The sequence below is a fragment of the Psittacula echo genome, assembly GCF_963264785.1.
Source record: "Psittacula echo genome assembly, chromosome: 1".
Taxonomy (NCBI): Eukaryota; Metazoa; Chordata; class Aves; order Psittaciformes; family Psittacidae; genus Psittacula; species Psittacula echo.
Genome location: NC_137735.1, coordinates 127908008 through 128399830, shown reverse-complemented (window position 1 = coordinate 128399830; position 491823 = coordinate 127908008). Strand labels below are relative to the sequence as shown.

Sequence of the window (491823 nt, the reverse complement as noted above, 5' to 3'; positions counted from 1 at the left end):
GGTTTGGGGTCCTTTTCCCAAGGGTGGGAGGGATCGTGGGGGTCCCATCCCAGGGGTGTGGGGGGGTATCGGGGGTCCCATTGTACAGGCTGTGGGGTCAGGGGGCTCGGGGCTCCCCTACTAAGGGTTAGAGGGGGTCTTGGGGGTCCTATACCAGGGGTCATAGGGGTCGTGGTGGGGTTTGAGGGTCCCATCCAGGGGTCATGGGGAGGTGTTGTGAGGACTTGGGGGTCCCATCACATGGACTTGTGTGGGCCAGATGGAGGTCAGGGTCTTGTCCCAGGAGTCATGGGGTGGTTAAGGGGGGGTCACAGTGTGGAGGCACCCCCTGTTGTGGGGGTCCCGCGGGGTCACGCTCACTCCCTTTGTGCGTGGCACTTTATTGGGTACAAGGGGGGGGCACCCCCTACTGCCCCCCCAGCGCTGGGAGGGGAGGGCTTGTGGAAGAGGGGGCCCTGGGGCACGGGAGGGGGGCTCAGATTGTCACCATTGGAGGGGGGGGGTGTCCCCAGGTTGTCATCAACATTTGGGGGGCTCAAGGACATGGGGGGCTTCAGGTTCTTGCCCATACTTGGGGGGGTCACAGGGACCTGGGGGGCAGCTGAGGGGGGGGTCCCCAAGTTCTCATCAGCACAAGGACATGGGGGGTGCTTTGATGTCACCCGTATTTGGGGGTCCCTGGGACCTTGGGGGGGTTTGGGGGAGTCCCAGGTTGTCATCAGCACTTGGGGGTCTCAAGGACATGGGGGGTCCCAGGACCTGGGGGGCAGATGAGGTCTCTTGGGGAGGTCTCCAGAGCACTTGAGGGTCCGAGGGGGGGTCCCAGCCCCACTGGGTGCCCCCAGCACCATGGGGGAGTTTGGGGGTGCCCCCCTACAAGTCTATGGTGTCACTGCCCTGTGGGGACAGCGGGACACTGTCCTGGATCCCCAGGGACGTCGCGGTGGCCCCAGTGCCGGAGGAGGAGAGGTGCAAGGGGGGGGCACCCGTGGGGCTGGGTCCTGCGGTGGTGGTGCCAGGACTTGGGGCCGTGGTTGTGGCAACGCTCGGGGTTGTGGGTGCTCCAAGAGGTGCTGCGGTTGTGCCAAGAGCTGGTGCGCTGCTGGTGCCAAGGCTTGAGGTCGTGGTTGAACTAACGCTTGGGGCCATGGTTGTGCCAACCCTTGAGGTCACGGTTGTGCCAAGCCTTGATGTTTTGGTTGCTCCAACACTTGGGGTCGTGGTTGTGTTGAGATCCAGAGTCATGGAGGTACCAGCACTGGGGGTTGTGGTTGTGCCAACACTTGATGTCTTGGTTGTACCAACGCTGGGGGTTGTGGTTGTGCCAACACTTGATGTCTTGGTTGCACCAACGCTGGGGGTTGTGGTTGTACCAACACTTGATGTCACAGTGGTACCAACACTTGGGGTTGTGGTTGCTCCAAGAGTTGTGGTTGCACCAAGACCTGGGGCCGTGGCTGTATCAAGACCTGGTGTGCTGGTGGTGCCGGTACTTGATGTCGTAGTGGTACCAACACTTGATGTCACGGTTGTGCCGATGCGTGAGGTGCTGGTGGTGCTGAGCTCTGGTTTGCCGGCTGTGCTGGTTGTGCTGAGCACCGCTGCACTGGTTGTGGTGGCTCCGGGTGCACTGGTGGTGCCGGGACTTGAGGTCATGGTTGCGTCAAGACTTGATGTTGAGGTTGCGCCAAGACTTGGGGCCACGGACACGCCGAGACTTTGGGTCACGGTTGGGCCAAGGCTCGTTGTTATGGTTGGGTCAAGAGCTGGTGCCATGGTAGTGCCAAGACTTGAGGTCACGGTTGTCACAAGGCTTGGTGGTGTGGCTGTACCCGTGCTCGAGGTCAAGGCTGTCCCAGGGCTCGAGATCAAGGTTGTGTCAAGACCGGAGCTCAGGATCGAGTCGAGATTCGACGTCAAGGTTGCCCCAAGACTCGACAACGTCACGGACGTCCCAAGACTCGACGTCAGGGTTCCTTCCACACTCGGGACCGTGGCCTTGCCGCTCCCCCCCAACCCGGCGCCCCCATTGCCCCCTGTTCCCAGCCCATTCCACCCCATTCCCAGCCCATTCCAGCCCAACCCGCCCGCGTCCCGGCCGATCCCAGGCCGCGCTCCCAGCGCCTCGTCGATGCTGCGCCGCAGGTTGATGGGCGTCGGGGGCCGGTACCCGGCCGTGGGGTCCACGTCCCCCTCCGTGGCCTCGGGGGGTGCCCCGCTGCTGGACCCCCCCCCCGCCTCCCCGCCTCCCGCCTCGCCGCCCCCCTCCGGCTGCTCCGCGGGGCGCTGCGGCGACATCGGCTTGACCATGGCCATGGTGGCCACCGTGCCCCCCATGGCCACCTCCGCCACCCGGCAGCCCAGCTGCAGCCCCCACCACCCCCACGGCCCCTGCGGCGCCGCTCCCGCCCACCCCATGGCCATGAGCACCCCATAGACCTGCAGCACGGCGCTGCCCACCGCCCCCAGCACCCCCACGGCGCCCCCGAGGAGCGCCCCCCCGCGGCAGCCGCCCCCGGCGGGCAGCGCCAGCGCCAGCCCCAGCGCCAGCGCCACGAACCCGCCCCGCGGCAGCAGCAGCAGCGCCCCCGCGCGGCCCAGCCCCGCCACCGCGAGCACGGCGCCGGCCGCCAGCGCCAGGTGCAGCAGCGCCAGCGCGGCCGGCAGGGGGCGCGCCAGGCCCCGCGCCAGCCCCCAGCCGAGGCACGGGAAGGGCAGCTCGAAGAGGAGGCGCGCGCAGGGCGCGGGGAGCAGCCCGCGCCGCTCGTACGGGTCCAGCAGCAGCGGGAACGCGCGCGCGGCCCCCGCCACCGCCAGCAGCGCCCCCCGCGGCCGCGCCGCGCGCCCCGCGCCCCCCCGCAGCAGCAGCGCGAGCCCCAGCAGCGCCAGCGCCGCGAACACCGCCCCCGCCCCGAACACGTGCGCGGGCCACGCCCGGCCCCACGCGCCCGCGGCCGCCCCCCAGCTGCGCGGCGGGGGGAGGAAGTGCGGGGGCCACGAGAACGGCGCGGGGGAGGCGCGCGGGCGGGGGGGGGGGCACCGCGCCGGGGGCGGGCAGGGGGAGGAGGAGGGGGTGGGCGGGGCTGCAGAGAGGGGAAAGGAGGGGTCGGGGGGGGCAGCACCCACGCGGGATGCGCACCCCCCCCCGCACCCCCGTGAAGCGCGGCTCGGGGGGGTCGGGATGCACCAGGACCCCCCCGAACACCCCTGAGCCCCCCCCGGGACACCCCAAAACCCTCCAGGACCCCCCCGAACTCCCCAGGAGCCCCCTGCCCCCCATAAGAGACCCCAAATCACCCCCAATCACCTTCAGTGTCCCCCCCAGAAGCCCTCTGACCCCCCCCCCCCAAGACTCCCCTAAGGCCCCAAAACAACCCCAACACCCCCCGATCCCACCCAGGACTCCCTTAACCCCCCCCCCCCGGATCCCTTCCACCTGGGACCCCCAACACCCCCAGGCCCCCCCTACGCTCCCATTAACCCCCCCCCAAGGAGCCCCCATTCCCCTTCCAGGACCCCCTCATTCTCTTCCATGATGCCCCAAATCCCACCCGGACCCCTTTATAGAGACCCCCAAGACCCCCCCTAGGACCCATTAACAGCTCCTCAGCTCCACCCCCCCCGGAACCCCCTGGTACCCCCTCGACCCCCCCACCATTCCCTCAGGAACCCCCATCCAGGACATTCCAACCTCCCCCCACCCCCCCATAACACCCCCTAATTTCCACCTAAGACCCCTCCAACTCCCCCCAAACCACCCAGGGCCCCCCCCCAGGAACCCCCCAACCCCCCCCCAGGCCCCTCTAATCCTCCCCCCCCCAGGACTGCCCCATTTCCTCCCAGGATGCACAAAGCCCCCCCCAAGGACCCCCCCAATTCCCCCCCAACACCCTCCGATTCCACCTTAAGCCCCCCAACATCCCCCTTTATTCCCCCCCCAGTTGCCCCCAGGCCCCCCCTACGCTCCCATTACCCCCCCCCCCCAGGAGCCCCCATTCCCAGGTCCCCCTCACTCTCCTCCATGACACCCAAATCCCCCCCGGACCCTCCAAGACCCCCCCCCAAGGCCTCCCCAACCCCCCTCAGGACCGCCCCAAGGACCCCCCCATTGCCCTCACCTGGCTCGGAGGTGCCGCTGCCGCCCTCCTCCTGGCCCCAGGAGCCGTTGCCTCCCCCCAGCGCCTCGAAGCTCAACTTGGGGAGCACCGTGGGAGCCAGGGACGCTGGGGGGGGACGGGACGGACACGGACCCACACATTTGGGGGGGGGGGGGGCCTTAATATGGGGGGGACCCCAGCCCGGTGTTGAGAGGCACTCACCGGCCATAGGGGGGCCCTGCAGGAGGCTGGGGCGGGGGGACCCCACTTTGGGGTCCAGCCCCGCTGTCAGGTCAATGGCGATGTCCAGCTCCAGCCCCTTGTGCTCCTCAGATGGGGGGGTCCCCTTTGGGGGGGGGAGGCCCCCAAAGCCCCCCATTTCCAATGGGGGGGTCCCGGAGCCCGTCTCGTCCCCGGGGTCCCAGCCTGACCCCAATGCGGGCAGGTTGTGGGGCTGGGGGGGCGATGTGGGGCGGGGGGGGGCCCGACTTCGCACCTTGAGCTTGAAGTTGAGGCCGAGGTTGAGGGACAAGACGGGAGGAGCGTCGCTGTGGGGCGCCCCATAGATGGGGGGCAGGCAGAGCAGGGCCAGCAGCAGGCGGGGGGCAGCGCCCGGCCCCACTGGGGACATCGCTGGGGACATCTGCAGAGAGGGGCAGGGGGGTGGTTACACGGAGCAGGGCATTGCTATGGGGTGCAGGAGAGGACCCGCAGCACCCACCCCTACGGCACCCAGCCAGACCCATAGGGTTCAGACAGTCCCACATCACAGCCAGCCCCACAGGACATAGCCCACCCCGTGGCACACTCAGCCCCACATCACGTGTCCCACCCTACATCACAGCCAGCCCCACGGCCAGCCCTAGAGCACACCAAGCCCGGTGGCACAGACATCTCCATGGAACAGCCAGCCCTATGGCACATCATCCACCCCATGGCACACGCCCAGCCCCACAGCCCACTAAGCCCCACAGCACACCCAGACGTATGGCACACTCTGCCCCATGGCCAGCCCCACAACACAGTCAGCCCTGTGGCACAGCCATCCCCACGGCACAGCCCCACAGCGCTCAGCACCCCCAGCCCCACGAGGCCCATGGAGCTCATTGGAGGGTGATGGGACCCCCCTTCATGACCCGGTTCCCCCCATTACCTGAGTCCCCCCATGACCCGGTGTCCCCCCCCGCCCGGTGCCTGTCCCTAATGCGTGTGACAGGGGCTGTCTCTGGTGTCACATCGGCCGCGTCCCGCTGGATGTGACGTGACGGGACCCGGCGGCACCGGCGCCGCGCGGGGCACGGGCACGGGGGGGGGGGGGGGGGCACGGGCACACGTTGGGGGGCACGGGGTGGGGGGAGGGCACACGGACACGTCCCGGTGCAGCTCCCACGGGTGACACACACGGAACCCCTGGGGTGCACGCGCGCCTGACGCGGGACCGCCGCGTGTCCCACGCGCGCGGCAGCACACGCGTGGTTGCGCGCGCCCCCCCTGCGCTCCCCGTGGCACCCCCTCGCCTCGCACCCCTCTTTGCACGCGCGCCCGCGCCCCCCCCCCTCCCCCCCCCCCCCCGCGCGCCGCACGCTCCCGCCGCCGCGTGCACGTGTGGGTGGCCGTGTGCGTGTGACACCGCGTGTGGGTGTGCACGCGTGACAGCGCGTGTGAGCGTGAGACAGCGGGGGGGGGGGGGCACCCACCCCCAGCACTCCAACACCCCCCCACCAGCGCCCCTGCACCCAGCACCCCAGTGTGACGCACCCCAAACCCCTCCACCCCGGGCTCGCAGCACCCGCACCCACCGCCCTGCACCCCAACACTGAGCTCCCCACACCATGAACCCCGAAACCCAGCACCATGGGCACCACATCACCGTGCACCCCACACCATATGCCCCAAAACCCTGCACTTGGGTACCCCAAAACCCTGCACCTGGGTACCCCGAAACACTGCACCATGGGCACCCCATCACAGTGCACCCCACACCATACACCCCAAAACCCTGCACCCTGGGTACCCCAGCACCCTTCACCCTAGCACCTCACCATCGTGCACCCCAGCAAAGCAGAACCCCAAACCCCTGCACCCCAGGTATCCTGGGCACCCCAATACCCAGCACCCTGCACTCCCCTACCCAGGACCCCAATACCGGGCACCCCATCGCCCTGGGCACCCCAAACCCCTGCACCCCAGCACCCCGCACCCCCATACCTGACACACCCCCTCCCCACACCCCCGTCCGTGGACACCCCCCTCCCCCCAAGCACCCACCGGCCTCGGCGGCGGCTCCAGCCCCGGCCCCGCTCCGCGGCAGCACCGGTCCCAGCGGCACCGGCCCCTCCCCTCACCTCCCCCCACCCCACCTTTACAGCCCCCCCTTCTTCACCCTCCCCTTCACCCCCTCCTCCTCATCCTCCTCCTCCGCGATGGACGCGGGCACTAGGACCCGGCGGAGCCCTGCTCGGCTCGGCTGAGCTCGGTTCCACTCGGCCCCGTTCGGCTCCGCTCGGTTCCTCTCGGTCGCGCTTGGCTCCGCTCGGCTGAGCTCGAACCCGTTCGATGCCGCTCGGGTGAGCTCGGCACCGCTCGGCTCCGTTCGGTCGCACTCGACTCGACTCGGCGCCGATCGGGTGAACTCGGCCCCGCTCGGCTCCCATGGTTACATCGCTCACACTTGCTCCGCTGCTTACACGCGTGCTGATGGTGGCACTGGTACTCACGGTGGCACTGATGCTGATGGGTGAGCACCTGCAGCTCCCTCTGCCCTCCTCTTCCTCAGCCGAGGCATCACTACTGCCGCGTGTGAGACACAAACCTGGGTCCTAGTGCACAAGGCCGTGCCCGTGGTGTGCAAACACGCGCCATGCTGTGCAAGGCCGTGCCCATGGTGTGCAAGGGCAAGCCGTGGTGTCCAAACCTCTGCTAGGCTGTGCAAGCCCCTGCCACAGTGTGTGAACCCCTGTCCCAGTGTGCAAACCTATTCCCATGGTGTGCAAACTGGTGCCACAGTGTGCAAGGCCATGCCCATGGCGTGCAAACCTGTGTTTCTATGTGCAAACCCATGTTTCCATGTGCAAACCTGTGTTTCTATGTGCAAACCCGTTTCCAAGTGCAAACTCATGTTTCCGTGTGCAAACCATGTTTCCATGCGCAAACCATGTTTCCATGTGCAAATCTGTGTTTCCATGTGCAAATGCATTTCCATGTGCAAACCCGTGTTTCCATGTGCAAACCCGTGTTTCCATGTGCAAACCCATGTCACAGCGTGTAAAGCCATGTCACGTCATGCAAGCCCCCCACACTGTGCAACTCCACATCGGGGTGACCCAGCTGTCCCCAAGTGTGTAAGGCCATGTCACGTGTGTCATGTGTATCACATGTTTATCACATGTGCCACATGTGTCCCCTGGGACACCCACACCATGTGATGCTCTATTACTTTATTAATACCTGATATAACGGGGCCCCCCCTCAGCCTGCTGGGGACCCCTGGGATGGGCAGTCCCTGGATTGGTGGGTCTCTTGGGTGGGGGCTCCCTGGTTATGGGGGGGGGGGGGTGTCCCTGTGTGGGGGACACCCTGAGGTGGGGGATCCCTGGGTATGAGGTCCCTGGGTAGGGGAAGCACCCGGGGTGGGGGGGGTTCCTTCTCGGGGGGGTCCCTGGGTTGGGGGTGACCCCTGGGTGGGGATGTCCCCAGGGTGGGGGGACCCTGAGTGGAGGGACCCTGGGTGGGGGTCCCGTGTTCCCCCCAAGAAGGGGTTCAGGGGGGTGCAGCACCCTGGGGCCCCCCCAAGCACCATGGTCCCGGGGGGTGCTGGGGGGCCGGGGGGTCCAGCCCATAGTGCAAAGAGCCCCAGAGCAGCACCAGTGATGGTGCTGCCCCGGTGGGGGGGTGGGGGGGTGCCAGGGGAACCCCATCCTCAGTACAGCCGCTTCTCATACCTGCGGGGCAGAGATGGGGAGTTGGAGGGGGGGTCACTCAACCAGCCAACCAATGAGCAACCAGGTCAGCATCCTGCCTATCTGCATCCCAACTATCTGACCAATCATAGTCAAACAGCATCCTGACTGATCAGCCAGTCACCCAACCAGCATCCTCACCACCATTCAACGAACCAATGAGCAACCTGGTCCCCCAACCAATCAACCAACCAGCAGGCAGGACAGCAACCAGTCAACCAGCATCCCAACCAGCTGACCAATCACAGCCAACCAGCCAACCAATCAGCATCATGGCCAGCAATGAACTGACCAACCAGCATCCTGGTCAACCAGCCAACCATCACCTCAACCAGCCAATCACAGCTAACCAGCACCTCAACCAGCCAATCAGCAGCCACCCAAACACAAGAAACCCCACCTCCTTAGCACAAGCCCCGCCTCCCCTGGACCCCAAACCCCACTGCAGCATCTCGGGGGGCCCAAGGTGAAGTCCCCGAGTGCCCCAGGCTCTCCCAGTCTGGACCAGTACCCCCAGTATAGGAGTGAGCCACAGCTGGGGGGGCTTGGCAATGGGGTAAGGAGGGGTCTGGGAACTCCAAAACCCAGCAACGGGGGGGACTGGGACCCCCAGTAGCTGACACTGGGGCAATGGGGAGGAGCTGGGACCCCCCAATACCTGATCAAAGGATGGCTGAGACCCCCCCATACCCTAAAACTGGGATCACTGGGTGCCCCCCCCAACACGTGTAACCCCACACCCCATATCCCCCTCAAACTTTCCCTTGGCTCCCCCCCTTACGAGTGGAGCCCGTGGACCCCCCCCTCAAGCTGCGCCGCCATCGTCCTCCTCTCGAACTTCAGCTCCCCCGAGTACATCATGGACCTGGGGGGGGATTGGGGGGTCAATGGGGTCGGGTACCCCCAAACGCCCCCCTCCATGACCCCCCCTCAACCCACCGCAGCACTGAGAGGCTCCGGGCGCCGATGTCCTGGCACCCGTGCTGGATCCCGGCGATCAGGTACGGGATGAAGTGATGGATGGAATTCTCCGGGATGGGGCCGGATGGGTCCCCCTTGCTATGGGGTGACATTGTGGGGGGGGGGTAAAAGGGGGGTTCAGGTGCAGGGACCCCCCCAGACCCTCCCTATGATGTACCTGTGGTGGTGGCCAGCGTCTGTGTCCTGGTGCGGTGACAAACGGGTGGCATCGGGCGAGAGGAATTCAGGGGGGGGGTCGGTGGGAGGGGTCAGGAGGGAGCCCAGCATCACTGTGGGGGGACATGGTGGGGGGTTAGGGATGGGGGGGCAATGACACAAGGGTGGGGGGTCACGGACCCATGGGAAGGGGAATGGGGGGGTTTGGGAGGGGTCAGGACCCAAAGGCGGGGGGGACTTGGGATGCAGGGACCCAAGGGGGTGGCAGGGACCCAATGGGGGGGCAGTGGGGGGCTACAGCGGGCATCAGACCCTACTCAGGGTGGGCTTTGGGGTGGTTACAGAGGGGTCAAGGCCATTGGACCCACTGGGGGGGCACCAGGGTGGGTGAGGGGGGTGATGGTCCCCCTTGGGGTGGGTGCCAGGGGGTCTCCATCTATCAACCCCTCCAGAATGTCCCCAAATGGAGGTGCAGGAGGGTCCTATCCATCAACCCCTCACACGGGTGGTCCTAAATGTGGGTGCAGGGGGTCCCCATCCATCAACAACCCTCAGGGTATCCCTAAATGTGGGTGCAATATGGGGTGTCAGGACCCCGGTATGAGCACTGGGGGGGGGGGGCGTACAGGGGGTGTCAGACCCCCAGGGATGGGTTTTGGAGTGGGCGCAGAGGGGTCTCCACTCATAACCCCCTCCAGAATGACCACAAATGTGGGTACAGGGAGGTCCCCATCCACCAACCCCTCCCAGACAACCCCAAATGTGGGTGCCGGGGGGTGATGGGACCCCAGGGGACGCACGGAGATGTCAGTGCCCCCAGATCGGGCTTTGGGGTGAGTGCAGGGGGGTCCCCGTCCATCCGCCCACCCCGTTGCCCCCATTGGTGTACATGGACACCCCCCCCCGCCCTCACCCGTGGAGGCGCCGAGCGCCAGCGCCTTCACCACGTGGCCCAGGGTGCGGAGGCCGCCGTCGGCGATGACCGGGACCCCGAAGCGCCGCGCGTACTCGGCCACGCGGTAAACGGCGGTGCCCTGCGGCCGCCCGCACGCCTGCGCTGCGGGAACGGCGTCAGCACCCGCAGGCGTTCAGCACCCGCAGGGCGGACAGCGCCCAAAGCGGCGGCAACGGGTGCGCTGGGGGGGGACGGGGCGGTTGAAGGGCGGGGGGCTCAGGAGGTACCTTCATGGGTGAAGCAGCCGGTGCCCACCCGCAGCGCGTCCACCCCAGCATCGATGAGGTTCTTGGCTTGGGCGGCTGTGACCACTGCAACAGCACAACGTGGGATGCCACGGGACACACCGACACGGGACACCCCCGTGGGGAGACCCCAACGTGGGACACCCCGACTGGGACAAACCGAGACGGGACCCCCTGACAGGGATACCGCCACGGGACACCAAGGTGGGACACCACAAGATGGGACACCCTGACATCGGAGACTCTGACGTGGGACATCCCAAAGGGGACACCCTGAGAACAGAACTCATTGGGGACCCCACAACATGGGACACCCCCATGCGGACAGACCCAGATGGGACACCTGCATAGGGGACACACCAACATGGAACACACCGGTATGGGACACCTCCCCATGGAGACACTCCCATGGGGGACAACCCCATAGGGGACACACTGAGATGGGACCCCCGTCACCGTGATACCCCTAGTTCATGGGGTCCACTGCACCCCAATGATCCCCCTGAGCAGCTCAGTGTGCCATGGCACCCCAAAACTGTGCTCCAGAGCACCCCAATACCCAACTCCATGGCATCCCAATGCTGTCCCTGCCCTTCATCCCAATATTCTGCCCCACAGCACCCCAACCCTGATCCCATCGTACCCCAATACCCCCCCTGCCCTGCACACCCACTGCACCCCAAACCCCCACCCTGCTCCACACCCCAGCACCCCTATTCCCAGCCCCACATCACCCCATCCCTGCCCTCCTCACCGGTGCCACCGATGACCGGGAGCTGCGGGTACCGGCTCTTGATGTACCGGAGCATCCCCAGCTGGAACCGGGAGTTCCCCTGGGATGAGTCCTGGAGAAAAGGAATGGCAGGCACCCGGTGAGGGGGGGCTCCGGGGGAGGGTCCCGGTGAGGGGGGGCAGAGGGGGGACACACGGTTTTGGGGTGCAGGGCAGGGAGAGGGTTGGGGTGCTGTGGGGCTGCGAATTGAGGTGCCGTGTCGTGGGGAGCAGGGCAGGGGGAGCACGGGGGCACAGGGGTAAGGATTTGGGGTGTTGTAGTGCAGGGTATTGGGGTGTCACAGGGTGGGGAGCAGGGCAGTGTTTGGGGTGCAGGGCAGGGGGAGCACTGGGATGTCCTGGGGTAAGGATTTGGGGTGCAGAGTTTGGGATGCTCTGGGAACAGGATTTCAGTGCTGTGGGTCTGGCTATTGGGGTGCAGGGCAGGTTGGGGTGCAGGGCAGGTTGGGGTGCACTGTGTCTCATGTTCCCCTCCGGTCTCGGGGTTCTTCTGCCATGTCCCTTCACCAGCAGCACCAGGTTGGGATATGGGGTGTCCCCGTGTCCCCCCATGTCCATCCCTCCCCAGCAGCCCCAGGTCAGGGTGTGCTGTGTCCCCATGCCCCGTGTCCCCCCACGTCCACCCCTCACCAGCAGCACCAGGTCCACGTGTGCCTGCACCAGCAGGTCCAGCCGGTATTTGTCGTCCTCGCGGGTGCCGATGGCCGCCCCGCACAGCAGCCGCGACCCCGCATCCAGCGATGGGGCACAGCCCGCACGGACCCGCGCCCCTGCCGCAGGGACAGGGGCACGTCAGGGGTGGAGGGGACCCCAAGGGATGTGGGGCCGTGGAGGAGAGCCCAAGGGACACAGATGTGGAGACGCGGAGGGGACACTGGGAGAGGGGGACATGGGGGTGACACGAAAGAATGGGGGGATGTGGTGACACCAAGGGATGAAGTGACATGGAAGCAACTTCAGGGTGACATGGAGGTGACTTTAGGAATGGGGGGATATGGAGGGGACACTGGGGATGGGGTGATGTAGAGGGGACCCCAAGGATGAGGAACATGGAGGGATCCCAGCAAGGGAGTAGAACATAGAGGGTGCCTCAAGGGATGGGGATGGAGGGACACAGAAATGACCACAGGGATGGGAATGGGAGATACGGAGGGGACACTGGGGATGTGAGACATGGAGGGCAAGGTGATGAGGAGTGGACTGGACTCCAAGGATGGGGTGACATGGAGATGACTGCAAGGATGGGGTGACATACAGGAGGCCCCAAGGGATGTGAGACGTGGGGGACATCAGGGTTAAGGGGATGAGAAGGTGACCCCAAGGGTAGGGATGGGTGTCATGGAGGGGACACCGAGGGACAGGAATAGGGTGACACAGAGAGAACAGCAAGGGATGGGGGGACACAGAGCAGACACTGGGGGTGTGGGGACATGGAGGAGACACTAGGGATGGGGTGACACAAAGGAGACCCCAAGGAACAGGATGGGGTGACACAGAGGGGACACCAGGTAGGGAGCAGTGATGGAGTGACACGGAGGGCACGGCAAGGATGGGGTGATGTGGAGGTGACCCCCGGGGTGGTGACTCGGAGGTGACCCCAGGCCAGGGTGTCCCATCCGTACCCCTCTTGCTGTCCTCCAGGGCCTCGTTGGCCTCCCTGAGGGTGACCCTGGCCGGAGCCACCGCCAGGTCCCGGAGCTTGGTCAGTGCCTGCGGGGACGTGTCCGTGGGACCAGGCACACACCTGACCCAGCCCAGCACATCCTGACCCATCCAACCCTATCCCCATCCCACTTCATCCCATCCCGCCAACTCCACCTCATCCCATCCCCATCCCACCCTGCTCCTGATACCCCTCCCACTGCGTCCCCACGTCCCACCTTATTCAATCCCATTTCTGTGCCCCACCACATCCTTGATGCCATTCCATCCCTGCATCCAATCCCATCCCTATTCTCCATCCTACCTCCATCCCACCTCATCCCTGTCCCCGAGATCCATCCCAGCTTCTGATCCCATCTTGTCCCTGTCCCTGAAACCTATTCCAGCTTCCCATTACATCCCTGGGTCCCATCCCAATCCAAGCCCACATTCCACCCCATCCCAGCCCCATCTCAGTCCATCCTTGTCCCATCCCTCACCATCCTTGATCCCATCATCCCTGACCCTATCCCTCCACTCCACCCCTGCCCCACATCCTGTCCTCTGTTCCTGCTGCCACCCTGCTCCCCCTCCCAATCCTGCATCCCACATGCCAGCCCCACATCCCACCTACATCTTCCAACCCTCCCAATTCCACCTCATGTCCCTGCATCCCACCCCTGCTCCCCCATCCCACCGCACATCTCATCCTCTTCTCCCACCCCTGCCCTGTTCCCCATCCCTATCCTGCACCCCACATCCCTGTGCCCCCCGTCACCTGCCCCGGGGCCGGGCTGTGGCTGTCGCTGTCCCGGGGGGCCCCGAGCGGCTGCTCTGGGGTCCGGAGGGAGCCCTGAGAGTATTGCTGGGGGGGGAAAGGGGGCACCCATGGGTGGGGGACCCTCTGATGGGGGGCACCCACAGGGTGGTTGGAGGCACCCATAGGGCAGGAGCACCCCGTGCGGGGGTCCCCCTTACCTTCACCTTGCGCACCTCGCTGGCCTGCACCTCGGGGGTGCAGTTGTGGTGGATGATGCCAATGCCGCCCATCAGCTGGGGGGGGCACGGGGGGTCAGAGGGGTCCTGCACCCATGAACCCCCTGCACCCATGTGTGTGACCCCCCCATGCTGGGGCCACACATCCCCCATCCCCTGGGGTGCCCCCCACATAACCCAGGGTCCCCTCATGACACCCCAAGGCCCCCCCCACTTCAGGGTGCCCCCCCAGCAACTCAAAATCCCCCTTCACCCCATAGTGCCCCCCATACCCCCGAGTCCCCCCAAACCCCCCTGGGGTGCCCCCCCCCCGCTCACCGCCATGGCAATGGCCAGCTCGGCCTCGGTGCTGCCCCCGGCGGGGGGGGACACGAGGGGGGTGCTCAGGGACAGGGTCCGGGTGAGCGCCGAGGTCAGGTCCTGGGGGGGGGGGCATGGATGTCACTCAATGGGGGGGGCACGGGGACAGCACCGCATGGGGCAGCATCAGGAACATCACTATGGGGGGGGGGGATCACCCGGGGGGGGGCACAGGGAGGTCACTACAATGGAGGGGGCAGGGGCATCACCTTGGGGGGGTCATGAGGATGTCACCCCATTGGGGGTGCCATGGGGACATCACTGTGGGGTGGGGAGGGCACAGGGATGGCAGTGGTGGGGGGACCCATCACCCTGGGGGGGGAACGAGGGATGTCACCCTAAGGGGGGGTCACAGGGACATGTGGAAGTATGGGGAACATCACCCCAATGGCGGTCACAGTGAGAGCATCCCAATGGGGGATCAGGACTCACCCCAATGGGGGGGTCACGGTGACATCACCCCAATGGGGGGTGCGGGGGGGGGGGGTCAGGACTCACCACCTCATCAGCCGTGAAGTCGATGAAGCCGGGGAGGATGAGGAAGTCACTGCAGGGGGTGATGAAGGGCTCAAGGGGAGGTCACCACAGACCCTCCAAGTGTCCCCCAGCCCCCCCAAAACCACCCCAGCCCCACACCGGGGGGGTGTCACACACACGGGGGGGGGCACAGGGACCTGGGTGCTGCACCCTGACCACAGGGCAGGGGCAGGTTTGGGCCCAAGGGTTCTTATGGGGGGGTCTATGAGGAGTCCGGAGGGGCCTTGGGAGGTCAGGGGAAGGCCCTGGGGGGCTTTAGGAAGGTCTGGGGGGGTCAAAGCGGGATCTAGAGGGGGTCTGGGGGGGCCTGGGAGTCGTGGGGGCCCTGGGGGAGTGGGGGGGGCGGCATGGGAAGGGCCTGGTGGGGCTTGGGGAGGATTGGGGGGGGTCTGGGGGAGTCAAAGGGGGGTCTACAGGGGGCCTGGGGGGGGATCTGGGAAGGGTCTTGGGGGGTGTGGGGGTACCTGGGGTTTGGGGGGGTCATGGGGGGCCTAGGCAGGGTCCGGGGGGAGGGCAAAAGGCTTGGGAGGTCGGGGGGGATGATTGGAGGGGCGGTCTCAGGCTGCCTGGGGTCCAGGGTCCGGGGGGGGTTTGGGGGTACCCCGCGTGCTCTGAAGGGGTTCGGGGGGGTCCCCCTCACTTGTAGTTGAGGCCATCGGAGGAGGCGAAGAGCTGCTGCGCCGTGAGCCCGTCCTCGGGCACGTACCCGGTGTCACCGCTGATCAGGTACCCGGCCATGCTGCAGCACGTAGGGACCCCCGGGACCCCTCTTGGGCACCGGGACACCCCAACGGGACCCCCCCGGACACCCCGTGGGTACCAGGGCCCCCCCACCCGGGACTGGGACCCCGCCACGGGCACTGACACCCCACCGGGACCACCCTATAGGGACCGGGACCCCCCAGCAAGCATCGGGACCCCCACACCAGGACGTCCCCGTGCATCCGGACATCCTCTGGGATCCCCCCCCGGGGCCCGGAACCCCACCCCAGCACTGGGACCCCCCAAGCACTGCTCCCCCCCAGCACTGTCACCCGCACCACGACCCCCCCAGCACTGGGACCCCTCTACCCAGCACTGGACCCCACCCGGGACCAGGCCGCCCCAGGACTGGAACCCAACACTGGAACCTCCCCAGAGAGACACCCCCAGGACCCCCCCACCGGGCACCGGGACCCCTCAACCCGGACAGGGACCCCCACCTCCCCGGTGCCGGGATGGGTGCCTGGGGGGTTCCGGGGGGGGGATCTCAATGGGGGTCCCGATGCCAGGGGGTGTCTGGGGGTTCCCACTCCCACTGGGGGTCTCTATGGGGGTCCCTGTGGCCCATGGGGCGGGTGGGGGCTCCCAGGGGGGTTGCCGGTCCCGGTGGGGGGGGTCCTGAGGGGCTCCACCACGCTGCGGTACCGGTTCCCGCAGCAGCCCCGCGTTGGGCGTGGCCTCGGGGGGTGGACGGGCACACACGGGCGCGATTGCCGGAACCGGGACCCTCCACCTCAACCCCCCCCTCCATCCTCCCCATTGCATCCCAGTTCCCCCCATCACCTCCCAGTTCCCCCCCCATCACCTCCCAGTTCCCCCCCATTGCCTCCCAGTATCCCCCAATCCCCCCCAACCCCTCTGACCCCCCCTCTTTCCACTCCCGCCCACTCTCTACCCCCTCCCAGTAACTCCCAGTCCCCCCCCCGCGCCTCCCAGTACCCGCCCAGTACAACTCCGCACCTCCCAGTACCCCCCCCACTGCAAACCCCTCCCCAGTGCTACCTCATCATGCCCCATTACCCCCCATATGGGGTCCACTGACCCCCCAGGAACCCCCCTGTGCTCTCCCCCCATCCCAGTACATCCCCGTACATCCCAGTGCCTCCCAGGTCCCCCCCCTTCCCGTACCTGGGCTCCCCCTCGCCCATGGCGCGCTCAGCGCCGGAGAGGGGAGGGGCGATGGGCGGGGCGATGGGCGGTTCTAACCACGCCCATCTCCATTGACCACGCCCATACCACTGGCCCCGCCCACCTCCATCCACGTGTATTCAAGCCCCCAAGGCGCGCCCATCGCATTCAGGACCCTCCCCCCTTTAATTTTAGGGACCCCCCCTCTATTTTGGGGTCCCCCTTTGGCTCTGGATACCCATTAATGAGGCCTTTGGATGCTGCACCCCCTCTATATCCAACCGGGGAGTATCCCCCTCTACTAATCTTGGGGTGCCCCCCCCCCAAAATCAGGGTGTCCCCCCCGTTGTCCTTCAAGGTGATGGGTGCCTCCCCTCTCCTGCTCGGGATTAGCGCTGCCCGCTCGCTGCCTGCGCTAATCCGCCACTGCAAGGTCAGGGACACATGAGGGTGGCCCCGTGACGTGATTTAGGGGATGTCCCCCCCATATCTTGTCGCTAGGGTGGCTCTTGATAGCACAGGGGCTCCCTTGTCACCCGTGGGTCCCACAGTAACAAAGGGACCCCTGTATCTTCGGGTCATCCCTGTCACTTGGGTGATGTGCAATGACACAGGGACCCCTTTTACCCCCTGCATATCCCACAGTGACACATGGACCCTCATAACCTGGGGACCCCCTTATACCTTGGGTAACGTTTGGTGGCACAGGGACCCCCATGATATGGGGATCCCCCTGTTCCCAGGGTGACCCATGGTGGCATAGGGACCCCTATAATTTGGGGATCCCCCTGTCCCCTGGGTGACCCTTGATGACACAGGCAACCCCCATTATGTAGCCCCCCCCCCCGTACTCCGTGTGCCCCACAGTGCCACAGGGACTCCTGTAGCTCAGGGACACCCTGTCCTTTGGGTGCCTCTCAATGACACACGGACCCCCATTATTTAGGACGCCCCTTTGTGCCATGGTGGCACAGTGACACCCATAATTTGGGTCCCCCCCTGTTCCCTGGGTGATGCACAGGGACCCCCATAACTTAGCTCCCCCTAGTCGCTACACCCCTTTCCCCTATAGCCCTCTAGCCCCCCCCGTTACCCCCCGCAGCCCCCCCATTCCCCTTCCCATTACCTGCTCCCCAAGCGGGGTCCGCATCGCGGCGCAGCCGTCTCGTGTCCCGTGGGGGGGCCCCCGGCACCGGCTGGGGGGGGCTCCATGGGGTGGGGGGGGTCCGTGGGGTGCCCGGGGGGGTCCATGGTGGGATCCCGGGGACGCTCCGGTTGCTCCGTTCCTGGGTGTTGGGGGGCGTGGCCCCGCCCTTTGGCTCCGCCCCCCCCTTGTGGGGTCTCTGTCCCGGGGGGGCCAGGTCGTGTCCGGGGTCGGGCCATTTACAGCCGGGATTAGAGCGGAGCGGATTAACGGGGGGGGGGGGGGGGGGGGAGAGATTAATGGAGGAGAAGGGGGAGGGAGGGTGCAATGGGGGTTGTGCTGGTAGCACTGGGCTGGACTGGGAGCACTGGGGTGTGCTGGGGCGAACTGGAGTGTACTGGGTGCACTGGGATGTACTGGGATTACTGGGGTGCACTGGGATGTACTGGGTGCACTGGGCTGGACTGGGTGCACTGGGACGTACTGAGAGCACTGGGGTGCAGTGGGCTGGACTGGGAGCACGGGGGTGTACTGAGTGTACTGGGAAGACTGAGGTGTATTGGGGTGCGCTGGGGCATACTGGGGTGTCTCAGTATGGCCCAGTGCTCCCACTATGGCGCAGTGCTCCCCAGTGCTGCCAGTGCCAATGCTCCCAGCTCTCTCAGTGCTGCCAGTATGTCCCAGTGCTCCCAAGGGTCTCAGTCCACTCCGGTTCTCCCAGTATACCCCAGTGATCCCATTATGGCCCAATGTTTCCATCTTCCAGTGCTCCCAGTACAGCCCAGTGTTCCCAGTATGGCCCAGTACTCCCAGTGCACCCCAGTATCCCCAAGTGCTCCAGTACCCCAATGTACCCCGGCACACCCCAGCCACCCAGTGCTCCCACAGGCCCAGTACATCCCAGTGCTCCCAGTCCAACCCAGTGGGTGCCGCTCTTGAGGTCTCGGTGGCGTGGGCGGCTCACAAGTGGGAACCCCCCCACATCGAGATCCCCCCATGGCACCCGAGGGGACCCCAGGACCCTCCAGGTTAAAAGCGCGTAAGGCCCCTTTAAGAGGCGGGTCCAGGAGGGCACCGCCCACAGTGGGCGAGGCCACGCGGTGTGCAGAGCGCGGGAAACACCACGTGGGGGCGCGCCAAGAGGCCAGCGAGAGGAAGGAGGGCAGGACGGGACGGACTGCGTCCAAATGCCCCCAATGAGCCCCCAGTGCCCCCCCCAAATGCCCCCTCATTACTCCCATTACCCTCCCGTGGGTCTGTCCTGCCCCAACAGCACACCCATTACCCCCTCCAATGCCCCATTGCCCTCCCCGGTGTTGTGCCCCCCCTATTCCCCCCATCATCACAGGAACCCCCCAGTATCGCTCCAACTCTTTATTGGTACCGTCCAGAACTTCCCCCCCCCCCGACCCCCTTCCCCATCCTCAACACTCAATGGAGTCCTCCAGGAGCTGCAACAAAGGGGGGGGCACAGTGGGGGGGTCCGGGGGGTCCGTCCCCCCGCTCTCCTCCAGGCTGTCCTCGCTCACCTCCTCCAGCGCGGGCAGCGCCCCCCGGGGCCCCCCCAAAGGAGGGGTGTCCGGAGCCCCCCCCGAGGCCTCCCCGGGACTGGGGGCCCGAGGGGGGCTGGGAGGGGGGGGGGGCGGGGACCCCTCGGGGGGTGGGGACCCCACCGGGTGCCCCACGGAGTTGGCCTGAGGTTTGGGGGCGGGGGGCGGCTGTGGGGCTGGAGGGGGGGGCGGAGGCGGCTGGGGGGGCGGGGGGGGGTCCGAGCCCTCCTCGCTGAACCCCTCGTTGGGGTAATAGAGACTGGCGGGGGTCGGGGAGGATTTGCCGGCGGGGACCTAGGGGGGCACACGGGGGGGGGTGTCAGGGACGGGGGACCCCCCCACATGGGGCCCCTCCATGGGATACCCCCCCACTGCCACCCTCCCCAGTGGGACCCTCTCTTGGGGCCAACCCGCCATGGGATCCTCCCCACATGCGACACTCCCCCTAAGGACACCCCCACCGATGGGACAACCCCATATGGGAGACCCCCTCCTTGGGTCACCCCAATGGGACAGTTCCCCCATTCCCCCCCATGGGACATCACCCCCCTCCTAGGGCCCCCCTTGGGGACACTCCCATGGGATACCCCCCTTATCGACTCCCCCCCATAAGACGCCCCCAAAAGACGCCTCCATATGGGGTACCCCCTTCTTGGTACCCTCCCAACAGGACAATTCCCCCTCATGGGACAACCCCATACGGGACACACTCCCCACCATGGGTCATCCCCTCAGGACACCCCCCCCTCCATGGGATTCCCCTTCCCCTTGGGACCCGAACCATGAGGACCCCCCCCATGGGTCACCCGCATTTTAGATACCCCCCCAAGGGAGACCCGTTTGAGCCCCTCCCATGAGACACCTCCCATAGGATCCCCTTTCTTTGAGACCTCCATAGGGGATGCCCCCCGTGGGATACCCCCAACCATGGAACACTCATCCCATGGGACACCCCCCTCCCAAAGATGCCTCCGTATGGGACCCCCCATTGGACCCCCCCATGGGACTCCCCCCTTAGGACCCCTCACATTGGACTCCCCTTGGGACACCCCCTATGGGATACTCCCTATTAGGATCCTCCCATGGGACCCCCATAGTGCCCCCCCAGCACCCTTTAGGGGAGTCTCACGGCAGCCCCCCCATTTGGCCTCCCCCCCTCCCCACTCACCGGCTGGAACCAGCGCAGGCTCTGCGGGAGCAGGGGGGGGGTCAGATGGGGACACGGAGGCACAAGGGGGGGGGTTCCCTCCCCGTGCCCCAAACCGAGGGGAGCTCCTATCTTAGAGCCCCCTCTAAAGTGTGGGATGGAGGGGGGGCTCTTTTAGGGGTACAGGAGGGGGCTGGGGGTCCCAGGCTGTGTTTGGGGGTGCAAGCGGGTGTCTTTGGGTCCAGGGGAGGTTTAGGGGTGCAGGGGGTACTGGGGGTCCGGGGGGAGGGTTTGGGGGTGCAGGAGGAGACTGGGGGTCCTGTGTAGGTGTTTCGGGGTGCAGGAGCTGGTTTGGGGGTTCAGGGGCGGGTTTGGGGGCACGGCTGGGTTCGGGGTGCAGAGGTGGTTCTGGGGCTCCCCTACCACATTGGGGTACAGAGGGGTGGCTCTGGGGGGGGTCCCGGTGTGTACTCCGGGGCTGGTTTGGGGTTCATTGGGCATGTCCGGGTTCGGGGGTGCAGGGGGGTGTTCTGGGGGTCCCCTACCACATTGGGGTGCTTCTCGATGGCGAGCGCCGCCCGCTCGGCCGCTCCGTGCTGCCGCTGCCGCCGCTTCATGGCGCGGAGCAGGAGGAAGAGGACGGCGGCGGCCACGAGCAGCAGCGCGGCCAGAGCCCCCCCCAGCGCGCCCCCGTGCAGCGGAGCCGCGCCCGCGTCCGACGGGTCCCGGGGCGCTGCGGGCACACAGGGACATGGGGAGAGCCCAGGTGTGAGGGGCACAGGGGAATGCGGGGGGCCCCATATTTGGGGAGGGGGAGCCCCACGGTTTGGGGGGCCCAGGGCAATGGGGCTGGGGAAGACCCAAGCCTGGGGTCACAGGGCAATGTGGGAACGATGACACCCCAACCTTCGGGGTCAGAGGGTAATGGGGTGGGGGGGGATCCCATATCCCATATCTGAGAGTGGGGCACAGAGCAATGGGGTGGCGTGGAACCCGACACTGGGGGTCAGAGGGCTATGGGGCATGAGGGAACCCCGACTTTGGTGGGCACAAAGCAGTGGGAGTGGACCCATATTTGGGGGGTCACAGGATAATGGGGTAGGAGAGAACTCCTACTTTGGGGTGGGGGGACCCACATTTTGGGTGTCACAAGGCAATGGGTAGGGGGGACACCCCATTATTGGGGGTCACGGCAATGGGATAGGGGCAACACAACTTTGGGGGACACAGGGAAAGGAGGCAATGGGGGAGCCCAATATTTGGGGGTAACAGAGCAACGGGGCAGGGGCACCCACCCTTTGGGGGTCACAGGGCAATGGGGTGAGTGGGACCCCGACTTTGGGGGTGAGGGGGCCCACATCTTGGGGGTCATAGGACGATGGGGCAGGGGAGAACAATTTCTGGGGGTCATAGGGCAATGGGGCAATGGGGGACCCTAACCTTGGTGGTCACATGGCAATGGGGCAGGGGACACCCATCTCTGGGGGTCACAGGACAAAGGGGCAGGGGACACCCTGATATTGGGGTCCCAGCTCCGTACCCGCCTGCCCCGGCCACAGCACCTCCAGCTCCACCGTGGTGCTTGAGGTCTCCCCCGACTCCTCGTCCCGTGCCAGCACCTGGGGGGACACGGGGGTGGCACCGGGGGGGAACACACAGGGAGCCCCCACAACCCATCCGGGTGCCTCCGTTCCCCCCAGCTCAGCCCAGAGCACCCCAGGACCCCCAGTTCCCCCGTGCCCCCCAACACCTGGTGCACCCCAGGCTCAGTGTCCCCAGGTCACTGTTGTCCCCTCCATGTCCCCAGTGCCCCCCATGTCCCACCTGCAGGCGGTAGCGCTGGGCCGGCTGCAGGAGATCAGCTCTGGCCACCACCAGCCCGTTGGGCATCACCTGGAAGAGCTGGGAATGGTCCTGGCCCTGCTCCTGGTGCTGGTCCTGGTGCTGGCCATGGCTGTGGTTGGTGCTGGAGCTCAGGCTGTACCGAACCTGCGGGTTCACACCCTGCGGGGGATGCGCCTCAGACCCTGCCTAAAGTCTGATCAAACCCGCCCATACTCACCCAAAACATCCGCAAATCCACCCAAATCCAGCCTAAATCCACCCAAGCCGGGCCCAAAACCTGCCCAAAGCCACCCCAAACATGCCCAAACCCATCAAACTGATTCTAAACCATCCCAAAACCATCCGATCCACCCAAGCCCACCTCAGACCCTGCCCAAACCAACCCAAATCCACCTAAACCCAAAAACCCCAGCCCAAACCCACCCAAACCCTGCCCATACCCCTGCCTTCATCCCTACTTCCATCCATCCATCCCCTGACCCTGTCCCTGTCTGCATCCCTGCCCGTATCCCTGCCTGCATTTCCTGCCCTCATCCCTTAGGTTCATCCCCTGCCTATATCTCCGCTCATATCCCAGCCACACCGCTGCCTGCTCCTTGCCTTCATCCCCTCCATTCCTACATCTATCCCCTGCCCATATCCATGCCCATATCCCTGCCCTCATCCCTACAACCGTCCATCCATCCCCTGCCCATAACCCTGCCCATATCCCCTTCCCTCACCCCTCATCCCTGCCTCCATCCCCTCCGTCCCTATGTCCATCCCCTGCCCACATTCCATCTGACCTCCCATCCCATATCCCTCCCTATATCCCATCCCATATCTTTTCATATATCCTATCCCACATCCCATCCCATATCCCATCCCATATCCCATCCCATATTCCATCCCACATCTCTGCCCATATCCCACCTCATATCTCTGCCCATATCCCATCCCATATCTCTGCCTGTATCCCATCTCGTATCTCTTCCTATATCCCATCCCACATCTCTTCCTATATCCCATCCCACATCCCATTTCATATCTCTGCCCATATGCCTTCCCATATCCCATCCCTTATCCCATCCCATATCCCTTTCCATATTCCATCCCATATCCCTGCTCTCATCCCCTGCATCCACCCATCCATGCCCTTCCCGCGCCCCATTCCCTATCCCACATCCCGCCGCCGCCCGTGCCTGCGGGAAGTCCGGGTCCCTGGCGCGCAGGGCCAGCACGTGCCCGCCGTAGGTGAGCAGCAGCGCGGCCTCGCGCGCTCCCGCCGGCACGAAGGCGCGGAAGGAGGAGCGCGGGAAGCGCGGCGGGTGCCGGTTGGGAGCCAGCACCCGCACCACGGCCTGAGCCACCGCGAACTTGGTCACATCGTTCACCTGCGACGCCTGCGGCGGGGACAGGGCATGGATATGGGATGTGGGGTATGGGGCATGGACGTACGGGAGATGGGACATGGGGTATGGGATATGGGGTATGGGATATGGGGATATGAGATATGGGGATATGTGTATACGGGATATGGGGATGTGAGATCTGGGGATATGGCGATATGGAATTTGTGATATGGGATATGGATATGGGGATATGGGATGAGGGACACCCATGACCCCTCCTGACCCCCCCAAACCTCCTGACCCCCCCTCACCCCTATGACCCATTCTGACCCCCCCAACCTTATCACCCCCCATGACCCCAATTACCCCCCAGATCCCGATGTCCCCCCTTGCCCTCCCAAACCCCCTTAACCCCCGTGACTCCCCCAACCCCCCCGACCCCCATGAGCCCCCTGCCCCCCCTGCCCCGTTGCCCCCCACCATGACGCTGAGGCTGATGGCTGGGGTCCGGCGGCTGCTCTCCACTGCCCGCAGCAGCGTGATGGCCCCCGTCATGTTGTCGATGTGGAACCGGCTGCTCTCCTGGCCTGAGGGGGGGTGAGCTGCGGACACCCCCACACCCCCTGACCCCCCCACACCCCCACCCCACCTCCTGACCCCCCCATCCCCTGAACCTCCCCTTTACACCAGACCCTCCCCTTGCATCCATCACCGCAAGGCATTGTGGGAAACTCTCCCCCAGCATCACTAAGGAATGGTCCCCAATGCCCCCCCCCAATTAGACACCCATATGGGGGAGGCACATGGTGGGGGAGGTTGTTCCAGGGGTGACCTGCCCCACCATGGTCACCCTGCATCCCCCCCCATAATGGGGGTGGGATTAGCCCCCCCCCCCCCACCTAATCCCTTTAGAAAATTGGATCCTGGCAATTGGATTGAGACAAAGCAGATCCGCCTGGAATGGGGACCCTGGAATGGGGACCTCCCCCCAGCACTGCTTGCCCCAGGGAATGGGGGTACACAGAGGACCCTGGCACTGTGACCCCCCTCAGGCACTGCCACCATTCAGCCCACCTGTGTCCATGTGTCCATGTTGCCATGTCCCCATACCCCCCACATCCCCAGGGCCATGTCCATATCCTCATATCCTCATGTCCCCATGTCCACGTACCATGTCCACGTCCTCATATCCCATATCCCCATGTCCCATGTCCATATCCCATGTGCCACATCCCATATCCCATGCATCCATGTCCCATACCCCGACGTCCCCATGTCCCATGTCTATGTTCATTTCCATGTTCCCATGTCCCCATATCCACATATCCCCGTGTCCCGCATCCCGCATCCCACATCCCATGTCCCACCCCCGTACCTGCCAGCAGGGAGTAGGTGATGGCCGCCCTCAACCCCCTGTCCCCATCCTCTGCGTAGACATCGCCGGGGCTGAAGCTGAGGGGCCCCGTCTGTGTTTGGGGGTGTCACAGACACAGCCAAGCCACAAGACCCCCCCATGCTCCCCCCCCCGGTGTCCGCCCCCCCCCCCCCCCCCGGCCCCACCTGGAGCTGCCCCTCGGTGACGTTGGCGGTGTAGATGGGGCTGGTGCAGAGCGTGAGGCCGCGGTGGGTGCGGGGGGCGCAGGGCAGGAACTGCGGGTACTGATCATCCCCGTCCAGCACCTGCACCCGCACCCGCGCCGACGCGTTGAACCGCTCCCGCGTGTTCATCTCCTGAGCCGTGGGCACGGGGACACAGGGACATGGGGATATGGAGACATGGGGATATGGATATAGGCATGGGTAATGCATGAGGACATGGGGACGTGGGCATGGAGGTATGGACATGGGTAACGGCATGAGGACATGGGAACATGGACATGGGGATAGGGACATGGGGATATGGGGACATGGACATGGAGACATGGATATATGGGGACATGGACATCAGGATATAGACAGGCGATACGGGGACATGGGGACATGGGGACATTGTCATACAGGCACACAGACACACAGGTACATGGACACACGGACACACATACGTGGACACATGGGGACATGAATATATGGATACACAGGAACATGGACACACAGGAACATGGACCCAAGGTGACATGGACCCACAGATACATGGACACATGGAGACAGGAATACATGGGGATGTGGCTACATGGACACACATGTCTTACATGGCACAGGGATCCCCAAAGGGACCCCATGGGACAGGAACACCCATGCAATACGGACCTCAGACAAAGGACAAGGACAACCAGGCCCAGAGCAACTGATAAAGGGAACCCCACGGTACAGAGACCCCTCTAGGGCACAGAGACCCCCAGGCCACAGTGACCCCCGACAAAGGGGACCCTAAGGCAAGAGACCCCATGGGACAAGGGACACCCAGGGCACAGGGATCCCCAATGGGACAGGGGCCCTGGAGAAGGAACCCCCATTGCACAGGGACTCCCCCCTAACAAAGAGCCCCCGGGCACAGGGTGCCAATGGGACACGGCCCCCAGACACAGAGACCCCCCTCATCCCCACGGGTCCCCCCCGTGGCACCTGCTGGCGGGGGGGGCTGTGTCTCATTAAGGAAATGAGGGATTGAGGGCGGGGGGGGATCAGTCACCCCCAATTAGTGGGGACATGGGACGGGGGGGCACAACCACACGTGTGTGCGTCCCATGTCCCTGTGTCCCGTGTCCTGTGTCCCAGCAGAGCCAGGGATGGGCCTGGAGTGGGCATGAGATTCCCAGACCCCCAGACATGGGGCTACATGAGTGTGGGATGGAGATGACACATGAAGAGGGGATGAGGGACATGGGGTGGGCAGAGGGGACATGACACGTCCGCAAGGTCCCCAGGCCTGTGGCCATGGGGCTGCATGGATGTGGGGTGGAGGTGGCAAGGACATGAAGGGACATAGGGTGGAGCTGGCATGGGCAGGGGTAACGCAGGGTGGGCAGAAGGGATGTGGTGTGTCTACAAGGTCCCCAGACCCCCACCTTCATGGGGCTTCATGGACATGAGGTGGATGGCAGGGACAGGAGGGGACATGGAGGGGGGGGCGTGAGGTCCACAGACCTCCAACCATGGAGCCACAAGGACATAAGGTGGAGATGGCACGGGGAGAGGGGACATAGGGACACGGGATGGAGAAGGGACATGCCATGTCCATGAGGTCCCCAGGCCCACAACCACGGGAACCATGGCTGTGGGGGGGAGGTGGCAGGACAGGAGGGGACTCAGGGACACGGGGTAGAAATGCAGGTCCGCAGCCCCCCATCAGTGGGGCTGCGGTTCCAGGGGGCCGCGGTGGGGCTGGGTCTCACCACGGCGGTGACCACGACCTCCAGCTGCTGCCGGCTCTCGAAGTCGAGCGCTCGCGCCAGCACCACCTTCCCGCTGTTGGGGAGGTCGATGCGGAAGAACCTGGCGTCGGGCTGGGGCCGGTGGCGGGGGCTCAGCAGATGGCACCGGACACCCCCCCCCCCCCGGGCACGGCCGCCCCCGCGTGGCCCCGCGCGGCCCCGTGCCCTGATCCCGGCTCACCGAGGCGGTGTCGATGACGTACATCAGCGTGTCCCCGTCCGCGTCCTCCGCCTGCGCGCTGAACACCACCGAGTGCACGGCCGCCAGCTGCCGCCGGTCCCCAGCGCCAGCAGCGTCACCAAGGGTGACCAAGGGAACACAATGGGACACAGTGGGACACAGCGGGACACAGTGGCACCCGACGGCACTCAGTGAGATCCAATGGTACCCAACGGCACCCAACGGCACCCAACGATATCCAATGGCACCCGACAAGAGTCAATGAGACCACATGGAACCCAGCGGCACCCAATGGCATCCAATGGCTCTCAACAGCACTCAGTGAGATCCAATGGCATCCAAGGGCACACAACAGCACTCAATGGAACACAATGGGACACAACAGCACCCAATGGAACCCAACAGTACCCAATGTACTCAAGGACATCCAATGGCACCCAACAGCAACCAAGGGTACACAACAGCACCCAAGAGCAGTCAATGGCATCCAACGGAACCCAATGGCATCCAAAATCCATGACCATGGGCATCCCTGTCCCTAAGACCCTGCCCATGCCTATGCTCACACCCATCCCTGTCCCCACGTCTATCCCTCTCCCCCAATCCATGCCCATGGCCATCCCTGTCCCCATCCTTGTCCCATGCTGTCACCTCGCTGACGTTGTGGGTGAGGTCGGAGGCGCCCTGGAAGTGGGGCCGGTTGTCGTTCTCATTGAGGACCTGGACGATGATCCGATACTCGACCTGCGGGGGTGACCCATGGTGGAACCAAGCCCCACGGAGCCCCCGGAACCCCCTGGGGTGCCCGGGGCTGTACCGGGGAGAAGCCATCCTCAGCGCAAGTCAGGGCCACCATCAGCACCGGGGACTCCAGCTCCTGCAAAGGGGACATGGTGGAAGGGGCTTGAGATCCCCAGGGACACCCCAAGAGGGTCCCTCACCCAGTGGGTGCAGGTGGAGGGAGGTGGGTGCTCGATGAATGAGGGTGCAGTGCGCAGAGACAGGAGGGACACCAGATGGAAGTGGGTGCAGTAGGTGTGCAGGATGGATGCATGGAGTCAGGATGGGCACAGGACAGACACACAATGGGTGTAGCAGATGCAGGATGGACACAGGGTGGGTGAAGGATGGATGGATGGATGGATGGATGGATGGATGGATGGATGGATGGATGGATGGATGGATACAGTATGAGTGCAGAAAGGATGGAGAGACCCAGGATGGACCTGGGATGGACATGGGGTAGATGGGCTCAGAATGAACCCAAGATGGATAGATGGACCCAGGATGAGTGCAGGATGGATGGACCCAAGGTAGACCCAGGATAGACCCCAGTGGATGAAGGATGGATAAAGAATGGACACTGGAAGACGGATGGATGGATGCAGGGAAGATGCAGTTGGATGGAGGAGCAATGGAGGAGGGATGGGCAGAGCAGGATGGAAGAAGGCGGAGGAATGAGGTGGGCAAGATCGTTGCAGGATAAAAGATGGGTGAAGGATTGACACAGGATGGGCACAGGCAGATGCAGAATGGATGGAAAATGGAGAGAGGTGGATTGAAGGAGGGATGATGGAGGGAAGTGGATGCAGATGGGACACAGGGATGCAGGACGGGTGGAGAATGGAGGTAGATGGGCACACGGTGGATGCAGGATGGAGGATGGGTGAAGAATGGACCCAGGATGGGTGAGGATGGATGGAGAATGAGTGGAGGATGGATGGAGGCAGGATGGTGGATGAAGACAGGTGAACACACGATGGAGGCACAATGGAGGCAGGACGATTGGGGGATGGATGGTCCGTGAAGGCAGGGTGGAGAACGGATGGAGGATGGACCAAGGATGGGTGCAGGATGGTTGGAGAGTGGATTCAGGATAGATGGAGGCAGATGGACACATGGTGGAGGCACAATGGAGACAGGATGGAGGTGGGTTGGAGGCAGGATGGTGGGAGGATGGAGGCAGGATGGAAGTTGGATGGATGCAGGCTGGAGCTGGGCAGCTCCCGGTGGCCTCACCTCACGGTCAAGTGCGCGCCCGTTGGAAGCGTTGAGCCTGAGGCTGCGCCCGTCCAGGTAGAACCAGGCAGCGTCATGGCCGATGAGGCAGAGCTGCAGCGGTGCCCCAGGCGCGTCGCTCCCTGCCGGCAGCCGCGTCACCAGGCTCCCATGGGCGCTGTTCTCCGCGATCTCCGTGAACACGTTCCCGAAGCTGCCGCAGCCATCGCCTTGCGCTGCGCCCGCAGGGTGTGGGGCACGTGTGGGGCATGTCCATGAGGGTCCCCAGATCTATGGCTCCATCTCCAGGCCCACATTTCCTCATGACCCCATCCCCTGGATCCCCATCCCCTTAGGTCACCATTCCTCATGGTGGCTACCCCCAGGTTCCCCAAGCCTTTGGGTTCCCATCTCCAGGGTCTGCATCCCCAGGGTCCCCATCCCCTGGTGACCATGTCCCCTGGGTCCCCTGCTTCGGGTCCCCATGTCTCATGGTTGTCACCCCACAGTGTGACATTCTGTGGTGACCCCGTCACCTGTATCCCCATCCTTGGGTCTTCATCCCTAGGGTCCCCTTCCCTGGTGACCCCATCTCAGGGTCCCCAAGGCCCCAGCCACTGTCCCCACCAGCCGCTGGGTCCCCCATCCCCATTGTTCCCAGCCTGCGCTCACCGGTGGCCAGCAGCAGCGCCAGGCAGGCGGCCAGGAGAGCCGGGCAGGACGGTGCCGCCATGGGGACAGGGACGGGACCCTCGGTGGTGCCCTGCACGGGGGAAGGACCGTGGCTGGCACCGCGTTCCTGTCCCTTGTCCTTATCCTTTGTCCCCCCGCGCCCCCACATCTGTGTCCCATCAGCCATGGTCTCGTGCTTCCAGCCCCAGGTCCCCATCCCTGTCCCCCACCAGGTCCCTGTCCCGGTGTCCCCTTCCCCATCTTCCCATCCGTGGGGTCTCCATCCCCACATTCCTGTACCCTGTGTTCCCACCTTGGGGTCCCCCTGCCCTTGTCCCCGTGATCCTGCCTCCCCCAGTACCCATCCCTCTGTTCCGATCCCTGGGTCCCCTTCCCCTGGGTCCCCATCCCCAGGTCCCAGTCCCTGTTCGTCCCCACCCCTGTCCCCTTCCCCTGGGCATCCCCCGTTGTTGGGTGCCCCCGTCCCCGTGGTCTCGGGGCTCAGGGGTCCGAGGGGACACCCGTGTCCCCCCCCCATGTCCCCCGTGTGTCCCCTCCGTGTCCCTCTCGGGTTCCCCCCATGCCCCCCCCCACCCGGACACCCTCAGCCTGTGGGGGCGGCCACCATCTGGCGCGTCCCCCCCATTAGCTAATTAGAGCGGGGGGGTCCGCATCTGCCACCCAACACCCCCCCAGCACCGCACTTGGGTCCCCCCACGCTGCGCCCCAACACCGGGACCCCCCCCGGACCCCCGCCGAGCCCCCCGGACCCCGTTACCTGCCCGGTGCTGCTGCCCCGGCCCGGGGGGGGGAGGGGGGGATTAACGGGGGGAGGGGCCGCGCTGCCCGCACCGCCCCGTGCGGGGTAAATCCTGCCCGAGCCGCCCCGTCTGCCCTGCGCTGCCTGCACCGCCCTGCCTGTACTGGGGTATGTGCTGCCTGCACCGGGTGTCCGCTGCCTGCCCTGCCTGCGCTGGGGTAAGTCCTGCCTGTGCTGCCTGCCCTGGGATATCTGCTACTCTCCGTGCCTGTGCTATTCCCTGCCTGTGCTATTCCTTGCCTGTTCTGCCTATGTTATTCCCTGCCTGTGCTGCCCATTCTGCCTGCACTACCTTGGGGTGTGTCAATACATGTGCCATCCCTGCCTGCACTGCCCGTGCTATTCCCTTCCTGCACTGCCTGCTTTGCCTGCGCTGCCCTGGCGTGTCTCCTGCCTGCAGCTCTCTCCTGTCCGCGGATGCGACACGCGGGTGCTGCCGGGAGCATTCCCCGCCCGCAGCACCTCCCCTGCCCGTGCCTGCTTCCTGCACTGCCTGCGATGCCTGCACCGCTGTACCATCCCCTGCCTGCACCATCTCCCCTGGGGCTGCTGCCTGTGCAGAACGAAGGAGTCCCCTGAATGTGCTATTCGCTGCCTGTGCCATCCCTGCCTGCACTGCCTGTGCTCTCCTGCCCTACCCCTGCCTGCAACGGGTGAGTGTGCACGGGTGTGTGCACTACGGTGAGTCCACGGGGGGAGGTTGGGGCTGCACTAAGCAGCTTTGGGGACAAGGTCGGGGCATGGGGGCAGCAGCTGATCACAGGTGTGCATGTGCACGGCGTGTGCACGCGTGCACGTATGCAGCTGTGTGTGCATGCACACGTCTATGTACATGTGTGTTTGTGCATGCAGGAGTGCATGTGAGTGCATGCATGTAAAGGCTTCTGCACGCACAAGCGTGTATGTGTGCGCACGTGTGTGTGCATGCAAGGGGGATGTGTGCATGCACATGTGTGTATGTGTCTGTGTCCACACGTGTGTGTGCATGCAAGGGGGATGTGTGTACGCACACGTGTGCATGTGCCTGTGTGTGTGTGTGTACATACATGTGTGTGTGCATGCACGTTTAAGTATCTGCACAGGTGTCTGCATGCACACGTGTGCACACGCGCATGTGCGTATTCACATGTCTGCATGCACATGTGCACTTGCATGTGTGCACACATACAAAGGTGCATGGATGCACGTGAATGAGTGTGCCTGCATATGCGCATGTGAACATCAGTGTGTGCTGGCTTGTGCATGCACGCAATGGGCATGCATGCGTACACGTATGTCTGTGCATGCACACGTGTGCACACGTATGCAAGTCCTGATGTATGCAAGCACATGTGTGCGTGCACAGGTGTGTGTGTGCAGGCACATGTATGCGCGCACACGTGTGCGTATGTGCAGGAACGTGTGTGTGTGCACACGTGTGTATGTGCAGGCCCATGTGTGTGTGCACACGTGTGTGCATGTGTAGGCACATATATGTGTGCACACATGTGTGTGTGTGCAGGCACATGTGTGTGTGCAGGCACATTTATGTGTGCATACGTGTTTGTGTCCAGGCACATGTATGTGTGTGTGCACACATGTATGTATGCGCACGCACATGTATGCGTGCAAGCTAGGCTGTTTCTTCACACGTGCACCCAGCTGCACCTCTGCACACGTGTGTGTGTGTTACCCCTCACCTGCACATGTGCCCATCACCCCTTCAGTACCCCCTGCTCCCTGGGGTGTGGGTGTCCCTGTCCAGGCCCCTGTGCCCCATAGTGTGACCCTGCCTCATGTTCCCATGCCCCATAGCATGTTCTTGTCCCGCCCTCCCTGTGCCCCAGTGTGTCCCACCCATGACCCTCTCCCACCCTGTGCCTCATAGCTTGTCCCCACCCCATGGCCTGTCCCTTCCCTGTGCTCCATAATGTGTTTCTCCCCCACCCTGTGCCCCATAGCGTGTCCCCACACCATGTTCCTGTGCCCCATTGTGTGTCCTTGTCCTTCCCCTGTGCCCCATAGCGTGCTCCCACCCCATGTTCCTGTGCCCCATAGCATGCCCCCATCCATGTCCCTGCCCCCTTGTGCCCCATAGAATGTCCCCACCCTATAGCCCTGCCCCCTCCATGCCCCACCGCCTATCTCCCCACACCCCCCCCCCCCCAGCCCCACACCGCACCCCACAGAGCAGAGGAGGCCGCCAGCGGTGACAGCTCATGTTGGGGACCCGCGGGGGGCACGGTCCAACGGCCGCGTGTCCCTGGGGGTGGCCCAGACCCGCTCGGTCAGGGATGGGGCAGGAGTGGGCATGGAGCAGGCAGGGAACGCGCATGGGCCGGCAGGAGGGGACGAGGAGCAGGCAAGGACGAGGCAGGGATGGGCAGGGAGCGGGCAGAGCGAGCCAGGAGCAGTCAGGATCGCTCAGGAGCAGTCAGGATCACGCAGCCCGGCGGCGGCACTTCCCGTTCCAGCGCCGCTGACCCACAGTCACGGGAGCCTCAACACTCCCCCCATCAGCACCGCGGGAGGGGCCTGAGGCCCCCGGCGGGGGGAGTTTAGGGTCTCCAGAGAGGGATTTTGGGGTCCAAAGAGGGGATTTTGCGGTCCAAAGAGGGTTTTGAGGTCCGGGGGGCGGGGGTTGAGCTCCTCCGAGGGTGTTGATGACCTCGGAGGTGGGGTTTAGGACCCCGGGGGCTGTTTTGGGGTCCCAAGGCGGGTATTTAGGACCTCTGGGGGTGTTTGAGGTGCCGGGGGGCGGTTGGGGTCCCGGAGGAGGGGGTCCAGGACACCACAGGGGAGAAATTGGGTTTCCCGGGCAGGGCTGAGGTCCCCCGGGGCGGTTCCAAGGGGGTTCCAGGGGTGCTCCATGGGGGTTGTTCCGGGAGGGCCCGCTCTTAGCGCAGGTCCTCGGGGGAGAAGAGGCCCCTGGCGCGGCGCAACACCGAGTCCTTGCTGGGGTCGTAGGGGTGGTCCTTGGAGGGGATCTCGAGCACGGCGGGCAGCGGCCGGCGGTGCTCCTCCACGGCGTGCCGGATGAGGTCGGCCACGCACTGGCTGATCAGGATGATGCCGATGTCCTCCCGGCTCAGAAAGCTCCTGCGGGCGGGCCGGGGCTCCCGTCAGCACCCGAACCCCCCCGTCCCTACCCGTTGTGGGGGTGTGTGTGCCCCCCCCCGGCGGAGCGGCGCCTACCGGAACGCCTCCTCGATCTCGGCCACGCTCGTCTCCTTCCCCACCACCAGGAAGTTGGGCTTGCGGTGCTTGTCCAGCTCGCCGATGCCGCCCAGCAGGAACCCGGTCACCGTGTCCTCATCGCCCAGCACCGCGATCAGCTTCCCGCGCCCCGACATGGCCGCGACCAGCACCGGCACCGAGACCCGTCCACGACCAGCGCCGCCGGGAGCCGAGACAGGCCACGCCCCCTGCCCCTCGGAGCCACGCCCCCCCGCGCCTGCGTGGAGCGGTTCGAGCGGAGCCCCGCCCCCGACGCAGTGACCACGCCCCCTGTCGATTATAGCCCGGTCGCCGTGGCCACGCCTCCAACTGAGCACGCCGCGTGCCCTCGTTACCACGGCAACGCCGCTGTCGCCCCGCCCACACGGCCACCTACCAGCATTGCGCATGCGGGGCTAACACCCTAGGGATACCCCAAAGTCAATGGGGAGACCGCCACATTCCATGGAGATACTCCCAAACTCCCATGCGTCACCCCAAATTCCATGGGGAGAGCCCCCAACTCCATGAGGACAACCCCAAACTCTATGGGGACACCCTCCAACTCCGCGGGGACACCCCTGTCATGTCAACTTGGGGGTCCTCCATCACGTCACCACAGGGAACCTCGATTATGTCACCTCAGGAACCCCTCCATCATGTCACAATGGGGACGGTATCTGGGAGCCTGCGTCAGCAGATCTGCTCCACCAACACAGCTAAGACCTGAGACCATAGAATCATAGAATAGTTTGGGTTGGAAAGGACCTTAAGATTATCCAGTTCCAACCCCCCTGCCATGGGCAGGGACACCTCACACTAAACCATGCCACCCAAGGCTCTGTCCAACCTGGCCTTGAACACCACCAGGGATGGAGCATTCACAACCTCCCTGGGCAACCCATTCCAGTGCCTCACCACCCTCTCAGTAAAGAATTTCTTCCTTATATCCAATCTAAACTTCCCCTGTTTCAGTTTGAACCCATTACCCCTTGTCCTGTCACTACAGTCCCTGATGAAGAGTCCCTCCCCAGCATCCTTGTAAGCCCCCTTCAGATACTGGAAGGCTGCTATGAGGTCTCCACGCAGCCTTCTCTTCTCCAGGCTGAACAGCCCCAACTTTCTCAGCCTGTCTCCATACGGGAGGTGCTCCAATCCCCTGATCATCCTCGTGGCCCTCCTCTGGACTTGTTCCAACAGTTCCATGTCCTTTTTATGTTGAGGACACCAGAACTGCACACAATACTCCAAGTGAGGTCTCACGAGAGCAGAGTAGAGGGGCAGGATCACCTCCTTCCACCTGCTGGTCACACTCCTTTTGATGCAGCCCAGGATACAGTTGGCTTTCTGGACTGCGAGCGCACACTGAAGCCAGCTCATGTTCATTTTCTCATCAACCAACACCCCCAAGTCCTTCTCTGCAGGGCTGCTCTGAATCTCTTCTCTGCCCAACCTGTAGCTGTGCCTGGGATTGCTCCGACCCAGGTGTAGGACCTTGCACTTGGCATGGTTAAACTTCATCAGGTTGGCATCAGCCCACCTCACAAGCGTGTCGAGGTCCCTCTGGATGGCATCCCTTCCTTCCAGCGTATCAACTGAACCACACAGCTTGGTGTCATCAGCAAACTTGCTGAGGGCACACTCAATCCCACTGTCCATGTCACCAACAAAGATGTTGAACAAGACCGGTCCCAACACCGATCCCTGAGGGACACCACTCGTTACTGGTCTCCAGATGGACATCGAGCCATTGACCACAACTCTTTGTGTGCGGCCATCCAGCCAGTTCTTTATCCACCGAGTGGTCCACCCATCAAATTGATGTCTCTCCAATTTAGAGACAAGGATGTCGTGTGGGACAGTGTCGAACGCTTTGCACAAGTCCAGATAGATGACGTCAACTGCTCTGCCCCTGTCCATCAGTTCCGTAGCCCCATCATAGAAGGCCACCAGATTGGTCAGGCAGGATTTCCCCTCAGTGAAGCCATGCTGGCTGTCACCAACCACCTCCTTGTTTTTCATGTGCCTTAGCATGCCTTCCAGGAGAATCTGCTCCAAGAGTTTGCCAGGCACAGAGGTGAGACTGACTGCTCTGTAATTCCCTGGGTCATCCATTTTTCCTTTCTTGAAAATGGGGGTTATATTTCCCTTTTTCCAGTCGTCAGGAACTTCACCTGACTGCCATGATTTTTCAAATATAATGACCAGTGGCTTAGCAACTTCATTCTCCAGCTCCTTCAGGACCCAAGGATGGATTTCATCAGGTCCCATGGACTTGTGTACGTTTAGGTTTTTAAGATGGTCTCGAACCAGATCCTCTCCTACAGTGGGCCTAGGGTCTTCATTCTCACAGTCCCTTCCAAGACTTGGGTGGTGTGGTCAGAGCCTTTGCCAGTGAAGACCGAGGCAAAGAAGTCATTAAGAACCTCAGCCTTCTCCAAATCCAGGGTAGCCAGTTCTCCCGACATGTCCTGGAGGGGGCCTACGTTGTCCCTAGTCCGTCTTTTACTCGCTATGTACCTATAGAATCCCTTCCTGTTATCCTTAACATCCCTAGCCAAGTTCAATTCTAACTGGGCCTTAGCTTTCCTCACCTGGTCCCTAGCTTCCCGGACAACATCCCTGTATTCTTCCCAGGCCGCCTGTCCCTGCTTCCACCTTCTATAAGCCTCTTTTTTCCTTTGAATTTTCCTGAGCAGCTCCTTATCCATCCAAGGAGGTCTCCGGGCCCTCCTGCTGCACTTCCTTCTAGTTGGGATGCAACACTCCTGAGCTTGGAGCAGGTGATCCTTGAATAACAACCAAGAGTCTTGGGCCCCCCTGCCCTCTAGGGCTGTGTCCCATGGAACCTTACTAAGCAGGCTCCTGAAGAGGCCAAAGTCTGCTCTCTTGAAGTCCAGGGCAGTGAGCTTGCTGCACGCCCTTCTCACTGTCCCAAGGATCTCGAATTCGACCATCTCGTGGTCACTGCAACCAAGGCTGCCCTGGAGTGTCACATTTCCAACCAGCCCTTCCCTGTTGGTGAGCACGAGGTCAAGCATGGCACCTCTCCTTGTCGGCTCCTCTATTACTCGCAGAAGGAAGTTGTCTTCCACACAATCGAGGAACCTCCTGGATTGCTTGTGCCGGGCCTTACCTTCACTCCAACAGATGTCAGGGTGGTTGAAGCCTCCCATGAGAACAAGGGCCTGTGAGCATGAGGCTGTTCCTATCTGCCTATAGAGCACTTCATCCACAGATTCCTCTTGATCAGGCAGTCTGTAACAGATCCCCACAATAATGTCCCCCATCGCTGCTCTCCCTTTAACCTTGACCCACAAACTCTCTGTCGACTGCTCATCCGTCCCCAGACAGAGTTCCATACTCGCCAGCCTATCCCTAACATAAATAGCAACTCCCCCTCCCCGCCTGCCAGGCCTGTCTTTTCTAAGGAGCCTGTAACCTTCCATTCCAACACTCCAGTCGTAGGAGCCATCCCACCATGTTTCTGTGATGCCTACTATATCATACTCCCGTACTCGTGCACACATCTCTAATTCCTCTTGTTTGTTTCCCATGCTACAGGCGTTTGTATAGAGGCATCTGAGCTGAGCTCCAAATGAAGCCGGCTCATTGGCTGGAGTGCCTGGAATATCTCTGCATCGCTCCGAGCATTTATTGTAGGTGTTGGCAACTGACTGGGTGTGTTGGGATGAAAGGATGTCCCCCTCCCCCAACACATCTAGTTTAAAGCTTCCTTGACCAGCCTGGCAAGCCTCCTACCAAAACCTCTCTTCTTCTTTGCCAGATCAGCTCCACCAGCCCCCACTAGACCTGGCCTACTAACTTGGGTCCTGTATTCAAAACACCCAAACCCCTGACTATGGCACCACCCTTTTAACCATTTATTAACTTGGCCAATCCTCCTAGCTTTTTTAAGGTCCCCCCCTGTATCCTGGAGAACTGATGAAAAGACAATCTGAGCTCCAGAGCCCCTAACCACCTCTCCCAGGGTTCTGTAGTCCTTCTTTATGTTCTCCAGGCTACTTCTATCAACATTGCTAGCACCCACATGGATCACCAGAACTGGGTAATAGTCTGTGGGTCTCACCAGAGCAGGCAACCTCCCTGCAACATCCCTGATCTGTGCCCCAGGTAGGCAACACACCTCCCTCGAGACCGGGTCAGGCCGACAGATGAGTGCCTCTGTCCCTTTCAAAGTAGAGTCCCCTACCACTATGACCCGCCTCTTTTTCCTGGCAGCACCAGTACTGATCTGCTTTACCAGCACACCAGCCGGTTGTTTCTGGTGCAAGTGACCTTCCTTCTTAGCCCCCTGGAGGACAGCAAAGCGATCCTGGTTTTCCTCACCTTTAACTTGCAGATGGAAGCAAGTTTCTCACCCCAGTGAGCCAGGAGGATCCACACTGTCTCCCCCTCTTAGGAGCAAAGCTGCCCATGGCAGCAGACCCAGGAGGACATGGGCGAGCTGTGAGAGGAGCCACTGGCTGCAGAGAAGCTTTCTCGGGTCACAGTTTAAAGGTCTCCAATGAGAATTTAATTCAACAACCCAGTTAGCACATAGTAAATCCCGCAAGTACTGGATATGTGTCTTGACTGCAGCTAAACCTCAGTAAACAAGTCTTTAATCACCCAATGGCAACTCATTAGCAAACCAGAACTAATTGCAACAGGTAGAGAGTTGCTGAGATTTAAGTCAGTTGGTTTACACTAATGAAATGCAGAGGTCCATGAAGGACACAGATATGTTCTAACCAACAGACAGGCACGGACAAGCGCTGCAGGGAAAAGGGGTTATTATTTATTGGCCCCAGAAAGCACCCCCAGCAAGTGCAGGCTGCAGCAAGGCATCCTCAGCACGGCTCCCTTGGGCCTGGCGCTGGCAGCAGGGCAATCCCTACTCCTCCCCACGGGCAGTGATGCAGCAGCAGCAGCAGCAGCAGCAGCAGCAAGCCCTGCGCAGAGCCCTCAGCTCTCTCCCGAAGCGGTGGCATCGTCTCTGTGGGGCCGCTCCTGGCTCTGGCAGAGTGGCAATCAATGCCTGCGGGGGAAGAAGAGCTGTAGGCGAGGGGCTGGGGGGTGCACCGGGCAGGTTCTGCTGCCCCCTGCCAGCGAGGGCTGTCCCGGAGCCTTTCCTGAGAAGGCTTTCATGGTTGTAGCAGAAATGGCCAGGAACACCAAAAACATTGGGCAGGTCCTGATCACGTCTCTGGCTGTGGTCCAGGAAACCAGCCAGCAGTGGTGGAACACCAGGACATGACCCAGATCCTGGATGTGGCAATGGCCAAAGAGGAGGAAGAGTGGGAAGGGGGCGTTGGTAAAGTGCTAGGGATAGAACAAGGGGGAATGGCTTTAAACTGAAAGAGAGGAGATTGAGATTTGGTATTAGGAAGAAGCTTTTGACTGTGAGGGTGGAGATAAGCTGTGGCTGCCCATCCCTGGCAGTGTTCAAGGCCAGGCTTGATGGGGCTTGGAGCAACCTGGTCTGGTGGAAGGTGTCCCTGCCCATGACAAGGGGGTTGGAACTGGATGATCTTTAAGATCCCTTCCAACTCAAACCATTCTGTGATTTCAGTGATTCTATGAAAAACCTCAGGTAATGACACATCTGTTGGAAGACAGTAACAAACTAGACTTTCTTCTCTTAATAATACTGTAGCAGAAGATCATGAAATACATAAAAAGCATCTTGAAATAAAAGTTGCACTGCATTAAATATATGGTTTAGTTGGTTATCTTTGAAGCAGAGATCTGCTATGCCCACATAGAACTGAGCAATCATGAGCTTTGTTCATCTTCACAAGCCCTGTGAATCTGGGGAGAAATTGTCTCTGAGCTAGCAGAAGTCTGACGAAAGCATTTGGAAGAAAACTGTCTCTCATTTATTAATATAACAATGATGGCTTAAATAAAAGAACAACCATGTCAGCTGCTGAGTGCTTGCAACCTCTATTTTAAATCAAAGAGGAAGGAAAAACCCTATAGACAAACTCTGTGACAAGCAGGAATCTGTAAAGTCAAGGATGAGAACGGAGTAAAAAGAGGGACACTTAGCTTGCAAAGGCAGGCAAGCAGGAACACCTCAGTGTTACAGATGAGGATGAGTAAGTGGTAGTGTGGTTTTCACAGTACACTAACGAAGAACCAGTGCAGTCATTCCAGCACATTTAGGCTTCTGTTGTCTACACTGTTCTCTATTTTATATGAATATTTAATACCAATTAGGCTTTCTCATTCTGCAACAGTAGTCACTGATGTAAAAGTACAGTATCCTTATGGAGCATACCCTGTTAGGTCTGCTGATTAGTAGAGGGTCTTAGGAGAAACATGAGGGATGGTCATCAAAAATGTCAACCTCTCCCAGATTAACAAGGTAAAGAATTCTGTTCTGGAACTGGGAAATATTCTAAAGCTATGCAAAGTAAAAATGTAACTGTCATTCTACGTGATTCCAAGGTGGAAAATACATCTTAATCTTACAGGAAAATGACATAAAATAATTGCTTTAGACAGCTTTGAAGAGTTCTCTTGTCACATTACTTCTACAGTTTCTGACTTTCCAGACTCCAGTTTTGCCTGAGGAGAAACTCAGTCACAGATGAAAGGCTCTGCAAGCCCCAGACCCCTTTCCCGCTCCAGGGACCAGACCTCTGGGAGCTTGAGCTGGAGCTAGGCTCTAGCATCCTGAAGCCTACCCTACTTGTAGTCTGAATCCCTGCCCATCCTGGGAGATGCGCACAGGCATCAGCTTGGAGCCTGCAGCTCAGGAATGCAGCTCAGGTTGCTGACCCGGCATGAAAGAACCATTGGAGACGTTCTCTGTGACCCCAGGACCTCACTGCACTGGACTAGCCCCCATCAGGCTTTCATCTTGCTCCTTTTCTTTTACTTTGCATCTATGAATCTCTGACTAGGGGATTAGGTATCTAGGAGGTCTGCTGAAGCATTCTCCGTGGGGAAGTTAGGAGGAAAAACACCCCAGTTCCAGATCCTTGTTGGGCTTTGGGCTGTTCAGATCAGGTCCATGTGCAGAAGCAGGGGAAGCTTTGAAATAAATAAGCTAGGTACCCAGGGTATTTCAGTAATCCCAGAATTAGGGAATTACACAAGGGGTTTGAATTGTAATTTTGGTTTTATGTGCTTAATCTCTGCTTAAATTCAGGTGCCTTCAGAGAACTTAAATCTGACTCTAATTTGAAATGCACTGCTACAAACTCTTTCTCAGCTGCCAGCTGAGAAGCAAGAGCTCTGGGAAGTTGCTTGGGGAAAGGTAAATCTTATCTACCACACTGGGCTACAGCGGATGCCAAACAGAATGAGTCAGCTTTAAAAGATTTTCCCAGGTCAGCTCAGAAAAAGTGATTATATAGGATTTAGGAACCAGCTACTCGTAAGTTTAATGACGACTCACCATTTTCTCTGCTTGCTAGATTGCTTAGTGCTGGCTTGGATGCTCTGATAGATCAGCTTTAATAACAAGCTGTGTGATTTACCTTGAGGTGGTATTTTATTCTGGGAAGATAGCTCATGTTTCTGATATGAGAAAGAAGGAAAATAATGCTTGCATAACAGAAGGTATAAATATCGTATATTCCAGAAATATCTTTAAGCTGCTGTTCTCATAGCTGTTTCAAATTCATCTGGATTTCTTCCCCTAAGCCCTGTGACAAGTCAAGAGGAGAACCAAAGTGCCCTGAGTGTAGTTAACTCAGTGAATCTCTTTAAGGTGACAAAAAATTAGGAAGGTATCACTTCCAAACTGTTCTGTCTGCTCACATCATCATGTTTAGCATGAGTCCATTTCATTTGTGCCATTGGAAAAACAGGTCATTTAGCCTAAACTGATGCTGCAAGCTGCTAAACTCAACTGACTGACTCTGTAGGCGCTGATGAGTACTCGCACAGTTGAGTGTCTGGCTTCATCTGGGTGGAAGCCTGACAGAGCAGGAGAAACAAACAGGCTGGGATAACATCCAGTCCATCTGACCAGTCTGAAGTCTCAGCTCCAACATTTACTGCCATGGCAACTGGACAAAAGTGTGGTTCATCAAGAGGCAGAACAGCAATATATGTAATAAATCAACATATCAAGGGCTTAATGGAAATTATTAGAAAAAATCATGATTACTAGGAAAAAAGGAAAAACTTGTTCTGTTCCTGACCAGTACTATGTTGGAAGGTAAACATCCTGAATCCACTGGGCTGGTCTTACAATCACTGAAAAATACTTCTTCATCAACATCTTCTTTCAAACTCAGTGGAGTTGACACAGTTCAAAATACAGATGTGACATTGGAGTTCTACCGTGAAACACACTGTGGAAGAATGACCTGGTACATTTTCACGCATGTTGTGTTTCATTAATTCAATATCAGAGTATTAAATCTGATAAGTATTTCATGTATTGACATGAAATTACTGACTATACCTTAATAGTAATAAAAACACAGCGTGAACATAAGTGATATTGTGTTAAAGAATTCAGGGGCTCTCCTTTAAGTACTTTCACCTGTGAGCAGAACAAGTCAGAACGTAGTAAGTTCCATTCTTCATCAGAACCAAAAATACAAGTATGTTATCACACAAGTACACCTCATGGGAGCAGCTCTCTTAAATTAAAAGTGAATATGTGAGAACAGTTTTAAATTCTACCACATTACTATAAATGAATCTGTATTATTCTCTGAATAGCTGTTGCATGAGCAGAGTCTGTTGCCTTCGCGTAGTAGTCACACTCAAAGCAGGAGGAAGAGTAAAAATATTCCTCTATTTGCCAGAAAACCTTTGCCGAATGTCACGTCAAGAAATAATTTTCTCTGTTTTACATGTTAAAACTAACATTTCCAGGACCACTTTATTCTTAAGCAAGTAATTTTGGATGCAAAGATCTCACTGTGTGGAATATGTGCATCATTACTGTTTGGGGCATTAGGAACAGTGTGTCAGTAGTGCTGATACAATAAAAGAGAAATAATGATTCATTACTAGCTTCATAAGGTGCGGGATTTACCAGTGGATTCAAGTCAGTGTTTTGCCTTTCTCCCTGAAAAGCTGTCAGTGAAAGGAAACTTGCTCATAATTAGTAATCAAAACTCTAGCCAGGAGGTGGTTTCTAAACGAGCTTCTGTGAGACAGAAGTGCTTATTAAGAACGGAGATTTCAACTGTAGTTTTTTTCCTTGAAAAACAGCCACGGAAAGCCTGCCTTCTTTTGCTCTGTTTTAGATGAATCTTCTACTTTTTCCTTCTGCATCCTCAGGAAGAAAGGACCTCTTTTTCTTTTCAATGCTCACAACTTCCTCCATTCCTCCGTAATTTGGCATCTTCTAAAACTGTTCATCCTCCTGTTCAAGGTAGCCCCCAGATTTGCCTGTGTTGCCCCTCACCTCTCCAGCTCTACGTCCTCTCTCCGAGCTACCCCAGAGAGATCTGTGACTGAAGATGCTGGGAGGAGACTCCTACCTACTGTGGCTACCACCGCAAACTCTTTAATCACTTATAAGAGAAATCTTGACTAAGTTGCAAATGTTAAAGCTCCACACCAAACTCGCCCTTCTATTTTACCTCAGTCTATTTGCCATATGTCATGTCCAATTTTATGCTTCAGAAGAAATACAAAGTTCATTGCAAAAGCTACACCAAACAAAAACTGCAAAACAGCCCTACAAACAGCAGAGCGCGCAATTCGCTACCTGCTAAGATAATTGTGTCTCAACAAAAGGGGAGCAAATATGTCAGTAAACAGGTTCTGGTTGCAGGATCACAAAGGAATTGCTACATGCAATCAAGACTGAAAAATCTTTCATGTTTTAAAAAATAATCCTATAATTTTATTTCTCAGACATAACAAAGTCCTGGCCTGCAGCAATTGCTAAAGGTCTCACACATTTCCAAAGGAAAAGGATATTAAATGCAGCAGCATATCAATCCCAAAACACAGTCCATTTCTGCCAGTCCATCGTGTCTCTGGCATTTTTGTGTAGAAAACTTAATTTTCACTTTGCGTGAGGACTCCCCAAAGGGAGTTTTATTCTTTACTCTTTTTCCTATGCTAACCTCCTCTCCTCCAACATGGTTTGAGCAATTCGGCTGTCATCAGGCATTCACTTTCCCTGAGTGTCTTCTGATCCATACGAGATGCATGACACAGCACAGTGTTATCTGAGCATTTTAACTTTTTACTAAGTTCAGAGCTGCCATATCCCTCCTGTCAAAACTACTTCCATTCTCCAGGTTGTTTATTTAGGACAGAAGCTGTTCGCAGGAAAAAGTGCGTAGTGCCATTAAATCCCAGTGGATTTAAAATCCTTCTGACCTTTATGTCTGTTGCTGCTTGACAGCATCGATCAGTAAGATCTCATCACTCTTCTCGGTTTTTCTATTATCCACAAGCACTTTGTATCAGAGTGCCTTACACAAAAACAGAAGGCAGGGTTCAGTTTGTTATTCTCTATCCAGACCTGGAAGCAGCTGGGATGAACGGGAGGACTGTGAAGTCCTTTCCCATAATGATGGGCTCTGTTACTGTCTCTCATCTGCTTCTGACTCACCCTTTTTAATTTGTACATCCTCCTTGGAACCCTTGCTTTTCCAACAGAACGCCTATTGGGAATGGCTGTTTAAGGAAAAAGAGAAGAATGAAAATTAGTGAGAAGTTAATCTTTGTAGTCATTAATTTTGTTGTTACAAAAGACGAACAGTTGCATTTAAGCTGTTTTTAGCTGTAATCCTAGCACTTCAATTGGCTCATTATGCTTGTAAGACCACATGAAGAATATTGCATTAAATTCATTACCAGGAAAGTATAGAAAAATTGGAGGAATGCTGACAAAAACCAGTTGGTGCACAACACTGATTTATTTATGAAGGAAGATTAATAGCTAAACTCAGGAGCCCAGCTTAAGGGAAGTAATTGGAAAGGCTCTCAAAGGACCCCCTGGAAACAGGCTCAAACCACAGACTGTGAAAGTTCTCACTCATTTTTATTTAGTCCTTGTTCAAGAAAAGCTCCAGTTAAAAACTAAACAGGGAGAAACTGGCTACAAATATTTTCCAGATCTAAACATTAAGTAAGGCTTTATATAGCTAAGGTAAGCAGTGGCCTTTGGTGGCAAACGGCTGGAAAGTAGAACTGTACACAGGTAAATGACTTCTCTTGGGAAGCTTTAGCAGCTACCTCTGAACCAGAAGAGAAAACAGTCAGGATCCGTTCTTCAGTCCTGAACCTGAACTGCAAGAAGGCAGAGAAACGCTCTCAGGTCCCAGGCATCTTCTGGGATGGTGCTTGTTGGCACAGGCAAAAACGTGCCAGTGTTCCCACAGCTGCATACAGTGTAGACAACAGCACACCTCTGCTTCAGCCCAGTTCTGGCCCAGGTTAGCTTGCAAATACAGATGTAAAGTGGTTGCAGAATCACATCCCAGTGTCACATGCTGCTGGCAGTAAGGTGACCTGCATAGGAAAATTGAAAAAACAAAAATTGAGCACAGAACGTACTGAAGTCTGAGGGAAATGCACTCCCCCCATTTAGTCTTCCCTGTTATCAGACAAATATTCTTAACAAAGCGAAGATGAACAAATACAGAACAGTATTTAAAACAGATTTACTAATACCCTTTTGTTTGACAGTCTCAAAAGACAGAGAATTTGCATTTTCTTTTCTGAGATCCATTTCTCATGGAGTTTATTAACTAGATCTTTCGCTGTTTGGTTCACCAGGAATATAGAAATTACGCCATTACAGAACAACATAGCTCCAAAAGCGATAAACATAAATGAACAGTTTTGGATTCTCTTGCAAAAATGGAGACTTCTGTAATTCACAAATGATTTCTCCTCCAAACCATTACTTATGACAGGATACTGGTGAGAAAAAAAACCACAAACCAAAATATTATCACATGCTCATTAGTTACCTACTTTCATTACAAATAGCACTGGGGGATTTCAGGAATTTCAAGGAAAGCTAGCCTTTGATTTTCTTGGGTCTGAGGTTTTTTTTTGTTTTCCTTATCTTTTCATTAATGGAACACACTGGGATAATGTAGGGGGGGTTTTGCTTTTTGTTGTGTTGTGGGGTTGTTATTTTTTTAATAAGCTAACAAGCTACAGACTGTCTTTGAAACAGCACTGCAAAGTATTATCCACTGCAAACCATTGTTAAGGGAGGTTTTATCTGTTCCCGGAGAATTAGGTAACAGTTTTGATTTCTCTCCTGAGAAATACAAAACTGCAAGCATGACACGGAGCCTGATGAATGAATGTAATATATTCAAGTGGAACTTCTTCTACCCATACATTTAATTACTAAAACAGTTATATCTTTTTTAAAGCCTGGAGCAGCAGCCATTCTATCCAGATTTTGTGTGTGTGTTGGGGTTGCTTTTTCTTCCCTCAGACATAGAAAAGAAACTTGTAGCACCATTTCTTTAATGCTTTGCAGCAGTGTGGTTAAGTTAAAGTGACTGATCTTACAGGTGAAGTCACCGTTCTATAAGGGGAAATACATGCCAGATGGTGCAAAGTTTTTGTGGTCTTGGAAAGAAAGAAGAATGAGACCTCTCTTTCTGCTACCAGGCTTTTGGGGAAGTTAGCTTTGCAATACCAGAGGAAGTATTTCCGAATCTGCTTTTAAAAATTAATCTATCGTGCCTTTGAACAGCAAACAAATGGCCATAAAGAACCGACTATAAGAAAGGTAGGTAAGGGCTTGTCAGAACATATTTAGTATTCATTTTCATGACAACCTTGACACTAGACACTGATTCTTAAAAGTAAGCCTAACGTTCCTACAGTAACAAGTTTCCAAGATCTTAAGCAAAAGAAGAAAACTCACAGCAGTGTACCCAGCATGCTCACGACCAATAATCCCAGCATGCTCACCGCAAAAATAACATGCTGATTAACAGCTCCTAGGAATACCAGTCCTACTTAATATTCATAGGCCCTTGAATCAAGTTCCTCTCTCTTGGGTCTGATCAAGAGAGAACGCTATTGGCTGTCAAACACACTGTACTTAGCAATTTGATGCAGAACAAGCTGATGTGGCTGTGACTTAGTGGCAAAGTCCTTTTAGATAGCTTAAGGAAATTCAGGATGGCTGCATTAATGCCAAAGAACAAGATAAGTGGCCTTACACAACACACTGCATTAGGTTCTTAAAATGTTACTAGCCTGGGCACGTGAAGAGTATAAATGTACACAATAAGGATTTGATTATGTCCAATAATAGTTGAGCATTTGCTATTTTACAAAGCAATTCTGGCTTCTATGTTAAATACTATGTGCCCCGAGGGAACACTGAAATAGTTTGTGTCTTACATTTCTTACAGACAAAAGAATGAGAGAATGCTGAGACATTACACAAAGCTAGGAAACACAAACCAGTAGCCAAGGCACAAAAACCATCATTGCTGAACTTGTTTTAAAGAGATTTCATTGTAGAGGGCTACACAGAGGACTTATGGGCTATGTAGAGGACTATAAGCTTTATGACATTATCAAACATGTTTGTTTCTCCTCTGCATTTTAGAAACAGGTCTTTTTAAGTATGATTCTTTTATATCTATTTCAAACCATTTGCTCTGCACATTGCATCAAGGCTTCATTTTTCTTTTTTCATAATGAAAAGGTTGTGTTGGTTTTTAGATTCTTCTGAAGCCTTTAATAGGGAGCAGTCCTGTGTCAGAACTTTGAATTAAATGCAAAGAACTTGTCTCACTTTCTAAAGCTCTGAAAATGCCAAGCATGTTTTCCAAGCAGACTTCAACATTACTGCTAATGCTGTGGTTTTTACTGGCAGAATTCCAAGTCAACTCACTCTATCTGTTCTGAACAGGGGGATCAATCCTTCAACTCTCAAGTTTTCAGAAAGCCCCTTTTCTAGACAATAATTAAGTATGCTGCAATACGATGTTCTTGTAACAACTCTCACCTTTTTCTTTCTATACATACATCTCAAGCTCTGCTAGTTTGATACTTACTAAAGCCTGTGAGACATATCTCTCTCATTCATGGTATGTCTGACATCTTCTAAAATTCATTGTCATGCTGGTAAGTAGCTGACAACTCCTGGGTCTCATGTCATTTTCCAGGAAGCTCATTCCCAGCAGCAAGGATAGGTGACTGTCATTCAGGCCCAGCACTTGAATTCAGCATCATGAAAGGCACCTAGGCTGGGTTGTGTTGTCCATAATTTCCCCTCCTCAAAAGTACTGCTGTGGAAATGACCCCTCTATGGCACCCTGAAAGACCATGGGGAAAAAACCAAAACACTTCCATCTCAAGATGAAAGAAAGTTAAAACTCTCTGCTATTCCTGCCTCCTGCTGCGCTAGATATATCACCTAATTTCATGCTCTGACGGCTTCCAGTTGATGGTCCCTTTAAAGGGGTGGCTGGCAGGGGGTAACATTATGAAATATAGCACATCTTATTTTAATTCTGGAGGCTGGCATTAATATAACCCTTCACTGTATAAATGCTACCAGCAAGAATGTTCTGAAAATTGTTTTCAGAGTCGAATTTCAAATACCCATTTAAAGGATGGAGATTCATACATGCATAATTCTTATTAAGTGAAAACTTGCCATTGTGTGTCAAGACACAAGCCTGTAAGAGACAGTGCAAATGATCTCTCCTTGTTCATTGTAACTATTTGCTTTTTAGGGCTTTGGTTTTTTTTCCACTGAAGGCAGCAATATTAAGTTCAAATTTATAAACAGATTTTTCCCCATGGCCAGAAAAGTAATGACTTCTTTAGTGTCATGTCAGATTATACTCTAAGTAATTTATGAATTATCATGGAAGTTATATCATGGTGCATTAGAAGGTAAAATCCTAAGGTTGTCAAAGTGTGTTTTCTTTTTACTGTACATTCTTGGGTTTTGGGGTGGAATTTAAAGTGAGACAGATGGAAAAAAAGCTAGTCCCCAAAGGTAACCTAGTATCTCAAGGTATTTTTCAAACTATGACTTAAAACCTTTATGGCAGAGTAATTTTTGACTGAACCTCCTGGTCTTGTGCTCATATGTTTTTTTTTAATGCTTAACAATGTCCCCTTGCGCATATTTGTTGTAAATTTCTAAATCTATACAACTGCTTGTTTTTCCATTTTTCACTCTTTTGACTTTCATGGATGGAATGCTTCTTGTATTAGAGTTAACAATTTTACCACTGACTTCATAAAATCGAAGATTTACTTTAGCTTCTATTCTCTGACTGCACAGGCAGCAGTATTGAATAAGGGGAGGACAGAGAACGAAGCAGACAGGAACCTTAAACTTATCTATATTGTGGAGATAAGCAAATCATTTAGTCACCAGTTTTCAAAAGGATCTTCTCATTCTCAGTGCTTGACCACCTAGCTCTAGAAAACTGATGTTACTTCATCTAAGCTGCAAATAGTCACATTTTTGAAAATCAAGACTTACCTATTTAAAGCTGGGCCCACTGGAAGCCATTCATGATCAGGATGCATCTAACCTTAAGTATCTGTTCCTCAGTCTTCATAAAGTAGCATATTTCCTTAGTTGAATGATAAAGAGGAATAGAAATGTAAGACACCATGCAGGAATTCAGCATGTATAGAGTAGGGACTGCAGAAACACAAGGAAATTCCAGCTCAGGCTTGCTAAATACAGTATTAAATTCGTATTTTCAGAACAGATGGGGGGGTACTCAGACATCAGTTTCACTTACGCAAATACACAGTTGAATGTGAAACGATGTTTCCTAAGAAAAAAGGATCTTAAAACACCGATTCAAATCTATCACTGCATAACACTGTGAAGCACTTCAGTAAGCTAATGCTTTATATTCTGTAAATTAACATGAATGTCTCTGTCCCCTCGCCTGTCTCCTTTTTATAGGCCATGTGTTTTCAGCCTGCCACGTTAAAGAGTTATTTCATTATCTGTGAATTAAGCTGGAGAAAGAATACCATTATTTAAAGTTAACTAACTACCTCAAGACTCTATCTCCATGAGACTTGCAGCTGGTTTTGAAAATCATAAAAGTTGTATTTACACATCTCTGTTTACTGATACTAACACAGTAATGCAGGTATTCCCAGAAAGGGGAAGGAACAGAGAACAATATTAGGACAGAGGCAGAGTCCGTGCTCCTATGTGTGACGGAGCCGAAGGCCCTCAGTTTTGTGACAAGGTAGTGAAGAGAGGGCAGAGTGCCTCCTGGATCATGCATGGGAAGGAGTCATGAAAAAATGGGAAAAACGATTGGGTCTCTTTCAGCTTAGACAAAAAGGAAATGTAGCATTTTTATCTACTTTATATCACTTTTTCTAAGCATATGTACAAACAACATTCACTACCCTTTTGAAGGGTTTGCCCATGCTGCTGGCAGCTTCTCGGAAGTTGGGCAACCTGTCTGCTGCTGTGCCTACACTGGTACATTATATTTAGCTTCATATTGGGCATTTTTACATTGCAGTTTGGTCTGGAGTGCAAAACTACCCATTTATGTAATTTCAAACGGAAGAATCCACTATCCTTTTGCACTGGCACTTACAGCTTTTGTCTCTCCTTTAAAATGTCACATGACCTTGAGAAGCAGCTGGGTGAAATACAACACGACAGACTGGAAATCTGCTTTCATGATTTGATGTTTTTTTGCGATTGGCTCATGTAAAGACACAGAATTATCACTAATCTATTAACAAATGCACTAGTTCTGCAGTAGGGTCCTCACGTATGAGTACAAACGCTGGCAGCGCCACCGTCAGGCCTCACCCATGTGCACACCCAGCGCCTGTTCCTTCCACCCCGGCAGATCACACCGCAATTACTGATCCTCTGCTCCCCTGCCGCCTCCAGGCACCAGTTTTGTGTTTCCTCACCGCAGCTCATCCGCCGGGCTCCAACCGCCAGGAAGGCCCGCACCTTCCGAGCAGGCACGGCCTACCTCAGCCTACCCGGTACCGCCGGGCGAGGAGCACGACCGCGGGCAACACCTGTACCTGGCCCGAGCCCAGCTGGCCCCAGCTGCCACCGGGCCGCATCGAGCCGTCCCTTTCGACGTCTCCTTCCGCGCTGGGCGCGGTGCGGACGAAGGGATTCCCCGTCAGCGCGGCGGGGTAGAGGCATGGCGGTGCCCGGGCAGCGGCCTGGGCCAGTGGTCGAGTTGTGGGGGGTGTTGCTGCCTGCGCGGCGGGAGGCAGTGGCGGACTCGGAGGAAGAGACCGACGAGGAGGCCGAGGAGGAGCCGCACTTGGTGGAGGCTGCGCTCCTGGACGCTTCCGGGCCGGAGCTGGCGGCCGCGCTGCCCCCTCGTCGAGCCGGTGAGGGGCGGTGGGAGCGCAGCGCGGTCGGGCGGGCAACCCCCGCGGCCTCCCTCGGAGGCGGGCCTGGGCCCGCTGCGGCCAGCGAGCTGCAGGGCGGCGGCTGGCTCGGCGGGTCCTGTGGGAATGGCGGCGGCGCGGGTGGTGTGCTGGGGAGAGGTGGCGCTGCCGCGGCCGCCTGCTCGGTGTTCTGCGGGGCAGACCCCTCGGTGCGACCGGGAGGAGGTCACTGCTGAGGTACAAGGTTTTAAAAGTTAATCACGTTGGAAGTCGCGCCTTCCCCGGTCACTGGGAATTAGGAGTAAAGGGAAAGCGATCCGGAGTGAGTGATAAATCTTAGGCAGGTCGCAGAAAGGTAATGTCGTTTGCGTTTATGTACGGCCGCGGCGTTGGAGCAGTAAGAAAACATTCAGGTTAGCTTCGCACGCAAACAAAAGGCTTTTTTTAATCTTTTATGGCATGCAGGAGTGTTGGTACTGAACATCGATGAGTCCCTGCGGTCCATTGGAAAAGCAGGGGACCTTGGAGCAACTTCTGCATAACAAGAATATTGTATTCAAAAATCGATTGAAAAATTCAGTGAGGTAACAAATGGGCAAGTTGTTACAGACCTAAGAGCTGGTGGCATTCTGGTGGTGTGAGAAAGAGCCCTGCCAAACGTGGGAGTGCACTTTGCTCTGGTTGTAGCATTTAGCTCCCTGTTGTGGATCGAGGAATGGTGTGTTTGTGAGGGAAAGGGGATGGAAAGAGGAGGCAAACGAGGTCATATGTAATGTTAAGAACTTGTATTAATAGCATATAGTTTTTGTGGTTTCAGCTGCAGAAAGTACTTGGTATACAAATGTGTGTGAGGAGAGCGCAGGTGCCGTGATGGGATATTTTGTGGCAAAACTGCCTAAAACCAAATTGCAAACTTGTCTTGTCATAAAAGGTGTGATATTAAACCAGGTGCTGGTGTGTTTAATTGGCTAAATGTTCATATACATTTTTAATTCTGTAGTTCAGACTCCTGGAGAAGCAGTTTTGGTGCTTGTTTCTGAGGTTGGTTTTGCTTTTGTTTTTAAAGCCTACTGGAAAGGCTGACATCGGAAAGTTTATGGAACTTCCTGCTTTACTTTTACTATGCAACTTCTACAAACGATAAAAATAAGCTTTGAACAAGCAAAACTCTCTTAAGTTTTTGATCTGTATGACTGTTCATTTACAATGGTTTTATTTTTCTTTTTGGCAATTCAGTTATTATACAAGAAGACAACACTAAAAAGGAGTATGAAGTAGTTGGACGTTTTCCATTAGTTGGCCCTTGGTGGAGAGTTAATGTTAAAGCTAAAAAACTGGGGTCAAAGTACTTTGTGCAAGGATATCCATCGTATTTTCTGCGGACTGATATAGAAGAAAACAACCGACAAGTCTTTTCGCTCTTTCTTAAGGAATGTGCTGTTCCAGAGTGTTTTAGAGAAAAGTTTTTTACTTGGCTTCCTGCGGAGGCTGTGCTGAGTTTTGGAAATCTTGAAAACACCCTAAAAGAGTTCCAAGTTCCACACTTACAGACTGGGGTTAAACAAAGAGACACGAAGAATTATGACATCTTCTACTATGTTTCAAAGTCACGTAGGTACATCCTGTGCTATTTTAATGGGTTTGTAAGTTAATGAATGAGTTCTGCCTTAGATACTGTGTTCAGGCTAACTTGTCTTCATATGAAGTGTATATTCAAATGGTTTTGAATGTGCAAAGATTCTTTCTTTGTTTTCCAAGAAATAAACTTCTAAAAGTCTCACTTTCTTCTGAAATTTCACTTCTGACATTTGTTTTTTAAAGCAAGATAGAGAGTGCATCAGTTTCGTTATCCCCCTTTTGCAGATCCCAAGACTGATACAAATGAGTGAAAGTGGTAGCTTAAATTTGGGATCATTGAGAAAGCCAGTGGAGAGCACTGTTTTCCTGAGTTTCTCTGCTCATATGATACTACAGATTTAGAAGCCTCTTATTTTGGATTTTAAGCTTCTGTACATCTGTCTGAAAATTAGGTAAGCGGCAGGTGTGGTGAGGTCTGAACTGGCAAAATTCAGTATACAGTTTAAACCGAGTGTATAATACATATTTTCCAAATGAGTACATTTAGTTGCAGTTTTTGTCATCTGTTTCCATTTTTTTTCCCAAGGCAGTTCAAGGAAAACAGTCTTTTGGATTACAAAAAATAAGAAAGTGAAAGAAATTTGGGATGTTTTGGATGTAGTGGAGGCAGAAGGATAAAAGCCAGAGTCTTTTTAAATTGTCGTTATAAATATCTTCATGTATTGCTGAAAGCTGTCTTGGTTTATGGTGTGTGCAGTTGCAGGAAAGGCAGCGTTGGTAGCTCTGACTTTTCCTATGATACTGGAGTTCCTGCCGATTCTTCTGCCACGCCATTTTTGCTGTCTGCTGGATATGGTGTGTTGGCAAAGAAAGACTGAGGAAAACAGCGGTTCAGATAGCGAGGAAGAGGGTTTTCAAGACAAGATGCTAACAAAATTGGATGAGATCTTAAAGAATGAGCTATGGAAACTTGGATTCAGCAGGGTAAGTAGTGTTAAGCTGGGTAAAAAATATGGGGTTTGTTACATTAGAGCATTTGTTAGATTGAATGCTGTTTCAGTTACGTTCAGTTTATCAACTGGGCATTTGTAGGAGGTAAGTTTTGTTCATTTGGAAATAGATAATGTACTGGGCTCAGTTTTAGGAAAGGTTTGGTGTTTGCTTTTTTTTTTTTTTCTTCCAGTTGGCCTACAACAAATTAATCTTGGAAGATTTTAGAAGTGGTTTTGTTACAACCGTTTGTTTAGTCTTTTCTGCAAAGAGGAGAAGGTTAAATACTTGAGGTAATTGGCCCAAAAGTAAGGAAGCTGATTTTAACCCCTCGATTATCCAGTTTTATACCAAGAAATGAGATTTTCTATAGTAAGGCAGATAAGTTGCTCTTAAGAGGTCATCTGGTCTATTGGTTCTCCTTTCTTTATAAGATTTTTTGCAGTTGCTGCTTGCCTTCCTGTTTTTCTTCACTATATGTGCTGTGCAGCTTTACTGCTGCACCTCACCTTAGCACTCCTGTACCTTAGATGGCAGCTGTGGCTTAATAGTTCAGACGTGATTAGTTAATCCCTCTGCTTTGGCTACCCAATGCTTTTACTGACAGATGTTCTGACTTGTCTTTAAGAGCTCCAATTGCAGAGTTTCAGCATTCTAGTGGATGTATTCTAGTGTTTCACATCTTTTCCTTTTAAGAGCTTTTTCCTGATGTCCGGTTTGACTGTTCCTTAATGCAGTAGACTTTTTGCTCTTGTTTGTTGTTCCAAAGACCTGCATTCTCACTGCAGGGGATTTTTATTGCTTGAAGACTCTCTTTAGCTTTTTCTCTTGAGGCTCAGCAAGTCCAATTAATTTTTCTTTCCCGCAGTAGTTCATCTTTTTTCCTCATCCAGTCTTTGACTGTTTTGCTGTAGTCTCTGTAAGGGTTATGTATTTGTTGAAGTAACATGTTAAGAATTGGGTACAGTATTCTGGCTAACGCCTTTCCTATGCTCTGTTTCTACAGGTTTTGTGCCTTTACTTGAAACTGCCATAATTAGGTGTGCATGATTTCTCCCTAATACCCAGTTTATCTGCCAGGTTTTTGATTTTAAAAGTTTCTGGTTTATACAGAAGGGTGACTGAGAGGAATTATCATTCCATCTTACTATTAAGTATCTTGGTTTCATGTAGCTTGAAAAGCATTATAACTTCATACATTATGAAAAAATACATAATTCAGAGATTACAATTTGTATTTACCAGGAGGAATGTTACTCAGTAAGAGGTTAACATCTTCTGAAATAAATATATATTTGCTTTTATTCCTTCTGGGGAGAAGATCATCTATAGAGAACTGAAACTTTCCTACTGTGAGGCAACGTGGGCTGCATTTTGTCAGTGTGAACATCTCCTCTGGAAGATCCCTGAGTTGCAGAAGAATGCGTTAATTCTGTATGATCAACTCAAGAAAAGGTGTAGAGAAATGGGACACACTTACCAGGATCAAGATGAATTAGCTCATTTTGTATCTAAAGATATGTCCATTGAGCATGTTTGGCAATCTCTTGAATTTTTGAAAGATCAGAGCATAGTGATTAAGGAGAAAAAACTAGTGTTTCTGCCTCATCTTTATAAATCTGAAAAAGACATTGCAAAGTATATAGGTGACCTTATGTCAAACCACTCATGGAAACTGGATGTTGATGTGAAAAAGGTACTTAATGTTTCTGAGATGTCAGGAGAAATGGTAGATACGAAAGTGAATGCTACCCAGGCACATGAAATGGAACATATGAAAGAAAATGGTCCAGACAATCATAATTGTGAAAATCGCTTTGCTGAAAAGGAAGTGGGGTCTACATCTGATACACAGAGTAAAGCAGAGTTAGACTTAGATCAGGTGATTGCTTTGGAGAAGATTTGTTCTAATCCCATCACAATCATAAGTGGAAAAGGAGGCTGTGGGAAGAGTACAATAGTTAGCTACCTTTTTCGTCACTTAAAGCAGATGGAAAAAGAAGTGGAAGCTGCTTCTAAGGCCTTTGAAGAAGACCTGGATGTGTCTGAGGAATGGAATACCTTTGATCTTAACGGGGAGTCAGAGAATATATACACAAAAAAAAATCTGCATGTACTATTTACTGCACCTACAGGGAGGGCTGCAGGCCTTCTGAGTCAAAAAACGAATATTCCTGCATATACACTGCATCAGGTAAGGACATCCTTTTGGTTTGTTTTTAAATTGTGTTCTGAAGGGCCTTTTGACACTGTCCTTGATTAGAAAAAAAAAAACCCCAAACCCAAACCCCAAACCAAAACCTTGTGATTGAACTTTTCATATGAAATCCTTACCTAATGCTTAGGTACAGCTTGTCAGCATTACGTTTTGGAGAGTTGTAGATCAGTCATTTGAAATAAATTGTTTGCTGTAACTTTGGTTTTCGATCGTTGGGGTTTTTTTCTACTTACGCATATCTCATTTGCGCCTTTCTAAGGCATCTGGTCTTTTTAGCTTCTCAGCTATTGTTTTGGGTTTTGTTTTTCTAAGGAGGAAATTAAGCCTGAAAGGTTAAGTCTGAATATTGACAGGTTTAAGTTCAGAATTTCAGATGATAGCTCTAAACACAACATTAGAAGATACCACACTGTGGCTGCCTTTATAAGACAGTTGTTGACAGTTGATTTGTGTCCGAACTTGATTTATTTCTATTTGTTTCTAGATAATCTATAGTTTTAGATCGTGGAGGCAGAGTGAACAATTACAGCGATGGAAATTTTCTACTGTGACAGTTCTGATTGTGGATGAAGGGAGTTTGGTGTCTGTACGCATTCTGAGTTTGGTTTTAAAACTCTTATGTGAGCATGCTCAGCTTGCCAAACTTATTATCCTAGGTAAGTGAAACAGCAACTTTAGCATTATACAATATTTAATAATACACAATATACAGCGGAAGTATCAGAGCTATCACTGGTTTCACCGAGTCTCTTAAATACCCCAGAATGTTACATTGTTTTGCACTTGGATATTTCTGCTTATTCTTAAGGTCAGACGAGAGAGTTTTCTATCTCAACTGTCAATATGAAAATACCAGTATCTCCCTTCCGTGTTTAGCACTGTTTTGTCTACTTCTGAAGGTATTATCCAGGCCAGGCTGGACAAGGTTTTGAGCAACCTCGTCTACTGGGAGGTATCCCTGGCCATGGCAGGGGAGGGTTGGAACTAGATGATCTTTAAATTCCCTTCCAACCCAAACCATTCTGAGATTCTATGACTTCATGTGATGGCTTATTACATCTTGCAACTGGAAAACTTTTCTGATTTCCTTACATTTAAAGAAGGTAGTGTTTGCATCTTAATCTCATGTTAGAAGGGAGTTTTCATGTCATTCTTAACGCTAGGATCATCTTGGTTTAATTCAGAAGGGGAAACACGTGTAAAATGAAAATTTTCTGCTGTCTCAGAGGTTTGCTCTTCGGCATGCCATTCATAACATTTGCTTTTAAACGTGCAACTTTCAGAATGTGTTTGAGTAAGATGTGCTCACTGTCGGTGTTTATCATGCAGGGGGATTTGCACCTGCTAGTAAAGCGTTGCTGAGTTTTATGAAATTTAAACTACAGCCTGATTCCCCAAACAAAGCTTCTTAGATTCTTGGAAGTTTTATTTCATGTGAATCGTGTTGATGAAGCATGTTACTATGTAGAGGGTTGGGTATTTATTAATTCCAGTGTGGGGTTGTTTTGTTGGGTTTTTAATGGAAGATCTGTTACTGCTTCTCACAAATAGTAACATGCATTCTGTTTAGGTGATACTAGACAGCTACCAAGCATAGACCCAGGAAACATGTTAGCTGATATCTTTGAGGGTCTAAAATCAAGAGGCTTTTCTGTGGAGCTGCGAACTAATCACAGAGCTGAATCACAACTAATTGTAGATAATGCATCAAGGTAGGATCTCATTATGTATGTAAGAAGCATTCTTGTAGTAGGCTGGTCCTTTACGTGCAAAACAGTAGTGCATCCAGATTTGACTCTACATTACTGCTTCTGTTATAGTTTCCTGTTAAAAATCAGTAACACTGTTTTTAAAAGCAAATGGAACAACCACCCAAAACAGCAACAGCAGAATCCCACAAGTTTTTGCAGGAGCATATGTATTAGAGGAAAAAAATGTGTGTGATAGAATATGCTTGAATTTTATGGGACGAATTTCACTATCAAATACTCCCTGTTGTTTTCAAATGCGTTGTGCATGTGTTGACTTATAATTGCTTCCCTAAAAAGGAAGTCTTAAAGATACTGCTGGTAAGTGTGACAACAGCTAAACCTGACTGAATTACATTGAAAGTTTAGGTTCCAAGGGCCATTAAATCATAGTTTCCTTTTTTTTTTTTTTTTTTTTGTATTAATACCTAGAACCGCTGAATGTTTCCAGCATTTGCATTACTTTTGGACTTGAAATAATCCTATTTACTGTCAGTGCATGACTTCTTTTTTTAAACCTCAAACAACAATATCTAGGTCCAAGTGCCCAAGACCTTTTGATGTTGATTGGAAGTTGAGAATATTCTGGACTACCAGATGTTTTACAAACACTCTCACTTTTTTTTTTGCTAGCACTTCTGTGTTACTGCAGTCTGCTCCCATGAGAAGTAAAAACACTTAAGTATCTGCTATAGTGCTGAAGTGTTTAGAGGATAGATTACCATTTCTTTACTGTGAAATGAAGTTATGCTTAGAAGAAAGTGTTTCTGATGTATGTAGTATAGATGACCAAAAATGTATAAATGGTGAATTTCGGGCTGATACAGATGATGTTACACAGGAGTCCTTTAACTGGAAATAACTTTTCTGTTTTTCCTCCGCTTCTCTGGTCAAGAATCTCTCACCGGCAGCTTCCTGAATTTGATGAGGTGCTGAAAGTTTCTGCTTGGGATGAGGAAATGAAAATGCCAGGCCCAGAGAAGAAATTCATTTTCATTGCTTTGCCTGCTGGCGGGGGTTGTGACAGTACGTGTGTACACCCAGTTTGTAATCTTAATTTCACTTTGATAAAGCATAGACTGGCGGGAATTAGCACTCGGGGAAAATTGTAGTCTGGTTTTGTTTGTGGTATAAATTGAAATGCTAGAGTCACAGTTTACCCATAGTTTAGCTTTCTAGAAGTGGGTGCAGCAAAACCTGTAAGTGCAAAGGATCCACTGTAGAGCTCCAGCTCACCAGTTACATTTTGAAATGGGGGTGATGCTGCTTCCATCAGTGTAAACAAGTGTGATTGTCTTTTTCTATGGTAGGTGGAGCTGTCAGACCTTAAAAGATTAAATTTTTCAGTAGCCTGAGTAAACAGCATCTGTAACAGGATGGTGCTGGACAGGAATGTGCGCCCAACTCTAGAATCAAGTTAGGAAAATGGAAGCAGAGAACAAGTATTTCTTTAAAAATATTTTCATGTTAGGATTAGGGCCATTGCTTTTGGTTTTTTGACCTTTATTGGGTAAGTGGATTGAGGAGCCGCTACTTAATATGCATCAAAAAGCTTCAAGGAGGATGTGATGTAAAAAAAAAAGTGTGAATATTATCACCTTACCTTACTATAGTAACTTCCTCAGCAAATAATACTAAACCTGGATTTCTCCTGTATCGGTCTATCTTTACCTCTTTAATGTGCTATATCCAAACCTTATTTTGCATGAAATATGCTCTGTGCAGCTGTTTGAACACAGAGAAACTAGAATTTGTCTCATTCCATATCAATCTTGTCTCTCACATTTTAATTTTTGGGAGGGGTGTGTTTTTGTGTTTTATGTTCTGGATTTTTTTTAAACAAGTTGAAATGTCTTTGAAGCAGGAAATAAGCAAAGGCAATTTCGTATTGAATTATGTTTTTCTTATATTATTCTGCATATTTTAACGCCTTACTTTTTATGACTTCTAAAACAGAGTTGCAAACTGCCATAAAGGCTTTACTTAAAAAAGGACCGGGATTGCAGGATGCCAAACAGTCACAGTTCATCGCTTTCAGAAGGTAATGGAGCATGTAGGCAGACATGGAAAAAATCCTTGCTAGCAGCCATGATCTAAACCCACCTGAATGTGTTGAGTTGTAGAGACTAGTGGCAATATCATAAAATTACTGGAGAGAACAGGCCAGGTGTCTTTTCCTGTACCTTCTGGTTGCCTCCAGTCTCTCCATGGAGAGTTGCTTCATTTTTCTATAAGCTTAATGTTACTTGGCCTTACCAGTTTTGCCTTTGTGTTCATGTTCATCTGCGCTGTTCATGTTAAAGAACAAAGGATGGACATAAGTGGTCAAGTTTCGTAGTATGTTCTCTGAGAGCCTGTGCTCTGGTGTTTGTTATAGTGCAGTGTTTTTCAGAAGTCAAAGGAGAGGCCTCATCTTCAGGAGGAACCCACAAAATACAAAGAAGTGTCCATTTTCAAACAAAAGTATCCCATTGTGGCAGATACGAATTCCAGGGTGCGTGATGGTACATGTAACCTATTGTCTATATATGCTTCTGCCACAGGTGGACATTGACCAAATGACAGGAGATACTTGCGTTTTGACTGCCTGACAAGGGCCAAATTTCAGTCATGTAATCTGATGGGCATTAGTGCTCTTTGTGTACAGTGGCAAATGCACTTTGGAGATCCAGCTTGGATATTTGGAAGCACAATACTTGTCATTTAAGAAGGGGTAGGGTGTAGGGCTCTAACGTGCTTTGAAGAAAGGTTGGAGAGTTTACTAACCATTGATAACATGAACCATCATGTTATCCTGAATAGTATGGCCTCACAGAAACACTGAAGGGATAAATGTAATGTCCAGTAGTACCAATAGTCCATAAACTTACTTGTACTTCTGCACAGAAAGGGTACTTTAGAGAAAACTACTACTTTCATTTGTGAAGAACCTTTTCTCAGCAATAAAAACCCACCAACTATTTACAGGTTACTAGTGCACAAATAAGCAATTTATAGATTTTAGCTAGTTCACCTGCTTGTTGTGAATGCTGAGTAACTCTGAAATCAGTTTTATTTTTCCAGTCTGCATTCAGGTACAGTACTGTTATTAATGGTTTCCATAAAAGATTCCTCTAGAGTATAGCTACTTAATCTGCATTTAAAAGGTAAAATTCCAGGTCTTTAAAAAGCAAATAAATCTTCTGACTATTTTTAATACAGAAAATAATGTATCCAGGCTTTAGTTTTTGTTTAGTTTTTCTCTGTCTTAAAAACAAATCTAGCTAATCTAGATATGCAGCGCAAACATCCTCGCCTTTCTATAGTATTTAAACAAAACTGTTCCTTCTACATCATGATTTTGTTCTCGTTCTTTCTTTGTACGATGTAGGCAAGATTGCGATGTAATAAATGAACTTTGTTGCCAACACTATTCAAATCATTTAACCAGGTAAGCCAGTGTTTTGCATTTTTTCCTGTGAACAGTAACACAGTTTCATGGTGTTAACTCCCTGTGAGTGTTCCTTACCAAAAGGTTTTACAAAAATTCAAGAAACGTCTTTTAAATGTGAGTTGCCTTAACTGTTTTGAACGTTAAGGTTTTTAATCTGGCCCAAGTATAGGGAGGGGAGACGTAAGAAATACTGAGAGATGGTAAATGCATACTTTATAAATACATTTCTCCCTCTTTCTTTCTCCAACCTAGAGACCATAAAAACCGTCTCTTATTTCAAATTGATGACAAGATTTCCTGCACACGGAATACGTACCTCAAGGATCTCTTGCCAGACTGTGGTTTTGGCGAAGGTCCTTATCACCATGAATGCAGAAGTGGAGAAATCACCCTCACTGCAGACACTGCTGAGGAGGGCAAACGACTGTGCAATGGAGACATATTTTTCATAACAGAGGTAAGTCCTAACTGCAAGAACCTGCACAAGCCCCTCCAGTGGTAACTGGTTCAGTCCTTGTAGAATGCTCAGAACAAAACAATTTGCAGTTTTGTTTTTAGTCCACAGTACATACTTAGTTTTTCTGCTAAACAATCATGTGAATAGCAAGAAAGAGGCAGACTCAAAGTGGAGAATAAAAAAATACATCTCTGAGCAGTTTTGTGAAACGTGTTTCAGTTGATCTGCTCGTGTCCAGTGTAAATACGTTCTGTAAATACTAAAATGTATTGTAATTGAAATGGGTAATGTTTTGGATATACGTAGAAGTCTTAAGTAAAGAATAAAGCTGTTACAGCTTGAGCTCTCCCCTAATCTAAGATTAGGATCCTTAGAAAACTAAGCTGACCAAAAAAATAGAGCAGCAAAACCTCTGTATTTATTTGCTGGCTTCAGTGAGCTGAATTGACTCAGCAGATGGTCCAGTGAAAGTACTAATATTTGTGCATGGGATGGGGCACCATATAGGGTTGGTGGGAGACAGTGGGCTCTTTGCCTTCGTGGCAGTAAATCATTAAAATGGCCTCACTGGTATATTTCACTGTATCCCGTGTATCAGTTTTCTGAGGGTTAAAACTAACATGAGGAGTTAGGGAAGGCCCTGTAAAGTGAAACTACTTTTCCCTCAAGGTGGTCAGTTGAAAGATCTTTTGGGTTTACTGCCTTCTGAAATTATTTCACTGGGTTGATATTGCAGCTATTTTTGCAGTAGTTTCAGGGAAAGCTAGAATATGGATACACACCTGTATAAACACAGGTCAAACTGCTGATACAAGCTTACTACTGAGTGTTCTTGTGCTGTTTCTTTAGGATATAGAAATTGATAAACAGCGCTTACTGACCATCAGCAGCATGTACGGCTCTACATTCACTGTGAAGTATAAGGCACTGAAGAAGCTATGCCACATAAAACATGCATGGGCCAGAACTATTCACACATTTCAGGTAAAAAATAAAGCAGTTATGAGCTGATAAAACCTTCTTATGGCTTTAACTTGCTAATGCACTGTATTTTCATGTGAAAGAGCCAGAGGCTCTCTTGAATCTAAAATTCCTTGAATGCAGGATAGAAAATATTCTTGGGAGCATCCCCAGTTGTCTCCAACTTGCTTGGTTTTGCGTCTTTTTTCTTTTTTAACTACTTACTGGAGATCTTACTTTGATAAGGCGTTTTTAAACATGTTTCAGGGTTCTGAGGAGAAAACCGTTGTCTATGTGGTTGGCAACCCTGGCCGTCAGCACTGGCAGCATGTATACACAGCCGTGACCAGAGGATGTTGCCGTGTCTATGTTATAGCAGAAGAGCCGCACCTCAGGAGAGCGGTCACTAACAAGAATATGCCCAGAAAAACTCACTTACAGAGATTTTTGAGAGAGGCAATTGCAGAAAGAAGCAACTCTCCCAGACACACTGCCTCTCCCCTGACCAAGAGCTGGCTAAGTCAGGAACTTGAGACTCAGTCTGTTCGCGTAACCCAAGGTCCTCCTGAGCCACCTGAACCTCTAACAGACTTGATTAAACAGAAAGAGTCGGCAGTTCTCATTAAAGAAGAGCAGACAGACATTTTGCAGCAAAGTCCACGTAAAAGACAACAAACCCTTGCAGAGAATTCCGAGGATGCTATGAAAACACCCTGGGTGAGTATTGATCTCTGAACTGGGAAGGCTTAAAACAAACTTCTGCACTGTCTTTAACCACCACAAGTCACCTTCTTACTGTTAAAATTGTTTTACCATTATTTATTTAATAATTTTCCAGATCCCCAGTAACTGGTAAAGCAGTTGAGTTTGCAGGCATTTTCCCAGAGTAACATGAAAAAATAAGTTAACAATGTCAATAGGAGCAAATTTACACACCTTATTAGCCAACACATCACTCCAATGAGTAGCTTAGGCTATAGTCGCTTACTCTTTGTGTGGAGAAGTCTGTTTTTAGGAGCTGACATGCTGTAAGAGTTTTATATAAAATTTAATTGGTGAAGCTGTTTTTATACAGTCAGACGTACCTAATAGGTGGTTTTGTTCATTCTGTCTCATTTCTGAGCTCTGTCATGGGGAAAAAACTGTTTTTGAGGACACTACTGTATTTTTGGAGTACTGTGTTCAGATCTGAGGCCCCGATATAAGAAGGATGTGGACCTGTAGAAGCAAGTCCAGAGGAGGGCCACAAAGATGATCAGAGGACTAGAGCACCTCCGCTATGAAGACAGGCTGAGCGAGCTGGGGTTGTTCAGCCTGGAGAAGAGAAGGCTCTGGGGAGACCTTGTAACAGTCTTCCTAAAGGGCACCTACAAGAATTCTGGAGAGGGATGTTCTAAAAGGGCGTGTAGTGACAGGACAGGAGGGGATGGCTTTAAAGTGAAAGAGGGGAGATTTAGATTAGGTATTAGGAAGAAATTCTCCACTATGAGGGTGATGAGACACTGGCACAGGTTAACCAAAGAAGCTGTGTCTGCCCCACTCCTAGCAGTGTTTAAGGCCAGGCTGGACAGGGCTTTGAGCAACCTGCTCTAGTGGAAGGTGTCCCTGCCCATGGGAGAGGGGTTGGAATGAGATGATCTTTTAAGTTCCCTTCCAACCCAAACCATTCTGTGATTCTATGATTTTAGTTCCTAGTTCAGACACTGATAACATTTTTGTTCTGTTTTGACAGAGAACAGAAGATTCCCCACTTCAATCTTCCAGACTTAAGAATCTGACTTTGGGTCACATAACTCCTAGGAAACTTTTAAAGAAGTAACAGCCAATCGACTGTCCTCATTATGAATCTTTCTTGAACCTGTTCCATTCAAGAATTCAGAACAGAGAAGCTGGTTGTGCAGATAATTTTCCCGTAGGCTTTCCCGTATTAGCATGTTCTATAAAGTGCATGCTTTTTTTTGTTTTAAAGTGAGCCCTTTTCAGTGATCTGCCCTTCGGTAAAAAGGATGTGTTGGTCATCAAATATAATTATTTTGTTTCAGTGAAGAATGAGAGAGGATCCAGACGTTCCATAAAAAAATACCTGGTGATTTCTGGATTCGAAGACAAGCTGGCCATACCACGATCTATCCATCTCCTCATGTTGCAGAACTGATGAGAACTTGTTACATGAGCCAAAACTGTGGTTTGCTCTTGGGAGTCAAAAAACAGTTTACAAAGGGGACTTTGGATGTTTTTGGTGTGGCAGGTTTGTGGGTGTGAAGTTTGCATTGATTATGGGTTTTAATCTTGTTAAAAGATTAAAAAGAACAAGGAAGTTGCAACCAGTGACAGAGAAATTTTCCCCCACTTTGTACTTAAGAGAGATGTACAAGTTGCCATTGCTGCTTCAGCTCAGAATTATATGCTGGTAATGATCTGGGTAAGAAAACAAAATTCCAAGTTGCAGTCAGATAAAACATTCCTATATCAACTTTTGTGTACCATGTATGTGACTTACTGCATTGTAACTTTTGAGATCAGCAAGACGGATGCTGATCAAACATCAGACAAATTGCACTAAAATCTTTTTTATACATAGAGCTGGATTTCCCCCCCCCCCAAAAAAAAAAAACCTGTGGGAAAAATGCCCCCTCATTTGTAATGTCTTTAAATCACTGTTTATTTCAATTTATACAGTAGTTTTTCCATACAAATATTTGCAACAGTTTGAATTTCAAAAAAACATAACATAGACGATAAATATCATGCTATTAAAGTATTAAATTTGTACAAAAATACTTTACAGTTTAATGCTTATTTGTTACAAATAAAAATACATATTTAAGTGACTCATGAACTTTTTTTCCTTCTTTTTTCACATGATTCAGCATTGAATGTCATTCTGACCTTTTCTGGCAGTGCTGAAATAGAAATCAGAGATACGTGTGTGTGCGGGGCAGGTGAGCTTGTTCATGTGTTGGAAACAACGACAGGGATACAGTTAAACAGTTGAAATTTGAGAAGAAACAACTCTGTAAGGTGACTGCTTAGATATGGAGACTCTACAAATGTACAAATCCAGGATCTTTATATTCACCAAGAACAGTAATTACCAATAACAACTTGAATACCGGAATAAACCAAAGCAGCTGCTGGTGAGCATATAATGCAACTGGCAGTATTTTATTGCTTGGGGGGAGAGGAGAGAGTTTGTGTGATGTGTTTGTAAAATATATTTACAATTTTAAATCCTAAAAACGTGTTGCAGGGGGTAACTTTTATCATAAAGAAGGCTGAAAACAAAGCGTAGTAAATAAGGACTTTGGTCCCTTCAAGAAATTGACTTGACTTACTTAAAAAGCTCATGTGTGTCAGTCCAAGTTTACAGGTTTATGGATCATTAAAGAGCTTTTGTATCAGTCTCCCACTGACATAGTTTTAAAAAAAGCCATTTTCTTTTAAAACCTTTCTGTTTTGTCTGAACTCGTTTCAGTTTCACTCTTGTCAGTAATCCTCCTTCACAGAGGTTTTATCCCACTAGAAAAGTCTCTGCTTAAAAATCCCCACGGGTTGCAAGATAGACTGTTAAAGTATTTCGTTGCATAGGGAAGAACATACCTTCTAACAGAATTTACCAAAGTGGGGCAGTAACATTCACCTCATACTGCAGCCTCCTGCAACCATGTTGTTAAAACATCTCAACCATGCCTTGTTTGAAGAGTGCACCCTCCTTGCCAGCAGAATAAAGGTTCTGAAAATTACAGCTCTAGACATTTAACAAGAAAGCCCAGTGCAGCATCACACTTCCTTGTCCCTCAGACAGCACCTTTCTGATTGATTGATAAAATGTGTTTTAAAAACCACATAACCTGGACACCACTGTTTGTTAGCAGAGGTCAACTCTGTGCTTTTCCCTCAAACAGCAGCTGCTGAGGAAGAGAGGAACATTTAAATGATGTTTAAAACATCTCCCCAGTTTCTTATTTGGGGGGAAGAAAAGGCCCTTATGATTTTTGTACTGTTGCTAATGCTAGGTTGTTTAGAATGGACTGACTTGACTTAATGAATAATTAAACCTTTTCAGAAGTAACCATGAATTAATACAAGCTTTGAGACAAAAAGACTGAGCTGTGCTTTTTAGTGCTATACAGCATCTGAGCCTTAATCTCAGAGAAATTTTAAAGGGATTTAGCACCATAATTGTCTTTTGTTACCGAATGTCCCACTAAAATGATTTTCTGCTATAATGTATTTGTAGGGTCCCGTGTCTCTGTATGAACATTAGTGTGTCCGCTCTGCTGAAGGAAGGCATTAGTCTGATCGCACCACTCCCCGCTCACTGAAGTCTGTTGTTCTGAGCTTCCTTTCGGAGGTGCCAGCGGGTTTCTGCTAATAACCAGCTCCAGCTTATTGCCAGATTCTGCAATGAGGGGCACAACCAGACAGCAGTCAAAGTCTCTGGTGCGAACATGGTTTACCTGGACGATTAGAAGATGGATTTTTGTTACCATTTCAGGAAAAAGAAATGAGATCACAAGAGAAACAGATTTATCCTTGAGACTATGGAACCTGATTTAAAAATTCCAGGTAAAGAATCGCCCAGTACAAGACTATTTAGCCATGGTGTCTCGTCTGAAGACACCAGTGAAGTTTTTACTCACCTTTCAACGGAATGTTGCTGAAGTGGGCATGTTTGCACTGGTGAGAGCTATTGGCAGCTGTCACAATGCCCACACTGAACAGCACATAGTTATGTCATCTGTCATGGTTCATTCATTTCAATACAATAGAGCACATCCAAAATATCAATTCAGTTCAGGTGTTCTCTCGTTTTACTTAATATACATAAATTAATATAAAGTATTGGGCTAGTTGACAAATAATGTGGTTTTCTCATCACAGTCCAACTTGGTGCTGTGGTAAGCATGGTGCTGACTATTGCATTATTCCAACTATGTCAGTCAAAAACTTGGATCAAGCACAGAAGCAATTGTCAAGTCTGTATCAAGGACAGCAAAAATTACGAATCTGTGTGGAAACGCCTTGTGGAATTCCAGCTTTCCCGTGAGCACTTGTGTCTCTCCTGTGGAGTTCTGAAACACCTAACATTCTGAAAGAATTTGTCTGTGACTTCACAGAAAGTCTAGCCTTCATGCTGCTGCGTAAAAGCCCGTCACCGCAAAGTGCGGCCTTTTCTTACTGAGGCTCTAAGCGATTTACACAGCCTGTGGCACAGAGTGATCATGATCATTCGTCTTTCGTCCCATCCCCCTACAGAAATCTTTTCCCAGCAGAAATACAAAAGAGTGCTTTGTACTTTAATATTTCAGTACTCATAATTTAAAATACAGTAAGCGATGTAGATAATAAGGCTGTTCCACATAAGCAATGAAAATGCTTCATGCAGTTTTCTACGTCTGCATAGGGCAGACACCCAAACACCCTGCAGTGTGGTGGTTACAAACGTTTGTACAACATCATATGTATGTCATGTCTCTTCGTTCTAAACCTGTGTGGTGCCAGAAGCCTCACCTGTAAAAGCCTGTCGTATGGTTTTAAACCTCCCAGATCGCCAGGGCCAGCTGGTCGAATGTTTTTAACATACACTCCTTTTTCCAGTAAACCGTCTGAGACACTGAACCCAAAGTCTTCTCCATCTGAGTCCTTGTACAAAGTTACCTGTGGAGGTGATGGACATGATGAGAAGGGAAAACAAAAACATTTGTCTACATTTCTACAAGCATTAGGCGGGCTTTTTTCCTAGGATGGTTTTCGTAGGGTTTTTTTTTTCACATTAGAGAGATCACTTACCTACTATTTGGTACTTACAGTATTAGAGTTGCCCCATTTTGACATTATATCAGAAGCCACCTTATTCTTCAGTAATAAAAAGCCCTTCTCACTTCTGCTCATCAACTGGAAATTTGTGGTGTTCAGCCCACCTTTTTTGGTGTCATTTTTTGAGTCTTAGTTTTTTTGCTACCCTATTCTCCAGTTGCCAGAATCTGAATAAAAGATTAGGTTTAGGTTTGCTTCAGGGATCACGATCTGGCCTCAACCAATTAATCAGCGTCATGTCTTCCAAAACTTCCAGCAGTCATAAACACCACTGGTACTGTAAGCCCTTGCTAGCATGGTTTTGGCCAGGCAACGGTCCACCCTGTAAAGCCTAATCTCAGAAGTGCTCAGTATAAGAGTTGTAATGCAATCTGTTAAAATACAAATGAGGCTCCTTCCAGAAGAGCCTGCAGGCAGTGTTCTTGCACAGCCATGAGATGGTCATTCAAAAGCAGGAAACAGAAGTTAATACAACAGTTAGGAGAAGGTTTTGCAGGACTTCGAAGAGCAAGTCCTCACAGGTAGCTTTGTGAATTGCAAATAAGTCGTGTGAGTCACTGGCATGACATCCAACTGACACCAATGCTGGCACAAAATGTGTGTGCAGATACAGTCACACACTCAAAATCGAGCTTTTACTGACACAGCTTTATGTCACTTTGGGCTCAAAATACTGGTTTTACCCTACCTTGGCGGATAAAATGACACCATTAAGAGTGCAGTGTATTTTTATAATGGTTCAGTACTAGTAACACTCCATGTGCTGCATCCTTGGGTGTGCCAGCTGCTGAATTCCTTCCTGGTGTTTCTGACTTACAGAATCATTCAAATTGAAGGGACTTTGGGAAGTCTCTACATCCAGCCTCCTGCTCAAGGCAGGCCAAGCCCAAATTCAGATCGGGCTACTGAGGACTTGGTCAGTACTTCACAGAAGAATGCCAAGGTGCAGCAGTGCCGGGGCACAGTGCTGGTTAGTGGTGCCTTCAGAAAGCTGCTGACACCCTGCCTTAACTGCTATGTAAAAAGGTAAGCAAGAACAGACAAGGTCGTCTCTGAACAGGAATGAGGGATACAAATAATTGGTTTGGGATTTTGTCGGGTAGGTTTTTTTTAGTTTGTGGGTTTTGGTGGTGTGTTTTTTGTGTGTGTGTGTGTTTTGTTTGTTTTTCCCTGTTTTGTTTCAGTTTTCTTGAGTTGGCTTTACTGGTGTATCAGCACTGCTTTAACCATAATGAAAACAGACTCCCTAAGTAAGTTTGATAGTTATGCTAGGAAACAGTTGAGAGAAGTTAGATACAATGCCAGCTGCTGCAACATTAGCACCACTGTATCTGTAGATGTGAGTGGTCCATTCACTGTTGGGGTGCTGTGAAAACATCTCTGTCTCATGCCAAGGTAAGCACAAATACCCCCACACAGTATTCATCCCTTACTTTACACCAGTTCCTCATCTTCCCTTGTCTTTCTCCCTTTGTATGGCACAGCCAAGAAGAAAGGCACACCTAAAGTCCTGATAATGGAGCTGAAGGCTTTCTCCCTGCCAGTGACTTTTCTGTCGGAGCTGTCAGTTGAAACTTGCCAGGCACTGCTGTGTTTAAGGTCTTTGCTGGCTTTTCTCCCATCTTCCTCCAAAGTAACTTTGTGACGGAGGTCATAATTCCTCCATCTCAGCATGAATTTTAGGAGTCAATGAGCATTTCAACTACTGAAAAAACCTATGGCAAATTCAAAATGATTCATCACAGAATGATTTTAATTTGTATCAACGGCTGCTGTACCAGCAGGACTGTAGGAAACTTGTGATAATTTGTTATCAACAGAGAGAGGCTTTTGTTTGTCATATCATAGCATGTCTAACATGGCTTTGATCTGAAATACGTTTGAAGCTGCTATGAAAGTGCTTTAAGATTACCATTCTACTAAATAAAGGAGGGAGATACGTTTTATTGACACATTTGTGTGCATTTCCTGGCAGGAATGAAAAATAATTAGCACTGGACCCAAGACACGAATTACCTTCAAATGAGGTAACTTTTTTTCCTCGCCATCAGAAAGGATAGGAGTGCTTCATGTTAACTGCTTCTTAAAGAAGCCTTGAAAAATAAAGATGTGACACAGTGCATAAGAGGAGAAGACTTAAAATACTGTGTATTCTTCTAGCACAGATGGCACCATTTTTCAGAGCAATTTCCCCTTTCCACTTACTCCTTTTCCCTTTCCTCTTCCTTCAGGCGCTGGAGTTGAATGGAGCTGGATTCAATCTCACATGAACTACAAAAGCATATGAAACAGGGGTCTCTCTGAAGTCATCTAAACTGAATTCTTGACCTACAGGAGGGTCAACTGCATCTAACCCATTTCTGAGAGACATTTGTCTGTCCTGCTTTTTAAGATCTCCAGTGATGGAGCCTCCACAGTCTATTAACAGTAATCCCTTCCAGTGCTTCAGATGTTTTCACCCTTGCTGAGAGTTAAGCTGCCTGTCCACAGAGAAGAAGATCACTTTATTCTCTCCTTCACTGCAGTGATGTGAAACAAGGCTTGTTTTTCTCTGGGCTTTGTTCAGTAGCTCAGCATCCTTGTTTAATTTTCAGACTCCAAACTGTACACTCTATTACAGTCCAGACCTTACCAAAGAAAAGTTGTAGCAGAGAATAATTGTGTGTGTACAAAAGATAGCGGTCCCATTTGTATGTTTCTAAGACACTTGCTTTTTTCCTGTTTTTAGTGAGTGGCCTAAACCAAAATACATACAATTCTACTCCACAGATCTACAGGAAGTGCCATTCCACAAGCAGAACTTGAGAATGAGCATCTAAATGTCTTGTATTGCCCCTCTAATTGTTCAGGTTGGTCATTCCTGATTTATATGGGCTGAGCACTCTGGAAGGGAATTACTCACTACCCTGCAATTGCAACTGTTACGTATCAAAATATCTCCTCATTTCTGTGGTTCTTCACATCTACAGATCCTAAAATGTTTTTTAGAACTGTTTCCCATATGGCTGTCTTCTCTTGACTTCTGGCTTATTTGACAAGAGCTTGGACATCAAAGAAACTGAGAGTGATTCACTTAAGGGACGAGGCTGAGATTTAACTATCACATTATTTAGGTGCAAGTCATCTGCATGGAATTTTCTTTTGCATTATAGGTTAAAATTTTGGGGCCAGTTCTTTTTTAGGGCAGCATGTATTCTTCAAAGGGAATCTCAGAGTAAAAACCCCACTGTCTGGAATAGCCAGGTGTTTACTTAATAACAGGCATGGGCAAAGCCCTACCACTCAAGTTTCTCATCTTCACTAGCCAGTAGCACAGTCACAATTCACAGGCAATTCGCACAACACCTGGTAAAATCATGCCGGTTTATCTGTATTTCTGATCACAATTGTTCAGAAGGTTTGATCTCAATAGCAAAATCTCCATTATGGGCAGTTTGTTAGACTTTTCAGTTTACATCAGGAGCCTGAGGGAAAAAGAAAGCTGAAATTGGAAGTTCATCCATATTTCATAAGCAATTAAATAGTTACAAATTTGAAAGAGAAGCTTACACATTTTGAATCTGTTTCTATGCCTCTTCTCCCTCTCAATTCTATGGGAAAATGCTTCATTTAAATTCATACATCTTGCAGAGATCAGCTATTAAGGTATTTTAACTGACTGTGATTTTAGGTTAATGCCTACTTGCAGTAATAATATTGAAAAATTATGTGATACCTAGTGCCTATTTTTGCTCTCAGAGGAATGTGTGCTCTATGAAACTTTAACAAAAATGCTCCGCTATGATTTTTAGAAAAACATTAATCTCTATGATTACCTAGGTAGATAAAATCAATTAAAAGGCATTCATTAATTTGGGTACTGATACAGCAATATGCTATCCAGCTAAATTAAACGTTACTTATTAAACCATCTAGAACAAATGTTTGAGGAGATTTGCACGACGCTTATCTCAATCCTAGCATCCTCAGGACAAAGACGGTTCAAGTGCACATTTGGTGAACGTAATGCCGTGAAGTAAGAAAGAGCAGTGAAGGATTCAGGTTAACTTGCTGCAAAGTTTGCAGCTTTCAGCAAAATAATCCTCAGGGCTATGTCACCTTTCCGACAGGTGTATAGCCGAGAAGGACAAGCTAGCAATGCAATCTGCTCTCCATGCTGTTCCATTAGACTTACTCATCTGTGTTTGTAGCCTGAGCAATTCTCACTCATCCGGTCTCAGCCTTTCAGCCCATACAGCCAGACTGGCCACTGATGCATTTCATTTTAATGACTTTTCCTTTGGTAGAATCATATATTCTTGCTCTCTCACAATCAAGTTATCAAAAACCAGTGGAACATCGACCTTATCTAACCCATTTTCTGCAGTCAGACCTCAGGTACGAACTCCGAGCCACAGCGCACATGGGCCCTGACTCAACAGGCATGCAGGCTCATCGCACTGAGACAGTAACAAGGTACCTGACATGTCCTGCAGAAGAAACTGGGAAAGCTCAGCAGCATGGAGACAAGTACACGCTTGAAGGTCTTACTGAGGTAGGTCCTTAGGCAAGCCATGTCTTAGCTCGTATTTCAAAGACAATTTGTACCATCACAGTTTTCCAAAACCAGTTTGTATTTCACTGGTTGTCCCACCAGTGGCCCAACAGCAAGATCTCTTAGGAAAATACTTACAGCATCAATTCAGCAGAGAGGGGAAAAGTGGGTATATTGTCTGAACAAAAACTGGAAATTAGGAAAACAAGGTCACAGCAATCTTAAAAGATAGGCAACTGAAGAGAGAGAAAGCTCAAAGACAGGGTATTGTGTACTGCCCAGGACTCTTTAAGAGGTAGCAGCTATCATAGAATACTGATTCATTAATAAAATCTGACTGCTCCTTTTCAGGAAAAGATCTATTTTATCTGTCATGAAACACTGGTTTTATAATTCACAGGAGAAAACCGTGCCTTTGCTAAGTAAGAGCACGCTGTGAAATGCCTACTGGTGTAGTTTTGGTTTATGGAAAATCCACTCCCTACTACCTTCTGTAAACATTCATTTAGCCCTTATTCACTGAGTCCTTACCTCACACTGAACAAAACTCAATGAACTACAACCTAAACTCAGTCCAACCCACAGGTACTAGAAACCAAACCAACTCTTGGGAACAACAACCTGTAGCCTCTTAGTGGTATTTCTCCATGCTTTCGCCTCCTCTCTGGGAAGTTCTCAGACCTTTAAGAGGAAGATGGGTGCAGGAGACAGGATCCTCATTCCCATCAAGGAGAGAACATTATCATGTCCCCCAGAGTTTTGGAAACTGGTTGCTATTATGGCCTCACCGGACTTGAAACTTAAGCCCGCAGGGTGTTTGCTGTGCACATCTAAAGATACTTTATCTGGTACTTGGGCTGCAGAGGGCCAATCACCAGCTGACTTTGACAGCCTTGAGCCATGAAAAGTTGCATAGACTGAAGATTATTTATCCTTTTAGAGCAAAGGAATTATAAAGAGAAGAGAAGCAATAGCTAATTTGAAATAACATTCAATATTATGTACATTGACTCTCATGTATTTGATTCAAAATGAGTGTTAATTTGAAAAAGGACCAATGGGAGCCCCAAACCCTCATGAGTAATTTCCTAAAGAAATGTATTTCCTAGAAATTAAACTTTGCTTTCTTAATGAACACATTTTGCAGAGATGAGTTATTGGAATTGTCAATTCAAATTACCAGTGGATGCTCCTTGCAAAAGAGTAGTCCCTCTTGAGGATTTATTGTAAAACAAAATAGTAGACAAGGATGCATTTTATTTGTTAGTTTCCCCCACAAGGATATATCATTAATGTGTAAAAACTAATATGCATGGCCCCCAAATTACATCTGTGGAGTCACTGTAAAAAGTGCTTACTGCATTGCCATAGAATTAGATTCCCTATGCTGAATATATTATTTCAAAGCTGTCAGAAGAAAAATTACAGACCTTGTGTAACTCCACAGGAGTTGGTGACATGATTTCTTTCATTTCTTGCTTAATTTTTCTCAGAACCATGGACTTTCTCCCCACATCTGATGGCAATGTGTTGCTACGAGTAGCTTGACTGTAATGTGGCCTTACAGTACTTCTTTCCTGGAAGCTGGCTTGTCTTCCCAGCTGGGTACGAGGTTGTGGGTTTTCATGATTCAAACTCATTGTACTTCCTGACATAATTGTGGCCTAGAGCATTAATGAAGAGGTTAATGTTTAACAAGGAATGCGGGTTAGGTAAGCAGTTAATTCACAGCAGTAGGAAAAGAGTCTATTCTTTGTTAAAACACAATCACTCAGGGCACAGCAAAAGGCAAGAGGATAGATGTTCAATCTGCTTGCAAGTCACTATAAAACAAAGGACCACAGCAAAACACAACAACAATAACAGAACCCTATGGGCAAAAGTTTTCAGACGGCATTTCAAACTAAAATACTGAGCACTAAACAGCTATGCTTGAAAGCTAGTCCCCTGGCAGGCTGAAGAGTGTGTAGCTGAATTGCTTATTTTACAAATGTTTTACATGTCAGTAAAAAGACATTTGAATTGTGGCATAATTGCATTTGTTAGAATTGGAGCTATAGGAAGGCATTTACAATTCAGACTGTGTGTGCAAGGTGAAAAAACGTGAGTTGGCAGAATGTGTAGGCAGCTCTGGAGTCAGCACTGGCACAGAGCGTGCCTGGGTACCATCCCAGGCCAAGGAAAGCTCAATGCAGGTAAGCTCAATCCCTGCCTGGAAAGAAACTCTGCATAACACACATACTGCAAGAGTGCTTTAGCTCAGCACTAATGCTGCAGGCATACGAGCCGCAGCCTGACTGCTGTTTTTAATCTCAGTCAAACCTAGCCTTTTATGTTAGGTGCAAGAATATATGGAGGGTGAAATCCTGAAAGACAACAGCAGGAGTCATCTCATCCATTGGGTTGAATGGACATACATGAAAAGCACCTGTGCACAGCAAGGAGCCTCCTTCCTGTGAAAGACTTTCTGCTCTGGGGAGTGGGAGGCAAATGTGCTTTGGCACAGCCACCATACAGACGTACCACTGCCGGGATAGGGTACACTGCATTTCCTACTTATTCTCCCTGGTGCCAATGGACAAGTGAAAAGGGAAATTGAAAGGCCATAACCTGAAGTCTGACAGGGACAGGATGCAGGCAGCCTGCTGGAAAATGAGAAGTAAAAATGAAAGGAGGAAAAAAATAAGGGGAAGACAGGCAAATAAACGTTTGCTTCTGACCCTGGTGAGCATGTCAGTCACCCTTACTTCTCTCAGCTCCAGCACTACTTTCACTATGAGATACTATATTGTAGCCTCTTTACGGTCTCTCTTGTGCTCGGTAATGACTGATATTACTGCCTGATGGAGCAAAAGCATCCAGAGGACTTGGCAAACAACAGTTTTCTTTGCTCTTTGGCTGAAGACCTTGAAATAAAGAATGATAAGGAGTCCTTGTCTACATAATGGCACTTCATAAAATAGAGGCATCACCATTCTCAGCATCCTGTCATACTGAATAAGTTTTACTTTCTCTTCAGAGCTGTGGGCTCTGAACAGGGTGATGCTATAAACTATATAGCATCTACAGTTCTCACTTCTGGGAAAGGCTGGGGAAAATTCGACATGTTGAAGTAACTGAATTCTGGTCAGCATGAATGATCTATTTCCATTTCAGAATTATCCATTTCCATACCCTTTTATTGTGCTCTGAATATTGAAAATTGCGAGAGAAGCCTGTGGTAGTGAGCTATATCTAACTATGGAATAAAACCAGTATAACATTTTCTCCTGTATTTCTCTGGTTTGCAATAACAGATACGTGGGAATCACATTTTGCTACCCATACGTGCAATACAAAAGCCGTAAATCTGAAGGAGTAAATTAATCTGAACTGAAAAACTTTCACCCAGTTACGCCATTCACATTCCTCCTGGCTGCTAAAGGACTTTATAGAACATGAAAATGAAAATGAGATTCTGCCAGTTTTGCAGCTCCAGGAACTTAAAAGAACATAAAAGAAAATATTTTGGGACCTTTCATTCCACAGCTTTCAGTGGCAGTGTCCTCTTAATTGTTCTGATTAGACAACGCAGAGAAAAGGTCATGAGGAAAATAAGACTCAAAGTTACCCTGTCTCTGTTCCCTGCCCCTTTTATCCCTCTCACGATCTAACGTGAAACACGGTTATATTTGCAATTAACTTCAGGATGAAATGTGAAGATTTGTTACGCAATGAAAAAATTGCTGTATAACATTAGCCATTTTTTTTGCAGAGAGGTGAGATTATAGGGGAACGTTTTGAGAAGCTGATTTTCTTTTATGTTCATCTTAATCAAATTAAGTTTCAATTTAAAAGACAACCTACAACATGCCAAGAAAAGCTGCATAAAGCGTCTGTCAGAGAACGGGATGCATTGCTGCAGGAAGGCTATGCCCGCTTCAGGGTTCTGCGACATCTGCTGCCTGTGCAGGCAGCATCAATGGTTATGCACAGCAGAAGCTGCAAGTCAAAAGCTCTGGGGTGAACACGTTTATAGAATTTTGGTTGCATTGTACAAAAGAAAAGAGCTCTGGTTAGGGGCGGGGGAGGCAGCTGCACAAGCGAAAATACAAAGGTAAAGGGTAGGTACCAAGAGAGTCATGTTTCTCAAACACAGACGCCTGTCAGCCTTGTCCTGCGGAGAGGGGTTAAAGCTTTTAAATGAACTGGTGTGATTAGTGAAACTTAAAAAGAAAAAAAAGGAGAAAATAAAATGAATGTAAATCAAACCAAAACAATTTTATTTCTCTACAATTGGAAAGAAAGGTTAAGATGGTTCTACCTCTAGTTCCCTCAGAATTCCTGACTGGCCACAGGTCTCTAAATCCTCCAGAGCCTGAGACCAGAAATTTTCCTCCTGGTCAGCCTCGGTGTTATCATGGGTACCTGCAAAGCTAGATTTACAATGAGAGGTTAAAAAAATGTGCACTTCTTTTTCCCTCAAAAGTATATTTCACACACATGCCTTGCCACAGATTGCAACTCGAACAACAGAACCTCACGGCAGGAGAGTGGGGAAGAGTCACTGACCAGGAGAGGCTGGATGGACACGCAGAGCATGTGACAGACAAGGCTTCTCGTAACCTGGCAGTTGCGAGCAGCTGGCAGGATCTGAGCAGCGAGGTATTCGGTAAGGAGATAAATGGATTCCAAGAACAATTCAGTGCACATTTCTACTGGATTGGAACTGGGACCTCCCTATGAGAATTAATGAATCAACCAGTAGCTGTGTGCAGAGCTGCTCCGTGCAATGGATATCTGCAGTAAAACCTTTCAACCTCAGAGACTTCTCCCAGGGAACATGAAAAGAGCCCTCATTTTTGCAACAGAGTTTGCAAAAGAGGAATGGCAGTGATTTTTACCTGGTTCTTTCAGCCTAAGCTTCATTTATGGTTATCAAATTTAGCCCACCTGACTGCTGTCACAGAAACTGCTCCAGTCATTTCATGCACAAACAAACAGAGAAACTTTCAGGATGCAACTGTCTTGCATGGAGACTTAGGTCTCTGGTATTTCATAAGCAGACTGAGGCCTTACATTAGCACTCGAGCAAGATGGTGGTGACTGCAATGCTTAGGTAAGTTGCCCAACAAAAGAGGTCTGATAAAACCTACCAAATATTGACTGCAGCAACACAGCCCAATGGGACACCATTACAGCGTGTGTGTGTGTCTGTGCGTGTAGGAAGCAGGAGTATTTTGCTGTCTTAGCAAGGGGACTCAGCTCAATGAAGGTTCCCACAAATGTTAGAGCTGCTGCACTGGACTGGGCTGGTTATGTGAAAGGCACAGGGGAAGGATGAGGAAAGGAAGAATGAGAATTTGCCCTTTTGGTGGCAGCAAGCTGTTGCTTTGGATCAGCTGCCCATGGACTGCACATAAACAGCAAACACTATTATGGAAGCATCTGAGGCCTTGCTTGTCAAACAATGTATTACTGAGAATAGCGTCAATGTAACACTGTTAGCAGAATAGCTTTTCAATAGAATTGCTCAGCATAAGGGATGACAGCTTGGATACTTCATGCTCATGATACTCTGCCTCAAAGATGCTTTCTTACAGTTACCATCAGTCAAGCGGACAATGGTCAGCCATTTCCATCTCTTATTGCAATGATTCTCCACCTAGCATCAGTGTCTCTTCTAAGATATTGCAATAGGTACAACAATGGTGAGAATACCTACTCAGATCACAGATGCAATTCCTCCCAGGCAAGATAAGAAAGTATTTAAAACATGATTTTAGGAAGTGCCTTGACTTCTGAAATTAGCTTTTTCAATAAGCCTAAGTAGTTGGTTTAATAGCTAATGTTGAACATAGAAAAATTTATCCATTGCAATACCTTTCTTTATGTTGCATACTAATATTATACTATAAAATGGAACTTGAGTTAATGAACAGGATTATTTGAGGCAATTGTCTGCGACAGCAGAGACTGTATTTCATAAAACTGGAGGTCCATTTCTTCCCCAACTTCTGTGAAATCTGAAATCATGATGCCTGTATGTCTGGACTTCTTTTTAGCTGAAGCAATTCCTTTTTCTGCCCTCACCTCCTCTTTTGCTTTTTCTCTAAGTCTTGTCTTCCAGTGTGTGAAATGCTCAACTTTTGCATCTCCATTCAGATCTACGTGAATAAACTGATTTGTAGCTGAGCCACTGCACCAGAAAAACACATGTACCAAAATAATTTCTCATCTGGATGGCTTTTTTATTTTCTCTGAAACATGGGAGATTGATTTTATGTCATGTCAAATATTGTTTGACCTATAATGAATATATTTGGTTTTCTGATGCTTATTCAAAGAGCCATCAGACATTTAGATGCATAAAAAGGCAGAAGGAGAGATCGTGGGACAGATACGAAGACCCAGGTGCCTCTGATTTGGTTTTTACTGCCATATGAGAGACCAAATTTATTTTATATCTTTGTTTGTTTGTTTGTTTTTAATTCAGGAGGTTCGAGGACATTCTGGGATTGGGCAGCCTCATTCCCGTAAGCACTGTTTTAATGTGCAAAAATTCTTCCCTGGAGCAGGACTTGTCCTGCCTGCCAGTGGTAGGTAGACAGCAGGCTACAGAGCGGTTCCAGCTCTCTCTGGTTTCATTCACTTGCCAACTGAAATACCATTATCAATCAATGGCATGTTAATGATGTGTTATCTGCTTTTACCCTGCTGTTCTCCTTTTTCCCATTTTAACTGCTTTCCCTTTCTTCCCCTCCTGACCCCGCCTCAGCCCAGCTAGATCTCACTGCTGTGCATTCTTTGTTCTCCTACCTGGAGGTATTCCACTCTTCCAGCTGCCCCCCACCTTTCCTTGGCCCACCAGAGGCACCTTTCCACATCTTGCTCTCTTTCTTCACGCTCCTGTTGCTCTCTCCCCCTGATCTTTCCACGGAAGTTTGCTTTAAATGGTTTTCTTGATTCTCTCCCAGTGTCTCAGTCTCCTTCTGTTGCCACATATTCTTGGAAGCTGTGCTACACAAAATAAAGGTAAGAAAAAATTACTTTTTTTCTTAGAACTTGCTTAGCTAGAGGCAGAGAAGAGGTGGTTTCCTGGGAATTCCTGTAACAGGCTGGAAGAACAGACATACCCTTCTCATATACCCCAGCACTTGGTACAGGAACACCATCAGTTGTCGCATAAACCATTTTTTGCAGAAAGAATAATCATTAATTTAAATTTGTGCCATATATCTCAGTTGTAAGTCACACTGAGAAGTAGAACAAGACTCTTCAATGTGTATACTTTCTGTTAAATAGAGCTTTAAAATGGTAGTAGAATACATGCTTTTAATTTAGAAGACTATGTATTTTACTATCCATCTTCCTGCTTTCACTGCTCATCAATATCTTCAGCTTATTGCAAAACAGTAGGTGTTCTGGAATATATGGCTGCATCTCATCTGAGAAACAATAGATGGGCTTTAACTATGAATAAGGATGCTGCTATTAAATGAAATATATTAATTTACCAAGAACGGGAGGTATTAAGAAAACTATGGCCATTTCCTTTATTAAGTGTTGTCCACTACTAGCCTATGAAAACTTCTAGTATGCTTCTGCCCAGTAGGACCAAAGAAGCTGGATATGGACTGAGAGCTCACAGTTGGCCATATCTTAGCTATTACCTTGCCAGACTTTTCTCCAAATAAAATGCCACTGAGTGATCTGCTGTACCAGAGGATCTGCCATTCAGATTCTGAAAAGCAGCACTGGCATCTAAGCTTTGCCTTGATTTGTATTTGAAAGGTAACAAACTGGACCTTATGGATTTACTTATCCAGTATGTTTATACAGAAAGGTTTTCTTTAGCACTAAATTTGAATTTCTCACAGACTGGGATTTTGGGCTTATTGTGCTGCTACACCAAGAAGCTGTATTTCTCATGAAGGACATTCATGTCAGCAAGTCCTGAGGACAGGTACAAAAAGCACATCTTTCTGTGACTGTCTGTTCTTTGGCAGGAATTACCCAAGTTTCTGCAGTGGCTCCACTGCCAGATCATTCTTACAATGAAGAGTAAGAGATATTTGGGTCTTTCACTATCTCCAAGCGTTGTCGACTAAGCACTTTTCCCTGAGGAAATTCTTTTGCCTGCAGAGAAATTAACTGAAAAGGAGATTTACTTCTCAGAAGAAGAGGAATGCATGCATGGCAAACTACCATAGCCTTGGACTAGGCATTTCTACCTGGATCGCTTTGTTCTCCTACTGAATCACTGCAGATGCCTCAAGCATTTATGGAAGATGACTGCAATTTCTGCTTCTTTGCCCAAACCAAAATGAAGAATTTTCATGGAAGACAAAAGATTAACATGCCAGTTGGTTTTAGCCACCGTATTTATAGGTTTTTTTTTTGTGGAGTGGAAAACAGAGGTGGTTTTTCCTGATGCTTACTCAGGGGAATGCCCTAATTCTGTTGTTTGTTTATCCTTAAGAGATAAATGCTGTGGGTTTTTTTGTTTGAAGTAACTCAAACTAAATACATGTCTTGGTTTTGGTATCATAATCTTCCATAACTGTCACTAATCTACCCTATTAACTTTCATGAACTATAAATACTGTATCTCATATTTAAAGGAAGAGCTGTTACAGCTGCATTAGAAGAACATCATTTCATTCCAGACAGTAAGTATTAATTTTTGAGGCACTGCTGCAGCTGCAAGTCAGAAACAGAAACTCATATGAGAACTTACCTGCTTGCTGTAGGTTGGTCCCATTCATCATCACTCAGCCCTGTATCATGAAACGGGTGGTTTCGTGGTTTGCTTGGAGGGGACAAACTACTCTGCTTTGGAGTCCTCCACTCATAGGCATTGAAGTTGTACCCTGAAGCCTGATAGCTGTGTCCTAAAAAGATGAATTATGTATTTACGGCCCTGTATATGCTGTAATGACAGAAAAGCACATCTCTGAAGCTTGGTTCTGTAGAACCTTGATGTGGATTCATGGTTGCTAGCTTCTTTTTGCAGTAGTAGTCAGATTATTTATGATCTAAATTATGCCTGGAATCAGGTGTGCTCTAGAGCTTCTCCTGTGGAAGTCCATCAAAAGCAAAATCTTACACATATATAACACTGTTCCCCTACTGTTTATGTCTCAGCTGCTTCTGATGTTTTGTTTAGGTATCTTCACAATTTATCAGTTTCCTATTTGACATCACACATTGAATACTAGTGAATAAATCACGTGTGTTATGGATATGTTAAATACAATTTAACATGGTCATGTGCAACATGCCCCAAATTAAACCTAAGCTATTAAGGTAACTGCACTTCAGACATACTGAAAAAAGAATTTGCAAGGATGCACTAAAAAATCCATCAACTTGACTCTTCAGATGACAAGCAGGAAAGTTTTTCCTTCCTCCTCATAACTTTCTCAAACTTGGAAGCAATGCAGCCAAAAAATTGTGACTTATCAGTGTCAATTATGCACAATACTATCAGTCTGTAGAATGGCTACCTAGATGTGGAAGTTGGCATGGTGCAGAGGCTCTCGAGTGACCATTAACTGGAGTAATGCTAGAACAGGAATTAAATTAAATTTAGAAGAATCAAACTTGGCTAGGGATGTTAAGGATAACAGGAAGGGATTCTACAGGTACATTGCAAATAGAAGACAGACAGACTAGGGACAATGTGGGCCCTCTCTGGAAGCTATCAGGAGAACTGGCTACCCAGGATTTGGACAAGGCTGAGGTTCTTAATGACTTCTTTGCCTCGGTCTTCACTGGCAAAGGCTCTGACCACACCACCCAAGTCTTGAAAGGCGAATGCAGGGACTGTGAGAATGAAGACCTTAGGCCCACTGTAGGAGAGGATCTGGTTCAAGACCATCCTAAGAACCTGAACATACACAAGTCCATGGGACCTGACGAAATCCATCCGTGGGTCCTGAAGGAAATGAATGCTGCTAATGAAGCAAATGAGGTTGCTAAGCCACTGTCCATCATATTTGAAAAATCATGGAAGTTGGGTGAAGTTCCCGACGACTGGAAAAAGGGAAATATAACCCCCATTTTCAAGAAGGGGAAAATGGATGACCTGGGGAATTACAGACCAGTCAGTCTCACCTCTGTGCCTGGCAAACTCTTGGAGCAGATTCTCCTGGAAGGCATGCTAAGGCACATGAAAAACAAGGAGGTGCTTGGTGACAGCCAGCATGGCTTCACTGAGGGGAAATCCTGCCTGACCAATCTGGTGGCCTTCTATGATGGGGCTACGAAACTGATGGACAGGGGCAGAGCAGTTGACGTCATCTACCTGGACTTGTGCAAAGCGTTCAACACTGTCCCACACGACATCCTTGTCTCTAAATTGGAGAGACATCAATTTGATGGGTGGACCACTCGGTGGATAAAGAACTGGCTGCATGGCCGCACACAAAGAGTTGTGGTCAATGGCTCGATGTCCATCTGGAGACCAGTAACAAGTGGTGTCCCTCAGGGATCGGTGTTGGGACCGGTCTTGTTCAACATCTTTGTCGGTGACATGGACAGTGGGATTGAGTGCGCCCTCAGCAAGTTTGCTGATGACACCAAGCTGTGTGGTTCGGTTGATACTCCAGAGGGAAGGGATGCCATCCAGAGGGACCTCGTCACCCTTGTGAGGTGGGCTGATGCCAACCTGATGAAGTTTAACCATGCCAAGTGCAAGGTCCTACACCTGGGTCGGAGCAATCCCAGGCACAGCTACAGGTTGGGCAGAGAAGAGATTCAGAGCAGCCCTGTGGAGAAGGAATTGGGGGTGTTGGTCGATGAGAAAATGAACGTGAGCCGGCTTCAGTGTGCACTCGCAGCCCAGAAAGCCAACCGCATCCTGGGCTGCATCAAAAGGAGCGTGACCAGCAGGTTGAAGGAGGTGATCCCGCCCCTCTACTCTGCTCTCCTGAGACCTCACTTGGAGTATTGTGTGCAGTTCTGGTGTCCTCAACATAAAAAGGACATGGAACTGTTGGAACAAGTCCAGAGGAGGGCCACGAGGATGATCAGGGGACTGGAGCACCTCCCGTATGAAGATAGGCTGAGAAAGTTGGGGCTGTTCAGCCTGGAGAAGAGAAGGCTGCGTGGAGACCTCATAGCAGCCTTCCAGTATCTGAAGGGGGCCTACAGGGATGCTGGGGATGGACTCTTCATTAGGGACTGTAGTGACAGGACAAGGGGTAACGGGTTAAAACTTAAACAGGGGAAGTTTAGATTGGATATAAGGAAGAAATTCTTTACTGAGAGGGTGATGATGCACTGGAATGGGTTGCCCAGGGAGGTTGTGAATGCTCCATCCCTGGTGGTGTTCAAGGCCAGGTTGGATGAGGCCTTGGGTGGCATGGTTTAGTGTGGGGTGTCCCTGCCCATGGCAGAGGGGTTGGAACTCGATGATCTTAAGGTCCTTTCCAACCCTAACTATTCTATGATTCTATAACAGGAAGGAGAGCAGCTGTCTCTGCACCACTAAGGCAAAGACTCATTAATACAAATGCAGGATTGTGCTGTCACATCCCTGCACTGCATAAAGGCCAACATGGGATTCTCTGTACCCATGCCCCCTTGTGGAAGAGAGACTTGCACTTAGCAGAGGCACTGATTTCTGCTAGGGCTCTTGAGAGATGAGAAAAGGCCCATCTCACGATGGGCACAAGTGCCCAGGACCAATATACACCCTCAGGAAGCCCACCTTGCAGAAAATGATTTCTCTAGCAGCCATTTCCAAGTATCTCAAGGCTGTGTAAGTGGCATCAGATGACCTTTATATCTGAAGAGTTTATTCCTGCGTGCTTCTATCATAGAATCACAGACTCATCTAGGTTGGAAAAGAGCTTTAAGATCATCAAGTCCAACTGTTAACCTCCCACTGCTAAGTCCACCACTAAACCATGTTCCTAAATGCCACATCTACATGAGCAGAGGGCACATAATGAAAAACAACATTTTTGCTCATTTTGATTCTTCTATTCAAGCTCAAGATTGTTTGCGGGAGAAAGGAGCTGTTATGTGGCTTGTTGCACATTTATATAGGCAGGCAGGCAGAGGCATTAATGCTTCTAAATACATATGCAGAGTTTCCAGCACCATTTTGCTTTCTCCTGAATCTTTTAGGTAAGCCTGGCTTCCAAGTGATGTATCAAGAAGAATGCATGGATTGACTTGTCACAAGCTGATGCTGATCTGGCAAGCAAAATCTGTTGTGGTAGAGCTCCTATATATGTATTTCATCTTGACATACTCCTTTTCTAGCTCCATAGCTGGCATTTTCTGATGTGCACATTGGATTAGGAAGTTCTGCTTTGTTCGTGACTAACAAATATTACTGCTGTCACCTCTCTAAAGAGGGCAATTTGCTTCCATAAATCAGTCTAGACCTGTCTCTCTCAAATCCCATGTAACTGGACAGCTGGGTGCATTTTCCAGGTAATTGGCAGACATTAACATACTGCCAGATTCCAGGAAGGGTTTGTGAAAATGTGACTGCTGTGTGTGGAAGGCTTCAGATCAGCAAGTCAGACACATTAGACAAAGGTACAAAATGGGGTAGTAATTCAAGGAGAGAAAAGACTGCTCATCAGCATTAAATTAGTAACGAATAGGATGAAGCATTATCCAGTGCTCCAGAAACATTCCCCAAACTCCTCAATTTGCTTAGCCTGTTCTTGTGCCAAGAAAGGTTTGGAGAGAAGCCAAACTCAACTTGACAGGTCAAGACAGAGTGAACTTTAACAGAAATGTGGGTCACATTAGTACCACAGCAAGGGATAAGGCGCGCATCTGATTACACTCAGGCTGTTTAACAGAAGTGCCATGTATCCAGCCAAGTCTGGGCTGATTTTTTCAAGGCAGTTAGAAAAATATCTCCTTTGAGATACTGGTTCGGTTTTGGCTCGGTATCCGAATCATCAGGACTTTGAAAAGCAGTCTGGGCCTCAATCCGCTCCAGAGCTGAACAATTTGCTCCAAGTATCATCAATTCACGCAGGATATGAGAGCTATCATTTTGGCACCTGTTCAGCAATACTTGTCCTTAAAAATATCAGAAGCAAATCTAAGCTGGTTTATTCTGACAAACTGACCAAACCAGTTAAAAACAGAAAAAAGACAAATTTATCCCAACTCTAACTCCAGTGAAGTACAAATGATACAGGGGGAATATAGCCCAGTACATGGAGTACTAAATAAATGTTCACCTCTCCAGAAGAAACCGCCAGTGTTATCCCGGAACAGGAACATTAGAGCATAGCAATGAAAGTAAACTTCAGTCTATATGGTAAATCTGTTGGGCAGAGCTCGGTTTCAGTCCTCTATGTGAGGGTACAAAACAGCTGCCCATGAGCTACTACCCTCGCTCCTGGAAAGCAACAGCAAGAAATAGAGAACTAAAGCTGAACAGAATGCACGCAACCAGCATGAGCGAGTGAAAATTACTTGAGGTGAGGCTCTACCTGTCCAGATACCTGCTTTACTATGGATATAAACATTTTAAAGAGAGTTAAATAAAACACTGAAGCTGTGTGGAAGTTACTTTTCTTGTAATCTAGACTATTACGGGATGTCTGTATCCATCACTGCCTAAACGAACGTCTTACAAATTAAAAGGAGATTATTTGAAAATCCCATATAAAACAAAAGTGATGCAGAAGTAGAAAATTTATTGTTAAGGACAATCATGTCTTTAAATAGAATGACTGGTTTTGAGAGCTGAAAGTTAGATGTTAATGCTGCAGGAATGAGGAAGAAGCAAAAGATTTACAAATCATAAGCAATGCCTGACATCCCCCCTGCAGCAGTTTATAATAAATCTGTTGTCAGTTAAAAATTACTGCATATGGGCATCAAATTAATGAACACCTTCAGAGCATTCTGTGCCTTGCATTGATCCCTATCTGAAGGATAAACTCATTTAGTTGCGGATGAGCTGTGGACCAGGCTATTCATATGTCAGTAAAGCTAACAAAAGCCTGTTAATGTATTGATAAGTGCTTCATAACACATCCTGTTGTCATGAAGGAATGAATCTGAGACCAGCCAAGTGTAAGAAATCACGCTGCCTGGCGAGGTGTGTGATCATTATGAGACACTGGCACATTACAAGGTATGAGGTTTAAAGTTGGTACAGATAAACTTCTTTTTAAGGCAAAGGAAGGTCAACCATGAAGGCGATAATTTCTACTTTAAATCTTGACTGCATTTGTGATAGTACCTTGATTTCCAAAGCTGGTATCAATACCAGAGCCATCCCACGACTCTACTGCGCTGTCAACGCTTGGGACTGTAGTGGAATAGATGTCTGAGAGTTTGCCAGATTTCTGTGCAGCAGAGGGTTCATCTTCAGCATCACTCAATTCACTTACGTGACCCACAGGGACAGAAAATTTCTTGGGACTGGTAGCTGAATAGGATTATAAAGAAAAAGGGGGGGGTAGTGCGGTCATTGCTTTACTGCTGTTCTAAGAAAATGCTTTTTACAAGTGACACGACAGTCTTCCAGGGATGGCCTAAATGCTTGTTAATCTGTAACAACACACACACGACCACTGATGCTACTCTTGGCCATACTCACCATCTGTCTGCTTCTTGATTTTCAAGGTGACGGTTTCTCCTGCCATCTGTAACAAATGAATGGCTTCACTCAAAGGTTTTCCTTTCAGACTGCTACTATTTATTGCTAGGATTCTGTCTCCTATGTGAATTGCCCCAGTCCTACAAAAAGAGAGAGAAGAGAGCATAAGAAGCAACAAAGACAATTTCTTTGCATATTTAGATCATGAACGAGTCATCTCCCTTTCTTTCATTTTGCTTTTACAGCCGTGTTACAGAGCAATTCTTTTGTTAGGAACGCTTAAAGCAAGTCGCCTTTGTTGTAGTGACAATAGCAGAGCTGAGGCATGGAGGTGTGGATTTCTGTGTTACTGCAGCAGTTGAGTTAATCACCTGTGGATGATATTCATTGCAGCCCACCTGCTTAAGAGCAATCTCAGACAGTGCAGTTTAGTTCTGAAATGAGTCAAGTTTCTAGAAGCCTCACAATGTAAGAGATAATGGCAGCGTGAGCAGGTAACAGCTCTTTCACCAACATGGCTTTCAGGATGGATCATACCAAGAGAAGAAAATAAATTCTCTTTGTGTAAATGCACTGTTTGTTCTGGCTCTGCACAGGGTCATGTTTTGTGTGCTACAAGCTCTCTCTGAATCCACCACCAAAGGTACCAGTTGCAATGACTCTAGTCATCTTAGAAGTAACAGGCTATGGAAAACCTCAGCATTTTCATTTTTCTCTATTCGTCACTTACCATGATGAGAAATGCTGAAGTATGATTCAAGTATTATCCTTAGATAATGCTTGCTATGGTGTATGTAAGTGCACCTACAGATGCACTGTGAGTATATGGTAAGTGGCACAGAAGTATATGGTAAGTTCAGATAAATGTAGACACACAAAGTACTTTCTTTATCTGTTGCACTGCACAGGGCTATTGCTTTTAAATGGCTGCTAAAATGTTCCTGTGACTGAGCAGTCTGATTGACTAGTCTTTACTATAGGTGATTTACAATAAGGACCACAATCCTCTGCCCTGTCTTGTATAGTATGTGCGAGAACATCCTGTTAAGATATTGCTCATGCTCCTGAACTTGGCAATGATCAAAGAACGTCAATAAAAAGATGATAAACTCAGATTTAGAGAACTGTAAAAATACAAATTGCTAAATCATGAAAATTAGCATCCGCAGGTAAACAAAATAGATCTTTACCTTGCAAAAGAGAGCATTTTAAAATAATTTACATTCCAATTTACCTTTCAGCTAATCCTCCTTTTGTAAGGCTGGAAATGATTATGGGATCAAAAGGCTCTTCAGTACCAGAGATTGTAATTCCAAGAGGCCCACCATAGCGCTTGAGCTCAACGGTATAAATAATTGCTCCAGAGCTCTCCTGTTCATCTGCAATAAATGCCAAGGGGATGCAATTGGTTTCTTATGAAAGAAGGAATGAAAAAAATAGCACATTCAGTCTAGTGACTGGTAATCAGACAGCTTTTTCAAAGGATTACATTTCAGATCTGCTGCTTAATCATATTCTACTGGATTATTTTGGAAAAAAATATCCTCTCTTGTGCAATTTCTTCTTTTATTGCCCAAATCTGATTACACTGAAGTCAACAGAAAAACGCTCCTCATTCTATTAAGACTAAATTTTACTCCATTTAAGATTATATCTTCTTTCCTATTAAAGTATAACTTCAGGCTATTTTGTTACAGAATTACAGTTTGAGGTTGAAAGGGACCTGAGGAGGTCATCTGGTTTAACCCCCCATTCCAAGCATGGCCACCTACAGCAGGTTGCCAACGACTGTGTCCAGATGGTTTTTGAGTGTCTCCAAGGAAGGAGACTCCACAGTCTCCCTGGGCAATCTGTTTCAGTGCCCTGCCACCCTCATAGTAAAAAGGTGCTTCCTGATGTTCAGACAGAACTTTCTGTGTTTCAGTTTGTGTTCGCTGCCTCTCGTCCTGTTACAGCACCACTGAAGACAGCCTGGCTCCATCTGCTTTACAACCTCCCTTCAGATATTTATACAAACTGATAAAAAGTCTTCTTTGAGCCTTCTCTTCTCCAGGCTGAACAGTCCCAGTTTACCCCGCTTTGCCTCATAGAAGAGGTGTTTCTGTCCCTTCCTCATCTCTGTGGCCCTTCACTGGACCTGCTCCACTATGTCCATGTCTCTCTTGCACTGGGGAGCCAAGGTCTGGACCCAGCACTCCAGGTGTGTCTCACCGGGGATGAGCAGAGGAGATGGATCACCTCCCTTGACCTGCTGGCAGTGCTCTGCCTGATGCAGGCCCAGGAGGCTGTCGGCCACATTTGCCAGGAGGCAAATTATACTATTGTATAAATACTGGTACTCATCTGTTTCTTGAACCGAATGGAAGGTAATGAGAAGATCAAAGATAATTCAAATTCAAATGTTTTTGATGGACAAGCTTTAAGCTTTTGTAACAGAATCAGAAATAGCTTCTGAACTCTGAATCATAAATCAAGTTGAATAGTAACTCCATTAGATTTCATTTCATTATACTGGATGAAGTAATTAGCATTATTTTGTAATTTTTATCTCACCAACCAATCACCGGAAATGGGGAAAGCTTCATCACTGGGTAAGCTTGAATACAATGTATTTTTCGCAAACAATACCCAATGGGTGTTGCAGCAACAAGAAAGGCTCCTATACTTACACAGTGCTCTTTAAATATTATCAAGAACTACACCTCAGGAGAGCAATCAACTGTGCTATCTTTGGGTTGGGAAGGGGCATTTTAAAATCTCAAATGCCAGATTTCTCCTCAGATCAAAATAACAAATGCTCCCTGGCCCGTCTTATGATATTGGTATTCAGCCAGGATGACTGGCCTGCCGGGCAACCTTCTCTCCATCTGTGGGTAATGACATCTTGAAGGGCTCACGGAGTGTGGAGAATGTCTCGGGCGCACACCCGTAAATGTTACTAGAACTAACCTGAGACAAGTTAGAAAATTCAAATGTCCCCATTCCTGTTCCTGTCCACAGAAAAGCTATAAAGAAAAAGAGATACCTGCATCACTAGCAAAGGTTCAGAGCTGCTTTCTTCTAATGCTGAGCATGGCACTTAAGCAGAGCTGGAGAAACAATATCTTTGGGGCAACTCTGTTCCTCCCCAGTCTGCAGAAAATGTAGGCCTTTAACTTCCCACCACCCCGGCTCCCTCCTGTTTCCCCCTTGCTATCCACCCTAAAGAAAATGGTACACATATAGGACCAAAGGTGAGAAGAATTGGTGTGTTTGTTCAGCAAAGAATTCTAGGATTTTCACGCCTAGTGTTGGCCTTGTATTCCTAATCAGGGCATTATCAGTAGTGTTTTGGCACAGTTCACGTCAACTACACCTTATCTGACATGCTCCTTCCACAACTGCCCAGCTCCCAAGACCCCACTGGAAGCCTCTGGCTGGCATACAGTGCTATAAGCTGCCACTGCGCAGCAGAACAGTGGCAGCTCTCGCTTGCTTGCTAAAGTATTTACGGAGCACCAACAAAACCTCCGGGATCTAATGCTGATGGTGCTTACACAGGTGCGGCACTGACATGGTGCAAGGCTTCACCTGAACGATGAGAAGTAATCCATCAAGCTAATTAAAAATGTAATAGCCAATATTTGCTAAGGGTTGAAGTTTCTCCGCTATCAACAGTGAGTGAATAAGAAGTTATTAATCATAGAGCAGCCCTGCCACATGAGAGTTGGAAGTTTATAGATCTTAGTGAATGACTGGAAAGGAGACCGGTCCATTACGTCTGTCTTCTGGTTAGCCATAGTTATTAAAATTAATGGCAGAATGCAACAAATGTGAAATTGCTACGCTGCTCTCTTCAGTGCTCTTTTCAGGCAGCACAAATAGAAGCTATCCAAGAACACTGCATGCACGTGGCCTGAATTAACAACAAAGGCCAGTTTTGCCATGAAAGCAGAGAGATCGGATATTCAAAACATTAGGTTAAGCAGGAGCTTAAATTTTTCTCAGTTTGGGAATCTGGTGGGGGAAAAAAAAAAGAGATAAAATCTGCTGAAAATGTACTTCCGTCTGGGGAGGAAATACAACCAAATTACTATGGGTTTGGGGCTCGTGTTTTTGAGATTTTCCTTCTTTCTTTTCTTGTGATGCAGTTGTGGATAGTTCATGGAAACCACACTCAATGAAAGTAGACCCTCTGTGCTGCAGCACCTCTGCCCTGTCCACTACTGCCTTGCTCTTCAGAGTAACATCTGATCCATACAGACAAAAGGGCAAAGAAGAGCAAGGTCTGGGGGAGCACATGACGTGTACCCTGCTGCTGGTCTCACCTGCACTGCTGGCTCTGAGGAACACAGCTCTGAGACACATACAACTGTCTGGAGAAGGGAGCAGGAGCTGGAGAGACAGCAGAGGAAGGAAAAACAGCAGAAAGAAGAGCCAGAGGCTAGAAGTATTTATGAAAAGGAAGAATTCGAAGGACAGCATGGAAAAGAGAACCTAAGGAGGCAGAAGCCCTGCTCCCTGCCTTCCCCTCCTCAAAAACGCACGTCATGAGAAATTAAAATAGTTTAAATCTTAATCTCATTCTTGTGAGGGGAAAACTCAAACTCCCTTCTAGAGGCATTTTTCCTGTCAATCTTCTGCCAAGTGAAGTTGCAGCTTGCTCTTCATAGCATACCTGGTTTGCTCAGTTTTGCAAAGCAACTGTCGGTCAGCTGTCCCTTCGGATGTACGCTCCATGGCCAGTTTGGCCAGCCTCTGTCCAAGGTGGACCAACTAACTGTGTATAGCAAATCCCACCTGACTGCCTGCAGGGACCTAACCACAGGATCCTGCCATGCAGCAGCTGTTCAATTTGCTGGGTCAAAGTGTACTTCTGTAAGCCAATTTGCACAATTGCCTTTCAATCCATCTGCCTTTGCTTTGTACTGATCACACCGAGAAGATACTGTTTCCTTTCAAAAGCAATTAAAGGAACAGAGCACTCTAGTGCAATTCTAAATGCTGTTTCAACAGCTGTGCTTGATTTTCAATAATAAAGTGGGGCAGGCTGTGCCTTTTTGCCATGAAATTGTATAGAGCTTAAGACAAGTGAATTTACAGTTCCTGCTTTTGAGTAATGCTGTAATATAAGTCCCAGCAGTAATGGTAATTATAATTGTCTAACTTCCTTTGCCACTAGAATGTGTAACGGAACTCGCTTTATTATCTCCAGCTAGAAATTCTGCTTTCATGGAATCCATAACGGGGCAGATCCAGGAATATTAATAGATGTAGGTGTGCAAAATGACGGCAGCTCCATTACTTCCACTGGACTGATCAGACACGGCTCCTCCATCATCCATCCAGCACAGTGTGTAAAGTACTCCTTGCCTTAAGCATGTGAATAGTTATGCTAAAGCCAAGTTTGTAAGTCTGTGGATAAAGCGTGCACTTCACCACTCTGCTGGAGAACCGAGGCCTACGAATCCATGCTTTGCCAACCATGATTCCAATCTTAAAAGCAGAAAAAATCTCAATGAGCTGATAAGACAATGATCAACCTTATGTGGCTGCACCTGAGGGGAAACTGCAGAAAATAGAAGACTTCCAGAAAATAGAAGACTTCATCTTGCAGTGCAGTTCCTGCAGGCAATACGGCCACTTGTAAAATACAAAACTTTATACAGCATTAAAATTCTTTTTAGTGTGACATTTTCTGATTAGCATTAGCATAAACCAGCTATGGTTAGAGAAAACCATTTCACTAAAATTTAAATGCAAAGGAATAAGCCTGTGTTCTAAAAATCCTGAAAATATACAGAAATGTGCATTGCTAATACCGGAATTATCTTCATCTTTGCGGATCTTTAACTTCACAAGGTCCTCACAGTGCTGAAGGATCTGGACAGCATCTTCCATGGAGCAGTTGTCAAGTCGAATGTTGTCTATTGCAAGCAACTTATCACCCAGTTCAAGTGTCCCAGTTCTGTGAACAAGCAAACAAACTTGCATGAAATTCTCGTAACATGAAAGCAGGTTACCTTAGAAGGTATGAACATCATTATGACAGAAATACGACAGATTTTTTAAAAACAATTATTTCTTAATACATTTTCATTTGCAACTGCTTTATGCAACAACAACAACAACAACAACAAAGCACAGTCTCTCACAAGCTCCCTCTGTTTAACTGGAGTCTGGCTGGCTACACAATGGAAACAGATTCTTCCTGGGAGCTCGAATGTCTTACCTGTGAGCAACGCTTCCTTTCTTGATATCAGAAATAACCAGAGGGTCCCCTGGTTTTCTGCTGGATGGAGCTGTAATAAAGAATACATACAAGTATCTGACTTTATTACTAGATATGCAGATGGGCTAATTCTGCCCATAAATCAGTAATTCATGCACATTACCTACTAGTATTATATACCTTTCCTTTTCCTAAATTATATGCACGTGAATACAATCATGAGCAGCATATTAGTAAGAGTGCATACTCCTCAAAAATTAGAAATGTCAAAATTCAGGAAACTGATGCAAAGTGAATTAAACCTGGTATGTCTAAATCCTGGGTTAGACTAGGACTGAACCACCTGAAGATATCACAGTACCGCTCCAGCGATCTATTATGAAATGCTGCCCAGATGTGATAACTGTGTCTGAGCCAAACGGTATGTATGGCCACTATTCATAACACCTCATTTAGCGTGAAGTAGATTCCTCCTTCTCACTCAGGAAGCATTATCTTCATACTTCTGCTTTAAGCACTGAATGAAACAGGAGCGGATGTAAAGGAACGTGGGCTAGCCCACTCGTGGTATTTTGCCAAAGCAGCTCCACTGTGACTCTGAGGTAAACAAGTGCTTCTTTGAATGAGTAACTTTGCTCCTCTGTATTGCTGCTGGGCCTTAAGCATTGTGGACTTTTCCCCACTTTGTACTGGGGATACCTACTAGAAACCCTGCAATCCCAGCAACGGTCAAATGAGTAAACCCCACACCAGTCCTCTCCTTGCACACCTAACTCATATCTTCTTGGAGGTATGTCCCATCTTTCAATTCTCTATCTGTCCATCATGGTAAAAAGCATGCTTGGCTTTACAGTGCCAGTCACTGCAATTCTCTACTGACTTGTGCAAAAGTATCTGACCAATCTCCTTTGTCCAGGAAATTTGCTTGGCAATTTTGCTTGACTTTTGGTTGCAAAAACTGCCCCAGTGGAAGCAGGCGATGAATACTGACTGTTTCCAGAGGAATGTTTCTTGGGGAAGCTTCGCTGACTGCATTTAGAGCATTTGCCCATTTGCCAACTGAAGCCTGTACGGGAGATCTGATATGATAAGCAGTGGACTCAGAACTGGAGGGTGATGAAAGATACATGGTGTGTGTCTGCCACTGGGAAGTACACCAGCTGGTCTGGGCAGGCGGTAGTCCATGTGGTTAACATAGACTGACTTTTGGACTTCTTGTTAACAGACTAGGCTAATATTAAACATTGCCATGTGGTGTAAGGCTCTCAGTTTTCCTGAAAGCACTAATGGGTTTTGCTCACGTAGGGCTCTTCAGTTGCCATAAGGCATTTCTGCTCTCAGTACCGAGGCCTCTGCATTCATTCCTAGAAGGTACTTTTCCATTAAGCTCCAGTGCCTAACTGACAATCACCCAAAGAGCTACCCATGCTGGAGGATCACCTACAAAATCCTGACATCAGTTACTTTAGCATCTCGTGATTCTTTGATGGAAAATGACACATCTTCACCTACACCAAACACACCTTGTATTAATAATCTCATTTCCAACACTATATTCTAAGAGATCTTGATCATCTTGGCTGCCTTTGCCGAGAAAGCCTTCGAATGTTCGAAGGACTGTGTAAGAACCGCTAAATAACCATGTCTCGAATGCAGTGCCTTGAAAGTCCCGAAGACAGATGTACAATGGCTTGCAAGAGTTTGTAGAAACTTGCTAAACCAGCACGCTTTCAGGAAACACTTATGTTGCAATTCAGAGAACAGCAACTGATCTTCTCTGAGATGCGCGATTTTCAGAGCTTGTTTCTCGTACTTTCACACCGTGGGTCTACCGTGTCTTCTGTGACAGGTCTGTGATGTACTCGAATTCTCTGGGTTTGTTTCATCAACCAGTATTTCTTTTTTAATTCAACGTTTTTACCTTCTGGGGTGCTTTACGAATCTCTGATGTTATAATGGCACCCACTGTACAATGTCTGCAGTTTGAGATTTGAATATTCAGATGAAACCGCTTTATAGAAACCACCAGTACTGAAGAATACAAGCCATTATCTTTCCAAAATGAAGAGAGGAGGAACCAAAATGGGGAGAAGAGCACAGCTCGAAGCGCAAAGCCACAGAGTACATCTGGATGCAAAGGGTATGATATTGCACACAAAGTTATTACAGTTTCACACTGAGTAAGTGTGAACCAGCAGCATTTTGTCAGTTATCCTGGACTATTAATTGCGTCTGGTGGATGAAAGCCTTTTTGTAGGCAGCAAACACAGCTCAGTGTGAAATGAATCCCCCCGTGCTGACAAGCCTTTAATAAGCAGCTACACCACACTTTGTTTTATTCTTGTTCAATGCTCATGGCATACTTAGTACAAACTATTCAAGTTGTGCTGCAGAGATAAAACCACTGATTGCCTCCTGAACTTCTGTACTGCACATCACCATAGCCTAAGATTGTGTCCCAAACACCAGCGAACAGCTGCTGTCCCCAGCAACAAGATTGAGTACTATTATCCTGATTCTACAGATGAGGAAACACGGGAGCATTTAGGTCAAAGCATGACAATTTTCAGTGAGCAATCTGAGATATCCATGCCTTTATTTCTCACAATATTTTGAAGTATGTAACAACTTCTATGTCCAAAGCACAACAACTGGCATTTCCAGCCACAGCTGCAGACGCTCAGCACTTGTGCAAGTGTGACCCCAGGATCTCAATGGTTTCCACAGAAAATCAAACAGCCACCTGTGGAAAACCTCTCTCCCTCTCCACCCCATGAAATGGCTTGTCTCAGAACAACTCTATTGCAGAGAAAAGGAAGAACCCCTAAATTTCCCCAGGGTATCATTAAACCACCCTGACAATGAGATCACCTCCTTTTTCTTTCTGCAGTCCTCCACCTCATGCATTATGCAGCCTCCATCCCCTCTGATACACACCACTGTTTCATCTCTCCCCAGAGAGCAGAGACGCAAGAGTCCCAGTGAGAAAGCAGTATTTGACCACTTAATTAAAAAGAGATATCCTCATGACTTCATTCAAGTTTGAAGAAACACAAGTACAGCTTTAAATCTCCAGTTCTATGTTTCATTTCAGTTTTTAAGAAGCAATTAAAACCAAAGCACCTCACCACTCACGCATGTCCAGCCTTCTTGTTCAAGTCCCAGTTTCTCCTGCCCTGATCACACTTCAGCCTCTCCCCTTGTCTGCTGTCTCCCTGTTACGGATCTCCACTCATTTTCTCTCCTGGACCTATTATGCTTGTCCACCAAAAATCTCCTCTTTTCTCCCCCCTGTTTCAGCTGTTAGTCTACCTACTGTTGAACCTTTATAGAGACCTTAGACAGCCTTTATGATGAACTACAAGTGAACTGAAGAGTGCATAGAGTTGTACAGATGCTAAATTTAGTATTGCAGCCCAACGGCTGATCTTTAGCAAGATGTTTGTTCTTTCTCTGTAAATTACCCTGTGATCCTAGGTCTCATCCCAGGTCTCTACTCTAGCACTCTTGTACTAGTAAAGACACACTTTCCCTGTCACCTGAAGCCAAGTTCAGTGGTCAGTTTTGTAGATCAGCTATTCCATTAGGTTACGAAACCCTCAAACAACTCCCCTTTCTTGTTCCACTGCTAATCCAAACTAAAAACCCCAACGTGACATAGACAGATGATAGGGCAGAACATCGCACCTACCATGCAGCCAAATCTCACTAACCAGTCTCAGCTTGGCTTCAAGTTCTGGAGTTTGATCAAACTCCAAACAAACTGAAGAAGCAGAGGAAAATGCTCATGGGACGGAAAAATATTTCTTACACAAAGCCAGTCCACTTACCCACAGTGCTGGGTAACAGCTACTAGACTTTCTAAAAACAGTTTCATTATTAAATAGATAAAAGAGCCTTTTAAAATTGGGCTGATGTAGCTCTTTTTCTTCCTTAAGTATCGGTTCACATGGAGCAGCTGAGAAACCTGCTGATTCTTCAGGCCCTGTCTTGAAAAGAATTTCTTCTAGCATTGCAAAAGGAGGTTGAGTTCCCCAAAATATATAGAAAAATGCTTTAGAGAGTAAATTCTCATAGTCAGTGCTAAATACATGTAGATATTTACAAGGCTTGTTTCCAATTAAGTGTGAAAGCAATAAAGCAGACTATAATACAGCTGCTAGTCAAAACGGCTTAGAAAAGCTGATGATAATTTGGGTGAGATTCTGATATTCTTACCAGCTTTGCAGATTCTTATTCCTTGAGCAGTCCCATTCACTTCAGAGAGATTATTTATGAAGCAAGGTGCTGCAGTTCACTATCAGTAAGGATATCAGAATCTTACTTAGAAAGAAAAGGTGAAGGGAGGAAGAAAAGGAGATGTTAACTAACATTACCGGTCTGTATTAGTAAGTCACTTTCTTGGACATCATTCAAGGTAGTTAAAAAAGTCTAGGATAAAGTAGCCAGTGGCACAAAAATTTATCTGAAAAAAAAAGTAAAAATCTATATTCCATTACACGGTCTAAGAATCAATGTCACTGGCAGAGAAACTGAAACAGATCTGAACACTACCAGATCTACTTGAAAGCCATCCTTCTTCCGGGGAATGGCTCTGTTACGAAAGCATAATCACACACGCACGGACACTGCTGTGTCACGCTTTATCTGGATGATGTAATTTTAAGAACTGAGACATTCTAATTGCTCCAGCCATGTAACTGAGTGTGAAAATGATGGTATCTGAGGCATTAAATATGTGGTCACTTAAATTTGCAAACTATAAAGTAGGGTTTTATTGAATGTAAGGAGCTGTTAATGGGAAGATTAGACAGATATTGCAGAAATAATGGAAGGATGACAGAAGTCCAGTATGTGTGTGAAGGCAGCAATGGGTAAGGCCAGAATACTGTGAGGTAACTGACATGCACTATCCAAAACTCAGTGCTCTGGATTAACACTAACAGTGATGCTCATGAAACTTTCTTCTGCCTTACTTTGTAGGGGTTTCTGTTATCTAAGGGGATTTTGATTTTGTTTTGCTTTTTCTTGCATTAATAAATCTGAAATTAAGAGAAGCTCAGTTTCTTCGGCTATTATATGTCATGCTTTTCAAAGACCATGAATTAGCTTAACTGTCTTAGTGTTGTTGTCACCTCAGATATGCCTTCAAGCACTTGGCTATAACTCCAGGTGGGCACACTTGGTCTTTATTACTAAGGAAAACAACATAAAGAAAATGATATAAATTCCTCTTCCAGGATGTTTGCCTCCTAACAGTTGACTTGGAAGAACACTTGGACTTAAAAATAGGTTTATGCCCAGGTGCCAACCCCAGGTGAAGCTTACATTTTCCTTCCGACAAAAAATGTCTGTTTTGTCTGCCAGGTCGGGTCATTTCCTGCCTTTCTCATCCAAATCCCAAACTAAGCTGGGGATATGGAAACCGGGACAGGAGTTTTTCTGTAATGTTTTGATAGAGACAGCACTTTCTCACCATTAACTCCACTACATTAAGAACAGAAAGGATGAAATAGGTTACTCTTAAACAGATCAAGCCCTGAACTGAATAAACTTGACCTCCTCTATCACGCCTGTTTAACTGGTTATACCAACCCTGCCAAGATTTCCTTGGTATTTGTGTTTTAAAAGAAATCATATAACTTTCTAATAGTATCAGTAGCAAATGGCATGCTAATGTGCTAAAGTGCCCTGACAAAAATTTGACAAAATGAATATAAACTGCTTCTATTCTTCAAATCACACTGCCTCATCTAGAAGTTAGTTAGGCAGAACAGAGCAAAGCACTGAAATGCAAGCACGAGATGCAGCAACTCAAGACTTCTACCAAGCAAATTTACAAACTTTCAGTTGTTAGTATAAATGCTTTAAAATCTAACAAATAATTAATCCTGGACACATTTCATATGCATTGCATACTATAAATAAGTGGGATTATTATCTACAACAGATCATTTAATTTAAATATTAAAGATACTGCAGCATACTCGAAGAGCAAAGCTAAGACCAACCAGGTGTCACCCTGATTATAGAGAGTACTGATTTCATAAAGCACTAACTTTTGGAATCAGCGTTCAAGGCAGGAAGGTATGCAAAGTTTGGAAGAGGAGTGCTAACTACTAAATCCCAAGAACACTAGATTTCTATTCAAAGTTTACTCCTATAGTCGCACAAAAAGAATAAGATATCCAAACCCCAAAAAGCAGCACAAATCAAATTAATAGGAAGACCACATTTTTACAATAATCCTATAAAACTATACTAACATTTAAAGAAAACAACCTCCCTCCAGGTTTTCTCATCTCTCAATATTTTCATTTGCACAAATACACGTGGACCTATGATTTTGCTTCAAGCATCACATCATACAGAGTCTAACAATTACTCATTCAAGTGTGCAACGCAAGCAAACAGCCCTGCAGTGTCTGTCATTTGCTCCTCAGATGTAATTCCTAGCACTGAGCTCCCTGCTGTACTTTTGATTAACCTTATTCCATTGTGCTGGTAAAAGCTTTGAGAATATAAGTTAAAGCACAATCTTCTCCCAAGACATATGAATGATGCCAAAGAAAGACTAATAGTCTAAGAAAGGCCACAACCATAAAGGAATGTTAATTCGGATAAGACCAGATTCTGTGCTGCCATTAAGTAAATTAAACACAAGGCCATTAGCTTTGATATGGATTGTTCTTCCTTCCATCAAGGGCTGAACTCAGTATGCTGGTCTACCTGGTCAAAATCTGGTCTTAACACAGAATTTACTGTCTGCTCCCAAAATAAGTAAGTATAAAACCACTCTGATTTCAAACAACAAATACTTTTTGAGAAACAGACTAATGCAGACCCTTGTTATCTTCCTTAGCAATCTCTGAAATCCCTAGTGAAAGGGGGTTTTGCTACGTGACCTGCACATTTAGGACTGCCCACTAGTTTTACAGCCTGAGGATGCATCTTCAGACTCTGGGTTCTGAAGCAGAAAATAACTCATATGTGGATACTCATGCGTGTGAGGACCCTTGAGTTCAGTGGGGTTCTGTTCAAGAGCCTGTGAAAGACCATTACAGACTTTGCTTTAAACTTCCCACCTGTGGAAATACTTTTGCATGGGCTTAATTCTACTGACTTATTTTAACTTTTTTTAAAAATATAAATAATTTTAATGGGAGTTAAACATGTGCTATGCACAAAGAACAGGTCAAGCTTTAGGCCTGTCAAACTTCTGGCTTCTTTAACTACTAGAAGGGGAGCGTAAATCTGTTAGAGAAGAGTATTTCACCAGAGACAGAGCACTGCTTGTCATCCCTTTTGCTAGAAAAATGAGAAAGAAATAGACACCAAATCAAACACGACTCCATAGGTACAGGACCCCCTATCTGCACATCATCCCATGAACGTGGTCTTAAAAATAAGCACTTTCACTTACAACTTATGGTGATGCCAAGTTCCACATTGTGCTTCTTTGGTAGTTTCACGTGAAATGTTCCGCTGCTGGGTATAACTGATTCTATAAAGAAATAGTTAAAATGTTAGATAATTTCACAAGGCACAGCTATTCCAAGTGCTTTGGACTACACATGCAAATTGATGAATCACATCAGCATCACAAGCCACAGATGAAACGCGGGTGCTGAAGTGAAGGAAGGAGGACATACAAAGTGTGATTTACACCACCATTAGTAATTTCATAGTAACTCCTTCTTTTTTGAGGTTTAAGTCACTTTATGGAGATTGCACAGGCCAGCAGCTCGCTGAGACTGCAGGTTTTTAGCTCATATGCAAGCTCTGTGAGCACATGTGGAAATTTTAGTGCTGGCAGATAACTTTCAATTAAAAGGACAGGAGATCAAGTCTTAAGAGTTTCAGGTCTTTGTGGCTGCGGGTGCAACATATTTTTAACTGTCTTTTAAGGTAACTGCATGGATTTTACATCTACTGGCAAGAAAAGGACTCAAAACACCACTAATGGAGAAGCAGCTGGAGCTAACTGAGGCAAAAACCCCTTGAAGATCTGCAGCACTGTACCTGAACCCTGACTTTAGGCATCACTGCCAGCAAAAGTTTGAGCCTTTACCTGAAATTACGGCCATGGGAACATATAGACATACATGTGGTAGAGGAGCTTAACCATGAGTGTGAGCCTGCCGTCATGGAGCAAAATGGGAGCAGCACAAACAAGTCCAGGGACTGAAATACACGCGGGATGTCAGGTGTATTTAAATGACTTTAATTATTTGATTTTCTTACTTTTTAATATTTAATTCCCTATGTATACGAATGTACATATTGTATTTGTTGGGTTTTTAACATTATACTAGATGTGTGCATGCTAGAAGATTATACAGAATTACTCTAGGCACCTTTAGCCCGATTTTGACATCATGATGTATAACAGCATTAACAATAACCACACTACGCAAAATACAGCACATCCAACGTCGTGACTTCAAAGGAGCTACTGCCAGGTGAGCACAGGAGTCGTAGAAGTTTTTACTATTTACATAGTGGAATAGTGTGCATACATAACGTGTACTTGTTTGATTTATACAATCTGTGAATTCATAGGTGTATTCTGTATGCTTCAACACATTGCAGAACAAAGAAAAGACATTAGTAATAATAAAGACTCACCAGCAACATAAACAATGATTTTCGTGGCTTTTATTAATTCAGTTTCTATTATTTTATTTAGATTGTTGGTGTGAGATCTTGTAAGTGAAATCCTTCAGTTTTCTGCTTATCCACTCTTTAAAAATACTTTTCTGTCTAGTAAAACATTTCATTAGCTGCCCTGCAGAGGATTTGTCTCTGCTCAGCAATTGCTATCTCAGGGCAGAAAAATGCCTGGAAATAACTCAGAGGAGGGATTGTCACCAGATCTTACTACAGGTCTTGTCATTTCTGTTTGTGTTCTGAAGCACACTGCAGGGCTTTCTCTATGTGAAATGAGAAAGCTGTACAAAAAGATACATGTTTCAAATAGGTCCGTTGAAATGGAATGCTGTGTATGTGAGAAGAACATCTCCACCTTGGATGCCAAACACTCGCAATGTGCTTGGGATTTATTCCTTCACTTTTCTTGCAAGACAGAATAACAGTACATTCATACCTGCAACATCAAATTCTATTTCCAAAGTGACCTTGTTGGTGATAGAGGAGTCTCTGAGCAGTTGATTGGCCTCATCAAAAGTGCTGTCTTCTGTTGGGATACCGTTTATTGCCACTATTCTGTCTCCTATTTGCAGCACCCCACACCTTGATACACAGTGATACAAAACAATCAGATGTGCACGTTACCAGAACCAGCAATATCATCAAATCATAGAATTGTTTAGGTTGTAAAGACGTCTAAGATCATCAAGTCCAACCATTAACCTAATGCTGCCAAGTCCACCACCAAACCATGTCCTTTCGTCCCACATCTACAGGTCTTTTAAACACCGCCAGGGATAGTGACTCAGCCAGTTCCCTGGGCAGCCTGTCCCAGCGTTTGACAACTGGTTTGGTGAATGAAAACTGAAGGCTAGACAACCCCAGCTCCCTGAGCCGCTCCTCATAAGATTTGCTCTCTAGACCCTTCACCAGCTTCATTGCCTTCTCTGGACAACTCCAGCACCTCAATGCCTTTCTTGCAGTAAGTGGCCCAAAACTGAACACAGTGTTTGAGCTGTGACCTCACCAGTGCTGAGTACAGGGGGACAATCACTTTCCTAGTCTTGCTGGCCAAACTATTCCTGATACAAACCATCTGATCAAACACATTCAACCTAACCTTGAAGGGTAAGTGTGGCATAGCAGCTCAACAGTCTACCCGGGCACAAAGCGGGACAGAAGCTGCTGCTGCTCCTTTGCACCAAGACATTATCAAGCACTCCCAGCATGGGTTGTGCTCATTAGGTGCTGGGGCACAGGAAGAGAGGCATGGCCTTCAGGCCTCCATCCCACCCATGGACATCACCTCTGCATCTGACACTGGGCTACAGGTGGTGTAGCTCTGCAATAGCGGCTAGTACTTGCCTGTGCAACTACTATTGTTCTCATGCCATGATTGAAGGTATATATAAGCATGAAAATGCAACTGAAATGTTGCAATGAAATCATTAGTAAGACAAAACTCTCATATTCCTTAAGATTTCGTTTTGTACCCAAGCTGGATAGAGCTGGATTTGCTCTCCCCCCTGGCACAATAAATTACCACTATTTTGATTTCAGCGATGTTTCCAATTTTCCCCTTCCCCTCCTTTTTGCATCAATATAGCTTCCAGCCTCCTGCCAGAGGACTCTGGATGACAAAACCACTGGTGCCTGTCATTCTTCTTACAGCTGATCAAGCATATGAAATACCCTTGTCAGAACAGACAGCTTATTATTTGCCACACTTGCATTGAGCAAGGCCCTGCAATTTGTCACAAATCGAAAGCAACAAGCCCAAAGTACCCCAAGGAATGCTCACCAAAACGTACTTAGCAGTCAGCTGAAAGAACCTCACCTTTCCGCCGGACTGTCAGACTCAATATAGGAAATGAGAGGAGGAGAGGACAAGGTCTCAGTAGCAAACACGCTACCCTGGAGCTGTATCCCAAACCCCACCATGGGGTCAGCTGTCAGCACTACTTCTGTGGTTTCTGTGTGGACGACCTGCCCAGCCAAACCAACAGTGCTAGAGGCTAAAGACACTACAAAACAGAGCAGACCAGGAGGAGAGACGTTCATATACAGCAGAAATGTCATTGCTCTTTGAGCAAATTGATCTGTACAACAAATCTAGTCAACAAAACATCTCTTTTACAGTCAACTTAGGCTAAAGTTCATAAATTATGTATCAACAGTTATGACATAGGAGAGAACAGAAAACATCTGGTTGTACGTTAGAATGCAAAAAGATAGTTCTGTGCTGAGTAAAATAGATGTGTTTGACACTCCCACCCCCAAAATCTCAGAACATCCCTGAATTCTGTTTGCGTTAGGTTTGAGGCATGGATAAGCAGAATTTTCACAGGAGCTAAGGGAATTGGAAGCGCAAGCACAGCTGTTATTCAGGCTGATTCGCACGAGCTCTTTTGCACATTGCACAGCAATGTGCTGTTGTTAGCAGCAAAGCACATGGCCCAGGCTTGCTTGCAACAAATAAGGATGCCCTCCTGCCACACTGTGTATGTTTCCTACGTGTCAGCAATTTGTCAGGCTAATTGGGTAGTGTAAGTTGAACAAACCCCTCTGTTTTAGCTACCGTGTCTCGCAAGAGATTGGGAGAAAAAAAGGTTCTTTGGGTTCTCTCAAAGGAACTGGGGGACACTTCTGTAAGAAACACAGGCAGCTACTTCTGTACTCCTGATTCACTCCTTCTACTGTTCTGAATGGGCTGCCTTAGAGAACAAATCAAGACAAAACCAACATTGAGATTCAATGCAATTACCTATGAAACGAGGAGACTGCACCTTCAGTTCTTTGATCTCTGCCTACATGTCTATTGTACCATTGCTCAAATTCTCTCAGTGACAAACTACTGCCTTCCATTGTGGCATACACAGAAAGCTAGGTTTTTTCAGTTCCTGTTCAGACCAGTACTGTCAATCCTCCAGTGCTGAGGAGTCGGAATGCTGTTGTGTTACAGATCTACACCATTACCTCTCCATCTCTAACTTCCTTCAAGATCTATTTCTGCCTGCAGTAGCTACTAAGAATTAGATAAAAGTTCAAGGTTTATTTGAGAGATTGTTTAACTGTGGATTTTTTTTTCCTGGATATGGGAAAAAATTAGTTGTTGTTTCCATATACAGATAACACCAGCACAGCTCTACAAAGATGCCAGAAGTTGTATGAGTATTTTCCCCACTCTGGGGCTACCAGTATTAGCCTTTTGCTCTGAAATAAAATCTGATTTATGTGGCACAGTTGGCAATGACAGTTCTGCTCCAAGAGTTTCACTTGTCAAACTCCTCATTAACTTGTTTCTCCCAGCAAAGCTCCTTTCAACTCTGAAATCATCTTTTCTACATTACTGCAAATTCTCACTTCTTATTTTAATTTTCCTAAGGATTGTGTATTATTTTAGTTACTCAAAAGCTTCTTTCTTACTGTTTCTTTTATCTGCACTCAGTTAGACATGGTCACATCCAAATGCAAATACTAACTTGTTTTTAGAAACGGCCACCAGCTTTTGCATTCACTGCATTGAAGAAATGAGCTTCTCCAGCCCTCACTGCTGCAAAGGTTAAAATATGCCTAAACCAGACAAATGCAGAGTTTATATAATACCAGATCCCCTAACGCACCTTATAGAAATGTCTAAATTTCTAATTTTTGAGCATCCAAGCCCAAAAAAGTTCCATTTTCTTTTTCTTTAAGGTCATACAAGAATTACTTGTTAGCTGCGTCTTTGCTTCCCCCCACTTGTGCTTCCATTCCCCCTGTGCAGCAGGCTCTGTAACTTTCTCACTCTTTTTCTAATGCCCTACTAGGGAGCCTAAAGGTCTCAAAACATTTATTTCAGCTTTCAGCACAGCTAAGGTTTTCATTCACACTGGGAAGTTAAGTTAACATTTGTGGGATTTAAAACTCCCCCCGATAAGCATTTTGATGATGTGAACACTTGAAAGTGACAATTAGGAACTCCTCCCACTCCCAAAGAAAATGAAACAGAAATAAAAAAGAGCAGAGATGAAAATATGTTTTCAAGTCATGTAACAACAGCTATCTGCTAAACCTCCATAAAATGCCCCAAGTGCCCAAACCCATGACTTGAGAGCACATTGGGATTTGCAGCAACAATAACTGCAGCAAGAAACACTGCCATTTCTTCTTGCTGTTTGATGGATTCGAAGTTTTACAGGCCAGGAAGTAGCCTTAATGGTTTAAGAAGGGGCATGGATGCACATGCAGTTGTAGTGAACCCGGCTTGCTACTACTAGGGGTGCATTTCAGCATATTTCTATAGTTTTCATCCAACTCTTAGGAACACTCCTGGGGTCTGGTTTACTCAATGCTCTGCAGGTACGTAGTGAATAATCTTGAATGTGACGATTATGGTACTTGTTACTTTTATTCCTGCAGCCATATGAGAAACGGAGCAGGATGTATTTAAAGGTACACACATGGATTATTATGCCTGCAGTCTCCCGCTCTAACCCTCAGGAAATTGCAAAATGTTCACTGTTCCTCCTGGCAGTGGCTCATGTGGATGTACTGAGAAAACAGCATCCATGCACATCTAAGACCCTCTCTAATTTCTACCAGATACGGTAGTATCTAGTAAGTATCATGTAAGTTAGCATAAAATTGTGTCTCACTTTCAAGTACTAATAGGGGCCTATAACAATGAACTTCAGGATTTAAACTTTAACCAAATAATGATCAAGAGAGTTTCCCCAATGAATACCATACTTTAAAACAAAGGAAAACAAAGAAAAAAACAAGAAGGCAGAGGAAAACAAGTGGCATAAACAAAGCACGTGAGAGCAGGGCCTCAGTTTTTACAGCCACATGTTTGGAAAGATCTGTGCAACTAATGCAATGATTGCAAAATCATGGCTATAAAACCCTTGTAACCTGCTGTACCATCACACTTCATTATCACGAATTTTAGCATGATCACATGAAGTTATACAGGTTTGCCTAAATAATCTGAAACATAAACTTTATAGCACCCTTCACCAATACAGCCTTTTCTTCCCAAATGACATCTTAAAAGATTTATTAGAAGTTACATTAATAAACCCCTCAAATTATCCAAGAGGATTAAATAATAAAAAATCCCACTAAAACTGAGTGTGCTCTTCCTCTTCTAGGAAAAGGACAGCAGTCAATGCTAACTAGCTCTTACGAGTTTCCCACAAAGGGAGAAGGGCCAGGTTTTCCAAATCCAGTTGATGGATGGGGAAGGGTACAGTTTAGGACCAATTATTCTCTATTACAGTCACTTCTAGCACATTCAGTGCAGTGTGGGTCTCTTCAGTTGACTGTTGCTGCAGTTACAAGTATGGGTAAAAGTCCAGAAACAGAAGTAAGGAACTCTGCATGGGCTAAAAAGCAAGCTCAAGGAAATGGTGAGCAAGCCTGGCTGGCCAGTCAGCGCCTCTAAAGCCAGCTCTGATTCAGGGATGATGATGTAGTCACTGCTCGAGGTGTGGCACAGACTCACTCAGTGATAGGGCCAGTCCCACGTATTTTCTAATGCTCTATATCCAGACTTCACAACATAAATACATAATATACTATCCCATAACAAAGCCTCATCCTAATTCGTCCTAGCTAGAGGTTTGTTTACTCATAGCAGACTGTCATCCCAGGGCCTTCTGACTTCAGGAATCTTTCAGGTGGGCTTCAGTGTTTACATGACTGTCCCACTTAAATCTAGTGTCATTGGCCTTGTTTTGAGCCTTTCTTTGCAGGATACCAAATTGCAGGGCATGGCTCTCTTGAAGGAAGAATGTCTTAAAAATACACCACCACAAGTAAAGGCTGTCTCCAAGATCCATAGTAGGATTAGCTTTCAGGATTAACAGCTACAATATAACACAATTGAAGAGCTATTTTTTTGCATCCAGCGTTATTTTACTATTCAAATAAATTACTATTAGAGTAACATTACTACTGTTCCTCACGTCCATGTGAGGACATTTAAGAGCTGGACCCCTACTGATACCACAGCATGGATGGACACGCTACCTCCCCATGACCCAAAAGAATGTATTAGAAGCTAACATGTCAATAAATGAGTTGTGAAAAATGGCTGATCAGAGTAAAAATCAAAAAGGCACGTACAGGCAAACAGTATGTAAAAATATTTGCTTTACAAATGAAATAAGAACAAGCAAGCAACAAAAAATTGCAAGAAAGCAAAACCTCAGTTTCTCTCTCAAGTGTTTCCTCACAACTCCACAGTGACCAGCCTTAGATGGAGGCTACTGGTTTGCTCTGGTTTTACTATCACCATGGGAAATCTTTAATGCAAGGCAGCAGCACTGTAATGCACAGCAGCTCAGTTTTTCCAGAGTGGACCTGTAAGCATTATTAGCTGGAACAGATAATTTAGAGAGTAGTTCTCAGCTCCCTGCTCTGGAGGAACTGAGCTGCTGAGGATCACACAAAGATGTACAAGCCAAAAGGAGAGGCAGCACTTACATGGAGTCTGGGAAACAATGTGCTCATACAGCCATATTCCTCTGGCACAGTGAATACTTGGCAATAGGCAAAGTGAAACAGCCTGAAATATATCCAATGCTGACTTGGGAAATTACTGACTCTTGGGAAATCCATGCTTTGAATCCCAGAGAGTGGTTAGAAACAAGGCTATTTAGTCTTCACTGTTATTTGTTGCTCTTCTTCACAAAATTGACCATACAGGTTACGATGTAGATAAAAACATTAAAACTACTTAGGAGGTACTGTGGCAAGCTCTTCTCCTTCTGTTATATCATAGTTGGTTGAGCTTACCAGCAATCTGTTTTGAACTATTCAGTTACGAATTCTAATCTCTGGTGGAAACGGGAAGAGTTGAAAAAGGTATTTAAAAAAAACTCCAGTAACGGTATAAGAAACTCTTCCACAATTGTCTGAAGAAAACATTGCTTTATATGTTTCAGATGAGATAGCTAAGCTGCATGGCCTCTACTCATCTCATTTTAGCATTGGACAAATATTTATGTGCTGATGTTTCCCTACATCTAACAGACACTCCAATTATTCTCTTTTCTGCCTAGCAGGTATGTATGAAATAAGGTACTTTGTACCTTTTTCCTGTATCTTCCCCCTCCTCCACCCATTCACTGCACATTTGGAGCAAATGCTGTTACCACCTACAGGAGCTTTTGAAGTCCTTCTTTTTCATCCTCCGCCTCATCATTGTCCCACGCGGGCTGGTGGAGTAGAGGCTGCGAGGTAAGGTCCCCATGTTCAGGGAACTCAGGCTGTATGCACTCATGGAGGTAGGAGAGAAGGACGAAGACACCAAAGCTGCTGTAAGAAATCAGACACTTGGCATACAGCACTCATTCTTCATGGAGGAGTGCGGCACATGCCTGTAACTCATCAATGAATCAAACAACGTGTATGATGCACAGGAGGGGTTTGTGCATTTCAAATAACAAAGACATTAAACCACAGAGGTGACCCTAGGTAACAGTATAGCCAGCATTTCATGAAAATACCTGCTGGAAGCTAACAAAGATAATGTAGATACCAAAAGTACATTCATAGGGTACAACTTATTTTAGGCAAAGAATGTTAAATTAAATTTTTCAACACACATCCATGAACCAATGCAGGTCAATATGTCTAGATACACTGATTTTAGAGATGCCTTTTTGTAGAAGGTGATTTCTGACAAAGTATTTGCAAGCAATGCTTCGCATGCAGAAATCCTGCTTTATTTGCACTACTCAAATCTAATGGTCTACTCATATAGCAAGAGCTGATTCATTCAGAATTTTCAAGCCTTTTTCTGTCTACAAAGGTTGCCTTGATACAGAAAGAAAAGGCATAAAATGTCAGAAATAACCTTGGCATGGCTATGAAAAAGTGTAGCATCCATAAAACTGAAAAGGTTTTAGTGCCTGAAATGGGAAAATTATGAGTGAAGAAGAGGGGAGGGAGGAAGAGGAGGAAAAAGAGAAGGAGAGAATATGTCAGCAGGAAAAAGCGTGGAACGTTACGAAGGCCTTTTTGAGGAGGCGTTTTCTGGAATTTCAAGGCTCGCATCCTGCAATTGTCAGGGTGGGAGGTGTTATAATGGTGGTAGGTGAGGAGGCTGCTGTGGCTGCTGGCACACGAATCCCAGGTAAGTTGCCCGTTCCTTCTTTGAACCTTCACTGCCCACATGAAGGGAGGACGGAAAATCAGAAAACAAAAGGACCAGAAAAGAGGGAAAAGTAACTGAATTGCACAAACAAAAAAAGAAGTCAAAAACGGAAATAAATTGAAAAGAAAAAGAAAATTAAATAATAAATAGCCTGGTCTTGTCTTCTTACCAGGGGCTGCTAACTTGAGGAACAGAAATATTTCTTTTTCTCAGAATAAATGCTTCTGATTTTTTTTTTTTTTTGGTGGTCTTGTATTTATTTTTAAAAAGATTAGTACTGAATCAATTTCTAATCTCACTCTGGCTTTAGGAGCTAAGATTGCAGAATTCCTTACAAAATACTAAGGTATTACCTCTGCTCACTAACTGAAGGTTAGTAAGTCTCTCCTTGCATTCATCTACTTAAAAAGACCAACAGATACTATAAATAGCACTGCCTAGAATGGAGGATGTTTACTTGCCAATCACTTCAATTTACTGCATTGGCATTTTAATTCTGCCACCATCCATTGTTGGCATTACGCTATTCTGTGCAGTAAACGACTTCCCTGGGCCAGCAGCAGAAAAACTGTATCCTGAAGCCTGGTTAATAAAGAAAAGAGTTCTTATTGATTAGGTGGATGTGCAATTTATTGTGGGGTTTTTTTTGTTTGTTTGTTTTGTGAACTTGATCTTTAAAATTTTAAAATGACCCTTTTCTGGATGAAATTTGAAACCATATTTAATGCTGATTCTAAGCATGTGGAGTCTGGGACATACCAAAAATGAAGGCCAATATGCACCAAGAGAATGGGAACATTTCAGCTGATGTGTCAAATCTTGAAGGAAAATGACTGAAGTCACCCTTCATTAAATACATGAATCATGAAATTTAGCATCACTTTGTGCTTGCTGAACTTCATAGGAACACTTTAAACTATTCACTGAACTGGATGACCCACATGGTGAAACCACATGTAGTCTTTGGTCCATGAGCTGTATCGCTTGTTTTTCTATGCTACCTGCTACATCTATGATGGCTGCAGACGCATATAACAGTAGCCAAATATCTTGACTGTTTAGGTTGGACCCACACCTTTTGTTCCTTGTGTGGGAAAAACGTAGTCACCATAGCACTGTGCAGTATCAGAAGAAAAGCTACTCTTTTGTTTCACTTTATATTTACATGAGTAATGATCTGCTAATTGTCTGAAAATATTAAACCCCTCTGACTCAAAAGCAATGTCTGTCACTGTGGGGAGGAGTACACACCAGGGAAGGGAGAGCAAAAGGAGAGTACAGGGGCCCATCATATCCCCACAGCCTTGTGGGGTGGTCAGGACTCCAGAGGCCCTGGCACTGCCAGGCATGGTCCTGTGTCCTCCATTGGGGTGCCCTGAGTCTCCCTCAGAGCATCCCCACTGTGCCCTGACGTGTCTGAATTAAAAGAATCCCTTTGTTTTCCTGCCCTCAACAGATATCAAAGGTAAGGGTTGGGTGGGATGCCCAGTACCTGCCAGCCTGCGCCTTGGGGTACCTCACCCACAGGCACGATCGCCAGCGACCACAGAGACTTTGGAAAATCTCACGTCAGCAAGAGTCCCAGAAACAGCAGCAGTAGCTGGATATGGCCATAGGTGTCTTCCAGACTCACCGCATCTTCTCAGATGAAACTGTCTATTTGATTGCACACACAGACAGCAAGTTCCAAACTTCAGCTACGGCGTGAAAATGAAAACCTAAGAAGAACGACGTGGCCAGGTGGATTTTCATTATTTTCCAGTTGCTGTGAGCTTTGCTTAATTAAAAACACTGCCTCCAGCAGGAAATTATCTGCTAGTCTTCGATTTTTTTCTTTTATTTAATGTTTTATTTTCATGCTGAGGGTTGAGATAAAAGTGCCCTACCAAGCGGGGAGGATTTGGTTTGCTCAGCTTGCACAAGAATAACCCCAATTCAACAGAAGTTCTGTAAAAGAAAATCCTATCGTGTGTAACTGTAGTAATTCAGTGGTAATTTGAGCTATTCCAACCCAGGGCTGCGTACAGCGAACATAAAACTAATGGGGCAGCAAAAGAAATGAATGTTAGCAGCATGGTATAAAGGAAGAAACCATGAAAAAAAAATCTGATCTTTTATAGTGCTCTCCATTTTATTTTAGGGCTAAAATTTCAATTTATTTTATATGCTGAATTTCCTGCCCATTTTAAATTCCTAACATGTTCCCCTAAGACCAGTAACTGAGCTTAACAGATACAGCCCTAATGATTCAGCTTAGCCCAGACACATAAAGGGAGGTTTGCAAACTCTGCAGCACCTAGGCCACACCACACCTGATGAAAGGCTGCTTCCAAGAGGGTACTTGCTTCCCTAATGCATGTTACACCTTGAGTTGGTTGTGATACTGGAGTATCACTACCTGGTGAGGGGCTGGGAAGGGCTGTAAACATCACGGTTATTCTGTCTTACTTAAGAAAGCAACTTAATTAATTACCTTAGGGGGATTTGTTCCCAAAAGATGCTCCTTGTAGATCCCCTTGATAGGATTTTGTAATGATCAGTTCCTAACCCTGGCATGGCAAGACTATTGCTTTTTCTAAGCATCTACACTTGGTCAAGGTGACCAGCACATCAACAGCATCATTTTGTTTTAGATGTTGGTTAAGAAATAATTGCTTCAAGTTACACACTCATCTAGACAAATCTTTGGCCCTGAGACTCATCTTCCCAAAACAAACACTCTTCTAAGGTTCTTTAACCAGTCAGAAACTGATTGTGAGACATCTTCACTTCAAAAAAACCATGAAAGATCTGTTTGGAACATGCTGTCATAACTGAAAAGAAATACATTGCAAAATTTGGTCTCTGTCTCATTCTGCTGCTGCAGTATCACTCCCTGCTCCCTCGCCCCTCTAAATGGCTTAAGTAGAAATGGGAAGGAAGTGCAGCTGAACAATGGAAGAACAGGGGTTATTTTTTGTCCACCCTGGTCCAAGGGAAAATGAGTATCTCCCCAGCTACTAGTCTGACATTTACCACTCTGACAAACTGACCAGAGTGTCACTTATCCAGGGACAGCCTGGATCGTAGACAGATGTCCAAGAATATTCACCGTCACTGGCATGTCTAGGCCTCAGAAATCTTGTCTTGGTCTAATGAAGGCAGAAGCATAGTAACACAGCCTCAGAAGATGGTATCAGTGGTTCATACTGCAACACAGGTACGTATTTCTCTGTTGATAACCCTTGTTATTTCTTTGACTGCCATCAACGTGCAATATGTGAGACTGAATTTACGAATACTGTGAATTAACCACTTTCTAAGGATTATTTAGAAGACAAGACAGGCAGCCCCCATCTTCAAATACTAAGACATTTAATATATATTTGATTTGAAATTGGGAAGCCATTCTCTTCAAGCATGCTGGTATGAAATAAGTATCACGGTGAAAAGGCTGGGATCTAGGGAACTGTTTACAAACAAACCCTTTTCATAAGCACTGACAATGAACCCATGAAGCAGTCTCAGAAGTACTTCGAAAGATGATGGCTATCAATAATAATGCCATTCACAAGAGAAAATACAGGGCTTTTTTAAGGTATTTCAGGGGAGAACAGGTGTTATTAATGAAGTGTTCGTAACAGACTATCAAGTTGATATACTGAAAAGAAGTTGGCTGGGGTCCCTCCTCGCCCTCTCTACATTTAAGAAGCAATTTAGAGATTCATTTACTGGAGTTGCCCCTCCAGTGATTGCCAACAGTGAGTCAACAGGTGCCTTTATGTACATTTACAAGTGTGCAGAGCCATTTCTCAGTAAAACATTTCCCTCTCTATCCATAGGAATCTCGGAGGGTACATTAAAGTCAAGAAAACACAGAGCTTCTCAGAAACTGCAGAAGCATAACCTGCGGAGCTGAAACAACATTTACAGACATAACTGCCATGATAGCTTTCTTGGCCATTCAGCAAGGGCAGCCAAAGTGAAAGGCAGAAAAAATAAGAGCAGTATTTGGTGTTACAGGTCCCCTTACCGTGCTCCGGGCCTTTCAGCGCCAGCCGTGTCTGGTGATGAGGAAGGATCTCAAGTTTGACATTGTCTGCCGCATTAGCCAAAAACTGCGTTGCTTCTGCCAGCGTACAGTACTCCATGCTGGTGCCGTCAATGGACAGAATATGGTCTCCTACATGTAATGCACCACATCTACATAAAAGGGGAAAAACTCGGTATGATCAGGTATACTCCTTGCCTGACAAATGAGTTTTACTGCCTTCAAACTGGTCATGACAAGTATGAACGTGTTCTTTTTTTCGAGAGAGATTTGTGTTTTGTAGGCATTGTCACTGGTCAGACTTTATATCTATTAGTACAAACCTTAAAAACAATTCAGTTAATACAGTATATGCCAAGACATCACTCACAGAACTGGAATGGGATAGCTGACTATAAAAATATGTGTGAATGGCAGCCGAATAAAATGAGAAGAGCTTAAGGAGACTCAAATAACTTGGTCACATATCCCTCACACAAGCACCCAGTTCATCATTTTTTGAGTTATAGTTCAAACATTTATTAGTACAAAAGCTGTAAATGATGATGAAATTATGCAGTAGTCAAACAAATAATGAAACCAGGGCTAGCATGGTGACTTGAGGAGTGGGGTGGGGAGGGGGCTATCTGCTAAATCTTGCTGCACTCAAGAGACTGGCTACTGGATGAGTTGAGAAATGCAAACACAGCAGTCAGCATCCCGACGTACCAGTCAAGTGGACAGCTCCTTTAATTGGTTACCCCCTGCGAAATGGGAAAAAACAGAGGGAGAAAATTAAAGCATCCTGCACCATTGAACTGGAGAACACCCCTGGATCAATGGCCGCCACTCTCAAAGTTTCTACTGTAGGGAAAAGCCCACAGAGGAGCTGTAGACTCACTGCTACAAGTGGGTGCTACCAAAAGCACCGTTGTCAAAGAGGAGTTACAGGGTAGGGTGACTGGGGACATGCAGGAGGAATTTGCTGCTGAAACGTAATACTCAAGGAATTTTTAGATAGAGATATGTATATAGAAATATACTGTATATGTATAAACACATACACACACACACGCACGCACCTCAGAAATGATCTCACAGCTCTGTTACAGAGCTTTAGACCACTGGGGAAAACTATCTACCATTTCTTTTTTAAATGGTTTACATGGTTTTATTTAAACATTAAAATGAAGTGGAAAAATTGCAGCAAAATAACTTCAGAACACAGAAGCCAGTCTTCCAATACCTCAGTTGTATTCTACAATATCAATTAAAAAGCCAGACCTAAGGAGTTCCATTTCATTGTGCCACAAGAATGAGTGATCTATTCTAAAAGAACACCTCAAGGTTGCAAAGCCTCAAAATTTCCTTCCCTTGACAGCTGTTGCACACTGTGGGCTTACTTCCAGTGGCTTATGTATTTTTTTAAACACGGATCTCTGCCACAGCATTACACTGAATAGTCAGAGCAGACCTCTAAACTCCTGTGCTGCACAGTGCAAGCAGACAGCCACATATTACATGGGGGCTGGCTTATGTCATTGAATACTACACGAATGAGCTAAAATAACTTGTGCCCTGGAAGCCTCAAACTCGGCGGTATGGAGAAACGATCTGACAAAGTGCTCATTTTAAGACCTGCAACCTTAAGAGCGTCTGGTTCAGTCAATTTTATCAAAAAAGGGAAGGGTTTCTTTAAAACCAAACTGAATGAAAGTACAAATAAAATGGATGTATGGACTTGCAGTGTCAGCCTCCTGTCACACTCACCTGTCTGCAATACTCGCAGATTTGATTTTGTCTATGACAATGACCTGTTTGTTGCAGCACATCGAGGTAGTTAGTGCAACCCCAAGAGCAGCACCAGGAGTTTTGGCAACTTCAACTAGCAGCGGTCCAGATGCTGTTGCTACCGAATCTGGTAAAATTAGACAACAAAAGATCAGTATTATATCTACATGGTACTCATGCCATTTTCATAGTTTCCCCCACAAAATCTCCATGGCTATTATATTTCTCTAACCAGACAACATGCCACTTAAAGAAATTCTGGAACAGCATCATGTTAGGTGTCAAGTATCTGCTCTTAATGTTGAAAATTATAAAAGCAAGAAGAAGTTTGTGAATCTGGCACGTCTTGGAGCTTCTCAGTGTGTCAGAATCAGAAATGGACTAGGTTAGGGAACCAGGATGTGTTAATGGATCACTCTCTGGAACAACTGAAGCTAAAAACCACCTGGAATTTTAAACAGGCATGATTAGAGAAGGATACTAAATTAAATTTCAGAAAAGAAGAGAAAGGTCTTGTCCTGGGTTCAGCAGTAGCAGTCAGTTTTTCTCCTTAGTAGCTGGTGCAGCGCTGTGGTTTTGACTTTTGGCCTGGGAAGAGCTGATAACACGGATGTTTAGACTGACCAAGGACTTCGTGAGTCTCATGCTCTGCCAGGGAGGAGGAGGGGCCGGGAGGAAGCAGGGACAGGACACCTGACCCAAACTAGCCAAAGAGGTATTCCATACCACAGCACGTCATGCCGGGGGATGTAACTGGGAGCTACCCGGAAGGGCACGTCCTCTTTTCGGTCGGGCTCTTTTCCGGCGAGCGGTATCATATTTTCTTCCCTTGTTATTTCTCTTATCATTATTATTATTGGTGGTAGCAGCAGTGATTTGTGTTATACCTGAGTTACTGGACTGTTTTTATCTCAACCCGTGGGAGTTACATTCTTTCGATTCTCCTCCCCATCCCTCTGGGGAGTGTGTGGGGGGAAGTAGACTGCATGGTTCTAATTTACAGCCGGGGCTTAAACCACGACAGCTCTTTTTGGTGCCCAACGTGGGGCACGAAGGGTTGAGATAACGACAGATCTGACCAGAGTGTGTCTAATCGTATTTGTGATAAGCATTCAGTGTTTTGGATTAATAGTCACTTGTCACAATGCTGATTTATTGGCTCTCAAAGTTGTTGTTTTTGATCTCACAGTCTCAATATGCCGTAGGTTACTTAGAGCCGGTATTTGCTGTGTTGGTGTTTTTCAAGTGTGGGGCTTGGGCTAAGGTTGTTGTCTCGTTGTATTTTGTGGCAATGACTTGTAATACAATAGAAGGATTGATCATGAAACTGATCTGGCTTATGTTCCCAGTGTGGTCACCACCTTTATACTTTGGGAGGTATATAATACAAATGCTTAGCAACTATACATCTTTTTTCTCCTTCCTGGGTGGTCAACCTATGAAGGAGACATTCTTTTACCCTCCCAGTGCCCCTTCCAGACCGTTTACAGCATCGTTTGAGAGTTTTGAAGTTTTTGAGTGGCCTTTTAATATTGTTGAGACCTGTTTGCTGATTGTGATGGGGGTCACCATGTTGGCATGCATACAGAGTGTGTTTTGTCCACAACCATTACGTCTGATCTCAAGAGTTAAGCAGAGTCGGGTTTGGGCCTTGTCTGGGGTTAGACGACAAAATAGGGGGACCGAGAGATTTTCCCCGAGGCTGGACAGCCATGAGTGGCAGGGTGTGTGGGATAGTATGGGCAAGTATCTAGGTCAGTGGGCCCCTCCAGTGTTTTGGAACTTCACCACCGAACAACTGCAAAATCCAGAAGAATTAGTAAAACACTTAAATGAGGTGTGCTGTCATCCTGGTCATACCAGAGAGGGACAAATCATGTCAACGTGCTGGGGCTTGGCCTATGCTTACCGGGCCTTGTTCAACGCTATCCAGCACCTTCAAAAGGGAAAAAATGTCCCTGGATCTGAGGGCGAAACAACAGACAGCGCAGCTACTCCAGCTCCAAGCACAGCAGCTACACCACCCCCAGCAACAAGTACAGCCACTACTCAAACTTCGACTGCAACAGACAGTGCAGCTACCCCAGTGACAAGTACAGCCACTACTCAAACTTCAACTGCAACAGACAGTGCAGCTACCCCAGTGACAAGTACAGCCACTACTCAAACTTCAACTGCAACAGATAGCGAAGCTACCCCAGCTCCAACCACAGCAGCTACACCACCCCCAGCAACAAGTACTGTTGCTACTCAAACCACAGTGATGACTGCAGCTAAACCAGAGGACCAATTCGTACCAATATCGATTGCCCCTCTACGCAAGAGAAAAAGCAAAAAAGAGGCAAGAAGGGTGAAGCAAGATGGAGAAACAATGTATTCACCACCCGGGCCACCATCTGATCAGGAGTCATCATCACATGACGAAGAAGAAGAAGAGGTGACTTCTCGACCTCGGACCTCAACCGAGCTACGGAATATGCAAAAAGATTTTACCTGTCAACCAGGGGAGCACATCATCACCTGGTTGCTACGATGCTGGGACAATGGGGCCGATGGTCACGAACTAGGAGGTACGGAAGCCAAGCAGCTGGGATCACTTGCTAGAGAAGGGGGAATTGACAAAGCAATTGCAAGAGAGAAAAAGTCCCTCAGTCTTTGGAGGCGGCTCTTGGCATCTGTGAAAGAAAGGTTTCCATCCAAGGACGATGTTACGAGTCGTTCGGCCAAGTGGACTACTTTAGACAAAGGCATTCAGTCTCTGAGGGAATCAGCCATCGTAGAGATGATTTATCACATCAAACCGAATAACGGAGATATACCCACAGACCCAGATGAAGTCGAATGTACACGACCCATGTGGCGAAAACTTACACGGAATGCACCCTCATCATATGCCCATTCATTGGCAACAGTAACCTGGGGTGACATAGTAACACCAACAGTGGATGAAATGATTCATAAACTCCGAGAGTTCGAAGACAATCTCACCCCTTCCATCATCTCAGCTGTGGAAAAACTGTCCCAGGATGTCAAACAATTGAGGGATGATCTATCTGATTTATCCAGCTCCTCACGTGTACCAACACACGTCTCAGCTGTTAACAAAAGACGTCCTATTGTTCAAGACAGAAGATATAGAAGGCAAACACCACGGGCCACTCTATGGTTTTACGTGCGGGATCATGGAGAAGACATGACGAAGTGGGATGGAAAACCTACTTCAGCTTTGGAGGAATGGGTGCATGAATTGAAAATAGGAACAAGGGTCAAGACTAATCATCCCATGAGAGCTGCGGCTTCAGTCTCTGGTGAGCAGGTTCCCAGATGGAGTGGAAGAGCTGATTTTACTCCAGCTCCTATGATAACGAAGAATCCCTTTCAATATGACTTAGGTGTCCAACGTTGTGATGACTGTTAGAGGGACCCTGCCTCCAGCCAGGTGGAGGTAGGGGACAATCGGATTTACTGGACTGTGTGGGTCAGATGGCCTGGCACATCAGTCCCGCAGAAGTATAAAGCTCTCGTAGATACCGGTGCACAGTGTACCCTGATGCCGTCAAGCTGTCAAGGGGTGGAACCCATCTATATCTCTGGAGTGACAGGAGGATCCCAAGAGTTGACTGTACTGGAGGCTGAGATCAGCCTGACTGGAAGGAAATGGCAAAAGCACCCCATTGTGACTGGTCCAGAGGATCCATGCATCCTCGGCATAGATTACCTCAGGAGAGGGTACTTCAAAGACCCAAAAGGGTACCGATGGGCTTTTGGTATTGCTGCTTTGGAGACTGAGGAAAATGAACAGCTGTCCACCTTGCCTGGTCTCTCAGAGGATCCTTCTGTTGTGGGGTTGCTGAAGGTCGAAGAACAACAAGTGCCAATCGCGACCGCAACAGTGCACCGGCGGCAGTATCGCACCAACCGAGACTCCCTGATTCCCATCCATAAACTGATCCGTAGTCTGGAGAGTCAGGGAGTGATCAGCAGGACCCGCTCACCCTTTAATAGCCCCATATGGCCAGTGCGAAAGTCTAACGGAGAGTGGAGACTAACAGTAGACTATCGTGGCCTGAATGAAGTCACACCACCATTGAGTGCTGCTGTACCGGACATGCTAGACCTTCAGTATGAACTGGAGTCAAAGGCAGCCAAGTGGTATGCCACGATTGATATTGCCAATGCATTCTTCTCAATTCCTTTGGCAGCAGAGTGCAGGCCACAATTTGCTTTTACTTGGAGGGGCGTCCAGTACACTTGGAACCGACTGCCCCAGGGGTGGAAACACAGCCCTACCATCTGCCATGGACTGATCCAGAATGCACTGGAACAGGGGCAAGCTCCAGAACACCTGCAGTACATTGATGACATTATTGTGTGGGGTGATACAGCGGAAGAAGTCTTTGAGAAAGGGAGGGAAATAATCCAAATCCTGCTGAAAGCTGGTTTTGCCATAAAACGGCGTAAGGTCAAGGGACCTGCACAGGAGATTCAGTTTTTGGGAATAAAATGGCAAGATGGACGTCGCCAGATCCCTACAGATGTGATCAACAAAATAACAGCAATGTCTCCACCAACTAATAAGAAAGAAACACAAGCTTTCTTGGGTGCTGTGGGGTTCTGGAGAATGCACATCCCAAATTACAGTTCGATTGTAAGCCCTCTCTATCATGTAACCCGGAAGAAGAATGATTTTAAATGGGGCCCTGAGCAACAACAAGCCTTTGAGCAAATTAAACGTGAGATAGTTCATGCAGTAGCCCTTGGACCAGTCCGAACTGGGCCAGATGTAAAAAATGTACTGTACACTGCAGCTGGGGAGAATGGTCCTACCTGGAGCCTCTGGCAGAAAGCTCCAGGGGAGACTCGAGGTCGACCCCTCGGCTTTTGGAGTTGGGGATACAAAGGATCTGAGGCCAGCTATACCCCAACTGAGAAAGAGATACTGGCAGCCTATGAAGGGGTTCGAGCTGCTTCTGAGGTGATTGGCACTGAAGCACAGCTCCTCCTGGCACCCCGGTTGCCCGTTCTGGGCTGGATGTTCAAAGGCAGGGTCTCCTCTACACATCATGCAACCGATGGGACATGGAGTAAATGGGCTGCACTAATTACACAACGAGCTCGAATAGGAAATCCCAGTCGTCCAGGCATTCTAGAAGTCATCATGGACTGGCCAGAGGGCAAGGATTTTGGAATGTCACCAGAGGAGGAGGTGATGCGTGCTGAAGAGGCCCCACCATATAATAAACTGTCAGAAAGTGAAAAGCAGTATGCCTTGTTTACTGATGGGTCCTGCCGTATTGTGGGAAAACATCGGAGATGGAAGGCAGCTGTATGGAGTCCTCAAAGACAAGTTGCAGAAACTGCTGAAGGGGAGGGTGAATCGAGTCAGTTTGCCGAGGTGAAAGCCATCCAGCTGGCCCTGGGCATTGCTGAACGAGAAAAGTGGCCAGTACTTTATCTCTATACTGACTCATGGATGGTGGCAAATGCCCTGTGGGGGTGGTTGCAGCAATGGAAGCAGAGCAACTGGCAACGCAGAGGTAAACCCATCTGGGCTGCTGCACTGTGGCAAGATATCGCTGCCCGGGTGCAGAACCTGGTGGTGAAGGTACGCCATGTAGACGCCCATGTACCCAAGAGTCGGGCCACTGAGGAACACCAGAACAACCAACAAGTGGATAAAGCTGCTAAGATTGAAGTGGCTCAGATGGACTTAGATTGGCAACATAAAGGTGAATTAGTTTTGGCTCGGTGGGCCCATGACACTTCAGGTCATCAGGGCAGAGATGCAACATACAGATGGGCCCGTGATCGAGGGGTGGACTTAACAATGGACACTATTGCCCGGGTTATTCATGAGTGTGAAACATGTGCTGCAATTAAACAAGCCAAACGGTTAAAGCCTCTTTGGTATGGAGGACGATGGCTGAAGTATAAATATGAGGAGGCCTGGCAGATTGATTATATCACACTCCCACCAACCCGCCAAGGCAAGCGCCATGTGCTTACCATGGTGGAAGCAACCACCGGATGGCTGGAAACATACGCTGTGCCCCACGCCACTGCCAGGAACACTATCCTGGGCCTTGAGAACCAGATTTTGTGGCGACATGGCACCCCAGAAAGAATTGAATCAGACAATGGGACTCATTTCCGGAATAACCTTATAGACACTTGGGCCAAAGAGCATGGCATTGAGTGGGTATATCACATCCCCTACCATGCACCAGCCTCTGGGAAAATCGAACGGTATAATGGGCTGTTAAAAACTACACTGAGAGCAATGGGTGGGGGAACTTTCAAGCATTGGGATACACACTTACCAAAGGCCACCTGGTTGGTCAACACCAGAGGATCTGCCAACAGGGCTGGCCCAGCCCAGTCAGAACTTTTACATATTGTAGAGGGGGACAAAGTTCCTGTGGTGCACATGAAGAATTTGCTGGGGAAGAGAGTCTGGGCTATTCCTGCTTCAGGTAAAGGCAAACCCACTCGTGGGATTGCTTTTGCTCAGGGACCTGGATATACTTGGTGGGTAATGCAGGAAGATGGGGAAGTCCGATGCGTACCTCAAGGGGATTTGATTTTAGGGGAAAACAGACAATGAACTCAATTGTATGCTGTTGCCTGCTATAGTCCATCAACTAGAAGTCTGCAGGGCACCAGCGACTGGCCCTGACTTCCCTCCGACCATCATCCCAGCAAAAAATGAACTTTGATAGAACCGGATGAGTTCTACAGTAAAGGAATGATCAGCATCAGCAGACAACAATCCAACACTGCATACAGCTTCTTCTGCCCTGAAAGACTGTTACAAGAGATGGAGCCCAACATCATGAACCGAATGGACTCAGTAGCTTTATAGGAATTGGTCCGTGCACTAAGATAACAGTGCACCGAGATGAGAGTGAGGGTATATGGAAAATGTGGGATCTGAGCATGACGTGAATGGTATGGAATAAGGGGTGGATACTGTCCTGGGTTCAGCAGTAGCAGTCAGTTTTTTCTCCTTCTTAGTAGCTGTTGCAGCACTGTGTTTTTGACTTTTGGCCTGGGAAGAGCTGATAACACGGATGTTTAGACTGACCAAGGACTTTGTGAGTCTCATGCTCTGCCAGGGAGGAGGAGGGGCCGGGAGGAAGCAGGGACAGGACACCTGACCCAAACTAGCCAAAGAGGTATTCCATACCACAGCACGTCATGCCCGGGGATGTAACTGGGAGCTACCCGGAAGGGCACGTCCTCTTTTCGGTCGGGCTCTTTTCCGGCGGGCGGTATCATATTTTCTTCCCTTGTTATTTCTCTTATCATTATTATTATTGGTGGCAGCAGCAGTGATTTGTGTTATACCTGAGTTACTGGACTGTTTTTATCTCAACCCGTGGGAGTTACATTCTTTCGATTCTCCTCCCCATCCCTCTGGGGAGTGTGTGGGGGGAAGTAGACTGCGTGGTTCTAATTTACAGCCGGGGCTTAAACCACGACAGGTCTAAGGACAACAGCTATGATAATGGAATCACAGAGTCATAGAATAGTTAGGGTTGGAAAGGACCTTAAGATCATCAAGTTCCAACCTCCCTGCCATAGGCAGGGACACCTCACACTAAGCCATGTCACCCAAGGCTCTGTCCAACTCGGCCTTGAACACTGCCAGGGATGGAGCATTCACAGCCTCCCTGGGCAACCCATTCCAGTGCCTCACCACCCTCCCAGTAAAGAATTTCTTCCTTATATCCAATCTAAACTTCCCCTGTTTAAGTTTGAACCCATTACCCCTTGTCCTGTCACTACAGTCCCTAATGAAGAGTCCCTCCTCAGCATCCTTGTAGATCCACTTCAGATACTGGAAGGCTGCTATGAGGTCTCCACGCAGCCTTCTCTTCTCCAGGCTGAACAGCCCCAACTTTCTCAGCCTGTCTTCATACGGGAGGTGCTCCAGTCCCCTCTGATCATCCTCATGGCCCTCCTCTGGACTTGTTCCAACAGTTCCATGTCCTTTTTATGTTGAGGACACCAGAACTGCACACAATACTCCAAGTGAGGTCTCACGAGAGCAGAGTAGAGGGGCAGGATCACCTCCTTCCACCTGCTGGTCACGCTCCTCTTGATGCAGCCCAGGATACGGTTGGCTTTCTGGGCTGCGAGCGCACACTGAAGCCAGCTCATGTTCATTTTTTCATCGACCAACACCCCCAAGTCCTTCTCTGCAGGGCTGCTCTGAATCTCTTCTCTGCCCAACCTGTAGCTGTGCCTGGGATTCCAATGAAGAAGACAAAGAAAGGGTCTACCAGAAATCCCTCACAAAGAACAATTTAGGAGAAAATGGTGAAAGCACAGGAGACATGACAGCTAGAAATAGTAGGAGTTAAAGCAAAATGCATGTGAGGAGGTTCAGAAGATTCTTGCAATATCCTGCCACTGGATAAAGTACTGCCTTGTAACAGTGCACACATAGTAAATGACCAACACTGAAAAAAGACAGCAGAAAAACAGGAGGCAGCAACAACCATGACTGATGTCTGTGGTGAGGAACTATGCCAAGTGCTAGACCGAACAAAGAAATAGACAGCAATCTGCTTTCTAAATGCCAAAACAAAGCAGGCAGTGATAAGGGTGAAGTACATTCTGTAGAATGCCTGAGAACTGCTAACTGATACCTATCAATCAGCAACTGATCTCAGTGGAATAAGATACAGTAAACAGAAGGCATACAGAAGGCATCCTTTAAGGACATAAAAAGACTGAGACAAAGAGAGGGGTATCAGAAGCCTTTGGAGGTGCTTACAATCAGAATACAGAGAAAACAAAAACTTGTGCTGGAGCAAAGTTACCAAATGTTCTGCTAGCAAACAGAAGAGATTCATATTCACTGGAGCCTGCTGTAGGAATGGTAAGAGAAGGTTCAATTGTGACATCTCTCAGAAGTCCCTGAGATTGAAGCTGTAAAAGAACTGCAGCTTGGCTTCAAAGTATGGAGGAGAAGACAGATGTAAGATATTCCCTTCAGTCTTAAATCTAGAAAATTAGTCCAAAAATGTAATTCTGACACTGAAGAGAAAAAATGTGAAAGGGTGCATTACTGTTCAAAACTAATACGCCCTCACGATGATACAAGAAATTGAATGAGAGCTTGGTTAGCCAACACTCAGCTAAGGTGCTAGTTAAGAGAGTAATGTAGGTAAACTGAATATAGAAATGGAGCGAAAAAAGGTGCCTAGATGAAATAACATACAAAATCAGTAAAGCACCAGCCTATTATTTTAGAACTCCTTGTTTACGTGCTCCACCCTGTGCCCAACTTGAAATAGTTTTTATATTCCTGTTATCTCTTTGCCAGTTAGAAACCTGAGGATGTGAAGGGGAGATTAAATATTTCTGGAAGTGTGCATTAAATCCAAGTAATTTTTTTTTTCTGCTCAACTGGGACTTTTTAAAGGCTGAATTTTCACACAGGCACTACCAAAATCAGCTGCTTCACAAATCTGAACCAAACTTTAAACTGTGGCCCCAAAAAAGAGAGTCCACCCTGTAGCATTTCTGCTTCAGGCACTAAAGAGCTTTAGAGTTGGAAGAACTGCCCTCAGTAGCCGCCTGTCTTTCTCTAGTAACTAAAGAAGGAGGTTATCACAATTAAACTCCTGTCTTAGATGCCTTGTTAAGGGTCTAAGTAAGGCAGGATACACACAGTGACTGGTGTACAGCCAAATAAGCACACGCAGCAGAACAGAATATAAGAATTCCCCATTTGCATTCCTGTGCTGAAAAACAATTATTTCTTCTTGAATATTCTAGCGGGTTCTGGAGCTACAAACAAGCTTGCATTCACAAACATATGGGAAGAAGACTCAAACAATGTCATCGGTACTGTGAGACAAACGTTTGAACTCGCATCGATCCAGAAAATCACAAAGCTCAAGTTGTTATTGGCCTACTGCAAGTTCTTTCTGTAATGATTGTCTTGAGGAGAGGAAACTAAATGCAAATATCTGTTGAGAATGAGTATATCTTTCAAGAGTCTGCTCCTTTCTCAAGTTACTTGAGAAATGCATGATCAGCTTATGCTCTAGTGTTATTTCCCAGGTGCCTGTTGAAATACACTGGGAAAGCAAATCAAGGCAGACAGGATGAACAAATAAGATAACTGCATTAGAGGAACCAGAAGAGAAGAAATGGAGTGTGTCTAACTGTGGAAAATAAACACAAGGAAGAGAAATCAGAAGGCAATAACCAAGCACCCATTCCCTGACGGAGAAGTATCAGTTCATCAAGTTGAAGTAAAGCACGGATATGAAAAATGTATCATACAGGTATAAATTATTCACGGGTGAAGATGTTTCAGTCATTAAGATATTTACGCTGTGACTGAAGCACTTACACACTACGTTGATTTATTGGCTATGTAATTACATAAGATATACTGATGAATGTTTCCATGAAAAACGCTCTAGATTTTTGATTTTGTTAATCATTTTTCTCACTTCTGAGCACTGCATCTCAATCAGTACAAGAGGCTTGATTAAAACCTCCCAGAAGAAGCACTACTGCTTTCCGCATGCTAATACATTTCTTCAGCTAGATAGCAGCACACCTTTTTTATTTGGCAGCTTAAATCACTGGCAACAAGGGGTGAACATACTTCAACGATGTGTAAATAGACTATGTGATATATAAAATTTGTCGATAAAATAAGCAGTGTCACCACCCCCCCCACCTCAACAGAGAATCACAAATCATTTTAAAAGTTGAAAAAAAATTAAATCTTAAGCCTCACAAAGTGATCACATTACATGTGTTTATGTCCTTGCAAAGGTATTTATCTGCTAATCCTTACCTATCCTCATGGCTTGTTAAAGTCAGTTCCACAACTGGTGGATGGTGAAGGACAGAAGACCTCTTTAGGATTCCCACAGTGGGAAAGCCAAAAAATGAGCTGCTATTATTAGGCAGCCAAGGATCAACATGTAAAACAGTACCTCTAAATGCCCTAAAAAGGCATTTGCTTTCCAAAGATTTCTTGTACTTAAAGCTGGGAATTGCTGCTGTACTGTGAGCTTGTTCCTGAAGGTACACTAAGCTCTGTTGCTATCATCTGTGCTCTGCAGGTTCCCACTTCTCTAACCGGAAGGTTTTGGATGCCTTCTATTTTTTCAGAAGTCACGGCAATACAAAGCACAAATCATGTTTTTCTGGAGCAGCTTAAAAGAGGCAAGGAAGAAGGATGTCAAAACAGATTTTGACTGTAAAGAGCCAGCTGAACCTATTGAAACCTGCAGCTCCACAGGACTGGTACTGATCTTGCTTGGATGCCGCTGTATCTCCTAGTAATGACAAGAGTGACAAACAAGAGGATAGATACCTTATTATCTCACACTAATTTTTCTCTTGCCAAGCTTCTTTCCTATTCACCTTAAAATTGTATATAGCAGTAATTTTCTCTGTTGTCCCTGTGATTCTGTGACTCAAAGCAGTGGGGAAAAAGCATTAAAAAAAAGCAAGTCTGCGCTGGTTCAGATCAGTAAATAAATGCACAGTTCTTCAGACCTTGCAATTCTCCCTGTGCAAAGTCTCAATGCTTTTGTAGCAACGCATTCACAGATCTAAATGTGTCTCTCTCCTGTCAAACTAGAAGACAGCACTTCACAGAAGTATTTTTTCTTGGTCAAAAGTGTGTGTTCTCCCGCTTCTCACATCTTTCTTTATTCCCTTCATACAAAATCTTTGCAACCCACAGACAGTAAGTAGAGCAATCTCTCTCTCTTCTTTTGTCCATTTGGTTCTTGGCAGTACACCTGATTCTTTACCTTCTCTCTCTTTTTCTGTAACCCTTATTGTTATACCCAGAACCTACGTGCCTCATGCTCAGACTAATCAAGAAAGCATAAAGTTAATTAGAACAATGGGACACCCAGAACATATTTTCAGAGCAGTAAGCCTCATTAAGCTCAGGTCATAGGACACCTGGACATCTTTCTATACTTCTCTGTCGTGGTTTAAGCCAGTTGGCAAGTCGGCCATGCAGTTTCTACTCCAACCCCCCTCCCGGAGGGACGGGGAGGAGAATTGGAAGAATGTAACTCCCACGGGTTGAGATAAGAACAGTTTAATAACTAAGGTATAACACAAATCACTGCTGCTACCACCAATAATAATAATGATAAAGGAAATAACAAGGGAAGAGAATACAACCGCTCACCGACCGGTACCTCGCCCCCCACCCAGCAGGGAACGAGCCCTTCCGGGTAGCTCCCAGTTACATCCCCCGGCATGACGTGCTGTGGTATGGAATACCTCTTTGGCTAGTTTGGGTCAGGTGTCCTGTCTCTGCTTCCTCCCGGCTTCTCCTCCTCCCTGGCAGAGCATGAGACTCAGAAAGTCCTTGGTCAGGATAAACATTTGAGCAGTAACTAAAAACATCGGTGTTATCAGCACTGTTCCCAGGCTGAAAGTCAAAAACACAGCGCTGCACCAGCTACTAAGGAGAAAAAATGACTGCTACTGCTGAACACAGGACATTCTCCTAAAAGGAAAAACATCCTCTAGCCCTAAAGTACAATTATGCAGTACCGATACCCAAAGACTGGATGGATCACACAGGTGCATTTTAGTGAAGCTAAGGAAGACAGTTGAGAACTGAAAAAAATCTGAAATCTCCGACACTCTCTCCTCCTTTAAGAGCAAAAAGCTGGAACATTTACAGCAGATCCGTTTGAATCACTCCCAAGTGCCCTACACTTTATTCTTGCTTTCCTCTACTCTCTCTGTGCTCTTTTTTTAATTCACAAAAATCAATGATTCTTTTCCAGCATCAGCTCAGCAATCACATATGCTGCAGTTCTGATGTATATGGGTCAGTCATTGATTGCTCCTCAAGAAACCTGTTGAGTAAACTCTCATAGAAGGACCCTCACAAGTCCTTAAATGCAGAAACGCCCAACCATTTCCCTGAACTTGCTTTCTTCAACAAAAATATGACAGAATGTAGGGAGGTGTACGTACTTATGTATGTGAGCCAATGTGAGTTACAGAAAGGGTCCAATACAAAACAGTCTATTGCATTCTATTCTTACCATAGAAAGGTTAAGACAACCAACATACCATCAGCACTCAGAGCAAAACTGGAAGGTACTTAGAAACTGCAGTGCTGAATCTGGTGTGTAAGGCCAGAATGGGATGACAGCAGTGCCAGCTCCTGCAGCTAAATCTGGGCTTTATTTGCCATACCTCAGTCTCAACAAAGTATAGAATAACTGATGGTGGGGAACACGCAGCAGGTGTAGGTGTGTCAGTCCACTCAGAATCAGCATTAGCACCCCTGTTTTCTGTATTAAGTAGCAGGAGTTGAAATGTTAAAAGCTGTTTTCTTTTTCCCCCCATGAATGACTCAAAATTTCAGGTGTTAGACATACCATAGGTTCATGAACAGGAGCTGTCAGTATTTGCTATTCCTCTGAAAATCTAGATTGCTGGAATGCAAAAATCAGAGTTCATACGTTTCTTATAGGGTACTTAAAAAAGCCATGGCAGGTTGTAGAGATTTGAGCTCAGGTAACAAACTCAAAGAACAGGCAAAATTTCTAAGAGACTGGATGAATTTTGTTTCCAAGTCCTGCTGCTTTAGCAGTGACACTCTCCATACAGACTGTTTTGCAAGGTCCTTTACAGCACTTCTCAGCTGGCAGTGGAGCAACATAAAAGCACCCAGGGATTCTGAGCACATTCACATCCACTCTTCTTCATTAATCAACAGACTATTCATTACTGTCAAACAGTACCTTAAACTGCACTTAATGAATCTAGTCATCCTCCGTGTGGTTTTCTTATTGTATTCTTAAGGACTTCTTTTTTTAATGAACACCAGCCTAGAAAGAACATTCTTTGTGCACATTAAAATGTCCTAAGACTGGTAACATTCAAAGTTGTCCCAGCTTCTCACAGTCCAGTGGCAAGAGTGTATCCCTGTGACAGTGAGACTTATATTCTCTATCCTACCATGGCCCCACTATTTCCCTTTCCTGAGACAGCCCTAGTGATAGGTGGTCGACCTTCTCCAATTGCCTTTTCCATTGTCTCCAGCAAAATAAAAGCCCAAACTAGAAATAGCCAACTGCTTTACTGTGCAAGAGAAAGATTTGCTGGGAGTGGGCAAGCTTTTACCCACCTTTCTCTTTCCTCTGTGCTTCTCCCCATTAACACCCTTCTTCTTTCCCCAGGTTTGTAGTTCACCAGCTCACACCAGGTGCACAGAGATAAAAGCCCAAACACTTCAGGCACTGCTTTTTAGCCACATTCTAAAACATTCCTTAGTTTTTTTAATTTCCTTTGTAGGGGCACTTTCATTCACTCATATGAAACACCAATCAGATGATCAGATAAGTTTCCCTAACATGCAGAGCTGACTGATGGTTATTTAAGTACTAAGTTTCAGGAGTGGGAGGCTGCTTATTTATGTAATACCCTTTTCTTATACTTCAAAGATAATCTGATCTCAACAAATCCCTAATCTCCATTTTGCAAAGAAGGGAATATTAATTAAATATTTTTTAAGATGATCTAATTAAGAAATCAAGATCGGGATCACGGGTCAATGGTTTCAAAAGGGAAAGTAGCAGCAAAGAAGAGAGGCAGGAATAAGACTTCTGCAGTGTCTAAAGGGCACAGGAACAACATTCAAAATGCTCTATGGCTGGGTAGTGCCATTATCACTCATTCAGAGTAATATTATTCGATTCCTCATACTTTTGTGATGGTAAAGGTCATAAGTGAGCCACACACAGGGCACTGATGCACAGTACTGGCCCTGGCATTCTGTTCTACTAATATTGAGTAATGTTTGCACCCTTGCTTTGCTCATGCTTCATTTAGCAGAGTAACCTTTCTTCATCTCAGACCTCACGGGAAAACTAGAATCAATGCCAGCTAGCAAGCTCTGATAATGATTTCTGAAATGCTAAAAACCAGTGACAGTGCTTCTAATTCTCTTCTGAGAGCTAGAATACAAAAAGTATGAGTAAGTTTAATGACTTGTGAGACTTCACCCTAAAATATACATCGGTATGGAGTAAACTGGGATTATATATTGCAAGTAATATTTGGGGAGAGAGGAGAATAGTGTCTTTAATAAGAAAACAACTATTTAAAAATTAAATATTGTTCTTGTTCAAAGGATCAACAGCAGTCTCCAAGGCCCAACTTATAATCTACCTGAAATGTGTGCTCCTAGCGTTCCCTTGATTATGGAGTGTGTTTCAGACAGGCTGTACAGAGAGCAAGAGCTTTTGTAATTTTATCCATCTCAGCTGTAATTAAAGGGGCAAAACCAGAACTAACAGAATGTTTTCCTTATTGCCAGTAACAGCCCAGCCCGGAGCTGCTGGGCTACTCATTGAAAGGAAGTTCACAGGGCCTACAGAAAACCATGAAATTGCTGCTAAGGAAAAAAGTCACCAATGGCACTTTACACCCTCTCACCTTCAGAATCATCTGATTTCAAAAATGAAAAATAGGAATAATTTCAAGAGGATGCCAGCAGAATGAATAATAGTGAAATCAGAGGGACCTCTCAACCTCAGAATGGAAAATGGAGACATTATCCTCTAAATGAATGTGCTGCCTATCTCCTCCCTTATACACAAGCAATTTCATATTCCTGTCAACTGACTGGCACAGTCTTTCCATTTTTCTTCTCTCACCTAATTCCTGCAGTTCATTTATATGCCTCTAATTCAGCCAAGTTCTTAAAATCAAAAGCTTAGGAGCTGCCTTTACCTAATTTCATACTTTGCACCATGACTCCCATCACTCTTCTCAGGTAAGAAATGCCTGGTAACCGCCACAGAACCATCCCTGCCCTCAAAGTGCTTGCACCAGTGAGTGCAGTGGGGATACCCTCAAAACCTGCTTGGGACTTTCTCAGCCTTTCTGTTGTTTGCACCACAAAAGCCTGCCTAAAGCCCTTTCACTTAAAAGACTTTCCCCAGTTCTTGGGACACTCCCTCCTTCTGTTTCATGCTCAGACATCTTTCATTTTTACTGGATCCCTTCTCTGCTCAAAAGCTGCATTAAATCCCAAACTCTTCATTAACCTCTACCATTCTTTTTGTGTGTCCTGTTAATCTAAAACCAGATTTATCAGTTGCTGAATTTACAACAGAGAAATGACAACACAGTGGATGGAGCACGTACAGAAGATCCTGGGTCTGCCTCTGAGGCTAGTCTGAATGCATTTTAAATAAGCCCAGGCTCTGCAATTTTTTCCTTTGTTACCTTTAAAATGAAAACTACGCTGAAAATTCAGGTGGCACTTAAAGAACTACTTGAAACTTAAATCCCTACCCCTGATCTCAGTACATGGTTTTAGAACTTGGGAGCCTATAAATACACCTTTACAGTTAGTTTGTCAACCTGGGCTTCAAACAACACTTTTCTATTGAAGGACGGCTCCTGAAAACTGCCCTGAAACACTATATAACATTAGATTGATTGTCAGATGTTTGCAAAAGTCAGCAACAATCTGCATTTCATTCCAGGAATGGAACTCACAAATAGTTACTTATTAAAACCATCTCCCAAAATGGTGCAAATAATATATAAAGTCCTCTTCTGAGACACTACCATACAAACCACTATTTTCTCTATTACACAAGCACAGATAAAATCACAGAACGATCGAATCATAGAATGGTTTGGGCTGGAAGAGGCCTTTGAAGATCACCCAGTCCAACTCTGTTGCCCTGGGCAGAATACCTTCCACTAGACCAGGCTGCTGCAAGCCCCATCCAACCTTGCCTTGAACACTTCCAGTGACAGGGCATCCACCAGTTCTCTGGCTCACATGACAGATAGATACATATGTACAAAAGAACAACTCATTTATTCTTGCAAGTAGGACAGCAAATAAAATACTCAAGAACATTGATTTCTTCAAAACACTCCAGCTCTTGCACTGCTCTGTACCTGACTATTCACAACAAATAGAAAAAATAAGGACAACACTATCTGCATCTCCGTCTGCAAACTAAGACACAGCTGGTCTGTCAAATTTTATATCTGCCAGCCTTGAAAGTATGTAAGTACACACTACTATAGACAATATAAAGTGCTGCAGTACCCATAAATTATGTCTATTTGCTGTAATGACCCTAAGATTCCATCTAATGAGAACAGTAATGATTAGAGCAGGGATGGATTCTCTTCAAAAGCTGCAGAACACAAAGCCCCTTGCTGCCAGCACTTGCCAGATGGGAATAAACACTGCAAACACCCAAACTTTGTTTCAAGCTGACAGTTCCCATCTGCACAGGGCTCTACCAGGATAACAACATCTTGGATAATCCCAAAAGCTTCAGAGCAAAGGATTGTTTGGACAACTTGGTAAGAGAACTGACATGCACACCGAACAGTTAAGGTAAATAAGGACATGTCAGTGCTGTGGTAGCGAGACACTTGAGCTGCCCATGTCTCCCCATCACACTGGTGGGAACTGAAGCCCTTGGAAGCAGCAGAGCCACACAAGCAAGGTGCTGGGCTGTGACAGCCACTTCTCACCAGGGTGGTTGACCCAAGTGCAGCCCCGCTCCCATTGGCATACTTGAGGTGCATGCCTAGACCCTGCTCAAGGGTCCTCTGCACTGAGCGATACTGTCGCATACATTCACAATTACTTGTTCTTTGGGTGTGCTTCTGAGAACATAGAAATCAACAGACTTGGTTTGGTTGAACAGGCAGGAGGTTTCAGGCCAGTCTAAACCACTCCTCTGCAAAGCCTATCAGGTGAGTATAAACCAGAAGAAAAGAAAAATTAAACTCTATGTCCTTCCCCATCACAGATAACATGAATTTCTGGTGCTATAAGTTTGTACTATCAGTACCATTTTTTCCCCCTAAAGCTTTGGTCTCTTGTCAACAATCTGTGCTCTAGCACAGCTGTCTTACAAATAATTGATGCATTGGCACAGCCACGGAATAAAATGGTACCATGCAGAAGGCTGAGGCTGAGATCTGACCTTGGTATTTATGCACTGAGGAGCAGCGTGAGAGTTTTTCAGCTCTCAGGGGTTGCACAGGATATTTTGCCATTCAATGCCAACCACTCATGAAATGAAACTTCTGTAGAATGAGTCAGGAAACAAGTTTATTAACTGCCCTCCCTTTCCTCTTAGGTACTGCCCGAGCAGCAGTTCAGCAAAAACATCTCAAAGAAACAGAGACGCTGAGGTAAACTGCCCTCAAATCCAACACAGCAGCCCCAGTGAACATAAGCTCTTTGATCCCATATTGCAAAACTAATCCAGGATTGTTTACCTGTTACCCATATATTTCCAGCTTTTCCTTTCCCAGTGCTTGTTCCAAGCAATACAGAAACAGTATTACCGGGAGTATGTACAGATTTAACGGAAAGTTTCTATATCCCTTGTTCTCTGCAGTGTACATTTCCATGTTTCTTTTCCCAAAATCCCAACCAAGGAACAACCTCTAGAAACCCAAGAACCCCATAACAATACCAGCAATGGGAAGTGTATTCTTTCATCTGCTTCCACAGCAGGCAGCCTGCCAGCTTGCTGCCAGGGTCACCCTTGGCAAGGTTCCTGTGCGGCTCCTCCTTTGGCATAGCACAAGCCGTTTGCCTCCAACAGCTTCTGCTCCTGGGCTCAGAGGGACTCGAGGTCCTCTCATGCCCCTGTCTGACGACTTTTTTTCTCTTTGAAGATGTTCCTGTGCTCATAAGGTACAAAGATTTGTAATTCGGTAATTACTGAATTTGTGTAAAGGGGAAACTGTTGAAAAACCTCTTCTGGGTATTTATTTTATGTTTTTTTGTTCTTTTTTTTTCTTTTTGATGAGTGAAAATCCACCCAAATTTACCTAAGCTGTAAAGACCTTGAAAAATCAGAGGCCAGAGTGCTCATAAGGCAGCTATTTCATTTAGCACTGCTGAGCTGACCATACAGACTGCGTGTATGCAAATTGTGAAAACCCAAAGGGGAAGTTGATCAAAATCAGCAGAACACCGATATAAATTATAAAAATACTTGAACATAAAAAAAGCTCAGAAGCGTCTGTTTACAAACAGAATGACATTAACAGGAAAATATTACGGTCACCATGTGGGCACAAAGCACTTCAAACTTAATGAACCCCAGAAGGAATATTACCTCCATGAACTTATTTTTACCTCCCTTCTTTAATTAAATAGTAACATATTCTTCCTTCTTCAAGAGCCTCATGCAGAAGGTAGACAGTGACTATCTAGAGTAGCAGCACTTTTCCTTTCTTTTTCCATGCTCATGCCTTAATTACTAAGCAGTGTTTTCAAGCTTCCCTGAGCCTATGTGGTTGGGGAAGAGCTATTGTATGGTGCCGCCTCTGAATATTCATCACAACACACGTTCATTAAGGATTTTATCTTATAACCACCCTTTAGAGCAAAAGCATAATGCTTTCCCTGCTGTATAGATAAGCAAATGAGGATCTAAGAAATGAAGGTCGAAAGCATCCATTAGTCCGGAGAGGATGATTTCAGACACACTGGGATTCACTGCATCAAAATGCAGGCATCTGTAGAGCAAATGTGAGGTAGGTACAGCGGAGCTAGAGGCCTAAACTCCCTTTACAACCATCAGAGAAAACTGGCATATAGAAACATGTTTCACTTGCCCTAGTTTAGGCAACTACATCAAGATGAGATGAGCTATTCTTTAGAATGTTTCTCTCACTTGTCTGTTTTTCAGATCACTTAGTACTATGCAGCAGGTGACTGATGGAGTCAAAATCTATGCAATCATTCCAATTAAAATCTCTATCATACCATAGATTTTCTCTGCAGCTATGGGGAACGTTGTGCCGAATCACACCAGGGACAAAACGGAAGCCACAGGCTCAATGTGCCTGCAGTCTAGGGGTTTCTTTTTAATTTCCCGTATTTATTTATTTACTTATTTTTAATTTAAGCTGACCGAAGCCTTTAGATTTCAATGAAGAACTCAGGCAAGGTGACTGGAATTTTATATAGAATGAAGGATAAAGAAAAATCCAACTACGAGTTTTTAAAGAAAGCGTTGAAGGACTTCTTAGGTAGCACAAAACATGTCCCAAAGCTCTGCCTCAAGGTGTACGTATTACTGTCTTTTCAGGAATATAACCTTTGGATTATCTGCCAGAAAAAAAGTGAAACTAAACCTGTAACTCAGAGCCAATATGGGTTATATTTGCTTGTGTGTAATACAACAGGCAACCTTACCCTAGCAAGCTCTTTCTTTTTCATTAGCATCCCCACCTCTGCTCTCCCATTGCCTGTCCCTTTTCTCCCCAGAGCCTCATTGCCTCTGATGCCCTACAGGCAATTTCATCTACTGGCAAAGCTCTGCTCTGCTTCCAATTTCATGCAGGTAACCTGCGGGTTTGGGTTACCACGTGACTTTACTCACTTCCAAGACAAAGTACTTTTATACTGGTGTGGGTTCTCCATGTAAAAATGCAACTTTATCAGCCAGGGAAGAGATGTCTGGAGGCACGTAAGAGGAAGGAAAAAACCTCAGCTTGCCACAGCTTCACCTGTAACCTTGGGAAGTTGCCATATCCTTCATTACTCACCTCTTCAGGAGCACTTGGCACTCCTGTTTTGGCTGCAGGGAGCCATGACTTTTCTACTGGTTGTCAGAATTGAAACTAAAGATAAAACTAGAGAATAATCTAGAGATGTATTCATCAAACCATCACCACCCTTTGCTCGTCATCCAAGAAGAAAAGAGGTAAGATTTAAATGAAACTTGCAGTCAGATGCTTGCCTGTGGTTGATTTTGAATGAATCTTCAATTATCAAAGAAATATCATTTTGTTAGGGTCCTCCAACATCTACACTGAAAGTACAACATGATCAATCCATAACAGCTGTCGATATTCTGTCCATTTTCTTTACAAATGAAACTCGTGAGACTTACAGAAGATCAAACGCCACTCATGTGAGCCACCAATTAAAAAAAGACAAATCCCATGACTTTTTGGATGAACAGAGGCTAAAACACAGAGCAATTTTTATCAATACTGTTTCCCCAAACCACTCTGATAAACACTGAGTTCACAGGCTACAGAAATGATCTCTTTAAATGAATGAAGCATGGTAACCATGCAGTTAGGAAAAAGATGAAAGACAGGTTATTACGGATGTTTAAAATTAGTGTAGGGGAATGTGGTTTGAATAGCAAATGCACAAGAGAACATAACATTTCACTCATCGTGCAACTGAGCAACACCATCAGAAGTGTAATTCTGTGTAACAAGACTATGTTGTAAGATGTGGCACTGGTGCAATTACCTTTGAGTAACTACGTTGATTTCAAGATAAACTCATTCAGCTTAGACGTTGATGTTTTTCCCCCTACCTACATTTAAAGCTCACAGGCCTTAGTATTGTGTTGTCTGAACAGTATACATCTCCCATGTGCTGAATACTACCCGGTGCAATCTCACAGGATCTGCGTCAGATCTCATCCACATCAGTTTTGCACTAGAACACCATTAACTGAGAAAGTTCATATTTAGGCAAAATACCTAAAAATATTAATACCTTGAAATCTGTCCTTTTTCAGCATAAATGTTCTGTAACATGATGAATGAACCATGAACCTTAATGTAAAGGGATGAAAATCTGCCCTACCGCATCCAAGTTTAACTTCTAAGTTTATGCCCAATACAGCTGTTCGAGGAAGTGATTTGAGGGATTTTGGGGGTTTCTCCCCTCGGCCTAACCTGTAAGGCACAGTCTGGGTGTATCACATCAATGAAAGGAAGTCAAGAGGCTGGAGTAGCTCAGTTCCGTATTTTTTGAACACCTCCCTCGGTGAAAGTCTTGGGAGACATTTAGTGTTTTCCTCTCCCTGGAATGGAGGCAGGAATGGACTCTCTGCTGCTGCTTTGCTGCTAGAGACTGGCCCTTTTAGAGACAGCTTCTGGGGTTACAGCCCAAGTTCTCCCTAATATAAAGAAAATCAAATCTGTCCTTTACTCCTTAGTTTCTCGGATGACTGCGATGCCATTAAACCAAATCCAAGGCTGATATTTTTAAATTGGATTTTTTTCCGATCACAGAGTTTCTCTTGCATTGAATTGCATGGCACATACAGAAGATCCTTTAATCTCCAGAAGCTTAATTATCATCCTCTTTGTAAAACTTTCACATCTGTACTCTGAATTTAACTACTTCAGCTACCTGTTCAGTTTTTTTTTCCAGGCCAGCACAAATCAGGATATTTCATTATCCTTGTTAGTCCGCTGTTGACCAGCACATGCTAAGTAACAGATAAGCCAATTTGCTGAAAGACCTCTTACAGAGTCATAGAATGGTTTGGATTGGAAGGGACCTTAAAGCTCATCCAGTTCCAATACCCCTGCCATGGGGCAGGGACATCTTCCACCAGACCAGGTTTCTCAAAGCTCCATCCAACCTGGCTTTGAACACTGCCAAGGATGGGGCACCCACAGTTCTCTGGGCATCCTGTTACAGTGCCTCAGCACCCCCATTGTGAAGAATTGACTAACTTCCATTGACTCCTGACTAACCTCCAGCTGGCCAGAGTATAAGCATGCAGTAGAGATGGCAAATCTCTTTTACACTGCATTTCATGGCACATCTGGATAGCCCTCATGCAAAGTGGAAAGATTTGATCAATCCTTTTTTTCCTCACCTTTTACTAAGTATATATGAGGGTTATTTGTTCTTTCCCTCCGCTTACTTGGAGCCTGGATGATGAACAGGAGAGGTTATTACAGCAATCTCCTCCTTCCATCATCTGTTTTCAAATACTGAAAAAAGCACAGTAGCATATTTTTAACAGGGAGAGGCTGCTTCCATTTAAGGATCAAACTCTTGAATTAGCATCTAAAAAATTCAGACCGATGCTTGTGAGGACACAGGAGCATAGATTAGGCAGGCTCTATTTTAGCGAGTCCCCATCATGAAATACATTATATATTTCAGGCTGATTTTGTTTAACTGTACACAATTCAGACTATTTGCACACAAGTATAGGTTTCACCTTCCTGTAAAGTCTTTGAAGACAAATATGTCCATTACTCTCAGTACACAGTAAATAAACCTGAATATTTTCTATATACGAAGTGGAACTTGGCAGATAACTCCCCCACCATTTCCTAGTTAGTTATGATAATTAACCTTTAGTTTTCTGTCACAGAGACATCTCATTTCACCATTACAGTTTTTTCTCCCATACAAAGCAATATTTATTAATCTAATTTTAATGGCCATGGTTTCAAAAGCACTAGAGATAAATGTTAACTTGACCTGTTAGAGTAATTTGTAACTCACATGGTTCAGCTAAACTCTATTTATTTCTCTTCAGGGATGATCAAGAAGTTTGTAAAGAATGAAGTATCTGTGAGATTTATTAAATTCTTGTAAAACATGACAACTCCTCCCTTCTGTAATCATCTACTTCGCAACATGGCTATCAAACAGGAACAACAAATCATAGCCAGACAGAGAAAAGAAAGTAAACCAACATTCTATAGGGCAAATATGCTTGGGAATCATAGATATTGCTCATTAAAACATCTCAATTTTAACTGCTTACAACTTGGTCACAGTTCAAACATTTGGTGTGATTTTTTTGTTATGATGGTTACCTATCCGAGGCTGTATTTTTTTAATTCTCTTAGTGTGAGAGGTGAAACAGGTCAGTGGTGTTTGAGAGCACCATTAGCGGAAACCATATTGTTTTGGTTTATGTTTGAAATTTATGTTCTCTGTGTGTCTTCATTATCTAGCAGATCCAGCACAGAGAATAACTGAAGAGCCAGGAGGAGGTAGAATGGGAATTTTGGGGCAAGACGGGGAGGAACTGCGGTGGGAGGGTGACTGATTTGAAAAGAAGCCGCAGTACAAGTAATTTTGGAATGGTTTGCTGAGAATAGGTGAAAGAAGGACAGACATGAAAATTGCAAAAGGCCTTTAAGGAGGTAAGTCAGCAGTGTGAGAGAAATGTATTGGAAAATCACCTAAGCCTTACTTGGCAAACGACAAAAGAAAAAAATAGGCTGTAACAAGAGGGAATAGCATGTTGGGGATTTAGGACCTTCTGGAAAAGAAGACTCAAACTAGGTCAGTAAGGAAAGGGAAAATCAAGCAGCTGCTGGGAAAAGAAAAAAAGAAGACAGTAATGCAGCAAGGAATCAGAGTAAGAATGAAGAAGAGAGGGAAAAATCATCATGTCTGCATGAAATGGACATGAAGGAACATGGGATCCTGAACCTTTATAGCTCTCCACTGTAAGCAACCTTTGAAACCCGCTGGTCCCTTACGTCTCTCAAGTCTTTTCTGGTACCCAGGAAGCACGTAGGTACTGTGCTTGACAGCTGATCTGATAACCTGGCTAACAGGGAGCAGACTAGTGGCCTTAATGGTTCTCACTTGTTTGAAGAAGTATTTGGGTATAGAAGTCAGATATAAAATTTATCCCCTGGGGAAACCTAGGTTATAAGCTCACACAAATATTGGGAAACGACAAACTGATGGTTATGCAACACAGTGATACCACTCATTAGACAGAGAAATACTATTTTCTTACAAGGCCCCATTCCACACCTCTGTCACTACTCAGCAGTCCTCATTATGAAACAAATGCCCCATCCATAAGACAAAGCACTGTAAGTTTTGAGGGAGCTAGCAGTGTATGACTTGGCTGGCAGGTGTGTAAGGCATAAAGAGGAAGCTGCTAAAGAAAGTCATTTAACATGGGGGAGACACCTGACTGCTGCCTTGAAGTACCAGATTCCCTTTTTGTCACAATTTCTGTAAAGGCTGAGAAGCACATTTAAACTATACTGGTCTCTAATTGCAAGCGTTTTCTTGTTTCACTACCCGTAGTCAGCGGCAGTATCTCTTCTTGATCACAAAAAGTACTGATGAATCAAGAAACGGGCTTTGAATTTGCCAGCCCAAAATGCTGCAATTTTTTTTAAACCATAATGCCTATCTACCATGGGTTTCCTTGCTACCCATTTATCTTGAAAGGTATTAAAAAGCTATTTATCTTCCTTTTAAGCCAGGTAGATAGACTAAAGCAGGCAATCAAGCAGGAACTGATGCCTGACCCATAGATATCAATCCTCTTACAGGCTCACGATGAGATCAGTGAAGTCAGCATGTCATATTTAGTAGAGCATGAGAAATGAAGTGTTAAAAGGAATAACCCACCCTCACTTGCTATTGTAAAGAAAGCATTCCTGAAAGCCAGAAAACTCAATAGCAGAAAAAAATCACAAGCCTCAGACTTGTCTGATGGAAAAAGCCTCTTTTGGTGCCACGGATAAGTCATATTCCAAAACATTTATCTTTCACTAGATGAAATCCTAACAAGCTAGCACTACAGAGAGAGCACTTATTGTATACATCCACACTTGACTGTCAGTTCATACTAATGTCCCTGATGCAGCTATCTGGCACTGACAGCAGAAAGCACAAATACAGTGTTTGATAAATAAGGAACTTGTGCAGTAACATGAGAGACTAACATGCCATAACATACAGATTTAAATACCTGCTTAGTCTGCGCAGGATTAACATGAATCATGCACTGGCCTCTAGGAGAGACAAAAAACCTCATGTGTTTTACCTAGTGACACATCTGTGAGTGGGTATTTCTGGAACTGTTAGAGATATGCCTATGTCATCTTCTGCCTCAAGAAAGAGCCAATACATTTGGAATGACCTTGGAACACTGGGGTTTTCTCCTTGAGACATGCATATTGCCTGAAGCACTCAAACTGCGGCAGGATTAGTGCCTCAGGAAAAAACCACCAGGAAATTAATAACTTTTCATGCAGACAAGGATCTGGGCAGTGCCTTCGATAAGCCTGTGGTCACATACTGACAACAGAAAGAAAATTCAAAATGAATAGCTGCATAAAAGGGTTATTGTCTCTCCTTGTGGGTCCTGGGATTATATTGCATGCACACCCAGCTGGACAGAGGCTGAGCAGACAATCTCAACCCTGACATTTCCCACCTGGCATGCTCAACTTTTTGACTTCAAACATTTGTCTTCTAGCATAATTTGTGTATGTGTTTGTGTAGCAGTATTTAAAGTAGAGCAATACTGCAACTAATACAGCTATCCTGACCTTTGCTTTGCACATTAATTTTCATTCAATCTGTCTCTGAAGCAACATAAGAAAGGAAGCTTCTTTAAAGGTTTAAGCAACTAATTCATATTTAGAATTCCAAGGGATTTAGGTCTGTTGCTCTGTGACAGCCAGGAGAGCAGCAGTTGCAATTGAATGCTAGAGTACACTACCAATCTGTTCTGTCAAAGACTTGCAAGACACAAAGGAAATGTTAATTCTAAATTTATAAAGAAAGAGAAAGGAAAAGACAGTGTGGAATTCTACAGGCCTCCTGACTCTCCTTCAGCTTTCAAGGTCTTGCAACACTTACTAGGTTAATGAGGATGTTGAGTCTGCCCTTGGAATCTCTGGAGCTCCTCTTCCTTGGTTTTGTAAAACTCTATAGCTCTTAAAGGTCTCCATTGTTCTGGATACGCTTGAGTGATACCACTTTATGAAACTCAACGGGCAGTCCATAAGTTCTTTTTCTTCTATATTTCTTGTCTGGCACAAACTACTGAAAGTCTACACCGGATCACAGATTACCTCACCTGATGTTCCTGCTATGCAAGCTTTCTGTCCCTAGTGCTCTTCTTGTCAGGCAAAACTACTGGAGGGTGAGGCAGATTTCTTTAAATGTAGTCACATAAAATTATTACAGCCTTTTGTTTGGTTTGGTTGTTTGGCGTTTGGGTTGGTTTTTTTTTAGAATGGCTGAACTCAAAGAGGCAAAAAGCTTGGACGGTGTTTGGTAAACTCCTGTCAGATTTACAAGCAGGTGATTGCGTTAATAATTCCCTAGAAAGCTGCATCGGTGGTAAAGGCCAAGTTCAGAAAACTGAGGGTGTTGCTCGAGCTAAAGTTGACCACTTCTACGTCAGGGTGACTCTGACAGCTTGGGACTGAAAACCAAGCTGATCGTGTCTGTTCTGCAGAGAACAATTACAGGATATCACATTCCAGCAAATCTATTTGGGCTCAAATAAGTGCCAGAGTTGTTAAAGAAGCCAGAGAAACATATGGAATTTGAATGTGCAATAAGTTCCTTCATTCCTGAAGACCACAGAGTGGTTTGAATTAAGAAACACCCAGTGAGAAAGATGGTGTGTCTCTCAGGTGCAAATAGCTAATAAAAGCTTACCTTTGTGCCAAAGTTCTGACACACTTAGCTACAGTTAAACAGTAATTAACTGTTTATCCTTAGTTAACAGTAATTAACTGTTTATCCTTTGTTAACAGCAATTAACCGTTTATCCTTTGTTAACAGTAATTAACTGTTTAATCCTTTGAATCAAGGATTACCCCAATAAGAACACTCAAAATTTAAAAAGTAGATTGCTCAAAAGCTCAGCAGCAGCAATTTATGAACTAGAGTTACATGCAAATGTTAAGGGCCAGATTTTAAACTCAAGACAGTCATTACTTTTCTGAATGTTCCCTTTTGGAGTAAATATGGAAGATTACACAAGCAGATGCAACTCCAATTACAGAGACAACAGAAAGCCCAGTAGCATTCTGGCAGATTTTGGAAAACTTGAAGGGAAACTGCATCTGCTCTGCTTCCAAATAAATGCAGTCATAAACTTTTATTTCTTATTTTAGAGAGGGGCAGTGTGAATCTCTGTTTGCAGCTTGTTATTCGCATTGCATTCTAATTCTCTTTCTCTGACTGACAAGGCCTGACCTACAGCTTCCAAGCTCTGAGCAGCTCGGTAGGACACTTCACCCAGACCACTGTCAAAGAGTCAGAACTTCAGTCTTCCCAATCGAAGTTTATAGCTTGGAATTAACATTTGCTGTTTGGTTGCCACAGGAAAAGATTCACGCTGCAAAAGTATTTTGGCAGTGGCAGCAAGTCACTGCTAGCCACCAGCCTGCTTCTTCTCCTTCGCTTCCACAACATGAGGGGCACAGATATAGTCATACGGCAGAGAGAGCTGCAATATTCAAACATCTCCCACCACAGGTTATTCACATAACCATAAAACTTGGACACTTCAGGTGTAAGGATTACAAAGAAAAGTGATAAAGCCCACGAAGTTTATGTTACTCACACACAGTTAAGTGCAGGGCAAGTCACCATATCCACCTCCTCTGCAAATACTGAAGCGAAGCATTATTATAGCCTCACAAAATAAAAGCTGCAGGAATAAACAACCACATTGCTTCATGACTGGAGGAGGTATTCTGGAAAACAGACATTTGGAGGATTGCTGCCTTCCACAACTTCAAACGTAACTTTCATCAGGTCATAAAATATTTTCTCAGAAATTATGTTTTCCTGTTTTCCTTGGGGATTACCTTGGTATTTCCAAGCTCCTACTATTTAAAAGTCTCTTAGAAACTATACAGCAGTATACTCCACACACCAACCTGGAAACATTTTCAGTAGCAAAAAAGACCCAACAAGCTAATATCATCCCTTGCAAGAAGCTGAATTGACAAGTTTATTTCCTAGGACCCAGCCAAGCAGGACACTTCAGGATGTATTTAAGCAAGCAGCAGTGTAACCCCAGAGAGTTCAGTGGGACTAGCCACATATCCTACATTATATACACACATAATTACCCTTCACAGAACCCCATGATATTCTTTTTACTCCAGTTTGTCTAGGTTCCAGAAACAATAAAATGTACAAGCTTCCCAGGTGACCTCTTGAAGACTTCAGGCAAAGAAACTAAGCTTCAAGAAATATAGCACCTCTGAAACAGCTTCTGCTTACAGGAGTATAAAAAGCCAGTTAGACACTACAGGACTGTAGCTGAAAAATAGTCCAGAATTACTTTCTTCATCTACTGTAACCTTTTTAAATCAAGTTCCAATTTCATGCTATCAGAGTATATTTTATGTCCTTTTCCAGTTCTGGCCACACAGAACGCTACTTTACAGGATATAAACATCTGCTAACAGAAGAGAGGATATTAAAGCAAGCAATGGTACAATTACAGCTCTAGGAGCAAGATATTCTACTGAAAGTTTATACCAGGAAGAGAATGCACCAGAATTTTATATAACTTTTGGGTTTCCCCCCCCCACTCTCATCAGGCTAACCTAACTAAACTAGTTTCAAGCATCCTTAAGCCACCTTACCCAATGCCCTTCCTACCATTTTAGCCTATTTTCATATTCAGATCAACCCTGAAATGACATTACAAATACCTTGTCTTGTGGGTAGCATAAGAGTTGGGGAACAGAGTAACATTTCTGCAATTCTTAAATTTCTCTTCATGGCTCATTGCCTCCCTTTCATGTTACTCCCAACTTCGAGTTCATTGCTCTTTCAGAAGTATGTGAAGATTAAAACCAGTACTGTTTTCCTGGGCCAGGAATCAATGGATTAGGATGAGTGATTTTCACACCACTGCCAGCAAACTAAGCAGGGCATGCACATTGGAAAAAAAATCACAACCTACTGGGGGCTAGATAAAATCTAACAAAATCATGATGCATTAGAAAGAAAACCTACTGGATTCCTCCTTATTTCTTCCCACAGACACTGCAGGACCACCATCTCGTACATTTCCCAGTGTTTGATACCCTTTTCCTTCCTTCTTTCTGACTCCACAAGTCTCAGATTCTTCTACCTGCTTAAATTTTCACAGCATAACACATTCATTGCCAGGAAGGCAGGAATAATAAATACAGATTCATTACTGAGATCAAAAGGGAGACAGCAGGGTTTGTTCAGAGAGAGAATGTGAGAACATGAAGAGACCAACTGGTAGGTACTGCCTGTACAGTTATAAACCTGCAATTTCCACCTAAGTTCTGTATCTGCCTGCCCTGAGCTCTATCCAAATAACACTGAAAAGAAGGTTCCTGCCCTGAACAACTGCAGTTTAGAGCACAACAGTGCTTCTCATGGTGTGGTCGTGTCCTCACACAAACCTGCCAAGATTTTTAAAATATCCTCAGTGAAATTGAGGCCAATTCCCTCCCTGGGCTGCACAGGAGAATGGGGATGACAGCTTTCTGTGAAAGGAAAGCCTTGCTGGGAACTTCATTTGTCTAAAGCCAGGGGTTCTTTTTTTCAACAAGATCTCATTCTTAGAGAAAGTGGAGTATAAGGAATCTGGTTTTAAGTGTGAAGATAAACAGGGTTTGGCCATCTGTCATCTGCCAAAGAAGAAGAAATAAATAAAAACACCTAAATCCTAGTTCTCTTCACGTTACAGGATCATTTGCATTTTCATTTTCCACAGGGGAAGTCCCTGCCCTGATACTGAGCTGTTTCCAACTTTCTGGACATGAACCTTGCACAACTGTCCAGTAGGCCTGCCAGACATCACACAAACCTGTCACTCCATTCTTGATAGACAAGTAAACAGATCTATAATAGTAACAATAATGGCAATAATGACACTACTACTACTAATAGAATCTGTCTTGGAGGAGAACAAAGAGGGCTGTTCCACCATAAACAAGTATCTGTCCATTATTATTCTAAGTATTAATCTTTTCCAAGGCTTTTAAGTTTGACAATGCTATTCCACCAATTCCTATGAGGCTGCTTTACTGCTAGGCTAAAAATCTGACTTTGGAACTGGGGAGGAATATAAGAGAAAGATCCCCAAATAGAGACGAAATATTTTTGTCTGACTGGTGAGTAGTTTTGTTTCTCACTGCCATGAATTTTCTGTATCTTGCAAAAATGGAGGGGATATGACAACTCCCGAAACAAATGGAAATAACTCAATCCCAAGTCTCATGTGAGAAATCATCTGCTGTCCTTGACTTTCCAAAACACCTTCCATATCTTCAGTAAGTTCAATCAAAATTTGTATAAAGCATAAGCCCATTTTTCAAGCCATGATTTGCCACCTCTACATTTCTTAACAAATTTTCTCTTCCCCGTTCTTTTGCGTGTGGCGGTTTTGTGACTCTTTTTAATAATGTCTTGGCCATCTAGCAGCACTAGCAAAAGGCAAATGAATTCTTGTTGGAGCAAGTAAACCCCTCTTTCATGTGACACAGAAATGCTTACACTTCATTAGCCTTTATTATAACCTAGTCACTGGAAAAGTTACTTTCATAGAATCCACACTGCGGTTTCACTCTACAGACCATGAAATGTCAGAATGCTATATTGCAGTAAAATACTGCTCACCTCCCTATGAACCCAAGATTAATGATACGGTGCAGAAAGGCATAGCAGTGCTACTAGGAGCGTAACAGGTCATGAGCACTTCGAAAATAACCCATCAAGAACATGCAGCAAAACACAACAGATGGTTCCCAGAACTACAGCCCCACTTCTTAACCTACCCATCACTGAGACATCGTATTCAACCAGCAGAGTTGCCTCCTGTCCACACTGTTTGAGAATACTCATGGCTTCAGCATGTGTTGTTCCCAACAGTCGGATGCCATCAACACTCAACAGCCTGTCTCCAGGTTTGATTGTGCCCTCTCTGAAGGGAGATTAAAGGAATGATCTTTATTAATATAAGATAAAGATAAATTGATTTGGAGATAATATCATGTTTACGCAAAGTGATTCCCTCACACCCTCTCTGACATCCATCCCTCTTGCCTTAACACTTAACATTTACTTTGACGGTGAGAACGTTCAGAGGGCGCAGTGGAAAGGAAATTGCTGTAATTGGAAAGTCAGTGGCTAGAAAACAGCTTACCACATAGCTAAATAATCAAGTCACCTTAAATTGCAACTAAGTATAGCTTCTGCTTCACCATATGCTTGCTTTCTGCCTTGTTGACACAGCTCCTCTTTCATGCATACAGAAACACCTCCTCCCCCAATGTTTTCTTAAAAATAAATATGAGCTGCAAACACATGGGTGCAGAAACAGATTGCAAACCATGAGTGCTTATTTACTGATTTTCTTCAAAAATACCCCTTACTTGGATAATTCAATAATTCAATTCAAATAAACCAATTTGGCTATAAATATACACTGTCTCCCAGGTCTATCTCATAATGTATTCCATGTTATAATAGAAAATGTAGTACTAACATTGTCATCTCAAGAACTGGGAAGAGAAACAAGGAAGCAAGGGATATGAGGGTGTTAAGAAAGGGAGGGACAAAAGACAAACACTCTCTTGCACCATTTGCTTCTCAATCAATGTTTTCAGGGTCAAAAATGGTCAACATAGGCTACAGAATAATCAGCCCACTTTAAAGAAACTGCCCTTTAAGTTTCTTTAATTGTTTAAGGACACAAATGTAATTGTTGAAAATACAATTCATACATATAAATAAAGTGAATATTCTTATTTTATAGAGCTACAAGATGGTACTACATAAAAATATGTACACTGGGCCAAAACATGAATCTGTAGTCAGAAATCGTCCAGGTGAAGTTATGTGTGAACTCACATGCAGATACATAGAAACATCTTAAAAGAACAATACAAACAACACCCAAGCACATGACAGTATTTTTTCTGAAGTGCAAGAGTGTTAAGAGCATAAAAAGCTACATCAGTTGTCTGAAGACTGAAGAAAAACGTGCTCTGACCTATTGCAGGCATTTTTTCTAATTATTTTAGGTTGTTTTTTTAAAGTTAATGGGAAAGGCTTGAAGCATGTAACATGCTAAACTATTGTTCACACACCCCATCATGTGCCGAGCCTTTGTGGTTGCCTATTCCTGTTGTTATTCTAATTGAATGCATAATTCATGATTTTCAAAGGAACAGGTTTGAATGCACCTACTTGACTCCAACTCCTAACTTCTGCCCCAAATAATTCACTTTTCTCCATTTCTCTTTCACATGCACTCCAGAGAAAGATGAACTGTACCTGTCAGCAGGCCCTCCAGGTCTAACACATGTTATTACAACAGGACGAGATTTATTTCTGTCATCGTGTGCTCCACCTAGAAAGGGAAAAGTGAGAGAAAGAACACCTTCGTTCTATGTATTTTATGAAAGCTGATTTCTAAATGGAAAGCCTAAATCTTGCAACATGCATACTTACAGATGGGCTAAAAAGATCAAAAAATGGCCAAGCCATTAATGTGAGCCTCCACAGAATTTTATCTTAAAATAAAAGTGACCTACTGCATGGGATAGATGATTCTTTAGACAATACTTCTTCAGAGTGATTCTTAATAAACGTATATGCTTTTCTTAGAACCCTTACTCTGTAAATACGACCTCAGTGTGAAAACTTACTGCTCTGAACTGTTTGCCGCACAGAGAAAAAACACCTGTACTTCATGTATACTCAGAATAGTAAGGGGTCACTAAGGTATTTATATATTTAATAAAAAAAAAATTTTTCCTGAAAAAACCTAATAATTTATAATTGGGGTATATTATTTAACAGCTGTATGTTTTCTTCTGTTCTCTCATTCACTGGTAATACTTTTGTTGTACTATTCAGACTATCAGCACAATTAATCAACCTAATTTATACACATACCATATGTGAATCTTCTTAAAGAACTACAGTCTTCCTGCTTATTTCAGTGGTAGAAGGATCTGGTCTAACCTGAAACAAAGCTTCTCATGGTCTTGTCATAGCTGACTAATTACTCTTCTTCCATAGAAATAAATATTAGAGTGGTTCATAAAAGCAGTACATGACTGCATGGAAAACAGAACACAGAAATCAAACTGTACGTCAGAAACCTTGAAATGATTTCGAAATGCCATAAAACCCGACAACTTTTTTGCCGATTTAGAAAATACAGACAGCTCAAATTTAATGATAACTCACCTCTTATTACAAATCCAAAAGTGTTCCCCTCTTTATGTAAAGTAACTTCCACAGTTCTGAAGACGAGACCTGATCCTTGTACAGCTAAAATAAATAAACAAATAATCCAAAACTCAATCGTTAATATTTTTCCAATTCTACACACACATCTGCACTTTTCCCAATTTAAGGTAGCTACTGTGCTCCTGGTCACATGATTGAAAAACTCCAGTACAAAAGAGTCAGATTAAAGACCTATCAACTCATCCTCTTTTTTGAGAGCATTTTGGATTGGATATTTTGCAGATTGCCAACTGTTTGGAAAAAGGGCCACAGATGCACATAACAGGCGAGGAATTTGAGCCTTACTGTTTAAATTGTGTCATAATTTTGCTTTTCCTTTAGTTACAGAAGAGAGCTAGAGAAGATGGAAATACACAATGAGACACAAAAATGACAAATTCTTAAAGCTACCTGGTGTTGACTGTTCAGCCATGAAAACATTGATTTGGATTGAAGTCAAGACAGTGGATATTTTTAGGGTGTACCTCTAATCAGATTACTAGATTAAGAAGCAGAAAGTATTTCATACCATAAGGGCTTGTTTTTGGTTTGGGTTTTTTTTCCTTTTTCAAAGTGTAACATCCTCCCTCAACATTGGTAAGGGAGTAAAAAAAAGTTTTTGACTTGTAGTCGAGTCAGTATTTCCGCTGTAAGCACTAAAGGAGCGGTGCACAGCTGGGTGAGGAGGTGAGAAGTCTAATGCACATACCAACACATCTGGGTGTGATAATCCACTTTACAGAATTTGCAACCACTGCTGTTAAGAGACCAGTTGCCAGTTTACTATTCGCTTTGGAGGAAAGACTTTGGCAGGGTGTAAGAGCTGCCTTTTCCAAAGGAAAAGGACACTGGGGCAAATCACACGCACACACGCTTCCCAGATTCCAGGAGGATACTGCAAACAGCACAATGCACATAAACATTAAAAAACCCATCCCTCTATAAAATAATTGCTCTGTCAGCAGCAGAACTGATAAAAACTTACGTCCTTTAATGCTCCTGCCTGCAGTAATCAGTTTCCATGTCTCCCATTAAGATATCCTGAGTGGGGAACGGACACCAGAGGCTGCACAGATGGGGAGGCCATGAAAGGCCCCAGGAAACAGTGGTGCCCTTTTAAGTGCTTCACGCCTCTCTTTTTGAGGGCTCCCCTGCTTGGAGGATCTCAACAGACACTCGAGTGTCTATTTCCATGAAACATACTGTAATGTACTTTTTTTTTGGAGTCTTTCAATCCTTATTAAAAAAAGTTACTGCAGGGAACCAGAAGAACCACGCAGTGGAATCACATACATCTAAATTCCTTGGGAAAACAGGTGAAAGACAGCCCTGCAAAGCATTGCTCTGTATCACAGTAATTCCAGCTAGAGCTTGAAGATCAGGACCATGTTACTGAAGTACATGTGGCTGATTCCTTTTCAGCTGAGAACATTTTACTGACTGAAAAGGACTGGATTACGGAGAGAAGACAATTCTTGCTTTCATTATCAGCAGAAAGCGGCCCTGCGCATAGCTCAAGCTCAATCCACACTTGCTAATCTGCTTGGTGTGGCCTGTAACCTCCATTGTGGACAGGCAAAATTCGTAGGTCAGCAACAAGGAATAGCACACAGCATCCTTCCACTTGGGCAACAACCTCCCAGGTAGCTGTTCTTCCACCCCAGGCTCACCCTGGCAGGGGAAAGGAGTCCTTAAAACCTCTAGCGACAACAAAAGGCAAGTGAGAGGCAGGCATGGCTCATGTTCCAGCTAAAAACATTGAGGTGGCTTGTGCTGAAAATAGCAGCTGGAAGCTCTTGCTGTGAACACTGCCAGACAGGGAAGGAAGCACCAGGGAGCACGGGATTTACTAGTGCTCAGCCAGATTTAATCCATCTTTATTAAAGCTTTGACATTTCCCCACTCTGAAATCATGGTAGTCCTCTCTCAGAGGAGGCAACCATAAGAACAACAGTAGAATTTCATAAGGTATTGGGCAGGAAGGAGGTGCCAGGACTTCACCACATAACCTACTGCAAAACTTCTGTGTATAACGAAGGCACTGTGGCTAGCTTGTTCACTAGAAGTTGATGGAACAACTAAACTCCTAATTATCTCCAACTTTTTTAGTGATGCTTGTATAAAGAAGTCAGAAATTCCAAGACTTAACAACAAAGTTATGATTGCTACTGTAATTTAGCACGCTAAAATCTTGTTTCAGTGGACAAGAGTGGCACATATGCCAAATGCAGGTGTAACAGAAGGAAGCCCACTTAATAAGTGCAAACCAAATAATACTCATAAACCATTTACGTCACCAGCAAAATAATTCTGAACTCAGCTGACTTCATTAACTCAAATACAGTGCTTCTGAAGTTCCCTTACCACAGGCAAGCACTATTCAACAGAGCACATTCAAAACATATTAAGGTGGTTGTCAGGAGGTCATAAAAACCCAAATATGTGATTAGACTAGCTCTGCAGCTGCTAGAAAGCAGAGGGGAGTTCATCCACCCCTGAGCATCACAGAGAGTGATGGATTTTTTGGCATCTATTGCGAAGAAAGTCTTTATTTAAGGAGACAGGAGCTTCCTGGTTGGCTCTGCAGATTTTCCTGGCTGAACACCAGCAACAGTATCTTCTCTCCTCCAGTCAGCAGCATGAAGGAGCACACAGTCTCTCAAAGGTATGGCTAGTGGTGGTGCCAGCCAGCCACTCACTCTTTCACTTTAGGTCCCAGATTTCCAATTCACCATTTCTCTGGCTTTCACTTCATACCTGATAGCCTCAGTTCCCACTGTTTTTCCCCTACAGATGCACAGTCAAAGACATAAGAACAAAAAAGAAAGAGCAAAGGAGAGGCAAGGAAAACATTCAGTAGCACTCTGTTAATGCAGCATCGGCATAAATTTATGTTTTGAAGACAATCCTGCCCAGTGAGAAGCTCTTGCTTCAGCCACACAATTCTTGCAAGTTTATGTATCCCCATGGAAGCCCTTGCTTCAGCCGTACAATTCTTGCAAATATATGCATCCCCATGGCTTAGCCCACTGGGTCTTCTGCTCTAGAAATGAGATGTTGCCTGGAAGTGATGTCAGAAAAGACTGGAAAAGTCCCAAAGTATGTTGTTTATCTGGAAGAGCAGAAGGGTGCTGCAAATTAAGAGAAGGAAGGAAAATGCAGAGGCAGAACTCACAGATATTCATTGGTCTCATCTCAAAAGACCTTACTGTAACAAGAAAGATTCTCTCACCCTGGAATCTACCTAATCTGATTCCCAGTATTCAAAATTGTAAACAAATGATCAACAACAACAAAATAGTGAAGGCTGAGAACTCTGTTCTGTTGTTGATGGGATTTACGCTTCTAAAAACACCTGTGCATTTCTGAGAGCATCCCCCTGCACTGCCAGTTCTTTCATACTGCTTCCATGTTCTGTGATAAGCCAGAGGAAGAAAATATAACAAAACAACCACTACCAAAAATGAAGATCACCAACTATTGTGGTTTAAAACCAGGACACCAGCCATGCCGATCTCACCACTGACAGCACGTCTGCTATTCTGCATAGGTTACAATTTGCTCTGCTGTTACTTACTGACTGGAGGCAGCTCATATTCCACTTCTAAAACAACCCTCTCGCCAACGTTCTTGAGCAGGCTGATGATCTCATCGTGGCGAAATTTGGTCAAGTTGATTCCATTCACAGATTTGATGTAGTCTCCGACATCCAGCTGGTCACTCCTAGGAAAAAATACATATTCCTTTTGTTAAAGACAGATCTGCTGGACCAAACTAAATCCTTTAAGTTACAGTTTAGTGAAGGTAAGAATTATGTTTCCATTCATCTAGATTAAAAAAAAGCTTATCTTTCAAACAGAAAGTAGCATTTTAAGATCTTAATCTTCTTAAATATTAAAATAAGAAGAGTGTTGCTTTTTTTGATTTCTGATGTACAAAACCAGCTGTACAATAAAGGAGTTGGATGATTTGACTAGGTTGGGCATAGGATCTGGGAAATTGTCTTCTTTATGTCCCCATCTTTCTCTCTCTCTTTGGGAAGCATCCAAACTCATTTCTTTTTAACAGTTGCATAAACAACTAACGTCGCAGCTACAGGAGACAGGCCACAGACCGAATGCATATGTTCTGCTCAGTTACTTCGAAGGATTTTGCTTAACCTGTCTCTTTTGACTTGTTTCACTCATGAATAACAGCTTTTTTATTTAAACTGTAGTAGTGAGCAAGGTAGCTGTGACTTTAGACTCTCTTTAATCTTAAAACCAGCTGATGAACAGTTTGGTTTTGATTTTTGTTGCCTTTTTTTTTTTTTTAATATAATAAATTATGGTATTACTATGGTTACTTTTTCCATTATATATAATAGTTATGGTTATATATATGGTTATATATAATAGTACTATGCTTAGTTTTTCCATTTTATTTTTCTGCTTCACTATTTTATGCCACTTCTCTCAAGTTTTTGTACAAGGACAAAAAATATATAAAACATATCATATAATTTGAAAGAAACTTAATTAGTCTTAGGATGACTTTCAAATATCTCATTGGTATTTCTAGTTCCTGACAAAGTAGCCTTGAGGGAAGAGGGGGGCCAGCTGTTGCCATTTCTCTCTGAGCTTCTTCAGCCTGATGGGCTGCCATTATAGATGCATCTAGTCACATATTTGTTAGTGACCTTTCTGATGCGGTACGTATTTCTGAAGCAATCACATCGTGTAATACATTCTGTGGCTTGAGATGTAGTTACCTAGCAGCGATTCCTCCTTGACGAAGGTTAGATACTCTTGGTTTCCCATCCTTGTCGATTCCACCTGAAACCGTAAGCCCTAGGGTGGTGCCTTCTTTTTTCATTAATTCAACTATTGTTGAGCCCTTGAATTCCTCTGTTGAAAGAAAATTATCTGCATTATTAAAATTTAAGTGATAACACAGATGTTGCCTTTCTAAAATGTCATCTACTTCCCAAGAAAATCATTGTGTGTGTTAATAAGAAATAATGTGTACATCTGGAGATTCTTTATGTTACAATTCACAAGTTCTGTTTGCGAGGCTCTGCATAAAGATAAATTTGAGACGTATGTTCTGTAAAAGGTTATTAAAAACTACACCAGTGTGCTAGTATACTATACAGAGGCAATAAATACAAAGTCTGGCAACACTTACAAATAGGAGGTAGTTGTTTCACATTTTTAAGAAGCTATATTTTCTCATCTTCTGCTTTCTCCCTCTGACCTCTATGTTTTATAAAGTACTTCAACTGATTCAATGGAATGGTAAAAGACACAATGATATCACAGTACTAGAAAATTTAGGTTCAGGCTCACTTTGAGGCCACTAGTAGATGTCAGTGTTAATCAAGACAACCTAACACAACAAGAATCCAGGTGGACATTAAATACATCAGATCTTAATGGCTTTATTCGCTGTTCTTACACAAATATATCTTCACTGTAACTCTCTGAAGTCTCTGCAGAACAGGTTGTTGTGGCTTAAACCACAACATAGGTGTAAGGTAAGTGAAGGGCTTTCATAGTCATAAGTGCGTATTAAATTTCCCTCACATGCTGTCTGGGATACCCTGTTCTGCAGCTCGCCGATTTAGTATTCTTGGAAAATGCCAAGCTAATCCCACAGACCTCTGAAAATGCAGATCACCTGCAATGGAAAGCCTCAGACTCTCGAAGTGATACGTCCTTATTGCAATGGACAAGGCAACCTACATGTACACAGCTCCAACAGGACTGCAACTGTTTGGAAAGCCACAAGGCAATCATACTTCATGTTCAGTGTTTCCAGCCAGAGAAAACCTATTAAAACCATCAGCAGCCCAGGCTCTCTGGAAAAATGCATGAAGCTCTAAAGATCCACCCAGAAAATGATGAAATCCTGGGAAGATCATCCATCTTTCTGGTTCTTTTCAGCATTAGTATGCAGCTTTTAGGTGAAATGGTCAGATACAAACACCATATACACTGTATACAGAGTATGCCTGCACTGTGCTCGCAATCTTGCTGTGGCAGCATATTTAAAGATAAAAGGCACTCAAACCCCAAGCAAGTTTCTTCTATACATTCGCATGTTCAGCAGTAAGGTCTAGAATAAGCACTATACGAACAACAACAAGGCTCTGAGATAACAACCTAATACATCTTCACCTCAAGATGAACAGCAGCTGCCCTTAACAAGAATTGACAAACTTGAGCACTACAAAGGTAGTGGTAGGCAGAGGAAAGCATTCAGAGGAGCCTTCAGCCCCAACGGAGTATCCCGTAAACCTTGCAAGAACTTCCAATACGGTTAATTACTGAATTTTTTGCGGATGTAACATCATCCTACGCAACGTTCCTGCTCTGTTCTAGTGGCTGGCAGGCTCTTCTTTCCATTCTAGCTGCTGATGACCTCACTTCAGTTATTCACATTTTTACCATTATAGAGCATGACTTGAGTGTTTGGGCAAGAATTGTCCAAAAGCTTCTACTAAGACAAAACTCTGCAATGCATTCAGTCAGCAGCATGGGTTGTCAGAAGCAGACAGGAGCATAGTTATCAGGTACATTCCCCAACTTGGCTGACACCAAACCGTCATTTGACGTCATTTGGAAGCTATTGAGCTTCTACAATGTTTGCTCACATCTGGCCTTTTTGACAGTTCAGAAAGAACAGATGTGATTACCTACATCTGAACATGTAGACATGTTGCATAGCTGTAGGAGATGTTATGGACCAAAATGCTGCTGCTTTCAGTTCTACAAAAAGCTGCCAGTATTCATAATAATTACAAGAGTTAGTCAAGGTACTTACTGCAAACAAAAATGCTATACGTTTGCACCCATAATGCAACCTCTGGTGCTTTGCCTGTGTGTCACACTTGTTCATTCAGGGTTTGTTCGATCATGAGATCTAGAGTCAACAGGAAAATTCCTTCCCCTTTCTTCCACACCTCCCAAGCTGAATCCTTCTTTTGTATTTCTAAGTAGTATAAATCTGGTTCTCAGCACCTAGCTAAGATTTTTTCTAGCTTTGTTTTTTTTTAATAAATACTTTACCAGAATGTGTATACATGACATCAACAATGCACTGCACATAGAATCATAGAAGAGTTAGGGTTGCAAAGGACCTTAAGATCATCCAGTTCCAACCCCCCTGCCATGGGCAGGGACACCTCACACTAAACCATGTCACCCAAGGCCTCATCCAACCTGGCCTTGAACATTGCCAGGGATGGAGCATTCACAACCTCCCTGGGCAACCCATTCCAGTGCCTCACCACCCTTACAGTGAAGAATTTCTTCCTTATATCCAATCTAAACTTCCCCTGTTTAAGTTGCCTAATAGTTTGCTGTAGCATAATACTGTCATGTGTTTTCAGCTTTTATATAGGGTCTGAGTTTGCAATCCAATGCTGGGAAATACTCTTCTGCCTGAACTGACAGGTGGAACAGATGATCCATGAAGTGTTTTAAGCTAGCTAATGATTATACAGTTCCCTGCAACTACTGGCATGAAAAGTAATGACCAGGCTTGCTCCTTCTCCCAGCAGGGACCTCTAAACACTCTTCCTTGGTAGGCAGGAGAGAAAGCTGCACCAACACCGTGAGGAAGTGGTATGAAATGCACATTGATAACTGACAGATAATTTCATCCAGGAGTACAAAATAGCTTCATTAGGTTTGCCCCTCTGAAAGATTTTGTAGCTTTTGTTGTATGTAATCATAGCAGGAAAAAATTAAACTACTAGTGTTGCTCATAAGAGACTGTTATTCCTGGAAGTGTTCTGAACCACGTCCACTTGATATCCCTCTCTTGTTTTCATCTTGCTTTCTTAAATCGCACACGATTACTGTTCTTATAGTACTAAATAATACATGTTTACTCATCTGCATTGCTTTGATATTATTATAGACTAATCACACTGGAGTATTATCAAAATGCCCAATAACAGAACAATCCTGGGACTTCATTTGCAATCCAACAAGCAATCCCATATGTATGCGCTATTCCCCAACTAGTGCAAGGTCAGTCTGCTTTCTAGTTAATGCAATGAATGCTATGTTACTCTTTGTGAGTTAAGAACCAAACTGCTTCATGTAGCACCTTGCTCATAATTCATTACATATGCCAATTAGCAAACTCGCAATCAGAAGTCTCTGGGGTCTGCTCTTTCCTATATGTACTGCCACATTGCTAATAATATTAGCATAGGCCAGCTTTAGAAGGGAAGGCAAAGAAGTTATTTCCAGATTTCTTATAAATTATGAGTAAAAGAGGAACTGAAATTACAAATTTTTTCCTTAGTGGTAAACTGATCATAGAACAAGAGCTTAAGAAACATCTTAATCCATAACAGTTTATGAAGTATCAAATATCAGAACACCACTCCTGCAATACAGCTCTGTGATATGAACCAAATGAATTATTCTAAACTGAAACTGTGTAGAGAAAAGATGGTTCCAAGTCTATAAAAAGCCCAAATCAATACCATTTTACACTTCAGCTGAAAAAAAGCACTCGAGAACTTCTTCCCTATGTACCATTAACAACTCAGGCAGCATTTGGTGAAACACAGATCACGCTGGGTCCTGCCTTCCCTCAGCTTAGAGAGGGCTTCAGGAGTGCCCTAGGACTTTCACTGCTTCCTGCTGCTGCTGGGGTGATCCTGGGCACACCTGTCCATGCTGCACCAGTCACCTTACAGCTTTGCTGGCATCTACCTATGTCTGGTATGGGGCTCAAGAATTCTGCTGAATACTGGAGGTGGGCTTGGCAAGCGGAGTGCAAACATGTGTACTTGTACACACATGCAACGACACAGGATGGAATACAAAGGTTCTGCTCCAAAGAGCTTTGTTTGGATCTCCAGTCCTGTAAGGTGAAGCATATATAGGAGCTTAACTATAAAGAGAACACTATGCTGCTGCTGTTTTCTAAATTCCTGGTCTGAATGCTTCTCTTAGGTTCGCTGCTGCATTACTGTAACTGTGTGTGCCTGACCTGCAGCAGGGTCTGCTGGTGTATCAACACTGTGTCTTGCCCTGCAACCTAGAAGACTACAGGGATACTCAACATTGCAGAAGAAAACTTCAAAGATAAGCAGATGCTCAAATACAAGAGTGGACAAATCTTACTGAAAGGAGATGAATAAACAGAATAACTTGTAAGTACATACAATCCAAGACATATTGTGTCAAATGAATTTTCCTTTAAGGCAAACAGTGTCACAATAAAGCTTCTAGAATTTTATATATGATCAGACATTTTGTAATTTCATGCTTTTTGATGTATGTACACAACACGTTTTAAGGAATAAAAAGCATGGAAAATAAATCGACTCATGACATTTCTGAACCTGGAATATATTCACTTCTTGGAAAAGAAAATTAAATACTAGACTACAGAAGAGAGCTGCTGGTTTGGTTTTTATTTCAAAACAACATTTAAAAGCTGAGAGAACTCTTACTTGCAGGTTTTATCACCTATCTTCTATATTACTACAAGTTCATATCCTAATTTACATAGTAAAGTGTAAACCTGACAAATATTTGCCCTCATTTCAGATATTGTCTTTTCCATCTGTTTTGTAAAAATTTAATTTTAAAATCCAAGAAAATGCCTAAAGTCTACATGTTCAGGTCAAGTGCTTGCATCCTCCACCTAATGAGTAAGTTTATTCAGTGCAGCCAGCACAGGGCATAAATGGAACTTAACCATTAAAAAAAAATAAACCACACAAACACACCCCCCCTCCCCAAAACCTTGCTCTTATTGATGTTTTCCTACCAAAAGACATACATAATCAGTAAGCCAGTAATTGGTAAGTCTGTTGAAAATACAGTCAATGCTGTCCTTGTATGGATTTCTCTGTATGTCAGCAGAAACTCTGCAGAGGAAACATTTTGTTTTACATCCCAGTAGGCATCTCATGGTTTAACTAAGAAATCACATAAAGATCAAGTCAATTCTTAAGAAAGTGATAGCAGTTTGTTATACTGGGGACATCACATCTGTTCGCTGTTTCAAGTCCTACAAGTAGGTGTATTTCTCTGCGTCAACAGCAATCTCAAGAGATGAGGAACATTCCATTCCTCGTTGCCATTTTCCTGACTGGCTGTCATTAAGTCCTAAACCACCTAAATTTGTATTAAAAACAAACAAACAAAACCATATTGGTGAAGAGAGTCTGAAGACACAAAGCTGACCTTTAAACTACTCCATGCTGCCTCCTCCAACCTGTGGAGGGACAATCCCCAAAGCAGTCCTAGTTCAGAAACCAGCAACCTACAGCAGAAGACAAAGAGGGCTGGGGTGCATCAAAGCACATCTACAAGGCACAACACACTGTAGTTACACCAATGGGACTGTAAACTTAAACCACCAGCAGTGCAGGCTGCCTTGGGTCGGAGGCCAGGCAAACGTAACTCTAGTAACTTGGATAAGGAGAAATGTGGTGTCACCTTCAGTGAAAGCAAGGGAGATGGGTAAGGCTCAGACACTTACAAAAACCTGCTTAAAACAGACTCAGCTTATATTGACAACTGTTTTGGTTGTGTACAGGGCATTAGACAGCATTACACAATCCTTTCTTTTTCTTTTTTTTCTTCCCCAGCTATAAAAGCACCTACAAGATGACTTTACCACTGCAGAAATGTTATCAAAACCCCAAATACCTCCCACCAGCACTTATAAACTGGAAAACGCTCTTATAAACTGTTGCATGTCCTAGGCATGATATAGAAAGCAAATAATGGTATTTTATGATCAACAACACGCTGTGACATACAGGACATGATCATGTAAGTCACAGAAAACACCAAGTTAGCAGGACATAGCAGCACAGCTCACATGTGGGTTTATTGGTTTCCCACCTAAAACAAGCTTAGTTCTTGCACTATTTAGTTTTTAGGTATATTTTCATATTCCAAGGCAAAGAAACAGATACCTTGGAAGCCAATTCTCTCTAAACCAAAACTGAGGCATACAACAGGTATGGTCTTCAACTTAGCATCAGATATAAGCATTACATTTGAAACTGTGTTTATAAGTAGAAGATTAGAAATGAATATAAATATCCCAAACCTGAGATCAAATAACCAGCAACTGAAAGCCAGTAACAGACAAAAAAAAAAAGCCTCTTCATTCTTAATAACAAGAACCTCATAAATTTCTTAGCGAAAGACTATTGAAAGAAACACCTGATATACGACACAGTTATTGATGCACACCACAGTAACTTCAGTAATTACATTTCAGGAGTGAAATAGTTAGCAGGACTGTATAAATAAGGCCTTTTCTACAAAACCAGCTGCTTTTTTTAAGTGCAATAGAGAAAAACTCACAATCAACTGTTGGAGAGCTGCACTTCATTTTTTACAGTGACTGGGTTAAACTATTAGTACCTTCCAAAGGCTTAACACTTCCATCCCAGTCTAGTCATACAACAGCCTACAGTGCAGTCATAACAAGCTGTCCCAGTGTTTCTCTGGCAGCAGCATAGCCGTGCTACCAATGGCAGATGTTCAAGATTCAACATCCTGTTTGTGTCTGAATCTACCCCTCATAGATAGAATCAGTAGAAAACGTGCCAGAAAATGCAAAAATGGCATGGCGTGATAAAAGATCAGTTTTCACACAGAAGCAGCTTCAGACAGCAATAAGAATGATCTCTGTACAGTTTTCAAATATGCTTTTTTAGTTTGCTTTTGCTCACAATTGGGTTGACAATAATGCCAGAATATCAAGAATACAAGCCGATACTCAAAATAATCCCAAGCATTCCAAGTACTAGCAGCCTAAAATTATTCATGATGTTATTTTGATAGATACTGTGCATTCAAAGAGATCACCTTGAGTTATCTCAACACAGATGATGGCATCTGATTCTTCTAAGAGCTGGGGCTACTAGGAATTTTTGACAGTGACCACTGAGTTCTCTCTGTAGTTTGTTTTTCATCCTACATCAAGGACTGAAAGTACCGGGCCCCACACAGTCAGAACAACAAGAAGCTCTTCCCTCCCTACATCTTCTTGAGATGCCTGGTGACAAGGCTTATGGAGGAATAAAATGAATGCACCTGTAATGAAAGTAATGAAAGTAATGAAAGATGTGAAAACAATTCTTTTTTTTTTTTTCATTCCACCTATTTTTGGACTGTGTAGGAGAGCCCAACAGTGGGGAAGGGCAAAATCACAGCCTCTGAGAAAATGCTGCCAAGCCATTTGGAGGGGTTCTTGTTTTTAAGGTATCTTTGCATCATTTTTTGCTCATCTGCTTCTGATTCTTTGAATTTCTCTAGATGTCCATAAGGCGTAATGTAATACAATACAGAATATCTGTGCAGAAGGAAACCGAAAACATACAAGTTTTATAATACCCTACTATAAGTAAAGAATCAAATTACAAGCTTGCGTTCTTGTAAGTATATTGAAGAACAATCAACATATTTTAATGAAAATGGATTTAGAAAGTAAGATATGTTTCAAGTTTGTGTCAAAAATAATAGAATTACTATTCATAAACCCTAAGCAAACCTTGGCAGAGAAATAAAATTAGAGGAAAAAACATTAATAAAATTATAAAATATTAAAACATCTGGCTTCAGTAAATAAGATTTTTTAATACATTACTGCAAGAAGACACAGATTTAGTGGAATCACAACAACAAAATTATTATTTTTTCCATTATTACCTACCAAAAAAATATTTTTATCACTGATGTGCCATATTGCAACAGGGTTGGAATAAACATGCTATGTGAAATACATACTTGCTCAATGATGTAGCATTATTTCCTTAAGCGAGGTGTGAAGTTCTAGTGTTTTCATTGAGGGCTTGCTTTGGGAGGGTACCGACACTATCCATTGATCACTACCCGCACACTTGGAGATCTGCAATGATCAACTTCCTATCTTTGGATAAGGTCCCATTCCACCTTGATGCACTTGCTAGGTTTCAGCAAGTTCAATCATTTTTCTGCTTCCACATTATCTGTGGTGGCAGTCAAATTCGTGAACACGTGCAGGGACAAAGCAGCTCACTGAACCGTCAAGGTGGAGCTTTCGGAAGCAAAGACATTGGAGGGTAGGGCAAAACAAGCACAGTGATGAACAACTCAATGGTCTCAACCTTCGCAACCACTTCTACAGACATTACAGGGCTTTCTAGAGCTCAAATCTCTCTTTTTGTTTTTTGCCTGGGGAGGAAATGGGTAGTAGAAGGGACTTATGAGCTGGAGCTTACACTCAGAGTTGTCTCAAATTTATATTTCCCACATGAAACACGTGTCTCCTTTGAAAAGTTTGCTTCATGCTACAAGTAACCAAGCCTTAAACTCAAGAATGGCTTGTGCCGTTCAGCAGTGCTACTCTGAACACCTCTGCACGCGTCTGTTAAACATTACTGACGAAGAAATGACAGTTTCACACCATTAGTCTTATCCAGATTTCTGTCTGCATTGGATGAAGGATTCAGTAACCTTCCTCCCTTGCTAGTGGAAATGCTGCTGTGCAGAACAGCACAGAGCTTTGACACTGATGTGTTTTTTGATTTATAAAACTTCTTCCTGTAATTCTGATGTATTTCCTTCATTGCAAAATTAGCACCAAGAAAACTTGCTAATTCATGTTTATTTGTACTTAGGTGACACTGTTCACAAAAGCACGGCCTGACTGTTCCAGTTCCTCTGTGTTCCACAGTTAACAAAATGGATCAGCAAGGACTGATTACAGGACTGATTGCATTTGTGCATTTCAAGGCAAGAAGGAACCACTGAGAACAATTCTCTCCCTGATGTCTTCAGTGACACAAGCAGAGAATCATGATATAGTGATATCTGCAGCTACAGATTACCTTTTAGAAAGATATACAACGTGGCTTTGAAAGCATCATGTGATGGAAAATCTGCTATATGCACGGGTAATTTCTATCTGAACTGAGAGTAAACAAGCCTTCAAGACTAAGATCTCATTATATATATATATACTATATATAGTGTATATATATACTATATATATACACTATATATAGTGTGTGTGTGTGTGTGTGTATATATATATACGACATTCAGGATCTCCCTGCAGATGTAGAACTGTAACCTCTGACCAAATCACCTCTTAATCTTCTTTCCATTTTAGATTAAGAACTGCCTGAATTGCTAAGTTTTCTGCCATTTAAGACATGCTTTGCAGCTCATTCCAATCCTTCAATATCCTGTGGCTACCAGGCAGGTTTTAGCAATAGTGCCGTCAGATCCCCTTTCTCTATTTGAGCTGTCATTGAGTTTTTACTAAACATACTTTCAGTATGGTCTATGGCTGTAACATAATCTAGCATTTTAGTTAATACAAAACATCAGTTTTCTTTTTATCATGTGAACCTGAGATTACTAGTATAATGGCAAAATTGAAGCAGTAAGGATCGGAAAGAATACAGTAATGCTGTTACTCCTTTTCAGGTAAACTATTGTGCAGGTATTCAAGCAATGGATGGGTGAATTTTCAAATGCGTATTTCGAAAACTGAAATTTGGAGGACTGGGACAGTAGAACTTTTCCTAGTACTTGGACTAAGGACCAGACAAGTTTCAAGATTTTAAGGTTTTAGAAGTCGTATCTTTTTTGTTTGTAGAACACACAAGGTTGAAGGATGTGCACACCCTATCTTTCTACTTGGTAATACTGAGAGAGATTTGTCGTGATGAAAAGGTTTATCAAGGTCTCTGTGTGCAAGATTAGAAAATCCTTGGAAAGATGAGAAATACAAAAAAGAAAAAAAAAAAGGAAATAAGAGACTGAATGAGAAAAATGGAAAATGAGAGCGGATACTTCCCACACATTTTGTCCTTTGCGCTCAGTGATCACTGATACCTTTATGGATTGCTTACTCTCTACCTTTGCAGAAAACCACAACCCAGAAATACCCACTTCTGGAAGATGGCAGTGCAAAAATAGGCTGAAAGAATGCATAGCTATAAATGTTTTTAAAAGTGATCCAACAACGACATGGCTTTTTTCTATACTTCAGTCTGAAAGAAAACTAAAGTTACAAGGATGGCTTAGGAGGGAATTTAATATACAGCACCTGACAAATAGGAAGCACTGAATTTTTTTATTAGGTGTTCATAGCAGAAAAAAATGTCTGTGACAAAAGGACCATTAACTTACTCAACAATCAGGATGAAGAAAAAGTATAGTTAAAGCCAAAGGAAAAGCTGGGTTAAAGAGCTATAAAATAAATTACTGGCTTGTATTAAATTTTGCCAAATCACAGAACAGTGATGACTTTAGCTGTCAATAAGCACTTAAAATCCACAAGGATTTACTATTGCTGTAAAGAAGTTTGCCAACAGGAAAAAAAACAAACAGGAAAAAAAGAGAAGGAATAATTTAGGCATTTCTCGGCTTCTAACCTGCATTCTGTAACTCTCTAATCAATCTCTACTTATTCCCTAAGGTTTAATGTATTCATAATGAACTAATGGCAAAGACAGATGCTTTCATTTGCATGAAACAACTTATTAGATAGTCAAGCTTGCTGAACAAATCACTGCAGCAGAACAGCAAAATGCACAGCTGCAAGAATATACCTATGTGATTTCTTTTGTCATCTGAATTTCCAGCATATCGCACAGAATTAGCACAGAAACTGAAACGGCATCGTATTAGCATGTATAGAGAGGTAATGTCTCTCTGAATTGAAGAAATAGCTAAAATCTTCAAATGGCACCAAACATACAGATTCAGCTAAACAGTCCTACCTGGAGGCTTCAATGACATCTTTAATTTCAAGCAAAATGAGATGAACAGAATCGCAACACGGATGCAAACAGGGGAAAGTGCCCAACACAAAGCTCACCTGTTGAAAATACTTCTTTTAAAAGTCAGATTGTCTGTGAAAAGACCTGTCACTTAAATAGAAGGAAACTGCCTGCTTGTGAGCACTTCTTCAGGTTGCTGACTCCATGCAAACAACTCACAAGACGTGACTGTCCTGGTTTCTTTCCTCCTCTGCTGTTAAAGGATATACTACCATGGTTTTAAAAGGAAACATTTAAATTCTAAATAATTTTAAGTTTATGAAAACACTTAAGGAACTTACCAGGCCTTTCTCAATACAGAGGCCTCACCACAGAGATATTCTATTATCATTTACAGTAAAATGTGCTAACCAGAACTAGAGGAAAAATGATGGGAAAAATTAGGTTTTCTACATTTGATATGGTTTCAGTTTCATATAAAAGTTTTGTGAGTTACACAAACAAGTGCATTCTGAAACTTTCATCTTCTCCAGATACGCCATCCTATGATGATTTCGAAATGAAAGAAACTTTTGCTTCCTATGACCTGTATCTCTTTGCTTCACTGCTGCTTACACTGGGCTGCTCCCAGCTGTCTGCTGTGCCACATGCCCAGAAGCCTGGAAAGGCTGGCGTCCCCACACCAGAGTAGTTCATGTGCAGTTCAGTTATCCATCAAAACTAGATTTATGAACTACCCCAGGTTTAATAAATCAACCCTTTTTGGTGGGGGTCCACATCACTGGGGAATTTCCGTGGAGATCAGGCACTGAGCATCTGTGATTGCCATTCATTTCACCTGAAACAATCAGTGCTCAAATCCTTTCCTCTGTATTACTATACTCTTAAATTGCTTTGAAAAACTGTGATAGGCTTACTCATGTGACTGAAGCAATCACAACAGCATAAATCATACATGGCTTGCCTGTCCCAAGTACCACATCAAATGTATCAATGTCAACTAGTTGGATTACTCAAAAAAACGACATGATTTAGACTTTAGAAATATAAGAAATTGATTCCCCCCCTTGTTTTTCTAAATCAGATTAACACTTTGACACTAACAACAAACCATTTACTTTGCTTCCTTTTATCCCATTGGTTCCTGGCAAATAAACTGACCAGAGATCTAATTACAGACTTAAATTTTGCAGGTATAACTTCTTAAACCTTTGAGGATGCCATTCCAGTCCTCAACTTGTATCAGACACTCAGATTTAATCACTTGTTTTTTTCCTAACTTACAGCCTGTTCTGTAGTTTGGGTATGCATATAAATGATACTATGCCAAACATGCCTGCATGTTTGGCATTTCTGCCATTTTTACAACATCACTTACCTTAGCACTGTTAATGGCAGCATATTATATCAACTTGAATGTACTTTATGAAGCTGTTTTTACTCATAACTATGCAACAAACAGTTAATTAAATTGGCCAGAAAGATCAGCATCATCTGTAGGCACAATTTGGGATCAGGAAAGGTGCTGATGGTATCTAATAGTTCACAGAGCTATTTATCTAAACCGGAGAATTCAAAAGAATGACTAACAGTAAATGTTTCTAGTCAGGATCTATCTTAATTCCCTGAACTTTAGCTTATTCCGAGGGTTACCTCCTTGAAGTTTTTCTGACTGAAAACAGATGGGAAAGGTGATTTCTGCCTGAATGAAACAATCCAACGAACACATTTGCCTACTTTCTGTCACTATTTGTAAAACACGGACAAATGTCTTGCAGGTTCTGCTTCCAAAAACCTTTTCTGCTAAGGAAAATTTATATTAAAAGATGTCCCCAACATGACTATGTAAGTGTGGGGGTAATAGCAAACTCTCGCAGCAGAAATGAAGTCCTCATGGGGGAAAAAAAAGAAGCCAAAAAAATTCAGACCAATTTGTCAAGCAAAAGAAGAGTGACAACAGTTCTGTGCTGATGTCACTTTTCCCACCCTGAAGCTTTGCTCATTTAGAACTACTGCAAAATTCATACTTCCAACCAAAGCAGCTTCACCAGCAATATTTCCCAGGAAACACCTAGCTTATACATCTTACAGGATGCCTGTAATGAGAGTCTTTGCTTCAGATTTTCTTTCCCTTCTTGGTTTAGCAAAGCACAGAGCAGATGATCTTCAGGCCACGACAGGTCTGCACATTCATCATGTTTTTCCACAGTGAAGACCCAGAACTTATGATGGAGATAGAGATATCAGCCTAATGTTAACTGTTACCACCTGATAAGAATATTTGGTATGGTTTTGAGTTTTGTAATGTTTAATTTTAAATCATACATGCATTAGAAGAATCCAATGTCCCGATGTCTTCTGATCCCCATCTTTTGACTACTGGTCAATGATATTTTTATAGGGTACTGGATATATTAAAATGTGCACTGGATCAGCATATAAAATATTCCACTCCAGCTTTGTACACAGAGAAAATTTGGACTACAAAATGCATCCACACCTTGTCAAAAATACTTTGAGACTCCTAATACCCTCAGACCACGAAAAGCACATTTTACCACAGATTATGATCATGTCCAGCTATCATCCTTGTTGGTGAGCATTTCAGCTAGACTGACTGAATTAAAACAACCTGTCTATTATTTATTGTGGTGTGGGATTAAGCAAATCAAGCTCTATGATTGGATATATGTTCCCATGCACTATATGCTCTCTACTGCACCATTACCTTTTGTTAGCGGTTAAGGAATAAAGCTCTTGGATTTTAAAGGTGTTATTAGAGTTAGGTACTATCCCTATAACAAAACTGAAGAAATTCCTTACTAGGCATCGGGTTTGGTAGCTGTAAGTTAAAATAACTTTCAAATATACTTGTTAAATTTTCAATTCCAGAGCTAATGACATATCTTCTAGCCAGAACTCAACCTGAAAACCTTTTAGAAGAGCATGTGTTTTTACTCCCATGTGTTTTTACTCCCATGTGAGTATATTCCATGCAAGTTATTGAAAAATTATCATCCATTTTAATCATACTGCAGCATCAGTTACTTTTTATAGACCTGGTCCATTTCGTTGCATTCTTTGTCTAATGGCAAGATTTCCCTATATGACCTCTATCAAGTTTTACTTCTCACTTTCATTTACAGAAGTGATATTTTGGGGATTGATATTCACACTCTGTTAACAGCATATGATCAGTTATGGTTTGTCAGTGATACCTAAAATTCAGCTGCAGCATGTGTCTCCCATTTTTCTGTGACACTGGGTTTTTACTACCTCAAAGGTCAATGCTCATTTTCTATACCATTTATCTGACAAGTAATCAGGGTCACAATGTCATCTAATGTAGGATGAAGGTCTTGGAAGTATCCTGTCTCACAGTTAACTATTAAGCTGGGCTCATTTGCTTCACAGATAAAATCAATTAGCATTGAAGACTGGCACTTGTTTCTGCTTGGATTGAGATTCAGTGTCCTTCCACCAATGTTTTCTGTGAATAAGAGGACTGAAATCTCCTGATTTTGGCCTCACTGCTATTTTTGCCTATTAAAATACTCCTTGTTTTGCTTTCTGTACTCTTTCAGTTGGTTAGTAAGTGAGACTTGACTGAAGAGCCTTCTCTATGTGTTTATTTGCACAACATTAGAATGCCCCAAACCATGCAGATAAAAAGTGAGAATGACATCTGCAATTTGGACAAGGACAATAAATGAAAAAGGTCTGCATTCTACTAGCCCGCCTATCACTTACAAAATTAAGTCTCTCTATTAATGTAAGAGATACGAAGGGATGTGTGGACCAATATAGCTAAAAGGTACCCAGTAAATTAATTATGAAATTAATGTGGACAGAAAAGAATTTGGGCACCCTCACAGGTGATCTAAACTCACTGACCAGAATTATGAACGCAAGCCATACATATATAAACAGGACAGTTTTACACAGCAGTATTTAGTACACCTTTCTATTTAGTGAAGTAGTGACCATCACTTGGATGCTTTATATCCTTTTTGTGACACAACTCAACAAGATTATTAATAACCTAAGAGAGGATGGGAGAGTCAGAAAAGAGCTTTCGGAATAGTTAAAGAAACATGCCAAGGAACAGAAGACCCAGAAGCACAATTTGTTCACTCTAACAAAGGGAAGATTAAAAGGCGATTTCGTAATGAAATGCCTATAAAGGATGAAGTGAATTTTGATGAAAAGCAACTATTTTCACAAACAAGGTGAAGCAGAAGCTACACATACTCAAGCTAGAAATAAAAGCAGCTACGCTAATTAACCTCAAAAGGCTGTAATGGGTTTTGTATCACCAGTAACCTTAAACAGATTGAACGCCCCTCTAAAATATAATTCAAATAAAAGGTGAGATATAAATAAATCCAGTGAAGTTGTATGTTTAGTTTAGATGGTCACCAGTGCACCTTCTGGCCCATGAATTCCATGTAAATTTACCACACATACAGTAAAATCTGAAAGGGTTAGCTCTATATTCTTATCACTGAGATTATAAATAGAAAGGAAACAAAAGGCAGTTTGCAATTACTCTGTAATTAACTTGTGGTCTTACAGCTCCTCCATGAAACAGAAACATCTCTTTTATTCCACACTAAGAGGCATGGATTCACATCTACCCGCCCCACATACCAAAGATGTGATGAGGAAGACACACAAGAACTAAAATCTCTTTTCCTCTTTTGATTCTAAGTGAATAGAAAGCATGAAAAAGCTATTAAACAAACAGGCAAAGAAACAACCCTTCCTCCATCTACAAGAAAACACTTTAAACAGCTTCATATTGGTAAAATGGACATACAAGTTTGTAACAATACCCCAAAACCCCCCAAATTTGATGTAAAGCCAAGGTTTACAGTGTGAACTAGCAGCTTTGACCAATTGATTACAGTTGAAGAGGTGAGCTATCATCCAGATTGGCATAGCACATTTTGGTGTGATACAGCTGTTACCTTGGTCGATGATATATTATTTCCTAGCTATCTTAATGCCCTGAATTTATAATCACTGCAGAAACTGAATGGGAGATTCAAAAAACCAGATGGAAAGCATACATTAACTCCTTTAAAGAGGTATTAGAAGATATATTAGGAACATTAAAAAAACAAGTTAATTATCTATAACGTAAAATAAAAAGAATCTATCAACTGCAAAAAGACCCAAGTAGGCAAATGATGAAAAATTACCCTCAACTTCTCAAATTAGGAAATTACTCAGACCTTAAAGGTAGATGCCTGGATTTCTTTTGCTAGTCGTCTGCTTCTGTTTATAGCATTGTGGGACTTTTGAAAGACAGCAATGCTCTGCTAGGTCAGACTAACACTTCATCTTGGAAAGCAAGAAAATTAGTCCTGTTTAGGGAGAGAATGAGAGCCTGCCTGCTTTGTCCAGATCCAGTCCTGGCACGTTAGAGGCAACAACGCTCTTCAGTCTTTGCCGTACTTACATACAAATCTCTTGCCAATGAATTCTTTTGTTCAGACCCTCTGAATCTCTGCATCCACAAGTTTACTTTTTACTCTTCCCCTCTATTTGATACCGGATGCAGGAGGCTTGTCTTAACTGAATGATACAGAAATCAGTTTTCCTGTTGAATCCACATTTTTGCCCCAGTAATAAACTGCTGATAGCATAGATAAGAATGCCTAAATAGATTTCCACCCAAATAAAAATAAAAAATTTAGAAAATATTGCTTGCGATTTTTTTTAATACATTTCCTCAATTCTGAACAGACTGGGAACATGAGCATTCCTCATGGATCTTCTTCTCATGTAATATCCCTGTTTCTGAAGACACCCCCCTTCCTCCTCCATGAAAACCCAGCCGTGCTATCCTGTGGAAATCCAGTCGCTTTCAAGATGTAAATATCAAGTTTTAGCTTCTCAGTTACCTAAAACAATGAAGGACCTCTAGTAGATGTAATGGGCTGTTCTACTCCATAAGCGACAAAGCCCAGTTTCACAAAAGAAGAGTTTTACAACTTCTTGTGGACAGCAGAGATTATTGGGATTGATGAGTCTGTGTTCAGCCTGGAATGGACTGTGATCATTTATACAATCACAGGGTTACAGATCAACTTGTGCTTGTCACTTCTTGTCATGACCTTTAACAAGCCCATAGCTCTCCTTCCTCTTTCAAAACTCACCCAGCCTGTCTGCCTTCTTTTTCAGAGACTGTCTCCATACCTCTCTTTCAAGCCTCATCTTGACCATCTTAGTTTGGCTTTTCCTAGTTTCCCTCTCCTCACGTATCCTTCACAGCCCGCTCCCTCTTCTTACTGAAGCCTTTAAAGGGAACGGACAGCACCAACACTTTGATTAAAATGAATGCAACTAACCATCACAAGGATGTTTCCCTTTGTGGAGTGCAGACAGCACACCTAAGTTGCACATGAAAACAACCAGAAGATAGGACCCCCAACCTCAGGAGATGTACTGGTGCTTCCCAGCCTATATTCAGGTCCCAGGCTGCACTGAGAAATCCTGTGGTAGGGTCTTGTGCTTCAAACTAACAAACGGCCAGTGGAGTACATGCACACGTACACACTGCAAGCACATTTGCTGAATACAAAATGACTCACTCAAAATTGCCATCTGTGCTTCAAATGTGTGCTTGCAAGGGCTAAATAGCTGGGACAGGTTTTTTAATGATGTTATAGATACTCTATGGGTTTCATTCTCATCACACTACATATAGCTAAGCTGATTTTGCTGGGAAAAAATGCAGCTGGAATAATTGAACACATTTGACTTTGGAGAGCTGAGGTTTGGTAAAATTATATGCAACTAAATCCAAATACCCATAAATTAAGGTGTTTGGCACCATCAGCAACAAATCTGCAACTGGTTGTGCTTATAATCAACTTCTATATAGTAGTGAAATAGTTTAAAGGTATTTAACTTTTCAGACCTCATATCAGTTGGATATTTGAAAAAGATCATGTTCCACATGTGCAATATTGCCTTTAATGCATTTTCTTCCTCATTTATGGCAAAAGGAATGAAATTAGATTTTTCTCTATTCTAATCCTTTCCAGTATTGAACAGCACTAGCATGGGGCAGAATTGTAAAGAAAATGTAGAAATAAATCATCAGCAATCTCATTTAGCTAAGAACTCAGTGGGCTTTTTTCATTTTCATTCTTCAGATTTATCTGTGCATGAAACATGTTTATATGAATGACATACATGGAATCATTCCAATAAAGTTATTTTGGTAGAAGGGAAGGAGGACAAGAAAGAAATCTTCTTTCAGTATTACATATGCAAAAGAAAATTCAGGAATTTCCAATGCTGATGGGAAGGAAAAGACGTGTGACTCTGCAGATGCTTCACAGACCATTTGATAAACCTCCAGCAGGTTAAACACACACACAGGGAAGACTGTAAATGATACTGCAACTGCAGCCTCCCATCAAACATGAAAATCAGCAAATGACTTTGCAGCTATAATAAACACCTCAAGTGCAGAAAAGCTTACTATCCTGTGATATACATTTCACAGGTCAAAACACTTGCTTCTGCTAGGAAATCACCCAAGATAGATAGCATAATAAGTGTGACTGCAGAGGTTATTGCTAATAGATTTCTAAATGCTAAAAATCTCTTCAGTAGCAAATCTGAGCATTCTGTGCCGATTTTAAAACATACACAATAAAAGCGTCTATGAAACAAATGCAAATTAAGAAGAGAAGAAAGTGCTTTTGCAGATGCACACTTTAGCTTTCTAACCCAACTTTTAGTGACATACATAGTACTTTCAGGTTTTACTTCTGCAGTCACAGAATCATAAAATGGAATGGACCATTCCATAAAATGGAAAGGACCTTAAGCTCATCTAGTTCCAACATCCCTCCCATGGGCAGTGACACCTCACACTAGACCTGTCCAACCTGGCCTTGAACACTGCCAGGGATGGAACATTTACCACTTCCCTCCCCAGCCTGTAGCTGTGCCTGGGATTGCCCCAACTCAAATGTAGGACCTTGTGCTTCTCTCATTGTTGAGCTTCATGAGCAACGAATTATTTTCTCCACAATAAGAACCATGAAAAAGGTAAGGGATGATTTTGTGACAGGTTTCCTCAGGCAATTCATGCTCTTAATCTGCAAAACCAGTTAGCTAGTGAAGACTATTTAATATTTTAGTAGGGGATGAAGTATTAGGTAAAACAGCGCGGCAGTGCATCTGTGAAATCAAAGTGCTTATGAAACCTGAGGGAAGCTGAAGTCAAGGGCAAGGCTGGAAGAGGTGACTGAGGTCTGCCCAGGTTAGACAACACTTCCTGAGAAGGTAGCTGCTCTACAGCACACGATGCGAAGCCGGCTGCCAAAGCCAGCAGTCCTCCATCAAAAAATAATGGCATTGTTTACAACTTCTGTGGTTTTACTTGACACAGGAGTCTCAGGAAATTGGACCAAGCTAACTGCAAGCACAAGAAGAGCTATTTTGAACACCGGCTGTCTTGGCAATGCTGTATCAATCACAGAGGAAAACAAAACTGGCTCTGGAGGTGTTTGCACATAGGTAAACATCTACCCACTGGGGATGAATCATCTGTCATATTTGTCAGTCACTGTGAACCTGGCTCAGATGTTAACAGCTGAGCTACAGCAAGAATAACCATCTTCCCCCCTAAGCAGTGTCATTTAATGAAACTTGTATCCTTGGATCACATTAAAAATCAACGATTTTATTTTATTTTTTAATCCATGTGGTTGTTTTCTCAATTCCTCCTCTCTCTCTGTATTACTTTCTATATTTCTCCCTTATTTCCAAGATTATCTTGTAAAGGAAAAATAACATGCTCTATCTAGGCTAGTATTATATGATGCTGTACAGACCGTTTTCTCATTTACATTTTGGCACAGCACACAGCTGTTACAGTCAGCTAATACAATTTTATATCAGCAACTGAAGCACAGCATAAAAGGATCACATCTTCTGTCTCTAACTGTAATCTATAATGGATCCTTATATATATATGCAGAATCACAGAATAGTTAAGAGTTGGAAAGGAGCTTAAGATCATCCAGTTCCAACCCCCCTGCCATGGGCAGGGACACCTCACACTAAACCATGTCACCCAAGGCCTCATCCAACCTGGCCTTGAACATCGCCAGGGGTGGAGCATTCACAACTTCCCTGGGCAACCCATTCCAGTGCCTCACCACCCTCACAGTAAAGAACTTCTTCCTTATATCTAACCTGAACTTTCCCTGCTTAATGAAGATTCCCGCCCCAGCATCCTTGTAGCCCCCCTTCAGATACTGGAAGGCTGCTATGAGGTCTCCACGCAGCCTTCTCTTCTCCAGGCTGAACAGCCCCAACTTTCTCAGCCTGTCTTCATACGGGAGGTGCTCCAGTCCCCTGATCATCCTCGTGGCCCTCCTCTGGACTTGTTCCAACAGCTCCATGTCCTTTTTATGTTGAGGACACCAGAACTGCACACAATACTCCAAGTGAGGTCTCACGAGAGCAGAGTAGAGGGGCAGGATCACCTCCTTCCACCTGCTGGTCACACTCCTTTTGATGCAGCCCAGGATACGGTTGGCTTTCTGGGCTGCGAGCGCACACTGAAGCTGGCTCATGTTAAGTTTCTCATAATATATTTTAACTTTCAATTATTTTCTTATTTCTTCACAACATTTACTTGTTTCCGATAGGAATATGTTTTTGTTTTCAGGATTAAACAGACATTTCTGTGTGTTCTGAAACTCCCAGAATCATAATTAAGTAAATTAAGTAGAGTGGTCTTGAGAAGGTAGACAAACCCCTCAAGAAAGTCACGTTTGGTGCAGCATGAGACAGAATATCAACATTTGCTGTGGAGCAGGCTGTGGGTCAGGGAGGGAAAAAAATAGCATGCTTTTGTGTTTTTGTAAACAGTTAAATAGCACTTGCCTGTGTTTAGAGCCAAGGACCAGAAGAAAACTCCCTCACTGCTTTCTAGTGATACATACATCGTGTATTTAAACATTTCAGAGCCTGAAAACTCCCAGGACTTTAATTGTTGTTTTTATTACAATAATTTAGTATTTCATGACTTCTCCTAGGAATATTTTGTGTCCTAAGCAATTACTGAGGACACTACATCATACAGTAATTGTTTTTTTAGTATCAGCTCTGTAAATACTACCTTTGCAAGGCATTTTAAAGTTCCTCCCTTCCAGCTCAGTAGTTCAAAATTCAGCCTACCCTAAAATCATGTCTGTTTAACATTTCATTTTTTGCATGAAAATTCTGTTACCAAACGCCCCCAAAATGAGCCTCCAAAACTGCTAATAACAGCAATACCAGAGCATGAGCCACAGCAGAGGATGCGCTCAGGGCTGTACATTCACTCTTGTGTTTTCCCTCCAGTTTGATGGCTAGCCCTGTTTTTGAGATCAAATACTGAGCTGAAATAGGAAACCTGTTTTATGGCATGCTTCAAAGAATCAGGTAGTGTGGAAAGAAAGTGCAGTATTCATGCATGTACAAAGGAACTAAAAAATCTGGTCACTTTAATTTCAGACTTCAAAGTCTTGACAATATTCCTTCAGAGCAGAATGACCTATTTTAACAACTGACCTGTCAGTACATCCCTGCAACAGCATACAAAACTTGCAAATGACAAATAACGGTAAGAAAATAAATGGTTAGAGAGAAAAACAGGCTCCCCATGGTGGAGAAAATGTCAAAGGAATGATTTATAACATCTAGGTTTGGTCTTCCCTACCCTCCGTGAGGGTTTGCATGCACTCTCACCACAAATACAATTTGCCTGTGCAGCAGATCAGGTATCACCATGGAGAAGGTGGCTGGAATGAGACTTGGGAAGATGCAACAGCTCCTGTGGGTCCCTGATGTCGGCACAGCTGGAGCACAAGCTTTATGTGGGAGAACAACAGCAGATCAAAGACAACATGACGTGGGACAAGATTTCAAGGACCGTCTGCTAAGTGTGTTGAGCAGGGGAGAAGGCAGGCAGCTGTGTTACTCTTCTGTCCCAGAGAAAAGGAAATTTCCTCTTTTTAAGGAAATATTCCCATTACGTCTCCTCGTTATTTGGCACTGGTTCTTTGAACAAGAATTTACTTAGGAGACAGCTACATGACTGCAATCCTCCTAGCTTACTAAATCTCTGAATTCACAGATGATTCAAGCAGCTGTCCCAGACTGCAGCTTGCATTGCAGTTGTTTTGAGCCCTTGATCACTTCAGGCAACAAAGCTTCACGTTTCTAGAAGTCTCCCATAGGTCAGGTGTCTGAGAGAGTAGATGCGAGAAGTAAAAAGTATGGATTTTCCAATTTAATGTCAAACAGACTGGGTACAAACTAGCTTTTCCCTAAAAACATAAGACTTTTATCTCAACCAAAACTATTTGCAGAATTTAACTGAAACCTACTAATGATTTCAGCCAACAAAATTAAAACACTGAGAACCTGAAACATTTCAGTTCTTTAAAAATTGTGGGGGTTTTGACTATTAATTTTATTTAAAAAAATAATAGCAACCTTCAAGACTCAATAAAAAATTTGCACAGAATTGGGCTAAAGCAGAATGAAACTTCTGCTGCAGATTTCAGAAATAATTCAATCAGCCTCAGATTTATGGTGTTTTGTTTGTTTGTTTGTTTCATGAAGGAACTAATTTTACATTTGGCTCAGGTAGTTTCTTCCCCCTCTGTTCCTCCAGTTTTCAGTGAGCGCACTGAAAATAGACAAATAAATAAACGAACAATGTGCACAGCATCAGTGTGACAGATTTCTTCGTGCTGCTAAAACAGATAAGGATTTTAGTCTAGAAAGCATGGGAGCAGCTATTCAACCTGTCCATATTCAGGACAACACTGAGAACAAGCTTATCTTTAAGCATATGTTAAAGTCCCCTTGACTTCAAAGTGTTTCTTTAACAGTGTCACCAGCTCCTGACATTGTATCAGTACTAGTGGAATATTTGATGCCCTTTTTAAAGTTCCTGCAGGAATAAGCAATCACAAGATCGACACCTTTGACTCAAGTCCTACTGACTTAATGTTTCCCCTTGGCCAGGCACTGCATGGATCCTCGGGCAAGCCAGGAGGAAACTTCAGTCCAGGAGCTCAGTGGGAACTATAGCCATCTAAACCTAGGGATAAGAGGTTAGCTAACAAGTGAGTATCAAATACTTCATTTTTAAATGGAGGACGTTTTTACCTGCATCTGACTCTGAGGGAAGGGTCTTTCCTATGAATTCTGAAACATACTGATTTCATTTATGTGCCTAAGTATTAGTCCGACAAGGATAGCTTCCTGAATGAGGCACAATACACCCCCCCTTGGCTTCTGTAACATACTATGTGGGCAGAATAGCAATAAGGTTTCATTACATACTGGTCAACAGTATAAATTTAAAAGTTCAGAGGAAAATAATCTGTTTGTTTCTTACTCCGCAGACTGTTCGTCTGCTGGCGTTACCTCAAGCCTCACTTTTATGTTAAGAAATTCTGACTGTAAAGCTAAATAATGCTTCAAACCATCATGTATTTATAGCTACAACTAAACACCTACACATCTGCAAAATTAAGTCCAAGTTTCAAACTGCAATTATATTAATGCATATAATTTGAATTAACTATAATTTCAGCAATTCTGTAAATCCCTTTGAAAGGATCTGTTGCTTGTTGATTTTGTGCCATGTGAAGACATGATAAATATGATATGTAGTCTCATCACATGAATAATGCATTCTGCATCTCAAACAAGCAAGTTCGGCTCCACAGAGATGCTTAATCCATTCCCTGCTTCTGGGGATGAAAGGAATTAAACTCGGTGTACTGATCTCACAGTATGCGCTCATTTGACTTTAATTACAAAATGATTATTTCAACATTTTTTTCCTGTAAAATAAACCAAGCCTGAGTTCCATGCAACCTCTATAGAATTATACGACTTCTCTGTGCATCCAGTCTTTGCTCATCAATACTGTACTTTCAATACCGTTTCACATGGAAGGACAGAAAAGCCTCTTGGGGTTTACAGTTGGTATAGTAGTTTCAGATCTCACAGAAACAAAAGCTCCCCTTTTTGATACTGAGCCAAAGGAAGGAGCACTAGAATCCATTATAGTGATTTCAAATGTCACGAGCAGGAATTTTTACCAGGCACAGGGGATGACATGAACCCACACTATGCAGGAAGATTTACATCACACATCCTGGATCTGCATTTTCACTATTTCTTTTTCCACAGACTGTTCAAACTGTGTAAAGCTCAGTATAAGATCATTTACCTTGCTAAAAACCAGAATTCTTCTCTTGGCTGCTTCAATGGCCAGAGCATTTCTTGGGAAGAGGACATCTGTTGTCCGTGTCTTGGGAATGACAGAGCATCAAGTGAATTAGACAGCTATACTGTCAAAGGCATTGCCATGCTTCAAGCTTGAAAAAACAGCACTTCAGGAATCAGGCATACCATCTGGGGAGAATCTAAATGAACACTTTCCATACAGTATATGCTCTTCATGTAAGGATTACTGACAGTAACTCCAGCTGACATGTCTCCAATCATGTTTAGAAGAATTTACCAGGTTCACTGCATCATGCCTTCCAAAACCTATTTGGAGCTGACCCACATACTGGCAGAAGTGTGATCCTGCAAAGCAAAGAGGCTGTACTTCTTCTGGTCTCAAACTAGTTAATGAGTTAATGGTACTAGTTAATACTACTGGTACACCTCCTACTGCCAAGCCAAGCTGCCTAGCTGGGCTGCTTTTGCATCTGTGTCAAAACTAATCCATAATGTCGATAAATTGCCCACAGACAAGAAAGCATAGATGCTATTTACAAAGTGCACCTTACATGGGAGATGTGAGGTCAAATTTTCTCAGTATCCAAGTGATATAAACATTTATGGATTATTTTCAGAAACTTCAGCCAACTCCTAAATGTTTAAGTTACTTCTCAAAATAATACTTAGTTTTACACAGCTATTTACATATCTAACCCCACGACATCCGCTGTGCTAGAATGTGAATTTGGCTCCAAAGGTCTAGAGATGCAACAATGCATTAAGATAAATGTCTTCACTATACTAAAAGCTAAAGAACATACATAAGCTTAGATCAGTTTTTTTCAGAACACCTGAAATTAAACAGAGTACATCTCCCCAACCACTTGTCACTATTATCTCTCTGAATAAACCATGACCTATGCAGAGTACACAGGAAAGACTTATCTGCAGTGCTCACAAAAACTCCAGAACACACAGTAAATTTGTAAAATATTCAAAATAAATGGTGACTGGTCACGGCAACTATTCAACATGTGAAATTCCTAATCTTATCAGATGCTCTAAGGAAAAATTGCACTGATTCAGTTTTCATCAAACTTTCTCCTTAAAGAACACAAGTGAAAATCATCAGTTCTCAAAATATCACCTGAAGCCATGAAGTTCGGTCTGTATTTGGACCTCAACATGAGTGTTTTAGAAATACAGTAACCACATAATAAATCACAACTGCTAAATTCACAGTGAAATATTCAGAAGATTAAAAAAAAAATAAGTAGATACTCTCTCTGTTTAATTTAGTGTCCTATGAGCTAAAGAATTACCTGAAAAGGTACCCATACAGAGGTCTTAATTCACTCTGAAGAACAATGAATCTTGATTTGTATTGACTCGGAGAAAAAAAAGCTGGTTGGTCTTTGTATAATTAAAGATTTTCTCATAACAATAACTGCACACTAGACACTGGAGCCATGTCGTTTCACAGTGGTTATGATCTACATGATTCTACCATAACAATAACAATCTTTAAAACTGTTCATTATGTGCGACAGTATCATCCAGCTTGCACTCTCTCACACATCCAAACATGCACACAAAGCATGCACAAAACATATAATTGGTCCTTCAGAAACACTAGAGCTATTGGGATGAAATGTAAACACGGCAGTGGTAAAGGTCTGAGCTCCATCCCCTGTATCTACAGCCTCCCTGCAGGTTGTGTAACTTTGTTCAACAGTAAGGCCATGGAGTGCAAGGAATATTAACATTAGTCATTAGAAGGTGGGTGACATGACCTTACAGTTTCTGACTTCTCTTGCAAGATATCTTCCCTCTGAGTCGAAGGTTACTGTGCTTGCGGTGAGACTGGCAACAACAGATATTCTGCTTTTGCGCAACCTTTGTCAGTGTTCATTCGTTTTCATTTAAAGATCTCTAAAATCTTACTGAAGGTGAAAATCCCTTTAGACTGCTGCATAATATATATAAAACTTTATATTCATAAGCATATTTTGCAGACTTGTTTGAAGTAATTAAAAGAGAAATACATGGAGCTGGCAGAGAAAGTCCAGAGGAGGCCACAAGGATGATAAGAAGGCTGAAGCACCTCCCGTACGAAGACAGGCTGAGAAAGTTGGGACTGTTCAGCCTGAAGAAGAGAAGGCTGCATGGAGACCTCGTAGCAGCCTTCCAGTATCTGAAGGGGGGCTACAGGGATGCCAGAGAGGGACTCTCCATCAGGGACTGCGGTGATAGGACAAGGGGTAATGGGTTTAAACTTAAACAGGGCAAGTTCAGGTTAGATATAAGGAAGAAATTCTTTACTGTGAGGATGGTGAAGCACTGGAACAGGTGGCCCAAAGAAGTGGTAAATGTTCCATCCCTGACAATGTTCAAGGCCAGGTTGGACAGAGTCTTGGGTGACATGGTTTAGTGTGAGATGTCCCTGCCCATGGCAGGGGTTTGGAACTGGATGATCTTAAGGTCCTTTCCAACCCTAACCATTCCATGATTCTATGACTCTATGAAATAGGTTCAAAGACCGTGTATTTTAACCATTGATCTAGTGATCCATCTTTGAGTGATACAATGACAGAAAAGACACAGATGGGCATATGTGTAGCAGAAAATTATGTGAAGATGAGAATTCTGACAGTGTTGCTCACTAGATTTCTGAGCCTGTCCAATCAGCCCTGGAAAATACAAGCTCCAATCTCCCTATACTGTTGAAACCAGATATCAAAGAACAGATTTCATGGGACCTGAAAATACGTGAATGTCTGAAGAAGAAGTCACAATCAATGCCTGAAACCTGCTGCAAAAGACACAGACACTGGGATGTTCTTCCTAGCAGAAGCATGAGGCAACCTAACTGCGGGAGCTCCATACAGTTCCCATGGAACCTTCTTTATAAAGTTGCTTCGTAGTAACTGTAATTCATTTGCTTTTTATAACTAGCTGAATTTTGCTTAGCACTACCTTCCTGTTCACAAACAAGTTAGGTGTTATAAAAAGCAAGGCAAGTCTTACCTGGAATACTCTGTCTCCTCACAGACAGTGCTCCATCAGGTGCCTTTGCCTGGTTTGCAGACTTTGTGTAAGGACTCTCATCTAAACAGAAACAAGCAACACTTCTGGTTACTATTACATATAATGTGAAAAAACCCAGAATTTTTACCCAAATACTGTGTGAACTAGCAATGCAGAGCACAAGAGCTGCTGTGAGCTAGATGAGGATGGGTATTTCTGAATGTTGATTCAATGTTCAATGTCATGTTCAGACTCAACGACAAAGGCTCTGAATAGCAGAGCTGAAAACGATGGGGTAAAACTAAAATCAGAGATAATACTTAGTTGATGACAGGCTTGACATACAAAGACCTTTTTGGCTTTAACATAATCACAGACATTTCCTTTTTCTCATGTTAAGAAGCTTTGTGAAAGACTCCAGTGAGAGAGGTACCATCCCTGTTCAGGAGTGAAAGGTTTCTGGAAGCTTTTGAATATTCCAGCTGTAAAGAACTCCTTTTCCTCTGGGATCTGTCAGTGGGTGGTTCCTTTTCTGTGGTAACAATTGATTGGGGAAAACATCAGAAAGCTGTTGCCAAATAGGCCAGCCATTTTTAGGCTTGAAGAATGGCACTGTAACAGCCTGTGTCTAAATAGGAGGTTATGTGGATCACCTACTAATCAACCTCAGCATGTAAGAGACCACTAATGATGAGATGAGCAGACGAGTCATTAATTAAAGGCAGCATCAGGCAGAAAGTGAGTCACTTCTACATCCTCCTTAAGAGCAGAATGACAGTAGGGGAACAAATCAACTGTATTGTAGTTTTAAAAAGGACAAGCTATAAGCTCAAGAAAGAAATGTGGATAAAAGAGAAGAAATACTATGCATCTTATTATTTCAATCAGAAGAAATGAATCAGAAGAAATTAGGCTTCTGTCTTGCTCTTCCTGTAATCCCACGCTCTAACACTTTAAAGTATTATCAAATCCTTCTATTTGCATATTTTCCTTTAATAAGTTCCAAGGACTGATGCATTTACAGCATGTGCATGAATACATGCTTAAATACAGATCAACGAGTAAAGGAATCAAAGACCATGCTATCTGGTGGCATTCTCAGACCAAGTAGAACCATATAATCATTTTCTGGAGAATCAGTTTTCCTTTCAGCTGACACTCTTGACATGGTAAGCCTTGCAAAGTCTCAAACTCCTTTAGAAACTTGCACCATGGACAGCAGTCCATTTCTGTACAAGTGAGGTAGGAGTTTGGTCAGCATAATTTGATTTAAAACCAGGTGTCAGAAAGAAGTGACTAGAAAAGCTGGTTGGCTTTTAAACCCAGAACCTCTGCAATGCACTCTGCTACTGTTAGGCAGTGACAAAACCCCTAAATTTTTATTTATTTTTTTTTTTTTTTAAAGAAAAGAAAGAAAAAGGCAAAATATCATTTTATAGTCACCCACTTGATAAAAATGCAGCCAGTAATGAAGAATATATATTGGTATCTACATGTTCTTCAGCCAATAGAATTGTTTTTTCTACAGTAAAATGAACTTCCATTGCTTTAGGACTACACTATTACAAGGAGAAAGAGAAGAGGCTTGGCTATACTGTGTGCTAATACATACTCCAAGAAAATAAAGCTGTCAGCTACAGGAAATACATCAGCAGGAAAAAATATTAACACAAATCCAGCTACACAATTCAAGAAAAAGGTAGATGTGTAAAGATGTTTATTCTTCCATTTGAGGAAAGTGGAAAAGATGCTACGGTTGCATATGTAGAATATATACCCCCTCATTAAGGAAAAAAAAAATTAAAGTAAGAGTGAACTAGAGCTTCTGGAGGAAGTAAGATTGTCTTTTTTATTTCACAGAAGAGATACCACTGAGCTTAAACTTAAGACAAGGCCTTCCCGAACAACCTTGCTAACTCATATCAATACCAAAAAAATAGGGCTCATCCATAACATGTGGATTACATGTCACATCCATTTTTACTTACTTGCAGGTGGCTGAACATGACAGCAGATAGTATGTGACATGTATTTTTCTTATAAAAGTAGGCAGGAAACATAATACAATTTCTCAGGAATCAGTGGATGTTGATGACTTTGGGTCCTATTTGAATGTATGCCCTACCCATGAAAAAATCTATCCATTTACAGAACAAAACAGTCCTCTCCTAGTCAGACTTATTACATACAAATGTTTTTCACCGGATTCGAAAGAGGGTAAAAAAGAAAGTAAGAATTTTCACAGCTAGACCTTTTTCACTGAATCTTTGTCACTGAGCAAATGAGTACATCAGCTACAATCTCATGCTGGAATAGGATTTGCCCAATACTGCACTGCACTGGGAGTACCTGCAGTTATCCTGAGTTCAGAATAAAAGACAAGTCTGCAAATCTTTCTGGTTAATGGGGAGAGAAGACTGTATATGTTAGTAAGCTAATATTTTAACTTAAGCATATTAACACTGAAAACTTATCAGATATTTATACAGTATATTTATATACTGTAGGCACGCAGTTGTGCTACATTTCTGAATCTCTCTACAGACAGCAAAAGAACAGGCTCAAAAAATTGCTTTATAAATTTTTGAACTCTTTTTAATGCAAAATATGCCCAATTATTATTGGGAAAGAACAATAAACCATTGTATCATCAGTAGACTGGAAAGCTGTTCCTAGGACAGGAAGCAATTCTGTTTCAGTGCCCATTTAACAGTAAAATCACATTGCACCATAACTAGAAATCAGTGTAAATGATTCCCAGAAGCAAAGGAAAACAAATACAACCAACTGGAGAAAGAATGCTAACAGCCTTATTGAGATGCTTATTTGAGACACAAAAGTAATATAAAAAACAGACAGATGCAGAAATAAATGCCACCCTAAACAACAAAGTGTCTAAAGAGACGCAGAAGCCCTGATAGCCCTGAAACATCAGACACCATTCATGATGTCATAAAAGAGAAAAAATCTGTTTGTATGTATTAGCAAAATTGTATATGTGGCCACAAGAATTTACTATCAAATTATAATTTACTGATGCCCCCACCCACTCTATAGTTATCAGGGAAAGGTCTTAAACCATGCAAAACCATCTCATAATAGCAGTGGCTACAGGGATTTGCCTGAGTGTTTTGTAATACCAGCTTCCCTCTCTACAGCACAGACAGACTTCTTGGAGATGAAATCAAATCCAGCAAGTCAACATGCTGAAAAAGCAATGGAGGAAAAGCGTATAAAGCACTTCCCCTGCAATGGGAGACAATAACTCAAAATTAGGTAAAGCTGTGACATATTTAAGAAGCCATATGTACAAAGCAGAGGGAGAAACAGGTTAGACCCAGAAGCATAAATCTCACCTAGCTACACTCCTAACACTAATTTATTATCAGCAGGGAGTGAGCCACAGAATTCACAGGCCAAACTGCATCACCCACGAGCACAGAAACACCTTCCCCGGGACAGGCAGACACGCAGCTGCAAATCCTGCTGCTCGGTGCACCAGCTCCTTCCCACTTCTGGAGGAATCACACTGCAGGTGGCCACATTCCCCACAGCAGGACTAGCTTAGCTGAGCAGATACATACACTCTTGGAGCTGCATTTATTACATCATTGGCTTTCCCCCCGCAATTTTCTCTGTCTGTGAGATTAGTCGACCTAGGAGAAACAATTTCTGGCAAGTCAGTAGGTCATATAAAGGTGACCCCTCTGCCGACAGCTCTCTTCACTTGATGACTACAGGAAACCAACCCTCTTATGCTGCTAACATGTGGGGGTCATTTCTACCCCCTTAATTCATACTTTGCATGTTTCTTCCAGTTATAGATGTGCAATAGTGAAGACGATGCCCACTGTGTTTATTTACCTCCTTCCTGGCAGAACACAGCAATAATCTTGGAGGTGACGCCTTGCAGATTATGGAGATTCTTTAACAGCAAAGCAAAATTATCTTCCCATTTTCTCCTTTTACTTGTCCTCATGAAAGAGCCCCAAATACCAGTAACAATAGCTCACATATCATCCTTTCAAAGCTTTGCACACAATTCTTCTAACTAAAGACTGCAAAGACAATGATCAAGTGAACAGGCAAGTAGTCCTACTGCTTACAGCTATTATGGTGGGCTTATTGCTTTTGCTATTGACTGTGAGGCAGATAAACAGCATTTTGCACTTTCCTGCCTATTTTTAACCTGGTGATATCTCTATCCTGTAACTAGATGATTCATTCTTTGAGTTAGAGACCCATGCCATGACCCATTTATATCATTCTGCATTGCTCTTACCACACATGGGGGGCTCTGTCCAAGAACAAGGGCTTTATACTCTGAAACTAACCAACAGTAATATAACTCTACAAAGACCATACATTGGATAATGTGCATAGCTATATAAAGTGCTTGGTACTGTGCTAGCAAAATGACCATATGAAATCTTTAGATATTGGCTGTATTCAGTGTAATATCCTTTGAAGGTTACCAGCTGGGGACACATTAGAGTGAATAAAAGGAAAGCTTAAAGATATTTCCTCAACAGTCAAGTCCAGGCATTCATTGTGTCGGGGGGTTTATTGCCACGGAACCATTTGCGTGTCTCTTGAGGTGGCTGCGAAAGCTGTTGACACAAGGATGCGGTTTACAGATGTGGTAAAGCTCAAAAGCACTCCCTCCTTCAGGTTTTCACAATGGGCTAGAGGATGTTTCCTTCATTGATGCTGCTGCTGCTGCTGCTAATTCAGTTGATACCCTACATATCCCACTAAACCTGTCCAAAGCCTGTGCAGCATCAGGTGACCCCAGAAAGCAACTAAGCAAAACTGCATCCTGTCAGATATGAAGGTGGGACCTCTTCCCACCCTACTGGGAACAGCTATTGAACAACTCAGCGGCTGCCACTTTGGCCCTCCTACATGGAGAGGAAATGTGGAGATCCTTCACTGTCATATCTTGCCTCTCCCACACAACAGCTTGTGCTTAGCTCTACATCACCACTTGCACCTCCTTCTCCTCTGCAAAGGCTGCATTCCTTTGGGAGCAGCAGAAGTAACGTAGCACCAAATTTGTAAGAGAGGAACTTCAAACGCAGGGTAATTTTTTAATATTGAGGAACTTGGAAACTATATTGATTTTTTTTTCAACAGTAGCTGTGAAAGCACTATGAGGAAGAACAGAGTTTTCATCTTTCTATTTTTCATTCTCATTCTTCAACCTTTACTTATGTCTCACAACAGGATAAGCTGTTCTTTGGCCAAGGGAGAACTGGATTTAAACCTTTTTAGAGTTTGACCTAAACTCTAGCTCCTAAATAGACTTCAGAACCCAAGCAAGTGAGATCTTAGGTGTCCCTCAGACATCCTCCACTGTGAAGCTTCTCCAGCATGAGTCCCAAGACTCCACAATGGAGCACATTACATCTTCCCTAGCTACAGCTCCAGCTATCTCAGTGTATGAGATGAATAAGGTCAACTGCGTATCCTGTTGCTTACACTGTTTGGGATAGCACACACCTCAGACTAGAAGAGAATCACATATCTGTATAGAGGTAGAGGATGATAACATAACAAGTTGTCACGATGATGACTACAGCTGAAAGAAGAACATCCTAAAGATGAATATCTCAAAAAGTAAAAGCACCAGGGTCACAGTTATTACTCTAGTTGGTATTTCAGCCATTCCCAGGTCTGTAATATCCCATTCACAGAAATCTGCCACTCAACTTTATAATGAAGAATATTTTTCACTAAAAGGAACAGATTGGGGGTTTGACTAGATGATCTCCAAAAGGTCCCTTCCAATCCTAACAATTCTGTGATTTTTATGAATCCTAGCAGTACAGCACAAAACACCATGGGTTCTCATACTTCTTGTATCTGAAACTTAGCCTGAATTTCATCTTTAAACGGCATAAAGCTCAGCATTACCTAAAAGCATCATTTTTGGCACAGTATCATGCCAGTGACAGTTGGTTAATTTTGAGCTACAGCTTTCTTGGTTATCCCCACAGCTTGCAGCTGGAGGCTTTCACAGATGAAAATAAATGTGTATCCACCGATGTCTGTAGTTTACAGAAGCTCTGAAGCTGAAGGCTCACACAGACTTTCTGTACAACTGCTAGGACCATTCCTGCAGCAAATTACTCTCTTCTAAACTCGGACATTTCTGTTAAAGATATTCCATTCTGTAAGAAAGGTGAAAGTTTTGCTGGAGCAGTGACTCAAACCCGAGTCTCGCACTCATATATGAGTACCCAAAATCCTAGCTACACGATCATTCAGCCTTGCTTGCTGGCTCTGATCAGTGATTTAGGTATGCCATACAAAGCAGAATAGATTAAAGCTATCTCATCCACAATCAGTTCCAAGTCCAGGCAGAAGATGCAATCTGAACTAAAGATGCCCTGTGCACTCCTGTGAGCATCCCAGACACTACAAAGTCATTAGGATCACTCTAGAAAAATGCCCCTGATCCCACGTAAGCTCATCTCCTCAATTCCCACTGTTTCTGTTAAAAATGCATAAACATTTTCTCTGAACTATTACAAATTCTGGAAAATGTAATTTTCAGGTTGGTCTGTAGCAATGGGAAGGGGAAAAAAAAAACCAAGAAGGGAGCTGAAGCTTGTTTACCTCACTGCCCTACAGCAGAGAGCTTGTGTTAAAGACAGAGGACAAATCTTTCTCCCTGAACTTAAAGACCAAATAACTGTGAATGAGAACTGACTAAATAACTCTGAATATTTATGCAATACCGTGATAAATGCAACCACTAGCAGTCACAATCAGTAGATGGACACCAACACAACTTAACTGAATCTATAGCAGCTATACCAGTTAAATCAGCTGTAAATGAATCATAGCAAGAATAACACCACCCATTTTTTAATACTACATATTTTTTTAATAACTAAAGCTTACAAAGGTAAATGGAAGTTCTAAAACTTCGGTAAATTTTACAACTGAATTACTGAATACACTGGAATTGATAAACCACATTGAAATTTGCTGGGAAACAGTGAATAGTGGAAATTTTACTTCGGCTGTTGATGGGAAATTTTGGCACAACTGGTTTTAGCCTGGTGTAACTTTTACCCTTAGTAACTGTTACTGACAACAATAATGAAAAAATATTTCAGAGAATTTATTTTTCCTGGGAAAGGAGGATGCTTTTAAATTATTTGCCTTTAAATAATGCTGAAGTCTAGAGAAAGATTAACATCCTGGAACATTCATGGTTACCACAATATCACCACAGCTGTGTCAGAGCATAATGGACTACAAACAGCTGAAGTAAGAGACAAGATTGGCCAAGTTCTTTCAGCAGATGTATAATGTACAAATTTTTGAATGTATATTCTTCATGAAACAACAAAATGCCAACAATTTGCTTTCCCCATATACTAGCCATTTCGGACTTGTTATGGGAGCTCCAGCCATGAAAGAAAGCATTAATTTCTCCTAGTGGTGCAACAGAATAATGATTTTTTCAGTTCTTTCAGAGCTATGGCTTCAATCACTTCCAACAAGACTTTATTTTTGAAATTGCAATGCTGCTCTTCGAAGTAGTGCTTGGAAATACCTAAAATTTCCTAAGAGCTGCATGTAAAGTAGTCATTAATGAACTAGACTCCAAATAGGATAAATATGAATGTATTTAATCTTAATCCTTTCTTATCAAACTCTGAGCTCAGTGCTCTTCAGCAGTCTTTATTAAGAAACCATAGGGTTCCATAAGTAACATTTGTTGGTGTCTGTGACATGGAAAAATTACGCAAAAGAAAAGTTAGAATAGCTCCTCTGGCAATTTCCTTTCCCACATCTAGCAGATGTGTCCTCTGGTTTTCTTAGAAACTTAATTTTACCAGTTATAGCACCCAATGTCTCTCTAAAGTGAAAATATATTCAATTATACTTGATGTAAATTTCTCTCTCTTTTTTTTTTAAATGAATTATATGGTTACTCATTACAGTAGCAGCTTAGTTTTAATCTAGAAGCAAGAAAAGTAGGGTACTGTAATTATGCATAACCATGAATGCATTTCCTGTTGCCTCAGCAAGCTTGACCATTTGAAAAGTGATCTGAATAGCCCTCAAGTCTTCTTGTCCAAAGCTGATTTCCTAAGCCTGTGCTTAGGTACCTGAATGGAAATGCTTGTTTCATAAATGCTGATCTCTTCCCAAAGCTAGTTTGCTCAGGAAAACTCAGAACTTTCCAAGACCATCTAAAACATGCAGGATTTGCAGAAAGCTGAAAACATGTCTTGAGAGATGTTAGCATATGGTGAAATTCACTTCAGTGGATTATGTAATAAAGAAGTAATCCTATTTAAATAATACCCCAACCACAAACAACTTCAAATCTCATAAAGACATCTTTTTGTTTATATAGCATCAAGTATTTGTTAAGGGATTAAACTCAAATGCCATAAACCAGAATCGTTACTGAATCGTCACATAATTTTAGGATTCATAGTGAGTCTCACTCTTTTGTCTTAAGCTTGTGTTTGTTTCTGGAAATAATATAGGCATGACATAAGTGAAATGTGTGAGGCTTAACCACAGCAGCTAGAAACTGAAGAAGCTAGGGGAGTGAAAAAACTCAAAGAAACAGAGGATGTAAACTACTTTCCTCTATTGAAACAGTTTGGGATTTTTTCTGTATGTAGAACTTCTGCAGAAAACCTTGTTCTAGAGGATGGGGCTATAAACCTTTTCACTTAAAAGGAAATTCCTAAGTGACACAGATCTCCGTGACAGAAAACATTTCTGGATATTCAAGCTACACTTTTTGTCCTGAACAGCCACAGTTTGTTAAGAGTTGTATCTTGATCCATAGGTTTTGTTGTCCTCTCTGCGTGTGTCTTTAGGAACATCACAACTAGGATGTCAACTAGGAACTTCTCTGCTCCGTGCCAGGGAAAGCAGAACCTAGTTGCATGTGTGCTGGGGGAAGGTGATGATAAAATTAACAGCTGAGATAATGAGACTATCACTCAAGTTCCATGAAAAATAAGTAAAATATGTTAAACTGTTTAGAGAACAGGAATTTAGCTTGTCTCAGGAAAGATAAGAATAAGCAAAGTCACAGCACTACATTCTAAGACAAAGTTAGGAATCATAATTTTTTCACGAGGCTAGTTATCCCACCTCTATTCCAGTGCTGTACTAATACTATTTGCAGCAAGTTATATCATGTATTTTTCATCCTGCTTGTGTCTGTAAGTGTCTCTAGTGATGACATTTCCATCATATTCCTTTAGAGAGTGCTCCACAGGATGCATCTGATCTCTCAGCTGGAAAATAGCTCCCTCCATCAGTCTAAAATTTTCTTTCCTCACTTTAACTGTCATTCTATTACTCCTAATAACATTCCCTCCCTCTTCAGAAGATCTTATAAAAAATATCTCTCATGTTCTGTTCATTCCAGAAATCACATAGATTACCATGCTTTCTGCTTTAGGGTAGGATCCTACCAGCTTTTACTGGGCATGACTTTACACAAAGACTGGCTGATTTTGTCACTGAAGCATAGTGTGCATGCTGACTGGGATATCCATTTGGTGAAGAATACATTCGGTTTCTTTAAACAAAAAATTTGCACAAGTTTAACTCTGGTGTGGGCAACATTAAGAGTAAGGCATACTTCTGCATCTTAGTAATACGTTGTATAAATTCACAGTATTATAGTTATCCTTTTTAATCCCACTAACAAGCTTTATTTGATTCATAAAATCAGTTTAGCACTGCCACTAGGAGCTGTTTAAACACTGCACCAGTACCAGCGTATTTACATTGGCATGCCAGTGGGATTGTCCCACTTATTTATAGTCCAAATGATGCACGTGAGTGCAATTGGCACATCTCATGCTTAGTGAAATACTTATCATTCAGAATGCACTTCTTTCAGGAGTCAGGCTATAAACCCGACACCTTCCTTGTGCCCTTGTGAAATACTCTCCTACTTTCAGCCCCTGCCCTTGAAGAGTTTACTCATGTGTACACAAAGACTGCGCAATAACTTTGGCTAAGTTCAGTTGTCAGCAGAACTTCAGTTTTTGGAAGCTGTGACAAGTTTGAACACAGTGCAAAGTAAGAGTCTTTTAAAATAAAGTGCTGTGTGCTTTTAGACTGGGAACAAAAGCACAGTAACAAAAGAGATGTCAAGCTGACAAACTAATACATACATATTTGTTTTACTTAAAGCTCTCTTAAAGCCTAGGCCACCTTCTGTGCTTCAGACAGCATCTTATCCATGCACACCATTCTTTATGGCAAGCCTTTTAACCTGTCAAATATCCTTTATTTGACAGTGCCTCCCGAGTCTTATTTAATCTCAGAGCTTATTTAGGGCAAGCAATCTGCAGTATTGTCTGCAGTATTCCTCAAATTCTGTAAAATGGTAATTATTAGAACTGCTTGCCCACATCTTTGCCTACATGCAACTTCACCCACGTCTGCATCAGCTTTTTGTAATCCTATGAAAATATACAAAAAAGAAACAGACGGATGTGTCTATATGAAAACTTATACCCTCATAACCTTCAAGAAGGCAGGCAAATAATTTTCCATCTTTCCATGCACCAATTCCCCAAGATTTCTAACCAGGACTCATTCTCCTTTAGGAATTAACAGCTGCACAATTACAACATCTTTGGCTCTAAAGCTCCTAGAAATGATGACAGCATCAGCCTATCGTCTACCATAATTGCAGGAAGAATAAACATGGATTTCATTTTTCCATAGTGTGAAAGCTCTACCTTAAAATTTCTGTCCAACCACTATAGTAATGGTGAGGTAATTATTAAACCTTTCTCTGTATTACCAGTGTATTGTCAGTACTTTCAGATCCATCATAATATCATATGTGTGTGTGTGTGTGCATGCACGTGCTTTATTTTAATAACAGGTTTATTTGATTCAGCAAATAATTTCAAAACAGACAGCAGAAAGCAATTAAAAATAACAGGAAATCTCATACATTAAGAATAGCTCGAACCAACCTGACATGCTATCAGATAAAGGACTCTGAAGAAACAAAGCATTTAAGGCAGAAGTTCAAACAAACTGTCTGCACTTGCCATGTTCTGCAGGTCAAACAAGGCCTGGTTTTGGCAGACCAACAGCATCATGAATGCCAGAGTCCTGATCACTCTACCATGGCCAGTCGGTGCTCTTCCCAGGTTTTTATAATGAAGGACTGAGGGAAACCGAGCTGATTTTAGGAGCCAAAATGGAATACTGGCAACTAATAAGACATGGTGTATAAGCCTTCAGAATCAAGCGAGTGCTAAATACATTAACATCTGCACAATATGCAGCAAATGAAATACATCTGTAGTAAGTGCCCGAAAAAAAGACCATTAAGCCAAATATTTGGCTTATTTGGCAAATGTCTATTTCACAAAGACACAACACTCTTCCTTATCTGAAGCCCCTAAAAGGAGAGCCTCTTGCAGAATATGGTACACTTTAATATAAATTGCCATTGGAAATGAAGGGAGAAACATTCAAGAAAAGAAATGACTGAAAATATTGAAACTGCAATTCCTAAGCAAGAACAGAGCAAACTGCTTTCAACTACCTGCAGTAGCTTTGAAATCCAGATGACAACAATATCTTATTAACTATGCCAGGAAGCATCACCACCCCTATGAGCCAGAAGATACAACTGCAGGCACAAGTGATATTTTATTGACCAAACCAACAAGAAAACACAGAGGACAGGACCTGTATCAATAACCAGGGCAAAATGCCTGATAGATGATAACAGAAGTTTGATCTTTAAGGTATTTCAAGAAATAACTGGTATTAAAAAGAAAAATGCCAATAATTCCAAGCTACAGTATCTATATTGCACAAAGCAAGCACTTTACTGCAGAGTTGAACACACTGATTAAGACCACAAGAACAGCAAATCAAGCCACTGAGATCCGTTAAGAATTGCTGGTTAAGGCAGTGGCCTTTAACCTGTTGTCTGTTGAATCCTGAAAGATCACAGACTATTGTGCCACATCTTTTGAAAGGTCCCTAAGAAAAAAGAAGATGCCTTTACTCTGTACAGCAATCTAATTACAGAACATATCTATTAAGGTGTGCAACACCACTAAGTAGCTAAACAAAGAAGAATGAAGCCATTAAGACTAATAGGCACAGTCAGCTGCCTCAGGCTGCCCCAAGAGCCTGAAAAAAGCAAGTTTCCACACTCTACAGCCAACACATTCTGCCTTCTATGTCTTAAAAAGTCTCAAAAGATATGCATTGGTTTTGGCAGGTTAAAAATGTAAATGCTTCTGAAAACATTTCCTAACAGGAGTTAGGACAACAGCAGCCGACTGCAGAACAAATATTGTTAACTCCTCTGATGGAGGAGGTAACTTAATCCTTCAGTGTGCTTTCAGCTTCCCTGGTGCATCCTTTGAGAAGAGAGAATGGGGAGAAGTATAGTCTCCTGGAGGAAGGAAGCCTTTCTTCTACTGTGGGAGTGCACGAGCACACAGGGGGATGGGAAGCATCAACAGGGCAGGGTGTAGTGGATGGAAAACAGCAAAAAGCAAAGGCTGGTAGCAAAGATCAAGATTCAAATTTGAATTCAAAAATTCAAAGATTGGTGAATGTGCTGCACAAGCACTGCATAGAAGGAGGACCTCCCTGAGACCCAAGAAGCCCTTTGCAATAAATAAATGAATAAATAAATAGAACTTGTTTGGAGAATGACTTGGAGGTGCTGGTCAATGAGAAACTGAACATGAGCCAGCTTCAGTGTGCACTCGCAGCCCAGAAGGCCAACCGTATCCTGGGCTGCATCAAAAGGAGCGTGACCAGCAGGTGGAAGGAGGTGATCCTGCCCCTCTACTCTGCTCTCGTGAGACCTCACTTGGAGTATTGTGTGCAGTTCTGGTGTCCTCAACATAGAAAGGACATGGAACTGTTGGAACAAGTCCAGAGGAGGGCCACGAGGATGATCAGGGGACTGGAGCACCTCCCGTATGGAGACAGGCTGAGAAAGTTGGGGTTGTTCAGCCTGGAGAAGAGAAGGCTGCGTGGAGACCTCATAGCAGCCTTCCAGTATCTGAAGGGGGCCTACAAGGATGTCAGAGAGGGACTCTTCATCAGGGACTGTAGTGACAGAACAAGGGGTAATGGGTTCAAACTTAAACAGGGGAAGTTTAGATTGGATATAAGGAAGAAATTCTTCACTATGAGGGTGCCGAGGTGCTGGCACAGGGTGCCCAGAGAAGCTGTGGCTGCCCCATCCCTGGCAGTGTTCAAGGCCGAGTTGGACGGGGGGAGCAACCTGATCTGGTGTGAGATGTCCCTGCCCAGGGCAAGGGGTTGGAAGTAGATGATCATAAGGTCTCCTTTCCAACCCAAATCATTCTATGATTCTACGGTTCAAAAGTCTTGCCTGGTGAGGGAAGAAAGGAGACTGCTTACTGTAAGTTAAAGGTTTAGGCAGATTTACTTTAAAAATAACCTGCGTTCTCATCAGTCACTTTGAAAAATAAACACATTAAAACATCAAAAGAGGCCTTTCAGCAGAAAGAACTGTCTTTCACTACACATAATATAGGGCTCACTTAAATTATCCCTTGTGAGGTTTATAAAACATCTTGCTAACACTTCCCCCTTATCTCCTATACTCCACTAAAACCCCATTACTATTCCTGTCTTCTTGCCTTAAGAGAATAAATAATAATAAGCTCACTGTCTACAAGGTTTATGGCTGTTGAAAGTTGCCAGTCACTTGCCATTTCCTTGCAAAGAGAACCCAAACAGACCTGTCCTTGAGAGAGCTGTAGGGCAGCTGAGCTGGTGGTGCTGACCCTAGGCTTTCTGAATCCATACTGTCTCAGAGCTTATCATAAAAACGTTGCTTTTTCCTTCAAAAGAGGCTTCCACTGAACAGCTCTGTGAAACGAGCTCCCATGCCTCATATTCCTGTATTAGGTCTGACTAGAGACGTGGGATGCTAAAAACAAGAGTTGTGCTTTCGCGTGTTCCACAGCAGCATTCATTCTGCCTGCTTTTTTGTGTCCGTACTCCTTCCCTTCATAGAGGCATTAAATTTTAACAGCATATGTGGAAGAGAAGGAATAAAAAGGGAGATGAGGTCTGACAGAAAATGCAACAGAAAATAAATGTATGCAGTGCATAGGATGCTGTGTGTCACATAAGGAAGAGGGAGAGAAGAAGAAAACAAAACTAAATCAGACTGCAGAGGGGAAAGAAGGAACAGTATGGAAGGATGAATGGGAAGACAGTAATCCCAATTCTCAACTCCTAAATCTCTTCCCATGTTCTTCTAACAAGCTCCATTTCCTTTGCTAATTACACAGAACTGAAGTAGTCTGATTTGAAATAATGCAGAAGTTAAAAGTCCTCAGCTTTGAGTTTCCACTCCTAATAGCAAAAGGCCAAATTGGAAAATATCAGAGAAGCTGATTTGGCAAGAGACACCAGGACACCAGTATCACAGCAGGAATTACTACTTTGCTGCTTTCCTTTCCCAAGCTGTGTGCTCTGATTTTGGACTAACACTCCTCCCTGTGAGAAGCAAATGAATAAAGGAGCTAGTGAGAGCTGCATGTATTTTCTATCACCATCACCAGCTCAAAGAACCTGAATGGGAACTGAAAACATGGCATGAAGTTCAGGAAACAACACTCTTAACTACTTTTTCCACCATGCAGGAATTTTTGGTTCAGATATTTCTTTTAATAGTCTGCTTAGCAGAGAAACACAGGTAACAATGACAGGTAACAGTGTTACTGCTAGCATTGTATGAATGCAATGAAGATAGAAAAGTGTCAATAACAACCTAAAGACAAACCAAAGTAAGCATAAAGTCTCAGCACAGAAATTACTTCTTTAACCATCACTATTTTGTACACTTTATCCTTTCTAGCATGATTTGTTCAGGGACTGTGTTAGCCTCAGTTTTGCTCCCATTACTTCCAGCATAAAAGTCTATTGAGACTTGCAAATAAAAAAGTAATTAACAGTCGGATAAAATTACTGCAGAGATCAAACAATGTCTGTTCCCCAAGTTCATGTTAAGATCCATGTACATGTAATGTTTCATACAATGTAAGTTATTCAATAAAAATGATGAGGAAGAAGAAAATGTTCCCATTACTCTTTCCTAACAGATTTATTAAAAGGAAATCATAAGTTAAAACAAGTAGGTTAAACACAAAAGGATTACTCTATTCATTGAGATTGCCAGGATAATATCTTCAGTTCAGTCAGACTGGCTACTACACCAATAGTAAAACCAGTATGTTTCTTTAAGCCCCAGCTCTGAAAAGTACGATGATTTAAAGGATCACTTGCGCCTATTAAAGCCCAACAAGAAGACAGCGGGATTTTAAAGTCCATAGGTTACTTAAGATTCAAACATGGGTTGGATGCTCTCCTAACTTGGGCTGCTTTCCTGAAGTGGGATTACATACCCTGGTTTCGCAAATATTCAGGCACATGTACGGCATTTTGTTCTCTAAGTGCACAGTGCAAATCAAGACCTGTACTCATCATTAATTCATTTTTCTGTGAGGCTATGTCATATCATGTTTTATAACGTAAGGAATAGTATGCAAAATTCTGTCATAAATCATACTCTGTCATTTCTATACAGATTTCTGAAACCTGAAACTTAAATACCAAGTTCCTAAATGCACCTGTGACAAAACAGGCCACTATTGTAGCACGTCTGCACTGAATACAGTGGCAAATTGCAGTGAGCATGGCTGTGTGCAAGTTCGAAAACCAGTTTCTATGTAAGGATCAAAAAATGGGTACCAGAAGTCATACATCCATCATTTTAGTCTCTTTTAAAAAGAATACTATAACATTTATTCTTATAAAGCTCATAAAAATAAACACTCCCAACACAGAGATTTATGATACAAACCAGTACCCATTTCAGAATAACAACACTTTGATACAGAAAGGCCATGAAAGACCATCCAGTACTTTGGTATAAACACACAATCTATTTTGAAATTCCCAGATGTATGGGCTGCCACCCGTTTCTTCAAAGATTTTATCGGATGTGTGCTCATACACACTTTAAAATGGACTGAGGTCTATTAAAGTGCAACAAAGTCCTAAAAAAGCCTGTGATCCATTCATGCATATAGACAGAGAGCTACAGACAAATACCACCACTGTAATAGCTTTCCATTCAAAAAAACCCAACTTTAATTCCTTGATTTCCCTTCTCTGCCCTTATTTACTATAACATTTAAAGACTTTCTAACTATTCATGCAATCTTTGCAATTAATCTTCAGTCTCATATGAATTTTAGCCTTTTCTAGTGTATTATGGAAAGTAATGAATTTACAAGCAGACAAATGATAAAGAGTAATGTATATTCGTAAAGGTATGGGTGCTGATTTGACCGAGTCTTTCATGAAGTCTTGACTAAATGAACAGGAGAAGAGTCATCATAGATTACAATTATAATTATAGCTCCCCTGGACAATCTTAGTAAATCATCAATTCTTCATGTTGCTATTTTAGCTTGCCAAAAAAGCCGCAACCTTAGTAGTTTTCTAGTTTCCCATACTACTTACGATATCCCTAGTCCATTGTAATTTTTAATTTGCCTGCCAATTCAAGTCAGTACACCACAAATCCTCGGGACACCCCACAGAGTATAATACTTTACACCTAACAGTGACACTGGCAAAGATGAAGGACGGAGAAAGAAAATACAGCTGATGGGTTCAGCAGGCAGATATTTAGCAGATGTGACACATTACCCATATCTGTGCTTCTGTTTCTACCTCCAGCCTTTTACAGATTAATTTAGGCCAACTGTCCAAACCCATGAAGCCCTATGGAGTAAGGCACAGCAGTCAACCCATCCACAAGATAGGATGATTAGCACTTAGAATGAAACTCTGTGAACCTCTATCATTATTTTAACAGCACTCTATGTGCTAATTTTAAATACAACAGCTGCTTCTCTCAAGTTCTAGCTAGAGAATTTTGCTGAAGATCACCTCTAACATTCCAGTGAGATCATACATAAACATTTATATTAGCTACTCAGTGAACAGTAAGATTTGTGGGTTTGGGGATTTGGCTTTTTTGAAACATTCTATATGCACTGGCTAAGATCAGGAAATAAATTGTGGTATCAATACCAATATAAAAGCCAAGCAAACATGAAACCAAAGCATTTAAATAATAAAAAAGTCTACAGAGTTATGCTCACAGTTCAAATCCAAAATTCTCCCTAGTAAAGGACAACACAGTTAATTCCAGTTATGAGACACTATCCTTTAAAATGAAGCAATGAAGTCCCTGGGTAAGATACATCATTGCTTTAAATGGCCTGAGAAAAGCCCACACAATAGCATATCATATGACCTGTTACTAGGGTTTTACAAAACAACTAGTTTTGTTACAACTCGTCTCTTCTTTCTGCAACAACATAGTGCAAGTGAAATAGTTTGACTTCTGTAAAACATAATCTGAGTTTATCAATTATTTGTCAAGTAATTTGAGTTTATCAAGAACTTACCAAAGGAAGGCTACTCTGGAGAAATCAAATCTTATGTTGAGATCTTCATGAAGTGCAACCTATGATCATTTCCAGCTCTTTCAGGAACAAGTTCAATTAATCTAAGTTCAATTCACCACAGCATGATGGCTGGCCCTAGCCCAGCTCCACTTGTCACAGAGCATTTCCCCACTGTCAAACACAGCTGCTGGGAACAGCCAGCAAGAAAGAGAAATGATCCTGCAGGCAATTAAATGTGTTCCTCCCAGAAGGGCTTCAAACAGGAGAGAGATCTCCAACTACACCGAAAGGGAAGACCCCGTGCAGAACAAAGTACAGCTACATAGTGAGTCATGTTTCATCTGGTCTTCTGTGTTTGATACTATTTGGAGATTATGGTTGGTTGGTTGGTTTGTTTTTAATGTGTGAAGCCACATAAGCCCATGCAAGAGATCAAGCTTATGGCTTATTAAGACTAGAATTGTAACTAGAAACATTACTTTTCCCCAATGGCAGGAGGCATCACCCTCTTCAGCCCCACAGCAGGCGTATTTTTTATCACAGCTATCTGAAACATTCACTAAAAAAGGCAGAAATTTTAATGGCTATTGCCTTTCAGATTGTCAAATCAAGTTGACAATCTGAAAACAATGATTTCTACTGCCAAAGAAAGTCTCTTGGGGAAAAAAATGAAAACGTATAATAAAACCTTCCTGCTAAAGCTACCAGAGATAACTATCTCTAACTTCCCCCTGTTATCTTCTAATGTGCTTCTCATTAGCTTGCTTTCATCTCTGGCATCCAGCTATCATCTCTCCCCAGGAAAGAGAGCATGAAGGAGGGAGGGAGACTGCCCCTGTTCCCCAGGTTGGCTTTTGAATGCAGCTGCCCAGCTAACTGTGCTGACCCCTATTCACACTAGACAACAGAAAGTCATAAAATCAAACTTTAGTAACTTGCTGTAGAGTAACTTTCAATAAGATTGTATTTGTAGATCTGTAATATTAGATTTTTCTTTAATTGGACCAACTACATCTATCATACTTCTTTCTTTATCTACCACAACCTTCCTAGGAAGCAACACACAACAGTCTAGCCTGAACACAGAGCCAGTAAACTGGTGCATATGCCAGCATGTAAGCTGGCTACAAATTCAGAAATTTGGCCGAGAGCAGAGCTCACACCTTTGATAGCAAAACTATGTATCAGGAACCTTTCAGCTATCTACTGATGTGGTCTTGCCAGGAAAGGCCAAGAACATCACACAGGAAGCACTATACTTTGTGCTGCTCACTGGCTCTGTAGCCTGTGTGGGGACCTTACCCAAGGTCCCCTGGATGTGAGACCAAGAGTTTGGGAGGTAGGAAAAGGAGAAGAAGCATGACTGCATTGTCTTCCTCTGCCTAGGATAAAATCATTGAAGCTGTTGAGGTCCACAGGGCAATGGGCAAATCAGGGCATCTTAACCTGGCTGCTTTCCCCCTGGCACTGCTCCCATGGGAAGCTGCAAGCATGTCTGGTGAGGTCCGGGTTGTAGTGCCTCTGGTGTGATAAGATATGTCACTTCTCATAGATGTCCAGTCCTTTTACATTCCCTGTTTAGACAAATATCTGGCATCTGGATAAAAGTCAGCTGGTGTGGGTCCAACTCAGATAAGCTGGAACTGTTGGCCAGCACAGGGATGCACTGGGATGAATATCCAGATGGAACATCTGTTCCCTATTGCACATCCTCCCTAATTGCCATTGATCCTGAAACATTATTAGGCTTCCCTTCGGTCCAAGCTTAACCCAGCTAACAGATGTGCTGGCAACCCTCAAAGGCAGAAGGGTTTGGTTGTGTGGGACACTGCCCATCTTCTCAAGGAAAAAGGCTGATAATCCAGATGCCCTCCAACTTGACAGAAGGGGAGCCAACCTTGCAAGAAATAGGTCAATCAGGGTGATGAAACTAATACCAAAAATGAAACTGACCAGAGGGAAAAAATGAAAATTCATCTGGCAAAAAACAAACAAACAAACAAAATAAAAATCAAGATTTGGGAAACAAATTTATCTAAAATTCCTAAAGATGGGAAGAGAAGATATCTTGTCTGCAGCAGAACTAGAAACTTGTGTGCTAGACAGAAGATGTCAGAGCAATTAACGTATAAGGAAAAATTTAATCTGGTGATAATTCTTTTTTTGTTGTTAAAATCAAGAGAAATATTTATCTGCAGGCTGCTAAAATTTAGATAGAACTCCTTATTTTAGGGAAATCAGAGGTTTGTTTTGCACAAGCCATAATACAGGATCACTGCAGACTATTAGTAAGTCTTTGACTGGTATATCAAAGATAACCAAAGCAAACAGTGATAAACAGCAAAATTAACTTGAGCGAGGTGGCCAGTTCCAGGGATACACACTGTGTATGACTCATGAAAAGAAACTGAAAGGTACACAGAGGTAAACATTACTGCTGGACTGCAGTGCTGTGAAAGCCACCGATGGACAACAGTGCCATGCAGGAATTGCCCAAGGGCCAAGAATGAACGCTGAAGAGCTGAGAAAGGTACCTGAAGGTAAGGCAGGAGCCCCGATGCACTGGGCAGCATTCCAGCTGTGCTAGCCAGCAGCAGGGAGGCACAGCCAGCCCCTGCTGAGGGACAGAAGGACAGCAAGGGGAGATGGTCAGAGGGAGGTGATGCCCCTGGCCATGCTGCTGAGGGGGCAGTGTTTTGACCAGGGTACCCCTGATGGTGTGCTGTGGTGCTGGCCATTTGAAAGCACTGTGAAGCACCACCGTGGCTCAGCATCACCAGGACTGCAGCCACCCTTGGCAAGGCTGGAGATGGTGTCCCTGGCACAGTCCAAGTGCCAAGCCCAGCCCAAAGGAGCAAGAGAGGCTCCCGTATCCCTCACTCAATCTCAGGCCAGCAAGGCGCCACAAGGACACCATCAGCAGCACTTCTACTCTCAGACTGGACAGATGAGAGGGGCCGGTCTCTCACACGGTACCAGATGAGTGGATGAGTCGTGCGTAAATGATTAGCATTGGAACAGGCTGCCCAGGGAAGCAGTTGAGTAAATCTCTGGAGGAATTTAAAGACATGTAGGTTTAAAGACATGGTTTAGTGGTGGACTTGGCAGTGCTAGGTTAACAGGTGGACTTGATCATCTTAAAGGTCTTTTCCAACCTAAACAATTCTACGACTCTGCAAAGACACTAATTAGTAGTAGGTGCACAATGAGTACCACAGATGGACACTCTACAAAGCCCCCCAGAAGCCCCTATAAAATTCCAAACTAATTATATCAGAAAAAGGTTCACATTTACGGACAGGACCTTTACAACTCTAAAAGTCACTCCTGCACTGTCCTGGAAGGCAGACAGTGGTGTGTACTGCTATCTATACCATGCTTACCTCTGTATAAGCAGACATAGGGCTATGGCATCCTGCTGTGGGACATGAATGAATGCGTACGTAATTCTTGCATAATACATGAATGAATTGCCAGTGTCCTCCCCCATGTACCAGGGAGGCAGAGCCATGACCACAGTCAGAGACCAAGACCAAAGCACAGAGAGAGGATGGAAGAACCAGCTTTTGCCTCTCAAAATATATGGTAAGGGGGCAGTAAGAAGCCACTGCTGGGAACTGACAGTCTCTCTGGAGAGGAGGGGGACAAAGCTTGAGTGCAGTCAACAGCAAATGCAGGCGAAGGCTTTCTTGTCCCCTGTGAAACAGACAGCTATCCATTTCCCTCAGGAGAGAGAGATGAGCATCTCCTCCTGCAGCCTTCAGGAAAAGGCAGCACAAGGCAGAAATTCCATCTTCTCCAGTGCTTGGAAATGAACAGCAGTTTATATGAACAGGGCTGCAAAACCGGCTGTGTGTGTAAGAGCATGTTTATCTTCCACTAGAAAATTGAACAACTGCTGGTACAACTGCTTCAAAGTGCAGCTCTTAAAGAGGCCACAGCACAATGATTCTGTTTTTTCCCCTGAGTTTCTCAGCTGTTTCAATTTCTATCAGAATTAAGTTGTCTGAAGCTGCCCAACTCCAGGCATGCACAACAAAGATACATGGAAGAGGCAGGTACAAAAAAACCCTGTGCATTAAAGCTTGATGCACCACTATTTCTGTTCCAGGAAATTTATGTGTGTAGGTGGTAGGAGATTCCTGGCTCTTGTAGGAACATCAGGAAATATTTACTACACTTTTATTTCTCTTAACTGCAAAAAATAAACAACCCATGTCACCTCCCAAGGATGCACTACCTCCCTGTCATAGCTTGAAGTCAATAACGAAAACCTGGAGTTTGAAACATGGGTTTGCATCCTGGGGTGTGAGGTGTCAGATGAACAGTACGAATGGGCAAGAACACAAATTGTGCTGCTCACAAGGTCACTCACTGGCATTCCCCAAACACATACAGCCATCCGGCAAATACCAAATTTAGATGCAATGGCACTTTTTCTTTTTAAATCAAAGATTTTCATGTGTTCTCAACTTAGAATATACTTGATCTGACAAGCACATTCAGGCACAAAAGATAACGTGAGACAACAGGGAAACAGAACAGACACGAAAATTTATCCAAAATGTACCCAGTAAATAGCTTAATTTGCCTGCTCCCTGGCGAGATCTGAACTGTTTTCTGTGCAGAGGCTGTTAAACAGAAAATTATTTATTGGAAAGTTAATACAGCATGGTTAGGAGCATTTCACGAGCTGTCTCAGTACACAACGGCCTCTACTTACCAGAGGAGAAATTGTGTGTACCTAATCAAACAACTGGAATAAACCTGGTTAATTTCAGCAAGAACAGTGAACGGCTTAAGCAAGGTGAGCATCAGAAGCTCTGAGGACCCCCTTACAGGCAGGAAGAGCTCCAGCGAGAGTGGAGCAGGAAGCACCCACACCAGCATCTCTGCATCTAAACACCACTCATCAACACAATGAAGTTGCACTCAGAGACCACTGCACAGACATATGTAAACTAACAGTCCCTTTTCTTTCAAAGGCTCTCTGATCATAAGGGAAACTGATATTTAAGGCATTCATTTTAACTCTCAGAATTACTACTCAACTGAATGAATACACACTGATCTGCAGCGCATTACAGCAATTATTTTGGCTTTCATTCATGATGGCCAAGTCTCATTTTCCACGAGACAGTAGAGACTATGAGACTTCTCCGAAGCCCACGACTACAGCCATCCTGGCTCAGCTACATGTGGTGCAGCATGAAAAGGGACTGAATACATCATCTCATGAGGCGGAGCCTAAACCTTCTGAAAATGTGGACTTCAATGGGGGCCACTGATTCCTGGCTTGCAACTCTCTCCAGGAAAACTGGAGGAAGCCATGAATCTTCTCTCAAACCTGACTTTTATAGAACATGTTTGTGAAGCTGCTAACATAAACCTGCTGTTTGGTAAAGCGTAATATTCCCAGAACATATTCTGCTGCAATTGTCTGTTTTATGTGGAGACATTGTACATACTCTGAAACATAAATTACATGCATTTTGCTGGAAACTTTCAAGTAATTTTTTTCATACAATGCTAGGATGGAGTTTGGCTGATGACAGATTTGAGGACTCAAAGTAAATAAAAAAATGATTAAAAGTGTGTGGGGGGAAGAGTCTGAATTTAAAGAAGACAGATATTGCTGCAAAATCATGCAATAAATAATACAAATAATAAATCTCATTTTGAGTCAACCTGAAACATTATCTTCAATTCAAAATGAAATGCTTCCTTTTATTTTCAAGCTATTTAACCCCTAAGAAACATTCTTTCTTTAAGGAGAGGGGGGAAGTAAAAAGCTCCAAAATATTTTGAAGGAAAAGAGTAAAGATCTAATTTTGAAAATGCTGAAACAAGACACTGCAGCATCTGGGGAAATCATTTTTCTTCTTCAGTCAAAACTACTGGTGATAATCATCCTTGAAAATGCAAATACTTATGATCCCGATCTAACTGTGCTTCTCAGCAAATTTATGACTTGTCAAAAAAGACTTTTCCCAGCTTTATTCATGAAGTTGGAGGCAATTATCACTTCTTCAGATGATGTTAAGAGTGAATGAGTGGCTAAACAAGCTGGTGGGAATTAGAAGAGATACAAAGCAGTTCGCACAACTCTCACAATCATTCCAGTGAACTGTAAACTATATTGCAGCATCACTTTGAGTAGCAGCAATATAACCCTCTCCAAACCTAAAAGGAACAAAGAAATCACACGACACATGAACTATCAGACAAAAAAGGAACAAAATACCCTTTTTTCCACCAACAAATGTAAGAGCTATATCCTGCAACTCTATTACAACTCTTAAAGTGCAATGTCATAATTGATGCTGACACAGATGAAGTGACAGGGTGAGGGGTGGTTTAGTTTTGTCATCTAATGTCTGTTCTCAAGCAATCTGACCTCATTCATTTAAACGGCATAGTTGGTATTTTCTAAAGTTATACCCAGATGGCTACTTTGAAATGTCTGCTAGCAATATGTGCATCAGATGCATTGTCTTCCATGAGAAATACCCAATAAAACGAGCTGCAAGCACTCAATGCTGTGTAAGAATAGGTTGATTAATACTTTCAGAGACAGAGACATTATTTTACACTGAACAAGTAGGACATTTGCTAACTCTGAAAGGTGCAAAAGTACTTCTGTTCCTTAAAAAACGTATTTCACTTTTTATGATTCATCATTGCTGCAAATGAAAACTGATAGCTAAAATTTTTCAACTAAAAGGAAATACATTTTATTTAATAAATGTATAAGGCACATGAATATTTCCTCTTCTTTTTGGTGGGTTTGAGCTTATTACAGTAGTTTGACATTATGCCTATTAGGCATTACAGTCATGGTCAGAAATGTACACATGGTAGATAGTTCTGCAGTAATGATAGCAAGACAGGTGACACATTCACCTATTGGATCCTGTGACTCATATGTTGACCCACCTACAGTGGGAAAAGCATCCCATTGCTGTTCCAGTAAGACTCAGAAGACCGTTCTAATGGTCTTTCATTGTTTCTCATGTTTGTGGATACCAAGAGGTCAAGGACACAGTTTTGCACCCAGGAATGCATGCACTGAAAAGTTCTAATTGTTGGGATACATAATTTAATGCTACCTTCTTTCTTTCTTCCTGAGGCAGAACATTTGGAATTGTCCTCTCTTGAGATTATTGTGCATTTATAAAATATATCGCATATATGTAACTGTCTAATCATAAGTGTACAACACTTCAAGAAGTTAGAATGAGGTTAAAAAAGCTTCTACAAAGCTAAGTTCCCTTTTCCACTGAGATATCGCAAAATCTACCAGAACCAGCCAACCATAACAACATAGATAGCATTTCCAAAGACTCTAGTTGAAGAATTTCATAATTCAGCATAGTACTTAAACATACCAAATCAATGAGATTTAAGCAAGCCTACAAAGTTAAGTTTTGTATACTTAAATGTTACCCTGAGTTGGGTTGGAGGGGGAGGTCTATATTCAGTATGCAACAATTAACTGTAATACATTACAGCAAAATTCTTTCAAAAACATTCCACGGAAATAACTCTATGCTTCATTATGCAAATATATACTTGGAAACGCTTTGCAGGCATTCTTAAATTGTCAAGAACACAATTTCCATTATACCTTATCCCAGGCAGCTGAACATAGGCAGCTAAATTTCCACACAGTATTAAGAACAACAACAAACTTCAAACCTTTCAGAGATGCAGTTTGCCTCTGCCATGTTCTATAAAGACAAATGCCAATGCAAAATGCATTTGTTTTTATTGTGCCACAGAATATGAAAACATCGACAGCAAGATTCAAAACAGCCTAAGGGATAGATTCAGTGCTGATGTTGGGTATTTAGGTCTCCAGATTCCTATAATGTGACCCTAAAAAATCGTTGCTTAACTGCCACCAGCCTCTGAAGGCATGACACACTCCACAGAGAGAGCAAAACAATTTCCATGTCAAGTGAAGTTCCATAATACCTGAAGGACAGTTCATGTATCTTGTTTATGACAAGACGAAGCAGCTAGAAGCATGTGATCAGAACTCAAATCAGGCATCCCTCTGCCTAAATAAGTCTACCATATCTTTGGGTTTATTCAGACATCATTTTTTTACCTTCCTGGAAATTTAATTACAGCAGACGTTAAAGGATTTTAAGGAAAACATTGGTCTTTGGTTGGACAAACTGAATACTGGAGGAAACGTGACTCACTGTTAAGGTAGTGTTTTAGGAGACAGAACAATCTCTTCTATGTGAAACAGTGAAATAATCTGACAAGGAGAAGCTAAGAAGCCCTTTCCCCAGGAAGGCAGGTTTCTCTAAGCTGCCAGGGTACAACTACTCTTCTGCTTTCTCTCATCTTTGTCCAAAACTTTGTCAGTATGAATGCCCCCACTGCGTACCACGACAAGAGAAAGAGTATGTATTATCGCAGCCAAGCCTGCAATAGTGTGTCTCATGAATTTCTTTCATGATGCGGATGTGCGAAGTGTAGGCTTGAATCCCCTACAATTAAAGAGTAGAACCTAAGCCCCTATGTACTGGCAAGATAAACTATCATAGAGGGGCAGTCAGAGAGATTTTCAAAGAAATAAGTGATTCCATTCCCTGTCCTGCTCAAGTTTAAGAAAGGGTATGGGCAGCCACCTTCAAGAAGAGGTACGTGTGGACTGTGGAGGTGGGGTGAAAAACAGCATACTCATGCAGACCCAAGAGAAACCCCCAACTCACCTCACTCTCAGGGTTACCAGCTGGCTAAATGCAAACAGCGTGACAGTGACATATGAACTCTTGCTTACTTCCTTATGCAGCTGACAGTTAGTTCTCCTCATACCCTGCGTAGGGAATATGAGCATCTAACATGAGGTCTGTGTTCTAGTTGAGGGTCATGCATACTAGAGATGCACCTACTTTCTTGGCATCAAAGTGCAGATCTAGCCCTAAATGACAGAAGTAACATTTTCAAAAATAATATGGGCACTGTGCCTTTAAATCTCAGTAAAAAACCTGTTAGATGTCACCGGCCAGCTTTCACATACTTATTGTTAAGTATTTGTGGTTCAAGAACTTTTCTGTAGCATTTGTCGCATTTGATTGACTGGTTCCTTCAGGCAGAGACTTTTTAAGGAACTGTTCAGAAATTTTAGATGTAGAGGTGGCAGTAGTGGTTACATGGCTAAGTCTCAACATGCTATGAATTCCTAATATTATATTTTTTAGTCCAAATTATTTTATATGCAGAGGAAAGATGCCTCCATTTATTCCTTGAAGTACATACTTATAGATGGGCCACATTTTCAGAACTAGTAAATACCTAAAGGATGTTAAAATGAATTTATTAACTAAATGTACTATGGAATATGGAAAAAGTTTCATCACTGCCGTATTCTTTAGCACTAGGATTTCCAGGGTAAACCACTGAGTATCTGCAAGTTGAAGGATGACCTGCAGAAGCCCCTAACTGCAAAGGAGATTTTTTTGCTGAATCTTGCTATGGTCTGTATGCATGAGAATGTTTTCTACTATAGGAACCTGACAATGTAGTAGTGCCTAAGCTATTGCAGTTGGACAGGATATACATACATATAAGGGAGAAGGGGATGCACAAGGGCTGACAGGTAAGACACTTGCCATATGTCAGACATTGGTCTAGTGCTCAGCATGTGCTTCTGCAATAGCAACTCAAGAGTATAATGAGTGTTGTAAAATATGTTTTTCAATGGTCTTTCATTGTACTTTGATTCTCTTGGGGCTGATTTTGTTTTTAACAAGTTGCGCATCTCTCAGGATGCGCAGAAACATGAAACAGTATGTATGTGCATGCCACGTGTGTGTCTGTGTCTATCCATCCAAAAGTCTGGCCTACAAATACATGTTCACTATCTTAATATCCACATAAATATGGTACACAGGTTTTTAACAAATACAAAGGATGCTCATAGTTGTATGTAAGCATAGTGCTGCAAAGCCACCAAAAAAGACAGAAGCAGACTGCATAATGAAATGCTTCTTTTTCCTGCCAGTAATTACATTTGCATGAGAGCAATGCCAACCACTATCATTTGTCATTTCTGGTGATGGAACTCTATGGTTCTACGGCTACATATTCTATCCAATTGAGAACCCTACCGCAGCATTAAAAACGTTTGCTTTAGGTTATTACTATATCCTTGAGAAGTCTTCAAGAAATATTAAAACACAGAGTTACGTCTCTTGGAGTACTTCATAATTTACCGAGCACATAAGATTGACAGGCAATAAGGATACAACTGGCTGCCAGCCTAATCTCCATAATGACCTGCATTTCACAGTTGTTAACACATTCATCAGTCACACTACCACCAAAACGGATGACACTAAATGGGAATGACAGCAAAATGCTTTTCTGGGGGGAAAACCCAATAATCCCACCCCCCCAAAAAACCCCAAAACCAAACCAAACAACCAAACCCACCTGAAATTTATCCTTTAATATCATTATCAATACTCATTTTAATGTGATTTTTCCAATGAGTTTTACTATTTGTATTAAGATGCAATCCGCAACAGTATTTTCACTGGGGTGGGGTTTTCCTGAATACTTATACAGGTGCTTTGAGACTCAAACCCTACAAGACTAATCAACGTGCACAAAATTCAGATGAAATTGTCTGCATCAAAATAACTTTTGAAAGAATTAGCACATGCAAACATACTGGATGGCTCATGCCAGTACACAGAAGATAATTAAAACATAGATTTATGAAGTAAAACTCATTAAGAACCAACTATAAAGCAGAACGTGATCTTGTTTGAAATCTTTCATCTCAGGCTTTGAAACTTTTTCTCATGCCGAGGAATTTTCCTTCTTTATAAAGGCTGGGAATTATTTAAACCCCAATAGTAATTTCACCTGAACGGCTTACCGACAGCATTCCTCTATGTGTGGCATCGTAAAAATTCCTGTGTTAAAAATTGTTAGCAAGTAAAATGTCACAATTTTATATTTTATGGCTTAATAACTTCCTCCAAAATGAATGCAGTACTTAATCTGTGCCCGAGCACTACCTGTGCATTTACAGAAACAATGACCACTCGTAATTTTTTTTATTAAGTCCTTGAAAACTTGGGAGTCACAGAAGTAGGGAAGTTCTTCCAATGCCAACTCCAATGTCAGGACCCAGGCTGGTAGAAAGACTGATCCACTTAGGACTTCACTATGCTGTTCATTCTGAAGTTAAAGCGAAGGGGGCATAAAATTAGTTTTTCAAGGTTCTTTCATGGCTCATGGGACTCATTTTGCCTTTAACAAGTTTTATAGCCCTCAGGTTGCTCACAAACACACAACAGTTCCTGTCACAGAAGCCAGTATCAAACTACACCTGCAACCAGCTTAGTATTTCTCCTTTATATCTACACCAAACAACGAGGGGAGGCCATGAAAAGCTCTCACAGACATGGTGCCTTCTGAGCAGTCTCACTTGCCACTCATCTTTCAAACAAAATTCTTCTATGATTCTCTCTCCACCTCATTACCTGTTTCTAAGGTAACAGAAGAAAGATCACAGTAACCTTCACATAAACCACACAATGATCCATTAACATGACATGATTCCCATCTTTCAGATTTTATGAAAACATGGTTGATGTTTCCCAGTATGTCTGATTCCTTGCGGAATCCTATTTTTCAACACCAAGAAACAAAACTATTTTAGCTAATAACTGGTGATTAATCATGATCAACTGTTACACCTAATTTAATTTTAACTCTATGAAAAGGTTTTCTATACAATTCAAAGTAAAAATATACTTTTTAATGTGCAGACGAAGCAAGTACAATGGCATATCCAGCATTCATCTTTTTTTCACCAAGAAAGTAGACTTGCAGGTTTTAAAATACTAAACGATTGCTTTTTATGCAGTTATTAACAAAACTACACAAAATGCAGATAGATTCAGCATTATTTTTCAATTGCTTTCATTTATTGCTATTTCTTTGAACTGGGTCCTGCCAGTTTATAGTACCACATTTCAATGTTGAGAGGATGCATCTTTAGTAAAAACTCATCCTATGTGTTTCCCCTCTGTATATAACAGATCAGACCTTATACAAGAGATGAGCTTACTTCAGAACTAGGGGGAAAAAAAGCTTTGTACTTTTGAAGAAAGGGCTTGCTGCATATTCTGAATATATTTCAGGAAAAAAAAAGACAAATGGACAAACTGAGAGAAGCCATCATAGCACTACAACAGAGTCACATGTACAAAAGGAAACTGCACTGTAACACTGCTATATTGAACTGATAGAGCTGCCTATGTACACCTTTAGACACAGTAAAACTACTAACGTGGTGTAATTTAATGCAGTGTACGTTTCCTATCATCCTAATTTCCAGTTATGCCCCTTTTCGTATCTGTCTATAAAAAGATTACTGCAGCAATTTGTTAGTTGTAGTCACTATTCTTTCAACTCTTGGCTTAAGTACATTGCAAATGCATAATGGTAGGATATGGTAGGAAGCATGCTCTGAGCAGAGAGTAAGAAGCCAACAAATAAATGAAATACACAGTTTGAAGTGTTGGGGTGTCACAAAGACAACCACATATATCCCCCAGGAAAGTAAAGCTATTATCAGCTATTACTTAATTGCTTAATAGAACTGTCCACTTATCTCACAATTTGACCAAAAGCACTGGAAATCCATATCAGGACTTAACGGTGCACTTAGGAAAATAATGTTGCATTAATGGTCTGAAATACGACTCTGCGTATATCCTCTGCCTGGGAAAAGATGTAATTTGATTCTTCTGAATGATATATACTCAACACATATGTTGAGCATATGTGTGAAAATGACATGTGGATATTGAATGGTTATTCCCAGCTGCATCAAGACTTTAATTCCTGAAGCACCTAATTTATCTTTCACAAATAAGATACCTACTGAGCTACCAAGATATCCAGCGAAAAAAAGCAACTTAAAAGAGGCCAAAACCAAATGTGCAAAAAATGCACAATTCTTAGTGGTTAAAAAAATCACAAGTCTGGAGGTACTGATGTCTTCTCAGTTAACATCTACCACTCAAAGTCCCTCTCCTTAACAGCTGCTTATGGAAACCTTCTTGCTTACTCATATTTAAAGAAATGCCCAGAGTCAAGGTCAGGGGTTATTTACTTTCCCTTGGTTCCTAATATGTGAAAGAGGAAGTGTAATCTGGCAGCATAAGGCTCTGCTCATGCCCATCAGATTCATTTTCACTGTGTATGGTTTCTATGATGGTGTAAATCCAGAAAACTCCATGGGCAGTAGGTAGGAACTGAGGTGTAGAAGCTTTGCACTCAAGTCCTGAGGTGAAATAATGGTACTCTAGCTCAAAAGAAAGCTACCACAAAGCATCATAACATTTCCATCCTAACCTTTATAAGGCTTATTAGAAGAGGGACTCTTACAAGAATGAGAAGCATCAAATAATTTTTTGCTGTTTCCTGCCCTAGACTGGGGTCAGACCCATGTCTTCATCTAATATTCTCTAGACCGAGGATGAGAAGACTAGAAACCCACTCAAAGCCCATGGGAACTGCTGAGGATCAAGTAGGGACTTGGCCAGACCACAGCTGTTAATCATGTTTTACTTGTATTTTGTCCAACACACAAAGCTTCACAGTTTGCATATGCAAACAGAAGCCACTCCTGGCTCCTTAAGTCAGGCTTGTTTTGAGAAGGAAGAAAATTATTACAGAGAAGAAATGAGTATGTGATGTATGCAGAAGCTATTACCTTTAAACTTCTTTAACACATAACCATAATTGCCTTAAGGGACAAATACCAACCACTTCTACACTATAAAAATAGTATCTGCTTTGTATTTGAGTTATCTTCTGCAGAGCAAATACCAGACAAAATGCTCTCCTCTGCAGATGCTGGCATCTATGCAAAAAAATCAAAGAAAAACCTCATATTTTAAATTAATTATTGCCATTACATTACTTTAGGGCTTGAGAAATCAGTAACAGGACACATTTTACTCTGAAGAGGTTCCCCCAGGCAGCAAAGCACAGGTAATTTCCAAAGAATTCTTACCAAAATAAACAGAGAAGAAACAGGGAAACACAACTGACAAGTGCTAAAAGCTTACAAAACCTCAGCAGCACTCTGTCAAATGACTGACCTGGAGTGCAGCATCAACTGATGCTCGGCAGGCCTGATGCCACATAACCATGAGGAAATAAAACTATTTCCAGATACATCAAAATATTCTTGTTGATCCTTGGAATGAAATATTACCACCGTTCTCTTAATCGCTCCTTGCTCAAAAGAAAGAGTTATAATTCTCTACAGTTACAAGGACGAACATTCACAAGTCAGACTCCCATGTTTCTCTCACTATTCTCCACTCAAAAGGTTTTTAATTTTCCTCATAAATAAGAACACCAGTTAAATCCAAGAACAAACAAAACCATATATTACAGGATGTAACACTGATTAAAACTGTTTGTTGTTTTTTTTTTTCTCCCAAGGGATCTGCAAAATCAAGTTGGAAGAGAAAAGACAGTCAACTCAACAGAACATCACAAATACAGCTGTGGATCTGTCCCCCAAAAGAATGAAGCTACCAATTTTCTATAATCAGAAAATTTCAGTTAAAGATATATGACATCAGCCAAAAACCTCGCCATAACAGAAGGCTAACTATTCTATGATTTTATGATGAACTCCATACAACTCCAATGCATAAAGCAATGACTACCGATTCTCAATGGTAGCCCACAATACCACCTTGTGAAAACATTAACAATCGAACATACAGTTACCTAGAAGTGCTAGAAGATGTTCTGAATAAAAATATATGAAACAGTATAACTGCTAGGTTTTGAAGACTGACAGTTCAAGATCTCAGTCAGAAAGGCACTTGATTTGTACAGAGTAAATGTATAGAGTAAAACTATACATTCATATAAATACATCTATAAAGATATATAGGTATAAAAATATTTTCCCAGCTAGGCAGCAGGTATGTGAATGGCCTGCATTTTGTTTCAGTGTCTTCCACTCCTGAGAAGACTATACTATAGTGGTATTAAGATGACTACTTGAGAAATGGTTGAAACAATCCATTCGTTGCCAGAATGTAAACCCAGAAATTAAATTATGGCCAACATTTCTCAAGCAGTTAACATTTTAACTAAGTTTCTAATACAGCCAAGTAGTACTAATAGTTGACAGACACTTGCCACATCAGTTAAATAGTGTTTTAAAGCATTGTAAACCATTGTTATAAAGAAACTTGCTGTTTCTTGATCAATGTAACTATGTATTAACAACTTAAGATACCTACTAATAATTTATTATGCCGTAATTTCAGCCAGATGTAACTGTGACCTTTAATAATGTGACATGATAGAGAACAGAGAAACGATAAAAGACCAAGGACTTTTAGTCCTTGGGACAAGGACCTTAGGATAAGGTCTTTAAGCAACCAAGGATCACTTAGAGAACTGAGACTACTGAATGCCATACAAAAGCCAATGCATTTCTCCACTTAAGGCTATCTGATGAATCATCATATCTACATTATACTGCTCCTGCAGCATTACAGCTAGAAATGATCCAGGGATCATCCAGAGAAAGAGTCAGTCAATTACTGCCCCTCAAAACTCCAAGCTAAGATTCTTTACCTATCCCAAGTGCAACAGATTTGACAGGAGTTGCAGAAATGTTCTAACATTAACTGTCAGCTGCTCAATCTCCAGCCTATCTTCATTGCAGATAATGATATGGCTCTCCAGTCAACCCACTAATGAATTTCAACTCAATTTCAGGTGAGAACCACTGACTTAAAATCCCTTCCAAATCTCACCTGGCCTTTGTCCTCTAGAAAGGCTGCTGCCCTTTCTCCTATTTCAGTCAGTCCAGACCGAGATCAAGACTTGCACCAGAGGATCTTGCAGGAACTGTTTTAGACACATTTGGTCCATGGTTTCCTCCACATATCTGGACCCAAAACTTTCAGTCATTTCCCCAGATGTGTATCTCAGGAAAGCAGTTTTGCTTAAACTCCTAGCATTTAGCTTCTAGAATCAAACTAGCTCTCATGACATAGCTTTCCATCTGGTGATGCAGGAGCACTTATGTTTATGTGTTGTGGTTTTATATGGTGCCTGAGCATCTCCTGAGGAGGACATATACAAAGCCATTACACCCCCATCCTCTACTATTTTTTGGAATGCTGCAGGGACTGTTTCTTTACTGCATTTTCCAGGTGCATCTGCAGTTTAAGAAAAAATTCTTCTTTTCTCTGCATCAAGATTATACCTTCAAGCTGACAATGCATTCTCAAAAACACTGTGAGAATACACTTTATTCTCACAAATGTCTCATGACTTGCCTGTTACTCTATCCCAACTTTCCCACCATGATTATCAGTGAGTATTTGCCATAAATACTTGCCAGCCGGACAAGTCATCACAGAAAAGTCTGAGCTTCCTTTTAGGTAAGAGCTTTCATCCCACCAGGCTTCGCTTTCATCTGCCTTTCTCACAATCTATCCCATCCAAAGTTTCCTCACATAGCTACACAGGTTCCTGAGCTTCCAAGTGGGACAGTGCTTGTCAGCTTTTGTTCTCAGATCTATTTCTGAGCCTCACCAGCCAGGGCCAGAACTTCAAAGAGCAGTGCCAGCTGAGCTTGTCTCTACTCATCTTTACCATCTTTACCACAGCAGCTTTGGCAAAGCATGCTACCCACATAAAAGTGTTGAGAGGCACATAAAAGTCAGCTGAATTTAAAAACCAAATGCCGGAAAAAAACCTACTGACCATATAAACACTTAATTACTTCAGGCCTTATTGTCTTTTCAGATGGACTACTGTCATTGCTTGAAAAGCAATGTCTAAATCACAGGGATTTCTATTATCATAAAATGCTATTCCATAGGGAACAGATAAATTTAATAGGGTTCTAATTTAATCTACGTGTCCCCTTGTTAATACCATTGCAGGAGAAAAATTAAAATCCTGAAACAAACTTAGGATTCCCAACCATGGAAACAAATAGCAATTGCAGTCAGTAGCTATATCTATCGAAGCCATCAAAGCAAGTCTTTATATTGAAGATGACCAATATATCTGTGTACACGCCAGTACAAATAAAACCATCACAAGGATGACAACCATCCCAGCACAGGTACCACCTATGTTGGGAGACTGAGGAAAGTGGAGACACTCCAGTGGCTTCCCAGGAGTCCAGATCCAAGGGTGCACAGACAGCTCATTCCCAAGGCAGTCCAGTGACCCCCTTCTCATTACACCATGCTTCATCATTTTTCCTCTCAAAAGCAGTGGTTCAGATTAGCCATCAGGCCCAGTACTAGCACATCCATGCTATTGATCAAATATGAAGTGGCTCCAGCTACTGCATATATAACTATCCCATATATACACACACACAGGCACTGCATATATAACTATCCTATACACACACACATATATCATTTGAAAAGTTTCACAATCAGACCTTTGGCAGCTTTTCCTTACTAAAAAGATGATCTCTTTCTTCTCATTTCTGATATCTGGGGATGGAATGCAGTATAGACTCAGACTTCCAGCATCTGCATCCACAATTTTGGTTTTCCAAATGTTGTTTGAAAAGCTACACAGAATGCTTTCAAAATCAAATCTGAACCAGTAAGACCAGAAACAGAGAAATAGATTTGGATGTGGTCATTGGCACAAAAGGAGCAAATGAAGAGGAGAAGAGCAAGAACAAAACCTTAACATAGTCCACAACTCAAGGAGGTGCTATTAGATGAGAAAATGCTCCAGTACTATGCCAAATCCATTAGCAACTCCAAATCAGACAGACAGTCCCCACGGATTCATGTCACAAAACCTACATTTACAGGAAGACTATTCCCCTTTGCAGGGAAGGCTTAGCAAGTATAAAAACCCTTGTAATGAAAAACAGCACAGAGAATAAATTACCATAAATTCTTTGTATTTCAGCTGCATGCACAATAATGTGGGTATAAGCTTCACACACTACGCACGAGAACATTCCTGAATATCCTGATGACACCATGATTACAAACAAGGCTGAAGAAGCTTTAATTCAACCATGCTCTCTTTCTTGCACTCCACAATCCATGCTACCTGCTCTTCCTATTTAAGACAATGTTTATTTCGAAATTGTAGGTCTGATTCTGCTTATCTTAACACCTAATTATAAACTCTTGACAGTGCATACATGTCTGCTTAACTTCCCCTTACTCCCTGCCTCCTTCCCCCCGCCCCATTTTGAGGAAAAGATGAGATTTTGAGGCTCTTAAACCCAGCTGAATCTTCCAGATACATAATTTAGATACACTCTTCATAAAATATGTAGCAGACATGTTTTTCAGAATATTCTCTTGAAGAAAAAGGCCTTCACAGACCCGCTGAACATAGTGCATGGACTTTGATAAGTCCCTGGGCCACACACTGAATAACATTATTTCCATCTAAACCTTAGCTAAACTATTTGAAGTCAAAATACTTTAACTCAGTTAAACCAGTCAGATCTCTAAATCTAGATTTAGTTTCCTAAGTTGCTGCAGCTCGGCAAAGCTGACCACCTTCATCTCATACGCAAAGCATTTTCCCGATGTCACTACCCCATCATTAAGTTTTGGTGGATTTACACACAGATTTTCCATTTGAGTTTGTAAATTGTTCATGATAATTTTCCAAGTCACTTGGTGTGATGTCCTCAGATTTGTAGTCAACATTTACCTATGTTTGCCAATCCTACAGTTTGTTTCTGAACAAAAACTGTCTAATCTATTCTTCTGCTAGTCACCATAATTTTTGACATCTCCAAATACTCTCCCCTGTTTCCATATGTTAAGGCATAAGCTCCAGATATCACAGCATTTGATGTCTTAGAGACCAGTGGTGTAGATACACCACATGAGATAGAAAGTCATTTTGTTCTTGAATAAGCAACACAATTAGTTTAGTTCAAATTACTGTATTTCTTCTTTCTTCACAATCAATCACAATGAACCTCAAATCACAACAAAGTAAAAACAGTACAATTTAATCATATTCTGATTCTCAAACTCAGGCATATAACGAAATCCTGATCAACAAATAAGTGAAAATATAATTACTGATCAACTTGAGAAAGTAAGTAGAAAGCCATATTGATAAAATCTGAGATTTCTTCTAGCTAACCATAAATCACTCAAATGCCTGAAAACACAAGGTTTCAAACAGGTTACCAAGCTTCATCTATTTTGGTATGTATTCTCAAAAATGTCACTGTGGGACAGACTAAGGAAATTAAGAGGAACCACTGTAACTAGAAGCCAGCTTCACCCTTTCCAACACCATCCATCCCTCTGCTATTTCCTCTTTATGATAACATGGATAATAGGATTGGCTGTGAAAAGATCAGAGGAAATGTCACTTACTTCATTACTCTGTGACTAATTATGATTAAGTTGATGGAGGGGGAGCTCATTACAGTAATTTTTGGCTCCGGAGCAGTGAATGAGCATGTGAGTGGATGTATGGCCATGCCGAATGCTACCTTAGGTGGGAAAATACACAGGAAATGTTAACTTTGGCCCTTATTTCTTCTTAGGCAGCTATCGATCAGTTTTCATCAGTATCAAGACCATGCAAGTTTAAAATTGCAACAAGTAAAAAATCATAAGCAAAGAGACTGGATTTTGTGATGTGTAATGCGCATTTAGCTACTGGGCCCCGAAATGTACCAAAACATAAAATCAACAAAAGCAAAAAAACGCAAGTGCTATATTTTAACTTTTCACATGCCTGCATTTTTTTTTTTTTAAGTATTCTTTCTTCTTGACATAACCAACTATAAAATTCTCTACTTCAAAAGTAAATGCAGCAGAAAGAAGATGCTGTTAAAGTAACTTTAAAGTTGTACACACCTGGTATCCCACTTCTGTGGCTAATGCCCATTCCGAAAGACGATCAGATCTCCTTGACTGTCTAATGGAGATAAGAAAAATTTTCAGAGCCTGTTCCCTAATCTGCTGCAAAAGCAACAGCCTGGCTTTTTTGCCTTTGCAAAAGCCCATACCCAGCTACTTATTTGAGGAAGTAAAAGCACTTCTGATAGCCAGAAGAAAAGAAAAACACCACCAGAACAACACAGCACATCTGAAATAAGCATTGAAAATCAAACTGATGTGGCTAGAACTGTTAACTGCCATTTGAGCCATGGTTAAATTGAGATCTGAGATCTTGGAGACAGCGGCAAAGCTCAGTACTGAGCATCCCAGCCCAACTACTCCAAGCTCTGCATGTTGGTAAACTGTGAGGATGTGAATCCAATGAAGAATAGAGGCAGTTTATTTTGTGATCAGAAAAACTACTCACATTTCCATAGGGTCTAAGTGAAAACTGGATGAAGATTTTTTGTTACGTTGGACAAAGGAGATCTTATACTTTGCTACTGCCACAGATGCAACAAAAGAGAAATCAATCTTACTCCCTGGGACTAAAATTACTACCTCAGTGTAGCTGTCAGCCAACACAAAGCAGCTGCTGTTCAAAATTACATAGCAAATGTACATAAGAAGTGGCTCTCAGACTCATGTTTGTAGGAAATCCTCTTGCTGGTGGTTCGGTGGCCTTGCCTGAACCATCCTGATGTGGTTCATAACAGCAACGTAGAAGAGGGAACCGTATTCTTCTATAAAGGGAGCTCAAGCACTTCCTCAGATATAACTTGCTCCTGCTGGCATCTAGAAGGGCTCTTGCTGCCTTGGAAGCTCCTTAACATTGAGTAAAAGTGGATGTCAGGGACATTTATCACTATGTTACACAGCTCCAGAGTGAAAACAGAGACAAGATGCAACTAGACAGTCTTCCGGACTGCTAAACTTCCCAAGGAACTCTGTCACCAACACTGCATTTCTCTGCTTTTTTGAAAAGTATTAAAACAAAACCTAACACAAAAACCCTTTTTCCCCCATTCCTTCTCACTCTTTGAGAATTAATTACTAAGTTTATGTTCATTTCTTTCTGAAGCATGTAATTTCTTTTTACTTTCAAGAATATTCTTTTTTGGTCCACTAAAAAAAGAACTGCTCATACTATGCATTTGCTCAGGTTGTCATGTGTTCCTTCAATTACTACCTGCTTTTAGCTAAATGGAACAAGAACTGTCATAATTTATGCTTAGGTTAAGGAAAATGAAGTCCTGACCCACGGATGTTATAACAATATCAAAATATCTTAGGTCTACAGAAACTGATGTACATGTACCTAAGCATGTCACTAAAGAAAAAACCAAAACAAACAAAACCAACCAACCAACCAAAACCCCCAAACATTTACCCTGTCACTGAAAAACTTGAAATACTCAAAAGGTGCCCTCCTTTTGACTGCTGGGGAGAAGGCAATGATTTATCAACTTAAGCCTCATAACGTGGCAGGAAATTTCATCTTTGTTATTCATGACTGGCTTGTGATATAGCCAAGAACAGCATGCCCACAATATCTTTGCAAAGCTGTGCTGGTCTCTTGACAGGTCACAACACATGCTGGATGTTCCCCCCCCCCAAAAAGAAATCTAAATGCCAGAGGATTTCTTTTGCCAGACAGGGCTGCCAAATTCTAGTTCATTAAAAGCATAAATGTTTCCTTGAGAGTATTGTGGACTTAAACTGTGTTTTATTGGTGACATTTACCAACGCACTATGGTAATTCAGTCACTTGAATAGCTGGTATTTCTTTGCTAAACATCTTTCTCTATTCACCACTGAGAAGCTAAGGCAGAGTAAGCCTGTTAGATGAGACATTATTTCCAGTAACACTTTTTTCCCCACAAAGTTATGCCTAGTGTTTGCCTCTTCATAATCAGTCCAATTTGAAGTAACTTTTCTGCCCCAATACACTTTCAGGGAAGCTTCTTTTTCTATCAAAATCATCATTCCCAACAGCATTAATAAAACCTGCAGATGAGCAGTTCAAGGGATAAAATATAGAGGCTGCTGTGGAGACTTATAGAATACTTCCACTTTCTCTGTAATTACAATTTTCTGGGCTGAAGCTTTCTTTTAACCTTCTCCCAGGGATGAATATGTTGAAGATTCAGTCTTAAAAGGTACTGCAATATTGGAGGAGTGATGTGCTAAAGCAAATCCCCAAAAGAATAATGGAAACAAGAAGAGTGAGCATATTTAAAACTCCATACACTCACAGGAGTGAAAGTATGACAAGATACCTGTGATAGCACTGTGGCAACTCAGTTTGATGACGCAGAAGGTCCCATTCCTTCATATTCTTAATCAATTTAGAAGCTTTTAATCTAAAGCTTTTAATTACTTCATAAGTGAACAATCAGATTTTCCCTTGAGGGGAAAAAAAACATGTTATGAGAAGTTTCTTTTTGCTCATAACTCGCATGAACTTGGCCCTTCAGGATAGTTTTTACCCAGAGCAGTCCTCTCTGTGTGTCCCTCAAGCCCTCTCCCCAGGCCAGCAAAACTCCCATCAAGGAATGCAGGTAGAGCAACAGAAATAAGGTTACCTTTCGTCGATTTACTTCCAGCTGTTTGGAGAGGTGCTGTAACCTCTGCTGACAGAGACTTGCCTACTTAAGGGCTGTGCCTACAGCCTGACTTTCTGGCAGCAGAAACACGTCAGCACCATGGCAGTGGCAGAGAATGAAAAGGAGATGGAGCACGACTCTTGGGAGTCCTGATAGGAGACAGATTAAGCTGCAAAAATGCACAAATCTGCCAAAAATGCAGCTATGCTCTTACCCCTGTTCCACAGAGCATCTCTGATTTAGCAGATCCCCAAACTAAGTATTTATAAAAAAGCTGAAGAGAGTGTGATCTACCCTTCCCCTGGGCACATGAGGAACCAGAGCCCACTTCCAGCTGAAGCCTCACCTTGCAGTACATTCCTAAAATGCCTAGGTAAGTACCACTACATAATTCCAGACCCTAACTTTATACGGGATAAAACATTTTCATAAAATGACTAGATTTTAACCCCTAGTGTTTAATCCTTGGCAGCTCAGTTCCCTGTTTCTCCTCACGTGTACCTTTCCAGCAGGAGAGGCTATGCCTTCAGCACATGCTGCATCTGCTTCCCTTCCAGCTTCTCTTGCATCCCTCTCATTTCTCTTTTCCCCATTGTCCTCTTTCCTGTTTGCTCTGCAGAGCTCCTGGCAGCACTGTATCTCACATTACTGATGCTTGTTCTCCCAGTTTGCAACTCAGCTCTCCTTTGCTCGACACCGGCACACTTGGGACCATGGGCCCCATCAGCTAACTGCAGAGCAAAGCTTGCAATGTGTGACCTCTCTTTTCTTCTCCCCCATGTCACCCTTCTCCTTTCCATGTTTCCTCAGGCTTCACCTCCATTCAAGTATTTCTGTGGAATTCAAATACTTCATTCAAAATCTCCCATAGGAACAAGATGGGCACAGGCAGCGAGCTAATTTGGTTGCAAATTAAAATCAAGTGCTCTCATCAGAACTCGAGGATGGACATGTATTTCGTGCAAAATTTGCAATGTCTCTCGTGCTGTACCTAATACATGTTCCTGCCTAGCGCTTAGCTCCAGCCTACCTCACACCTTCTGTGCCACTCTGGAATGCTCATCCAGATTGGGTTCATGACAGAAACAAAATGCTGCAGTATTTTTGAGTCTCTGCCCTCTGATGTCTGCTAGAACTGTTTGAAACAGCAATGATACTGAAGCTAAAGAAACATTTGCAGCACACTTCTATCCTGCATCAATGCTGATACTTGGAAAGATGTTTGTGTACAAGCACCCCATCCATGAGCCAGCCTGAGGTTTCATTATTTACAGCTCAAATGTCTTGCTTGCATTCATATTAAAACTGGCATCCCTTGTCAATAAACTCAATAAGCTATTATTTTGTATAACTTCATCTTTAATATTTAGCCTACAAACTGCCAAATAATCTTTTTTTTCTTTTTATTTTCTTCAGAATACTTTTGAGAGGAGGGAAGTACTGCTGTCCCCAGCATGCAGCTAGGTTCAAGGCACAAAATCCAAGACACCTGCCGAACTCCTGTGTAAGTTCAGCAGGAGTAAGTGAAGAACTTCTACAATCCACCCAGGTCCCGCAAATCTAAACGTGCTGGGAAAACCCCTCCCTACATCTTATACATGCAACAGAACTGCCGTATCAGCTACTAATATCAGATAGATACATAGCTACATATCAGATATCAGCTACTAATTTCTGACAGAAATCAGATAGCTAATGTCCACTTACAGTCTGTTTTTATCACTGCAGCTTTCTCTTCACACCTTACAGGTGCCTGCACACAGTTCTATCAGCTTATTTAAAACAGAGATAATTTATCTGCAGAACTCCCGCCATGCACACATTTCTCAGACCATCAGGGCTGCAGCACTGCTGCTACTTAAAGTAGTACATGCTTGATTTGTGAAGTATTTTTATGTCTGTCCTTTCTGTCAAAGTTTCACACAGATTGGTTAGTATGCTGCTGTACTTTAGATTGTCCTGAATAATTAATAAAGAGTTTGCTGGTTCTTGAATATATTAGCAGTGAAGAAATACTGCTTGAACTTGTGAACTGTGATCAGCTTGCTGCAGAAGAGAAAATCTTTTCTCCCCCCTTCATTAATTCTTACAATACATTCAAAGGGTTCTTTTGAACAAAAAGACAATATTGCATACTACTAATGCTCATTAAATATAATAAATGTGCCTCTTTTGTTCTACACATACATGGTGCTGAAAAGCCTAAACAGCAATTACAGAAGGAACATCTTCTTCACAAAAATTAATCTCTCTCCCTCTCCTTTGGTGATCGTAATGCAGGCACTTACCATTTCAAAGCAATCTTAAAACAATCCTGGCTGAAGACACTCTTAAGTGCAAATAAAAAAAATAGGATTGATGAAGATTTAGAAGGGAAAAAGTCACGAAATGTTCTCTGCTCTCTGCTGTCTTTGCCAACTTCAGTAACTGTTCCTAACCAGTGATGCAGAAATGGGAGTAAGGAAGTTGTACCCTAGACTGCCACAGACCAGCTGGGCAACACAGGACAAGTCATGGCCACTCTTTGCCTTTATTTTATCTGACAAGCAGTCTCTCAATAAAATATATAGATACATATTTAAATACAAAAGAAAAAAAAATTCAAGTTCAAAGGAATATATTTTGGGGCAGATTGGTTTTGTTTTTGGGGGAGGGCGGATTTATTACTTTTGCTTCATTACAAACACTTTGAGCAACCTCAAAACTTCCCTTGCTGACAGACTTGTGTACAGCTCTCCTCTGTGGACAATATCCTATCTTCTCATGAAATTTGTGCTAATGGTTACAGTTGAGGAAGAGCTGCTGAAGGTGGCCCTGAAGTTCCCACATCCTAGCAGAAAACCATTTCCAGATTTTGCTTCCACTTTATTCTTTCACTGCAGGTTGTTTACTAAGTCAGCAGAAACACGTAAGTCACTTTCAGAAACATAATGGAAAAAATAAGAGATGTGAACAACTCAGATAAACGTGTTGAGTATGAAAAAACCTCAAAGCGTATTTCCAAAACCCTAATTGAATGTACAAAGCCAGCAAATCCATGCTGACTGCCTATTTATAGAACTTGTCAGCACTCTTGAGAGTTTTCAGAACTAATTTTAGAAAGACAAGGAACTAACCTATGTTCAAAAGTCCTTACAGATACTGTTACTTATGATTTTTACTTCATTCAAAGCAAGCTGTTGACTCAGTTTTATTACTGTAAACTTGTATTTTTATAAACAACATAATGACAAAAAGAGACCCCATGGTTAGGATTAGTATTAAAATAATGTACAGGCTGGTAACTTGCTGTCACAGCCAGAAGTGATTCGCTACACTCAGAATTCATCCTTTGACGCCTTAGGCCCCTAACCAATTTTTAGATAACTGATCATGTTGTAAACTGGAGTGCACCATCCTGCGGTTTAGGCTTCCTTTACCTCACTGTATTGGAAACATATTGGGAGCATAAAAATCTATGTCTGCAGAAAGGATCTGTATGCGCAGTAGGTGCTAAATTATCCTGAGGATACGCTATAAAGTATTGATGGCTGAAAGGCAGACCACTCAGGTCCTTACACTATGTGCTGTGTAACAGCAGCTGACATCTTTATCAGAGTGCTCTTACTCTGTTACCATTATAGTAATATCCAGAATAACTTCACTGATTTGGGTATGTTAAAAAATTCACTCCTGCCTCTAACAAAGACACATTTTCGTAAGCAACTTCATGCAGCAGACACAGCTTCCTAAAAGATCTCTTCTTGGGGCTAATAAAACTAAAAACCAAACATGTCCATACATAAATTAACCACAGCCAAGGCTCTGTAATGCACTGCTTGAAAGGCAATTTTTAAACTATAAAGTGGCTAATTTAGTTGTAAACCTGACTAGCTTACACATTTCAGCAATGTTTCACTATTGTACTACACTGTTGTAACTTGAAGTAATTATTGTAAATTGTGCTATTTTGATTTAGCATGTACATTCAATGTAAATGATTACCACAGGCTCTTCGGTATGCACAGCGTGCATACTGCTCAGTGCCTGAGCTCTTACAGAAATAAATTTGGGGAAAAAACCCCTAGTATTTCTCCACCACTCAAAAAAATCCCTATTCTACGATACAAGCAGCTGTATGAAGACCAGATCTGTGGCTGTGTTTACAACTTTAAATGTGGTATTTCCTCATATTCAACTGGTCTGAAGTTACCATTCCCTCCAAGGCCAGTACCTCTCATACAGAGATCTGTAAAAATGGCTTCTACTTCAGATTCTTAATAGGAGCTTTTAGGTTAGCTTGCTCTTTTGGGATAAGAAACAGATAAAACAAATAAAAGACTATATAAAAATTAAAAACCTTCTTCTCAAATTTTAGTAGCTAATATGGTAAAGAAGATACTTTTTCTCCTTTTAGAACTGCTTAACCACTTTCAACATTGCTTAAAACAGATAGACTTACACACATCTATACACCTCCAGATACATATAATCACAACTAAAAAGAGACCAAGCCAGCAATATTTCAGCTTAAAGGTGAAAGCATGAGAGATGTATGCATGAAAGAAAGCAAGTAACTACAGCACAAACCCCCATCTGCCATAAACATTTTAACTGCTATTAAAAACATTTGTAACTGAAAAAAGGCATAGAAACAACAAACTGATGTAGAAACAACATAGCACCACCCTGGTGTACTAAACAGGAATGGTTTTTTGGTTCTTAACTACACAGAGTAAATCTAAATTCAAACCATGTCTCAGCATGCATGAGACAACAGTCTCACGCAGCGTCCTCCTCGCAAATTGCATCATCAAATAAAATAATACTCTTCTTCCATGGCTGTTTGTTAATGGACACAAATCTGGAGCTTCGCCTCAGCTTGATAATATGCAATTTCATTACTGAAAATGTACTGACCTCCAAAATAATGACTCACAAAAATGAAATATAATACACATTAAGGGAACAAACTCACAGTATTTTGAATTTCCTGCACGAGTAATTATTGTACACTTCTTGTTTGCCATATATTTTGCCCTAAGAAGGGATAGTTGATACAGTGGAAGTTGTGGATACAGTGGAATCTGTGGATGCCCCATTCCTGGCAGTGTTCAAGGCCAGGTTGGATGGGGCTTTGAGTGGAAGGTGTCCCTGCCCATGGCAGCGGATTGGAACTGGATGATTTTTAAGGTCTCTTCCAACTGTAACCATTATATGAAACAGGAGAAAAGGCTTTGTGTACAGCAGCCTCAGCAGATGCAGTGGTCCTTGTACCCAGAGGCACAATACATCATGGAAGGAGCGCGAAGGCAAGGGGCAGTGGTGAAGGAGGACCGGGGAGCAGGGAGGTTGGACTAGGTGATCTTTGAAGGACACTTCTAACACAAACCATTTTGTGGTTCTGCAAGTGTGCCTGTGACCTACAACTGGTGTAAGTTTGAGGGCAGAGGACAGAGAAGGAGACTAATGTTCCCAATCTGGAGATGACCTTGGAGTTGAGGACAACAGAGGTGCATGTTGTTGTGCTCTTGGCTACGGTAAGGAAGAGCAGCAGTGCGTCACTGACCAGATTTTAGAAAGTGTGTCTGCAACTATACAGTATTTTTGCCCTGAAATTCACTCAGAAAACTTGAAGATTCTGCAGCCAGAGATTTTTAAGTGACAGACTAAGTATGTGTAGAAATCTAAAGACACAGCTCTGCTTTTTGCTTTGGAAGATTTAAGATGAAGCACAGGAAGAAGGGAGTGCAACTGTAGAACACAGTATTGCCACAACATCTCCCTTGTGGGAAGAATTGCTATTGGAGTCTCCAGTTGCCCAGATGAGGTATTTCCATTTACATCCCTATCTGAAAGGAGAAATTAAGTTGCAAGCTTACTTCATCAATATAGGCATGAAAAATGACAAATAAAAGAAAGCAGGGATTTCCACTTTTTGATGTACAATTTACTGCACATGTCTCATTTATTAAAAACACAAGACACTAATCATGTGGGCAGCATACCTATTTCTTTGCACCATGGCAGGGCCTAGAAAATAATAAAGAAATGATTTTGAGGAACTGCACAAAAGCACAGGATTAGAGCACAAGAAAGAGCCTAGCAGAGGCACACTGGGGGAAAGTACTAAATCAAGGAAAATTGCTTTTGGAGCAAAGAAATTCAACGAAAGCACCAAACCCCAAGGCTAGTAGTAAGATGGAAGGGAAGGGGATCTCCCAGCTGATGCAGCAGCAGGAGATTGCCAGCTGGTGGCAAGAGTCCTCTCTGCACTAACAACATGAAGGTCCACTCCTGTTGAGCAGTCCTTAACTGGTGTCCGAGATGCAAAAGCCAAGGGCAGAGAACACACAAAAGTCAGCTAAAAGAACAAAGGTTTTACTCAACAGAGTGAAAATTCAGGAGCCTGTCAGTTAGGGCAGCAATTCCAGTCTGACATGCATAGGGCTTACAAGCGAATATATGAATATATCTCTAGACTACCTTTTTTAAAAAAATGACTGTTAATAGTAAGACAAGCATAAGGCACACTTCTTTAATGTAAAAAATCAACAGTATCATGCTGATTCCTATTGGGAGGGAGTGGGAGAAGCAAGGAGTCTCAAAGGAAGTTAAGATTATTTCAAAGGAGAAAACCCCGCTAGCCTGAGTTCTGCTGAATGATGGAAGTGTGAAAGAATTAAGATGGCTATGATGTATAAGAATATTGATTATTCCCGGGGAAACTGTATTTAAGTGGAGCAACAACTCTCATCGGTGAGAGACTAGATTAGTGCCCAGATCTATCTTATAAAGACATCAGCAGAAAAAAAGGTTCCTCTACTCAAACCAGGAAAAGAGAAAATGCTGACTTCCAACCTGATACATGTGTAATAAACTACCAAAATAGAAACATTTTATACATATGAGAAAAGCAGGCATTATCGAGCACAGATTTGAAAGAGAAGCAAATCTACAGAGGAGGGGATGAATAATAAATATTTCAGTTCATATGATTTGAACAGCGTGGCCCTATACAGCAATCTAAAGAACAGGAAAATGCATTATATAAGTTTGATTGCGATATTCTTGTCTTTCCCATTACTGACCTCGCTGTATTATCATCTTACTCTTTCATGCTTCTGCAAAAAACCCCAAAACCCTAACTGATTTTGACCTATCCTGACTAGTAATAAAAGATTTCTGATGTTTCGAGCTAGACTGATACAAATAGTTTCATTCACATATGGACTGTTTCCCTCTGCACAGTAATAGCCATTAACTGTTTCATAGTACCCAAGGTAAAAACCAGAAGCTTTTTATCTGCAGACACATAATGCTACCATAATGTTGGAGGTCTCCACAAAAAAAAAAAAAAAAAAAAAAAAAAAGCACCAAAATTACACAGAGAAGGAAAAATTACCAAACATTTCATTTTTCTTTGGTTATTTTTAGAAACTAAGATATGTTCATTTCTGAAGAGGGAAGGTGACTTATCCAGAGAGGTTTTCACATAGCTACTTAAATAATCTCACGGGACTCAGAGTAAGATGCAAGCAGTATTTTAAAGTTCTGAGTGATAAAACCAGAGACTACAAAGATTTACAGTAACATAAAATGCACACTGCTCTAACAGGCAAATTAACTTCAGAAGCGTGACATGCTAGTGCAGCTCTAAAAAACACACGCTGCTGTCTGTACTTCATCACATACAACAGTCTTTGGCGTCTAAAGCATTGATGGAAATAGCTTATAAATTACATTGAACAACAGAAACTCAGCCTTAATACTGGTCCTGAATATCACTGTCAGTTACCAGAGCATGCACTAACCCAGGAGAGACTCCTCTGAGTGATTAGCAAAAAGACAAAATGATACCCCAAAATAACTTCAGCACTTCACCTGGAAATACAAACCTCCTCTTAGCAATAAAAAAAAAAAAAAAAAGGAAAAAAGGAAAAGAGAACAGGAACTTATGTTCCTAGCAGAGCTAGGGATGGGACATGTAAGGGTTTTCACTGAAAGAGCCCCTACACCTTTCTGTATTCAGAGTTCTTTGTTGCCTGACAGTAAACTGGAAGGACGGTCATATTTAAAAGTAAAAACGTCAGGCTGTGCCTCTGGCAGACTGCAACAGAGCCCCTGAATGAATAAGAAGGAAAGTACGTTACCTTTAGCAAGTCTCCTCAGGATTTGACAGCGGCATTTAAAAGAGACAGCTATCATTCTCGCTGCCTGCCTGCCCTGGCAGAGCGCGCTCAGGGCTCTGCTTGGGTGAATGCAGCAGCAGGCTGTGAATTCCTCCTCTCGCACATACCAGGCGAAAGGTAGCCCCGGCGGGGAGTGACAAAGCTTAATTCCTCTTGGCTGATGCAGAGATCAGCCCCATGTCATCCGGCAAAGCTGTGTCATTCACTGCTACCACCACCACCACCTGCATGGGGAGATGAAGGGCTTTAAAAGCAGGATTTCTTTCAAAGCTAGAAAGCATTCAACTGCACACACAGGCGCGGATATTAGAGGGAGCCCTTCCCCGGTTTCTCACATTCCCTGGCTGTGCACGGAGTGACGGTTGCTGTGCCAGGCAAAGGGCCCCATGTTTCAGCACTGGTGGTGATTTTTCACCTCTTTCCTCATATGTCCTTCCCTTATGGTTCCCTCTGGATATATAGGGCAACACCGGGAATCCTACTTCTGGGGGAGAAGGAAACTATTTCAAATGGAAAACATTCTAATCAAAGCATATTAAAATTTAATCTTACATATCTGTAAGGAAGAAGAAAAAAAAAAAAGACTGATTTTATAATCAAGAAAGCTTTTTGACAATTTTAGACAAGTATATTACAGCCATTGAAGCACACACCACAGGGGGAGGGAGAAAGTTGAGGGACATGATGGATTGTTGTGTGTGGGCAGGACCGCCAAGCACTTGATCACACCAAAACAAATAAAATGATGCTGCACAGAAAACACATGTTGAATCAGGTATTCTCCCCTCACTAGAGAAGAGGGCAGCTTTTAGCGCACCTGAGAATGTATTCTGCCAAACACTGCACCATTTGTAAGATTTCTTCAGCCCACCAGTAGTTTTATCTCCTTTTACACCTGTTCAAACAGCAAATTAACCTGCTTTTCCAATGCATTCAGAAAATCATGACGTGGACCTTAAACGAGAGTTCCATCCCACCTTTATGGAGCCAAATACTAAAGGATGAAACTCCACACCCATTCTAAAAACCAAGCAAGCAAACCAACGTAAGGTATATAAAGTCTGTCAAGGCACACACGTGCACAAATCCCAAATGCTGCATCAGATACTCTCCTTTAAAACAACAGATCATTATTTCTTTGTCAAAACTTGTGCTTCACTTGGGTGACACATGTAAAACAGTCTTCATATACTCTTGTCCCATTCACTTTCTTTGATTAGAAAATCATTCAGTGTATCTTCTGCCAGCTTTTATCCATCACTATATTTAATATTATGGTTCAGTGTTAAGGTGCACATCACTACAGAAGAACTAGGAGAGGCACAAACATCTTCCCCACTTGGAGCTGTTTCTCTCGCCCTGACTGCTCTGCACCGCATCAGCAGCTTCATGCTTCCATATTCCAACTCACTATTACAGTGATTGTTTTTCTTATTTTTGCTTTATTGGTTACAGCAACAGCCATCTTTCAAAGGCCAAGGTGAAACATTCCATCAGCACAATTGCAATTGCAACTGCCCAAACAGGCCCAGTGAAATTGGTTTTATTTTGTTGTCATGAAAACCAGATAGGGGAAGTCGAGTCATCCGTTCACCAACCTTGTTATTGCTTCTTGTATCAGCTGTTGTACCGAACAGCTGTAAAACCCAAACAGCGGAAAAGCAGATGTACCTGAAGTCATGGGCTGATCACTCCAGCCCTGAAAACCCAGACCTCTGGCCGGGGTGTTCAAGGAGGAGTGAAACCAGGGGAAGAAGCTGGAGGTGTAAGCCAGTGTAATGCAGTGGTCTGGAGAGAAAATGGAAAATGTTGGACTACCACAGAGGGGAAAGGAGAGAGGAGTTGTATATTCTTGTACCCCCATAAAGATGAAAGTGAGAGACGAGTACGTAGCTCTCTGTCTACCAATACTGCCAATACGCTTTTTGAGGAGAAAATCTGCCACCATTCCTTGTTGCCACCTCCTGCTCAGGTAACAGGACTTTCACACCAATAATACCAATCAATACCCCCCTGTATCTGATTTCCTTTCATAGAATTACAGACTGGTTTGGGTTGGAAGGGACCTTAAAGATCATCTAGTTCCAACACCAGGTTGCTCAAATCCCCGTCCAACCTGGCCTTGAACACTGCTAAGGGATGGGGCTCTGCCTCCACTGGAAAACCTGTTCCAGAGACCACAATAATGGCCTCAGCACACAGCTCCTGCTCACAGCCCTGTTAGGTTTGAGATGCCAAAGCTGCCCTGATCTTGTTGCTCCCTTTCTGCAGACCAGCATCCAGAATTCTTATTACCATTTTCATCTGCCAGGTACCCATCCTTGGTGCCATAATCTTGTCATGCCCAGACAGACCCATTTAAACACCTGCCCTTACCTTAAAGGTAACCAGGGGATACTGCAAGATGATCGTTTATCTGCCCTAATATTCATTCTTTGATTTTTCCCAGGCAAAACAGGAAAGGAAGACTGAGTGTGGAGTCAGAGCCAGGCGAGCCTGCAGTGCTCCTCCTGCCCTTCAAAATCAGGTGGTTTTGCTGAGCAGCTCTCAACTCAGGAATCCGCTTCTGTCTTCACTCCTTCAGAGTACAATTTTGACATCCTTGAGGACTTCAGCTGTGCAGGGAATGGTAAGAGCTTGTATCTACACCATGAGAAAGAACTGCTCACTACTCGCTTTTGTGATCTGACTCCACAACTTAGCCTGGTTCAGCCCCTTGGTAAAGGAGGCAAAAGAGAGCACGCTTATAGAGCTAGGAGGCTGCAAAACCCAGACTTCAGACACAGGAGAAAAATCAAGCCTTTTGTGTAAGGACACAGTGAGCCTGAGAGTAAGATGAGCCCCAATGGGATTATATAAAAATGTGTAAAACTGTAGTAATGATACAGAAACTGTGATATATATGCAAAACCAGCAGCAGACCTGGACAGACAGGTCTTTATTATCAGCGAAAAGATGTAGTCCTTGATCCAAAAAGCTTATTGCATTGTTTACTACTTCTTCTAGATTACTGATGCATATGCTAAATAGCCTCTGAAGCACAGCAATAACCACTTCCAACCAAATCAATAGGATTATTTTTTGCATATGTTTCTTCAGACATTTTTTCCATCCTTGCCAAAGGAGGTCATGTGCAGATTTGAATTCCTCAAGAAGATTTTGTAAGACAAAGGTTTCATACTTCAAGTACAGCACAGAATGTACGGATATATTGTATTTACTGTGGGGCTTTTTTTTTTTTCCTGAGTTTTGGTAGTTCAAAAAAAGTAATCCAGTTATTGGAACAATTTCTAAAATATTCACTCATGATGCTCATGGTTTTACCACCTCCTTGCTGGACAGTAATCACCAGGACTGCCAGAACCATTCCTGCCTGAAGTCCTGCTTCTGAAATGAATTTAACAACCCCTCAGGTATTCTTAGCTGTTCAGAATATTTATTTATTTTTTTTTTAAACCAAATTAAGGATTTTTGTGATTATTAAGTGCCTCAACTTTCCAAAAGTCAGCCGTCATTTTCTGAGGCATCACTTATCCAGTTCTGCAGGTGGACTCAACTGGTTGCTCAGGAGGAAAAAACAGGGGAGAAGGTAAAAAAAAAGGGGGGGAGAGGGTGGAAGGAAGAGTAGGTAATGTAATATTAGAAGACCAAAAGCCTTCACACACACTGAAAACTTACTTATACTCTATATAACACAGATTAAAGTAATTACTAATTACATTTCTTCCTTATTACAAAGCTACAAATCTCAATACTATTTCCTCTGGGCTCATCTACAAAAATCTCTTTTTTCATTTTGATCCTTTTGGACAGCAGCCTGAATTTGTATCACTTGTATTGCTGCATTCATTCCTTCACAAGTCTGAAAGGTCATTTATAAACTCTACATAAATATTTATATATCTAGATGACTTGATATATATATATATGATAAATAAAATATTTTCTTAACTGAATTTGTATTCATTAATACTCAGTAGAAGATCACTAGATGAAAGAAGCTTATATTTCCATATGATAAGACAGAATAATATATGTATCCTATTTAACACCATCTTCTGGTTAATCTTATCAGACCACATTAGCTGAAATAAATGAATCAAAAAAAGTTAAGATCTATTAGACTTCTCTGCAGGATAAAAAATTACATAATAGAGTTCTCTAAATTAAATTGAGGATTATAAGCTTTATATAAGGTGACATTTAGATGCAATTGGGAAACTTCTGTGAAAATACAGTATTCAATGAGGAATACAAATTCTGCAAAGTATCAAATTGTGTTTGGGGGAAAAATGAAGTTTGCCAAAAATGCGCTTTTTATCCAGAAAACATAACTCTTAATATTCACACCCTTCAGTTTCGTAAGAATATATAAACCCAGAAGATACTTCTTGGTCAAATTTCATTCACATGCTGCATCAAACATTTCTTTTTGCACACTGACTGATCAGCATCCTAAAACCTGCTACAGCCCTCTTCCCTCTTTTGCTTCATGGGGAAATTGTCCATATGAAGTGCCCTAATTCTTTTTGGATGTCACATGCTCCTATTTTTCTTTACATGTCAAGTTTGTGTGTCACCACTCTGAAGGTGATACATCACAGACAACGCGTTTGGTCATAGTGATGTACATCAAAGATCTTAAAGAAAGCCAACCTGTGGGGTTCAGTGAAGACAGCGATGTACCCAAACTACAGCTTCAGTAAAACAATAAGGTAACCAGAAAGACATACAGATATCAAATATTTCATGTGTCAGGAAGACACAATGATACCTAGTGGGTCTACCAACATATGAAAATTGGAATGAAGTATTATGAAGTCTGAATGAATTAAGATTTTGTACAACTCAGTATTTTGTTCCATCATTTTACACGATGCTACTGGCACCTACTACATTATTCAAATCAAAACTCAGATTTTTAAGTGAAAAGATAGTTAATTTAACTGAAACATTTCCACTATTGTATTTGATACATCCTGATATCAATCATGAACTAGCAACAAAACCAAGAGTCTCAATCTCAAAACAAAATTTGAACATTTTTCATCCCAAAGGCAGGAGCTGTATTCCCATGCAGCAGCAGACTCAGTCAATCCAGCATTTTGCAGTGGATACTGCTCTATTATGAAGATTCCCCTTCACTACAGGGAGAGAGAATAAAAAGGAAAGCGCAATAAAACCACCCTGTTATTCCCCAGCGCTCAGATTATCAACACAGACAACTTGTCAGCTTTGCATAATTTAGAGGGTCTTGTAAATTTACATTTTTATTAAATCAACTACAGCAGCTATTTTCTAGCTATATGAACCACCTTTGCAGCAACACTGTCGGGCAATTTCACGCAGATCTTGCAGCAGAATGCTTTACAGGTCATTAAAAGACGTAAAAGGTGCTCTGGCTTCAGAGAATTGTCGTAGGAGAAGATTTCATGCAGAAGGTGCAGCATGTTGGAAAGCAAGGATAAGGGTGTGCTAAAAGTGGTAACAGATGACAAGAATAGTTAAAGATCTGAGCTGATGCCAAAACACCATTGCTGTGGCATCATACGAATATGGTAACTTTATCACCTAGGAATAGACTGGTAAAAAGCAATTCAGGGGCTTTCTGGATAGAAAAAAAAACCCCAAAATCTTAACTTACTGGCTCAAAGCAAAGTCAGCATTTTTGAATCAGCAAGTATTATACAACTGCTGATAAAATCAGTCAATATTTCCACATTCTGGGATAGTAAAGCATTTTGCAATACAGAAAAACCCCTACATTTTAATGGTTTGGGTTTTTTAAAGTCTGATTTAATGATATGTTTTATAAACTCTATAATGTTATATTAAAGGCAACAGAATGCATACACCTTTTCTATATGAAAATAACTCCCCACTAGACACTACTCTCTAGCATAACGTAAGGAACAGCATTTCCTACATTATCCTTCACAGCAATCCCACACCACAGCTTCACAAAAATGCTTTATTTTACCAGTCCATATTAATTTCCGGCAAAAATTAACACTGTTGATATACAAAAGTTTAGAAATGTTTCTTACTGGAGAAACTGCCCTCAAAGACCTCTGAGGTTTGTAGCGCAACTATGACTTTTCGTTTCCAACCTCATTTCAGTTGCTAGCAAAACAGGCTGTTCAGCTTTTCCCAGGCTTTCCTAGCTTCAAATCTTTGTTCAAAAATAACAAAGGACTTTAAAGAATGATAAAATATGAAGATGCCATAAGTACTATAAAAATTAGAAACTTTTAGTAGCACAAGTTTGCTGCAGTCTCTCAAAGGTAATCTTAAGCACAGCCACAACTACTTGAGATTTAATTCAGAAGGAAGTTTCTTCGCAAAACCAATGGCTTGTGAACCATTTCAGGTATCGCTCCATTTCTAGTACGTACATGTGTCCTTACCGTTACTTTGGTTTGGTTTGCGATAACTGAAGAGAGTGCATACTTTCTAGAGCATTACTAATAATTTGTCCTTTTATCTTCTGAACCAGCAATTGGTAAAGAACCTATATTTTTTCAAAATGTAATGAAATAAACCGCCACTGAAGCAATCTGCCTGCCCTGCCAGCAGAAGAAGCAGTGAAAAGACTGGAATACCACAAATGGCAGAGAGCCTCCCAGGATGCTTGCAGATCTCAAGCAGAGGAACAACAAGGAATGACCCTGTTCAACAAACATAATCAGCCCAGGGTGGGCTCCTGCCAGCAACATGCATATAATTACAGGCTCCGGGATTTAACGTAATCTCAAAACTAAAGGATGACTCTGTCATACAAGTAGCTTCCACATGCTGCACTACATGGTTAAAGACTCTTGTAATTACAGTTTCTGTAAGGCTTTGTACTTTGTAGAGGCTTTTTCAATTAATCAGAACGATGACCTTCCCATTGCTACATCAGTCTTTAACAAACCAAAGCTAAGCATTTCCTCAAAATTACCATACTGGAAGCCAGGACAATCTCTTACACTTAGCTGAAAACAGCTGCTTTTACTCTCATTTAAAACAAAAAAAAGATTATGATTCCACTGAAACCACTTGAACAAAAGTGAAATAATTATACCTCTCTCTAGCTATACTGCTTTGTTTCCATATTTTTTATCAGCCTATTCAGCAGCTGTGAAATTAGAATATCACACTAGAAAATAAAATGTGTATTTAGAGGGATGAGTCTATAATATAGCATAAGGTCATTTAATCCACTACAAGAGACTTTCAGGAATTAACTCAGTAAGTTTTTATGTGCAAGTCTCTATATTCAAGATGCAGTCAAAAAGGATAGCAATGGAAGATTATAGCTCTAGAGATGCAGCGCAAAGAATGGATGGCACAAGTAGAGTTTCAACCAGCAATATCTCCAAGCCTTTGCAAGATGAAGGGAAACATTGATTCACTGATACAGTTGTATTCCTACCTGCGTGCAAGCTGCAGGAAGACATGGTAGCAGCTGCTTTTCCAAAACAGAGTGGGTTTCTATACTGAAATTAGGTACATACTGGATGTTTGCCTATGAGCAACAGCCAGCCAACTGGCACCAACCACATTGACTATTAGATCCCAGAAGCAGAACTGGTGTGCCTGAAAATCAAAGATAAATAGAAAATCCAGACAAAATGGTCAGATATGCAGGAAAGGGAAAAACAAGCAACAGTGGGAAGAAAAAAGAAATTGTTCTAGTTTGCACAATGGGTACTGACTCTCCTGATTAAGATGGGTTTGACAAAACTGTTAACTTCCTAGCTAGGTTCATTTGCCTAGCTAGGTTCATATTAACTTCCTAGGTTCATATTTCACTCTAATTCCCAGACTTGCACAAGACTGTCCTGTCCCTATGCAAGCTGTGCTACACAGTGACATCAGACACGTAAGCGGGTAACCCCCCTGAGCAACCTTTGGGTAAAGTCTGACAATTCCCTAACAGGAATGGTGTGATCCTAGCACTGATGTAGACTTGTGGTATGAACCTTGCAGTTTACAGTTTGCAGATGTCTGCAGCAAGAAATGACCACTACCTTCTGATCCATTTGTCTGCAACATACTTGCACACTAGGTCTGTGTTGCAGATCCTGCAAAGGCTTGGAGGTCACACTACAACACGCTGCATTCCAGGCTTGCCCAGCGTACCTTCCAGGAGTGTTTTAGTGGCAATACAAGATTTGACTCATTTGGAAATTTTGCCACCTTCTGAGGACTGAATATCAGCCACCATTAAGGAAGAATGAAAAGCCCAGTAGTCTGTTACTGTAGCCTGGTTTAACACACAGAGAACAAGAAACATAGCAGAGTTGGGGTGAGGGATGAAATCTTCCTGCCAAGCGAGAAGGTCCTTCCGTGCCTTCCTAGATCCCTCTGCAGTATGAACAGGCTTTGCTTTCCTCCTGTCACCTGGAAGCACTACTACACCTCACCAGTGCTAGTACAGCTATGGCTGATGATGTTTTACATGGTTGGTGACATGTGCTCTGTGGCCTCCAGAGACCAGCAATCTCAATACCCTATGCACTGCCATGGACTCAGTTTCTATCCCATTGTGACCTGTGACTCATTCACCAAGTTATTTCCTCTCGTTTTGTGTTCTGGAGTAAAATATGTGAGGCTTTAGTTGGCCTCAAATTTGGAGTCCAGTACCCACACCAGATCTTCTCTAGCATCTTCTGAAACTGTGCACCTATTTAAGAAGGCACATCCCTGAAGTTTCTGTGCAAATGCATGGGCATTTATAGCCTCAGAAAAAGTTCTGTATCGTCGTACATCAGTGTATCACAGCATATGGCTAGTATCATTGACATTTCTGTACAGCCTTTTAATCCCAAACCTTTGTTTTAGGTGACAGTTTCCAAAATGGAATTAATGAATAATTAAGGATTTTAAAAGGTTTTTAAACCTCTGAGCAACAATCACAAAAAATAAGAACTGAGACCTACTGAGGATTGTACACTCTTCCACTGCAGATACGTACTTCCCACCAGGGGCTGCTGCACCACAGCAGTTCTATACCAGAACCTGATACTCAACTCCAGTATCTATGCTGGGCTCTGCTTGGTTTGGACTTGTTTGTTTTTGAAAGGTTGAAAAACTAGACAGGGCACAGAGAAGAGTGCCAAGAATGATCTGCACAATAAAAATGCCTTGTGCGATGAAAGAATCAGCAAATGCAATATACTGTAAGAGTCTGGACAGCACCCTGATGACACAGTGCCTAAGTGCTGTCTTAGGAAGGATGTGTTGAGTGCTCAAGTGCTTCTCCATCATTTGATGGACAAGGGAAGCAATGAAAAGCTACGCAGGAAAACACATGGCTGGAACCCAAAGCCATTAAAATTCAAACCAATCATCCACCATGTCCTGCTGGGAAGATCTACTGATAAAACTATCAAAATGGTTCTCTGAAGAGCCACTGGCTGCCTCCAACCTTTTTATATCAGAACTCCCAATGTTTTAGAAAAACTGCCCCATTATACTCCAAAACTGCTGCACAAACAGCCAACACTTCAAGAGCAGGAAAACCCTTTTGTGCACCATCCTCAGTCCCACACATCGCTTCCCTTTGGCTGTAAAAAAAGGGACAAGGATCCACAGCAAGAGGGCAAACACACACATGCAAAGTAGCACAAAGCACGTTTATATCAGGAAAAGAGAACATCTATAACATAGATGATTTGAAGGATTTATCACCATGCTTTGCTCCCAGGAAACGTTAACAAAGCAAACAATGGAAAAGTTCCTAGGCAAGGGGTTGAAGTATTTGTAACATATGTCTCAAGAGTGAAAGGCTGATAATCTCAAGCTTGTTTTAGTGTCATTCCTCCATGGATCATTAGTGCTTTAGTGGTGTCTTGCTGCTATTCATCACACTTCTAATAGCTCCTTCTGAAATACTCTTTGAAAAAAGTTGGCCAAGTACCATTAAAAGTCTGTATCAACATTTATCAGGTTCTCTCCACCCCCATGCCCTCCTTTTTTTTTTTTTAAATCAGAGAAATCCTACAGTCTCCTAAGTAAACGTGACACCATACATAATAAAGATTATTAACAAACCGCGAGAAGCTCAATGCAGAGGCAAAACAATGCATTCAAGAACAGCCCAACAGCAAACTAAAACATGCCAGTCAGCAAAACAAACGTCACTCTTGGAAAATTAAAAGGTAACTTAAGAAAGCCCACACCACTGGATATCTTCTTATAAAGAACAAATTCTTCCTGTATTATTTTAAATTTACCACTTGTAAACTATCAATTAGTAGTAACAAATTATTGCTTTAATTCCTTTTCTAATACTCCAACATTCTTCAATAAAAACCCTCTCACACACTTCTGCGCTGTCAGGTATGAATTAGTAGCTTATCAACAGACATCAGAGTTCAAGTTCTGTATTACATTTTCACTAACCAACTAGCAATTTTGCCTGGATCTTGGACAGATATATTTTAATAGCATAAGCAATTCCACCTTGAACTCTTGACAAGTTCAGAGTTCTCAAGCTGGCTTTAGGAGCCTGAGAAGTGTTACAGCCTGGGCTGTTCCGAATGCTCTTACCAGCCACGTAGGCTCAGAGGGGAGACACCAGCCATAGCTCACCTCTGCCACCACCTCAGCACCGCTTTGATAGCTGCTGCTTCACTTCATCATGTCACACGGTCAAAACCTTTTTGACGATGTTTCACATGTTTCAGTAATCTCAGTGAAAATGTATTAATAACTAATTCTAATTTTCCCCTTATTTTCCCACACTCTTCTGCAACCATTGTGACCTTTCAAAATTTCTCATAAACTTTGTCTCCTCTCTCCATAGGTATCTGGGTTCTTCTAATAATTATCCATTGGATACCAATATGCTTGCTATATGCATACATTTTTATCTTTTATCATAATCCAGGCCTGAAATCTATCTGTTGCTTTTTACTGAACCCTTTCTGTTTACTCCTGTGTTTCGGTATGGGAAACAGCCATAATTTAATTTAAGTTTTGGTGCAGTCCAACAGACCTTTAAGTAGAAGCAGTTACTTTCCCATGCTTGTGGCATGCCTTTTCTTAGTACAGCAACAGTAACTTCTTTTTGCAAGTATCACTGCTATTACTGTATAGCAGACTTATGTGCCATTTGTCCACACATGTGGGTCCCTCTATACACCACTGCTTTCCCAGCTTTCCATTCATAGTATGTCATCGTATCTTGGATTATTTCCCCATAGATGCATTAACTTGCTACGTCATATGATTTTCTTCTGCATATTACACATTTCTAGTTATTTTAAAGACTAGATATCTCCACTCTTATTACTATATAGGTCTCCTGATCTAATTTCATCTGCTAATTTTATCAACAGTTAATGAGGTTATTAAGTCACTATTGCCTTCGTTATCCTTGAGTCAACTCCTGGGGCTGTTTCTCAACCCACTCATTTCGAAGCATTTTCCTTTGTTAGATCATAAGCATTTAAAATTCAGCAAATGCTTCAAAAGACTCACAAACATCCTGAAATACTGGATGAAACACTGGGATTTCTCCCATTAACTTTGTATTCTATTCCAAATTGTGACAGCTTATTATTTACAAATCTATAGTACTTATTAACAATGGTCACGTTATCGTCAAAACATGAGATCCCTCTCCTCTTTAATGTTTATTCAATATTTATTTAATTAATGAAATTTTGTAGTAACTGACACTAAATTAAAAAGAAGATCACAACCAAAGGAACTTTCCTCTTTTTTTCCTCTCTTCTTTTAAAGTGCACGTATTAATGTATTCCTTGGTATGTTGCTAGCTTTCCTTTCAAATGGATGAGCACAAACAGGCTGCATCTATAGATACCAGAGATCAGTGTGTTCACGGACAGAGACAGAAAGTTGGCAATGCTGTATGCTTGAATTTCTTTGCATTTGTTCATGTGTCAGAGGCTTCACAAAAACCAGTGTGTACAGCAATCGCCGTAAAGCTTTTACTCTTTTTTTTTTCCCCAACATACATTTAGGTCTGCATTACGCCAGCTGCTGCACTTCAGCAATGAAAATAAACTTGGTACCACAAAGAGAAGCCTGTGCCCAGATTCTATGAACTTACTTGGAAGGAGCTACATAAACTTAATTGATCAAAAGGGAGTCACAAAAGGATGAAATATTTTGCAGAGGCATATGCTAATGGTACTGCACCAGCCTCCAAGACCTGCTGCCTTACCGGAAAGGTCCATAAAACTGTTGAGGTGATGGAAACGCTCGAAAGGTGCCGCTTGGAATGCAGAAACGGGATGGTAACCATGCCATTTATTTATTTATTTTAAAAATAAAGCAAGGAGAAAGGGTCCCGGGTGTTTTAGCAGGAAATTAGAAAGCTAGCGGATATAAATCCACCACCTATCAAAGCTTTAACAGCCCAAGTTCCCCTCCCCCTACTCCCCATTCCCGATCTCTCGGCTGCATCCAAACGCTCACAGTGCTGCTAATGGATAAAAATGGAAACAAATGTATGCAACAAATCACAGCAGGTTCCTGTGCCAGCTTCCCCCTTCTGATTCATCAGACCCAGATCTTCATACTGCTGCTACGTATTAAAATCAATGTTCTGCCTCTTAATTACTGTCATTATTTCTCTTTCACTTCAGAAGTTTCCTTTCCTTCAGATTGCTGCCTGACCAGCTTGTCAGGACACATTTAAATCAATATTTTGTGCATAGGCACATGTGTGCCATGCATCTGGATGCCACCTCATTACCATCTGAATTCCTATCATTTCTGCTGAGGCACAAAAACGTAAGGGTAAAAATCATGTCAAATGACAGAAGATTACAGCCATCTATCTCCATCATTTAAAAATCTGAAGTAACTGCAGATTTTGCCATCAGCTCATTTTATACCTGATGAGAAAACCTAAATAAAGATTGAATGCAGCACTTTCTGTGATGCATGAAAACGCAATGCAGCTCAAACAGAAGGCATTAAAGATTTATCCTCTACTTGGCCCGAACTGGGGTTTCAAGCTGCTTATGTCAACATCGCCTACCGTACCTGGGGCTCACCTTCCAGGTCCTGGAGGAAAACCCACGATGGTGCAGGTGGTTAATAGGGAATTCAGACATTCAGAGTTGAGTGAATGGCAACATTAGTATTTGGGAGGGGGAAGCCCTACCACAATCAAATGCAACTGAGGCAGCCCATCTTTATGGAGCAATTGCTACCACTGGTTGGCTCCAGGTCAGAGAAGCTCCTCTGGTACAGTGGATAGGCAACAGGGATGCTGGCTTCTGCAGTACTGTCAAATGTACACTGGAGGAAACAGGTGAGGCTGCAGAAAGTCAAAATGCACAATCCTACTATAGTATAAAGAAACAGTGTAAAAAAATTTACATAAATATCAAACCTCTTGCTTGCTTGCATTTGGATACAAAAAGCCTCCAATAAAGGAAGTATCTTCCTTAACTTTGTCATAAAGCAGGTACTCACTGCACGCCTTCCCATAATAACATGCCAGTGTCTTGATTTTTTTCTTCTAATTAGAAGCACAGCACTCTCCTGAAAGAGATTTCATTTATGCTAATTCATGTCTTACTGACATGAAGATGAGCCTAGAGCTACTAATGGGATTTTCACATTAGGCTTCAGTGAGGTTGCTAAATTTTCTCCAAAATAAATATAAGAACCCAAAAAAACAAAACCACAAAAAAAAAAACAACCCTCAAAAATTGTAATCCACATTTACACACCTACCCACACACAAAAGCAGCACATTTTCCACTGATGTGCTCATTTCAGGCTATGTATTTGGAATGTTTTAGTTTATGAAAGATGATGACCAAGGACTCTTCACTTGGGGGTTCTCTGAGTGGTGTGCATGTAACAGCCTTTGGTGGGTGCGGGGTGATGCACTTCCCACTGGCCTCTTCCGGAACATTTTAAATTGACAGATATGGGATGTGCCTGCATCTGAGATGTAGCCAAATCCTTTCCCTGCCTTTTTTGCACATAGATGGAACAGGTATTAGAAGGACTACAAGGAATCCTGGAAATATTGAATTTACTTCTTCAAGATCCTATCACCAAAAGTAGAGAGGAAAAGTAAGCAATTTTCATAAATTTTGAAGTACTTTGTTTATATTCATTTTGTCTATTCTTCCCTAGTCCATTTTCACTTTCTCTGATAAACACATATATAAACATTAAATGCAAAATACAAAAAATATCTGGGGCCCCTATTAACACTGATCATTTATTGATTTTTTAATAGGCAAGGAAACAATCCCTATGTTAACAGTACCCCTTCAGGTGTGAGCAGAGGTAAACTTAAGTTCCCTTCTCCACTTGCTTTCATAGGAACTATTGCCCCTAATCTTTGATGTAATATCTAGAAGCCAATATGAATAAACATATTCACCAATATTTTCCCTTAAAGGGTTGAGTTTATGAACTAAAGCTGTAATGCAACAGGCTCCAGAGCTGACATGATCAGAAAACATGACAGATGTCTCGTCAAGAATTTGTAGTTCTGGATCTAGTCTTTGGCAGGATCAGGACTCCAAAGACCCTCGTTCTCTGTTTTAGCTCTTTTAAGCCAAAGAGGAGCAGGAAGAGCGGTATAGGACCGCATGGAAATGCCTAAATAGAATCTAGAGTTCAATCCCACCAAGAGCTGCAAATGAAGACTACCCTCTGAGCAGAAACAAAGACAGAAGAGAAAACGGCAGAGAGGACTATAAATGTTCATTTTCTTTTCAGCCATTAATATTCAGCTTTTTCCACATGAAATCTTTGTTTCGAGGGACTGAATAGCTCAGAAGATTGACTTTGATTTTGGGAGGCTTTCATTCGTAAGCTGTCAGTTTGGATCCAGCTGAGGGAGGTACTGACGGATGGCTTCTAATATCTTAGAGGTGCTTAGTGGCATATGACAAATGACAAAGCAGTTGCACAGTGAGTTATATAGTGAGTCAGCAGTCCTTTCTCAGAAGGTTCAATACTAATTAAGAAGCAACTCTACACCCTCTGTGTAAGGCTGCTTGGAAACTTCTGCCCAGATGGCAGAAACAAATCACATTTGAACTAAATACCTTAAGCTTTAGCATGGAAATAAGTAACAGCCCTGTAGTTATCACAGTGCATCCTTCAATACCCTCGTTATGTTTTTATTCGAACAGTACATTTAGTATAGTTATATGATGCCTGACTAACAAAAACGCACTTTTCGCATTCAAAAATACTGTCAGTGTTGAAATGTTCACCTTTTATTTAAAACAGCACTTTGGTGGACAGGCTCCCTCCCAAGTCCATCATCCAAATCCAGTAAGCGCAGTCATGCTAAGCAGGACTAAGGACAAGGTCCCACAGAATGGCACTGAGCTATGGCTCACATAGCTCACCTCCTCCTGGTTCCCCAGACAGGGCAGCTCAGGCTGGGAGCAAACGCCACCTTTGGCTCTGTCATCAGCAATGGACTTGAATGATGGTTTATATCACACCACTTCCTCTCCATTTAATGTTATACCAACAAGTTCATTTCAGTCACATTCAACAAACAGATGGAGACTGACAAAAAGAAAAATAGCCTTTTTTCCCCCCTTTTCTTTCCAAGTTGCCCTGGTCACACAGCAAGTGATGAGTAGAAACAACAGACACCCACAACACAGCCTCCATCTTTCACAGAGAATTTTACCCTCTTTTAATCTGTGCCAGCTCAGCTCCAGCCACCGTGCCCCCTGCATGAAGTACTACAAGCACTGTGAAATCCTGCCTTGGAGACACTGGTTTCTGATCCTTATTTTGTATCGAATAAAAAAGTCCTGTGAAAAGACCCAGTTAAAACTTGGCTGTGCATTTACCAGCACAAAGAAAACTGCATTTCAGGGACAGGAGATGCCTAATTGCAAGGAAATGAGTTACAGCAAAACGGCAGTAAGAACTACTGTAATGGAAGACAGCCTCAATTAGAAGTTACAGTAACAATGCAAGGAAAAATACAGTATGATGCATGTTAATAGCCTGCTCAAAATCTCAGTGAAAAAAGCAGCATTAGACACAGGAATTTGCTTCTGAAAAGCTAATGAATCATTTAGTTAACAAGGAAAGGTCATGCCTTTGATGAATGGGATCTAAGAAAAATAATTAAGCAGAAGACCCATATCATATATATTTTACAAAAGGCTATAATGTTTTAGAAAACCGCTCTATTTTGGTTTGAGGTATTTTTTAATACTATGAAAACGTGCTTGGGTTTGTTGTGGTTTTAATTTTCGCAACCAGTGTTCTTTTTGTTCCATTCTTTGCATTATATTTAAAACATCTCCCTGACACGGATGACAAAACCTACAAATCCATCTTCCCTTTCTTCCTGCCTGTGATCCCTGCAGCATTCCATTCACGAGTGGGAAGAACATGTGAGTTAAGTCACTAATGAACCAGCTTAAAAAAGAAAAGACAGTCACAAATCAATAAGAAAATCAGACTCAGTACGAAACTCAAAAAACCCAGCTATGTAAAAGTAGCTCTTTTAAATTTTACTATACCAAAACCAAGTCTCCCACTACTTCTTCAACTTGGCCACAAAGAAAGTTTTTCTAGAACTGAAAGCATACTTTTTTTTGGTCTTTTTACACCGTGTCTCTACCGCAGAGCCATTAAGAGTTCACATCTCAGGGGAAAAGCGATTCACTGGATTGTTAAATTTGGCACCATATAAATCCTCTTCACTGCATTTTTTCCAAGCTGATTTTCAAGGTTAAGAGCTGTTTCCTACACTCCTTTGCTATGTTAGATTATTAAACAAGTGTCATAAAAGAATGCTTTAATTTTCTAAGAGATTAAAAAGAAAGCCTTCATACCTTTAGCTATCAATATGCTACAGTACATATACTTGACATTGGAGTACTAGTGAGCCTGCTGCAAACAAAAACCCCTGATGAAGTAGAAGCTTCCTTCATCCTATGCAGGGCACAAGAAACAAGTGTATTTCATTTCATGCATCACAAACAACTTCTGGAGAACACCTATTCATGTTACATTTAGTCAGGTTCTGACAGTGCTCTTTTTTCACCCCCTTTTGGATGCTGCTCAAATGAAGCTTTCCTCCTCCATGGTCAAGTCTCCCTCCTCCTCCCTTTCAATTTGCTGAAGGAGAACTGGAGGAAAACACACCTGGATACTTCTGCACCAAGTGTTTGTTGGGAATACAAGGCTGAAACCCCAAGATTGCTCCATGTTTGGAATAAGAAATTGAGAAGGCTGGAGACACTTCAAAGGCTGGAAGCGTTTCAAATCCCCTTTGAGCATAAGCCAGCTCACAAAACCCTCAGAGGTGGCTCTGTCACTGCCAACACATCACTTCTCTCCTTCCACAGATTGGTCTACTGCCTCCACAGGACAGATTCCTTACACTGGCTCAAGTGCCTGTGATAAGGTCACGTTTTATCTCCCCCAGGCCTAGGACACAGTGCTCCTTGCGCAGCACCATGGGCTTTGAAGTGACATATTCCATTAGATGCTAGAGCAGTGACTGGGAGACAAAGTGAGTGACCAATACAAAACCCCATTACTTCGAATTACATAAACCGGAATATTTTCCAATAAAACATAATGAGGACTATTTTACTTACGCTAAAGCAGCACTCAGGGTTCTTTTTGAAACGAGACAGTTTGTTTCCAAATACCATAACAAACCCCACTGCTTTCATCCTCCACCCCCAAGATAAAAGCAAACCCAGGAGACAAAGTCACAGATGTGGGACAACTGCAGCCTTTCAGCCCATAAGAGCACCACGTTCCTCTCAATCAGAAGGCAGAGCAGAGTTGACGGTATCTGCGAATTTAAAGCCACATCAGCCTAGCAGATGGGGAACAACAATCTCTTGCATTGTTCAATGTGAGAAAGACCACCTACTTTTGAGCAGCAAAAGATGCTCAACATAGGGTTAGAGTAAGATGTGACAAAAGCTTCTGGGTCCCGGGATCTAGTCTTCTGCTCAGCTAATGCACTGAGCAACCTCTGCGTTAAACCTGCCCTTCCTTTACGGCCAGCTCAGTCTAGAAGGCACAAAGACAACATTGCTGGGTGCAGTGACTCTTCCTTTGCTGGGGATGCCCTCCTGTAACCAGCCCTTTGTAGCTGCCTCCAGGAATGTATCTGGATACACATCCACGCACATGCCCAGAGTTCTGTTTCAAGTCCTAAATAGAATGAAAAAACTGTCAGGGAGTCAGCTTTCCTCCTGCCTTTCCTTTCTACCAGAGCTTGGAGCTGGAGCTACCTCAAGCCCTGACACCAAGGCAAGAGTGGTGATAGGAGAACAAGGATCCTGCCACAGTGACTGGCCACCCCGTTTGTCTTCTCACCGAAGTCCCTAGGGTGGATTAGTGACAGCCTCCCACCCCACGCAGTGCCCTACCCCCGCAGCCCACTGCCACCCTCCTCTTACGCAGCTGAAACTCCAGATCCTCCTTCACACTGCAGTGTGAGCTTCTCCGCTGCCTACAGACCATCAAACTCAGTGGCAATGGCAAGAAGAACCCTGTTTCCCAAAACATCGTAACCTGTTGCTCTGCCTTACCTACTGCGGCACCAAGAGAGGTTGTTTCAGGTGGTACAGCTACAAGCGTTTAACACTTGTAAAACAATAATTAATATCCAGGGCTCACTACAAAAATGTTCTTTTAACGACCAAGGCCAGCGTGATTTTTCTTTTAATTGGAGGTTTTTTCATGGTTTATAAAAGATTTTCTGTGAATAGAATTGAATAACAAAGAAAAAAGACCTTATTTTGCTAAATCCTTATATTACCAAAACTACAGCAAAACAGGGAAAACAGTCATCTTGCCTGGTGTGCCTGCAGCGAGGTGATAATTATTCAAACACTCTCCTTTTAAATAAAAGTGAAACGTGGTAACACTGACGCATTTATCTACCTGTTTTTGATCCATGAGCACAAATCCCTACCAGGATTTTCTCAATAAAAAACCCATTTCTGCAGCGTTCTCCACACTGCAGCAGTGTGGAAAAGAGGAGTACGCGTGCACACGGAGTGGAGGCACACAGATCTCCAGGCCCACACACAAATACAAGGATTCCCTGTACGCCCATGAGAAGTCCCAGATCAGTGTCCATTGACTCCCTCTACTGGCAAAAGCTGCTGCTTTCCTCTTCCAAAAAATAACTTGGATTTTTGCTGGCTCTTAACTTTTGACCAGCATGCAAAATGACAGCATTAATCTTGTTAGGCCACTTTCAAATGCGAGAAGGCAGACAGACACAACAGCAGTAAATGACTCCAAAAGGAAATCCAGAACATGACCACTGCAGTGCACTGAGCCAAACCTTACCCAGTGCTTGTGACTGGCTGCTTTGCAGTGCACATCTGTAACCAAGATAACTTCGAACCTAAGGAGCTTCCTAGCAAATCCCAGATAAACCTAGAATAAGTATCCAGTATTCATTTTAATTGTAGTTTGCACAGTAATATTCACAGAAATTAAACTGGGTTCTATTTGTTCTTTGTGCAAACTTACAGTTTTATTAAAGACAACCTTGAAATAAATACATAATGTAAGATTCATGGAATAGTACATTGCATTCCTTTTAAAATATTTATGGAATTCTTTATAAAAGAAAATCACTACTTTCATTTTACTCTAAAACTTTAACGGCGAGAGGCTGGATATGCATGAGGGCGGCTGAAGGGCTGCAAAGTTGCCCCAGCCCTATCATCTGCCTGTCATTACCCTTCTTTGGGTCTAAGGGACCAGCCAGGAGAGGTGACTAGCCTACTACATTTTTGGCTAGATGAATTACAGAGACAGGCCTATTACTTACTCCCTCATCACTGTTTAACAGAATAAACTCATGACCTGCCTCTCATTTCAAACCTGTGAATTGTCAATCTATTGGATTTTTTGGTGGCTGACATTACAACATTTAATGGAAATGCTGCGTAACTTTAGCGTTCTGTGAAATGTTTTATTACTCTAAAGTAACACTCACAGTATTTCCATAAATGTCAGCATTCGACAAACCTCCCTTTAGAGACAAACTTAGAAAAGCTGGGGGAGGGAAGTTGAATGTGCACACTACGTGCACAAAAGCTTCTCTTAATGCTTTCCATCTCCTCTTGTCCCCTCCACTCAGCTGCTAGCATCATGAGGCACAGCGTGCAGGAGAGAGGAGCTCCAGCTGCTGAGCTGCCCTGCCAGGGTATCTAGAGACTCAACCGCATCCCATTGTGCCAACAGATCTACAGGAAAAGTGGTACAAAACAGCAGCCAGAAATCAAAAAGAACATGTGAGATTCATGTGAGATTGCTACAGGCTACTGCTGTTTGAAGAGGAGCTCCACAACCCCCAGTTCCCTTATCACTCCCACAGAGCATGCAGCTGCCTTAAGACATGCATGAAAAAGAAGATCCCCACGACACTGTACGAACATGGACAACAACTGTATCTGGAAATGCACAGGCTGGCTGACTGCCCAAGACCTGGTGAATGCAAACCCCTTTGGCTATCTGGCATTGCCACCTAGAAGCAGTCAGCTCCCTATCAAGGGCATAAACCTCTGCTAGACAGACATTGATCCAGGACCAGGACTACAACCATATAGTAATGCGTGCCCTGCAATGCAGCTATAACAAGCCTGCCATCCCAAAAGGCTTTTCTTCAAACAGAGCTCTTTTTACCTTCCTCAGGACCACTTTGGACTTGGAAGATACACTCCGTAGTATGCCTAGGTCTCTGCGTACTTGTTTGGTGTTTTGAGCACGCAGCGGGATGTTTTGTTTTTGACAGGAAAACCAGAAAATTACCCTTTCTTTTTAAAGTAAAACAAGATTCTATGTAATCACAGGAGTCCAGGAGTTGGACTCATTTAAGAGAGTTCTAAATCTTAGAGAATAAATTTTGAGGTAGCAGCAGATGTACATAGGAACATGGTCATAAAGATGAGAAAGAAACAGATTTTATGGCTATTTTCAGTAAATTGCTTTAAAGCTCTCTGTGTTTCCCAAAATAGCTTTCTAAAAAATGTATTTTTTATGCTGAAGTAATTACACGGTTGACACAATGCCACAAGCCTCTAGAAAGATCACAAACACTGCAAAATACCAGCTTCACGTTGTTTATATAATGTCCCTAAATGCACATTCATCTGCACACTTAGTGATCTGCACATACAGTAAAAATGGTATCCAGCTGTAAATATTACAAACTTCTTCAAATCACACGCCTGATAGTACAACCACCACTTCAATAATCATTAAAAATAGTCTGTCGGGGTTATTTTTGTTACGGTAGTTTCAGAAACACACTTAGCCTTTTTAATTTAAACTCTCTGAACACTGCACGCTTCTTCATAAACACCTTTATCAGAGAAATCAGATGAGAACTGGATTTTATACAATTCCTGTTATGCCAGGTACCTTTATATATAGAACAAGAAACAAAAGTACTGGCATGCTGATTATTTAGGCAAACACGGCCCGCAAACTCAGCCATACAAACATGTATGGCTCTAAAAGCATGAACCTGCTTCTTTTTTTCTGAGAGAAAGGGAGTATTGGCTACAATGCTGAAGTCACTTTTAAATTTCTTTCGTAAAGTACAAAGGGCTCCGGAATGTCTACACAGAGATGCCACAGGTGGGTGAGGGTAACTGTCATTTATCACAACCAAAAGATGGTTCTCCTCACAGAAAGCATGACTGTAATATTCCATTACAATCTCAGCAATATGGCAACAATCCAAATCATCTTAAAAGCAGGGATTTTAAAACAAGTTGCAAAGAAACTTTTTATAATGGGAGGGAATTCCTAAGATCCACCAAGGTAACTGCATGGAAGATTTGCACTGATACAGGTTAAACGCTGAAGACAGAGGAACAAAATACACTTCTAAAAGTCTGTAGGCAGAGGGCAGCATGCTCCAGCCATCAGCAGCGTGTCAGCGCTGCCTGCTGCTTTAATCAGCATCTCGCCCTCACTAAGAGCATCAGCTTTGTGTAATGGTGACTCTGAAACCTGAGGATATTTAGTCACCTAAAAAAGGAAGCTGACTACACACGTTTGTGATTTAAAAAACGTGCTTTTTATTACAGATGATATCTGTGTAGCATAAAAGAAAGTAGATTGTGGTCCTCGTAAATGTGCATCTTCTGAAGTCAATAAAAACTCTGCTCTAAAATGTCACTGCTGCTTTGTGGAAGGAGCACATAGGAGTGATGAAAATCAAAGTGTGAGGAAACCAGAAACATGCATTATAAATGACAACTTGTCTCATCAAGCTCATCCATCTTTTAAATCCAAGAAATATAGTGCCAAAATGAGTCATAAAGAGTCTGAAAAATTTAATCATAAGCAGATAATTTTTTAATTGACTCTATAAGGCTGTCTGCAAGAGTTCAACATTTACATATAATGATAATGCATATTAGATGGCAATTACTGTGAACCTTTCTTTAATTATAACTAATAAAGCAAATAAATCCTATGATCCTAATTGAAGAATGCAATTAAGTCTGAGTAGTTTGGGGGGAAGAGATGGAAACATTGATTTTAAAATCAGGAGAATGGCATGCTATACCAAAATTCCCGTCCTCCTTCTAGTCATGTCAAAGAGTATGAGAAATCCATCCTCTCTAATGACAGTGAAATTATTAACCCTGCTTTGCTATTTGCTAATGACACAAAATGGTTTCTCACACAGCTGTATCCAGGATTTGAAAAGTCCACTTGCTCACAAAGAGAAATAATTTTCCTTTTGTCTCATCAGCATTGCGAAATGTCTGAGGACTCTGTGGGCATTCCAAGCAAAGGGAGGAACATTAAGGAACAGAGAAAGGTAACCTGGGGACTGGGAACAGAGACAAGGGGGGGTGGAGGTGAGATCATCTGAGATCCAAGAAACACACCTAACCTAAGTTTAGATCTAGGTGATTCAAGAAGTAAAAGCTGCCCTAGGTTATATTAATAGATGCCAATAATTTAAAACCACACAGGCCAAAGTTGTCACCTTTCACAGCTATGCAAGGACTACCCTTTAAAGCAACACCAGCAGAGTACAACCGAGAGTCCAAGAGTAAATTTAAGAGATACTGACATGGAATGTTGGATTGACAACACATGCCACAAACACCTCAAGGAAATCCCTGAGATGCAGCCAACTTGGCTACAAGCACTTGAAAGAAGCTCACTTACATTTTCAAATAGTCAGTTATATGCAGCAAGAAACTCTGGCATTTAAAAAAAAAAGTTGTGCAAAGGCAGTATGAACTTTCAACATTTCAGTCCATGCCATTCCTCGTGAGACTGACTAAAGCTGACAGTCCATCAGCTTGACCTCCCCTGCACAAGCACTACCTACAAATTGGGAGTTTGAAAGTTCAAGCTTCACATTTCCTATCGGCTGGTACTGGAACACCTCCAGCAGGAAAAGTTCAGCATCTCCACCAAGACTCTGTTCAGCTGGGCTTGCAGCTGCGGCCTCTCCCAGGGGATGCGGAGAAAGCCAAAGGTGATCGCACCAGTCACTCACCTTCAAAGCATACTAAGATATTCTCTGGAGAAGCAGAGAGAAGCAGACTGGCTGCCTGGTAGAAGACAGAAAGAGATTTCCAAGGGAAAAACCCACACTGAAGTCTCAACTTTGAGATTAAAATACATCAGTCCTGAAGCAGCAAGACCTTCAGCAGGGCCTCTGCCTGACTTGGCTCCTTCTGCACCAAAGAATTACGAGAAATCCTGTTACACAAAGTATTTGCTCTGTACAGTGGACAACTCTCATCTACAACATCTTTTGTTCAGCTATGCCTCTGCTATGATGCTGAGGGGCAGATCCTTCTCAGTTGGGACAGACTTAGATTCAGGCAAGTAGCTCATACGAGAATGGGACTGCAGCTTTGCACATGATAATCTGGAGAAATAAGATCTATAAGTGAAAAAGAAAATCCTGTGCAACACTACAGTTGGGTGGGTTTTTTGTTGTTTTTTTGTTTGCTGTTGTGGGTTTTTTTCGGGAGTGGGTTAGAAAAACATGCTGCCATCAGTTATAATAAACTTCACTGGTAAATAAGTGAGCATCTCAAGGGCAGCTTAAGCACCAGAATATACTGGTCAAATAATATTTAATATAAGCTTGTACTCAGAAATGGACTATAAAATAGCACCACAGGGAATCTGTGTTTATTGTTTCTCTACTTTTGTTCCAAATACGATCATTTCCCTTTGTTTTCTAGGTGCAGGCATCAGGCTTTTCCCCCCTTCCCTCCTGTCCTATGCAGTTTATAGCACGACTCTCCAAGGCCTATGACATGATGCTCAATCACTTTGCAGTCAAAGACACCACACAGATCTCCCTGGCTTCGATGGAGTGAACAATGCTGTCAGCACATAACACTGGGAAGTATCAGTCCCTGTCATATTGGTTTACCAACATTTGCAAGAAGTTCAAAAGAAAGCAACCTCTTTTCTGAGTGAAAACAAGGGAACTATACAGCCTGGCAGGCAGACCTGTTGCATAAGAAAACTAATCTGCTGCTTTCATTTTGTGTATGCCAAATACCACCTGCATGAAAAGGCCAAGAAAGTACCTGCCTGAAAGCCATCTTCTGAGCTCTTCTCCCCTTCCTCATTAATTCTGCCTAGCTGCTGAAACGGTCATTCACTGCCCAGAAAGCAACACCAAACAAGTTTCCCTCACAGACCACAAGCGCTCCTGTGGGACCTCACTCACATCATTAACCCATGCAACAGCACACCCTACAACTGCAGCCTCCCACCAGCCCAAAGATAAAAAAGAGAACTAAGCTCTGTGCTCTTAAGAAAAATGGGCTACTTATAGCAAAGAAATTAAGTCACCCTCATGCTTTTTCCTCCCCTCGTGTTTATGTTGCACACTGTAAGGGAGAGCTTTCCACTTCCACCCCTCCCAGCATCAGAAGATTTCTTGCTGCTGTGTGATTCCATGTGCATCAGCAGCATCAAGAGGCTTTGAATCAAACCCCAACGTTTTGGCACAACTGCAGTGACTTCAGTCACACCTGGTTCAGAAGCACTTCTTCAGTCCAGCAAACATATTTAAAATATTCACCAGAATGCTCTGTTACAGAACATTACTGTTGCTATAGTTTGCAACTAGTTTGTAGTCACCGCAGGACTACAAAATGTGCCACAGGCATACACAGCAAGGTGGTGCCTGGAACAGAATGAGAAATTCTGCAAATAGAGCAGATACTGAAGGAGTAGACTTTGTATGGAATACTGGGGAAAATCTGCTAAGATATTACATGGAACATTATATTAACTGGAGAGTCTCCTTCTGTCATCCTGTCTTTTTAAATCATTAGTCACTCCAGCTCCTTCTTGCTAGATACACTTTTAGTAGGGTTCTTTTTGTTGGTTCCCCCCCCCAACTCTGCACATTCTTCACTTTATTAGTAACTACTGCAATGCATTATAACGCCATACAGAAGTTTTAACACGTGATAAACTATCATTCCAGTCTCAGAAGGAATGATCTTCTGAGACCTAAGACACTGCAGAATAAAAACCCCAGGAAGCTGCATAATCCACAGCCAATTAATATCATCAAAGGCTCAAAAATTATCAGATGACAGTTTTCCACACATCTCAGCAGATGCACAAAGCTTCTGTGCTCGCACTGCTGCTCTGCAAGGCAGGGACTTGCACATGGCGCTGAAAACACATGTCAGCTGGACACTTTCTATCTGGCACCATCAGTCCCTACAGCAACACAGATGATCTGACAGGCTGACCAGCAATAAAACTGGCAGTTTGGTGACTTCATAGTTGTGGTCCATTGCTCTGGCAGGTGATGCTCAAGACTTCCAGAGCAAACCAGAGACTGAAAAGAAGCAGCGCTTCTTTCCAGTGCTGCTGGAAAGTGCCCCGATGCATTTTCTTGTTGTCCAAGAAAGTGCATCAGGGGCTACCTAAGAGCATCCCTGGTGGAAAACCGCTCACAGACCAAGTTGTTCTAAAGAACATGAACAAGATGGCAACACTGAGGAATCCAAGTTGGCATTCAGAATCACAGAATAGTTAAGGTTGGAAAGGACCTTAAGATCATCTAGTTCCAACCCCCCTGCCACAAGCAGGGACACCTCACACTGCCAAGGATGGAGCATTCACAACCTCCCTGGGCAACCCACTCCAGTGCCTCACCACCCTCTCAGTAAAGAATTTCTTCCTTATATCCAATCTAAACTTCCCCTGTTTAAGTTTGAACCTGTTACCCCTTGTCCTGTCACTACAGTCCCTAATGAAGCCATCCCCAGCAACCTTATAGGCCCCCTTCAGATACTGGAAGGCTGCTATGAGGTCTCCACGCAGCCTTCTCTTCTCCAGGCTGAACAGCCCCAACTTTCTCAGCCTGTCTTCATACGGGAGGTGCTCCAGTCCCCTGATCATCCTCATGGCCCTCCTCTGGACTTGTTCCAACAGTTCCATGTCCTTTCTATGTTGAGGACACCAGAACTGCACACAATACTCCAAGTGAGGTCTCACGAGAGCAGAGTAGAGGGGCAGGATCACCTCCTTCCACCTGCTGGTCACGCTCCTTTTGATGCAGCCCAGGATACGGTTGGCTTTCTGGGCTGCGAGCGCACACTGAAGCCAGTTCATGTTCATTTTCTCATCGACCAACACCCCCAAGTCCTTCTCTGCAGGGCTGCTCTGAATCTCTTCTCTGCCCAACCTATAGCTGTGCCTGGGATTGCTCCGACCCAGGTGTAGGACCTTGCACTTGGCATGGTTAAACTTCATCAGGTTGGCATCAGCCCACCTCACAAGTGTGTCAAGGTCCCTCTGGATGGCATCCCTTCCCTCCGGCGTATCAACCGAACCACACAGCTTGGTGTCATCGGCAAACTTGCTGAGGGCACACTCAATCCCACTGTCCATGTCACCAACAAAGATGTTGAACAAGACCAGTCCCAACACCGATCCCTGAGGGACACCACTCATTACTGGTCTCCAGCCGGACATGAGCCATTGACCACAACTCTCTGCGTGTGACCATCCAGCCAGTTCTTCGTCCACCGAGTGGTCCACCCATCAAATTGATGTCTCTCCAATTTAGAGACAAGGATGTCATGTGGGACAGTGTCGAACACTTTGCACAAGTCCAGGTAGACTTCTCTCCTATGGAAAGGGAGAAAAATACCAAAAGAGCAGTTGAAATGAAGTAGGCGTCTGAAAGGAGTATAACTGGCAAAGCAAAGGCTGGGACTGGCTCCCCTGCAAGAAGAGGAAAAGGCAGCGCGGCATCAACTTGTGGGAGAGCTTGGAAGACAAACTCTTGCTGACATCCTAATTAGGGGTTGTTTAAATAGTGAGGTTATGTGCAGCGCTATTAATTCTGGTGGGGGAGAAGTAGTAGGAGTAGCAGCATTGAATTAAGAATTTAAATTCTCTTGCTAAGAAAACAGTCAAACCCCAAAGCTCTTCAGAGTTTTTCCATTAACTGTGCAGATCTTTGAAGTATTTTTCATTTTGCTCAGCTTCGTACTCTGTAATTTCAGATGGTGCTAATTTTGCTTCTTGTATCTCGTCCAGTGGATTGAAATGCTGTATAATGATTTGAGTACTAGAATGTTTGGTGAACTGATGACTCCAGAAAAAGAGAGAGGTCTTAAATTCAAGCAAAAGAAAATGTAGTTCCTTCAAGTCCTGTCTCACATCATATTTTCTGAGACAATCCTTCCTCCAGCTGCTGTATTCACTTTGCCTCTCTCTTTCCTAGTGATAACCAAACACTGCAGACAGCATCCACAAAGGCTTCACCTGGGGCATAGAGTCTTCATAAAACTCAGCAAGACTCTCGTGCTCTCTGCAATGGCATCACACCAGTAAGCTGCTTAATTTGTCATCGAGTAAAAATGAACACTGATTCCACTCTGCAGCACAGCTGCTTAGCTTCTTATTTCCTGTTTTACATTTGCACATTTGATTTTTCCTTCCCAGCTGTGGCTTCCACTGAATACCGTCTTACTCATTTCAGACCCTTATTCTGATTTATTGAGAATATTTAAAAGTCTGATCCTGTCCTGTCTTCAAAACGTTCATAACCCCTTTCAGTTGAGCATCAGTCACAATTTTCATCAGTATTTTCAAATTCATTACGCAAATCATGAAAAAAATACTGAAGAGAACACAGCACGTGACAGAGCCCTTCAGAAAACGGACTCCCACCACTTGGACTACCAAACACTGGAAGCCAAACCTCTGCTGCAGCCTTCCAACCACTGCAGAAGTTACGTTATAGAGCTCTGGTTTAGACTACTGCCCTAGTTTACATAGTACAGTGTCAAAGCGAAATAGTGTCAAAAGCCTTACTGAAGTCAGAATGGATCACATCTAACACTTCTTTCTTAAGACTTTCTGCCAGTTACTGTGTCAGTATTGGAAATTGGACTAGCTTGATGTCATTTGTTCCCGACAAATCCGTTTGGTATTTCCTTGCTACTCTTTAAAAACTTGCAAATCATTTAATAGTTTATCCCCCCCTTTTTTTGTTTTATGCCTGGTCTATAATTATCAATAACTTCTCTTTCGCTGTGCGAGACCACATCCACCTCTGCCTCTCCCTAGTCCTCTCAGACCCCTCCCCCCTGAGTTCCTAAGAAATACAGCACTAACGATTCGAAGATTGCTTGAGCTAATTCCTTAAAGTACTCTGAAATAAATTCCAACAGACACTTTTGCCTTGAAACCACCTTTAGCCACTTTTTCTCCATTCTTGCCCACACTTTTGGTTTCCTTCCTAGAAAACCCTGAGCAATGACCACATACACTCCACCCATTTCTCTCCTTCCCATCCCACTATTCCACAAGTAAAAAGCTTTTCAATGGTGATAGATTGTGTCTTACAATGAACTCCGGTTTTGTTGTAAAAAACCCCCACAACATGACAGCTGGGCATGGCTGCTGACGCATTCTACCTTGCTCAATTATGAGGACATTTTGTGGCAATGCCACAAAGACACCTCAACGGGTAGGGAGGCTGAGAGATGCTTGTTTTCACTGGAGCTGGCTGGAGCCAGCCATTGCAGAGTGGGAGCAATTCCTCCTGGGGAAGGGCAGTGAGGGCAATACTGCTGCCTTCCCATAGGGAACAGGCAGGGGACAAACAACCACAAACTCCGAATTAGCACAACATCCACTTCCCTGACCAGACACTTCTGCAAATGTCTGGGGACTTCTGGAAGGGCCCCAAGTGCCAACCAGGCCCCAGCTGCACTAGCCCAGCACCAAGATAGCAACCAAAACAACATTTATGCTTTAAAAGCAACATTACAGGTTAGAGCACAGTGTTATCCTTGCTATAAAATCATATCAAGATCACATGAAAGCCAACCGGCACAGCCTTTCTGCAGATGTAATGAGAGGAAAAAAATGTGGCTAGTGGAACTAGAGCTGAGTGAGACTGATGTAAAATACGAACTGACCCAGCAGCCTTGTACAGCCCCTCTGCTGCCAGCATCACACCACTGCGGTGGTGAAAACCTCATCTCGCGAGTCTCTTCTAGTGGTAGGAAACTAAACATCAGTCTGACATTATTGGCCAATGATTTTCATAAAACACAGATAAACCAGGAAATTTTGCACTGTTTCAGTTCATTCATTCAGGAGTAAGGGACATACGAATGCTCAGACTCCTGAATGAGAGAGAAGAGGTACAGCTTCCTCTCAAGTAACAGAGAATGAGGTTGAAATAAAAATGTGTGTTCTATTATACATACCCTGATTCAGCTGAGCTCTAGTGCCCAACATATACAAAACCCTTTTTCATCTGAGCTACACAAGGATTTTAACTCTTCTTAACAGGAAGCTGTTTCACCAAGGTGCATTTCCATGGAGGTTAGAGGAGCCGCTGCCTATTGCCCAAACTTGGATTTATGAAGCAGAAGCAGCACTAAACACAGAAAAGCTTCGCTTACATAAAATATTCCTGTAAGGGGGACCAACTGCGATTTATGACTGGCAAAGTGCCATACTGCAGGTGCAGAAGGACAACATCGATTTGTGAGAAACCTTCAGTGGCCACTGGAAAGCCACAGCACAGCAATGTGCATTTTATCAGCTCTTTGGACAAAAGACAAAGCAAACGATGAGGTGATGACCTACATGTCAGCTCAAGAGCAATTAGCCTGAGAAGTGCAGCACTTTTCAACATTATAGTGAAGTGCATTGGAGGATGCTCATATGAAATGGAACCTGCAGTGCCGGTTATGTCCTCTCAGGCTGGCAGGAAGGGTGGAGGAAAAAGAAGAAGAGGAGGGAAGAACAGAATTTATATGAATGGGAAATTATCATTCAACAAGCAGGCACAATATAGTAAGATCCTAAGACGCAGTGCAATAAAACCTCTCATTTATTTTTGAGGCGTATCCTCATTACCACACTCTAGACTGTATCAGCATTTTCATTTTTCTCTGTTTCTAGGAGACTATAACCTAACCCTAAAAACATGTCTGCAGTGAAAAGTAGCACACAAGCCTCAGCCTGAAAGAAGCTTTTCACTTCTGTCAATTTAATTTGTCTGAACAAAATAGTAATAATAAAAGAGGCAAAACTGAGAACTCCTAAGCTGCATTCTCTATTCAAACCCTTACATTTAAGTGTAACACACTACTTATAATCATCAGCAACTGATTTCATTTCTTCTTTTTATAATGAAACATTTGCATTTTATTACTTTTTTCCTCTGACTCCCCCCACATGCTTCCTTTCTTTTCATGATACATCTCTTCCTGTGTGAATTCAGCAAGCATTTCTCTTTTTTTTTTTTTCCACTTTTCTCCATCATCTTCACTTACCTCTGAAATACACTCGTTTTTTCTCATCTGTTTTTCTCCCTCAAACCATTCCATCTCACACTGCATAGATTTGTTCCCCAAATCTATCCTGTGCCTCTCTCATTCATCACAATGGCCAAGTTAAAACCAGGATGCAGAGGCAAAAATACACCTAGTAATATTAATGGTGAAAAGGAAATATCTTCTACTATAGCTATCTCTCTTGAGATACAAAGATGATGGAGGAGAAGAGCATTGCACAGGTTGCAGTAGCCCTGCCTCTGTGCCCAGCACGCCCTAGGTACAAGGGCATTTCTGAATTATTTGCAAAGGTGGGGAAAGGATAAGTTAACAACTACATCTGATTGCAGATTTCATGATAGAATGTATTTTGTTAGAAAATGTTACTCTAGTAAAACTGAAGCACCAAAGCACCTTGGATGAATCCCCAAGCCAAGTACAGCAACGCAAGGCTTTTGGAGCCTTTAGACAGACAACAGTCTGGAGTCTTCCTTCTATTTCTCACCTCAGCAGAGCCCTTAAGCCCCTGACTTCTCTACCTATTCATGGCTGCAGGCGCTACTCCATTGTAAAATACTAACAAAAACTCTGGATCTATAACTTGGTATTTCTTTTCTTTAGGGATGTTTCACTTTTAGTTCTCATTTGGAAAAACTTGGCAGTGTTAGGACCTGGGAGTTGTAAGTGGAAACACAACTCTCACAGCACCCCCAGAAGAATGACGAAAGAGGTCAGTCAGAGCTCATTTTGAGGAGCTCACCCAAAAGTCTATGCCTACTTCAAATAACCAAATTTTTAAGCACTAAGATTTAATTACAGAAACAAATCACAGAATCACGGAATGGTCTGGGTTGGAAAGGACCTTAAAGATCATCTAGTTTCACCACTCTCCCCCAGTCATGGGCAGGGACAAAGTCTAGTTTAACACAAAAAAACCCCAAACCCACAGGAAAACAAAATTCGTAGGATTAATGTCCCAGAACAGCTATCTGGCATACTGCTGACAGTCAGAGCACACAGTCTATTTACTATTTTGCAAGCTTGGTAGATACACTGTGAGCCATCCCTGTGTCATGCAGATTGAAACTATTGCCACACATCATAAACAAAATCTTATCGTACTGTAAGACCTTGGAAAAAACAGTATTTTTCCTCCAGTCATGCATTTGCTGAAATATACAGAATGCAGATATATTTCTTCTTCTGAGGTAGCCTATATTTATTGTCATCATTCAGCTCTGAATCTGGTGCACAGCAGCCTTCAGGAGACTCTGGATAAGGTACAGTGACACCTGAAATGAAGGGTTCTCACTCACAGCATGCACAATATGTGTGCTTATTCTTCATTTACAATGATTTTGCTAATGCGCTGCCCTCTGTGCAAAAGATACTGAGCTTCTGAGGTGCAATTCAATACCTGTGACTGCTTCAGCCATTGTGGTCTCTAAGCTCTGTCACTTTGTGCCCCTTCTGACTCCATGATGCTTGCCCCATCCTCATCTCTCATCTGAACATCTTCTACATCCTTTCTGCATTTCTCTTCTCTCAAGACATACTGCTCCAATTCCTGAAGCTTGATCTAACTTTCTCTTCTTCCTGTACGGCAAATGAGTAAGATTCTCCAGCTGATACGGAGCTGAACTCCATTCCTGCATCCACCGCAGCTGTGTGACCTGTAGCAAATGACTTAGGGAGAGCTCCAAGGTGTAATGATGTATTGTGTTTAGACAAATCACACAGCCTACTCCAGACAATTACATTTCTGGTGGACTTTTTTTACCCACAATTCTATGATGCCCTCACCAACTAGCAAGGGCAGATTCTGGTGGCGGACACCCAGCCCCATTTCCACAATCCAGGGTAAACCAAGCACTGCCAAATCACTCTCAGAAAAGAGAACTGTGATTCATCTAATGGTCAGTTCTGGGAAGCCACACCTAAAAGCTGAGTACACCTGACAAAACTATATTCCTACCACTATTTGAAATCATTGATGATTGCTAACCATAATAGCTAAGAAGCTAAATTATGTTTCAAAAACTATTATGCTGAGAAAATAGTGCGTGTAGCACAGAGCATGAGTGTAAGCTCCAAAGAGCCTACAGTGCCAGGCAAGATAGCAGGCAGCAACAGATACACGAAGATAGGCTGAAAAGGACAAGGAAATGACTGAAAATTCTGGTCCAAGACCACTCATAGCCCAAACACACCAGAAAGCTCACCAACTATCAACCCATCACATCATGGATACTGTCTTAAAGAAGTTAAATACAATGAGGTTTTATATTGTGGTTTTACCCTTTATTTTTTTTTTTTAACAAGACAACAGATAAATAATTTAAGCATTTGGTGAGTTAAATAACAAATGCAATTGAAAAACTATTCTAGAGCTCTGGAAATCTTTTCCAGTTTTCTACATCCCTGTCAGAGTGTACCCATTGTTGTCTTCAATGTTTTCTAAAGAATTTAATTGCATACTGTGTTTCAGACAGCAGATCTTATTTAAAAAGGCATTTAAGTTTTTCATACTTCTGTAATTGAGCATAACTAACTTACCAAATACCCATGTCTTTAAGAGATCTGGTTTGTATGGTTTTTCCTCTCTGGGGCTTCCCAAACTTAAGATACAAGATCAAATAAGCCACATTTGCAAAAAGAGGTGACAAACCCCTCAATTAAAGCGTTATTTGAAAAGATCAGCACTCTGAAAAACCTGCAGCAGAGTTTAGACATTTGAAGTTATACTGCAAAAAAAATAAACTAGATGGCTTGGAAAACGAAGTGATTTAATTCCACAATGAAATACAATACTGAGATACAGAAGATTTCCAGCAGTGTCTCTTATGAAACCCCTAATTTTTAAAGTGTTGAAAACCACCATAATACGTCTAGTTAGTTTTCCCAATCTGATAGTGAAACAGAAAACCAGTGAAGTACTAACGCATTTTGAGCTGACTGACAAGACATTACAAAAACATCAATTTAACAATTTCATCAAGGTGACTGGGCTACCTGGAAAACAGGATGAGTTTCAAATAAGGCAAGTACATTACAAGGAACTGCAAGAGGAGAAGAGAGGAGAGTCATGGTACGTGAAGAGTAAGCAAGAAGGATTCAATTTCTTCACAACTGTGAAAAGGATCAAAAATGCAAAACTGTGATTATATTTTATCATAGATCTAAGGACAGTCACAATGTGTAGGAGTTCTGAAAGTGTAACTGGGAACATGTTGGAACTATTCATAGAAAATGTAAGTCTTAAAATAATGAAAATCACAATCTTCAATTAAAAAGTTTTTTAAAAAATCAGACATAGAAATTGAAACCAAAAAATGAGCAAAGTGTATAAAAATCCAGTTGATGAAGAGGAGGGGGTAATAAAGTTTTGGTGAAGTATGATACTTAGACAATGAAAATGTACAACTGTACTATTACAGAATAGTCTTCCATATAGAAATTGTATACAAACACATAGTCTACATTCATGCCATTTGTACTGAAACAACAGCTGTTCAAAGCAAACAAACCCTCTAAAATGGAATGAAGGGAAATTGACAAAAACTTGGGGTGGCCCCAAATTTCACTTAGGCTGAATTGATATTGGGAAAGGATTCACCAGCTACAGAGATAAAGCAGTCATCGTTAAAAGTATGTCAACTTATGGCCTAGTAAAAAAGACCACTTGTAATGAACAAAATCAACACAACAGAACCTTTTAATTAGCAAACACAAGCAATGGTAAAGGAAAAAGCTTCTGCTGACTGTAGTACCATGAACACCATGAATCAGAGAGAAACTGCAGAAAGCACAGTGAAAACTGAAGAAATGTACAGGATAAAACATGCTAACATTAATGTTTATTTTCTTAATCTATTTTCTAACATGTGGATACTTCCAAATATTTCTGCTTACAAGGCAGACTTGGATGCAAGCTATTACCTAGACAAAAGCATGTACCATGACAGCTTTTCCAAAAAGCACCAATTATGAAGCAGAATGCCTTAGCCAACAGCTGTGGGGTGACCCCAAACCAGTGAATTAATTCAACTATAAAAGCATATGTATACAAATAGTTAATTAACACAACAGTAAAAATTATTTAAAATAGATTTTAGCACAGTAAAATACTAAATAGTACAAAAAACCCCCTACAAAGCCAAGCAAAGGCCTTATGCAATGAGCAGTGGGAATGACAGTCATCAAGATTATAGAAACAAATCCATTTATTTCAAGTCTGAATTTGGTATCTACATAATTCAACAAAACATGTTATTTTCCTTTTATTCTTGGAGAAACAAATAACATGAACACTATATTAAGAGCTATGACACATTCAAACTTAAAATCAAATGAACTATGGTATTTATATCATAGTGAATATGGAAAAAACAAAGAATAGGAACAGCAAAGTATAATTCATATCTGAAATGCCAGGCTAGAAAAGGACCAGTAACAAAATGAAACAGGAAAAAACCTGCCAATGTCTTCAATATTATCTGATCTTTATTGTATTTCTGAAGTTTCATCGAGACCATCAATGCAAAACTGTACATAACCAAAACCCCAAGTTATCAATTTTGAAACAAGATGTCTGTTGTGCCTCTCTGAAAGTCTTTTTTAATATCTTTAATTGTTATGGATTGTTATTCTTCAGTAAAATGAGGCTTCTAAATACTTTCTCATTTGTCTCAACATGCTGCTGAGCCTAAAATGATTTTCAGTTGGTTAAACGACTTTCTACTGTGCTTGAAAAACAACAAACAAAAAATAAAATGCCTTACCACTGTGGGATTTTCACAATTGCTTCAGGAAAATAAGCTTTGTGTTAAAGGCATGTTTAACTTTGCTATATGCACAGCAGACCTCTACTATGCCTCTTCTAAGCCAGAATATGGGTTAGTGAAAATAGAGGCTTTCCATGCTCAGTATTTCTTTCTCCATCTATGCAATTTTTCCCCATATCATCTTTAGAAACATCCAAGCACTAATAAATTTTATGCTAAAAATTAATTGTACAGGATGGTATTGGTGCACCACAAAAACCTACCAAAAGTCTGAAGTTAACATTAAATGCAACATCCACACTAGATCTTTGTATCTTCTATAAAAATCACAGTTTTTACAGGCCCATAAGGGAAGCTGTAGAAACTGTATCAGGGGTTTTTTCCTTCTGCAGCCAGACCAACATATTGAGATGTCTTCCTAATTAAAAGCAATGGGATGTCTTGAACAGTGCAAAGTTCTGTATAGTGCAAACCACTGATAAGAAATACAGTGCAGAAATCTTTGGCTGCAAAAAGCCAGCCTACATTCATTAGAGTTTATTTATTACCTGTTGAGAAGTGGTCAGACTGGCCACTCCAACTTCCTTGAGAGATCTCTATACAGATTAAGAGGTGTGTTCACACTCTATAAACCCTTTCCCACCTAACCCAAACCAGCAGCTCCCTATTCCAAGAATAAAACCAAAAGGAGAGCAAGTAAACAGGAGGCTGCTCTTCACACAGTGGGCAGCAAACCTGGGGAACTCATTGCCAAAGGATGCTTGTAGTTGCTTGAAGTTTTTTAACAGGAGAATGGATGAGACCATGGAAAAAAAATGTTAATGCTTATTAAGTACAAAGCTACTTCTTCAGAGGTCCTAAAACAGAAAAAATAATTGAGACTCAGAAAGCAGAGTCTATCCTGTACACTGTTCTTGCTACTCCATAGACATCTGCTTATAGGCAGAAACAGGACAGATACTACGGCTATTCTTATGGACACAACTCCCAGCCTTCCAAATATATATAAATAAATATTTTCTAGAGGTCATGGTGCCTTCCCTGCCCTGAATATTGTCTTCGTGGACAATGGGTCAGGCATACCATAGCCACACTGCCTTAGTGCCTCCTAAGACAGGAGATATCTCTTTCACTCCTGAAGAGTAATAGTGATCCTCAGCTCAAACACAGATCCAAAGCATGCCAGTCACATATCCCCAAGACTTGATACAACAATAAGAGTGCATTGCAAACCCCTGCCAAAATGGCTCTGCCCCTCATCGTGGTCTGTCACTTCATCATGGGGTCCCAGCTGAGAAACTGTTGTAATACACATCTTCAAAGCTCTTTAATCTTCAACATTTCATGAACCCACCCAAGGCCATACCTTCTTGAGAAATCTCAACACAGATTAAGAAGCAGGTTCATACTGTATGTAAACCCTTCCCCACCTACCCCCAAACAGCCAGCCCTCTACCAAGAATAAAAGCAAAAGGAGAACAGTGAACAGAAGGCGTCCCTTCGCAGAGGGAACAGAACACCCCTGCCAAAGGAGCTTCCCTGTCAGCCCCAGACTTGCCCACCTCTTGCTTTCCCACTCAATCTATATTCTCAAACAAGAAACCAACATAGTAAAGCAAGCAACACTGGCTGTTTCACACACCTGCTGCATCACCCCACACCATGCCACAGCTCACACTAACCGGTGGCTGTGTTTGGCTTTGACATGTTATAAGACCGTGGCTTGATACTGCCTTGTGAACTAGACTCAGCCCACAGACCAACTTTAGCCATCTATGGGTTGCACAACTGAAGGCGTGAGCATATAAAGCAATCACTGACCACATGAAAGTTTGTCTTGTCAACAATAACCCCTTTATTCTCTTCCAAGAGACAGCTCAGGGAAAGGTGCCCTTCAGCAGAAGCAATCTCTAAGAGGCACAGCAGAGCCAATAGCTTAGTCAGCAATGGCAGAGTGGGAGAGGGAGCCCATTCATTTTAAACAATAGGAGAAATAGGGCACAGGGGAAAACTGTGCCAAGGAGAGGTTTTACTTTATTATCAGTTCACATTAAAATACTGTTATTATACAAAAGACATAAAATGAGGGTAGAGATTTGGGTGAAGAAATATTATCCAGGTTGTAAGTTATGTTAAATCTAGTTGCCAAAGCTCAAGTGGCCTGAACTTCAAAGCCACAGAGAATCTTCAGTTAACACTGATTTTCAGGACATTTGGGTAGGCTGGGGGCCTGGGCACCAGATTTTACAGCAGTAAGAAATACTGCTTAGCAGAAAACATTTATCACAAAAAAAGTGTCTTTCCTATTACCATTATGAAGAGTTAGTTCATAAATTGTATCAGTTAGACTTCTGTCTCCCATCAAGTCTCTCAGTTGTGGAAATCTCAGGCTGCCTGAGTGGCTCTACCAGAATTTCCTCAACAGTTTTTCTTATAGAAAAAAAGAAAGATTTTATAAAGATTGATAGTTGATACAATTATAACTAGTGACAGATAAGTTCATGGGCTTCCTTCAACAGCAGCCCTATAACAAGATATGTAACATATCCTCATGAAAGCATGCAGTGATGGCTGGAAATTCACCCCTCACCACAAAATCAGTCATCCATGAATCATACCAGAAATACTGCTGAAAACTTTGGACCATACAGCTCCATCAGAACAGTAGTTCTTTGTCATCCTCCTTTTGTTCTTCTCTCTCTGTGGCTGTGCTAAGTTTCTCCTTGGGGCAGAAACTGTCTTTTAATGACATACAGAGGGCCTACTGCTGCAGGGCTCTTGCCTTCTTGGGACCTATGTACTAACTTGTACTAAAAACAGTAAAGACAACAGTGTACATCTGTATTTCTGATCAGGCTTTCCCACATAAATGCATGCATATCAACATACAGTCTAAGGTGACAGGTTGGGCACATCCAGGACTATTACACTGTGCAGTCATCCAACACAGATGCACATCAACCAAGCTGTGTGCAAAATGTGCACCCGACTACTCTTCTCCAAGCAGTGGACCAACTGCACAAGATCTTTCCCCAAGGAACATACATACATTCTTTTTGGCCACTGAAAACTCACCTTGCAAGGCCTCACACTATTTCCTTCCTAAAAGGATTTTTGACTTGTGTTTTGACTGTTTATTTGCTACCCAAAACAAATATAATCTATTATTTACTTGCATTCACATGACTATGCTGAAACATTTTACTTTTCAGAAGGAAAACACCTTCATTATAATCTCTTACTTCTGACAATGTTTTCAGTACCTGAATGCTTGTACATATTGAGAATGATGGCAAATAATTATGTTCTGCTGTGATTCCTGGCAACAGCAGCATTTTTCCAAGACCGAAAAAAACCCAGATGAATGATTCTGTTAACTTTTCAAATATGATGTATGAAAAAAATCACACATGGAATGATCTTTAAGGCAATTGGTTAAAATAGCTTTCTAGATACACAATACCAAAAGACATATTTTCAAATTATTTTCTACCTCTTAGGTCACAATGTGCAATTCTCCATACAGCACAGAGCCATACTGCTCTTGTTTGCAGCTGGTTGTCAAGGGTTTTTTGCAGGGGAAGGTTTTGATGGATCCATTCTATACAATGGCAATGGTGTTACTCTCTCACACACTACAAAACATCAAGTAGCTTTTTTAGATATTGTTATCCCACTAAACATGAACTGATTATGCCTTCAAGAAATCCAATTATTGTTGCAGTAAAGCAAACACTAATGACAAAAGATAAGTAAAGGTAGCAGTGACTGTAATAAATGTTGTCAAGCAAAGACACCGGTAATTAACGTTATGCAGTAACATAAGGAACTGTCACTACTGGTGTGACAACACTGAAGTCAATAGGGTTTTGCTGTAATGGATATAGCCCAGTGTCTCTACGCCTAAGCAGTCACGGTGTAAAGAGGTGTTTACCACAATTTTAAAACAGTCATGCAAATTCAGAACTGCAGACATATAAAAGACTGCTGCATAGTTTAACACATGGATGAACAAGTAATTAGACTTATTTGTTTGTGGATTAAATGCCTGCAAAATAAAAGGATTTTTCTCAGTTTGAGAAAAGAAAAAGAAATAAACTGCTTTCTCACATTTGCACTCTGTGCTGCAAAAAATAAAGAGCAATGAGATTATGCTTTAATTTTCAGCAGAGCCATGCCTGGAGGATTTTGGGCACCTTACTAGAGAACAAAAAAAGCAGTGTGTCAAAACAAGACAAAGCATACTGGATTGTATTTTCAGGGGTCACTAAAACTCTCAGAAAACCTACACATCATTTAAATTTTCAGATGCTTAAGTGGAAAATAGACTATCTCATGTTCTAAGGAGGTATATCACATTCTAACTGCAATGTCTTCTTCTTGCCAGGTCATGTGAAAATACTAATGAGCAGACCAAAAGGTATCCCATTCTGTGGCTTCCTTTCTTAAAGGAGAGAAAAATATGATCTGAGATGATATGTGAGTTAGATCTGCATCTTCCTGCCACCACTTGGCCCCTACCCACAGATTTAAGAGATATCAACACAAATGGAAAACATTAAGCCCTCAATGACTTTTGAGAGTCACAGCCTCTGAGCCACTGGTTTTTAAATTCCAGTAAGCAATGGGTAATGTTTCCAGCAATATCCCACAGAAATGGAAAAATCCTTATTTTCCTCACAAAATAAGTATTCATGACTCAAATTCAGTCAGTCACATGTAAAGATGGAGGCTTTATATGGTGGGGAATAAATTCCAAATACTACAATGGAGGCAAAAAGGGGAAAAGGAACCAAGCAGGCTAGCAATAAAGATTAAAAAAACCCCACAACTCTTAATTCTTCAGCTTTGAATATTGATACATTTGTTTTATATGGCTACTGTGTATACATCGCAATATCTTCCTCAAACACAGTGTGTTATCAAAACAGAAGGAAGATAAAGAACATGAGCAGAGAATTACAAATACTCAGGTGAAACTCCTGCATTTATGTTTGGCCTTATGAGTTTTGTTGTATTAGTATTACAATCAGATGTGGAAGTTTGAATATTACTTATTCACAGAAATTCCCCGAAAATTTTCTGACTAGAAGCAAAGGAAAGGTTTCAATACACAAAGTATACAATGTGTAGGAAAACCAAACAGGAAACCAAGACAGCAGAAGAAAGCAGTATGCGTATGGCACCATGCTAGCCAGGATGTGTCACAGTGCAATGGACCCAAAGTTTCCTCAGTGGTCTGACAAGACCAATTAGCATCTTGAAATAAGGGAACAAATATCACAAGACTCCTGAAAAACACCATTTGGATGATTTCAGATGAGTGAGTCATTTTATCAGCTCATATTTTGAAAGTAATGAGACTATTTTAGTCCAGCTAAAAGTGAATAAATCTTCAACTGCCCCCAACCATCTTTTGTGTCTTTAGAATAAACTGTAAAAAGGATTGAAATGTTCCTCTCAAGAACTTCTACTGCTGCACCCTTTCTGGAGAGATTTAACAAACTATTTTTCAATTGCAAGGACTTGAAAAAGAAGTGGTTTTGCCTGCCTGCCCACCAGTAAAGAAAGCACGTCACAGCTTGGCAAGGAGGAAGCAGGAAAGATGAGAGGAGCTGCTCTACCCCACGCTGAATGTTACTTGGTTCCCACTGGATCCTTACGCTATACTTTTCCTTTGTGTTATGAGGACAACTCCAGAAAGCACGACAACATAATAAAGCTTGGGAAAGACAACCCCATTATTAGCACTGCAGAAAATAAAACAGATTAATGTCGCTAACGCACATGTCAAAAGAGATAATAATGATGTGCACAAATGAATCTTCTCATCAGGAGCAAGGAACATTAGCACCACCTAAAACTGAGTAATAATTACATACAAATCAAAAACGACACTGCCAGCTGCTAAGCACACATTATTCTCTCAGATTACCAAAGGGTCTGTGCTCCACTTTTCCCTTAAAACTTGCTAAGTCTTCCTTTTCCATTCAAGAGACATAAATTATAAAGTAGCAGAGCACGAGATTGCATTCCCTAGGAAGACAAATGCTGGCGCCACTGTGCAGCTTGCTGCTTAAAGCTCTAACTACACATTGTGCCAAGATGAAGGTGCAGATGTGCAGTGGAGGCTGGTAACGGAAAATAGCTTTTCTGAGTCAAATCATAGAAACTGGTTAGAAGTTGTGATAAATCCCTAGTTTTCCATTTCTGAAGCATTTAGTAATGATGCGTCACAGATATTTCAAGTCTCTCTCTTACTTCTTTACATTTGCATTTATGCATGCCCTAACCACTGATGTTGCACTAAGATTCAAATGCAGAGCAGTCACATTCAATAAATCCACACAAGTCACGCCCTCCCAGCCTCAGTCAGAAAGAGTTTGGAATATAAAATCCTGCTCTGTTTGTATTCCTCCGACTGCATTACTTTTCAACTTTATAATCACTATTTCATCTACCTTCTAAAGACAGAATATGAGATCAAGTACCACAACTGAACACTTTCTGAACTATTAATCTCTTTTACTCTGATCCTTTATACTCGAGGTCATACCCTGAAGACGTAGTTCAAGACAAGCACAATATAAAACAAGGAATATAATTAAAAATCTAGCATCATGAACATAAGATTTAACACAATACATAAAAATAAAGCACCAACAAATGTTAACTTCTACTGATATTACACTTTATCCAGGAGTTTATCATCTGCATCCAATCTTTCAGATGGATGAGACAACATTTTATTACCGAATGGACACAGTAAGACTTTGCATTAAGCAGTCAAGATACATGAAAAAGTCAGACTATTTTATGAACCAGACTAGAGAACTGCTTTCTCCTGTACACTTTTGCTTGGAAATTGCTTAGAAATCATTTTCGTAATCTGTACGTATGGGGGTACATCAATCTTTCTTCCTCACATTTTACTGCACATGACCTATGAATTACTTCTGTCCCATAAAGATTACAACCTTCCTATCTATATTATGACACAATCATAATTTTAAAGTACATACATGCTATTTAATAGAAAGGAGTATGGTAACCAAGAATAAATAATCACCACAAATAAAAACTAAATAATAACTAGGGTAGGAAGCAAAATTTATTAGACAAGCTGACTGAAAATATCACTTGTGGCTGGATATTGGTATGCCTTTTTCGCTAGCAACACACATTAAGATACTTTCATTTACTTCACTCACAAGACTGCTGAATTTTATATTCTTCCAGAGAGTACTTAGGATGTAATAATTTCTTTTTTGATAAACTGCTAAAAATCATGACAGCATTCTTAGCAGAAATTGGCACAACAGCAAAATGAAAGAGAATCAACTCATTTTCTGCTGAACGTTTATTTTCAGTTGGTCTGTAAAACCAAGATCAATTTGCTACTTACAGTGATTAATAACTTCCTTGTCCTTGACAAGGCACTCTATAAATTGTTACAGGCACAATAGTACACTGCAATAGTGTTAAGGGGTCTACTTACTGTGTATTTGTTAATATTTTATTGTAGCAATCTCTCATTTTATACTTGTGACACATTTTTCTTATTTTTAAATGGAATTTCTCATATTTGCTCCCATTGCCCTTAGTCCTGTCACTGGGCACCACTGAGAAGAGCCATCTTCTTCACTCACTTTCATCAGACACTCTGATAAGATCCCCACCATCTTCCTCTTCTCCAGGCTGTATAGCCTCAGCCCTCTCACCCTCCGTATGTCACCTATGCTGGTCTGTGCTCTACTCCTGACCCATGAGCTTTCAACTAACTGATCATCTCTCTGAAGGCAGAATCCATGCACATGAAAAGCAGCAGCCTCTCCTCACAGTCCCAGCCTACAGTCATTTGGAACTTCATAAACAACTTCTCCAGTGATAAATTAATCCCAAATGTGTTTCATCTGGAGTATTTACTAAATTATGATGCTAGTAGGTGCTTCAGCATTCATAATCTAATCACACTTTATACCTGCAATGAGCTGCAATAGTGCTTCAGCACCAAGGGAGAACTGGATAAGGTTGACCAAAGACAGGTGTAGCTTGTCTTCCTCCTCCTCAGAAAACAAAAAAAGTCAGTAAGCGCTAACTGGACAAAACAATTTGAGGAACTGGCAACTAGTTCTAGCACCTGAGCCAACAGGTGTTCCAATTATTTCCTGTTTCTCCTTCTGTGAAAGTCAGAAGAGCAGATTTTAATTTGCGTCACAAACAAGGCATTCTGTACGCTAAGGTTGTTCCCTCTTCTCACTCGTCTTTGAGCAACCCCATGTTACAAGTGACATCCTGCACACAAAACCATACTTCTGTTTCTCAGTCAACCTCAGTTTTCAGTATTTAATATCCTTTAAGTAACATGTTTAGATCTTGCGTGCAAAACCCTGCATTGTCTAGGAACAACTGCTCAAATCTGTTTTGCTCTACATTTCAAACAGACCATTTTTGCTTTAGTGGGCATTTCCATCCCCGATATTGGCTTTCCCAGCCTAACTTCCTTCTGAGCAATGTTCTTGGTGCAGAGTCTGTCAAAAGCTAGTGAGCCACCACTGCGATGCCTGGCAAAGTCCTCTTTAAGACAAGGACCTCTCAACTTGCAGCTTTTGGCTCAAATGTCGGAAGAGACTGAGGCAGAAAATACCTGTACAAAGTGTCATTTCCCTTTTCTGGTGAAGGTGTTTGAACAGAGACACTTACAAACAGGTTTGGGCCCTTTCTCGCCAAAAATATTCAAAACACTCAACTCTCTCAACTGTTACGGAAGATAGAAAATAGCATAAATTTCTCATGCGTTTAGGACAGGCTTTGATATGAACCTGGAAACCCTGGGATTTCAGTGTAATTTGCCAAATCCTGTCATTTGCCAACTGGCTGTAGACTGCATTGCTTCAGTGTAACACTCTACTGCTTTCAACAATTAGGAAAAGCATATATAATTGACGTCACCAGAACAGAAGTCCATATGATGCTCCATCTTTGCAGGAAATGTTCAGAAAACACCAGCAAATCAGCATTTTAACCAAAAAGCGCCCTGCTACAACAGGATAAAATCTTACATGCTTTCGTATTTCAGCTCTCTCTGTCACAATAATAATTTTATGGTGTCTTTGATTGATAATCTTAAGTGTCACATCACACAAACTATCCCCTAAAGTCAACATATAAACCTTTGATGGCTGGATTTAGCTAAGACAGTTCTACTGAGGATACCTTGAGGATTTTTTTATTCGCTGGATTAACTTAAAAGCTGAAATTCCTGTAGGTTGCAACAGCTTTGTCTTGAAATTTAATGTGCACAGGCAGCAAACCTGCAGGAGCTTCTTTCAACTAGGATTGTTACTCGCACTGCATTTTTGAGCCTCAAACAGGAAGATGATGGGGAAAGCACAGTCTCGCATACTGCATCCTGCAATATATAGCATCCATTAGATTTGTTTGGGGATCATGTATTTGAAAATCTCCTGATTTGGGTAACCAAACGTTCCATGGCATGAAAAAACAGCCTGAGTCCTGCATACACCTAGAGTATGAAGACTAGTTCAAATACACTAGATGAATGTTTTTTTTAAGAAGCTTGCTTATGCGAACTGATCTGGCAAACTTCAAGTGGGCAAAGGAACCAGCCCTGTTTCTAGGCCAACAATGACACCACCAGGTACATGCCTGATAAGTTTCTTTCAAAAATACATCTGGGAAACCCTTTGACATTTGCATCTAGTTCAAATACCATTTGTTCCGTTTCTCAGCATCAACTCAAAATGTCAAAATCTCTTTCGTTTTGGAGTCCACAGCAATTTGAGTTTTTTCTCACAATATCTTGTCAAAGCATGGTTTGCAATACTTACCAAAAATAAGTTACAAATATTTCAGCTGATGCTTTCCTCACCCTTACAAACAGTCTTATCATCCTCGATATTAGCAAAGCTGAGTGAGTGGCTTATGAACAGTTCCTCTACCTGGAGACAACCATAGCAATCTCCTTTGTGGACACTGCTGTTAAAATCAACTACTACAGGAAATAATCACTACTCATTAGTGATTATTTTTTATTCAACAAGAACCACCGGGATGTACTTTCTGTGATATCCAGCTATGCACTGAAAGAGGGCAGTCATGGTCATTTAGCTGTTCCTCATAGGCCGGCAAGTTAGGGAGGAAGCTTGTTATTGATAGGGGAAACACCAGAAAGTACGTAAAGTACAATAAAAGGTCACTGGAGGGGAAAACAGATGTTCAAGAGGGAATCCAGCTCTTCCAAGCATGCACAAATGGGGGCTGTGGCATCCAAAGACTACAGTAGGGGGGAAGCCAAAAAAAAAAAGGAACAAGTAACCCCCTCTTTGTAGCTGCAGAGGAATTTATCAGTGTTAGTCTCTACTAGCTACATTTACATTTTACAAGCAATCACACAAGTTCAGTACCACTATTCCTAACCTAATTAATAAAAGCATGTGCACTTTAACAAGAACTGGTTCCCCAAAACAGACTGCTCTCTACAACCTCTAAAACAACTCACTGGTTGATACAAGCCCAGCACTGAGCTTGTACTGGAATACATGACTGTGATAAAATCTGGAGAGCAAAGACAGAGTAATGCAGTTTCTAACTTTTATGGGGAACAATTACAAAACAATTTTAAGTGTCTAGAGAACTGAAAATTAGTTTCATACTTAGATACCTACACACTGTACATGCACACCTGCCTGTATGAATCCATCTCACATCCACACTACTTGTCTGGGGGGACAGGTTCCTCTCCAATAAAGTCAGGTTTAGGCAACAACAGCGATGCTTCCAGAAACACACAGCACAAAGGAACTACCACCTCTGGCAGCATATTTCCCATCTGGACTACTTCTAAAACTGCTGCTCAACAGCTGCTGGAATGAAATCAGGTAGACATTTAGGAAGATCTTTAAGGAGATGAGGAGAAAAAGGATGCCCATCAGTTTCTTACGGTCAGCAGGAAAAGACAGCAGGGTGGGAATTTACTTTGGCTTGCAGGTTTACTGCACAGTTTGACCTGGCAAATGCAAAACATGACTCCACGGAGCTGGGGCTGCTCCTGTGTGCTGTGGGGAGGAAGCCCTTTCCATATACTACACTCTCCGGTAGCTTAATCAGCTATGGCTATTCGTCTCCCCTCTCAGTTTTTATACCTGAAATTTGAAAGCAGGGACGAAGTTGACTGAAAGGAGAAATGCTCTGAGGAAATCAAATTAATCCTAGTGGATTTCCTGACAGGAGAGTCTTTCATGGAACCCTGACGTGTTCTCAGGGCAAAACTACTGTCATGCCTGGCAGTCAAGGCTCAAGCAATGCCTTGGCTTTGCTTCATGCTTCAGTGGAACTCATCACTGCACTTCTTAGAGCCTGGACACATAGCAGGCTCTCCTTACCGAGAGAAAGGGATACGCTGCCTTTTCATGTATCTATGCTTTTCATATATATTCTATATATGTGTGTTGATAATATCTAGATATACAAAATGTGTATAACCATATATATGTAAGAAGGAAAAGTAACAAGAAAAGGTCATACTTCAAGGGAAAAACCAGGGTACAGCTGCACAAACGAGAGCAAACAGACTCAAGTTCCCTCTGCTTTGCTCTATCTGCTGCAGTATTTTTAATTCTCTCCTAATCTTACATCAAAGGTTGACAAAACCAAGGACAACTAATTAAGTAGTAACAAAATAAAACTATATAAAGTAAATAATTGTGAGTGGAAATAGAAGAAAATGTTCTTGGATATTTTAATCCCTGCTTTTCCACTCTCAAAATCTTGTACAAACATGAAAACGGGTACAAACATTTCAGCAAAGCAAAATGAAAAGATTCTGTGCATCTTCACATTATGGGAAATTGAGCAAAGTCTTTAAAAATAAAAGTCACTGTAATTTCCATTCCAGGTTTGTTAAACAGTCACACTGTAACACTTAAGCATTTTTTATGTGCTACATCCAGAGTTGAGACATATCTCAGTAAAAGAAGAAAAGTACTTCCCACAATCACAAAACACTTTCAGAGCTTCAAGTGACAGCACAGTTTCAGTGACAAACCAACATGGTTTTGTAGCACACAACTGCCCTACTACACTATTAATTCTTGCCCATTGACAGTGCAATCAGCATCTGCGTTGCTCGTATTTTAATAAACCTCTCCAGAGTCTGCTTTTAATTAGAGATACATATACACATATCAAACTCTGGCTTCTAACTCCTATATTGGATAATTTTACTAAATTAGTGTTCAAGAAGCACTGAAAATTCCCACTCCACCCAACATTTTCTCATTACCACCAAAAGGTTTGATTTCTGCAAACCTGCTTAAGAGTGTCCACCGCTATGACTCAACATATCTAAACCCTGAACTTTAAGACCACAGAGAATACAAGGAAAAGAGGTGTTACTTCATTGCATCTCAGTACAAATCCAGTGGTTTCATTTGGAGGTGGGTTTTTTTTAGCTTTAACAGTATTCTCATCATTTCTTGGGCCGTAAAATAATTCTCATGATGGGCATAATGTTAAAGCCCTGCCATATTGACAGAGGGTGGATTTAGATTAGATATTAGGAAGAAGTTCTTTACTGTGAGAGGGGTGAAGACACTGGCACAGGTTGCTCAGGGAAATTATGGCTGCCCCATTCCTTCCCGGCAATGTTCAAGGCCTGGTTGGACAGAGCTTTGAGCAACTTGGTCTAGTGTAAGGTGTTCCTGCCCATGGCAGGGCGGTTGGAACTGGATGACCTTTAAAGGTCGCTTCCAACCCAAACCATTCTATGATTCTATGATGATACATTCAAGTAGCACAATGATGCCGAGTCTATGGCTGGCCAGAAGTACACATCCAACCAGGTGTTGCATCCCAGCTTCCCCCTTCTCCATGGGCCTCTCAGCTGGCCTGCAAATGCCAACAGCAGCCCTGCTGTGGTCCATGCAAATCTACCAGCAGGTGCTTGAGCACACACTGGCTGTAAGAGCAGCTACCAGCTCCCTCTGAAGGGGTAAAGGTGGGAACTCAGTATTACAGCCAGAATGCAAACTACCTCTGTTTTTGAGTTATGTCCAATAAAAAATACAAAGTAATCTGTAACTTTATTAGACTTCACTAGTAACTTTGTGAAGCCCTAGAAAATTAATGTTATGAACAAAACTCATGGGGAAACAGGAGAAGGGCAGCTGTACAGTAAAAGGAATTCTTTCATTACTTTAGTATATTGACTAACTGGATTAACTGATCTTTGCAGAAGTAAATGCAATCACTCCTACCTACTTCAAAGCCCTTTTATTCAGGCCATGTTTCCACTAAGTCAAATCACCTTTTATGTTGCAAAGATTTTTGTATACTATTCGTATAAGGTTAAAGACAACCACTCACTAGCATGTGATGTTTCTAAAGAAGCATACAGCAGCTGAGAGATCAAACTGTAGCTCAGAAAGCAATCAGAGCCACCACAAATCCTACTGTCTTATAATTTGCCTTAAGGCCAGTGTCTTTCTGATGCTGGATTTCTGATAATTTTGATCATTTAGAACCTAAGTTTCTCTTTCGCCCCCACCAGACTTTCCAAGCTGTGCTCTGCGACTGCCACCTCTGATATGAGAAGCTATGGGAAATAACAAATGAATACCACCTGGCAGCTTACTTTGAGTGACTCAAGCCCTCAAGGGAACAATGCTGTCTACTGACTGAGAGTGTTAGTAGCCCTCTTTAGCCCATTACAACACAGATCCTCTTGACACACTATCCTCATTGCCCACAGCATTTTCCCCCAAGCACCAGGCTGAGCCACAGGCTTGCAGAAAGCCCACTACCAAACTTTATGTCCTGGAGCCCTTCCTAACCTGTATACCCCGTGATTATAAGCCAGCTGTATACGCAAATACACACTACTAACATGACTGCTTTATCGTAACACATCAAATATATGTCTCTCAAAAATGGGGTATTATGAAGAAGCTGGAACAAATGTTCAGTGATTTCATGCTGCTCCAGAAAGCAGTGAAAGCCATTCTAGACAGCACACTGCCCTGCATATAAGTGGATTTTTAGGAACTAAGTGATTTCTTTTTCCCCAGAAGGCTAAAGACTTTTCTTAAAATACCTCAAGTATGTGCATGTGTTCACCCACACACGAAGTAATTCACTGCAGTACAGGACTACCACTAAGAGCACACAACTACAGAGAAACCTCTGCACTAGTGCAAAAGATTTGCTTTTCCATGACCACAGTCACAGAAATGCATGCTACAAGTTTAAATTTCAGTTTATTTGTATCACATGTAGGTATTGGAAATTTCCTGCATTAGCACATCTGATGCCTCTCTTGCACACGTGTATAAATGAGATATTGTGTCATTTTAATGCCCTTCCACAGCACAAACCTTTAACGACCTCATGAATAGTTAAACATGCAACTAATACAGCAGAAATACACAGAAACCACCAAGCCAAATTTTATCAGCCACCCTCACCATGCTAAATGCAGCTCCCCACAACCCATGAATCGTCCTTGCAACATCTGCCATTCCATTACAGCGGCACAGGGAAGCCATGGGGGAGTGACAGCGGGAGCTGACTGGCTCTACACATCTGGGTTCAATCCTAGAAAGAAGAAAAGCAATCTCCAAGCAGGAGGTAGCGACGGCTTAACCCGTTCAAATCACTCCTTACAACCACTGCTTGCAACAAAGTCCAAGCTGAAGAATTTGCAGCAAGAATGTTCAAGAGGCACCTTACTTTCCAGTGCACCAGCATTACTATTACATTACAGATCTCACTGTGTTAATCATTAAGAGCCTGGAAATGCATTTTGAGAGAGAGGTATGACAGCAATGCATAGATATATTCACTGACATTTAATATAGTCATTTTGATTAATTATTAAATCTCTGAAACGAACTTGGTGCTTGAAATGGCTTTTCAAAGGGTCCAGTACTCCCATTAGCAAATTAACTTTACTCTCAACACTTGGCATTAGTTGCTTGGAAACAATTACATTATTTAAGACATCTGAACACATTTCTTTTAATCTACCAACCCCCAAACTGGTTTCCCCAAAACTGAGACAGTCATCCCCTGTTCAACAGATTTACATATTTTTGGTATTCCTTATGTAACCTGACATTAAATTTTCAAAAATAGTATCTTTTCAATCACTGAACCTACACTTAATTTCATCCAGTATGCCCAGTAAGAAGCACAAAGATTGATCAAAAACGCAATTAAAATTTTACATACTATATATATATGCATATATAAATATACGTACTCAAGCACAAATGCATGCAGATGAATATAAATTCAGGCTAGCCAATCAGTCAGTACAGGAAAATCCAAACACCAAATATAGCTAATACTGGTTAGATGCTGGATAAGAAAAAACTCACAGCTACAAGCATTTTCTGACAGTAAACAAAGAGTAAATATATCTTGCTGACAATAAGATTTAACTATTTTTTTTCTTCCTCACCATGTTCAGCAAAACTTTATTTTTCCTACAACATTTTGACATGCACTCTTTCCTAATTCTCAAGAAAGTACCAGTTAGGTGAGTAAGCGTAGCATCTAATTTGACCCCAAAAGGCTAAAAATAGTAGCTACCGCATCACTGGTGCCTACCTGCTAACAGGGCTTTTGAGAAAGGATAAGAGGGAGAACCAGGGCTGGGCAGAGGCAGACAAAGCCACCTCAGTGCAGGACAGGTGCATGCCTGCAGCCACAATGCAACCTTCACCCTTCGCTTTGGGAGAAAAGCCAGGAAGCCCCACCAGCTCCTACCACCTCCAAAACCGCAGCAGCTCAGCGTAACACCGACACACATGGATCCTGAGCTTCAGGCAGTAAGAAAAGCTAGAAAACACCCTGCTCTAACTCTTGGCTCAACACAGTCTTCAACAGACCAAGACAGGATGTGACTAAGATACTGGAAGGAAGCTCTAGCCCTTCTGCTGAGCACTCTTCATAGCAGTCCTCCAAACCTGTTACTTAATTCCATACCATGCATCAGTCTTACCTGAGGGTGTATGTGAGCCAGTTAATTTAAATTTTGTCAAAACAAATCTCATTCCCTTACATTTTTTGACATTTTGGTTTCAAATTAAATAAAGCAAGAAAGTGAAAACAAGTCCACTTCATCCTCTACAATAGTGGTGGCCCCACCGGTGGCTTAGTAAAAACAAGGTTCCCAACACAAAATTGCTGACACAAAGGCAGCTTTAGGTCTTGGAATTATTAAAAAGCAAGTTGTAGATAGACTGGCGTTTTAAATTAATTTCATAATTCTGCATCTCTGAAGAGTTAAAGGTTAGCCAAAAGCCAAGAAACCTTTTTCCCAGAGTACACTCATAATACTGAGATTGACACATTCTGTACAGGACAGAAAACAGTACACAAAGGGGGGAAAAGCGCATCTGTTTGCATCCATTCACACACACTTCTTAAATCCTATATAGGCAAAACTGTTCTTAGCTTTCAAAAAAAAAAAAAAAAAAAAAAAGGCAACAAAAACCCATGAAACAAACAAAATTTCTCCTCCACTTCACTCTTCTTCAAGAAATGACAGGATAAGATTTGCCTTACTATTTGACAGCAATTAGTAAATATTAGGAAAAGAAATTGCTGGTGTCCTCACATGCCAAGTGCTGTCCATCAGATCATGAGCAGCACAGAAGTATCGACCCCAGGGAACACACAAGCAGCTTGCTGGTGGACAGGCCTGGGAGGGAGATGTCCCCAGCACAGGCAATACAAAAGAATGTCTTTGTGTTGATTAAATATTTTCTTATTCCATATGGCAAGAACAGAGAACTGATTTACAGAAAGAAATCCAAAACTGTTTGAAGTGGTCAAAACCCCCAAGGATACAGGAACTTGGCCTGTTACAGAGTTTGTTCATTTCCTCCCCCCCCAACAATTCAAACAGACTCACTGTATGGAAATACAGCTTATCTACACTTGAGAAGCAGCATAAGGGGATTTTGTACACGCTGTTCTTGCAGTAAGTTTCTGCTCAAAAGTAGGGATTCCAGAACCATACATACACAGACACACATTTGAGTCAAAGTTTCAACATCAAGTGGGTTTTTTCTCCTAATAATTGCTCTTGCAGAAGCTCAAAAGGAGTGCCCATGCCCACCCGCCTACCCCCCCTTTCCCACAAACCAACAGGACCTTCACACAGCAAGGGCTATCACTCAGTTCTGCATTAGACTTCAGTCTAACTGCAGACACAGATACCAAAGCTTTGTATGTTTGATCTCTGCACTGCTACCCTAAGCTCCAGACTTAAATGATTTATTCTATGGTGACTCTGCACCTCAGATGTCCAAAAGGTTGCAACTGCTTCAGGCCTTTCTTTTCACACATCTGAAGAAACAACATGAAGATTCTCTAGCAGAGAGATGACTATAAACACACACTTAATCTTTTACTGCTTCAAATCATTTTCACCCTACCAAAAAAACTCAAGCTGTCACTCACACATGCATTTTCTATGTACATGTACAAATGTGCTTAGCCCCTGTCCAAAACTCTGTCTACAACTTCAGTATCTCCATTGGCTTCCATACCAAAGAAAGCACACGTTCGTTTGCTTGGATTCTGTAATATTAATTTGCTTTCATACAGTAAATAGCAGCAGTCAGGCCTTCTCTCAAGCTCCACCTGAATCCATTTTGCTTCAAGTGAATAAAAACAAAATTAAACCAAATAAAAAAATAAATCACTGTTTGCACTGACAGGCAATTTACCGTATTTAATACTTCCTACGATAGATCCATCTACCTCAATTCTGTTTCAGTGGAACAGCATTTTGGGGTCAGTGTTAAATAAGCCTCACTTTTTTTCCTCTTTCCCTCCCCTTCCTTCCCCCAGCAACATCACAATTTAAAACGCCATTATTATTTCAGGTTAAAATTTTAAATTGTAAATGAAGGCTCATGTTTAAAAGATACTGGCAAGAATAATTGGCTTTTTCAAATAAAAGAAATCAGCAGCAAACTGTATTAATCAATGATTATTGAATTCTGTGCTCCAGGCTAGTGGTTCCTGTTAACAGTGATCCTTCAGACCCAGGTTTTCCACTTCAGCTTTAATGAACAAGGTTGAAATCATGCACTGAAATGAAATAATGCAGAACTAATCAACTGGCTTTGTTTCTGAAGTCTGAACAATTTCACTTGTGAATCAAAATGAAATAAAACTGAGCATGCTTACAAATTATCTTTGAGGAAGCAATCCAGGGATGCTGATCTCAGTCAAAATACCCTTTAATCTCTGCCAGGAACTGGAACACAGCACAGACACACAACACAACAAATATCTGGAAGAAACTCTTAGAATTACTATTTTATTCTACCCTTACACACCATTTTCTTTAGCGTTCACTACTACAGACCCTTATATCTAACCTCTGCCAGTAGGACTACTCACACTAATGGAGTTACTCATATGCCCGGCATTTGCAGGATCAAACCTCTGGCTGGCCTACAGCAATATACAGCCAAGACAATATAAAACCTCACAAAAAAAACCCACTGTCAACTCTACAAATCTGCTTGATAAAATAAACACCAACCAGGAAAAGTGCAATCACTGCAGACAGATTTTTGAAAGCTTTGTTTTTCCATGCAGCAGCTATAAATAAACAAACAAATCTCCCCATGCATTTTAAGATGCACAGAAAAACACATTAAAACCCAAGACCACAGTTTCTGAATAAAACAGCTGAATTTGCAAGAGCCTTTTGAACTTCACTTCCTCTGCTTCTTCCTCAAACAGCTTCCTATTCACATTTTTCTTGACCTAGCTTTAAGTTAAGGCATTCCCAGTGGCCTCAGATCAAGCTTAAAAGCAGGCCATATCCATCTCAAGCTCTAGTCTATGCTAGAGCTTAGCCACATCAACAACCAGTCATTCTCCTGGTTTGCTGAGCAGTACATACAATTCTGTTTAAATAAGTAAGGAGAAAGAGCAGCCAGCAGTCTCAATACTAGTAGCTGTGCTTTTTAAAAGAAAAAGCTATACTGCAGACAGTGAGCTAAGCTAGTTGGAACTTTGAGGAACCTTGTCTAGTGTAAGGTGTCTCTGCCCACAGCAGGCAGTTGGAACTAGATGATCTTTAAGGTTCCTTCCAACCCAAACCATTCTATGACTCTAGGAGATTTTCACTTTGTATTAATACAAGACACATGCACACATGTCCATCTTTTCTAGTCCAAATGTGACTCGAAAGCCCTTGCTTGCAGGAGGGTTTAAATGACTGCAGATGGGATGTGCTACCTTCATCCCTTTTTATTATGATCTGATTTTCTGACAAAACTGCAAGAAAAAAAAAAAAAAAAATCTTTCTCAGATTGCAAATCCAGGGGTCCTGTGTACCACAACTGTGTTTTTCAAGTACTTTAAAGGACTTGAGGATGTGTGAAGAGAAAGAGGTTCCAGGCTTGTAATTCAGAAAATTAATGAAATTTCCACTTTGGGAAAACAAAACAACCATTAAAAGAGCTCCACTCAATTGCCCAAGGCCCACTTGAAGAATTAAAGAACTGGATACATCATGAACAGCAGTGGGGTAAAAAAAAAGCCCATAGTCCACAGCAGGCTGAAAATAATACCAAAAGATGTGTTCTCACATTTAGGTATCATCACCTAACCTCTTCCTCCACACTGTGGTCCTTGCTACTATATTAGACTGGACTTCAAAAACTGTTGAATTTTCCAGATTCCACAAGCTGAAATCAGGAGCCGACAGGCAGATAAACAATCTTGTGATCTTCTGGGAAGCACTGATCATTTCCAGTCACTACAGTAACCAAAACAAAAAATCAGGACAATTCACCTATGAAACTACCACAGATTTTTACATATTGCTGGTTTCTCAGATTCTTTTTTAAGTTGTGCATTCAAAAAATATAAATTGCTACCAAGAAAAGATGAACAGTAATTCTAGGAATAATTTTAACTGTTTAGAGAAGCAGTTAAAATGAGTGGAAGTGATCATGAATTACCTACTCAAAATCAAGTTAAATTTTTCTCCTTTATTGTGTATCTCCCTATATCAGTTAGTTGTAGCTTAAATATATCTAAGGCCATAAAGCTTCTGCTACTTATCATCCATTTATTAACCACATAAGACATAATCACTAAGTCATCAAGTCTTAAAAGACACTTTATCACAAAGTTAAGAAATCTCTGACCAAAACTACATTTTTCTTACCTGCAAATCCGCTGACAATTTACCAGTGAATAAAATACCAACATCTTGAAGCTGTGTCAGAATTCGTTCCAAGCAATTACTTTCACAGAACTTAAAATTTGTCTTAATGAAATAGTGTGAGAAAGATATAGAGCTTGAGCATTTTCCATGTATTAAAGCTATTTTCATACAATGGAGCAGTGTGTTACCTTTGGCTGCATTCTCTACTCACGTTGATGTAACCTCCTGAATAATTATGCCACCAGCACTACGTTTTTGTAAGAGACTTAAACTTCTGTCATTTTCTGTGAGGGAGAAAACAATCTACTGTGAATGGCAATGTGGCTGTAAAAAGCCCAATTATCTGTAAGGCACAAAGGACCACCAACTCCGGGCTGTAACTAGAACAGCCTTCAACAGTTTTGCTCAGTCTCTGGAAACAATCTGCATGACACGATCTGCCCTACAAAACCCACAGCCCATCAGATTTGTTATCCCAAGTTCAGAGTAGTAGTGAAAAAAGGAACTAGAAAGGAGTACTGTTTCCTACCTAGACAAGAACAAAACACAAACACTGAATTGCAGCATGCAAACCAAGTACCAGTTGCAAAATTAGAACATTTCGTGTTTTCTCCATCCCTTGTGATAGGTTCAGGAGTGTTGGTATTTTAAAGGGATGGCTATATTTTTCCCAGTAGACAAACCTTTCCCCTATCCTCCTGTAGCACAGGGCTGGGTACTCCTTGCCTGAATCAGCCAGCAGAGATACACATGATGATTGGGAAAGCAAAAAGATATTATCAAAACCTACCACATTCCTAAATATACTTTTATTTTTGTAACTATGTTTAGAGCATACCAAGAAAAATGTAAGCAAATCATTAATGCCCTGAGATCAAGACAACTTCTCTCTTATTTTTTTTTCAGGCAGGATGCCTGCATAACTCCTCTGGAAATCTTCTGGGAAGCCAGGTGAAATACAGGTAAAGTTACAAAAGGAGCACTTCAGAGACTACTACTGTGTCACTAAATTCATAGGGATTTCAGTGACACAAGCAGTTCCACCATCTTACTGCACTCTAACTATTGATGGGCAGTTATAACCACCACCCTGAACAGCTCTGGTCTCTCCATTTCAGAAGTCACTCCTGTCTCCTTTTATCAAGAAAAGCAAATGTGCAGCATTCTCATGACACGACACGTGACATTCCACCACCACTCAACAGAAAATACGTGTTCACAGAATCACGGAAAATGCATGTTCCTGCTTTCCAAATTGTAAATGCCACCAGATGTATTCAGATTTACTGACAACTGACCTGAGCGCTGCTGCTGGTGCTAGCAGAGCTTTGCCACAGATCCAGGCTCTCTCCCAACTTTCTTTCCCAGGCACCTTCTCATTTCCCCTAAACTAGGTTGTCAGATGCAGCATCCCCGTCAGAGAGCGTGGCAAACATCCCTTTTAATTTCTGAGCATTCAGCGCTAATACAGCTGACACCACAGCCTGCAGCTCCTGCCACGACCCATCTCTTGTTGACTACACAGCTTCAACAGGGCTCCTCCAAATGGGGTGCAGGTAGCAGTTCATAAGGGCTCTAAATTATTTTCTACTCTAACCTGCAGAAAGCAAGGGCAAAAAGCCACTATCACTCTGTATTTAAGATATGTAAAAAATGTGGGTTTATTGCACTTATGTGTAATACATTGTGAATCCTTTTTTTTTTTTTCTTTCCTTTTAATAGAGATGCTACCAGCTGACAGAACAGCAACAAGGTGTATTGTTGGAGGAGGAGTTTTCCCCTCTGAGAGAGGGACAGTGCTATCAAATTAACAAAGATCCGAGCAGCCACAGAGCTTGTTAAATACACCCAAAGGAAGCATTTGTGAACACATCTGAAAACACAGTTTACTGAGTTAATACTTCACCTGGTATCTGTCTGATTTTGATTTCACTTTCTTTTTCGTAGTTTTATTCAAACAGTAGCTCTGGGGAAGCTGTCTTTAATCTCTCTTTTCTCTTTTCTTTCTTTCATAGTCCTTTCTTCACCATCCGTCCTTTCATAAAACCACATATTACCTGAGGTTAGAAGGGCTCTTGGAAGTCCTCTAGCCTGAATCCCCTGCTCAGAACATGGCCAGCTCTGAAGCTGGATTTAACTTACATAGGTAGGTCAGGGTGCTTGCAGCATCATCCAGTTAAATTTTCAGTATCTCCAAAGAAATTTCTCACTGTCCCTTCCATCCTTGTCCAACTCCATACCCAAGCATGGAGAGGGACTCTTCATCAGAACTGTAGTGACAGGACAAGGGATAATGGGTTTAAACTTAAATAGGGCAAGTTCAGGTTAGATACAAGGAAGAAGTTTTTTATTGTGAGGGTGGCGAGGCACTGGAACAGTGGTAAATGCTCCAGACCTGGGAGTGTTCAAGGCCAGGTTGGACAGAGCCTTGGGTGACACAGTCTAGTGAGTGGTGTTCCTGCTCATGGCAGGGGGGTTGGAACTGAATGATCTTAAGATCCTTTCCAACCCAAACCATCCTGTGATTCTATGTACACACAGGTCTTACAAGCATCAGGCCTACACCTACAAACCTAATTTTGACACCTGGAAAACCATCTCTGACGGCCTATCAGTGTTAGCAGAAGACGCGGTGTTTGCATGCCTTACACAGGGGCATTTTATATTGTGTCTAGCAAGCACAGAACAGACGGGGCAAATCCAAAGGGTCCATTCTTTGCTTTCCCTCAGTGGGGCTGTAGAAGCAGGTCAGCCATGTCCTCCACACCCTGCGGATTCCTTGCAGGGTGGCATGATCTCATACCTCCTCTTGCACTGTGCCACTCCCATTCAGTTTGGCTCTTCCCTTGGCTACCTGTCCAAGGACAGTTCTCCTCAGATGTCTCTTATCATCTGTTCCACGTGCCCAGGGACAGCCAAAACTCAGATGCCTGATTCTTTCTTCCTCTGCCCACAGTCCTCCCAGTGTCAGCACGCAGACTGTTCTAAAAACACACTGAAGCACTATCTGAAGCGTGATCAGATGCTGGGACCACTCACCAAAATTTATTTGGGCCCATCTTAACACCAAGGAGATTTTGCTTCATTTATAGCAAGTATTATGCTCATAACGTGCCATTATGGAATTCCCACTGCATGTTGGAATTTCCACTGCATGTTAAAGCCCAAGGAACTGCTGCTCCATATTCTCTACTACTTGCACACACACCCCACTAAAAAAGCAAACTGCAAGCTGTAAGTGCCAGATTTCAGAATTCCTAGCAAGCCTCAATTTGGTCTCCTTTCACATATGCATTGCAACACAATCTTTAATTACCTTATCTTCTAGTTTTTGGCAAGAGGTCTTGTCTCAGTAATGCCCAAAATATTCACTACCTCAAAAATCATTGAACACATTGTTTTCCCCTAGGCGCTCAAAGTGTAATTCCATGCCTTAGCTCCCACCCACTATTCCAGCCCTTCTCTCTGGACAGACACTAATTTCTTCCTGGGCTCTTCTATGGTGCCCATCACTGCAGCATTCAAGAGCTTAGCAAACACTAATCTACTTTCATAACGTACCTGTGAAGGGGAGGTACCATCAACCTCATTTCATAGGCAGAGAACTAGAGCACAGAGAGATTATCATCAAAGGTATACAACAATTTAAAGGTTGCAGTCTGAGATACCTTATGGCTGGGTTGTCAGACTAGTCACGCTTACATAATTTTTATAGATTCAAACCATACTTCCCTTGGCATGCTATAGCAACTTGTGACAGACATCTCCAAATTCAAGCTCTAAGGTCAGGAAAAAAAGGGATGAGCCCCAGTGGAAAGGGTGGTGGGGAGGCCAGGCCAAATGCTGCACCAGGACTCAGTGCAGCCTCTGACACATGCTGAATCCATCACATGTGCCACAGCAAAAATGAGCAGGTAGTCCTTCATTAAGGACATTAAAGAGAGACCAAGTTAAGGGTCTATAGGCACCCTCAGTTCTACTGCCTTTTAAATTTGGAGTGTGCATTCTCTGAACTGCAGTAGTCTTGCATGCTGATTTGTGTATAATTTCCTGGATTTCAGAGGGAAACTAGAAAATCCTCTGAACAAAACTGGTACTGTTCAGGTGCTTGGGTCATTGGCAGTCTGGTCACCATGGGCTCATGTTTCCAGCCACAGCACTACTCCTGATCTTTTCTGCTGAAGAACATTAAACATAGTTGCCTAGTAATTTCCGTACACGAAATGAGGACTACCAAATTTGCCTTATACAAATACTATCTACTGTAAACAGGTGTTTACATTCATGCTGATGATTATAGTTGCTGGCACGCCCTGCTGAAGAAACACAGCAATCATTCAATAAGCGTTCATAATCTAATCAGCAAGAGGCTTATATTGTTGCTTCCGTCTTTGCTCTGCTGTTTTAAGTTTTCCATTGGAACTGAAGGCTAATATTAAATTCGACACCTCAGTAGCTGCTTTTACATCTCTTCTTAATCTTAGTTCATAAAACCTGATGTTTCATTCACTTCACAATAACCATGGGGAAAAAAGTAATCATATTACTACATGTTCATGATGTAAACTGACAAAGTCAGGATTAAAACCATAAACTTACACATCATTTCGGGAAGTACTAAGTTCAGACCTCTCCAAATATCATTATTTGAACTTGAACATCATATATTCTAGATACACTAAAATACAAAGGGTGCCAAATTCTCTGAAATTGCTGGTGCAGCCACTATAAAAGGAGGAAGACCCATAACAAATACATTTCTCAAGCAGGGACAATCAGGATCTTTAATTATTCAGTAAAGAACAGGACTAGAAAGTAAATAAAAGTAGCACAGAAATTGTACACTCGTAATTGCGAGCAGGCAGAAGTGTTTATATAGTTCATGCAAAGAATTATATAACTCAGGTCTCATTATTTCAGTGAATTAAAATAAATAAGCTGGTTTCCCTCAAGTAACTCTAAAGCAATGCTTTACCATCCATGCTCTGCGCTGCCCTGGGAGTCTGAGGGCCACTTGCAGAAAAGCCACAGAGGGTCATGTTAAAAAAGCAATCCTATTGCTGCCAAACTTAAACCTGCTGTTGCACCACTGCTTTAGGAGAAAAAGGTGTAAAATTTCTATGGCCTGTTTCATGTATATTGAAAATGTTTCCCCAACACCAGCACACATCTGCCTAGCTAGAAGAAACGCATTGCTCCAGTCCTGAAGGGAACCCCACAGCCTCATATGCCCCACTGACAGACCCTGCAACTGGGTATCACGCTACTGCACAAGTAACTACATCAATGTAATTATCTTTGAATATGTATAAAAGAACGTGATGTGGCTACATCTGCTATTCAAACAGCTTAAGCATCTACAAACACAAGCCTCATCCCAATACTTACATGTTTTTAACCACTATAAAACAGGAAAGAAATAAAATAAGATTTTAATACATAGGTCTTCCAAGCCTGTAAGAAATATACAAATAATTTCATGGGATGCCCAAGAGCTGTAACACTCTCCTTTTTATAACACACTCCTACTAGTTTGCTCTCTATAAAATGAGATTAATTCTTCACTACCTCTTGGGCTCTTCTAGAAAGGATAAAATGATTAACGACCATGGCAAACAAGACAGTGGATAAATAGGATCACCTAAAAATACACAGTTCATCAGAAGTCAAGCAACCCTTTGCAAGAGGATGGCTGTCATGAAATACGAAACTCCACTTGACGCAACAACCAACTGTTCAAAAAAAACCCCCAAACAAAAAACCCACCAAAAAAACACCGAACAATCTAATATGCACAAAGATGAAAAAGCAACAGAAACAGCACAAGGGTGCAACACCTTTATCTAATGAGTGCCAGAATTTTATTAAAAAATGGAAAATGTAATTGACACCTGCACACAGGAAGTTTTAGCCTGGAAGTGGCTTCAGGGACAACAGTTACTTGCTACCACTTTTTTTCAATGAGAAATCTCTAAATGGGAAAGTTGATACTGTCTGCCTCAACAGTAAAGCTCAAATGCAGTTGCCTACTCTACCTCCGCGCCTTGCTTGCAAACTAACACTGGATGTTAGCCCTGTGATGACAGAGTTTCTCTAGACATGGGCATCACATCCCATTCCTAATGAACTTGTGGTTTTGGGGTTATACAGACCTCAGGAAAAAAGTAATTTCTGGAAAAGAGACAGAAATATTGAAGAAATATAATCCATTAATGAAAATCTTCATGGTCCAACAATCATGAAACAGTCATTAAGGAGAAGAAAATAAGAACCTTTAGCAAACTTTAGACATTAAGTCTATTAAAGTCATTTAAAAAGATTATATCATTGTGTTTTCAAGGCCTGACATATTCTCTGGTAAGGTAACCAAGCCTTTTTTCTTGTAGGCTGCAACAAATGTATTACCTTTAGTTTCAACAAAAGTTGAGATTTTACTGTACTGAAAAGATCTGTGATAGGAGAAGAAACCCCCTCACGCACACACACATCCAGTTAAACTGCAAACTAGTAATATACATACTTCATAAAATGAAAAGCAGTTGTCCTGCATTCCTCGTCCTTAAGATCAACTAACATCTCTGCAACCTGAGCTAGAGATACTCAGTGCCCTTGTCACCACATTACTCATAAAACCATTAACTCTTTTACAACCCCAATCAAATCTACGAGACTGCTGCAAACAAGAATATTTGTTATAATTCACAAAATGGAGGAAATCTTGACAAAAGCGATGCTGCTACTGACCACAGGCAAGTCAGGAAGGGAAGCCTCAGTGTTTTTTCGTAGTGATATTTCAGTAGCAAGTCCCTTCTATCAATATTTAACACAGCTTTAAAACCATCCAGGGTATGAAATGTAAAGCCATTTGTTACTAAGATTTTGCCAGCTAAGGGATTCTCTGCACCAGAGCATCAAGTCATGTTGGAGAGTAACACCCAAGAAGAGTTTTTCTGCTGACATCATCCCAAATAGAGTATCATATGTCCAGTATTCATTTTAGCTAATTATTCCCAGACTTCAGTCAACAAAAAGGAAATTTTCATCTCTGAGTTATATAAAACTTCCAGTTCTTCCTTTTTGACTTATTTACTAGGCTAGGAGTCAAACACCTTACCTTCGTTGCCCCGTGATGACACAGGGGGAGAGGTGGGACAATTAATGGAAAGAAAGGAAGGATCATCACACACATTTTAGAGCAAATTCAAAGAGGTTGACTGTCCTGAAACTGAGGAAGCGAATGATTCTCACACAAGAATTGTGGAAGAATTAATAAACGGCATCACAGGGAAAACCGATACATGATTATACCACAGATCCACTACAACAGGCTGCTTTGTCTAAAATATCAATGCTCTTGTCAAATAACACATCCTAGGCCTTGAAAATGGATAGAAGAAAATATTTCATGAGACTCTAAGTGACTACATGGAATATTTTAAGGTCAGAGCTAAAAAATATGTGATCTTTTGAGTTACTTGGAGTTTACTAGTAGAATTCTTTAATCATTGGGGTTTGGAATTATTCTTTAACATTTTCATTGCATCAACAAAAAATAAAACCTTTATGCCAACGGACTATGCTGCTCACATCATGATGGGAGTAATAACTTAAGAAGAACCGCCAGTGAAAACAGATTATCTTCTAGGAAGAGAGGAATGACAGAAAACAGAAGTAACGTGAATTAAACAAAACATAACACCCTCTGGACCTGCATGGACACTCTGTGACAATCACATTTTGTGTGACCTGTGAGTTTCTAAAATGGGCTGGAAGAAACCCAAACTCTCCCAAGTGTTCTGCCAATTAAAAGACTTAGCACTGAAACCAGACTGGGGTGTTGTTTTGGTGAGAGATGACCAAATCAGGCCAGGTCCCAAAAACACCTGCCTGATCAAAACTAAGCTGAAACCTCCAAGGTCCTGGCAAAACACTCCAACTACAACAAAAGGGCATGCCATTTATGAGAGCATTCCATACATGCTACATGCATACACACATGCTACATGCATACGTGCTACATGTATGTATGTATACAATGCATACATACGTGATAGCATTCCTGATGTTTGCTGTCAGACTTGATAATAATATAACAAGGGCCTTTTTCATGCCTTATCAAAAGGAACATGTTGAATGGCAATATCATAATGCTGCACAAGATAAATATACAGCTTTTTGAAGTGTTTTAAATAAGCACCAACTTGTCTAAGTAGATTGGGTAGCAATTTCATCACCCATTATAGTCACACTACAAAGTCTCACTGAAACGAGCATGATGCCTGCACTACTGTCAATACGTTTGTGTACCAAAATTGTTAGTTATTCTAGCATTACATAGAACACAGACACTTCCAAAAGACAGGAGAGTTGATGTTGCATGTCAAAACAAGAATATCCATTTTAACAGCATCAAAATGGATTAAGTGTCAAAGCAAAAAAGTCATCTGACTCAAGAGCTGGGATCTGTTTTTTTACTCAGGGAGCTTTAGGCACTACTACACCTTTCCTCCATCCAGCTGTGTCTCAATATCACAGTGAATGTGGTCTTCTACGACAAAGCGTCAGAGGAATAAAGACAGCGTACCTAACAGCAGGAACTACAATATTTAAGCTCAGCTGGGCTGAGGACAAACTAAAGTCACCTTTTTCCTGTGATTCCCAGAGGCCTATTCTATTTTTAACTTTGTTTTCTTTCTGTTTGATCGTTTATTCTAATGTAGTTTCTGCATTTGTCCATTAATTCAGCCTCTATACAACACTCTAAGCAATACTACAAACAGAGAAAAGAGAGTAACAAGCTCATGAAGTCATTGGCTCAGACAATTTTCAAATGCACTGGCTAATTGGATATATAACTCATAAACGACAGCAGAGGAGGGATGGATAACAATGTGGGAAGAGGAAGCTAAATCTAAAAAAGCTCCAACTGCATTCAGTTGAATGAATACCTCTTTGATTTCATTAACTCTGATATTCTGAAAATCATACCAATAAATATGATCTTATTCTCAAGCACACATTCTTCTAAGCATACGAATGAAGCAAAAAATGGCTATTAAAAGCTCTACAATTACTCTAAACTTGCACTGTAAACAGCATAACACCAGACCATAATTAAACTAAATACAAAACATTTCATCGTCCTCATTACATGGAATTCAGTTTCAAGAAAGCATTTACAGTAGCACCAACAGCATCTTTCCACATTCATATACTGCTTTAAGCAGCTACCACACCTATTCAATGAAAACAGTGACACATTTAGCCCAGAAAAATGAGACAAAAGAAACACTTGAGGAGCAACTCATGTTTGATGCTCTCATTTGTGCCATATTTGGTTTAAGTAACTGTGAGAAGCTGCCAACTCCTTGTGCATCCAACTCCATAGGACTGTGCGCTATTTTGACCATTCAATTCGAGTATTGTGATCACTGTTGTAAACACCACTTCAAAATCTAACACAGATTCATCCCATCTGAAATACTTATGACCTCCACAGGCTGGAGTGTGTACTATCCTTTTATTTTCCAAGTAGAATAAAAGGAAAAACCCATCAGGTATTTGGCTCAATCTTAGTGACTTACATTAAGTCAAGAGTTAATAATTTATTAATCAGCATTCAAGAAATCCTTATTACATGTGACAGTTTTTGGAGGGGTTTTGCTTTCTTATTTGAAAGACCTTCAACAACAACCAGCAAGGGAAATATTTTGACATACTGCTTTGACACCTTCCTTTGATTTACATATTAAAGCAAGAAAAAGTTATGTGCTTTCACTAACATGCATCATTTTCACATTTTTCCATGCTAAGTAGATTTAAAATTTTCAGTTCTGCTGTAGAAGATTTTATGTAAATATGTTCTATTACAACTGCACTGCCCCAAAAACAGGTCTTTTTCTTACAAGAATTCCATCTTAACAACACAGATAAATTATAAGATTATCAGCACAATAAATGCTCTTAAAAATGGAGAGATCAAGACTGTGTTAAGGAGAAACCCAGTAAACAAGCAAACAAGCAAACACCCTACATGAGTTTACTTTTGGAGACAGGCACTCATGGTACAATGGGAGAAAAACAAGAAGAAAATCTCTTGCTTCCAAATTTTCCACAGGATAGCAGTACTCTGGTGCTGTAAGGCACAATAACATTCATTGTTTTGTTTTAAAACAAATGTAAGGTTTCTTATTATGTGTTTCAGCAAAGTGGAAGTGAAGCCAAATGATGCAAAAAGATACTGACAGCCACTCAGACAGTACAGAGCAACAAAGAAAGTGCATCAAACTTCAGCTGCTCAACAAAAGGCACAGCTTTACTGTGAAGGTCCCAAACCACCTGCCAGAACAGCAGAAACCTCTTAAAAAGGTGATTTCCGTGCATGACTGCTTTTAATGCCACCACCTTGTCCTGACAGCTCTGCACAATATCCTGGGTAGGGGCTGAGCATGGCTTCCCTCCCACCAGCCCCATGGGCACCTCTGGGCACATCCCCTCCTCTGGGAGAAGCCCATAGCAGACCAGCAGCTCCGAAGCCTTACACGTACAGGGGATGAGCCCTACCACACTGCTAGAAACAGCTCACAGACTGCATAGGGACTTCTGAGCAGATGGTTTGTTTTGGTTTCGGGCGAGCTGCTGCTGGCACGTGAGTGCAAGCAAACAAAACCCACCACTCAATTCTTCACCAGTAGTCCTGGACCTGCCCCAGGGAAGCAGCCCACTTGAGATAGTACTGAAAACACCAGGTCACAGCAGAGGCCCTCAAGACTGACTCTCCCCTAATAACAAACACTAATCATCAACTCCAACTTACAAATGACTGCTGCCTCTACAGTGCTTTAAAAAACATCCATGCAGCTTTCCAAAGGCTCCATACAAGGGCTACCACCGCCCTACTGCTTCTCAGCACAAAGTGTTTCAACAAAAGGTTTCCAGCCATCAGACTCAATTAACTGCACCTGAAATCTTACCCGGGTTTGCAGACAAACCTCGTTTACTTTGAGAGCAGCCGTGCCACTTCAGCTGCTTTGTATTGTTCATCAGCAGTCACAGCCACATAAAGCCCTAACACGAACAGACGCTTTAATACTTGCATGAGGCTTAGATTCTAGCAAGAAATATTGTTTGTGTTTTCAGGGTTTAGGGTTTTAAAACATCTTAAAAGCATAATATTTCTCACAGCCACAGGAAAATGAGGTTATGCAAAATACTTACTTCGAAAATGCTCTGAGGCATAATAGTAGACATCCTCATAGCCCTCATGGTAATCCTCCTCTGGACGGTACTTTTTGCCTTTTCTTCTTCTCGACCTTCTTATCTGCTTGACAAAGCCCAAGAAGCGCTCCATCTCCGGCCTCAGCAGCACCGGCCGGCAGCCCCCTTTGCCCTCTGTTTCACAAAGAGCTGTCCCAGCATGAATCAACTGCAAGCACCAGAGCAAACCTGCAGCCTCTGACCAGCCGCTCAGGCACCATCAAAAAAGCCCCTCCCTTACCTCAGCTGTGACCAGCAAGCATATTGTTTTCCCTTTAAAAAGAAAATAAAAATAAGAGAGAGAGGGCGGTGGACTTTATCAAATACACTAACTACAATACTTCAACATGAAGATAGGCAAAGGAGGAAAATACTGAAGCAAAAGGAGAAAAGTCAGGATTTCAAGTGGTTATTAAACAGCAGAAGACAAAGTTGAAGAGACCTGCCTGCCAGCGAGGGGAAGCCCAGCACTGAGAGCTCCCTATCCTGTGCTTCCATCATTTGAAGAGGGGCTGGGAGGCGGGGATAGATGTTAGTCGATGGACTGAACCATATCTCAAGGCAAAACAGGTTTTCATTTGCCAGTTAAATGCTGCCCTCGTATTTACCCAGGCACAGGCTCAGGAGCCCGTTTGATTTCATGTGTTGTGAGAAGAGGAAACACGCTGATCCAATCGTGGCATCACATATGCTGGATGAATAAATAGCAAAGTGGTTTAATCCATACGCACAGCCCACTCACCGGCAAGTGTGTGCTGAATGTGTTAATTGGAGCAGCAGGGAGAAAGCTCGGCAGCTGTTAAAAAATGACACATATACCCAGTGGGCATTAGTGTATTCTAATCACCACTAGATCTAAACATTAAAAGGCACTCTGCAGGCAGGTCTCCCACAGAGCTGGCCAGGCTATATGGCAACAGGCAAACAAAGGAAGCAACATCAGAAGCATGACAACAGTCATCTAAAATCCCAACCGAGTTTTAAAAACTTTGACATTGAGGTACAGCAGACTACCCTTTGCACAGGATGATAGGAGGGAAAAGCCTGAAAAGCCAATTGCTCTCTTCTCTTGCTGCATGCCTGAATCCCACATGCATTCCCTAAGATAAGGCTGGAATTTCATCCGTGTTTCTGATGAAGTTTCCTCCTGCACAAGAACAAAAGCAGTGCCTGCTTGAATCCTATCACGTCGACATCTGCCACAGGGCTTTTTTTCCTGTAACAACACCCCCATGAGCCACATGAAGTTTCTAGTCCAGCAGAACCTCTCCTGTCTGCTGGCACAAGTCAGGGATCAGTCAGTCACCTCAGTCAAACCATCCTGCACCCATGCTCACAGGAGATACCATTTTGCACATAATGAGCATGCAGAAGTGACAGAATCTTCCTGTAAAACAGACTTTACAGGGTCATAATCTGGAAAATGAAGAGTACACAGAAGTGGGGTTAGTTTCTGGCGATGCAAAGATTTCAGTGAGTCATTATCTTGCAAAGAGCCAACCAGGGTGGTGTTTTTAAAAGCACAAAAGTAAAGCAAAAGCCAGGATTGCTATTTATCATTGCTCCAACACAAGTATGCAGAGATTGCTCAGAAATGAATTGGGGTTTTCTAGTTTTGAAACATGGAGAAGTTATGCGTAGAGGTTAGCTATACTGCTGAGGGTCCCAAAACAAACACACCGCAAAAGCAAGCCCTGGAACTCTTGTGGGCTTGTTCTGGTTTCCCAGTAACTTTAAGACAACATTGTCACAAACCCACACCCATTTTATCTCTAAAAGCTCAAAAAACCATGGACACTCCTACTGAGCTCCCCACAGGAATACAGACGCATCCTCCTTGACCTTACCAGCCCCTGCTTTTCCACTGTGAAAGTGCAGCCACCGTCACTAGCTGATGAACATCCCGAGGGCACTACCAGAATTATTTTTAGTGTAACTTGTATAAGGAGGTTATTTTTTATTACAAGTCTGTTTCTTATCACACAGCTTTCAAACTGCGAAGGGTAAAGACCTTAGAGGAATATTACACTTATATTACCAAAAATAAGAAAGCCAGTAAAACTTTTCTATGGATCTTTAAGAAGGGATCACTCACTGTATGTTCTGATGGTTTCAATTCACATGTCTTTTCTGTGCTCTGCCACCAAGCAGCAAAAACATTGCATTAGTATCATGAAACATGAACACCAAACAAAGACTTAGCCTACAGCAGAGGCAGAGGGAAATTTTCTCTTTTCAGAGAGGGAAATGTTGTTTTGATGCTGTATTTGCTGCTGTAGAGCTCTCTCTCCAACAGATGTGCAAAAAGTTACTTGTGGGTGTCAGAAACATTCATCTTGAAGACAGAAGTTTTGCAGCCATCACTGTTTCCTGAAGTTAACTTACAAAGTTCCATTCAAAATCACGCAGCTACTTTTTAAAAAGGAGAAAATGTAAAACCTCCTGGCTTTTAAACTGTTGTCTAAATGAAAGCTGAAAACTGGAACTGAACAGACACTTTGCTTTCATCAAGTAAATACACCCTTTTCCATTGCCTCTGTTGCTATATGTCCTACTGCAGTGGTAGTGGCTTCTGCTGCCCTCAGCACACCCCAAGGAGGCTTTGGCCCTTTCCACAACAAAACCAACACAGCAAATAAGCAGCCAAGGGAGCAACCAAATTATCTCAGCTAGCACCTAAACACCAGATGTAGTACACTGACTGCCTGACCATTTTCTAGAGAGAACCAATCTAAATTTGGGCACATTTTGAGCTTTGGAGAGTGTGTTATTACCTTGTGCAACGGACCTTCCCTTCTCTCCCTGTGCTCACGAGGTGCATCGCATACAGCTAATGTAGTAAAGCAGAGAAAATGCACTGAATGGTATCATTGGTCAGTGCTCACAGTAATGGCTCCCACCTATCTTGTACATAAAGCGTAAAGAGATTGAGGGGGAGCATGAGAACTCGTCAGATAAGCACAGGGGGTTCAAGCTCTACTGCTCCTCTTCACTGTATCCCACCAACTACTACTGTCTAAAAAAGACAGGCTCCATCTCCCTCATGGAAGGTCCAGAAGCAGGCCCGTAGTTTCTAACATGGAAGCTGACAGTCATGCCAGCATGTAAATTATACACCTGTTTCCTTTAGCATTCCTTCCATTTCAGCATTTTATATATATGTGTATATAGAACATGCTGAGCTTTTGATAGGATTTTCCACACTCTAAAATATTCTGGTATTCAGGGCAATTTACAGAGAGGGAAATACCTTAACTGAGGGCAATGCTGTTACAGGTTAATAGCAGTCAGAGTATTAAATGTTCTATTAAACTATAAAGATTTCTGAACAAAATTTTTGTTCATATGCATTACATACTAACTCTATGGCTTTTGCTGAGCACACTGGAGACATTCATTAGCTAGTCCTCATGCTATACCTGTAAATATTTTATCATAGTCCTACTTTCAAAGGTATAAGCAGAGAATTCAGTTTCACAAACACAGTTTACTGGAGTCAGAAAAAAATAAATAAATAATCAGCTAACTACTGCTTTCCCCATTGCTCAGGATTGACCCTTTTGCATCTTCTTCTGGTGAGCATCTCACTTCTTCGTGGAAATGAATATGGCTCTTGTAGACTTCTGCTTGAAAAGCAATAAAAAACCAGAAACGTAACAGATGCATACCACAGTTCCAGAAAGACACCTTGATTTTATGGGAGAAGCAGGAAAGAACAAGCATTAGGTTTCAAATTTTTAAAATGCAACACATCAGAGATGACAATGAGTTTCATCCCTTAATGACAAAGAGAATAGGATAATTATGCCCAGAGAGTATTAAAGTAGGTGTAGGTTGACATTCTGAAGCTCTCTCTGAACTGGAGTTGAAAGAATTGATTTTCTGGTGTTATAATGCCACAACAGAAGCTGCAATGTAAGTATGTCTCAAGCTCTTTGGCTCATCCTTTCTCCATGAATATGCCTATTTCAATAAGAGCAAGTGCTCTATTGCCATTTCCAAGGTGGCTTCTTCCTTTGAAGAAGCAAGGATAATCCTGCTGTCTTCAGCATGATTTGCATAAAACAAATGTGCCAAGTGACACCTATTAGATAATAGTTACAGTCTCCATTCTGATAACTAGTTTAAGAAGAAACTCCATCAAACTGGATCTGTCAGTGACTTATTGGAAAAGACTTCATGGCAGTAATAAAACAAATACACCATTAAGACACTGTCCTTTTCAAACAGTTGAGTTGAGGCAGAAATGCTGTTGCATCCATGGATAATTGTCTAGAAGACAGATCTCATCATTTAAAAGCTAACTTGCCTTTGTACCTATAGCAAAGATTAGGTTTCTCGTCATGTAGAATACCCGCATTTAACATTTTATTCACACAAACATAGCTATTATCAAGGTAAATGTTCACAGGTTTCACAAACCTATTTTCCACAGCTCTTTTTCCAGTATTTAAGGGAAGAAGTAGAAAAAACATTTTGGTATCCAAGAACAAACCGCAAAGGTGCTAAATATTTAACAAGGATTTCCATTTGAGTGGGCTTGCAAACATGATGCTTTGAAACCAGAGCATGTGAATGAAAAAAGCTTCTCTAACGCTTTGTATCAGAAATACAGAATGGAACTGGCACCAAATATTAACAGTTCTAAGCAAGTATTTTGCATCCTGTTCATCAGAGTGTTTCAGTGTTTAAAAGAAAAACATTTTAGATTGAAGAACCCTCCTGTGCCTCCCTTTGCTTCTCCGGGTCATGCCCTGAATGTCTTCTGCTGGGGGAAGGAACACTCCCACTGGGAGACAACTGTGTAAGAGAACACACAAGAGCAGCCACAGAGACCTTCAGGTTACTCTCTTCGGGAAAAAAAAAAAAAGCCAACACAAAAAAATAAATGCAGATAAATATAAACAGTTCTTGGAGGTCAGCTGAATAGAGAAAATGGTTATTTTCCCTCTTCCCTCAAGCCCCCATAAAGGTACAGCAAACCTCCAAAGGGAAAACCAGACCATTTCTTCTCTGGCTTTCTTTAAACTGAGTTTTGATCATCTGCTGTCATTCTTTCTGGAGACCAGCAATAACAGACAAAGAAACTAGTCCTCTTATTCATCTTACAGTATCATCTTGCCTGACCTTCTAGTTTTTCAAGAGCAGATGTTTGTTTACACACGGTAATTGCTCATGTTAAGGCTGCAATTTTCCACTCAAAATTTGCCCTAAATATCCTGCTGTAAAATGTGAGCTTATCAGTTTGAAAATTATCAAATGTCTGTAACTTACAATCTATTAAGCACTGTAAGAACATATGGGCCATATATGCAGAAGAACTGTTGTGTACAAAGCTAATATTGTGTGTGAAAAGAAACAAACAGCCCACCACCGCCACGAGGTACCACCTGAAAGCCCTCTGTCTGAAACAAGCTTCTGAATACAAGTCCTGTGCTCGTCTGAAGACGTCTGGAGAGACCATCGAAAGCATAGGACATAACTAATATTACACTGGACATCTCTTTCCTTTGACAACAGAAAAATATGGAGAATAACCAGTGTACTATCTGCATGAGTACCGGATGGTGATACAATACTGTTTATCCACTACTGTTATCTTTCACATCTGATACTTTTTATATGCGGTAAAATTACCAGTTTGCTCTGATTTTACTGCATTACACTCAGTTTCACAAATCATTGTATATTCTTGTTATTTGTTGCTCACATTCAATCATAGACCACTGTTTTCTTCTGCTCCTGAATTAAAGAATGCAAGATTTAAGAGCTGGAGTTCAGCTTTTCTATTACCTAGTTGTAAATTAACTGGAAAATATTTTTTTATTTTAGCCCTTTTTTTTTTTTTTGCAAGTGAACAGACACGTTTTCAAGATAAACTTGCAAGTGCCAGCAAATACATTAAGGAATTCTATTGTATTTTACCATATATATATTATTTCATATTAACATTCCTAACGGTTTTGGTTTTTACAACATTTTCTCACATACAAGTGTGCACATAGAACTGTGAATGAGGATAAAGTAGAACACAAAGGATAGAGGAAGAGGCTACATTCATTTAGAGGGAATTGGAGGACTGCTCGTGGGTTTAGTACAAGAACGTTGTCTCTTGTATATGAAGAACGCTGAGAAATCTTTGTAGCAGTGTTTTGAAAGGGTCAATTGTCAAGTTGAATTTCACGCAGAATGTATGCTTCAGGGAAAAGAAGCTATTTCCTTGCCCCTTCAATTCAGCTGAAACAGTTTGCATACATTCTATTTTTCTTCTTTTTCTAGCCTATTTGGCTTTAATAAATAACTAATTATAATACACAGATATGAAGAAACAAATGTTAACCTGACCACCACCAAGGAAATACAGCTTAGGTAAAATTAAGTATAAAAATAAGTTTCAGTTTGCTTAATATTTTGTGACACCAATAATCATTCTACAAGAAAAGCTAACCAGAGAGGAACACTGTAACCATACTTAAAAGCCCTCAAGGGCTGAAGCAGTAGACTGATATTTTAAAATACTAAAGCTAGAACATAATTCTTTTGAGAAGTCTGAATTAAAGGTGTTTTAATCTTTCTAAAGAAATGTAGGAAATGGCTAGAGGGAACACTACCAAGACTTTGCAAACTTCATCTGTTTCATGCACAAAGTATAACTCAAATCAACTATGAAATACATATGGAGGAGGGGTTTATAATACAGATACGGTTTTTATTCCTCACTGAGTAAAAAAAAAAAAGTTATATTTCCCTAATTTTTGAGTCTTCAAAAACTGCACATTTCACTTCTAACCATAAGTAAACTCTATGTAGAGCACTGGAAAGATGGAATAATTAATTAAATCACAGCTCACCAGAACAAACATACCTAGCAAATACATTAAATGAAGTTCTCACATAAAGCCATTAAAATATATTTTAGGCTGCATACCATACACTACAGGAGCTATAGGGTGCCATCAAACAAGGTTGAGGTAGGTGGGGTTTCACAGTTGACAGTGGAAGACCTGAATATGATATGTGACATTTAAGGTAGGCTACAGGACAATCCATCACTAAACATCTCTTTCCATGTAAAAGTTTATGCAAGAGCTTTTTTACTGGGCTACATTAAATGGACTTTGTTTCTCTTACCTCATGAGATTAGCGAAACTAGCTGCAGAAAACCATCCTGCTATCCTCCCACAGATGCATCCTAACCTACTCACTGAGACTATTCCCCACTGTCCATGGCCACAGCTTCATTGAGCAGGGAGCACCAAGTGCACACACACGTGCATGCACACACAGACACACATGTATTCCCATAGATTATCCCACTCTACTTCCATAGGTTAATATGCGAAGAGGTTAACATGCAAAGGACCAGCATGACATGCAGCACAAGAACAAAACTACCTCCGTGTGCCATTTCATATAAATCCTCATCTTCTACATGATATAAATTCTCTGTATCAGAGATATCATATGAAAGATTTAGATTTACAAACTCTGGTGCAGAGGGATGTCTGTACTCCCCAGCAGCACCATGATGGTTGTTCTACCTCTTCTCTTACTAATACTTAATAACAGTAGCCATTTGGAAGCAGTGAAAACCTTGTTATGCTTCATTATTGAAAACATCCACCAGTCGTGTATTGTACATTCCCCCTGAATTACTGCAACAGGAAGGTTTTGTGATTTGTTTAATAAATTGAAGGAACAGTTAGAAATAATAAAGGATGGGCAAAGGGAGAGAAATCTGACAGGGGAAGACTGCAACTAGAAAACAGAAGCAATGAAAAAACCCCTCTGGGAAAAAAACCACAGGCATCCAGAAAGTAATTTGTATCCTGAGCCCCATATGTCTTGTAGGGGGTCAAAGATTTGTTGGATAATTAGAAAGATTTTTTTTGCAGGTGAGCTCCGAGAAGAAGAAAATTCTGCTCAACAGTCAAGAAAACAACTGCAGATAAAATCTCCATTATGATCATGTGAATTTACAAATAAGGACTACGTAAATATAGTTAAACCATCTGGAGTCCACTGTCCAAGAGACACATGCCAACCTGCTGCCAATGAAGAATCCAGTTACTCAGATGGATTAACCTTTCTTCTTCTCTCTAAATACCCTCCAGTACCCTCCACACCCAGTTGTTCCCTTTTTCGTTTTAAATCCTGAGTTTTATGTCATTCCGGCTGTCCTTGCACAATCTGAAACCGTAAAGCATACCAAGTAAAAAGAACACAGACTTGAATGGCAAAAGGACAACTTCACATGTAACCTCACATTAAGGAAGCCCAAGTATTACATGTCCACAGAACTGAAGGATCACAGTTTCCGTCCACAAGCTCTCGGTACAATAGCAAGGCCCATTGAACATTAGTGTGGTACTTCATCTCCCTCATGCCAAACAGCGGTTTGGGAAATGAGAGCTGCTGACACTTCATTATGGATGAGGTTTGACTTCCCTTCTGTCCCCATCCCAAGGGCACAGAGCAGGTTCTGCAGTTCAGACTGTAATTTGTTTCCTAGTGCAAGTCCACCTTCTTGCCTCCAGGACAAAAAAAAAAGAAAATAAAAAGGAGAAACTCTGCTTTAGGCTGTTGCCGAAAGGTTAACTAAGAGAACATAGACAACGCAAATACATAGACTTCAAAATTGTCTGCTCCGTCTCCTCCATGAGAGCAGTGTTCCTGGTTTTGAATGTTAAGAGGCAAGCCACAGGGAAAAAAATGCATTACATTCTGGGCTTGTGAAACTCATCCACTTCTGCTGCGAGTTTTGACATTTTCTGCTGGAAATTCACTCTTACAGTAACAGTTTTGCCATATAAAACTGTGGGACTAAACATGAAGTAATCATTTGTTCAGTGTTGCACCCCTCACAGAGTGATACAGAATAGAACAAATATTTCTATTTTTCTTGGTAAAAGACTATGACATCATTGACCTTACCGTACATTCCAGAAGCAACATGATTATTGAGGTTTCTTCTCTTTGAAAGCTGATAGTTCCTAAACAAAAGAGTACTTGGAACTTAACACTCTATGGCACTTAGCAGAGACAAACCAGCCTGATTTTTCAAACTCCCCTTTGGTGATGTTTTGTACTTCAGGATGTACTTCATTCCTCTCTCATGGTCCTCCTCATCGTTGGTAAATAAATGGTAAATGCTTGTTAAGGTGTTCTTAGGAAGTCATCCCTAATGCATCCACTTTACCACACTTTTTAACACACTTTTTCATCCTCACACTCCCTTCCCTGTTCTCTTCAACCAGAACCGCATCTTCAGGCATTGTTTCTTTCTTGGTTCACAGGTTATGTTGCAGACATCTGCTCCTGCAATTACTGGAGTTTTTGCTTCCTATGGTTTATTTGGACACCTGAGTAAAAAAAATGTGCATATGAAGAAACACATAGCATTCCTCTTTGTTAATTATAAAAGCCACAAAAGAGGAATATATTGCTTACAGAGCAAGTTCCATCTCTCCTAACACATATATGTAGTGGCAGAGCTTATACTTAATCACCTTAAAATTCAAGACGGCTAGATACTCAAAGGCTGTGGTTTCCATCAACACTAACCAAACGTTAGAAGAAAAAATTAAGGAAATACTACACCAGACCAGCTCAATTATTATCAGTCAGGATACAAAACTGACACAGCTAACTTTACTATCCTAAAGAGATCTGTAACATTGCTGAGAAGCATTTTCACCATTTTAGATGCTCAGTATATACCTACAGACAACAGTTTTAAAATAAGAAAATTCAGACTGGATGGGTATTTTACAAACTGACTTGATAATTATTGGTATTTTGATGACTCAACCCTTAAAGTTTTGTTCAGAAGTACCAAAGCAACCCTGCAGACACACTCATGCATTCTCCCTGGTTTTATACCATATTGTGCAGAGTATCACATGGTATTGACTGACATTCAGGATTCTTTAATAAACTACTTTGGGATTTGCAAATTTTTTCCCTCCATTAATAAAAAAAGAAAAAAAAAGAAAAAAAAAGGAAAAAAAAGAAAAAAAACCCCCACAAACCAAAAAACCCCTGAAACGTAGGCCTGAGTTTAACCTATTAAAAAAGGCATTTCAGGTATTTACATTTTACTATCCTACTCCCTACTCTTAGAATCTGCTTATTTTATTTTATGTATTCAGGTAGAAGTAACAGCTTTTTTTTTGTACTTCTATAATACAACATCTCAATTTATAAATCTTCTAAGAGTTTAACCTCACAAAGTCCCCCTGAGCTGAACATGATGCCAAGTGGTAGCAAGCGCTACAATAATGAGCAGTTGCTGCATCAGATGCTCACCATTCCATTGGTATTGCCACATCCTAACTTCAGATGCAGTTGTACCACAAGTTTGGTTTTACTTTAGAGAAGCATAACTGTAATGAAAATGATCTCGCACTCATATGGAGAAAAAAAAAAAACCAAACAACAAAATCTAAAAATCTTTCTTGTTGGACCTAAAGCTCACATTCCGGAAGCGGAGGGTGATAACTCGACATTTTGTTTTCCAAGAAATCTAAAAACCACAATAGATTTACAAATGTAGACATGCTGCACTGTTAAATTTCATTTCACGCTCGGTAAGCAAATATTACCAAACTGTACGTACTGTCATCCTCTGTCTTTTTAGTTAGAAGTCTTATAGCCAATAAAGGTTTGACCTTGAAATATTTCACAGATGGATGATGTTGCTTAATTTGATAGTCACTTTGTTACAGATTTTGCAGAACTGCAAAGTTAGGTCGCATTTACTCTAATTTCACTTTACAATAACTTTACAAACTGCATCATCAATAAGAGACACTAGAAGAGCATTCATGAACCATGTGTCTGAACTCTCATGAAAAATTCAGGTTTGAAATTAAAAATGCTGAGGTAATACAGAAGCTAAAGATAATTTTCTTTGTATTTAGTGCTCCTAGAATTATTTTTAGTGCCAAAACACTATTTTTGCGTAGATTCTAATACACTGACAAAGCTACTATAAGTTTTCTTTTTATGAAGCCTTGTGTGAAGGGATGACTAACTGTTACAGTACACAGGCGTAAAATTCCCTTCATCAGGTCTTTTTTCATGTGGGCTGAGTCAACACTGATGTGTATTTTAAATGGAAAATTAAAGGAAAAATTCCAGTGCTGTTTATTCAGAGGAAAGCTATTATTTTCTGATACTCCTACTGAATTTGATACACTACATCAAAGTCGCTATACAACACAAATAGCCAAATATACACAACAGCTATTTTTTTAATGATTTAGTTAGCTGGAAAAATCCTGTTCAGTTACAAGAGATCATAACTCATTACCACTTCAAATCTCAGTGAATACATTAAATCACATTTTCTGCAAAGAATAAAAATTCATTTCAGTTTAATTGCCAAATAGGAAGACTAATTGAGTAAGAACTGCAAAACTCCAAAAAGGATTTAGGATCTCTAATGAGTTGTAAACTACTGTAAACAAACAAGGAAGCTGAAAAATAAGCATTTTGTGACTTCAAGGAAAAAGCAAACAAAAACTAATTTGAAGTACTACTTGCTTGCTTCTAAGCATGTTCTTTTTATTTGTCTCTAATGATTCCCTTTTGAAAGATCCACCACCTCCATCCCAAAAATGTTTATCCCAATAACTGATTGTGCATAGTGCATACAGCTACTTAGAAATCAGAAAGACTCTTCAGAGAATAAAATCAAGCTCCATCCTGCCCATGTCTGGAAACAGTCTTTCTCACACTTTCTTTTCCTCCTGCCTCTATTCTCACATAGATGAGCCCATTCGCTCAGAGCCAGAAAGCTTCCCAGTGTGTTTACTCAAACTACCTTTTATTCCCCCAGTCATGGCTTCCATGTGAACTGTTCATGATTTGATTCTAGACATAAACCACAAAACATTTGGTCTAGACTCTCTGGGTCAGTAGGTTTAATTTTTTTTTATTTTGCTTACTGTTACCTTTAAAAATTAGTTCTCTGAACACTACCATCTACTGAGGCTAATGGGAAGAACTTCCATCAACTTCCAAGGGTTACAGCAACCTAAAGGAAATCACAGGCATGGAAAGGCAGGTGGGGGAAGACCCTTTCATTTGCTGCTCATGTCCTTGATGTCATCAACTGTTACTCATGAACAAAGAGTCCAAAAGCTGAGACCTGGTGGGTAATGGCAAAAGCAAAGCCTGCAAGAGTTGGGGAAGAAATACATACTTGCAGATCTGGCCTTAAAAACTGACAGCTCTTAAATACTGTGAATCTGCCTTCTAAAACTGATGACTGATATGGTGCCATTTTTTGGTAAAAAAGAACATAGAATTGGAAGAATTTCTGTCAGTAATTCTGGAAAAAGACTAACCATCTGATTTAAGAAGACTGGGCTATACTCCTTACTAGTACAGACACTAGTTGGGCTAAAATTAAATACTATTGCTAATGCATGTGTTAATGATTTATGAGCATTCATGTTCTTTGTTTTACCTAGTGTACTTAATAACCTCTTGAGGGAAAGATAAAAAAATTATTACTCACATTTAAGTTTATGAAATGAGGATTTAAATCCAATTTAATAAGGTGGGTCCTATCTGCCAATGCAGCCCATCTTCCGAGGATCCCTCCTGTTGCCACTTCCAAGAGGTGAAAGAGAAAGCACGACACTGAATATTAACTGGGCAGCATTGTTTCCGAAAGCTACACTGCTGAAGGCATTGTGTGCCTACGAATATTTGATAAGCTGCTTTAACACCAGCTCCTGGACTAGAGTAAATGAGAATTTCAACTTGCAGCTCGAGTACAAGTTTAAAGCATACAAAATTTAGGAGAAAAGCTTGCAAATGTAATTTAAAGACATGCTTCAAGTCAATGGGCAAAATCTGAATAAAACCAGACCCTTCCCTACTAATTCTTTGCACTTACCCTGACCCCTGTTTTTCCCCACTTCTACAGAATTTTGAAGTCCTGTATTGGCAATATCATTCAGTTCATCAAGTAATTGTCTTGAGTTCAGAGTCCCTTAATCTTTATGCAATGAGAAGCTAACCTATAGAGTGAGCTACCATTCCAAATAATCCACATTTCTACACAGAGGAAGAGAGAAAACCACAAGAAAACTAAAATACACACCCATTCAAAAAATACAAGGTGACAAAAACATTTCATATATTTCTGGGAGAAATCAGCTAAGGACAGAAATATTAGTGCTGGACTATGCATTTCACACTGGGCAAAGCCCTCCCGACTTTGAAACAAGCATCCAGCGATTCACGGAGTCACAATGGATACAAGCACCTTGAAACCATGAAATGATGCATAGTTAAACCACTGCCTCATCCTACCAGCTTCTTTCTGTTTCTCACTCATCCACCCTCTTTTGTCCTTGATGGGCAGTCTGAGCTCAAAGGTCCAAATATCACAGTACCACCACCATCATGTTGACACAGACTGACAATTATTCACCAAGGGAAAGCATTTTCAAGGGTTTTTTACACTCTCAGCAAGTTATTAGGTATTGAATATTCCAGCAGATGAAGTCACAGTATTTGAAACAATATTAAATTGGCTGCACAAAGTTGCAGGGTCATCTAGAAATGGGGTTATGCTAGTACCAGTACATGTTTGCTTAAAAAATTACACAGGACAATGCTGAAATTATGTTAATGGCCTGACTGCAAGTGAAAAAATGAATATTCAAGCCACATGCAGGCCTTCTTCCAAATTCATGTGTATTTATTTTTAACAGGCACATCAGCATCTGTTAAGCATAAAGAGAATTAATTTATTTTGCCCAGTCACAATTATGGTTAATATGACTCAGAATCTTCCATTAGTCTACAACTGGACCTAAAGCTAAGAACTGGTCATTTGTGGTTATTAAAAGAGTCCTTGGCATTTTCACATACGACAAGTGACTATTGCTGATGCCCTGGACAAAATCTCAGCAATCGCTGGTAATTCCACTACATGTACATGAGGTAGATTTTCCTCGCTTTTGCAACTAGAGAAGCTGTGGCTTGGTTTGTGATAGTTCAACAGTCTCAAAACCATTAGCTGTCATCATCGAGAACACATGCAGATGCAAGACAACTAGGAAATGTCAACCTCACTCTGAAAAAAAAAAAAGGCAAAGGCAAGGTGGGAGGGAGGGGGAGATCTTTACACAGCTGGCATTGAACTTCCATTCAAGGAAATACTGCAATTAAAAAATGAAACAGAGTGGTTTGAAAGCACCTGGAAAAAAAATGATTTCCCAAGATTAACTGTCAAATTGGCAGCAAGCCTGCAAACCATGCAGACAGAGAACACAGGAGATGTCATATGTGCTACCCAAATATTCTCCCAAGTACATAGTATATGTCACTCTTTAGTGACATATGTTACATACACATAGTGATAGTTTGACTAGTGAATGCAAAACTACTGGAAAGCTATACCAAGTCCAAACAGAAAAGCAAATAATTTGGAACTTTTTGGATCCACTGCTATTTGTATTTTACTTTCTATACATCATACATATTCAATCCTTTATGTATGATTACAATACTTATTTAGGCTGTGCATAAATTCCGACACATCACCAATCTTGGACCAACTGCAAAAGCTCTGGGTGAGCAGGTAAGAATATAAAATAAACAGATTGAAGAAATTATCTGAAAGAAACAAGACTGTTTTCAACAGAGAGAAATGCAGGATATTCCAATAAGCAGGAATATTTAAGCATATAAGCTGAGGATAAATAACAAGTTATGAAGTAGATATTACCCTGAAAAGCAACTGGGGACCAAAGTCATTCATTAGTTGAACTCAGCTCCTTAACATCCACTACTTGCAAACTGGGCAAACATACAGGCATATTTAATAGGATTATAGCAGACACGAAGGTATTTCTCTGCTTTCTTCTACACTGGTAAGGTCTCAAATGGATGTTTCTGTCCACAGTTAAGATGGTACAGTTCCAAAAAAAAAAAAAAAAAAAAGTGTGCATGGATTAAAGATCTGTGAAATTTAATCTGAAAAAAAACAATGAAGAAAGGAGATAAAACTGAGATGAAGACAGAATAATAGTACGGAAATTTTAGTAAAGGAAAAGAAAGAAAAAAGAAAGAAAGAAAGAAAACCTGGTTTCCAGAGATGTCTGGAATATTCAGGTAGAACATAAGGTAAAACATTCAGCAGATCTGGGCAGTAAAGTGTGGAACGGTCTGACAGAAACTCCAAGAAATTCAACTACAGCAAATGCGAAGTCCTGCAGCGGAGATGAAGCAATCCTACCCCAACAGCCCAGACACCAACCGGAAAGGAAAGCAGCTCTACCGAAAAGGATCAGGGGGTCCTGGTAGACCACACGTTGAACATTAGCCTGCAGTGAACCCTTGTAGAAATGAAAACCAACTCCACACTGGGCTGAATCAGTGAAAGCACAGGCAGCAGGGAAAGCAAAGCGGTCCTTCTCCAGAATTCAGCACTTGTGAGACTGCAACTGAAGCATTTTGTCCCACTGGGAGATCTCCAGTAGAGAAAAAGATAGACACACTGAAGCCAGTCTGTTGAGGACCACCACAAAGACAAAGGGATGGGGCACGCAACGCATGGAGAGAGACTGAGGGGCTTGAGTTTGTTCAGTTTCTAACGTTTAGAAAAAATACTAAGGGAGATTATAAGTGATGTTTTCAAGATTATGGAGAAGAGAGAGTAAGGCTCTTCTCAGAGGTTCCCCATGAAAAGACAAAAGGCAGCAGACACAAGCTGCAGAAAGGGAAACTCCAATTATTGCAATCAGACAGGAGGAAAAAACTTGTAATAAGGGTGGTAAAACATTGAAGTCAGGGAAGACTTACCATCCGTAGAGTTACTAAAAATTCAGGTGAATAGGGACCCTGAAGAACCTGACCCAACTTCGAAGGTAGCTCTGCCTTGAAAAGTGGGCTGGACCAGACAACCTCCAGAAGTTCCTTGCTTCCTAAATTATTCTCTAAGTCTTTGTGATACAGCCTCTGTGAGGAATGATAAAGACAGTGCCTTGGGCTAGGAGACTGACTGTACACTCCACAGGTTCATTCCAGCCTTTTCTTTCCTGCATTCCTGAAGACTGAAAGGCACTAATAAATCTTCAGATAGAGTACATGTTTTCTCCTCTTTGCATGAACAGTGCCTCATTTAGTTTAGCTAAGAGGTTATGATGATAAATAAATACACAATACTACATCCTTAGAAATTTCATACTGGTAAACTCAGAAGTTAACTTCAGATATCAGGCTGAATGAAAAACAAGGTGGGGGAGGGAGGTGGGGGAGTGACAGTTACCATAGGCAGCATATAAAATAACATTTTCAAATACTTCCTATCCCCTTTTGCAATTCCCAGAGGCTCACAGGCGCTTTGCTGACAGCCAGAGCTGGAGCCTCCACTGAGTACTGGGCTGACAGCGTGTAGTGAGAGAGGAATACGCAATGCACAATCATTGCAAGCAGCTTTAAAACCCCTTTTCAGCTTCTAAGGCCTTCACGGCACAAAAGGCAAAGGGAGATTGGTTATATCCCATAGGGAATTTACATGTGGATCTCCTGGAAAGATTCAAGGAGGGAACAAAAACCCTTCAGCTGATCACCTCTAATCTTTCTAAAACTAATTTCACCCTGGAAGTAAGATCACACAGCCTTGTTTTCTGTAACTGACAGTCTAGTGGCCACTGGTGGTATATGCACTCCATGGAAGACAACATTAAGCTCATACCTTCTTAGAAAAGAACTGAAAATATAAAGTCAGAAAATTCTGTAACAACCTCTCTCATATCTGGATATTGTTTTGAAAGTTCAGAAGCAAATAAAAATGCTTATTTAAACTTAAGAACAATGCTGATTTCCTTTAAGGTGCAGATGTAATGCTTTGCCCTCACTATAAATAAGCTGTTGTTGTATGTGTATGAAAGAGCTTGGAACTGCTTACATTAATCCATTAGTGGCAGCAGAGACCACAGTAATACCAATTACCTAATGTGACTGATTTTCTCAGCTTAAAAGAATAAATATTGCTTGCATGATCAAGGCCCTTAGTCTGTCATATTTTGTGTAAGAGAAAAGTACATGACTACCACATGAAATACTGGCCAGCAGACTTTTCCTCATAGCTCTTTTAAAAGGCAGTATTCCCCTTCCTCTAACTAAACCTGTAAACATCTTTCATCATTACAGCTCAATTTATACTGAGTACGCCAGCACAGCTTCCAAACTCCTCAGATGGACCTCACAGGCAAGCAAAAAAAAAATCTTATTTTCATATATGCAGAAAACTGTAGAATGCTTACTTTGCAAGAAGCCTGAAACCTCAACCTGCATATAAACATTTATTTTTACATATATATTCTCTTACAGTAATTTTTACTATTCCTGGTGATTCACCTATATAAAATATACATATATACATATTTCCCACATGGAATAAAGGCAGGAACTGGTATTATGCTTAAACTTCAACCAAGAAGCGTGTATGTATAACTTGAACGAAATTAACAATTCTGCTACAATTTAAAATTAAGCAAATATATACTCCAGAACCTATATATGCGTATATAAAGACATGCACCCAGAGAGCTTTGATTGAAATATGAAATCTCGGTTTTAAAAGCTTTAGTAAGATTTTTATAGTTCCATATTTATCTGAGATTAACTTTTCTTACTTCTATCATGTTAAAAATCTGGTTTTGTAAAGCATGTTGTTACCTAGGAAACAAGAACAAATGCATGTACAATCTGAATAAAAATTCAAAAGCCTTGGATGAAACTACATATACTAAAATAAGTCATTTTTCTCTCACTTCCCTACATCCAAGTCAAAGATTTTCTCATTATTATAAAGAATATAATCATGACTTCATTAATAATTTAATGATTAAAAAAAAGGAAATGTTAACCCTCCTAAATAATAGGCGGGAAGTATTTTATTAGTTTATACTTCTTACACCTTTTCTAGCAATCATTACTGGAAGTTTTACTCTTCAAAATCAACCGGTATAAAATTTTTTAACTAGTAGTAGAAGGAAACAACATAAATCCTAGAAATTCATAGAAAATTAAATAAATTATTCCCAGCAAGACAAATGGAGAGAAGTGCCAAGATGTTTGCCCAGGCTCTCCCCAGCATGAACCTACGAGAAAAGGCATTTCTGCTTCAACTTACAAGGAAACCTATTATTTGTACATGCAAAGTTCCAGAGGTAGGGAGGTTTTTTGTACTATAGATCTCCCATAAAAAGCAGAAATTGTCAGAACCGCTTTGCGCACTATCTGAACATGACATTTAGTTACTGACAGAACAACACGTGCAGTCAGAAAGCAGCCTGTCAATAACGATACTTCTCACATAAATGCTGTTTGGTTGGCTTTGGGGTTTGTTTTGGTTTTTATTTTATACATTAATAAGCTGTTGTGCATAAGAAAAAGAAACCCTCATTATTTATACTGCTCATTCTAATGAAATCAGTTTCCTTTCCAGAATATGGCAAAGGGGCAATATCAATGACTTGCTTAATTTTTAAGGTGTACTCCTCAGTAAAAAAGAAACTCAAAATAATTGCTGCTGGAAAAATTCGTGTCACCTGCTCCCATAAAATAAAGCATTGGAGAGACATGAAAGAGAGGAGTCTGAGGCACTGACTTAGGAAAGGGATTAAGTTAATACCACTTCCCTTCTGAACACTGCATTTAATTTCAATTATATATCTTTGTTAATTTATGAGTTCTTGCGTCTGAGCTAAACTTGTTACTAGTCCAGGAGATGTATGAAAAAAGTAGTGGGATTAAATTAACAGCTGTAGAATTTAGGTGGATTACTTACACCTGGAAAATTACAAGAAACTGCCCAAATTACTAACTAGATATTTTAAGGGTAAAACCAGAAGTGTCATCAGACCATGCTTTGTGGCAAGCTCCGCATTGCAGAGGTAGGAAATAGATCTGAGGGCTTGTTGTTGATCTTATTTCTCAGACATAAGAATCTTGATCCATCAGTTTTTATATTCTGCAGTGCTAATCTAATGATTCCAAACACTTGCATCTTCAGCATCATTGCACAGTATCTTTTAAACAACCTAGAAACTATCGAGTTCTTTTGCACGGAAAACAACAAAATGCTCTGAATAACATCAAATAAATGGTTACCCATTTGGTGCATTCAAAAGGCAAGAAAAACTTAAAAGCTACCCAAAGCCTAGAAAAATAAAGCATTAACAGTTAACCCTGCTAGCTCCAAAACCACTCAAATATAAACAGTAATCACAGGTGTTGGAAGATGTGGTTCTGTCACAATTATTTGAATTGTCACAGTCTCCAATTGTCTTTCTAGTCACCATTTCAATAATTTTGTTTCACATTTTCTACATGAAATCTATCTGTTTGTGCTTCCTTGCACTGTTCATCCCATTGGTCTTTTGTCTGACTAGGGACTACCTCTCTTCTCAGTCTGGCCTTTTTTCTTTCTCCCTTTCAATTCCCCAGGCTTTCTCAGCCATCCATACCTTTTTCTTATCTGCCAACAATCTTTTTTTCGATTCCAAACTCAGTTTTACTCTTGTACTTGCCCATACTGTTTTCAATGACCATATAGCCCACTGCTTTTCTTTCCTATGGAGAGGTTAAACATACTAGCAGAAACACAGCAGGAACTGAGAAGAGCTGCTGAACATCTTGTCTTGCCTCTGTACAAGAAGCTGGAGGCTCTTCCAGTGTCCTGGGTTCAGCTAATAGCACTAATTTTTCTCCTTTTTAGTAGCTGGTGCAGTGCTGTGTTTTTGACTTTCAGCCTGGGAACAGTGCTGATAACACCGATGTTTTTAGTTACTGCTCAAATGTTTCGTCTGACCAAGGACTTTGTGAGTCTCATGCTCTTCCAGGGAGGAGGGGAAGCCAGGAGGAAGCAGAGACAGGACATCTGACCCAAACTAGCCAAAGAGGTGTTCCATACCACAGCACGTCATGCCCAGGATGTAGAACTGGGGGCAGTTACCCCGAAGGGCTAGATCACTGCTCAGTTGGGCTGGGTATCGGTCGGCGGGTGGCGAGCAGTTGTATTCTCTTCCCTTGTTATTTCCCTTATAATTATTATTATTGGTGGTAGCAGCAGTGGTTTTGTGTTATACCTTAGTTATTAAACTGTTCTTATCTCAACCCGTGGGAGTTACGTTCTTTTGATTCTCCTCCCATCCCTCTGGGAGCAGGGGCAGGGGGAAGAAGGGAAGGAATGAGTATATACAAATGTGTGTCTGTGTACATCTTTATGTAAAGATAAAGCCTCTGCCTTTCTGTATTACCTTATTTCTGCATGTACTTTTTTCTCACTAAGATTCATGGTAGATCATACTCAAAAAGCACAAACTAAGCATGCTTTTCTTAAGAGCTACTAAAATTTACATAGCCAGACTGTAATTCCTGGATAAATAGTCCAGATATTGCAACAACTGCACTCAATAGAAGAGAACATTACTTCTGAAATAATAATTACAGCTGTCCTCAGCCCAAGAACACTGTCTCCAGCTCAAAGGCTTCTGATTCCTTTAGTGATGAGGCTGTCAAACTCTCAAAGCAGGTTGACAGACAGCTGTGGTTTTGTTTTTCAAGTTAAAGGTTAAATGTGCCAAAAGAAACCCAGCAGGTACGAGGAGATGCTACTGAGTACACTATCTTGACTCTGCACAAGGCAGCAGCTCTTGACACTTGCTGAACCAGGCTCCCCAACTCTAGAGATGTTTCTGCCAGTGCCAAGGTCAGGGCAACCAGCCTTAGCTCTCAAAGCCCTCTCCCCACACCACCTCTGTGGCTCCTGTCTCACTACTTCTGCACCACTCCCTTTGCTGAGCAGGGAGAGCCATCCAGGACATCATACGGTGCACCAGGTCAGGGATCAGATCCAGGTTAAAAATAGGCTTTCCTAAGAGAATCTAGTATCCACGCTACAGGCAGCTGTCCCCTACTCTTGTGCTCCTTATAGAAATTCCGAAATGGTGGCACAGCTGTAGCTTTAATGTGGCCATCTGCCACTTGAAAAGACATTCTCTATCATTAGACTGTACTTATTTTGGAAGGAACATTGAAACCTACAATATTAAATTAATTTTCTCTTATTTTTCGCCATTGCTGCTGCAGCTGATGTACATAATTCCACCTACTCTTTGCAAAAAGGGCCCCAAATTTTCCATCTCCACATCCTCTCAAGTAGACCTTTTTCTTCCTAAAGCTCTATAAAAGCTGCCCGATGCAGATGTCTCAAGTTGTTTTAACTGTCATCTTTGAAGCAGACTCATTTTCTTTGCTTCCCCAGCTCTTGCTCTGTAAGAACAACTCCAGGTAAAACCAGGAGGGCATTCACACAAGTGAAGATGGCATCATCATGAGTGATGCTCACTACCACGAGCAAACAGGGCAGGCTGCCCCACCTGCACTGGGCTGCACCATGGCTGGCAAGGCAGCATCTATTTGTGTCAGAGAGAGGCCCAGGTAAGGTCTGGCATCTTAGCACAAGGAAAGAGTGGCTACTGCTAAACCTGTCTGAGCATCCTCAGTGGATGGATGGTGGACTATTTAGTAATAGTTTTCGGGCATCTGTCACTTCTGGACACATCTGAGAGATACAGGAGTGCTTAACTTTCCAACTCGATGCACTGCCGAGACAGGTACTTGGAATATTTTTTAATTATTTGGCTTTGACAAGGATCTGAATAACGAAGACCTAAAATGAATTTGAAAGCTGAGACCATATCCTGGCCACCAGGTCAAGGGAGATAGCCCTCCCTCTGTACTCTGCTCTCATGACACACCCCCATTATGGAGTACTGCGTTCAGCTCTGTGGCGTCTACCATAAGAAGAACATGGACCTGTTGAAGCACGTCCGGAGGAGAGCCATGAAGGTGATCAGAGGGCTGGAGCACCTCCCCTGTGAAGAGAGGCTGAGATAGCTGGGGTTCTTCAGCCTGGAGAAGAGAAGGCTTCAGGGAGACCTCAGAGAAGCCTCCCAGTACCTAAAGGGGCGCACAAGAAATCTGGAAAGAGGGCATGTACTGATAGGACAAGGGGGAATGGCTTGAAACTAAAAGAGGGGAGATTTAGATTAGATCTTAGGAAGAAGTTCTTTACTATGAAGGTGGTGAGACACCGGCATAGATTGCCCAGAGAAGCTGTGGTTATCCCATACCTGGCAGTGCTCAGACCAGGCTGGATGGGGCTTTGAACAACCTGTTCTAGTGGAAGTTGTCCCTGCCCATGGCAGGGGGTTGGAACTGGCTGATTTTTAAGGTCTCTTCCAATCCAAACCATTCTATGATTCTATGATCTCTATCACTGAGCCTTTCTCTGTTTCCAATGTGTTTACATTTTTCTCCTGCTTTTATGTCTAATAAACAACTGGAGAACATTTCTATACCCTGCTACCTCAGGAAAACGGTGACGATGCTCTGCTGACCTGTCACTATCCTGTTAATCACCTACTGGACTTCTCAGAGGATGGTAGAAGATGGAGACACCAGGGTGGTGGGAAGCTGGGAACGAGCATACCTGTGATGATACACTCTAAAGGAAATGTAGTGCTCTGCTACTGGCACTGGGGGAAAAAAAACCACATAAATGAATGAATGAAAATTCCGCACTTCCATCTTACACAGATGCTTTTAGCATCTCCTATGCTTTTAGCTTTGCTGCTGAATACCCTCCCTCCCAGACCAGACCTCTTCAGTGGTACAATGCTGAAGGTAGAAGTGAATATAGGCAGAGGTCAGTGAAGAAGGTAGAAGTGAACACAGGCAGAGGTCAGTGAAGGACCTTACCTCTTTAAGCTTAAAACTTTCACTCAAAAACCATATTCTGTGAGCAAAGCTCTGTGACAAAACAGTCTAAATAAATATCAAATAGGTAAATATATGAAGAAATACACTAATTTTGCTATTAGGAATTCGAATATTTTGCACATCTCTAAAGAAAAGATTTCTGGGTTGTTTTGTGGGGGTTTTTATATAACAAAATTGCAATGTAGGAGGCCTGGGTTTTGAAGTAAGATTCTTGGCTAAGTGGTCCCAAAGTCAGGGAGCTCCCTTCGAGGGAGCCTAGGTCCTGCAAGCATTTCTTCAAGTGACAACAATAACAATGAGAAGCACTAACCCATGACTTGGTTTGCACTGGATAACAAAATCATCCTCACTCACAAAAATGTTAAAGCAACGTGTGAATAAAGCTAAAAATACCATTTGAGCAGAACAGCAATATCAGAGAAACTATAACATGAATTCTTGAAGCAGCTTCAGTGTCTGCCTTGGAGACACTTGCTCACTTGCCAAGTCTGTCAGAAAGAATTAACTTGTCAGCAAAAAAAGGGCATAGTATATGAAAAAATATTTGTTTGAAAGTTACACTGCTATTTGTCATCTTTCCACAAACTATTTCAAGCTTTCAGGCATGATTTGCTGTTTTTCATCTTGTTAACTGTAATTCTCTCACATGGGCATATCCATCCTGTCCTTGATGCTTATATAACAACATCCCCAGAAAAGAAGGGATTAAAAAAAGCGGTACTTTGCAACTTTCTTTTCTTGATGGCTAAGAACAGGCAAAGGATTATATTATATTATATTATATTATATTATATTATATTATATTATAAAAGCATCTTGAATTTTAGGGCAGAAGTCTCAGGTTAAGGATCTGTTAAGAATGATGAAATCTGAAGCACTAGCTGAAGATGTGATGACCCAAACAACAGAATTGCTGTCCAGGTTTCAGAGCCAGAGGCCATCACAATCAACCCCTGGCCAGCTAGGCCACACACAATCTCAAAGTATCAAGTCAAAAAAATTGATTATGAGCGATTCAGGGAATAATTTAAGAAAAAGAATATACAGATGCAAAACAACATCCAAGGTTACATGGAGTTGGTTTGCACTGAATGAATTGGCTGATATTTCTTATGTGGATGTTATTTGGATAGCTTTTCAATCAGCATGTAAGTGGTGTCCCGTGTGCCAGGACTGGTTGAAAAAAATGACAAACATACACTTGTAGATTCAGGTCACCTCAGAAAAGAGCCAATTTTAATTCTTGTGACCTCAAAAAAGGGCACTGATAGAGAAAGAAAAGGAAAAAAGGACCATATGGCTTACTGCAGAAATGCCTTCAGCAAAACCAGCTACTAAATAACTTGCAAAATGCTCATCCTCAAAAGTCAAATAGTCATTTTACCAAATTAAGATGCAAATCCATCAGAACTTATATGAAATGGGTTTACATGCAACTTCCAGTGGGAAAGGCTCCTCAAAGGTGCCCCCAGCCAAACCCCTGTACTTTGAAGTGCAGCACATGTACCAACAACGTTAAACTTCTGTGATGGAACTTGAAAACCCAGGTTGATACATTTTCTGCTTGCAGTAGAAAGAACTTTTAACAACGGAGGTGTATTCAAACCAAGAGATGAGTCCAGCTATAAAGAACCAGGTCACAAAGTTTCTGAATTCTGACATTTCATCAGTCAGGCAGATTCAAATTCACCAGGACCCAAAATAAACATTTCAATAGTGATAACTGATTTTCTGGTATCCATTAACTCAATGTAAGGCCCTCCCTGTGAAACAAATAAATAAAAAACCAACCCACTTATGTAAAAAGAGTATCAAAAATATTAAAAATACATGTACTGTGAGACACCTTCAAGTTCTGTAGACACTCTGGTCTTTCTGCAATGAAAATATAACAAAGTTCTGATAAATCCTTTAAGTTTAGACATGATACAAGTTAGGTCTAGGAGAACTGTTCAAGAAACAGGGGGGAAACTGGCAAGATACAGCACAAAAACATTGGCTTTAGCAGGAAAATAGGAGCTTTGTCGCATAATATTCCTACTGTTTCGTTTGACTGAGAGATGCTACTGGGGATCATAAAAATTTTCAAGGTAATAGGATGCCAACAGAAATGTATGGCACAAGTCAGAGATGAAGTCAAAACCAGGGTCAGAGTCCAGCAGAGGTCTTCACAAACGCAGAAAAGATGCCAAAATGGGCTGGGATGGTATGCCTGGATCATAAGCAGCACAGACTGATTAAAATTACAGCCTCACCTGCATCATATTAACTGCATTCTGTGCAATATCCTAACTTTGCTTATATTTAAGCAAACCCATCATATGACAAACGTTTTCTTCCTATTCTTTTCATTCTGTTCACCCCCTGAGATCTAGCTGTGAGGTCTGGTGTGCCTCCTGAACTGTAAAATATGATGCATGTGACAAACCTGACACAAATCTCTGTAGCTGATTGCCAAGTCCCATTTTGTCAATGCTGAGAAATCACTTGCCCAGCAGCCTGAGGAGCCACATAGTGCCACCACCGCTCTCATGGCCCCACTGTGGCAGAAAGCAGGTGGCCAAGGCAAGGGATAGTGCGAGTCATTTTTCCTATTAGCTTCCCTGTGACAGGAATCATTACTCAGAGCTTTTGTGGTGGGCTGACACCACCTTGCATGACAGCATTCAGCAGTTCATATCCTCTTTGCCTCTGGTTTGCAATTGCCAAAAGCCCTCGGCCAGGACCGCACAAAGGACTTCAAGTGCAGTGTCAATGAAAGTTGCAGCATCTGGCTCAAATAAAATAAACAGAAGCCATGTCACCGCAAAAGCCCTTTGCATGGAGAGAGGAGCTTGTGTCTGGCTGGTCCCCAGTGCCCTGCTGGACTCAGGCACTTTCTTCACTTATATCATCAGCAGAACAGGGAAAAAAATAAAACAGGGAAGGTAATGAGGAAAGCGGAAGAACACATCCATGTCCAGAGGCTGGTTGCCATCTGGGAAGAAGAATGCACATCTGCTCTGCAACTGAGGGGAACTGCCCACACAGGGAGGAAAGAAGGTGCATTTGGGGAGAGCATAGGAACTGGCCAAAATATATCAAAGGATGTAAATGATACAGGGGCAGAAGCCTCTCTGATGCTTACAGAATGAAGAGAGCAGCTCTCATGCTACCATTTCCCCTGGAAAGCTGTGGCACACATGTTGGTATCTCAAAAAGGTTTTGCTGTTACAGCTAGACCAGGGGCATACTGGATACCAACCATGTGAAGGAGATACACCACAGTGAGACACGGAGCCTCCAGAACACCCCTGGGGAAGGGGAAGCTCTCTGCAAAACAGCAGAAATTTGTCCTCCAAATCAGAGCTGCAGGAAGAAACCAAATGCTGGGAAAGACAGGCTGAAGGCCTGTGTGAAAGGACTTTATGCCTTCAAATTGGCACCTAAACTTTCATTTGCTCATCACAAATTATCATCCCAATTGTTCCCCTAAGTGAGTTTCATCACTATCTATCAGATAAACCTATCAGATAAACCTATCAGATAAAGCCTACTGTGCACTGCTGCAAAGCCATAAGAAACAACTGAGCTTGCTGAATTGAACAATAGCAGCAATGACTTATTTTTCACTCTCCAAGCCTATTTATGGCATCTCCACTAAACTTCATAGATGAGAAATCAGTAATCTCTCACTCTGTTTTTAAGCTTCCCAGAAAAAGAAAACAAAAAAGTATTGCTATTTTGTTCAAGAGTTTAAGGGGATTATTTTTCATGTGGGATGAAAAGAAACAAAATATATGTTATAAACAAAACTGTGTTCCCTAGAAGAGACTCATCTACCCTGGTCTCCTGGTCTAAGCTATTTACTTCTTATTGTGTACTTCCAAACCACCAAATGTGGAAAACAGGCAGTTTCTTAAGTTGACCTCAAGTTTGTAAAAGCACGTGGACTTTGTCTAATTTCAATGACACCAGTCCTGCACCTACAGTGTTCCACACCGCGCTTCTTCCAGCTATAAGCCATACAGAAAATTTACTCTTAATCTCTTTGATGCAGAGCAATAATGACTAACATGCACTGGGTACCATGTTTTTTTGAGAACTCTGTGAGTATCCCACTGGGGAAAGAGCTCTGTGCTATCAGCTTTTGGTAAGCTGGGGAAAATAATGATACCAAAACAGTATCATCATATCTTCACATCTATACTTACCCAGAAATCTTCAGTTAATACTTTTGGGAGAGACATACAAATGCCAAATTGGCAGTTGAACTGAGGTGAAAATTATTCTATAGCTGGATAGTTTGTGGCAGGGATACCACCCAACCTCCTAAATTCCAACAAAAACTTTGCAAATAAACACCACCACGGCAGCTGTAAAGTAACACCAAATACAGAGCTGGTTCCTTGTGAAAGCCAGGGAGAGCAGCAACAGAACTGAACCTCTGGGACCCACCGCTTTCATAGTTGAAGCTGAAATCATTAGGCAGCTTTGTTGGCAGGATTCTCAGCAGATCAGGAGCAGCCTTTTCCCCAAAGACAGGAAGAAGCCTGCTGAAGTATCCCAGGACAATGGTTTCCCTGTGCTATTCAGCTAAGGGAAAGCAAAACGTTACAGGAGATCTGCTTAACAAACACTTGGCCTTCCTGGATGGGGATCCAAGTCAAAGGGCATGATGCAGAAGCAGCACAACATTAGGTTAACAGTCTGTCAAAATCCTGATGTTAGATGTATGTTCAACCTCTGCAGACTCCTCAAACAGGGAACCCTCAGAGATGGACCATGTACCCCTGTTACGTGAAGCATTGCTTTTGTTTGTTTAATGAAGAGACATACAGACTACTTGTAAGAAAACGAGTATTGGGTTTGGAAGTTGACAAATTACTGCTGCAGTTGGAGATACTATGAATTTTTAAAGGAACCCAATTACATCACTTTCATTACCCACTGCAGAGCACACAGATAAAACACAAAAACACATTTCTCTTTACAGGTTCAGCCCTGTTTTTTCACTTCTCTTCCCTCACACAAAATTCAAGTGAGGAATCGAAGGGCTTTTTGTCTATCCCTCTGGCAATAATACCACAGCTGACTTCTTGCCCACCGCCTTAAATATCTATTTAAATGTTAGCTACAGTCATAAAACAAGTACCCAGAGCAAAGCAAACGACAAGAAGATTTAAGAAACAGCTTTTACGCTTTATGAGCCGTTATTTGAGAAACGGCAACTGTCCAGTAATGAGATAAAGATTAGTGCAGAAATAAGATCCCATTTTATGAAAGCAAACCATAAAAAGAAACTGACTCCAACCAAGAAGCTTCTCCATTAGCTAGGTATCATACTAACAATAGTAAAGTCTACCTCTACAAATCTCTCAATGGCAGTATCTATAGTCAGTCTGTTCTTTCAGCAAGCACAAACTGATAACCATCAGTAAAGAGAGATTAAGATTTTTTTATTACAATGAAGAGAAAGTAGTTTTGATTTTGTAGAGAAGATACCTAGTCATAGCAATGTAGTTTTGATTTTGTAGAGAAGACACCTACTCATAGCAAAGTGGAAATTGGGCAGCTCTGCTGCATACTGTATATGTGGGCACTCTGGAAGTGGTACTCAGGCCAGTCTTTGAGAGGACAAACTGCATCTCATACAGCAAAAAAGGCACCGCACCACGCACCCCTCCTGCGGCTGACCCATGCCCACTGGTGCTTTCATCTGCATCTAAGATGCTAATTCAGTGGCTCCTAGAGGCACCCCAAAGAAAAGGAGGCCTTTTATATGACCACCACTGAACTCTGTGAACACAAGTAAATCGTAGCATAAAGGTTTATAAATCTGATTTATTTTTGAATAGCCTCATCTCTGGTTATGAGCAAGGACTATAAGTCCTTAACTTAGCTGCAAAAGTAAACATCTTTAGCCTGTCTGCTGAGTCTAGTGGAGCAACTAGAGACAAAAGAGTCTGCTTGCAGATCTGATTTTGCAAAGAAATACCCCTTGTTAGCAGAACTATGATAAGACACAGACATGCACCAGGATCCCCGCACTTGTTTGATCAAGCATCTGCTGTACCCTGATTCCAAACCCTCTTTTCCCCCAGCTCAGCACCTGAGACAGACAACAATCCTGTACTTGGAACTTGGCAGCATGCCTCCCTGTGCTATAAAGCCATGAGCACAAGGAGCAAAGAAGGTCAAAGGCCCATAGATCACAGCTCAGAGCATATGGTGGATGTATATCATTGCAGACATATTGAGTCCTATAGTCATGATGGAATCTAATGGTGCAACTCCAAAAATACGTGTTGTACAGGAAATCAAAGTGAATTATCTTAATGATTTTGCCTAGAGACATAAACAGCTGCTGCAAGCTAACATCAACTAAAGGAAAATTGAAGTGTTTGTTCTCAAAAGCTACTTATTTCACATCCATTTACAATGAAAGACTGATTATTTTCATTCAAGGAAGAACTATACAATCTGAAATATATTTTTGAAGTACAACTTTGGTAAGAGCACCCATAAACATTTAAGGAAAACTTGGGTCCAGCAGGCTGAGCAAACTTTATGGTGTGGTCCTTAGGTCTATAATGCATCAAAAGGAAATGCTAAACAGCACAGCTTTCAGAGACTTACATTCTTGCCCCAACGTATTTATAGCTTCAGGCAACACTTGCTTTATATTGCATTCTCTTTTGGCAATACTTTTTCATACTCTCACTTTACCTTGCTTTCACCACAAACTGCAGAACTGATACAAGGGCAAAGTCTGATTAATAAAACTATTATCTTACGGCACAATGATCTTCCAAAATAGTACTTTAATCTGTCTTGGTCTCAAGATGAAACACATTCAGTGGATGTAACTTATTGTTCCTAACTTTACCTTTGTTCATCAGCTAGATTTCTACTTCTAATCTTAAGAAATTGTTTCTAAATTTAGAATCATTGTCTACTCCTGAAATAATGAGCAAAAATTCACCTGACAGCTATAACTTACTAATAAAGTATTAAAGATCATCAAAGGCCTACTTATTAAAGACCATGCTGTGGGGCCAGCAAGTTTTGTCCCCATTCTAAATAGTAGACAGATTATTAAAAATACATTTTTAAGTCTTATTAAACTCCAAGTTTTGTCACGTGTTGTCTCTCCTTTCCTGCAAAATTATCCCTTTTTGAAATTCTGAATGATTTCACTCAAGGAGAAAAAAAAAATAAATAAAAACATGTTTTCCTGAAGAAATGAATCACTCAGAAACCCTTTTGAAAGAGAAGCAGATTTTGATAACTCATGTCTTTAACTGTCCCCTAGATTAATGATTTCTTCAACTACAAGAATGCCCAAATGAAAATGCTACATTTGTAAAGCACAGATGGCTGGGAGTAGGCCCAGCACTTTGAAAAACGTAAAAGCAATTAATTTTATAATTACACTTCCAAAATAATCCTTTTTATAATTTTAGGGCTGATTAGAAATAAACTCTCTTTTCTCTCCGGCAGCATTTTCCAGACAGAGTGTTATCCAGATTATAAAACCACCTCCTCACTTCCCACACTTACCACAGGGATCATAGACAGCAGCGCAGAAGGATTTCCGGATGTTCCCAGGATCTCAAAAGGTAAGTGGATATAACAAGAAGAGGCAATAGCAAGACCAAATTAGTAGTAGAAGTAGTAGGATCCAGGAAACTAAGTCACAGAAAGAGATGCCATTCCAGCCTAGGCTTAGCTTCACAACCATGGGGCTCCATCATTGCTTCAGATAGGACCAATTTAGATTCAATCTGTATTTACTACTTTTCAACCTCATAGTAAGCAGGGGTAGGAGAGAAAATAGGATCATTCTAGCTGTGAATTGTTCTTTGTTCTGAGGAAAGTCAGTCTCCAGAGGCATTCTTTATTAATGGATTCCTATGACTGACACTTTCTTTGTCATGAAAGAGAAGCAGTAAAATAGGTGGGTTATGGATTCATATATAGAACATTCCTGCTTTCCTAGTTTAGGGTGCCTATTATTTATTAAGTTATTATTTCATGACATAGTAAATACTTTAAAGCCTGCCTTGCCTTTTGGATGTTGCTAATTTAAGGTAAGGAGATGATTTGCTGAATACATACAACATAATCAGTTCAATTAACATATGCCCACTAGGTCCTTAGACCTAGTCTGAACGCAAGATACTCTTCAATGTACTGAGAAGTCTTTTGCTCTCTTTAATAAACAATGAATCATTCAAGGAGGTCCAACAATGAACAATGTGACTGCTCCACCTCAGAGGATCTGAGCATTGCAGCTCAGCAGCCAGGCAAAGCCCTTGGTGTAAGGATGGTAATGGAGACCCTCAGTACAGCAGGACCCCACTGTATTCACTCAGTGTTGGAGACACAGTCAGATGGCTGTGTGTGCACACAGCCTGGTACCCAGTGAGCCCATGCCTTGACTGGATCACAGATGAGCACCAAACCAGCCCAAAGAGATGGTCTTAACTGGAAGAGACAAGCCTTGGCTGGAAACTTACCAAGCTGAGCTGCAGTGAGCTACCAAGCTTAGCAGTTGCCCCATTAAACGTCCACACAGAGATGAGCTTTTATCAGGCAGACACAAGAGTTAATACAGAATCTCTTCTACATGTAGTAAGTGCCCTGCAGGCTGGTGAACAGGGAAACCAAATCTGTTAAGCATCTGCCTTGGACAGAAGTTTGGGCCCTGCTTGGCAAATTTTACCACCTAATTTATTAAGAGCTTCATTCCTTTAGTTAATAACAGATGGACAGGACGGGGGGTTGTTTCTCCTTTTTTGTTGTTTTTTTTTTTGTTTTTTTTTTTTTTTTTTCTGTTGTTTTTTGGGTTTGGGGTTTTTTTTCTTGTCAGGGATCTGGGAGCTGGTTTTGTGGGGTGGTTTTTTTGGGGTGTGGTTGTTTTTTTTTTTTTGCTATGGGCTATATAGGGTGAAACACGGAAGTGCTTTTAGTGAAGAAAAGCAGCACTACACTCACTTGGCACTCAGAACTGCCAGCACAGTGACCCTTTTAAGACACTTCATACGTTACCTCTGGAAAAATGGTTTACCCCAGGGACACATACACGTCTTTGAGAAGCTGTAGATTTTTGAGCATCTGTAGGGACAGCTGGCGTGATGGTTACAGCAGCTGTCGCACTTGAATTATGAAATTGTGCATTGCCCAAGGAAAGGATCAATGTCATGCAAATCTCACAAACCTGAATTCAAGTCACAAAGAAAATGAAGGTGGGAGAGAACTGTTCTGATGTTGTGAACCAGACTTGTTTAAACCACTCCATAAATTCAAACAATACGTTACGTGTTACATGCTATAATAAATACTGCATCTCTAAGGCTTCCATATGAACAGTCATTTTACTTTGATATGTCTACAAAAATTTTATTAAAATCTTTGGGGGAAAAACCGAGCCCTGCAGAAGCAAGGCAGCCATGAGTTTTTAAATCAAACTTCACTGAAAGATTTATTCTTTTCACCCAGACCAAGCAGGAGATGTCAGTCCTTCAGCATGGTTTTCCTGCTTGAGAAAATTATGTCTTCGCTCACAGCCGATTAGTTATGTGACTGACCTGATTTATTATGTATCAAGGCTACTTCAAAAGAGGAACAGCCCTGAACAAAGCAACAAAAGTTACATTAGTATAAATGACCTGTCTCTATTAAATGGTTAACAGAAATAATTTAATTTACGACTTTTTAACTTGCTATTCGATATTTACGGCTTTGGGGGGGGGGGGGGGAATAGACAAGAACTCTTAATGAAATTCAGGTAATTAAAAAAATGACAGCTGAGGTTGTCTGCTCACACATCGCACACAGGAGCAGAGGGCTTGTAAGAAAGCCTTCTCCCTGAGCCTCGACTTTGCCTTTGAGAGATTCTGACAAACCCAGGGAGCCCTTGGGACCACAGGAGGTCACAGCCAGCTGCTCAAAACCCTTTAACACCCCACAGCTGTGTCTGGCTCCTTTTACAGCACAGTTACATCAGACTTTTGAGGAACTACAAAAATCACACCATTTAGTTCCTTGGGAAAACATGTTGGGAAGTTTAAAAGAAAACAGCCAAAAAAGTGACAGTTGACAGGTACTTTTTATTTCCCCTCCATTTTTATTCTCTTTTTCTTTTCCCCAAGTAATTTCCATAGACCTAAGATCTCATGCAGTGCTAAGTTCTCTATGTTGGGAAGTTATCAGCTCCCCCCAGCTCAGAAAGTGCAGAATTTGCTGAGGGTAGAGTTTCTGGATACCAATTCATCAGCAGATATGTACATGTTTAGGAAAAAAATGCTGAAAAATCTTTTATATTATTAATTTACAGAAAGATGTACTAAAGTTCTCCTATTTAAATAATCTAGGACATTCAAAGACAAAAATCAATATTACTTTACATCCCATGAATCAATTTCAGTACCATTAGAAGACAGAAATGTCACATCATACTGTAATTTACCCTATATAGTCTGGACAGTAATAATAAAAACAACACGACTAGAAACTCATCACAGGACAAAGATTTGTTTTTCCTTGATCAGAACTTCCCTAAGTTCAAATGGGAGGAGGGGGAAGGAAATTAAGTATCTTGTATCGCCATTATTTAATGATTTTTTCTCAAGTTTTCCCCCATCCATCTTTTTAAGACATGAAAAACAACTGAAAACAATGTTTCTTCACAATCATGTACTTATTGCAAAATCCTTAGTGCTGTAATCAAAATATGCATGGCAAGGTAACAAATGAATATAAAATCCATCTGATTTCAGTTTGCAATGGATTTCTTAATCATCAATAAAATGTAGTGTAGAATATTTATGTATTTATTTATTTATTTAAAAAAAATAACTTAATTCTTTTCAACCAGAAGTAATTGGAAGTGAAGACAAGTTCACTATTAAAAGACTGCATACCATTAGTGCTGGCAGTACATTCCCTTCTCTAAAGAATTATGTCTACTTTGCGAAAGGGAATTACCTTCAGTTACTGCAACAGACTCAGTGTGGGCAGGAATGCTGAGCTCGCATAATGTCATTTAACTATTGCTATGACAAATTGGCAAGCAGCAGATATCAGAGGAGTATATTCAGAAGAGGCCCCATAATCAATGCAATGAACAGCAAACCAATAAAGCATTTTAGTGTCTCTTCCAGGATCACGCAGTTGATTAATTTACTAATACATTTACAAGTAAGAAGTTACCCATGCATATAGCTGTCAATTTTTAATGGAGGGTTCTCAGAAGTGCTTCCTGATTAACATCACACACCACCTTAGTTGAACAAGAAAGGCCATTAAACTCACTGTAAATACAGACTGATTTAATCTCTTTTGCAGTACAATAACATGCATAGGAGAAAATATTCTCAAGCAATAATTGCCATGCTTAAAGGACCTGATCTGCACCACTCCATGATTACGGACAACAGCTAATTTTCTTGCATTTACCACATTCTTGGTCATATTCCCAGTTCAAATTCTGCTTCTCATAAAAGTAAGGCAGCAAGGCAAATAGATCTTTAAGTATTTTTTTAAATCCTATATACTTAAATAACACCTTCCACTGACTTAAAGTTCTGCTAAATAAGGATGCAATGAAACATGAAAATTTAAGAATTGCTACTTTAAAGAGAATTTAAGAACTTCAGCCACCTAGGGCATTGTGAAGTATGCTAAGGATTAAAGTCTTCCACAGCAGACCATTCCTAAATCAGAAATATAACCATGAGGCATGTGTCTGGCCAGCCAAAAGGATGTGAAATGGTAAATTTACCAACATTCAAACTGATTGATTATTTCTGCCTGGGTCCCCCAGTTCTGAAAGGGCAAATGACTCTTTCTCTCTTATATCAGCATTACTCCCCAAGACCCAGATCTGTTCATAACTGGACCACAAGACCCCTCAGAAAGCAGAAGAACCAGGCTGCAGCTCAAGCACACCACCAGCAAGCTTCGCAAGAAGGCGGTTGCTGGCTCAAAGTTTGCAGAGATGCTGTCTACCTTCAGAGGAGACATCTACTTTCAAAAGAAGGCATCAAATTAAAATCATCCTAAGGTCTCCAGACCCCTTAATTTCTGCTTTTTTTTTACAGGACACACATAACATTGACCCAGCTTTCCCAATTTTGAGGCACAGATGACAAAACTTGCACACACTAAACCTTTCAAATACCTCACAATTCATCTAGCACTACAGATCACAAAACTCAACTCACTACTAGAGGTAGTCAAGGCTACACTTACTTGAAGGGGCAAATTCCAATTAGTAATTTCTCACTAATACCCAGTGAAAAGCTATCCAGGTTTTGATATGCAACAGGTCTTCAATATGTCCATGTAAGTGGGAAAAAACAAGAAAGGTTATTTGAGGGTTGCTAATCCTTAATTATCATCATTACATGTATCACTACCCTCTGAATGGTCAGTCTCTGTCCTTACATGGGCTGGGGTTGTGGGAAGAAGAGGACTAAAGAGGAGACGACAGCACTTTCATAGAACACTCTTTCCTCATAGCTGAATTTGTTTTTCATTTGTTGATAAAATTCACAGTTTGGGCACATTTCAGTTGCCCCTACATCTTCAAGTGGCCCTTCTGCAAAACTTTTCATGGTGTTCATCTAGTAACCAAAGAATGGTTTATTTTTCTCTTCTGGAGCAGACTCTGACTTTCTGACAACCAGATGGAAAGTACTTCTCTGCAAAGCACACTCTGCTTCTGGAAACCCCTGCCAACACATACAGCACTGTCTTGTTTGCTTGACAGTGTTATCAGCAGAAACAACTTCAAAGTCTTTACAGGCTTCTCACTCCTCCCTGGATGACATTCAAGATATTGAAGTTTTCATATGATTTCAGACATATATAACAGGACATTTCTCTTTCACACATACTTATGTCAGTTTTTAGACCCAAATGAATTAGACTGGGGGTGGGATTCTCAGCAGGTAATGGTATTATTATTATTTTCCTTTTACTGGCCTGGCACAGCCCATTCAATTATCTCAAAATGTGCCACACTTCAGCTTATTTCTTTCTCCATAAGATTTTAATTCTTTGATTTTGTTTTTTTCCTTAGAACACATGACGTGTCTTTTAGTGAGTCACAAATGCTGCAAAAAACAATAGTCTCATGCTACTAGGTCTCTCACCCCAACAGGAGCAAATAGCTTAAATCCCACTTATGTTAAGCTTGACAAACTGTTGTGGGGTATTTCAACAACTAATACTAATAAATAGATCAATATACCATCAGGTTACCATCAGGGATGTTAAGAAATGATCTTTGTGGTTGGTTTTACCAGCTGAAGAGAAATTAAAAATATAATTCAGAACCGCATGTTAAAGGTAGTTCTGGCACAATTTTTAACCATTTACAATACATTCTCCACACTCTGTCCTGTAATTCCTACCCACCTGAAGAAGCTCTTGGGGAAATTCTCTTGCTGAAACTTTGACCTGTTTTTCTTTTATTTCAGTAACACCTAAGCTCTTAAACATTTAGCAGTAGAGCTTCATTGAAAGATAAAAAGATAATTAGAAAAAGCACTGAACATCATTACTAAAGAACCACCAAAGGTTTGCCCGACATGCATCTTATGCAAGTTTGCACAGTTCTGATTTAAAACACTTTGGCCTTCTAATTTTCTATCACTGTTTACAACAAAATATGAATTCCATACATAGGCACAGACTGTAAATGAACAATTTTTCTACCCAAACCTCTCCTGCTATGGTTACAGCATAGTGCCATCTGCTGTGCATTTGTTTATGTACAGTTCTTCCAACCAACTATGTGACAAAGAAAAGCTCCTGATGGTTATTTAAAACCTTTGAGCACAAACAGTCCTACAATATGCAATTTTGTCACTAGCATTTTATACAAAAATAAGATTGAGCACTGCATATTCTGTTCTGCAAGTATACAAAAGGCTACACAGCTGTATCCTAACATACGGGTGGCTGCTGAATAAAGAAATCAAATGATGAGACCAGAGGGAACCACTGCTTTTATTTCTCTAAGAAAAAAAGATGGTATTTTTGGTCACAGCTGGGGTTTACATGAATCCTCTTCAATTAAATATTAATATGCATTTTTAACTGCATTCCCTCATTAACAACAGATGATGCCAGAGACTGTAAGAAAGCTGCCAATTTTGAGAGCTCACTTGGCTCCAGCTTACAATGTCCATCATAAGCACCTGGTTTTTTTTAATTTTTTATTTTTTTTAATGTATTTTAGGGTAAAACAGAAAAAATAAGAATTGTGTCCTTGGACACACCAATGAAATGTTCACAAATCTCCGGGATAATATACCTCAGCATAATTACTGCATCAGAGCTTGCACTGAAATGAATGATACAGTAAGATGCACTTGCCTCTCTATATACTCCTACTCCATTATTCCATTATCCAACTAATCACTCTCAAGGCCTCCCTTTTCCAATGAGAATTTTATCTTTCCTTGGAGACTCTAAATGGACCTGCCTTTCAGATGGCTAAAAAGTTCACTGTGGGCTAAAGAACGGCTGTATCACTTCTGGTTTTGCCACAGGGGAGACTACAGGATTGGCTAGCAAGAGCCACTAACGCAAGGAAGAAACCCACACCCTCTGGGTAGCACATATTTGTATAAGCACACATTAAAAATATCTGAGGCTTCACACTACTTCTAAAACTCTCTCCCCATGACTTACTACTGTGCAAGAGCCAAGGAAAGGCAGCCAGGATTTTAAGGCAATGTCTCATTACAGCCTCAGGGAGTTCCCCTCAGTCAAGAACAGGTACCCGGAGGTGTGCAGCAGCCTCCAGGCACAAAGTTCTGCTGCTGCACTGTTACACTACTGAAATTTTGGGGGAAATACTGCTCCATGCTTCAGTTGCTCATTCTTTTTTCAACACATTCTTTACTCGTGCAACAGAGTACCACAACAGTGTTCATGTTGGTTTCTATTTTAAATTAGACACACAAACCCATTCTCAGGAGCATTTGGTCTTCTGAAAACTAACTCCTAAAAACATAACATCTTTCATTAAACGGATAGAGAATTCCATGTACTGCTTTATGCATTTTCAGTTTCTTTATTACACAAGCTGAAATGTGCTGCATGTAGGATACTTCATGGAGGTTATCCCAGGAGGCTGCATCTCAGTATTTCAAGTACTGCTCACAATTTCATCACAAGCTAGATCAGGTGATCCTCAAGTTTCCAGTTTTACAGTCACAAAAATGCTGAAGAATATAATTTTTGCTCAGAAACAGAAAGGTAAAAGTCAAACAGCAAATACATTAATTTCAAATTGTGATTTTTCAAACAGTTGGGTTTGACAACACTGCAGATGGTTAATAACGCTGCAGCTGAAGTCTTCTGACTACCTCAAGCAGGACTTGTTCAGTGGTAAGTTCCAAAGCACTGGAGGGGCCCATTGGCCTAGATACTTGCCCATACTGTCCCACACACCCTGCCACTCATGGCTGTCCAGCCTAGGGGAAAATCTCTTGGTCCTCCTATATCATCATCTAACCCTAGACAAGGTGCAAACCCCACTCTGCTTAACTTTCGAGATCAGACAAAATGGCTGAGGACAAAACACACTCTGTATGCATGCCAACATGCTGATCTCCATCACAATCAGCAGGCAGGTCTCAAGGGTACTCAAAAGCCATTCAAAACCTTCAGAACTCTCAAATGATGCTGTAAATAGTCTGGTGGGGGAGCTGGGAATGTAAGGGAATGTCTCCTTCATAGGCTGCCCACAGGAGGAGGAAACAAAAGATGTGTAATTGTTAAACACTTCCATTACATACCTCCCAAAGTATAGAGGTGATGACCATACTGGGAATACAAGCCAGATCAGTTTCATGATTCATGATCTATTCATGATCGATTCATGATTTCATGATTCATGATCGATTCATGAGTCTATTGTATAAGTCATTACCATAAGGTACAGTGAAACCCTAGCCCAAGCCCCCCAGCCGATAAACACTCAAACAGCAAATACCAGCTGTAAGTAAGGTACGACATGCTGAAGCTCAAGCAAGTGCATCTAGCCTCAGTTTTGGAAGGAGCAGCAAGCTGGAGCTCTCCAGTCTACAAAGCAATAGCAACATGCATGGCAAAAAAAAATTTTGAGGTGATGAAAGATGCTGCTGTCATATTAAATGTATATGATTTACCTCTTGTGATATTTTATCAATTACAAAAAGAACATGCAGAGAAATAACTATAGAAGGGTACAAATATTTCTCCAGAGTCACACCAGCCCTGCCAACCATGAAATGTATGCTGCTAAATTACTGGTGCTGCTTGCAAATTAATGTTCTCTACAAAGCGAATTTTAGAGCAGGAAAACATTTTGAATAGCTAATTTGCAAGGGAAAACAGATAAACCTAAATTTTTCTGATGAAAAAATACCACAGTTAAGTTCTTGAAATTCTTGATGCACATTGTCTCAGCAAGAAGCAAAGGTTCCATGCCTCTTTCCAGCCAGTATCCACAGAAGTTACACAGGCAAATGCCAAACACAACAGGGAATTCAATCCCAGTTAGACAGCCAGAAACCACTAACACTCCAGAAAATACAGAGTACTTCGTTTGCTCTAACTAACTTGTAACGATAAAGAGTAAAGATACACTTACAAAGGTGTGCCCTGATATCCCCTTTGGGCCTCAGAAGCATAACTTGAAAATTAATCTGATTTTTTTCAGTAAATGTATAAATTGATACACTGCAGTTCATTTGAGAAGACAACTTTTCAAGTAAATTTGTTGAGAAAGTATTATGATTTTCATCCAGAAAAGTCTGTGTTAATTAAAGCCTTGGTTTGATTAAGATGATAATAATCATGATGCCCTATTTCTATCATTCATATTAGTGTAATACAGCTACAGATATTACTCCAGGTGCCTCTATTTTCCCTTACCTTTCTTCAAACCCACTAGTTGCACAAAGCCCATGAGCATGACACATAGATCCCCTGTACACAACATTTTACTCAGCTGACTTTTACTTTGAGCCACCCCGACTTTCAGCCAAAGTCAGCTTGTGAGAATCTCAAAGGTGAAAGGAATAAATTCCAATTCCTTAACATCATGGTTCATGTATGTTCTTTATTAGCCAAGTTTTCCCTTCTGTATTCCCACTCATCTTTGCAGGAAAACAGAACCCAGCATAGTTTTTCTTGTAAGACTATTTGAACACTAGTGGGGCTTTGAGCAACCTAGTCTAGTAGAAGGCGTCCCTGCCCATGGCTGGGGTGTTAGAGCCGGATGATCTTAAGGTCCTTTCCAACCCAAACCATTCTATGATAATCACAGGATCTGCTTTTTATTCTGTATTTTGCAGTTCCCTTTTTCCCCTGTATGATCTGTTTCTCCCTCTGAAATTAAAGAAGTCAGCACGATGCAGCCAATTAATTCTGTTGATCATTAGCAACTGCAGATCTTAGAAACTGGTGTCTCTATTTCGCAGAAAAAACTTTGGGGGACAACACAGCACTCTCGGGGAAATTGTCTCAGCATTAGCTGAGCTGCTGCTTCGATTCTCTACTCTTAACAGTTCCTCACTTGAGGATGGTCAAAGCGGAAAATTAATGATTTTTCACTGTACACAATATTGTTTGCTGCAATCTGTCAGCTTGAAAGAGGACTGCTAGGGGAAAACAATAAATGATAAACGCCCATGATCAAACCTAAAGAAACCAAATCTCTGTTAACACACCAGAGGGTTGGTTTTTTTTTTTTGAGTTCAGCCTTTTTTATGCGGTTAGGGGTTTTGTGTGGTTTCTGGTTGGCTGGTTGTTTTTTGGGTTTGTTTTGTTTGGGGTTTTTTTAAGAGAAAAAAAATCAACTCCACCATACAATTTCAGTCCACCAAATTGATTCTTTTAACAATGTATCACAGTATCACAGTATGTTAGAGATTGGAAGGGACCTCAAAAGATCATCTAGTCCAATCCCCCTGCCGGAGCAGGAACACCTAGATAAGGTTACACAGGAATGTGTCCAGGCGGGTTTTGAATGTCTCCAGAGAAGGAGACTCCACAACCCCCCTGGGCAGCCTGTTCCAGTGTTCTGTCACCCTCACTGAGAAGAAGTTTCTTCTCAAGTTTAAGTGGAACCTCTTGTGTTCCAGTTTGTACCCATTACCCCTTGTCCTATCATTGTTTGCCACTGAGAAGAGCCTGGCTCCATCCTCGTGACACTCCCCCTTTATATATTTATATACACTAATAAGGTCACTCCTCAGTCTCCTCTTCTCCAAACTACAGAGACCCAGCTCCCTCAGCCTTTCCTCATAAGGGAGATGCTCAACTCCCTTCATCATCTTAGTTGCCCTGCGCTGGACTCTCTCCAGCAGGTCCCTGTCCTTCTTGAACTGAGGGGCCCAGAACTGGACACAATATTCCAGATGCGGTCTCACCAGGGCAGAGTAGAGGGGAAGGAGGACTTCTCTCGACCTACTGACCACCCCCCCTTCTAATACACCCCAGGATGCCATTGGCCTGCTTGGCCACAAGGGCACAGTGTTGGCTCATGGTCATCCTGCCATCCACTAGGACCCCCAGGGCCCTCTCCCCTACACTGCTCTCTAACAGGTCGTTCCCCAACCTGTACTGGAACCTGGGGTTGTTCCTGCCCAGGTGCAGGACTCCACACTTTCCCTTGTTATATTTCATCAAGTTATTCCCTGCCCAACTCTCCAGCCTGTCCAGGTCTCGCTGGATGGCAGCACAGCCTTCTGGCGTGTCAGCCACTCCTCCCAGCTTAGTGTCATCAGCAAACTTGCTGACAGTACACTCAATTCCCTCATCTAAATCATTGATGAATATATTAAATAATACTGGTCCCAGCACTGACCCTTGAGGCACTCCACTAGATACAGGCCTCCAACCAGACTCCGCCCCATAGACTACAACTCTCTGGCTTCTCTCCTTCAGCCAGTTCACAGTCCACCTCACTACCTGATCATCCAGATCACACTTCCTTAGTTTAGCTATGAGGATGCTGTGGGAGACTGTGTCAAATGCTTTGCTGAAGTCAAGGTAGACCACATCCACCGCTCTGCCATCATCCATCCACCGTGTTATTTCCTCATAAAAGGCTATGAGGTTGGTCAAGCATGACTTCCCCTTGGTAAAGCCATGTTGACTGCCCCTCATAACCCTCTTATCCTTGATATGCCTTGAGATGGCACCAAGGATAAGGTGTTCCATCACTTTCCCAGGGATGGAGGTGAGGCTGACCCGTCTATAGTTACCCGGGTCCTCCTTCTTGCCCTTTTTGAAGACTGGAGTGACGTTTGCTTTCCTCCAGTCCTCAGGCACCTCTCCCATTTCCCAAGACTTGGTAAAGATGATGGAGAGTGGTCTAGCAATGACTTCTGCCAGTTCCCTCAGCACCCGTGGGTGCATCCCATCTGGACCCATGGATTCATGGATGTCCAGATTGATCAACTGGTCTCTAACCCATTTCTCATCGACTAAAGCAAACTGCTCCGTTGACCTGACTTCATCTGAGGTCACATCTTCAGGACTGCCTCCGGCAGAGTAGACAGAGACAAAGAAGGCATTCAGTAACTCTGCCATCTCTGTATCTTCTGTCACCAGGGCACCCATCCCGTTCATCAGTGGGCCTACATTGCCTCTGGTGTTAGTTTTATCTGCTATGTATTGGAAAAAGCTCTTTCTGCTGTCCTTGACCCCTCTTGCCAGATTTAATTCTAAGGAGGCCTTAGCCATCCTAGCTGCCTTCCTACATCCTCTAGCAGCAGCCTTATATTCCTCCCAAGTGGCCAGCCCCTCCTTCCATGACCTGTAAACTCTCCTCTTCCACTTGAGCATACCCAGCAGTTCCTTATTTAGCCACGCAGGTCTCCTGGCCCTCTTCCTTGACTTCCTACGTGTCAGAAAGCTCTGATCCTGAGCTCGGAATAAGCAATCCTTGAATGCCAACCAACTATCTTGGGCCCCTTTACCTTCAAGCAGCCTTGCCCATGGGCTTTCCCCTAGCAATTGCTTGGAAAGGCCAAAGTTTGCCCTGCTGAAGTCCAGGGTTGCAATTCTACTTGCTATTCTACTGGTCCTACCACACAAGATCCTGAATTCCACCATCTCGTGGTCACTGCAACCAAGGCAGCCCTCAACCTTTACTGCTTCGACCAGACCCTCCTTGTTAGTGAGGATGAGATCCAGCAGCGCTCCTCTCCTGGTTGGCTCATCCACCATTTGCATGAGGAAGTTATCATCCATGCACTGGAGGAACCTCCTGGACTGTGGCTGGGTTGCTGAGTAGTCCTTCCAGCAAACATCAGGGAAGTTAAAATCCCCCACGATGACCACGGCCTGTGACTGTGAGGCCGCTCTCAGCTGCCTGTAGAAGGCCTCGTCAACTTCCTCACCCTGATCTGGTGGCCTGTAACAGACACCCACAACAGTATCACCCCTGCCAGCCTGCCCCTTAATTCTCACCCACAGACTCTCAACTCGCTCGTCCCCTGTCCCTGGACAGAACTCAGTTCATTGCAGCTGCTCTTGCACATAAAGAGCAACCCCACCACCCCGCCTGGCTGGCCTGTCTTTCCTGAAAAGGACATAGCCCTCCATGAGTATATTCCAGTCATGCGAGCTGTCCCACCATGTCTCTGTAATTGCCACCAGATCATAATCTCCTGACTTAACACAGATCTCTAACTCCTCCTGCTTATTTCCCATGCTGCGTGCATTGGTGTACAGGCATTTCAAGGAGCGAGCTGAACTCACTGATTTCACCCTATGATTATAAAAGGCCTCCCAGTCTTCATCAATTCTGGAGTGCCGCCCCACTGGGGCAAGCCCAGCTACAACCCCATCCCCCTTCAAATCTAGTATAAAGCTCTCCAAATGAGCCCTGCTAATTCATGCCCCAGCATCCTTTTGCCTCTGTGAGATAAACCTTTCCCATGTGCCATTATCCGGACTGGAGCCTTATAAAACCAGCTGTTATCAAAGAATCCAAAGCCCTGCCTGCAGCACCAGTCTCAAAGCCAATCGTTTACGGACTGAATTTTCCCATTCAATCCCACATCATCACCAGAAGATGGAAGAAGTGAGGAGAAGATCACTTGAGCCCCAGACTCTTTCACCATCCGCCCCAAGGCCCTGTAGTCTTTCTTCATCCCCCTCAGACTGCAGGAAGCAGCTTCCCCCCCACCTGTCTGGAAGACCAGCAGCGGGTAGTAGTCTGTCGGGTGCACCAGGTTGGGGAGCGCCCTGGTGATATCCCTGATCCGGGCTCCAGGCAGACTACACACTTCCCTATGATGAGGGTCAACTCTGCATATCGGGCCCTCTGTTCCTCTCAGAAGGGAATCGCCTACAACAATGACCTTTCTTTCTTTCTTGTCAGAGGCAGTCTTGAGGTGCGAAGTCGACTGCCTTTTCCTATGTGACCTTGTAGGCCGGCCTTGCATCACATCCTCACCTACCTCTCCATCAAGATCCAGGGCCTCAAACCTATTACGGAGGGGCACCTGGGGAAGCAGGGCAGGAAGGGAGGAAGGTTGCCCATGACTCCGAACTGGAACTCGCTTCCAACCCTCATTGTCTTTTTGGTCCCTTACCTCTGCGCGACAGCTACAGGGCAGGGGCTGTCTCAGGCCATCCTCCTCTGTCTGAGAGGACAGGGGGTCCATCCCCTTTTGGGAGGTATCTCCCTGGAACCGTTCCGGCTGGCACGCCAGGGAGTTACTCCACCAGTCGATCTCCCTTTCACACTCCCTGATGGTCCTCAGCGTCTCGACCTCCTCCTTAAGTTCTGCCACCAAGCTAAGCAGATCTTCTACCTGCTCACACCTCACACAGGTGGAATGCTGGCCTCCCTCCCTCGGCAGCAGCAGGCTCTGGCACTCCCTGCAGCCAGAGACCTGAACAGCCACGGTTTGGGGCAGGGTCTCTGTCTGAGTTGCTACAGTCTCCTTACTACAAGCTCTCCTTCTGGAGACGACCATATTGGTCAGCAGTCTGGGACACCAGCAACAGAGTCCACAACACGACCTGCTTGTTCCTCCCTGCCCTCTCAGAGGCTCTTTCAAGGCAAGGGGCAGGGGTGCGGTCGCCGTCACCGCGGGAACGCCCCCTGCCACGTCAGCCGCTCTCTCGCAAGGGCTGCTGGGGCTTTGGGGATCGGGAGATGCCGGGAATCGCGATGTCTCTGCGCTGTCCCCTCTGATTTTCCTAATCTCTGCTGAACCTCGCGGTCGGTGAAGCGTGTCGGCTCCGGCTCTAGCTGGGCTGGCTCCGATCAGCTGACTGAATGACAACTTCTGATTAGACAACTCCACATTTTAACACCAAAATCAGTATGAACTTCGGCAGAATTATTCAGTCACATTCACGAGAAGTAATTAGAACAAGAGCCACTTTTCAGAGTAGCACAGGGAAACATGGCTGCATGAGTGTGGCAACCATGGTCTGTCTTTCAGGCTTAGCTTTCAGAAACAAACCCTCTCAAAAAGTTGGTGCTGAGTGCCTGTGCTGCAGACAGCCCTGGTCATCAAGGCTGCCCATAGAGTTTCCAAGGCAAGAATATAACCTGCAGAAGATAGTTGTGATGCAGCCCTAGGGCATACTGGGGGTTTGGGACCAAATTATGGGCCACCTCAGCTCTGTAAGGTTCGCACATAAAAATTATTTGCTTCAGTTTTCACTAAGATGGATTAAAATTAATTCTCAACACCTATTCCCAGGAAAACCAGCTCAGTATTGGTGAAAACTGGTTTGCCTCAAAAATGTAAAGTTTTTTCCTTTTCATAAAATTCACTAAAACAGAGTCTATGGCGAAAATAGACTTATATACATCAGGTCGATAGACATAACACAGCAGCAATAACATACTACATGAGAAGTAGTAATCTGGGTTTATAAACATGAATTTTTATTAGAGGAATGCCCAGATTTAAATTTTATTGACAAGTGAAAAAGAGTCATTTGTATTTATAAATAAGCAAAGTGCAAGTTTTTAACATTTGAAATGGACACTACAGGCTGCTTTTAGCTTTCATTCTCACCGTCAGAGAACTTTCACAAGTGATATTTAAATGCACATCATTTACTCTACTTCATTTTCAAGAAGTGATTTGTTTTTAATTTAAAGGTACATTTTAAGACAACACATAAACCAACGAGAAGTAACGTGTCTTTTTTCTTAAGAAAACTTCCTTTCATACAGAATGGAAGAATTTTAGGCCATATGAAATACCAGGTTCATACATTAATCAGTCAGTTTACAGGGAGCACCCAAAAGCAAAAGCAAAGCTGCAGTTTTGTACAGTGAGTACAAAAGTATTCCTGACTGTCAGCTTGTAGTTGTAAAAAGAGTAAGCTGCTGTCTAGATGTATATTAACACTGCATATAGCAATGTAGGCTTCATAATTATTTCTTCATTCCGTGAGACCAAAATCAGGAGCCCCCTTCCCTGCAGGGTAATAACATTGCCATGGATTTGTACCTTCTTATCTCTAACCGTATGAACCTGCTTCTAATACAGACCAGAGCTGATCCAAAACCAAAAATTCTTTCAATAGAGTATACCTCAAGAGATTTCATTTTTCATTTGGGCAACAGGCTGAAAATCTTCCTGCCTTGTAAATCAAATAATTTTGCCAAAGGTGTTGTTTTTTGGTTTTGTTGTTTGTTGGCTTTTTTAATTAAGAAACATTTCATTAAGTTCTTTGATCAGCCTCAAGAATTACCATTGTAACCTGTAACAGCATCAAAAATATGAGTTTACGTTTAGAAGACTGGCATTTTTCTTGCTCAGTCTCCAAAACACTAAGAGCTGAAGCTGAAAGTGAACTTCTTCATTAAACCTTATAAAAATATCTCCAAGCAAAATATATGCACATACATAATCCTATCATACCTATTTTGTTTTGGTTGTGCTGATGGTTGTACATAATCAGACAATCAGGAGGCTGATGGTTTCTATTTTCAATCCTGTCAGACACTAGTGTGAAAAAAAGGCATTTGAATTATTGATAACCCACTAATGTCTTCTGTCTAAGACAAGACAGGCTAAATCCTAGTTCCCCAAAGACACTTCTTTGTTTTTTCCAGTACAGTTACTAGAAAACATCATCGTTTTGAAATGCGATGGCAGCCTACCCTCTGCAACTGAGAGCAACCGGAACTGGAATGCATGGAATAACCTATGTGAGGCTGATACAGAATGATGCAAGATGTGCTGAAAAGCATGTTTTCATCCTAAATGAAGCACTGTAACAGGAATTTGTGAAAAGAGGGGACAGCTTTAGGACACAGAGAGCAACAGCAAGCAGCAATGCAGAACAGGGCATGCTGTGACCCACCAGTAAGGATAGCTTTGTCCTCCACCCAACCTGGCACGGGGAACCGAGCTGGTTGTTCATTAAAATAAAAAACTAAAACCCTTGTTTCATCAGTTTTGCCCTCCGCACAGTCAGCTGTTATTTCCTATATTCAACAACTGGAATGTTTTCACTCTGATTAGTAAAGAAACACTCTCTTTCTGAGCCAAAACTGGATGGATGTTTTTGTGATACAAATTAGGCACACAACTGGCTTAGCTGTAAGACCAAACTCCACTTTGATTACCAGAACTACCACAATTTCGCTGAAGACAGTTAAGCTCCATCACTATTGCCCAAATTGCAAGCGTTTAGCATTTAGCTTGCAATTACAATGTATCATTCAGAACTGATCACTCCAACTAACACCCTGCAGTTTGGATTTGCCAGAGGCCGCCCAAATCATGTAACTGGCCTTGTAACTTGTCACCTTATCACTTCAGACAAAGTGACAAGGTGCCTAAAGCTGTGAGTCTCAGAGGACCCAAGAGCTTTTTCTATTATCTGCTTTCTTAACCTAGAAGACCAAGGGGAAATAAAAAAAAAAAATTTACAAAAAAAAAAAGTTCCTTCATATATAATGGGGAAAGGGTGAAAAAAGAGACCATCAAACTCTGATTATGGACATCCACTTCACATTAATTTTCTCAGACCTGCTGAGAATCGCAGACAGTCAAGCAGCCAACGGACTGAAAGTCCAATTAAATTATACTTATACTGTGACTGTTTCTATTCCCCACAGGTTATGGGGAAAAGGTCGGCCCATATTATTTTTTGTAGGTACGTACAATTTACTCTCTGCTTTTCCATCAGTGCTGAAGAAGACACTAGCGTCTGTTTGACTGCTGTTCTGTACTAAGGCCCTTTGTCCACGTAGGTTCTGATTCCTTGTCACGTTGTGGAAACATCACAATTGGACGTTTCCTAACACTATCCTTTTCCTAAGGACACTTGTCAGCAGATGTAAGTATAGCAGACATTAAAATGTAAGCGCATCTTCCGAAGAAATCAGCATAGCAAGAGTTTTCTGCAGTGTTTTTGCAAGACAAAAATGAAAAACTGACAATTTTAATAGAAGCATTAATATGTACACACAGCACGTGCATTAGTCCATTTAGTGGTTAACTTTGATAACTGATGGTTGGTTCTGCAAGAACATTAAAACCAACTGCCAGAATACAGTTAAAAACAACAGCCAGAATAAAGACAGACCATAATTACGTCTAGGGAACATTCCTTCACCTTCCAGAGCAAGGTTTCCAGAAGAATGCATGTGCAGCAATACTGTGGTAAGCCTGATTCTTCAGCAGAGGAATTCATTAGACATTACCGACTCAAGCTAGTTTAAAAACCTAACGAAAGAAGTGAGACTATTCCCATTTAATGACAGAGGAATTTAAAAGAAGACTGGACTAGATCCACATACTGTGGAAACCTAAAACTCTTAAGAGCCTCGCCCCAAATGGAGCAAACCTGCAGCCTTTGCATTGCACGCCCGGGCTCCCTAAGCACTGTACAAGATGAGTTAGGAGCCCTGGCATCTAAGCCTCAGATCCAGCCTGCAGTCAGGACAGTGAGGTGTCCAAAACTGCTCCCATCCCTGGGGTTAGGGTCTCCGCAGGCTTCAGTCTGACATCCACATGCACCTGAGATTCAGGACTCTATATCCTTCCTGATTTCAGGTACCCAGGTACCTTCTGTGGGCCTGGGCAAATTTTTACTTTTTTTTTTTTTTTTTTTAATACTTTTGGTTGGTTAGTTTTTTGTTTGGTTTGGGGTTTTTTTAATGTTACTCAATGGTGTAAGGGCTACAGCACTTTCTAAGACACAGGTCAATTCCCAGCTCAGCAGAGAAGTGTTCCAGAAGAGGGCCATGACCACAGAGGGAAGGAAGGAGGCAAGACTGGACTGGAAGCAAAGGAGGCAAGAGGCACATCACACTTTCAGATCTACTTTGAAGAACACAGGTTTTATGAAGCCAAAGAGACAATACAAAGCAATTTGTAGCTTTCCAATAGGAGAGCTCTGCTGAAAGAAGTAATACCTGAGATAATTCCCAATGCTATTTACACAATTCACCCAACTGCCACTTAAAATCAAATAAATGAAGCCCTGAAGACCAGAATGGGAGACTTTTTTTTCTCCAGCTGAACACTGGGTTAGAGAAGTTATGCTCTTCCACACATACGCTTTCTCTGGCTCTATGAATCTTGAGTGTCTTCCTGCACAGCTTTACTATCAGGAGATAAGAATGACCCAGCTACAATCTTTCCTTAGGGTGAGTCCCTGGGGTTGAGAAAGGCACTGAGTAAAATTTTCTTCTTTAAGAACAGGCATTCCAATCACTACACTATATAAATAACCTCTATAATCTAATTTATACAAAAGTAAGGCCCTGCCATCACATAAGTTTTCAATGGAAAGGGCTGCAGCTGTCATGTTTCATGCTGACACCAAGAGAACAAACCCATCACCTCAATGTCCCTCAAGAGGCCAGCACAGGGCCAGCCAGCACGCAGCTCAGCTCAGTCACACAGATACTGTTAAGATTTTGATTAAACCATTTGTAATCAAAGCAGGTGAAAAATCAGATGAATTTCTGCAGTATTTTCACTGCATTTCAAGAAAGTTCATAGAGACAAACAAACATCAAGCAGCCCACTGCCACTTACATCCCCTTCCACTTCAGCATTTAACTTCCTACCTCAGAATTACCAGATCTGCAAGGCTGAAATAAAACATAAAATATGTGTTAGAAATTATGATCATTAAAGACTTGGAGAAAACATCAATTATTGTAAGTCATCCCCTCTACCATTAGTATTTCACAAACCTGTAATTTTTGCTGGTGCTTTTGAATCTCTCAATCACAATCACCTATTTGCTGTCATGTATAAAACACCAACTACAAACTAAAAGTAAATCATGAGCCAGATGTCTGACATACATCAATTTTACAGTTTGTTTCACAAATCATTTGACTAAATGTATGTGCATCCTTATGAATTTATTGCAAAAGTAACATCTGTCCTGCCTTTTGTTCTTATACTGACACCAGGATTGGTGTCCGCATTTTTAAAGTAAGTAGGTGTCACTGCCCTTTTATACCTAGAAAGAGACAGCTTACCCTATGAACTCTCAGCACTGGATTTTTTCCATTGTCTGCAGTAAAAAATAACCACAACAGGTACATACCACATCATCCCTTCCCATTCCTCAACACCCAGGGAGGGCTTGTTTCATTTACTGTATGTTTTATAATTAAAAAAGCCAACCATCAACAAAACAATGTTAACAACTACTGGGTTATCCTCATGAATCCTAAAACTGTGTCTTAGACTCTATGTATCTCTGTTACTATAGCCTTGTTGTCTCCATCACTATTTCTTGACTTCAGTTAAAACATGTTTTCAGCCTGAGAACAAAGATGCTGATCAAATCACCAGCTAATAGAAGCTAATATAGCAGTTTCACCATTTAAAAAGAATAAATAGATTTGGCTCAAGAAGCCATTGTTTGGTTTGTTTTCTTCACCTGTAATACTTTCTTGTCCTACCATGCAGCCCATATGCAGCTCCCAACCAGCTCCAAGAAAATCTTCCCATGAGTAAGACAGGCTGCAAGCAGAGGACAGGTAGCCAGGGAGAGATAGGAAGTAGGGAGGCAGACAGGAAGGGATCTGGGAGATACAAAGGACATCACATGAGTTAACTACAAAGCAAGTTTTTCTAATCCATTTTTTTATCCAAGGATGACTGGTCGGCATTAAAAAAATATAAATAAATAAATAAAATACAGCTGTAATGGTTTGATCCCATCTGCCCCAAAAAGATACAGTCTGCTCAAAAAAAAATATCAATCTAAGTCCTTTAGCTCTTGAAGTTTCAAACTGACTTCTGTGCTAAGCTATCAAAAAGGCAAAGTACCTCCAAAGAATCTCAGGCTCTTGCTTGCCTTTGCTTTCAGACTACAGCCTTGACTGGCCGAAACCCCAGTTCAGAGAGCACTCTCCTGCCTGTTACCCTGCCGGTGTTTCTTGCTGCCTCTGAGCCAGATCTGTGAAAAACATTTTACATCAGCTCGTGCACAGCACAACTGGAATACATGCCCAACTTGACATCATATAATTTTAAAGTGTTCACAATAAGAGCACATATAAGCAAGGGTGCCACAGATCAGTGCCCGGTTAAAACAGTAACAGTTATTACAAAACATAATATATACAGAATATATGAATACATGAGATACAACAATTCAGATTTATTTGAGCTATCAAAGAAAAACTCCCAGAAATAAGCAGATTTATGAAGTTGCAGTTTTCTGATTTTAGATTTCCTAAGACATATATCAACAAATGCTACCTGTCAGGACTGACCTTCACACTGGTTTCAGCCTAACCACCAGCAACTGAGCTAATCCAACATAATGGCAACCTAGTAGACCTTTAGCAGTTGCACAAGGAGTGAACCAGCATGGATATTGTACTCAACAACCATATAGTGGCTATTTTACAAGAAGGTGCTCAAAACAATGCTAGGAGGCATTCCTAAACCAGGGCCAGAGAGCAGAGTCTTCAGGCAGCATGGCACACAATCCTGAGAAACTTGAACTGAAACACCAGGCATGAGTGCTCTTGGCATCTTTCTTCTAAAACAGTAAATGCAAAGGCATTTACAGCAATCAGAACCTAATTTCCTCCTGGACAGTCCAGAAGTTATCCCTGATCCTGCAGAACAGACACTAGAAAACTTTAAAATTTCAATTGATGCATCTCTACCTTCCTCCTTTAACGGAGGTTTTAATAGTTTCAGTTAATTTCGGTCCATCTGAAGTAGAATGCAGCAAGACAAAGCAAACAAAGATTCCAGTCAAGGGTTCCAAGACACATTTTTTAATTAAAAAAGAGGAAAGAAAATACATTTAAGGTTTCTGGTTTTGTTTTAAATAAGGACTTATTTTCATCGCTATCAATAGCGAATTACACTTTGTCGCACTTCCTCAAGTCATGGCTGCCACCAGAAAATAATTTTACATCACTGGTTTAATGTGCTAGAAGCAATATTTTGGAAGAAATTCAGGTTGGTTATTTTCCTTTCAAAAAAAGGAGAAAGGAAACATTATGGATTCAGGTCAAATATTAATGGGGGTGGGGGGGTGGGGGGTGTGTGTGTGCAGGGGAAACACACACTCATACCTACAACAGCACCTCTTCCCATAAAATCACCTTACCCAGAGCTGAAGTGACTTTTACAAAGACAGAGATAACCGTATCTGCTACTCATTTACCTCAAGCAAGTGGATCACTGTTACTAATTGAAACTTTGCTGAATGATTGGGGGCAAAAGGGAAAAAAACCTTACAGCCTTCTTATAAAATGTGCATCTAGTCAATATTCATAGGTATGTCTCAGATCTGTAATATGAGTTGCTTTGAGGAGAACAGACTCATTTTGAAACTGAGATGGCCACAATTCATCCTACATCACAAAAACATCAGCATATAATTACCACAGTGTACTATATAAGCGTATTTACAAACTGCATGCTGTTTCAATGTTTGGAAAGTGTTTAAAGAGATGAATGAGCATTGCTCCCTATGGTACACAAAGTTTTCTTAGTATGAGAAGTTGGAGTGTTTTGTTTACTTCTACTTTAGCAGAAAAGTAGAATTTTTACTGCTTCATTTTTTTTCTACCTTTTTTATTATTAACACAAACATGCAAACGGTTGGGGATCATTCATAAATTCACAGTTTTATTTTCCTAAAACACAAATCCCTTAAATACTCTTCCCATGTAGGAGCCAGGTACCAACAACACTTCCATAGCAATCAGAGGATAATGTCAAATTTACTTCGCCTGTTACAAAACTTGAATTCCTACCATTCCCTCTTCTTGCCCCCTCCCCACAAACAACTAGTCTTGAGTCATGATGACACCTCATTTTCCTTTTTTTGGTCTCTTTGGAAAATGCTTTTGTTTTCTCTTCTGAGGTGGCTCCAAGTGTAAAAGGTTTAATTAATTAATTATTAAAAAAAAGTATTTACTGGGTCAGTTTATTCTTTTGACTCAACCTAATTCTCCCTGAAGTCACATAGATTGTACTGAATTTTAAGGAAGAAAGGCTCTTATGAAACACTTTCATCATTCTACAACATTCTGTTAATAAATATATTTCTATTAATCTGGTTGCTACAAGGCTGTGATATCCCCCACATCTCTATACTTCATCAGTTGCAAACACCTTTGATTTCCTATGCATGTGATCTATGAAACAAGAATTTTGGCGCAGTGTTGAATGTCTCATTCTGCTAAAACTGTGGGTTATCTATTATGAGGGTGCACTGACACTGAATTTATTGCATTAGAAGTAACTCTTACAGGTGCACAGGGAGGAGAAGAAAGGAATGGTGGTGCTGCTGCTGGAGAGAGAATTGACAGTAGCGTGTGTAAGGAATAAAAAAACCAAGGATGACTGATTTAAATCTTGGGAATTCTCTGGCTCTCCGAACCTGTATTATGAGCTCTGCCTTTAGTGAGACCGCTCAAATAGGAGGCACAAAATATGTCACACATTGAAATGAGTGCAACAGACATCTGCAGGACAGAAACAGCATACGGTGGTTACTTGCTGCATGTCCAAATTCTATCCAGTCACCACTGACATATTCAGTAGCATATTTCAAAAAAGGAATTATTGAATTAGCAGTAAAACAAAATTATTTTCAAACAAGCATTAACAAATAGCCATTTTTCACTGATTGATCAAAACCAGCCTTGTGGTAAAGACATTCTAAAATGTATACAACTTCACAGCTAGGTCTTAAAAACTGGTTAACCTCTGCAGTCCTGCAGGATGATACACTCAGTTGCAGAGATAGCTGCTGATACATTATTGGTTTTGACAAAGTCATGAAAGCTTAGATTAAGCTTCTATTAAAATTTACAGCTTATGACAGATTTGTCAGTTTTAATTTATTTCTAGTTCAGTTGTATCAAATTATCCCAATTTGAGACTTTATGATATGATTTCTACCAAGGGAGAACATTATTTGGTAACAAATGATGTAAATTACTGTAGTTCGGTTCAGAGAAAAAGTCATCTAAAGGAATTTACTATCAGAGGTAAATAAGCATATTTTATTTACTTAGAATACTTTTCTCCGCTTTAAAAATACATTTTCATCTACTCTGCATATATTTTATATCTTATTATGAAGTTGTGCACATTAATTTCCTTCTGTATTTGTAAGTGCATGACACAGCCTTCCTTAGGTCAGAGATCTGGTTTCCCATCAATTCTTATGTTTCACGTGCACTGCCACTACTAAGAATTATTCACAAACAAAATATAAAAGACCTTTCATAAGAAATTGCCAAGAAGCAGCAAAACCAAAATGGTGTAATCCAGGGATAGATGAAACTCACAAGACTTTTTCACTCTCTGTCTTAAGGATGCCCATCTTGTTCTCACTGGAGATCTCTTGGCCAACTTGGTGTGTCTCACCTCACCACATAAGCCAGCTTCTCAATCATTTGAGGAAAACATGAGAGGGAGAATAACAGAGACAAACAAAACCTCTATATTCAAATATGAAAATAAGGCTAGAAGGATTTTCTGTGGTTAGCATCAGCTTTGAAAAACTGAAGATGTAAAACTATGCCAGCCAGCTCTGGCTTTCTGTGTTTTTTGAGCCCAGCACTGCTAACCTGCATCACACATAGGAGAAGTTTTTCTGCTCCTCCCTGGACGACTTGTGCTGGCCTAACACTTTCTGCCAGCAGCCCTTGGGGTGTCATCTCCTTTCACTGTATTTCAGGGAGCCTCAAGAGATGGTGAGGCAGCTCCTGGGCTGAGCTGTTCAGATGCCTCCAGAAGAAGGGCAGGAAAGTCCCTTCTTCCAACCAGCCCACCTAGAAGTCCCTTCTTCCTCATCATCATCATGGAAGACTATGAATAAGGGGCGGTAAACACATGCAAGGCAAACACATGCATTGCTTCAAAAGGCAGAGGTTCTCTCTGGACAGAGCAGCAAGACCCATCACAGGCAGTGGCATACATGGAGGAGTGCACCTTCTCAGTCAGCACCAGCAGGGCTAGGAAGAACTGGGGCTCTCCAGGAACAAATGGCAGTCACTAGGTCCACTCAAAAAAAAGAAAGCTTCAGAGGTTCCCTCTTCTGAAGTAAAACCCTTCCAGCAAAGCACAGAGAGCAGCAGGAGGGAAATCTGCCCCAGAGTTCACCTGTTAACACAGGGCACTCATAGATCAGAGACTGGACTCAGGACGGTGAAGAGAGAGGACAGCCTCAGGCCAGACCTGAAGATGAGATTTACGCAGGAGTGTAAGTTCTGGTTTTCTCCACCTTTTTTATTCTTTCACACCACAACACACAGAAGTCTGCCAAAATGCTTAACTTAGGATTTTATGCCTATGCCAGTAACTCTACATTTATCTGTGGAAGATAATTATCAGCACCACAGAAAACACTGTGTCAATTAACCTCTTTTAATCCTATCACAGAATTAGTATTTGCACTTAAACCTATTAAATTATTTTTCCTCTTTTTTTTTGGAGTGGAAATGTGTTGGGGGCTTTTTGTCTTTGATATCTCACCACTTCAAAGAGAAAGAAAGCAGATGCATATGCCACATACTAGCTCTGGTGTATCACCTAAAGGCTCCTAATCACTTTCAGATACTTCACTGGTAACACTGTGAACTACTGAGCCAGCCACTGAAAGGACCCACCTTGGATGGCACATGGGTATTTTTGATGAAAGCATCCAGAATTTCCTTCCCTCCTAGCCTCAGAGAAGGCTCTCTAGTGCCTGCCCTACCCAAAGCAATGAGAATTCAGATCTGTATTTACCTCTTGCACATTTGTGTACTGCAGGAGATTACATGCAAGGCTCACTGCTAGTGAAAAATCTGACTTTCCCCAAAATTAATTATTTAGTCTTCCACCTACTTACTATTAACTGTTATACACACTACCTCTCATTAGGGTCAGGAATTCAACTTACATGAATAAAGAAGTTAGATATGAAAAATCAGGCAACTGCACTCACCTTATTACAAGCAGGAATAAAATCTTACCGTAGGTATGGTTTGCCAGTATAGTATTGGAATCTGATCAATTCCAGCATTTGCTTTCTTAGTTGAGCTAAATCTTTGCTACTATAAAGCATAACAAACTACAGTAGGGCCATCTGATGCTTTCTGACCATTAAGACAAAAACTGAATGCAGTCTATAGTAACACATGACTTAAGAGGCCAGCATAGGCCTGCCTCAACAACACTGGAGTGCATGGATTTTTCTGTAAAGTTAGGTGATAATTGGAACAGTGAAACTGAAAACCATGTACTACACTGCAGGAGAAAGGGAAGACTGATTAAACTTGGCACACTTCCTAGATGTGAAAATTAAACATATTAAATGGCAAAAAGAGTGACACTGAGTTTAAAAAGGATCCAAATAGATAGGAGGCGGAAAATAGGCAAGGTTTTGAGGCAAAATCTACTGAAAGGCCATCAAACAGATAATCCTGGAAAACACTGACAGGGGTACAAACATTTAGTCCTTTACAGCTTCCCACTCCTGACATTTACGTGCTCGCCTGACAAGGAGGCGGAGTTTATATTATAAAAAAGTGTTTCTGTGTTGACTAGACTTTAAGAAGGAAGAAAAAGCCCACAAGCCAAAAACAGGGGGAAAAAAAAAGAAAAATAAACAAATAAACAAAAACCCCCCCCGAAACCCAACAAAACACCAACCACCACCAAAAACCACAAACCAAAAAAAAACCACAACCAAAAAACAGAGGGGGAAATCTTAAGCTTAGGCAAGTGCCTGGAAGCTGTCTGTTAGCTGTAAGAAGTTCCCTGGCACCTATCAAAGCACGGGTTCTAACAACAGCTTCCAAAGCAGTTAGCAGGTGCAGCTACTTCTCCCATATGTCTAGCTTTCCCTCGAACTTTTACAGTTTCAAACATGAAAAAGACCATCTTGGTGAGACCAAAGGAAAATTTGGATTTTTATTTTCTAAGTTTATTTAAAGAAAGCTGCTGAGCTGCAGCTTTCTGTAATGCAAGTGGTAGGAGGAAGCTTGCATTCCCCAAGGGCAGCCAATGCAAGCCCACAGTGAAGCATCAGTGACTTTGCCAGCCACACCAAGAGAATGCCTGACTCTCTAAGCAAGCCTGTAAAGCAACAGTAAAGCACAACAGAAGACCAGGAAAGATCTGTTGTCCCATGATGTCATAAAATGAGCAATAACTTTGTGAAATACATGATATCCTATTTTCAACCATTTGAAGTTTACAGGAAAGCAGAGTTTCTCTCAATTCAAAGTATTTTTGAAAACACCTTAAAGTTCTGCTTAACGGAGAATTAGATTGTCTAAAAAAAAATTAAGCTTTGCTTAAAATGAAATGAAAATACTGAACAAAAGACTATGTCTCTAGTACCAACACCAAATGGTGTCATTGTGTTCTCACACTTGAGCATAGAAACAGCCTTAGACTCCACCATGCTGCAGTGGCTGATCAAATTTTAGCCTCTTTAATTTCTGTTCAGCTTTATTGCATAAAGGGAACATGCAGAGGAAAGCCAGTATATGAAAGTCCTGAATATTTTGTTTCATTGTTGTTTGCACTATTTGTTACCTTTGATTCTATGGCAATATCCCTAACTCCTAGATCTGAAACCAAATCAGCAAAACGCTAACAATATTACCTTCTTTCTTTTTTTCCAAAGAGAACCTCAGACAGGATATTAAAACACGTTTCATCTCCAAATACCTAATTACCATATACTGAATATATGACATGCAGAAATAATATGAATAAAAAAAGATTCAAAGCAGAATTGAATGATAATTTATACTGTCCTGTAGTCTGCTCTCACGCTCCCCCATCCCTCTCCTCTAGGCACATATTACAGAGTGGAAAACAAGCACTGCTCTCTACCTCCAGCATTCTGCAAACTGAATACATACTGCTCATCTGAATGCAACACAGAAGAGCTCAGGTCTCCTTGAAATTATGTCAGTTAGAAAAAGCTTGCTGAAAGTAGCTCTGCTACCAGAGCATCAGGCTGAGATCCACGGACTGTGTCTCCAGTACAAGTGACCCCTGAAAGGCAACAGAGGGATGAGCTTTTGGTTCATCATTCACTGTCCTTAAAACAATTCCAATTTCTCAAACCTTTCTTGAAATTTCAACATTCTCAAAACCTAAGCTGCTTTATCAAATGAAGTTACAGTTTTAAATCAGAATTGTATTTTTGAGGTGCAGGTGTCAACAAAAGAAAGAAATTTTAAAGACAGCTGCTTATGCTTCTATGTATTTAAAGTTCATATGGGCAACAACTTCAGTATCACACATGGCTTAGTGTAAGACCACAGCTGGAAGAAACCTTGGAAACAGAAGTTCTGCAGGTGAGCTACTCAAAACACTTGGCTTAATTTTCTCAGCCAGCTTTGGCAATTCCACAAGTGTTTCCTCTGGGCACTAAATGCCACTGAGGAGCCCACACACTTTCCAAGGACCAGTTTGTGCTTTATAAAAAGCCAAAGCTTGTACAGCCCCAGCAAGAGCTTGCATAATTCAACCCATGGTTGAGGGGGCAGCCAAACACACATCCAGACACAGGCCCAAAGCCCAATGAACTGATAAACTATAGCTTTTGGCAACCCAAAGGGAAAATCAATTTTGAGGCAGGTCAAACCTCTCTGAAATGCCTATACTTGATTTAGATGACAACTGAGATACTGTGCACAAACAGAAGGGTCATCCCAAGTAACCCTGAGAAATAAAATTAACAAATAAAATCAAAACCCCACCAAACCCACATCACACCTCAAATATTGTTGGTGATAAGATTACGAAGAAAGCTCTTCCTCCATGTAAGAGGAAAAAAGAAATGCTCATGGGACAGATAGGAACAGAGAGAAAACAAGAGTTGGGCAGAACCTTTACACCCTTCCTTTTGCTGTCTCAAACCTTTGCAATTGAGGACTTACCTACTCACACAAGCAACACCTGGCCTCAGGTACATGAAGCAGCCAGCCCTGCAGGAATCCTGTGGGATGCACCTTGAGGCAGTCCCAGGGACAGAAGTCAGAGTATGCTCTGCCTAGAGACACATCAGGAGGTCACTATTTCAGACCAGGGCAGGCAGACTTGCTGAGTAGCTTCCTCCCCTCTGGAATGGGGCTAAGCATACTCTTACAGCATGGACACAAGCAGCCTAACTGTTGCAGAGCCAACTGCTTTACAAAAAGAGAGAAGAAAAGGAATAGTTTCCAAATGGCACAGGATGTCATCCTTAGGTAAACTAGAAGTAATTTTCTCATGTTCTCATTCAAGCACCATCCTGGTTGTTTCTGATGTTCTAAATGCCATGGCCTAAATATCTGTATGCATCTGCTGCAGCATCAACCATTCCAGCTCTGCCTCTCAACTGCTGCTACCCTAAGTATCGATAGCTTTCACTCACAATAAAAGGATGCACACCCCAAAAAGCTAGTGTAACTAGCACACCTTAAGTTCACACCATACATGTACAACTACTCTTATAGGTCAATGAATGCTAAGCTGGATACCCCAATACTGCTACAGTAGCTTAATCCAACCAGAAGATAGGAACACTTAGAGCTTAATTTTTTTCTCTTTGTATTTGTTCTCTGTAGTTTATAAACATGTTATTTTGTTCCACTTCAACTATAGTTTGGATTTGGCTGTTAATGTAAGCTTCCAGAAGCTGACTTCATGACCCAGGAGATGAAAACTGCTTTAACCTCAAAGAAGAAAGCAAAAACAAGCAAGGCTGACTTGCCCAATGGGCATATATAAGGTCAAAATAAAGTATCATATACTAACTGTAGTCTCCATCCAAAAAGAGAGGCTTCACATGGCAAGTTGTCCACACTGACAGAGTGCCCATAGACCATAAGCATCTCAGGCATGAACACTACAAAATATACTGGTGCTACAGCTACAAAGAACAACCTAGTATGAATAATCCAGGGCATGATTTTCAACATGTGATATATATCACCACACCTACACTGGGAAGCACAATAGTTACCCTGCATTTATCCGATGGAGCAAGTCTCTTCACACAATTACCATCATGTAGCCAATGTATGATAAAGCTATGGATAGCATCCACCAAGGGAAGTTATTTGTGCAGTCATACTTTTAACCGAAGAGCAAATTAGCATGAGCTTGGAAATGAAATCATGAGCCAAAAAAACCCTCAAGGAGACAAGTGACTGATACAAATCTGTATGTTGCAGCTCCTACTCTATATACAGATACTTACCAGAAGGGTAGTGTCTGTTGGTTGGCTTGGGGAGTTTTGTGGGGTGGGAGTCTAAATCCTAGCATATAGGTAAGAAGGTAGCTATATGGAAACCAAGGTAACATGTATTTGTAAAGTAACTTGACCCTAACAACCAAAGTAGAAAGAATAATTCTTGTGATTGCTGAACTGAGAAAATCAGGACACCAAGGATATTGTACAGTATAAATATACATGAAAGCAATTTTTTTTTTGTCAGTCTGTTTTCACAAAACAACTTCCACTAGGGAAACATTTTCATCGTGGCTGACTTCTTTTAGCTGATGAAAGGAAGGTTATGTCATTTTCTATCAGACTATCAGGCACAGTACAGAAATGTTCAGGAAGGCTTTCTATCCCTCTGAAGCTTCAGTTGCACAGATCTTCAAGGTTTCCACTCCAGTCCATCTCTGAACCTTTCCAAAGTTCTGCTGTTCAGATTCGATGTCTGCATCCAGCGTTACGATTTCCAGCTAATGAAGAAGTACAGAGAGAACTCCCAAATACACATGAGCTACAGAGACACGCTGCAAATTAGCAATGTTCTTTTATTGACAAGATAGGTGATGTTTGCCTGGATGCAGACTTTTTTTACAATACATCATCCCTTAAAGGTCACCTAATTTTCTATCCTCATACATGAGGGCATCCCCACTGGTAGTCATGTAATCAGCTGTTCTAAACCAGCAACAAGACCACCAAAAAGGATGAAATCATACCTACTTAGGAGGTAAAACTTCCACGTCAGAGAAGATTTTTCACTACACCCATGAGTTAGGATCTCCAAGTACTATAACGTTTTTCCTGTCACTGCGGCAGAAGTTGAATTATTCAATTTAAGAACTCCATGTAAAAAACTTTAAATTACCCATATGGTTTCCTAAGGAAAGTCAGCTTGTTTTATCACTTTACCTGCCCACTCACCCTGCAAGCCTGTTGGCTGATTCTAGCCGAATTTTAAGAAGGTTTTTATACCCTTCAAAATAATCATGCTCCTACAAATTTAACGAGAAAGCAGCTGCTGGGAGGCACTAATGTCTCCACAGAGCAAAGGGGGAGGAGGAACTGCATTATCGCTCCTTAAGCTGCCAGGCACTGTCACTAGGTGCTGCGCCTGCCACTTCTGGTACGAGGGACAGGATTTAAGGATGCGTCTGGGAGAAGAGAATTTTCTGCTCTGCTCTGGACAGGATGCTGGCAAGAGGGAATGTAGGGGCCAGCAAACAATTAATCAAGTCAGGCTTCATTAATTTTGGTGCTCAGAGACCCAACTGTTATACCTTATGATTGCTGCTTACCTCTTACACATTTGCTTTTTCACCAAGAAGCTCATTAGCCAAGACTGACAGCCTCTTTCAGTGATGCGGTCTTTAAGTCCTATCATATAGATTTTGACAGGCTTAAAATCTAATCCTGTACTGAATAACAGGGTCGTGAGATGTAGACAAGGGGATATTTTCCCCAGTGTTTCCAGCAGCTGGCAGAATAGAGCGCACTGGAAATCACCCAGAAGCAAAGCCAGGATTTATGACAGTGTTAAGAAGTACATGTATGAAAGATGAGAAGACAGAGAGATGGAGTAAAGAGTAAAGCACAATGGAGAAAAGAGTAAAGCACACGCAATACAGAAAAGCCATATTAAATTTGCAGGCCAAGTTTCTGGGTGCTCATAGAAACTTGATCTAGAGCTCTAATAAACCTGATGCATAGAAAAATGGAATAAAAGGTGTAAAGACACTTGGAAAGTAACCGTGTACTTTCCCCGAAAACAGTACATTTGTACATAAAGAATATATAAATTCAAAAACAGCTTCAGTGTGTCTATCAACTTCACCTATCAAGTAGAAATAAAGGCTGAGGACTCATATGCTTGCAGTTTTTGAAAATGATATAAAATTGTATCATTTTGTATCAATTTTATCAAGGTACATCACTGGTCCTGGAGAGGGACCTATGGCACCGGGACTATTTGTCTTGTGGTACTGAGGAAGTAACAGGGAGCAGCTTTGTGCTCAGGATGGCACTAAGCAAAATTTACTCAGTTCAGCAGAACTTTTCCAGCCAGGGTTGCTGTACTACAGCCCAACTCTCATAATCTCACCCAGACTTGCTAAGAGCCCTTCCCACCTTTTCAGAAGATTCCATTCCATTTCCCACCTTTTAAGAATCTTTTTAGAAGATCCCATTACTCAGACTCCCAGGATCCACTTGCAGTGATCAGCAACTACTGAGCCGTCAGCAGCTATGGCAGATCCCACACACTGCCACCACAGCTCCACAAGCCCTGCCCAGAGGTTCCACAACAGCATCAGCCACGGGCCTGGCTGCCTCCACTAAGACACTCCTTCCATTGAACATACGTGACTCCTTTGAAACTCAGTTTCTGAAACCATATTGAAACAGCAATGCCATTAGCCCTCTCCAGTGCCATCTGTCACTGTAAGACATCCCTAAACACCTTACAGAAGCAAGTATTTCTGTCATTGTGTCTCATAGCCTGTTACAAGGGCAAACAGCACTACCATCTCAGAGCATGATTTCAAGAATCCAGCATTCACATTGTCTCCAGATAAGCTGAGAGCAAAAGAACAATCCACAGGCTGCTTTTCTTCCATCAGTGGGTTCATGCTGGCCATGAATATGGCACAAAAGAGGCCACCCACTCCTCTGCTGGGCACCATTAGCCCCGGGTACTCAAACAACTCCATGCTGCAAGGCACTCCATGAATGAAAGGCTATCTTCTCTTTTCTTATTTATCTTGTGCCTGTATTAATGAAGCATTTTAACAACAGGGCGATGATGGCTCATCATATAGATTTTGAAAGATGTTATGGATGGATGAGACGAAAATAGATGCCTGTAAAATTTAAATTTTAAAAGTCTAAATTTGCTGAGGGATTTCTTCCTCTGGTTTAATACAATACCTGAAAAGATGAAGGAAAAGTCTCATTCTTAAAGGTGTATTTTTGTCACTCTCCAAGGAGTAGCCGCCTCAAAGCATACACAGCACTGAGCTTCAAGACAGTAAGAGGTCAAATGTGTTGTTTTTACAAATGTTGCATGCACTTCAGTTTGTTTATTTTTATTCTTCCCCACTCCAAAAAGTTCTGCCAAAAGGAAAATGCTGTGAAAGAGATAAAGAAAAGGTACAGTCCAAACAGCAGGAAGGACCTGTAAGGAAACAAATGCACACCAGCACCTGAAGAACTGTCCCCAGCTCTGCACAGGCCAGCAAATTTCCTTCCTCAGAGATGCAAACTAAGGATGAAAGAAATCAGTCAAAAAGCTGCCAGAATTAATTGCAGAAATAGAGTGATTTATCAGAAGCCAAGAACTGCAGAAAGTAAAAAAAAAAAGTTAAAAAAAGGAGGAAGAAATAACAGCAAACATGTTGAGACCTAAAATTGGTGGTACTGCTTCAGAAAATTCAAACATTCTGAAGAAAATATAGCAGTGTAGATTTAACTTTTTTCTCATCCTATTATTTCTTCAGTGTGCATGCTGTGAGCTCTGGGTACAGAAATATTTATTTATTTAGGAGAAACAGTAAAGGTTTTCCTAAATCCCATGCTTCTATTGGAAAAAAGAATGCTAAGTACCAAACCTTGCTAAGTCAAAAGAATAACAGCACTAGGAAACAAAGCCCGAGGCTTCTTGGATCTGCTAGAAACACATGGACCTAGCAAAAGGTGGTGAAGGCAAACAAGCTTGCATGGGAGGGGCCGGTACAGGAGCAGTGGAAAGGGACACCAGCCCTTCCTTTCCTCTGAGCCCAGGCCAGAGTAGAGGAGGTGTAATTCACTCTCCTCTAGTGGTGATTTCTGAGGTTTTGGCAAGAGTCCTCAGAAAATGGCCACTTCTACCTAATAGCAAACTCAGGACTAAAGACCTCCATGTGCTGTTGAAACAGAACTATAAAAATCACTGCTAGAAAAAGAACCTCCAGAAAAATGGCTTTTCTTTCTTTTTTAAGCCAAGGCTTGTGATCAAAAGCACATTAGGTCAGCAGCACGTTTGCCAAATACAGAAAAAGAAAATATGTCCACACAGTAGTACCACAACTGGGAAAAATACGGGCAGGTACTTCTAATAAATGCATTTCATTAAAAAGAGGAAAACCAGGGAGGATATCCAGATCAGTAACAGGACACAAGGATAGCCAAATAAGAAACTTGCAAAATACTTCACTTTCATTCTTTTCGAGGTTTCAAATAAATAGAAGCACACACAGCCTTATTTTCTAGAGGCGAATTTTACCAAAGGAAATTTCAAGAATACCAGTAGGTGGCACTTTAAAAGAAACTAAAACCCCAAACGTTCCACAGAAGCTTCTTCACCGAATGAAAATGCATTTTCAAATTTTCATTCTAACAAGACATACGAAGAAATACTTTATTTTTAGAAACACACCTTTAAGTGAGATGATAGCCCTTTAGGAAAAATAAGGCTCTGTTTTAGTGTTTATTTAAAAAGGAGGGGATGTAGTTAATTCTAATTTTAAGTGATACTTGGATTTAGCTAGTTCATGTAAACAGATATCCACAGGCAAATACCCATCATCCAAAAGACAAAAAGCATGTAAGAAGAAAGAGTGAAATATATACAAGGGATGTAATAATTACATGCAATCATCTACAACGGAAAGGAGAAAGTGTGGGGTAGTGTCACTATGAGGAAGCTGAGACGGGTGTGAAGAAGATGCTCTTGCATGTTCCTTCCATGAAGAATGAAAGGGGGCTTTTGGCAGGCTTCACCTCAAGGAAGGAAGGTTTCGAATACCGCCTTATCTTCTCGTGATACACTCATAGCAAATCTTTAAGGAGTTTCCATAATGCAAATGATAATGTTTTCAAGAGACTGAGCCATTTTCCAGTCTATCAGTCTTTCAGCAAACACTCCTAACTGAATCTGGGGGAAAAAAGTTGGATTTAATATCTGAAAAACCTGGAGTTGAAACATCTATAAAGCGAACACATCCCATTTTAACTTTCCAGTACTCTGCAAAAAGCAGAAGCTACTTTGCAAGCTAATCAGACATGAAGTCAAAAGACAGAGGGTCTATTACAAATAGTGAAATATCATGTCATAGAAATAATAAACCCAGTTTAAATTTAATAACTATTAAACAACAATAACATTTGAAAAGCTGTTCACAAGTGAATTCAAGAGGAGAAGTAGGGTAAGTTTCCAGGTAAACTACCTCTCTGTCAAGCAATTATCAGTCATTTAATCAATAACTCCATAAATAGCAAATTAAGTCCATCAGCCACAGGTTTGATGAAGCAGTATTGACTCAAAAAGTTTGAAGAAAGCCGATTATTTCCCACATTCAATTAAAACCAGCGTCACCGTATACACAGATCAAATGAAAAATGTACTGGAAAACCTAGTCCTGTAATTAAGCAGAAAACTGATTATTTGTAAAAACCAACTGCTCATTTAGTAGATACAATCCAAACTTCATGGTCCATGAAGCATGAGAGTATTCATTTGTATATGCAGGCAATAAAATCTCAGCTCCTGCTTGAATTCCAATTGACATAGGGCCACCTCAAAATTAAGAGTATGTAAACAGAAAATTCAAATGTCATTCATTTGCCATTCAAAGCACAATGTATGGGTGACAATGACAGTTTGACTGTCTTCCAAGCAACACTACTGTTAGCTGAAAAAAACGTCATTGTCAACTCCTTCTTTGATCATGACTAAATCTGGAACTTGAAGGTCTGATATATTTCTTCTTGGAAGTATGGGCTTCAGCCACATCCTTACACTTGACTCTACCTTAAAAGTGAAATAATTTGCACGATTAGACTGTGACAAAGTATATTTTCAATCCTTTACATAAAGCAAAACCCAAAACACTGACAGACACCATACTCAGCAATGACATGCCTGCTTCGTTCTCTGTACCTACTATGTGGGCTGGCTGTGGGTGACCTGCTCCAGTGTCCCATGCTAAAGAGCCAAGGTTTTAATTCCCATGGCATTGCAGCATCCCTGACAGAGAATCTGGCTGCTAGCAGCAACCACCACCTCCACCCCAGGAAAGGGATTTGCCGTGCAGCAGGAGTGGGATGGAATGTCATGGAAATGAATGGGAATGGACAGAGATCCTAAATGCGATGGGCTTGGGGGAATGAAGCAAGCTGGGTGCAGTATTCTTTTACCTGGGATTCAGGATGAAACAGAGGGCAAAGGAATAATGAGGGATGCTGAGGAGGAAGATCAAGCAAAAGTGATAGGAAACAGAGAGGGAAAACCAGTGCCTTTAAAGGGGCTTCCCAGGATGCCATGAGCCATGTGAGCTGGCTCTTCTCAGAAAGGCTTATTCCTTTCAGGGACATTCAGACTTCCCCTTAACTTCATCTTGCGAGGCATGGTTTAAGTGCAAGGTGTCCCTTGGCTTGGCAGGGGAGTTGGAACTAGATGCTCTTAAGGTTCTTTCCACCCCTAACTATTCTATGATTGCACACCTGTGATCAGTGCTTAGAGCCAGAGCTTGGGAGAAGTTGTGTGACACCACAGGCAAACTGTTCCACATCCCTCAGAGGATGCCCTGTGTGCAGACCATAATTCAGAGAATTAAGGCCCTTTTAGTCTTTCTACTCTGAAAGAGAGACACTGAGATGCAACACTCCTGTAAGGAAGACTTGCAGCATATGCCCCATCAGCACAACCACATCAGACCACAGCAGGCAAAAAAAGAGGCCACAGCTTTTTGCTACAAAGATACTAAACTAAATCACCACAGTCAGTCCTAGGCTTTCACATTCTAAATACAGAGCAAGTCTGTTTAATTCTTCAAAACTCCAACAACTTAAGGATAGTACTTTTTATAATTGAATTTAAATTTCAACCCCTGTAGCTGTACGGACAACTCTTGAAGAGTAGAACTCCACCTGGTTCTCAAATTCAAATTCAAGAAGAAAGAGATTTTTTTTCCTTCAGCAAAAAGCACTGGGTGGAGGACAGTAAAAATATTTCAAAACCTTTATCACTTTTTTTCCTAGTAAAGCCAAATTAACACTTAATTAAAACACTGCCCCACTTCATGCAGAATGCAGCAGTCCATTTAGTTTTTAACTCCCATCAGCAGAGTCACAGAAGACAGTTCTGGGCTGGAAACAAGGCTGCCTTCTCACCCTGTAGTGTTACTATGACTGCAAGGGGAGAAAAGCATCAGGGTACCAAGGAGGGAATTCCCTCTGTGCGCCTGTGAGCACACCGCAGCCTCAATGCCACTTCATGGCATTACTGACCATGGAGGCAGCTTGGGAACAGACACAGGGATGCTCCAATTGCACCCAATTGACACATTTCTATAGTCACAACTGATGTGCCAGAGAGAGAACTACTACGACATTAAATTAACATCTGTCCTGGACATTTCTAAGTGAAAAGTATCATACAATTGTTAGAGGCTACCTTTTTTTGTAGACAGACGTAGTACAGAAGTTTTCAGGACCTAATGTCATATAAAATTACTGATTTCAAATAATGAATCATTCTGTCTAACAGCACAGTACATGCCATAAAGTGGCATTTAGTACTTGCGATGAAATGTTCAGTCTTTATATAGATATACATAAAGGCAAAGAAAAATACCTCAAGGGAAATCTGCATCAAATCATAAACCACAAGGGGGACACAAAGATTAAAATTCTGGAAGCCTTGCGTATCCAATGAGCAGTAAACTATTCCAAAAAACCAAAAATCAATTGAAGCAAATTCAGTACTTCTACAATTATTATAGCGCAATAACTGTCACTTTGAAGGATGAAGGTTGGGTGTTTCAAAGGTTTCTATGCAGCACTTCTCTGCTTACCTGGAATGTGGTATTTTTAAACTGCAGTATCAGCCAGCCAAATAAATGCACCAGACACCTTCGAGCCATGCTCTTAAATGAAAGAATATTCATAAAGGATTTAGAAAAACATCTCAATTCACTGACCTAAATATTACAAAGCAAATCACCAGAATGTCTTCTACATGCAACTGTGTCGGAAAATTTCAATTACTTCTTATCTTATAATTAAACTACTGGCTTAATACTTTGCATTTCTATGGTACCTTTCACCCAGGGAGCTTAACGTGCTTTACACATATTATCAGCTTCTACAGTTAGCTGGCTTTTGTGAAGAGACACTGTACTGCAGACTTCCAGTTTGAGGTTTTATATTAATTACATATAAGCAAAAAGGGATCTCAAGTCACAACAAGTGATGTAAAGTTCATCCAAATAAACTGAGTTATTGTGAATTCATTAATGAGAAAGCGAATGCAGAAAAGCAAGCTGGAGGAACACGCCACAAAACATACCTTCTTTGGATGTTTTGCTGCATCACTGCTGCCATTTTTTAAATAGCAGTTATTAATAGTAAAGACAACAGGGGATTTTAAAACCTTTTAAAAAATCTGCACTAAACAAAGCAGAAAAAACTAACATGTATTGGTTAGTATGTTCACATATACCACTCCTTCACATTGTGAGATATGAAGAAAAGATGGCATTTTAACATTACACAACTGATACTCCTTCTTGGCAGGGCATGTTGACTCAGCTGTTTGAGGTTTCATGGCTCCAATAGCACTGTCATAACCCAAGTGCTCTGAGATGTAAATCATCACGACTTTCTCCAAAGTAGCTTAAAATGTCAGAAATCTTGCCAGCTTGGGAGGAATCAAGACACACACAAGTCTTTACAGTTCATCTGAAACAACCTGCAGCAATAATTAGCACAACTTCCACTACTGGTGCTCAGCCCATGAAGGACAACACATAAGCACAGAATTCAAAGTTCAGCATGTTGCACTATTAACAAAATGAAATATTTAAACAAACACTTTAAGGTAATTAATAATACATATGTACAACTACTGCTGCAGAATGAGTCATCCTTACAGGACAAAATGAAAATAGTGTGTAAAATTACAGATTCAGAAACAACAGAGGATGAAGGCCGAAGTGCTGAGGCACAAAGTATAGCCTTTTCTAAGATAGTAGGACCTCTTCACATGAGATATGCAGTTCATCTCACCTGAGTCCTGATTAGAGCGGGGGGAACAATAATCTTCGTAGAGTCATGCGGGCCCCATATTCTACAGACACCACATACTTTCAATAGAAAAACTACTTGAACAATAGTTTACAGAAATTTCAGTATTTTCTTGGGACCACTGTGCAAAGCACAGACTTTATTCTACTGGTATATGTTACACACTACGGGATTCACAAGGAAAGAAAAATTGCAGCTAACACCTTTTCAAAACTTCTATGAATATCCTGAACAGATTTTCTGAATGTAAAAGCTGCAGTATTTCAAATACAAGATTTAGACTCTTAGGGCAGGGATGCACTCAAAGCAAGAAAAGGGGCAGCTGTATAGCACAGCAGGCAGACTTTGCCATTTAAAACTATTTCGTATCTACTGACTCCTATTTCATATTTTAAGGCCAGGCATTTACCCCTCCCTCCCTGTGGTTAGGTCAGACATATCATCAAACAGTTTCAAGCAGTTTACATTAAATCCACTAAATTCCACTGCTGCAAATGATGAGGTTATATGTGGCCTGAAGCAATGATATTTTTTAAAAAACTCTCTTTCAGGTCAAGTGGAAATATATGACTCGTTAGGCCAGGGTAAAATCAGTTATGGCCTGGAGATGAATCTTCCCTTCTGTCTGAATAGAACTGACATTTGTGTTCCACACTACGGATTCAACAAACAAAAGTTAATTAATTTAGGGCAGCAATTCTTTCAGTGCTTTTGGCAACATCCTAAACCAGTGAATACAAATTTAGGTATTTATAGTGTTCCAAAATCTTAGAAGAGAGTGGCAGCTAAGCAATTCAGAACACTTTAAAAATAATGCACAGAGCTGGGCTTCGGTCTATAAGGCACTCAAATGGCTGTACTTTCACTCATTCGCCAAATGCAGCTTGCATCTAGGTATTTCTTATTTTCCAGCTAAGCGATTCATGTTGTTGCTTCCTTCCTTAAATTCTTACTGCTGCAAGGATCAGTTCAATTTTATAACTGATGCTCATTTGTTATTTGTGAATTATACCAATAGCTTACAGTATGTTTAGGAACACACATCACCATCCACATTTCATATGCACATGTATAAAGAGACAGAGAATATATTAGAAGGACAATAATGTGTTATAACATTTACCAGTCGCTTGCCAGAATCAATTCCTGATGAGATGAATGGACTAATTTCCCCAGAGACAGATCATACTGTACTCTGTGTGGCTGTGCGATGCCCTGAGAATAAAGCACGGCTCCTCTGCCAAGCCTGGAGATATGGAACACCACCTCAAGCTGTAAGCTGGCCTGTAACAAGTGTTCCTGTTTGGTAAGCATGTTTAGTACTGCTACAGCTGATTCTGTGCAGAATATTTCTTAAATGAGATGCCTGAAATTCAGTATTTCACTGCTTTTTACATTCCGGGAACATCAACTTTCAGTTAAAGGATTTTTTTTTTTCCTTTTTTCCAATAACGGAGTCATACGAAAGTTTGGGTTTACAATTAAGCCATGTTTTACCATATTGAATTCTTAATCCTCCCCCCTCCTATAGCTCCCAGTCTAAAGTCACATAGTATTAAGTCACCCTTAGCATCTATCTTTAAAAAGAGAAGAGTAGAGCTTCTTCTTGCCTACTCTTGACCTGCTCTGTACAACCAGCTTGTAAGCACAGACTCTTGTGTGTGCAGCACACTGCTTAGCACAGAGGAAGCTCGGTCTTGCCCAAAGCTTCCAAGCAATAACTGCCATTTTAGCATGTGTTTTTTTCACTAAATACACAAGGAGACAGACAACCAGGACCCTTCATTCCTGCTTTCACAGGCTATGCACTACCTACAAAAACAGCAGCAAGAAATCCACTTCCAGTTCTACAAAGCATTTTTATTTGCAAAATCCCATTTGATTCAAAAATCCTCATTTACGTCTATTCACAACAACAAACTTCCAGGCTTTCATGTTTTAGACCAGAGCTCCAAAGGAACTTCAGCCAACAACTTCATATTTGAAAGATGCAAAGCTGAGACAAGTTTGATCCTGAAGAAAATCCAGTGCTCCATGGTGGCAGAATGAAGTGTTCTTGCTTATGAAACCAAAACCTAGCAATTCTGGGGGACTTGGGCAGAGGCATGAAGATCAGAGATGCAGGTGTCTGTGTCTGAGCACTTCCACTTGCCATACGTAGCACATCACATACAGCATCAGATTTTCTATCTGGCATACTATTCCTCTTCAGCTTCACACATGCTCCAACTTTAGTACCAAACAAAGGGGGCTACAGAGTTTATGTTGGTAAAACAAAATGACAGATACTCAGCCAACCTAGCAGAGCCAGTATGCTAAGTTTAATTAGCAATTATTTCCAGAGCCCTGTGCACAATATTATAGGATCCCTATACCAGAACATGTTAATGCCCCAGCTCGATTCTGGCAAAGAGCAACCACTTCCCACCCCATTTCCAATGACAAAAACTCCAGACAGGAACCAATCACTAGTAGCCTGGGGTTAGGAAAAAAGAAAAATGTCCTATATGAACATTTATTTGTCGAAAGGACTTTGACCCAGCAATGCCTTTGGTGCCAGCCACTGCAGCAGTGCATGAGCCCGTGAAATGATTCACTGCCCTGCTGCAGTTCCTACAGTGGAGTCTGCAGGACTTGAGAAAGGGCTGAGCACACACACTACAGAAACAGAAAAACCTTGAATTAAGAATATTCTTAAACCCTAAAGAAAATCAAGTGGAATGACTGGAGATACGAATCTGATATGGAGTGATCAAGAGAGGCATATTTTATTATACCTTCAATTGAAAACAACAGTTCTGGCAAAAATAATTCAGGAAAAATATCAGAACTGGGTATGCTCATAAAGGAGAAAATGATAATGCAAAACACCCATAAATCATTTTATATTTGCTTTTCTCAAGCCAGACACTTATGAAAACAGGAAGGAAAAATTCTGTAGAATTTGCTGTGGTTAAACAAGGAAGAATATATGAATTATTATGTAATTTTATAAAGATTTGTTTATATGGCTATTAAGCTTACTATAACAATTTTCTAAAACAGAAAGCAATGCCTTTTCACAATTAGTGTACTATGCCTCTGGGGTTTTTCCATAAGTAAAGCAAGAGCCAATATTAAAAAAATATAGTAAATTAATACATATATATATATAAAGCAAACACTCATAGTTTACCAAATAGGGAGCCTCAGACTTGTCCAAAACCACAGTTGGGTACTGTGCAATACTCACCTGAAATGCATTTCTTGTAAATGGAAAGGAACACAGATGAAACAAGATGCTCAGTTCTGCTGAGTATCCTAGAAGGAAGTCTTTAAGACAGGAAAAGTGAGGGAAGCACTGACTTGATAAGAAGAAGTCAGAAAAGCTGAATATATTTCATTTGCTTAACAGAGGTGCATAGGAACCTCCTTATACTGAAGGATAACAGGACTAATTTGGAAAATTACATGGGTTGAGTAAATTACTATGAATGATACAATAAAACTGAAGAGTACATAAATTCTGACAAAATGTATTAGAATATGAAACAATTTCCAAAAGCAAATGACAGAAGCATCATTGCCAATGACAAGCCCAATACTACACCAGACAAAAATCCTGAAAATAACGACAGAAAACGTCAGTGTTTGTTAAATAGAAACAGAATCTAATTTACTCTTGCATAGATAAATAACTTAAAAAATAAGAAAAGATGGGTGATCATCAGCCATCAGAGGGAAGCCATCAGTAGTTCTGCAGATCTATGGTAAGACCTGTGCTACTCAAGATGTCCTTAATAAAACTAGGGGGAAAAAAAAAAGGTGAATAATGAGGTGCAAGGTATGTTGACAGTAGTTATATTAGTCAGGAAAAAGCACCCCACTTAAAAGTTACATTTACATGTAACATGGAACATTTCCATGTTACATTTCCATGCACATGGAAAAAAGTCAGTCTTGGTGTCAGAGGTGAAATACTGGCTTCCAATCTGACCACTGCCACTTGGCGAGTATAATTTTGGGATTATAATTGTATTTCATTTACATAAGTAATACACCTCCAGACTACTCCCAGGCCCATCAGTGCATCCAAAGCCCATCTCCACAAACCTACAGAAGCAGAGGCACAGTGGCAGGCAGGACCCTAATCCAAGGACTCCTGCTGAGGAACACCCTATCTGTCCCAGGAGAACTTCAGCCCCAGCACCCAGGCACGGAGCCATCAACATGAGTTACGTGGAACAGCTCTCCTCATCACCTTTTGGGTTAAGGAGAGTTGCTCCCTCAGGGTGTAGAACACACAACAGGATGAAGGGGAAGGGCATTTTGGGATTGTACTGGGTTTATGAGTATGTGAGCGCTAGCAAAGACCAAGCAGGAGATGTGGCCTGGAAACGAACGGTTTAGAGCGGGTCTCCAAGGGCCAGCTCTGGGCTTGAGAGTGTTTGCGTGTCTCTGCAGACGAGAGCACAGATGGTGTTGGTTGTGGGACCAGGAGGCTCGTATGTCCAGGTGCCAGCAACTGGGGAAACTGGGATCCAGGGGCAGCTACTGGGCAGACCAAGTGTCCGAGCCCAGCTGCTGGAAGGATCCTCCTCTTATGTATGTATACACATACTCTCACGCACAGAGCTCCCTCCGTCTAAGGCAGACCTGTCTATATCTGAGTGCTCTATCTGCCCGCATTATCCGTGTTGGCCACGCACACACACAGTGCATACCCATGACTGCTGGGGATACATTTCAGCCTCACCACACTTGGACCTGGCAGCACGGAGCAGCAGCTGCCTCTCCTCTCTGAGGCTGTTGGACCTGGCATGACATATTTTCCTCCAGCATAAAATACATGTTTTCAGGCAACAATCAGCTAAATGCTTAGCAGTCAGAACAAACCAGCAAGTTATTACGAATTACACAGGGGTGAGAAAAAAAGAGAGACAAGCTTAACACCACCAATAAACCCACTTTGTGCCAGCACCTTGAATGCTGGCTACTGTTCTGCTCCTCTCCCCGCTCCATCAAAGGTTGAACAGCTCAAACCCCCGCTAGGAAGGGGATGAAGAAGCCAGGATATAAGGGTAGCCAGTAAAACTCAGAGGTGGCACACTTACGATGGACAGGGATCAGTTTTGCCTCTTGAAGCTCAAGAGCTAGGGTGTAAACAACAAACATAAGTTGTCTTCACACAACTTGCATCTATGTCATGGGATTCTGACACAAGACACTGTGGACACCAAAACCCTACAGCCTTAAGGAGAGGCCAAACAGATTTATGGAAGAGAAATGCAGTAAGGGTTACTAACCACACAGAGATCCTCCTTATCTCAGGAAAACATCCTGAGCCACATACCACTGAAGGGTGAGAGAGGAGGGATGGGAAAGTCATTGCCTTGTTGCTGTAATCTTTTTGAGCCTGTGACTTTTGACCAATGTCATAAAGGATGTGGGGTTAGATGGACATCAAGTCTGAATCGCTATGACTAATTCTTACATTCTGTTCTTGTTTGGGGTTTGTTTTCTTGTTTTGTTAGTTTGGGGGGTTGTTTTTTTTTTAATAGTAATAATACAGAGGATGGCTCCACACAGTGCTGATACTTTTCTTACGATGTAGACAGAGATCTGTTTGAAGCTTCTTCCCTGTTTTCAGTCTGCAGTTCCTTTTTATCCACCTAGGTCATTTCACAGACCAAGGTTAAAGAAACAACCAGCACAATAAACACCAGGACAAGGAAAACCAACATCCTTCTCTGGAGAAATGGGAAGAGGTAGCTGCAGAAATGAGAAATGGGAAAATGAACAGTAGCATGGAGTCCAAGCACCCCTTGCCTTGCTATATATATATAGCTGATAAGAGCAAAGAAAGGCTAAGGCACAGATGGATGGGAATTCTCTTGCACTCCCATTTACATAGCAGAGCATCCAGCTCCTATAGCCCTTAGTAGCAAACACACATATAATAGATAATAGATTGGATTTTTTTCAGCAAGGGATTTGCTACCTCACTGCTGCCTGTAGTCCTTGCAGTACAGCTTCTACTGGACAACAAGGTAAAAGCTAACTCTAAACATTTGAATTAATACCAGCTGACTGACAGCAAAACCAAAAATCATGATTCATTAATCCCACAAAAACATCTACCTCATCTGACGTGCACCTCCTGTGTGACAGAGGAGGTCTGGTCCATACCTCCTCACAGCCATGCTTTGGGAGATAAACCCTTTTTCCCATGCAACGTCCTCACCTTAACACAAGCACAATGACACAAACTGCATCTGTTAGAAGACACACTTAAAACCCCAATCCTGCACCACAATGTCACCAGCAGAGCAGAGAACAGAGAGATGGGATTTAATTCAACCAATTTTTAAACAGCTCTCAGTTTAGGCAGAAAGCACAGCATAAACTTCAAACAATTATCTAAAATGTTACAATTATACAGGGCTACCTCAGGCAAAGCTTTCAGAAGCAGCAGAGATGGTTCTCCCACACTAGAAAGAGCAACCTAGCCATCATGACAGCATTTTGTTACTGTTATTTAAAAGGACAGACTCTAAACCAAAGACACAGAATCAGCAACTCCAAACTCAAGTTCAATGAAGCCAGACAATTCAAAAGCCTGCAAGTAAATAAGCAATAAATAGAAAGGAAAAAGAGAAGCATTTGAAACAGTAAACACACAGTCACAAAACTCATTGCCAATAATGGTAGTGTTTCACAGTGCAAATCTACAAGACAATGGCCACTAATTGACAACAACTTCCAATGAACAGACATTGAGTCTGGTCAAGTAAGAGCTCTACTGCATGAAAAGACAATAAGCTTACACAATAAGAGACCTTAATAAATGTAATCTCTTCCCACTTCCAAAAATTAAAGGCAAAATAGCATTAGATATATTTAAAATACGAAAGATAAGCAAGGATGCCCTTCATGAAACCTTGAATCTCGTTTATTTTTAAAGAAAAGCAGGACAAAATGCTATGTCTAAATCCTGACTAAAGAAAAGCCTCTGATACAGTGAAATATCAGAGTGAAGCTCACCATCCTTATGGTTTGACCGACAACTGGGAAAAATGTAACTTCCAGGCTCAGATCTGCCAGAGCTTCACAGAAGCGGGATTCTTGATATGCACAAACCTACAGTCTACCCCTGGAACAAACCATCTCCCAAACTTCTCCGATGCAAACACAGGGAAACAGAATACCACGCACCATTAGCAGAGACACAGAAACCCAAAACGTGGTAATCTGTAATTCTCCTGCAATGACAAATAGGACTTTCAGCATGATGAAGGAACATATATATGGACCTCAACAACACTGCACCTGGTTTGGGCACTCTGTACACGATCCTTATCTAGACTTCTGCTTTCTTCTCAGATGCTTGATAACAGTAAGTCATCTTTAAAAGCTCAGACAAAAGATGCAACAGAATCTGGTTGCAGGCAACAAAGTATTTACTTTATCCAAACTAGTAGCGAAGATACTCAGTTTTTTACAATATGTATGGGAAGGGGGGAGAAGTGGGAAACACAAGACCATGTAGTACCTCAAAGCACATCACAGAAAGTCTTGGAAATAGTTAGTTAGAGGTGAGACTCAGCTAATAAACCACACTGAAAGCCTTGGCACAGTGTCATTCCTTTAAGACGCAGCGTCATTCCTTTAAGACGCAGCGTCATTCCTTTAAGACGCAGCGTCATTCCTTTAAGACGCAGCGTCATTCCTTTAAGACGCAGCGTCATTCCTTTAAGACGCAGCGTCATTCCTTTAAGACGCAGCGTCATTCCCTTAAGACGCAGCGTCATTCCCTTAAGACGCAGCGTCATTCCCTTAAGACGCAGCACGTTCAGGCCATCATAAAATGCAAATACAGCTTGCTGGCACTGAATTTCCAATTGATTTTTGTTTCCAGCTAAAAAAAAACCAAAACTGCAACTGCGAAACGGCAGTTTTCTGCCAATAGTTTATATATTTGCATACACATACTTGTGTGTGCACGTGTATCTATATAATCAAAATCCCATTTTATCTTGTAGTTCTCGCATTAAACTTCAGCCAGCTGTATTCTCAACAATTTACTATCAGAACTGTGGGTTTAATTAAAAATAAAGAAAAAATTAAAACGCGCACACAAAAGTCATCAAGTTTTGATCAGAAGTGAGAAATCTATGCATGCAGTTATGAAAACATGTCATTTGCAGTCTCTAGCATTAAGTGTCATAATAGAGAAATCTAGGAATTGATGAACCGTTCTATCTTTGAGATTACGTTAGTCCCGATAAATGGCAAGCAGCTGATTTCAGAACATGTAAGAATAAATTTTACCAATGTGTAGCACGAGCTAGTGTTTTAATAAGCTGTTACTCTTAGATGGGGCTCCTGATGAATTCCATGTGTGCAGCAGGAGAATGGCATCCATTCCTGCAGATACCACTCAAACCTCCTCTTTCCAAGTAAGATATATATCACTCTCTCAAATCAGAATGAATGAATGCAACAGCAACAATGTGATTTACATGGCTGCAATTAAAAACAATTCAGCATACCCAACCAGTATATAGCTTAAGATACAAAGGGACCATCTAATATCAATTAGATATGTTTCTGCCTTTCATTTCCACAGAATATTCTGCATGAACTTTTGCAACGCGTTAGTGGTTGATGTCAATAAAAAAGAAGCATGACTGGAAATAAACCTGCCCTAGAACAATTGTGTCTAAAAGATCTGTATTTTTCTTGTTAAGTGACATACAGATTATCTTTGATTGCTTAAAATGGAAGCTACCAGAAGAGCAACTTCATTAGTCTTTCCCTTACTGCAAGGGAACTACAAAGGGAAGAATTAGTCGGATATTATTGTCATGTGTTGTCTTTAATACTATGGTGGAAATTGCAAAAATTAAAAACATGAATTTCATTAAAGCTATTTTTCCTGAGGAAAGGAGAAGAACCAGAATTTGAACTTCTGAAGCAATCCTAGCATAAGCTGAGACTGACAAGTGAATGCAAGCCCAGTAGAAGCATAGGTGAGAGGATTTGGAAGAGAATGGTAGAAGAAACCCTGTCCAAAGGACAGACACAAATGTTAGAAACAGAACATGTCATTTAGTCACTACAAAAATAAACCTAATACAGCCAAGTAACTTGCTCTGTAAACAGTGCACAAGCTAAACAGTTGGCTGCCGGTCCAACAGCACAGCAATCCTGTTGCAGTCTATGAATGCAAACCCAAGTCCAGCTGAGTTTGCAGCTTGCCTAGTCTCAAACTACCAGCAGTAACCAAGGATGACAGCCAAACCTAAAGCCAGCAGCCAGCCCTCACATAAATATACCCACGTATAGTCTAAATTAGCTGTATTCTTGAGCAGCATCCTCCCCCAGGATTGTAACAGTGCTCAATACCAGCAGGCAGAGGAAAGAACTCCAAATACTCAGAGATAATTTAAGACAGACAAGGCTTATGATGCTTCTTATATAAGCAAAAAATACATGCTCAAATTGCTTAAAAACCATGAGGAAATTAATATCATCTGTGCTGAGCCCTTAGCCTACTCACTATGCCTGTTAATATAAAACGTTACTAGATGCAGCGCACATCTGCTGTCAGACACCTTGTGTTTTTCAAAGTGCTTAATAATCTAAATCTCTATTAATTATGCTTTTCAGAAATACTAAACCAGTTCTTCAGAGCAGCATGCTCTTTCTATATTTTTATTTTTGCTTATGTAATAAATTGACAAAATTACAGATTTTCAAAAATCAGGTAGGAGTTATACAAGAAGTTGTTGGGGTTTTTTCCCAACTTTTGTAGCTCTTCTAGCTTCTGAAGGCTATGTTTTATGAACAGCTTTCTCTCAAAACATGTGTTGCACAAAATAAGCAATAACAGGGAAAAACAAATGGGCCACCCCATACAGAGTTTAGAATCTAAAACATTATTTTAACAGACAAGATTTCCTGAAGAATCTCACACATTGTGTATGTTTTTTCCTCCATAAGGTCGAACTGCCTAACAATCATACATCAGAGTAGTGCATGTGAAGAGCACCCTGGAAAGTTTTGCTTTGCAACATTATAAAGCACTTTCAAATAATAGTTAGGTTGAAAAAAAAACTACAGAAATAAGAAAATGGATGTTTTCTTAACCCCAAGTTTCATCCATTACCAAGTTCTTGCTTGTTTCAACTTCCCAGCAGACCCTTAAGTTTCTAGAGAATTTGATGGATCATTTTCCAAAAAAGCATTATTTGAAACAACCACATCAGGTCAAGGTACGCTAGCTTTGCACGTAACTCATACTAAATATTGTCAAGCATGCTACTAGAACCTATGCAACCAGCATTCTGCAAGTTCCATCAATGCTGCTGTAAAAATACACATCCTCTTTGGTCATCTACTTCCTGCAAAATGACAAAACCAACTCTATCTCAGCTCTCCCTCTGGGAACCAGGACTGATGTCATGAGTATTAGCTCCTTAGGTTGCAGGAGAAGCCAGTGAGTCTAGTGAGACACTAAGACCTTTCCTGTTGTAACATTTGTATATGTACTTATTCTAGTTGATACCGGTGCCAATGATTAAAACTGACACTGCCTTTATGTGACTCTTGCTTTGCTGGATTTTAAGTGGTGATCCAAAATTTCTCCTGATATCATGTTCAGATTTAAATGACAAATTCATTCTATTTTCATTTTTCAGTAGATGTTGAGGGAAATTAAATGCTTTGTATGACATTAAATTTCTTTTTGGGCAACTGTTTCTTTTGACAATTTTAGATATTCCCTTCTCAGTTCAAGGATTTGAAGCCCAGAAGAGAGAACTCTGTACTAGACATTGGGTAGACTTTCCAGAGAGCTCAGAAACTCTACACAGCAATGATTGACAGATCAGACAGATCTCTCATAGACCTTACTTTGCGTACATCCATTAAAGCTGTAACAGGATTTAAAAACTAATATTTTTGCAGAATCCATTCGTTTTGTCAATGTTTTTGGGAAGTTTGTCCATGGACTCACCATCCAAAAACAAATCTGTTAAGGGAACCCAAGCCTGCAATGGGCCACCAATCCCCATCAGCCTGGGACTATAGCGACAAAGACAGAACATGTCGTCTTCAACAGTGGTTAACAGATCAGGAGCTAGAAGGGACATGAGAGAACCTGTTCTGTTCCAAGACAAATTGTCTGTAACAAAACCCAAATGCAGACTGAGCAAATTGCTTCTAAAAAGCAGCTAAACTAAAAAAAAACAGAGAAGAAAAAAAGACCAAAATCAAAACAGGAAAGAAACCTTCCTCCCAGAGACCCACAACAAAGGCAAAGTCTGCCTTGGCAACAGTGATAAAGACAGAAAGCACAACTGACACAGCAGGACAGCAGCTGTAGGACAAAATCAGCTGTACCAAGAGCAGCAGAACCAGAGGAGTTTACTTCCTCACTGATGAAGAAATCCGCTTCTTAAATCCCACACACTCCTCTCTGCCCCTCTCCCTGCTATTGACTTTCTTTCACCCTATCAGGCTCAAAGCACATCTCCACATCCCTCTTAACATCCTCACAGGGGAAACCAGTGCATGCTGTGACCAGCTACGCGTACGCTATTATCCCACTCATGCAGGTGTCAGCCTGCCAATTAAAGCATTACTTTAGCGACTACCTTAAAGATGCATTAATTTGCACCTCCCCTGCTTTACTCAGGCTCCAATACATATGGAATTTGTTGGAACTTCTCTATGGAATTTCCTCCTCTCTCCCAAAGCATGGCTGAATATTACACTGAAGGTTTTAAAAATTTTACTCCCAATAAAGCCAATACCAAGATTCAACCCCTCGTGGTGACACAAGTTCACTGCCAATGGACTCTCTTACTTGTTGGGACCAAGCCATAGAATCCTGTGCTGCCCTGTGGTACACCACCTTGACACATCCAAGAGCATGCGTGAAAATGCACCTCCACGATCATATCTGTTTACAAAGCACCAATTTGTGAAGCCTACTTGAACAAGTAGGCAAAGGCACATTCACTCAGTGACTGTGGTCCTGAAGACCATAGCCTCTGAAGACCTCCTGAAGACCTGAACCTTTTCAGGCTCAGAGCCCTAACAAACCTACACAGAATCTAATGATGCCTGGAGCACAGCTGATACCACATAATTTCTCCTGAGAACTTCTATGTATTTACCTATTTATTTCCTAGAACAAATTTCCCCCTTCATGCAGTTGGTATAACAGTTTCATCTGTGAGCAAAGCCTCTGCTCCGTGTACATTGGGGAAATGAATATGAAACAGATTTTTCTTCCTCAAACCTGTAAGGTTTCACACATTGCCTGTTTTATTCAGAAGCTCCCATTTTAATTATATCCTCCAGAAGCAGAGTGGAGGGTAATGCCAGGTTCCTTTGAGAGTCCTAAGGGGAAATATTTACTAAAAAGGTGCTTTATCAGCTCACGTTCATTTTGGATGTCAAGAATTTTAATTACATTTTTGGCCTTTATCAGAAAGCAGGTTTTGTATTAGACAACTCTTTCTCCTTGAAAGGATAAAAACAAGAATACCTGGATTTGATCCTGGTAGTTTTCTTAATATTGTTAAATTCCTCCTCTTCTTGGAAGAGGGGGTTGACTTCTATTCCTTACCTTGTTGGAAAAAAAAGCAGGCAGTAGAATTTGTACCAGTTGACCTCATTCCCTATGATATCACTTCAATACAGTGAAAATCAGCTTCTAGCCACTGCAGGAACTACTTTCTCCTGCAATTCTTTCATTATTAGTACTACCTGTTATTACAGTTGCTACCTACAGCATAGGACTTCTGCAGGTATCTGTTTCTTTGCCAGATCTTAACTGAACTGAAATCTGTGCTAATTAATTGCCTCTGGGTGATTGTTGCTCCTACTGCTCTTGTTTCAACCAAATGGGTCAGAGAATTGGAAGGATTTTATCACACTTGAAATAAGTGAATATACCTGAAGTCTTTTTTCCAAAATAGCCAGCACCTTTTCTTTAGAATATTCTCCCATTTACATGCTTTAGGGTAAGGACTTGAAATTTGCATCACAAATCTGTCATGAAAATTACCTAAATTTAGCCACAGTACTAAACCAATCACAGAACAAAGTATTTAGGTACGTTCATTAGAAAGAATTTAGCACATTAATTTCTCAGATTTCTGATGCATGTCCATAAGAAAGTATTAGCCCTAATCTTGTTAAGTATGCCATATTCCAAGGCTACAAGAACAAACCTGGACTTTTCCTGTAAGGATTACTGATAAAAGTTTCACACTCAGATACAGAAGGCAGGTGTTAGAACACACAATACAGCGATTAGCATGATCAAAAACAACAGCCTGACAGAACAGAATCATGAAGAACATAGGAAAACAATCACCAGGGTAAGAAGAAATTTATTAGCCAGGTTATCAACTGAACTGAAACACAAGGCTACAAAGAAAACATTTAAGATTTGGGATTACAGGACTAAGGCTTCTAAAACTATTCTACAAGCAGAGTGTTAGGCAAGGAAATCAGCCTATAACTTACTGCAGAAGGAGATCTGGACTGCAAGCCATAGACAGCAACTTCCTTGAGCAAGAAAGCTCAAGGTTTAACTATTGTATTGGCATCACGGGAAGTTAAGAACAGGGATGCCGAATATCTGGTTACAACAACAGAACTTTAATAAATGCAGGATGGCAATAAACATTTTAAATAAGGCTTGGACAGTGACTGGGAGCCAGCTGCTGACTGTGCCTACCCACATATGCGGACACAATCCTGCTGAGCATGTGAGAGCCTGTGTGTGCCTGGGGCATTTTGTAACTGTTTCAAGGACCATACACAGCCATTTATGGACCAGCAATGATTCATGAACCATGGGCTGAATAACACTAAACAAAATTACCTTTTCTGTCCCTTCTGGCATTTTTCTCTGGATTCTATGTAGATTCAGCACTTTGCCCATACACTCAGTTATTTGTGTACTGGTGGGGAAAAAAGTCCTAAATTATGCCAAGATAACAAGCATACATCTTATTTATCTTGTCTTCACCATCATTACAGTGCAACTTATTTATAACGCATGTCTAAAGAGATAAATCAATAATAAGGAAGACCTGAAGAAACAAGAATAAAAGATGATATAAAATAGGGAAAAAAGGGATTAAGAGACAGAGAAAGAAAAAAGGAGAACAGGTGAGATGGAAGAAGGGGACTGGTTCAGAAACCCTTTGCTATTAGGGAGCAGGAAAGAGGAAGCAGGGGAAAAGCCCCAGCAAGTCAAACACACAGAATCTCAAGTGGAAAAAGCTTTCTGACACCTCAAGTAAATCAACAGTCAAAAGGGTTTGAGAAGCTTTGTAGCTATTGCTGGAAATTCCTCCTCTTGCTGGGTGCAAACTACAACGATGACACCCATTAAGATGCGGAAACAAAGAGCTCATTGCCCAGTACTGCTGAGCATGCTCCTTCATGCTACAAACCAGGCCAGAGAGAAAGCCAGGAGAGTAAAATCAAAATATATACAAGCTACAATATTGATTTATTATTTATTTTCATAAATAATTACTGACAAAAAAAATCTTAAACTTTTAATACTTTGTCTGCCACAGTACTGGCCCCCTGCAGCTCCAAAGCAAGATACAAAGCAGGAACACTGTCAGAGCAGTTCAGTTCTTTCTGCTACTAAACACACACGTTCTTCATAGCAGTTAAAGTCCAATTAAAGACAAGACAAAAAAAAGTGGCTCTGCAAAAGGTGTGCACACTTCTGCTGCCCCCATAACACATGCAGGTTGACTTACAGCATGCTGACCAGATCACTTCATAGTCTTCTTCTAGAAGTCACTGCAAAGCACATCAAATCATCTATCCCACTTCCAGAGAGACAACCAAGCAGACAATTCCAACTATTCCAGCTTCTAGAGCAGTAATGGCCTTTTATACTTGGTTTTCTTCCTAGAAGTTAACTTTCTCATAATTAATGACATACACTTTTCTATACCAACAGATGGTATTTTCCTTTATTACATTTTCTCTACAGAGCCACTAAACTTACACTTCTGAAAGCAAACAGTACATCTACATGTTGCCAGTGATATTAACTTTATTTATTATTGATCCTCACAAGTAGAGTTCTAAAGTTTCCAAACAATGACTGATTTGTCAAAAATGTAAATAAATAAATAAATGACCTCAACATATAGAAGATACTATTATAAACCTCAAACCATACATGGAATCTGGTCATTCCTATGCTGAGCTGCAGGATCTGTGGCTTTATGGTATTTCACCATGCAGAGAGGCTAGTGACAATGGTCTCCAGAACTCCTGCTTTAGAATTTGAAATTATATCAGCTTTCAGGGCTATCCTATTTGCAGCCACAGAGCTTAGAAACCCACAGCCAGAGTTATAGCTCTAACTGGAATAACTTCCAACTCAATGGTAAGGATTCTGGAACCAAGAGCCCTTAATCTCCGTCAGAGGTCCCCGGGTTTTCCAAGCTTCACACAATGCAAAATTAGCCTGTGAATTTCATTTCCATGCAATACTATTTAGACGACCGATTACAGGATTAAATCAGGCATCTGTAGAGATGACAAGCATACCCACTTTATAATAGCAAGCAATAAAATATAAACAGGAGCTTCAAATGTAATAGAAATTCTCAAACTTCCCCAAGAGGAAGGTTACCCTGCATCTCACTGATACAGAGTTTATTGCCTTGAATCAGGAAACACTAGATATGGTCACAAACAAATCAGATGAGAAGGACCTCTGCCCCAATGAACATGAAAAACAGTGTTCCTGTTTGAACATTATTTTCACACTCATTTTCTTTCTGTTAAAACAAAAATCAACCAAAATTTAAAAAAGAAGATGCACTGCAATAGCTGAAGATTATTAAGGAAACAAACAATGAAATGTTATTAAGCCATTCAACAAGACTAATAACATGTGTATCAAGGTTAATATAACAAATGAAAATACAAAATATTAGATAAATTAGGGGCTTAGGGTAACTCAGGTAACTGGAATAACTTTTTGTTCTAAGAAATACCTCATTTTAATATAACCAGAAATAATAAAATATAAAGCCACATTTTGAATATGTTTATTAAACACTTTGCCACAAAATAAATTAAAACATCTGCAAAATAACGACATAATTAAAGCAGTTTCAAACAATTTCACCCAATAAATTTTTGCTTATTCCCATGTTTAAAAATCCTAATTTGACTTTTAATGAATAAAAATTAGAAACGCTTTTTCCAAAACAAATCATGTTCTGAATCTCAAATTATGCTTACACAGCCTATACTGGGTGTAAAGAAGCAGATGAAGGAACCACTAGACCCTTAAGTTGTTCTTTTCTTTAATCGAAGTGACATTTTGTTAGTATTTCCTTGAATGGGCAAATATTAGCTCACATCTCTGAACACCACAGCACAATCTATTTACTGTATCACATTTTTACAATTTTTACTTTTTCTCATTTTTTGTTTAATAAAACATCTCACAAGGAAACTTTAATCAGTCTGAAGTTCTCACCATTGCCAGTTTAGAATATATTGCCATGGAAGACTTACTATCTCTTTGCCTACCAGTGTTTTCACTAAAATTGTACTTTTGCCTTGAATATCCTAATTCTTCCCATAACTACCCTAATTTACTGCAACCTTGAAATACCACAGAAGAGATTAATTATATCAAGCCATATTCCAAACTCAGTATCAGGAAGAGGGAGAACACAATGCTGACAGCTGAATGGAGAACTTAATATAAAAAACTACTTACTTCTCTTTACTATACCAGATGATACCCATAGCTTAAGGAAAGCTGAAGGGTGTTCATGCGGAAAGCGCAGTACCTGCTCAGGTTAGAGAAAATGAATGGCAAACGCTCTGTGTTACACAGTATTGGTGAAGCAACCAAGGAATTTAAGTCCATCACCATCAAAAAGACAACCCTAGAAGCTAAGTAAAGCACAACTCTCAGAAAAAAAAAAAAACAAAAAACAACATCATCAGTAAAACCTGAAAGTGTCTGAGGCCAATCTCAGAAACTGTCTCCAGTGTAGTCCAAATTACTTGGACATCAGGAGGAGGAGTAAAGATCAGCAACTAAATCAGTTTCTTACAGATGAACTTAGAATCATACAGGTTGGGAAAGACCCCTAAGAGCATCAAGTCTAACAGTAAACCTAACTGCCAAGTCCAGCTCAGTACTGTTCTTCTGTACATGCTTATGTACCTTGCTGTTGTACATTTTGGTATTAGCACAGCAGACTTTTGATAAAATTTAAAATAAATTCCTGGGTTTTTACACGCAAAGGAAAAAATTGCCTCCTCTCTTCTGTGCAACAAGTCTCATAGATCATCAGCCCCCAAACTCTGCAAGGGCAAATCATAAACTTGCTCCTGGAAGATCAAATAAGCAACGGCTCTTCTGTTCTTGTCTACCTTTTATGCAACACCTCAGTTCAAGAAGAAAGATGACATTTTCATTATTAAAATAATGCTTCTGTCTCCCCAGATTGAACATTTACGTTCAAAAGATGTTTGTAAAGGACTTTTTCCAGCAAAACCTTCAATAAATACGTTGAGATGCACCAGTAGAACAGGAAACTAGCATATACAAATAAATATTTATGTAGTTTATGACATACACCAATATTCCTTACCATTGCAATACCAAAGTCTGTTTAGAGATGTATTTCCTGTTACGGAATTAACAGAGAATATTGGAGGATTTTAACTGACTGGAAAGCTATACAGCACTAGTAGAGATTTATGGCAGTGTCACACTGCAGAATAATATTGGGTTTATTCAGCTTTTTTATTATTAATCAGCCTACTCCACGTATGACAACCTAGAAATGAAGTTCCCATTTGACACTGGGTTCCTGCTTCTAAGGATGAGCAGGTGGACTTCGCAATCCTTCCTAAGCATTGTATTCACTTGCATGCAACTTTTCTCCTAGAACAAAGTGCCTCTTTTTGTTGTAGTCGTATTTTCTAATGAACTATTAAATGAAATCTTGTAAGATTCCTGTGCACAGGAAAGACTACAGACCACAGTGTTCCAGTGTTTGAAGATGACGACATGAGAGAGTTCAAACTGCAAAGCAGATGTCTGCTGCGATCTTGCACCAACCACACCTCCATCCCAATTTTTCCACAAGATAATGTCTACCTTGCTTTAAAGAAGGAAGACTAAGTTTTATAAACCACTGCTGAAGATGATGAACCCTACTGATGAGTTAATGAACTGAAAGTTCTCTCTTCTGCTGGACAAAGCAGAAAACATTAAGATTTGTTTGGGAGTGTTTCATGACTTTCTGTGGAAATTTTAATATTTCTATAATTACTTAGATTTCAGGAACACCTCCCAGCTGGCAAAGCATTTTCAAAGTGCAGACAACACATCTGAAGTTCACAAAAACAGAGAGACTGGAATACAAAATCAAAGTAATAAGGATTATTCAGAAGTATATGTATTTTAAACTGCCTGGGAACGAAAGTACAAAGCACAATAGCAGCATTGCTGCTTTCAATGCCAGTTCACAGTAACAGCCTCAGCATTTAAATTCCTCTTTCTCAACAGATGATTCTCTCATTGCATCCAATGCAGCATTCTAGCTTTCTTTAAAAAAATAGAAAGCCAAAATTGTGGCTGTCCCAAGTGACAACAGCACAGGTAACACACTGAATGCCTACTTTCATCAGATTCAACAAAAAATTCACATTGATTTCAGCCAATATGCTACCCTATTTTGCACAGAGGTCACTTCTGTTTCCAGGGCTATTATATCAAATACACATATGGGAAAAAAAGTTTGTGGTTTTTTAGGATCCACACAAAAAGTAGATTTGGAAGCAAGTGACTATCAGTGTTTTCACTCTTAACAAAGATTATTCCTCCTGTTATGATACATAACAGCCTTTCTGTGATAATGAATCAGGCACCTCTGGAAATGCAGTGGGATTTCAGACCTGTTCAGGTAAATGGCATAAGTCACCTTTGGCGATAAAACTGCCAGTTCTGAGTATACCTTTATTGCACATTACTTTCATTCATGATGCAACATTTTTCAGTGAGTGGAAAAGATGTTTTTCCCCCAGAAGAAAAAATATGAAGCATCTTGCAGTTACACACATTTAACTTCTCTTCCAACAAAGAATACGAAGAATAAGCAAAAGACTAAAGAAAAATATATTTTACATATTCTCTGGGGGAAAAAAGGCTTTTAATAAAAAGAAAGAGAGAAATTTATGGTGTTTAAATACCTTTTACTGGCATTCTCTCTCCCCACAAAACAATATTAGCACATATTACAAGAATGATCTTTAATAAAAAGAAAACGACATTTCTTTTTAGAATTATTCTTTGATACACTGAAGCATGCAAGTTATAAGCCTAAATTTAAGCACACTGACTTCAAAAGGGTTATTCATTCTCAAGTATCCGTACACACAAGCAGCAAAGGTTTCAATCCCCTTGACTTAGAGATCTTTTAAGTCTAGTACCAAACATACTGGGGCCATGTGCATTGTCCACTCTTACAGTTAGAGCCTAACAGTTTACTAACTGTCACAATCTTATCCAGAAAAACATGTATATTAAATACCTTCCTGGATTAGGGACTCCATGCAGGATAGTTTGATGGCTCAAGCCCTTCATGTGCATGATCTGCTGATAAACAGATCTCTGACATATTATCAATTCATGACAAGTTTTTGTTTTTCTTTTAGTCCTTAGTGTGCTATCGATTGAGGCAAATGATTAATATTTGATTATCAACTGGAATCCACATGCAAATAAGATAATTTATGTGTTTGAACCTGAACACCCAAAATCATTATGATAGCCTAAAAATTGTTCTGTTTAAAGAATACTGCCAACAAACCATGACTTTAGAACCACTCCAGGAACAGACCTTTACTTATGCTCCCTGTGTAGTGTATTTTACTAGCACAGCATGCCACAAAAGGTGTATTTTTTAAACACGATTAAAATGCTTACCTTTAACTTTGCAAACCCTTAAATGTGTGCAACCCTGGGCATCCTAACTGTGAAGAAATAAGTTACAATTCAGTATAAACTCCCCAGAAAATTACCGTACTTCCACATAACTGCATAAAATCCAGAATTTGCCAGTTGGACATTTAGAAGTTTCACAGAAACATACAGGATTTTCATTTGAATGATTTAAAGCAAAACTGAACAAATTACAAAAAGACACTTAATGTAATTATTATAGGCAGCTAGCACTAAGGAAATAATAAATAACACTTGAAACAAGTCAATTAAAGGTTCTTTTCCTTCAGAGTATCAGCCTAAACAGCAAAGAGTTGCTCCGTTTCAATGAAGAGGCCCACCATGTTACTGCTTTCTTTTTATGCTGACTCCGTTCTTTGCAGTTACAGGAAAATTAAATGTGCCTAGTTATAAAAAAAGGGTCAGAAAAAAGTACTGCCAACCCTGGTTAGACCCCAAAAAACACAAGGAATGATGGAAAAGGAAGGAAATGTCAACACCAGCCTGATCTATATTCTAAGCTGGGAAAATCAAAAATATTAAAGACAAGTTTTTCAGATGACCTGGGACCCCATAACTCAACTACAAGGATGTTTCCTATATTTAAGTCACCTACCTGAGGTCATCCTAAAATTCTCAAAGGCTGTGTTATTCAAAATTACTTCAATTCCTCCACAGAAAAGAAACATATGGCTTCTGACACTACTTACCCAGTAACCTGATCTTTGACTAAAATAGAATACAGAGCCAGCAGCTGAACCTTCCTCTTCAGTTTGAACAATTTAATGACAGAAGGCAAGTCATCTGAAAATTAAGACTGTTTTCACATTAAAGTGTTCTGAAAAGCAAAGTCAGTTCACACCAAATATTTAAACAAATAGCAGCAAACACATCTAAAATGTGTTTAAGCAGAATGCTGCTAATACAATACATACTATTCATTCTTTTGGGGAGCTTTTTAAGCAAAGACAAATAGTGGCACAAGCACATGCCTTAATCTATGGACATGTGAAAGCAACACCTTAAACAGATAGGAAATCTCAAAAATTTTAGGGCTAGTGCACTCAAAACAAGAGAGATCATAAGAAAAGCCTGAGTTAATGCCTCATTTTTGTCAGCAGCTGTAATGACAGGAAAGCTCGGGAATACTGAAGCCTTATAATATTCACATAAAGATAACATGAAACTTAAGTTACAAGATGTGTTTGTTCAGTAAGCAAATGTGAACACAAGACACCAGCTGTGTTTTAACACTTTGTGTTGGGGGGGTGAGAGGGGTGTTCTACCACTAACATTCCTGCATTAAGTTATGCACTCACAAGATCTGCAAGTATAAAGCTACTGAAATATCCTTACACACAATCCATTGCATTCTTTCCCTCCCCTCTCCACACAGCCACCCACACCCCAGCTGAAAGCTTTTAATCAATTGCCTCACTTTTGACATGCAAATCTTGCAAGTTTATCTGGCTCCCGCACATTTTGCAAACAGTCCTACAAGAGGTGAAGTTAAAAGCGCTAGAAATTATCATTTCAAAATACAGTTCTTTAAAAAGGGGAACACAATTCCTAGGTCCTGCGAAATCATGATGTTCATAGAACCTTTTGCAACACAGTTCACATAAAGCCTATATCATATATATTGTTTATTTGGTTTGGGAAAGGTTAGGATTACCAAAAAAGAAGTAAACTACAGGTTTCCTCACAAAATGGGAAGTTTTATCAAATACATCAGGTATTTTGAAAAGACAGGCTCAAATCTTCTCATTGCATTCAAAAACATTGTGACAAATACAAAACCACCAGAAAACAAATACAAAATAGTAAAACTAGCAGATACACATGAAGGCGACAACGTATTGTTGGGTCTTCTCTGACTTTTCAGAGGAAACCTTGGAGTAAGAAACGGCCTCCACTAATTGCTACAAGGACTCAGTAAATTTGCTGGCACAAGTGAATTAACCTCCAGAATCCAGCAGAGTTGCATCCATTTACCAGGCAGCGAATGTCACTCCCCAGAGTATTTTCCATGTGACTACCACTCTGCTTTCTGCTCAGCTGTCGTGTAAATAATCCATTCCTAACACAAAAACAACCCAAGCACTTCACTGAAAATGCCACTGAAATTAACTTTTTGTCAGAGTAGTAAAACAGTGTGTTTATTCCGCAACAGCCTCATCTCAAACTCAGGTCCCAACCCTGTCATAAGGAGCGTGGGTACAAGTGAGGACAAAATCCTGTCAGTTAGCAATGCTTAAAAGAGATTTTGAGAATGCAGAGTATAGCAGCCAGCTTGATGCAACTCACTTATTGGAACCATCCTTTGCTTCACTCAGATGCCAAAAATTCCTCTCAGGAGACGCAGCACCTGTGAGCACCAGCTACTGATCTGTAGTGAAGAGGAGCTGGTAATCATAGTGAAAAACAGTAGCAGCAGGGGAAGCTCCTCTTTGCCACAGCAGTACAAAGGACACAGTATCTGGTTCACAGAGATGATAATTCAAATAGAAAAGAATAATATAATCCAAATAGTCCAAAGGTGTGTTACTCCTAATTTAATAACAGCTTTCAATAAGGCTTTCTGTTAGCAAACAATCACTGCTCTGAACTACAGGCTGTCACTAACCCAAGGACTCAATGCACCTTCTTTCTTCATACCTATGCAGAACACATTCATCCCACAGATACTTTTGATCACTGGAAAAGGATTTGGCATAAGGCTAGCTGTTACTACAACACACACAAACACACAAAATGCCACTTACTGTTCCTGTTTGCCTCCAAAAGATTGTTCTCCAGAATACTGTTCTACTGTAGAAGCAGCTAACCTGACAAACATGCAGTGGACTATGGAACACCTAGTCTCCATCACAGGCAACTGTAGATGGCATTACTTCTGCCTCACTAATTGATATCCATAGAAACAAAAACCTTGAAACATGAGAAAACATCTCGGCTCTGGCTCACTTAAAACACATGCTCCAGTCACTGATACATTCTTCATTTTGTTGGTTAAATGTAAATGTGCTGGTTTTAATTCATACATTACAGCGGGGGACAGAGATCACATCTCACTGTACAATCACCTACCATGAAACTGCTTCAGGAAGAAAGTGCTGCACTACAGAGTGTGGCTCAGTAGAAAAAATAAGAGGTTTATATAGTGTTTGCCTTCCTAAGAAGGACAGTTACTGGGAGGATACATTCTGGCAATACTGTATAGTGTTCAAAATACTGTCTGCTAATAAGGAAACGTTTGTGTTCAGTTACAAAACATTCAATTAGCATCTCCCAAAATGGCGCCATTAACATTCAGTCTCGTCCCACTGGTAAAGAAAAAATAATGATGAGTACGTTTCATTGACTGCTATTTTTAACTGCCATCATTGCAGTTCTATCTTTACATTTCAGGGAATAAAGAAGCTATGTTATTTCGAGAGAAGACTTAAAACTTTGGTGAAACAACTCTGGAACTCCCTAAATGTCTGTGGGATTCCAGTGTGTAAAGAGTGTGGTAAAGCTACTAAAATATTCTCTGCAGCTTTCCCTTTGGTGGCATTTTGCGCTGACAGCAAGACATAAAATAAGGCATAAAAAACCCAGAAGATTGAGATCTTCTTGAGGGGCAGTCCTGCCTGCTTTTCTCAATTCCTGTGGTAATTTCCAAGAAGAGAAGACAACAACACTCCATGTGAAAAGTCTCAGTAACCAAGTTGTCAGCATCTACTTATCTGTTTTTCCCCTTCACATGTTCTCTTTAAAATATTTCAATAGTAAGCAAAGAGCATTGCTTCTAAACTGTGATTAGTGAAAAGCACAATTAGCACTGATCATGGCTAAAAAAAGGAAAAAAGACAAAAAAAAACAAAACAAAACAAAACAAAACAAAACAAAAAAAAAAAAAAAACAAAAAAAAAAAAAACCAAAAAAAAACAAACCAGAAAAACCAACCAAACATTAGATCATCAGCATCATCCAGAACCATAAAATCTGGCCACCCTGTACCACAGGACACGCCAGAATGGTTTGTGTTGCCCAGCCACCCAGCACAGTCTGTGCCAGCATGGAGAAGGAAGGAAAAATCAGTGCGGTGGTAACAATAATCAAGAAAGACTACTTGCATGCAACACAAATGTTACTATTTTACCCTGAATTTTACAGGGTGTCACGCTCATCTTGCCAGACTGAATCGCAGAGCAGGTGATCACCATGTCCTCACCCACATAGGATGCTGACACATCTTGTTAGGCTGTTCTTGCATTAAGTCAGGACGGACGGTATTCTTGACATTTCTACGTGCTTGAATGCCATTCAAATGGCTTGTGAAAAACAGTCAAACAACACAGAATTTCACACCCACAATCATAAGACCCTTATAGACAACTGCTGACTCAGCACATCCCTTTTCAAAAGCACCAGCATGATTAAACAGGGCTCAGATATGAGGAATGTGGAGATGTACCATCCAGCCTTGCCTACGGCAGCCCCTTGAACTCAACAGTCTTTGCAGCTCTTCATGGAGAACCCTGTGCAGTGGCTGCCTTGGTAATTTTGAATCATACAAAAACCAACCCATAATAGGGATATAGATATGTGTTGAGATTCAAGAAAAGTTGCCTACACCTAAATTACTGAAGGATCTAACGCTGAAGCTTCTGTGTTTCAGGTTATGCCTAATATTTCAGTGCACAGGAAGCTCTGATCAAAAACTTCTGTTTAGAGCTTATACCCTTCGTGGCTCCCAGATACCTGCAAAAACAACTGTGCCCATCTCTGGCAAATATTGCTAGTGCTTCGAATTCTACATGTTGCAATCACTGAAGACCATATCTTCATGAAGAATCTGCAACATTCATCAAATTATTTTAATACTTCAGGTCATAAAATGCTGTTAATTCGGCTGTGCAGATCACAGGAGATGTAGATGCTTTTTGCTTATTCTCAGTTCCTTTGATGCTAAAAGGACACTAGGGAGCAATTGCTGCCTCCTTTTTACCCATGTTAGAGCCTTTCTGGTCCCAGCTGGCTTTAAGAGAAATGAAAAAACTGACAGCACCTGTGTTCTTTGCATGCTGATGAAAACCAGCTCTAGAGTGTCATCTTATCCCAGCTGGCAAGTGGTCCTTACCAGTGTTCCACTTAGCAAATAAAGACCAACTGTCCAAGATGCAGTTCAGTTAGACTGAAGTGAAAAGAGACAGAAGCCCTGACAACAGCAAGATATAGACCATTTGTAATTAGTATTTTGTTATCAATATGTCTTATTATTAGTGTTTTCCAATTCAAGGTTTAGTTATAGTTTCAGATGCTACTGGAGGACCAGAAGGCAGCTAGTTAAGCCAGCTTCTGATGTTATTTCAGCAGTCAGGTACAGCGATGTTTCCTTCTATTTTTGTCCTTACCACTGTTATTCATGCGGTCTTCACCTTAAATGTAAGCAACTACTGCATGCTTTGCACAGTACAACTGACCAAAAGTCCCATTTGTTCATGCACTAGATAACCCGTCTGAACTCCACAGTAAGTCTCATCACAAAAGGTTTTCTGCCATTCGGTTTATACTTTAACTTTTCAGGAGGCATGTGACACAAGTGAGAAAACAGATAAAGGCAAACAGAAAACCTTTGCACAAGGTTTCCAATCCTAGGTCTCTACCTCTCACTTTCTTCAGTTTCTGAGGATCCACTTAAGCTCAAGAAGCAAGAGATTCCGCTGGCCTTAACAGGCCAGAGCTTAAAATACAATGAGCAGTCATGCTCAGCCTTTTGTGTTGAAAATCTAAACTAATTTTTAACACGCACCTGGAAATAGTATGAAGCAAATCCTCTGTTAAAGCGGCCTCATTTGATCAGATGCATATTGCTAATCCACAATAATACGATTAAGTGCAGTAACAAGCCCATACCTCTCCCTTATCTGAGAAACCGATTCTCTTCCAGTTTAAGATAAGCAGACAAGCTCACACAGGAATAACGTCAGGGACAGATGCATGTTATCCGAACATCCTCCATGAGAATACACTAGTTTTGTATTCGAGGCAAGATTCACAGAATACTTGCATATTTTTTTATCCTTGAGTCCTGGGCTTTAAAACATTTCCTAATGTTGCCTTTAAAATTCCTGAAGTTCACCTACTTTAACTGTCAAGAACTGTGAAGACAGACAGAAGAGCAGAAAACAAAGACACAGTCTTTCCTTCTTCCTCAATATAACTGGACTACCATGTTAAGCATAGAGGCAAAACAACTATGAAAGGCATAATACTTTTTTTTTTAAATCAAGACCAAAGTATACTTAGATGCATTCTTAAAATTAATAACCATGTACATTAAGGGATCTCAAGCAGTCCCACAGTGAACATACAAGATATACAAATACTATTTTCCATATTCCTGTCAAACCTGATCAGCTATAAAGTTGAAACAGGAGTTCCATAAAATACTTCCATTTAACTTGACTGGAAGGAATATTGAACAAAATTAATTTCAGAACATTTTTCTTCTCCAAGTATTTGCTTAGATGTCACCTCAAAAGTGTTTTAGGTGGTTTATAACAAGACTTGATTTAGCATCTTCGGCAGAAAACTGGGGAGGGGGAAGCATGACCTGAATTTTAATCGCACTGTCTAATACTGGTAAGTCTTCACGTCATGTTTGAAATGACAGGGTTTACTGCATCGGGCATACGTTACATTTGTTCTACTCAACACAGAGCACAATTCCTGTCCCCTAAAGGGGAGGACTCCTTGTGATAATCATGGTGGTGGGAGAAGAGAAGTGACACAGCCACTGCAGAGCACTGCTCGATTACAGAGCAAGCAGTAGAAACCCAGTTAACTGCTGCAGTGTGCACAAAAAAGCAGCTATCCACTTCCTATTTTAAATATGGTCTCAGCCCCTAAAGAACGGCACAATGTGATTTTTCAGTTGACGTAAGTATTCCACATAATTTCCACAGTGAAGACATCTAAAAATACTTGTTGAAATACCACTGATTGCCACCCCTTGGAAAAAAACCTTCTCCACAAAGCAGCACTCTCACAAATGCTAAACCCTACGTGCACACGCACACTCCAATGCTTGAAACATTAACCTAGGTTACCCTCCTTCACTCAAGGTACAAATTATTGCCAAGGTGAACCAACAGTGTTGACTATTTCTCTCCTACTTCATTTCAGTTAGAACAGCCAATTTCCATTAGCAAAATCCTGGTTTTGTCAAGTTTTTGGATAACCTCCATTCCAGCGCATGACTTGCAGGAGCAACAAATAAAGGCTGAGGTAGGCATTCAGCAGGGAAAGGGGACTCTGAAGCAAGGAAGGGGGAAACAAGGATACCAATATACAAAAATAATCTTGCTTGGAGCAAACCTGCTGTGTCTGCACAAGAATATCAGCATTTGCAATATCCCAACAGCTTCTCATACTGAAACAACAAAGTTCCTCAGATAGATTTCTGAGTCCTCACACCCAAAACAGGCTGCTGCAGTAGCACCACCATCCAGTTCCTGACATACCAGATGAACTGAGCATCAGGAGAGATACAACAGCCTTGAGGTGCTCCCCAAAGCAACGCTGCATTGGTTTAGACAAGATGAGAGTATCAGCACCCAGTGAACCCTTTTGCTGCAGTGTCTCAGGAATACAGGGAAATTTTCACACAGCCCTCACATCCCCTCCAACAAATTCACCCACCTCCCACCTCTGAAGCCTCACATCTCAGCATCCACAACTTCTATCCTTTCCACAGCTGAGGACACAGGGGACTGATCAGCTCTATACAGGTGCATGCACAGGACACAGAGGCTAAAAGGAAGCCTATGGGGAAAGAGGGGGAAAAGCCTGGAGAAAGACAGCCTGTACTAAGCACTTGTAGCTCCCCATAGGGAAACCTTTGCCTTCCTGCTTTTCCCAGCACCTCCAGTGATGACTTCTCTTCCAGATCAAACCTGCTGCTACAACTAGACTTGAAATTAAAGCTGCACAGTAACTGTTTATTATGACAGGGAAGGGTGGGTATGGACTGCGGAGACAGTAAAGCTGAGACTGAAAGGGAAAGCCAGCAGGAGGCACATGGATGAACCCTGATTATTAAACTAGTCACTTAAAACAAGTGGTTTAGTTTGGTTTGTGGTTGGGTTTGGATGTTTTCTGGTGTGGGTCGAGGGTTTTTGGTTAGGTCGGGGTTTTTTTCCTTTTTCTTTTTTACAGTCTGCTTTGGGAATACTCACCACCAAGAAAATTCAGCACTAAATTAACTGAGCAGTTTCACGTTGTTATATAGCAAAATCAATACTAGTCAGTCCTGCTGGTGTTCGTTGGGTTGAATAAAGCCTAACTGCTCTCACTAGAGGAAAACACTGGTTTAAGCAATCAGATTACAGGTACATAAAAATCAAAGAAAATACACACACATTAAATGTTTCTTATTCTTATATCCTGTGTAAGTACTATTATCCAATATAAACATGCACTTGGGATAGATGGATAAATGTATATTTTAAATCCTATATATAAGTGCACTTGTATATGTGACATAAGTACAATTTATATCACTAAACATTTCACATCCAATATTACTCCATATCTAAATCACAGAAAACAACCGACTACCATGTTAGTATAAAATAACAGCATTTACATTCACCAGAGTCTGCTGATAGCAGGACGTATTAAAAATGTTCTGCAGAGTAACTGAATGGAAATATTTTTTAGAAACAGAAGGGGGGGATGTTAGCACAACTGGCTTTGAACCAGAATTTAACTGCATCTGTAATTGCCTTTTAACTCAATGCCATACTAAACTCCTACATTAGCTAAAGATGCACCTTCATTTCATTACTGCATAAGCCATTTTTCTGGCTAGTTTGAAAGCTTTATTTCATCTATTCTTCATGCTCAAGGCCTATTACATTCAACATTGATTAACTATTTTGACCATTTCATATGTTTCCAAGCCTAAAGCAGAAAAGTTCCAGTAACTGGAATCCTGCTAAATTACTTGCTAAAATTGAGCAATATACAATGCAACATACTTTAGAAGGTAAGCATTTACTTTAGGCATGGAAGAGCCTTTTTATTTATGCAATAGGAATACATAAAAAAAAAAAAGCATCAGTGATAAGACTGTTAACACATAAAGCTATCCAGCTTCACAATGAAGACGAAAGAGATTAAAGACGAAATAAGAATAAACAAGAACTGCTAACAGATCAGCATTCTAACCAGCATTAAACCCATCACAGCAAAACCATTACCATGACCACATGCTACAGCTCATGACAACCTTTATGCAGAATGAAATGAGAAAATCTTTCCAGTTTCTGATGTAGCCAGATTAAACCCTTTCTAAAGTTTTCTCATCTGTAAAAGCATCCAACATATTTTGACAACTGTCATCCATCCTATTTCTGCAATTCCGCAGCTACACAGATTCCTGACATTAAGAAATATGACCACAGATTTTAGTAATGATGGTATCTAGTAAGGCAAAAGACTAAAAACCTCGGTTTTAACAGCCGAAATACCTGCTCCCATTTCAGCAACTATTTTTATGATGTCATACGCTTGCGATGAACTTCCCATTAGGGATAGCATTTACCAGTCAGAAGCAGGGCAGCAGTTCTGCCACAGACCTGCAGTTCCAACACAAGGCTACAATACTTCCTCCACACAGCACACAAAACCTCCTCCTTTTTAATACTCGGGGAATTTTTGTGCCTAGCAGTACAGCCATCTATCCAATCCTGCAGCAACCAAAACCAGACGTTCTATTCCAGGACTCCATATGATACCGTGGAATTAATGACCTGCAAATCAAAGATATGACGGGCATACCTGAGAGTTCACAAGTGTAACCGGGATACTAGCCTTTTCTCCTCCGACTCACAGACTGAGGACAGAGCAGTAACATGACAATTTCCCATGACAGACACCCTCTTTGAAGAAACACCCAAGTTACCTTGTTGTTAGAATAAGCAAAAGGTTTATTCTGAAAAGCGACCACAAACTACCTGCCTTCTGCCGGTACCGACCGCGGCTGAGTGACCCGAGACCACTCCTCGGCGGGACCGGCGGCGCAGCTCCTGCGGGCAACGCTCGGCGCCAGGGCGCGATCGCCACCAGTTCGCGGCCGGCGTTCGCGGCTCCGCGGTGAGGGCGCCCCCCGGGGAAGGATGGGACAGGTCCAGCCCCGTGCCGCCGCCACGAGTGGAGGTCCGGGGGTTGAGCCACACGCGCGGAAGTTTCACGAAGTCACTTCGGAGCCTCCCCCCTTCCTCGCCGGCTCATGCCCCCCGGCTTCAGGAGCCTGGCCCAGGACGGGGCGCGGGGGAGCGGGGGCGGCAGCACCCGGAGAAAAGTTAGTTGCGGCGGGGCTAGGCCCGGTGTCGTCCCCCCAGCCCCGGGTGCCGACCTCCTCCTCCTCCCGCCACGCCGCGCCCCCCGCTCCCGCCGCGGCGGCGGAGCAAGATGGAAGGCGCGGGGCCGCCAGCCCGTCCCACCGCGGGACGGCTACCGCCGTGTCCCGGGGATGGGGAAGGAGAGGGGAGAGTCTCCCTCGCCCGCCCTCCTCCCCTCGCGGTGTCCGCCGCCGCCCGTGCTCCGCGCTCACCTCGCTCCGGCTCGGCTTGCAGGCAGATGGGGATGTTCTTCTTCCAGCCCGGCATGGCTCCGCGCTCCCCGCTCAGCGCTGCGGCGGCGGGGGGCGGCTCATGGCAGGGCGAGGAGGCGGTGGCGGCAGCGACCCGCGCTCGGGGGGAAGTCGGCTGCTCCGGCGGGCAGCAGCGGAGGGGCGGCGGCCGCGCGGCGGGAGGGAAGAAGGGAGGACGGGGGAGGGGAGACGGCGGAGCTCCGGCAGCTCGGGGACGGGAGGGAGGGCGCGGGGTGGGGCGGGCTCGCTCCGGTTCAGCCGGGGACCGGAGGGGGGCGGGCGGGGGGATTGCGGGAGGGGGAGGCGCGGAGCGGAGCCCGGCCCCGGCCCTCCCCGCCGCCGGCAGGTGGGACTGCCCGAGCCGCCGGCCGCACAATGGAAGGCCCGCGGGCGACCGTCGCCCGGCCCCGCTCCGGCACGGTGGGGCCAGGTGGCGCGGGACGGACGGGGCGGGACAGGGGCTGTTGCCGCGGCTGCACCGGAGGCAGGCCGCGGGGAGCCGCTGGTCGCGCCGCCGTGCCCACACCGCGGCGGAGAGGGGCGGGGGGCTACGGGTGCGGCTGTGGCTGTGACACGCGTGTCAGCGGCTGCGGGCCGTGAGACGCGCGCCCCGGGGCCGCCGTGTCCTCACGTATGGACGGGTCTGAGTTTGAGCCTCTCCAGGCGCCCGAAACGCGGGGAGCGGCGTTGGCTGCCGTGTGCAGCCATCCCGCCCGGCCCTCGCCTCTTAAGCGGCTCCTGCTGCGTGAATGGAGCATTAAAACGAGCTCCTTCCCCATTCCCGGCTGGCACCCACACGTGCAAAAGATAGAAAATACAGAGTTAAAATCGAGGGAAGCTTTCAGGGGCACTGACAGCCCTTGATCAAATCTACCAGAATTTGCACCATAAAGACTCCCGGACCCGGCTGTGACAGGTCAGATTTCTGTCATTACAGCCAATTCCTAACGACCTTTTGACCAAAAGACCCCGAATCTCACCACTAAAATGATTTGTGACACAGCCATGTCCTAGTAAGAGGCTGTTGCTGTGGCGATTAAATATTCCCTTTAATTTTTACAGAAAAGCACCGCTATAAAAATTCAAAGTGGCAGGCTTGCATATTATTTTAAAATAATGGTAGTAATATAAGTGAAGCTTTTTTCTTTCCCCAGACGCGTCTGGGGGTGGACTGCTATATGAGCTTCCTCCTGCCTGGCAGATACGTTGTGATTATTTTTGTATTGTCTGTCATTCCCTCACATTTATAGAAATTACGAATTACGTAATTTTACATGGTCAAGCAACTACACGTGAACCCTTCACTTGGATGGAGATTTGAAGGGTTTCCTGGTTTTAATTTCTGTTTCCTGACACAGCCTTTTTCTGCCTTGACTTTGTGTTGCTGCGTCAAGCAGAACGCATCTCCTGATACTCATGAAAACCCCTTGGTTAAAACCCCATTGATGAGAGCTGCAGCTACTGGCTTTTCCTTGATTGCACTTGAGCTGTTGTCCCGTCATCAGAAATGCTGCCATTGCACGTGGCAGGATCACTGAGCAGTACCAGTGATCCAAATGAAGAGTAGGCATATCCTGGATTTCTGCTGAATTGAGAGTATATAATAAAGAGTTGCTTTTGCTAGCAGTGCTCTTGCTGCTTACTACAGAACAGGTGATACCTGATAGTCAGCCTGGAGAAGAGAAGGCTCCAGGGAAACCTTAGAGCAGCCTCACAGTGCCTAAAGGGTGCCTACAAGAAATCTGGAGAGGGACTGTTTACAAGAGCATGTAGTGATAGGATGAGGGGAATGGCTTTAAGCTGAAAGGGAGTGGATTTAGATTAGATACTAAGAAGAAATTCTTGACTGAGAGGGTGGTGAGTCACTGGCACAGGGTGCCCAGAGAATTTATGGATGAATTATGCCCCATTCCTGGCAGTGTTCAAGGCCAGGTTGGATGGGGCTTTGAGCAACCTGGTCTAGTGGAAGGTGTCCCTGCCCATGGCAGGGAGGCTGGAACTGGATGAGTTTAAGGTCCCTTCCAACCCAAACCAGTCTGGGATTCTATGATATAGAACAAAAAACAGAAGCATGATGTCAACAAACCAAAAGCATTTTGCAAAGTTAGAAGTGTCAGACTAGGTTTATGTCGGGTTTGAATCATGTGACCACTGATTGTTTTGTTATTGGGGAGCACTAAATTTGATTTCCTGCATCTTTAAACCACAGTCTTGTGTCCTTTCTTCAAGAAGAGACATGTTTACCCAAATATTTTTTCTTCCTTCCATAGTCCCTTTACTTAAATAATGTTGGGGGTTTATTTAATTGCATTTCTAAAGAAAAATGTGAGTGTGCATGTGAATTTCTAAGCATTATAAAATAAAGATCTCCAGCCAGAGAGCTGGCAAAAGCTTCCAGAAGATGCCTTTGGGGCATGCAGGCTGAGCAACTGCACTGCCCGAGGCAGGTTCAGAGGAGAAGGACAAGACTCTGTGGATGCTCAGCCCAGCAGGCACCAACAAGGAGCAGGTGCTGAAAACTGTCCCAAGAGTTGCTGGACAATACACAGCCAGGAAAGATGTTTCGAGACAATGAAGTGGTTTAGAAGCTATAGTTCTACTTTTAAAACATTACTCTGGCACTTACTCTCCTAACCTCTGCCATTTCTTAAAAGAAACTTGGGCTTTCAAGTGCTATGGAATGAAATAAAACTCCAGATGATTGTGTTTCATCCATGTCCTAAATCTTACCTCCTACCCCTGATGTCCACCGTTTACTCCCAGCTTTTCCATTATCAGTGAAAAAAAATACAAGCATCCGAGCCTTAACATTGTAGTTGTGATCCTTCAGATGGTTTTTTGCCAGCACTGGAATTCTGGAAAATTGCAGGTCAGAGGAACAACGTGGTAGATTGCTCTACTCTGCAGTCCACAATAAGCCATTTTCTAACCTTTTATTTTTTTTTTTCTTTTATAGTGCCATCTCTTTGAATGTGAGTAAAAAGTCCTTAGGGCTGAATGTGGGGTTTTTCAGGGTCCTGCAGGAGTCATAAAATCCCAGCTGCTGGTTTGGATTTGCTCCAGAAACGTGCTTCAAAATGAGGGATAATTCCTAGTTTTTTCTGAGTATCACTGGCTTCTCAGGAATAACATTCAACAGCATTCACATCATCGAGTGGAATATGTATGCTTCTCCCTGTCTTATGCAAGACTTTACAAATAAATCCTTTTAGGCAATGATACTCTGTAATACCCATTTCTGTGCCACAGGAAAAGCTTGCATGGGTGCCTAGCTCAAGTTAATTTAATTGCATTCTCTTACTCACACAAGCTGTTTTACACTGAACACTGCTTCTGTGTATCCCAATGCCAGTAATGGAAGAAAGCAGTCACCTGAGTTAGATGTGCATTTTGTGCTGAATATATCACACTGGCATCATGTAAACTTCCTGCCAGTTCTTTTCTGTCTACAGCTTTTTCCTCCAGAGAATTTTAAATGAATCGAATCTTGGTTTTCAAGGAAGCATCCTGCTAGTTAAAAGCTGAGGATCAGCTCCTTGCTCAGCAGCCTGTCAAGGTTTACCCTGCTGTCTCCAGAAGACAGTATTAAAGAATAGACCATGCAAAAAAACCCTCAGTTTGGCCCCTGAAATTCCCAAGGTGGATACGCTTTGTCATGTGCCTTTCCTGCATATTTCATTTTGATGCTTGTCTGCATCAAATTCTGATAAATGTATTTACTTACTCTTTCTGGCAAGCGACCTGCAGCCATGAATACTATTAATGACACTCAGCACACTTTGGGAAGCCCATTATCGGAAAGCCAGCTGCTATTTCAGGCACATTAGTTGTACCCATTATCCACACACAAGTCACACGATTGATTATCTTATGCATACACGGTAGCCCAGAAATTATGATTTGCCAGTACTGGACCAGTCATGAACTTAACATGACAGTTAGGGATCAGCAGCTCTACTGGCAACTGTTCCTACCGCAGGCAGTAAGTGTCCTGTTCCTGGAGGCTTAGGGCCAGATCATTAAATCTGTCTGCCACTGCTTGTCACCTCAGTTCTCCATGCTATGGAGAACTATGATCCGTCTCCTTCTGAATAGACCTTACACCTGAAAGGTGTGCAGGATCTAGCATCTCACAGAACATCTGCCTGTTGCATGAGCTCTTGACAAGCATAGTCAACTGGAATTAAGAGCAGTGAGATGGAGGGAAGGAAAAAGAACTAGAGTGCAGTCTTAGGGGTGCCTCAAGTACAGCTAGAGCTGAGTTAAAACCATTGACACTTTACAGGGACAGAAAAGATGGACTCAGTTTTACACAATAAGAAATAATTCCTAAAATGGCTGCAAGTTTTTGAGACATTACATGCCCCAGCATCCCTAACACCAAATCTTTGTAACTGTAGCATGAGGGAGGAATAGCCCTCAAAAGCTATGAGCAGGCTCTGCACTAGGAGTGTGAAAGATGATGTTGAGCCAGCAAAAGCAGGAGAGTTGGACCATGAAAGCACACGGCCATGTAGATGTGCTCCAAGTGCCTTTTGAGAATAGGACCTCAGCTGCCTACATGTGTTTACAGTTCTTAAGTTTTACCCCAAATCTTAAAAAAAGGCTTTTATTTTCTACCTGCTTTAACAAACTGATGCTCAGCTAGAGTGCATATCAGAAAAATTTTGGTCACCTTCTTCGCTTTTTTGAAATGTAGATTAAATTTAGTCTTTTAGTAAAATTCAGTATCATTAATGCAAATTTATGTGAATGACACTGTTATCTGCATCTCCTACAATATACAAAAACACTGAGCTGATCAGAGAGAACCTTTACGTAAGGTGTTTGAGATAATGTAGTGAATTTACAGATTATGTTTATAACCCTTCCACCAGTCAAGGCAGAAAACCTGCAATTATACTTTACAGCGGCAAAGACTGTTACATAAATTGCTTAAAACGTTCAAAGAAGATGCAGATTGGAGAGGTATAATAAGATAAGCATTTTATCATGAGTTTTCTACAAAGAAGACATACTATTTAATATTAATTACTACTATTATTCAGTGCTAACAGCCCTGATCCAGAAGAGGATGTACAACAAACTGTAACTTTAATGATATGGTTAGTTCCACCAACGGAGTGAAAGGAGATTTCCTGGATCAGGTAATCCAGCAGGTTTGTAAAGCTATACTCACAGTGACATTTAGAGATTCATACTCTCACTTTAAAATGAAAAGGGCAAAATGTGGTATGGAATAAACTAATATGAAATATCCATATCTGTGTGTATTACGTTTCTCCTTTGAACCATGGTAAGGTGTAGTTTCTTGGTAAGAAGCACAATCCATTTATAATTTTTTTTTGTTCTCAAACTAGATGCTAGTATATATCTTACCTTAACGGTTCTGCAGGACTACTTCAGAGCTAAAACTAGCAGCATGTTTCAACTTTATTATAAAGTCTCAATACTACTAGGTAGTACTGCTGGGGTTTTTTCAGACTTAGAAAGTGCAAAAAAAGTCACAAAATATTGATTTCCATTATAAAATTAATTCATTGAACCATTTTTTATATGTTCATTGTCCTGTTCATTTATAAGTATATGCAAGTTGCATAATGATTTATGAGAACTAGTTGGTAATCAGAACTTGAGTAGAGGATTTTTATTTTTCAAAAAAACCCATGAAGCTTCTGTGTTTTGCTTATATAGGCAATAGGCTTGCATGCACGATTTGACTTAAATTTGATTGATTGTCCCTTACTTGCTGATCAGATGACTCTGAAAAGGAGGATTGGATTTCCACAGCAGAAATAAGTCTCTTCTTAGTTTGACCAAAGTAAGTAATCATCCAGTTGCACTTGGGAAGTACCTATTTTTGAATCCAATGCATTTTACTGCCAGTACTCTTCAAATATAGTAGTAATAATAATAGTAGTAACAATTATTACAATTATTTGCAGTACATTTGTTAAGGGTTACATTTAAGGATCTTAAATATCCTTTCATTAGCCCTGGCTTGGACAAAAACATGTTCAACTGTTAATATTAAGAATTTGCACATTTGGTTATTCAATCGGGGTTACACTCATGCAAACCTATTAAAGTTAACTGGACAGAAAAAAATGGGACATTAATTACTCCTGTTAACCATTTATGAGTGATTATTTTTAGCTGACTTCCTCATTTTCCAATATGTACTGGGAATTCGAATTTTCCTGCTTCCCCTCTTCCTGTCACCCCCTGCTAAAAAGTTTACAACACATGTGCTTATATTGTACATTTGCTTTTGTTATGAACATTCAGAACATGCCTCTTTGTAATTAATATGATCAATTGTTATCACAAACATTTTTTTTTAGCAATCAGTATAGTAATTTACATTTGCATAGGAAATCCAAAGCAGTTCACAAACTATAACTGTTTATAGTTACTAAAAGTTAAAAATAGTGATTTTTACATTGAAAGGGAATAAATTGAAACTGACATGTTTTTTAAATGAAGCATGGGAAAACAAATTCAGAACTAAAAGTAGCTGTTACCATGACACAGTCAAAATGTTTAGGGGAAAAAATACCACTGACTTTAAAATAACGGTCTGGTTTTGAGAAACTTGAACTGTTGGGAACTACCTGATCATTGCTCAATGGAGACCAAGCCCTGGAAGAAGCCAGGTGGTCTCAGTTCCCTTGGAGAAAGGACAGGAGGAGGCTACCCAGCCTGCTGCTGAATAGAGCCTTCAGTGCTAGAAACCTTTTTAAGGGTTGGTGTAGGAAATGAAGAAATGCAAGATAATGATAATCGAGTAACATATGCCTGTTGGAAAAAATGACACCTCTATGGCAGCCAATGCAAGCATGACACTTTGAACTTTCTCTCATATAATATAATGAGTGGAATGATATCAAATATTTTAATAAAACTCCCTAGCTAGTAATTTTCACTGTGATACAGCTTGAGGGTAGCATGATATTATGCTACTTGGGAAAGAGCTTTTTATTTGCCAGCCTATACATTGTTTTCTCTCCTGCAAGGCTCCTGTACAGAAATACCAGAAACTCTCTCAAAGCCTTTATAAGAACAAAGACTGACTCAAAAAAAGAGAGAAAAAAAAATCCTTTGATGCCCATTTGTGACCAATAGGACAGATTACAGACACCAAAACAGTGTTATGGCAAAGTCTCAACAACAAAGAACTTGAAATTGCACAAACAAAGGTTTCTGCAGTTTTATAATGCAATAAAGACTCTCATTAAATAAAGCCTAATAGAACCAGCTCAGAAATTGCAGCTAACCCCATGTGTAGATCTACCAATTAGCTATTATAAGCAATTCAAAAGTTTCAGTCTTCCCCAGTGGCTTGTAATGCACATTTATACTGAATGCGTTCTGGGGGGAAACACCCCTGTTCAGATTTACTAAAACAATAGCCTCTGGGGCCTCGGAAAGAAATCCAGTGTCACACTTCACCATACAAGGATTCTGAGGGAGGAAATCATCTAGGGGAGCATTCCTGCCAGCCACTCCTGCCCCATCAGCTTGGGATGTCGCAGCCCGCAGCTGGTAGGGTCATTGCTTTCATACCCAACTATTAGCTAAAACTGCCTGACAAGGTCTGTACCATCTTCCAAGACACCTCCCAACACACATAGGTAATGCATGTCATTTACTTGCACAGCGGTCTTCGAGCTCAAATTATGTTGAGTAGTATTGCAGATAACACTATCAGGGTGCTTGCTATGACACAAATACAGGTAACTCAGACCCATGCTTGTGATCATGTAAGCACTCATGTTAGCCATGCCACCTGCCATGTTCTTAACTTTAAAAAAGGAAATTCATGGGGGCAGTGAGAAACAGCAGCCAAGTAGAGGATCCTGCTCTGCTTGCAGGTCACCTTCTTGCTCTGCCCAGCTCAGTGAGGCTCTAAGATGCTTCTTCATGGTCTGAAAAGAGATGCGGAACTCGTTCACACTCCTGAGAGAGAAAAAAGAGGAAATCAGTGGAAGATAGAGTTAACAGAGTGAGATAGCTGTAATGCTGCTACCGTAGGAGGTCTTCCTATGGTAGCACTTCCCTGTGATTGCTGGCTGTGTCTAGCCTACACTGAACTGGGCAGGTGCTGAGGATACCAAACCTAGCTGTCGTGGTTTAAGCCCCAGCTGTAAATTAGAACCACGCGGTCTACTTCCCCCCCACCCCCCCAGAGGGATGGGGAGGAGAATCGAAAGAATGTAACTCCCACAGGTTGAGATAAGAGCAGTCCAGTAACTAAGGTATAACACAAATCACTACTGCTGCCACCAATAATAATAATGATAAGGGAAATAACAAGGGAAGAGAATACGATACCGCCCGCCGGAAAAGAGAGCCCGACCGAAAAGAGGACGTGCCCTTCCGGGTAGCTCCCAGTTACATCCCCCGGCATGACATGCTGTGGTATAGAATACCTCTTTGGCTAGTATGGGTCAGGTGTCCTGTCCCTGCTTCCTCCCGGCCCCTCCTCCTCCCTGGCAGAGCATGAGACTCACAAAGTCCTTGGTCAGTCTAAACATCAGTGTTATCAGCTTTGTTCCCAGGCCAAAAGTCAAAAACACAGTGCTGCAACAGCTACTAAGAAGGAGAAAAACTGACTACTACTGCTGAACCCAGGACACTAGCCCAGGGCTGCAAGGGAAGCAACTGCTTCCCCTTGCAGTACCAGCTAGCATCAGGACCATAGGACAGCAATTTATAGTGTAGATTTGTTTCACAAAACAACCCGCAGCAGAGCACACAAGCTCACTATAAATTTTCAGAGGATTCGCCAAGCTGAAGTTCTTGGATTTGCTTTACCCTGACTGAAGCAATGAATCTTTAAGGTGCTGCTGTAAAAGCACTGGTTGCAATTGCTAAGTCACACAGGAACTGTAACTGCACAAAAAATAAGAAAGTAAACAGTCTACCATGATAAAGCAAGGCCAGTAGGGTGTGGGTTCACCATACATCTTACTCCATCTTTTTCTTTGCTACATGCATCATATTTTCTTTATAGTAATTTATACCAGTTGCAAATTCTGGTTTTGAACAAAAGGCAGCTGGCAGCGGTTTGCTATGTGTGTAATTATGATTGCTCTCATGCCATGAACATACTACTTATTGAGTGTATGTCAAGATGTGATGGGTGGTACTTGTTTTACTTTGCTCGCAGCAATGGCATCTTTTAATGAAGTGGAGCTGGGTGGCAAGCGAGGTTTTACTCACCATATCCTGCCAGCAGTGCACTGGTTTCCATGTGTGCTGGTCCCCTTTCCTAAAGGCAACAAAGTACTCACAGGAGGGGAGGCTTCAGGAGTACATGGGTATTGAGGACTTGGGAGAACCAACAAGAACTGATCACGCAATCCTGCCAAAACACTATGGGCTCAGGAAGCAGGTTCCTGGGGGATCCCGGCCTTAGAGGTTACTGAAGGAACGATTTCTTCTAGGGTCTGGAGAAGGTTTTATTGGATTTTCTTACAGCCCAGGAAGTCTCTCCTGGACTGAGAACAGCCCTGAAGGAAAAATCTCACATCTCAAACATGCAGTTGGCAGGCAAAACAGGGAAACTGTTTACAAACCCCTGAACCAACATTTTGTCTTAGCCAAGAGCTTGTTATTTGAAAAAAAAGTTTACAGCTGCAGTTTTTGTTCTAACAAAATACTACATTTAAAATCTGAAAACTATTTTTGTGCATTTGGATGTTCTCTTTCAAGAAGTGATGAAGATGGATTGACCTTGGACTTCTGGCCATTTTAAGGTCCTGTTATAAATAGCAAACAAAACACAGATCATAGAATCATAGAATGGTTTGGGTTGGAAAGGACCTTAAAGTCGTCCAGTTCCAACTGCCTGCCACAGGCAGGGACACCTTTCACTAGACCAGGTTGCTCTAAGCCCCGTGCAGCCTGTTGAACACTGCCAGGGATGGGGCAGCCACAACTTCTCTGGTAACCTTCTTCCAGTGTCTCACCACACTGACAGTAAAGAATGTCTTAAAGAATGTCTAAATCTACCCTCTTTCAGTTTTCTAAATCTATCCTCTTTTCAGATGCTCAGAAATCCTCTAGAAAGTGGTCTAGCTATTGAAATACCTAATACAATAAAATAAATTAGAAAATAAGACCCATATGTAAAAGATACTGGAAAACTATTGTTGCTGGAATTTTAATTCAGAAGTTTGATTTCCGTATTGTAGTAAAATTTCTTTCCGGCTGCTTCATTCCTATTTGCCAAATCTTGTCTGGTGTCTGATGAATAAAAACAAGAAGATTGTATTAAGGTTCTAATGAATGATGAATTATAAGACCAAAGTGGTTGCAGTTTGTGGATAGGCATATAATGTCATTGAACAGCTGGGAGCCAATAAGAATGGTAATTTTCCTAAGTCAGTGCATGAATATGCAGGATGCTTCTCCACAGACTCCTGAAATACCAAGAGTACCTAATCACACTGGGGAAAAAGTGCTGTACATGGACTGTTGACATGTTTTACTCCATGCCAAACAATTAAAGGAAACCAGAGCAAATAAAGAACACTCACTGTGAAATTATTTTGTATTTTGCAAAATGGCAACAAATGTGTTCCTCCTGCATTGCTTAAACAATAGGAAACATCCGCTGGAAAATCTTGAAAATGAATACTGACAGTGCATTTAATTTAAGCACATTCTATGTATCATGTCTATTCTACAAATATAATTTAAGTCTATGAAAGATATATAAATTAATACATCCCCTGTAACTGTATGCATACCTGAATTTTCTGTGTTCTTTACAATATATTGAGCTTTTCCTTAATGAACAATAGACTGCATGTCAGGAATATTTGAGTTTGGATATTTCAGAGCCTACTATTTTCATGTGTGAGCTTGTACTGCAATACCTGAATATATAAAGTACTTTTGTGGAGAAAATTGAGGGAATACCACATGGAAAACAATTTTAATATCTTTTATCAGGAAAGGCAAAAGCATATGGTTAAATGATAATTGCCTCTCAATAATTATGGAAAACAACTTTGAAAAGTAAAAAGGGGCTATTCTAGAGTGCTAAAGAGTTAATGAGTGTTCAAGAGTATAATGTTCTAATTCTGCCCTTTCCCTTCTCTCCTTCTTCCATCCTTCTTTCCAAGTATGCGCTTCTCCACCCCTGTCCACCTCTGTCCCTTCAGCCTCACCTGCCCCAGGGACTGGTGTCCTTCTCATTGGTGCTAACAGCCCTTGGCTGGGTGGTGACAAAAGCACCTCATGAGCTGAGAAGTGAGGAGAAGGAAGCAAAGAAAGATGGGGGAGGCTACTGTCATCTTTCCAGTCCTATTAACAAAACCCTTCTTTCTCCATATTCTCGGTTCTGATGCTAAGGCCAACACTGGTGAACTTGAGGCACTACAGTCCCTACATTGCACAGGACTTGCTGAAGATTTTATTCAACATGACTGGGTGAAGCAGGCAGCAAGTGTACAGGTGTCCACCACGCCCAGGAGGAATGTTTTGCCTTCTTTATAATGCATCAGAAGAAAACGAAGGCCCCCCAAAAGCTTCCCTGTAGCCCTCTGTGGCTGTAGCACATAGGCAACATGATCTGTCATAAATTCCTATACACCAAAGCAATATTAGCACTGGGGCTCTGCATATTTTTTCCTTTGGAAAGAATTTGACTAGGCTCAGTATGGCCTGGATTTGTCACAGCACAACCTCTGTTCCTTGTGAAGGTGTTTACACTGATGTAAATTAAACATGGTGTAAATCAAATACGATGCTGCTGAATTAAAGTTTGCACATAGGGAATAATGCAGTAGCCATTTTAAAGAAAAATGAGCTTGTAAAGAAAAAAAGTGTGGAATCTTTATTTTCTTTTAAAACATGAAGGTTAACTTCTGTTTAATTATTCTTAAAGCATATATAGTTCTATGTCAGGTTCACTTCCAGACAGCTTGATTGGCAGTTCTTTACTTATCCATACTGAGAACTATGGGAATGCCTTTGGATTAACAAGGCCATCAAGGCATCTGATTACTGTCTGCATTACTGATTATAGTACTCAGAAGAAAATATGGCTGGAAATGTTTAAAATATGATAAAGAGCATTTAACAAATACCTCCTAAAATTTTACATTAATATGCCTACTGCATAATATTTTGAAAATGGAATCTGACTTGTTCTAAAGTTGTTTATGGAGTCTTTTTACTCCCAGTTACAATTTACTATTTCAGATACAATGATAACTTTGTAAGTAAGACACGCCCTTAATTCACGTACACAGTCAGTGGATACGTCTCTGAATAGCGAAGTATGAATTTGCCTGTGAGGTTGCTACTTTCAGAAGCTGTATCACATCTGATACAGGCAACATGGTTTGCCACTCCTAAGGCAGAAAACGAATGTTCAGAATACACTCATCTTTCTTGGCTAAGAGCCACACTTTCAATTTATCAGGCATCCTTTTCACTAATGGGTTAACCCTTATGGACAGTTAATGTTCACTCTGCTTCTGCTGGAATACATTTAGGATAAAATATTTATACCCCTCATTGGAATGAGCATTAAAAAGGCAAGATTGTTCAAAATAATGGTCTAAAAAAGGAGTAAAAATGAGAACCCAAAATAGGCTAATAAAATCCTTCTCAAAAATGAAGATATCCAAGGGAAAAAACCCCAACGATTTTTTAATATCTGATAAAGAGGAAGACTTGGTATCACTGATCAGCAACAAGCTAGAACATGTTGACAAGTACAAAGTGATTCATGAGAGTCTGCATGGATTTAAAAGGGTAAATCATGGTTAGCAAAATGGATTTCATGAGAAAGAGAAACAAAAGAAATTAATGACCGTATGCAGACAGTTTGGCTCTCACTGTCTTCTTCCTGGTCTCATATATATATATACACACACATATATATACATATATACATATATATATGTATTTATAGTTTAAAAGATGAAATAACTTTTATCCTGAGTAATTTTGCTGGTAAAGGTATTCAGAAGAACGTATGACATTTTCATATGTAATCACTGAGAGGAACAGGACAGACCCTCAGGGTATGGGGCTGCAGTCTCCTGCAAAGAGGGAATGCTTAATGGTGAGTGATATAAAAGTCTGTAGATAGATCCCAAATACTCAGCGTGGTCACCTCACCATGATCTCCTCACCTTTAAAAGATAATCAGATTGAAATGTCTGTACGGTCCCTATTACCTACCCATGCATGAAGTCAGCTGGTAGGGATTGCACACATGCACAAGACTGTTTCTTCAATGAGCTTTGAGTGAGAACAGGAGTTTCTCTTGTAATGTAAAATTGGCAAAAGTCTTCAACTGGAATAAAATTGCTCTGTGTTGTCTATACTCCTACACTAGGCATGTGACAGGTACCACTTCTAATGACAGGGCATCCACAGTTTCTCAGAGCAACCTGTTCTAGTGTCTCACCACCACAAATCAGAGTCTCAATAAATAATTTAGACATAACGTGCCTTCCCTTCCCATTTAGCCCCAAGCCTATAGGATAAATGCAACTGGAAAAGGGGATGGTCTTACCATGGGCAATGCTGGACCCTTCCTCACAACTCTGCACCTGTAGAAAAGAGAAGGCCTGCTCCTACACAGGGCTCGCCCATTGCAGGTCACTGCTCCTGGAATTTAGGGACTCCTACTACCACCCAGGCTTTGCTGGCAATTCTTCTCTTCGAGAAGTCCTAAGCCCCCTAATCAGGATATCCCAGTGCTGTACTACAGTGCAAGTAGATAGCAAAGACAGATGATTACTTTCAGTTTCTAACATTTTCAACTTCTGCTATGAATTTACAAATGTGCATATGAAGCTGAAGGAAATAAACTTTTTTTCAGCAAGTAATGTCAGTGTAAAACTCAGTGCTGTGCTGCTGCACAAATCATAGAATCACAGAATGGGCTGGGTTGAAAGAGACCTGCAAAGATCACCTAGTCGAACCCCCTGACATCCTCAAGGATCAGGTTGTTCAAAGCCCCATCCAATGCTCAAAGCCATATATTACCTGACTTTGAGCCCTTCCAATGATGGGGCATTCACAATTTCTCTAGGCAACCTCTTCCAGTGTCTCATCACCTCAAATTAGGGTCTTGCATAACTTTGTCTTAATGTGCCTCACACTGTTAATGGTTTCCAATTTACCATGTTTCTGAAAGCAGAAAGCTGTTTTCTCCCTTGAGCTTTTGTTAGTTTTAATGGGAGAAGCCAGTAAAAGACCTCCCAAAGAGAAGATGAGGGCTATATGGTAGATGGATAGGCAGAAAAAACAGATAGATAGATAGCTATACTATAGCTCTGGCTTAGGCAAGGTCCACTCTTTCCAAACTCTTAGTGACTTCTGCAAAACACATGTATCGATCTTCTAACTGAATGGGTGTAATAATGTGACTGATGCAGAATCTGTACAGTTATTTAGAAATAAACCTACACAATAGCCAGGGGAACACTGGTGGAGCACTACATGGAAACACTGGAAAAAGTTCTTCAAAGCCACTTTTTCAATGTCATCAAAACAAAGGCATTAACCTAAATGCTAGCCATATGTTAACCAACATATTGACTGTCTCCTTCGAAAACAGAAACCTGAAAGACTAAGCAAGAGTAAGGGTTTCATGGCCTTCTTTTCAATGCTGGTTAGCTTTTGGATGGCTTTGTCATCTAACTGGAAAGGTAAGAACTGCAGAGTAGGAAAGAGAATTGTGAAAATGCACTAGCGAGTTTAATATGAGGTAAAATAGTTAAGTGGATAGCAATTATTGTTTCAGTATAAGCCTCAAGCTGTGACCTAATCAGCTATCACAATCTAAGCAGGATTGGGCTGCATTAGTGCTTAAGGGGGAAATCCCATATGCTTACTGGAAACAGTTGATGATTCAACAGGTGTTAAGTGTCTCTTCTGACTCATTTAGGGAAACAGATCACAGCAAGGCTTTAGAAAGAACTTATATATATTTACAACCAATTAATATAATGCAGTCTTAATTTCAGAGACAGTATTTATATGCTTCTTGTCTACTACACTGCTGCAGTTTTATAAGAATATGGTATTTTTCACACCTCATCTTAAGCTTTCAATAGCATTTTTGAGATATGAAATAGCAGCTGCATTTTATATCAGAAGTGGTTCTGACTTCAGGGCTGTGCAAAGTCATTCTCACATAAATGCCATGAGCTTTACACACTTAACACACTTAAATAGTACTATTTAAAATTGATGAGACTCCTGTGAGACAGCAGCAAGGTTTTACTCAGAGTTTATGCAATCAGGATGAAAATCTCCTAAGTAGACACTGAACAGCTGGGCCATGCATCAATAAATCACATGTAAAATCTGTATTCTCTTGGCTGGCAAATGCACTGCATGGGAATGGGTTTCACCCTCGGAATGTAACATCCTTTGGGAATGAGTTCAATAAAGTTTTTATGTTAACATATAGTTTTAGTACTATTAAAACAATATGAATGACCAGTTAGTGAAGTAAGTATAATTAGAGACACCCAGACATCATGGAAGAACATTTTGTGGGAACATAGACTACAAGTCTTGGGTCTTCTGTTGAGCATAATGCATTGTTACAGTGGAGAAGAGGTAATAATTCATTTTGCATACTGGCAATAATGTGCTGGAGGGGAAATAAATGGACCACATCCGTTAAGTCTTCTACACAATGTAAGGAATTTTAAAAACTACATGTCTTTGCTAAGAGATAAAGCCCTCCTGGAAACAGCGCTACATCAGCTAACAACAGACAAAATCTGGATATAGCAAAGAAATTTCATTTAAAATACTAATCAAATATATTGTATACTTAAAAGTGAATGTGATTTCATCAATCTTTTATGTATCCAGACATTGGAGTGGCAGCAAACATCTGTCTAAGAATGACTTAAACAACCAGCAAATATGTTACAAGTTTGTACAGTTTGGCACTAGAGCAATTAAGTCTGTCTTGAATATATGTATTATTAGTCTGACTCAGATGAGCTGAAGAGCAATGGCTGACATCTGAAATTCCTCTAGGTGTTTATGCTTGGACATGAAGGCCAAATTTCTGCCATGTAATGAAGTACCTGAGTTACAGCTAACCTGAGCCAGCAGGTCCCCAAGCTGTAGCCCAGCACTATGCAGAGGTGGCAGTTCAAAGCTCAGGGGAGTCTGGACGTGTTTGCAGAGCATGTTAGCTCAGGGCAGTGCCATGCCAATGCAACTACACATTTCCAGATCTGAAAGACTTCTGTGTGTTTCCACATAACAGACTCTAGTATTTCCTTATCAGGTTAACTCCAGAAAAGCCAGTCTGGATGTCTATGAGTGATGGTGTCAATGTGGCCAGATATCTTTGTCTTGTCACAAGATAAGCCTTACTGCTATTTCTTACCAAATTATCTAACAGGCAGTTGTGTGAAATAGAAATGTAAATGTATTCCTAGAAACACACAGTCATAGAATGGTTTGGATTGGAACGGACTGTAAAGATCACTTAGCTCCAAACCCCCAGCCATGGGCAGGGACACCTTCCACTAAACCAGGTCGCACAAAGCCCTGTCCAGCCTGGCCTTGAGCAGTGCCAAATGTTGTTCATAGTATTCACAGAATCATCATCAAGAGAAACCAAAGTATTTAGCCTGTACTTTCCAATGCTTTTCAGTTTAGGGTGCCCCCTTTTAAATGTATCAGGTGACAAAGTTTATTTTTCTATTTATGGTTTTCCTAACCATAAGTTAGGTATGTTGTGCCTGCTATCTAAATAACTGTCACTGAAGAACAGTGGTCCAGGTTTTGGGTTCTGCAATCTATACTTGGTGAAGGGTCTGATTGTATTCCAACACATCTGTGTGTTTCACGGCCAAACTCTTTGACAGCATATTTCTAGGCTTCCTGTTGAATGCAGTGTCTAATTATGACACCTACTCCAGGAGCTTTCCAGAACCTTGTGGTACAATCCTGGTGTGGTACAAAGTGGTAAAAGTATGGGTCCAGTGATGATTGTCATGGAGAAATTTAGCTCCGGATTATAGAACAAAGCCCCTCGTACAGGAAAGGTGCTTGGTATTCTGAGCTAAATGAATGTGCCAAATATTTCCCCAACAGATAACTGCAGGGGTTAGCTGCTAAGTTGTTTTAAATCCAGAAGACCCTGGCAAATAAACACTACTTTTTGTTTCTCTCTTCACTTAGATGATGTGGTGCAACCAGAACCTTAAAATAGAGTCGGAGCTGCAAAGGATTTGGGGCAGCTAGAGAAACTCTTGGTGATGTCAAAGCTGTACAAACAAATGCCTTAGAGCTGAAATTTGTATGAACTAGAGGCTACAATAAGGGAACGAGATCCACTGGAAGTACTGGCAGTGTCAGCATAGAATCATAGAATCAGCTAGGTTGGAAAAGATGTTTAATATCATCAAGTTCTACCATTACCCCAGGACTGCCAAGACCACCACTAACACGTCACTGAGGGCCTCATCTACACAGTTTTTGAACACTTCCACGGACAGCGATTCCACCACTTTCCTGGGAAGCCTGTTCCAATACCTGATTACCCTCTCTGCGAAGAAATTTTTCGCAATATCCAATCTCAACCTTCCGTGGCACAGCTTGAGGCCGTTACCTCTTCCCCATCCTTTGAAACCAGCCAATACTGTGGAAAGCAGCCAGAGCAGAAAAGGAAGCAGTCTATATTTATAAGCCTAATAAGTAAGCATAAGACCTTGGGACTAATTTAAGAGAGTGATAGGGAAAAAATGTGCCAAACCCAGCTCTCAACCACTTCACAGCATCATTTTTTTAGCAACTGGAAGATTCATCTTTGTGCTTGGTGTGTAAATAAAGATATCAGCAAAATGCAGAGCTTTAGAGGCATGTGGATATTATGGCCACTATCATCCTTTTCTCACATTACTGGAAAGCAGGTATTTATCCAGATAATATATTCACAGATGATATGTCCTGTTCTCACATCAGTGTCTGAGCAGATAAGACAGTTCCTTTCCATTTGGTATAGAGGATTCCACAAAGGTCTAAAAATGATGAATGGTTTTGTGGGTTTTTTTTTTTCCCAGTAGTAAAGTTCATAATATAAACTACCAGTCTTGTGTAGATTTGGGTGAGGTTTTGTTGGAACATAATCACACCAGAAGACTGGATGTAAGACTAGCGGTTTGTGATATTTTCATAAAATATGAAAAGTTAAGCAAAGGGTGGGTGTTGTCTCCACTTCTTGGTCATTTGCAAACTCAAAGAAGGGAAAGAATAATGGGTAAACTAGGCAACTGTGACAGAAAATATTTTCCAATAGTAATGTCATTCATACTGAATGAATTTAATGCACAGTTTCAATAGCATTTTCAGTAATTGATGGTACATTCTATATTAAGGGAGAATAATGGTATTTTAAGATGGAAGCAATTTTTCATTTGATTACCATTCAGTTCTGATGAGTTGAAGGGAACTTTGAAATTGTCTCATGTCTTTACTGTTAAGAGACCAGCTATAGTCTTATCCAAGGATATATTTAGCTCCTTTTGCATTTTGGTTGTTTTGTTTTTTTTTGGTTTTGCCTTTATGTTCCTCCAAAAATAATTTTCCTATTGTCCTCTTACTAATGAGGAATGAATTAGTCCAGATGAAATCAAATCCATTCTGAAAGGAAAAACTGAAAATGTGATTCTTGGAGTAGATCAGTTCTACTGCACATTTCTGTTATCAGTCCAGAGCGTTTCACTTGTTAGTCATTTGTAGGCAATCCCATGCAAAATCATTTACTGGTAAAGCACACTGACTTCGTGGGTTATTGGCATAAACACAGTAGGGTCCACTCATGGTTCCTGTGCACTTCACATAGCTATTTATACAACTACAGAGTGAGTGTGAATGCCATCATTCTGATATGCAGTTATTTTTCATGGATATTAACAGCTGATAGAAATCAAGCTTTAGAGTTTACCTACCTATAGAGATGTCTGGTAATGCTGATCCTTTCACCGGTTATCTTAAGGTGAGAAAATACAGTATTTGCTTCCATCACTTGATCAATCCACCATGGAAAATCCGAGTCAAGATTCACCTCACCAACTAAATGATCAGACAGCAAATTGAGCCAACAGCTTGATCAGTCATTCTGCAAGCTTAAGAGATTGCATTTGAGAATAGGCTTTGTGTATTGCACCTGTAAGTAATACATAAACTAACACCCTGGAGGAAAAGACTTCTTTAGGAACTCTGGGAGAACTACCAGTTACACAGTTAACTTAATTGTGTTAAGTCAGGAGATTATGATCTGGTGGCAATTACAGAGACGTGGTGGGACAGCTCGCATGACTGGAATATACTCATGGAGGCCTATGTCCTTTTCAGGAAAGACAGGCCAGCCAGGCGGGGTGGTGGGGTTGCTCTTTATGTGCGAGAGCAGCTGCAATGTACTGAGTTCTGTCCAGGGACAGAGGACGAGCGAGTTGAGAGTCTGTGGGTGAGAATTAAGGGGCAGGCTGGCAGGGGCGATACTGTTGTGGGTGTCTGTTACAGGCCACCAGATCAGGGTGAGGAAGTTGACGAGGCCTTCTACAGGCAGCTGAGAGCGGCCTCACAGTCACAGGACGTGGTCGTCGTGGGGGATTTTAACTTCCCTGATGTTTGCTGGAAGGACTACTCAGCAACCCAGCCACAGTCCAGGAGGTTCCTCCAGTGTATGGATGATAACTTCCTCATGCAAATGGTGGATGAGCCAACCAGGAGAGGAGCGCTGCTGGATCTCATCCTCACTAACAAGGAGGGTCTGGTCGAAGCAGTAAAGGTTGAGGGCTGCCTTGGTTGCAGCGACCACGAGATGGTGGAATTCAGGATCTTGTGTGGTAGGGACAGTACAATAGCAAGTAGAATTGCAACCCTGGACTTCAGCAGGGCAAACTTTGGCCTTTCCAAGCAATTGCTAGGGGAAATCCCATGGGCAAGGCTGCTTGAAGGTAAAGGGGCCCAAGATAGTTGGTTGGCATTCAAGAATTGCTTATTCCGAGCTCAAGATCAGAGCATCCCGACATGTAGGAAGTCAAGGAAGAGGGCCAGGAGACCTGCGTGGCTAAATAAGGAACTGCTGGGTATGCTCAAGTGGAAGAGGAGAGTTTACAGGTCATGGAAGGAGGGGCTGGCCACTTGGGAGGAATATAAGGCTGCTGCTAGAGGATGTAGGAAGGCAGCTAGGATGGCTAAGGCCTCCTTAGAATTAAATCTGGCGAGAGGGGTCAAGGACAGCAGAAAGAGCTTTTTCAAATACATAGCTGATAAAACTAAGAGCAGAGGCAATGTAGGCCCACTGATGAACGGGATGGGTGCCCTGGTGACAGAAGATACAGAGATGGCAGAGTTACTGAATGCCTTCTTTGTCTCTGTCTACTCTGCCGGAGGCAGTCCTGAAGAGCCCTGTACCCCTGAGACCTCAGATGAAGTCAGGTCAATGGAACAGTTTGCCTTAGTCGATGAGGAATGGGTTAGAGACCAGCTGAGCAATCTGGACATCCATAAATCCATGAGTCCAGATGGGATGCACCCACGGGTGCTGAGGGAACTGGTGGAAGTCATTGCTAGACCACTCTCCATCATCTTTACCAAGTCTTGGGAAACGGGAGAGGTGCCTGAGGACTGGAGGAAAGCAAATGTCACTCCAGTCTTCAAAAAGGGCAAGAAGGAGGACCCGGGTAACTATAGACGGGTCAGCCTCACCTCCATCCCTGGGAAAGTGATGGAGCACCTTATCCTTGATGCCATCTTAAGGCATGTCAAGGATAAGAGGGTTATGAGGGGCAGTCAACATGGCTTTACCAAGGGGAAGTCATGCTTGACCAACCTCATAGCCTTTTATGAGGAAATAACACGGTGGATGGATGATGGCAGAGCGGTGGATGTGGTCTACCTTGACTTCAGCAAAGCATTTGACACAGTCTCCCACAGCATCCTCATAGCTAAACTGAGGAAGTGTGGTCTGGATGATCAGGTAGTGAGGTGGACTGCGAACTGGCTGAAGGAGAGAAGCCAGAGAGTTGTAGTCTATGGGGCGGAGTCCAGTTGGAGGCCTGTATCTAGTGGAGTGCCTCAAGGGTCAGTACTGGGACCAGTATTATTTAATATATTCATCAATGATTTAGATGAGGGAATTGAGTGTACTGTCAGCAAGTTTGCTGATGACACTAAGCTGGGAGGAGTGGCTGACACGCCAGAAGGCTGTGCTGCCATCCAGTGAGACCTGGACAGGCTGGAGAGTTGGGCAGGGAGTAACTTGATGAAATATAACAAGGGAAAGTGTGGAGTCCTGCACCTGGGCAGGAACAACCTCAGGTTCCAGTACAGGTTGGGGAACGACCTGTTAGAGAGCAGTGTAGGGGAGAGGGCCCTGGGGGTCCTAGTGGATGGCAGGATGACCATGAGCCAACACTGTGCCCTTGTGGCCAAGCAGGCCAATGGCATCCTGGGGTGTATTAGAAGGGGGGTGGTCAGTAGGTCGAGAGAGGTCCTCCTTCCCCTCTACTCTGCCCTGGTGAGACCGCATCTGGAATATTGTGTCCAGTTCTGGGCCCCTCAGTTCAAGAAGGACAGGGACCTGCTGGAGAGAGTCCAGCGCAGGGCAACTAAGATGATTAAGGGAGTGGAGCATCTCCCTTATGAGGAAAGGCTGAGGGAGCTGGGTCTCTATAGTTTGGAGAAGAGGAGACTGAGGGGTGACCTTATTAGTGTATATAAATATATAAAGGGGGAGTGTCACGAGGATGGAGCCAGGCTCTTCTCAGTGGCAAACAATGATAGGACAAGGGGTAATGGGTACAAACTGGAACACAAGAGGTTCCACTTAAACTTGAGAAGAAACTTCTTCTCAGTGAGGGTGACGGAACACTGGAACAGGCTGCCCAGGGGGGTTGTGGAGTCTCCTTCTCTGGAGACATTCAAAACCCGCCTGGACGCATTCCTGTGTAACCTTATCTAGGTGTTCCTGCTCCGGCAGGGGGATTGGACTAGATGATCTTTTGAGGTCCCTTCCAATCTCTAACATACTGTGATACTGTGTGATACCTTTAGAGATAAACACATTCAGATATCAAACAACCAGCAGGAACAGAGGGTAAAAAAAGTGTAAGTATGAAATCTGTTCAAGGAGAAACAAAATATAGTACTCCTGTAGTTGCCAGTTGTCATAAAGGTGACAGGAGGCCTTTTATATTTCTCTGAGATTATAAACTCAAAGTGAAAAAAAAAGGGTCTCCTGCAAACAAATCAGTAATTCTTGAGGAAAAAATGTCACATTGCTAATAAAATATCCATTGTCAATTTGGGGTCTTTATTTTTCTGTAACTTTGAGTTCTGTCAAAAGATGGATAGCCTAGAGCACAGGTAGTGGTATATAGACATCCTTCACCTTGAACTCTCTTCCAACATCAGTACTAGTCACTACTAGCCCCTACGGACCACATGTATGGGATGAGCTAGGTGCTGTCAGCCCAGTACCCATGCAAAACCCCCTAGTACCACATGTTTGATGCTAGTCACAAACCCTAGAAGCATTTTTGGCTATGATGCCAGGAATTTGCCACAGTATGACAAACTATTTTCTGCCTGTTCCAGATTAGTTTTGAGGCAAAGCAGCATATGGAAGCTTACTTGGTTGCAGCAGCCTCTGCCTGCTCAGTGAATCCCTGCCAGCTGACTGGGACTGCATGTCTATCACCAGCTCTGAAATTCACATAACACCAAATGCATATTGTACATTTCGCCTACTCCAGAGCTGGAGCTTCCAACTTTCAGAAGAACAAATAGCAGGCCTTCTTTTCCATGCAAAGTAAACAGCCATTTTTTTCTTACATAGCCTTCAAATATGATGATTGTATCTCACTGCTGCATTTCATTAAGACACCATCTTTGATGCATTACTAACACAGCAATTCAATGAAATCTTAAGATGAAATTACCTCCTTTTGGCTAGCAAAAGCCAGCCAAAGCACAGAAGTAGGAACTGGAAGTGCTCAGAGTATTCGCGGTGGCTCCTTCTGGAGATTTGAGGTACTAGTTACATATCTCAAAATAAAAGACTCTGTTCAACCTCAGTTATCATGATGCAGCCCCTGAAGACACTTGTTTAAAGCAAGGGCAAATATCAAAGGAGTGACAAAATAAGCATCTCTGAAAAGAAAGATGTAGTTTCAATCTTTCAATCTGTATCTTTTATCTTTTACCTGAGGTGAAATAATTTGAGCTCTGTAACCTGTATGTCTTTTTTTTTATTATTAATTCCTGTGGTCATTCTGAATTTCCCTGCATTGCTTTTCAGAAATACCTTGCTGATTAGCAACAGGAGTCCTTCATACTTGTCACCAGTTATTATTGCCTTTCCTACAGGAGTGCCTAGAGATCCAGCATGAGATCAAGACTGCAAAAGATGCTTTATACAAAAGCAGTAAAATTCCCATGGCAAATATTTGCCATCAGGGATAGACATGGGTGGCACAAAAGAAATAACCTTGGCAGCCCAATTCAATTGTACTCATATTCCAACTGAAATATACGCTCATTGTTTTTCTCCTTTACTGTATTAATTTCTGTGTAATAAGGAAATAAAAATATAGTATTGCATTCCTTCACTGTTCCTTGAGTATTGCCTTTTCACTCCAGGTTTTTACTTATCTCTGGCTCAGGAAGGAATACCTCTTCAGACCAGGGGTAGAGATAATGATTCAATGTTAAGTGCAATCATTAGAAAGAGATATGTCATTATGTGCATAAAGGCCTCTTGAACTGGGACCTTATGTGTTAATGGTCTGAGTGGCAGGAGCGCTGAATACAGGAATACATCTTAAAGTCTGTTGTGTAAGGGAAAGGTTTATAGAGAGCAGGGACTTGCCAGAAACTGCGGTTCCTGATAGCACACTGCAGAGGGATGAGCGTCCTTGTATCTAAAGACTTCTGACAGCGTGGACATTTTCCTGGCTTTGGTGAGAAGAAAGGCCATATAATTAATAGAGAAAAATATACCAATGCCTAATCAGCTAGCAGTACTGCAATGCTTCAGATTTTGTGGCTGACATGGCAAGTTGGCAAGTTCCTGCCCCTGCATCCTCAGGCCCAAATGCCTCTGGTAGTACACTGACCTGGCAGGAGCTGCTGTTCAGACGTGTTACTAAACTACCAATGTCTTTATTTCTTACAAAAATAGAAGAAAAAAGGAAAATACAGTAAAATATAACATGTAAAGAGAAAATCTTCCAGGGGAAGGGATGGGAGGCAGCACTGCAGCAGTTGGCAGGCACACTCCAGCGCCCAACTGCTCCTCTCATCTCTCCCATCTGCACCAGACACTGCCACAATCCCAGCTTGAGAGGATAAATAAGCACTTGCCTCTGGCTTCTCTGAAGATGACCAAAACATTCTATACAGCTCAAATGGTATATGCATTATGAAGATATTTATTGTAGGGTCTGAGCTCTAAAGCAGTTGAAAAATCCATGTCAAATCTCAGCGCAGGATTTTTTTTTCTTTTTGGCCTGCAGGCATTTCTAATAGTGGAACATCACTTTCCTGCCAAGACAAATTCTACCTCTTGCTTTTATTTTTCCATGCCACTTCCTGTGCCAATCAGCCTTTCAATTCTCCTGAAAATCCTGTTAGAAATGCACTTCTTCAGCTTCTCTTTTCATCACCAATTTCTTCTCTAGCACCATATCCCACCATATGTAGATAGTAACCTTCACCTTAAATGTTAACCTTGGTCTCTCGTTGATAAAGACAGTACACATGGTTAAATAGTTGGTGTTGTTAAATAATTGGATAAAATTTCCACAAAGTATTTGTGTTTCTGTGCTTTGATGTCATGTGGCTCACCACGTGGATGAGCTAACAGATTATTCCTTTGCACAACATACTGTACTATATTGTACTTACCTTTTTCTCCTTAGTTTATACGGAATGAGTATAATGGAGGTTCAAATATGTGTTTGAATAGGGTAATTCACAAAAGAAGAGAGGCTGTATCCATAAAGGATCTGGTTGTGGCCCCTTTAATTCTGTGACCATAAGTGCTTCTTGCAATCAGCTAGGAGGCTTCAGTGAAAAGCAGCTCACAGATATTTTTCCACCAGGACTGAGTACACCACCAGTATCATGTTTCAATAGAACAGCTGGTGCTTAAAAGGCTCGTAATTACAATTTTATTCAAAAAATAAGAACTGGTGGAGCTAAGATGATCATTGATTCAGATGGGTGACCTTGAAAGGCAGATTGCAGTGAACTTGTTGAACTTTGGAAAAAGTAAGAAAAACAAATAAAAATAGATCTCTCGACAACATTTCTGGTACTTTCTGGTAGCAAGCTACAATCTTCAATTTCCCCCCAAATACCATCATTATGAAAATTGACTGGAAAAAAAAAAGCTCTGAAAAGCCTCATTATTTTACTCTTCCTTTCAAGGGCAGGGATGACGTTCTAAAAACTGCACTTCCCTGTAATTAAAAGCCCTGCAAAATTTTAGGTTTTAAACAGAAGCTCATGATAATGGTGTACTTTATAGAAATAAGAACACAAAAAGAGCTGTAATGGCTTGGGAGATGTACAACCAGTCCATCTAGGCCAGCAACCCATCTCTCTCTGTGGCCATAAACTGCTGCCCAAGGAAGAATATGAGATTATAGCAAATAACCTCATAATATTTCCTCTTAACATCTCCCAGCCTCCAAGTGTCTGGGATTAAGACCCAAAACATCAGTGCATTTCCCATTTGTGATCCTGTCCACCTACGTTGACCTAGAGTGTCTGCAGCATCCTGCAGTGGAGTTGTACAGCTTAGCTACATATTGTGTGAAACATGGGATCACTGGATAATTCAGGACGGAAGAGGTATCAGGAGGTCTGTAGTCCAGCCTCCTGCTCAGGTCAGGGTCGGCTACAACCCAGGTTGCTCAAGGCTTTATCCAGTTGGGTATTTAAAACCTCCATGTGCAGAGAGTGCACAACCTCCTTGTTCCAAAATTTCGTTAGTCTTATCAGGGAAATATTTTCCTTTATAGTCAGTCAGATCTGCCACCAAGCTCTGTATCTTTTCATGGCCATTGTTCTTTGTTCTCTTGCCATGCACTGCCAAGAAAAGCCTGGTTCCAGCTTCTCAGTAACCTAAGCAGTAGGCACTGGTACTGGTTGGTAGGTACTAGTTATTAGTACTGGTTGCTAGGTACTGCTGTTAAGTTCCCCTAGAACCATCTCTTTCCCAGGCTGAAGATGCCCTGGTCCCTCAGTATCTCCTTTAAAGGCAAATGCCCCAGTTCTGATCATCATGGTGGCATAGTTGCCTAAAAGCACATACATTATAGCTCCTAGATCTAACTCCTGAGTTAGAAACTCCCACTGCTTCATTTGTGAAATTAAGACTGCTTTTTCCAATTAACTTACTGAATTTTATCTGTTATTTTAATGTCCAGTTACTGAATTTTGTAAAAACAGTCGCAGAAGAAATAAATCAAAAACCATTTGCAATGTGTGTATTGGATTCATGCTGCTTATATTTCTGGAGATACAGCAGATAAACCTTTTTGTAAGGTTTTTTGATATTCTGCAGTAATCATAGCCCCCAGAGTTCTGAGTACATTTACAGGGATGACACACTGCTTTTTATCACAGTGACCAGCTTCATGATGCTGCTGAATTAATCTGGTGTTGCCTATGTAATGTACCTACTCATCTCTTACTTTCTGCTTGCATTACAGATACACATGCTGCTAATATAGACGGCATGAAGCTCCTCCATGTTCTGGCATTTAATTATTTGCAGACTATCAAGATGTCACTTGTCATACATTCACTTAACATGCAGCATCCTGAAGGGCTGCCAAATTAGAAACATTATAAAAAAGAAATCCAGATGAAACATTATTTCAGTTAAGGCAATTTTTCCTGTTTGTGCTCCAAATAAGTTAAAAGGGGAAAATGAAAGTTGAAACTAAAAAAAGAAACGAAACCAGAAGAATCGCTTATGCATCACAAAGTCTAACTGCTGTGAAACAGCCAAAGGGCTACTGCTCATCCCATCACACTGTGTGGTTATAACTTCTTAAAACCATGTCATATGTCAGATAACAACATTCCAGAAATAAACATTTGTCTTGCATTTATTTTTTAGAAGGAAGGAATAAATCTTACAAGGGGCATGCTCTGAGCACAAACTCAGGCATCTTTGTGTATTTTGATGGAGATGCGACTGCTGCAGCTGAAGGCCTTGCCCTAAATGATCTGATTTGGAAAAGTATATTAGTGGTGCCATGGCATTTTAGTTTCAGCCCTTGGTGTGCAAACTGACGCTACTACACAGGTCTCGAGAAACAGTTTTCTGCAGTCTTCCTGCTGTACACCATTTCCAGATGTCCCACTATCCAGCAATGCCCAGTGGCTTGACTAGCAGCATGTAATGATGCTCTACATGATGAGTAATTACCAGCTCTGCTGCAATCCTACCTCCTGTCCCCCATTTAAATGTGTATGCACTACCCAAGCAAATTGTGGCAAATTGGTGCAATTAGCCTGTGCATCAAGAAAACACCGTTCTAACAGGGAATATCAAAGAATGGACCTTGTCAGGTTTTATTGATACCCAAGTTATACCCGTCCATATTATGCAAATGCAAAGACATACATACCCATATACATACATACATGCATTTTAACAGGTTGTATAACTTTCCTTCGAAGCTGTTGGTGCTGGAAGGCTAGATAATCATTCCATGCTGGCCATCAAGCCACTACACGGTTATCATGCTAATCAAAGCCTGCTTTGAAATGCTGTTTAGTTTCATTACCATTACAAAGGAGCAGCTAAAGGATATGTAAGGCAGGCTGGGGGGGAGTGAATACTCTGAGACACTATAATCTATTTGAACAGCCATGTTTATTGGAAACAGGAGGGCAAATTGTTTAGTGTAAGCTGGTATCAATCACTGAATGGTTCCTGTTCCTTGTTATTAATGTGCAGGCTGCCAAGCAGGGAAGAATGAGCTCTGTGGAAAGACAGACACCTCCCCACTAAAGGGGGAAAGGATTGGTAGCCCCCACACATACCAGATGGACTCCTGCAATCTATCATAAAGACTATTTATTTCCTAGACTAGAACAAAGAAGTCATAACATCTCAATGCCTGAATGACCCTTTTTTATTTTGAAAAGTTCTGTGTCTTTTTTGTATACACAAGTGGAATTGTTTTTTGGGGATAGGGATCTCCTCCAGAAAGGACCCTCCATCCAGTAGAGCAAGAGGCTCTATTTTTATAATACAAATAAGTATGACTGCCTGGCTAACTATGGTTTCCAGCCTCCGCATAGGTGTAAATGCTTTAACTGTCTTATTGCACTGTTGTTTCTTATTTTTTTTTGTTAAAGAAACACACTTTCTCTTTAAAACAAACTTGCCTGAATGGTTTGTTGGATTTATCTGGTTTGACTTAGGGTTAGCAAATTAAAAGGGAAGACTGATTTCAGAGGAATTAAATCAAGTGTCTACAGTTATCATTCTGCAATAGATCATAGGTGTGGAGGCTACAACCTCTTCTGGAACTGTAAAACTGCTGGCAAGAACGAAGTAGGCAATGATCTATGGGACTTTGATGCAACAAGTATAGCCATACAAAAGCTTTCCCAGGCTCTCTGATTTTGGTGTGCCAGCTTGAAAGCTCATTAGGGAGCCAGAGTTGTGTGTATTCATGACAGATGCTGGAGGATATTTTTCATCACACTTAGACTTAAACTGTAAAGCAAACAGGAGATTCCTGTTACGTCAGATAGAAAAACTACTTACACATGCAAATAAATATAAAAAAATACCTCAGCCTCAAAACTGATCTTCTGTTTCCTATTAAAATCACCAGTGTACTTGTTCATAATGAATCAAAATGCATGCTCAGGGATGACGTTTAAAATATAAAGTGGGCATATTTTCTTTTGCTGAGTTCTGAAGTATTCCAAACCATACCTGCTAGGCCATAGTCACATCAGCTCTCATAAGCAAAATGAGTTTTGATTAGGTCAATACTTGGTTAGAAAGACATAGCAGGTGCATCAGAAAGGAAATGTTCATCAGTAGATAGCAGACTCCTTTTTGTATGAGCCTTAAACCAGTATTTGAAAGGGCACTATGCCACTTCAAGTCTTCAGGTTGACATAGATAGCTAAGATCTATGTGGCGGTATTTGGTTTCCAAGGCAAGGTTTTGGTAGCAGGGGGACTACAAGGATGGCTTCTGTGAGAAGCTGCCAGAAGCTTCCCCCACATCCAAGAGAGCCAATGCCAGCTGGCTACAAGATGGACTCACCATTGGCCAAGGCCGAGCCCATCAGTGACGGTGGTAGCACCTCTGGGATAATATAGTTTTAAGAAGGGGAAAAAACTGCAAGAGCAACTGCAGGTGGAGAGAGGAGTGAGACTGTGTGCGAGCAACAGCTCCACAGACACCCAGGTCAGTGCAGAAGGAGGGCAGGAGGTGCTCCAGGTGCCGCAGCAGAGATTCCCCTGCAGCCTGTGATGCAGCCCATGGTGAGGCAGCTGTGTCCCTGTAGCCCATGCAGGTCCATGGTGGAGCAGGTCTCCACCTGCAGCCCAGGGGAGGGCCCACGCCAGAGCAGGGTAGTGCCCAAAGGAGGCTGTGACCCTGTGGGAAGCCTGCGCTGGAGCAGGCTCCTGGCAGGACCTGTGGCGCGGTGGGGAGAAGAAGCCACACTGGAGCAGGTTTGCTGCAGAACTTATGACCTCACAGGGGACCCACACTGGAGCAGTCTGTGCCTGAAGGTCTGCATCCATGGAAGGGACCCACGCTGGAGCAGTGTGTGAAGAACTGCAGCCTGTGGAAGGACTCACACTGGAGAAGTTTGTGGAGGACTGTCTCCCAGGGGAGGGACCCCAAACTGGAGCAGGGGAAGGGTGTGAGGAGAAAGGAGCAGCACAGACAAAGTGTGATGAACTGACCGCAACACCCATTCCCTGTCACCCTGAGGTGCTGTGGGGTGGAGGTAGAGAATTCGGGAGAGAAGTTGGGAGGAAGAAGAGAGATATGGGGGAAGGTGCTTTAAGGTTTTATCTCAGACATCATGGGGTTTCTCTAACAAATATAATTTATGCTTACTCATGACACTAGGGTTATTTTCTAGTGAGGACAGGAGGCGGCACAGGGACAGCTCACTCAACACACAGTGATGAGCAGTGAAATTAAGTTTTGATTTTAAGCAACACCTGATATGCTACATGCCATTTAGGTAACTGTCTACTGTCCAGGTATGCTTTTATGTTTAATACAAAGATAGGCTTGAGAAACAGAGACTACCTCAGCTGGAAACTCTACTGGAACAATGCCATTGACATGAAGTTTCATTTAGTGCAGTTTTGCATCAATTTATAGGGCCCCATCACTCTCATAACTGAGAAGTCCAATGGGCTGGAAACAAGTTGCCATCACTTTCAGTCATCTCTGAATGGTAAACAGTTCAGATTATAAATTCTTTGCCACAAAATTGTCTGCTGCTAATTGCTCTTTTGCATGTAATTATCAGTGAGGATTTAATAAGTATGGAAATACTGTTACATGCCAAAAAGTAAAAATAAAATGAGAAAAAGCAGACTTAAAGAATGTCTGGCAGACAAACTCTTTAATTAAACCCAGAACACCATTCTGGCTGACATTTGTCTTGGTGAACATCCCCGACAGAGAGATGAGGTTTTATAATACTTCAAGCAGAACGAGTAATAATTTGCTTCTACAGCTAGAAAGGTTCTGGCCTTTGCCTCTAGGTTACCAATTTGAAAAGAACATCCATACAGGTGAGAATAAGACTGAACACATCAAGGGAAACAGAGAATCTTATCTTAAGAATAGTAACTTCTAAAACAGCACCAATTCAAATGAGAGGTAGGTGAAATCTAGAAGGGGTTTTGAACTGTCACTAGACTTGTAGGAGTAGCTCCAGCTCTCTCTTTCTTTACATGATCTGTGTCTTAAAGAACCACATGGTTTATGCTGCAAGTAGAACATAGGAGGTGGGGCTAAGAAACTGAATTATCCTCTCAAGAATTTTCTTCTTGTTTCTGATTAGGAAAAAAAGATGAAGGTGGACAAATAACTTCACAGTGACACTTTCTGCCTGCTGTCAAATGGCAACGGAAGTTGAAATTTACTTGAAATTTTCCACCTGTGGTCACAATCATTAGACAATATTGATCAGAATACAATCAGACTCAAAAGATAATAAGACTGTATATTGCATAGTAAGGTTCCTAAATCTAGATCCCATGTAGTTAATAGCTAAACTACTGTTTGCCACTCCGAGAGAAAAACCACATATTGCCGTAAGCTATCAAAGAATATGAAGTGGAAGGAAGATTTGGTATTTTCACTACATTTCTCTAAAGGGAAAACATCTAGATTTAGGGTTGTTAAGCAGGTTAATGACCTGTTGCACAAGACTAAAGAATAAATTATTTACTGAGAAAGAATGAGTAGAATGCAAATCTGAAAGGTATTTTCTTGAGTGGAAAAAAAATAGATCTCTTGCTTTAATTTCCTTAATTGCTGGTTTTTAGCTGTCATTAGGTGGTTCTATGTAGACCTGAAAATGCCTTTCTAATCCTCATGAAAAATACTGAAACAAAATCGACCAAGTTTGGCTAAGCATAAGGCTGGTACTAAAAGCTGTGGGTGGGAAGTGTTACAAGCTTTCTTTTGCTATTCCTGGTGCAATTCCTCAATGTGAATCTGTTGCCCAAAGGGAAACAACCTACAGAAGTAGCGAGAATTTTGTTCTTCCTGCCTACTCCAGTCTATATTATTTCTTTCTCTGAGGGTTAGGAAGGTGACAATTATGGTGAGACATTTTGTGTGTGATATAGTATGTATTTACCAGGAACTCTGACACAAATTCATGGAGAACAGATGTGGCAACAGAATTCAATCACTGCTGTATTCACTTATTTTAGATTTAAATTGCTAGCCTAGATGCAAGAGGCCATGCCTAATCATGAGCACACTGAGCCTTCTAGATCTTCATACTGGGTCGTATTATTAGTAGCAAAAAAGAGACATCACACTTAAGTATCTTTGCATTTGGCCAAATGAACTCTGAAGGCATTCTGGCCCACTCTGTTTTTGTTGGCAAGATTTTTTTGACATAGTTCTTCAGGCACAGGTTTGCTTACTATCATTGGAGAGGATGGTCTCAGTCTGGGAGCTGTTTTTGTAACTCATGTATGAAATTAAAGTGAAACTTCCAGACTTTTCCCTTTTTGAGGGTTCATTATGAATTCCTCTTAAATATCATTACTGAAGCTCTAAAATGAAGATAACACCACCAGGATGGATTTGATGTCTGTTTTACCTGAAAGATTTCTGCATTCCATTTGCGACTGATACTGTTATAAGGTAACCCTCTGGAGGGCATGGCTTTTTTTCAGATCATTTTTTTTGCTTTCTAAACTAGAACAGGAAAAGAATAAACCCTGGCTGATTGGATCGCCTTAGCAGCGTACTTCTTTAGGACTCCTGTATCAGAGCAAATTAGATCATTCTGCACTGATGTGATATATAATTCCTGTATCTCTGTGCCATCAGCTCCTTGGGTTTGGTTTGAAGGGATAAGAATTAAGCAGCAGCATTTGAGTGGAATTGTTTTTATTATTGGAATCACAATATTTTTTTATGGGCAAGAGAAAAACTCCCACAACTGGCACACAGTATGACTCAACCTTACATATTGGGAACCTAAATTCTGTCAGCATTAAGTGGACATGAAGAACATCCATTGCTTTGAGACTTTGTTTTCATGTAGTCCTACTAGCAAAAAGAAACTATTTCCTGTTTGCAATTCAGCGCACACTGGTTTTATTATTTCCTTTAACTCTTCCTCATGTTCAAATAACTGCTTATTAAGAAATCTTCCAGCATTACTTCTAAGTATGTCTTGGTGCATCAATTGAGCACAGCTAAGTTAAATACTAGATCTGCCAATTGAAAATATTCAGTGATGGCAAGAAATGAAACAGTAATGACAGCTGAAACAATAGCTGTCTTTAAAAAACCTGATTTTAGCTGTTGTCGAACTTGTTGATCTTCAGTGAAAAGTGAAATATGAACTTTAATGGAAATGAGTAAATGATTTTGTCAAAACCAAAAGTATCAGTAATGAGGCAACACTGAGGGACTGAGCGATTCATAGCAGTTTGTTAGAAGCAGTGGTATATATTCAGCTATTACTCCTTTTTCTTTTTGCCAAGGGTTCTGATTAGTCAGCTTTTTCATATTAAATAACTGTGACTGCAGATAATTCTGTAGCTTACTAATGTTGAATGTTACTGAGCTTATCTCCATAAAGGAATGATTCTAGAATAAGACCCGTGCAAAGTTAATGAACTATAGCTGTCATCAAATAACTTTCTTAGAGGAATATTATTTTACATTAAGCGTACCCACATTGTAAGTTTTTGTCCTGGGTTCAGCAGTGGTAGTCAGTTTTTTGTTTTTTTTTTCCTTCTTAGTAGCTGTTGCAGTACTGTGTTTTTGACTTTTGGCTTGGGAACAAAAAAAACTGATAACACCGATGTTTAGACTGACCAAGGATTTTGTGAGTCTCATGCTCTGCCAGGGAGGAGGAGGGGCCGGGAGGAAGCGGGGACAGGACACCTGACCCAGACTGGCCAAGGAGGTGTTCCATACCACAGCACGTCATGTCAGGGGATGGAACTGGGAGCTACCCGGAAGGGCACGTCCCCTGGTCGGGCGGGCTGTCTTTTCCGGCGGGCGGTATCGTATTCTCTTCCCTTGTTATTTCTCTTGTCGTTGTTATTGTTGGTGGCGGCAGTGGTGATTTGTGTTATACCTTAGTTATTAAACTGTTCTTATCTCAACCCGTGGGAGCTGCATTCTTTTGATTCTCCTCCCCGTCCCTCCAGAAGCAGAGGGAAGAAAGGTGTGTGTGGGGGGGGGGCAGTAGACTGCGTGGTTCTGATTTACAGCTTGGGCTTAAACCACGACAGTTCTTTTGGCGCCCAACATGGGGCACGAAGGGTTGAGATAACGACAGATCTGACCGGAGTGTGTCTAATCGTATTTGTGATAAGCATTCAGTGTTTTGGATTGATAGTCACTTGTCACAATGCTGATTTATTGGCTCTCAAAGTTGTTGTTTTTGATCTCACAGTCTCAATATGCCGTAGGTTACTTAGAGCCGGTATTTGCTGTGTTAGTGTTTTTCAAGTGTGGGGCTTGGGCTAAGGTTATTGTCTCATTATATTTTATGGTAATGACTTGTAATACAATAGAAAAATTGATCATGAAACTGATCTGGCTTATGTTCCCAGTGTGGTCACCACCTTTATACTTTGGGAGGTATATAATACAAATGCTTAGCAACTATACATCTTTTTTCTCCTTCCTGGGTGGTCAACCTATGAAGGAGACATTCTTTTACCCTCCCAGTGCCCCTTCCAGACCGTTTACAGCATCGTTTGAGAGTTTTGAAGTTTTTGAGTGGCCTTTTAATATTGTTGAGACCTGTTTGCTGATTGTGATGGGGGTCACCATGTTGGCACGCATACAGAGTGTGTTTTGTCCACAACCATTACGTCTGATCTCAAGAGTTAAGCAGAGTCGGGTTTGGGCCTTGTCTGGGGTTAGACGACAAAATAGGGGGACTGAGAGATTTTCCCCGAGGCTGGACAGCCATGAGTGGCAGGGTGTGTGGGATAGTATGGGCAAGTATCTAGGTCAGTGGGCCCCTCCAGTGTTTTGGAACTTCACCACCGAACAAGTGCAAAATCCAGAAGAATTAGTAAAACACTTAAATGAGGTGTGCTGTCATCCTGGTCATACCAGAGAGGGACAAATCATGTCAACGTGCTGGGGCTTGGCCTATGCTTACCGGGCCTTGTTCAACGCTATCCAGCACCTTCAAAAGGAAAGAAATGTCCTTGGATCTGAGGGCGAAGCAACAGACAGCGCAGCTACTCCAGCTCCGAGCACAGCAGCTACACCACCCCTAGCGACAAGTACAGCCACTACTCAAACTTCGACTGCAACAGACAGTGCAGCTACCCCAGTGACAAGTACAGCCACTACTCAAACTTCAACTGCAACAGACAGCAAAGCTACCCCAGCTCCAACCACAGCAGCTACACCACCCCCAGCAACAAGTACAGCCACTACTCAAACTTCAACTGCAACAGATAGCGAAGCTACCCCAGCCCCAACCACAGCAGCTACACCACCCCCCGCGACAAGTACTGTTGCTACTCAAAGCACAGTGATAATGACTGCAGCTAAACCAGAGGACCAATTCGTACCAATATCGATTGCCCCCATAAGCAAGAGAAAAAGCAAAAAAGAGGCAAGAAGGGTGAAGCAAGATGAAGAAACAATGTATTCACCACCCAGGCCACCACCTGATCAGGAGTCATCATCCCATGATGAAGAAGAAGAAGAAGAGGTGACTTCTCGACCTCGGACCTCAACCGAGCTACGGAATATGCGAAAAGATTTTACCCGTCAACCAGGGGAGCACATCATCACCTGGTTGCTCCGATGCTGGGACAATGGGGCCGATGGTCACAAACTAGGAGGTACGGAAGCCAAGCAGCTGGGATCACTTGCTAGAGAAGGGGGAATTGACAAAGCAATTGCAAGAGAGAAAAAGTCCCTCAGTCTTTGGAGGCGGCTCTTGGCAGCTGTGAAAGAAAGGTTTCCATACAAGGATGATGTTACGAGTCGTTCGGCCAAGTGGACTACTTTAGACAAAGGCATCCAGTCTCTGAGGGAATCAGCCATCGTAGAGATGATCTATCACACCAAACCGAATAACGGAGATATACCCATAGACCCAGATGAAGTCGAATGTACACGACCCATGTGGCGAAAACTTACACGGAATGCACCGTCATCATATGCCCATTCATTGGCAACGGTAACCTGGGGTGACATAGTAACACCAACAGTGGATGAAATGATTCACAAACTCCGAGAGTTCGAAGACAATCTCACCCCTTCCATCATCTCAGCTGTGGAAAAACTGTCCCAGGATGTCAAACAATTGAGGGACGATCTATCTGATTTATCCAGCTCCTCACGTGTACCAACATACGTCTCAGCTGTTAACAAAAGACGTCCTATTGTTCAAGACAGAAGATATAGAAGGCAAACACCACGGGCCACCCTATGGTTTTACCTGCGGGATCATGGAGAAGACATGACGAAGTGGGATGGAAAACCTACTTCAGCTTTGGAGGAACGGGTGCATGAATTGAAAATAGGAACAAGGGTCAAGACTAATCATCCCATGAGAGCTGCGGCTTCAGTCTCTGGTGAGCAGGTTCCCAGATGGAGCGGAAGAGCTGATTTTACTCCAGCTCCTGTGATAACGAAGAATAATCCCTTTCAACACGACTTAGGTGTCCAACGTTGTGATGACTGTTAGAGGGACCCTGCCTCCAGCCAGGTGGAGGTAGGGGATAATCGGATTTACTGGACTGTGTGGGTCAGATGGCCTGGCACATCAGTCCCGCAGAAGTATAAAGCTCTCGTAGATACCGGTGCACAGTGTACCCTGATGCCGTCAAGCTGTCAAGGGGTGGAACCCATCTATATCTCTGGAGTGACAGGAGGATCCCAAGAGTTGACTGTACTGGAGGCTGAGATCAGCCTGACTGGAAGGAAATGGCAAAAGCACCCCATTGTGACTGGTCCAGAGGCTCCATGCATCCTCGGCATAGATTACCTCAGGAGAGGGTACTTCAAAGACCCAAAAGGGTACCGATGGGCTTTTGGTATTGCTGCTTTGGAGACTGAGGAAAATGAACAGCTGTCCACCTTGCCTGGTCTCTCAGAGGATCCCTCTGTTGTGGGGTTGCTGAAGGTCGAAGAACAACAAGTGCCAATCGCAACCACAACAGTGCACCGGCGGCAGTATCGCACCAACCGAGACTCCCTGATTCCCATCCATAAACTGATCCGTAGTCTGGAGAGTCAGGGAGTGATCAGCAGGACCCGCTCACCCTTTAATAGCCCCATATGGCCAGTGCGAAAGTCTAATGGAGAGTGGAGACTAACAGTAGACTATCGTGGCCTGAATGAAGTCACACCACCATTGAGTGCTGCTGTACCGGACATGCTAGACCTTCAGTATGAACTGGAGTCAAAGGCAGCCAAGTGGTATGCCACGATTGATATTGCCAATGCATTCTTCTCAATTCCTTTGGCAGCAGAGTGCAGGCCACAGTTTGCTTTTACTTGGAGGGGCGTCCAGTACACTTGGAACCGACTGCCCCAGGGGTGGAAACACAGCCCTACCATCTGCCATGGACTGATCCAGAATGCACTGGAACAGGGGCAAGCTCCAGAACACCTGCAGTACATTGATGACATTATTGTGTGGGGTGATACAGCGGAAGAAGTCTTTGAGAAAGGGAGGAAAATAATCCAAATCCTGCTGAAAGCTGGTTTTGCCATAAAACGGAGTAAGGTCAAGGGACCTGCACAGGAGATTCAATTTTTGGGAATAAAATGGCAAGATGGACGTCGCCAGATCCCTACAGATGTGATCAACAAAATAACAGCAATGTCTCCACCAACTAATAAGAAAGAAACACAAGCTTTCTTGGGTGCTGTGGGGTTCTGGAGAATGCACATCCCAAATTACAGTTCGATTGTAAGCCCTCTCTATCATGTAACCCGGAAGAAGAACGATTTTAAATGGGGCCCTGAGCAACAACAAGCCTTTGAGCAAATTAAACGTGAGATAGTTCATGCAGTAGCCCTTGGACCAGTCCAGAATGGGCCAGATGTAAAAAATGTACTGTACACTGCAGCTGGGGAGAATGGTCCTACCTGGAGCCTCTGGCAGAAAGCTCCAGGGGAGACTCGAGGTCGACCCCTCGGCTTTTGGAGTCGGGGATACAAAGGATCTGAGGCCAGCTATACCCCAACTGAGAAAGAGATACTGGCAGCCTATGAAGGGGTTCGAGCTGCTTCGGAGGTGATTGGCACTGAAGCACAGCTCCTCCTGGCACCCCGGTTGCCCGTTCTGGCCTGGATGTTCAAAGGCAGGGTCTCCTCTACACATCATGCAACCGATGCGACATGGAGTAAATGGGCTGCACTAATTACACAACGAGCTCGAATAGGAAATCCCAGTCGTCCAGGCATTCTAGAAGTCATCATGGACTGGCCAGAGGGCAAAGATTTTGGAATGTCACCAGAGGAGGAGGTGATGCGTGCTGAAGAGGCCCCACCATATAATAAACTATCAGAAAGTGAAAAGCAGTATGCCTTGTTTACTGATGGGTCCTGCCGTATTGTGGGAAAACATCGGAGATGGAAGGCAGCTGTATGGAATCCTCAACGACAAGTTGCAGAAACTGCTGAAGGAGAGGGTGAATCGAGTCAGTTTGCCGAGGTGAAAGCCATCCAACTGGCCCTGGACATTGCTGAATGAGAAAAGTGGCCAGTACTTTATCTCTATACTGACTCATGGATGGTGGCAAATGCCCTGTGGGGGTGGTTGCAGCAATGGAAGCAGAGCAACTGGCAACGCAGAGGTAAACCCATCTGGGCTGCTGCACTGTGGCAAGATATCGCTGCCCGGGTGCAGAACCTGGTGGTGAAGGTACGACATGTAGACGCCCATGTACCCAAGAGTCGGGCCACTGAGGAACACCAGAACAACCAACAAGTGGACAAAGCTGCTAAGATTGAAGTGGCTCAGATGGACTTAGATTGGCAACATAAAGGTGAATTAGTTTTGGCCCGGTGGGCCCATGACACTTCAGGTCATCAGGGCAGAGATGCAACATACAGATGGGCCCGTGATCGAGGGGTGGACTTAACAATGGACACTATTGCCCGGTTTATTCACGAGTGTGAAACATGTGCTGCAATTAAACAAACCAAACGGTTAAAGCCTCTTTGGTATGGAGGACGATGGCTGAAGTATAAATATGGGGAGGCCTGGCAAATTGATTATATCACACTCCCACCAACCTGCCAAGGCAAGCGCCATGTGCTTACCATGGTGGAAGCAACCACCGGATGGCTGGAAACATACGCTGTGCCCCACGCCACTGCCCGGAACACTATCCTGGGCCTTGAGAACCAGATTTTGTGGCGACATGGCACCCCAGAAAGAATTGAATCAGACAATGGGACTCATTTCCGGAATAACCTTATAGACACTTGGGCCAAAGAGCATGGCATTGAGTGGGTATATCACATCCCCTACCATGCACCAGCCTCTGGGAAAATCGAACGGTATAATGGGCTGTTAAAAACTACACTGAGAGCAATGGGTGGGGGAACTTTCAAGCATTGGGATACACACTTACCAAAGGCCACCTGGTTGGTCAACACCAGAGGATCTGCCAACAGGGCTGGCCCAGCACAGTCAGAACTTTTACATATTGTAGAGGGGGACAAAGTTCCTGTGGTGCACATGAAGAATTTGCTGGGGAAGACAGTATGGGTTATTCCTGCTTCAGGTAAAGGCAAACCCACTCGTGGGATTGCTTTTGCTCAGGGACCTGGATATACTTGGTGGGTAATGCGGGAAGATGGGGAAGTCCGATGCGTACCTCAAGGGGATTTGATTTTAGGGGAGAACAGACAATGAACTCAATTGTACGCTGTTGCCTGCTATAGTCCATCAACTAGAAGTCTGCAGGGCACCAGCGACTGGCTCTGACTTCCCTCCGACCATCATCCCAACAGAGAATGAACTTTGATAGAACCGGATGAGTTCTACAGTAAAGGAATGATCAGCATCAGCAGGCAACGATCCAACACTGCATACAGCTTCTTCTGCCCTGAAAGACTGTTCCAAGAGATGGAGCCCAACATCATGAACCGAATGGACTCAGTAGCTTTATAGGAATTGGTCCGTGCACTAAGATAACAGTGCACCGAGATGAGAGTGAGGGTATATGGAAAATGTGGGATCTGAGCATGATGTGAATGGTATGGAACAAGGGGTGGATACTGTCCTGGGTTCAGCAGTGGTAGTCAGTTTTTTGTTTTTTTTTTTCCTTCTTAGTAGCTGTTGCAGTACTGTGTTTTTGACTTTTGGCTTGGGAACAAAAAAAACTGATAACACCGATGTTTAGACTGACCAAGGACTTTGTGAGTCTCATGCTCTGCCAGGGAGGAGGAGGGGCCGGGAGGAAGCGGGGACAGGACACCTGACCCAGACTGGCCAAGGAGGTGTTCCATACCACAGCACGTCATGTCAGGGGATGGAACTGGGAGCTACCCGGAAGGGCACGTCCCCTGGTCGGGCGGGCTGTCTTTTCCGGCGGGCGGTATCGTATTCTCTTCCCTTGTTATTTCTCTTGTCGTTGTTATTGTTGGTGGCGGCAGTGGTGATTTGTGTTATACCTTAGTTATTAAACTGTTCTTATCTCAACCCGTGGGAGCTGCATTCTTTTGATTCTCCTCCCCGTCCCTCCAGAAGCGGAGGGAAGAAAGGTGTGTGTGTGGGGGGGGGCAGTAGACTGCGTGGTTCTGATTTACAGCTTGGGCTTAAACCACGACAGTTCTCTACAAATATTCTAAAAGACCTATGTTGGGGAACACCTCCATGTATAAACCTTACTTTTCAGAAGTAGCCACTGTTCTTACTTTCTTATTGCTCTTATGCTATATTCTGCACACATCAGGGAAGATCAGGTGAGGGTGGCAGGGAGTAAAATACTTACCAGAAATGACAGTGAAAGAATAAAGTATTTAACAATTAGAATCTTTAACTTCTTGGGGTACCTAAGTGGGTTTGAATACAGAATTACATATTTGACTGGGAGTATTAATAATTCAGATACATTATTGTAGAGAAATCTAGGAAAAAATGTCCCTTTTTTCTTTTTTCCTGCTATAAAACTTAAAGCCTCAGCATTTTCACTGGCTCAAAAAATATATTTTGTGATGAAGACCCACAGTAAAGCTCAAAATGAAGAGAAGGAATTCCTAATTCGGTAGCCCTAACTGCAGAGATAAACAAAATATGGCATTTGATGACATATGTGACCCCAAGTGGCAGTTTTTCTTCACCAGATGTCATTTAATCTTTTAGCTGCAGGTGCAGAAGTTATCTTGAGGCAGAAGCTACAAACAGAGCAATTTTACAGGAGATGTTCTACTTGGTGGGAAATGTAGGAATAATTGCCACATGCAGCTCTATTTCCTTCTGCCTTCCAACAGTGGATGTATATATCCCTTGCCCCCAGATTAGAACATGGTTCAGCATAACATTTACTCGTTTGGTCAGTGTTTTGCAATTCATGTGAATATGGATATTCATTTCAGTTGTTTCTAAGGAACACATTCGTTCTGAATTACTTATCTGGACATCTAGGCAGCTGCTAATAAAAGAGAATCAAATGGATATAATGGCACATTTGATCAGTTCCCACAGATCTGGAAATGCATTCATCATCCCAGGCTTTGCATGGTTTTGCAAATGTGTCAGTTAGGGTTTTATCCTTCTAGATGATGAAAATGGCATTTATATTGTACCGTGCTAACTTGAGCTAAGAACTTTGACGAACTGGGTCCTCATTAAGGAGACTGAAAAATTTTTTTTTTTTTCCCCGATCTCTGAAGCATGTAAAATAAATATGCTAATTAAAGAAAGATCTGAGCCTCAGACCTTATACAGCAAACAGTGATACAGATTTTCTTCCTGTTTGATACTCCTGCAATACACAATAACATCTTTTTCCAGCAAAGCACGTAAGCACACGCTTAACGTGAAGCCATAAGAATACTTTGATTGGTTTAAAATTAAGCAATGTGTTTAAGTGCTTTATTGTATTTAAGCCAGCCTTGAACCTACCAAGATGGCTCACACAACCCAGCCACATTCCACAATTCACTGTTCCCCTAGAAGTCTGAAATAACATGGACTACTGCCAACCTCCTTTGACTGCCCTGCAGGTACTGCACTACTGCAGTACTAGATGAGTCACCTCAAGGAAATGTAATTTTGGAGCTGGCTTCTTGAAACAAAAACTGCATCAGTTTGTGGGCAAAGAGTTCTGAACAGAAAAAAAATTACTCCTGTAGGTGTTTCTGCCCTTCTAGTAATGTTCTGGTCCCAAATGTTGACTAAAATGGAATATTTTCCTTGCAATAAAATAGCTATATTTACAAGCTGACCTTGAAGCACGTACAAACTATTCCTTCCGGATGGTATCACAGCTTCTCAGCTAGATGCCTCAGACTATACACTGCCAAGGGATAATGAAAATTCTCTTTCAGCATCAGCTGCTGATGCTGTGTAAATTTACCATAATAAAAATCTCACGCTGTTCTTGGCCTTTGCTGGGTTTCCAGAATGACCCCGTTAACACCACATGGAAAAGCAAAGTGGATGAGAGAACAATGAATGGAAGCAACACAAGAAAAGGACCTGAGAGCAGTGAGCCTCTGTGGTTTAATCACAATGGCAAATATGGAAGGGATAACATCCTGTATCTGAAAAGGACAACAAACTGAGCCATGCATTAGGCTGGCATATTATAGTAGGTGCTTCTCCATCTGTTTCTCTGCTCCTTGGCAGCACAGGTTTCAAATGAGAGCTGAGGGACACTAGTTCCTGTTCACAGTGGTTCTGCAGGGGCAGCATGCTTTGATGACCTCCTGATGGAGGATAAGGCTGCAGAATTCCATCTCCCTTTCATTCATGCCAATCACAGCTGCAGAGAGTGCCACTATTCACAGCAGGACAAAGTAACTGCAAAATGCCACCAGATAAGCTTTTTGACACTGAGAATGCACTGGTGTAAATGACAACATCAGGTAGAAGAAAACAAAGAAACAAGCTTATTTTTATTGCTGGAGAAAGCACTGCCTTCAGAAACACTGTAGGAATGGACTTTGAGGACATTTCTACAAAATGTTGAGAGACAAAATCATCTTTATCTTGCAATATGTGAACAGACAATTGTCTCTCTGTATCTCATCCTTGCAAATGACATTGTTTCTACAATATATTTGTTCCAGGCTCTCTGAAGCACAAGCTAGTAATGCAAAAATCTTACAAAAATGACTAATTTTGGTCTTTACAAGATAACAGAACAAAGACCTGATCTGGTACCATTACAGCTGAATACAGAGATAAAATGATGCCCTTAAACTGGCAATACCACAAAAGCGGTAAAAGAATTAAAAATCATACAGGTCACCTTGACCATGACAGGCAGGAGATGTTTTTTCTAATGTAAGTAATAGGAGTCAGCATTTCAATGTTTGAAAAGACTGAGAAGTTTTTGAGAACTATTTTTGTTTTGGAAATGACATTCCTCTGTATCAGACTGTAGCAGCATTGGTTGACTTTTGTGACAGAAGTTATTAAGAAATGCCAGTTCTCTCAGTGAGAGGTACTGGCATCATTAACCTCCCAACAGATAATGAAGCAACGGGGTATTTCTTCAGATTGTTTTGAAATTTAAACATATTCTTTTTGATATCAGTTTTTCTTACTGGCATGTAATGATTTTGAAAGTATTACAACTAATTGCAGATATTTTCTCTCAAGAGCCTCTTCCCGCTTGAATAATGCACATAAGATACATGAGATTCTTGGCTGGTATTTGTGCTTCTTTTGATACTTTGTTTTGTATTTGCCATTCATATACATAAATTCACAAATGAGGCACCGATACTTTGCAGTCCTAGTCAATTTTATACATATTCATTATAAAGAGAAGGGAAATTGTACATACCCAGAGGGTTTAAAAATTCTAACCATGATTCTGCTAAGTTCAAACATACGCTGTCTTATATATCTCCTAAACTTAGACTATACCCTGCTATTATAATACATGGGTATTAATCCTAGAATGATATTACTAGCCTAATAATATGTATTTAAACAACTTTCACACCTATGACTCTGTGTTGACTAATTTTAGCATGCAAACATGTAGTTACTGAATTATATCAGAGAGCAAAATCATGTGGAAAGACACTAGGCCCCAAGACTCAATAGGTTATGGTGAGAATATTGGCAATATAAATTAACTTTTCTTTCTGTTCAAATGTTTTCTGACACTCACACAGACCTTTGGTGTGGAGCTGAAGAGACTGTTATCTGTTCTTTGGTGGAAGACAGACAGAAAATGGAAAGACCCTGGAGACCCCAGCCCCTTCAGCAGCCCTGCCTCCAAGGTAAAGTGGAAATGGTTGCACTAGGCCGAGCTAACTAAATTTGGGCAAAGCTCTAATAAGGACAAGGAGGTATGTAGCTTTCCCACACATCAGCAGATTCATATGTTCTGGGGGTTGAATCTTGACTTCCTTCCTTTTAAAGGTTTCAATTCAAAATACTCAAAGATTTTGCAGGGAGAAGTGGCAGTTCTGTAGGTGCAAACAGCAAAAGCAATCTTACAGCAGTTTTGCAGTCTGTTACCATGCTATGCCCTTGTTCTCTTTTAAAAAATACATAATGAGAGGCAACTACACAGACAGGGTCTAATCAGTACTTGAACTCAGTACTCCTCTGACAAGATTTTGTGCATAATAACCACTTACTGTGTGTTAAATATACTTCAGTTCACAGAAAAAAAAAAAATCAAGGAAATTTTGAGTTGATCAAACATAGAGCTTTTCAGTCCCAGAATAGCCTCTAATAAAGACTGGTATGTGTTCCTGCTCAAGATGACCTTAATAGTACAGGTATTACATGTCAGATATAAGAACTACAAAAGGATGGCTGTAAAAAAATCTCTCCTGAAAAGCATATGGAATTCAGGGGATGTTTTTAGATTCTTCCGTTGTGAGAATGTGGATGATGGTGTGTACTGAGTCATTATTATTTATTTATTACTCAACTAGCAAATTTGAAAGAAAAGAATTCATATGTTAAGAGCTGTTCAGCTACAGCATGCAAGTTAGAAGACTAATAGAGCCCTATAGTAAAACCTCCATAGAGTACGAAAAAGATCAAAACATGAGTCAGTTTGTGATGTCCAACAGAGACATATCTTGACAGGCAGTGGATTATGTTTGTTGCTCAAGTGATGGCAGGCTGGCAACGGGCATCACCTGCTCCGAGAGTCACTGAGTCACTGCACCTTGGATGATCCCGTGGATGAGTCAGTTTTGCTCCAAGAAATCAGACTTTGCAAAGTTACACTTTATTGCATAGATTCATTAATTCCAGTTTAGTTTTAGCCCTCTGTGTTCACCCTGATTCATGGAAGAATAATTACATTTGTATTTTTTCATTTTTGCTGTTACTAACAGTCTCATAAATGAGGGAGGGAGATGGCACATTCTATAGGCCTGAAATGAAGCACTCTTAAGCAAGAATCCACAAAACAGCAGCAGCGCTTTAAAATGTTATGAAATGAAACAGATTAGCCCTTATGTCTGTCTTGACAAACATTGACTCATATTGTAATTAGCCAATGTACCAACAGTGAAATTTCTAAATTACCAGTATAGTCAAGGCTTTCCTGAAATGTGGGATCTGGAATAAACAAAATCCACAGCACAGCTACCTCTGGTTCTAATAAGCCTAAATAGTCCAAACACTTAAAATTTGTATTTTTATGACTTTTGAAACACAAAGAGCATTGTTCAACATCAGAAGTTCCAATTAAACAACTGCTTTAAGTTTACTGGAGACAAGCATCTCTAGTACAAGCATTGCTGAGACAATTACATGAAGAAAGCTGGGTGTGCTGACATAAAGGGAAACATAATTGGCTCTGAAGCAATTACAAATGTAGAGTTGTGATAAGGAATGAAAATGCAAATGGTCAAGCAAAAAGAAAACCAACCTGAACTGATTTTCAGAAGAGGTATTAAGGAACACAAAAACCTTTTGTTCTGTAAACCGAGTTCATCTGGCATGAAAATAACACAATGACAAAAATCTTTGAATCTAAATTTCCAGCTCATGCTTCAAATCAGATTTCACTTGAAAGGTTCATTTTATTTTTGGGTGATTGTGGTATGTATTCATAAAGTTTTGACCACAGATGCTTTGAAAAGCTGTGCAACGTTTAGTAACCAGAAGGGAGATTTATTTTTGCGTTTTTGTGTTTTGCTGGTTTTGTTTTTTTTTTTTTTTTTAATTAAAATACTGTTAAATTTTTTTCCTCGAGATATTACATTTCCTGAAACTTAATCTTATGATGAGGGTGCTATTGGAGCTCTGTTCTTTTAGAGAGGCAATTTCAGCCCATTTGACAGTTGCTTCAGTCCATTACTTAACTGGATGCATGTATTATTTTCAGCACTTTTTTTCCAAATCTTTCTCTATTTAAAGCTGATGGAATCAGACACTTTGCTTTGCTTTACAGAAGTGGATTACCTGGGTTAAGGAAGGAAAGCCTAAGCAGTTCACAGCTGTAGATATTATTTATTCTTCTTGGTAAGTGTAGAAATCTCCCCTAAATGAGTATCTTCTGTTGTCCAGAAAAGAAACAGTTTTAGGTGACAATCAGCACAGTAGCACCAACTGCTTTTGGAAAGATGCTTTGGGATTCTTACTTAAACTGCATGTGGACAAATTTTCAGCTTTAGGGAGAAAGAAAAACTTCACTAGAACTTTGGCTTAGGAAGTGAAAGGCAGCTTATGATTTATTTAGTTCCAAATGTGCCCTACTTTGGAAACTCCTACCATTTAGTATGAAATGTAATCTAACTTTAAAAATAACGAAAACAGAAAATAAAAGGGTGGAGAGAAGGAGGAGGGGAAATACCCTTAAGAGAGCATTGTTATGATTAAGATTCCAAAGCCCAAGTTTCTAGTTTTACAGTTAATGCGCTTTCATCTCTTAGAACGTAGTATTTTATCCAATGCAATTCAGGGATAGCCTTAAAACACACATTTACCCATGCAACTGTTCTAGCATAGGTTATGCTGCTTTTTCAATTTGCTTTAAGTTAAAGATTGCTGTACCATTCATTTTTTGTTTGTTTCATATTTAAACCTAGATCACTTCTTTGACACCATCTGTGGTTTGTTAATATAATCAGCAGATACACTTGTAAAGACTTTCTTTCCAGGCATCTTTTTAAAAATTCAAAGTTCAGATGTACAAAGTCGGTCACGCATCTAAGTGATAAGCCATGACTGTAAGGTTCTTGGCTCAAATATCTGCTTGCAGCAGTGAGCAGCTTTTGACTTAGAGCAGCAATTTTCCTTTTATTACCCCAAAACCAGCTGTAAAAACGATAACAAGCTTTAAACTTGTCATTCTAAAGGATTCCCTTTAAGCCGAGTAAAGCTGTGTGGTATAGTTCTTTCCAGGCTGATAGACAAAGATGCAGCACATTCCTGATGTCCTCTGCAATCAGTGGGATCACAACTCCCATGTGAAGTGAAAGGGCAAATTGTTGAGGGTTCAAATTCTAGTGCTGTGAATGCATCTCTAAACTAAACCTGGTCTTCTCTCATCTTCAGCATTTGGGGAATATATTTGCAAGTGTAAAGCAAGATAAATCCTTTCAGGTTCCAGCATTTAATTAAGCTTTCAGCTATCTTTGTGAATGAACCAAGAGCATCTAATATGCATGTCTACAGGGAACAGATCAGGAGTACCACTCCATCTGTGAAGTTGTTTGCTATCAGCTGGAAAAAATCTCTTTGCAATTAGCTTTTCTCTGTGTCTAACTTCCTCTGGAACATTGCATCTACTATAGCTGAATCCCAATTGTAATAAATGTACTTGAAGAAAAAAATACTTGTAACTTCCTCCATGATGGCCTATGTTTCTGGCAGTAATAAGAAATCAGGTTTAAGCAGTGACAGGGTAAACTGGCTGAGGTATAGAAACCAGCATGGGAAGGATGATGCTAAATAATTTAAGATAATTTTAAAGTGTTCAAGGTTGTGCAGCAGACTAGAGCAGAATTGTTCTGAAATTATCTGATTTTTTTCTCTCATACACTCTCTTATAATAAGTAAATGTATGTAGGATTCGCAAAGTCAGAAATAGCTTAATTTAATGTCTAATTGGAAACAGTGAGGATTAAAAAAGTTAAATCCCTACTTGAGTGGATCTGCTTAAAGGGACATGAAGACCTTACCCACCATAGAGAGTTTTCTATTATCTGATTGGTCTTAGCATGCTTATCTGATAGAATGCAGCATGGTAACCATGTGGGCAGAATTCTTTTGGAACAGATGATCTTCACCACCCCATAACCACCCCATCCCCATTTAGTCAAAAGTCATGAATGTAACATGATAATGTGACACTGACATCTCAGAAACAAATTGTTCCTGGGAAATGTAACATATGCAGAAGTCATGGTCACTGAAATGACTTAGAATAGCACTAATGTTCACATGGGAAAATGTAAATCAATGTGCCAAATATCTGTACTTCAACTTTTCATGTCTCAGTACTTCAAAGAACAGCTACACAGTTTTTGTGTGTGTAGTACAATACCATCACAATTCAGATGCCATAAACCGTTTTCAGCTGTCACAACCAAGTCAAGGCTGAATCTATCTTCATGTGTATTGTTCCAGCTGGCTTCGTTGAATATCCAACACAGGCATTCAAGCAAAATGAAGTAAAGAAATTCCCTCTCTAAAGGGAACTTTAAAGTTAAGTATTCCCAAACCAAAGGAGTGTATGGCCTATTTGAAAATCAGTCAGCTCTCCTGAGTGTTTCCCCTCACTGTAGTTCCTCTACCCATACTGAAGTTCCCCCATATCTCCTCAGGATACCCACCCCCCTCCTGACTACTTGCATTTTCTTTACTCTATCCCTACATCACACCTCACCACAGTGCTATTAATCCAACATCATGCTGCATGCCTCCTTCTTACCCTGTCCACTATTTCACTGCACAGTGCTAACCTATGACCAAGCTGCTCTGGGGAATGAGACCAGTACGTATTAAGCTCTCTCTACAACAAAGATAATTAGCAATATGACTATCCTCCAAAATACAAGCTTGAACACTGTGCCTGGGTGATAGGCCACGGCAGTGACACACAATTTCTCTCCATCGAGTAAACCACATTCTTTCCACCAGCTGCTGTGCAAGGCTGCCTGCAAGATGCATGTAATAAATGCCTATTTAAAAGAAATTTTTAGCCTTTTTTTTTTTTTTTTTTTTTAATACACATTAAGTGATCTAAAAGCTTTTCTTTAGTTTTGCTGTACACACGTGTAACTGAGAGGGATTAAGGTCATTTAACATTCTTGTATTTTAACATGAACCTTAAGGAAGATCTAGTATGGAAATATTAACCCAGTTCACCCACTGCTCTGTGTCATGTACTGATGCACAGACAGATCACAGATTAGGCCCAGAAAAGTACCAAGACTGACATGAATGAGGTATATATATAAAAAAATAATTATCTGAAATACGTCCTTTGGCTTCCAAGGCTCTGAAAGCGCTCACATCAGAATTTCAAGCTGTCTTCTGCAAACTAACGCCAAACGGGAGCTTGCCTTTTTTTTTTTTTTACCCAAGAAATTTGATTTTCACATCACCACTACTGGCTTCCATCAAACATTTCTCAGCTATGGCAGCAGCACATGTATGAGAGGGCCTGGAACAGAAGCTACTGGGTCTGTTAACACCCTAGTATGCCACTGGTTTGTAATGGCTGTAGTACAAAACTCACCACATCTGGTGCCTACCCACTCAGAGCACTGACAGACACTAAGAGCGTTGGTGAATCCTTTTAATGTGGCCAGCGCCTAGGTATGAGAATAACTGTACTAATAGCCACGTTTCAGTCGGCTCTCGCTCAAGGTGAAACCCGAGGAACCCCAACAATCGCCACTCCAGCTGCCAACAGCCGCAGCCGGTCACCACAACGAGGCTCCACATCCCGGCGAGCAACGCGCCGCGGAGGCCCCGCCTTCCCCCTGAACTACGCGTCCCGGCGTGCACCGCCAATAGCTGCTGGTGGGCCATGGACACGATGCACACTGGGAAGCGTAGTCCTCACCAGCCTTCACTCCGCCTGCCGCCGCCGCATCCCCCCCTCCCACCACCCTTCCACGGCGGCCTAAAGTTCCCGCGCACGCTCTGCGCCACGTACGCCCTGGCGTCACACCGCCGCGGGCACCTCCCTCCCACTGGCAGAACCAATCAGGGGCGCCGACAGAGCACGGGGGCCCCTTCCGCGACCTTTGACCCGGCGCTGAGCGCTAGTGGCTCCCCGCCCGCCTACCCCTCCTGCCGTGTCAGCCGCAGCAGGCGGCGGAGTGTCCGCCTTTCTCCGCCGCCCTCGCTCCCTCCACCGGCCCCGGCCCGCCGTGCGCCGTCCCCAGCAGCTGGCGAAGTGGAGCCGGCGAGGCCGGGAAGACGCTGCCGCCTTCTTCTCTTCTCCTCCTTTCCCTCCCGGCCGGGTCCGTCAACATGGCGAGCGCCTCGTACCACATCTCCAACCTGCTGGAGAAAATGACATCCAGCGACAAGGACTTCAGGTGGGGCTCGCCGCCGCCGCCCCCCCGCCGCGCCCTCCACTGCCCGCCCTGTCCCGACGCGCCCGCAGGCCCCTCGCCTCCCTGCCCCCACGCCCGTCTGCGCGCCGGCCGCGGGCCTGGCGCCGCGGCTGTCAGGGCTCGGTACCGCCAGCCCGGGCCGTTCTTGCCTCGGTACCTCCCTGGGTGGAGAGGGGCCCCCTCCCCAGGCCGCCTCTGCAGGTCAGGGCGCGAATCTGCAACTACCCGGGGAAGTTCCTGGGAGGCAGGGCCTCTTCTCGGTGCCAGTGAAGGACGGGACACAGCAGTGCCCGAAAAGCCGCGGCCTCCACGCCTCGTGGGCAGATATCCTAGACAGGCGTGAGGAGCGAAGTGATCGTCAGGTTTGCAGAACTGCGTGGGGATAGGCGACGGAGGAAGTTAGTGTTTGATTTTTTTGGCCTCGCAAATGCTCAGAAGACGAATGGACAAAGCCCGCAGCAGCCTGCTGTGGCTGACCCCACTTTGAGCAGCGGAGATTGGGTGAGATGACCTCCCAGGGTCCCTTCCCAACCTCAAGAAATACGGATCCTGTGACTCTGCAGATAGGAGCAGGGAGGGCCACCAAGCACAGCAGGCTTGAACATCAGCTTGAGCTCACGTGCTTCCTGGATGCTGCATGTTGTAGACAGAGAGGTTTTGTGCTGCTCACATAATTTGGTGTTGCCTCTCAAAGTCTTTGCATCCAGAGAGTGAAGTCCAGTTGAGTCTTAAGGGGACGGAACTGGTATATGTAATTTTGAGGTTCTGTTGTAGGAGTACTACTTCTTATTGATTATTTGTTTGATTTGCAATAAATTAATAGCAGATAAAATGCAAGGATCAGAAAGTATTAAGTATCAGAAAATGAAATGGTGTAAGTAATTTATTAAAACCCAGCAGAAGTAATACGCAATAGTTGTAGCAAAATGTTAAGTTAAAAATAATTACATTTCTTTGTATTGTGTGCAACCAGAAATTCACATTTGAAGCCTTTATTTGTCAAAGTGGCTACCTGAATTCAGACTGAATTCAGACAGGGAAAAGGCATAAAATACACTGGGGTTTTGTTGCTTTGATGCAGCATTAAAGTGCTTAGTTTACAGTTAAAAAACACGTGGACATCCAAACAATTCTCTTATTATTATATTAAGATCTCAAGGAAAACAGAGGTGAAGATTAAATAACCACAGAGTTGGGCTTTGAATAATCTTGTTTGCTTTTGACAAACTGTTGTAGCACTGGACATGTGTAATAAATTTATGGGGATTTATGTTGATTTCTGTCATATTTTAGTATCTTGCTATTACCTGGAAAGTTGAAGCTAGAAAGTTTGGAAGTAGAAAAACAATTTGGTTAGTCTAAAAAGAGGCAATCCAGAATTTCCTGATTTACTTAAATTGTACTAAAAATAAATTCAAACATTTTTCCTCTGAATATTACTGAAGATTTCTTTACTTTCATTGTGCTAATTTGTTTCTGTGATTAAGTGAGCTTTCTGTTTTGTACTTATGGGGAGCATGACTTAGAAAAAATTGTGATGGATACCAGCTAAGTACTGACTTTGAGTATAAAACTTTCTGCATAAAAAAGGTAGGTTACACCTGTCAAATGCAGTTGTAGCAAACATTTTTTTCCCCAGCTACATGTAGTCAAAACTTGCTTTGTAATTGTGTAGTGTACACTTTAGAAATGACCTGTTCTAGGAGATTTGAACAACTTTGTGTTTCTCAAATATTAACAGAAACCCAAACAAACAAAACAACCAAGAAGAGAGAAAAACAAAACAAACAACAAGAAACCAAACAAAAATTCCTAGCGTAGAAATCTGACTTTACAAGCCATGGAAATGGGTGACAATAGACCTTTACAAACGAGCTGTTGTGCAGTAACACATTTTATGAAACTTTGTGTATCATGTATTTGCATAATGCATAAAACAGTATTTAGTGCATTTTTCTAAGGTATATTTGAAGAGGGATATTGTAGTTAACTTCTTGATACCAAGGAGCTGAGTATAACCTACAGTTCAAGTAACCACTTTACCATAGAATTTAATCCTCTGCTTTTTGGCTAAACTGACTCGTCTGATGCAAATGTTTGTAGTATCTAGAAACTCGGACTCTAAAATGGGCAGTAACTCAATGTGGCAGTTTACTGTGTGGCTGTGGGAGGAGAGTGACTACTCTGAGTACAGGGTATGAAGAGCCACTTACGTGCTGCTACTTTGCACCAGGTAAAGTTTGATGTGCCTGAGGAGGAAGCAGCCATGACTAAAGGCCACATCTAAACTACTCAAAACCATGTTTCTAAATACCAGGTACTTTAAAGTTGCCAAGCCTCCCCACAGTGTTGGGAAGGAGTTGGATTTATTTTAATGGAGGAGTCTGCCAGGAGGACTCTTCAGTTGTAGCTGAGTGCAGAAGCTGCGAATGCGCTGAGGATGCACAAGCTTTGCTCAGTTTAGGAACTTGTCACAATTAGGTGATGAGTGCATGTGAACTTGTAAAACTAAGAAATGGGAACTATTGACCAAGGAAGTGAAGGGAAGCTATATTAGACTGTTTAAGAAAAGGATGTAAACAGAACAGTAACAAGGAGACAGTTTTTGAATTTTCTGCTATTCCCATCCTATCTGTTACCTTTACTTGCCAAGAAGCTTTTTTCTCTGTTGTGCTTAAAAGCTGATGCCATTTGCATTCATCATCTGCTTATGCACACATCTGGTTCCTGTCAGATTACAGGGTTGCTTCAGTGGGTGTGTTGGAGGGAATGAAAAACGAGTGAGGTCTTATCTTAGAAACACCTTGAGACTATTAGGCTGGAATTACTGTATTAAAAGACAGGACAAGTTGAGGTCCATTATGAGAGGACAGACGTCTGGTATTTGTGATGCATATTAAGATTATGCAGAGGCTTGGCTTTCATTTTCAGTAAAAAAAGAAGTATCTAGCATGTCAGGCTATAGAGATAACCTTCCAAGTATGACCTGAGCTCAAGTGATGTCTGCCTGAGGCTTATGTGCCTGAAGCCCAAATGTCAGCCTAAACTGTTTAATTACAAACCATTTTTGTCTGGGACTTTGAATGCGGGTTGAGACTGTTACTGAAGCCCATGGGATTCATAATTGAGTAATACATCTGTATTATTTCTTCTGAGAAGAGAGGGCACTTACAAAAGAAGAACAGATTGGAAAACAGACTTCAGAAGGGAGAGAAACAAAAGGCGTAAAAGCAATATTTTTAGAAAGTCATTTCTCAGTATATTCTTGTATTGGGGAATGTGACTGTTACTGAATAGGAAATCAATGGATATGAAAGATGATTTTATTTGCTTGATCTCCCAAGAATTAATCCTGGTTTTTAATGTGGCACCCTGGGTTGAGGGTTGAATAAACATGAATTGCTGTTTTGTGGACTATAAACAAACTAGTCTGTTCATGGCAAGAAAATGAAAAACACATTAATTGTAGCTTTGCTTTTATTTCTCCATTGTTTGGCTTTTGTGAATGTTATGGGAGAATGTTTGAAAAACATTCTGTATTTTTCTTCTTGCTTAAAATTGGTCTTAAAATAAACTCAGGTAATTATTTTTATAAAAAGGTTTTTAAAAAGCCCATTTTTCAAAGCATCAGCATAGCTCATGAAAGGACTACTTAAAATCCAGAAAAGTGTGAGTTTTAATTTGTAAAGATCATTTAGAATATAATGGAAACGGTGGAATTAAAATGTGTAGAAGTTGTTGTCAGGGAGGGGTGATGACCCAACTAAAAGTTATTTTCTTTTTCAAATATGATTTTTCTCCATTTGTTTTTCTATAACTAAAATAAATGCCAAACCCAGCTAACAGTAATCCAGTGTTAAATATGATTTACGTGATAGCACATGGTGGAAACTGAGAATCTTGAATCCTGAGCACTGTGAATAACCTGTATCCTTCTAGTAATAATTATCTGACTGTCTTTTGTCAGGTTTATGGCTACTAATGACTTAATGACAGAACTACAGAAAGATTCTATCAAGCTGGATGATGACAGTGAAAGAAAGGTAGTGAAGATGATTTTGAAATTACTGGAAGATAAAAATGGTGAGGTGCAAAACTTAGCTGTGAAATGGTAAGTATTCTTGTTCTGTGGTATAAGGAATTGTTTAATGACCGAACAACATAAAGCATTTTTGAAAAACTTCAGGACCACTGCTACACAAAATAATTGTGAAATTGATGTCCACAAAGGAACCATTATACTTGTAGGCTTCCTGTCTTAACTGTAGTTTTTACAGAACTGTTTTTGTTGACATTGCGAATTAACATTTGGAGTTTCAGGTGACATAGCACATGCAGTCCTTGCTGAAAGTGTGTGAATGACATGCTTGTTCTTTGGTGATAATTCTTGAATGCTAAATAGATTTAAAAAGATTATCATTCACTGGTGGTTGCCTCATTGATATCTGACTGTGAATAGGTAGATGTATTTGAGTAGTTTTCAAGCACAGATTAAAAACATAAAATGGTAAATATACGGTCTTGGTTATCAATTATGGAACTTAACTCTTCACTAATATTTAGATTATGGCGTTGATGGTTGTTTGTGTTCTGCAGAAACTATAAATGCTTTGTGGAGTCAGGCTGCAGTTACTTGCATTTGAGAGGCTTCTGTTGCTTCACTACCCTCTCTTCCTCACTTTTAATTGTACATCTGGTGTGGCTTTTCCAGAGCACTCTTTGAAGAGGTGCTGTGTTTATCATGACGTACTTTTTGTTCTTGGCCCTTTTGACTTTTTGTGCCCCTCAAGGGGGCCTTCTCTTTTAAGAAGCTTCTAGTGTTCGCTGAGAATGGTTCTTGTTTGTGAGCTCAGATTTTCTAAAATACTCCATCTACTCTACTTATGTTGCATGAGGCATGAACTGAAGTAAACTTGCTGTGCAAGAGCTTTGGACAGCCTTGAAGAGTAATTTCACATTGTGACCAGCTGAGTTAGTTTGTTTCAGGTTGTTATTCTTTACAATTTGCTCTATCAGACTGTCAAAGCAGAAAATTAAAGTCTGTGTGTACATCTGCTTATGTACTTAGGAGCTATGTTTGCCTCAGCTTCTGAAATATATTAAGTGATGGTAACCAAAATCTTGTACAGAGACACTAGTTAAGGAATAGCAAGTTTCAAGCCAAAGTTTAATCTTAGCAGTATAGTAATGTAATTGTTACTACTTTTTCACTACTCTGATCAGGTTGTGGAGTTGTTAAAATGTGTCTTCCCCCCTTTTTATAAACAAACAATACAAATGGCATGTTTCTTTTTAATTCAGACTTCTGCAATGTCCAAGTTCCTAGTGGTACAGCTTAAGTTCTATGGCTTTGAAACAGGTTGCTCAGAAGAGTAGATTATTATGAAACTTGGCTCAGGCTTAGAATTATCTTTATGTGAAATAGCATTGTGTGTAAAAGTTTCATTGCAGCATACATGCAGTACAAGTTTGGAGTCTTTCTGAGAAATCCAAGTAATGTTTAAGAACAGTGTTAAATTTACTGTAATAGGACAAGAAACATGATGGAAAAGTTTGCAGGTAAACTGTAAACATTCATCTAGAATGTGTATATTCTTGAATCTATTAAGTTTTCTTTTGCATCCCAGTCACTTCCAGATATGCTTTGAGGACAAAATAAAAGCCACCTTAAAAGAGCCTTCTCTTATTAAGGCAGCTTATACTCATGGTATTGTTCCATGACAGTTTTAAGCTAGCCTAAGCTAATGCTGCTTTGCTGTTCTCAACTTCTTTGTCCCTTTTCTTGTGCTGTTGCTTATCAGATTTTGTTGTAGACTGGTTTGTGGACTTAAGTTTTCCTCTGGCTTAAAGCTGTCCTTGTGCAATCAGATGAAGATACTGGTAGAAACAGTAGTGGGGTGAAGGATGATGGGAGAGGTTGAACACTATTATTAAGTTGTCGTTTTTCTAAGATGGTTCAAGCTGATCTAAACTCCTCCATCTAATACAGCACTGAGTGTAAACCAGATTTGTTGAGAAATTAAATTCAGCCAGCATATTTTTCTTGACTTTTTGGTTTTTTTATAATATTTTGCGCTGTCATTCTTTACTTGTTTATTTCTGTGACAAATTTGTTGGCACTTTCAGCTGAGAAAAGCATAAACTACATTTAGATCTCTATTAGTTTTAAATGTTCTGGTGAACTTTAGACACTGTCAGCAGGACCATCAAACTGGTACTTGATGATCCATTTAGGTATGGATTCCCTCTCTCACAGGAAAGGGATTTAAGACAACCCTGTGTACCTTTGAGTCTGTATTTGAGACAGATTTTTCCTTGGGGAAGGCAGGAAAGGTTTGCAATTTGTTAGGAGAGATTCCACTACAGGTAGATCAATGGAAACACTGTGAATGGCAAGGTATTGATCACTCCTTTAGCAGGTAAGAACCTCCTGTGGGACGATCACTCTTTCAGGGTTTGATTTGTGAGGTAACTGAACAGAACAGATTTTAAACCAATTCAGAGCAGCCTTAAAGCACCATTTATTTTTAGGCAAACATAGCAACAAGTAAGTAGTGTTCTGGTTTTGCCTTATCCTCTGCTTGCTTTCACATTTGGGTAGGAAGGGCTCTATTGGTTGAAATGCTGCTGAGCTTGTTTCTTATCTCTTCAAAGCACACTAGTGATTTTGTTCTGATTCTTTCAGTTACATTACAGTTTTGGACAGGATAAAACATGTTATCCTTTGGTTAGCAGAAGTCAGGTTGAGAGTTCATGGATATTTGGGTAGCTACCTTGCAAGGTGATTGTGCAGTTCATTTCTGAATAAAAGAGAAAATTAATGAGCTGACTTTGTGCTCTTGGAGTAAAACTCAACCTGCTCTAAGTTGGAACCTACAAAAGGGAAGTGAGTATGCTTGTCAAGCTTCTGTTATTGCAGGCAGTAGATGCAAAGTAGGTCAGTAACTGCAGGTTGTTCACCTTGTTTTTCTTAGGAGCACGTAACTTTTTAAATGCATTCTTGTCAACATTTTTTTTTCTGCAGAAGTTGTTTTTTGCTTCATCTGATAGTCATAGCCTGGTTTATAGTCAGCCAATGTAGAAAATGCTATTGGATGGTCTTATGGCATATTCTTAGTTTAAGGCTGTTAGTGTAGCCCATGGTATCCTGCGCACCTTATTTCGGTAGTAGTTATGCTGTGTGTAGCTCTGTCCAAGATTATGTGCATTTGGATTAGACAAGCAGTTTGGTTTGGCTAAGGATAGGTATTGTGTTGGATGGATGGTTTGTTCATTGCTGCTAATGTTGGGTGTAATGTTCTGTTGGCCCAAATTATGCATGAATTGTTTCATATGTTCAGTGTTGTAGTTTAATGATGAGCTGCTTCTTGTTTTAAGCAGTTATCTATGGTTTGTAATTCTGGTGTTTAAACCCGTACTTAAAGTTTTTATTGCTTCACACTGAACTGTTTCCTGAAACCTGTAAAAACCAAAACAAACACGCATATATAAATACATATAAGAAAAAAGAGGGATCAAAGTACTTTCAGTGTTTCCTCCCTTGCGATACTGTAGTTTCTCTGCATTTATCAGTGTGACTTCTCTGAGCAGTAGTTCAATATAGCAAACCCTGCTTGATGCTGTAAGTATGAGTCATTAGTATGAGCAGGATGATGCATGCATTAGTTGTTGTGTGGCTGATCCAGTTCAGCAGCTTTAAAGCATTTTGAATGCTTTGGTAATACACTGCTGCGCATCACGCTATACTGGTGATTTGAATCAATGATATTTTTTTCCATTTATGAATTTTAACTCTTCCCTGTAAGTAGATGTGCTTATTTGATAGCAATGAAAATACATTAATTTGAGGCTATAATTGATCATGAGTTGATGTCCCTCTTCCTAATAAGCTACGCTACGAACACTTCTATTTTTTTTTTTCCAAATATATGTAACTTAAAGGAGGCAGTGTGCTATAGTTGCTGTTTGTTTGCACAGGCAGCTTTAAGAAAAACTGGACACAAATTAGTGGCTAGAGAAAGGGAAAAGATCAAAGACCACTTAAAACAGTATCTGAAACTGCCTTCAAATGCGTAAAACGCATGCTTAAGTGCAAAAGCTTTGTATTCCAAATTGGTTTTATAAAAGAAGGTTGCACTTTACAAACTAATCTTTTAAGTGGAAAATAATCTGGAACTAATAATAAGGTCTGTAGGTGATACCCACTGATTTTAAAGGCTAGAAAAGCTTCAGGCAATCTTTTTAAAAATGTGCTTACTAACTGGTATGTCAGTTTTATTTAATTAATAGGCTGGATAGATAGGGCTGAAGACACTCAGGTAAAATCTGGTTTAACGCTTTCTAGAAACTAATTTCAAGTGTTTGTGTGAATGACTTAGTCATTTCAGGAGTTTGGTCATCCTTAAAACATAAGCAAAAAGGTGTTTCCTATACTTAATTGAGATGGATCTAACTGACCAGCCTTTGCTGTGATTGTATTAGTTACTCATAGGTTACATTTGAAAAAGAAACCTTTAAATCAGAAGCATTTAGTATTTGTTCAATAGCTCAGGTTTAAAAAAAAGGCCTTACCATAATTTCAGATATTTTCACTTATGGAACAACTGTTTTTTGGTGGGGATCTGCTTCTCGTCTGTCAGAGCTGATGTATAAAAGGATGCTGTCAGCTGCAAATCTCTAGGATGCAGAAGATGCACTTTCATAGAGCTGCAGCAGTCATTGCAAACTGCAAAAAGCAGAAGATGTGATCTTTCAAGCAGTGAAAGGAGGGATGACGTTGCCACCTGGAATCTAACCAACCAGGTAGCAAACTTGCGCACTACTGATCAGAAGCAAACTTTCAGGATTGCTACTCTGAAGGCTTGCCATATTTTTAAAGGGGTACTGTCACTCAGTTTTATATGAATACACTTCCATAACTGTACAGGTGCTTGTTCCTGCTTCCTGGTGTTTCTATTTACAGTGCTGTTTCTGGAGCATGCAGCATTACAGATGTGAAGTAGTTTCTACAGATTCTGTGTTTGCACCTTTGTATACTGTAGTCTGTTGACTGAAACACAGGGAATTTCTTTGGACCACTCTAGACAGTCCTCATAGCTTGGAATTGTGACTGTTTCTGTTCTAGGTGATTTGTACTTGCGATGCTTGTAACACGTTTTACTGTGCACCAAGGGTAGATGAGCGCAACAATGCTGTGAGCAGCCACTGACTGACAGTGGTATGTATTTGAAGAGAAACTAGTGATGCATCAATGAAATACTGTCAAGGGAAGCCTTTGCTGAAGAATGAAATGGAGTTGTGGAGAAAGCTGTGAGCTTTTTGAGCTACTGGAGGAAGTGTTTCGGCTCTCAGGAGTGCAGTCAGGGATGGCTAAACGTATTTGAGTCTGGGAGGTACTGCTTGTAGTAATTTGTGTGTTGGCAAATGCATATGTATAAATCTGGAATTTATCTGCTGGAAGAAAAAAGATCTTTACCAATACCATTCACCAGAAATTATTTTAATAAGATTGCAATATTAATTTACCATGATTGAAGCAGTAAAATAACCAGATTAGATTGTGGATACGGTCCTCTCAATCCCTGCTCTCAGAGATTTAATAGCTATGCAGATGATTTGATAGAATCTGAAGATTCCAGTACTTTTTTCTTAAATTAAACATCAGTGTCAGGTTAGGGCCTGGGATTTGGCTGCTTTTAACAAAGGATGCTCTGTCAGGGCTGTTAGTTTCCGCAGGAGGAGGTATACTTTCTGAAGTGAGTTCCATTACATCTTCATTTCTGTACACTTAAAAGGCTTCTTTTTATGCCTTTCATCAGATACCAGTCAGTAGCTCCTTTACCAGTTCTCTTGAGATCATCTGTAAGCTTTATCTTTTAGAAATGTTGCCCCAAATTGTTTTTGTGTATACATTTTTAAGATATCTGTGTATCTCCATAAAACACTCCACAAAATGAGTAAATTGCAATCTTCCTGCACCTGTGGCACTGGGGTGATCATAATGCATCAACTTCAGATGTCTGGCCTAGTTTGAGTATGTTAAGCTAGTTCCAAGTTTTATGTATTGACAAAACTGAATTAGTTGTAAGTGATATTTCAGTGCAAGGTTTTGGTAAGTATGTGTTGCCTTTGAAGACTTTTTTTTTCCCTTTAAATTTCCAAATTGACAGTATTTTCAGCAGGTTTTACTACACGAGCAGGGTGGGTAAGGAAAGAAGGAAACCAAGCAGTTTACAGTTTGTGAAGAAAGACATGGAAAGTGGTAGGTGTGATGGTCTTGGGAATTGCATATTTCAGGGCGTTAATCATAAATGCTGTGCCTCAAGTGCAGACACTGTTCCGAGTTCATGGGGGTAAGGCATTATGAGCATGGCCATTGAAAAAGAAGCTCCTAAGTTTGTCTGACATGGTGACAGACCATTAATGCCAAAACTTTGAATCTTACACTGATTAGTATCATACTGTAAGTCACACTTTGTGACAGTTGAAACAAGGGCTTGTTTTATATAATAGATAAATCTCCTTTGTTCATGACCTCCTCCTGTTTGTACTCCTTGCTTGCTGCCTTTTGTGTTTGTTGGGCATTTTTAATGATAATTAGCTCTTGTTACTGTGGATTCTTGGACCTGGAAAGAAAGGGTAGCAGCAGTGGGCTGCATACAACAGGTTTTGAGATGGAAGATGTATTTTGGTTTTGTCTACTGTAGAGCAGTATGTACTAGCTGCCCAAGAATGAAGGCCATAGATCTCAGCCCTTTGAGTCCATCTGGAATTACTGGCTTGTAGTCTGTTCTGGATCTGAGCCTAGTCCTCCTGTGTAGCTCTCTCCAACAGCTGTGTGATGGTTTAGCTTGAGCTGTTGGAAGACTCCCATTTTTTTGTTTTTTTTTAAGGAGTGGAAAAAGTGGGTGAGCATATTGGGTGAAACAATGATTTTTGAGGGTCTACAGTTGTCCTGTGGTGTGAGCTGTATGGTGGAGAGGGATGGTTTTGGAATGACTGAGAGCACTATTAAGGCAGGAAGCAAAGGTGTGGGGAACTCTGGGTGTGTTTGGGAGCCTTTGTAGCAGGAGGAATGGAAAGCTTGATGCTGAGACTGAAAACCAAGTTTCAGAGGAGCTTGGAACGTGGGTTTGGATTTACCCTGTAGGTGCTTGTAAACTGTATTTGACCAGACTCTTCTTTGTTTTTCCCTATGCATGCTCAAAATGACAATTGCTCTGACCAGAAGTAGAAGTTGCAAAAGTAACTTGTTCAAAATGAACAAATTCTATGTCAAGTTTGTCTGTACATTCAGAAGTTAATTTGATATGGTCCAAGAAGCCAAGTCACATTAAAAGAATCGAGAGATAATACAAAGTGTGTATAGGTCAACAAGTAAAATCAATATATGATAACATTCCTTGTTAACAGCACTTTGGTATTAAGCTATGCATCCTCAGATCTCCACTACTAAAGCAATGCAGGAATTTGTCATTTTTATTATTTTTTTTCCCCCAAGCTGTACCAGCGAGGTAGTAAACATGGGGTTTGTCTTGTCATTCTTGGTAAATGCACTACTAAGCTCCTAAACTAACTTCAGTGCCTTTATTTTGAATGCCATAGCCTTGAGCCTTTCCTTCTGCGTAGTGATCTGTGACCTGTGTGTTCCTTCACAGCTGCCTGGCTGACAGCTTTATTAGGTAGAAGTGAACCTAAGGTCCAGCTGTGTTCTTCTAGACTTAGACTTAAACTCCAGAGCAATTTGCAGTAAACCAAGGAAAGCTGTTTCGCTTGTCATCTTGTACATTGTATGCTTGTGTCTCAATGCATATAAATTAAGAAAGAAACTCTCCTTTAGACTGTAAAGACTCGAGTAATTTTTCTGTCTTAAAACACTTGTGGGTTTCTGTAATACAATAATGTGGGAATTAGATGATTTAAGTACCAAGTGTAAAGTTACTTAAATACTTCTTTGCCTGAGTGGCTTAACTTAATTTGGATTTGGACTATCTACTGTCAGAAAAATAGTCTTCATTCAGAGCTTAGTGTCTTGATAGCTTGGGCAGATTTCTGCTTGCGTCTAGATGACTTCCCTCCGCCCTCCCTCCCCCCAGTTGTATTTAGTTGACTTAGTGTCCATGCTTTTTTAAATGTGAAAGTTGCTCTTAATTCGGAATAGTTTTCAAAATCGTATAAAATAAAAACATAACATTTTTTTCCCCACTGTAATTACTAAAGTCTGAAAGGAAGTACTTCATAGAGTGTTTCACATCCAGATAGTTTCTTTCCAGTAATCTGCTGAGATTAGAATATGGTGTAATGAATTTATTACTTTTGCTAGAACTGTTAATCAGGATTTAGCTCCATACCACAATCTGGCAACTTTATTATTACATTGTACAATCAAACATATGAAGTTGGAATTTTTTTCCCTACCTTTTCTCAGTGTCTTCAGCTTGTTTTGTTTTTGTAAAATGTTTTGAAAGGCTACTTTTGGAGAGGAGGGAAAAAATACCCTTGTGTATCAAACTAACTTGTGGGCAAACTGTTTAAAAAGTTCGATAATTACTATTTGTTTCACATCAGGGAAAACTTAGGTGCAAATTAATATATTACGACTGTTCAATTTCTTTTCCCAAAGCATGGAACTCTGGTCACCCTACTCCCTTTGCACTGAACAAGGAGTTAAACTAGGCAAATACTTACAGTTGAGAGTTGGTTTGTTGTTATTATGTTAATCTGTTTTACAAATAATTCCATCATCTGCATGTTAAACTTCTCCATACTTCTCATGCTTTAAAAAGGTTGTGACCATAATGGTGCTTAAATCATTGCAGTGTCAAAAGCCTGGTGTACTTGTAGTGAATAATGGCGTGGTTTTGAAAATTTGAACTTTTGCTTTCTTGATCTTAGTCTTGTTTTGATAACAGGATAGTTCATTCATTTTTTCCACTAGGGTTTCAGTTTGACTTCAACTCTCAAAAATTAGTGTTTACTAACCCTATAGACATCATTTTAGTCTCAGCTTTACTAGAATCAACTTTAAAGAAAAGCAGATAGAGTATTATCATTCAGTGTGGAAAAACATGAAGCTTCTATGGAGGCATTACATTCTAATGTAGTCCTAATATAATTAGTTGGTAACTGGCTTTAAGATGCTCCTTTCTTCACTTTGTTCATACACTGATTTTCACATACTTCAGTTTTATAGCTCTGATTGAAAAACAGCTTGTCTGTGTACATTGTGCACAATGTTAGAGGACAGACACAAAATTTGTACCCTCCCTTGTAAGCCACAGAAACATCCATGATTTCTGTTGTGTAATGCATGGCCCTGTCAGTTGCAGTAGAGTCATAGAATAATTAGGGTTGGAAAGGACCTTAAGATCATCCAGTTCCAACCCCCCTGCCATGGGCAGGGACACCTCACACTAAACCGTGTCACCCAAGGCTCTGACCAACCTGGACTTGAACACCGCCAGGGAGGGAGTATTCACAGCTTCCTTGGGCAACCCATTCCAGTGCCTCACCACCCTCTCAGTAAAGAATTTCTTCCTTATATCCAATCTAAACTTCCGCTGTTTAAGTTTGAACCCGTTACCCCTTGTCCTGTCACTACAGTCCCTGATGAATAGTCCCTCCCCAGCATCCTTATAGCCCCACTTCAGATACTGGAAGGCTGCTATGAGATCTCCACCCAGCCTTCTCTTCTCCAGGCTGAGCAGCCCCAACTTTGTCAGCCTGTCTTCATACAGGAAGTGCTCCAGTCCCCTGATCGTCCTTGTGGCCCTCCTCTGGACTTGTTCCAACAGTTCCATGTCCTTTTTATGTTGAGGACACCAGAACTGCACACAATACTCCAAGTGAGGTCTCACAAGAGCAGAGTAGAGGGGCAGGATCACCTCCTTCGACCTGCTGGTCACGCTCCTCTTGATGCATCCCAGGATACGGTTGGCTTTCTGGACTGCGAGAGCACACCGAAGCCGGCTCATGTTCATTTTCTCATCTACCAACACCCCCAAGATCAGCCCTTGAAACCGCTTTAACACCGTCTATCCTCACAGCACAAGTCTGATGGAGCTGTTGCATGATGTTGCTTTGACTTCTGTACTGCAAGTTGAGCCCCGATTTCCACAAAAACAGCAGCAAAACTTAATCTTTTGAAAAATGCTTCCTAAAAAAAATACAAAATCTACAGATGTTTCTCTACTCCTCAAACTCTTAACCTGTTGTTTTGGTACAAAGAGCTTACTTGAAATCTTCACGCTTTACTGCTCGTTAAAGTTCATGCTGAGATTTTACGTATGTAAAATCTCTTGAAAGTCTTTGGTGCTTTGTCACTGTGGCTGAAGTTGAATTTGATGGTGATGTGTATAAATTCAGGTGTGTTTCATAGGAAGAAAAACATTGAGGTGCTGTTGAAAGTCAGGCTGTAGGATTTCCTTGGTGGAAATATGGAGCAACTGCAAAGCAACTAGGATATGGCCTGTGCACAATACCAAGTCAAAATGCTATTCATTATCCCTTTGATTCAGGTAGAAGAGAAAATAAATAGTAGCTTTCTGGAGTTATATCTGTTTTTCTGTTAATTCTGTTGTGGGCTGTACTTCCGTTTAATTCCCACATTTTCTGTAGATGGTCCTTGCTACTGCTGTCTCCATTCTTGCTTCAAGCCATTGCTTTTACTCCTGTGTGACTGCTGCACACAGCTCCTCATCTTGCTGCCGTCGCTTCTCTCAGGGTCAGTGCAGAACCTAAGCTTGGTAGAACTTTAGCTTCACGTGACATCTCATGTCTAGTGTTGATGTCTCATTAGTAAGCATGCTTTCTTGATTGCATAGTGATATTATGGATGCTGCCACAGAGAATTAAAGAGAGAATAATTGGCAAGATCAAAATGGAATTTTGTGGTAGGAATGCCTATAGCACAGCTTGTAACACTTTTCTTTTTTCACGATTTGATGTGTGCATTTTTAATGTAGTGTGTTTGAGGGAGTTGAATTAGATTAAAATATTTTGTGATTTAAAGCATTTTGAAATTCATTTCCCATTTCTGAAATGCTTTGAAGGTGGGCGTTTTAACCATACAGAGAAACTAGGTAAGCAAATTTGGAGCAAGAGGGGGGTAGTAGGAGAAAGAGTAAGTTCTCAGAGTTTTTGTGCAGGATTTTCACAGATGAATGGAAGGAAATAGAGAATATAAAGTTACGTTTTTGCAGAACTTCCCTTTTGGAACAGAATATTAACAACGGAGAGAGATTCTGAAAGTTGGTGATAAGGCTGAGACTATGGTGAAGGATGGTGTATTTCTTAGTAATGAACTAGACTTTACTGGGACATCTGTGGTTTTAGCGTTTTGAACAAATGAGAGCATTTGACAAAGGAATACAAGATTAAGATGCTCAAAGCAGTTGGAATAACTGAAAACTCATAGTTCAGAGGAAAGAGGAAATGTTACTGTGTGCTGTATGTATAGTGGTGCTGGGTGTCTGTGTGGGTGAGGGCATGCCATGTCATTGGTTTTTATGTTGTTTGCCTTCTATTAAGGAAGGCACTCTAAAGTACAGAATGAGTCTGAGATTGAACCCAAGTGTTGTGAAGAATAGAGATGCAGCAATTAAGAAGGTTGCTGTATGTGAACTAAGCAGGCACTAAGTCAAGCACATAAACTGATGGCTCTGGCTAGGCAACTTTTGTTATAAACCTTAGTGTTAAGTGAGAAGTAAGAGAGACCCTGGTTTGAGACTCAAGCAAAAACTGTTTCCACCACTTAGATTAAAAACATGTATTAAACCACTATTTTGTTATGAAACTTAAGGAGGCAGGTTTCAACCCAACCAGTTGAGGGTTTCCAAATTTTGAAGTTACGCTTTATATTACTACCAAAACCAACTTTAAGTTTGTGATTTGAATGCAAAATACTGAAATGAAATAAGGGAGGTTATTTAAGGTTGCAAATTTAATACTTTTTTTCTGTTTATACAGCCTTGGCCCTTTGGTGAGTAAAGTGAAGGAGTATCAAGTGGAGACCATTGTAGATACCCTCTGTACAAACATGCTTTCAGATAAAGAACAATTACGTGACATTTCAAGCATTGGCCTTAAAACTGTGATTGGAGAACTCCCCCCAGCTTCCAGTGGTAAGGCATTTTTTACTCAAGACTACCTAGTTTTATAATTTCATTACTAATTAAAAAAAAAAAAAATATGCAAAAGCTGGGTCCTTTAGTGAAGAGGCTTTGGTTCATTTAACATTGGAATTAATTTGTCAGAGGAAAAATGTATGGCACAGATATCCTTTTAGATGTTTCTTCTCTGTATTTCCAGATTTTGCTAGTTTGAAAACTTTTTTACTAAAGGATTGCACTAATATGAAAACCAAACTTACAGTATATGAACTTCAATATGACAAATAGAGTGTAAAAGCCTCCTATTTTAATAATTGCCTTGGTGGAACAATTCTAGGCTGTAGTAATAGCTAAATCTGATCTTGCGTTTTGATTGATAGTATTCTTTAAAATTGATTATAATTTGGGTATTTTTCTTTTATGATCTTACTTCTTGTCTCCGTTTCTGGCAAGCATTTTGGAAAGTACCCCGTGTTTCTAACAATTGCCTGATAAATTACTGAAATGCTTACCTGCAGTTTTAAATAAATGCAGTCTTTCCTTCAAAAGAGTTAGTAATGATGAACAGCTCATCAGTTAATGGCATTACTTTTTTATTCAAGTAATATTCAGATATCATAAGATATGAATGAGAATAGATAAGTGATTCAAAAGGGTTTGGAAATGCAGGTTTTAGAAACTGAGGTTTCTTTAAAAAAATAATTAAAAAAATTTAAAACAAATGGAGACGAGTTCTAGCCTTTCAGTAGCGCATAACCGTGACATGAGTTTCTTCTCTTGTCAAAATTACTCCAGACACTGTTAGACAGTTGGGGAACGGGGGAAACTCTGGAGTTGTGCTAAAGATATTTTTACTTGAATCTTAAAATACTTGGGGTATACATTTTCTCCCCTTTCTCAAATGTTGCAGCAGTATTACAGGTACTTATTACTTAAGTAGCTTCTTGGACAAAGATTCTTCTCTTTGGTATACAGCTGTTCTTTAGAGATGGCTCTATCTACTGCTGTGCTTCCCCCCACCTGTAGTTTACTCCTCTATTTTTACTTATAGCCCTTTCATTTATTGCTCTAGGTTTGTCTTGGCCTTCACTTTCCATTGCTTGCCCTGTCAAGAGCAGTGTGCTTTCCCATAAGGTATATAAACCAGACAGTTAAGAAGCCTTCCTTCTCAGTATTTTTGTACATAGATAGTCTTTCAGCTCTAATGCACAGTACGTGTTACATGAGCAAACAAACTGGCTGTTCAAGCTTGTTTTGTTGGGTAGGAAGATTTTTTTTAATGTTGAAATCAGGCTGCTTTCCATGGTCATGAACGTCATCTCTGGTGTTAAACTGTGGGTTTTTTTCATTATGAAAGTGCTGAGGTTTTGTTGTTCTTTCAGGTTCTGCATTAGCAGCTAATGTTTGCAAAAAGATCACAGGGCGCCTCACTAGTGCTATAGCCAAACAGGAAGATGTGTCTGTTCAACTGGAGGCACTGGATATTATGGCTGATATGCTAAGCAGGTAAACATCACTCTTCCAAAATGCTGGTAAATGCTGATAAATACTCGTTAAAGCTTGACCTTTAATTTTCCAAATGTTAAATTTAAATTACTTTAAGTTATATGAGATAATAGTTTAATGTTTTAAATATAGGTGAAACTTCATTTAGGAGAAAAAAATGAATGTATTAAAGGTAAATTCATTGATAGATTGCTTGCTATTTAATCTTCTGAGAACTGTAGTTTTAAGATTATTTTAATGTTTATTGCTTTGAGAGTATGTTTTAAACTAATTTAATTTTTTTAAAAGTTCCAAAACCTTAAATGTAAAGACTAATTGGTATCTGTGTGTAATGTCTTGGGAATATTTAAAAGAATTGTTGTAAATATATGAACCAAGTTATCTAGATTCAATTGGTTTGAGTTTGTGTTTTGTCTGTTTTAAGGCAAGGAGGACTGCTTGTTAACTTCCATCCTTCAATTCTGACCTGTCTGCTCCCCCAGCTGACTAGCCCCAGACTTGCTGTGAGGAAAAGAACCATCATTGCTCTTGGTCACCTGGTTATGAGTTGTGGCAATATGGTTTTTGTTGACCTCATTGAACATCTGTTGACAGAACTGTCTAAAAATGATTCCATGTCAACAACTAGGACCTATATACAGTGTATTGCTGCTATTAGTAGGCAAGCGGGTCATAGAATAGGTAAGAAAAATACATAAATTATCGTTAATTTTAAAAGTTTTTATGTGAGAGTAATTACTTTGCTAACTTTTTTTTTTTTTCCCCTTACCAGGTGAATATCTTGAGAAAATAATTCCTTTGGTTGTAAAGTTTTGTAATGTAGATGATGATGAATTACGAGAGTACTGCATTCAAGCCTTTGAATCCTTTGTTAGGAGGTAAGATGTAATAGTGTGTGCCATTTGATGTCAAGAGACGGTCCCTTTGGTACAAAATATTTTTGCAAGCTCTTAGCTCGAACTCTTCTATAACTCTGTCTTGTAACTTAACTTCTAATCAGTGTGTTATGTCTGTACTGAAAAAACTTTCTACTGTGCCATTAGTATTATGAAGTCTTCTAGGAGTATTTTAATTCTTCAAAGTAATTTGACATTGATTGTATTTTTGTATTATGCAGATGTCCTAAAGAAGTTTATCCTCATGTATCTACTATTATAAACATCTGTCTTAAATATCTTACCTATGATCCTAATTACAATTATGATGATGAAGATGAAGATGAAAATGCTATGGATGCTGATGGTGGTGATGATGATGATCAAGGTATATTCTCCTTTTGGTTTGGACAAGAGGAAGTACCAATTAAGTACAAATAGGAAGTACCTATTAAGTACCAGCATTTGAATCACTTGCATGCTTTTGTGTTCAATTTTTGTACTGTTTTTAAAAATACTTTATGAACTCACTTCTTAGAATAAAAGTATAGGATGTTGGTGCTAGAGAGAAATAATTCCAAGGGTGACCATAGGGTACAAGACAAATATTTTAAAATACTTGAAAGGCGGAAAATGGGAGAAGCATGTAGGATGATATAACTAAAGTGAGAAGAATGTCAGTTAATGAATTGAAAATACATATTCAGCCTGGGAGAGGCTTCTCGCTACTTTCTGCTATAATATATTGCTACCCAATGCAGAAAATCAGAATAGATTGAAAATTACAAGATACTCAGTATTTTTTGTCGGATAACAAAATGTTTTAGAGTGAAAGGTATAAGGTGTTTGTTGTGAATATGGTGACAATATATACCTTGCCATATGTAAGCTTTATGAAAACTTGGACGCACAAGTAATCTGAACCCAGAGCATAATATTCTCATTACTTCAAGAATGAGTGAGCTGCGTAGTTGTTGATTTAGTGCATAAGAAGTTAACCTATATTGCTTACTGTATGGTGAGGTTTTTTTTGTCACTTTTTGGGTCAGAGTATGGTTTGATTTACTGCTAGAAAGAAACAAACAGAACAGTTTGTTGAATCCTGATCAGCTAGTAACTGTTGTTGCATTCTTGCTAATGTCATGAGTAAAGAAGAATATGCTTTAAATCAGTAGTCAGGCTGTAAATAAGATGCAAACTGCCTTGTACTGTTTGCAATTTATATCAATACATATGTAAGACTAGTGTGAAAAAATTGGCAGAGAAAATAATTAGTCTTATGATTTAGGCAGCTTAGAAGGCTTTTTATCTGAGGTTTTTAATGTTCTTCTGAAACTTTCTTTGGTGTGCCTTATGGAAAGAACCCAAGTGTATTCTTATTAATTGCTTAAAATAAAACTTAATGCTTTGATTGTCTAGACTTGAATATATTCATTATTTGTTTTTTCAAGGGAGTGATGATGAATATAGCGATGATGATGACATGAGCTGGAAAGTGAGGCGTGCAGCTGCTAAGTGTCTGGATGCTGTGGTTAGCACACGACATGAAATGCTTCCTGAATTCTACAAAACTGTATCTCCTGCTTTAATAGCCAGATTCAAAGAACGCGAGGAGAATGTTAAAGCAGATGTTTTTCATGCGTATCTTTCTCTTTTAAAACAAACTCGACCTGTGCAAAGTTGGCTTTGTGATCCTGATGCAATGGAACAAGGAGAGACACCATTGACAATGCTTCAGAGTCAGGTTATTTATCAAAAATTTTGTTATCTTTGAGAAGAGGCACTGAAGTTGTGCCCCTGTTCGTAAGGATAGTTCTTGAAATGTGCCATATCATTCTTTCTTCATACACAGATTACAATTGATTACTGTAGTACTAACATAGAGAGCAAGCCAGCTAAGCTGGTCCAGGGAAGTGCAGCAGTCTTGGAAAGTGAAATTCCAAACTCAGCAAATACGCTTATCTGATGTCAGTATTTTATCACCACCTGTAAAAGTTGCACATCCTATGTGGTTTAGCCAAATTACTAAGGCAAAACAGTTATTTCTTTGCGTTCTATAATGCAGATATAAGCTCTAATGTTCTAACTTGATTTGCTGCAACGTATTCTATTTACAGAATAAAAAGGATAATGCTGAAAAGCTTTTTCTAAGTGTTTTGTTTCATCTCACCTTTTAAAGTTAACGTACTATTTTTAATAGCATTTCTTTTGACTAATTTTCCCCTGTTTCTATAAGTTCCCTAGTTCTGTAGAGGAATCAGAAATAGAGGGGTAGGACACACATCTTTCTATCACCCTAGTGATCAAAGATGAAAGAAATGTCAGCTGTTGGATCAATTAACAAATGTGTGATGATTACAGGTCCCAAACATAGTTAAAGCCTTGCACAAACAGATGAAGGAGAAAAGCGTGAAGACTCGTCAGTGTTGCTTTAACATGCTAACTGAGCTAGTAAATGTGTTACCTGGAGCCCTAACACAACATGTTCCTGTACTTGTACCGGGTATGAAAAATATAATATCAACTTAAGGATTTATTAGTAAATTGAATATGAAGTTTCAAAATCTTTATGTCTTGACTGCTTTTTGCAAAAGCTTTGAAGTGTTCGTTCTATTTAAAGAAATTGGCAAAATAATCAGCTACTATGTGGATGCATGTAAATATTTTAAAGACATATTTCAATCTTGAAAACAAGCGTTAATTCTAAGTGAGATTTTTTTTTTTTTTACTTCTATATTTAAAGAAAAATATAATTTGATTCTTAATTGCAAGATCACACTGCATTTCTGATCTCAGCAGAGTGAAATATTGTTCAACTTTTGGGACCTAAACTTTTGAATTTTGAAGTAACAAAGGAAAGTAAGTTTGGAAAAGTTTAAAGCTTCAGAATCAGTTTATAAATCAGAAAATACATCACAAGTCATCAGAGCGCCTGTGTCCTCTGTGTAGAGGAACCTTGAAAACTAATTGATTGAATAAACTGTTAAAAGGGGCTTAGAAGCATTCAAAAAAGGTTGGGAGCAGGAAAACATAAATTCAGTGTTGCTGCCATCCTTCAGAAATTTTGCTAACCTAAAAAGGTATTTTTCTTTTTTCTTCCAGGAATAATTTTTTCACTGAATGACAAATCAAGTTCTTCCAATCTGAAGATAGATGCGTTGTCCTGTTTGTATGTGATCCTCTGCAATCATTCTCCCCAGGTCTTTCATCCTCATGTTCAAGCATTGGTACCTCCAGTTGTAGCTTGTGTTGGAGACCCATTTTACAAGATAACATCAGAAGCGCTTTTGGTTACGCAACAACTTGTGAAGGTTATTCGTCCTTTAGACCAGCCTTCTTCCTTTGATGCTACTCCTTACATCAAAGATTTGTTTACTTGTACAATCAAGAGATTAAAGGCTGCTGACATTGACCAGGAAGTGAAAGAAAGGGCGATATCTTGTATGGGTCAAATAATTTGTAGCCTTGGTGATAGCCTAGGCACAGACCTGCCTAGTACACTTCAGATCTTCCTAGAGAGACTGAAGAATGAGATCACTCGGTTAACTACAGTAAAGGCCATGACATTGATTGCTGGTTCTCCTTTGAAGATAGATTTGAGACCAATCCTTGGGGAGGGAGTTCCTATTCTTGCTTCTTTTTTGAGAAAAAACCAGCGAGCTTTGAAACTGGGTACTCTTTCTGCTCTAGATATTTTAATTAAGAATTACAGTGACAGCTTGACAGCTGCGATGATTGATGCTGTCCTGGATGAGCTTCCACCTCTGATTAGTGAAAGTGATATGCATGTGTCACAGATGGCCATCAGTTTTCTGACAACACTGGCTAAAGTATATCCTTCCTCCCTGTCAAAGATTAGTGGGTCCATTCTCAATGAACTTATTGGGCTGGTGAGATCACCTTTGCTTCAGGGTGGAGCACTTAGTGCCATGCTAGAATTTTTCCAAGCTTTGGTTGTGACTGGTACAAATAATTTAGGCTATATGGATTTACTGCGCATGTTAACGGGTCCAGTGTACTCACAGAGTACAGCACTTACTCATAAGCAGTCTTACTATTCCATTGCCAAATGTGTTGCTGCCCTTACTCGAGCCTGCCCTAAGGAAGGACCAGCGGTTGTAGGTCAGTTCATTCAGGATGTCAAGAACTCAAGGTCCACGGATTCCATTCGTCTTTTGGCTTTGCTTTCTCTTGGGGAAGTTGGGCATCACATTGACTTAAGTGGACAAATTGAGCTGAAGTCTGTAATATTAGAAGCATTCTCTTCTCCTAGTGAAGAAGTCAAATCAGCTGCATCTTACGCATTAGGCAGTATTAGTGTTGGCAATCTTCCTGAGTATCTGCCGTTTGTCTTACAAGAAATAACCAGTCAACCTAAGAGGCAATACCTTCTTCTTCATTCCTTGAAAGAAATAATTAGCTCTGCATCAGTGATTGGTCTCAAACCATATGTTGAGAACATCTGGGCCTTACTCCTGAAACACTGCGAATGTGCAGAAGAGGGTACAAGAAATGTTGTTGCTGAATGCTTGGGCAAGCTTACATTAATAGACCCAGAGACTCTGCTTCCACGACTCAAGGGATACTTGGCGTCAGGTGAGTAGTGGTAAATCATGTACGTATTGTAGCAAATGGCCTTACGCTGTCTATTAGGTTTGCAAATTATTTGCTTAAATTTTGTGATATTCTTGAAGTTTTGCTCCCCCCAACAACAATGTGCAGCTTAGATGGCTCCCTTTTTGCAAGTTGTTAGTCATACGTAATATGTATTACTTTTATATTCTGCTTTCAGACTGGTATTTCAATTGATAGTACTTTTAACAAAGAGCTATAAGCTTAAGGCAGAAAGAACATGGGTGACAAAAGGACAGATAGATGAACCAATTAGAACATGTTGACCTTTTGATGTAAATTACAGTATTCCTAATTTTCAGATAAAAATTCAGAAATTTTTAAGGATTAGGAAATTGTGCATATCTTATGAATCTTGTCAGTAGAGTTCCTTATCTGAAACTGTTTTCTTCGTGTGCTTCTGCTTTAAAAAGGAGAGTTATTTGTAGGCCTACATGTGGTGATAAATTGGTTCTAATAGTCTTATTACTTGAATTTTCTGTACCAGATAACATTAAATGCTTATTAAATATCATGTTATTCTCCCCCCTTAAAATGCTTTCTCCATAGATTTAGTTGGGTTACATACTGCATTGCTAATAATAAATAGCATTTCTTGTTTAGTGGTCTTAAAAGTACTAGAAGGTTAAAAAGAATGGCATTGGGTGTGGTTTAAATTCTGTAGTTGTACTGTTTTAATGTTACATATTCACACTTTTGTTTCATATTAGGGTCTTCATATGCTCGAAGTTCAGTGGTTACTGCTGTTAAGTTCACTATTTCTGATCATCCACAACCCATAGACCCGCTTCTGAAGAACTGCATAGGTAAGTTCTTTACTAACAGCTTCTATGTTTTCAGGCAGTAGAATTGCACTTAAAATGTATTCTTTTTGTTTTCAGAAGTAAATATTTTTCAGGTACTGGTATTAGCTGCTAATGATAACTGTTAGAACAGTTATGAAATGTTTCTGTATTAGCCAGTTATTTCTATTAATTGTAGTTTACTTGAATTCTGAGCAGTAAAAAATATGTGATTAAAAATTATATATATATTGAAGCTGTGGTACAAGAAGCTAAGGCTTTTCTTAAGATGGGATCCAAAAGCTGATTTTCTTTCATGTGCTCTTGCAGATTATATCAGTTTGATGTGATAAGTTACTGTCTTTACCCAGGAGGGTGGTCTTGGAAATATTTGACATTCAGTCAGTTAAAATATAAAAGCATGTCTGAATTCTGAGTATTATCAGGTGGTGAATTGTAAATTTAGGTCCTAATGATTCTGTAACACTTATGGTCTGAAAGCATTTGGTAGCGTGTATATTTTTACAGGGATAAGGTAATCAAAGCTTTCAGTTTAACACCAGTACGATAAAGAGATTTAGCAGTGCTGCGGCTTTTTGATCTTTTCTTATTTGTATGACAAAGTACTGTAGAATTGTTTAATATGCTATAGTGACTGGTTTATAGTGTATTAATTATAGGTTTAAAGATCTGTAAAAAAGTTGTGCATACTGCTAAATCTAATAGGGGGGAAAAGATTAATCTTTAAAACACACGGTCTTGTGGAGTGCAAGGTTTTTATTTATGGTGAAGTGGAATCAGTTCCTTTGTGTTATTTTCATCACTAAGCTTAATTTATTTATTTTTTTTAATTCTGTATTCAAGAATTGTTTGTGGGTTCCCCCCCCGCTGCATCTCCCATGGAAGCTGCCTTGCCCCTTTGGTTTCTGGAAATATGAATTGATTATTCTGTAAACTACTGGTATCTTGTACTTTAAAATTCTCAGTTATCTTTAGTTTTGTTACGCAATTTCTTTTTTGTGTGTAGGAGTCACTTCGGTGTTTATACGTGTTGTTTTTCTCCTTTTTAAAATTTCACTCCTCATGGAAGTTGGTAGTAAAACTTTGCAAACATTGAGGAAAATATGTTCCTGCATGAATTTATTTTAACAAGGCTGTTTTATAGAACTGTAGAAGTTACAAGTTGAAAATGCCTGAAGGCAGAGTGGGATGAGAGAGGTGTTTGTACATTAATATAGACTGAGCTAGGGTTATTTTGGGGCAGTCTAAGAATTCTCAATATATGCTGATTTAAGGTTAAAAATCAGTATTTTGATAGTCTCCTTAAGAGGGGTTTTTTAATTCTTGAATTGCAGAATTTAAATTGTTTTTCTGATACAGCTAAGCAAAGATATTTTTAAAGTAGCAAATGAAAAAGATCCTGACAGGTTGATTTGTTTCTATGCATGATTTCAGGTGATTTCCTGAAAACATTGGAGGACCCAGATCTCAATGTCAGGAGAGTAGCACTGGTGACATTTAACTCAGCTGCACACAATAAACCGTCATTAATAAGGGACCTCTTAGACACTGTGCTTCCTCATCTTTACAATGAAACAAAAGTCAGAAAGGAATTAATTAGAGAGGTATGTTAACTAAGAAAAAGTGTTAAATATATGTAAATAGATTCTTTGTTTTTTAAGTATATTACTTCTTAACTTTGTTTTTTATTTGCAAACAGGTGGAAATGGGACCATTTAAGCACACAGTTGATGATGGGTTGGACATAAGGAAAGCAGCTTTTGAGTGCATGTATACGCTTTTGGATAGCTGTTTGGATAGACTAGATATTTTTGAATTCTTAAACCATGTAGAAGATGGCCTGAAGGATCACTATGATATTAAGGTTAGCTGTTCTTTTTCTCTGTGTAGTCAAAATTTTTTACATAGTGAGTAGACTGAAATGGTAAAATTATTTCATATGCTTAAGTACTTCACTGTATTTGCCATTTTCTTTAAAGTGTTGCTGTTAAAAGGTTATACAGCACTGCAGGAAATACATCTTCATGTATGTGCTGAGCATCACTAATTGTTGAATTACTGTTTTTCTCAACCTAGATGCTAACCTTTTTAATGTTGGTGAGACTGTCTACCCTTTGTCCAAGCGCAGTGCTGCAGAGGTTGGATAGGCTTGTTGAACCTTTGCGTGCTACGTGTACAACTAAGGTATTTAAATTTAAACCGATTTAATTATTTCATGTTGTCTTACAGAAGTATAAATGAACTTGTGTATGAAGAATGCTTCTGTGCAGCTGCAGCATTTCCTGAGTTATAGTTGATAAACTGCATTAGGCAGGATAAGATAAATACGTGCACCTTTATACATATATTGAAATTCTTTAAATTACAAATGGAGGGGTAGACTTGTTTGCTTCTTTTTAAAAATCCTGTGATCCTTGATGATATTTCTTTTGATCCCTAAAAATTTAGCTGCCATATGGGCAACTTATAAGTCTCACTTCTTTATAAGTAGTGAAACTGGGAATTGAGAGTTTTTCCTGACTTCTGATGATTACCTTGGTTCATAGAAACGTTTGGGTGATGAAAGAAGGAGGCAGAATAAACTAGTCCTTTTTTTGCTGTTTTTTGTTCTTTTTTTTCGCCCTTATACATTTGTATTACAAGAATCTTGATGCAGTTAGTCTCCTTCCATTCCTGTTCTTGTCTTCATCCACCTGCATGCTCTGACAGTCACTTAATGTGTGATTTATTTTACTTTTCCATTACTGTAGTCTGTTCTATTTTATATTATTTTATATTGTTTATATTATTGAAACATTTTTTGAGAATTATAACAGGAGGTTAAGCAGTTATTCTAATGAAGGCCAACTTTTAAAAAAGGTTATATCCTCTGGAAGCTGGAAGTACTGTGATAATGTCAGTCTAATGTCATTTACTGACCTTACTAGCTAGAGGTTGCCTGCTATAATTATTTTGATTTGTAACTGACTTGGAAGTTTACAGCCTTTTTCTGCTTGCTTTGCAATAAACTTCTGGTATAAATACTGCTAAAAAGTAGTTGTTTGGGGGTGAGTTAAGAGTTTAGGCCATTTTGAAAACTGTTTAGAGTGGTAGAATGGAATGAAATAGGTCTTTGCAAGGTAGTTATTTTCAGGTGTGTGTAAAGGGAGGGTTAAGCAAAAGTTTCAAACGTATTTCATTTTTTTTCCTAGGTAAAGGCAAACTCAGTGAAACAGGAGTTTGAGAAGCAAGATGAACTGAAACGATCTGCTATGAGGGCAGTAGCAGCGCTTCTAACCATTCCAGAAGCAGAGAAGAGTCCATTAATGAGTGAATTTCAGTCACAAATAAGCTCTAACCCTGAGCTTGCAGCCATCTTTGAAAGTATCCAAAAAGATTCATCATCCACTAACTTGGAATCAATGGACACTAGTTAGATGTTTGTCCAAAATGGGGGACCATTACGTTGAACCATATGATGCACTGAATTGACAGGTTATGAGTAAGAAACCGAAAACTTATCTAATCTACACATTGTTCCACTTTATTACCTTTATGGAGACAGTTGGCTTTTCCCATTGTTGCTTTTCTAGCTTATTCCAGAAATATATTTCCATAATCCAGAGTTTGTTAACCACTCCTGTTTTAGTGGATTTGGCCACATTTGGGAATTAAACAGTTGACGCATGGTATATGGAAATAGGTTCCAACATCCATTTGCCCTGTAATGTTTAGGATTAAAATGTCAAATTTTTGTGACCATGATTTTTTTTTTTTCTTTCATTCACTCTTTCTTCTTGTGAACAAAAAAAGGGGGGAGGTTGGAATCAAGCGTCCAGGTGGACCATGTTTTTGTATACTTTTTATTCTTTTTTTGTTTCAGCTTCATAAATTGGTTTGGCTGGTAGATGGAATCTGTGTAAGATTTACTCTAAAGAGGGTTTGGGCACAGTATAAACAAAAAAGCAGACATAAATGTCATTTTTAGAGGCGTGGGGATTAGGAAACAAATATCCCTGTTGTGCACACTGATTTTGCATGAGCAAGTTTACAAATATATATTGTCTGTAAAACAGCATGTGCAGTTTATTTGTAATGCAAGTTAAAATAAGTTCTGCTGTATCAGTGCAGTTTTCAGGTATTTTGACATATAGACCATTCATTCAAGAAGGGATGAATGAAGGGTGGTTGTCTTAACTTGGCTTTTTTAAATGCCAGTAGTATGACCCTGCAGATGTTAAATATGGTAATTCCTGCAGTGTTCATGGCTTTTCATTCCCAAAGGCTGAATCCTCTGGAATTGAGGTGGACAAACTGGAAGATTGGAGGGAAATAGAATGAGATGGAGGTAAAATGAGCAGAGAACAGTAGCTGCTCAGTGGCTCCTGAACTCTGGATTTAACTTTGCTTTTGTTATAAAAGTATGCAGGGAATTTTCTTCAGTGGCTTCTACCTCCTATTCTTCATCCAGCAGCCTTTTTTAAGGCACTAATATATGCTGTTACCTAAACAAATATTGCCAGACCATCATTTTGTGGCTGTCAGAATATTTTCTGGCATGTGTAACCACCAGTATATTGCAGTGCTGCAAATGTCATACAGTATTCTGGAGACACAGGAAACGGAATGGTCATAGGACTGGAGAGAGGCAGAGAGTGAACAGATAGAAGAAGAAAATCTGCCATGAATATGCTGAAGTAATTTGGAAGTGGACCAGAAGGTTATAGCTGACAGTCCCACAATGAACTGGATTTGGGGATTTAATAGCAAAAGATGGGGAACAACTGCCTCAGATTAAGACTTGTCATTACTTGGTTAATGCAATTGCTTAGTTCTCATTTTTAGTCAGATCTGAATTTGATTTTTCTCTAGTTAACTAGTATTTTTTTAGCTAGTTTGAGATTTGGAAACCTTTTACATGGATATGTGGCACAAGCTGCTATGTGACTAAACAAACATAATTTTTATGACCTCAGAGAGAGCTTCCTGTGAGCACTGGGGCTAGGGAGAAAATTCTTCACCTTAAACGCTTGCAGCTTGTGAAAAGCAGGGGAGATATTGGTGCATTTTACTCTAATAAAAGGACCTGAACGACGAAATCTATGAACTCATTCCGTAGTAAGAATTTTAATGCTGTAGAAATTTTTGAAATTGTAGCTTTCTCTGTCTCCAAAGTCTTCATACTAATGTAACGATTGTCTTCTAGAAGTAGAAATAAATGAGATTAAATGTACCAACATATCTAAATGTCATGAAAAAGAGTGGGATGACTTTAGAGAGAAACCGTATGGTAGAAAGCACTGTGAATTAGGTGCATTTTATCTTGCTACAGAACTCATCTACTTCAATGACAGCAATATACAAGCCTCCTAATTAAGAATCTGTTGTGCTAATTAGTTGTCAAGCTAATCTTCCAACTTTTGTGTTAAGTTTTTGGAGTGCATTAAAATGTTTTATAGACCTGAAGCTAGGTGTGAGAATGGTGTGATAAACATGAAATGTGAGGGTAAAATATATAAATGGAGTAGGTGCCAACAGCAAGTGATCAGAAGTTAAGAGATTTGTGTTTGTACTACCGTAATGCCTAGTGTGGTGGGTGCAAATATTCTTTGCTTTGTTTTACGGTACATTACAGTGGAGCAAGCGTAAGGAGGAGAGACAAGAACATTGAGCTGTATTTTACATAGTGAATGCTTTCTTGCAAGAGAGCATTTTTTCACTTTGACCAATGATGAAGCAGGTAGAAATGTAAGAATTCAATTTTTCCCTGTAAATTACAGCAATTCTAAGAGTGCAGTTCTCTCCATGTAGCAGTTGGTTACTTCACAATTCAGGAAGATGAACTTACAAAGGCTGTAACTGCACCATAATTACTGAAATGATTGATTAGTTTTATAAAATCTAACCAGGTTAGGTGTTCCAATTCCACTAACTTTCAATGGATCCCTTGATTGAAAGGTTTTTTATTGTTTGTTGGTTTTTTTTCTTCTTGTTGTTCCCCACTGTATATCGAAGTATTTGGGTAGATCTGGTGTATTTATGCTTTTAGTGTAATTAAGTTCAGGTAATTCTATTAAGGATGATGTCAGGAATACCTGTAGCTCCTTTTAAAATGCTAAATATTTGAAGCTAAAATATGAAATTACTCTTACTAAAACAAAACCAGAATACTGAAAGGCTGCTCCTAGAGATTTTTTTTTGTTGTTGTTGTTTGATTAGAACTTTTTCTAGTGTTTTTTAATCATTTTGCACACAGGCAGTTGAGACCAGTTAATAAGCTTGCACGTAATATACAAATGGTTGGCTAGTCCGCACATTGTAGATTCTTGCCTCAAAAGTACTTAATGCTCTGATTGTCTATGAAAAATCTTACCATCATTGCAAGGGAAGTATTTTCTGGAATTATAAATTGAAAACTACAATTACTTTAAAGATCCCTGCACTTCAATCATATAGGGGTTTTTTTATATATATATTTTTCCTTCTAAATATTACATCTAATACAGCAGTTGACAAAGAGCTTAACTACTTCCAGATTGTATTTTTATGAGGTGGACAAAGCAGTACACATGCATGCAGGCAACATTGCTGCTCTCCAATGAAGGATCATTTTAATATTTCATCAACTCGAATTAGAAATATGAATTAAAAGTTCATAACTGGTACTACTGGTATTTGGCTTGACAGATATACTCAGTAATGATTCCAGGAACCAGTTCAACGTGCTGTGGGTGATTTAGTAGGGATTTAGTAACTGTTCTCATATTTACTGGTACTTCCCCTTCCTCATCTCTCCTTGAGATGACTTCGAAAGCAAAGTAATGTGACCTTGGAAGTGACTTTTTTTTTGTTAGTCCTGATCATTCTGACTGAAATTACACCTGTTTCTGCTAGGGTTAAGCCTGCAGCCTCTGTGCTTTATTTCCCTGTTGCTCTAAACTTCAGATACAAGGTACTGTTCAGATGAAAGTAACTGCTTTTAAAATTAATTTCATAAAAATGAAAACTATTGGTCAGTTTATTACTTTCTTTTTGTTCTTGTTTGCTCTTTGCTGTAAAATTGAACGACTTGCTTGCTGCGCTATTGAACACAGGCAGGCATGGTAACAGTGAGTGTTGCCCACTGCTCTAGAAGAGCTCTTCAGTTATAGCTTTTATGCTAAAACTGATCTTTTTCATAAGTATCCGTTTATATTTTTTCACTGTATCCAAGTTCTGGGGAGGAGAAGGAAACTGGAGTCCTTGAGAATAATGAAGTAAATTAATCTTCCATGACCTGTGTTGGTGAAGTGGGGAAGTTTTCTGCAAGAGGTGCTTTTGGGAAGGATCAGGCAATTTTGCCTTGGTAAGGAGTTAGATTTCTTTAGATTAGTTTCTACCCCGTGAGGCTTTAATGTTTCCACATAATCTTTGATGAGGAGAAAACTGCCTTCAGAAAGGTCATTCTGCCCCCAAAACAAACAAAAAGGTTTCTGTTGGTTTAAGCCTGTATATTGTGGTTTAGAACATAACACTGAACCAGAGAAGAAATGAGAGATGTTTCTGAGAACTGCTTAGACACTGGCTGGAAGACAGATGTTCCCTGGAATGTAGCACTGAGAAAGAGAAACTGAAATCTTAAAACAAGAATAGTTTAATTTAAAATAATCCTCCTTTTCTGTGTGTTCTGCATTTGATCATCTTTTTGAAGAATAGGAAATACAGTGATGGTGGGGAGAGTAATTGTCAAGCTGTGACCTTCTGTGATCACAGAATTTAAGGGATAATTTTATTCCTTGCTGCTCCTTTAAAAACAAAAAATCCAAGCTTAGGTATTTTGACAAAAGTACATAGTAATTCTGAAAATACTTCTGTTCTGGAGGAGTTGAAAGGTTTTTATTATATGTCCATTATTTTTTCATTTATTCTGAAGAAATTCCTTCCCTTCATATGTAGATTGCTCCAACCTGACAAGTGTGAGGCAGTTACATAAAGCTGCTGCACAGCTTAGGAAATAAGTTGTGTCACTTTGGGTCAGTGCAGTGAATATATTCCTGTAGTAGAAAAAGTTTGCAGTTCACTCTTTCCCGATGTTACTAATAGATGGGAAAAAAAAAATCATTCACATATGACTCGAGTTTCCATTCAACCTCCAGCCTTTCTTTCTTCAACTGAAGAAACTTCAACTGTTGGGCTCTTAATAGTCTGATTGGCTTTTAGTTTGGATGCCACCCATCCTGGGAATTGTTGTTGTTGTGATGTCAAGGCTTCTAGAAGACTTATTTTCTCCAGTCCTTACTAAGGTTATTTGCCAGATGTCTCAGATTTATCTCCTATATCTATATTTCCATTGTGCATGAAGACAATTGTTTCATGAATTGCATGTAGTATCTATTTTACTGATGGGTGTCTCGAAGAGATGCTATGCTTAAATGCAACTGAATGCCATTTTTGAGGAAGTTCATAGTTCAACCACTCTCCTCTGCAGTGAAAATCCAGTATACCTAAAAAATACTGGAATTCAGAGTATTAAAAAAAAAAACGCCAACAAACCTACAAACCCAACACATTTTTTATTTATAAAACATACCTGAGGACAAAATAATTTCTTTTGTGTGCATCATGACTAATGGAATGTAGCTTCATGTAGATTTTTCTCTCTGCTCTCAATTTCTGAATGCTTGCACTGTGCCAAATTATCTGCAGCTCTGGACCAACTTGCCAGTGAGAGGGTGTTTTGTGTTGTAACAGCAAACTTTCGCCCACTGATGGAATGTATGGGAAGAACTACTTTGTTTTTTTTCTCCCTCCCCAGCTGCTGATCTTCACCTAGATAGCAAATTGAAATGTCAGCCACCTTTGGTAGAAGCGTAAAATGTTGACAGATGTTTTAAAAAATACATATTGGATTTCCTATCATCCTGATTCCTTTTCATAGTCAAACAACTTTACCGTATTAGTTTCCAAATGCTAAGATGATTAAATGGGTCTTCATCAGGAAGAAGATATTAAAGTGACTGAGTGGTACTGCATTCTTGTTTTCCCTAACACCTTAGGTTGAAAAAACATATCTCTGGTTTGAATTGTGACTTGTTTATAAAAAACATCTTATCTTCAAAATTAGATGTGTGGAACTGAAGCTGTGGATGGATGAGGTGGTTGATTTCAGTACCTTGTCAGGCAGCAGACAAAGCAAAACACTAAACCTCACACGCTACCAATTCTGGCATATAAAGTGGGTTAAATTAATCTCTGATAAAACGATAGAATATTTGTATCTCTAGTAGCTGATATGAAAGTTGTTTGACATGGAAGATCATGTACTGTTTTGATTTTTTTTTTTTGAGAGTATTTATGTAGACACAGTGACCTTAGTTGCATTTAGTTTTCAAAGACATTGGCAATTTTTATTCAGTTCCTTCACTCACAACTTTTAAAAATAAGAGGGAAATAACCCCAAAATTCTGTGGTTCTTGTAGTGGTGTTGGTATTTGATTTATGCAGGACCATCCTTTTTGGTTTGGTTTGGTTTTGTTTCTTTCCCCGCTTTTAAATCTATCCAGAAAAAAAAAAAAAGTCTAAAGTGGAAATTTGGTTAAGTGGCTTTCAGCCTTGTGTATTCTGTCAGTTTTATAAGGAAAATGAAGAGAGGCTACTTATGCATGGAGAAGGTAATGTTTTCTCAATGGTTTGGATGGATGTATTCAGGTTGGAACAGTGGGATATCATCAGGGGCTATGTAAGGACAAAGAACTTTCTGAAAATGTAAAAATTCCTGGTTGTCATTATTAATTCCAGGTCTGTTAGGTGGCTGAACATGGCTGGTTCAGAAAACTTGAAGCTAAAAGAATGGCAAGGGCAGGCTATTGCATACAACTGCGAATCTACATTGCTGTTTGGCAAATGGTTGATAATTGTTGATCTGTTTTTTCTTAATACTGATGTCATTAGGCATTTATTGCTCCAACACTTTTCATAGCTATCAACAAAATATCCTACATGTTAAGCCAAGTTCTGTTTGATTAAGGGAAGAAGAGGTTGAAGGATGGTTTGGGAAGAGTGGAGAAATAGTTGGGAAACTGACCGGATTTCTTTTTCCTTATATATCTTTTAGCATATGGAAGGACGGGAAACAAAATTGTCCATTGACAGGTTTAGGTACTTTATAGAAGAAGGTTGAGAAGAACACAGCACAATATAATGAATTTTCTTTGGTCAAAGTATTTTTTGTTTGCTGTCCTGGAGTGTGCACCAGGGACAACAAAGTCTAGTATGGCTAACCAGACAGACCAGGTAAAGTCTATGGGATCAGACCTTCCAGTTGAGAGAACAAACATCTCCTTGAAACCTAGAGGAATTACTGAAGAGAATCAGACGGTTTAAGAACAACCCAAAGGCTGCCATTGCAATACGGATGCGATTTTTTTGTGCTTAACTGCATCATGTACAGGAGGTACATTCCTTACTAAAGGAAGAAGATAACTGAGGAGCATGTTTTGGGACATGCTTTCTAATGCACATGCAGTGAGGGCCTATATTCTCTAGTATGGATGCTGAGCAAATGACAGTCTCGTAAAATGAGGACTATACAGTGCAGAAGAAAAATCTGGTCATGTCTACCCCATCATCCAATTCATACTGCAATAGGTAAGTAAGTAGATGTAAGGGAGCTGTGTTTTACTTGAGGTAGTGGAGTTATGCTCATTTGCAGGTCTATCCAGTTTGTTGTAAGGATGCAATGCTCTACTTTTGTCAGGGTTTTTTAATTGTGGTTTCAGTAAGTGTGCAATTACATTTTGAAGGAAGGTTCATCCCCAAAATTGCCTTGCTTCACTGATCTGCTTTTGGACAATTTATCTCAATACAATTTTAAAAAATTCCTCTGACAGCATTTAATAGCTGAAACTGAGTGGTATTTTCTAATAATTCCAGTAAATAAAATTTATTTCCAACAAAGGAAACACTTAAAATGCTGCTATATTAACCAATGAAGTACAGCAAGCAACCACAATGCACAGTTCCCAGGATCAGCTATAAAACATTCTGCAGGAATTGAGTCAATGTTCCTCCTGCCTTTGGAAGTGGCTAAAAAGCAAATGTGAGAACATTTACCTATATTCATCTCCTTTATTTGAGCTTTAAAGTGGTCCAGTGGGTAAACGTGATTTGAAATCAAGAATGCTGATGCTTTTTAAAAAAATATATGTATTTGCAAACTTATTTAGGAATGGGTTTAAGCTATGAAGGAGACCACTTCTGAGAAATTGACCTGTCACTGTTGCATACTACAGCTAACACTTGGAACACATCAAGGAGCAATCTCTCCAGATAGTGCTTTGAAAAAGCAAAAATACAAGGTTCAAGTATTTATTTGCGAAGTTACCTATAAATGTTACCATGTTGTTTCCATGCTGCTGTATTGCTTGTTTGCAAGTGACATGTTCCAATGCATGCACTTCAGGGACTGTGAACAGATGATATCTTTTATTGCGAATGTTTGCTGTATGTCACTACAAACCCAGTCTTGCTTGCCTTAATTAAATCCTGCATACTTTTGTGTAGTTTTACCTAGGGTACAGCCTACAGCAATAAAACCAGAATTTGTTTCTGACAAAGCTAATGTTACAGAAATAGAGAAGCCCTAGTAAATGTCTGAGGTCTGCATGCAGAATAGTATGTTTGACTACAAAGATGTCATAGCTAATACACTCCATGTTGCAGACCAGCTATTTATTTGACAAAGTAGTGGAAATAGGTTTGTTAAAAAGTACAGTGTCTAAGAACAGCATTGAAAGCATCTTTGATAAATCTATTCTTACAGCTGGTTGATTGTGTGGCTGAAGAAGAGTGTATTCACAGTGAAGTCTGTCTTCATTGCTCATCAGTGGTCCTTGCTCAAGAAAAATCCAAATGTTACTGCCTGGCTGTGCCACTAAATGCACAAGGATATGTTGGTAAATACAGCTTTGAGGTAACAGTTATTTCTGTGCTCAAAAGCAAGACGCTACACTAAAATATGCACTTGATATCCGTCCTGGTTGTGTACACATGTATCTGAGAATGGGTGAGTTTTTCCGGTGGGTTTTTTGTTTGTTTGAATTTTTCAAAGCTACAATTCCTCCTGAAGGCAAGTGATTACTATTGCATTTGTGGAAGCTATTTCAGGCAACTAAAAAAACCCCAAACAACCAACTTCTGATATTTTCCCAATGCTGTGTTAAAAAAACCCATATAGTAACATTTTATTTTAAAAACCTAAAATTCATTCTGACAACAGCATTTTTACATGAAAGTAGTTTTATTACTATTATTTTCTCAGTGGTTTTGTTAAGAAAGCAAACAGAAATCTAACACAATTTGGCATTATTTTGATTTCATCATAGCATTAGCATTTTGGGCCCTTTGGTTTTATACCCTCTGCCTTGAAGGAACCTTTAATGTCTATTTGGATAAATGAATGAACAGATCTGTTTGAGCCTGTTTGTGCTCTCCCAGTGGTGGTTCTGTAATTGTAAATCTGCTGTTGCCTCTTTAAAAATAGACCATAACTGATTCCTTCCAAAGGGTTAGGGTATAGGTAGAATCAACCTTTCCATTCTTTCCCTATGTTCGTTACAACGGCTTACAGTATGTCTACTAAGGAAAAAAAGGTTAATACAGTTTTTTTGCTCATCTGGTTACTTCACCTTGTTGCACTGCCATGGCAGAATTAGCTGGCAGTGTGAGCACAGGGCCACAAAGGTGGTCAGGGTCTGGGGCATCCCTCTTACAAGGAGAGGTTGAAGGAGCTGCGCCTGTTTAGTCCAGAGAAGGTGGGATCTCATTGATGCATATAAATATCTCAAAGGCAGGTGCCAGGAGGATGATGCCAGACTCTTTTCAGTGGTGCCCAAGGACAAGGAGCAATGGCCATAAACTAAAACACAAGAAGTTTTGCCTAAGAAGAGGAAAAACTTCTATGTTGAAGGTAGCAGAGCACTGGAACAGGCTGCCCAGGGGGGTTGTGGAGTCTCCCTCTCTGGAGACATTCAAACTCACCTGGATGTGTTCCTGTGTAACCTGCACTAGGTGGCCTCGCAGGAGGGTTGGACTGGATGATCTTAAGAGGTCCCTTCAACCCGAATGATTCTGTGATTCCCAGAAAACTAAATTTCAGGAGCAGTTCCAGCAAGTTATGTTCTTCCAGGAGATGGCGCTGTAGCGTCATTAACAAATGCCAAACAAATCGTGGCGAGAAGGGGGAGAACCAGCAGGTTTGCAAATAAGATATTGTAGATATTTACAGAATGGATGTGAAATGGATCTTGTAATTCTGTTTTTCTTGACGAGATACTGAAGGTTTCTGCTATGATTGGCTTGCTTCAAAGTTCCTGTTAAACCTTTTTACAAGGAATTTCTAACCTTCTGTGTTGTGAAGTTTGGCAAGGGTGGTGGAGGTAGGTGGTCACCACAGCACTGCTCCTCCTGCAGCCGGGTGTTTGGTGGTGGTATGGATGGTCTGGATGGCTCAGCACTGCTGCAAGGAGCACAACAAACCAAGAGGAGGAAAACTGTAGTAATATAGAATGCGCTGTATGCAATTGTAATGAACCGCAACCTGCGCTGTAATTACAAGAACAGCTGGGGAAGGTGATTGTCTAGCAGTTGTTGCTGGATGCGTGTGTGTATAAGCCAACAGCAGCTTCAGGAGGTTACAAGCCTACCAAGGTTGTTTTGGCTTGCACTATGTGCCGCAGGTACCCAAATAAACACTGCTATTGTAGCAGATGCTACTTGGGATAGGATTCAACAGAAGCCAAAACAAAGAATAATTTTAATTGGAATCAATTGTGTTATGCAGATGTGTGGATAGAAACACACACACACACGCACACACACACACACACACTCGCCCCCCAAGCGTAACCATTCCAGTCAATCTCTATACTTGGTTTAACACTTAAGTGATTAGTGATTTGAATGATCTGTCCAACCACACTGCAGTGACTCAGCTTGGTGGCTGCGGCTGAAGGCTTACTTTCTGTTGCAGGTAGCAGGAGAAGTGGGAAGAAAGCCTTAAAGTCCAGTGTGGGGATGAACACAGACCAAAACACATCTTTGCAGTCAGCCATTCTTTTCAGCAACTGCTGTGAGAGATGGCATCATTTGGATGCCTGGCTGAAGCTTCTTTTACCTCGCTTTTAACCAGTTCTGCATTTTCAGTCTTGCAGGGTTTTATTATAGGTTTGCTTTTAATTTCAGCCTTCATCATGGCATCAGCTACCTTCAGGACAGGGCTTTTCTCTAGCCCACACATCTTAATACCTCTTCAGGAGGGATGCGATGCTCATCTGGAGACCGTATGCTGCTGGCTCTGGCCTTCAGCACTTCCAGGGGTAGGGCAAATATGCACTAACTGTTCTGTACTTATGGACCAGTTCTACATAAATGTATATCACATTTAGTATGTGGGTGATATTTCTAGAAGAACCAAAGCATATAAAGCTACAGGGTATGTCCATAAACATCATGCCATGCTTGAGTGTTCTCTGCTATCAACAATTGAGTGAGTAATTTTAGATGTACAAGCGGGCAATGAAAAGCTTTTCTCTCTCCTTATTCTAGCTCTTATTCTAGAGGTCCAATATGATATGGCACATATTGGAATATGCATAAATTCTTCATTTCAAGAAACCAAAACTATTGAGATAGCAATGCAAAAAACTTCTCATTGAGTTCACGTAACATTAAAAGTCAATGGGAAGAAAATCTATTTGAAGTTTAAATTATTTTCTAATAACTGAAATTCATTTTGAAACACTTGGTACTCATGTAACCAGTGGCAGCAATTGAAAGTAATTCAGGTAGGAGCTGAATGGAACAAACACAAAGGCTGGTTTGATTACCTATTTTACAGGTTTTCTGCCCCTTTCACTCAGGAGCATCACCATTGTTATAATGGATGGGAAAAGCAGGCTGTTCAGTGGTTACCTTTGCTGGCAGGTCCTGCATCTCAAGCTTCAGAAAAAAGTTTGCTTTGGTAATGGCAAAGAGGTTATGTTGAATCATTGTGGCCAAAATAGGCCTTTATTTGCAGTTTTGGGTGTGAGGGCTCAGCTTGTACTTTCAGATTCTGTTACTTGTAGATATTTATTCTAGTAAACAGCCAATATCATAAACTGCTCTCGTCTACCTTACGCATAATCCTGCTAATTTCTCTAGGTAGCAAAAAGCATTTTTATAGTTTAAGCTTCAATTTATATTGACAAGAGTTAGTATATCTATTTTGGTTTAACTTTGGTGGGTTTTTAAACAAATTATATCTCAGTGTGGCCGCAGAGGCCATGAGTACACAAGATAAGCATGACAGTTACTTCTGAGAATTGGATTTTTGTATCATCTCACACTTTATAAGTCATTTGCTTTAGCCTCAGAGTACTTGCAGGAACTGCACAGGCTAGAGAGAAAAGTACTGTTCCCCTTTCTGTCCCTGCAGAGGTTATCTGGCTCAGCTCTTGTGATCTGAGCTGCTTTATCAACTGCAAGCACGGGCTTCATAATAAAGATTATCTTTTCAGAGGGAGGAAGTATCCTGAATTTGGGAGTGTGTTACTGTTAGAATTGAGACTGCTGGAGGAGAAACAATGAGATTGTGTGAGGTGCTATGGAGCCACAGACGACTGCCTTCAGAGCTTTAGTAAATATAGGTATATGGCTGTGGTTAATAAATTCACGTATTTGGCTGGGGAGAGCTGATACATCCAGATTTCAAGGTAGCCATGAAACAAGAAAGGAGCTATGCTGTACTAGTGATATAAAATACTTTGGGAATAGGACATTGAGAATAACTCTGTGGTCGTCTTTGCCACAAGGGCATATTGCTGACTCACAGTCAGTGTCTACCAGGACCCCAGGTACTTCTCTGATAATGTTTCCCTTTATGTGGCTAGGATTAAAAATGGGTTGCCCTTTCCAGAATTAAATTCAGGTGCAAGTAATGGCAAAACTGAAAGAATCACTTTCGACAGAGAAATCAAAGATGACTTTTTTCTTTAGTGTAATGGAAATATTGATTAGTAGAGCTACTCCTGCAATTCTCTTGCTATGTTTCTCCCTGTGCTATTGCAAACTCACTTCAGAATACTACTGTTTTAAAATCCAGAGCTGCTTGACAGGACTTTATCAAAGTGCACATGTAAGTGAATTATGAATGCTTGGCCCAGCCTGTTCAGACATCACTGACAAGAGGTACCATAGCATCTGCCAAATTAGGATCCTGCTGCTGATTTAATGTCAGCCTTCAAAGAAAAAAAGGGCTGGATTTTAGTGCCTTATAAAAAAAATAGACATAAAATATTATTTTTTAAATAGTTAACTAATGTTGACAGCTACTGGAGAAAATACGAGAATGAAACATAGCCCTTTCTTGCCCATGCACAAATGAACAAGGAAAACAGCTACCAGCCAGGTGTAGGTGGTAGTGGAAGAAAGGCCAGTTATTTCCCAGTATTGCCAATGGCTGACATGGGGTCATTTATCACATTTAATTACACTATTTTTATTTATTTATTTATTTCCTAACAGCATATTTTCTGTTTCCTCTCATGTGGAAAATGATTAATTGGACAAAGTAAATGAAAATATATCCTGTGTTTAATTGCACACAACTCTTTGAATAATAGAATAGATGTGATATTTTATGGGCTTGGTGTTTCTGCTGGAAAAAGCTAAAATCCAGAATCATCATTGGCAGTTCTAGACAGTGAGCAGGAATGAAAACGAAATGTTAACTCTTAATTATTTTCTGTAGGTTCATATATTTGCATGCATCACAGTAATGCTCAATGTCTCCACAGCTCTTCATTCTATTAATTCTATTAATTTCCAAAATAAAGACTGCAGGCAATAGTGGGAACTTCACCCTCATTCTTCATCTTGCAGAGCGCAAGTCTGGTTTTGTTCTTTGCTTGATCCAGATCAGGAAATTTCAGTGGCCTAAACATGAGACTGTAGATTAATCCGAGGTGAGTTTCCCTCAAAGTGCCTTGTTAGAGCTGTTCTGCTTTGTTTAAATGCAATTATTTACATGATGAATACCAGATATATAGTGGAGCTGGAGCTTGAACCATTGTCTCTGAATGCCCCAGCAGAAGGGGTGATCTCTCTTCTGTCCTGTGAGTATTCTTTACTCCTGGAAAGCAGACCATTTCAAAATAGAGATAGATAAGAGGAGCAGATAACAGAGCAAGATACAGGCCTGTATCTACTGAACATAATCTCTGGGATGGGATGTATGGTTAGCAGCCCTTCAGCCAGTGCCTGCATGCTAGTAGTGAGCATGGGCCCTGCTCTCCACGGCCCTGCAATGCATGCTCAACATCTACCCTGAGAGTCTGGCAGACCACCTAGCAGCAAATTCAGTGCAAATGTATGTGCTTGCATATGGTTATAATGAGAAAGCTTTAGAATTAGAGGTAAAAGGCATCAAGGATGAAGTGTTTGACTACAAAATTGGAAATAGGTATGAAAAGGTAGGTCATTGGCATTTATCTTTTGCTGTAGTCATCACTAAAAGCCACTCAGCGCTTATGTTTGAGGATAGCTCAGCATTTGCTATCAGGGCATTTCTTTTTGTTACGGTCACTTCTTTATACTGAGTACAAATAAATCTTCAAGGTGTAGACTGCCACTCTGAGTATTTCCCTTTGTTAAATGTGAATGTAGTGCTCTGCCACAGTTTCCTTTCATTTTTTCTTTCCTGCTGTGATGCTTAGAGATGCTGTTTTGTGCTGCCAGTGTGTCTGTACCAATGAAGCAGTACCTCCTTGAGGATGCTGCTGAGCCGTGTTAGGCTCCTGAAGCAGAATGTGTTTGGAGGGGAAGGTTTTCCACACTTCAGCAGTGCTCCTTGCAGCCACCAGCTGCTTTACTACACAACTAAACTTCATTAATTGCATTTTAAGTAATAACTAGCATATAGGCTAGTGTGAATACTGCAGTAGTCCCTGGCTCTTTGCAGAAACAAGGTGTTGCATCATCACTTCCAATACCGTCGTTTGTGTTTGGCCAAAAGGATGTTCGTATTGCACTGGATTAACTTCTGGGACTCTATCATATTTTATTTGAAATAATACCCCTAATTTTCTCCTTATCAGCCAAACACAGAGGCTGTATTGGCATTGCACGGTGTTGCTTGCATGTTGGGCTGACAAAAGTAAGATAAAGAAAAGTGTAGGTTGGGCCCAATTCATATCCCTTTCCACCATAAAACAGGACACGTTCTTACAACAGTCATTCTTCTAAACATTTTACCTCTATATTTTCAGTTACACGGAAGCCAATCATGTTTCTTTAGCTGAGTTTAAGCCTGTTACAATTATTTTGATGCTGTGAATGGGAAAAGTGATTTATTACAGTGCATTACTTCTCCAATACTTCATAATGGAGCAATCAATTTTTAGATGTGGGTTTTGCAGAAAGAATGAAGCACTGATACTATGAAAAATACCACAAGAGAATAAAGCTTTAATCTCTGCTGAAAAATGGTGACAAAAATGCTTTCAGTGGGACCTGGACCAAACTGTTTTATCTGAACAGATGTTGACCATGACCTATGAGCTTCTTGAGGTGTTGCATTGAGTCAAAAGCTATTGGTAATGTTTATTCAAGTGTAGGCAAAGCCATAAGGGTTCTGCACTACAGCAGATGTGACAGAATGTCTGAATATGCTGAAGTTGTCTATAGTGGTATAAATAGCACTAGTAGTGCACAAGCAATGGCCCGTGTTGAAACCCAGACCTTCACAGTTGCTGAGTCAGAATTTCTCCTGGATGTTTTATTGTGAGATTTTGAGCAACAGTTTTAGTGTGTTAGGAACAGAGAAGGAATAGATCCAATTTTTCCATGAATGAAATAAAACTCACTGGGGTATATTACTGTATTTATGGATAGTTGCAGTGTGCTTCATATGAAAGTGGAAATTCTGTATTTTATGAAAGGTAGTTGAATTATTTCCATTGACCTTACAGTAATGCAATATTGCAATGTATATCAACCTAGATAAAGATGTGTTGGCTTGTAGAATAAACCCAGCATTTGAGTCAGAAAGCCTGAAGAGCCAAGAACTGAAGTTATCAAATCAACATCTCCTTATTCGCTCAGGGCAGAAATGAGCTGAAAATTTCCTCTATCACTTTTACCATAGAAACTTGGAATCTTTTGGCTGAAATGAAAATACCAAAGGAGGGGAAAAAAAGTCACTTAAATCAGTCATTGTAGCTCTGCTGCTCACATGAACCATGGTAGGTATTTAAAACGTGCTTGTAAGTTGCCTGTTGAAGAAAGAAGAATGGCTATTGTTTTACTCTACCTGCTCAAGGATAGTTTGATGAAAGATAACAAATACAGGATGAGGGCTGCTAAGGGTGAAGGATGTCTGAGTCCTTCACCAGTGGGGTAGAGCTCAAGCTCTGGAAGGAGCATCAATCCTTAATCCCTAACTCCCTATAAGTTCTCTCTTTCAGAGACAGCAAGAAGAAAGTAACAGACTGAACCTTGTCTTGAGCGGTGTTTCAAAATTGCCTCCTCAAACTTCAACAGGTCAAAATACACAACTGAGTGATATTTTTATGTCCGACTTGTCCAATGCAATTTCTGTTGATATTTATATTCATCAAAGTGCAAGTATTCCTCCAGTTAATTAAAGGAAGTGCAGTGTACAGATTGAGTGAATTGAGTGAAAAATATTGCCTGTGCATACTTTCCAGT

General features: G+C 42.2%; 5 protein-coding genes across 14 annotated transcripts; 2 read left to right on the top strand and 3 right to left on the bottom strand.

Moving 5' to 3' along the window:
• Window positions 1-8016: 8016 nt before the first annotated feature.
• Window positions 8017-15457, bottom strand: IMPDH1 (inosine monophosphate dehydrogenase 1; the record flags this gene model as incomplete). Its single annotated transcript, XM_080610209.1, has 14 exons — window positions 8017-8038; window positions 8838-8921; window positions 8996-9115; window positions 9195-9306; window positions 10107-10250; window positions 10376-10459; window positions 11148-11238; window positions 11816-11955; window positions 12808-12895; window positions 13605-13691; window positions 13805-13879; window positions 14141-14242; window positions 14681-14729; window positions 15360-15457. The coding sequence occupies 14 exons, from the start codon at window positions 15455-15457 to the stop codon at window positions 8017-8019; spliced, it is 1296 nt and encodes a 431-aa protein (XP_080466335.1).
• A 17429-nt stretch (window positions 15458-32886) lies between these two features.
• LOC308224655 (V-type proton ATPase subunit F-like) lies at window positions 32887-34050 on the bottom strand. Its single transcript, XM_080624809.1, has 2 exons — window positions 33843-34050; window positions 32887-33746 (listed from the first exon to the last, which is right to left on the bottom strand). Exons 1-2 carry the CDS (start codon window positions 33998-34000, stop codon window positions 33545-33547), a joined length of 360 nt encoding a protein of 119 aa, XP_080480935.1. The 5' UTR covers window positions 34001-34050; the 3' UTR covers window positions 32887-33544.
• Window positions 34051-50870: 16820 nt separating this feature from the next.
• HELB (DNA helicase B) lies at window positions 50871-77426 on the top strand. 9 transcript variants are annotated; one of them, XM_080638786.1, is made up of 19 exons: window positions 50871-51158; window positions 52395-52769; window positions 53494-53720; window positions 55045-55920; window positions 56429-56600; window positions 57515-57656; window positions 58588-58718; window positions 59649-59733; window positions 61063-61122; window positions 61378-61582; window positions 62432-62566; window positions 62810-63259; window positions 64275-64790; window positions 65413-65679; window positions 66783-67111; window positions 69182-69388; window positions 71132-71211; window positions 72729-72896; window positions 77393-77426. In XM_080638786.1, exons 1-13 carry the CDS (start codon window positions 50963-50965, stop codon window positions 64359-64361), a joined length of 3141 nt encoding a protein of 1046 aa, XP_080494912.1. In that variant the 5' UTR covers window positions 50871-50962; the 3' UTR covers window positions 64362-64790; window positions 65413-65679; window positions 66783-67111; window positions 69182-69388; window positions 71132-71211; window positions 72729-72896; window positions 77393-77426. The 9 variants fall into 9 exon arrangements, with proteins under 9 accessions (XP_080494912.1, XP_080494916.1, XP_080494917.1 ...); XM_080638790.1 differs by lacking the exons at window positions 72729-72896; window positions 77393-77426 and having other exon boundaries at window positions 64275-64454; window positions 64585-64790; window positions 70594-71344; XM_080638791.1 differs by lacking the exons at window positions 72729-72896; window positions 77393-77426 and having other exon boundaries at window positions 55048-55920; window positions 70594-71344.
• On the bottom strand, window positions 66766-297565 carry GRIP1 (glutamate receptor interacting protein 1; the record flags this gene model as incomplete). Its single annotated transcript, XM_080638773.1, has 26 exons — window positions 66766-67002; window positions 68057-68203; window positions 74327-74560; window positions 77008-77052; window positions 77200-77311; window positions 79695-79895; window positions 81616-81769; window positions 87109-87297; window positions 87469-87608; window positions 88703-88847; window positions 93270-93415; window positions 93680-93749; window positions 101103-101183; window positions 102786-102931; window positions 104166-104352; window positions 109478-109633; window positions 110329-110484; window positions 114487-114656; window positions 116254-116401; window positions 147652-147797; window positions 149153-149228; window positions 150074-150157; window positions 153693-153838; window positions 154866-155001; window positions 182166-182246; window positions 297433-297565. 26 exons carry the CDS (start codon window positions 297563-297565, stop codon window positions 66766-66768), a joined length of 3666 nt encoding a protein of 1221 aa, XP_080494899.1.
• Window positions 297566-447703: 150138 nt separating this feature from the next.
• On the top strand, window positions 447704-478973 carry CAND1 (cullin associated and neddylation dissociated 1). Of its 2 annotated transcripts, none has more exons than XM_080618853.1 (15): window positions 447704-448176; window positions 452162-452305; window positions 464161-464315; window positions 465686-465809; window positions 466234-466490; window positions 466582-466687; window positions 466927-467072; window positions 468136-468428; window positions 469046-469187; window positions 469787-471280; window positions 472027-472122; window positions 473554-473723; window positions 473819-473983; window positions 474196-474303; window positions 475311-478973. In XM_080618853.1, the coding sequence occupies exons 1-15, from the start codon at window positions 448109-448111 to the stop codon at window positions 475533-475535; spliced, it is 3693 nt and encodes a 1230-aa protein (XP_080474979.1). In that variant the 5' UTR covers window positions 447704-448108; the 3' UTR covers window positions 475536-478973. The 2 variants fall into 2 exon arrangements, with proteins under 2 accessions (XP_080474979.1, XP_080474980.1); XM_080618854.1 differs by lacking the exon at window positions 447704-448176 and adding an exon at window positions 448324-448695.
• The last annotated feature ends 12850 nt before the right edge of the window (window positions 478974-491823 follow it).

Excerpts from the sequence above, each read along its gene's own strand:
- LOC308224655 (XM_080624809.1), bottom strand. The coding sequence starts at position 34,000 with ATGTCGGGGCGCGGGAAGCTGATCGCGGTGCTGGGCGATGAGGACACG. Across the intron at positions 33,747-33,842 it reads GAGATCGAGGAGGCGTTCCG|GAGCTTTCTGAGCCGGGAGG; the intron begins GTAGGCGCCGCT and ends GCCCGCCCGCAG.
- HELB (XM_080638786.1), top strand. The coding sequence starts at position 50,963 with ATGGCGGTGCCCGGGCAGCGGCCTGGGCCAGTGGTCGAGTTGTGGGGG. Across the intron at positions 58,719-59,648 it reads TGCTGGCGGGGGTTGTGACA|AGTTGCAAACTGCCATAAAG; the intron begins GTACGTGTGTAC and ends CTTCTAAAACAG. Across the intron at positions 62,567-62,809 it reads GAACTATTCACACATTTCAG|GGTTCTGAGGAGAAAACCGT; the intron begins GTAAAAAATAAA and ends AACATGTTTCAG.
- CAND1 (XM_080618853.1), top strand. The coding sequence starts at position 448,109 with ATGGCGAGCGCCTCGTACCACATCTCCAACCTGCTGGAGAAAATGACA. Across the intron at positions 468,429-469,045 it reads TGACAATGCTTCAGAGTCAG|GTCCCAAACATAGTTAAAGC; the intron begins GTTATTTATCAA and ends TGATGATTACAG. Across the intron at positions 473,724-473,818 it reads GAAAGGAATTAATTAGAGAG|GTGGAAATGGGACCATTTAA; the intron begins GTATGTTAACTA and ends ATTTGCAAACAG.